This window comes from Budorcas taxicolor, chromosome 4 (genome assembly GCF_023091745.1).
Source record: "Budorcas taxicolor isolate Tak-1 chromosome 4, Takin1.1, whole genome shotgun sequence".
Lineage (NCBI taxonomy): Eukaryota > Metazoa > Chordata > Mammalia > Artiodactyla > Bovidae > Budorcas > Budorcas taxicolor.
Window position 1 is genome coordinate 38,169,313 of NC_068913.1, and position 576,716 is coordinate 38,746,028.

Sequence of the window (576,716 nt, forward strand, 5' to 3'; positions counted from 1 at the left end):
GTAAACATGCCTGTTGTGGCAGATGTGAGCATTCTTTCTGTTGAAATACATTCAAATTGTTTGGTAAGATCAAACAAAGTAGAGTTTTAATATGTCAAACATGTCTACATTCTAACAGGTTCTGTTTTTATAGAGATCTGTTTCTTTAGAAGTCAGGACAGCTATAAAAGAGCCAGACTACAGATCAGATTCAAAGTCGAAACTTATTTTCTCTGATTAGGGCAGAATTCTCTGTATCTGTATCATTTAGCCAACAGTATTCAAAGAAAAGAGATCAAACAGAATAATATAGCAGGTATTACATTAAGATGGTAGAGGCATGTGGGCCTATTAATTAACCTTAATTAGTGTTAGGTTTTGCCCAACACAAAATTAAATATTTTTAGTTATTAAGTCTAATCTGTCCTTGTCCTAATCCTTTCACCTCTCTGCCATCATCCCTCTTCCCCTAATTTATTAATCTACTTAGAATAGTGTCACACAATGTGTTCTAATTTTCAGACTATTTAATTCTAGGAAAGTCAGTAAAATGTTATGTTCTCAAGCGACAACTTGGCTTTATTTTTTCCAATAACAACATGATTAGATTTCTCTGGCATGTTCACTAATATGATATTTTCAAATTTAGCAAGAAATTGTGAATTAAATATCTATATTATTAGCATGAGAAAATATATTCTTAGAATGAAATCTCCAGTTAAAGTTAATAACCATAATATATTTCATAGATGTCTGGTGTTTTATATAAATTATCTCATTTAACCTCACTGGATTCAAAATTACAGAGCTAATAAACCAGGATTATCTAAAAAAAAAAACAAAAAATAAAAAGAGAAACTACACTATTAGCCATTAAAATATACTACTTGTTTAAGTTTTCACTTGAGATAGTATTAGTTACAGAAGCTTTTTTAAAATAGGTCAACAAAAATTTTGGGCTTCCCTGGTGGCACAGAGGTTAAAGCGTCTGCCTGGAAGGCAGGAGACTGGGGTTCGATCCTGGGTCGGGAAGATCCCCTGGAGAAGGCAATGGCAACCCACTCCAATACTCTTGCCTGGAGAATCCCATGGAGGGAGGAGCCTGGTAGGCTAAAGTCCATGGGGTCGCAAAGAGTCGGATACAACTGAGCGACTTTACTTACTTATGACAATTTTATCTCTACAAAATAAGGAGATTTTCTCTCTTGTGGCTGACAGTAAGAATCACCAAATATTATATTTTCTTCCTTATATTCCTACGCTCTATTATAATTATTTTGAACCACAAGACTATTTTCAGAGAATAGAGTGAGAAAAAGCGTCATGTGACATTTCTAGGCTAAGACAGTGGATATCTCAGGCACCATTCTTCATTTTCTCTTTTGCTCTGCTATGTACCTAGGGCCTTGTGTTGTGAATCCAAAACATAAAAACAGAATGGATCACTGAGTTACTGCAAGGTGAACAGTGCTCGAAGAATTGCTCAAATAAGCATTGAATTCAGAATGAACCTGAAGTAAGCCTTTGTTGTATTGAGCATTGGGATGTGGCATTGTTTCTCTCTATCTAATCTATCCTACCTAGTTGTCTGTCTTAGCTAGCCTATCCTGGTTATTGTAGAAGTTGGCAATAGAAGTGAGAGGATGTCTTTAAAAACCTAATCTATTTGGCATTGACCTAATGATCCAGTAGTGAATGAGCAGAGAGAGAACTGTTATTAGAAGCTTTCGAAAGATGGAGATTCATTTTATACAGCAGCAAAGCATTAGCATAATGTGAGCAGCAGATCATGTGCCTAACAAACTTGGGATCCTGGTGTGAAGCAGGATGTTAATAATGTGTGTGATTTGCTATTAACTCTATTCAGCGAGGTATATTAAGTAATAAATGAGCTCAGAATAGAATTGGCTACTTTGTAAGCAAAGGTGAAATGAGTAGAGAAAGTCAATACAAAGTCTTTCAGTGTTGGTAAAACAATCACTTCATAACCCTAATAAATGATAAGGGTACAAAAGCCTTTACAGATAAATGTCTGGCAATATATTTCCAACTGATTAAATTGCCTCAAAGCAAAGAACAGGTTAAGAATGTGGCACTCAATAATTTGGTAAAATGATTCAGGGCAAAGATCAGATTAACATTGTGGCTTTGCCCGGAAATTCAAACAGCTTCTGTGTAACCCTGTTATATAGAGAGAATGAATAATGGAATGAAAGAGTAGATAGGTACAAAATAGAAAAGAGCAGGGCATTTTCTGTGTGCATGGATAAAATTGGAATGAAAGCTTACTGGATTTCTTTAAGTTCTTCTGGTAAAGAAACTGAGTTTGGAACACCCCCGCCCAAAAAAAAAAACAAAAAACAAAAAAAAAAAACAAAAAAAACCCCACAACTTTACAGGCTTTAAATAATTTAAATTACCAAACTTTCTGTGAGAAGAAAACTGGCTGAGCAAACTCCTCAGATTGCAATTAGGGTATATTCCCCCAAACCCACATCGAACCAGAACAAGGCTAATGGGAAAGAAAAAGCATCCTTAAAGATGCAGCCATGAGGTACAGAGAACAATGGACTTTGTAGAGGTTCCCAAAAGAGTCTAGACCTTGGAGGAACATTCTCCAACCCCAGTTTGGGACCTCTCACCAATGCCTGCTTCCCAGGTGGCACAGTGGTAAAGAAATCACCTGCCAGTGAAGGAGACCCAAGTTTGATCCTTGAGTCTGGAAGATCCCCTGGAGGAAGAATGGCAACCCACTCCAGAATTCTTGCCTACAGAATCCCATGGACAGAGAAGCCTGGTAGCCTATATAGTTCACAGGGTCATAAAGTGCAGTCATTTTGTCACTTAGTCATCATTTAGTCACATAGTCCATTGTCACTTTTCCTATGGAAAAGTCATTCCATAGGAAATGACTGTGTGATTGAACAGGTACAAATGTTTGCTCATGGGGAGTGAAATATCTATGTAGCAGTGACTAATGCATGTCTGTCTTTTCCTTTCTTTTCTTTTTTTTTTTGGAATATAATTGCTTTACAATGCTCTGTTAGTTTCTGCTATACAGCATCATGGCCAATTGTGTGTATTGCATATATCCACTCCCTCCTGAGCCTCCCTCCTACCCTCCCATTCCACCACTCTAGATCATCACAGAGCACCAAGCTGAGCTTTGCTGTGCTATACAGCAACTTCCTTCTAGCTATCGATTTTACCCACAGTAGTATTTACCTAGAGCCTGTTATACAGATGGAAGGAAGTCAGAAGAGAAAAACAAATATTGTGTATTAACACATGTATATGGAATCTAGAAAAATGGTATTAATGAACCTATTCCTGCTCTATTTTCAGGGCAGGGATAGAGGGAAAGACATAGAGAATAAACTTGTAGACACAGGAGAGAGCAGTGAGGGGATGGATTGAGTCTTCTCCTTTCTAAGTAGTATCTGTTCTGTTTCTGTTCCACCATTATTAGTAGTGTTTTTTTATTATCATTTATTATTGAATGTTCATGTATGTGTATGGGGAGGCTCCCTTAACTTGTCTTTTTAGTTCATATGTATCACTTGAAAGTACTGACATCTGAACCTGATATAGAGACTTGCATATCAGCCAGAGTGTTCCACTAGCAGAAATTGGTTTGGACCTTTGAGTTATCTCACTTGGAGAGTAATGTTTCTTTGCACATTAATGGAGGAAAAAAGGATATTGGGTGATGGAAACAGTCTTCAAATAATAATCCCCACATATTCCATTAGTTTTCTATATCCCCTTGCTCCAGAGGTTAGATGGAGCCAAGAATTATGAAAGCTGATATGGTCAATGAAAGGTGAATAGAATTGACACATAAAAATTCAGTCCAAGAGAGTCTGGCTCATATTTCATTTTCCAGTCTCTCTCCCTTGCTAGGCAACAGTAAATACTTGGGTTGAGATAATGGTCATGTGATTGAAGCAGCCTGGATCACTGAGTTGCTTGCTGTAGAGAGAATATCGTCTTGGGATGCTATGCATTCCCATAGTGCATTTGTGGGAAAGAGAAACGAACTTTTGCTGTGTCAGGTCTCTGAGAGGTATTTTGAACTTCTATGTAACTTCACCTTTGTTATCTAAATACTGCTACTACAACATTTAATGTAACTTTTGGAGACACATACTGCTTTCTGGTTTCAAACTGAAATAATGTTTGAGTAACATTCTTAACAGATTAATGTTTGTTCATTTTCACTCTTACATATCATAATAATTATTAAATCAATCTGTCTTCTGAAGTCAAAATGTTGGAATTATTTTGTATTTTTAGAGTTCTGTAATAGGCTTAAAATAAAACTTAACACATAATAACAAATCAAAAATAGCATGAAACCTACAATGATAATTATTTTCAATCTCTCAATGTCATAGCAAAGTGATCTCTGCCCTAACATCTTAGTGAAAATAAATGGAACAAGGAACCAATGAGTTATTTAAAGGACTCATTAACTTTCACATGACCCTATTTGTAACTGAGATCGTTGTGTCCTAGAAGTACCCTCCAAGAAATGATTAATGAGGTTTTCAAACATTGTAAATTGACTGACATAGAAGGGAGTGATCTCGTTCTTTAGCCAAATCTCTGTGAGATCCAGGTAAGAGGGAAGACTTATCTCAAATAATTCATGATAGTGCCTCATATTAAGCATTCAAACGTGTAATTATTTTTCCTAAACTTTAAAGAGCTCCATAAACTAGGTCAGTAAGGAGGTACATTTATCAAAGTTTTTCTCTAAATTGATCACAGGTAAAGCAGGTTTAAATATACAAATCTTATAACTTCACTCATATTAGTAACAAACTTTCCATGAATGTATTGAATTGCACATAATAATTTACTAGAATTTTTCTTCCCTTTTGTTCTTTGAACAAGTTAGAATTCCATCTATATCACAGAAGTTTGAATGGCAATTTGATATGTTTGATCATAGCATATGGCTCATTTGAATAAATTATAATTAGACCCCTACTTGTATTAAACAGTAGGACCTAAGGACTGGAATTACATGCATCAGTGGCTCAGTTCTCCCTTTCCCTAGTGTAAGGTGGCTATAGATGTTAAATGTGAAGTTAACTGTTGAGGGTGATTGTAAGAAAATGTTAATATAGCAGTGTATTGCTGCAAGTGAACCAGTTGCTGCAAATTAACTAAACTTATGGAAGTTTTTTTCTGGTTAAAAATGAGTTAAGGGTTCTTATATTTTATCTGTATAACCTGTACTCTGTTTTGAATTTTCCATCTAGTAAAGTATAAAAATTATTGTGTAGTGGGAATATTCAATTGTATCTTATAGCATTTATTTAATATTCTCAAACAGAAAAATAAATTGGCCTACTATACTTCTATTTTTCATTTTTGTTAAATATGTATTATAAATGTAACTTAAATTTTCCAGTGTATAATTCAAATTAACAGCTTTCTGTATAGAACAAGGATTTTTAAACTATTGCTGTTCATATATTCTTACACTAAAAATTTAGAGAGAATTCTTTTTTAAAAGTCTATAATGACAGGTGTTTGATATAGATGTTGTAGGAAATTATTTTGGTTCACTTTACATGCATTTCCTCAATTATAAGGAAAATGATTTCACTGTAATCAAGAATGCATTTTCTTAAAAGAGTTAAATTTTATGATATAGGGTATTTGTGCACAATTAAACTGTGACTAACTGTAATAACAAATGATATCTAAAATGGTAAAATTATTACTCCTTCATCTCTCTGAGTTTTTTAAGACTATTTCCATTACACACATACACATACATCAAAACCAGAATCTAGTCTATAGTTTAATTAAACACTATATATGAATTTTGAAAAGAGAAATGCTACCTTGAATTTTTTTGTAAATTTCTGAATCAAGCCAATGTTTCTTTCAATTTATACAATTTTGATTTCCTCAACTAATAAATCACACAACTGGTCTCTAATATGCATCTCCCCACTTCTTGTTTTTGCTTTGCTTTCAGCAGGTATATATATATACAATCTTCCTAAAATATCTTTTAACCACTGAAACTTCCTTATTCATGTTGGACTATCTCATCAAGACAAAATTCTCTCTCCAACATATATGACCCTTCATCAAATAACTTCAATAATCAATTGTATTTCCTATTAAGAGTCAAGTTTAACTTTTATTGTTAGGGATATCATCTTACTTTCTTCTGTGAAAATTCTAGCTTGGACAAGAAAAGAGGGGCCATTCTGAGCAGGGCAGATATTATAGATCACAGCATTTAGGAGTATGAAGCCAAATACCCAAATGTAGGTTAGCAAATGAAAGATCAAATTGGGGAATTTTGCAAGACAGGTGGGGCCATGAGAATAGGAGAGAGTGGTAGGCAGAAATCTAATGCTTTCAGCAATTTATTGAGCATTTAATTCTCTGTATGTTTGAGGTCTAAATGAGTGCCAGAGGGAGCTACCTGAATTTGACTTTTTAGCAAAAGATATCCATGCCTGTTCTTGAGGGAATCTTGATAACCAAGACAACACAAGAGCAGTCCACCTCTTGTCCTATCTGTAAACAACTATCACCGAGGTCATTGTATACTGTACTATTACGTGGATAAAATGGAGGCTCCTAGATGGAATGTTCTTATGATAATGGGCTTAAGTTTTCTAGGTGCACATCATGACTAACATGAAGGATATTACAAAACTGATTAAAATTGAGGTCCTTTTTTTCCCCTCTGCACCTTGACTATGTCCCCAACCTCCATACTCAAACTAGAATCAGCCTATGTTTATTGAGTGAAGCTTAGTCTAATATAAAGTTCAATAAACAACACACTAAAAGTTAGAAAACTTTAAGAAAAAGGTAGGTTATCCCACCTCATGCCTATGGTGTGCTAGGAAAATAATGATTCTCAAAGATGTCCACAACCTAATCTTCAGTTCCAGTGAGTATATTACCTTACTTGTCAAGAAGACTGCTGATTTGAGTAAAATTAAGGGCTTCTCTGGTGGCTCAGATGGTAAAGAATCTGCCTGCAATGCAGGAGACCTGGGTTAATCCCTGGGTCAGGAAGATACCCTGGCAAAAAGAATGACTACCCATTCCAGTATTATTGCCTGGAGAATTTCATGGACAGAGTTGCATGGTGGGCTACAGTCCCTGAGGTAGCAAAGAGTAAGACACTGACTGCATGGACTTTGTAATAAGGAGATTATCCTGAACCTAATCTAATCTAATCATTTGTGTTCTTAAAGCAGAGACCTTTCCTATCTATGGTCAGAGAGAGATGGCCATATGAGAAGGATTCAGTTCCTTTTGCTCATTCTGAAATGTAGTGGTCTTTAAGCAAGAACCAGAGAGAGACTTTTAGAAGCTGGAAAAATTAAAAGAAAGAATTCTTCCCTGGGGCATCCAGTAAGGAGTTTAGCCAGGCATACACCTAGATTTTAATGCATGTTACCAAACATCTCACCTATAAAACTATAGAAGATAAATGTGTGCTGTTTTCAGCTACAACTTTTAAAATTAATTTTCTTCAGCAGCAATAGAAAACTAGTTAAGTTCAGTTCAGTCGCTCAGTCATGTCCGACTCTTTGCAACCCCATGAATCACAGCACACCAGGCCTTCCTGTCCATCACCAACTCCCGGAGTTCACTGAGACTCACATCATTCGAGTCAGTGAGGCCATCCAGCCATCTCATTCTCTGTCATCCCCTTATCCCCCTGCCCCCAAACCCTCCCAGCATCAGAGTCTTTTCCAATGAGTCAACTCTTTGCATGAGGTGGCCAAAGTACTGGAGTTTCAGCTTTAGCATCATTCCTTCCAAAGAAATCCCAGGGTTGATCTCCTTCAGAATGGACTGATTGGATCTCCTTATAGTCCAAGAGACTCTCAAGAGTCTTCTCCAACACCACACTTCAAAAGCAACAATTCTTCAAGCTCAGTCTTCCTCACAGTCCAACTCTCACATCCATACATGACCACTGGAAAAACCATAGCCTTGATTAGACAGACCTTAGTCAGCAAAGTAATGTCTCTGCTTTTCAATATGTTATCTAGGTTGCTCATAACTTTTCTTCCAAGGAGTAAACATCTTTTAATTTCATGGCTGCAATCACCATCTGCAGTGATTTTGGAGCCCAAAAAAATAAAGTCTGACACTGTTTCCACTGTTTCCCCATCTACTTCCAATGAAGTGATGGGACCAGATGCCATGATCTTCGTTTTCTGAATATTGAGCTTTAAGCCCACTTTTTCACTCTCCTCTTTTACTTTCATCAAGAGGCTTTTTAGTTCCTCTTCACTTTCTGCCATAAGGGTGGTGTCATCTGCATATCTGAGGTTATTGATATTTCTCCTGGCAATCTTGATTCCAGCTTGTGATTTCTCTAGCCCAGCATTTCTCACGATGTACTCTGCATATAAGTTAAATAAGCAGGGTGACAATATACAGCCTTGACATACTCCTTTTCCTATTTGGAACCAGTCTGTTGTTCCATGTCCAGTTCTAACTGTTGCTTCCTGACCTGCATGTAGGTTTCTCAAGAGACAAGTCAGGTGGTCTGGTATTCCCATCTCTTTCAGAATTTTCCATAGTTTATTGTGATCCACACAGTCAAAGGCTTTGGCATAGGCAATAGAGCAGAAATAGATGTTATTCTGGAATTCTCTTGCTTTTTCTATGATCCAGCAGATGTTGGCAATTTGATCTCTGGTTCCTCTGCCTTTTCTAAAACCAGCTTGAACGTCAGGGAGTTCACGGTTCATGTATTGCTGAAGCCTGGCTTGGAGAATTTTGACCATTACTTTACTAGCATGTGAGATGAGTGCAATTGTGCGGTAGTTTGAACATTCTTGGCATTGCCTTTCTTTGGGATTGGAATGAAAACTGAATTCCAGTCCTGTGGCCACTGTTGAGTTTTCCAAATTTGCTGGAGTGAAGCACTTTCACAGCATCATCTTTCAGGATTTGAAATAGCTCAATTGGAATTCCATCACCTCCACCAGCTTTGTTCGTAGTGATGCTTTCTAAGGCCCACTTGACTTCACATTCCAGGATGTCTGGCTCTAGATGAGTGATCACACCATTGTGATTATCTGAGTCATGAAGATCTTTTCTGTACAGTTCTGTGTATTCTTGCCACCTCTTCTTAATATCTTCTGCTTCTGTTAGGTCCAGACCATTTCTGTCCTTTATCGAGCCCATCTTTGCATGAAATGTTCCCTTGGTATCTCTAATTTTCTTGAAGAGATCTCTAGTCTTTCCCATTCTGTTCTTTTCCTCTATTTCTTTGCATTGATCACTGAAGAAGGCTTTCTTATCTCTTCTTGCTGTTCTTTGGAACTCTGCATTCAGATGCTTATATCTTTCCTTTCCTCCTTTGCTTTTCACCTCTTTTCTTTTCACAGCTATTTTTAAGGCCTCCCCAGACAGCCATTTTGCTTTTCTGCATTTCTTTCCATGGGGAAGGTCTTAATCCCTGTCTCCTGTACAATGTCACGAACCTCATTCCATAGTTCATCAGGCACTCTATCTATCAGATCTAGGCCCTTAAATCTATTTCTCACTTCCACTGTATAATCATAAGGGATTTGATTTAGGTCATACCTGAATAGTCTAGCGGTTTTCCCTACTTTCTTCAATTTAAGTCTGAATTTGGTAATAAGGAGTTCATGATCTGAGCCACAGTCAGCTCCTGGTCTTGTTTTTGTTGACTGTATAGAGCTTCTCCATCTTTTGAGCAAAGAATGTAATCAATCTGATTTCAGTGTTGACCATCTGGTAATGTCCATGTGTAGAGTCTTCTCTTGTGTTGTTGGAAGAGGGTGTTTGCTATGACCAGTGCATTTTCTTGGCAAAACTCTATTAGTCTTTGCCCTGCTTCATTCTGCATTCCAAGGCCAAATTGCCTGTTACTCCAGGTGTTTCTTGACTTCCTACTTTTGCATTCTAGTCCCCTATAATGAAAAGGACATCTTTTTGGGGTTTTAATTATAAAAAGTCTTGTAGGTCTTCATAGAACCATTCAAAACTTCAGCTTCTTCAGCAATACTGGTTGGGGCATAGACTTGGATTACTGTGATATGGAATGGTTTGCCTTGGAAATGAACAGAGATCATTCTGTCATTTTTGAGACTGCATCCAAGTACTGCATTTCGGACTCTTTTGTTGACCATAATGGCTACTCCATTTCTTCTGAGGGATTCCTGCCTGCAGTAGTAGATATAATGGTCCTCTGAGTTAAATTCACCCATTCCAGTCCATTTTAGTTCGCTGAGTCCTAGAATGTCAATGTTCACCCTTGCCATCTCTTGTTTGACCACTTCCAATTTGCCTTGATTCATGGACCTGACATTCCAGGTTCCTATGCAATATTGCTCTTTATAGCATGGGACCTTGCTTCTATCACCAGTCACATCCACAGCTGGGTATTGTTTTTGCTTTAGCTCCACCCCTTCATTCTTTCTGGAGTTATTTCTCCACTGATCTCCAGTAGCATATTGGGCACCTACTGACCTGGGGAGTTCCTCTTTCAGTATCCTATCATTTTGCCTTTTCATACTGTTCATGGGATTCTCAAGGCAAGAATACTGAAGTGGTTTGCCATTCCCTTCTCCAGTGGACCACATTCTGTCAGGCCTCTCCACCAATAGAAAACTAAGCTCATGCCAAATCCATTTCATTTTTCTGAATTTGTTTATGACCTCTGTCAAAGCAGCCTCATGCTTTCATTGCCAATCCAAAGTGCAGAATGTTCAAAGTTTGGCCTCTGTTACTCCACTCACTCTGATTTCCACTCTTAAGCAGTGGTACCTGTAGCCCATATCATCCAATAGAACCCTGAACTGCCATCTGAAGATTTTGTCCATGTTGCTTTTACTGCTGACTAGACTATAAACTTATCACAGATATAGTTTAACTTTTTGTTTTTTGTCTTCCAGTGCACCTGGAACAATGCATTTTTATTGCTCAAAATCATTAATAGTAATGAAATTAATCATTTAATCTTTTTTTAATCCAGGGATATATCATTTTATTTTCATCTACTGTCCTATTTTTTATGGTATTTTGTGATAAAGTAAATATTTGAAATAAATTTCATAAGATCAATCTCATTTCTTTGATAATATATGCTATACTCACTATTCTGAATTCAGGCAAAACTTGCCATGGAATTTCTCATATTGCTTAATAATTCATTGAAACATTTTTTCCAAAGTCTAGTATACCAAACTCAAGCCTTATTCTGAAATCATAGTTTGCATTTACATTTTTTGACATTTGACAAATTAGTTGCCAAGCGAATCTAATTTATGGTTTTAGCAATTGTATATGAGTCATGCTGCCAGTGTTTGTGTCTTGTTACAAATTGCCCCTAATTGGAAAGTACTGAGCAGTAAAATATGAAAAGAAAAGCCATCAGTACTTTGAAGTTTCTTAGTTACAAAAACGGGATGAGTCTTCCCGTAATAATTTTGATGAGCATGGAGCTTAGTTTATTGTTTTTTCTTGCTTCAGAGCTGTCAGCTCAATTTAGTTATGGAATAAGCTGGTGGTGTGGAATTTGCAGGAAATTTTTCAAGACCAAACTATTTCCTCAAATAGAAGCTTTGTTCTTATAAATAGTTACAATTATGTTCATATGTTTGTAGATGAATTCCATAGTATGAGTTGTTGAACAGAATTTCTCATGAGTAGCTTCCTCAGCTCTTTGGAATTTCACTCTTGAATGTGATCAGAAGAGGCAATTCAATCTGAAAAATAATTTTTAATCAAAACAACATTTTTTTCATGAACACATACTTCTTCTATGTATATACTTAATTATTTTATACAAACTCTGTGGACATTAACCATAGAGTTATAAATTACCTGCATGAACTAATAAATGAATTCTTAATTACTACAAACTTTAATGTTTCTTCCAATTTATTAAAACGGTACAAATACATGAAAATATGGTAATTGGTTTTAATTTTCACAATCATAAGAACAAATAAAAAATATTCATCCATTTATAATATTTCCAATTTCTAGTTTTTAAATAAGTACACTGTAAATTCCCTGGTGGTTCAGATGGTAAAGAATCTGCCGGCATGCAGGAGACCTGGGTTTGATCCTTGGATCAGGAAGATCCCCTGGAGAAGGGAATGACTACCAACTCTAGTATTCTTGCCTGGAGAATTCCATGGACTGAATTCCATGGGCAGGCTACAGTCCATGGGGTCACAAAGAGCTGGACACAACTGACTGACTAACACTTTCACTTTTCACTGTAAATTATATAAAAGTATTTTGTATTTAAATTGATGGAGTATGCATTGTTTAGTTTCTTTGTGAAAAGAAGAAACTTCAGATTGCTATGAATGTTGACAAAACAGACCGAGGAGAACTGATATTATGGACAACTTCATTTGCCCAGAAAATATTGGAAAATGAGATTTTATTTTACCTGTGATGAAGTATTGTATCATCTACTCTTGCCATTGTGTGATAATGAAATTGCCATTCAAGGGATGTTCAGAACCTTCTGGACCATGGGAAAGGGCTTTGGGGTGTGTGGTCAGATGAGCCTGAGGGGATTTGTATAGATTCTGTTCCCTAAGAAATTACCACCTATAACTGGAAACATGGCTATGTTCAGGTACATGCCTTTTGATCAGTGATAGTTGGAAGAGATTCACCATTAAGAATATGAGTCTCTGCCATCCTAGAGGAGGTCACTTGGTGAATCACAGCTGGAGTTTAATTAGAGCCCTATTTTGGATGGGAACCTCTTCCTATTGCCCTGAGATGTCTTTGCATGTCGGAAAGTTCTGAGTTTGGGTAGTGGAGACCTGGGATAAGAATGTCTACCACACTGGGTTGGAATGTGGATCATGTGAAGTAACACCCCACAACACTCTATACAGCTCTGATAAAGAAGAAATTTTCAATCAGTGGAAGGACGTGAAAGACATGCATGCATGCAAGTCGCTTCGGTCATGCCCAACTCTTCGCGATCCCATGGACTCTGGCTCACCAGGCTCCTCTGTCCATGGGATTCTCTGGGTAAGAATACTGGAATGGATTGCCATGCCCTCCTCCAGAGGATCTTCCCCACCCAGGGATGAAACCCAAGTCTCCAAGTCTCCTCCTGCATGGAAGCTGTCATCATACAGGGTTATCAGAAGGATGAGCAATTTATCTTAAGTACACAATAGAACTTGGTACTTGTCACACTTAATGTACTCAGAAGTATTACTTTTCCCTTGAAACTGCCTCTTTTAAAGTGCTAGATCAAGTTTCAAGCATCCACATCTCTCCTTGAGATAGTAAACAAAGCCATTGCGCACACAATTCTGTCATATGTAGATGGTATGATGGCATGGTTGGTCCAATGCATCTGTCTCATCAACACAAGTAAGGCTCTCTGATTCAAATAGATCAAGTATTGCACGTCTAGAGAAATACCTGCTACCAGTCCATTAGGCCAATTATTATTGGATGCTTTGTTTTTCAACATTTATGTATAATTCTAATCCTCTAAAATATATTTTTAATTGTTTAATTGTGATTTTTTTTCTGGTAATAATAATTCTGGAAGATTATTTTGGCCTAATTGTAAATAAAGATAAATATAAAAATGATAAAATAAGCTGAATACTTATAAGCCAGAGATATTTTTAAACAGATTAATTGTCCTTTTAAAATTTAGATGTTGTTCAGATATATATACACACATAGACACACTCTGTACATACCATGTTGCACAACTGAGGCCATGTTACATAAAACATAAAAATCATTTACTGTTTTTTAATTTTTCCTCAACAACATGTGAAATGTACATGTTGTTATTGAATATATGTGTAATATGCACATATATAATGTGTGCATATGTACACTAAAATACACATATATGCACATACATTCATTAATTATATATGTTGTTAATATGTATGCATCCTTATAGATATGTAGTGTTCGTACTCTGCAACTTACTTAAATATTACTTTTTTGATAAAGGTGTGTGTTTTCCATTTCCACTATTATTAGCAGTGCCACAGTACACATCCTTATGTAAATGTCTTTGTATACCTATTTATTGCTATTCTTTGGATGAATTCTTTATGATGAAATTGTTGGGCAACAGTTATACACATGAATATTTTTGGTGCACATTGCCTTTGGCAAATCTGTTATTGATTTTTTGTCACCATTGCCAAGGTAGTATCTTAAAGTTCGTATGGATTTCATTCTCTGCCCCCACTGTTTTTCTTCTTCAGGCTACTGCCCATGAGATGCTGCCTGAGATCCATTACTCTCTTCCTGATCTCCTGCCAGGTCTTCCTCAGTGATGCTTTCCCAGTATCTCTTTTAGCTGGGTCCTTTCTTCAACACTGAGGACTCTCTTGCTGACCTTCTTTACCTCTTAAGCCAATCTCACCTCAGGCATATTTTCGACAACTACTTTTTAAAATATATAAGAGAAAATAAGGATAAATATTTGGGCTTCCCCGATGACTCAGCAGGTAAATAGTCTGCCTGCAATGCAGGTGACAGAGGAGACTTGGGTTCAATCCCTGGGTCAGGAAGATCCCCTGGAGGAGGAAATGTCAACCCACTCTAGTATTCTTGCCTGAAAAATCCCATGGACAGAGGAGCCTGGTGAGCTACAGTCCAAAGGGTGGCAAAGACTTTGACATGACTGGGTATGCATGCACAATATTAATGAATACAATTTAAACTTTCTTTGAAAATAATAATGCTCATTTTAATTTGCCAATAGTAAGCCAAATGCTGTATATGCATTATATAAATCATTAAGTACTATTATTAATGTTTTCCTTTGCAAAAAAACCTGAAGTTTGGAAAATCTTTATTACTTTCCAGGCAAATAACCCATGAGTAGCATACATACTCGGAGAAGGCAATGGCACCCCACTCCAGTACTCCTGCCTGGAAAATCCCATGGACGGAGGAGCCTGGTAGGCTGCAGTCCATGGGGTCACTGAGGGTCGGACACGACTGAGCGACTTCACTTTCACTTTTCACTTTCATGCATTGGAGAAGGAAATGGCAACCCACTCCAGTGTTCTTGCCTGGAGAATCCCAGGGACGGGGGAGCCTGGTGGGCTGCCACCTATGGGGTCACACAGAGTCAGACACGACTGAAGTGACTCAGCAGCAGCAGCAGCATACATATTCTTATATCCATAATTGTATGATTTCAATTCTACTCTCTCTTTTTAAATTGAGCTTCCCTGGTGGCTCAGTGGTAAAGAATCCACCTGCAGTGGAGGAGATGTGGGTTCCATCCCTGGGTTCCCTGGAGAAAGAAATGGCAACCCACTCCAGTATTCTTGCCTGGGAAATCCCATGGACAGAGAAGCCTGGCAGGCTCCAGTCTATGGGCTCACAAAAGAATCGAAAACAACTTGACAACTAAACAACAACTAAACAATAAAACATCTCCTCTGAGATCTGTCCTCTTAGCACAGCTGAAATGTACAATACATTATTGTTAACAGTAGGTTCAGTGTTGTAAAGCAAATCTGTAGAGGTTATTCATCTTACCTTAACAGAAACTTTATGCCTGTTGATTAATAAGTCCGTGCTTCCCTCTCCCCTCCATCCCTGGAAACCAGCATTCCAGTATTTGACTTTATGACCAATTCTGTTCTTAACTACCATGATATATTGCCAGTATTTAGTGATGCAGAAAAAAATTAGGGTTTTGCAAGATCTTCAAAGGCAAGATTCTAGAAGCTAATTTGACTTATAAATTAGTATGTGATGAAAAATGTAAATTTAGATCAGGATAAATCTAGGCTGATATTATTATTTAAGAAAATGTGCATATATCTGGTATTGGATTTTATTATAAAAGGTTATTGCTGATATATGTTCTTATTATGATTGCATATATTTTCTAAGAGATACCTAGTTAAAATAAATTCATATAATTATGATGAACTTAGGAATTCAGGCGAGCTTGTAAGTAATTCTGTACTTATCTGACAGACTATTCAGTTTGTACTGAATAACTGTTATGGTGTAGCAAGCACTGTAAATTCAGTGCCTAAAACAACCATCTGTTCAGACAGCTGGAGTTTATCTAATGTAAGTTCCTACTGGTTTCTTCAGGTTGGCTCAGGTCATTGATCTAGCCTGGGCTCTGCTGGGGCAGCCTATCAGACATGTTTCTTATTACCCCTCTGGGACCAGTGACTTAGCCCAGGTATACCCTTCTTATACCAGTGACAAGACGAGAGAGTAGGTGGAAGCACGTGGCGTTTCCTAGGCTTAGAACTGGCACACTATTGCCTTCACTCTGTTCTATTGGCCGGAGCGTCTCATAGCCAAACTCATAGCCAAGGGATAGAAATACAATCAGCCCACTTTGTGGAGGAAAAAACTGCAAAGTCATGTGGAAAAGAGCATGATGATAAGGAGGGAGGGAAGACTGGGGACACTAATGCAACCTACCACCAAAACAATTGCATATTATCTTAAAACGTGTTGTAGTTTCCAACTAAATTAATTTTTAACTTATATTCTTCACCACTTGATCATGGGATACAATGAAGCTTTCTGATTTCCTGAGGGAAAGAGGAGATGGTGAAGACACCCTGGGTTTTGGTCAGGTGTTTTCTTTTTACGAAATGATATTGCTCATGTTCTTTAAGAACCTCTTGCGTGTCTCTCCGGCTTCAGTTTTCAGCGCTAAAACCTCTCAGTGCATGACTCATTAAACTAGTCACCACTATATCCACCCCCTCAACCTCATGCTACAGCCTCCAAATCTGCGGCTGCTGTGTCACATAGCATGAAAACTGTAGAATCTGAAATTCAACTGGTGCCAAAAAATAAAGCCTGAAAGTTTGAAAGGAGCATTTGAGGGTAGTTGTCTGTAAGAAAAATAGCTTGATTGCTGGGGAACCTGATCCTAAGGTAACTATTACTCACTCCCAGTGAGTTAAGAGGAAATTGGAGGAGGGAATCATAACCCAGGAGTATCACTGAAGATAGAGAGCCGGAAATGTCTAAAGCAGCTGAAGGGGTGAACACATTTTGTCTAAAAAGATAAGGCAGCTGAAGAAAGAGTGAAAAGTCATGAGCCAAATTTACACACACAAACAGTGGAAATAATCTTACAGCATCCAGTTTGGGAAGAAGTAAGGAAGATAACAGTGCTCTGAGTGGCTAGTGATGAGAGAACAAAGAGGTTAGTGATGTCTGAGAGAGATCAGCAACGATTCCAAGGTATACAGTGGTTCACTGGCAGTAGGAAAGAAGTATTTTGTTTTGTGTTTTCTTTTTTTTTTTAAACTCAGCTCACTAACAAAGTTCAAGTCTTAGTAGAAGTTCAAATATGAAAGACTTTGCTTGTTTGCCTGCTTGGGTTTTCATAATATTTTAAAATACATCAATGGAACAATCTTTGAGGTAACAAAGGAAAGAAGTTATCAAGAAGAGGCATGTTAGCAGGCACTTTCTAAGAGCTCTAGGGCTCTTCGTGTTTCACTATGGGTGGACCCCAAAACAGCCTTCAGGAAATTATTAGTGTCTTTATATTCTTACAGCCAAAGTCTCCAGTTGATCTAAAAGCTAAGTGAAAAATCCAGTTAAATGTCTTCTCATTTTTCCAAATTCAATATTTACAGAGTATCAGTTTTCAATTTCTGAGAGTGACAGGCCCTGTCTTGATATAAGTAAATAAACATATATAAGTAACTTGTTTTTATATTTTCTTACATAGTTTGACACTATGATCTCGACAGTGAAGACCTAAATAACTTATCCAAAGGCACATGAGAATTTAAACCTTTATGTCAATAGGATAATGTGTTTTTTTTTTTAAATCTATGATATTCTGTTTTGCTAGAAGTTATAACTTACCTATAATTTCCGTATATTCCATATTTTATTTAAGAAGGTATCTGTTAAACTATAATGTATAGTTACGGAGAGAACCTATACATTGGAAATATAAAGTGCTGGCTTGTATGCACATCCCTTATTTCCCAGTGAGGCTCTGGAGCTATGGGGCAGGAATGCCACAGTGTAGAAATGAAGAATATGAACTGTAGTTTGTGTATGTTATCACACTAAATCTTCTAATGGTTCTAAACACATCTTCCATCGTTTCATGCTTATACTCAAAACCTGCAATGCCGTCCGTTACCTGCAAAGTAAGTTACTAACTTGTTCCTTAAATTTCCATTCCACTAGGAATCTGGCTACCACCTATCTTTCTGAGGTGTTATCCTCTACTTCTGTCAATAAGATTCTCTGCTTTAGTCAGATAAGCCTGTTCATGCCACCCGCAGACAGACAGCATGCTCTTTATTTTCATAGCTTTCATTCTCATCTGGATGCTACATGTCTTGACCAAAGACTGTTCATCATACATCTATTGACTGATAAGTCTAACCTCTACCTTGTGGCATTTCTGCATTGTCCTGGCCAATGACGATCACACTGTCATCTGAAAAAGTAATATCTATATTACTAATTTTCCTTAGTAGAAAATTAAGAATTTACTAATTAGTAATAAAATAGGATGTATTTTCTGCTAATAAAGATAGAGTTCACTGACATATAATGAGTGTTATAAAAGGGATTGCTAGGTCTATACATTGCAAATTTTTATAAAGTAATAACGTATTTTCTGAGTTATATTGTTATTCTTTTTCCACACATATATATCTTCCCAACTTATGGAAAATGAAAACCAGTGTCAGACGACTAGTAAAATACTATTTATTACTTGAGAGAAGGAAGTGTTATCATTTCTTCTAACCACAAGTGCCATATCATATCCTCTAAACAGCAGAAACTCAGGAAATAGCTATTTGCTTTTGAAATACTAATAGTTGAAAATGACTTTTAACTGTAGAGCTTTTCTATACAAACTAAATGTTCCATTTCTCAATGCTTCTCTCAGTCTTCTGTGCAGAAGGCATCGTCTCTCACCTCAAGCGGACTCATTGCTTTCACTTTTGCCTCTACCCTGCAGTCTCCCCACAGCAGCTAGAATTAGTATTTTAAATGTCAATATGAAAATGTCATTGTCCAAACATGCCAATGAAGCCCTTTTGCAGTTTCAAGTACAATCCAGGCTTATACTCGACGACTTTCATGCTTTGACTCAGACTTCCCCTCACCGTATCTCCTGCTTTTCTTCCCACTCGAACAAGGCTGGCCTCCTGCTGCCCTTGACCATGACAGAGCAGTGCTCCATCACAGATATGAGCACTGCTCATCCCTCAGCTTTCATCACACGTTAGAGGAGGCTTCCCCATCCAGTCTCAAAATATATATCCCTATCATTGAGTATCCCGTCACATAGTTTTATTTGTAATTATGACACTTATTACTACCTGACATATTTTATATTACTCAATCAATTGTATATTGTCTCTCACCACATTAAAAAAATGAAATATCTGTGCATGTCGAGTCTTTCTTTTGTGTCACTTTAGTCAAAACACCCTGGTTACCTTTGGCGTATACTATGTCTTCAATTAATTTATTTTGAATTAATGAAAATTTTCAAATACCTAGAGACATCCATTTCTCCTTTCTAGTTTGCAAAATTAGTGTTTAATAATAAAATATCATTTAATATGATATTTCTTAAAAGATTTCCTGGTCTAAGTATCCAAAGATGAAGCTTTTCTTTTTTCCCAGGTCTGCAGCTTATTGTAAGTAACATAAACACTCAATTTCTCTTCATGAAACAATGATGAATATTACTTTTCTTCTTGGTATCATGAAATTGATGAAAAAAGTATTTTAAAAACCAAAAGACATTTTCAGCAGAACATTATTATTAATTCCTGCACATGACTGAATATAATTCTTCTATTTGATTCCCAAAAAAGATGATAATGCACATTTGGTAAAAATCCCCTAGAACTAAGTCCATACAGATACAGGATATTAAAATACATTTTTTTTAAAAGAACTTTCCAGACATATTAAACTGTAAAATGTCTGGCTCCAAGCTGGTTTGAGGTTTTACTTGGAATCCAGATATGTTTGTGTGTTTTATATGTTCATCTCTATAATTATTGATTTCTATTAGGATGCAATTTTGGCAAAGTGGGCTTTTGTTTTCAGGCAGAATGACAATAATGTAATTCTAAATGAGATGGATTAATATTGTACTCTAGTGATAACTTCAGTTTCAAGGCAGGATGTACATCTGAAAGAATATCTTAACTAAAGATACATTTTATCAAGATAAAATCTAGTCACTTTGTAGACAAATACCAAGAGAAATGAAGAGATAACATATATCATACACATATGATATAATAAGATAAAAGCAATATGTTGTTGTTCATTTGCTCTGTCATATCTGATCTTTTGCAACCCATGGACTGCAGCATGCCACACTTCGCTGTCCTTTACCATCTCCTGGAGCTTGCTCAATATCATGTCCATTGGGTCAGTGATGCCATCCAAGTATCTCATTTTCTGTCATCCCTTTCCCCTCATCCCTTCAATCTTTCCCAACATCAGGGTATTTTCTACTGAGTCAGCTTTTCTCATGAAGTGGCCAAAGTATTGGAGCTTCAGCTTCAGCATCAATCCTTCCAATGAATATTCAGGATTGATTTCTTTAGGATTGACTTAGTTGATCTCCTGCAGTCCAAGGGACTCTCAAGAGTCTTCTCCAACACTGCAGTTCAAAAGCATCAATTCTTTGGTGTTCAGCTTTCTTTAGGGTGCAACTCTCACATCTATACATGACTACTGGTGAAACCGTAGTTTTGACTAGATGGACCTTTTAAACTGTCTAGGTTTGTCATAGCTTTTCTTCCAAGGAACATGCATCTTTTAGTTTCGTGGCTGTCATCACCATTGCAGTGATTTTGGAGCCCAAAAAATAAAGTTTGTCACTGTTTCTATTATTTCACCATCTATTTGCCATGAAGTGATGGGACCAGATGCCATGATTTTAGTTTTTGAATGTTGAATTGTAAGCCAGCCTTTTCACTCTCCTCTTTCACTTTCATCAAGAGGCTCTTTAGTTCTTCACTTTTTGCCATGACAGTGGTGTCATCTGCGTATCTGAGGTTACTGGTATTTCTCCTGGCAATCTTGATTCCAGATTGTACTTCATCTAGCCTGACATTTCTCATGATGTACTCTGCATGTGAGTTAAATAAGCAGTGTGACAATATACAGCCTGGATGTACTCCTTTCCAATTTTTGAATGAGTCTGTTGTTCCATGTCTGTTTCGAAATATTGCTTCTTAACCTTCATACAGATTTTGCTGGAGAGAAATTGATATACCTATCTCTTCAAGAATTTTCTACAGATTGTTGTGATTCACACAGTCAAAGGCTTTAGCATAATCAATAAAGCAGTAGTAGATTTTTTTCTGGAACTCTCTTGCCTTTTCCATGATCCAACAGATGCTGGCAATTCAATCTCTGGTTCCTCTGCATTTTCTAAGTCCAGCTTGAACATCTGGAAGTTCTTGGTTCACATACTGTTGAAGTCTAGCTTGCAGAATTATGAGAATTACTTTGCTAGCATGTGAAATGAGTGCAATTTTGTCATAATTTGAATATTTTTCATCATTGACCTTCTTTGGGATTGAAATGAATACTGACCTTTTCCCATCCTCTGGCCAATGCTGAGTTCCAAATTTGCTGGCATACTGCGTGCAGCACTTTCACAGCATCATCTTTTAGGATTTGAAATAGCTCAGCTGGAATTCCATCACCTCCACTGGCTTTTTCGGAGTGATGCTTCCTAAGGCCCACTTGACTTTGCACTCCAGGATGTCTGTCTCTAGGTGAACGATCGCACCATCGTGATTATCTGGGTCATTAAGATCTTTCTTATACAGTTCTGTGTATTCTTGCCACCCCTTCTTTAATGTCTTCTACTTATATTAGGTCCATACCTAATGTCCTTTATCGAGCCCATCTTTGTATGAAATTTCTGTCCTTTATCGAGCCCATCTTTGTATGAAATTTTCCCTTGGCATCTCTAATTTTTTGCACAGATCTGTAGTCTTTTCCATTCTATTGTTTGTTTTCCTCAATATTTTCACATTGTTCACTTAGGAAGGTTTTCTTATCTCTCCTTGCTATTCTTTAGAACTTTGCATTCAGATGGCTATATCTTTCTTTTTTGCCTTTCACTTCTCTTCTTTTCTCAGCTATTTGCAAGGCCTCCTCAGACAACCATTTTGCCTTTTTGCTTTTCTTTTTCTTGGGAATGGTTTTAATCACTGCCTCCTGTGCAATGCCATGAACTTCCGTCCATACTTCTTCAGGCACTCTGTCTATCAGAGCTAATCCTTTGAATCTATTTGTCACTTCGACTGTATAATCATAAGGGATTTGATTTAGGTCATACCTGAATGGTCTAGTGGTTTTCCCTACTTTCTTCAATTTAAGTCTGAGTTTGGCAATAAGGAGCCGTAGATCATATCAACGAGCCATGATCTGAGCCACAGTCAGCTCCCACTCTTGTTTTTGCTGGCTGTATAGAGTTTCTCCATCTTTGGCTGCAAAGAATATAATCAATCTGATTTCAGGATCGACATCTGATGATGTCTACATGTAGAGTCATCTCTTGTGTTGTTGGAAGTGCATGTCTGCTATGACCAGTGAATTCTCTTGGCAAAACTCTGGACATCTTTTTTGGGTGTGTGTTCTAAGAAGTCTTATAGATCTTCACAGAGCTGTTCAGTTCAGCTTCTTCAGCATTAGTGGTTGGGGCATAGACTTGGGTTACTGTGATACCAAATGGTTTGCCATGGAAACAAACCAAAATCATTCTGTATTTTTTGAGATTACACTCAAGTACTGTATTTAAAATTCTTTTGTTGACTGTAAGGGCTATTCCATTTCTTCTAAGGGATTCTTGCCCACGGTAGTAGATATGATGGTCCTCTGAATTAAATGCACCCATTCCGGTCCGTTTTAGTTCACTGATTTCTAAAATGTCAGTGTCCACTCTTGACATCTCCTGCTTGACCACTTCCAATTTACCTTGATTCATGAACCTAACACTCCAGGTTCCTAGGCAGTATTGTTCCTTACAGCATCAGAGTTTACTTTCACCACCAGACACATGCATCACTGAGCATTGTTTCCGCTCTGACTCAGCCTCTTCATTCTTTCTGGAGCTATCTCTCCACTCTTCTCCAGTAGCATACTGGGCACCTGCCAACCTGGGGAGTTCATCTTTCACTGTCATATCCTTTGCCTTTTCATACTGTTCATGGGGTTCTCAAAGAAACCATGCTGAAGTGGTTTGCCATTTCCTTCTCCAGTGGACCACATTTTGTCATAACTCTCCACCATGACCCATCCATCTTTGGTGGCCCTTTAGTGGCTCATCGTTACCCAGTTTTACTCACTGCTAGTCTCTCCCACCAGGAAGTTTCCACCTGCCTCGTATATTCATCCATCAGAGGGCAGACAGCAAGATTGATACAAAGGAAAGCAAAAGTAAACTTGAGCAAAAATAAATGCCTTACCTAAATGTTTAACATAATATTCTCAAAAATTTTTTAATTAACACATTTTTAACTAGAAAATATTTTGTTATCATTTGGCTGCGCATCTCTGAGATAAGATTGGATTCAGTGTTTTGAGGAATACAACCTTCAAATATAAAATATCTAGATTTTCATTTTGTAACAAAATTGTGAAAGTGTGATGTGATTTTGACCAAATCAGCAAAAAGATGAAGCTAATAAATCTAAATTCTGGCACAGCAATATAATATGTAAATGATGTACAAAATAACTGCATTGGTTTTAAAATGATCTTTACCCTTTTAACCCTTATCACAAAGATAAATAACTTGCTTTTAATTACAATTCATCTAGAGAAAACAATGGTTTAACTCCAGAAGTGAGTTTGACTTATAAGTCACGTCTTTTGATTGCAAAAGGAAAAAGAAAAAGATTATATATAATGAGAAATTACTGGCTCCTAGTCAGAAACTCCAATCTATTTGGTGAGCAAGATTCACTACAAGTACTTTAAATTAATTTTCATTCTATTCTTGTAACAAAAATAAAACCAGACTTTTTGAAGTTCTTATTATATTTTTAAAATAGTATATTGTATTATTTATAAGCTTAAATACTCCGTGTGTTACATTTTTCACAGCACTTATAGCATTACATCATGATTCCATGTTTGTTCAATAAAACCATAATATCCTTGGGAGCATTTACTCTGCCTTAGTCATGTTTTTATCTGTAGTACTTTCTGTAGAGTATGTATAAAATCACTATGCATTTGTTGTCATGTTACTAAGAATATCTAATATTTTATAAACCTAAGTCCTTCCCTGGTAGCTCTGTTGGTAAAGAATCTGCCTGCAATGCAGGAGACCCAGGTTCGATTCCTGGATTGGGAAGATCCCCTGGAGAAGGAAATGGCAACCCACTCCAGTATTCTTGCCTGGAGAATCCCGTTGACAGAGTAGCCTGGCGGGCTACAGTCCAAGGGGTCGCAAGAGTCGGGCATGACTTAGCGACTAAACCAACCAACCAACCAAGACCATATTTTAAAAACAAGATCATAGATTTGGCTAAGGAAAATCATACGGTGCTCAAAGAATCAAGACCAATCTCTTTAACCTTTGTATTTCATACTTGGATTTCAGTGTGCTTTTCCGGCCTTCTCTCTCTCTCTACCTGTGTGTATATAGGCCTACTCATTATTCCAAATGTATCCCTTCCCTTCTCACCTGTATGAAAAGGCACTCCACTTTTCGTGTCTAGGAGAGAGGACAGTAGGATTAGTAGGTTCACAGATGTATTTCAAAACTCCAGGAGATAGTGAAGGATAGGAAAGCCTGGCATGTTGCAGTCCATGAAGTCACAAAGAGTTGGATACGAGCTAGCGACTGAACAGCAACAAACAGCATTGTCAAGTAAAAAATTACTTAAATTCTCAGGACTTCATTTTGTATGAAAACTAAACTTGGGATGAGATGAGCCTCCCTTGTGATTTTTCTTTTGTGTTGTCTTTTGTAAATTGAATGAGCTCTAGGTAAATTATTTAGAACATTGACCTGCTTAACAAACCTTTAGTGAGTTTCTCCCATCATTAAATGAGACCACAATAAGGAATCTTATATAACCAAGAAAATAAATTTTAATCACCTTTGTAATATGGTTAGTTTGGGAAAAATACCTGCCAGTATGCCTGTCATCTTCCAAAACCTAGAAAATGACATGTAGATTTTGATTGAACATAAAAGCCTTTTCAGTTGTTGCTTATGAAAAATCAAGTAAATCTCTTGAGGGAGCCTGAAGTCATTTTGTCTTGGAATACTCATCTATTAAGGCAGAAAAAATGTGTGTTCCATGTTCTTGCTTGATTGGGCATGAAGTACAGTTGTGACCTACAAAGTCATACAAGCCCAAGTAAGAATTGGACAGCAAAGATACATTTTCTACTATGGTGGTTTGCTCAGAAATGTAATTGATTATATTTTAAAATGAGTATTTTACTATATTACAAAATGAATATTGAGCATGTCATCCTAGTTGATGTGTTAGTAACACATTTTTGTATACTTTCTTTCACTAGTAATTGTTTAATGCCTCTATTTCTCCACTGCTGCTACCGCTGCTGCTGCTGCTGCTGCTGCTAAGTCACTTCAGTCGTGTCTGACTCTGTGCAACCCCATAGATGGCAGCCTACCAGGCTCCGCCATCCCTGGGATTCTCCAGGCTAGAACACTGGACTCCAATGCATGAAAATGAAAAGTGACTCAGTCATGTCTGACTCTTAGCAACCCCATGGACTGTAGCCTACCAGGCTCCTCCGTCCATGGGAGTTTCCAGGCAAGAGTACTGCCTTCTCCTTTCTCCACTAGACTGTCAAATTTATAAGAGGATAAAAGAATTTTGCTTTACTCAAAACTAAATATGGGCCTACATATGGGTTTGTGGCACCTACTATTCTTTATTAATAAATATATGATGATGCAAATTTCATTCTTGTGGCTCTGTAATGTATTCCTCTGGCTAATTGATCAAATTAGATAATCAGCTACAGTAAAATCAATAATTAAAGAAAAAGAAAGTCTTTGGCTTCCTTCTCCATCTGGGCATGGGGGCATGAGGGACATTATAAACCAAGACCAGAATATCTCTCTCTTCTGTTTTCTCAATCACATCATGAAAGAAATAATTATTTTTTTGTTTTTTTGAACAAATTTGTCTGTGGTAGCTTCAATGTGAGCTTGCAAAAGCAGTGGAGAGCCTTCATCTTTCCTCATGAATATAATATTCAGATGATTTAGATAAACAGTAATGGATCCAGTTCTGTTAAATTTTCTAATCATAATTACTCAAATATAATTCTAATATGATATTTTATCTCTTTCAAGATAAAAGATTTCAAATATGAGCTAAAATTCATACTTCTGATCACAGGTATATTATCTATTCACAATCTCTTAGAATTACTTATTAAACTCTTAAAGAAATATTATCCTATAATGCCTGTATGGATCTTAGTATCATACAGTAGTTCTGGTTCTGCTTATAGAAGTAAATATGTTAAATGTATAATTCATTTAGGAATATCTTATAGTTATTCTGAAGTTGTTTCCAAAGATAAGGACATAACAAAATATGAATTTGTTATAAGGGATAACTAGAAGTCACCACAATAAAAATGTGGTTACCAAAATAAATGAGCATATCAATGGAAAAAATTACAATAATAGAGTATTAGATACAATTGAACTTAGTTTGGGAAGAAAGAGTCTTCCAAAAGTGAAGGACTAATTTGAGAAATAATTTTTGGAGACTAAGAGATAAGAACTTGAAGCATAGATTCACCCCAAAAGAGTGTGCTTTGGAGCAAGTTAATCTTGTCTCTTTTTCAAGTATAAATGAGCATACCTATAATGAGTGCAAAGAACACAAAATAAGTGCTCTCATACTAGACTATTCTAACCATAAAGACACCAAAAGAGGAATCGTTCTTCAGTTCCAAACTCTAAATATGTGGGGGTTCCCTTCCAATCACGAATATTTCAGTAGCCTGGGTAAGACAGTGTTCTCTCCAGCATAAAGGCTAAAGGGAATATGAGTATAATTCCTCCTTGTCATATCATTTATTTTCCTGTGGCACAAACTCCACCAAAGCATCCCTCAGTTTTCTCTGCAGGGTTGAACTGACTTTCACCTCCATTTCTAATCCTAAATTATTATTATAATATAATTGTCACATATTTTTATTCTCTTTGTAGTGTCATAATCAGAAAGTAATGGTGAAGCAGCATCCTACTGCTGACTTAGTGCACAGCTCAGCTTTGATCAAGGATTGTAACTCTTTTTGGTTGAAGGCTTCTGTGTTTGTAACTGCCCTCATTCTTGCGGTTAAAAGAATGCAAACAATTCTACAGTTCCACCCCCTTTTTTCCCCATCTTGTCCTGTTGTTTTTTTTTTTCCCTCTCCCTTTTCAAGGTCTCTGTCCTCAGGGCTTGCCTGACCGGAAAGGTCTATTTAGAATTTACTAACTTCTTTTGCTTACAGAAATTACTCTCGGTTCTTTCTTTTCTCCTTCTCAGAGAAATAATTTTACCTCTCATCTGTAATTATTAATTAAAAACAACAAAAACAAAACCCAACAGCACAGTAATGTTAAGAGAAAATTGGTTTTTGCTGTTTAGAAAATGTAAATATTTAGATTCTTGTATCACACAATGAAATACATCTTGGGTTATAAAATACTTTGTTTCTTATTACATAAAACAATGTTCTTCTTTTGTAACTAAAATAAATACAAAAAAACTCAATTAGAATGTTAGAAAAATAAATGAATATAGCTTAAATCCAAAAAGATCATGGATTTCTAATCCTAAGTGACAAAAATAAATTGTAAGGAAATGAATAAAACATTTGATAACACAAAATTAAACTTTCATTAAAAAAAAATTGTATTTATGTGTCTATATTTTCCAATATTCATATTTCAATTTCCAATATTTTCCAATATTCAATATTTATTTAACCAATATTCATGTGCAAACTAAAAATTAAGATAAAGAGTTTTTAAGGACTATGACAAAGGATTATGTTACCATATAAAAGTATTGGTTTCAGAACCTCTTTATATATATATTATCAGTTCAGTTCAGTTCAGTCACTCAGTCATGTCCAACTCTTTGCGACCCCATGAATCACAGCACACCAGGCCTCCCTGTCCATCACCAACTCCCAGAGTTCACCCAGACTCACGTCCATTGAGTCAGTGATGCCATCCAGCCATCTCATCCTCTGTCGCCCCCTTCTCCTCCTGCCCCCAATCCCTCCCAGCATCAGAGTCTTTTGCAATGAGTCAAGTCTTCACATGAGGTCATATTTAATTTTTGAAGATCCTACAAGGTTTTGTTTATGTCTATAAATATGTACTATAATAGAAATTAAAATAGAGACATTTAAAAATGCATATTTATTACTTTATTTAAAATTGTAAGAAACTCATCACTTGTTAACACAAATACCTATTTGAATGAAAACAAATCTCCAAAATCAACTAGTGAGAATGTAGCATTGTTTTACATTCTTACATATTTCCTTAATATCTGACTTAATAGGTTGGTTCTCATATCAGCATCTGTATTCAATTTGTGGTAGCAGCCCTATCTATAACCTCTGGAAAACTGCGCTGTACACTTACCAGAAAATGATAGCAAAAGAGGCAGATTAGATCTTCATATTATTTTGAAAGTAATTATGAATTTACAAGGCCCCTGAAAACTTATTGAGGAAACTTGCGATTCTCTAGTTCACATTCTGAGAACCACTGGCCTAGATCAATCAGATCCATACAAGGAGGGATGAATAACAGTGTCACAAAAACAGCGTTGTTACTGCATAATTAAGCAGGACTATACGAGGTGTGAAAGTAAGTCACCAAGTTCTCTAAACTGCATGACTTATTATTACGTAGCCATTCAAACTAGGTTAGTCATATTGATTAAATGGAAACATTTATATTATAAAGTTGAATGCAAAAGGATGTGAAATTAAATGTTTAAGGTGGCCAATTAAAATATCTATAGATATTCCCATTTTTAGTTTGTTTAAGTTCTTGCCTATCAACTGCAGTATGAATGCCCTTATAAGAGAAAAGAATTACTCCGTGAGATTAACACTTTATTTCTCATTTCTCCAAAGATATGTATTGTAGAGGATTTGAATGTTAATAGGCACAGCTAAGTCTAGTACAGAGGAAGAAAGTGATCATGTGTTTGAGTCTATCTGTTAATAGAGGATATCAAAGACATTGATAAGATAGAACTATTTTTAACTTATGTCCTGTTTACTTCAAGGTTTGCAAGAAGCTGAAACCATAAGTGAAATAATAAAAATGAATGAGTCATATTTGAGGTTTTCTATGTGATTTTGATCATGAAATCCAACCTTTGGTACAGGCCTTCAGGAAATTATAAAAACGTATTATTAGTTTCTTGGTTCCCCCAAGGGCCGTCTTCTCTAGGGAAGAACTGACAATTAGAAGTACATTCAACTTGTTCCTCAGGTATTCTTTTCCCTGGAAGGATTCTCTGATGCACTGACCTATCCAGAAGGGAGACCACTATCCTGGGGCTTGAAACTCTAAAGCTAGCTTCTCAATGAAGAGTTGATGGGATCATCTGTAAGAGGTTTCCTTTCCACATACCTCATTATTCAACTTGACCATGTGTAACTGGGAGAACGCATTTTCCTCTTCACTGCTTTCTTTTTTTTTTTTTTTTTTTGCTTTAAGAGTATATAAAGAGAATAATGGAGTCTGAGATACAGGAAAAAGTGAACATTGATAATGTTATTAATGTCCCGTAAAACTTCGTTTTATATGCTACCTTAAAGTTTAATTGAATAATATGTGTATTCCTCATCAAGTAAGTTGAAATAGACTTTGTAGTAAACTGACTGGTTTGATTATTCAGAGGACTTATTGACTATAAGTATAAATGTTATAAGTTAAATGCAGAGGTCAATAATCTTTGCTTGGTAGAATAAAGATGGGATTTAGGGTAATTATGAGACCCATGGGGCAGTCAGGGCAGCCTCACCCCTCACAGTAATTTTCTCAAAGCAGTAAGCACCCAGCTCTGCCCCTACTCTATGTCTAGCTGGTGAATTGATAACAATTTTGAGTACATTAGAGCAGTTAATTATATTCAGATATTTCTTGGGGTCCCATGATGTGTCAAAATACAATTCCCTATGTCTGTTTTCTCATGCATATTCCAATCAATTTAAGATCACATAGTTTCAGCTTTAGAACTCTAAGACAAAACATGAAGATTATATTTAATTTCTAATCATATAATTAGTTATGTAAGCTATAGAAATTTGGAAAATACTGAAGAACATGGGAAATAAAATATCAACCATAATCTCAAATTCAGGAGCAAATGTCCTCTATGTATTAAATTATTTTTCTTAACAATCTTCTATACATATGTTTTAACATAGATTAGAACAGTATATAAAATTTTATAAGTGAAATTTTTGTATTTGAACTTTATTTTTAAAAGATGTATATAAAATCTGTAATCTTTAAATGCTAATTCAATAAGTATATTCACTAAATTTTTCCCTATTTTTACATAATTTGTAAAATAGACTATTTTGTGATTTTTAAATTCATGTTATTTTGTGCATAAACTTTTAGATTAGCCTCCAAAATTGTTACTTCTAATGTCCAAATTATTCCAATAAATTGATGTTCCATTAAAGTAAAAAAAATAGAAATAAAAAATAAAATGACTGGAAGTTAGATCTAAATAAAGCTATTTTTTAAAAAAACCTTTTTTCAATGGAGTGGGGAAAAAAACAGAAGCAAATACTCTGTCAGTGATGCCTTTGAGACATAGATGTGTATTTCCCAATGTCCAATGGTGAAAAGAGTGAGAATCCATCTCCGTGGCTATCATGGAATTTTAGGCCACTGCACTGTTTTCTTTTAGGATTCCTATTTCTCTCACCTAATGAATCAGTTATTTGATTGGTTAGAATTAGACCCCAAGTAGTCATTTTCCAAATAATTCATTTCCTTTATCTTTGATGGATGGAATTTTCAATAAGGTGTGTCAGGAACTTGTCAGATGATGTAACTTTGCTGAAAGAGACTTTCAGCAGATGTCTATAGACTGACTCTCCCATTGCTACCATGTTTGGCCTGTGAGGCAGCTCGGTGATCTGTCAGGACACGTCATCACTTTCCTTCCTCCGGCTGTTGCTCCATGGTACCCTCCCACACTGCTGTTTAATTTGTAATTTTCCCATCTTTTCCTCATCCATTTGATCTGCAGCCTGTTTCCCTACCTAGATTAATGAATGGATGTCTCTTTCATGCAGGCACAGTGTGTGTGTCTCTCTCTGCTCATTCCCTGGAATAGCTCAAAGTTTTCAAAGAGTGCTCCTCCAACCCTTGGTTACCATTGCAATGTCTGTAGACAGATTGATTGCTTCTGAGAAAACGCATGTGAAGCCAATATGTGAATATATAATATACAAAAACAATGTAGAAATTTAATTTTTCACAGAACTCTCATAATAGTTGTTACATTCTTAAAATGTGTTCAGATATTGAACATATTGAATTGGTTGCTTTGTCTCAGCTCACATTCATTTATGGTATAGTTTATTTCATTAACCCATTTTCATGTACATGAGCAATTACTTTATGTCTGTTGTTTGAATTATGTTTTCATCACTATTGTGTCACATTGTGATGTGTATCATTAATGTAAAAAAGTAGATAAATATATCAAAGCTGGTTGATGGAAATGTAAAATCACCAGGGAAGATTTTACAGTTCGATGTAAATATGTAAATACTGCTGCTGCTGCTAAGTCACTTCAGTCGTGTCCGACTCTGTGCGACCCCATAGATGGCAGCCCACCAGGCTCCCCCATCCCTGGGATTCTCCAGGCAAGAACACTGGAGTGGGTTGCCATTTCCTTCTCCAATGCATGAAAGTGAAAAGTGAAAGGGAAGTCGCTCCGTCGTGTCTGACTCTAGCGACCCCATGGACTGCAGCCTACTAGGCTCCTCTGTCCATGGCATTTTCCAGGCAAAAGTACTAGAGTGGGGTGCCATTGCCTTCTCCAATGTAAAAACTAATAGTTAGCATAATTCTATTAAAAATGTAGTGTAGAAGGAGATTCCATATGTGTTTGTCTATGTGAAACTTCAAGGCTGTAAATTTTCATAAAAAGCCGTGACTGAAAGGTGAGATTGGAAAGTATGATAAGGATGAGCTCTCAGTGATATATTTGCCCTTGGCCACCATCATATTCATTGTTAAACAATTCTGTCAAATAGTTCCTGGATTCTGATATTTTCAGAACAGTTGCTCAAATATGACTTATAACACTATAGATGGACCTATAAAAACCTGGAATAATCATAATTAATAAAATTAATCTTTTAAAGCATTTATTGTGTGGTGGGAAATGAGAATTCTCTGCTTTAATTCTCTCATCATCATTGTGAAAAGAAAAAAATCTGAAAGTGTTAGTCATTCAATCATGTCCAAATCTTGCCACCCCATGAACTGTAACCCACCAGGCTCCTCTGTCCATGGAGTTTACCAGGTAAGAATACTGGAGTGGGTAGCTATTCCCTTTTCCAGGGGACCTTCCCAACACAGGAATCAATCTCCTGCATTGCAGGCAGATTCTTTACTGTTTGAGCCACCGGGGAAGCCTACTATTTTTATTGCCGTATTATAAATATGGTAACTGAGTTTGGGGAAATTAAGTAACTTATTCAGTGTCATCCAGGTATTTAGTGATGAAGGAAACATATTTATCTCAAAGATGTCTTCAGGCCTCCAATTCTTAACCAGTGAATAAACCATCCAAAACTACATGAGCATCATTAAAAAACAACAGACAAACTATTTTCAAGAACTTATAAAACTGTCATAAGGGTGGAGGAAGGGATGGCCTAGAATCACATCCACCTTCAAATTCACTTGTAGGAATAAAGGAATGAAAATGCAGTATGTTCTCCCAAGTCTTCAGTAAACCTCCCAGGCCTAACCCTAAAGATTCTTCTCTGGCTCCCAAGACCATGTCATTTGTATCCACGTGATTTAGCAATAGGACGTTTTCTGGGAATTTTCCACGCTGTTCAGTGCATGTCATGAGATTCGTCATTATCAGGGCATCATAAGTAGTCAGAAGTTTTCTTCAACTCTCCTACTTTACCTTAGTCCTTCCTCCCAATGATGTCCACTTACTGTCTTTGAATACTGACAGTTTCTTCACATGTAAAAGAGCTAACTCCCATGCTTAGTAAAAATAAACGTATTTATTTGAATACATGCATAAATCCATTGCTCTAGTGGTACAATCTCCTCTATTGTGTGATAGCTCTCAATTTTTATTTTCCTATTTTGTTATTTTCATCTGTTCCTGTCTACCATTTACGAATATTATAATCACTAATTTTAATTATGTATAATTTATGTGATTCATTATAAATATTCTTTCTTTCAAATCGTAAAAGTTTCTCAAGTCCACCTAGCTATACACCTTCAAAACAAACTCTCAGAGCACTTCACAAGAATTTGCTCCTAATTTAGTCATCTTGCTATTGGATCATAATCTCCCGTAGAACTATGAGCCACTATGATGCTAAAGCTGAAACTCCAGCACTTTGGCCACCTATGAGAAGGGTTGACTCATTGGAAAAGACTCTGATGTTGGAAGGGATTGGGGGCAGGAGGAAAAGGGGACGACAGAGGATGAGACTTGCCAGATGGCATACTGACTCGATGGGAGTGAGTTTGAGTGAACTCGGGGAGTTAGTGATGGACAGGGATGCCTGGCGTGCTGCAATTCATGGGGTCGCAAAGAGTTGGACACTACTGAGCGACTGAACTGACTGACTGACTGATGGTTCTCCTTGATGATTACTTCAAATATTCACAAAAATGGTTTACTTCCCCCCCCGCCCAAGATCTAGTTATTCCATGTTCCAAGAACTCCTGTTTATTTTTTAGTTTTTTGTTTGTTTTTAACTAGTTTCTGAGATCCGCCAGGAACCAATTAACAGTAATTAATACCAGCCTTTGAAAGTCAATTAGTTGTAAACCACCCCAAAATCAGAGCACAAGATCTTTAATAATTATACAAAATCAATTAAACCCACTTTCTATGGAAAAAAAATAATCTTGGTTCCTACCAAATCTAAGTTTTCTGTAGGAGATTTGAGATCTTGTATTTTCTTTCTGCCTTTGTGGCTTGGCCACCCTGCCAAGAAAGGAAATTACATTTAATTTTCTCCTTTTAAAACTACCCATGCTCTCTGAGATGATTAAATAAATTTCTTCCTAATTAACTTCCTGGTTAATTTCTTATACTGCTTGTGAAAAAGTTTCCTGTTTCCTAAAGTTACATGTCTTTCCTATTGCCTTTGTATGTGGCTAATAGCATATTCACTGAAATAGTATCACAAAAATCTTTTTTACCCTTCTTGACATTGTTATGTGTAGTTACAACTCTTCTGTTGATTTCCTTCCTTTTCATCCTTCTTTTCCTTCTTCCTTTGGTAGATTGCACATTTGTTTACCATGTGTCCTCATGTCTCAATTTATTGTCAATTATATGTGATGTGGGAAAGAATGAAGACAACCCAATTCTAATCTTGTTTTGAACAATTTAATTTCATTCCATCACTACTGACTAGATGACAAGCAATCTAGAATACCCTGTTTTGCTTCATTCCTATATTGTTTTCCTTCTGACTTGTCATAGTTTTATAGCAAAAGTTAAGTATACTTATACAGGTTAATAAGGCCTGCTGAAAACATCTCTCACAATAAAATTTGTAATAAGCATATGAAGTTATAAGACATTTTCAAGAAATCAAGTGAGACAAAATATAGAAAAACAAATGGTAAACTTTCAATTCCTGATAATAAAGTAATGATATTACAGCTGTACATTCTTAAAATTCAAGTTAGGTTTTAGTTCTTGGTAGCAGAATTTTTAAAGAGTTATTTAAACTTGTATTTTTTTTTTAAGGGCTGTAGATAAGAGTTGCCTATTCAAAAGCGTGATTACTCTATTCCTCTTTAAATTCTATGCACATTAGCAAAACCATACTAGTAAACAATATGTTCTGGATTCCATTCTGATCTGCTATAGTAAATTTAGGCAAGTGAAATATATGCTAATACCTTTTCAATTACAATGTATTTCAATGTAACACCTCCAAATATATCAGTGCAAGGATTCTGAAGTTGTTAGTCTGTTTAGGAATTAATTTGTCAACTCAAAATAGAGACAAGGGTATCATAATGTTCTTATGTGGTTTTCAGATAGACTTAATCAAAACTAAGCTTCTTTGTGATCATTAAAGTTTTCACAGTAACTTTTTTCTTAACCTAGAGCACAGCATCCATACCTGGAATTTTAGAATCTATCATTTTCTAACATCAATAAAAACTTAAATATCAATGTGCAGAATAATCACAACTAAATTTTTAATTGTATTAAAATTGTGTTTCATAATAAAATAATTCTATTTGTATTTACTTAAATTGAGGACATTTCAAAAACTAAAACATATACAGAAGTTAGATGAAATGACCCAAATGAATTCTTTTTATACTTAGACTTTCTTGCAGGTGCAAAAATTACTTTATGTGAAAAAAAAAATGCAGACTTTCCAAACTGCATATTTTTCTCATTAAAATGCATGTTGTAAAGGTTCTGATTTCATAGTGATTTAGTTTTACTTTATACAATTCAATTTACATTCATTAAATAGGCTTCTAGTAAATCACTGGTTATAATTAAAAAACACATTTCTGAAACTGTTATGTTTAAAAATATATTTCAGATTAACCTATAAAGTTCAGGCTATTTTCTTATAATGGTATAGGTTGAGAATAGAGTGCTGTTTATACTTTTGGAATTAGAGTAAATTCAAGTGAATAAGATCTGATTTTGAATTTGATCATAAGAATATATTAGAAGTAAAGTTAATTAGCACTGAGGTATATCCCTGGGATTTCTTTGGAAGGAATGATGCTAAAGCTGAAACTCCAGTACTTTGGCCACCTCGTGCGAAGAGTTGACTCATTGGAAAAGACTCTGATGCTGGGAGGGATTGGGGGCAGGAGGAGAAGGGGACGACCGAGGATGAGATGGCTGGATGGCATCACGGACTCGATGGATGTGAGTCTGAGTGAACTCTGGGAGTTGGTGATGGACAGGGAGGCCTGGCGTGCTGCAATTCATGGGATCACAGAGAGTCGGACACGACTGAGTGACTGAACTGAACTGAACTGAACTGATGATAAATAAATGGCTATCTTATCTCTAAATTATCCTTTTAAAAGGACAAATTAAACTTCTTACTGATGTTATAGTATATGTAATGTAATATCCAAATCCTATGCACTTTTAAAAGATTAATTTAAAAAGAAATATATAATATTTTAATATTCATAGATACATCATTTAATGTGCACAGTAATTAAATAAGGTCTGTAAAACAATGCATGAATCAGAAATGTAAAAAAAAATTTTTGTATGGCATTGCTATTTCTTGTTAAAACCATTTTTGGAGACTTTTTCTTAACTATTTCATTTCATTCTAGAATATTTCCATTTATACCATTATGAAGAGCCATGTCACTTGAGATAAAACAGGATTTTCATTCACATTTTATTGATCCGGGAATACACATTAAGAAATTACATTCTTAAGAGCTTACCAATTTGTCCTTTATTCCTGGTTTTTTGCCATAAGACTCTTTAACTTGAGCTCATATATATTTCACCTTTCTTCAAAAACCTCCTTAGTTTTGATTATCTGGATTCAACAGACAAATTTTTCAAGTAGAAACAATATGATCATACCCTTGATCAAATAAAACATACCAAAAAATAAATCATAATGAGAATTATTTAAAAGTTAGTTGTTGACTTAGTAAATTCACACATTTTAGAAAGCATTTATGTAGATTCAGGTTATCCAATTATTATAGAATCAACTTATATAAGTATGGTATATATCTATATTTGAATATAGGTTAAATTTTAGTTTATTGAAGGAATGAAATTTTTATTAATTATAAAACAACTGAGAAATTGAGCAGAGCCAAGGACTTCAAAAGCAGCTTTGTTTTTGTTATACTGAATTTGTGAAACACTGGAGCCTTTGTTTCTGGTCAAAACAATTGTTTCTGCCTTCATAATGTGCACATTTTAATTTAGGGAATTCCACTCTGTATACTTAATTTCCCTGAGAATCTTAACTGGAAATGATCTGTTATCCTCAGTTGGTCATGAAGGTCTGGTGTGCAGATGCTATATTTCATTCTCATGAAGTTATGATAGTAGATAAATTGATTTTGTGATTTGGTTGGAATACTAAAATTTCCTGTGATATAAAGAATAATGCCATAGTTTCACATTATTTTTGGAGGAATGACTTGAATTTAGTGATTCTAAATTATTTATACCTTATGCATTTTCTTACCAAATACTAACTATGTAACTATTTGTTTCTCGTAGTGGTGCATACACAGCACATGAACTCAGAAAATATGACATATGTAAAGAATCATATCTAAAAGGACTAGCACCAAATTCTTTTTTTAGAGAAACATTCTTTTAAAAAGTGATATAATTGAAGAGTAGTTCCTCCCCCAAAGGCAGAAAAATTCCAACAGTACTGCTTTGTCTCTATCTGTGTTTGGCAAGATAAAACCTATTGTTCATATGATTCAACATTCATTGCTGTTGGAAATGCATATATTGTATTAGAAAAATCTCTTAAGAGAAACTCTATTCAAAATGCTGGCATCTTAATGGGAGATGTAGGGAAAGAAATATGAATAGGAAGGAAGTGGAAACTGAATGAGTAGGATAATGGTACAGATACATACCTTCGTATAGCTAATAATAAAATCTATTTTTAAATGCTGTATTTCTCTTGTATTAAAAAAGGAAATGAAAAATGGTTTGTTTATTAAGGGAGTGAGTTCTGAGCCATCATACCACTTAAGGAACTAGCATCAGTTCCCGTGAACACAAATCTTTGGTTGAAGTTTTCTTAGCTGTGAGATCAAGTAAAGTTTAAGCAATGACTTCACATGGAGGGAGATACATTGCCAGTGCTCTTTAACATATCCCTTTATGTCCAAGAACTCTATGAATGTGTTATTACATCATTATAGGCTTTGCTTTAAATTTTAAATGTTCATAGTGTCATTTTGATGAAATTTTATTTTCATCTAGAACATGGTGACATTTTTATTTCTTATTTTTTTCAGAGCATTAAGCTTATAATAAATGACTTGGGAGTAACATTAGTGTGTCGAGATAACATATGTTCTTAATAGGTAACTGACACATAAAAGAAGAAAAAATGTGATTTAATGAAGCAATTTCAGTATTTGTAACTTAACATATGGTTTGAAAAGAGGATAAAATCAATAAACAATGTGGACTTAAAAGCTTACAGACAAAACTACTTCTTCGGTTAGATTCCATGTTTTATGACACTTTAATGTTGTGCTCATCGAGACTTTACTTATGCTTTCCAAAAAATATATAATGGAAGAAAAAAGCAACATTTCAAAATTTTATTTCAGTTCTATAAATATCATAGCTTGTCAGTTTCTACTCTAATATGACAAAGAAAATGAAACACTTTTCTTCCATATTTCATATTAATTCATTCATCTATGTTGAATTACGCTTTACCCATCTGTATCTTTATATCCACTATATATGTTATGTAGGATCATGAAAATATATTAGGCATCTGGAAGATATACAAAGAAATAATTTATCTCATAGAAAAGACTCACGTGTTGAAACTTCTTATTTTTTGATAACTTTTCTTTTTTTGTTTCAAGATATTCTGAGAACTGGTACAGTTGATGAACATGTTTCCAAATCCTTTTATTTTATTCTAGAAAGGAGACTATATGTTTATGTATTTGTATGTGCATTTATGTATTTATATAAAATATGTTGTGTGTAGTATATAATTGTTCCCAGCATCAGGGTCTTTTCCGGTGAGTTGGCTTTTCCCATTTGGTGGCCAAAGTATTGGAGCTTCAGCTTGAGCATCAGTCCTTTCAATGAATATTCAGGGTGATTTCCTTTAGAGTTGACAGTTTTGATTTCCTTACTGTCCTGCTGCTGCTGCTGCTAAGTCGCTTCAGTCTTGTCCGACTCTGTGCGACCCCATAGATGGCAGCCCACCAGGCTCCCCCGTCCCTGGGATTCTCCAGGCAAGAACACTGGAGTGGGTTGCCATTTCCTTCTCCAATGCTTGAAAGTGAAAAGTGTAAGTGAAGTTGCTCAGTCGTGTCCGACTCTTTGCGACCCCATGCACTGCAGCCCACCAGGTTCCTCAGCCCATGGGATTTTCCAGGCAAGAGTACTGGAGTGGGGTGCCATTGCCTTCTCCCTTTACTGTCCAAGAGACTCTAAATAGTCTTCTCCAGCACCACAGTTTGAAAGCCTCAGTTCTTTGGTTAAAATGAATCTAAAAGAATGTAGCAATATGACTCTGATTTGCTTGCTTTCTAATAGTTTCTAATGTGTTTCAGGATGCAATAGCATATTGTTACAGGAATCCAAAATCACTGTGGATGGTGACTGCAGCCACAAAATTAAAAGACACTTGTTCCTTGGAAGAATAGCTGTGACAAACCTAGACAGTATATTCAAAAGCAGAGACATCACTTTGCCAACAAAGGTCCATATAGTCAAAGCTATGGTTTTTCTAGTAGTCGTGTATGGATGTTAAAGAGTTGGATGATAAAGAAGGCTGAATGCCAAAGAATTTATGCTTTCAAACTGTGGTGCTGAAGAACACTCTTGAGAGTCCCTTGGACAGTGAGGAAATCAAACCAATCTTACAGAAAATCAATCAACCCTGAATATTCACTGGAAGAACTGATGCTGAACCTGAAGCTCTAATACTTAGGCCACCTGAGGGGAAGAGCCAACTCATCGGAAAAGACCCTGATGTTGGGAAAGATTAAGGGCAGGGGGAGAAGGGGGTGACAGAGGATGACATGGTTGGATGGCATCACTGACTCAATGGACATGAGTTTGAGCAAATTCTGGGAGATAGTGAAGGACAAGGAAGCCTGGCGTGCTGCAATTGATGGGGTGGCTAAAAGTCAGACATGACTTAGCAACAGAACAATAACACAAACAGAAATGCATCCTCCTTTTTCTCCAAACCTCTAGCCATGTTACCTAAATATGTTCCTGAGATATTCCACAATCTATGCTCAGTCTTGGCCCTTAGTATACTGTCATCATGACCAGGCAGTTTCTTGCCTTATTGTAAGAAGAGATCAACTTAAAAAATCTGCTTGAATTTTTGAAGTTCTATTTGTGTATTCTGAACTAGAGAGGTGAAAGTTATCATGCTGGGTTTTCCTAAAGATCAGAAAACTCTCAGTTCCTAATATAGTACTTAGAAAAATAAACTGTGAATTTGGGGAGCTGTCTTTCAAAGGCTTATCCAAGATAAGATACCACTGGAGGAAAGCAAGCAAGATCAATCCATGTGTAAGTAAGGATATGGGTCTTATGTATGAGAAGGGTGGGAAAGAGTTTTGAAGGCCATCTAAATCATTAAGAATGTTGACACTGTCTTTGTATAAGTACTGTGAATAAATATTTACCCTCTGCAAACTTCCAATATCTGACTATCCAAAAATGCTTTCTAATGCATTACTTTAAGGCATACCTTTGTGTGTGTGCACATGTTGCACACATGCTTTTATACAACTTTGTATTTATAGTGGAAAATTTTGGTCTGGTTTCCAAGAAGGATCACAGATATGCACACTTCATCTTTTCTTCACTCTGTTGAAGAAATCACTGCTGCTGCTGCTGCTGCTGCTGCTGCTGCTGCTAAGTTGCTTCAGTCGTGTCTGACTCTGTGTGACCTCATAGACAGCAGCCCACCGGGCTCCCCCGTCCCTGGGATTCTCCAGGCAAGAACGCTGGAGTGGGTCGCCATTTCCTTCTCCAGTGCATGAAAGTGAAAAGTGAAAGTGAAGTCGCTCAGTTGTGTTTGACCCTCAGCGACCCCATGGACTGCATGCAGCCTTCCAGGCTCCTCCGTCCATGGGATTTTCCAGGCAAGAGTACTGGAGTGGGGTGCCATTGCCATCAGTCACTACTAATTCTCAAAGAATGCCAAGTGTCATGATAGATCAAGATGACTACATTTCAAAGGTCACTTGATTTTTTGGGGAAACAATAATTGATAGATAAGAGCAGTTAGGAAATGCAAGTGATGAAAATAAAATAACAACCATGGTAATCAAGGGGCTTCCCTAGTAGCTCAGCTGGTTAAGAATCTGCCTGCAATGCAGGAGACCCTGGTTCAATTCCTGGGTTGGGAAGGTCCCCTGGAGAAGGGATAGGCCACCCACTCCAGTATTCTTGGGCTTTCCTGGTGGCTTAAATGGTAAAGAATATGCTTGCATTGTGGAGGTTTGGGTTCAATTTCTGGGTTGAGAAGATCCCCTGGAGAAGGGAATGGCTACCCACTCCAGTATTCTGACCTGGAGAATTCAATGCACAGAGGAGCCTGACAGGCTACAGTCCATGGGGATGCAAAGAGTTGGAAAGGACTGAGTGACTTAGACTTTCACTTTGGGCTTCCCTGGTGGCTCAGATGGTAAAGAATCTGCCTGCAATGTGGGAGACCTGGATTAGAACCCTGGGTTGAGAAGATCACCTGGAGAAGGGGACAGCTACCCACTCCAGTATTCTGGCCTGGAGAAGTCAATGGACAGAGGAGCCTGGCAGGCTACAGACTATGGGAATTTCAAAGAGTCAGACACAACTGAGCAACTTTCAATTTCATGGTAATTGAGGATTTATGTATTTTTGGCATCATTCTTTGGTCACAAAGTAGCCTTATTAATGGTGCTTTCTAAGAATTCTATATTTAGAGTAATAATGGTATAGAATACACTGTATTTTTAAACAAGATGAATGGAAAATAAAAGTGAGTATATCCATTATTACCAGTAAACATGTTCAATATAGGGGAAATGAAGAATATAAATAACCCAGTAGCAGTGTAAGTGTAATTTGGACCACTAATATATTACTCTCACAGGAGACATGTCTAATTACAAAGAAAATGTTTTTCCAGCTTTAAAAAAGTGTATTGTGTTAAAACATAAAACATACCTGTTAATACATAAAACTCTATTTTGTTAAAAATATGTATATTAATTGTTTTCAGTGAAAATTTACTGCTTTATGTATGACTAGAAATAAATACTATATCACTCCTCACTTCTCACCCCATTCCCTGCTCCACAAAGCACTTGATCAGGTTCTGTAATGAGTGATGAGAAGCTACAGACAAGTATGTCAGAGCACAGTGTAGGTAATGACGTGATATGAACAAAGATTAGGAAAATGAAAAAAGAAATTTAGATTGATCTGAGGGACATTCCAGTGATCAGTGGAATAGAGATTGACCTAGATTAACTGAAAAATCATAGAAGTATATTAATGTGGAACATAAAGAAGGAACAAATGTAAATGTTAAATTCTAAGTGTCCAGCTTTTGTGACAGAGCAGATATAACACTGAAATAGGGAACACTAGTAGTCAGGTCAGTTTGGGGTGACTCTGGGCAGCAAGAATGTTATCTCCAATTAGGAGATATCAAGAGGGCAGAGAGAGATATAAACCTGGAGCTTAGAAGCAGCCTGGCCTAGAGATCACATTGTTAAAAAAAATCTTTAAAGTTTCTCATTGAAATCATAAATGCATGTGAGACTATCTGGAGATTATAGTAGAAAAATAATGGAGAACTTGTAAAAAAAATTCTAGGAGAAAATATCAATAAAGTCTAATGCTGTTAAGATATTAGATAAATTTAGGCTTGAAAATATACCTATTGAGATTATTAACATAAATGCCATGGGTAAACAATGGACATGCAGTTCTGGTGGATCCAGACTGAAGTGGAGGGAAGCTCATTTCTTATATTGATGATTTTCCTCCAGCCACAGTGTCTGTCCAGATGTTGTGTATTATGCAACCAATATCTTCCTCCCTTCCTCATCTTCCTACACTCACTTTTTCACTAAAACCTTCTGACCTTACAGCCTAGTTCAAAGCTCTTTACTATATGCTTTTCAGAGCTATTTACCATTCTCCCACTTATCTGAATGTTTTTGAAACTGATATGAGTCCCCTTTCTTAGAATTTAATCTTCATGAGAGTAGGACCATGTCTATTTTTCAGTTTAGTTCCATCATTCAGTCGTGTCCAACTCTTTGTGACCCCATGAACTGCAGCACACCAGGCTTCCCTGTCCATCACCAAATCCTGGACCTTACTCAAACTCATGTCCATTGAGTCGGTAATGCCATCCAACCATCTCATCATCTGTTGTCCCCTTTTCCTCTCACCTTCAATCTTTCCCAGCATCAGTGTCTTTTCAAATGAGTCAGTTCTTCACATCAGGTGGCCAAAGTATTGGAGTTTCAGCTTCAGCATCAGTCCTTCCAATGAATATTTAGGACTGATTTCCTTTAGGATGGACTGGTTGGATCTCCTTGCTGTCCAAGGGACTCTCAAGAGTCTTCTCTTACACCACAGTTCAGAAACATCAATTCCTCATCGCTCAGCTTTTTTTATAGTCCAACTCTCACATTGATACATGACTACTGGAAAAATTATAGCTTTGACTAGACAGACCTTTGTTGGTAAAGTAATATCTTTGCTTTTTAACATGCTGTCTAGGTTGGTCATAGCTTTTCTTCAAAGGAGCAAGCTTCTTTTAATTTCATGGCTGCAGTCACCATCTGCAGTGATTTTGGAGCCCCTGAAAATAAAGTCTGTCACTGTTTCCATTGTTTCTCCATCTATTAGGCATGAAGAGATGGAACCGGTTGCCATAATCTTAGTTTTATGAATGTTGATCTTAGATTTCTGACAAAACATGGTCCACTGGAGAAGGGAATGGCAAACCACTTCAGTATTCTATTTTTACAGTTTGTTTTTTCCCCTAGCACCTAGCCCATTTTGGGACATTGTACGTATTTTAAAATATTTGTTGAAAAAAAGAGGAGATAGAGGAAGGAAAAATGAAGGTGCTGAAGGAAGGGAAAAGGAAAGACAGAGTTAAAACTATAAAGTTTTATTCACTAGGGAAGGGAATAAATGAAGGACAAGAAGCCAGGGAAAATTTATAGACTTTCAGAAAAATAATGAGTAGATCATATAACTTCAAAACAGGAAAAAACTATCTCAGAATGTAAGTATAAACTACATGGATCAAGGAAACAGTTCAGTTACACAATTTGATAAATTATATAAGTTGATTTACACAAACTCATGTGACTACTACTGAGATAAATTTATGGGATTCTTTCATGTCAGTTTCCAGAAAACATTCCCTCAATTACAGCTAGCATTCTGGCTTTTATCACTATATATTAGTTTTTCCTTTAATTGAAATTTATATAAATGGGAACATACATATTTACATGTGGAGTCTGGCTTTTACTCAACATTATGAGATTCATTTTGATGTTTTGATCATTATTTTTCTGTAGAAAGTAATCCACTAAAATCTCAAATCATGACTTCAGAAATTTTAAATTATATTTTTAGAGATATAATTTCTTAGGCAAAGAAGAGAATAGAAAACCCAGATAATTTTGAGTGAATTTACATTTTGTAATCTATGTAAAAAAACTAATTTTGCTGAATATATATTCAAAAATATTTAGTATTTTTCTCATATATAATAGTCCTGAATTTTGATCTTAGATTTCTGACAAATACAATAATCTTAATAATCATGTAAATTTTATCTACTTCTCTTATATGAGATAAACCATATTAACTTTTTATGATGAAATTTACTTTTCATCAATATTTGTTGTTGACTTTGTAAAAATAGATTTTAGTTTTATAAAGAAGTTTTAGGTTCACAGAATAATTAACTGAAATGTACAGAATTCCCATATTTGTGCTTTCCCTTACATGTTGAGCCTTCCCTGCTGGCAACATTTACATTTAATTTTAAAATCAGGTTCATTGGATTATAATGTACATATAATAAAATTGACCACTTTTAATTGTAAATTTGCTAAGTTTTGACAAATGTATACGGTCACCTAACCACCATCACAGTCATGGGGGAACATTGCCATCACCTCTAAGTTCCTTATGCCCTTGGGCAGTCAGTTACCTCCTTTCACCTCTGGCCATTGGCAGTCACTTATGATTGAGATTTTATGAATCTGAAGCTCTACATTTTTTAGGATTCAAAATAGTATCATCGTAGTGGATATATACTATTGTGGCTCATTTTCTCTACTTACAAATTTTTTCAAGAATCATTTTTGTTGCATGTAGTCTGCTCCACTTGATTCTTAAGTAGTTTTTCATTGTATGGATAAACCATAGTTTATCTAGGCACTAGTTGATGGAAATTTGTTGTTTTTTAGTTTTAATATAATAATATAATATTAATAATAAAGCTACAATGAGTTTTGAATCCACATCTTTGAGTAAGTATGTTTTCATTTCTTTGAAAAAATTACCTAGCACTTAGACTGCTGGATTATATGGTATGCAATGCGTATAAATTTCTAAGAAACTGCTGATCGTATTTCTTTGCTAAGTAGCTAAACGATGATGTTGCATTCTCACAATTAACATGTACAAATTCCACATCCTATCCATACTTGGTATTATCAGCATTTTTCAGTTCAGTTGCTCAGTCGTGTCTGACATTTTGCAACCCCATGAATTGCAGCATGCCAGGCCTGCCTGTCTATCACCAACTCCCGGAGTTCACCCAAACTCATTCCATCGAGTTGGTGATGCCATCCACCCATCTCATCTTCTGTCATCCCCTTCTCCTCCTGCCCCCAATCCGTCCCAGCATCAGGGTCTTTTCCAGTGAGTCAACTCTTCGCATGATATGGCACAAGTATTGGAGTTTCAGCTTCAGCATCAGTCCTTCCAATGAACACCCTGGACTGATCTCCTTTAGGATGGACTGGTTGGATCTCCTTGCAGTCCAAGGGACTCTCAAGAGTCTTCTCTAACACTGCAGTTCAAAAGCACCAATTTTAGTGATAGCCAAAAAATAGTGTGTAGAGGTAGCCCATTGTGTTGATATTTTGTTTTTTTCCTAATGACTAATAGTGAAAGTTCCATGATCCAGCAGATGTTGGCAATTTGATCTCTGGTTCTTCTACCTTTTCTAAAACCAGCTTGAACATCAGGAAGTTCATGGTCCATGTATTGCTGAAGCCTGGCTTGGAGAATTTTGAGCATTACTTTACTAGCTTGTGAGATGAGTGCAAAGTCACTGCAGATGGTGACTGCAGCCATGAAATTAAAAGACGCTTACTCTTTGGAAGAAAAGTTATGACCAACCTAGATAGCATATTCAAAAGCAGAGACATTACTTTGCTGACTTAGGTCCGTCTAGTCAAGGCTATGGTTTTTCCAGTGGTCATGTATGGATGTGAGAGTTGGACTGTAAAGAAGGCTGAGCACCGAAGAATTGATGTGTTTGAACTGTGGTGTTGGAGAAGACCCTTGAGAGTCCCTTGGACTGCAAGGAGATCCAACCAGTCCTTTCTGACGGAGATCAGCCCTGGGATTTCTTTGGAAGGAATGACGCTAAAGCTGAAACTCCAATACTTTGGCCGCCTCATGCCAAGAGTTGACTCATTGGAAAAGACTCTGATGCTGGGAGGGATTGGGCCAAGGAGGAGAAGGGGATGACAGAGAATGAGGTGGCTGGATGGCGTCACTGACTTGATGGACGTGAGTCTGAGTGAACTCCAGGAGTTGGCAATGGACAGGGAGACCTGGCATGCTGCGATTCATGGGGTCGCAAAGAGTCGGACACGACTGAGCAACTGAACTGAACTGAATGGTGAAATTTGCTCAGTCCTGTCCGACTCTTTGAGACCAACTCTGTATAGTCCATAGAATTCTCCTGGCCAGAATACTGGAGTGGGTAGCCTTTCCCTTCTCCAGGGTATCTTCCCTACCCAAGGATCGAACCCAGGTCTCCTACATTGCAAGTGGATTCTTTACCAGCTGAGCAACCAGGGAAGCCCCATGTGCTAAGCCTCTTCTTGTGCTTATTTGCTACTTGTATTTACTTTTTGGTAAAATGATCTGTGCACATATTGTATATATTGTTAAATAGAGTAATATTATTGAATTGGAAAAATTCTTTTTACATTCAAGAGGCAAGTTCTTTTTCAGATATGTTTTGAAAATACTTTCTCCCACTGTTTTAGTTTAGTCTTGCCTTTTAATTTTGAGTAAGTCTAAGGGTATTAACTCATGGTATATATCCTGCTAGGTCTTTCTATGATGGAGGATAAAAGCATGAACTATGATTCTTTAGCTCCAGATTATTTTTCTGCCTACTCTTTATAAAATGATTCCTTCTCCTTCCTAGAGTAGTCTGCTTTCACACATGAAGAGATCAGTAGTTCTCCAAATACTGAAGAGACTCCTCTGCACATACACAGAGGTCTATCTCTTCTACTGTGGAGAATTTTCTTTTCCAGAACTCTGGTCCACAAAGTCTAACTTTCTCAGTTTTTCAGAACTTGGTTCTCTGTTTCCTCAAGCCAACAAGAACTTTGTTTTATGCTTGAGTCTTCTGAGCCTTTCTGCACTGAAGTCAGGATACTGATTCCAAGCAATAAGGTAATGTAACTATAGGGTTCATTTTGTTAATTTTCTTTCTCTGAGGGACCGCAGTCTTGCACCACCATTTGCTCAATGTCTTCAAATCATTGTTCTCTGTATTTTGTGTTTTCTTTACCTAGTTGTTTAAGGCCAGAGAAGGTGATGCCACCCCACTCCAGGACTCTTGCCTGGAAAATCCCATGGATGGAGGAGCCTGGTAGGCTGCAGTCCATGGGGTCACGAAGAGTTGGACATGACTGAGTGACTTCCCTTTCACTTTTCACACTCATGCATTGGAGAAGGAAATGGCAACCCACTCCAGTGTTCTTGCCTGGAGAATACCAGGGATGGGGGAGCCTAGTGGGCTGCCGTCTATGAGGCTGCACAGAGTCAGACATGACTGAAGCGACTTAGCAGCAGCAGCAGCAGCAGTTGTTTAAGGCAGGTCAGTCTGGTCCCTGTTATTACACATTGGCCAGAAATGTTAGTCTTTATCGTCCATAATATTGGTAATATTTTAAAAGTCCATATTGAGTAGATTGACAAACATTTCCATCTGAATAAATTTTATTGTAAGGAATATCTATATTCTAATAGATTTTAATAAATTCTTTGCAAATGTATAATGCAAAACTGTTAAAAATCATATAGCCAGATTGTTTCTTTAAATAATTTGTATGTTTAGGCTTATAATTGTCTGTTTGTATCTTGAGTGACTCTTCCTTTCCTGATGAATATTGTTAAACTTTTTTAACATCTCCACTTGGCTGTTCCATAAGCACGTCAGCAATCTCTCAATACTAGATTATCCTCAATGGACAAGTGTTTCCTTAGAGAATTGATATTTGGCAGAGGATGAGGTAGGACTCAATAATCACTCTAGAGGATTTAGTTTGAGTAAGACTGAATCAAATTACTTTTAAATATCCTAGCCTTTCTCAGTTATAGGCAATTTAATGTAGTCATAGGCAATTGAATCAATCCACCTTCATTAATTTTCCATATGTTCCACCATAGAAATATTTCTAAAAATTACCTTGGATCCTGTAATCCCCCTCTTTACAGACCTTCCAGTGTTTTCCATTGCCTGAAGGACAAAGCTGAAACTGGTAAACACAGTATCCAACCTTCTTCACAAGTGTGACTCAAGTTTTCAGCTTCATCTCTCTCTACCTCACTCTCCTCAAGAATAGTATAAGCTGGTGGTTAAATCTGTGGTCTCCAGAGTTGAAGTTTTAATTCCTTACCATACATTCATGTAAAATTTACCAAAATGCTCTAATTCTAAATTTAGAGTGTACTGATTGTAAATAAATTGAGGTTGTATCAGTAGTTCCTGCTTCACAAGCTTGTGAATGAGAATATACTTCTCAAAATATATATTGTGATGTCTGGCATTTGGGAAATGCTCACCACATACATTTTATTTGTATTATTCATTCCCAATTATAAGAATTATATCAGTAACTATTTATAACCATTTTTACCAATCTTACCAGATTGTGTGTTTATTCAACTGATGTGGAAAATCATAAATTGGAGTAATTCTACTGACAAATATTATGACCACATGCACTGTAGCCCACCAGACTCTTCTGTCCATGGAACTCTCCAAGCAAGAATACTGGAGAATACATTCCATTCACCAGGGGATCTTTCTGACCCAGGGATTAAACTCAGCAGGCAGATTCTTTACCATCTGAGCCACCAGGTACATCATGCATATACATATCAGTTCAGTTCAGTTCAGTTCAGTCGCTCAGTCGTGTCCGACTCTTTGCGACCCGATGAATAGCAGCACACCAGGCCTCCCTGTCCATCACCAACTCCTGGAGTTCACTCAAACTCACATCCATCGAGTCAGTGATGCCATCCAGCCATCTCATCCTCCGTTGTCCCCTCCTCTTCCTGCCCCGATCCCTCCCAGCATCAAGAGTCTTTTCCAATGAGTCAACTCATCGCATGAGGTGGCCAAAGTACTGGAATGTCAGCTTCAGCATCATTCCTTCCAAAGAACGCTCAGGACTGATCTCCTTTAGAATGGACTCGTTGGATCTCCTTGCAGTCCAAGGGACTCTCAAGGGTCTCCTCCAACACCACAGTTCAAAAGCATCAATTCTTTGGTGCTCAGGTTTCTTCACAGTCCAACTCTCACATCCATACATGACCACTGGAAAAACCATAGCCTTGACTAGACAGACCTTTGTTGGCAAAGTAATGTCTCTGCTTTTGAATATGCTGTCTAGGTTGGTCATAACTTTTCTTCCAGAGTAAGCGTCTTTTAATTTCATGGCTGCAGTCACCATCTGCAGTGATTTTGGAGCCCCCCAAAATAAAGTCTGACCCTGTTTCCACTGTTTCCCCATCTATTTCCCATGAAGTGATGGGACCAAATGCCATGATCTTCATTTTCTGAATGTTGAGCTTTAAGCCAACTTTTTCACTCTCCTCTTTCACTTTCATTAAGAGGCTTTTTAGTTCCTCTTCAGTTTCTGCCATAACGGTGGTGGTATCTGCATATCTGAGATTCTTGATATTCCTCCTGGCAATCTTGATTCCAGCTTGTGCTTCTTCCAGTCCAGTGTTTCTCATGATGTACTCTGCATATGAGTTAAATAAGCAGGGTGACAATATACAGCCTTGACGTACTCCTTTTCCTATTTGGAACCAGTCTGTTGTTCCATGTCCAGTTCTAACTGTTGCTTCCTGGCCTGCGTACACGTTTCTCAAGAGACAGGTCAGGTGGTCTCATATTCCATCTCTTTCAGAATTTTCCACAGTTTATTGTGACCCACACAGTTAAAGGCTTTGGCATAGTCAATAAAGCAGAAATAGATGTTTTTCTGGAACTCTCTTGCTTTTCTGATGATCCAACGGATGTTGGCAAGTTGATCTCTGGTTCCTCTGACTTTCTTAAACCAGCTTGAACATCAGGAAGTTCATGGTTCACGTATTGCTGAAGCCTGGCTTGGGGAATTTTGAGCATTTCTTTATTAGCCTTTGAGATGAGTGCAAGTGTGCGGTAGTTTGAGCATTCTTTGGCACTGCGTTTCTTTGGGATTGGAATGAAAACTGACCTTTTCCAGTCCTGTGGCCACTGCTGAGTTTTCCAAATTTGCTGGCATATTGAGTGTAGCCCTTTCACAGGATCATCTTTCAGGATCTGAAATAGCTCCACTGGCATTCCATCACCTCCACCAAGTTTGTTTTGTAGTGATGCTTTCTAAGGCCCGCTTGACTTCACATTCCAGGATGTCTGGCTCTAGGTGAGTAATCACACCGTCGTGATTATCTTGGTCATGAAGATCTTTTTTGTACAATTCTTCTGTGTATTCTTGCCACCTCTTCTTAATATCTTCTGCTTCTGTTAATTCCATACCATTTCTAAAAGTCTCTTTTCCCTGCATTTAAAGCTCTCTTATTTTCCCTAAATGTTTATTTAGTTTAAAAAATGGAATTTGAAGGCCTGTACTCTTTATAAATTTAAAATTTTTTTCTTAATTTTCTGTAGTTGTTCAGAGATATAATATTGTGCTCATAGCAATCACAGTGTGGATGTTAAATAAGTTATCACAAAAATGCATTTACAACCTTTGATAAGAATTCAAAGAGAAGTAAAAAAATGTTTCTAAGGCAGCAAAGAACAAATGACTTGAGAGTTTAGGAAAGGTTTCTTTGAGATGGTGAATCATAAGATGACATGTAAAGAATGAATAAAAGTTCATTGGTTCGGGAGTGGGAAAGTAGGAAATGTATAGTAGACAGAGATTCTGAGATGTGAGAGGGCATAAACTTCCAAAATGGCAATAGAAAATTTTCACTAAAAGAATGGTTTCTAGAATTATACTGCTGTTTTCAAATCTTTGAAAGGAAGAGGAGCTGGATTGTGTAGGTAGTGTGTCCAGAATAATACTTTAAAAAATCGGTTTTGTGGAAAGCACTGTAGAGACTACATTGCAGAGCACATAGAGTGAATGGGAGAATAAGGAGGCTGTTTCAGTCATTCAGGTTTGAGATGATCAGGGCTTGGATGAAAGCTGTCAGTTAAGATGGAGAAACTTAGAGACAATAAAGACATTTTCAGAAGGTATTATCTGCAGGATCTGCTGATGGGATGAATGTGGGGTGAGAAAGAATAAAGAATGACTTTAGGTTTCAAGCACCTACATTCATGAACTAATCTGAGAATTATAAATTGTAAGCAACTTGTTCATGTTTTATCCTTTTTAATTCCGAAGAAATTATCTTGGGTGATTTGGAATTTAAATGGTGTTTTCTAAAAAAAGTAGAAGATATAATCTTACCTTGAAATAGTATTTGAAGATTGATAAAACAAACATACAGACCACTATTTGAAAGCAATAATTAAATCTTTATAACCCACATTTAGAAATTACTTAATAAATGGGTGTTAGCTGAATATGTCATAGTGGACACATGATCATATTAACTGCAGGGAGAGCAGAGAGTATGTGTCTATCATATGAGTAATATTGTGGTAATTCGTGCCTATACAAAGTTAAATGGAGACATTACTGATCAGATTATTCTAATAGGTTCATATTTTTTCAAGTGACCCTTTTATTCTTTTGAAATTGCCTCATTTCTCTATTTTACTTTGTGCACGGAGATATAACCACTGTAAAGGTTAAGTTAAGATGCTTTGACTTTTAGAATTCTAATTTCCCTTTTATAACCAGCTTTTTATGGAAAATATTTTTAAAGCAATTTTACTATTTTGTTTTTATACATGCAACTGTGAATAAAAAAATTAATATTTTCTCCCAAAAGACTACACATTTTCACTAGAAATGTCAAGGCAGTTATAAATGTATTAGTATTATAGTGGACCTGACACAATATTTCTGATGCATATATATCTTTTAAGTATATCTGCATAAATCCATCTTGAACTTAGTATAATCCTATGAATGAATGTCCTAAGTAGGATATAAAATCTCTTGTTGTTGTTGTTCAGTCACTAACTCATATCTGACTCTTTGCCACTCCATAGGCTATAGCACGCCAGGCTTCCCTGTCCTTCACTATATCCCAGAGTTTGCTCAGACTCATGTCCATTGAGTTGGTGATGCCATCCAACCATCTCATCCTTTGTTGCCTCTTCTCCTGCCCTCAATAAAATTGCTAGACCTAAAAAATATTCTTTAATCACAAGTGTTATTATAAATCAAGGAATAGATTTGATTAAATTATTCATAAATTTTAATATATTATCTTAAATTTACCTAAAAAATACCACTTTTTCAAATTGCCTCTTAAGAGCATTGAGAATTCATAGCTTATAATTACATTCATATAAATATTCAATTAAATAGACATCTAGGTAATTCACTTTAATAATCTCCTGTATAGGAATTATAGAAGTATATTAAATATTTACTTATTTCTATAAGATTTAAATAATCCAAAAATAAATTTTATTATATCACATCACGGTTGTTTTTGAAAATATGTTTCTGATATAAACTTAAAATCACTGAATTTAAAAATTCCTTCCTGCTTTTTTTTCTCTCTAAAATGTTGAATATTCTTTCCCCAAAACTAATTCTTGTCAGTAAAATACTTTGTCTATGAATGTTGAAGCTTTTTTCAGGAATACCACCATCAATACATTCTTTAAAGATGCTATAAGTGTAAATTATCATGTAAAGGTTTTGAAAACGGTTGTTGAAATTGAGAAAAGGAAACATTCTTCGGATTTAACATCACATTTTCTCTTGGCTCTATTTATCAAAGAAAAAACAAAACTTAAGCAGTATCTCAGAATATTTTGCCCTCATGGTATGAATGGGACCCAAATGCCCCAATCAAAATAACCACCATTATATTCTTTGACTCCATACCTCATGTGCTCAGGCCACAACTATGGGGAAAAGTTTTACAAACATTTTTAAGTCACCATACCCTTTCCACAGTTCTTGCCAACTTCTACACAGTAGGAACTATGAAAACGAGTGCCAAAACCTCACGTTCCTCATATAGCTTCTAACAGCTGCAAACCCTTAAGCTTCAAGTGCAGCTGCCTTGAGTAGAGCTATTGAAAGAACCCACAAAGGCAGATACACAGATTACATATGTTCAATAATTTTAAAGCAATAATAAGAATATGTGGTTATATTAAGGCCATTAGGCAAAAGGGAAATTACACAAGCAGGCTCTAATTGACCTTGCAGGAAGAGTCTAATATCCTTTATTGTGCCTTCATTAGTCCCCAAATCATCTACTTTTGTTAGGATTATATATCTTTTCAACACACAAACCCACACAAACTACAGTGTAATTACATTGGTTCAGTTAGTGCACGATCTCTGATTTGTAATTTTCCAAAGAAGCACCATTTGGACAGTTAATTCTTGCAAAGTCTAAAGCAATCCCTCATACCAAATTATTACCAGGGACTCGTACATGTGATATGTGTGTGTGTATATATATATATACACACACACATGCATACACATACATACATGAACACACACACACACACGCCAACAGGGAGAACGGAACCTACCACAGACATCTGAGCTATACCATATAAAAACAAAGAGAACATTCAAGTAAAACCCCACATCTGATGGAAATAACTTAAAAACATGCTTTTCTTCCAAACTTTAAAAAAATAGATTTGCCTTGCATTTCTCTTGTTTCCAACAAAGATCAAAATAAGTTCAGTTAATACTTAAAATATTTTTTCCCTTTGCTTTTTAATGATGATAGAAAACTGAACACTTGTGGATTACTTTTTTATGCTTCAGCTTCTAACTGCTTTTATTCAGTTGAATGAACACTATTATGTAGGTCCATGTGAAGACAGAAACTGGCATTTAAACATTTTTTTCTTGTGGACACGGGCAAGCTGAATCCCCATAGCTGCCATTTTAAGCCTATTATATTAGTATATGTCCAATCTCTGTATTTAAACTTCCCATTTCTTCAAATATTCATCCTCAGAAGCAAAGGTATATTTCTGAAGTTAGGAATAAGTGAAGTCTAAGGATAATTTAAATGTGAGCTCAGACTAATGTTTCTTTAAACTCTTAGGCATCATGAGTTTCAACTTATAAAATACTAAGACATCAACATTGTAATGGTCATCTCTTTCTTCCTATTCTAATGCAAGGCACAGGCACAACGTTAACATTTGGGAGGGGGAAATAATTCTAAACAGTTACTTAATTTAGGGTTTAACTTCCTTTTCCACCTAAATTTTGCCTGCGTGCTTAACCTGTTCAACTCTTTGAGACCCCATGGACTGTAGCGCTCCAGGCTCCTCTATCCATGGGATTTCCCAGACAAGAATACTAGAGTGAGTTGTCATTTCCTCCTCCAGGAGAACTTCCTGACCCAGGGATCAGTCCTGTGTTTCCTGCAGCTCCTGCATTGGACATGGATTCTTTACCACTGAACCACCTGAAAAGCCCTACATGAACTTTAGTTAAAGTCTAAATGAACAGATTTGTGTTACTATAGCTTTTCTAATGGCTATCTTTTATTCTGTTCTATTTTGTAAGTATTTACTTTTCATTTATATATATATACTTTTATTTACTTTTCATTTATAGATAGACAGATAGATAGAAAAGGGAATGGCAACCCTCTCCAGTATTCTTGCCTGGAGAATCCCATGGACAGAGAAGCCTGGCAGGCGAGGTCATCGTATTGTAAAGAGGCAGATGTAACTCAATCAATTTACCACATGTGTGTGTGCACATGCGTGCGTGTGCAAGTGCGCATGCATGCTAAGTTGCTTCATTTGTGCCTGGCTCTTTGGGACCCCATGGACTGTAGCCCGCCAGGCTGCTCTCTCCATGGGATTCTCCAGGGAAGAACACTGAAGTGGGTGGCCACGCCCTCCTCCTGGGATTCTTCCTGACCCAGGGATCAAACCCAAGTCTGCTAGGTCTCCTGCATTGACAGGTGAGTTCTTTACCACTACTGCCACCTGGGAAGCTCATATGTGTATATGTGTTTATATATATTATACACATGTACTCAGTTGCATCTGACTCTTTGAGGCCCCATGGACTGTAGCCCATGGAGTTGCTCTGTCCATAGAATTTTCCAGGCAAGAATACTGGAGTGGGTTGCCATTTCCTATACATATATACATAACATTGTGATGAAAATCTTTGTAAATAAAGTTTTGGTGAGGTACAGTGTTTCTGGCACAATGAAATTCTTTTTCAACTTCTGCTTGAAATGTTCTCCCAGAGATCTCATTGCTTCCTGAAATTCATCATTGGAAAATCTGCTACATTAGTTCAAAAAAATTCTTTCTCTCTTTGTGACTGCTTTGGGTGCTACATGTAGATCAAAAGGAAACTGTGCCAGCCCTCCTTCGCCACACTAAATGTAGTGAGAAGTATGACATCAAACTCCAGCTGCACACGGCATTTAAAGATCTAGGAGATTCTTTATCAAGGAGTTTCCAGTGATTAAGAATGCAAGCTTGCTTCATTCAGATCTCCACACAATTCCTCTCTCTAAATCGTTTTCATATTAGATAGAATTTGAATCCATTCCTCAGTGAACTTTCATCTTGGGCTAATCATGACTCAGTGCTCCTCAGTTTCAATAGTTTTCTGTGGTGTAGGGTATGCTTTTAATGCAGTGCCCATGAATGCCGCAAAATGTTTCACACATGGAGTACTGGCCCAGTGGCATCTGAGGAAATAAGATGAGCGCTCCCTGTCTTCTTTGAATATGTCCTTTTTTTTCTCTTTAAAATGCATATTTTAAGAGATGAGATACATAGATAAAGAAGCAGTCAGAGGTCTGTGTATGTTTTGTGTTTGTGAACACATATATCAACAAAAATGTGCTAGGCCATAAAACAGTTTCAGTATTTTTCCTGACCGCTATTTTGGAATTAAATCATATATTGCATAAAAATAGTTCATTGAATCGGGGAACAGTAGTGTAACTAAAATGTATCCATCCTAACTATGTGCCAGTGATCTTTAATTTCCTAACCCACAGAGCAATCTAGAAAGTGGCACGATCTTATCCCCTCTTGAAAGTGAGTGAACTAAAGTTTAAGAAGTGTAAGTTACTTTTCCCAAGTCGCCTGATGAGCCAGAATTCAAACAAAGGCTCTCTGCATAACACATCTTTGTCCTAACCACAACACTGACCTGCTTCTATCACAAAGATAACATTAAGTCTAGAGAAGGTGTTGGCATAATAGAGATAATGACCATGCTATTCTTAGAAAAATTGTATTTAGGCTGGGCTTCCTAAGACAAGTTGAGGTTGTAAATAGTTGTGTGGTTTTTTTTTTTTTTCCCATAATTTAACTTGGGCAGGCTATTTTAAATGACTGTAAAAGAATACTTTGTGTGTGTCTGTGTATGTGTGTGCACGTATATAATGGTAACATTTGTCATCCTTAGATAGACCTGCTTGGAGATGTTTCTCCCTAGCATGGAACCCAGTTTGTGTGCGGTGTAGATGGCAAGGCCTGCTTGGCAGTTGGTCCCTCCTTCTCAGATGCTTTTCTCCCACAGGCGCGTAGAACACTGTCCTACTGTATGGAGGTAAAATGGAGGCTGTGAAATGCAGTTCATGTTTTCATTCTTGCTTTGACTGAACATCTGCTCACCCAAGACCAGCTTTTTTTAGTTCCATCTACTCATTACTATGGTTACCATGGTATATACTCTATTTTAAGCCTGTATCTGTTGGCGTGTGGCCATTCTCTCTGGGAGGAAAAAAGGGAAAGTTTTCCAGAGCCTAACCGGCCTTCTATTCAGTAAATATGGTAATTTTTGCCTATGTTAAGTTTCCTCCCCTCCCCTTTCCTTTTATGTTTGGTGTTCTTCTGTTTGGAAAAGGATCTTTCCATCCAACTTTTTTGTGTGGATTTAGCTACACATTTTCTACTTAATTACTCCCTCTGTTTTGAAAAGTTTCCCCTTAATTGCACTCATATAGGGTTTGTTTCTATAGTCACTGTGATATTTAAATGTGACAGTTGCTTGCTTATATTCTTCTAAATATGGTATCTAGGAGGAAAAAATTCTGATATTTCTTGAAGATCATTCTGTTAGTTTGTTAGTAGATTTAACCATACCGTATACCCATGTTGTTCAATAGGATGGATAGCTAGCAGTCTTGTTTGATAACCGAGTTCTTTAGTTGTGCTAGTCTGAGTAGAGTTTTGCAGATTTTGAAGCCCTAATAGGAAAGAAGATAAAATAGCTCAATTATCTTATATTGATTATATATTGATTGTATGAAATAATACTTTTGTTATACTAGATAATAAAGTATATTATTAAATTAATTTCACTTTTTTCTTTTTTTTTTTTTACTTTTATAGTGATTGCTAGGAGGTTTAAAATTAAATGACTCAGATTGTAAATACTTCTGTTAGACTTTGCTGCTTCAACCACTTCTGAGAGTTGAGACGTCAGGAAGCAAACAAACAGATAACAATAATTAGTATATTCATTATTTGGGGTCATCTTGAATTTTTAATGTGGTCTGTAGTAATTACTTTCTTAAACGTATGTCTCTATAATTCATAAATGTATGCCATTTAAAGATAATATGTTTGAATATCCTAAGACAATGTGAATCATATCATCTTTACTTTCCACCAGGCAATAAACAGTGTGTGTGTGTGACTATATGATTCATAGATAATATTATAGATAGATAGATATACAGTTTCTCAATTAAACTAATACATTATTATCTTCCGCAACCATATCTTATATATGCCAATGTAAAAATATCTTCTAGTGGGAGTAAACCTTCATTGTCAAAATATACATGCAAAAGTCCTGAGGAATAAAGACATAAAATTCTTGTATTTTATTATGAAAAGGGAGTGGGCCATCATATAAAAAAGAATTAAATGTGTATAAAAATATAAGTATGTACATTTTACAAGCCTATTATTTTAGGTTCTACATGCAACCAACATTAATGATAAGTGTATAATAGGGAGAAAAGAATTACAAGGAAATCATAGGAATTTAGAGAATTTATCCTCCCTGTCTCATAGAATAGACCCAGATTATTTCAAGTACTGTAACTGAAGTTTATACAGGCAAATCTGAGTCAGTAAGGACATTTCAAACTACTTAAAATAGGAATTATATACCCAACACTGGAAACTGGCAATACATTTTAGAAATAATTTAACACTCCAAAAGACAAAATAAAATAAATTTAATGTTATTTTAAACCATTTATTTAAATGTTTCTTATTTAGTTTTATTTCTTCAGTTCAGTTCAGTTGCTCAGTCATGTCCGACTCCCTGCAACCCCATGAATTGCAGTATGCCAGGCCTTCCTGTCCATCACCAACTCCCGGAGTTCACTCAAACTCACGTCCATCAAGTCAGTGATGCCATCCAGCCATCTCATCCTCTGTTGTCCCCTTTTCCTCCTGCCTCCAATCCATCCCAGCATCAGTCTTTTCCAGTGAGTCAACTCTTTGTGTGAGGTGGCCAAAGTACTGGAGTTTCAGCTTTAGCATCATTCCTTCCAAAGAACACCCAGGGCTGATCTCCTTTAGAATGGACTGGTTGGATCTGCTTGCAGTCCAAGGGACTCTCAAGAGTCTTCTCCAACACCACAGTTCAAAAGCATCAATTTTATTTCTTATTTTATTATAAATTATAAATAAGCTTTCATTTTCTGGAAATTTTTTTCACCCACAAAGCATGATCTCAGGTTTTAAAAGGTTAAATTTTCTCTAGAGTTATTTGTAAAATACTTCTGACATTACTTTGAAATCTATTTCATATATATTAATAAATTTATAAAAATAAACTTTATACAGTAAATGTAAAAATGGCAGACAAATTTGCAATTCCAAAATATTTACTTCTAGGAAAGACCAATCCATATATTTGCAATCATGTACTCCAGTACTCTTGCCTGGAAAATCCCATGGACGGCAGAGCCTGGTAGGCTGCAGTCCATGGGGTCACTAAGAGTCAGACAAGATTGAGTGACTTCCCTTTCACTTTTCACTTTCATGCATTGGAGAAGGAAATGGCAACCCACTCTGGTGTTCTTGCCCAGAGAATTCCACGGGACGGGGGAGCCTAGAGGGCTTCCATCTATGGGGTCACACAGAGTAGGACACGACTGAAGTGACTTAGCAGCAGCAGCAGCAGCAGCAGACAGAACTTAAAATAGTAAATTTAGTCTTTGACTATGCTTGTTTAGTCACTTCAGTCGTACCTGACTCTTTGTGACCCTATGGACTATAAACCCACCAGGTTCCTCTGTCCACAGGGATTCGCCATGCTTGAATACTGGGGTGGGTTGCCATGCCCTTCTCCAGAGGCTCTTTCTGACCCAGGAATTGAACCACTGTCTCCTCTGTCTCCTGCATTGCAGGCAGATTCTTCACTGCTGAGAAACTGGGGGTCTTTGATTGCCTGCTACCTTTTAGTTAATTAACTTTTAAGAACTATTGTTTTTTGGCATTTAGTCAATTGTAAGAAAAGGCAGGCATGGTTAGTTACTCTTTTTGTCTGTTATATTTGGTGGGCTTTAGTTACATACCAAAATCTGTTAAATACAGGCCAGTACACAGTCTAGAATCTGAAAACTGTCTAAAAGCTTTACAATTTTGAATGTGCCTGATCTCATCAGAATCTGAAAATCACTTCTCTTCAATACGTAGTTTAAATTTCTGGCAGTGGTACACAATGTAAATGGGAAATTTTAAAGTTGTTTCCCTTTAAGTTTTAAAAATAACTTCCTTGATGCCCCAAGGCTTAGAATTCATTTAAATTCTAACAGATACTTAGTCTTTGTATGTATAGCATATGTCTTGGATAAAAGTTTCAAACTGAAAACAAAAGAGAAAAATGTCACTGTTCATAGGCATTATGCCTTTGAAAATTTCCTCTTTCTAAAACATTTCAAATTAGCACATGTAACAAACTGTATCTTCTGACTTTCTAGCCTTGGAGCTATATTTTTTCATCTGAATTTTTTGTTTGTTTTCAAGTGTAGATTTTTCATGGCAAGCAGAAAGAGTGTGAAATTTTGAAATAATAATGAGAATATTTTGGTTTCTTTCTATTAATTAGAAGCAACTACTTTCCTTAGTTTCTTTTTTTTAAGTTTTTTTTAGTTTTTTTTTTGTGGGGAGGGGTTTCTTTGTTAATTTATTCTAGGAGTTCTGAGGATTTTGATAAAAGGCAAATGAGTATAAGAGTACACATGAGTATAAATGAATATACGAGTATAGAATTCTGAAGCATCATCATTTTAAGTTGCCATGTTTTGAGGGTTACATATAGCCAATAGAGAGTCATTTTCTTGTGTTGCATTTCTATAATCTGGTGGAAGCATGAACACTAAAGTATGGGCAATGAAGGGAGACTCTAAATGTATTTGTGATGAGGTCCTTGATTATAGCTTCAGCTGAGGATTTTGGAAGATTGTGATTTTACCCAGTATTTCTAAACTGACACTCACATGCAGTATGTAGGTACTATTGTCATTTTCCATTTTACATAAGAAACCATCAAAGCTGGATTTTTGTCTCAAAAATAGTATTAATAAAGATAACTAAAGAGCTAATGAATGGACCCCCTAAGCAAGCCTGAAACAGTCTCCAAAGCAGTAGTCTTAGATTGAATCATGACTTTTAAAAAAGGCATTATTTCTCTTTCTTAATACAAAGATTCATAACCCTATGATGTTTAATTGTTGTATCGATAACATGCTTGCTGTGAGTAGAGACTTGAAAATAGTTTTTTTGGGTGTAACAAACTTACTAAACTTATTCCATCTTTAAATATACTCAAGAAATATGAATACTTATTCTGGAGTAAAAGCTAATGTGCAGTGATCATTTTAAATGTTTTTTTTTCTTTCTACAATTTTTTTCTATGACAAAGTCCTCTCTAGTTACCTGTCTATCCATCTATCTATCTGTATCTCAAGGCATATTAACACCTATTTCATTAGTAGGCCATATGAAAATAGATAAATATTCCAGTTTGTCAGTGCCTTAGATATATGGTAAGCCATGTGTTAAGTTTATATTCTTTTGACTATACTGAATCATCACCAAAAAACCAAAAGGTTAATTTCTTCTTCTGAAGAAAATTTCAGTTAATCTTATCTTAATTTTAGCACTTACTTTGAATGTTGACTCCAAGTTTGGCCGAGGACCTAATATACTGGAATTCATTCATAGACCTTTACTTAGACATTTGCATTTTACAGATCACAGTCCAAGAGAGACTAGACTAGAATTAAGTACATCTCTTCATTGGCAGTGCATCTAAGATAGGTGACTGCTTAGTTGCTCAGTCGTGTCCAACCCTTTGTGACCCCACAGACTGTAGCCCACCAGGCTCCTCTCTCCATGGGGTTTCCCAGGCAAGAATACTGGAGTGGGTTACCATTTCCTCCTCCAGAGAATGTTTCTGACCCAGGGATCGAACCCAAGTCTCCTGTGTCTTCTTCTCCTGTGGTCTACATTGCAGGTAGATTCTTTACCCACTGAGCCGCTAATATGGGTTCTATGAAAAAATAAGAAGAGGCAATTATATTTCCCTGACTAGGAATTTGTAATTATTTACAACCATGTTGATCACATTTTAATGTGCACTGAATATAATGGTTTTTTTATTTTTTTTTTTGGTAGGGGGAAATGAGTCATTAGAATTTAGAGTGTTGGGCTTGTTTGTAATATCCTGATAAAAACATCTGGAATGAGCCACTTGTAAAACTCATAATGCCGTGCCAGTACTTATGTTCGCATGTTGTGTGATTCAGTAACCTATGTAGTCTTTGGATCCTTTGTTAGAACTCCCTCTGAAAGAGTACCAGTTAAGGAGTAATGAGTAATGGTGAAAACACATTACTGAGTGAAAAAGGAAGGCAACTGAATCCTGCTTATGACAGTTTTGTGAATGAGCTGTAAAGGTACTAGCAGGAGTCAGAGATTTTATTTTTGGTTCTATACTTCACTCAGGCAAATTGTATTCTTCCTAATGTGCCAAAACATTTTGTTAATAACAGGGAAATACCTCATTGCCAGCGGGTTTGAATAGGCTCTTTTCCACATTCCTATTTTATTTCAGCAGATTGGACTCCCCTTCTTTCCATTTCTCCTCGTTCTGCCACTAAAGGAGCATGCATGCACGCACACAGACTTCATTCTCTCTTATTACTTGCCAGCTGTAAGACTGAAATGCCAAACTCTAAAATGTGTTTTTTCAAACAGCAGCAGCAGCAACATCTGGATCTATGCAGCTTTAATCTTGGCTGGTCTCCTTCTTTTCCTTTTTGGCCTTCCAGGCACCTGTGGACGTCCTGTACATACACAATGACATCAAACCATAGTTGGAAATCTGATTCTCTTGGTATAATGAACAATGATTAGTTAGAAGCATATAAAACCACAAACAGCTAGTAATAAAGAACATGTTCAATTCATTGTAGATACTGGGTAATGAAAACTCCACTTAAAGTTAAGTGAATTTAAAACAGTTAATGAAAGCTAGAGTCACCTGAATCATTTATTTTCAAACTTTATTATGAAATTGTTACCTTGGATTAAAAGCAGAAATGCACCTTTTGTTTAAGGGAGAAGACTCGCATAAAATATCAAACTTTGACTTGAAGCTAGAAGAACCTGGGAAGGAAGCCGAAAAATTCTTCCAAATACCCCTGGCAGATCTCTTAATCATCTTGATACTTCTGCTTTTTTGATACCCGAAGGCTCCTAATGTCTGTCTTTTTCAACTCCAAGCTAAATGACTGCAAAGTAGGATTGGAGGTTATTCAGAAAAGCAATCAATAGTTACAAACAGAAAACCAGGTCAGTCATAGGTAGTGACTGCTTGAAACTCCATTCATGTGTAAAACCTGAGATAGAGACTTTGTTGTATAAAACCTAGCAGTATGTGAGGCTGGCCTTTCTTTCCATGGTAGGAACTCGGTTTATATTTTCAGTGCTTTGGCTAACTACCTTCAGGTATGATGTCAAAGAGGTGGATATAAGACAAAGTCCACTCCTATACTTATTGATTCTCTGATTTAATAAAATCCAAACCATTCTTACTTCAGAGTATAAAAACAGGATCATCGTCGTTGTTAGCATGAGCTCATAGAAGAGTTGGCTGAAAAGCTGTGCTTATAAAATTCTAAAATACCTAATCATTTAAGTGTGCAATGAATCAATTGAATTTCCCCTACCATGCTCCATGTACCATAGGGGGGGAAAGTTGCAGAAAATAAGTAGTACAATCAATGGCAGATGACTATTCTGGGTGGTAAAGGAAAAATAAATTTTGTAATATCCTTTCAATGGTAAAACATATGTAAAAGGACATACTTTTCTCCTTTTATCTCCTTACAAACTTTGATACTGTCTTTAAAATGTCTACATATGGTACTTACCTAAACAGATGATATTCATTAGAAACATAGATCTTATTATTTAATGTTTTGTTATATATTGTCTTCATTTTTTAAGTTATTTCAAAATTTTGAGTTTGGGTTCCCTCATTGTCCAGTAGACACATTTAAAATGTCATTTATCTCATCCATTTCTTTTTTATTGTTGAGATAGAGATTATTGTCATCCTCATTTCATGGATTATGCTATAAAATATTTAAGAAATTACCTAAATCATATCTTAGAGGTTTTTTTTCAGACTCATTTTGAATTCCCAGTTAACATAAAATTGGACTATGGAACATGTATCTAAGGCATAAAATATTTACTTCTGCTTATTAGTAGCTACTGATGCCATAAATTGAATATAACTGACCTAATGTTTCTTTTACTTCACTTACTTCTTATGAGACTCTTTTTTCACCCATATATCATATCTTTGTTCATTGTTCAGTCACCGAATGTGACCCCATAGACCGCAGCATTCCAGGCCTCCCTGTCCTTCACCATCTCCTGCAATTTGCTCAGACTCATGTCCATTGAGTCAGTGATACCATCAAAGCATCTCAAAGCATCTTCTGTCACCCCCTTCTCCTCCTATTCTCAATATTTCCCAGTACCAGGGTTTTCTCCAATGAGCTGACTCTTTGGAATTCGCCAAAGTATTGGAGCTTAACCATCAGTTCTCCCAATGAGTACTCAGGGTTGATTTCCTTTAGGATTGACTGGTTTGATATCCTTATTGTCCAAGGGATTCTCAAGAGTCTTCTTCAGCACCACAATTCAAAGGCATCTATTCTTCGGCACTTAGCCTTCTTTATGATCCAGCTCTGACATCCATACACTACTACTGGAAAAGCCATAGCTTTGACTATATGGACATTTGTTGGCAGAGTGATGTCTTTGCTTTTTAATATACTGTCTAGGTTTGTCCTAGCTTTTCTTCCAAGGAGAAAGCATCTTTTAATTTCATACATTTCTTAATCATTATGATTGGTTCAAAATCTCTGAATAAATCATATTTGGGGGCCCATCAATTAAATAAGTACAAGCCCTAAATTTACCAGAACAATAATACCATAAAATCATTTTAGTGTAGGACAGTAATTCATTTAAGGGTCACAGAGGACTCATGTGAAGGCATAAACAGAGAAATACAAATACATGAAATAACATAACTTTTAGAATTGTAAACTATATTCTCTTATTTTTCACTAAAATATGTTATGTATCATTGATATTAAAGATAGTTTTTAGATAAATATAGGGTGACAGTAAATTTTATAGGGTTTTGGTAGACAAAATCATGGTTCCATGTTATTTCAGATTTTCATTGTTGTTCACTGAACTATTACAACAGTTGACTGACCTGATGGCAGCTTCTTTCCTTGGTTTCTCAGAGAATATGCCTCCTAAAATGTGCTACATATAGCTTTCTCAACTCTGCCATGGCAACCCCTCAAACTTCATATTTTGCCTACTTATATCATTAAAATGCCTTCTGAAGCACAGAACTCGATGTAATTCCTTGAACATTCCATCTTGTACTGCCTCCATGCCTGTATACTTACTATAACCTCTGCCTGGAATGTCCTCTTGAGTCTGACCCTGTGTAGCTACATCCACCTGTGCCTGGCACAATCTGATTGAAAAATCCCAGGTTAAAATTACTTCCTTTAAAAACAGGTAATCTGTGAGCCTGAGTTGGAATTATTCATCCTATACTACGTCTGTATCTTTCCTTTAGTCTTTTTTTTTTTTTCTACTCTTCTCTCTAATGAATTTACATTTTCCCTCCATATGGGATTTTGAATTTCTTTAGGGTGGAAATCACATGCTATATACTCTCGGGTATCCTGTGTCTAGTACAGTTTCTACATGCTTAGTAAATTTCATTGGATGAACAAAAAAAATGGATGGGTCAAAATGAAGAAAAGTCTGTTCAATAAAGGGTGTTTTTGCTGTATATAAACTTGCCATAGATTGTTGAAATAGATCAGCTATAATCAATTGATTCAGTGCAAATGAAGATATATCTCATTAGGGAAAAAAAAAAAAAACCTTCAAAGATTTTATATAGAGCAAGTACTGTTTCATCTTTTACAAAGACAAAAGCTTTCCATGTATAAAATCTTCTTATTCTGAAAATTGCCATCCATTTCCTCTCTCTCTCCTTCTTTCCCACTATGATTTCTCCTTTCTCTCCCTTTTTCCCAAGAGCTAAACATTTATTATATACCAGAAACGTCTCTAGAACATGGTGTTAAAGGGGTCATTAATGTTTATTTATGGTTACCCAACTCTCTTGTGACAGTGTAAATGAGTTTTTGAAGTGTAAAGATGGGGACCCTAAAATATTTTCCACATAGACGGCCATAAAAAATAACTGGCTTCTATTATTTCCAGTCATTATTCATTTGACTCTTTTCTGATTCTCTGAGTAATTTTCCTAAAGATTATATAGCCCTTTTATTTCTTTATTAAAAAAACACATTTGTACAAAGGGAATTATATGCAATCCAAAAAAGCAGACTATTTAAACATAAATAGAACCACCCATAAATTAAAGATTTAATTCATAAAACTCAAAACTTTAATCTGTCAACCATCATCCCAACAAATTAGAAAATACTATAAATAATCTTTGTGCTTTATTTATTTTGTAGCAAATACATACAAATATTATGTGGTTGCCATTAATCCAATATTGAATGTTATCACAGACCAAAGGACCTTGCAAAAAGGAAAACAGCCATGAGCACTATCCATTCATCAAAAAGATCTTGTACCATCGCTGCTTTTCTGTATTGGAGTTTGCTGTATGTGCATGCTTTTAGGCTTGAAATTTGTGATTAAATGCTACATTCTTACATTAGCTAGCAGAGTGAAAGTCACAAAACTGGGACTAGTTCAAAACAATGCTGCTTTGAAAAGATAAACTCATATCTATAAAATGATAGTTCTAAGGTACAAATAGTAATTTCATAGATTTTTTTTAAAGGTCTCTTTATAGAATTATTCTAAACTTACAGGATTCAATAATATTTTTACATACTCTCACGCAATCACTGTTAGGAATTACACATGTTCTTTGATACTACATTGAGTATATGTGAACAATCCTAGTATAAGTCTTGGCATATTTGAGAGTTCAGTATTTCCCTGCTCCTTTTGCCTGCCTGCATTTCTTTCTCCCTTCTTCTCTTTCTCTCTCTACTCCCTACTCGTCAGAACCACTACCTTTAAAGGAAGTCTTCCCTGATTGTTCCAGTTAAAACTGACCACTTGTTTCCTAACTGCCATTGAACATACCTACTGGATAACAATTAAGTTATGTTATTAATTTTATCTTGAAAGATCTTTGCAAATTCTCTTATATATAAATTTTCACCTCCCTGGAAATAATGTAAATTGATCAAGGATCATTTGGTTGGCAGATCTTGCACATTTCAGATTATTGTACTTAAGTGGGCCTATCATATCACAGCCTCCAGAAGTATTTTAAGAACAAACATAAAACATTTAAAACACACATATCGTTGATAAAGACTGTTTTTTCACAATTTTTACACAGTAAAAATTAATTACTCCATATTTATATCAACTATAGTGTGACTATCTGTTTTACCTATATACCCCAACCTGAAAAAAGTCCAGAGTAAAATAATTAAGAATATTTTATTTCTTTATGGTTTTAAAACACTTTAAATTAACTTATAATATATTGTTAATTATAAAATTGGCCAATTTTGAATTCAGCCATAAAGTTTTGTTTAGCCATTACCTCTATGAATGCCCTTACACAGGTAATCAACATCTCTCCTTTGAACTAATGAAAAGCCATTTAAATGATCTCCATGCTTGCACAGGAGCTCCAACCTCCTCTAAAGTGACAGAGTCCTCTTACATGCCAGATCATATCACTCCTTTGCTCAAAATCTTCCAGTTACTGGCAAAGCTCCCATGGCCTGTTGAGTCCTTCAAAGTTAACAGGGCTCTTAATGTTCAAGCTCCCTCATACCTTTCTGATTTCACCCTCCACCATGTCCCTCTCAGGCCACTGTAGCCACACAGGTCTCCCTGCTGTTTCTAAATACTTTGCCTATATACTTTAAGTCTCGATACCTTAGATTCTTCTCTTAAATATCCTTGGCTGACTTTCTCCCTTAATTCAGATCTCTATGCAAATGTGACCTCATTAGAGAAAATTTCCCCCTAAAATAGCACCTCTCACCACCCTTTCTCTCTTTTGCTCCACTTTGGTAGTTTGTAGTTTTTAAATATTACTTTATTTATTTATTCATTTATTTATTATCTCTCTCCTTTCCTTAAAATTCATGTTTTATTAGGGCAAGGACTTTCCTTGACTCCAAAGTCTAGTACTGTGCCTGCCCCAAAGCTGATATAAACTATTTGTTTCAAAATATGTATATAATATATGCATACTATATGATATATATCTATGTATATACACTTGTGTATTCTTTGTTGTAGCTGTGTAGGCCTATTATGAAAATAAAGAGAAATATAAATGATTGCATATAAACCATTTATTATATTAGCTATGATACCCCGTTCATTCTCTGTGTTATGCAATGAATATCTTTTTCCTTTCCACTCAAATACACTCTTTGAATGAAGGGTTGGTTATATCTACTTACTGTTGGTGTTACCTACAAAACTCAGTACATGCCTTGTACATTTTATCAAAAAATAATTGTCTATTTAATGTTGAAACCATTATTTTAAAATTATTTTTGTGCCTGAGAATTATTTGTTTACTTTATTGAAGAGAGTTGATTCATAGTGCCATGTTTATTTCTACTGTACAAAGGAGTGATCAGTTATACTATATATATGTATTCTTTTTCATATTCTTTTCAATTTTGGTTTATCACAGGATATTGAATATAGCTCTTTGCACTATACAGTAGGACTTGTTGTTTATCCATTCTATATATAATAGTTTACATCTGTTAATCCTGAACTCCCGTTTCCTCCCTCCCTCATATCCCCTTACCTTGGCAACCTCAAGTCTGTGCTCTATGTCTGTGAGTCTGTTTCTGTTTTGTAAATAGGCTCATCTGTGACATATTTATATGCGTAGTTTATGATTGTAATGTACTCAGGGATGTTATCTTACTATTTTCACTGATGTTGCAGTCTATTTAGCTAGAAATGATTTTGATGTGTAGAGTTGTCCCCCGTTCTCCGTGGTTTCCCTTTCCACATTTTCAGCATCCACGGTCAACTGCTGCCCAAAAATATTCAATGAAAAATATCAGAAGTAAACAATTCATTAGTTTTAAACTACCTGCATTCTGAGAAGCATGATGAAATCTTGTGCTGTCCTGCTCCATCCCTGTGTTCATCCTATCCTGTCCTGTGCTCACTTAGTAGCCCCCTCCATTCACTGCTGAGATATGAGAGTGCTTGTGTTCAAGTAATACTTATTTTACTTAATAATGTCCCCAAAGCACAAGGATAGTGATGCTGGCAATTCAGATATGCCAAGGGGAAGCTTTCAAGTGTTTCCTTTTGATGAAAAGATGAAACTTCTCAACTTTAGATGAAAGAAATAAAATCATATGCCAAATTTGATAAGATCTACAGTTAGAATGAGTTTTCTGTCTATGAAATTGTGAAGAGTGAAAAGAAAATTGTGCTAATTTTTCTGTCCCACCTCAAACTGCAAAAATAATGTCCACAGTACATGATAAGTGCTTAGGTTAGATGAAAAAGGAATTAAATTTGTACAAGAAAGTTTAAGAGAAAAAACATATTCAAATAACTTTTATTTCAGTTTATTGCTATAATTGTTCTATTTTATTATAATCTTAATATCTCACTGTACCTAATTTATAAATTAAAGCTTATCACATGCATGTATAGGAAAATACATAGGATATGTAAGTTTCACTAATATCCACTGCTTTAAGCATCCCCTGCGGGTCTTGGAGTATATCCCCTGAAATAAAGGGGAACTACTTCATTTCATTTTTTTTAAGAATAGAGGATGTTTTTAAAACAAACACTTCATAATAAATTTTAGTCACTTTGAAAAAATGAATTCAGAAGCTATTTTGAAATTTTTGTTAAAGATTTTTAAAAATTACATATTTGTTATTTAAAATTCTTATTTGGTAAAATATCAGTATGGTGGCAATATATATATAATCATCATTTTGCTATTTATCTATCAGCCAAAAACAGCATTTGCTTTGTTTCAACCATATGTTCTTTTTGCTGTACAACAATCTTGTTTTTGTTCATTCATTGGAGCTGGCAGATAGCTATAAGGGTTTGAATTCCAAAGTCAATTCAGCATTAACTTTATATCCGTGACCAATGTCAAATCTGAACTCTATCTAATAGAAATATTGAGTAATCTCATGTTAATCTTCTCTGGGTACCAGCTCTGACTAGCACTAATGAACAAAGTTTGATTGGAAACCCTAGTAGATTACTATCATCCTATAGAGTTTACTTTTTAAGAAACCACCCTATAGATTTATCCCACCCACCTAAGTCTGGCTGCTGTGTTCAACAGTATTTGAACAGTTCTTCAGATACCCTCTAATTAAAGAAATCCTTGACTCATGGTGCCAGGAATGTAAGTGGGTTCAACTACCCCACTGGTAAATACCAGTTCTTAAGATAATTTTTTATTTATTTACACATTTTGACATTGTTTTGATTTATCTGTTTCCACAATAGTTAGAAAAGGTAATACATAATTTAAGACTTTAAAACAATTTACTTTTAACTGCCTTTTTAATAGCTAAAATGTACTTACTCTCTGGAAAGAGAATAAACAGACTTATGCATGATTTTAAAGACCCATTTAAAATAAAAATATTTGACATAAATATTTTTATTGTGCAGATGTTGTGTTATAACAAAGAAAAATGCATAGGATATTGCTTTTTTGTCTGTAATAATACCAAAGAAATTAAATTTTGAATTAAAAAATAAAATTCTTAGCCTGTGTTGCATAAACCTTGAATGATGGTAATCAACCATGATGCGTGACTAAGGCACACATCTGTCTATATGATTTATGACAGAATATAATCAGAAAATAAGCTCTCCACTTTTTAAGGGACTATAGTTCATTGTTAGGAAGGATCATGTTTAGCATGGAAGTTTTTTTCATTTATATTATTTCTGTAAGGTTCCTTCCATATTTTTCCTTTAAATTTACTCTTTTTTCACTCATTGCATATTGCAAGTACCCCATTGTGAACTTCCACTCAGGAAATGACATAATTTCTTCTCATCAGAGAATTGTTTTCTTTTTAAGAAGTGAATAGTACTTATGTTCTGCTTTAGCAGGAGGTGGTCTGTCTGTCATACTTGGCATGTTTGATTATGTAGTGATTAGTGCCAAAAGAGCATATAGATTAAGAGCCTCACTAAAATGAATCTTAGCAAACTTTCCAACCATACCACAGTGAATTGTATCTTCTGAAGAGGGAATCGTCCTTCCTTCAAAATTCATGCCTTTGATTGACATAAATATTACAGTATAGAGAAAAATGCACAGTTAATTTAATGTCACTCTGTTAGTAGCTGATCTTCAGAAATTATGAAGAGTCTTAGCCTTGTTGTTAATACTTATAAAGTATTTCTCATGCATTTAATTATATTCAATATTTGATGACATTTGTTTAAAGACTCATTTAATCTTTATTACAACCCAATAAGAAGTGTACTATTATTTCCTTCACTTTATGGATTAGGAAAATGAGGCTAGAGTTGTCGTCACTTGCTTACACTTATCCAGTGAGTAAAGTGCTGGCTTCAGGTTTCCACATCAGTGTGTATATTTTTCTTGAATATAATTGAAATACAAATGATAGTGATAGTGATTTATTTCTGATGGTCATTTGCTTTATGAATACTAACTCATTGATCATCACAGCACTACTAGGTAGGTAGTATTACTGTTCATATTCTACATATGAACAAAGGTCACACATTTAGTTACTTACAGAGCAATAATCTGAACACAGGCAGTCTGATTCCCAGATCATGTATCTTAAAAGTGATTATGTTATTATTGCTGGATTGTATTGTGAAGAAAAATGGTGCTTTACTTAGATTCTGGAACACTTTTATAAAGTAGGATCCTAATATTTTAATTTTAGTGATAATTATATCCCGTCTTGTTTCAAAAATCATGTAAATGTAACTCAGGAAAAAATAATTAGCAAAAAGGTATAATAATGAGCACATTTACTAATCAATGAATAGATATTTCTTGAATTAAATATGTAATAATATGATTGATTAAGATAACCATAACATAAAAATAAAGATTATGAGATGAAACTAGTTTTATTAATTAAAATCAGCTTTAAAAACTGTTTTCCTCCATTGATTATAACCAAACCACTTGGTTTTATCTAAATAAACTGGAATTTAGGAAAATGATAGTAATCACAATTGTTATTGTGCTAAAAGTCCTATTTTCTAAAGTCAACAATGAAGAATAAAATTTAACTAAATACATATTTCAGTAATGTTAGGTAATTCACCAGTATTGGTGGCCACTATGTATTTAGCACACTTGTGGTGCCGGTATTTTCATATGTCTTATCTTTTAATGTTCACAATAAATTTGAATTGCGATCATAGTCATACTCATTTTGTGGAAGAAGAAAACAGAGGCATAAATAAACAAGTAAACTGCACTAGGGTAGCACGGCAAGTAAACTGGAGAAGTCTGCTGCTGCTGCTACAGCTAAGTTGCTTCAGTCGTGCCCGACACTATGCGACCCCATAGACGGCAGCCCGCCAGGCTCCCCCGTCCCTGGGATTCTCCAGGCAAGAACACTGGAGTGGGTTGCCATTTCCTTCTCCAATGCATGAACGTGAAAAGTGAAAGTGAATGCGCTCAGTCTTCTCCGACTCTTAGCGAAAGTCTATCTCATTTCAAATCTCCTACTTTATTATTACATTGTTTCATCCTTTGTAATACTCACAGTTAAGCAATTATACATGGTTTAGCTTTTCACTATGAAATATAATGGTTTTGTGCTCAGGTCTTAGTTTATAAAAGTGACTAAGTGACAACAAGGAGAGGTCAATGCCACTGAATTAAAAATTTAATGGTACTCAGTTTCTCAAGAATGAGATGCATGCCACACCACACAGGGCCAGAGGAAGAACACCACATTTTCGTGACAAGGTAGAAGCAGGAGTGAGGAAGGCAGCCTTTAATGGATTTTTTACAGGAAAGTCATTATTTAAGAGAAGGCCATTTAGAATTGGCTAGTTTGCATAATTTGTAATGACTTTGGGCTCTCAGGATAGTTCCAAGTTGTCTGGTATCTGGCCGGCTTTGGGTTCATTTGAGTGAAAGTCACTCAGTCATGTCCGATTCTTTGAAACTCCATGGACTATAGAGACCATGGAATTCTCTAGGCCATAATACTGGAATGGGTACTTCTCCAAGGCATCATCCATTCTCCAAGGGATCTTCCCAACCCATGGATCAAACCCAGGTCTCCCATGTTGCAAGCAGATTCTTTACCAGCTGACCCACAAGGAAAGCCCTGGGTTCATTTAGAGCAGGGAAACACTGGCTTGATTTCTGAGAACTAAGTAGGTAAGTGGGAGTGTGGCCTTGGATCTGCTGCTCTGTGCATGAAAAGTGTGTTCCAGGCTTCTGTCTACCATTCCCAAGAATTAGCTAATTCTGGGAGATCAGTCTCTCTCTGGGTCTGTAAGAGTCTCAAGAGATGTCAAAACATCTTAAGTTACAGAAAAAAAAAAAAAAAAGTATTATTGTTGTTTAGTTGCTAAGTCTTGTCCAACTCTTTGGGGACCCCATGGACTGTAGCCTGCCAGGGTCCTCTGTCCATGGGATTTCCCAGGCAAGAATACTGGAGTGGGTTGCCATTTCCTCCTCCAGGGGATCTTCCCCACCCAGGGATCAAACCCACAACTCCTGCTTGCATTGGTAGTGGGTTCTTTACCACTGAGCCACATACAAAAAAAAAAATCATATCCAATTTACTATTATGAGCTTCCCTTTTATGAAGAAAATGACTTAATAAAGTCCCTAAACTGATTATTGCTGAAAATAAAACATATTTCCTTTAAATTTTTTATAAATAATTTGGTATATCCAACTACATGCATTTGATAATATAAGTAGCTGATGCTAGCAATATGAAATTTGTAATTGTGCTATCAATAGGAAATAACCTTGATTGGTTTAATATACTTACAGCAATTCTTCTTGGGAGAAATTCCTGCTAAAACTTAGAAACTTTTTTTAGTATACCGAAAGGAGAATATTATTTTTACTATACACAAACTACAAACTCTATAGACAGCAGACAAAGCACTAATACATCATAATTCTTAGAGACAATGAATCATTTTCTGATAGGAGCAAGAGAATTGAAATGTGTGTCTCCTATTAAATATTGTTAGGACTAATGGTGTAATAACCACTACCAAGTGGTCATGATGGGGTTAGGGTATTAGTGATTTTATCATCAATATAATAGTATGAGTCCAGGAAAGAAGAAAGAGAATAGAAATGGGAATGATGTCAGACATAGTAACAGAGTTGTTCAGTTGAGATCTTTGCTGCCAACTGGGCTCTTAATTTGGTTTCACATACAAGACAGAGTTACTATTTTCATTTCTCTGGCAAGCCTCTTGGACTCCGTGAACTGCTTCAAGTAATGGTGTTTTTAGTGCAGAAAATAAAGTCTATAGCATTACAAGGAAAAACAATTATATGTAGAAACATAAGAATATTGAAAAGAACAATTTTTTAATTTAGTTCAGTTCAATTCAGTCGCTCAGTCGTGTCTGACTCTTTGCAACCCTGTGGACTGCAGCACACCAGCCCTCCCTGTTCATCACCAACTCCCATAGTTTACTCAAACTCATATTCATTGAGTCGATGATACCATCCAACCATCTAATCCTCTGTCGTCCCCTTCTCCTCCTGCCTTCAATCTTTCCCAGCATCAGGGTCTTTTTAAATGAGTCGGTTCTTTGCATCAGGTGGCCAGAGTATTGAAGTTTCAGCTTCAGCATCAGTCCTTCCAATGAATTTTCAGGACTGATTTCCTTTAGGATGGACTGGTTGGATCTCCTCGTCATCCAAGGGACACTCAAGGGTCTTCTCCAAAACAACAGTTCAAAAGCATCAGTTCTTGGGTGCTCAGCTTTCTTTATAGTCCAACACTCACATCTATCCATGACTATGGGAAAAACCACAGCTTTGACTAGACGGACATTTGTTGGCAAAGCAATGTCTCTGCTTTCTAATACGCTGTCTGGGTTGGGTCATAACTTTACTTCCAACGAGTGTCTTTTAATTTCATGCAGTCACCATCTGCAGTTATTTTAGAACCCCAAAAATAAAGTCTGTCACTGTTTCCACTGTTACCCCATCTGTTTGCCATGAAGTGATGGGACCAGATGCCATGATCTTCGTTTTCTGAATGTTGAGCTTTAAGCCAACTTTTTCACTCTCCTCTTTCACTTTCATCAAGAGGCTTTGTAGTTCCTCTTCACTTTCTGCCATAAGGGTGGTGTCATCTGCATATCTGAGGTTATTGATATTTCTCCTGGCAATCTTGATTCCAGCTTGTGCTTCATCCAGCCCAGCATTTCTCATGATGGACTCTGCATAGTCTGGTTTTCCCATCTCTTTAAGAATTCTCCACAGTTTGTGGTGATCCGCATAGTCAAAGGCTGGCATAGTCAATGAAACAGAAATAGATGTTTCCTGGAACTTGCTTGCCTTTTCAATAATCCAGTGAATGTTGACAATTTGATCTCTGGTTCCTCTTCCTTTTCTAAATCCAGCTTGAACATCTGGAAGTTCACAGTTCATGTACTGTTAAAGACTGCCTTGGAGAATTTTGAGCATTACCTTCCTAGCATGTGAGATGAGTGTAACTATGTGGTAGTTTGAGCATTCTTTGGCATTGCCTTTCTTTGGGATTGGAATGAAAATTGACCTTTTTGAGTCCTGTGGCCACTGCTGAGGTTTCCAGATTTGCTGGCATATTGAGTGCAGCACTTTCACAGCATCATCTTTCTGAATTTGAAATACTTCAACTGGAATTTCATCACCTCCACTAGCTTTGTTCGTAGTAATGCTTCCTAAGGCCCACCTAACTTCGCATTCCAGGATGTCTGGCTCTAGGCTGATGATCACACCATCGTGATTATCTGGGTCATGAAGATCTTTTTTGTACAGATCTTCTGTGTATTCTTGCCACCTCTTCTTAATATCTTCTGCTTCTGTTAGGTCCATACCATTTCTGTCCTTCATTGTGCCCATCTTTGCCTGAAATGTTCCCTTGGTATCTCTAATTTTCTTGAAGAGATCTCTAGTCTTTCCCATTCTGTTGTTTTCTTCTATTTCTTTGCACTGATCACTGAGGTAGGCTTTCTTATCTCTCCTTGCTATTCTTTGGAACTCTAATTTTTAATGCTTGCCAATTTAAATTTAAGTATTAAAGAAGAGGATATACTGGAATTTTGGAACACCACCACAGTTTGAAAGAGATGATCAGTATAAGTGACACTGTAAGATTTCTGGAAGACATGTGATTTGAAAATATCTGATCCATTTTGATGGTGAGCCCCAGGCGGCTCAGACGGTAAAGTATCTGCCTGCAATGTGGGTGACCTGGGTTTGATTCCTGGGTCAGGAAGATTCCCTGGAGAAGAAAATGGCAACCCACTCCAGTATTCTTGCCTGGAGAATCCCATGGACAGAGGAGCCTGGTGGGCTACAGTCCAGATCACAAAGAGTAGGATGTGGCTGAGAGACAAATACTTTCACTTTACTTATTATCAGTGAGATCACTGTGCTTTATTATGTACCTTCAAAAAAAAAAAAAGAGAGAGAGAGAGAAGAAAAAGCTAAATATCAGTTAAAAATTAGTAAAACTTTTTTTTTCCCATTCCAAGTTCATTAATTATCTGAATTTTATACCAGATTCTAGGTGGTCTTTGAGTCCTTGGTTAAGAAAATTTGGGGTTCTTAGTAATCTCTTTTCATGAGGTTAAAAAAATGGTTATATCAGTGAAGTATGTCTTTGACACCATCTGCTTTTTTATTTGCTGTCCCCTTCCAGCTCATTGTGCCTCTGCTTACTTATACTCAGTATAACTATTAGATGCGTCTTTCTTTTTTTTTTTTTTTTTTTACAAACATTGCCAGACACATCACTAGGGTCTAACATCACATGAGCTGAACATTCTGCATTTTATCTATCCTTCCATCTCCCCCTTCCCACAAAATGCCCCAGCTGAAATATTGATGCTAAAAGCCACAAAGCCAAAGAACTGTCTTTGTACTCAATTTTATAGTCTAATATCAGTTATTTGACTGATTATCCATGTTCATTGAGCTTTCTTTCAAGTTTTATTCCATAAAGTGAATTTAAAATATCTGACCCAAGTGTTGACGGAATTAAAATAGCTAGCTAATTGTCCCAAAGTTCTCTGAACAAAATTTGTTTTATACTATATGCCCAGTAATAGGAGCTGCTGTTATCCTGACCTCTGATTGTGTAATAAATTGCAACACTAATTAGAATCTAGGTCGTAGATGAGGAGACTTGAAATCCCTTCAAATTAGGGTTAATGTTTTATTCAACCGTGTTTATTTGCATTATCTGGTGAGTGTGTGACATCTGTAATAATCTTTTACATAAAATATTTAAAGAAATGCATTCCCAAGATGATGCCTAAAAGTGTAGTAATTTCTGTGTGGCTACATTTCAAGCAAGTCTGGTGGAAATATATCCTGTCATTCACACATAGGTATGATAAAGTAGCTATATAAAAGATGTTATTGAATAATGCAGTAGTACCTAGAAATTATTTTATGCCAGCTGACCAACTTCTACTCTTTTATGTATCTTATTGGATACAAAAATAAAGAAATCATTTATTCACACAATAAATGCTAAGGACAGAGCTTTGAACAATTTCCTTATATAAACTATGTTTCAAAATTGTGATGTCATTTATTTCTTAACCATAAGTTGTTATCAGTTTGGTTTAAATATCAAATAGCTAAAAAAAGAATAGGACTAAATATTTTTTAAATCCATATTTCTACTTCCAAAGCTGTCAATGCTTAAAAACATATCAATTTCATACTAAATGCCCCAAAATTACCTATCTATTCTAATGAATGGGAAAAGAAAGCTCATATATGACCTAAAAGTCATTTGATGAATGTTTTACATATTTTGTCATTCATGCTTTGCATATTTTACTGCATAAAAATGTAGTGAATATCTCCAGATCAATTGAATTTTAAGAAACACATATATCTTTTTAAATGATGCTTGTCTTGAAGCTTATTTAGAAAGTAGGCATTTCTAATACAATTCTGCAGTTTCAGGACTTCCTGAAGTAGTTGCATTTCCATGAAGTTTGTCCCAAGAAATGCTGTCCACCAGAGTAAAGATATTTCAGTTAAATAATTTATTGGCAACTCAGCGACCGTAATAACTGATGAAATATGTTGAGACAAGGAGTAGTCAAGTATAGTGAATGTGAAATGTACTGCGAATTTTAAAATAGGAAGAGCATATGCCAAGAAAAATGAAGAATAATACCTATAAAATTGTACGGTTATATTTGCCTTTATATTTTTAAACTGAAGAAGCAGTGATATTTATATAAAGACAAATTTTGTTAAAATATAAGTTAAAACTAAAAGAGCAAAAATAAGCTCTATGACCAAAAAAAAAAAAAAAAAAGTATCAGTCTATTACATTTAACATCCAGATAGGGTGAGAAGCAAAAATAAATTAATTGTGATAACAGTATGTGTCAGTGAATATATAATACCATGGCTAAGTATCATGTAGCCCATATTTAATTTTCTATACACAGCAATCTTATCTCTAGAAAATCATGATAAAACTAAGGAAGTTAAATGAAGAGAAAGAAGCAATAGTGTTTTCTTAGGTTTACTATTTTAACAATCACCATCAGTGACCCAGTTTTGTTTTGTCTTTTTCCCTTCCAGGGAAAGTATCTATACATTACTTCCACAAGCTTTGTATAAGAGTCCCTCAAGGCTACATGTGACTAATGCTTCTTTGGGACAAATGTAGCCCGAGGGATGGAAAGAGTTTTTAGGGTCCAGAAGCTGACTCTCACATTAATATGGAGAAGTGTCTTATTAGGATGATGGGTTCCTGCTAATAGTATAACTTCCTAATGTGTGAAAAAAAATTTTTTTTGCTGGTATCCTGAGCTTTGTGCTGGGTCTACTGGTTTATTTGGAGCCCGTTACTTGTGAAAGCTTCACCCTTTCCATTTTTAGAAAATGTGAGGCAGCAAAATGGGTTTTGACAAACTGCAGACCCTGCAGAGTTTAATCAGCTTGATTGTAGGCACTGTATGCTTCTCCTTGTCCCTTCTTTTATTTGACCACTGGCAGTTTGGGAAAATTTTCCTGCTACTGGATTATAGTTTTAAAAGAAAGTAAAAGAATGTGATTCCTGAAAACAAAGCAAAACAAAAAATTGCTGTATCAAAAATCATCAGCAAACAATAGGAAAAGAAGATTCACAGGAGCTCCGAAATGGTAACTTATCTTTTCTCTGTCTCTCAATGTTTCCAAATAGAGTTTTTAATTTATAGACTCAGAACAGTTCTTTTATCTTATAAAGGACTGAGATGATAGTTGTAATATACTCTGTGTGATGCAAAAACAAAGGAGTTTTTTGGATGTAAGGTAGTTAGCAGATTTTTTAGTTGTGTACCTGTATTCTTTATGTTACTAAGTATTTTTCCATGTTTGACTTAAATTATTGTAATTTGAAGTTATTAACTGACTTGCTACCTACAAGTTTCTTTGCCTCAATGGTGATTTTGGTTTTAATTTCATTACACTGATACTGAAAGTTAAGAATAGTACGTAGAACTTAAAGGAGTGTGGTTTTTTTAGTTCAAATAATTTTATCTTAGTTAATTCCTTTCAAATGGAAATGAAAAAATACACAAGAAAATGGCTTAAAAATGATTTGTATGAAAACAGGGAACACTTTTAAAACAAATAACAAAAGAAAATATATAAAGTTAAAGGAAAAGGACCTCCCATTACAAATATGAAAATTTAAAAATTAGTAACACAAAAATAGCTAAAACAGAATAACCCCAACAGTTTTAACCAATAAATCTATTTAAACTCAAATAATCAGAATATTGAGTAAATTCATATTCAAAAATCACTGTCTTCAAAATGGCTCGATGTCATAAGATAGGTATCAAAGTAAGCTATTTGAGTGTATTTAAAGTAAGTTTTATATAAGATTTTTGAAAGAATTCTTATCGCTAAACCTGAAATATTAGTTAAATATATTACTGATGACAAGAATATGTAGTTTTTTTTTTTCATTGTTGTTTGGTTAAGTATTATTGGTTTATATTAAGGATGAAATTTGAGAAAAACCTTAGTCTCCAAAGATGGCTTACTTAATTGTTTAAGGAGATAAACCATGACAAGACTGGTTTTAACAGAGGCGGTTTAGTTGACTTTTTATTGTTTATTTCCATTCTATGATTTGATGACAATAACCATAACTGATATTTTAAAAACAGAGGTCAAAATTGTATCTATTATTATCGTGTCAGTCATCAAAGAAGAGTAGAAAGTATCTAGACTTTCTTTCTTGAGGCTTTTCTTTACCAGGGCAGTGTCTCCAGTGTGGCATCATTAATATATCAAGTTCTTCAAAAGTTAAAAATATCTAGTGGAGAATACTTCATGCTCTTTTCAGCCTAACAGGCTACATTTGCATATTTTACCTGTTTACAGAGCTGACAAATTGACTGATTAAAGTGATATATTTTAAAATTTCAACTTGATACAAAACTTTGAAGTCTTCTGCAGTTTTAGTTTGGTAAAGTTCATTCCCCATTTGGAAATGCATGGCTTACCAATCCAATAGCACCAGCTAAAACAATTACTAGAAAATTATTCACAACAAACCCAAACTTCTCCAGATAATGTTATTTTCAGTTAGTTTATTATTTGCTTATTGTGCATAATTCTACAGCACTGTGAAAGATTTATTATAAGATTAAAACAAATCAAACTACTTTTTCTTTTACTGTTAGAACATTCATTTCTTCTTTTTATACTCAGGGAAAATCAGCTTTTACTCTGAATAATGGCTCTCTGACCAAGTCTTATCTTCTAGTCCGCTGGAATTCCTGCTGTCCTAAGGCAGACAGGGCATAAAGTGAATTCTTTCTGAAGCAGGCATTGCGTGGCTGAGCAAAACTGACTATTGTCTCTGACATGTTTTCTCTATACCTTTTGATTCTGGGCACTTTCTGTTGTATTGTTCAGTCAGTGAGGCAACCCTGAATTGTGCTCTGGTAACAGATGATCTTAACATCTAAGTGGCTATATAATTTAAAAAAAAAATAGTTTGCACATTACTACCTGTCATATGCCCATCATGGGACAGTTTAAGCTCGGCTTCATTATTCTAAAATAAGGAAGCCTGCCCTGTCTGAGAGGTACTCATCTCATAGCAGAAGGAAAAGGACAAGGGCAGAACCATGAGCTGTGTTTTAAAGCTATTGCACAAGTGTGGCACATATTACTTGCAGTCACATGTCATTGTACAAAGCAAGTTATTTGACTACATATAAAGTCAATGGTCCTTGAAGTCTAATCCTCCTACAGGGACTGGCCCAGCTGAGAGCAGCATATAGGGACAGTAACAGGACCTACCAAAGTCTGTTCACATATATTCATGTTCCTCTCCTACATGCACAAAAGGCCTATCTAATCACAGTCTCAAAGTCTGGAACCACATGATAGCACAGATGAGGATCTTAATCTGGAGAATCCTAATTCTGAAATTCTAATTAAAAAGGATCATTTATATACTCTACCCCTCCCCGTTCACCCAGTACCACACACACGCACACACACATTTCTAATAAACTATGGTGGAACAGCAGAACACTTAAACAGAAAAGGGAAGAAGTAAGACACAAAGCAGTCACATGTAGCTTAGGCAAGTCTGAAATGATAGTGGGAATGCCCCTTTCCTGGTGATGGGGAATGCTCCCTGAGGGCCTCCAGGTGTGATGCCTCCTTGAGGTTGTCCACCCTCTTATCTCCACAGCTCTTAGCTCTGCCTCTGGCAGACTTTTTCCATTTCTTTGCCCTGCTCAGCACTATCTGAGGAAGGTATTGTGGAATACCCCTGGAGGCCAAGCTCCTTGCTTGGTCTGTGTTTTCTGCCAGTAGAAATTTGGTAGGCCTAAAGTTCATTTTAAATCTTGAATATTCACAGTCTCTTTTTATTCCAGGCTGATGGTTCTTTTGGCAGTATAACTTTCTCAAAACACAGCAGGCTTTTTACTTACAGAATTTTATTCACAATCATGTACGAATAGATACCCCCATGATATTCCATGTAAACTCTGGTTCCTTGAGTTATTGGGCTTATAGAAGACTTGTATCCTGCTTTATTCTGTTTTCTCTGAGTCATTCTATCCTGAGGAAAGTATTACTGGCTGTTATCATAAACAACAATACCTGTCTTGATTAGAGACAGTGACCAGTTGTGTCACTTCAAAAAAAAGTTTGTATCCGTAATTTTTGTAGCTATGTTTAAGAAATAATAGAAAGATTAAAAGTTTTCTAAGAATAATATATATTCAGAATAAATAATTTTATATTTAGACTAGGTGGTCACATATAGTCAGATGGAGATAGGAATTCCAAAAATTTTGGTGGTACTAAGCACTTGGATTATTTAAAGTTTAATTAAAACATTTCAAAATATGTACAAATCAGCTAAGAATTCTCCATGGAAAGTGTGTGTATGTATGTGAGTAAATGCACGTGCTTGCCTATGCATATGTGTTTGGCATGCTAAGTTGCTTCAGTCACATCCAACTCTTTGCGACCCTATGGAACACAACTCGCCAGGCTCCTCTGTCCATGAGATTCTCCAAGCAAGAATACTGGAGTGGGTTACTGTGCTCTCCTCCAGGCAATCTTCCCAACCCAGGGATTGAAACAACATCTCTTATGTCTCCTGCATTGGCAGGCAGCTTCTTTACCACTAGCACCACTTAAGAAGCCCATGTGTTGGACATATGTGTTATATATCATAATGTTTATTTTATAAAGTATATATTAATGTAAATTATATATATAAGGAGATATATATATGAATACAAGGTTACAAGATAGAATTATTAACATGAGTAAACTAAGGCATTTAAGCTGCAGGCAATTAGTTTTATAATAGTTCATAGAATTTCTGTTTACTTTAATAGGGGAAAATTGTTTCCAGGGTAATTTTTAAACACCTTTAAGAATATATATATTCTTAAACATGAGAAACATGTATCTTAAAGGTGTTTAAAAATTACGCTGGAAACAATTTTCCCCTAATAAAGTAAACAGAGATTCTATGAAATATTATAAAACTAATTGCCTGCAGCTTAAATGCCTTAGTTTACTCATGTTAATAATTCTATCTTGTAACCTTGTGTTCATATATATATAATCTCCTAATATATATGTAATTTACATTAATATATAATTTATAAAGTAAACATTATTATATATAACACATTGGACTGGAAGAAGCACAAGCTGGAATCAAGATTACCAGGAGAAATATCAATAACCTCAGATATGCAGATGACACCACCCTTATGGCAGAAAGTGAAGAGGAACTGCAAAGCCTCTTGATGAAAGTGAAAGAGGGGAGTGAAAAAGTTGGCTTAAAGCTCAACATTCAGAAAACTAAGATCATGGCATCTGGTCCCATCACTTCATGGGAAATAGATGGGGAAACAGTGGAAACAGGATCAGACTTTATTTTGGGGGATTCCAAAATCACTGCAGATGCTGACTGCAGCCATGAAATTAAAAGCCGCTTACTCCTTGGAAGGAAAGTTATGACCAACCTAGATAGCATATTCAAAAGCAGAGACATTACTTTGCCAACAAAGGTCCATCTAGTCAAGGCTATGGTTTTTCCAGTAGTCATGTATGGATGTGAGAGTTGGACTGTGAAGAAAGCTGAGCACCGAATAATTGATGCTTTTGAACTGTGGTGTTGGAGAAGACTCTTGAGAGTCCCTTGGACTGCAAGGGGATCCAACCAGTCCATTCTAAAGCAGATCAGCCCTGGGTGTTCTTTGGAAGGAATGATGCTAAAGCTGAAACTCCAGTACTTTGGCCACCTCATGAGAAGAGTTGACTCATTGGAAAAGACTCTGATGCTGGGAAGGATTGGGTGAAGGAGGAAAAGGGGATGACAGAGGATGAGATGGCTGGATGGCATCACTGACTTGATGGATGTGAGTTTGAGTGAACTCCAGGAGTTGGTGATGGACAGGGAGGCCTGGCGTGCTGCGATTCATGGGTTTGTAAAGAGTTGTACAGGACTGAGCGACTGAACTGAACTGAAGAATTATCTGTTACCACTGGGGCTCTCTTCATGACATTTTAATGACCTAAAACTGACCCAGTAAATTTGTCCAGGCCAATTTAAAGTCTCCTGAGAAGACAAAAAGAAGTTTATTTAAAGAAACAATTATTCTGAAGGGTATTAACCCAAGGATAAGGACAAATGCTCTAATTTTCTATACTTGGTAATCTCATTGAAAAATTTTTAAAAATGATTAAATTTTAAACTTCAGGTTTCAATTCTTAATGCGAGATAATCAATGACACTTTGGTGTTTAGAAATTGCTTAATTAGAGGATACATGGCATGTAATTGTTTTGATCAAATTATATAAATAAATATTCAGCCAGTGTAAGACTGGATAATATGGGCCTATTTTAGGTCCACTGAAGCCCTACATGTCATTTGTTTTGTTTGGTTACTTCACTCCATAGAATTTCATATACATTAATTCTACCTTTGTTCCATATTCAGCATCTGCTTTTTAAGAATTTGAGTAGTCTTTATAAATGTGCCCTTTCATTTCATTATCATTTTCTGTGATTTTTTTCCAACAATTATTATGCATATTTAGAGGTACTAGCAGAGTAAAAGAATCTTAAATATTTTAAGTTTTCAATTTAACAATTAATAAGGGTTTAAGAGTTGATGCTTTTGAACTGTGGTGTTGGAGAAGACTCTTGAGAGTCCCTGGGACTACAAGGAGATCCAACCAGTTGTTCATTGGAAGGACTGATGTTGAAGCTGAAACTCCAATACTTTGGCCACCTGATACAAAGAACTGACTCATTAGAAAAGACCCTGATGCTGGGAAAGATTGAAGGCAGAAGGAGAAGGGGATGACAGAGGATGAGATGGTTGGATGGCATCACCAACTCAATGAACATGGGTTTGGGTGGACTCCAGGAGTTGGGTGGACAGGGAGGCCTGGCATGCTGCAGTTCATGGGGTTGCAAAGAGTCGGACACAACTGAGTGACTGAAATGAACTGAACTGAAGGTTAAATTTAACAGAAATCTTCTTAAATATTTTAAATTTCTGATTTGCATCTTTTTTCATGTTATAAAAGCCATTATACTTTTGCAACTTAATCTGGGAACTTGAAAAATGTATGTGTCTTCCCTGAACAGTTTGCTATATTTTCTATTGATATATCCACCCCAGATGTGTAGATTCTAAGTCTTGAATATGTGTTTTTAATCCTCTGTTCATAGGCTTGGAGCTCTGAACACTCATGTAGTCTGACTTAGATTCTTATCTCTGTGTTTCCTAAACGCGCGACCATCATTATATTTTTCATACTGAACTACATCATTAATTTAATTGTCAGAATTTTTTAGTAAAATAAAAGAAGGGCGATAGGAACACATAGTCTTTCATTGACTCAAACATATACATTCATTCATATATTTACATTCACTTAAAATACAGATTTACCTTATGTGTATGTACAAATATATATACATATATATATACACACATATATATATATACCTATATATACGTATATATATATTTGAATGCTCCTTTCTACCAGACATTGTTCGATTCACTGAGGATTTAGTGGCAAATAAAAAGCAAGTCCTTCCCCAGAAGTTATATTTTAGCTTGCATGCCTAACTTAATTTTACACCTAAAACATTGTCTACAAATTGCATATGTTTAATGAGTATTTAAAATGTATTAACAAATAAATAAAATGTGGCTGCTGCTGCTGCTGCTAAGTCGATTCAGTCGTGCCCTACACTGTGCGACCCCATAGACGGCAGCCTGCCAGGCTCCCCATCCCTGGGATTCTCCAGGCAAGAACACTGGAGTGGGTTGCATAATTAAACGTGATAATCTTTGAAGATACTTAAATGTACACATTTTAGACCAATTTAAGTATTCAGAAAAAACACATATCTTTAAGTTATTTAAAATATATCTACCAATTCTAATCAGAATCACTTTGAATTCTGTATCATAAGTGAAATGATAAACCTCAGATGATTAGTTTTCAATGTTTTCATATCTGTTTCCCAAATTACCTAATCATTTCATCCACTCTTAAGAGAGAAAGAGAATTGGAAGGAGGAAATGAGAAAAAATAAAAGAGAGATCAAATTTGGAATGAACTTTTCTAGAAATATTGAAGATAATTTTAAGTCTTTGCAATAAATTTGCTATGCTATTTTTAAAGAAAATGACCAATGCATGCTTCAATTCACCTGACTCCCACTAAATCATTGCCTCAGTGAAAACAAGTACAGCAGAAAGTAGAATGCTGTAGTTGCTCTTAGTACATCCCCGTAGAAACTAGCAGACATCAGATTTATCACAGTCACAACTTCTTTAGAGTTTCCAGGAGAACACCAGGATCAAAGCAAAGAAGTAGATAAGATAAAGAGTAACACTTTCTCTGCAGTAGGAGTTTCCCATTTAAGTTTTACTTATTACTATCATTTTAGAACAAGTTGAAAGTATGCTGGCTAGTGATCTTTACCTGACACTAATGGAAACTCTTCTGACAGATATTTTGTTGAAAAATTACATGATGTGAGTGAAAAAATAAAAATAAAAGAACTGTCAGGTTAGATCAGATATTCTTTATCTGCAGGTACCTACTTGGCTCCTATAATCTTCCCAAAGAGAGTTGGAAAGACTCAATATGCTGGAAGATTTTCTGCCTTATCAGAAAGAGGCATATTTACATTCTGTCAAACAAATGTTTTTTAATCATACTTTAAAAGATATTAACTATGTTTACACAACATAGTTGAAACAAAATGTTAATTTTTTCAACCAACATGATGGTTCCATTGTAGTAAATTTGATAAAGAGAGAAATGAAGTACTAAAACTTCCATTGTATAAATAAGAAATTTTAATTATAATATCCATAGTTGGGGGTTGTTTTTTCTTTGGTTGCTTGTTTTGTTTAACAGTATTTTGATTTGAGCAATGTATTGTTATTATCTAGAAAACTGTGTTCATAACATAGATTTCACCTTTTTTTTTTTAAACCAGTTCAAACTTATATTTTGCCTCTCCACATTTAAGTCATTCTTCCGTCACTCTTAAACTCTGACTTTATTGCCTTTTCTGGACAGTGTACGATATTGCCTCAGAACGTTTGTATTTATTTCTCCTTTGGTTGTAAATACTCTTTCCCAAGATAGGCACATGGTTTTTTTTCCTTCAGACCTAAGGTAAAACATTGCCAACTCAGAGAGGACTTCCTTAACCATCTGAAGCAAATTAATACCCATTTACCTTTATAACACATATTGCCTGACATTGTATTATAAGTTCATATGTTATTTTTTATTATTTGTATAAGACCAGACACTTTAATTATTTATCACTACTGTCTAAAATAGTAACTGGCACATAGTAAATGGGCTTCCCAAGTGCTGCAGTGGTGAAGAATCTGCCTGGCAATGACTCAAGAGATGCGGGTTCGATCCCTGGGTCGGAAAGATCCCCTGTTGCAGGAAATGGCAACCCGCTCCAGTATTCTTGCATGGAAAATTCTGTGGAAGAGGAGCCTGGCAGGCTACAGTCTATGGGATCACAAAAAATTAGACACAACTGAGCATGCACATGCATGCATAGTAAATACTCAATAAATGTTTATTGAATTAATAATATCTACAAGAGTTATGAACAGTCCAGTTACAGTTTATGTAGCTGTAGTTTATGTAACTGTTCATGAAATAGTTAAAACATTCATAACATCAGGACAAGAGAAAATTCAAAGCTAGAAAAAGCAGAAGCCTTTATATTTGGAACAAAACTTGAGGCTTCCTTTAGTAAAATTCAGAAATCAGAGTGCTGAAATATTCTGACCCACCCTTCAGCAGTCCTTTAGTCTTCATATGCAGAAGATTCAATCATATGGTAGGTATGCCCACCACAAGGAGGGCTCAAGAGACTGGCTGTGCCCTAAAAGTAAGCTGATCTCTAGACTGGCCATTGGGATTTCTTTTCCACAAATCAAAAGGAAGCCTACATGTGGTATACATTCCTCACCTGCAGGCCATAACTGATAGAGGTCAGGAAGAAAGATAGCCCCCATGTTAGTCTGACAGTGTCCATCTGAAATCAAGAGAAATTCACACATGATTTGCTGGATCAGAGAACACTATTATCAAGAGTCAAGTGGACAGCCTAAAGCCTTGAGCACACCTGACAAGACCTCACAACAGTTCTTCTGCCCTCATTGACATACACAGTCTCATCTCTGTGGCCTATTTTGGGAAAATGAGGATTTGACTTATCATGCCTATTTTTTTTTCCTTTTATGTAGTGACCAGAACTTCCATGTCATTTGTGATTCTCAAGACTCATCCTCATCCTCAAATTCTGTTTAATTGTATTCTTTCTCTATGCTCTATTTAACTCACCAACCATGTCTCTTTATTTTCAACTGCTTATTTGTAATTTTCTCTTCTCATTAAATGAAGCCTAGTTCTTCCCTTATAACCCTGCTTCTCATGCCAGCTTTCGAGAGATGGCTATATTCCTGTCACACCACTTAAATTACTGGGATTGAGGTGGGGTAATGTTCTGTTGCTTCTCAATGTCACTTCTAGAGCAGTCTCCTTCCTCCTGCCTAAATTCCCTAGCTGTGATCTCATGACGCTGGTGGATACCACCTGCTGCTCCTCTTTACAGAAGTCTTCCACCAACCTCTGGTCACTTCCTCTCTTCTTTAAAGATTTTAGATTTATCTTCCTGTCACTCTTTCCAACTCCATTATTGACATATAGTATGGTAATTTCAACATCCATAGAAATGTCTTCAAAAACTCTATTTGCTCAGTTACTTGACTCCTCTCCTGCAAAGATCTCATTTTCCACCATGAAATAATTTCATCATCTTGTGATGTATGTGAACTGGAAATATTTAATATGGTATTGACATTTGAGTTTTGATGTCTGTTTATATCTTTAGGTTAATAAATTTTCTGTTTTTTATCTATACTGCTGCTGCTGCTAAGTCGCTTCAGTCATGTCCAACTCTGTGTGACCCCATAGACGGCAGCCCACCAGGCTCCCCCATCCCTGGGATTCTCCAGACAAGAACACTGGAGTGGGTTGCCATTTCCTTCTCCAATGCATGAAAGTGAAAAGTGAAAGTGAAATCATTCAGTCATGTCCGACTCTTGGTGACCCCATGGACTGCAGCCTTCCAGGCTTCTCTGCCCATGGGATTTTCCAGGCAAGAGTACTGGAGTGGATTGCCATTGCCTTCTATCTATACAACTAACATAAATTCTTTGCTAACATCAACTTTTTAAGTTATCTCTAATCTTATCACCTTGGTAAAGCATCCAGAGAAGAGTGTAGGATAATATATTCAGTATTTCTCAAAAATCTATTAATATAGAAATAAATCTATATTTCTCAAAAATGTATAGTAAAAGAAACAGGATTAGAAATAACTGAAAAAATGCTACTTCTGTATTACTATAGTTTTTATTTATAAATAATGTTTAATAAGACATACCAGGCTAATAAATATTTATACACTCTTTGTTGCTTTGACAAAATGAGACTCTGTACTTTTCAGTTTAGGGCCCAGGTCTGAATTGTCTTTATTTTGTTTTCTATATCTTTTTTTTTTTATTTATTCAAATATGAAGTAGTGTGTGATTCATGTTGAAAAGCATCTACTCTAGTAAAGTAAAACTATTCAAAGTATACTTTAAATTTCATTTTTAAAATATTCAGTTATTTAAAAATTTCTATTTACTTTATATATATAGTATATCTTCTTTATTTATGGGGAAAAAAAGCTTTTGTTAAAATGTAATCCAGTTACTTGCTGGCAGCACCATGAAATTACTTCTTAGCTATGTTGTCAGTTTGAGCCTTTCATCATCAATTGTGAAAAAAGTTAATGACATCATAGCATTATGGACAAATCAATAGAGTGTGTTAGTGTTTCAACTAATTCTCAAATAAATCAGTTATTCTTTAGCAGAGTCAGAGACTAAATAATGAATTATTTCAAAGTACCTCAAATCCAATTATAATTACAAATTGTAATTTGTTTAGAGGAACCAGAGTGAAATGGCTGTCAGATTCAGTGTCTGCCTCTCAGAATACCTTTTTCCTTCTTAAATTACATTTTCCAATGCAAGGAATTAAGATTGTTTGAAGAAATTTATACTGACTTTTAAGCACCTATTAATTAATAGCTAATTGTTTGATTTAAATTGAACACTAAGACTGAGTTTATTTATTTTTACAGGGTACTTAATGTGCCCAGATACTTAAACAGTTGGATTGAACAAATGTACCTCAGGAATTAAGAATTCTTCCTGGAAAGAGGTAAGAAAATATGCATGTTTGCATGTTAATAAGTTTTGGTGAAAATTTTATATTTACTAGTACATTTCTTTGGCATGTAATTTAGAATGTAATTTTTAAAAACTAAGGGTACTTTCTATTTTCATTTGTATAATTTCTATTCTGTAGAATGATTTGGTTATATGAGAGGGCTCCAACATGTCAGACAAAACCAAAACAAACAAACAAAAAAAACAGTTTTTAGGAAAGCCTGCCCTGGCCTGCTTACTCACTCAGTCATGCCCCACCCCATGCACTATAGCCCGCCAGGCTCCTCTATCCATGGGATTTCCCAGGCAAGAATACTGGAGTGGGCTGCCATTTCCTCCTCCATTTAAGGAAGCACATTGCCACTTTAAAATGTCAAGATCTGGATTGCTAATCTTTTACTTTTCTTTCTTTCTTTTTTCTAAAAAAATTTTTATACTTAGGATTAGACTGGGTTTGCCATGTTCCTCTGGAGCCACAGAGTAGAGATAGCTGGTACTATGGACAGATTGCCATCCAGTAAGATCCTTTGGCTAGCCTGCCCCTTTATATTTCCTTGACCACATATGGTTACTATCAACTAGAATCCATTATCAGGTTTAAGAGCCAAAACCGGAGGGAGGAGTCAGTTTTTAATATGTTATGCCATCTTAATTTTGACCTAAAATGTGAGATACACCCGTGGCGGATTCATGTCAATGTATGGCAAAACCGATAAAGTATTGTAAAGTAAAAAAATAAAAATAAAAAATAAATAGCACAAAAAAATAAATAAAAAATAAATAAAAATTAAAAAATAAAATAAAATATGACCTTTAAAATAAAGTATGGTTAGGAAATCTGAATATATTTATATTGACTTTTTTTAACCCTCTTCAATTGTTGCTCAAACTCATTTCATTGTATCAAGAAAAAAGAAAATTTATCAACATTAGACTTATCACTCCCGCTACATTACATATATTGCTATTAGAAGGAATGAAAAAGGAGTGAAAACATATACTTAAAGATCTATGAGTAGTAGTATGAGATTAGTAAGAAAAAATTGAATATTTTAAAAATAGCAATAATAATACAATAATTTATATTATATAATACATATGATTATATAATAATTTTAATAAAGTAATAAAAATTTATTCAATTTTTTCCTTATGGATCTTTGAATAGACTGAAATGTGTGGCTTATCAATTTTAGTTTGACTTTTATTTTAGTAAAACTAAAGGTTTTCCAATTTTATTGGATATCTTTGAATTTAACTAGATGATTATTTCTACTTAATATGAACAACTGCTTTTTTTCCAGATTTTTCATATTTAGTATCAAGAAAAATAAGATTCTTATGAAAACTACATTATAATTGATATATGGAAGCTTCCCTTATATGTGAAAAACATTTACCGTGTAAGGTAAAAATTCACTGACTTGAGGTATACATGGGAATTGTCAAAGTTAATATCAAGTCAGTATGTTTTTTTTTATACAGGACAAATCTCATATCTTTAGTATTGGCAAGGCAATAAACACTAGTAACCATATACATATGGTTATATATATATGTGTGTATATATATACATATGTATACAAATTATATGTATATATATATGTATACATATGTATATATATTCATTTGGGGCTAGGTTAATTCTTAGCCTTTCACAAAACTAATTTCTTGGATTATATTTTTTATTAGTGCATCATATACACAGACAGTAAACATTTGCTGTCTTTTTCAACAAACAAGAACACTGATTTTCCCATTACAATCGTCTCATGAAAGTGAAAGTGAAAGTGAAGTCGCTCAGTCGTTTCCGACTCTTTGTGACCCCGAGGACTGTAGCCCACCAGGCTCCTCCATCCACGGGATTCTCCAGGCAAGAATACTGGAGTGGGTTGCCATTTCCTTCTCCAGGGGATCTTCCTGACCCAGGGATTGAACCCAGGTCTCACGCGTTGCGGGCAGATGCTTTAACCTCTGAGACAACAGGGAAGCCCACAGTTGTCTCATAAGGCACCAATAAAGGAGGTATGGTTCACAAAGTGAATTTTCTGGGTCCCAGCTGAAATCTGTTCCAAATTTATGAAGATCAAAGTCATACATAGTGGTGGTTGTTTAGTTGCTAAGTCGTCTCCGACTCTTGTGGCCCGGTGGAGTGTAGCCTGCCAGGCTCCTCTGTCCATGGGATTCTCCAGGCAAGAATACTGGACTGGGTTGCCATTTCCTTCTCCAGGGGATTTTCCCTATCCATGAATCATACATAGACTTGATTTCAATGTCATTGCCATCATTGTCTTAAACGTATACTTGAAAGTCAAGTTAGTTTTCCAAATTTAATTTATAAAAACATCAGCAGTCCATGCAGAAGAGTCTTAAATCACTGGAAACAATTAACGGTGTACACATTGGACTGAAGTGAGACAGGAACTGGTAGTCAACTCATGTAGAATTTATAAAAGTCAGAATAGTACATTCAGCTAATAACTGATCAAATAATAGAACTATTTGCAGAATTGAACTTAAAATTCTAGGCTTTGAGTGATACATATACAAACTGGGATAGATAAATATCAGTTTATTTGAAAATGCTATCTGGCTATTTCAAAGTGGGAGCCCCAAGACCTTTTTTTTTTTTTTTTTATCAATGTCCATTTTCATGACAGTGCTACTTTGTCCTTTATTTATTCCTTTTTTCTTTCTTTTTTAACAGAAGCAACCTGAAGGTGAATTTTTGCATGTAAATTTTTTTAATATTTAATATAAATAATAATTTTAAAGAGTAGACAATCAAAATTTTGCTTGTCTTGCTAAATCTATTATTTAATGACTTATTTGCTTAGGGAATTCCAAGATCCATAACGCTTTTTCCTTTCCTGAATCTGAGAACAGTTATACAAATATTGACTGTTTCCTAGACATGGCTTCATATAAGTTTGATTCTAAACAAATTCTAGGTTGAATATATATGAATACTTTACTAGGAAGCTCATGACATAAATTTTAAGCATTCATAAAAAAATAGAAGACAATTAAAAGAGATTGTAGTTAGGAAAATGATGTACTGATTTTGGAAGAGAGGAATATGAGATAAAAGTCCACATTAACTAAAAAAGTTTAAAATGTGTGGGTAAGAAAGGAGATACAATCAGAATGCTAAAAAAAAGAAAATTAAGAGTAGTATATACAATTCCTTACTTTATTTGAAGTTCATTCTCTTATGACTGTTGAATAACTTTGGCCTGTTTTGTAAGCTAGAATGAAATTATACTGCAGACTCACATAGTCTGGATTTTAAGGTGAATTATTATGTGACCTTGAGAAAATTATTTTACTTTTATCAAATTTTCTCATTTATGTATTGGGACTAACAATATTTTTTTTATTTTGCTTGCTTACTTTTACTTTTTACATATTTTACATATTTTGAAATACTTCATGATTTACTTTACAACTTGAATTTTATAATGTATAGTATAGAATTCCCTTTCTGTGACTACTTTACAATTTACTTTTTTTACTTACCTTATCTTTCAAAAGAGTTTTACTCTTTTCATGGATGTTTAAGTGTATAATTTTTTTTTACTTGAAAAATATTCTTTATTCTATATGCCTCCCCCACCTGCCAATTTAAGGAACAGACAATATTTATTTAGTGAGTGACAAGAGGAAAGAGTAAGAACATTTATATATATATAAGTTGCTGATGAATTGAGTTAGAACAATTTATAGCATTTAAATTCTTTAAAGGATGTCAGTATTTATTAAAGACTTTAAAAAAAATGATGAATCCTTTTGACTCAAAATAGTCACCTATTAACTTAGCTGTTATTTAATTATGATTTTAAAATAAATTCTCTTCAGTTTTTAGCATATTAGTGTTTCAATATTTAATAGCCACTTCTAAGATTTTTCCAAGAGTTAGAATATCTTTTCCTTATCAGAAAGGGAGAAGTTGAGCTAAGACATTCATGCTGAACTGAGCTCCTACTTAGCTATAGTGGCAAGAACCTTGGTGACCTGGGCAACTAGGCAAGCACTTACCTTATCATGCTGGCCACATATTAGTGTCCACAGGATCAGAAGGAATGCTTATGCATAGCTTTTCTCCTGAGGCATTCTAGTACATGCTACCTTCCTCTGTACTGAGGGTGGGATTGGAATGGCCATGAGTAGAAGAAGAATGTTTCCTACCTCTTAGAAAAACTTAATTGTCTGTAATGCTTGCACAGACTCTACTTCAAATTCAGACTGACTTATTACTTTTTCTGGGCTAATAATTCCTTCTTTCCCTAAACTGTGATTTTTTTCTTCTATCCTTCTTAATCTATGCTAAATGATTTTAGGTCCACAGAATTTCTGAGCCAGCAGGGATTTAAGAGATCATTTCATTGTTTACATAAGGAAACTAAGGCCAAGAAAAATGTAATATAAGTCGCAGACAGTAAGAACCTAAATTCTAAACTTTCATTCTCCAGTTCTTTCCTTTGTGTCATCATATCTTGCTTTTAAAATACTACTTTGCTGGATTTTCTTCCTCTTTCATTTTAGGAGTATCTGTTGATAATTTCCATTATTTATCAGCATTGTTTTCAACTATGCTTTATATCTGCGAGCAAAATAAAGAGATGACATTCTCATCATTCACAGACAGAGGTCTGTCAGTGGATAGAAATAATTCAGAAAAGGTTGGATAATAAGATAAGCACATACGTACTGTGCTGCCTCAAGTTCAGTTCCATTCAATTCAGTAGCTCAGCTGTGTCTGACTGTTTGCAACCCCATGAAATGCAGCACACCAGGCCTCACTGTCCATCACCAATTCCTGGAGTCCACCCAAACCCGTGTCGATTGTGTTGGTGATGCCATCCAACCATTTCATCCTCTGTCATCCCCTTCTTCTCCTGCCCCCAATCTTTCCTAGCATCAGGGCCTTTTCAAATGAGTCAGCTCTCTGCATCAGGTGGCCAAAGTATTGGAGTTTCAGCTTCAACATCAGTCCCTCCAATGAACACCCAGGATTGAGCTCCTTTAGGATGGACTGGTTGGATCTCCTTGCAGTCCAAGGGACTGTCAAGAGTCTTCTCCAACACCACAGCTCAAAAGCATTAATTCTGCACTCAGCTTTCTTTATAGTCCATCTCTCACATACATACATGACTACTGGAAAAACCATAGCCTTGACTAGACGGACCTTTGTTGGCAAAGTAATGTCTCTGCTTTTGAATATGCTATCTAGGTTGGTCATAACTTTCCTTCCAAAGAGTAAGTGTCTTTTAATTTCATGGCTGCAGTCACCATCTGCAGTGATTTTGGAGCCCCCCCCAAATAAAGTCAGCCCCTGTTTCCACTGTTTCCCCATCTATTTCCCATGAAGTGATGGGACCGGATGCATGATCTTAGTTTTTTTGAATGTTGAGCTTTAAGCCAACATTTTCACTCTCCTCTCACTTTCTTCAAGAGGCTTTTTAGTTCTTCTTCACTTTTTGCCATAAGGGTGGTGTCATCTGCATATCTGAGGTGTTTAATGTTTCTCCCAGGAATCTTGATTTCAGCTTGTGTTTCTTCCAGTCCAGCGTTTCTCATGATGTACTCTGCATATAAGTTAAATAAGCAGGGTGACAATATACAGCCTTAACATACTTCTTTTCCTATTTGTTGTTCCATGTCGAGTTCTAACTGTTGCTTCCTGACCTGTATACAGGTTTCTCAAGAGGCGGGTCAGGTGGTCTGGTATTCCCATCTCTTTCAGAATTTTCCAGTTTATTGTGATCCACACAGTCAAGGAACAAACCTTTTAGGGGAATGGCATTTTATGGCTGGCTAAATATTTGTTTTATATTCATAGCTGTAATATACAGATATATATATATAAATATATGTGGAATGTGTGTCTGGGTTACTCCCTCAGTCATGTCCAACTCTCTGGGACCCCATGTACTATAGTCCACCAGGCTCCTCTGTCCATGAAATTCTCCAAATTCTCCAGGCAATAATACTGAAGTGGGTTGGACTGTGAAGAAAGTTGAGCATCGAAGAATTGATGCTTTTGAACTGTGGCAATTGGAGAGACTCTTGAGAGTCCCTTGGACTGCAAGGAGATCCAACCAGTCCATACTAAAGGAGATCAGTCCTGGGTGTTCTTTGGAAGGAATGATACTAAAGCTGAAACTCCAGTACTTTGGCCACCTCATGCAAAGAGTTGACAGTACTGTACATACATGAAACCACCCCTACAAGCAAGATTCAGAGCATTTCTTTACCCTGATAAGATTCCTTGTGACTTTTTACTCTTTTTGTACTATGCATCAGGTTGCATTTTATACAAATTAAATAAGTATACATGTTTGTGTGTGTGTGTTTTACTTAGCATAATGATTTAACGATTTACTGGTTTGTACCAGGAGTTCATTCATTTTTTATTGCTAAACAGTATTCCATTGAATAGACATACATTTGTTTATCATTCACTGGATGGTGGATATATCATCTCTATCTTTTGACTCTTACTGACTTGAGAATCAAACCTGGGTCTCCTGCATTGCAGGCAGATTTTTTACCATGTGAGCTACCCAGGAAGCCCATATATATATATACATACATACATATAAATGTAAACAACTATAAATGTTTCCAAATTAATTTTCTCAGCATTTGTGTGCAAGCCTTTATGTGGACATATGTTTTCATTTCTTCTGGAAAAATACAGAAGATTGGATATTAGAGTTGGTTGGTAGGTGTATATTTATTATTATTATTATTTTAAGAAATGACAGTTTTCCAAAGTGGTTGTACCATTTGTCATTAGCCTGAGCAGTGTATGAGAGTCTCTGTGTCCAGAGTCTGTAAACTATCACTCTTGAACCAAATTCAGCTATACTTATAAATAAAGTTGTACTGGAACACAGGCACACTCATTAGTTTATGAATGAGCTGCTTTCAAGGTAGGAATGCAGAATTAACTAATTGTGACAAAAACCATATGGCCACCAAAGATTAACATACTTACTATCTGGTCCTTTAAACAAAAAGTTTGCTAATCCTTGCTCTGTATCCTTGCAAACCTTCATGTTTTCAGTCTTTTTAATTTTAGCCATTTTCATGTGTATAGGGTGATATTTCAGTGGGTCTTTAATTTGCATTTCCCTGATAAATAATGACATTACATGTCTTTTCATTTATTTGCCATTTGTATGCCTTCTTTTCTAATGTTGGTGTTCAGTCACTAAGTTGTGTCTGACCTCATGGACTGTAGCACACCGGGCTCCTCTGTCCTCCACTATCTCCCAGAGTTTGCTCAAACTCATGTCCGCTGGGTCAGTGATGCAATGTAATCATCTCATGCTCTGCCGCCCCCTACTCTTTGGCCTTCAATCTTTCCGAGTATCAAGGTCTTTTCCAATGAGCCAGCTCTTTGCATCAGGTAGAAATATTTTCTAAAATTTTAACTTGCTTTAAGTCTTATTAATTTTGATTTTTAAGAGCATTTTTATTGTCTAGATACAAGTTCTTTTGTAGATAAATATGTTTTGTGAATATTTTCCTCCACCTAATAAATTTAATTTTTTTAAGTTTCTTTTGAATAGCAAAAAATTTAATGGGGAGCATGTGCAATACTTCATTTTTTTTCTTCTTTTATGATTGTTGGATACTAAGAAATCATGCTTATCCCAAGGTTACATTTTTTTCTCCAATATTTCTTCTAAGTTTTATTGTTTTAGTTTTGAAGTACTATGACACATTTTGAGTTGATTTTTACATGTGGGGTAAGTAAGCATCAAGATTAATCTTTTATTTCCATGTCAATGTCTAGTTGTTCTAACATCATTTGTTGAAAACATGTTTTTCTCCATTGACTTACCTTAAGAACTTCATGAAAAATCAATAGCTATTTCTCAATTATCTAATTTTCTCCATTGAACTATGTGTCTACCCTTTGGCCAATAACACAGTGACTTGATTTTTGTAGCCTTGAAATTAAATTGTAAGGTGATGAACTCAGCTACATTTTTAATTTTAAAATTTCTTTGGTTTTTCTAGATTGCTTGCTTTCCCATAAAACTTCCCTCATCTTCAAAGAAAGGCTTCATGAAATTTTAATTATGATTTTGTTGAATTTATAAATCAACTTATGTTTCTTTAGACATTTCATTACTTACGTATAATGCCTTTGTGGCCAGAGAACACACTCCGATATCAATCATTTAAAATCTACTGAGAGTTTTTTTAAGTCCCACCATAAGTACTGCACTTTATATGTACTATGTGTTTACTGATTTATTTCTGTCTAGTTATTCTAATAAAATCTCTTACTGTGATTAGGTTAATTTTCTTACTTTAGTTCTGTCAATTATTGTTTCTCATGCTTTGTGGATCCTTTATAAGTTCATACATGTTTATGTTCAGTATATCTTCCTGCTGAATTGATCCTTCAATCATTGTGTACTGTTTCTTCCTATCTTTGCTAATGCTTATGCCTTGATGTCTATTTTAGATGATATTAACATAATCAGCACAGCATTCTTATGCTTAATACTTGCATCTGTTTATTTTCAAGTCATCAATTTAATGCTGAAATTGAACATTTAATGCATTCTGATTTCTGTTCTTTTATCACATATATCCCTCAATTTTCTACAAAAAAAAATGGGAAGGCTTTTAGGATATGATATATGTCCCTGGTAATCTGGCATGTAGTTATGTTATGCTTTTCGGGATTTGTTTTATTTTGTGATCTTTGCAGTTAGTAGTAAGCAGACCCTTTTGATATGAAATCCATGTCCTTCAGTTATGGTAAACATATGTAAAGATTTTTATACCTTAATATGGGAATTCCCAGGTGGTGCTAGTGGTAAACAACCCACCTGCCAATGCAGGAGATGTGGAAGACATGGGTTTGATCCCTCGGTCGGGACGATCCCCTAGAGGAAGGCATGGCAGCCCACTCTAGTATTCATACCTGGAGAATCCCATGAACAGAGGAGCCTGGTGGACTACACTCCATAGAATCACAAACAGTCAGAGATGATTGAAGTGACTTAGCACACATAGTTTATATCTCTCTCTGCATATAGAGAGATATTAGTGGATGGAGACTGAGATATATATATATAATTATCAAGATATATATAGATAGATTAGTAAAATATATATAAGAAGTTATATATTGTATATATTGCAAATGTTTATGTTTCTTCCCTGAATTTTCTGTCTCTTTTTGGTTCTCAATTTCTTTTTTCTTAGAGTCTTGTTTGCTTATTTATTTTGAATAGCTTAAGTATATTTTCTTATTTCTGGAGAAGGTTCATTATAGTTTTGAGATGTTCATGTCTTTCATTGTCTGTTTTTTTCAAATTCCTTCAGTTGCTATTTTGGAAATTTTTGTTCTCCACTCATGCTGTCAGTTTTCCTCTTGAGTCAGGTAATTCTGAATTGTCCATCAGTAAGATGTCAAACCATTTTTAAAAGCATTGTGTGGGTGGGATTTGGGTGGGAGAGATTAGAGGCTATTTTGTGTATCATTAGATTACACTTTGTATTGGCCAGTAAGCAAATCAATCTTTTCACTGTGGACCACCAAATGATGATATATGGGATACTTTCTCTAGTGTGGCTTAGCAGGAAAAATTACTGACACAGATTGCTGATATTTTGGGAGAAAATGGGGGAAATGTCGACCTCCTGATTTTTATCCTGGTAAGGTATGCCTCTGATCATTGATCATCTTCCCTTTTCTTTAGAGTAAGTGGATTTGCTTTTCTTCAGAGGTCTTCTAGCTCCCCTTTGTCAAGTTTATGTGAATTCCTTGTTACCAAATTTCCTTAAAGCCTTATATTGCTGTGATCACTTTTATCATTCTTTTTATCCTAGTGGTTGAATATATTTCTTTTTGTTTGTTAATTCTCTTATACCTCTACTCAGGCTAAGGAAGAATGAAGAGGTGGATTTGTATGTTTAATCCTCTTAACAAATAATCAGATTTCTTTAAATAAATTTATTTAACTTACATATAATTATGAGTGATGGTTATGTTTTTTCTGGAGATTTGATAGGCAGAAGAAAGAATTTCTTAAGTTTCTCGGGAAGAAATATCCGCACCAATGATTAATTATGCTTTCCTCCCTTGTGGCCATATCTTGAGAATCACTTTATAACTTATTGTCACCTTTAGTATATGAAGAGAAAAAAAAAAAACTTCACATCTGTCCATTTTAATACATACTAAGACATTTTACTAAGAGATTTGATAGATGAGGGATTCAAAATTATTGACTAAAGTGACGCTTTGAGATTATCTGCAGATTTCATCATTTATGTTATTTCTATTCTCCTATTGCCTTAGATAATTATCTATAGCTTAAATGCGAGTATAGACGAAAATACAGTTATAGCTCATCTGGGTTTCATCAAAACTGTATCTCTGTTGGGACAAAAGTGGACTTTGGAACAACTGATGTCTAGAAGTGCTACCCATAGTCATCAGAGATTTGCCTGAGGTCAGAGACAGTTGCTTTGGAAACTATCACACTCCACTCTTTTTAGTGAAACCTTAACCAATAGCTGTTAGCCAAAACTGAAAATAAGAAATGAAGAAAAAAGCAGAATGATGTGGATATTAACATTAGTTGAATTTGTAGACTGTTGTACATAGATCCATATAGATTAATTCTTATGAGTGGAGTTTCTGGAAAAATTAGTTTTAATCTACACTATAAACATTAAGATCAGATCCTCATGTTTTGGAGGAATTTAGGTCCACATCATTCCAAATACGTGGTCGCAAATTCCTTTGAACTTTCTTTGTTAAGGACAGTTACGTTTTGTTTCTAAAAGTAAAGCCAAAAACATTCAGACTGAAACATAGAATTAATTTTTAATCAAAAAAGTATAGCAGTTCAGATGAAATTATTTAAGTTTGTATTTTAAGTAGTGTTTTTCTCAATATTATTAAAAATATCAAAAAAGTGTATCAAATGTTATTCAGAAAGCCAATTTACTGAATAATGTGACAAAAATGACATGATTTCAAGTGGTGTTAAAACTGTAAATACACTATCAAATTGCCAAGTTGGGGATGCTTTATGAGGAGGAGTACTTAGGAGTTTTGTAGTGAAAATATATTTTTTTAAATGATGGCATTTAAAAGATTTTTAACCTAACAATACTCACAATTCTAAATTCTCCTTGTATAGTGACTAAAAGCTATAAAGGAGTTCAGTTCAGTCCCACAGTCGTGTCCAACTTTGCAACCCCATGGACTGCAGCACGCCAGGCCTCCCTTTTCATTGCCAACTTCCAGAGTTTATTCAAACTCATGTTCATTGAGTCAGTGATGCCATCCAACCATCTCATCCTCTGTCATCCCCTTCTCCTCCTGCCTTCAATCTTATCCAGCATCAGGATCTTTTCTAATGAGTCAGTTCTTTGCATTAGCTGACCAAAGTATTGGAGTTTCAGCTTCAGCATCGGTCCTTCCGATGAATATTCAGGACTGATTTCCTTTAGGATGGACTGGTTGAATCTCCTTGCAGTCCAAGGGACTCTCAAGAGCCTTCTCCGACACCACAGTTCAAAAGCATCAGTACTTTGGTGCACAACTTTCTTTATAGTCCAATTCTCACATCCATACTTGACTACTGGAAAAACCATAGTTTTGACTAGACTGACTTTGTTGGCAAAGTAATGTCTCTGCTTTTTAATATGCTGTCCAGGTTGATCATGACTTTACTTCCAAGGAGCAAGTGTCTTTTAATTTCATGGCTGCAATTACCATCTGCAGTGATTTTGGAGCCCCCCATAATAAAGTCAGCCCCTGTTTCCACTGTTTTCCCATCTATTTGACATGAAGTGATGGGACCAGATGCCATGATATTAGTTTTCTGTATTTTGAGTTTTAAGCCAACTTTTTTAATCTTCTCTTTGACTTTCATCAAGAGGCTCTTTAGTTCTACATTTTCTGCCATAAGGATGGTGACATCTGCATATATGAGGTTATTGATATTTCTCCTGGCAATCTTCATTCCAGCCTGTGCTTACCCAGCTCAGGGTTTCTCATGATGTAGTCTGCATGTAAGTTATATAAGCAGGCTGACGATATACAGCCTTGATGTACTCCTTTCCCAATTTGGAACCAATCTGTTGTTCCATGTCCAATTCTAACTGTTGCTTCCTGATCTGCATACAGGTTTCTCAAGAGGCAGGTCAGGTGGTCAGGTATTCCCATCTCTTGAAGAATTTTTCAGAGTTTGTTGTGATCGACACTGTCAAAGGTGTTGGCATAGTCAATAAAGCAGAAGTATAGATTTTTCTGGAACTCTCTTGTTTTTGCGATGATCCAAGAGATGTTGGCAATTTGATCTCTCATTCCTCTGCCTTTTCTAAACTAAGCTTTAACATCTGGAAGTTCATGGTTCATGTACTGTTTGGAGGATTTTAAGCATTACTTTACAAGCATGTGAGATGAGTGCAATTGTGTGGTAGTTTGAACATTCTTTGGCATTACCTTTCTTTGGGATTGTAATGAAAACTGACCTTTTCCAGTCCTGTGGCCACTGCTGAGGTTTCCAAATTTGCTGATATATTGAGTGCAGCACTGTAACAGCATCACTGTAAATCTTTAGGATTTAAAATAGCTCAATTGGAATTTCATCACCTCCACTAGCTTTGTTCATAGTGATTCTTCCTAAGGCCCACTTCACTTCGCATTCCAGGATGTCTGGCTCTAGATTAGTGATCACACCATCATGATTATCTGGATCATAAAGATCTTTTTTTTTTTTTTTATGATTCTTCTGTGTATTCTTGCCACCTCTTCTTAATATTTTCTGCTTCTGTTAGATCCATACCATTTTTGTCCTTTATTGTGCCCATCTTTGCATGAAAAGTTCCCTTGGTATCTGTAATTTTCTTGAAGAGATCTCTATTCTTTCCCATTCTGTTGTTTTCCTCTATTTCTTTGCACTGATCACCGAGAAAGGCTTTCTTATCTCTCCCTTCTATTCTTTGGAACACTATAATCAAATGGGTATATCTTTCCTTTTCTCCTTTGCCTTTCGCTCCTCTTCTATTCACAGCTATTTGTAAGGCCTCCTCAAACAACCATTTTGCCTTTTTGCATTTCTTTACCTTGGGGATGGTCTTGATCCATGTCCCCTGTACAATGTCACGAACCTCCATCCATAGGATGGACGGAGGTTCTTCAGTTCTTTCTTCAACCATAAAAGGAGTATGGAAATACAAAATGAAAAAAATAAAGGCATGTTTAATCACAGAGTATTTCCAGGATATCTAAGATCAGTCACACCAATAGAAAAATCAGTTGCAGTTCTATAATTAAGAACAGCAGTCAAGAAGTCACTCTGCACTTTGACAACTATAGCTACTATGTAGACTGCCGCACTGCCATAGATTCATCTGGTAAGGAAATGATGGATCAATCTATTGAAACACATTTATTACCAGATAATATGCAAAACTTATCCATCCTTTACCATGGGTCTCATCCAACTTTTATACTAGTTGATGAATATGATGCTCAAATTCATGATTAAAAAGAAGATACACATATTAAAGTGGCTATTTTGAAGAAACTACATAAAATGTTTTTATCAATTGCTCTGCCAAAAAGCTTAATTTCAATCATCCCTTTATCTAGCTAATTCCATATAACCTTTCATGTCTCAGCTCAGTATTACTTCCGCAAAAAAACCCTTCATGTTTTACGGTATCATCACACTTACAACTTCTTATTCAATGGCTACTTCTATACATTATATTTTCAAATAAGTTGAAGATTGTGATTCTCTATTTACTCTTTTATTCACCGGAAGTTACTCAGTTAATATGTTTATCATTTGATTAGTTTAGCTTATATTTAAATATTATATATTTTGTTTAATTACTATCATGATTTCTTGCTGCTTTCAGTAAAATATGAGAATACCTATGAAATTGGCTTTGACATAAATTATGCATTTATGATCATGTTTGAATTATCAAATCTCACCATGATAATGACTATTATATCACAAGCTTTACAAAGCTATCCTTAATGTATTGTTGACTTATTTTCAGAATCATTATAAAAATCCTTGATTATGATTGAGTTAAATGTAACCAAAGAGGAGTAAGGAGTATACTATATAGTAAAAAAATAAATGATATGTAATACTTTGAGCATCAGACAGCGTAATTTCCTTATTTTACTTCCTAGTTGCTTTGTTTTACCAAAGAAAGCAAAGTTAGAACAGGAAAAGTTTTTAAAATTATTCCACACAAATTTTTTAGGTATAAGAATGAAAAAAATGAGAGAGAGCAAAATGATTTGTCCCATGTAAGACAGTCAGTAGAAAGCATAGATATAGAAGTCAAAATTTTGGAAGCTATAAAGATATTGTTTCTACTGCAAACATGTGGACTTCATTTCAGTTATTTCCCTTCTTAGAGACTGTATTCTTTACAAAAGTTGTGCCTCAAGCAAAAAATGAATGATAGCATTCATGTTTTGTGAATGAAGTAAAATCCGTACCTCTACAGCCTAGTCACTTAATGTAAGAATATCCAACAAAAATAGCAAACTTAATGCCACTCATTTAACAAAATGATACTGTCAGCATTTTGATTAAATGATACTGTCATCTATTTTGAATCAAGACACCATGGTCTTATCGATAAATTCTAGAGCAGTTGCCAGTCTAGACTCTGAAGTTGGATGGTGGTGCCTTCTAAATTAAATCCTTTCATATCCCACAGGCTGAGATCATGCACATCTGAGATGTGTTAGTTGAAATTCCACACAATCTTCAGTTGCCAAGTTTGTATAGAATGAACATAATACTAAAAGTAAGGCAACTAAAAAAACTTAACATTGAAAATGAATATTATACAAAGGTCCTACATACTGCAGTGGGAAGAGAAGGGCCCCTAGCATTCTCCATTCACAGATTTAAACTTGAAGTTGAACTGTTTTTAATTCCAAGATAAAATTGTGAAGGTGGGGAAAAAAGTTGCAAGATTGAGCAACCAAAAGTGAAATAAGTCAGACAGGAAAGACAAATGCTGTGTGATCTCACTTATATGTGGAAAGCTGAAGCAAAGTAGATTGGTAGTTGCTAGGGACTGGGAGTAGGGGAAATAGAATTTGGTTAAAGGATACAAACTTCCAGTTACAAGATGAATAAGTTCTAAAGACCTAATGTGCAGTGTGGTTAATACTGTACTGTGTACTTGAAAGTTGTTAAGAGTAAATCTTAAATGTTCTCACCATACACATATGCACACACACACACACACAGTTATAATGAGAGGTTCAGTTCAGTCGCTCAGTTGTGTCCGACTCTTTGTGACTCTGTGGACTACAGCAGCACCCCAGGCTTCCCTGTCCATCAACAACTCCCAGATCTTGCTCAAACTCATGTCCATTGAGTTCGTGATGCCATGTAAGGTTAGAGCTGTGTTAACTAGTTTTATTGTGATAATCATTTCACAATACATATGTGTATCAAGTCATCATGTTGCAAACCTCAAATATACACAATGTTATATATGTCAGTTGTATCAAATAAAACTGGAAAAGAAAGACTGAGTTACCAGTTGATACATAGGTATTATTTGAACAGCTTTCCACTGGAGACATATAAATACAAGATATGATTCTTTCCCTTAACTATCTGGCAACTTAATTGAAGATGTACTTTTCTCACCATTTTATCAGTTCAGCTTTCATTTACAGAATATTTAGAGTATTTCAGATATTATAATAAATTATTGGTACAAGAGAAATAAAAATAAGTGCCTACAATCAGAGCAATGTCATCATGGAGCAATATAGTAAAACTTTCAATAAAATATGGTAAGTGCTAAGATGGCACGGTGCCCACTTCTCTGTCTTCACTTAGCCTTCGTATAACTCCCATGAGAAGACTATAGAGATCTAATTTATTTAATTATGGTGATAAATATAGACAAATAACCTAATATAAAACTGGCCAAAACATACAAATAGGAATTTAGAGCAGACCAGGCTATAATATGCAGCAAACATAGGAAAGGATGCTAAAGCTTACTAGCAGAAACTGCCAACTGTATAGCAGTAATGAGATGCCATTTTTCTTCCATCAGGTTGATGAAAATTAAAAAGAGGAAATCTAGTCAATGATTCTAGGGTGCCAGGAAGTGGGTCTACTCATTGCTGGAGGGAATCCAAATGGACATGAATTCATGAAAACTGATAAAAAATTAGCTACTAAAATGAAAATGCATATATTTTAATAAAATAATAGCTAACAAGTAGGGCAAATCAACAAGGACAACAGGTAAAAACTTGTCCAAGAGTATCCAAATGTTTACTACTGGGGCCTAGTTAGATCATGTGGTTTTAATCTGTACTGTTGAATACAACACACTGATTAACAGCACGGTTCAGATATATGCATTTGACTAGAAGCCTATTCATGATTTATGTTTCATGATAAAACAATTTTGCTAAACAGTATTTATGTTATGATGCTGTTTTTGTTAAACTGATCACATAAAACAATCTATATGATATATAGCCATATATGTGTTCATCAGTGGAAAGAAAGATGTGGAAGAGGCTACTGCTGATCTTAGCAACCTGAAGGAAGGAGGTGATATAGGCAATTTAATGTAAATTTTTCCCCTTACATAACTTCTTGACTTCCCTGGTGGCTCAGACGGTAAAGTGTCTGTCTACAATGTGGGAGACCCGGGTTCAATCCCTGGGTTGGGAAGATCCCTTGGAGAAGGAAATGGCAATCTACTCCAGTACTATTGCCTGGAAAATCCCATGGACAGAGGAGTCTGGCAGGCTACAGTCCATGGGGTCGCAAAGAGTTGGACACGACTGAACGACTTCACTATATAACTTCTTATATTTCCACTAGTTGAAGTGAATACATGCTGATTTTGTCTGAAAATATTTATTCTATAACAAAATATAGATATTTTGGAAAACAGTCAGATGAATGCACTTGAAAAGTTTTTGGATTACTAATTGTAATTTATAGAGGTGTGGTTTTTTCCCATCCATTTGTACAGATAATCAAAAATTTGATAGTATTACTCCTAAAATGAAGATATTGTAAACCAAAATAGAATTGTTTGGGGTTTTTGCATTAATTTGTGAAGTAGTTTTCTTTCATCCCACCTACTAGTAAGTATTTTGGAGTAGGTAGTATTGTAACACTTTACAAATGACTTTCACTACTCTATACACCAAATGTAAGAAATACCATTGAATAATGTTCAGAAAGAGGCCCTGACAAATCTAGATAAATCAGTATGCAATTGTGAGACAGTAACTCCAGCTCCTTTGAGAAGATATTCTCTCAGTGCCTGATGGGAACTGTGGGTAAAACTGTGACAATGATGCTTCACAGCAGTGATTGGTCCAGATGTTTGAATTTTGATTATGTTTAAGAAGGAAACATTAAAAATATGTGCTTTAATTATAGACATGGAAATAATTATTTCTCTGCCTCATCCATCACCCTGCCAAGGCTGAAATTTTTGTAACTACTGCTTTGCCCAGTGCATTTGTGAATAGACATTCCACAATTCTGCTAGAACTGTTTTTAAATTGCTACTTGTAGATGATTTGCCTCAAGAAATATGTAAATAAATACTCCCGTACATACATTAATATATTCACTGATTATTTCTCTACTAGCTGCTCCATAGGAAAAGCTTTCAAAGAACCAGAGAAGATATTTTTCATACTAAAATAACCAACAAAACATACTCTAAGCTTTGACTTTTGATATGCATCCAAATGTCTTTGACTGTTAATGGCTAATTCTAATTTTCTAATAGACAGAGATACATTTCCTATCACTTATATATTCTTTTTAAAAATTTATTTATTGATTGATGTATAGATACACATAAGTTTCAGGTATACAACCTAATGGTTCACCATTTTTAAAGGTAGTACTCCATCTATAGTTATTGTAAAGTATTGGCTATTCTTCCTATGCTATACAATCTATCTATGTCAGTTCAGTTCAGTCACTCAGTCGTGTCCAACTCTGCGACCCCATGGACTGCAGCATGCCAGGCCTCCCTGTCCATTGCCAGCTCCTGGAATTTACTCAAACTATATATCTGCGTCGTTTTCTTGTCTAGTAGCTTGTACCTCTTAATACCCTACCTCAGTCTTGTGACTTTTATGCATTCTTTATTTATATGTTTTGCAACTACCAACTTTGGGGAACATAAAGTGACTGATGCTCCCTACCATTATAAAGTTTAATGAGAAGAAATTAGGAATATTTTTAATTCGTGTGGTTTTTGCTTCCTACACATTTTTATATGATATTGCCTTCAGCTAAATAAATTATTGTGCATTGGCTTCATTTTCAGAATAAAGGATACCAAATATTCTAAGTGTTATCTACGCAGGTGATTATTCTGGACCCATGGTTTTCACTAAAAAAAATGCTGCATATCATAGTGATAGACTTTTTTTTTTAATCAAGCATCAATATACGGTGATCTAAATTAATTATTTAAATACACTCATGAAATTAGCTATAATTTACATCAGCAATTTCTATATCAAACCTTAGTTAAACCATATATCATAATACGCACGTATTCTACTTTCCCATTTTACCTTCCAAATTAGCACTATTAGGCAGCATTTAACATTTGTCATGCTTATCTTCACAGCTGCAGTGGCTCTAAAGGTGACTAAGAATGGCAGAAGAGTTTTTTGTAAAGAGTAGAAAATAAAGGAAAATAAGGATTGATTCTCCTTTGCTTGTTGAGTGGTTGGAGGTAGATAAGCGGATTTGTAGTGAGGTCATCAGTCACAATTGGATGGTAATTTGAAAATGGATTAGTTTAGAAGTAGCAATTTCTGCTCCATGGGTTTCAGTGAAAAAGTCTGCCTAATTCTGTAAGAGACCTCATAAACTGGCAGAGCTCAATGCCTACCTAATGTGCCATTATGCACTGGGCACACTTCAGTGATTACAGCACAGCTGTGGCTGGGTTTTGCTTGATATTCTTTAGCACTTGCACCACAGGTGCTCCACACGATTATTTTGCCCAAAGGAATAACTCTTTAGGGAATTAAAGTGGACAAGAGAGGTTTTTCTTCCTAAGAAGCTTTTCACTTTTAAACTGAAGAATGAACAGTGTCAGATGTCAGTAATGTCAGCACAGTATCGAATAATGACTAAACAACTTATGAGAAGGAAATCACCCTCTATTACATGTGTGCATGACACTTTCTTATGTTTAAAATTTTGTTGCATAAGACTACCTGATGGTGTGGCTTGAAAGAACTTGGTAATACAAATTCCAAGTTGGAAATGTTTACTGTTATAAAGATTATTGTTTCATAAATAGATGGACATTTTGAGTTATTTTACCTGCCTTTAATATTTTATCCATTGTTCCTACCCATAATACTTGCAAGCAACAATGAAGAAATCTATGGAGCATAGGAATCTAAGGATTATTAGCAAAGGATCTCATATTCAAATTTTGTTAAGTTCATTTGACTGAATTCCTTTTCATTCTTCATTGCCAGCTAGTTTACATAGCCTATAAGAAAAGCTAAACAAATGTAAGAGCATTATCACGTATTTAAGTTGTTTAGCTTTTCTTACAGGCCATGTAAACTAGTTGGCAAGGAAGAATGAAAAGGAATTCAGTCAAATGAACTTATAACAAAATTTGAACATGAGATCCTTTGCTAATAATCCTTAGATTCCTTGCTCCATAGATTTCTTCATTGTTGCTTGCAAGTATTATGGGTAGGAACAATGGATAAAATATTAAAGGCAGGTAAAATAACTCAAAATGTCCATCTATTTAGTGTAAATGAATAAATTCTGCTTTATACTTAAAAAAGGAGTATCAATATTATTTATATGAAACTTTCCATTTTATATTGCTTTAATTTTTATATGACGTAATGAAATGGTACGAACAGAATTCCAGGGTAATGCATCATCACACAGAAAGAAATTTATTGAGAATAAATTATGATTCATTTATTGGCATTTGTTGGAATAATATCTGGTATATGTTCTGAACCCTTTCATGTCCTTTTTTCTTCTTCTTTTATTTAAGGTAGTTGATGTGTTTATAGTTAATAGCCAAATTTATCAACAACATCAGATTTCATTCTACTGCTGAACTGTTCTAGGGAAAAGAAATAAAATTTGATTAACCAAACAATAACCATTAAGATCTTAAGGGCAAACAAAAGGGTTTCTTGTCCAAATTATTACTCAATCTACTCATGGATCAGAAAAGAACATTCATCTAATCCGCAGTTAAATATTAATCTCTAAATTAAGTATTCCTCAAAGAGGTAACATACTACCTTGAAATAGTTCATATAACTAAGTTCATAGGAATTCCCTGGTGGCCCAGATGGTAAAGCGTCTGTCTACACTATGGGAGACCTGGGTTCGATCCCTGGGTCGCAAATATTCCCTGGAGAAGGAAATGGCAACCCACTCCTGTACTCTTGCCTAGAAAATCCCATGGACGGAGAAGCCTGGTGCAGGCTACTGCCCATGGGGTCACAAAGAGTCGGACACGACTGAGCGACTTCACTTTCACTTTCATTCATATAACAGGGAAGGTGACAGTCTATTTAATACTTTCAAAGAATTATGTTCAAACTTTAAGTGGATAATTAATTTTGAAAAAGGAATTCAGAAGAGAACTGTTGCTGTGGTTAGGGGACTCACCATGCCATTTGGGGGAAAAAAAAAGAAAACAACTCATTGGGAAAATTGGTGAAAACAGGCATTTTGAAGTCTGTCACATGAAAGGAAGATGAAGCTTCAGCTGTGTGAATCCACCAAGGAGTACACGGAATACTTCATGGCTCTTTAGACGTAGATAAATAGAAAGAATAAAAATTCAGCTTACAGAGAAATCTGAAAGCTATAATGAGTGGAATGAGCTATATTGAAATTATTTACAAAAGATAATCCTTCACCAAGGGTATTGAGTTCAGAGACAAACACTTTGGGTTCTAAATTAGCCATGGATATAGGCATATTCTTTAATATTTTGTGACATTATTGTTTAATTCATAAAATAAATGGGTTAACCCTATCTTAATAGAGGTTATCTCATAGGTGCCACTTATTTGGTTGACCTAAATTTAAGATTAATATATACACATACTATATATAAAATGGGCTTCCAAGGTGGTTCTAGTGGTCAAGAACCCACTTACCAATGCAGGAGATGCAGGAGACATGGGTTCAATCCCTCGTTTGGGAGGATCCTCTGGAGGAAGGCATAGCAACCCTCCATGGTAACTCCAATATTCCTGTCTGGAGAATCCCATGGACAGAGGAGCCTGGTGGGCTACAGTCCATAGGGTTGCAAAGAGTCAGACAATTCTGAGTGACTTAGCACACACATATATAAAATAGATAACAAGGGCATCCTCTATAGCAGAGAGAGCTATACTAATATTTTGAAATGAACTTTAAAGAAGAGAATCTAAAAAAGAATATTTATGTAATCTGTTCACTTTGCTGTATACCTGGAGCTCATGCAACATTGTAAATCAACTATACTTCAAAAATTAATAATTTTTTAATAAAGTTTATATGAAATTTATCTAAAGTTTATCAATGAATAGATAGATAAATAAATACTTTGTGTGTTACATTTTTGAAATGATCAAGGTGGAAGCATGCATTGCCTGAAGTATAGGAAAATGAGACTCCACATTGTGTTTATCTATGGAGGGAGTAATGATTCTCAAAGACAAATATTGGAAAGTAAATTTTTCTTTCCTTCCCATTTTTCTAAAACCAGCATTGATTCTTGTTACTGTTTTTGTATGTTATCATGAGTTTAATAAACTTAATCTAAATCTGTTAAATACTCACGCTCACCATCCTATCATAACTTTCATCCTTTCATAACAGTCTGCAAGGCAGGCTGCAGAGGCACATGATGAGCCTGCAGATATTATGGCAAACTTTTAACATCTAAACATGTTAAGGAGAATTTGAATTGTCTTGGTGTAACTGGTTTACATGATGGAACACTGGACCAAATATGGAAGTACAAGTTTTTCCAAACTTGCCTCCATTTAATATACATAATGATAAATATGAAAATCACTGGTTTGGCATACTTTTCAAGGTAAAGAAATACATAGAGAAGGATTAAAATAAACACGTTGAAGAAATTGTTGTAGAAATTTAGCAAAGAAGTTAAAGGTTTGCATTATTTGAGACTACAGTAAGTAGGAGCCTCTGTCAGAATGGTAACTGACAGTTCCTCATTAGTTCGTTCTTAGCAAATCGATCCAATTAGATGTCTCAACAACATTTTCTAATTATTGAAAAATGGGAAAGAAATGCTTCACATTTGAATCAAGTGGAATACCACCTTAAAAGAGAGCAAATACTATTACTACTAATAGCAACAGATATAGCAGGCTATGGGTTTTCAGAAATAGGTTGGGGGAGTCCAGTGAAGAACAAAAAGGAATCAGACCTTGTGGAAGAGGAACACTTTTCCCATGATATTTTTGGCTGAATGAATCTAAAAATACATCTTCTGAGTGGAGTTTGGATTAAGAGAATGGTAAAGGAAAAAGAGAGATGATGATACAGTGGAAAACCAAAATAGATGATCCTTTTCAGCTTTCAAAATGCTAGGCTGTAGACGGTTTGGCAACAAAAATTAAGAGAATATAGCAAGTTTATTCATAACAAAGTAAGATAATGCAAACTTTGTTGAGTTTTTCTATTCATTGAGAGGTGAAAATAAGTTAACTCTGGTATAACATAGAGCAAAGCTAGGATGGTGCCTGGTATGTAGTCAGGGAGAGTCATTTTTTAATTGAATTATCCCACTAATTTCAATAGATCCTAAATTAAATACTTAGGGAACTTCTTTGCTCTGTGTTTGTGTGTCTTAGAGAAAATACATATGTTTTCTAAAAATTGTTTAAGTATCGATATAATATGTAAATTATTTACTTTAAATATTAAATATGAATTATTGTTAATATGAACTGCATCAAATATTAGGATCCTTGGGAATACATTATTATCACCTTCTTCAGTGGTGCAAATGTAAATCCTTGTATTTAGAAAGTTGAAACATATGAAACATAATCAAGATCCTAAAACAGCAGAGCATATCATTAACAAATCAGTCTTTGGTACAGAGAGAGGGTAGAAGTAGGATTCGCAATTTGCCTACTTTTTGGTGCTGGGCTGTTTCTTTGAATTCTGTCTGTGATTTTTATTCACTTTTTTTTCAAATTCTCTAAGACTTGTTTGTATAGAATGAGAAGAAACCATAGTTCCTGCGTCATAGAACTATTCTGAGGAAACGAAGTAGTAACAGTTTTTTGTTTTTATTTTTCCCCAAGAAATGTTAGCGATCATTATCTAAGAATCCTGTTAAACTAAGGTAATAAATGGAGAGCTTTAAATGCTGTTTTCTTTTTCTTTACTAGACAGTCATATTTGTTATTAATCCTTTGGTTAACCAGGGTCTGTTATTTTAGTTAAAACTCTTTCAGCAGTCCTTGAGTAACTTTTTTAAAAGAAAGGTAGTAACATGCATACATCAGAATGAAATTCTAAACTCACTCCTTCCCTTGCCTGCTTTACTTTCTACCTGTTCTCCATTCCTTCACTGTCACTGAATTCAATGAGTCTGCAAGATGTGAATGAGCTTGATTTGGATTAGCGTCAACCCAAAGCTACCACTGTTGCACTGAGGTTCCTCATATTTATTTCCTTTTTCTTCCCTTGAAGTGAAAAATCCACTACCTGGGGAGGAGGTGAATGAAAATGTTTAAAAAAAAAACTTAACATGTCAAGACTTCAACAGAATTTGAATCATTATAATGTATGCATATTTACTGAGGGCTATTTTTTTGGCTAATGTAAACAGCTACTTTTTTTTCTTTCCCAATAAGCTGTCTGTTACCAAAGAAAACATTGCTTTATGTGCAGCTTCTTTTCTGAGAACCATCTTCCTAGTTAAAGGCAAAATGAATGAAATATTCAATGAAATTCTGAGAAAATAAAAATAATTTAGTTTTTTATGCTAGCCTTTATATTAGTTAGTTAAAAATCTGGCATCACTAGCCTTTGTGTCTTAATATTTAGTTGAAAAGAAATATAACTTTACTCTTAAATGATTTGGGTTTATTACTTCCTCTTGTCATAATCACACATTTTAAGAATTTCATCACGTGTGTGGATGTTTGAGTGCATGCATATGAACACACATTTTTTTTCTTAAATACCTTTGTTATATCCATATTGCTTTCATTTCCTGGAAAGACCTTTAATAGAGCATAATGTCAAAATTCTTTGGATTTCCCTTTTGCTTATTGTCTTCACTGAGGTTGTCAGGCACCTGCTACACTGTCTTCTTATTTAAACTGTAAAGGAAGTAGACTCATTATAGAAGGGAATTTGATTTTCTTCACTGAAACCACCTGGTGAGCATCAGTAAACAGTATATGTAAGGTGGGAGAAACTTTTTAGGATCACCACAATTACAGCACAAATAATAAAATAAAATGAAGTTGTGGTTGCATTGTCAAACATAAAAGAGTACAAGAGAATAAATAGCAGAATGTGCCCCACCAAGCACACATTGAGACCTGCTGTTTTCCCTGTGGGTACCCACATGGCTTTGATTTTCATCTAATTGCAAGAAAACAAACATTGGCAATAGCTTTACTGGATGTTTGGTGACCCCACTGTGTTAAATAGGACTTGAATTTGAGTGCCTAAAGAAAATCTGTGTGTGATATGTTTGTTAGGCTTTTATTCCCAGAAACTTAGCAGGCCCATCAGTCAAAAGAGAAGCATCATCAAGAAAACAGGAAGTGTTTTGATAGTGAGATTAAGAAATAAGCACATTCTCTTTCCTCATAACGTTTGCTATTAATAGCTATGAAAAGTCATTCCAGTCATAGCACACAGTTACTAAAGAGGTCCAACCTTCTGTTTGAATTGCTCAATATTCCTTATAGGATAGGATACTCAAGTTGAAGGTCAAAAGTTGTTTTTGTTTTTTGCTAAGTGTGAGGAAATGAAGCAGATTTGTACATCCTACAGTTGACCATCTACCTAGCCTTGTCTCTCTCCCTCTGAAATTTTGTAAGTAAAGTCAAATGATCTTAGGTGGTGATAAGCTGTCAACTAGGATAGATTTAGGGCAGCATCTGCTGTTTTATATTTCAGTGTCTTGTAGTGTCATTTTCACTTACTTCCTGAGTCATGGTACTTGAAAGAAAGGAGAATACAAAACTTAGAGAATGATAAGAGAAGCTAGACCTTGACAACAGAAGAGCCAGGCTAAATATTTCCTTAACAGACAGCCCCTTTGCTCTCCCTGCTAGTCGGTGTCAGCTGGCTCTTGGAGAAAACCTCTTCTCAGAGACAGGTACACATAGCAGTTACTTTAGAAGAGAGTGCAGGTACTCAATTTCTCTTCAATTTAGACTTTATTATAAAATAGCAATCTGATTTCCTTGTATAATACAACTATCTAAATTTTTTAAAGAAAATAAGGCTCATTTTGGCAAGTGGTATTAATCATAACACTCTCAAATATTTTGTATGTACTTCAGCATTAGTTTCCTCTCCTGATCTAAAACAGTGATTTTTTTTTACCATATTCAGTCAGTTGTCAAATTTTATATATTATTCTCTAAAATATTGTATTTTCCTGTTGTTTTATTCTCACTGATATTACCTTCCTTTGGACCCTTTTGACCTTTCAGTTAGTAAAGTAGAGGACTAGGAAGGAATTAAATATTATTTTGAGTATTTTCTGGAATTTTAAGCCTGAGAATGTGACATTTAAAGTAATAGTTAAAATATAAAAGTGCAAGAGAAAAAGACGAGCTTAGTTTTGACTAGATTCAGCTTGATACAGTCAATCAGAATGACCAAAAAACACTTTAATGCATGAACATATCTGTATTTGCATGTACCATAGAAAAAGTCTGCACATGTGTTTTGAAATACTGATTCTAGAATGATAAAACATGGGTGTTCTGAGAACAAGAATTTAAGATTTGAAATAGTAAATTGGTTTGCAAGCCAATACCCATTATAACCTATGGTACTTACACACACAAACATACACACACAGTTTTTGAAGATTAACATCCAAGTTAACCTATTAAATAATTTACATAATTGTACTGTTATTTATATAATTTTACTCCCATTTCCAAAAGGTATTTCATTGTGATATTAATAGTTTCTTTTTCATTTTTTAAGAGAGAGAACACAACTGTTGCTATATAGAAATATAAACATTTCTCCCTTAGAGAACTTTGATTTACATTATTCAATGAGTAGAGAAGTCTGCAAAAAGGAATGAGAGAAGAGGTGTCTAAACTTTAAAAACAGTGGCAACAGAAAAAAGCAAAAAAAGAAATTCAGTTGGAAATTGAGGGTAAATAAAATATTGTAAAGCAGCTTTCAGAGTCCAACAGTAGTTTAAAAATCTGAAATTCCATGGAGCTAATTGAAAGTGGTAGATTTATTCCAGCTGAGGGTGATGAGTTGGTATAGTTATGAACAGGTATCTCTGTGTGTCACCTTTGGCAATGCAAGTTTGGTGCCTCAAAGTCTCAGATGATTTTGAATGTTATGGAAGAAATTATTTAAAATAGATAATCAAGAAATTCCATTTCAGCGTAATTTCTGGATGGCAGACAAATGGCTACCTTCTTTGTGCTCTTAAATATACATAAAGATATGAAAGATGAAGAAAATACCTCAGCACTATCAAAAAGCATTGTAATAATAACTGAATATATTGAATTCTTACTGTTTCAACCCAGCATAGTCATATATATTGATTCAGTTTATCTTGGCAAATAGTTTGCATAGCTAGTGGACAAGAGTCAGATTTGAACCTAGTGAATGTGGCTACAAAGTCTGTTCTTTCATACATAACTTTATATTGTTTAATTTCAAAACCTGTAAAAAAAAATGATAATGATTTTAAATTGGAACAAGGTGAGAATAATATTTGAATGAGAGAAACCCAATCTTCTGTTGATGACCTAAATTGTTTCCCCTTTTTACTTGGAGAAAGAAATAGGTCATCCCTCTCTAATCCTATCTAAGTATAGTTTAACTATACAGTGAAATAATTATATAGTGAAAGTGAAAATTATATTAAATGTAAAATATATATTAATATAGTATATACATGTATAATAAAACATAATTATATATAATAAATTGTTACTATATAAAGCATATAGAAATTATTACATAGTGAAAGTGAAAATCAGTCATGTCCGACTCTTTGCGGCCCCATGCACTATACAGTCCATGGAATTCTCCAGGCTAGAATATTGGAGTGGGCAGCTGTTCCCTGCTCCAGGAGATCTTCCCAAACCAGGGATCAAGCCCAGGTCTCCCACGTTGCAGGTGGATTCTTTATCATCTGAGCCACCAGGGAAGCCCATAGTTTATCAGTGCACTAACTTCAGATATGGGCTAACTGCCACACAGCTGCCATGTGAATCCCTGAGAATCATGCTGGATCATGTTCAGAAGTCTGCCCTGGAGCCCTGTGTTCAAGTGGTCACCCTAGGAGCACCACAGACTTCTTCTATGGATTATTGCTATACCAGTATTATCCTCCTCAGTACAACTCTTACAGTAGTGGAAAAGCAAGGAGGCAAAGAGAACATAATCCTTATATCAAAATTGAGTTTTCCAAGAAAGAAAGCTTTGATCTCAACAATTAGAGAAAAGGCTAGTGGTGTCTAAAATGCTTTTGAAAAACTTAAGAGCAATCATTGGGAAATTTTAAGCATGATATACATCCTCTTTCATAGCAGTGAATTTAAAATCAAATTGCATGTGGTCCATGTAGCCAAAATCTAGGAGATGTCAAGGACACATGAGATTAAAAGGAAAAAAAAAGAGGAAAGAAGAAGTACATTAGTTATAGTAGTAAATCAGGAAAATTCTGCCTTAAAAGATATATTCTCTCATTTAAGGGGAAAACCAACTTTCAATGATGTACTATTGAAAGATTGAATGCCTAAAATTTCGTATCATGAAGATTTCCTAAATTTTAACAAAAAACATGAAAATCTAAACACTGGGTGAAAGTCTATTAGGTCATTAAAATTAGAAGAAAAGAGACAGTGCAATTTTAATATTTCTATATAGGCATTTCAGCAAAAAAGATTAAATGGGACAAAGAGTTACATTGATTAGAAAACACATAATTCATAAAATGGACATAATGTAGCTTTAGCTCTGCCAAGCATTGCAGTGATACAGTCAGTTCAATGGCTCAGTCACGTCCTACTCTTTGAGACTCCATGGACTGCGGCATGCCAGGCTTCCCTGTCCATCACCAACTCTGGAAGCTTGCTCAAACTCATGTCCATTGAGCCGGTGATAGCCATCCAACCATCTCATCCTCTGCCATCCCCCCTCCTGCCTTCAATCTTTCCCAGCATCAGGGTCTTTTCCAATGATTCTGTTCTTTGCATCAGGTGGCCAAAGTATTGGAATTTCAGCTTCAGCATCAGTCCTTCCAATGAATATTCAGAACTCATTTCCCTTAGGATTGACTGGTTTGATCTCCTTGCAGTCCAAGGGATTTGGATTTTTTTCCAACACCACAGTTCAGAAGCATCAATTCTTCAGCGCTCAGCTTCTTTATAGTCCAACTCTCACATCCATACATCACTACTGGGAAAAACATGGCTTTGACTAGACAGACATTTGTTGGCAGAGTAATGTCTCTGCCTTATAATATGCTGTCTAAATTGGTCATAGCTTTTCTTCCAAGGAGTAAGCGTCTTTTAATTTCATGGCTGCAGTCACCATCTGCAGTGATTTCGCACGCCCCCCAAAATAAAGTCTCTCACTGTTTCCGTTGTTTCCCCATCTATTTGCCATGAAGTGATGGGACCAGATGCCATGATCTTAGTTTTCTGAATGTTGAGCTTTAAGCCAACTTTTTCACTCTCCTCTTTCACTTTCATCAGGAGGCTCTTTAGTTCTTCACTGTCTGCCATAAGGGTGGTGTCATCTGCCTATCGGAGGTTATTGATATTTCTCCCGGCAATCTTGATTTCAGCTTGTGCTTCATCCAGCCTGGCATTTCCCATATACTCTGCATATAAGTTAAATAAGCAGGGTGACAATATACAGCCTTGAAGTACTCCTTTCCCAATTTGGACCAGTTGTTTCATGTTCACTTCTAACTGTTGCTTCTTGACCTGCATACCTATTTCTCAGTAGGCAGGTAAGGTGGAGCAGAAGTAGATGTTTTTCTGGAACTCTCTTGCTTTTTCTATGATCCAAATTTTAAAGACCTTAATATTTTAGAGAATTTTAGATTCACAAAAAATTTACTGTAAGGTATAGAGATTTCCCATGTACCCCCCTATCCTTTTATATGCATGTCCTTTCCTATTATCAACATTCCCCCACCCGAATGGAACATTTGTTACAATCGATGAGCCTGTATTGACACATCATAATCACCCAGAGTCCATCGTTTACTTGTAGGGTTCTTGACCTTAGTGTTTTATCTAAAAGGTCATTACCATAATCAAGAAAATCATCCTGATTCTCTCCTATTTTAGTTTTTAAGCAGTTTCACATTGCATCTCTAATCCTTTTGTGTTAATTTTTGTGAAGAGTACAATATTTATGTCCAGATTCAGTTTTTCTTTGTATGGGGATGTAGAGTTTAATTGTTCTAGCACCATTTCTTTAAAAAAGTATCTTTTCTCCATTTCATTGCTTTTCATCATTTATCAAAAATCACTTGACTGTATCTATGAGGTGGGATTCTATTTCTGGGCTTTTTCTTCTGACCATTGTTCTATTTGTCTTTTTTCCATCAATAGCACTCTGTTCTGATTACTGTATCTTTGAGATTGTAATCTTGAAGTCAGGTGGTGTCAGACCTCCAATTTTGTTATTACCCTTCAATGTTATATTGGCTGAGCTTCCCTGGTGGCTCAATCGTTAAGTATCCACCTGGCAATGTAGGAAACGCAGTTCAGTCCTCAGATCAGGAAGACATCCTGGAGAAGGAAACGGCAACTCAACCATCTCCAGTATTTTTGCCTGGAGAATCCTATGGACAGAGGAGCTTGGCTGGCTATAGTCCATGGGGTGGCAAAGAATCAGACATAACCTAGTGACTAAACAATGATAACAACATTGTATTGGCTATTGTGAATCTCTATATAAACTGTAGAACCAATCAGTTGGTCACCATCAGTAAAATAACTTGCTGGGACTTTGACTAAGATTGCATTGACTACAGATCAACTGATATCTTGACAATACTGAGTCTGTCCTGTGCTGTGCTCAGATACTCACTCATGTTTGACTCTCTGGGACCTCATGTACTGTAGCCCACCAGGTTCCTCTGTCCATGCGATTCTCCAAGCAACAATACTGGAGTGGGTGGACATTTTCTACTCCAGGGTATCTTTCCCAGTCCAGGGGTCAAACCTGAATTTCCTGTCTCCTGCATTGGCAGGTGGATTCTTCATCACTAGCACCACCTGTGAAGCCCCAAATTTGAGTCTGCCTAGCTATAAACACAGACTGTTTCTCCATTTATTTATTTATTTATTTTTTATTTTGTTCAGCAGAGTTTTGTAGCTTTCCTCATATAGCTCTTATGCATATTTTGTTACTTATATCTATGTACTTTATTTTTGTGATACTAATATGAATGACATTGTATTTAATTTCAAATTCCACATGCTCATTGCTATAAAATAAAGCAATTGACTTTTGTATTTTAACGTTATATTCTGCTTCATTGCTGCAATCACTTAGTTCTAGGAGGCTTTTTTTTTTTTTCTGTTTTTCCTTTTCATTTTTTTTTTTACATGTGCTCAGTTGTTCAGTGGACAAGGCAATGGCACCCTACTCCAGTACTCTTGCCTGGAAAATCCCACGGGCGGAACAGCCAGGTGGGCTGCCATCCATGGGGTCGCACAGAGTTGGACACAACTGAAGTGACTTAGCAGCAGCAGCAGCAGCAGTTGTTCGGTTATGTCTGACTCTTTGTGGCCCCGTGAACTGTAGCCCACCGGGTTCCTCTATCCATGGGATTCTCTAGGCAACTGGAGTGGGTTGCATTCCCCTTCTCCATGGGATCTTCCCAACCTGGAATCAAACCAGCGTCTCATGTCTTCTTGCATTGGCAGGCAGATTCTTTATCACTAGCACTACCTAGGAAACCCAAATTTTTTGCATAGACAAGGTTTTGAGTTTTTCACTATTAACCATAAATTTAGATTTTATTGGAGATATTCTTCATTAAGTTTAAGAAGATCTTCTCTATTCCAAATTTACTGTTTCTTATGAATGAATGTTGGATTTTCATCAGATGTTTTTTCTGCTTATGTTGACATGATTATGTTATGTTTTATTCTTTAGTCTGTTGATATGATTGATTACATTACTTGATTTTCAAATGTTGATGCAGCCTTGCATACCTGGGATAAATCTCACTTGACTGTGGTATATAATTCAGTTTATACATTATTGGATTTGGTTTTCTAATACTTTGTTCAGGAATTTCACATCTGCTGTTATGAGAGCTGTTGGTCTGTAGTTTTTATTTCTTCTAATGTCTTTGGTTGCATTCTTAGGGAAATGTTGACCTCATAGAATGACCTAGGAAATATTCTCCTCGCTTTTATCCATTGAAAGAGATTATAGAGAATCAGCATAATTATCTTTTAACTGTTTAGGAGAATTCATAATTGAATCCATCTTGGTCTGGTGCTTTCTATTTTGGAACATTTAAATTTCTTTAATATGAACCTATTCATATTGTCTGTTTCTTCTCCTCTAGATTACAAAATTTGTGGGCACAGAGTTTTTCAAGTAGTATTTTTTATTATTCTTTTAGTATCCATAGGGTCTACAAATGGATTGAAATTTAACTTATTAGTCATGACTGTGCAATGATTTTTAGACAGAAATCAGATTGAGGGAAGAAAAAAAAATTTTTAAAGACATGGTTTTTGCTGATTGTTTTTTAAGGCTTCATTGTCACTTCCTAATAGTCATTGATTTTGGAACAATAGAAGGATTTTTTTTTTTTTGGTTTCATCCCCTCATTTATACTAAAAAGACAGAAGGAAATGGGACTCCTTGCTAAAGCAGTACATTTAGATAAATGTAAAGTTACACATTTTACTCAGAGCATGTAAGTGATTTAATGCCTTACCCACCAAATGTTATTTTACATTTTGTTACTGAAAAGAAAATAAGATGACTAAGACTTAGCTAGTTAGATTTCATATTTATTGAGGGACTGCTATAAACCAGGTACTGTTTAATAAATTGATTCTTTCAATTTTTTCAACAAAAACATGCAAAAGTAATTCAAAATCCACTTTACTAATGAGGAGACTCATTTAGGATGACTTAATGAATTGCTTAAAGTCAAATAAGATCATCAAGTATGGCTCAAATTTTGCTGAATTGATTCTAAATTTGCTGAGCTTGATAGTAGTACATTACTGAATAAGATGTTTGTACAAACAGAAAGAGGACCATAGTGAACCATGCCAAATGGCAATCAAATTAAAATAATCATTGATTTTAAATGAAATTCAATTGTGGAAGTGATTGATGTTTATTTTTACCATCTTATTTGTGAAATAATTAGTCAGCTCAGAAACTGCTTTAGATAGCACCTACTATGTGCTGGACATCATACTTTTAGTGGGCAATTAAACAGTGATTAAATCATACCATCAAAGTCTTGACAACACATATGTGGAACTATGAGTCAAATCTATATTAAGCATATATAAGGAATGCTTTTTTGTGAAACATATAAAACATGCTATAGAAGTACAGATTAAGGAGGCAGTAAGTACTTTTTAAAAAAGGGATGTAAGGAATAATATAAATTTTTCTTTTTATGTAATGAGTAGAGCTAATCAGATATAATATGTTTAGTGAAACTGGACCCCATCTATCTTTTTTAACACTCCCATTACCTACTAATGTTATGTGGTTCAGTGTAGACACTCAGTAAATACTTATTGGATAATGAAATAAATAAAAGAATAAATATTGAGTGAATATCAAATAGCATTATATAGCTGAAACTTATGGGATGGCAGAAGGCAAATTTGGAAATATTAATTGAGGCACATAGTGAATGTTTTCGCTGCCACTTTTCATAATCAGGATGATTATTGTTCTGTGATCTCAAGCAGCAGCATCCAAAGTAAATATAATGTGAGCCACAATAATTCTAAATTTTCTGGTAGTCACATTAAAAGTTATAGGTAAATTTAACTCAGATGACCATTACATCTACTACTGCGGGCAGGAATCCCTCAGAAGAAATGGAGTAGCTATCATGGTCAACAAAAGAGTCCAAAATGCAGTACTTGGACGCAATCTCAAAAACGACAGAATGATCTCTGTTCATCTCCAAGGCAAACCATTCAATATCACATTTATCCAAGTCTATGCACCAACAAGTAACACTGAAGAAACTGAAGTTTAATGGTTTTATGAAGACCTACAAGATCTTTTAGAACTTACACCCAAAAAAGATGTCCTTTTCATTATAGGGGACTGGAATGCAAAAGTAGGAAGTCAAGAAACACCAGGAGTAACAGGCAAATTTGGCCTTGGAATGTGGAATGAAGCAGGGCAAAGACTAATAGAGTTTTGCCAAGACAATGCACTGGTCATAGCAAACAGCCTCTTCCAACAACACAAGAGAAGACTCTACACATGGACATCACCAGATGGTCAACACTGAAATCAGATTGATTATATTCTTTGCAGCCAAAGATAGAGAAGCTCTATACAGTCAGCAAAAACAAGACCAGGAGCTGACTGTGGCTCAGATCATGAACTCCTTATTACCAAATTCAGACTTATATTGAAGAAAGTAGGGAAAACCGCTAGACCATTCAGGTATGACCTAAATCAAATCCCTTATGATTATACAGTGAAAGTGAGAAATAGACTTAAGGGTCTAGATTTGATAGGGAGAGTGCCTGATGAACTATGGAATGAGGTTTGTGACATTGTACAGGAGACAGGGATCAAGAACGCCCCCATGGAAAAGAAATGCAGAAAAGCAAAATGGCTGTCTGGGGAGGACTTACAAATAGCTGTGAAAAGAAGAAAGGCGAAAAGCAAAGGAGAAAAGGAAAGATATAAGCATCTGAATGCAGAGTTCCAAAGAAGAGCAAGAAGAGATAAGAAAGTCTTCTTCAGCGATCAATGCAAAGAAATAGAGGAAAAGAACAGAATGGGAAAGACTAGAGATCTCTTCAAGAAAATTAGAGATACCAAGGGAACATTTCATGCAAAGATGGGCTCGATAAAGGACAGAAACAGTATGGACCTAACAGAAGCAGAAGATATTAAGAAGAGGTGGCAAGAATACACGGAAGAACTGTACAAAAAAGATCTTCACAACCCAGATAATCATGGTGATGTCATCACTAATCTAGAGCCAGACATCTTGGAATGTGAAGTCAAGTGGGCCTTAGAAAGCATCACTATGAACAAAGCTAGTGGAGGTGATAGAATTCCAGTGGAGCTGTTTCAAATCATGAAAGATGATGCTGTGATAGTGCTGCACTCAATATGCCAGCAAGTTTGGAAAACTCAGCAGTGGCCACAGGACTGGAAAAGGTCAGTTTTCATTCCAACAATTCCAAAGAAAGGCAATGCAAAAGAATGCTCAAACTACCACACAATTGCACTCATCTCACATGCTAGTAAAGTAATGCTCAAAATTCTCTAAGCCAGGCTTCAGCAATACGTGAACCATGAACTCCCTGATGTTCAAGCTGGTTTTAGAAAAGGCAGAGGAACCAGAGATCAAATTGCCAACATCCACTGGATCATGGAAAAAGCAAGAAAATTCCAGAAAAAACATCTATTTCTGCTTTATGGACTATGCCAAAGCCTTTGATTGTGTGGATCACAAGAAACTGTGGAAAATTCTGAAAGAGATGGGAATACCAGACCACCTAACCTGCCTCTTGAGAAATCTGTATGCAGGTCAGGAAGCAACAGTTAGAACTGGACATGGAACAACAGACTGGTTCCAAATAGGAAAAGGAGTATGTCAAGGCTGTATATTGTCACCCTGCTTATTAAACTTATATGCAGAGTACATCATGAGAAACGCTGGACTGGAAGAAACACAAGCTGGAATCAAGATTGCTGGGAGAAATATCAATAACCTCAGATATGCAGATGACACCACCCTTATGGCAGAAAGTGAAGAGGAGCTAAAAAGCTTCTTGATGAAAGTGAAAGAGAAGAGTGAAAAAGTTGGCTTCAAGCTCAACATTCAGAAAATGAAGATCATGGCATCTGGTTACATCACTTCATGGCAAATAGATGGGGAAACAGTAGAAACAGTGTCAGACTTTATTTTTTTGGGCTCCAGAATCAGTGCAGATGGTGACTGCAGCCATGAAATTAAAAGACGCTTACTCCTTGGAAGAAAAGTTATGACCAACCTAGATAATATATTCAAAAGCAGAGACATTACTTTGCCGACTAAGGTCCGCCTAGTCAAGGCTATGGTCTTTCCAGTAGTCATGTATGGATGTGAGAGTTGAACTGTGAATAAGGCTGAGCGCCGAAGAATTGATGTGTTTGAACTGTGGTATTGGAGAAGACTCTTGAGGGTCCCTTGGACTGCAAGGAGATCCAACCAGTCCATTCTGAAGGAGATCAGCCCTGGGATTTCTTTGGAAGGAATGATGCTAAAGATGAAGCTCCAATACTTTGGCCACCTCATGCAAAGAGTTGACTCATTGGAAAAGACTCTGATGCTGGGAGAGACTGGGGGCAGGAGGAGAAGGGGACAACCCAGGGTGAGATGGCTGGATGGCATCACTGACTCGATGGACGTGAGTCTGAGTGAACTCCAGGAGTTGGTGATGGACAGGGAGGCCTGGCGTGCTGCGATTCATGGGGTCACAAAGAGTTGGACACGACTGAGCGACTGAACTGAACTGATTGCATTCATACTCTCTATTAACTTAAATTTATATATAATAAGGATCCATATTATTCTGACATATCATCAGTATTAAAATTATTATGAACTATTTTATATTCTTTTTTGTACTTTTTTGAAATTTGATGAGTATTTTACATTTACAGTAAGTCTCAGCTTAGATTAACCACATATTAACTGCTCAGTAGCCACATGTTGCAGTGGTTAGTGTACTAAGCTGAACATGTCTAAGCTTTTTGTTTCTTAATGTATGGTCCTTAGATGAGCAACACTTAAAAAGTTGATAGAAATGCAGATTCCTGGGCTGCTCTATAGATCAATTAATCAGAATGTGCACGTTTCTCAAGAACTTCAGAGAGTTTTATGTGCATCATAATTGGAAAAACACTAGTCTAGATAACCAGCTCTAAAGTTAAGTGTGTACATCCCAAGGAGTATAGAAGATACATGCTATTAGAGTTTAGAAAGTTTAGATCTAGTAGATTTATTATTTATATTAATGTTGTTTTAAAAGTCCAAATTAAGCTTCACATATATATAATACTGTATTCACACTAGTACCTTTATTTTATCCAAATGTCAGATGACGTTGTTTCTTACCATTAATGTCTGGTAAACTGATCTAAGAGTTGAAGTTAAACCAAGGGAACAGCTATTGTGTCTGTTCTTTACTTTTAAATGGATTTATAAATTTTATTGTTGATTATGTTTCTAGATATTAAACTAATGAAGTGGAAACTGTAAAATATTTTTGCAAACACATTTTTGCAAATACAAGGAAACAAACCAGAAAAGTGGCAGAGCTAACTGTTCTCATTCTCATAGAAAGTCTTCTTTAGTCTCAATTATAAGTAGAACAAAAATGATGATGAAATAAACAGACGCACTAAGCAATGAGATGAAACCTCTAAAGTTATCAAAATATCTACTTGAAATATAGATTAAGACCCCTACAGTTAATGGTGAACTTAGCCCCCAGTGTATATTGTACTTTGTGATATTACCAGGTGATAGTAAGAAGCCATTATAATTAGTAAGACATTTGAAAAAAGCCTTTAGTTTAAACTTTGTTAGGCATTTTCTGTATCCAGCTTTGCCCACTGCTGCTGCTGCTAAGTCACTTCAGTTGTGTCCGACTCTGTGCGACCCTATAGACAGCAGCCCACCAGGCTCCCTCCTCCCTGGGATTCTCCAGGCAAGAACATTGGAGTGGGTTGCCATTTCCTTCTCCAATGCATGAAAGTGAAAAGTGAAAGTGAAGTTGCTCAGTCGTGTCCAACTCTTCGCCACCCCATGGACTGCAGCCCACCAGGCTCCTCTATCCATGGGATTTTCCAGGCAAGAGTACTGGAGTGGGGTGCCATCACCTTCTCCTCCAGCTTTGCCTAGGAGGGTTCCAATTCACAACAGTTGTCTCAATATAATTATAAGTAGTGCTATCTTTTGATCTCAAAAGAGGTTCTGTTTGGAATCAAAGGCATTGGTTCACCCTGTTTAGTGCACGCACTTAAAATTTGTCTTTGAGTGTCTTATAAAGTATGCAATGTGTAAATATAGTACATAATACATGTACACGATTTTAAGATGACTGATCGTATATCCTGATAGAAATCTGTTTATCTGTTCATTTTTGTTACATTGACAGTCACAGAGTGAAGACCTGACTTGCAAGAAGCTGGACTGTTTCCCAGGTTCACTCCTAACCCCCGTGCTTAATTGTTCTCGGCAGTCCTTTTCAGGCCAGATATACGTGTTCCCGCTCAGACTGATGCAAAGTGACAGTTTAAGCAGAATCGTGTATTTTTCTCTCCTCTCTTTCTTCTAGCTCCTCCCTAACTGTAGAAAGAGAGAGAAATAATTATTAGGAATTTCAGAGTTCTTTCCTGCATAGCCAGTTGTTTAATGACCCAAGAAAAGGCAGAGTCAATGGGAGGCAGCAGCTTACGCAAGCTGGATGATGCCCTGTGAAGCTTTAAAGACACATTTGCAGACTGTAAAGGGAATCCATCATCTGCACATAGTTCACATGGGATAAGTTAAAAATCTGGGATAAGATTTTAAAAATAACTTGGATATGGAAAATGTTATATTTAAGCAGAAAAAGTAAAAGATAAAATTTAAATGGTTAAAAATGGACCTTGTCAAATAAATGGATGTTTATATAATCTCTGGGCTTCCCAACTGTCTCAGTGGTAAAGAATTTGTCTGCCGATGCAGGAACTTCAAGAGACATGGTTCTATTCCTGGGTTGGGAAGATCTCCTAGAGGAGGAAATGGCAACCCATTCCAGTATTCTTGGTTGTGAATTTCCATGGACAGAGGAGCCTGGTGACGGGGTCCCAATAAGTTGGCCACCACTGAGCATAATTTAAGGTGAAGTCTCTCAGTTGTGTCCAACTCTTTGCGATCCCGTGGACTGTAACCTACTAGACTTCTCCATCCATGGGATTCTCCAGGCAAGAATACTGGAGTGGGTTGCCGTTTCCTTCTCCAGGGGATCTTCCCGACCCAGGGATCGAACCTGGGTCTCCCGCATTGGAGGCAGACGCTTTAACCTCTGAGCCACCAGGGAAGCCCACTGAGCATGCAAGCCATGATATAATCTCTGAAAATCTTTTGGTGCTCTATGAGTATATATTAAGAAAATAAGATGTATCTGTAGTGTTCCATTATATGTTAATATATTATTGTTTTTTATATAAGCTAAAGTGAATGAGATGATTTTGGGAAATGAGAGATACTATTTGAGTGGCCCATATAATGAAACCAGCAAGGCATTTGGGGAGGGGTCAACTGAACCAGCAATTAAGTGGGTGAAATGTTCACAAATTGTGGAAATCAAAGAAACATAAAGTTACTTGTTAAACATGACTCTTCATAATGAAGAAATTGGAGCAGGACACAAAGCCTAACAAAGCACAGTAGAAGTTTGGCAGGGAATGCCATCAAACTCTTAAATTATAGGTAAGTGTGTTCTGCTATAGTAGACCCACACTCTTCCCAGGTGGCATTAGTGGTAAAGAACCCGCCTGCCAATGCAGGAGGTTTAAGAGACATGGGTTTGATCCCTGGGCTGGGAAGATCCCCTGGAGGAGGGCATGGCAACCCACTCCAGTATTCTCACTCGCAGAATCCCACGGACAGAGGAGCCTGGCAGGCTACAGTCCATCGGATCTCACAGAGTTGGACATGACTCAAGCAACTTAGCACGTATTCTACTTAGAGAATATCCAATCATGCACAACTGCTTTCTAGCATCTCTGGCACTACAACAGATTTTGGTGTTTTTCACATAATGAAGGTTTAGATGGGGCAACTTTTCTCAAGTGTGTTCCTTGGAGCACTAGTTTTTCGAATGTGCCTTAAGGAAATGGTAGAATATTTAAGTAAATGTAGGAAAACTTCCACACTCTATTACTGTCACATTGCACATTTACGTACTTAATAGTATTAGAGTTAATAGTCTTAACGGTCTTGCAGGGGCTAAATTAGTTGTTCAGCTTTGTTCATTCCACATTACCTATGCATCTTAAATTTCAGAAACTAGTGTCCTACAGAAAACATTTTTGGAATTTCTGGGCTGGAGGAATGTTGCTGGTGTACTACTATTACTAGCATGCTGTTGACCTTGATATGGATATCTGAGTTTTAAAACAATCAAATATAATATTAGAAAAGCATTTCAAAATATTTTAGTTGAATTTATATTTCTATTGCTCAGTTATTTGAGATTTCTTGTGTGTCTGAAATCGCAGTGCTATTTCACTCCTTCATTAATGTATCAGTAAAGACTCAGTTAATAAGGAACCAGACAAATAGTATTAAACTATTCTCAAATGTGAAACATGATTTATAAATGTTAGGGTTTGTGTATGTGTGTGTGTATGAATCTAGTGAAAAATATAGGTATGCATGCATGTGTGTATCTAATTATTTGTTTTAACCAAACTTCATATTTCTGAAATGAGGTAGACATAACCCCAGAGGTACAACGTAAAAAATCATCATTGTTGCTGTTTGGATGATATAACATACTATTAGAAAATAATTGTATTTAAACTTCAGCTCATGTTATATATTTCTTAGGTGAAAAAGAATCTGAGCTAGAAAAACAGAAAATTCCCTAAAGAATTTATTGTTGGTACCTAGAGACCAAATAGTATAAGTTTTCCAGATGCTCAAGAGATAATGGTGTAACCTGACCAGCTTATACAATGGTTACCTTGGTGGAAGTGTGCGGAAATATCTTTCAGCACTGGACTTTGTAATCTAATCTCATTTATAATTAATATACATGATTCAGCTTAAAGAATAATGCCAATATTATTAGTGAAAATTGTGATATTTTAAAATGTCCCAAGATGTCATTACCAATATAAACTTATTTTTGTTGCCTAGTTCATGAGACCCAAGTTCTTTTAGCCAAAATTATTTAATATATTTGAACTGAGAAACAAATATATTTATTTCATAACTGCTATTTTTCAGATGAATCTAGTATTAATCAATGATTGTAACAAATATAACTGACCCATTACCTAATAATAAACAGTTAAAAATAATTGAATTAACAAATTAGTAGTGAGACAAGCTCCTAGAAACATAATGTTCTTAATTGTCACCAAAAAAAATTCCAAATTTTATAAAAATCTGCAACAGGTGTGTGTGAAATTACTTCACATTTTCATTTTTTTCACAGGTTCTATATTTTCTATTATTTTAAGGCTTATTCTAAAATTAATTGTAATGGCCCTATTGATATAAATTATGCTATTACTTTTACCAATCTAATAGAATGTTTTGTTTTAGTTTTCTTGTTCATTCATTCCATCAAGTATTCAAACATGGCAGCCAAGGCGCTAGACACTCTGGATGTATCTACAGCAGGACAGACATGGTACATATCTTAAATAAGTTTAAAAACTGGTGAGAAAGACAATGCCAAGTAAACAGATGAAGTAATTGCATTTAGTAACTGAAAGGAGTGCAATGAGGTATGACATGTTATCTTGCATCAAGGACAAAGGTTGAATTATGGAGCATGTTATTATAATTATATTTGCATTTTGGTGGTGTGTTTTTCTGAATTTCTGAGGAGGATTTTCTGACTGAATTTCAGTGGGATGTGACCTTTGAAGAGCGTTGACAGATTTGTGCCAACTCTACCAGGCCTTCCTGTATCTTTCATGGTTAAGGTCAAAGATGCAGGTCTTGGTTATAAAATAAAGGACTATTGATAGCTTGTTAAGTTTGCTTGTAATTGTTAGTTTCCATTCCATTTCGAAGTTTGTTAGTATCCATTAAAGTATATATTGGGCTTCCCTGATAGCTCAGTTGGTAAAGGATCCACCTGCAATGCCGGAGACCCTGGTTCGATTCCTGGATTGGGAAGATCTGCTGGAGAAGGGAAAGGCTACTCTCTTGAGTATTCTGGCCTGGAGAATTCTATGGACTGTATAGTCCATGGGGTTGCAAAGAGTCAGACACAACTGAACGACTTTCACTTCACTTCACTTTTCATTCAAGTATCAGAAATACCTGGACACAAGGAGTTTATAATAGTACTCAGAACTAGATAAAATGTTTTTATAAGGCTAATCATCTTGTTTTTCCTTTATTCACATTTATGTTTCTGTAAACAATTTAGTGAATATGATTTCCAGAAGTTGAAATTCTGAGTCAAGAAAAGCAGTTCTGACTAAAGTTAAAAACTGATAAGCTACTTTTATTTTGTGGGTCCATTATCTTAGTAGTTTATATGGGTGTATATTTGTGTCTTAGAAATTAGTATATTTCATATAAGGTAACTAAAACTAGAGAGAGAAAGAGAAAGAGGAGAAAGGAACTCAGAATTAGGTTAGGAAAAAGATGATATTATTTGCAATATATGTTTCCTAGAAAAAGTTAGTGATCCTTAAATGTGTCCGATAGGAAACTGCTTCAGAAAGATGAATGAAATTGGGTAATACTTATGACAAATCCCAACATAGTCACCAGATAAACCAGACAGCCCCGGGGATTTAGAAAAATAATCTACCTGAAAATTTCCATTTTCTAGAGACTGCCTTATTGATAAGACTCATGAAACACAATTTCTGTCTACAAACTGTGTTTCTATTTATCTTAAATTTTCCTATTAGAGACTATATTAAAATTTAATATTTGAAACTATTTATTATTCCTCTAAGAACAAACACAATCCTAATATATTCCTGAGAGTTACCAAACAAAAAAGCAAGACAAACCAGTGAAAGATGAATGTGTATAAGAATAGAAAAAAAAGAAAGTCTTTGGCCCAATGCCAATAAACATCAAACTAGATCCTAAAGAACAATCAGAGCTATTCAGACTTGCTGGGAGTAAACAGGGGAAGGGGATTTATTTCTCAGTTTTGTCATCTTCCCTTGGCTCTTCCCCTTCACCTGTAGCCTTTCTCATAGCAGGTCAAATAAAAGGTGCTGTAGAGGGCTTTCCAGGTAACAGAGTAGTCAAGAAGTCACTTGCCAATGCAGGAAAAATAGGAGACGCAGGACTGATCCCTGGGTCCGGAAGTTCCCCTGAAATAGAAAATGGCAACCCCCTCCAGTGTTCTTGTCAGAGAATCCCATGGACAGAAGAGCCTGGTGGGCTACGGTCTGTGGGGTTGCAGAGTCAGACACAGCTGAGCACACATACACACAAATACTGCAGAGATTCTGCAAAGCACATCAGTGTTTGCACTATGCACAAAGACATTTAAGTCTTTATTATCCATCATGCCAAGAGCAAATTTTTAAAAGAAAATAATTTACCAAAGTTTCTCTACCTGGTTCCCAGAGTTAAGCCCACCCAGGCTGACGAGTAAAGCAAGACTTAGTGCCATCTCAACTCTCATGGTCAGTCAGACAAGCAGGTAAATCACTTGAGATTTCAAGCTTAATCCTTTGAAAATTGATCCCACCTCAGGGGGATACCGAATCATATTCTCCATCTAAATGTTTCTGCTGTAAACCACACTTGCTCAACAGGTTTTGTAGGGGAGAAAAATGCTTTTGTTTTTGAACAATATGAATTCATTATAAAGAAAACGCTTTAGTCTTATTTTCAGAAATTAAATAATGCATTTTAAGTTCATTATTATATAATGATTACTATAATGTGTTTATATACTTATAAAGAAAAACATGCATATTTCTGAAACACCAAAGTAAATATCTTAGCCAAAATTAATTTCAGCCATGGAGTTGAAGAGCAATGAAATAGCAGAGACCAAGTGTTTTTTAAGAAAGTAAATGCTACATGAATAGCTGCTTGTGCAAACCTCAATTAATAATAACAATGTAATGCTTATCTCCTTAACATTATTTTAGACTAACATACAACATGTTACAGAGGAAAAATGCTTGACTTGTGAGATAGGTGACCCTGATTTTAATCGGTGCTCTGCCATCAATTAGCTATTTTATTTTATATAATTCCCTTAACCTCTCTTGGTTAAATTCAATTATCCTTAAAATTGGAGAGTCTGACTGTATTATCTCCTAAGTCCCTGGAAGCTCTAAAATCTCTATGATGCTAAAAGGCCAATATAATATAATTTCCACTTCTATCAGTTTAGATGCATCTATCTGGCCCAGTTTTGATCAGGGTTTGTATGAACTAATGACGTGTGTTTAGTGTCCAAGGATAAACTACTTCAAAGTTATGTTACACTTGTTAGGGTGTCTTAAAATATGGTTTAAAATATATGTACCAAATAATTAGCATTTTGATTCAAATAATTAAGCCAAATCATATATATTAAAAACCATCTTCTAGTTCTGTAGGATTATAAGGACTGCTAAATAATCCTCTGTGTGTATGTGTGTGTGCTTTTTAAAGGCACTTGATAATTTAAGGCTATTAATTTATCTAGAATGCCAGAGAAAGAAGAAAAATTGTCAAAGGAGTTAGCATAAGGAAGGAAAGGAGGGAGGGAGGAAAAAAGAATGGAAGGAAGGACAGAAGCGGTAGTAAGGGCAAGAAGGTCTTCTACTAGTTGTACAGTAAGGTTTATTTTGTTAGCAAGAGGAGACACTATGAGGATACTCACTGATCAGCCATATGTGTTAGTAGCAAATTAGAACCATTTGTTTTCCTTGAGTTGGAGTTGCAATTCTCAAGAGGGGTATGGATACACTGATGGGTCATGATTAGCTGGAAGTGAATTTCAAGTAATTTGATATTTGTCAAAGGAGCAAACTTTGCAAATGATTTTCTTTAGAGTAAATCAGAACACATTTAGGTTAAGCCTATAATAATAACCCCTTTGCTTCTATTCTGACATCCTATCTAGAGGAGAGAGAAAGGGTAGAGTAATAGAGGGCTATAAATTGTTTATAACTCTGATAGTGAGTGCCTCTCTAGCTGAGAGAGTCAAGGAAACTTTTTGGATGAAAGTTACACAAACTGAATTTGACTTAGCCTAAAAATAGAGGTAAAATATTGGAAAGGACAGAGTTAGAGGTTTGCCTCAGGTTTAATGAAGCAGGCGGTCAGATGCTGAGCTTTCTTTCTCATTTTCACCTAGGCCCATCTTGGTTTCACTTCTTTGTTAAAGATCATGTATTCCACCAAGTTGGAGGTGTGAGAGCAAATCTTGCAATCAGCCTCATCCTAGCTTCGATTCCAAAGGGAAAGCAGCATACATACTGAGCATGAATACATCCTGAGCACTTAATAGACAGATGTACAAATAAGGTAGAGAGGGATACATATATCTCTGGGGAAAAAAATCTGTTTCACTCAGTTGGGTAATTTACCAATACTTCTGCCATATAGACACCATGTCTTTAAGGAAAGGCCCTGTATCCAGAAGATCACATCACAGCAATACACAGCCTCCCCACTAAAAAAATAAACAGGGGGAGAACAAGATGGTAGAGGAATAGGTGGATGTAGAGTACATCTCTCTTCACGGATACATCAGGAATGCATCTTCAGACACAGAAGTGCATGTTTGCAGCTGAGAGCAAACCAGAGTTGCTGACTAGAGGAAAAGAATATACAGAGGCATGCAAAACTTGGTAGGATGAAGCAACTAGGGGGAAAACAGGAAAGTTAGTAGGTGAACCTGCCCTCAGCAGGTGGGGGAACTGAAGCAGAGGTCTGATGCCCACAACACAGCAATCATCTGAGTCAGAGGAGAAACATTTAAGGCTGAGAGTGAAATAGCTAGTCTGTGACAGCCTACATAGAATGAGAATCAGACAGTTCTTACCACAGCCATATATATCCTGGACAGGGATGCAGGGTCCTCTGGAAGGCGAAGCGGCTGCAAGCTGGAGTTTAGGGATTGTGGCGCAATCCCACAGTGAAGACTGCTGTTGACTGTGGAGAGATGGATCAAGGGGATGTGAGGGAGAAGACTGTGGTGCAAAATGCCTGTGGAGGAAAGCCAGGCACCCATGGAAGCAAGGCAATACCACTGAGTCACACATAGCGGTTGGAGCCATCACCATAGGCTCTCTCTCCCCACAGGCCAGCATGGGCAGCTGAAAAATAGAGAGGCTGACCCATCAAATGCCTGATGAACTGAACTGCAGAGCAGTACCCCACCCAAGGTGTTCCTTTAAGTGACTGACACACAGATCTAGAGTAGGACCCCAGCCAGGGGGGGGCCCTCTATGTGCCTGATGTACTTAACAACAGAGAACGACCCCAGGCAAGGGAGCCCTTTAAGTGCCTGAAGAGACAGAACTGTGGAGAAAGACTGGCCAAAGAGGCCTTCTGATTGCCAGTTTAGAAGAGGCTGGAAAAAAGATTCTCTTAGGCTCTAACTCCTGCGGTGAAGGCAGTCCATGCTTGGTGCCACCAGGGTCTTCACAAGCCAAGCAGGTGTGGCATCATCACACTCAACTCTCACTGGGGCAGAGCTGCTGCTGCTGCTAAGTCGCTTCAGTCATGTCCAACTCTGTGAGACCCCACAGACGGCAGCCCACCAGGCTCCCCCATCCCTGGGATTCTCCAGGCAAGAACACCGGAGTGAGTTGCCATGTCCTTCTCCAGTGCATGAAAGTGAAAAGTGAAAGTGAAGTCTCTCAGTCATGTCCAACTCTTTCCGACCCCATGGACTGCAGCCTACCAGGCTCCTCAGTCCATGGGATTTTCCAGGCAAGAGTATTGGAGTGGGGGCAGAGCTACCAGAGGCCAAACAAATCTTGTGTCTATGCGTTCAGGGCCACTCAGTAGTGTCCAGCTCTTTGTGACCCTGTAGACTGTGGCCTGTCAGGCTTCTCTGTCAGGGAGGGAGTTCTCCAGGCAAGAATACTGGAGCATATTGGCCAATAATGGTTGCCATACCCTTCTAGAGCACTATACTTCCTGCTGCCCTAGCTGCCAACTCCCGTGCATACCTGGTGCTGCCAAAATCCCTGTGTACAACCCAAGCAGCTGCACCACCTCTGCACCTGGCCCTCACATGAGCAACCCAAGTCCTCCAGGGCAGCCTTGGGAGCAAACTCCAGGGGACAACCCACATGCAGAGGTGGACATAAAACCACAGTTGAAACCCAGGGGCAGTGTGGCTAAGGAAGAAGACCCAAAACCTTCCCACCAGCTGTACCAGCTGCAGATTAAATTCCACATGATTACCAAGTCAGATTCTGTGTCTCTGGAATATAGCAAAGGTCACTGAGAGCTCCCACAAAAGAAACTACACTAGTTTTGATAGCTGTGGACATTGGAGGAAAGAACACACAGGAGTAGGACCAGATTAGAATCTGAGCTGCCCCCACAGAAGGTCCAGAGATCAGCATAGTGTTGGAGGGCATCCTAGGAAGGTGAGGTGGACTGTGACTCCCAGCGAGGGAAAGTACTCTTAGAGCAGTCATTCAAGAAAAACATTTATTATTCTTATGTTCTGACTTTTTCTATAGATTCTTTTGGATTTTTTTCTTTTTTCTTTTCTTATTTTTCCTTCTCTGTTGTAGTTGTATTTTATTGGCACTCAGTTCAGTTCAGTCTCTCAGTCGACTCCAACCCTTTGCAACCCCATGAACTGCAGCACGCCAGGCCTCCCTGTCCATCACCAACTCCTGCAGTTCACTCAAACTCATGCCCATCGAGTCAGTGATGCCCTCTAGACATCTCATCCTCTGTCATGCCCTTTTCCTCCTGCCCCCAATCCCTCCCAGCATCAGAATCTTTTCCAATGAGTCAACTTTTCGCATGAGGTGGCCAAAGTATTGGAGTTTCAGCTGTAGCATCAGTCCTTCCAAAGAAATCCCAGGGCTGATCTCTTTTAGGATGGACTGGTTGGATCTCCTTGCAGTCCAAGGGACTCTCAACAGTCTTCTCTAACACTACAGTTCAAAAGCATCAATTCTTCGGCGCTCAGCTTTCTTCACAGTCCAACTCTCACATCCATACATGACCCCTGGAAAAACCATAGCCTTGATTAAATGGACCTTTGTTGGCAAAGTAATGTCTCTGCTTTTGAATATGCTATCTAGGTTGGTCATAATGTTCCTTCCAAGGAGTAAGCGTCTTTTAATTTCATGGCTGCAATCACCATCTGCAGTGATTTTGGAGCCCCCAAAAAATAAAGTCTGACACTGTTTCCACTGTTTCCCCATCTATCTAATTAAGCCTTTGAGTCTGGTGTTTGTTTTTTTTTTTTTTTTCCCCCTCAGTTACATTTTTTATTGTTGTTATAAACCTCTGCCTCTACATTGGGATTTTGCAGTTCTGTGGAGTTTTCCTTTTGTTCCTCTCTCTCTCTCTTTTTCTAATTATATTTTTTAAACCTATTATTATTTTTCTACATTTATTCCTTTGTTTGCATTTCCTACTGTTCTTTTCCTATTGCAGTTAATCTTTAACATGTAAATCTTTTTCACCTACCTCTGTTTAACTTTGCATATATATTCTTCCTTTCTTTTCTTTCTTTCCTTTCTTTTCAACATTTTATTAGTTTTATTTTCATTGCTTTATTCCCCACTTGGCACCTTGTTTTAGTTTTATTTTCCGGTTTGTGTTTTAGTTAGTTTTGTTCTGGTAGATATAATTTTTGGTTTCCTTTGTTCACTGAGTCAATCTGTTGTACTTTATTTTTGTTGGACTGTTTTGACTTTTCTCATGGGTGTATATGTATATATTCCATTATATTAATTATTATTTGTCTGATTTTGTAATTGCCATTTGTCTGGTGTTCATCTTTGGATTCTAATTTTTTGATATTTGTTTTAATCTCACTTAATGCCATAACAAACCACTTGTAGAATCTTTGTTCCTGACCAGAGATCAAGCCCTGAGCCTTTGCAGTGGGAGCACTGACTCCAAGACCCTAGACTTCCAGAGAACTAACCCTAGGGAGAATTAAATAGTGAGAACTCACACAAAGGAAACCACCTGATACAAGACCCAGCATCACCCAACCACTAGTAGCACCTTGTGCAGGATGCCTCATCTAAACAACAAACAAAACAAAAATACAAACCCAATCATCAGCATACAGGATTACCACCACACTCAGCCTTGCCCATCAGAGGAAAAACAAACAAACAAACAAACAAAAACTGAGCACAAATCTCACCCTACACAAACCACTGGACCAACCTTAGGAGGGCAGAAACCAAAAGGAAAAAAAAAAAAATTTCAACCTTGAAGTCTGGCAAAAGGAAATCTCAAACAATAAGTTAAGAAATAATGAAAAGGCAGAGAAATACTACACAAGTGAAGGAACAAACTAGAAACACCATAGTCCAAATAAATGAAGACAAAATAGGCAAACTACCTGAAAAAGAATTCAGAATAATGATAGTAAATATGATCAAAAGCCTTGAAAACAAAATGGAGAAAATGCAAGAATCAATTAACAAAGACCTAGAAGAATTAAAGAATAAACATATAGAGACAACACAATTATTGAAATTAAAAATACTCTAGAGGGAATCAATAGCAGAATATCTGAAGCAGAGGAACACATCAATAAGCTGGAAGATAAAATGGTGGAAATAACTTCTGAAGAGCAGAGTAAAGTAAAAAGAATGAAAAGAACTGAGGATAGTCTCAGATACTTCTGGGACAATATCAAATGCACCAGCATTTGAATTATAGGGATCCCAGATGAAGAAAAGAAAATGAAAGGGTATGAGAAACTTTTTAAGAGATTATAGTTGAAAATTCCCCCAACATGGAAAAGGAAATAGTCAGTCAAGTCCACAAGACACAAAGAGTCCCATGCAGGATAAACCCAAAGAGAAACACACCAAGACACATACTATCAAACTAACAAAGTCTAAACACAAAGAAAGAATATTAAAAGCAGCAAGGGAGAAGCAAAAAGTAACATACAAGGGAAACCCCATATGCTTGACAGCTATCTTTCAGCAGAAACTCTGCAGGCCAGAATGGAATGGCAGCATATATTTAAAGTACTGAAAGGGAAAAATCTACAACCAAGATTTCTGTACCCAGCAAGGATCTCATTCAAAATTAATGGAGAGATAACAAGCTTTTCAGAAAGGCAAAGTTAAGATAATTCAGTACCACCAAACCAGCTTTACAACAACTGTTAAAGAGACTTATATAGTCAAGAAATAGAAGAAAAAAAGATCTACAAAATCAAACCCAAACAATGGCAAAAGGAACAAATATATCAATAATTACTTGAAATGTAAATGGATTAAATGCTCCAACCAAAAGACACAGACTGGCTGAATGGATACAAAAACAAGATCCATATATATGCTGTCTAAGAGAAACCCATTTCAGACCTTGAGACACAAAGACTGAAAGTGAGAGGATGGAAAATATATTCCATAAAAATTGGAAGCAAAAGAAAGCTGGAGTAGCAATCCTCATATCAGACAAAATAGACCTTAAAAATTATAAAGATAAGGAAGAACACTACATAATGATCAAGGGATCAATCCAAGAGGAAGACATAATAACTGTAAATATCAATGCACCCAACATAGGGACACCTCAATACATAAGACAAACCCTCACAGACATAAAAGGAGAAATTGACAATTGCACAATAATAGTAGGCTTTGACACCCCACTCACACCAATGAACAGATCATCAAAACAGAAAATTAATAAGGAAACACCAGTCTTAAATGATACATTACATAAGATGAATCTCATTGATATCTTCAGGACTTTCCATCCAAATGCAGAAAAATACACCTTCTCAAGTGCACATGGAACATTCTCCAGGATAGACCACATCTTGGGTCACAAACTAAACCTCAATAAATTAACAAAAATTTGAAATCATATTAAGCATCTTCTCCGACCACAACACTTTGAGACTGGATATCAATTACAAGAAGAAAAAAAAAAAACTGTAAGAAACACAAACACATGGAGATTAAACAACACATTTCTAAAAAGCCAACAGGTTACTGAAGTAATTAAAAATGAAATAAAAAATTTTCTAAAAAAAAATAACAATGAAAACATGACAATTCAAAACCTATGGGATACAGCAAAAGCAGTTCTAAGAGGGAAGTTTATAGCAATACAATCCTACCTCAAGAAACAAGAAAAACATCAAATAGACAATGTAACTTTACACCTAAAACAACTGGAAAAAGAACAAAAACCCCAAAATTAGTAGAAGGAAAGAAATCATAATGATCTGAGCAGAAGTAAATGATAAAGAAATGGAAGAAACAACAGTAAAGATTAATAAAACTAAAGGCTGGTTCTTTGAGAAAAAACACAAAATTGACAAGACTTTAGCCAGATTCACCAAGGAAAAAAGAGAAGAATCAAATCAACAAAATTAGAAATGAAAAAGGAGAGGTTACAACAGACAATGCAGAAACACAAAGGATTATAAGAGACTATCATGAACAACTATATGGCAATAAAATGGATAACCTGGAAGTAATAGACATAATCTTAGAAAAGTTCAATCTTCCAAGACTGAACTAGGAAGAAATAGAAATTCTGAACACCCAATTACAAGCACTGAAATTGAAGCTGTGATAAAAAATCTCCCCCCAAACAAAAGCCCAGTACCAGATGGCTTCACAGGATAATTCTATCAAACATTTAGAGAAGAGCTAATGCCTCTCCTTCTAAAACTCTATTGAAATATTGCAGAGGAAGGAACATTTCCAAACTCATTCTACAAGGCCACCATCACCCTGATACCAAAACCAGACAAAGACAACAGAAAAAAAGAAACCACAGGCCAATATAACTGATGAACATATATATAAAAATCCTCAAAAAACTTTAGCCAACAGAATTCAACAACACATCAAAAAGCTCATACGCTGTGATCAAGTTGGGTTTATTCCAGGCACGCAAGTATTCTTCATTATATGGAAATCAATGTGATACACCATATTAACAAATGGAAAGATAAAAACCATATGATATTCTCAATGAATGCATAAAAAGCCTTTGGCAAAATTCAGCACCCATTTATGATTATAACTCTTCAAAAAATGGGCATAGAAGGAACCTACCGCAACATAGTAAAGGCCATATTTGATAAGCCTACAGTAAACATTATTCTCAATGGTGAAAACTGACAGTATTCCCCCTAAGATCCAGAACAAGACAAGGGTGCCCACTTTCCCCACTATTATTCAACATAGTTCTTAAAGCCCTAGCTTCAGCAATAAGAGGAGGAAAAGAAATAAAAGTAATCCAGGTCAGAAAAGAAGCAGCTCTCACTATTTGAAGATGACATGATACTGTACATAGAAAACCCTAAAGACAGTATCAGAAAATTACTAGAGCTAATCAGTGAATTTAGCAAAGTTGCAGGATACAAAATCAATACACAGAAATCATTTGCATTTCTATGTACTAACAATAAAAACTCAGAAAGAGAACTTAAGGAATCAATCCCATTCACCATTGAAACAACAAGAAGTAATCTAAGAATAAACTTACTGAAGGAGATAAAAGAACTGTATACAGAAAATTTTAAGACTCTAATAAAAGCAGAGACATTACTTTGCCAACAAAGATCTGTCTAGTCAAAGCTATGGTTTTTCCAGTATTCATGTATGGATGTGAGAACTGGACTATAAAGAAAGCTGAGCATCAAAGAATTGATGGTTTTGAACTGTGGTGTTGGAGAAGACTCCTGAAAGTCCCTTGGACAGCAAGGAGATCCAATGAGTCTACCCCAAAGGAAATCAGTCCTGAATATTCATTGGAAGGACTGATGCTAAAGCTGAAATTCCAATGCTTTGGCCACCTAACGCGAAGAGCTGACTCCTTGGAGAATACCCTGATGCTGGGAAAGATTGAAGGCAGGAGGAGAAGAGGATGACAGAGGATGAGATGGTTGGATGACATCACCGACTCAATGGACATGAGTCTGAGCAAGATCCGGGAGTTGGTGATGGATAGGGGAGCCTGGCGTGCTGTAGTCCATGGGGTCACAAAGAGCTGGACACAACTGAGCAACTGAACTGAACCTATATAGCACAGGAATTAAAGCTATGATGGAGTACAGTCTGCAAATATATGGCATGACTCTGTTGCTGCTGCTGCTTAGTTGCTTCAGTCATGTCAGACTCTGTGCAACCCCAAAGATGGCAGCCCACCAGGCTCCGCTGTCCCTGGGATTCTCCAGGCAAGAACACTGGAGTGGGTTGCCATGTCCTTGTCCAGTGCATGAAAGTGGAAAGTGAAAGTGAAGTGGCTCAGTCGTGTCTGACTGTTCGTGACCCCATAGACTGCAGCCTTCCAGGCTCCTCCGTCTATAGGATATTCCAGGCAAGAGTACTGGAGTGGGGTGCCTTCGCCTTCTCCGATGAATCTGTTATATACCTGTAAATTATCTATACTTCAATAACAAATAAAGATCATCTTGTTAACTGGAACATTATAATGTCTTCATGTTTTATTAAGGATTACAAGTAAAAGTATAGGTCTTTCTACATGGAGATACTTAGAGGAAAATGTTTCATACCTGTGGCGGATTCATGTTGAAGTATGGCAAAACCAAAACAATATTGTAAAGTAATTAACTTCCAATTAAAATAAATAAATTTATATTTAAAAAAATTTAAAAAGATTACCATCAAATGGAAAAAAAAATAAAGACCCAAGAACTATTGCTTATAAACAGTTTTTATGCTTTTTTTGGATAAGGTAAGGGAAATAGTTTGGGGCTTCCCAGGTGGCATTAGTAGTAGTGAACCTGCCTGCCAATGCAGGAGATAAAGAGACCTGCATTTGATGCCTGAGTCAGGAAGATCCCCTGGAGGAGGGCTTGGCAGCCCATTCCTGTATGCTTGCTTGGAAAATCCCATGGGCAGAGGAGCCACAGTCTAGGGTGTCCTACACAGTCTGACATGACTAAAGCGACTTAGCAAGCACGCACGCAACAGATGTATTTTATTACTATTTTCTGACAAATGCACCCAGTGTTAGGCAAAATAATTAGGTTCTTAGAATTAAAAATTAAAATTAATGATTCCTACCACTGAGAAGTTGATAATTGTATATTTTGTGTGTACATGCCCATTTGTAGGGTAGTTACATAGAGACAAGAATCTCAAGAACATATTTTTAAATGATATACTTAGATGTGTAGGTATTTTAAAAGATGTCATATCTTCTCTAAAACTAATGAAATTCACATGACAGGTATTCTTACCCAATATACTGAAAATTAAATTAAGTAATATGAAATGACATTCGTAAATTTGTCTATATTTTATTTCTAATCTCTATTATATCAGTGTGTATGGTAAACAATCTGTAACTGTGATTTGACAGATGCATCAATGATTAGGTAATGCTTATATGTAAGGTTGTAAATATTCTTAATAAGCTCTTGTATTAATATTCACAGCATTCTTGAAATGTTCTAGCAAGTCCTGTGGTGACCAAACCTCAGCTAATCCATCATCCCTATTTTCTCACTCACCAACTTGAGCAATTTCCTCCCATTTGCGTGCCAGTTGGCACTTTGAGTTTCTTTTCAATTATGTTTTTAATTTTTTGAGTTGTATTTGGCCTCCACTTTTACTGCAATTTTAGGTAGTACCTTTTTCTCACTAGATGACTCATAAGTCATTTTTTCTTTTTAATTCTTAAAAACGTAAGTTCCCTAAACTTGCCAAAGGATAATAAATTCATATTCTACAGTTACAGACTCACACCAAAGCTGTTTAATTTTCAAAGTCACTTTCTTGTATCCATTCCCACTTACACTCTCTAATGTTGAAGTGGCCACTTGTCTTTTCTGCTACTTTGATACTGTTAAAAGAAGTTTTCTAAAACACCACTTTGACCTATCCAAAAATGAGTAGATCCTCATTTTATACTAAGTCAGTTCAGTTCAGTCGCTCAGTCGTGTCCAACTCTTTGTGACCCCATGAATCACAGCATGCCAGGCCACCCTCTCCATCACCAACTCCCGGAGTTCACTCAAACTCACGTCCATTGAATCAGTGATGCCATCCAACCATCTCATACTCGGTCGTCCCCTTCTCCTCCTGCCCCCAATCCCTCCCAGCATCAGAGTCTTTTCCAATGAGTCAACTCTTCGCATGAGGTGGCCAAAGTATTGGAGTTTCAGCTTTAGCATCAGTCCTTCCAAAGAACACTCGGGACTGATCTCCTTTAGCATGGACTGGTTGGATCTCCTTGCAGTCCAAGGGACTCTCAAGAGTCTTCTCCAACACCACAGTTCAAAAGCATCAATTCTTCGGCGCTCAGCTTTCTTCACAGTCCAACTCTCACATCCATACATGACTACTGGAAAAACCATAGCCTTGACTAGATGGACATTTGCTGGCAAAGTAATATCTCTGCTTTTGAATATGCTATCTAGGTTGGTCATAACTTTTCTTCCAAGGAGTAAGCATCTTTTAATTTCATGGCTGCAGTCACCATCTGCAGTGATTTTGGAGCCCAAAAAAATAAAGTCTGACACTGTTTCCACTGTTTCCCCATCTACTTGCCATGAAGTGATGGGACCAGATGCCATGATCTTCGTTTTCTGAATGTTGAGCTTTAAGCCTACTTTTTCACTCTCCTCTTTCACTTTCACTATGTCCAAATTCTTAGTCTAGCAATGAAGAAAAATCATTTATTTTACATAGCCCATGTATCAATTATATCACATGTGCTCTAAAACATATTGTGGGCTTCCTCTAAGCAAGATGCTTGTTAACAGGAGGCAAAGTGTTGAGATTCTGGGGGAGATAGCCAGAATGAGATCTATTACTCTTTTTTTTCTATGAGGCTGAACTGAGTAGAGTGGACAGAGGTATGTAAAGGGGGATTTTCCAAATAGACAGGCATGATGGACATAGCAGAGCATAAATATTTAGCTCTGGTTCATTCAAATTATTTCTTAACTGAGTAGTCTAGCCCTCTGAATACCCAAAGAGAAGAGCAGAACAGAGTTGCAATGGATTCATGCTAAATATTGCTTCTTTGGTGAGGCATTAGACAGTGTCTAAAGGGCCATTCTATGCAAGTCTCCATTCTGGAATTAGGTTCAGAGGACTATTTCCTTGAATTTACAGAAAAAAGATACACAAGCTCAAGCAAAAGCAAAAGCTTAGAGAATATGCTTATGAGCTTTGGAATCAAAAGAATATGATTATATGTAACTATAAAATCAGCCTTATCATTTATTAGCCCACATTCCTAAGGTAGTTCACTAACTTCCTAAGCCCTAGTTACAGTTTTGAAAACTTCAAAATAAAACTCAAGTAGAAGTCTTTCTTTTTTGTACTTCAGTGTCCTTTTACTTTTTTTTTTTTTTTTAAGAAGTCTTAAACTATGACATAGGCTACTGTTTGATTGGAAATGGGTGCAGAACCTTGGGTTGCTAGGGAAAGGGGCACACAAGATGACCGCTGGGATAGGAACTCAGAAACCATGCAAGAAACCTGGTTCAGAAAATTGGGCGAGAAGCTTGGAAAACTTCAGTTCTTCCAAGAACCTGGAAAAGAACTAGTCGATATTGAGATACCGTAACCCAGGACAACTTACTAGAGACAATGACTTGGCCTCTTATTTTTAACTGCAGTGCCAAGGAAAGATCTAGAAGAAGAAGTGTGTCCTAGCTCAAATCAGTTTTAAACAGACTGAAAAAGAGTTCCCAAACTCTCCTCACTCCAAATTAAAAGCTGAAGTTTGTTTTTTTAGGTATGGATGTGGCTTATTCTCAGGATGAATAATGCTCCAATGCGCTAGAGATCAGTTTGGTTACGATAAGCATCTCAGGTCTGTATATTTGAATGTGGTTTATCTGAACCACATGGATATACAATTGGGTTAGAAATCTAATGAAAATATGTTATCTTAATATATCTGGTATCTCTGAATTTATTGCTGTTACAGAAGCCAAAAAAAGAAAAAATAGAGGAAAAATTTTTCTTATTGAATTTTGGCTCTTCTACTGCCATGCTTAGCCAGAAGCAAAATGCATAAATATTCTGGAAAAGTAAAAAGAACCAGGGGAAAGAGTTACCACATTATTGTAGGCCCCCCAAGTAGTTGGCTTCGGGTTACTATTTATTTTCCTCAAATATTTAGGTTCTCTCCTAATACATTCTGGAATCTTCACATTGAATTGTCTAAAATATTCCATTTTGTAAAGAGCTGAGACCATATCTGTAAACTTGTATTAGCAGGAAGACAGACTGATGAACATGTTAAATATCCATTATCTGATTAAACAAAAATAAAGACTAAATTAATACAAGAAAAAGGAAAAATAACATAATATCTTAAACAGTAATCATGTCTCTCTTTGATGGAAGCAGTGGCAATGCTAACTCATTCATAATTTGTTTGCAAATTTCATTTAAAAAGAAATTAGTTTATGCTATGTTGTACAGCTAACAGTTTCAGGTACGCCAGAATACAATTTTCCCCATTTTTTAACTGTCAATTCTAATACTCTACAGAAAAGTTTCACTAATCATTAGTACAGTTCGTATTGAAATATACTGAAATATATTATTTCCATTTGGGACCAAAAGTCATATATATCTAATTTGTTGTTGTTTAGCGCTAGGTTGTGTCCAACCCTTTGTGACCGCATGAACTGCAGCTTGCCCGGCTTCCCTGACCTTCACTATCTCCCAGAATTTGTTCAAACTCAAGTCCATTGAGCCAATGATGCCATCTAACCATCTCATCCTCTGTCACTCCCATCTCCTCCTGCCCCCAATCTTTCCCAGCATCAGGGTCTTTCTGATGAGCCATCTCTTCCCATCAGGTGGCCAAAATATTGGAGCTTCAGTTTCAACATCAGTCCTTCAGTTTCAGCATCAGTCCTTCAGTTTCAGCATCAGTCCTTCCAGTGAACATTCAGGGTTGATTTCCGTTAGGAATGACGGGTTTGACCTCCTTGCTATCCAAGGACTCTGATGAGTCTTCTCCAGCATCACAGTTCGAAAGCATCAATTCTTCCATAGTCAGTTTTCCTTATGGTCCTACTCTCACTCCATACAAGACTATTGGAAAAAATGTAGCTTTGACTATATGGGTCTAAAGTGGTATCTCTGCTTTTTAATACGCTGTCTAGGTTTGTCACAGCTTTTCTTCTAAGGAACAAGTGTCTTTTAATTCTGTGGCTTCAGTCACTTTCTGCAGCCCAAGAAAATAAAATCTTCCACTGTTTCCACTTCTTCCCCATTTATTTGCCATGGATGGTAGGACCAGATGTCATGATATTAGGATTTTTCAAATTTATTTTTAATTGAAGGATAATTGCTTACAATATTGTGTTGGTTTCTGCCATACATTAGCATGAATCAGCCATAGGTATACACATGTGCCTTCTCACTTGAAACTCCCTCCTACCTCCCATCCCTCTAGGTTATTACAAAGCCCAAGTTTGAGTTCCTTGAGTCATACAGCAAATTATCATTGGTTATCTATTTTATATATGCTAATGTGTGTTTCCAAGTTACTCTCTGCATACATCCCACCCTCTCTTTCCTCCCCCACCCCCATGTCCATAAGTCTTTTCTCTATGTCTGTACCTCCATTGCTGCCCTAAAATTTCATCAATACCATCTTTCTAGATTCCATGTATATGTGATAATATATGATATTTATTTTTCTCTTTCTTGTTCACTTCATTCTGTATAATAGGCTCTAGGTTCATCCACTTCATTAGAACTGATGCAAATGTGTTCCTTTTTATGGCTGAATAATATTCCATTGTATATGTGTGCCACAGATGCTTTTCCCATTCATCTATTGATCGACATCTAGGTTGCTTCTATGTCCTAGCTATTGTAAATAATGTTGCAGTGAACATTGGATGCCTGTGTCTTTTTCAATTTTGGTTTCCTCAGGGTATATGCCTAGAAATGGCATTGCTGGGTCATATGGTGGTTTTATTCCTAGTTTTTTAAAGGAATCTCCATACTGTCTTCCATAGTGGCTGTATCAATTTACATTCCCACTAACAATTACCTTCCCACTAACAGTGTAAGAGGATACCCTTTTCTCCACATCCTTGCCAGCATTTATTATCTGTAGATTTTTTGATGATATGGCCATTCTGACTGGTATGAGGTGATATCTCATTGCAGTTTTGATTTGCATTTCTCTAACAATGAGCAATGTTGAGCATCTTTTCATATGTTTGTTAGCCATCTCTGTTGCCTCTTTGAAGAAATGTCTGTCTAGGTCTTTTTCCCACATTTTGATTGGGTTGTTTGTTTTTTGTGGGTTTTTTGTTTTTGTTTCTGGTATTGACTTGTATGAGCTGCTTAGATACTTTGGAAGTTAACCCTTTGTCAGTTGTTTCAGTTGATATAATTACTCCCATTTTGAGGGTTATCTTTTCACCGTGTTTATAGTTTCCTTTGCTGTGCAAAAACTTTTAAGTTTAATTGGGTCCCACTTGTTTATTTTTGGTTTTAGTTCCATTACTCTAGGAGGTGGGTCATAGAGATCTTGCTGTGACTTCTGTCATAGAGTGTTCTATGTTTTCCTTTAAGAGTTTTATAATTTCTGGTCTTACATTTTGTTCTTTAATCCACTTTGAGTTTATCTTTGTGTATGGCATTAGGAAATGTTCTAATTTCATTCTTTTATACATAGTGGTCCAGTTATCCCAGCAGTGCTTATTGAGGAGACTTTCTTAGTACCATTGTATATTCTTGCCTGCTTTTTCAAAAATAAGACATGTTAGGTGTGTGGGTTTATTTCTGGGCTTTATATCTTACTCCCTTCGTCCACATTTCTGTTTCTGTGCCAGTACCATACTGTCTTGATGACTCTTGGTTTGTAGCATAGTCTGAAGTCAGGAAGGTTGAATACTCTGGCTCCATTCTTTTTTCCCAAGATTGCTTTGGTTATTCAGGGTCTTTTGTACCTATATATGAATTGTGATATTTTTTCTTGTAGTTTGGTGAAAAATGCCATTGGTAATTAGGTTGGGATCATGTTGTATCTGCAGATTGCATTTGGTAGTATAGTCATTTTCATAACATTGATTTTTCCAACCCAGGAACACAGAATTCTCTCCATCTGTGTATGTCATCTATGGTTTCTTTCGTCAGTGTCTTACAGTTTTCTTATACAACTCTTTTGTCTCCTTACATAGGTTTGTTTCTAGATATTTTATTGTTTGTGTTGCAATGGTGAATGGGATTCATTCTAAATTATTCATTTTGATTTTTTATTGTTAGTATGTAAGAATACATATGCTTTTGTGTATGTCACTTTGTGTATTGATTTTGTATCCTGCAACTTTGCTAAATTCACTGATTAGCTCTACTAATATTCTGATAGCATCTTTAGAGTTTACTATGTATAGTATGTATACTATGTATAGATTCTCAGAAGATGGAGAGCTCTATAGTCAGCAAAAACAAGACTGGGAGCTGAGTGTGGCTCAGAACATGAACTCCTTATTACAAAATTCAGACGTAAATTGAAGAAAGTAGGAGAAGACATTAGGTCATTCAGGTATGACCTAAGTCAAATCCCTTACAATTGTACAATTAAAGTGACAAGTACATTTAAGGGATTAGATCTGATGGAATGCCTGAAGAACTATGGATGGAGGTTTGTAACACTGTACAGGAGGCAGTGATCAATACCATCCCCAAGAAAAAGAAATTCAAAAGGCAAAATGGTTATCTGGGAAGGCCTTACAAATAGCTGAGAAAGAAGAGAAGCAAAAGGCAAAAGAGAAAAGGAAAGATATACCCAGCTAAATTCAGGGTTCTTTGGAAGGAGAGATAAGAAAGCCTTCCTCAGTGATCAGTGCAAAGAAATAGAGGAAAACAATAGAATGGGAAAGACTAGAGATATCCTCAAGAAAATTAAACATGCCAAGGGATGTGAGAATTGGACCATAAAGAAAGCTGAGCGCAGAAGAACTGATGCTTGTGAACTGTGGTGTTAGAGAAAACTCTTGAGAGTCCCTTGGACTGCAAGAAGATCCAACCTGTCCATCCTAAAGGAGATCAGACCTGGGTGTTTGTTGGAAGTACTGATGCTGAAGCTGAAACTCCAATACTTTGGCCACCTGATGCAAAGAGCTGACTCATTTGAAAAGACCCTGATGCTGGGAAAGATTGAGGGCAGGAGGAGAAGGGGATGATGGATGATGAGATGGCTGGATGGCATCACTGACTCAATGGACATGAATCTGTGTAAACTCTAGGAGTTGGTGATGGACAGGAAGGCCTGGCATGCTGTGGTTCATGGGGTCGCAAAGAGTCGGACATGACTAAGCAGCTGAACTGAACTGAACTGAAGGTAACATTTCATGCAAAGATGGGCATGATAAAGGACAGAAATGGTACAGACCTAACAAAAGCAGAAGATATTAAGAAGAAGTGGCAAGCATATACAGAAGAACTATACAAAAAAATCTTAATGACCCAGATAACCATGACAATATGATCACTCACCTAGAACTAGACATCTTGGAGTGCAAAGTCAAGTGAGCTTTAGGAAGCATCACTAGGAACAAAGCTAGTGGAGGTAATGGAATTCCAGCTGAACTATTAAGATCCAAAAAGAAGATTCTGTGAAAGTGCTGCACTAAGAATGCCAGCAAATTTGGAAAACTCAGCAGTGGCCACAAGACTGAAACGGTCAGTTTTCATTCCAGTCCCAAAGAGTGCTGGGCACTGCCAAAGAATGTACAAACTACCAGACAATTGCAATCATTTCACATGCTAGCAAAGTAAAGCTCAAAATTCTCCAAGCTAGTCTTCAACAGTGTGTGAACCGAGAATATTTAGATGTTCAAGCTGGATTTAGAAAAGGCAGAGGAACCAGCGATCAAATTGCCAACATCTGTTGGATCACAGAAAAAGCTAGAGAATTCCAGAAAAACTTCTGCTTCATTGACTACACTAAAGCCTTTGACTGGGTGGATCACAACAAATTGGTAAAATTCTTAAAGAGATGGCAATGCCTGAGCACTTTACCTGCCTCTTGAGAAACTTTCTGTATACAGGTCAAGAAGCAGCAGTTAGAACCAGACATGGAACAATGGACTCTTTCCAAATTGGAAAAGGAGTACATCAAGGCCGTTTATTGTCACCCTGCTAATTTAACTGCTATGCAGTGTACATCATGCAAAATGCCAGACTGGATAAAGCACAAACTGAAATTAAGATTGATGGGAGAAAAATCAGTAATCTCAGATATCCAGATGACACCATCCTTATGACAGAAAACAAAGAGGAACTAAAGAGCTTCTTAATAAAGGTGAAAGAGGAGATTGAAAAAGCTGGCTTAAAACTCAACATTCAAAAAATGAAGATCATGACATCCAGTCCCATCACTTAATGCAAATACTTGGGGAAACAATGGGAACAGTGGCAGACTTTACTTTGGAGGGCTCCAAAATCACTGCAGATGGTGACTGTGGTCATGAAAGTAAAAGACACTTGCTCCTTGGAAGAAAAGCTATAACCAACCTAGACAACATATTAGAAAGCAGGGACATTACTTGGCCATCAGTGGTCTGTATAGTGAAAACTATGGTTTTTCCAGTTGGCATATATGGATATAAGAGTTGAACCATAAAGAAGGCTGAGGGCCGAAGAATTGATGCTTTTAAACTGTGATGTTGAAGAAGACTCTTGAGAGTCCCTTGGACTGCAAGGAGATCAAACCAGTCAATCCTAAAGGAAATCAGCCCTGAATATTCATTGGAAGAACTGATGCTGAAGCTGAAATTCCAATACTTTGGCTACCTGATGCGAAGAACAGAATCATTGGTAAAGACCCTGATGCTGACTCTGATTGAAGGCAGGAGGAGGGGATGGCAGAGGACAAGATGATTGGATGGCATCACCAACTCACAGGACATAAGTTTGAGTAAGCTCCAGGAGATGGTTCAGGACAGGGAAGCCTGGCGTGCTACAGTCCATGGGACTGCAAAGACTCAGACATGACTGAGTGACTGAGCAATAACAAATGTATGGTATCATGTCATCTGCAAACAGTGAGAGTTTTACTTCCTTTCCAATCTGGATTACTTTTATTTCCTTTACTTATCTGATTGCCATAGCAAGGACTTCCAAATTTATATTGAATTATACCGGATCATGGAAAAAGGAAGAGAGTTCCAGGAAAACATCTATTTCTGCTTTATTGACTATGCCAAAGCCTTTGAGTGTGGATCACAATAAACTATGGAAAATTCTGAAAGAGATGGGAATACCAGACCACCTGACCTGCCTCTTGAGAAACCTATCTGCAGGTCAGGAAGCAACAGTTAGAACTGGACATGGAATAATAGACTGGTTCCAAATAGGAAAGGAGTATGTCAAGGCTGTATATTGTCACCCTGCTTATTTAACTTATATGCAGAAATATATCATGAGAAATGCTGGGCTGGAGGAAGCACAAGCTGGAATCAAGATTGCCGGGAGAAATATCAATAACCTCAGATATGCAGATGACACCATCCTTATGACAGAAAGTTAAGAGGAACCAAAAAGCCTCTTGATGAAAGTGTAAGAGGAAAGTGAAAAAGTTGGCCTAAAGCTCAACATTCAGAAAACGAAGATCATGGCATCTGGTCCCATCACTTCATGGGAAATAGATGGGGAAACAGTGGAAACAGTGTCAGACTTTATTTTTTTGGGCTCCAAAATCACTGCAGATGGTGACTGCAGCCATGAAATTAAAAGACGCTTACTCCTTGGAAGAAAAGTTATGACCAACCTAGATAGCATATTGAAAAGCAGAGACATTACTTTGCCGACTAAGGTCCGTCTAGTCAAGGCTATGGTTTTTCCAGTAGTCATGTATGGATGTGAGAGTTGGACTGTGAAGAAAGCTGAGTGCCAAAGAATTGAAGCTTTTGAACTTTGGTGTTGGAGAAGACTCTTGAGAGTCCCTTGGACTGCAAGAAGTTTCAGCCAATCCATTCTGAAGGATATCAGTCCTGGGATTTCTTTGGAGAGAATGATTCCAAAGCTGAAACTCCAGTACTTTGGCCCCCTCATGAGAAGAGTTGACTCATTGGAAAAGACTCTGATGCTGGGAGGGATTGGGGGCAGGAGGAGAAAGGGACGACAGAGGGTGAGATGGCTGGATGGTATAACTGACTTGATGGATGTGAGTCTGAGTGAACTCCAGGAGTTGGTGATGGACAGGGAGGCCTGGCGTGCTATGATTCATGGGGTCTCAAAGAGTTGGACATGACTCAGTGACTGTACTGAACTGAACTTACTGATGCTGAATTTTGTCAAAGGCTTTTTCTGCATCTGTTGAGATTATCATATCTTCTTTTTGGTTTGAATTTGGTAATATGATGTATCACATTGATTGATTTGCTTACATTGAAAAATTTATGCATCCTTGAGATAAATCCAACTTGATCATGGTGTATGATCCTCTTAATGTGGTGTTTAATACTGTTTGCTAGAATTTTGTTAAGGATTTTTGTATCTATGTTTATTTAGTGATATTGACCTTAATTTTCCTCTTTTTTATTGTCTTTGTCTGGCTTTGGTATCAGGGTGATGATGATGGCCTCATATAATGAGTTGTCAAGTGTTCCTTCCTTGGAATTTTTGCAAAAGTTTTAGATGAGCCTGCCTGGCTGGCACTTGCTCAGTGTGTCAGGCACTTAAGTGACCACTCTCTCCGGAGTCTTTCTCTATTGTTCAGCTGGCATGTGGGGAAAGAGAGAGGCTACAGTGATGTTCCCACCCCCTGTGTTAGATTGAGCAGTATTGCCTTGCCTCCAAGGCTGCCTAGTTTTCCTCCACAGGCATTTCCTACCACAGTCTCCTCCCTCATGTCACCTTGGTTATCTCCCCTGCAGTCAACAGCAGACCTCACCCTGGGATTGTTCTCCATCCCTAAGTTCCAGCCCCCAGCCACTGTGCTTTCTAGAGGACTTATGCCCCTGTCCATGGTACATATGGCTATGGCAATGATTGTCTGTGTGATTCTCATTCCATTCAGAGTGTCACAGGTCAGCTGCTTCACTCTCCAACAGCCTCAAATGCTTCTCTGTCCCAAACAATTGCCCCAGTGTGGGGTTTGACCCCTGCTTCAGTTCCCTCACCCTCCAGATACAAGTCCAGTCCTGCTCACTGTCCTCTTTCCTCACCTACTTGCTTTGTCCTGCCAAGTCTTACATGGTTCTATACATTCTTTTCTGGTGGTCAGGTACTCCTGCCCACTCTCAGCTGGTGTTCTGCAAGATTTTCTGTGTCTGAAAGTTGTATTCCTGAGGCATGTGTGAAGAGAGATGTCCTACATGTCCACTTACTCCTCTGCCCTCGTGTTCACTGCTCTTAGTTTCCTGAATGGTGAGTTTTAAGCCAGCTTTTTCCCTCTCCTCTTTCCCATTCATCAAGAAGCTCTTTAGCTCCTCTTTGCTTTCTGCCTTTAGGGTGGTATATCTACATATCTGAAGTTGTTGCTGTATCTTATATGCACTTTCTTTTTAATAAGAACTGGAGAGATGTAAGATTAATCTGCTTTCAAATGCTGTACAAACTTGGTGCAGGAAATAATGGGTATGGAACATCATTTCTAGAGATAGCTATTAAAGACATTGTGTGCATGTGCGTCTGTGTATGAGTGAGAAAGAGTGATAAAAACAAACGCTCATATATCAATAGCATTGACTGTGTGCTAGACATGCTGCCAGTGCTTCAGGTATAAATATATGTAGAATTTAATAGTAATTTAATACTGTAACAAACTACATGTTGCATACCCCAAGGAAATAGCAACCCACTCCAGTACTCTTGCCTGGAAAATCCCATGGACAGAGGAGCCTGGTAGACTGCAGTCCATGGGTCGCAAAGAGTTGGACATGACTGAGCGACTTCACTTATAGACACAGAGGGACAGACATACAGTATAACATATCACAATGAGGAAACCAGAAAAGCATGTAAAGACAAGCTAAGAAAAAGATACCATATGCCCTGTTGCCAACATTAAAATTATAAAAAATTTATAAAAGTTCTAGAAGATGGGGATTTTCTAGTTCTGAGGCAAGCGTCACTGACCTTGCACTCTGCATCGCCTACAGTATTTTCCAAGTGATAGTGACTTGAGTAAATGTTTCCAGATCTTGAGTGTTTCTGCCTGCATATGCCTAGTTTGGTCCATAAAATTGGACAGGAGCACAAATGCCAACACAGAACTATATAAAGAAATATGTTTTAGAATTTGAAGATTTATAAAAATTGAATCAACAGGAAAATATATTGCACAAGTGCTAAGAAAAAGGAAAGATGCCATAAATAATGAAAACTTTCCATTTGTTAAAATATGTGATTGTCATAAATGATTTTTAATTATGCCAAATTTTAAAAGACCTATAAATTTATAATTTATGCCCAACATTATAGCTTATTAAAGAAAACCAATTCCACTTCCTCCACAAATAAAACACATGTTTTCTTCTTCCCATGGATCATCCTTGAGATATCTACTCTCTCTGTAATCTTGTGCTTGACACTCTGAATAAACCCTGGTAGAGTTTTCATAAGCTCTTAGTCTACTCTTTGTGAAATACTTATCTGACCTGTAAGGCTGACAGAACACAGACAGGAAAAATAAGCATTAAATGTTTGCTATACATTGGGCTAATACTAGTGAATTAAAATTTTGTTTAAATGTAAATGTTTCTTTTGGTTACATTTACGAAAAAGGCATTTTACCACCCGTATACTTATAGATAAATTTATAGATTTACCTATAGTCATGAGTATGGATATAGATTTCCTTAACTCTTCCTCTCATGGGAAATAATTTAATGCAGAAGAGTTACCATCTTTTAAAAAAGCTGACTGTATTTGATTGAATACGTACATTAGTATGATTATGTATTGAACAATATAGCAATCCTGAGAGGTGAGATGGCCATTATGTAAAAGGTATAATTGCTGTGGTTTCTTGATTGATATAAAGCAGCAGAGTGCTCAAAGTAGCATTAAAGTTGAAGATGTTAGTGTGCAAAGTCCTCACAGACAAGGCCCAAAACATATAACCTTACTTTTATAGACACTGTTAGTTCAAAGGACTCTGGATATCTATGACAAGAAGATCTTTCCTGTTAAAAGAAGATGGCAATATTCAGTTTAATGAATGCCTTTGAGAGGTATAAGCAGTGTCAGTGCTGTATCAGTGCTCTGCCACTGTACCCATCACAGTGTCTAGGGCATCCATGCTCAGTCACTAAGTCATGTGATGGTCTTTGCAGCCCTGTGGCCTGTAGCCCTCCAGACTCCTCTGTCCATGGGATTCTGCAGGCAAACCTGCTGGAGTGGGTTGCCATGTCCTCCTCCATGGGATCGTCCCAACCCGGGGAATGAAACGGCATCTCATGTCTCCTGCGTTGGCAGGCAGGATCTTTACTACTAACCGCCGGGGAAACCTACAGTGTCTAGTACAGATTATTTATTAAGCAAAATTGAGTAGTATTATGGTGGAGAGAGTTATATTTTATTTATATTGTCCTCCCATAAAGCTCTCAAAGATATACAGATTTATTTGTTTCAGTCATTCTCATATCATTTTATTCATTCATTCATTTATTCATAAACTTATTAATCAACATGTATTTATTGACTAACAACTAAATGTTAGGCCCCATCCTACTTGTAAATATGATGAGATATAGAACATGTCTTTGAATACAAGTTAGGCATATGATGACATAGAGCATCAAGCACTCTTGCTGTTATTGGTATCCTCAGTGGCCCCTGCCCTAGATCACTGCCTTTGCACCAGAAACAGCAGGAGGCCTTGCCCTAGATTTATGGCACAGTATACTTCCAACTGTTCGGCTTCCTACTTTACTGGGCTAATCTCCCAGTTCTTGGGCTTACATCGTTTTTTAATGTCTTCTCCTAACTAATGCCTTCTCCTAACTAAACTAACTAATTTATAGCATCTGCATCCCTCCTGGGTAACATTTGATCTTAGCAAGGAAAGATTCTACTTCTTTCTCAGTACCATAAATATTCCTGTAATTTATCCTGATGTTGGTAGCCAGATGAAGGAGATAAAAAATAAGCTGACTCAAAAAATTATGCAAGTTACATAGAATTAATTGAAAAATAGCATTCTGTACAACATTCTTATACAACTTCTGTATAAACTGAGTACAAAAAGTTGTTGATAATCATCACTGATTAGTTAAAAATACAATATATATTTTTAAGTGTTCAAATGCTTTATTTTAATCTTCTTACAGAAACTAATTTATATGAAATATGTAGAATTCAAATATCATGATATTGAAGTTATTTACACATACTGGTCTCTAAAATATCAGATCATCATAAGATATCCTGTTTCTTTGCCAGAATTTTATTTTCTTAGTCATAGAAACCAATTTTGTGCAACCAGGAAAATATAACAGATGTCAAAGCCACAGCTCAGAAAAGAAAAAAAAAGTCATCCCTTCTAGTTTAGATAATCCCCAGAGTTTTGCCTTTGGAGTAAGTCTAGTTTCCTGTAGCAATACCTTAAAGAGAAGAATGAGGTTTTGTGGTTGGAATTTATGACTGGAAGTGAGGAATCCTAGTTTGTAATTTTGGTTGCACCATTTATTTATTGTCTCTTGGAGCAGTAAAGTAGCAATGATTAATAAATAAACATTTACAGACTGTTTCTAGGGCTCTGTGAAACCGCACAAGGCAAATATTCATTGTCACCAGAAGTATTTGAAATATTATTATTCAAATATCAGGTGGTAAGAAAAATGAAACAGGAGAGATTATTTTCACCAGCCTCAAAATATGTAAAATCCTACAGAAACTGAGTAGATTGTTGTTGTTTTGTTTTGTTGAAAGAATTATATTGAAAAGGGGAATTATCTTCCCAAAATACAGAATATTTTTAGATTTCAATATCACATTTTCTTTTTCCTCTGAACTCTTACACAGTGAAAAAGAGTTCCTCAAGAGTTCAGTGGAGATCTCACATCCATCTATGAATATACATTGTCATAGGAAGTGAAATGAATTTGATTAATGACTCCCAACTAAGCAAGGGCAACATCTGAGCTTTGGAAATAGGAGCTTATAACTAGACTACTAGTTCTTAAGTAAACCTGAAATTCTCATCCACCCACTGACCCACCCCACCCAGGAAGAAACAAACTAAGTAAATGAAGTGCTGGATATGTCTACATGATGAAGGAGGTGGAACCCACCCTACTCTGATGCTACAGAAGAAAGTGCTGTCAGATGCAAGGCAGAGGATGAGGCTTTGAACACAAAGAGTTGATTTCAGCACTTCAAAGTGAGATGTGGTTCTCTCTTATAGTAGATAAAGTATGAGTCTTTGCAATAGGTTTTTAACTATCACAGGAAAGGTATGAACACAAGATGCGAAATACCATTCTATTTAATATGTCTAAAACAGGACAAGAAATTTTCATCGTCTTTTTTCTTGATTTTGGTCCACATGCTTTTCTTTCACTGGTTTATTAAGTTATTTGAATCATGACATTTATTCTATCCAAACCATACTGCTTACATTTATGAATGTAAACACACCAATTTTGCCACAATTAAGCACTGGCAAAAATTAAGGTATTTATAAAATTTTGTTTCAAGTCTTTTTTGCTTTTCATTTTCATTTATGGAGAGCCAGTGCACACACTGCTGCTGAATCAGATCAGGGAAAATCACAGCAGGCCCTATCTAATTTCTATTGGGAGGCCCTAGCCAGTCCCTGTGAGGATTTCTGTTTCAGAATAGGCACACATTCCTGCCCTAAAACAAACGACTTGACTGTTAAGCCAGTGTCCACATGTGTATACATCTTAATACTTTAAATGTTACCTGATTATACTACATGAAATTCTAAACATATACTGAGGAAAATTAAAGAGAATTGAGGTCCCTATTTCAGAATATATTATAGCGGGGCCCATTTTCCTAATGTCCTCGGGATAAGGACATTAAGTTTTAAAACAGGTAGCGTGGCAAACCTGTTTACAGTAGATTTGAACAGCAGATGGGTTACTTGTTACAACTTCAAAGAACTCCAGTAGAGGCTAAACAAAATTTAAAAAAATTAAAGTGCCCAGTCTGCTTTTGATGAGTGTTTGACATTTATTACTTCCTTTGGCTTTTTATCCTTAAAAAATCTTGTGTGATTTAGGAGGACCAGTCTGTGAGCTGCCATAGAGTCACAAATTGTTAGTCAGGAAAGGATATTCCCTTGTTATCATGTGACTCATGGAAAACTGTGGAGACACTCTCTTCTCCCAAATGATTTTTGACAGCTTTTTAAATATCCCTTTCATCCATCTTAGTGCTCTATGTCTAGAATGCCTATGCCATGAGAAAGCTCAGAGGGGAATATAGAAGGGCAGGAATATAAAAATCACCTGTTTCATTTCAATTATTCGTGCTTCTCCAGTGAAGAGAAAAGTTGTCAGCTAGGCAAACTGAGAGGTAGGGCCTTGCCAATCACAACTCGAGGAGTTTCCATTCAGGGAGAAAAGTCGTTATAGGGTTCAGAATATTTTTATTTATGTCTCATAAACAAGTTTAAAAATAACACCAAAAAAGGATGTTAACCATATGCTGTTTCACAGTTTGTGAGTAAAGGGGATAAACTTACCAAAGTTTCCTCCAGCCCTTTGAACTTGAGAGCCTGTGTGCATTTTCCATTCCATTGTACAATATGCTAAACATTAACCCCTTCAGTGCTACTCTCCAATGTTTGGTAAGCTCCCTTTGTCCAGCAAACCCAGTACCTCTTCTCATCATTTTTATTATTGTAGTTAACTAGAGGACTTCCAAACAGATGTTTACATTGACTAGGCTTTTGTTTTCCTTATTTGCCTTAAAAAATACTTTTAGATAAAATTATGATGGAAGATCATAGGTTAAAAAAATATCCAAAGAATCCCTCGGCCTCAGAGCAGTGACCTCTTATAATGAATTTTAACAGGATTTTACGAATATATTTCATCATTCAGTACTAAAAGAGTTAAAGATAAATAACCACTTGCAGATACTGATAATAACTTTTAGTATTATTTTTTTTTAACTTTTAGTATGATTTAATATGACCTATAGTGTAGCCACATGAAATAACTTCATTTCACAAATCCATGTACTATTTCCAGGCATGTGTGAGTACTAAGTTGCTTCAGTTGTGTCCGACTCTTTGAGACCCTATAGTCCATATAGCCTGTCAGGCTCCTCTGTTCTAGCTCTTCTCCAGGCAAGAAGACTGGAGTGGGTTGAAATTTATTGAGTCCTAAATATGACAAAGCAGTATCCTTCAAGTTAACCTTAACATGTCACTTCTTGTAAAAGAAAGTCAGTTTCGTAGTTTTTCCTCTACATTGTGTACATATATGTACATGTGCGGCACTAGTCGCTCGGTCGTGTCTGACTCTTTGTGACCCCATGGACTGTAGTCTGTCAGGTTCCTTTGTCCACGGGGTTCTCCAAGCAAGAATACTGGAGTGGGTTGCCATGCCCTCCTCCAGGGGATCTTCCCAACCTATGGCTCAAACCCAGGTCTCCCACATTGAAGGCAGATTCTTTACCAGCTGAGCCACCAAGGAAGCCCAAGAATACTGGAGTGAATGGCCTAACCCTTCTTCAAGGGATCTTCCCTACCCAGAAATCAAACTGGGGTCTCTTGTGCTGTAGGCTGATTCTTCACCAGGTGAGCTCCAGGGAAGCCCATATATGTACATGTATTTATACATATAAAGGGACTGCCTATGTACAAAAGCAACTATACAAAGACTCAAGTCTGGATGGGATGTTGCTTCATCACATCATCTTTCTCACCCCCATCACCCATATTATGTTCTAAAACTCCAAATGCTAATTGCACATGAATTTTATTCTTTTGCATTGGAAAAATATTATAAATCTTTAGATACTCAATAAAGTTGAACAAAAAGTGACAGAAACAGAATGGGTTCATCTGTCATCACAACGAAAGAAGACATTACAATTTGAAGTCTTGCCCAGATGGCGATTGTTCAAAGGATCAGAAGACATCAGTACAGGGTTGCAGAATTTTTCTGTTCTTATTTTTGAAACTGATTTTGGTTTAGCTGCTAACCTGTATGCCATCTTTATTTTTCTCATTATCAGTAACAGTTCTCCTAATGAGACTGACGATGAATGTGATCTCAGAATAAAATCATAGAAGTTTGCTAAACAATGGAAATAATACAATGACACAGGCAAGATAAACGTCTGAAGTTTTCTAGGTTAGACCAAAGAGAAGGGAGAATGTTGACTCCAGAGTTATTCACCAAATACTATAAATTTGAATATTTCTTCAGGTTTTGAGGTTCAGCAGAGTTGTTGTGGTATAACAGAAGTGTTCCCATATATTTCTAGATGGAATTCTACAATCTTTGTAAGAGGGTCAAGGCTCAGGGTGGAAAGAACCTGGCCTTGAGAGTATGTTTCCTTTGATTGCAGGTAGCCTGAATGGAAAACCTAGGTGGAGACAGGAACAAACTTACCAACATCTCACTTCTTTACACCTCAGTTTAGTCACCTATAACCAGCAGGTAAGAATAGCAACCGTACAGAATGTTTGTGACAAGATAATGTTTCTGCAGCTATTAGAAGAATATCTTTATTATGATCACTGTTCAAAAATATTCATTGTTATTTCTATTTGTTATATTGTTTTTCAACTTTGAGCCAAGGCCTGCTCAGGCCAGATTCTTAATGTTCCTGGGTACTTCACTCCATTATGGTTATCTGCTTTCAAGTTAAGTTTTGAAACCTCATCTTAATTCTGTCTTTCACTCAGACCTTGTCTCCAGCAGTCAAAAATGCAGCTTGACAAGACACACAAGCTTCTAGTACTCACCAATTTTTACTCCACTAAAATTTGAAGAAGGTAATTAGGAATAGCGCTATCACGAACCTCTTATAAATGTCTTTGGTATACATATGTAGGCCCAGACATACCAAACTGTTGATAGTAACATGCAAAACAGATAAAACTGACCCCTGATGATAAAAGCCTAATTAAGTAATTGCATGTTGAGATGTGTGGGTAGTGATGGGGAGGGAGCAGAAGGTGAATTTCTGGGATATTGGTGATCATGGGGTGATGGTTACATGGTATGTAAAGGTTAATCACCTGGCACTTAAAATGTGTGCACTTTACAATGGTCAAAGTAAAATATAAATGACAGCTCCATGCAAAAGAATGAAATTAGGACACTACCTAATGCCATACACAAAGATAAAATCAAAATGGATTAAAGACCTAAATGTAAGACCAGAAACTATTAAACTCTTAGAACAAAACATAGGCAGGACACTTGATAACATAAATCAAAGCAAGATCTTCTATGACCCACCTCCTAAATAATGGAAATAACAAAAATAGTCAAGTGGGATCTGCTGCTGCTGCTGCTACTAAGTCGCTTCAGTCGTGTCTGACTCTGTGTGACCCCGTAGACGGCAGCCCACCAGGCTCCCCGGTCCCTGAAATTGTCCAGGCAAGAACACTGGAGTGGGTTGCCATTTCCTTCTCCAATGCATGAAAGTGAAAAGTGAAAGTGAAGTCGCTCAGTCATGTACGACTCTTTGCAACCCCATGGACTGCAGCCTACCAGGCTCCTCCGCCTATGGGATTTTCCAGGCAAGAGTACTGGAGTGGGTTACCATTGCCTTCTCCACAAGTGGGATCTAATTAAACTGAAAAGCTTTTGTACAGAAAAGGAAACTACAAACAAGGTGAAAAGACAACCCTCAGAATGCGAGAAAATCATAGCAAATGAAACAACTGACAATTTCCAAAATATACAAGCAGCTCATACAACTCAATACCATAAAAGCAAACAACCCAATTAAAAAGTGGGAAAGGGACCTGAACAGGCATTTCTCCAAAGAAGACATACAGATGGCCAACAAGCACATGAAAAGATGCTCAACATAGCTCATTATTAGAAAAATGCAAATCAAAACTACAATGAGATACCCACGCACACCACTCAGAATGGCCATCATCAAAAAGTCTACAAACAATACATGCTTCACAGGGTGTGGAAAAAAGGGAAAACTTACATTTCTGGTGGGAATGTAAAGTGACAGAGCCAGTATGGATGATGGTATGGCGATGCCTTAAAACGCTAGGAATAAAACCGCCATATGACCCAGCAATCCCACTCCTGGGCATATACCCTGAGGAAAGCAACATTGAAAAAGACACATGTACGCGACTGTTCATTGCAGCACTATTTGCAATAGCTAGAACATAGAAGAAACCTAGATGTCCATCGATAGATGAATGGATGAAGCAGCTGTAGTACATATATACAATGGAATACTACTCAGCCATAAAAAAGAACACTTTTGAATCCATTCTAATAAGATGGATGAAGCTAGAGCCTATTATACACAATAAAGTAAGTCAGAAAGAGAAAGATAAATATGGTTTACTGACACACATATATGGAATCTAAAGAGATGGCACTGATTAATTTATTTTCAGGGCAGCAAAGGAGGAACAGACATAGAGAACAGACCTATGGACACAAGGGGAGGGGAGGAGGGAGAAGGGGAGATGTATGGAGACAGCAACAGAAATTTACAATACCATGTGCAAAACAGATAGCCAGTGGGAGTTTACCGTATGACTCAGGTAACTCAAACAGGGGCTCTGTGACTGGCTGAAGGGTGGGGTGGGGAGGGAAATGGGAGGGAGGTCCAGAGGGAGGGATCATGGGTGTATCTGTGTCTGATTCTTGTTGGTGTATGACAGAAAACCACAAAATTCTGTAAAGCAATTATCCTTCAATTTAAAAAATTTTAAAAAAGAGAAAATGGGGGAAAATGTCTGACGAAAAGTTGTCTAGAAGTAATGATTTTCATTAATTTCATATTAGTTAAAATTTATGTTGGAGTGTTATGGTTCACTGTCCTCTGATTTCAATTCTGAAAGAAGTATTTAAACCATAGCACCTCAACTCTTAGGTAAAAGCCCTTCTAATTTTAGACTTTGTATTCAACTCTGTCTCCTTTCATTTTTCTTCCTACTTGGTTTCATTGACCTCCAAATCATTTCTCATTTTTTGCTGAACTTTAGCACCTGACTCAAGTGATTTTTCCCCAACCATGTATTATTGCTTCCTTAAGCACGGAGTCGGACATGACTGAATTACCTTCACTTTCACTTTCTAGGCAAATTCAGTGTCTTCAGTTATTGCTCAGCTAACAATTTGCCATTTTACTTCCTTGGTTTCATCTCCATTTAACTCAACTTCAGTGACTAAATCTGATAGTCACATCTACACCTTGTCATCAGGGGTTTGGAATAAAAGACTGAGACAACTGAATCTTCACAGCCTCCTTTCTTTGGCACTCTCTTTCCCAGTAAAGGAGATCAGTTCTTCATCTCACCCAACATCCAATAGCCTGATGTTTCTATATTCTCAACTGTTACTATTTTTCATTTCTTTATAATCTTACAAGTTTAATTTATATTTCACTACCAGGATAACATCTCACTCTCCAGGCCAGTTTAACTTCTTTGCACCTTTCTGCTAAACCCCAGTGTTGGATCATTTGAATAACCTGTCATCTTCATACTTCCACCAGAACTGCTAGAGATAAATAACAGAACAGTGAAGTTTAGTAACAGTACACAATCATGATGACAAGCATCAACCAGGCCCTAATGCTGCCTAGTGTTTCTTAGTTTTCCTCATCAACTCCCCACAGTTTTCCACAGCAATCCTGTCAAGATTTATTTATCTTCCTCACATACAGCCTTTCCCTTCCTCCATCCCATCCTCTGAGAGACAACTTAGCAACCAAAACTGTAATGGAAAAAATAACCATCAAATGAGAACTATCCCAACTTTTGCTAGCTTATAAATGTAGCTGTCTCATTGCTTATAATTTTCTTATACCCTCTCAATACAGTGGATGTTTTCTTCCTTCTATTCAATTTGTGTTCTGGACCTCATTCTCTATTTCTTCTTGGAGCTTTCACTCTATCTTATGTTGCTTCAATCCAGTAACTTCAACTCTTGCTTCTTTATTAGACAATTCTTACTTCTTTACTGGATAATTCTTATGATTTTACAATAAGATGTCTTTCACCTACAGCTTCTCTCTTCCCACACCCCTCTCTAGCTGCTACTCTCTTTTTTCTTTTCTTCCTTTCACAGATAAATATCCAGATCTATGTAGATATATACATGTATTAATATGTAAAACACATATAATACATACATGTATAACAATACATTACACACCTATATGTAACTATAGTGTATAATATACACACATGCATATATAACACATAAATTGTATATCTATATCTATTCTACATACATTTAATCACTACCAAACTGATCTCATTAAAGTTGAAAATAAGTGATGGCTTTCACTTAATCAAACAGACACTTAGAAAATATTATCATAGATTTTGCCTTTTGGACTTTCTTTCTACTAGATTAGAAACTCTGGGGGCAGGGGCGGTGCTGGGGCTAAATCTGTCTTGCTAAACTTTTAGCAAGTTCTCCACACTCCTCCCAGGAAATATTTGCTGTGTGATTTAATTAATATTATTAAAAGTCATATAATGTTTTTTAATCAGAACTTGCATTCAGGAAAACTTCTGTAGAAAAAATGATTTTGTTACTTAAGCACAAAGGAAATGCTTTCTAAAACTTTCAGAGTTGGGCACTCTTATTCAACTTTATTTAAGTTTATACTTTTAACATTTTAAATTGATGAGTTTATAGAATGCAATTTCTGTTCGTGACTAGGAGAGCAAAATAATGTATTTTATATTATATCATTCAATGCATATTGATTCTTCACTGTAGAACAGAAACTCAATTTTTGTATGTAATCCTGAATTACTCTATAGGTGAGAACTTGTTTTTCTAATGTATGTGTACATGGAAGTTTGGTTTTCATAGATGACAACTATTCTTTGAGGATTTCAGAAATGTCTTAGTAAGCAGTAATAGTTCTGGCAGGTTTGTAACTTATGAAGAGACTTTCAACAACAGATCTTACATGTATAGTCCATTTTGTTGTATATCCTGCAGCAGGCTCAATATCACATCTGGAAAGAAAATCTCTTTCTTCTTGTGTTATGTTGTGGTTTGCCTTTTTCAGAAATTAGTATTCTTCTATTTGAGTATGAATGGCTTTTCCATCTTTAATCTTTCATAAATGATTATCAACCCTATTCTGCATGGCTATTAAATTATGTAATGCTACATTTTAACAGCTTCTCAGAATCACTGCCTACCTGGTAACAGTCAAGTGGTCTAAGATTGATCTTGTTCTTTCTCAACACTTACCAACATCCCTCCAGAGAAAAATAACATCCAGGGAAGAGGACTGTTTGGAGCATTTGCTTTCCATTCAGTCTAGCACGTACTCAAGAAGAGTATTTTTTAATTGATCTGCATATTCAAAAAAAATGTATATCATTTTATCTCTGATTCATTTTTCTTGAATTATAGAATATTATTTTTAAAAACCATATTATTCTTGTAGTTGTATTTATTGTAAGAATGTGTGACATCAAATTTCTCAGGACCCTAAAAGTAAATTTCTCTAGTCTTCCATACCAGGAATAGGTATATGAGATGTTCTCTGCAACTGGTTTGTTTGGTTTTTGTGGATGTGGAATCACATGCTTGGTTTTACTAACCCTCTTATCAAAGTAGAGCAGCTGCTTAGAGTGGGAGAAAAAAGGTCTGTGTTCTCTTGTTGTTCTGGGTTACTCTGAAGAGACCTTCTAATACTCGTGAGAACCCTGCAGATTTAGTGACCAGGAAGTCCTAACAGTTGATCTGAAGATGAAACTACTTTTGTTGCTCAGGGGATGCCCAGTATGTGGTGAGGCAGGATGAGTCACGTAATAATATGTTCTGTGTAAAGGGTACCAGGTCAGTCACTAGACATGTAGTGTGGTTTCTGCAGGACCTCTGCTCCATGGGTAGCCTTTCAAGCTGTAAAGACATATAGTTTACTTGAGTCAGCCCTCTTGCTCAAAAATAGTCTGCTTGTCTTCACTTGAGCATAGATGTCATCACTAGAGGATAAATGAGAATACGCGGCTTATCCTAGAGGCAGTTCTTTTGACCATGTGCACTGGCTTCCACTCCTCCTGTCCACTTGGAAGCAGATTCTTCGCTCCCAATCATGTAAATCAGTCCCCCTGGCTTCTAACCTGCTGTTTCTCAATCAGAAATTCCAATGCAGATGGTCTCCTGATCATTTACCAAACCATAGCACCTTAGATTAGCAAATGATACTTTTCATTTTAACCAATGTTCCTGAAAACTCAGAGCACTGCAACACTGATAGAATTAAGGGCAGCCAATTGCACATAATAAAGAAACTAATAGTGTTATTAAGGCTATAGTTTGCTGAGTTTTGAAAATCACTTTTCTTTTTGCATAAATTATTTAAAAGGCATGGATTATATTTAAACCTGAAATTTTTATGGTAAGAAAAGTCTTATAGGAAGAGTACATTTTATGAATTTTATTACTACTGTCTTGTCTCCATTTAATACAAAATAATTAACTCTTCAGGAGGTTAGGTACTTGCTGGACATGGACACTTTTGCCAAACTGAATGGAAAGCAAAAGTAAAAATAAAGTATTCCATAACTGACAATAGTTTATTCTTAATAGGTTTTGTAGGAAATGATGAAATCAGAAGAAAATACTGTAAGTCTGGAATTTTTCCTTCATCGTGTGTTTTTTTAGATAGCATATTGATAAAGGCGGCCACCTGAAGAAAGTTTCCACTACTTAAGAAATAGTGGACTGTCAAGTTACATTGAATTGTGAAAACAGATTAAAATGAAAATATAAAGTGCCAAGCTTGTTTTAGAGTTAAGAAAAAAAAAAAAAAAACACACACTGGCATATGGCCAAAATATTTGCCTCCCAAATGTCATCTTTAGAACGATTTTTTAAACCCACTGTGATTGCTTCTCCCTCCTCTCAACTCCCAGCAGGCTAAAGCAGACCTCACATAAGTCCCACACAGATGTAGACAGAGAAACTGCTCATTATCAATCAACGAACACAAACAAGTTGAAGACTGCTCAGTTTCCCCTGTTAAAGGTAAAGAGGCTTAAAGCCCCCAAAGAGTTTATTATTCTGGTGCTAGGATCATCAAAATCATTTGACTTTGACTTGCACGGTAGCCACAGAGGTTAAATTAAGGTTAAGTTTCCCAAACAAAATGGAAGCAATTAAACAGTTAAATAATGTTGCTTTATTCTGTTTGTTTGTTTTTAACCCAGAGACCCCAAAATGTATAAAAATGTAAATTTTTGTATATTTTTAAGTAACAAAAATTATATATAAGAAATTGCCTTTTATGCTTAATTATATGCTTTCACATGTTATTTTTCCTCTAAAAACATTACACCAGAATAATACTATAAATCCAACCAGTAACTGATTATAAGATATCTCCCTTTGCAAGAGGATGTACAAGGACTTTTAAAGTTTATAAATTTTGATTAGGCAGGAAAAAAATCAAGCTTCTTGAAATGGGATAATATTTTTGTTTGAGTATGGTCAATTAGAAAGAAATCTGGTCAGAATCTAAAGAACTGGATGTAGCTGTTTTTCTTCCCTGAGAGCATTATGCAAGCATAACCTACTTTATCTTTTACAAAACATTTATATGTTTATTATCTCATTTGAATTCTAAAATAGCTTTATAAAGTAGAAGGACATTTGACAAATTTTTAAAAATCAATAAAAATAAAACTCATTGTGTATGTGACTTGCCTAAGACCATGTTTAGTAAGAGTTGGAGCTAGACACTAATTCACCACCAATTCCATATGCTACATTACATCTAGCTTGGAATCGTGTCTCTTTAAGTATAGTGAAGTATTTTGTTTATCTCTAATTAAAAAATATATTTTGGTGGTATTCTTAAAGAATAACTTTTCAGCACTGTAAATAATAGTTGACATACTATTTACTGAATCTATATGTCTGAAAAAATATCTTAACCCACCACCATGGGGAATAGGAGACCTGAATGTGTTGACTGCCTCTGCATACGTCAGCAAAAAGAAGTTAAAAACAATTTGGACTGTGACCAACACATGTCCTTTTCTTACTAAAGTCTTTTCCAGCTTGGTCTTAATTGCTATGCTGAGAACAAACACTCCCCTGCCATAATTTAGTCAAAAAGAGTTTCAGTAGCCGGGTTAATAAAAGAGGAAGGGTGGATTTGAAGAATGGCCCTTTCAGAGATTCTCTAGATCCTGGGCAATCTTTAGGTACAGAAGCCGTAGGGTTGGGGCAGAACATGATCCTCTTCAGGAACGAGAGGCCTGGCATTCAACAAGGTATAGAGAAGCACTTTATGCCTCAGAAACAGGGAAGGGAAGAGACTGAGCTGCATAAAACATTGCACTGGTTTGCCAAGTACAGACACACCCAGGTTTCCTGTTCCACATGAGGTTAGAGCTTGGATCACAGATGTCCAGCCAAATGTGGCCTTGCTCTGACCCAGATCATGCCACCAGAGAAGGACCAGTCACTCTGAGGAGCAGTTCTTTCTTTATTCCTTGAAGCCCTACACTCCCTTGTAGTGGGAACCTTGAGCTATTAAAGGGCTTAAAAAAACTTTTTGTTGTGTCTCCTAGATGGAGGCCCTCCCAACACAGAGTGTAATTTAAAAAAAAAAAAAAGTGGAAATTTTTTAGCTACTATGCATAGAGAAAACCTTTTAGCACTAAAAACAATCATTGATATGCTGTTTATTGAATCATGTTTCTGAAAAAATATGTTAACTCTTCATAGATAACTGGGCAAAAGAATGCAGTTTTTACCTTTGGGCAGAATAAGTAGAGACAAATTCTAGAGGAATCTCAGTGTATATCTGCTGACTCACAAGAAAGACAAGTATTCAGTTTACAATAAAATATTTTCTTAACCATACGTTACAACTTCCCAGCAAAAAGTTATACTGTTCATGGCTCCCTTTTGTTGTCATGGAGTGTTGACTTGCTAGAGCATGCCGCACGCAGGCATGAATGATACACAAAGCATCGTGATTATGTGTCAGGATGGTGTCGTCAAGAACTTGAAGTACTTTTTAATTTTCTTTTGGTAATTTTCTCTCAGGTAAAATATTAGCAGCCTTTTTAAGGAACAAGTTAGTATTTGAAGAGAAAGCAGAGGATTGGTGAGGGGAAAAAAAAATGTATGTGAGAAGAAAACTAAGATTTATTGTATATCTGAAGTGTTAGTTTCATCTGTCATTGCCAGAAAAGGAACCACAAATTCCAGTTTCTATCTTGAAGTGATAAAGGCAGGTTGTATGTATGGTTATCTATCTATCAGCAATGGGATGGTGGGTGACAAGAGAATGACTGCTTTATTCTGTCTAAAACAAAGCAGAAAGTAGTTTGGTGTATTTTTTTTTTTTTTTAACTATAAAAGAGCCTAGTCAGTTTGTCCTAATGTAATCCAGAACATAAATCTCACCTAAAAGCTTTTGAAGAAATAATTTAAGCTCAACATGTATTTTACCTTCTAAGCACTGCATGGATCAATAGCTGTGGTTCTTAAGGTCTTCCAAGCCTCATGCTGTCTGAGCAGCAGTACTCTCTTCTGAACAGCTACCTGGTGGGAGCAGTTTTGGTGGTGGTGGTTGAAGTGATCAAGAGTGTGCTTGCTCCTTGAATTTATTCAAAGTATTTTGGAGGCAGAATAGCTGATATCTTGCAGATATTTCCCCTTTTTCTTCCTCTTTTTATGAGCCAGTCAAAATGTTTCGTTGTATATTGGAAATTTTACCACTCTTTATTGACTTACTTACCTCTTCTTAACTGAAGGGTTTTTTATTGAAATTTATTTCAGTTAAAGATTGGATAACTTTTTCCGAATGCAAATGTTGGAAAGGACACCAACTTTGGGATATCAGTTAACTCTAAAAACAGAAGGAGAGAGAGTTTGCTATTTTTTTATATTGCTGCTTTCTTTCATTTCCTAAAATATAAAATACAATGGAGAGAAAAGGAACAAATATATCAATATGTGAATGTTCATTTAACAGTGATGGTGGATATCAGAGTGAACACTATATGACATTTTTCTGAAAAGTTAAAATACTTATATTTAAAAATTTTTAAAGCTTCCCAAAACCTCAATGTGGAACCACTAGAGATTAAAACTAAGACAGTTAATTCATTTCTATAGCTACACTCAGAATTAATTATTTCAAAACTTGAGAATAAGTCTTTCTAGGTTTACTTTTTAAATAAATGTTCTCATATTATTTTCTTTGTTTTACTTTCTGCAATTTTTTTCTTACATTTTGCAGCTTGATATTTTAGTTTTTCTTTTTGGCATTCATATTTCACCAATTTTTACCACTAAAAGATTTCCAATGTCAATACTTATACTTAAGAATCATGGTATACAATTGTATGATCATATTGTACTATATCATTTTGCAGTAATGTCTTCTCCAATTATTAAACATTTTTATTGTTTTCAACTATTTTCTGCTGAAATTAGCACTTTTGTAAGTAACTCATTTTGATGACTTCCTTAAAACTAATTTTTAGTACTTAAATTACAGTGTCAAATATAATACATAGTTACAGTTATTACACATATATACACAACAAACCTTTTTCTAGGATGGTATTGTTTCTTTTTTAGGAAGAGTATGCAGTGCTTAATTTATCACACCTTTAACCTGAAAAATGTAAACAAAATTTTGGATTTTTGTCAATTTAGGAGAAAATATATTAGCTACTTTGATGCTTTTCAATTTGAATATTAAATATATATGTACATAATATAGTCCTTTGAATTTCTCATTTTAGAAATAGCTTTTCTATAACTTAGGATGTTTAGTAATTTATTAGTTGTTATTTTATATATATATATATATTAGTAATCCTACATTATATCTGTGACAAACAATAGTAACAGTTTGTATTTTGTTTTAGCATAAATAGTTTAAAATTTTATATCATCAAGTCACTGGGCTGAAATCAAGGTCAACAGTCCCATGCTTCTTCTAGAGGCTCTAGGAGAGAATCCATTCCTTGCCTTTTTCCATTTCTGGAGCTGTCTGCCTTGGTTCATGGCCCTTTGTCCCATCTCTCTCTATCTGTCTCTTAAAGGGACACTTGTGATGGAATTTAGGGCCTGCCTGGGGTAACGCAGGAAATCTTATTTCAAGGGCCTTAGCTTAATCACATCTGCAAAAATTTTACACTTAAGGTAACATATACAGGTTCCATAGACTGGGACCTGTCATGTTTTGGTGGCCATTATGTGTTGTACTGCAATTCTATTTAAAAACATTTATAGTAAGTTATATGTTCATTTCTACTTTTTTTCAGTCCCCTTATAATTCTCTGTCTCTTGCTCCACATTTGGATCTGATATGTCTAGACTAGCCTTGGTGTTTTTCTGGTAATATTTGCAACAAATAATACTCTTTATTTTAGGATGCTGAATATCTAGTTCATTTAGGTGGAAAATGGTGATTTAAAACACTTGAGACTATGTATGTATGATATTTTAAATTGTAGTCTGTACTTACTAATTTTGATTAAAGCACTCAGTATTTAGACTGACGATGCTGGAAGAAAATGTGGGTTCTCCCTATAAAATAATAGAAAAAATAACTATCCTAGTACATTATATCATATCTTAAAATTTAGTTGGAGATGGTAGCTTTTTATTAGAGACGTAAAGTCCAGTATTCTTGCCTGGAAAATCCATAATCAGAGGAACCTGCTGGGCTACCGTCCATGGGGCTTCAAAAGAGTCAGATATGACTTAGAAACTAAACCACACTTTTTTAATGACTGCTATTTTTTTAAAAAAGATAATAGTTTTTACCTAGACTAAAAGTAATGATTGTGTATAAAACTCCATCGTTTGTGGAAGCAATTTCATCCAAAGATGGCCTCCAAAAATAATTAAACTCAGTAATGTGATTTTGATTTTAAGTTGAACTCCTCAGATTTAGTGCCTCAGATCTCATTATGTTTGTCAAAATATGCAAAAAATATTCTAACCACAGTTGTTTTCCTTTTATGATCCAATTTTTAGACTGTAAAAAGAAATTGCTACCTATAAAATATAATTAGCATTGCATTTTTAGTCAGAGAGATAACCAGATGCTTTAAAAAAATGAATTCATTATACAAGATTATCAAAACTTGTTCTGTGAGTAATTGCTGCTACTACTGCTGCTAAGTCGCTTCAGTCGTGTCCAACTCTGTGCGACCCCATAGACGGCAGCCCACCAGGCTCCCCCGTCCCTGGGATTCTCCAGGCAAGAACACTGGAGTGGGTTGCCATTTCCTTCTCCAATGCATGAAAGTGAAAATTGAAAGTGAAGTCACTCAGTTGTGTCCGACTCTTAGCGACCCCATGGACTGCGGCCCACCAGGCTCCTCCATCCATGGGATTTTTCAGGCAAGAGTACTGGAATGGGGTGTTATTTCATCAAATAAAAGTTCAGATATTTTTCTAAAATATTACTTGTATTATATCTTCCATTTTTCTTTGATATTTGTGTTAGAAATGAATATGTCACATGGCTACATAAAGAGGATTACTTATAAAGTGTTTGGTGGGTACAGTTGCCTATAGACAAACAAGTTAGTTTATCCACAAAAAATTTTTGCTCAAATATTTTAGATAAAATGTCTACTATTTCAAAAATTGAAAAATAATTTCTAGGGTAATTAGATTTTTGATTATGTAGATCCCTAATAAACTGTTAATATATTTTTTGTTTTCTCTACAGCACTTATGCTTAGCTTCACAGTTCTCGGAATCTTGCAAACTATTCTAAAATCTTTCATTAAAATAAAAAAAAATCATGTTTTAGTATTACCATTATAATACACTTTTCTTATAGTCTTAGAAAACATTCTTAATGGTTTTGAATTTGAAACATGGCTTTAAATCATTGTAGTTTTCATAGATACAGTCAAACTAGGAAATGTCAATATGTGCACTTTCATAATATATGGAGTGAAACACTTAAATTTTTCTAGGAAAAAATTAACATAGAAAAACTTTGCAATTCTATTTTACTTGTAAAAAATATGCTTTTAATATTATGTGTGAGTGGTTATGAGTAACCTATTCATAAGCTAACACTCCCCCTTTCCCCAAATGAAGGGAGTTGAGGCAGCTGACTGAGATACATAGATACAAATTAAATGGAGGACAGAGTTCAAAGTGTTTAAGTTTGAAGTGTTTACTTATATGTATTTGATCCTACAGTTACTTGCTTTGAATAGTATGCTGATGACGACAGTTTATCAGAAATGTGAAATAGAGGTATTATTACAAAGCCAACCAGTTTAAAAATCTCAAGATGCTAAGGTTGACTGCTATATTAATAACTACTGATATACTTACACAGATTGGCCAATAGATAAATGATACATGGAAATAAAAAGATCTATATATCTAAAAATAGATATATTGATATATAACAATAACTACTATTGTATAAGCCAAAATGGTATGTATGTTACTGGTGTTGTCCAATCTGATAGCATATTTTTAACCAAGCACAATTAATAGAGTTGTTAATTTTACTCAATGTAATGTGACTAGTTGATTTTTACAAATTCTCCCTACAGAAGTAGCTATTGCATTTCAAATGCTCTTTTAAAATATACTTTAAAGCATTTATAGTGTTCAGATTTCTAATAATAATTTTAAATATATTAGAATGTTGCACATTGGAAACATTTTCCCTTATCAGATACTATTAATAGAAAGTAAAGATATAAGGTCTAATTTCTGTTTTATTTATTTATTTTTATTGACATATAGTTGATTTAAAATATTATATTAGTTTCAGGCATACAGCATAGTAATTAAAAATTGTTATAGATTATAGTTCACATACATTTATTGTAAAGTATTGGTTCTATGCCCCATACTGTGCTCTATGTCCTTGTAGCATGTTTGTTTAATAGACAATAGTTTGTACCTCTTAAACTTTCACCCCTATGTTGCCCTCCTACCTTCCCTTTCCTCACCGGTATGTTCTTTATATCTGTAAGTATATGTCTTTTGGTTATATTCAGTACTTTTGTTTGTTAGATTTCACGTATAAATGGTAACATACAGTGTTTCTCTTTCTCTATATGACTTACTCTCCACATCCATCATGTTTTTGCAGATGGTAAAATACCAATCCTTATTGTGGCTGAGTAGTTTTCTGTTGTACAAATATATCACATCTTCTTTATCCATTTGTCTATTGATGGAGACTCAGGTTTCTTCCATATCTTGACAATTGTAAACAATGTTGCTATGAACATTGAAATGCATGTGTCATTAACTGGTGTTTCTGTTTTCTTCATATATACACACCCAGGAGTGAAATTACAAAATCTTAAGACAGTTTTATTTTTTAGTGTTTTGGAACCATCTGTGCTGATTTCCACAGTGGTTGGACCAATATTCACTCCCACAAACAGTATACAAGGGTGCCATTTTATATACATCCTAGGCAATATTTGTTAATTGTGTTCCTTTCTTTCTCTTGAAACATAGTTGATTACAACACTATGTTAGTTTTAGCTATATTCAGTTATATATATATATATATATATATATACACACACACACACACACACACACACACACACACACACACACACACACACATAATGTGTGAAGTGAAGTGAAGTGAAGTGAAGTGAAATGAAGTCTCTCAGTCATGTCTGACTCTTTGCAACCCCGTGGACTGTAGCCCACCAAGCTCCTCCGTCCATGGGATTCTCCAGGCAAGATACTGGAGTGGGTTGCCATTTCCTTCTCCAGGGGATCTTCCCAATCCAGGGATCAAACCCGGGTCTCCCGCATTGGAGGCAGACTCTCTAAACTCTGAGCCACCAGGGAAGCCCTGGTGTGTATACATACACATCATGTATATGTATATATAATCTTACATGGGCTTCCCAGGTGGCTCAGGGTAAAGAATCACCTCCAGTGCAGATGTGAGTTCCATCCCTGAGTCAGACAGATCCCCTGGGGAAGGAAATGGCAACCCACTCTAGTGTTCTTGCCTGGAAAATCCCATGGAATATGTTAGAGCATTTGCCATCATAGGTTTTTATAAGATATAGAACATAGTGTTATATAGTAAATCCTTATTGCTTATCTGTTTTATGTGTAGTAGTTTTTATTTGATTTGAACTTTTCTAATAGTTATCAATGTTGATCATCTTGTTTTGCGCCTATTGGCCATCTGTATGTCTTTTTTGGAGAAAGAAAGTACTTCTACCTTTTGTCCTGGAGCAAGGGAAATTTTGTGTGTGTTTTAGGAGTGGAGTCTCTATTTCCCACAGCCCTCCTGAAAGTAAGACATATTGGCCTTCAAAGCCAAATATTCTAAGGGTTTGTCTTCCCAGAGGAAGACCCCCCAGGCTGGGAAGCCTTATGTGAGGCTTACACCCCTTACTCCTTGGGGAGAAAACTCTTCAGTCGTAATTATTCTCCTGTTTGTGGGTCACCTACCTGGGAGATATGGGTCCTTTTTTTATGTCTTTAGTTGTGTAAGATTTTCTCTGGTAAGCTTCAGTCTTTTTCATCCACAGATATTCTGTAAATAGCTGTAATTTGAATCTCCTCTCCAAGAAAGAAGGTGAACTCAGGCTCTTTCTACTCTGCCATCTTGGCTGAACGCTCGATTAGGCTTATTTTCAACTCAATTATTGCTCCACTAAAAAATTTACTTCACTGAGCATTCTCTCTTACTTTTAACAAGTTCTTACTATAGAAGTAGTACATTGTTCCAGTATTTCATATTTTTCCAATATGAATCATGTTATTTTGGATGTCTTATTTTTCCTTCAAAAAGGAAAATGATATTTGCTTATTCTTCTCCAGAGTAGAGTTTAACAGGGTACACCTGTTAAACTAATGGAACTTCCCCCCCAGATAAAAAGATGATAATTGACTCATCTTTTATCACATAGCCAATTAAGAGTTATGAAAAGCTGGAACCCAGATCTCCTGTCTTTTAGGTCACACATATAGGAAGTAGTGAGCCAGTTTTAAACTCTTGTCAGTTGATTTGAAAACCATACTACTTAGTCTCTGATAATAGCCTTGTTACTAGAATTTGTTGAAATTCTGATTGCCAGAAAGCATCAAGCTTTAAATTCTTCCAACTCTGGAGGAACAGTACTAACATTTCTTGAATCATATTTGAATATGCAATTTGAAGACATAAGACTCTCAAGTTTACTCCTTGGAAGGAAAGTTATGACCAACATAGACAGCATATTAAAAAGCAGAGACATTATTTTGTCAAAAAAAGGTCCATCTAGTCAAGGCCATGGTTTTTCCAGTGGTCATGTATGGATGTGAGAGTTGGACTATAAAGAAAGCTGAGAACCGAAGAATTGATGCTTTTGAACTGTGGTGTTGGAGAAGACTCTTGAATGTCCCTTGGACTGCAAGGAGATCCAGCCAGTCCATCCTAAAGGAGGTCAGTCCTGGGTGTTCATTGGAAGTACTGATGTTGAAGCTAAAACTCCAATACTTTGGCCACCTGATGCAAAGAGCTGACTCATTTGAAAAGATCCTGATGCTGGGAACGATTGAGGGCAGGAGAAGAAGGAACGACGGGGGATGAGATGGTTGGATGGCATCACCAACACTACTGGTGTTATGTATGGACGTGGGTTTGGGTGGACTCTGGGAGTTGGTGATGGACAGGGAGGCCTGGAGTGCTGCAGTTCATGGGGTCGCAAAGAGTCAAACACTACTGAGCAACTGAACTGAACTGAATGAAGATCCTCAATTTGGGCTGTGCTTACTTTTAGCCATTATTTCCTTTTCCTTAATCACAATGTAGATATATAAATAACACAAAAATTGAGATTTTAATAATTATGGACGTGGACTTTGGTAAAGAATCTGCTTGCCAAGCAGGAGCCACAACTTCAATCCCTGGGTCAGGAAGATCCCCTGGAGAAGGAAATGGCAACCCACTCCAGTATTCTTGCCTGGGAAATCCCATGGATAGAAAAGCCTGTCAGGCTACAGTCCATTGTCACAAAACAATCAGACACAACTGAACACACACACTGTATATACTTTAAATTATAATGTAGATGTCTGTAAAATGTTTGTTCCTTTTCTCAGTAATCAGCTTTCAGAGAAACATACTCACTGATATCTGGCAAATCATTTCCTTCTTACTTCTTCTAGAATTCTTGTTCCTGTTCTTATCTGTCTTCTGTGGTGTAGATGTTTACTGTGACTACTACCGTCTTGTAGTCAGGTTCAACTGAAAATGCAATCAACATCCCTCTGAGGCATTCTTCATCTACTATCCCCCCAGATAACCAATATGCCACCAAATCTGGCTCCCTCAGTATTTTCCATATGGCCTTGCTATTAGTCCATCAAGTAGCCCATAATACTACTGTCTTTTTTTTTTAATAGATGAGCTTTCTGATAGCACTTCAATCAGCAATAATTCCCCCTCTCATCTGCATTGTCATAGAGTTGTTTGTTTTTTTTTAATTCTCTGAAACATGTTTCTTTGAATTGTTTGTATGTGTATCTCATTGCGATTATTTTAATTACAGTACACCATAGTGACTAAAGGCACAGACTTTGGAAAATGATATTCAAGGGAATCGTGAAAAAATTAATAATTAGCTGTATTCCAGGTGAATGCCAAACTCCTTTTCTCGACCAAATTAATGTCATAGGTGGAGAAATTCAGGTATTTTAGAAGAACGTGGCTATTCATTTCTGGGTAGTAGATTATAATTTGTAATTGCAAAAAGAGCCATCAGAATTGGAGCAGCTTGCTGTTAATGATTACATGACTGAAGGAAACAAAAGTTAGATAGTACCTCATCCAAAACTTTATTTCTTTTGCCCACTGACAAATATGTAGCAAGCACATAATGAATACAGATACAGTAAATAGCTACAAGGCATAAGGGAGTTTAGGAAGTCTGGAGTTTTACGTCCAAGCAAAGGAAAGAATAGCGATGCATTTAAAATTGAAGGCATAAGAGCATGAAAATTTAGAAGGAAAGTTAATAAATTCTCATCTACTCAAATGAAGTTCAAGGTAACTTCAGGCTTGTTTTGTGTAGTAAACAGGAGGCTTAAAGGTGTGTGGCTTTGGTGTTTAGATAATTTGAGAATCATCCAGTAACAGTGATATTTGAAGCTGTGGGAGGGAAGTCAATTAGTGAAGAATATGTATAGTGAAAAGGAATGCACTTTGAACTTGGGATCTAGAAAATGGATTTAGAGGACTTTGAATAAGCTGATAAAAGATCATAAGATGAAGTAGTATAAAATGTGATTTAAAGTAGCCATACTGTTAATAAAGATAGCATACTCAACTATGTCATATGCCTCAGACTGTTGTTCAAGAATAAGGATCAGTAGATTTGATGATTAGTTCATTGGTGGCTAATCTTCGCAAGAATCATTTTAGTAAAATAGTTGGGGTCAAGAAACTGGATTCCATTTTGTTTAGAAACAAAAAGGAGATGCAGAATTAAACAATTATATCTAACTACTATTTTCCTCAAATTAACATAGCTTAATTGTGTTATTTTTCTTACTACAGTAACATAGATTCATGTAGGGATTTCAAGTAATAGTGAAAAGCTTGAAGACAGAAATAAAGAAAAAGATGTCAAAGTCATGAAAAATTTCAAAAAATCAACCATTGATAATTCAGCAAACATTTATTCAAACTTGAGTGTAGTTACATACAACACAAGACATACATATATGATTGCATGTAATTTTAGATATATACTCATATATATATGATTGAATGTAATATCCCAGCTTATAATATTTAATCCATTCCATAATAGAGTAAAAATTTTGCCATATTGGGCATCACCTGATGGTAAAGATGCTAAGATGGTAAAGAATCTGTCTGCAATGTGGGAGACCCAGGTTCAATCCCTGAGTTGGAAAGATCCACTGGAGAAGAGAATGGCAACCCACTACGGTATTCTTACCTGGAAAATTCCATGGACAGAGGAACCTGCTGTGTTATGGTCCATGGAGTCACAAAGAGTCAGACACAAATGAGCAACTAACATTCATATACATTGTCATATTAATTTAAAATACATTTAATGGCTGTATGCTAGTCCACTTTACTTGTATAAAGTAAGTTACTTAACCAACTCATTATATACAGACAATAACATATATTTTTTTGCTCTTGTCTAATAATCACCTTAGAATAAATGGTAAAATGGCATTCCTGTTTTAAAGATTATACAATTTTAAATCACCTTTATATTGATTATTAAATGCTTCTCCAGAATATTTTCATCATATTCCATTCTCAGCAAGTTGAAGTATTAATAGTTTTCCCATATACCATATGTAGACAAATATGATGGCAAATTAGAGATGTTAACTGATATTAACTAGCATTTGTCTGTAATATAAAACAACAACTTTTGTTACTTGACCTTTTTAAGCATCACTTAAAACTCAGGAACTAAAATGAAAAAGATTATCATAGATCTGAAAATTGAAATGGCACACAGAGAAGGCAGAAAATCAGAATGCTGCTGCTGCTGCTAGGTCACTTCAGTCGTGTCCGACTCTGTGTGACCCCATAGACAGCAGCCCACCAGGCTCCCCCATCCCTGGGATTCTCCAGGCAAGAACACTGGAGTGGGTTGCCATTTCCTTCTGCAGTGCATGAAAGTGAAAGGTGAAAGTGAAGTCACTCAGTCGTGTCTGACTCTTAGCGACACCATGGACTGCAGCCTACTAGGCTCCACCGTCCATAGGATTTTCCAGGCAAGAGTACTGAAGTGGGGTGCCATTGAGTAAGGCGCAAATCTACAGATATGTGAAAGTAATGATGGAACTGCTAGCAATTATGTCTAAAGTCGGTAAGGATGCAGTGAGGGCTAGGGGTGAAGTGGAAGGGATAATGTTCACAAGAAGACGACATGTTTGGATAAAGAAATGCATGTGTCTAATGAAAACAGAGATTGTTTGGAGTTGAAGAGATCTAGGATTATGTGAGTATAGTTAGAAGACTCATTAACTTGAATGTTAAGAACCAGACCAGAGAAGACTAGTCAAATAACATAATGAACAAAGTAAGTTTAAGTCAATGGTGAAAAGAAAAGAGCCTGATGAAGTTTGAGGTATATATCACGAGTGAGTGGCACAGGCATCAAAAGCAGAGCACTTACTGAATGATGACGACAGGGCAATAATATCAATACCGCAGTGAGGAGTAAGGAGAACACTGGCCCCTCCTTGTGCATCATGGGTGTGAGTTGGGTGAGGTTTTCGGGGTAGATAGCATTATCAGGGTTAGGCTGAGTTTCAGTTCAGGTGAGGAAATGGACACACTATTCTAGAAAAAGTTTAGATGTTAGGGGTTTTGTTTTTGCTTTTTTAATTTTCTAAAAGATCTAGAAAGCAAATCCAGTTTACTAGTGTCCAGAGAACAGAAACAATACGATTTATCACCACAGCCTTCTCCAAATCAAGTGTATTTGCTCTTTGTTCAGCTTTTTATTAATTTCTTATGTGGCATTATAGCAATAAGGTCATCACTAAAATAAATGAACAAGCAAGACCAAAGATTATGGTTCTATAATGTTTTAAATGTTTTATAAAAAACAAGGCTTTTAATACAGAGCACTTGATACCACAATATTTCATATTTATTATTTAAATATCTCATGCATATGAACACAATGTTAAGTTCCTATCAGGGCCAAGCTTGACTACATACACTGTTGTGCCCCTGAATGGCAGAATTTCCCAGACAGACCATCAGGTGACTTAGAAAATGCAGCAAAACATATGATTTTTTTTTTAATGTTTTACCTCTTGATTTAGTGTAATGTAAGTAAATCTAAGAGAAAATAGAAAAATCTATTCTACTTAATACAATTATTCAGGGAATGAGACAGTATTATGATATTATTGAATACATCATTCTATGATTGAAATATTTCTCAAGGATTTTAGATGTTCTTGGCTTACTTTTAAATGATCATTTATGTGAAAACTCCCACATTAATTTAACTCATATTCATTGACAAAAAGGTAATTTTCATTTTTTGTCATGTGCAAAAAAATTCACACTAATAAGTCTGTGAATTTTTATCACACAGAATATGCCACCCTATGAAGCAAATATTATTTTCCTTCTGTTTTTTAAATGAGAACATGAATACAGAGAGGTTAAATAACAAGCAAAAATCAAACACATAAAATCAGGTTGGTTTGGGGTTTAAAACATGTTTAAGAGCATTTCTGATTTGCAAGAATATTTACCAGAAATGACTCTTACACAGAGAATAAATATATGCAAGAAGCATTTGTTTTTGACTAATGAATGTAGCAACAATAGAAAAGCATCAATTAATTAAAATCAAATTGTATATGATTGAGAAATTCCATGTTGCCCCAACTGTTATCTTTGATCAGACCAAATATTTAGGTCAGCAAATGAGATATAGAAAGTCTACAAAGTTACTGAGATAACCTGAAAAAAAAAAAAAAATAGAATAACTCCAAAAGTAATTCCGCCTTAATCACCTATCATTTTCCTAAATCTAAAATAATATTCTTCATTAAATTAATTATTTATTGCTTAGTGCATACTAGGAAGGGACTTGACAATCCTGAAAGCCTCATGGCTGTCCTAAGGCAAAGCCTGACCCTTGGTTCAGACTCCTGAAAGAATGCGGGGTGGTACTAGGAAAGGAAAGCACCTAGAACAGAAAAGATGACTAAATGTTTGTGAAATATGAATCTGTGTTTGTATAAAGCATTCTTTTGCATTCAAACAGAACTTGGAGGCATTTCAAGGAAATGGATGAAAATACAAACATCAACTGAGTTTTGAAAGACAATTAGAAGGGAAAGATTGGAAGGGAAATTTGTCTCTTAGTCAAGTTCTGTTCTGTTGAATGTAGTTTCCCTAGATGCTGGGATCAAAAAGGAGAGAACACATCAAAAGAAGAGCAGTTAAGAAGGAAGGTGTGGCATTGCTCCTAACATGCAATATCCCTTTGGATCATTGGTCTGCACAAGTTTATTAATTTTGTTGTTCAAATCTATGTCTTAACTGATTCGTGTGTTTGTGTGTGTGTGTGTGTGTATGTATCTGAATGAAAAATATCACTGAGTGATATGTTCAAATCTGCTATTCTGGCTAAAAATTTCTACATTTGTTTGGAAAATGGATAATTTTGCTTTCTGTATTTTGAAACTGTGCTTTTAGTTGTAGGCAGCTTTAAAAATATTATATTTATTGAACTATTTTCTCATATTCATGGAATCTCTTTATTTAAGTAGTGATTTTTATTACTGTTTTGTGAGATATTAACAAAGTTATACCAGCTTTCTTTTAATCAGTATTTAATGATATCTTTATATATATATATATATAGTAAGAACCAAGGCTACAAATTCCACTGTACCACTGTATCTCCTGGAGGGGGGTACTTTTCTCTTTTCCAAAGTGATGGGGTCACTTTTTAGACTCTGGGAAGACTTCCTACCCAATTTGGTTTTGTCTTTGTCTCTGGACCCCCACACTCCCCCATTAAAATGCATGCTCCTGCTTAATAAGGATAGGCTGATGTCTTCAGAATGCTAACTTATCTAATAGGATTCAGATTTTCCAGTCCTTTCTGGACTCAGATGTTTTCTCATTCTTCCCAGGACATTTTTTCTTTTAATAGTTATGTAACACTGGAAACTTTCCTATAGATATCTGATATGCCATGCCGACTAGCATTTAAACAGTATATTAGGGCTCTTTTTAAAAACTAATTGGGGAAAATGCAATCTCATCCTGTCTTAGAGTTTTAAGATGCTGGAATCATCTTGTTTATGATCTCTAGTCCCAGATAAATGATTATATAAAAGTTTGTCCTCCTTCTGATTGTCTTCTTTTTGAGGTAACTCATGGTCTTTTGTATAGATTGTTACTCCTGGTCTACAATATGATTTTGGGTAATTTGTAAATACATCAAAATAACTAGAACAGATGACTAACAGAGAGATGATAGAAGATAACATTAGAAATACTGACAAGGAGCTAGATTATTAAAAGTCTTTTTTAGAATGCTAAGAGAAGGCATTGAAAGATCTTATATAAGAGCATAATACTGAGTTTTCTTTTTTAATTAGGTAACTGTATAATTAAGGCTATAACTTTTGAAATTTTATAAAAGTATTATCAAAAGATATTTAGGCCTCAAACTGGGCAATGATAGCAGGTATAAGAGCAGAACCAGACGAGGTAATGTTGAACAGTGAAATTAGAAGAATATGGTGATTAATTAGATAAAAAATATTGAAAGATGCAAGAGCTAAGGTAACTGAAAAGACCTGGTTGACTCTGAGATTTCTGGATTATTATATGCATTATTTGCTGTTGTTCAGTCATTAAGTCATGTCTGACTCTGTGATCCCACGGACTGTAGCAGGAGTGGTCCGTGGGGTCCGCAGGGTCACAAAGAGGAGTGATTTTTAACTTTGTTCCTTCTGAAGTTGAGTTCAACAGAGTATATCCATGTGGCTATGTCTCCAAATCAGACAGAAATTTGAATTTGGGGGTTTGAAGAGAGTCTTAGGTTAGAGATATTGATTTGGAAAATATCAAAATATACATAATTGCTGAAACTATGATAATTATAGAATGAAGTAATGAAGTAAGATATCATTTAAAAAGTGGTTAGGCTAAAAAGATAAGAGAGACAGGGATAAAACTCTGAGAAAGAATGAGGATATGAGGAGGTGACTGTCAGTGAAGATGATGGGATGGGGGTGAGGAGCGGTAATAGACCTATGAATCAGGAGAGTTCAGAGGGCTCTGTGATGAGAAACAAAGGAGGTGTCTCAAACAAATTTCAGTTGATCAAGAGTATTAAATGCTGGAGATCTGAAATAAGATGATAACTGGATAATTAGGAGGCTGTTAGTGACCTACTTAGAGAATTCTGTTCACTGTGGAGCGCTGAGTAATGAGTGAGGGTGAGACTGGAGACAGTCCCAGTTGACTGCTCTTGTAAGGAGAGAAGGGAAATGGAAATTGCTTCATAGCGAAAGGGGGGCATTTTAGATTGGGGAAGTTGTTCTTCATGGCCTTTATTTATTTGTTTATTCTTCCCAAAATATGAGGAAATTGAGCATGTCTCTTGACTGAAAAAAGAAGAAATAACAGAAAGGAGTTCATATGACTTTATTCTAAAGGTATACTCTAGGGGCTAGAGACTAGTACTGTTATACAGCAAAATTCAAGGTAAAAATGTATTATTGTGTCTCCATGTTACAAGTAACCATCAATTAAGGCCTAACATTGATATAATCCTAGAAATATAGGACTTGCAGATAGTGAAAAATTACAATTGCCACAAAACTTGGTTATATATTGGTTATATTGAATTAACCAGAAAGTAAGAAATATTTTCTAAGGCTTTATCTGGGAAACCATCAGTTCAGTTCAGTTCAGTTCAGTCACTCAGTCGTGTCCAACTCTTTGCGACCCCACGAATCGCAGCACACCAGGCCTCCCTGTTCGTCACCGTCTCCCGGCGTTCACTCAGACCATAGTCTACTGAATAACATGTCGTACTTAATCAGCAATCCAAGAATAAGTTGGATTGATAACAAAACTAGAAAGAAAGAGAGTATATGTATGGTACTCTAGTAACTTGTTTTGTGTGTATAAAAGAAAATTACTAATAGAGAGTACTTTTGTGAATTACATTTGTGATTTTAGTAGTATTAAAATTTTAAAAATGTTTTGCAGTTTTCTATGACCAATAAATGTCTGAATTATTTGGGCTTATTATTAAGTGAAACTGCTTTGCACTTTAGAAAAAACCCAATACTCTTTTTTGGTCAAATTTAATCCACAATTTTAAAGTAATATTGTGACTTGGTAAACATGGGTTGTACCAGCCATCTTTAGGGTTATCCCTATCCTGTTAGTTACAAATGACAAAAACCAAAATGTGATGTGAAAGACAATTCCAAAAATGTCAGAAGTAAGTTATGTACAGCACATCTACTATATTAAGAGTCAGGGTACTAGAAGAAACAACTGGCACACTTAAAGTGAGTAATTAGAAGAAAGTTTAATAAAGGGACAATTTACAAAGATGTGGGCAGGGTGTAGGGAAACTATAAGAGATAATGCTGTTATTCCAGACCTTTAATTGATGATTCCATTACCAACAAAAGGACTAAAAGGAGGGAGGAAGGTTGGGAAAAGAGACAGGAAGTATGCAGCCACCCTGGGAAATCCTTCAGGGAGAAAGTCAGGGAAATAAACATGGGACTTTTGTTTCCTTAATCTCTTTTCCCACCCATTCTGTTCTCATGCTGGTAATTCCTATTTGCAAACCAAAGGAGAAGCCAGAGGATGCAAGAGTCATTTGACTGACTTTATCCCTCTACTGCTTAAGCTCCTTGGGCACAAAGAAGAGAGGATAAATGGAAAGAAGATTTGGAAGAACATGTAGATATCTAGCACACCTTTATAATTTATATTTAATATGAGTAATGATGTAGGATTTTATTAAAGAAAGTCAGTTTTATACAGTTTATCAGATCCATGGAGTGTGATACTTATAGCCTGCTTGTGATCTCCAAATCTTGGTCCAGCATCAGTTAAAATAATTTCCATTTTCTCAGAAGGAAGATGTTTCACTTTACAGTTTACAACCTACCCATCACTTGGGCCTCTGTTTATTCCTGGCTGTGCAGCCCATGGGGTTGCAGACTCAGACATCGCTGAGCGACTGAATTGAACAGCCAGGTCATTGTACTCAGATGCTAGCCCATTGTATGCTGGTGTCTTCATCACCCTGTTATAGAACACCTTTATGCTCCCATCTCTCTGCATTTCAACAACCTCAGCTGTATCTTGTCCTCCACATAGGTATAGCAGAAGGTCCTCTCAAAGTATTAAAGTGACATTTAATTGATTTTTTTTCTCTGTGTCTCGGTATCTGTTCTCTTTTTGTATAAATTCCAGATGAGCTTTCAACTGCCATCCCTCCTAAACATCACCTGCTAGCCCCCAGTAGCTAAGGAAGAGGAAATTACTCAGTGATGAGAATTTCAAACTAAGAAGAAGGGCAAATTTCTATTGCAGTCTGGTGATAGAATTACTTTGCAGAAGCAAGGTCTTTCCATTCCATTCAAATTATACCACACAGGTGGTCCTACTCATTAAAGAAATAACGCACTCCCCTAGGTACTAGGGCTTTAAATACCTTTAAATAGAATGCATGTGAGTATGCTTACTCAGAGTTATTGGAAAAACACTTATGACTATAGGAGTCCTGTTTTCAATGTAAAATTAATTTAATAATGAAATGGTTTTGATTTAACAGAGTTTAATTGAAGAAACTGAGGGGATAGATACAATGACTTTTCCATTCAGCGGTTTCATTAAAATGAATTTTGTTTTTTCAGCCACCAAAGAGATACACTTATTGAAAGCAAAAATATATTTTTAGTTTTGCTGTTGTTTCAGTAAAGGAGGTAGCAAATAAATGATGGAATGTCCAAGTTAGAATCACAAAATTTGCCTGCTTGGAAATTGAAAATATCTTGATGAACTCTTTAATCTCTCTCGAGAAAGACTTTGCACAGCAATCATTTATATTTTCTTCTGTACTATTGAACCTTCTCTTTAAAGAAATAAAATAAAACCCCAACTGAACAGAGGAAACTGGTTTTCTGCCAAGTCCTGTCTAAATTGTAACCTATGTAGTTCATTTTAAAGCATTCATTTATCATTCACAAATTAACCTTGTACAGGATAGCTGCTCTCATTTCCATTGCCTTTCTGTCCTAGGAAGTATAAACCTCAAGCATTAACAAATAATGAGTTGAATCTGTGAGGCATATTTAATGCAGGGAGGTTTTTTAATAACATCTCTATAATTATAGGCATTGATAACTGACAATAAATCTTCATTTCCCAAATGCCACAGTCATTACGGATAGAATGATATGTAATTTGTACTAGATGCTTTTAAGAACCTTATGCCAAAATCACGTTGCCTTTTTTTTTTTTTTTTCTTAGCTTCAAATTTTGGTTACTGTGGAGAGAGTATCAGATATTTATTACAGAACATAGTTATAAATATACTAGGCAGAATGATTCTGAGGGTATGAGTCTTTGCTTTTTAATTGGAAAATGATATCACCACCATGATATTGACTGTAAATCTTAGCTCAATTCTTGGGTGGCACTTTAAAAGTCACACTTATTTTAAATAATAATCTTGGTTACTTTAATGGGCAACAAGCTACACTGAAACATTTCTTGATGTGCTATTTACTGTATGAAGTTTTATTCTTCTGAGCTATGCCTTAGAACTTTATTATAGACAAATTTTTTTAAGTGCTTCAAAAATTATGTGGAACATTTTCAAGTCTGAGTTCTCCCAGCCCCTGCTTTCTGTAAAGCTTTATGAGCTCAGCTTGTCCATTTAAAGACATGTTCCTTAAAGACTTTCTTATAGGGGAGTCCATGGCAAAATGTGTGATTTCTGACACCTCTCCTGTTCCCAACAGCACCATTCTGAATTTATGTTCCCTGTCCTGAATCCTGTTCTCTAGGGATAGAGACAACAGAATGTATCATTCAAGAGTTAATTTCTAATTTGCTACCCCTGGGATACTGAATTTTCTTAAATATTTGGAAAGACATCATTTCACCATTAGACTTACTTCAAGGTGATTTACTACCTTTCTAAATGCTCTTGTGCAATTACAATCTACCTTATATACAATATGTATATTGAAGTTGAATAAGAAGATACATTTTTATATGGCTTTCAGTTGTGCTCTCCGGGGAAATTTACCACATAGCCAACTAATAAATAATATTGTTCAAACTTGGCATCCATGACTGTTTAAGTGCTTCTCAGAAATTAGCCCATTAATCTTCATATGGCTGCTTGTAAAAGAGACAGCAAGTTATCTTATTCTTCACACTTTCCTCTGTTATCCCACTCCAGCTGCCTAGATATCTACACTGTTGTGCCCACGTCATTAGAGGCAGTTTCCTCTAGTGTTTCTCTGCAGACCAAAGCACTCATGGTGTGAGAATGTCTGTCCTCCCTTCTGTGAGATGATCCAGGAGGTTCACACCAGGCCCTTAGGGTTCTATTTAGACAGTAAGGCACATGATTGGTACAGGCAAACACAGAATAAATTGCATGATCTGTGTGTCACTGAAAATCATCTCTGGTTTGTAAAAAAGGCCTTGTTTCTCTTAAGCAAAGCCCTAACACCTCTTCTGTATTCATTCTTTGCTTGTTGTGAAAGGGTTGTTTCATTAAAAGTAGAATAGCAGTCCTTAAAGAACTGCTTCATTGCTTTCTTACCGGTCATTCAAAAGTAAACTTGTTCTTTCCAAACAGATAAAGTCGTTTGGAGATTTTTAATTTTTTACTACCATTCTCAATGTATTCTTCTTGTTTTCCAGAAGGAAAGCCTACAGCATATTGAGATCCAGTACAGAGTGAAGTATGAAAAAGTGTTTAATTATTTACTTATGTGTTCATATCGTATAGAACTAAGAACACAAACCCAGATCTCATGGCTTATCTCTGCTTACAGAGAGATGAGGCTTTTCACAAATTATGTTAAATCTGAATCTGAGAATGAGAAAGTATAAAATTAGTAGTTCAATCAGTGGCTATAAATCAGAAAAATAATAATTGGAACTTTTCCATGAAGCACAATAAATACTATTTACCTTTTAAGCCCATAAGACACTCATTCTCATTCTAAACTTCCTGATCATTTTCTTCTGAAAATGTCTTCAGAAGAAAGACATATACCTGAGTAGAATATAAAGCAAGCTCATCTTATTTTCATTATAGGAATTGGACTCTTACCTTATGCAATATTAATGGCTCACAGTCCCCAAACATTCACATTCTCAAAGAGAAACCAATGACTCAATTAACTTCTGGTTGAGCAGTTACCAGTTGTTGGGGAAAGGTCTATGTTCTAAGAAAGGCATCATTCAATAGGAGAGTGACAAATGAATAAGCATGAAGTCACATCAACCACCCTGTGAGTGATGTGACACCAAGGATTATTTATTTCATTAGTGGTACTTGAAAGGGGACTCAAGGTATCCTAAATCTTTTTCTCAATACTTGCAGCTGCCGAAGAAGGGACTAGAATGGAATGGACTTCGTCTCATTTAATGGATTGTATATAGTTCATAATGTATGTTTTCATGGGAATGTTTTAGTTCTGTGTCAATGCTCATTCATCATGATGTTACTTGTTTTTTAAAACCTAAATAGACCAAAAGATTAAGTGACCTTTTGGTCTTTGGTATATTTCTCAGACAATTTTTTATATAAATAGTTAAACCTGGAGAATGTGAGGGGTTGTAAAAATCAGCTAAAATTCCTTTCAGTCATAAAGAGAATATAGTTAGTACTATAATACTGAAATTTTAAAAATTTTCTACAATTTATGAGGTAGCATAGTATCAGTATACAGAGCTCATGTATTTTGAGTTAAACCTTCAGACAGAAAAATCAACAATAATTGATTCAGAGGTATTACTTCTTAAATAGGTCACATTTATGTTCTCCTCTATTCTTTGGTATTAGTCACCTTTAATTTAATGCTAAATAGAACATGAAGAATAGAAGGTAAGTGTTATCTTCAAATGAGTGATTGTGTTAAAAATGGGGAGAAGTACAGAAGAAAATTAGAATCCATTTTGTTTACGATTAACATCTGAGTATATGTATAGTTGTGGTAAACTTTTTTATTGTTAGCATATATGATTTTACTTTTTATATATTTCTATTTAAACCTTTTAAAATATTTCTTTGCTGTGTACTTTTATTCACATATTGATCCCTATTTTGACAAGATTTCATTCTTATAATTAGCTTTATGTATACCTGGCCATTTATTTCAATAGAAAAATGCAATGCAAGTCTCAAAATTTTCTACTGGTAAATTTTACTACCAGATCCAGTTAAGATAAGATTTTTACTTTATTTCTAAACTATGATATCAACTTATCTTCCCTAAAGTCCAGGATGTCTGAAATTCTCTAGATGCTAATTTTGTTATCTTTTCCCTCCTATTGGTTTCATATTGCAAAGCATAAAGTTTCCTCATAGATATAAAGTGTTCCCCTTCAGAGCCTGGGCTATGTGGTTTTTAAAATCCATATTCTAATTGCCTAACTCTTACATATTTAAACACACTATATGTTGAGTTGAATTTTGAAACCTAAATAACTAAAATTTTTGGTTTTGTTATACAGTAATATGTAATCCCATCAAATGAGTTTTTCTTGAAAATATGAAGATACTTTGATATTTGGAAACAGATTAGTAGTAAGATATGAACTCCATCAGTGGATTAACCTCTATATCAGTCAATAAAGGGAACAGTTTACAGATCAGTGTTAGCTGGACAAGTGTGTACACACACAGACACACACATTTCCCTATGTATATAAAAATGACAAACCAGTTTTCTTTAATACTCTAATGGTTTCTCTTCCTACCCTAGTTCCAAAAACATTGTTTGCTGTCAGTTCAGTTCAGTCGCTAAGTCATGTCCGACTCTTTGTGACCCCATGAACCGCAGCATGCCAGGCCTCCCTGTCCATCACCAACTACCAGAGTCCACCCAAACCAATGTCCACTGAGTTGGTGATGCCATCCAACCATCTTGTCCTCTGTCATCACCTTCTCCTCCTGCCCTCAATCTTTCCCAGCATCAGGGTCTTTTCAAATGAGTCAACTCTTCACATGAGGTGGCCAAAGTATTGGAGTTTCAGCTTCAGCATCAGTCCTTCCAGAACACCCAGGTCTGATCTCCTTTAGGATGGACTGGTTGGATCTCCTTGCAGTCCAAGGGACTCTCAAGAGTCTTCTCCAACACCACAGTTCAAGAGTATCAATTCTTCGGCAGTCAGCTTTCTTTATAGTCCAACTCTCACGTCCATATGTGACTACTGGGAAAACCATAGCCTTGACTAGACGGACCTTTGTGGACAAAGTAATGTCTCTGCTTTTCAATATGCTGTCTAGGTTGGTCATAACTTTCCTTCCAATAAGTAACAGTCATTTAATTTCATGGCTGCAGTTATCATCTGCAGTGATTTTGGAGCCCAAAAATAAAGTCAGCCACTGTTTCCCCATCTATTTGCCATGAAGTGACAGGACCAGATGCCATGATCTTTGTTTTCTGAATGTTGAGTTTTAAGCCAACTATTCAGTCTCCTCTTTCACTTTCATCAAGAGGCCTTTTAGTTCTTCTGCACTTTCTGCCATAAGGGTGATGTCATCTGCATATCTGAAGTTATTGATATTTCTCCTGGCAGTCTTGATTCCAGCTTGTGCTTCCTCCAGCCCAGCGTTTCTCATGATGTACTCTGCATATAAGTTAAATAAGCAGGGTGACAATAGACAGCCTTGATGTACTCCTTTTCCTATTTGCTATGAGTATGACAGTTTTCTTATTGTTAGCATTCCATTTTCCTTCCCCTGTCTTTACATCTATCTCCACCTTAATGAAGGCGCAAATCTCTTACCACAATACATCTGCTTCCTAGATTGCCATGGTGAGTCTGTTTTGAAATATTTGTTTCATAGTGTGTAAAGATTTTGTTATGACAGTATCTTATTTTCAGAAACATTTTCAATTTATTTAATGTCTATTTCTGGCATAAGAATCATCTGAAAACGTGTTGAATGCAGAGATGATTATGTTCCACTCCTTTGAATCCTGAATCAGAAAGTTTGGAGTAATTTTTACATATTTATATGTTGAACAATTTTCTCCACTGATGCCAGTACACAGCCAATTTGAAAATCATGACCCTAGCACAGGTGTCACACATGGTAGGTATTATGTAGTTAAAGAAGGATTTAATGGATAAATGAATAAGGCTGAAAATATTAATTTAGAGCCAATACACCTCTCTATACTGAATGTAATACAATTTATCAAAAATGGTTGTTATATAAAAATTTTACATTATTCTTTGGAAAAATCTATCCTGTGCTCACATTTCATATTAAATTTTGAAATAAAAGTAAAACTAATTACTTTTATGTTGCTTTGTCAGCAATTGTCATTCCCAACCCTTTTAGTTATACCAAATTGCCAAAGGCAATACGAGACTTTCATTTTTTTCCTGACATCCTATCTCGTCCACTTATAATATTATAACTGAATCATTGTCCTACTTGGATCTATTCTTACATGTCTAGACATCCATATTTTATTTCAGTGTGTATAAGAGAAGTCTTGGTAACCTAATTTGCATTGTAGTATTTATTATTGGTGATATGTCCTTCTACTTTATCTATAGGTATAAGAGTATATGGAAATATGATATGATAGTCATAGTTTAGAGGTTATATCCAGTGTCACAGGTACAAGACTTGAAGTCTAACTCCCTTTACATATCTCAGTTTAATTTTTTGATCACTTTATCATTGAACTATATAGAACTTAAGTATCAGAATTAATAGCCTACAGTTCTTTTTTGACATATACCTTGTTATCTTGAAAAGGTTCTCAGTAATATAAAAATGAATTTTAACAGAAATGAATAGATTGCATTAGTAAGTAACACTGAGAAAATCATATCATCATGGCAAAGTTTTGTAGTATGGACATGCATGCTGAAGGAAGTTCTGTGACTTGTTCTTTGTGTGCGTCTGTGGGAACTATGGGTATTGTGCTTTGAACTTTCATAGTATCTCTACACATATTCAACATATATTCACGAAATTCACACTCTTTAAACCATGCTAATGACTTGTTTTTGGAGAAGGAAATAGCAACCCGCTCCAGTATTCATGCCTGGAAAATCCCATGGACTGAGGTGCCTGGTGGGCTACAATCCATGGGGTCGCAAAGAGTCGGACACGACTGAGCAACTTCTGTGTGTGTGTGTCTGTGTGTGTGTGTGTCTGTGTGTGTGATGACTTGTTTTTAGGGACCTTCAACTAACATCAGAAAAGACTTCTTATCTCTTGCCAGGCCCTACATAATTAATTCATTTTATTAGGAAGTAGATGAGAATATAGGATTCTTAGACGCAAGAAATAAATATCTTTAGCAAAGGTTCTTTTAGTTTCCATTGAAGGTAATCAAATATCACCCTCAGCAGCTTGTCAGTGTTCTGATTTTAGTGTGGAGCCACTAGTAGAACCCAAAGGGAACTGATTATATAGAGTCAGTCTTTTTGACTGGAGCATTGAGTGCTTTGTGGGTCCTCTATATCAACATTTTTTAAAGATAGTTCTTTTGTAAGTAAAAGATCAAAATATGTATCTTATTTTGATTAGGACATTAATTGTTGGGATCCTAGGAAAAGGAGGCATGACAAAATTGAAAATAGGTGGTTGAATAGCAAATATAAAATGTAGTATTTCTTCATCTCTTAAAGCTGGAAAGAACCAGCTTTAAGAGGACCATGAAATTATGAAAAAGGAATAAATTACAGGAAATTGAGATCATACTAAGTGTGGCAATTATATTGCTATATACTATATGCTGTATTACTGTATGCTATTTGAATCTGTAAACACACTAATGCTTCATTTATTTTTAATTTTATCTTATTTCTTTTTAAGAAATTAAATTAAATTCATCTCCATGATTTAATGAAGGCCAACTGATTAGTTTTGGGCTTCCCTGGTGGCTCAGATGGTAAAGAATATGCCTGCAATGCAGGGGACCTGGGTTCAACCTCTGGGTTGGAAAGATCGCCTGGAGAAAGGAACAGCTACACATTCCAGTGTTCTTGCTGGAAGAACTCCATGGTCAGAGGAGCCTGGCAAGCTACAGTCCATATGGTCCCAAAGAGTTGGACATGACTGAATCACTTCAGTTTCAAGTGATGACTATAAATTCAAATTGAATATTTCATTAAGGCCACAAAATAATTAGTAGATTTGGAGTTTTCAATATCAACTGGATATTTCTAAAAATATCTACAAATTATATAGTCTGAAGTTTATAAAATGTTAAATGACTTCCTCTCCTTAAAGTTAAGCAATTTTTCCTAGACTATTTTATCTCTGGTATACATCAGTTTGAATTGGGAAGCAAGAGAACTATTGATTATTAATAATAATCCTTAACTCATTTGAATGCAGAAGGCATGATCATATAATCCCATACAAATTTTTACCAGATCTAAGAATACTAATCCTCTTTATTTAGTATTGTAGATTGAAGTAATAGATATAACTTAGTTGTTGGCACAACTCTTCTTCAATGATAAAGCAACTTAAATTTTCTACTCAATATTAGAAAATCTTCTCAATGACGAGCAAAGATCTTAAATCTGCTGATCTAGGAATCATGCCACAAATGTTTCAAATTATGGGGATTTTGAATGGAAATAACTTAAGAATCTGAATTAAGAACAATAAGATGGTCCTCAGGGTAGGATGGCAAGCAACAGTATGTCAGTCATTTTAGGCTTAAGAATGCTTCTGTAGACACAGCACCATATCTCAAGATTTATTGCTTGCTCACTAAATACCTTTTTGCAAGTTTCCTCTGTCTCTGATCCAAGTCTTCACTTGGGCTACAAGTTGAAGGAGTAACCTCTTCTGAAACAAAATAGAGAGAAAGAAACATGGGAGAACTACAAGATGGTTCTAAAAGTTCTGTTCAAAAGTTACAGCAGCATTGTTCATTTTTCATTGTCAAAACAAATCATATGACTAAGCTTAAGGTCAGTGGTAATCCTTCCAAAGAAAGAGGTAGCTAATAATTAAACACCATATTTCAGTTTTCTTTTTGAAAATATTTTTCCTGTTGATATTCTGAAATACTCAGTTTTCTCTGTTTTAAAAATACATTTCAGAAAAAAACTTAAGTAAAAATTATATATTAAATGACAACTGGATATTTTGATATAAATATGAATGCAGTAAATTAACATTGTATGAGAAAAATGCTTTTTCTTAACCTGATATAGGAAAAATATCTGTATTATATTTTGCAACTTCATAAATAAATGTACAAGTATCTGAGCTTATTTAATGAATTACCTTTATCTCAATTTATTCACACTGAGATAAAGTAGAAATATAATGCTCTTCTGAAAGGTACAATTATTAACATAGCATGGCACAAACATCCTTAATAATAATATGCATAAATGGAGACAACTTTAATAAAAATATATCAGTATTTTATATATTACATCTCAGATTTGGTATTAGGATAAATTTGCCTGTGTCATTTTGTTTTTATTTTAGAGATAAAACTATAATCTTATCATATTAGTTTGTAGAAAATAATATTTTTCATTATTAACATTTATCTAAGATTAAATTTGAATTCCTTTTAAGCTCTATCAAGAAAATTTACTGTACAAATAATCCCTCTTTCTTCATTTTCCATCATAAATAAATACTCATCACCAATCAAATATTTCTTCATTATTAACCAGAATGGGGCTATAAAATCTTCAGCACATTTCAAAAGTTCTTTATAAAAATAATTTTAAAATAGTTTAGTATTTTAATGTTAAACTATTTGCATAGCCCATATGAATGGGAAATATGTTATTTCTATTAAATAATAGTAACTAACTGATGATGAGTAGGTAGGGAAATTAGAAGCTTTATTCAAAATAGTACAATTAGGTGTGAATTTATTCATAAATCTATTCTTACTGGCAGAAGAATGAGTGCTTGAAAAAGTTAAAGGGTAGATCTAAGTGTCCAGAGGAAGATATTTATAAGGAAAGATTTTAAACCTTGCCTTGTTTGATTTCTTCATTCTTCCCTCTCTCCTTCCCTTCTCTTTCCCTCCTTGTCTCCCCCTCGTTCTCTCCCTTATCTTTTACAAAAGAATTGTATTTAAACACTGTAGAACATGGTACAGCTAGCAAGCACTATTATCATAACATAAAATTTTAAATGGAAGCTAAATTTCTTACATACTTAAATTTTTTATGTGTGTTTATTATCAGAAAATATGCCTGAAATTTAGAAATAAATTTGTTCCCTTTTAATGATAGGAGACAAAGCACATCTCAACACATGATCAACATGTATTTGAGCATTGTCTTTTTATTGCTAACTTCTTATCTGGACATATTTTGGTGTTTTTTTTCAGTTATAAGAGAGAAGAAAATTTTAGTACAAATAATTTTTGCTTGAAGTACTTATGAATGAAATCTAAATTCTCTATCAAAGAGCAGCATTCGTTTCACTACATTGAATATTGGTTTCAGGAGGATAGAGAATACACATTGAAAATACATTACAGCTGTGCCAATCTTTTTGCAATTATTTTGAATAGTTGGCTATTTGCCCCATTTGACAGTTTGTGAACATGGTGAATAATTTAGTATTCATGCTGCTGCTGTTTTGGCACAATTAACATGAATCACATATCCGCTGCTATTCAAACTGATTGCAATATGGGGGGGATGCCTTAATGTTCAGTTCTTTGTACTCTGTTTTTCCAAATAAAACAATGAAGACCACTTTGTGCAATGACCTAAAAGCCTCTGAGGACATCCCTTTTTATTAAATTCCTGATACCAATTTAGATCTGGTATCTAATTTTAGAATTTTCTTGGAGAGTCTGTCAACTGGACGTCCATGTATTCCAAGCATGTGCAAAATATTTATGGGCCTCTGTGCAAAGCCAAAGACTGCCATGTCATTATGTGTATTATCGTCCATTTGTCATTCTGCCTAACATGACTCAGAGGCAATGGTTATTACACAATTTCTTTCTTATTCTCAGTGGCATGACTTGAATTTAGTCTTCTGTTGTGCTATTTTCTTCTCACAAAAAATTATCCATATAATATACTTCCATAGATTCTTAAATTCTTAATAGAGAGAACTACTTTTCCAACTGTTCCTATTATCTATCACAAAATCTGCAGGTAGATTACCTTTTACTACCTGCATCATTTTTAAATAAAGGGCAAAAAGGATCATCGTAAGTATTTGCTCAATGAATATTAATGTTTAATAGTTCATCTGTAGGTGTAAAGAAGTAGTAATCATAAAATACTTAAAAAAACCGACACCACGCTCTTGTCACGAGCCCTATTATAAAATATTGAATGTTTTCTATATGGTCCTGAAAAATATATATTTGTTTCTGAGCGTTAGTTTTTCAAGCTTTACTTCTGGGTGTGTTATAAATTCATTCATTTAATAAACAATTAATAACACTTACCATGTACCAGGTACTATTCCTGGTGTTAGAGAATAAAGCATACTAGACCTGGAGATTATCTTCTAAAATGAGGAAGATAATCAAAATCCTTGTAATTAAAATGTATACTATGTCAGGTGGTGATAAGGGCATCTGGCTTATTGTGTACAATCAAAAACCAAATGCATGTTATTACTGTGTAATCAATCAGAATATTTATTGTCAAGTTACAAGAAACTTAAGTCTCACAACACCCATAATGCTCATGTTATCATGCCAATCACATTCTCTCCTTATAAGCATGCTGCTTGAAACCAGAGAAAGGAAAGACAGTTTGTTGTTGAAGCACATCGTGTTGAGAGCATAGGTGGATGCATGTGTTTTCATGATAGTGTTGGGACGATCTCCCCTTTCCAAATAATGGAAGTCGAATGTTCATTCTGAGTGCTAAACTCTGCCATGAGCTGGCTTAGAGTTTTTTTTCTCCGTGCCTTCATGGCTATTCTCCCTCCTTGTGATGTGTACCTTTCTATGCTCACTGTGCTCATATTGTCAGGCATGTTCAATTCAACCTTTTTTGTTCTGAGAGTCAGGTGATGTCTTAACAGTAATTTTGCGTTGCAACTTCAGGTCACTGTGTTGATTTAACTTTGGCTTCACAAGAGACAGATTTATTTTCCAACATTTTCAAATTCTTACTAGGACTCTTATTCTTGCTACCTTATGTCATCAGTAGAAATGTCACCGTTTCTATAATCATCTTGACTATCTAGAAAGTGACATTTAAATTCTAGAGCAATGCCTCATTATTCTCCACTTCTCACTCTATGTCTGCCTCCTCCCTCCATCCTTCATTCACATATTGTAGGTTTCAAAACCAGGCTTTCCTAAGTGCCCTTTACTCACTGCTTAAGTTATAAGGCAAAGAAGGTATAATTCCTCTCTGTGAAGAGAGGAAGGAAGCTGAACTTTAAACAAATCATTACAGTGTATTTTGAGATTCCATTATAATTGTTAGGAGCAGAATGTCAGGAATCCAAAAATGGGCACTGATAACTGTGTAGAATTTTAGGGAAGGGCTGAGATAAAGTGACATTTGAGATGGGTCATGAGGATGAGAAGGGATTTATCTTGTAAAGAATATATAAGGAATTCTTATAAAAAGGAGATTTTGCTAGTTTTAATATCAATTCACTTCTACAATTCTCCTGCCTACACTCAAACTGTAAAAGTCCATAGCTGGTATTCCTTATTTCATAACTTATATTCATTATTTGCACCTACAAGTCTTCACATTGTTCTTAGAAAATGCTGTTTAGGGACGATGAAGCATAAGGGCAACACACTGAAAGTATTCTATTAAAAGAGAATACTATTTTGAAAATCAGTTTGAAATAGATTACAATCTCAAGTAGTTCCAAATGCAGCTAAATGTCTTGTAAGAAAAATCACCACTGATTTTGTTCTAGGCTAAGGATTATATAATTTAAAATGATAAACATAGTAAATTAATAAGCAATGCTCCCCAAGCTAGAATTGAGTTTTGCCCTCCTTGAAATTAAGTATATGAAAAAAGAAGGAAATGGTTGACTTTAAATGCTCAAGAAATTTAGCTTTAATAAAATAATACACAAAATATTCTTTTCTTCTAACATGGAAGATTCCCCTGGAGAAGGAAATGGCACCCCACTCCAGTATTCTTGCCTGGAGAATCCCATGGACGGAGGAGCCTGGTGGGCTACAGTCCACGGGGTCGCAAAGAGTCAGACATAACTGAGTGACTTCACTTTCACTTTCACTTCCTTTCTAACATGGGCTTCTGTGGGAGGGAAAAGGAATTTCAAAAGGAGAGAATAGAAAATGAAATAAAATGCTGACTAAATTCTTCATTACCATTATTTTATTGTTGTTGCTAATTAATCTTTTTTAATCACATTTGAAGAGGACTTCAGTAAATAGACATATATATACGTATATATGACTAAAATAGTACAGGATAAGAAAACTCAAAAAGAAAAGAAAAGGTGCGCTCCAGGAATTAAACAGGAAACTAGAAAAACCTGGGTTTTACCTGTGACCATTAAATTTCATTTTGAAATTCCTATCAACCAAGATTAAAAAGAAGTAAGTTCTCATTGACTGATCAAAAAGTAATATATCAGTGCTTCATCAGAGAAAAGCTTCCTGGCATTAAACTCTTAGAGGAATTTATCATGTGTATCATTATTTGAGATGTTGACTGGTATAATGAATAGTGGTTTTGCAGACATTGGAAGAGTATTCCTCCTGAGATCATTTGTTATATCAGCCTACCATAAAAACTAAGGGCATAATATTACTCTGTAATCAGTGAATCAACTTCTATGAGGAGCCTGTAATAAACTTGGGAAAAATTTTTTTTAAAAAATAAAGGCATTTGGAAAAAAGAAAATCAAATTCCCCAGGGCAGTATTGATAAATGAAAACTGTTATGTGTTTTAAATTGTTTCCATTTTCAGAGTAGATGTTTCAAATCTCATTGTGAATTCAAGATACTAGGAAGGTAAAGAATTTTTATGTGTCATTTCATATTTGAGAAAAGCAGAAAGCTGATTAACCAAAATCAGATAACTATTAATTCTCTTGTAGTTGATTTTCATAAAACCCACAGCAATCCGGCTTCTGTTCCCACCTCTGATTCGTTTTTGTAGGGACTAAGAATGATTTTCAAACCACCTTTTCAAATAGAATTTGCATAGGACAGCTTCCACATCCCTCTCCCACATTTGGCTGACTTACTTAATTTCTGCCTAGATATCCATGATGTTGCTTTTCCTATCCTTCCGTGCTTAGTTGTCATATCCCCTGATCGGGGCTCCCCTCTTGTGCCTGTTCCTTAAGGTCATCCAGAGTTCTGTCCTCAGCCCACTTTTTCTCTCTGTATTGACCCTGATCCCTAGACAGACTCCAATCTTTGACATTTGAGCTTTCAACTAATTTACTAAACTGCTTATATGAACCTAAAATATATGCTTAGTAATCTTCAATTAAAACCAGTAAGTTCACAACTGAACTTTGTTCTCTTTGCTCAAACATATCTGCTCACCTTCTTTTCTTGCTGATTTCAATTAATAACTATTCATCCTTGCCAAAAGCATGAGAATTACTGTAAATAATTGTATTGTGTACAACATTTACAGTCCTATAATAACAGCACAAGAAATTTAAAATTCCATTTTGCCATCCTCTCTATCAAATATTTCATCAGGACTAGCATGCTTCCTTCGTATTTCTATTTGATTTCTCTCTCCTTTGCATAATCTACTGCCATGATTAGAGGCCTTGTCACCTCTGCTCTAGGCTATTACAAGAGAAACCTACTTGGCCTTCTTACCTTCAGGCTTGTTGCTAGTCATTATAGTTTTCACACTGCAACCAGCCTCATTTATCTAAAAAGAAAATCTTTTCTCAATGGCTTTCTCCTCTTGGATGTCCTCTGTGTCTTTTCATCACCTATGTTGGAGTTACAAGCATGGCTATATAGACACTTCTTTGGGTGGCCCCTGCTGATTTCTCCTTTCTCTTCTCTTTGCAACTTATACTCTGTTAATGGCAAAATTGCTCCCATTTCCTGCACTCACACATGTTCTCCGATTTTGTGGCTTTGTGCTTTGATTGAAGTCCTAGCAGGACCGCCTCATCTTTCTTCACCTGCTCTTACTCATCATTTAAGACCTGGTTCAGGCACAATCTCCCACAGGAAGCCTCTATAAAATCCCAGCTGGGCTAAACGCCTGTCATCTGCTCCATCTGAGCAATTTGCATTTTGTGTTTCTATCTTCTTTTGTTGTAACTGTTCCTACTAGACTGGGACCTCCTCAAAGGCAGGAATCACATCTAATTCATTTACTTTCTTCCCCATAGCAACTATTTCAGTATCTGTAAATGATAGATAGATAGCCATTAAAATAAGTGGAATTAAAATTATTACCATTATTTGTGTTTTCCCTTCTATGAAATGCATATCTGAATATAACAAAATGAGAGAAATATAAATTGAACTTGTACACTACAGTTTCTTTTAACCCTCTCTGAAGAAGATATTAAACTTTTCCTCCTCAAATGATAGAAACAGTAAACACTTTCCAGGAACCTTCAGTTCAGTTCAGTTCAGTCGCTCAGTCATGTCCGACTCTTTACAACCCCATGAATCGCAGCACACCAGGCCTCCCTGTCCATCATCAACTCCCAGAGTTCACCCAAACTCATGTACATCAAGTTGGTGATGCCATCCAGCCATCTCATCCTCTGTCGTCCCCTTTTCCTCCTGCCCCCAATCCCTCCCAGCATCAGGATCTTTTCCAATGAGTTAACGCTTTGCATGAGGTGGCCAAAGTAATGGAGTTTCAGCCTCAGCAGCAGTCCTTCCAATGAACACCCAGGACTGGTCTCCTTTAACCTCAGCTAAATTGTTCTGCATCATGCCAAATACATTTAACATCACACCCACACAAATGACTTTCATTCCAAATACCTACTTCAGAAACTAGTATAGAAGATATTTTATAACTAAGTTTTATTTAATAAAGTAATAATTTGACATTGGAACTATCATAAATATTTTCATGGCACAGTATAATATATTAGATTTACTATTCCTCAACTGATATTACAGTGATACATGGAATAGTATAAATTATCAAATTTTACTCCTATCTAAAATAATTAAACATTGCTAAAATGTTAAGTGATACACTTCAGACTATGGCTTGGAAATATATCACAAAATATAGTATTTTCAGCACTAGCTGGAATCAAAAGTGGAATATATCTCATTTGGTTAACTCATTTATAGAGAAGGCATTGAGGCCTCAAGAAGTTCATTATCTAATAACACATAACTCATTAGTGCCCAAGCTGATAATGGGACTCAGGCCAGGTTTCTTTCATCACACTGTACTGCCTCCTTACTTGCTATTTTAAAAAATAATCCAGGTACTTGTGTCAAACTTGAGCTTACACACAGCTCCCACACTATACACACACACACATACCCCATTACATGAAATGGTTAAATAATGGAGTCTTTTGTTGTCACTTCTACTTGAACCACTGAGCAATGTGCAAGACTCATTTCAAATACTAACAGGATAAATAAGAAGGTGTTACAGAATTCATCTTTGTTTTTCAGTTCATTTTAGATTCTTTCCAGTTATATATAACAAAACATAAGTCTGAAAAGTGGCTTTTCATCTCCAGTAAATACTACAGAAAACACTTAGAAGAAAAACAAAAACAATTTTAAAATGCAATTATTAGTCACCAAGAAAATAATTTCTTATATTTAAAATTGAATGAAGGTGTATAGGCCACTATCCCATTAGTTTTATCAAGCATACTGTTTAGAACTTGAACATTATTTTTAGAACATTAAATATACATGGGCTTCCCTGGTGGCTCAGACGGTAAAGCATCTGCCCGCAGTGCTGGAGACCCAGGTTCGATCCCTGGGTTGGGAAGATGTGCTGGAGAAGGAAATGGCAACCCACTCCAGTACTCTTGCCTGGAAAATTCCATGGACTGAGGAGCCTGGTAGGCTACAGTCCATGATGGTATTTACCATTAGACTCATTTAAAATGCACTAATCAGAAACCTGAAGTTTTGTACATCCTGAATCCGATTTCTGAAAATGCCCTTTATTGCTTTTTCCAAGACTAAAATCTGAGAGCAGTAATTTTTCACGACAAGAATATAGGTCAAAGACAACTGTTTTACTTGTACTTAAAATGCAGAAATCACACATGGATTTGTATCATTCAAGAAAAAAGAAAAATATTTTATTACACATTATTGAAAAAATACCTCAGTACCTGAAAACACCTAAGTACTCTTTTAAAAGTACCTAAGCACTTTTTAAAAATTGAGATTAATTATCTTTAAAAAATGAGATTACTTTAAAAAATGAGATTAATTATCTTTTGCATATGGTTTAACATTTATAATTGAATGGCATCTAGGAGATTGTTGGTATGTATTTCTAAGAGGTTAGGAGAAGGCAATGGCAGCCCACTCTTGCCTGGAAAATCCCATGGGTGGAGGAGCCTGATAGGCTTCAGTCCATGGGGTCGCTAAGAGTTGGACATGACTGAGCGACTTCACTTTGATTTTTCACTTTCATGCATTGGAAAAGGAAATGGCAACCCACTCCAGTGTTCTTGCCTGGAGAATCCCAGGGACGGTGGAGCCTGGTGAGCTGCCATCTATGGGATTGCACAGAGTCAGACACGACGCAGCAGCAGCAGCAGTCTTACATTGCCTCTCCAACTCAATTGTGAATCATGGTAGGGTTGTATTCATTTGTCTTTGAATTTTTATAATTTTAGCACAGAATGACTGACACAGAAATTCAATCAGTTTTTGTTGAATTATATTCAGCATGTATATATATATGTGTGTGTGTGTAAATATATATATATATAATCATATATAAACACATATAGACACAGGTTTACATATATACTTGCATACATGCCTATATAAAAAAACATTAGACTAAAATGCTTTAAAATCTTGGTGGAAAACATGTTCACTTAACATCAAACTCCTCACCCTCTCACTGTTTTATGACCCTCCTTACATATATAGCCTTATTCTTTGATAGTGCTACTTCTGTAGTATAGAACAATTGAAAGGAAATCTGTGTCCCCCACCAGCAGCACCACAGATCTCCCAGGAAAAGAGTGACACATTTTTCCCACATCCACTTGCATCGGAAGAATACTTACTTCTTAAATGTTATAACACATGATATTTAGTTTATGGGGAGAGCTGGGCAAGATGAAAGCCATTTGTGTCAAACCCATACCTAATGAAATTCTATTATTTGAGGTATTTCATCACTCAACTACAAAATACATTTCTGCATATCCCACACTAAGACATAGTAAATCTCTTCAGTTAAATGTAATTTTAAACCATCATAGTTTTTACTTTTTTTTTCTTTTCTTTTATTTTTTTTGGAGGTTAATTACTTAACAATATTGTATTGGAATTGCCATACATCAACATGAATCCACCACAGGTATACACTGAAGTAAATTAGACATTGACCAGTTTCTTGAAATCTGGGATCTGTTTTTCAAACCAATCTGCCTGAGTTCAGGATCCATACAGTTCTTTCAATCAGTTTTTGACAGAATAGGCAGAGTGCTTCTGAAAACTTTAAGATTCTCTGTTCATCTGAATATAACAGTTTTGACAGCCAGCTTTGTCTCTTGCTGCCAACCCCATCCTGCATCTCCCAGGATCCATAACAATAGTCAGGAAGTCATTCACTTACATTTATTGAGGACCCACTGTGGGAAAGAAATTGCCCTAGGAACTTCACAGGAAGTAATCCATATGACCATCACCATTGAAGATGTCCTATAATTAAAGTGCTATTGAAGACAAATATATTCATGATATGTGCACTATACTGACAGAATGAATACATAAAAACATGCCCAAACACAATACATATGTATAGAGATTTGGCTCATAATGCATAATGAGTGTTGGAATGACTAGAGTTAAAATAATTTATTTTGCAAGATTTTCTAGAGAATTGAATTTAAAGAGGAGAATAACCAAATTAGAGATAGACTGAACTAGGGAAGGGGACACTTACTATAATGATAATGTATATAGAAAAAGATAACTTACCCATATTTTTTTTACAGTACCCAGTTGCTCATATTTACAGCTGACAGAAAGGGCTGTGGAAAGTATCCCAAAATGCATTTAGTGAAAACACACAACAAAAAAAGAAAGAAAGAAAGAAAGAAAAGTAAGAGCAATTTGGGAAAACCTTTAGAGTAAATTAAAGGTCATCTTAATTTGTACAATAAAATTCACCTAAGTGAAACTGCTGTCTTATTTCACTTTCTTTTCTGGTATTTTTAAAGGATTCCAAAGCATTATGAAGATATTGACATTTAAATATATAGGAATGGGAAGAAAGCTATAGTGTCAGTCATGTATTTTTTATGAAATTATTCTGAAATCGTTTGAGGCAAAGGAAACCTGATCTCGCTGCTGGGGTGGCACACAGCCCGCCAGTGTTAGATCCCTCAAGTGCCACATCCTGCATCTTGTTAAATGTAACTCAATAGTCTCTATTTCAGCCGAAGGGTCTTTATTTTCATCCTGGCACTCCAGTCTTAAAGTAGACTGAAGCTTAAGTTTGTTTAAAGCTACAATATGATTATTCTTATAAAACAATTAGTGATATTTGAACCACTTTCTGATAGACTCAATTTAGCCGGAGTCTAAGTGGCTTTCTACATTTATTGAATTCACATTTGAAATGCTGCTAAACACATTTGAAACACAGCATTTTTTGAGGGAATACAACTGGACAGATTTTTTAAATTCCATAGAGGTTTATAAAACATGAGTCTCTCTTTAAAATCTGCTTAACATATCCCACTACTTATGGCTAATAAATCTAGAAAGCTTTGCAATGGACTGATCCTTATACAAAAATAAAAATTGTAATTCTATTCAGATTTTGATAATTGTATTTTCATACTTCTTAATGTTTTAATATCTGGTAATTAAAGTGAAAAATAAATACAAATGGACTTATTTTATAATTTAATATATCCATAACAATTTATTTTGTGAATCTAAGTGATATACTGTGGGTATCCATTTGTTAATTCAAGAAACTGCTCAAAGATAGTTGTAAAATATCATTGTCCTGTTTTTGCCATTGTGTTTTAACAGTAATGATAAAGGTAAAAGGGAAAATGTTCCTGTTGAAACTATTATAGTAAAACATTCCACTAGAATGGAAAATTAACTTATTTACCAGCCAATCAAGATTCCCTAGTGTTCTGAAAACAGCATGAAACAAAATTTGAGCAGTTAAAAATACTAAAGAATGCTGATGACCTATAAGATGTAATGTCTTAGAGTATAAATAGTAGCAGGAAATATTCCCATAATAGTTGTACAGGTGTTTCACCTGTTGACCTAAACTTCTCTGCTTCCTAAAGTTAAGCATGACACTTTTCTGGGAAAATAATTTGCTCTGAAATGTAAATACGGATTCATGAAATTTGCAACTTAGATTATTTAAAAAAAAAAAACACTTGCATATTGAGGATTTAGTGCTAGTAATGGGTCTTTTACTAATTTAAAACTTGAGTTACCATAAAAGATACAATTCTTTCTGTACTGTATAAGCTGTGAAAGGTGGAGGATCTCAAACCCACATCTGGCCAAGTGAGTCACTAGTGATTTATTAAGATGTGAAATGCTGCTCTCCTTCAATTTGCAGCTGCCTATGGGTGGAAGGCTGATTAGCGAAGGCAACCAAATGCTTGTTAATCTAAGGCAGAGGTTCTCTGCTTGCTGCTGCCTTCTCTAGTCTTCATATTTTAATTTAGCTATCTTATTCTTTGGTCAAACCTGCTGCACTTGATATGTAAATTTGGTGCATTTAAAATCTAGCATGTAATACTTAATGTATAATGTTTCAATACCCCAAAGTAATAACAGCCCGTATGCTCCTTTCTTCTTTTTCCATCTAGCGTTTGCAAAGTTTCTCAAAGAATTGTCTTTTCTTTCTCCAAAGGGCATTTTAGAATCGCTATATTTTACCAACAATATTTACTTGTCACCCTGGCCATCCATATTCAGTTCTCATGCTCAGAGGTTTTGGTCAAACTCTGTGATTGCAGAGTCTGACGACATGCTCTGTGATGGTGGGAACTCTACCTTGAATGCTAACTCCCTGGACATCCTTGTACTGTCAAATATGATAACTGATTTGATCGTAACAGCCATTAGGTACCAGGAGATGACCAATATCGTTCCTAGCTAAAGAAACTAACATTTCAATCGCATTGCTACAAATTGTGATCTTGTGATTTCAATCCAGATGTCCTATCTCATATGCATTATGGTGGCTTTCACAATTTTGGTGACTTTATTTCTGGGAGTTTTATAAACATCTCTAAATTTTTTAAATTAAAAAAAAGTGAGAACGGACTGCCATTTGAAAACACTATATATTTGCTAACTCTGTAGAATTTTCATTTTGATTAATGTCCATACTAGCAACATACTTTAATAGTTTTCGGGCTACAGGGAATCTGAAAAGAAGTCTTAATTATGAGAAGAAATATATATTGAATAAAAATAATAATAACAAAATAGCAAAATTTTCCATGCTTTGAAGAAAAGACCAAAAGATATTTTATGGACTATAAAATAGTTTCTTCAGCAGCATTTTATATGAACAATTTAGAAATCTCTCAGTGTTACTGTCTGCACTCCAATCCATGTTTAATATAGGAACATGGAAAACTAGTATAATTGTATCTGCAAAGAAACCATTTCTACCAAACTATTTATTAAAATTGTGAGATTCCTGGGCCTATCTAGCATATATTTCCCCTGACTCTTTAATTAATTAATTAATCTGTTAATTAATAGATTTTTACTCTGTGCCAGAAGTTATGCTGAGCAATGAAAATAAAATAATGAGAAAAAGTTTCTGTTCTCTTTGCGATTAGAGTCTGTTGAGGAAATCTATTATAATACAAAGTAATAAGAACTAAAATAGATGTATGCACCTAACACCACAGAATCATCAGGGAGAAAGCTTCCAGAACAGTCACAAAGCATTGTGAAAATTTATGCAAGTCTTTTTTTCTTAAAGAGATCTTATACCCTGATTTCCTACTGTGAAATCCTAATATAAGCATATTAATTTTAAGAGACTACGATAGCCTATGATCAGAATTAATCCAGCGAAATGAGCAGACATTCTGTCATCAGGTAGCATCTTCCACAATAATAGAGAAATATTTCTAGAAGAAATGAAAACGGACACAGGATTTGATGAAAAGAAAATAGCAGTAGAAAAGTATTATCAGTAAATAAATAAATCTCTCTCCAGCCCAAAAGAAGTACAGAAAACTTTGTAGATTTTTTTATATTTATGGTAGAGAAGTTTTTTACAAAGATAAATAGGCATTAGTTATCAGGAATACATATCATTAATTCTCAAAAAATATGTAATTTGTTTTACAAGACAAGATGATTGACACCTACGCAATTCTCAAAATCTTGTTGAATAAATGGGTAAATAGAAACAATGCAAGAAATATGACACCTGAAATTGTTTCAAAAGTGATTGGATTTGAGAGTAAAGAAAAAATACATATATCTGTATCTAAAATTGTGTCACTAAAACCAAATTAGCTGTGCTGGGTTACACACAGTGGCAAGCACCTACAAACTCATGTTGTCAGTCTAAGAAATAGATTACTACATTTAGCTTGATTCACTCAAATTTAGTTTTATTATTTCTCTTTAGTGTTTTTATTTTAGTTTAAGGAAATTTAAATAGGTTTCACAGCATTATTAAGCTGGCAGTAACTATTTAATATGTCAAAGCAAGACTACCAAACTATGTGATTCTATCAAAAACCATCAAATGCTATTTCTACAAAGTTACACCATGAGAATTACACTTGTTTAAAAATTTAAGTTAAAACTTAACTAGTGGGTTTTTTCTTATGTATCATCAGCAAATTATTGCTGTTAATTGCTAAACTTTAAGATAAGAGAGTTAAAATTTTGTGAGAACATGGCTTGTTGTAGTGAACATTATTTTTACGTTGCAAAGAGTGTCTTATAATATTCTATTAGATATTTGAGGTATTTAAGGGACATTTAAGTGGTTTAAGTTACTAAGTTATACATCAACTTTGAAAAATCAAGCAAGAGACTAATCACATTTGCCATTTAAGTCAGCTAGTCAAACCATTTTCAATTTGGATCTGTAATTTAAAAAGATTCAAGGCTGGACGTATTGTTGTTATTTTCCCTTTTCATTGGTGTGGTAGAAATGAGAAAATGAATTTTTGTTAATTGATTTTCAAGGAGACTTATTCTTTGAATACTTCCAGAGGAAAATGGGGAAGACTTGAATGATCTATATAAATAACTTGTAGATAATAATAATAATGGGTAACTAATAAACAAGGCGTTTCCTAATCTCTCCCATAAAGTGACAGCTGCTTCTGTAGCCAAGACAGTGAAATGAAACCGGGCATATAATTCTAACACCACCCCCACATCACAAAAGAAGAAAATGGAGGGCATAGACTAGACTAAATGACACTTAACACTTGAAACAATACAGAATAGGGAAGAAAACAACTGAAGTCTTTCCTAACTGTTGCAATTTGGAGAAATCTGTGCCCTTGAAAAGCAGAATGCTCTGTAGTTTTTGAGTCACCATCCTCCAAACACTTGGTTTTGCCTTTATAATAAACCCTTTTAAGTAGCTTTAATTCTAGGCTTCAGCATTTCTGTTCCCTATTCTTATCAGTTTCAAACTCTTTAAAAACATTTTTAAAAAAAGAAAAGAAAGGAAAAAAAATTTCCCTTCCTAGAACATACAGATTTTAGTAAAGTTGATCTAAGGTGCCACATTCTTTTCTATGGTAACAAAGGGAAACTATGCATCTACTTTGCCTGAGTCAGATGTAAAGTAATCCTTTAAACAATACTGTGCAGTTTCTTCACTTTGTTTGCTTAGTGCAGATCTGCTTATTTATTTATTCAGTGAGAAGCTGTGTGCTATGCCTTTGCTGAAAGCAAATAACTAATAACTTCATATCCTGCAACACTCAACAGCCAACCTGCTCATTTCATTTGTATTCCACGGACGCCTCATTTTTTCCTCCTCACTGCCTACCCTGTACTGATCAGTATTAACAATGGGATTTTTGTCTCACTTGAAAACTTTCTTGTTCCATTTGAGTTGAGGTGGAGACACTCTCACTTAAAAACAAAACAAAACAACAACCACAATAGCAAAAACCTACACAGGTATTTCCGTGTCTTATTATTTCAATATATTTATATTCAGGAAAACTGCATTCACTTATCAGATAATCGAATAAAGAAGCTATAGTGATTCTGCTCCTTAACTAGGTGAAAAAGGAAAAATCCCACGTGCAAAACATTTTGAAATGTTGAAAAATATGATTGATTTAAGAAGTTGAAAGAAAAGAGAGACTGTGGAAATGATAAATCCCATCCCTATAACTAGATTTTAGCCACTTTTGGCTGCATAGACACTAAATATAAACAAAATTTTATGCATCTTTTTTTTTTTTTGGTCACTCTCTTCTATTCCCCACACAAGTGAAATAAAACTTGCCTGCTAGCCCTGTGATTCAAACCCTCAAGGAAAAAGAAGCTATCGTTTTACCTGAACACTAAGGAGCCTCCTCCTGCAATTTCTGATACCCCTAAATTGTTTAAACTTTTTTAAACCTAGAGTCACAAATAATGTGACTGGCCAGTTTCTGAACTCCTGAGTTAATCTATCATGTAAATTCATTTGAAAAACAAAAGGGCCTTTATCTCGAGTCCCTATTTACCTTAAATATGATTAACAGTGATGTCACAAGGAAAAGCATAAAGCTGTTTTTTGCTTACATTGTTGAAAATTCAGTTTGGAGGAACTACTCCATTCTTTTACTGAGATCTCTGTTCATGGGTGTGTAGGAGGGGAAGGGAGGAGTTAATGCTTCCCTAGAGATTGAATTCCCTTTGCTTCTTACCAGTCTCTCTTCTCAACTGATGCTTTCACATGTGGCTTATACTAAAAGCATTCATAAGGGTCAGATTATAAAAAGTTTAATTTAATTTCTTAAATATTGCTTTTAACCTGCCACCCCCAGTTCTCAGCGACTACCACAGTAGTTCTTAAATAACTATCGTTTTTTTTTTTAGCTGGAATGAATAATACATCAACTATTTAGTTTTCCCAATTAATAAGATGTCTTCTGATCTTCTAAAGAATGTTTTCACCCACACATTTCTTTTTTAGAAAAAAAAAAAAGAGAGAGATTCAAATTCCCTTACCAGAAAAACCCTCATTAAAAATGAATTTCCAGCATGAGATGTCAGAGCAAGGGCAAATGTTCTACTCTGACATTTGCTATAATTCTGTTGATCACAGGCCTTTCTCATATACTAATGAAGCATTCCTTTGAAGAAAAAAAAAGGAAATAGCAGATGTTGAATAGAAACCAATACAGTTTTTTTTTTTTTCTTGACTCAATTGAATAGCACCTTGGAAAGAATATGGAAATTTTTATTTGTTTTTAGTATTTGTTTTCCTTCTTGGTGTTGTTTCCTAGGAGAGCTGGTTATCCAATGCATTTTGAAATTCTTAACTCAGTAGTTTCTCTTAAAGAGGCACCTAGTTCTGTGGGTGGCACACATTTTGAGGGTGTTTTCTAGATCTAACCGGGGTGGAGTGGGATTGCAGGGAGAGACAGGTGTGTTTAATGATGTACACCATAACTTCAAGTACATTTACTCCACTCAATCTTTTAATTATATCTGAACAATGTTTCTCCTTATATTCTTTTATGTACAAATATGGCAAGTATTTTTGCCTACCACTCACAGAAAGTATCAGGGTGTCTATAAACTGGAGAAGCACTTGAAATGCCATCTCACAAATTAGAACAATTTCTGCTATTAAATCACAATGTTTATTGCCATCTCAGTGTGTTTCATAATAAATAATAAACTATATGAAGTAGACATTGAAAATGTACACATGGCTTTTAACTAATAGACGAGAAGATCAAAAATACATTTCCTATGGAAAATTGCTTTAACATCTATCTTCTACAACTATACCAATCTTAATTGAGAAAGAAGAGTTAACCAACCTGTAGTGAAGTTGGAAGAGTTGCTTCTCTAGAAAATCAACCACACCACCCAGAAAACTGCCTGTCAGAGTTTTATACTTGGAAGTCTCTGTAATCCATCTCAATATGGAGGGAGGCGAGATTAAAAACTACAGATTTATTTGACAGAAATGTATACAACAGCATGATCACCATATTAAACACCTGCTCAGATTTGACTCTGTAGCAGAATTTAGTCACATCTGAAAACTTGAAATTTAAGAAGATATTAGGAGCTCAGTTGCAAGTAGAGTTAATTATAGCACATGATGTAGATTGCGGGTTAGAAAATAATTGAAAATAGAGATATTGCTTTAAGAGAAACAAAATAAGATTTTTCACTTGTACCTTAAAAAATACAATGTTAAAAGGTCAATATATTTCTGACTTTTAAAAATGTAAGTAATGCAGTAAGATCAACGGTTAATGTGGTAAATACAGCAGGCTTGACTGTGTCAGGGCTGAGTTCACATATTCTCAGAGTAGGGAGTGATGTTTCTTGGGAGGTGAATCAAAGTCCACATTTCAAGCATGGAGATGTTGATAGATTCTGAGAAACACTCACCCAGGTCCACCTCAACTTTGCATCTACTTCAACCGAGAAATAGGTGGCACAGTGGTAAAGAATATACCTGCCAACGCAGGAGATGAGGGTTCAATCCTTAGATCAGGAAGATCCCCTGGAGACGAAAATGGCAACCTTCTCCAGTATTCTTATCTGGAGAATCCCACTGACAGAGTAACTTGGTGGGCTACAGTCCATGGGGTGACAAAGAGTCAGACACGATTGAGCAATTACACACCCTGTGTACAACTGGGAAATAGGTTTAACCTTGATTATCCCTCACATGTTTGGGTGTATAAGGAAAACATGGAAAACAACTTTATCCCCAATGTCAATTGAGAAATCAGTAGAAATATAACAAATACTTTGGCAAATATTTTTCAGGCATGTAGTACATTCCTTCCTTTCTCTCTGCCCTCCTTTTCTTTCTCTCTTTCTTTCTACATTAAAAAACAGTCTATCTGTGGTCACACTTTTCTATTTTTGTAATGTAATAAGTCTAGAACAGTTATACTTACATAAAGAACTTCCTATTCTACATTTTTTAAATTAAAAAATCTACAGAGAAGTAAATGTGAATTCATTAAACTTTCAAATATTTGAAAAGACCTAAAGATCATAAAAATTTCAGAGAGTAAGAATAATATCAAATGTAAATAAATACAGCAGAATTTTTTAAAAGAGAAACCTGTGTTTGGATATAAACATGGGGGGTGTCTATGGTATCCAATTCTGACTTCACTTTTAAAGTATTTATTTTAGAAAATGAAATAATTCTGTCCTGATTTTGTGGTCCAAAATATAGATTGTCTTTCATCTCCATGGAGTCAATTCTCACCCTCTTTTATCTGAATTTTACCTACAATCTTTTATTTTTCCTGGAATGCATCAAAATGTTTCAGGATTAGACATTACACAAGTGAAATGGATACATTTCTAAATTTGCTTATCCTGTTTAGTTTTGACAAATATAAACTTGCTCTCCTACTTGAGGTAACAAGAGCTGGAGAAAATAAATATTTAAAATATATATTAGTGAAAATGGCATAACTATGTACAGTATTTAAAATAATCATATGTGATATTTCAATAGAATAATCCATTAGTCCAATCTCCTAAATAATCCCAAAGTGACATGAATTCCTCCACAGAATGAATGTCTATAGAGAGTAATCCATGGAAGACAGACAAGCCTCTTGTCATTTGTAGCCTTAATCCATTGCCTAGAGCATGAAAAGTGCTCAGGATAACAAGTGTGGGAATCAGTAAAATCAACATTATTTTTGGATTTTATTTTCTTAACAATACTGACTGATCAATAGGCCTGTGGGAAGTGACAAATACAATACGGTCTATTTGATGAATCAATCTAATGGAGTAGACACGGAATTCCTCCTCCCCTTCACCCATTCTCCCCCCTTTAAATCCTTTTCACTCTCTTCCTCCTCCTCCTCCGCCTACTCTCAGGCAAATACAGACACACACACAGACACACACACACACTTGTGCACAGGGAGAGCTGCTCTTTCTCTATTGGTCTGTAGACATTAAGTAATGAAAGCTGTCGTGACAATCCTCAGGTCTTTTTTTTTTTTTTTTCACATATGAATACTAAACCACTTTCAATGAGTGTTCATGTTTTTAATTGCAAACTCACCTTCTCCTTTCAGCCACGTAATTTCCGTATTATTGGAACAGTCCTCTCCTCTGTATTTCTAACCTGTGTGTTGTACCTGGGGTTGGGGGAGGGTGCAAATTAGAGAGAGTTGGGGAATATAACGGGAAAATTCTTTGATATTTATGCACCCTTCCTACACACACACACACACACACACACACACACACAATCCTATATGGATATCAGCTCTGAGAAAAACTGAAAGAAAAATAGAAAAGGAAATTTAAACACCTCAGACATGCCTATTTAGGAAAGAATTAGTGGTATTTGTATGACTGCATAAATACATGTGTGTCCACAGAAAATTTAGTAACCCTTCACCAGCTCATGAAGACACAGAGATACTCTCTTTATGTTGGTCCTTGACACTCAGCAGGGAGTTCTGTGAACTTTGTCATCTTTCTCTGCTCTTTAAACCAAAACTAGGGAAGTGGCTTTAATTAATGAGATGGGATGCATTGGAAACGTTAGCCAGAGCATTCCAGAAGCTGAAAAACCATAGATGTTTTTAAATTCTGAGTATCCTTTTGAGAATCCCTTGTTGTAATTTATAATTCTCAGTGGACCTATATTTGTCTCGAACTGATTGTTGAAATGGGCTTTACTAGGAATTTCTTCCCTGAATTTGCAGTGGGGCGGGGGAGGGGGTGGTTGATCCGAGGGGGTTTGTTGGGAGAAGGGAACAATCGCTAACAAGGCTTTAAAACCTTCAGCGGTTAAAGTTATACTGATGAAAAGGACAGACATATATATGCATATCTACATATGTATACAGGCATAAACATACATATACACCACACAAGTTCAAGCAGAATTATATAATGAGCATGAGTTGTAAATTATGTAGGTAGCAGAATTCAGATTGTTTTCTCAAAATTGCACCTAAAAATGGCTATAAAACAACGGTTGCCTTGGGAAGTAAATTTATAGCTACATGCCTTTCACAGGCACGCTGGAGGGTTCTGCTCCCGGCTGTAATCTCTACGAGATGTTTTTTGCATGTGTTGTGTGACACGAGGGAAGGGGAGTGGGTTGAGCTTGCCTGTTCTCCCATTGTCAGCCAGTCTAGTGAGTGTTGGGAAAACCTGTCTGTGGGATCTTGTGTCATCTCTCCCTACATGTGTACAGGAAAAGTCCGCGCTGCTCACGGTTCCTCTCTCTCTCTCTCTCTCTCTCTCTTTCTCTCTCTCTCTGTTTCCCTTTCATTCTGCTTCCCCGGAGCCAGAGCCGAATGAAGCAGGGAACAGGATTAGAGTCCGCCAGCTATCAGAAGAACCTAGATAAAAGGAACTGCTTCTTAAGCACCACTGCAGCAGCCTTGTGTTTTTTTTTTTTTCTTTTTTTTTCCACACAACAGTTGTGCCTCATTATCCGGTGCCTGGCTCGATTCTTTTTTTTTTTTTTTGGAGGGTTTGAAGTTTCTGTGCTTCAGTGACTGTTACAGAAGAAGAGGTGTTAGTGTTGCCTGGAGGTCTTGATTGTCTGCATTTATGAATGAAACTGACCTAAATCACCTGTTACCTCCAGTTTCCAGATTGTTTGAACTTCTCTGGCCGCACAATACAGGACGGACTGAAGCAGCATAGGACCAACAGCGTCTGCAGCATGGGCTGGTTCGCTAGGATTGTCTGTCTTTTCTGGGGAGTATTACTTACAGCAAGAGCAAACTATCAAAATGGGAAAAACAATGTGCCAAGACTGAAATTATCCTACAAAGGTAAGTTTTTCTTTCCCTTTTATTTGGCTAGCTTTCTAATTCCCCTCTGCCCCCTGCCTTTTTATTCCTTGAACTCCCTCCCAACCCAAACCTTAAAACCTTGAGTTTAACCTGAGAAACCTTTGTGATTGTGTGGGTCTTTTGGAGATGATTGAAACACTTTTTTTTCTTTATAAAATCATGCCTTCTGTTGGATATATGACAATTTAAATGCAAACAAAGAGCATTTAATCACATTTGCAGAAAAGAGCTGAATGCCTGGTAAATACAGATCCGTGTATGTGATCATATATCCTGTTAATTTTTCTCACTCTACTCCTGTTAAAATATTTTTTAAAACCACTGTTGCAACAATGGTCTCTTTGTAGATGTGTATGCCTCACATATAATAATTGTTATGATAAATAATATTTTCTTAGTTTTAGACAGTAAATGGTTAATTGTTGTCATGAATATTCAGTTTGTTCAAATCTGACAATCAGATGCTTAACATAAGCAGTAGATCATGGTTTGCCAAGAGAATATAAACTGGAAAGCACAGACTAGTTTTTCTAGTGTTATGATTATACAAAAGACTGTGTATTTGGCTAATTGGTATAACGCTAAAACCTTTGAAATATAATGTTATTTGACTCTTATGTACTTGAGTGAGAACTGAAGAGATACTACTTTCTAGTTGTACAGCTAGTTGTGTGAACTTCTTTTCAAAACAAAGTATAAATTTAAGAGGGGGATTAAAAAGCCTTATCACATGGTTGGTCTGGTTACAGTTTAATATATATGCTGTTTTTTAATGAGGATTTTAAAGAAAATATTTGTTCTACAGTTGTTTAGATGGATTTTATAGACAGATGTGTAAAATCATGCTAATGTAAATTCTAACATGATGTATATAAATTTAATGGAAGAAAATATTTATATAGTGAGATATTATTAAAATGGAATTGAAGATTAAACTGTTTTAACTCAAGTAGTTTTACTCCCTAAGGTGATGCTTTCTTATGATTCTCAAATTTCTACAGTTGGGGGTGGGGCAGTGAGAGGCTTCAATTATATTCTGTTTTTAGCCTGTAATATGAAAGAAAATTATTGAACCTCTCTGTAGAAATGTCTGTCTGCTGTACATTACCTGATGCCAGAAAACATATTCTTTAATTTTCACATGATGGGGAACATCTCTTTCTGAATACTCTAGGGTGAATGAGGAGCACAAATAAGAAAGACAGATGTAATTTTCACACTTTTGGATTAGAAAATTAAACACCTATTAATATGTTTATTTAGATTTATTACATAAATAAAATACATTGAATTGAAGACTATATTTTGGTATAATTTTTTGGTTGTTAAAAGGAGAATGAATTTTCAATTATATTTATATAAGATTTTTAAAAATAATCAAATAGTAAGCATTAAATATTTAATTAAATTCCAGGTATATCTTTATATAGTAGCTGTCTTTAAATTATTTACCTAGTATATGATATTATGATATCTCTGTTTTTGTTAGTTTTTGCTTTCTGTTTTTATTCTCTGAGAGTAGTCCATCCAGTAATTCTTAGGTTGATGGTCCAGTTTCTCCAAGTTTATATTTCTTATGAGTGAGTTTTACATACAAGTTTAGTTCCTGAAGATGTAAATAAATATATGCTATAATTTTGGAATAAGTTTTAGACATGACATGCCTTTTTAAAATCTACTGTATTTTAAGATACTTGTCTAAGTGCTAAATAAATTATAAAATTGAGAATTATGTTTATTTATTTTACAATAATTTTATTTCCATGTTAATGGATTACTCTCCATTAATAGAAGAGGCACCAGTTTTTCCACATATTAGAAGATAGCATTTCATTAGAATAGTCTTTTGTTATACACAAATGCTTTAAACTTGTCTAAATTAAGTGAGTTGTATATATTGACAAGATGTGTACATTTGACACTGTGTTTATGAGCTCTTCTTAGTAATGGTATCCATTAGACTTATTCTGCTTTCCTTTAAACCAAAAGCTGCCTTACAACTACATAACAATTCTATTGATGTACCTAGAGGTTGACAATTTGGTAAAACAACCTGTGAAATGAACAGCAAAAGGAATAAAAGGGATTGCCCAAGCAATTTTCTTCTATCATTTTATTGATACATCATTACCTTTTTTCTCTATGTGTAGACTTGTTTGCCAAAGCAACTGTCTGGTAATCAATTGTCAGTACTTTGTTACTAAACTATAATAGAGAGATTTTTTTTTTTAGCTCCTTCTTTTTCCCCCTTAATTAGATGTCAAACATGGTTAAAACATTCACTGCTTTGCCCTTAAAAATATTCTAGCATGATTCATGAAGAGTTAAATCCCTGCCAACTCTAATTTCCCATGGTCACTTGTTTTCAAAGATCCACCATTAAGTTAACTCTCTCATTGCTCAGGTTGCCAAGACAAAAAGTTTCAGGCAATCACTGTGCTTACTTTCTACTTGTCATCTTGTCTGATAGGAGATAAAAGAGATTTGATATGTTAAGTGAGCGAGAAAAATAAGTAAAAAAACAAGAAGTCAGACTTTGTAGTAGATGTATATACATATCTAATAAGGTACCTCTTTATTTTCTCGGAAAAAGTAATAGAATAGATGTTTTCAGGACCATGTGGAGAAGTGATAATATTAGCAAAATGGGGTATGCTCACTTTTCCTCTGAACCAATCTGATTTAGAATCCTTGTGGGGGAAGCAAATGTGAGAACTCTATAAATCTCAGCAGTCACAAACAAATTATCCTCCAGAAACACTCAGTCAGAGATAGTTTTCCCTTCCTTAAATTCATATAACATAGCTAAATGTTATAATTATTATTTTTAAAATCAGTGCATAACTGTTTATTTCCCCTACAAAACTAGTGAAATTTCACTTTTCCCATGAAATACCAGAATATCATAAAATTTTCCTTTTGGAGTGTGTGGTACAGTGAAGACTTCAGAAAAACCTATGGAAATCACAAGCAAATAAATTAGGTTTGGGGTTTTAAACAAATGACAAATGTTCCATCACTCAATGCAATGAGCTTTTCCAGGACATTGTGTGCTTGAGTTTTAGTAGAAATCAAAGACATATGCAAGTCTGAATATGATGGTGATCATGTGAATCCAAAGATTAAGTCAGTTCCTTTAATTTTATCTACAATAGAATACTTAGTAAATAGTACTAATAAATAGTAGATTTTTCAGAAGCTTTCCTCTCATATTTTGTGAAGGTTTCTTTTCACAGTCAAATTGTATAATTATTGTAAGAAAGGGGTTATTAGATAAGTCAAAATTCTCAAACATATATTTCAGATATATGATGATGTTAAACTAAACATTATGAATCAGAATTTGCAAAGTATTTTTTATTTGCCATTATTCAATACAATATGACCACTTCAAAATTTAGTTAGTATGAATAATGATTTGCTAATTAAACTTGTTGACTTTTCAGAGATTTTGATTACTGCTAACAAAGCACAAACATATATGCACATATATGTATATATGAATAGATAAATATATATTCAGGGCAAAATTTATATTAATATTTTAGTGTTAATAAAAGCAATCTTGGTAAGTTGTAATAAAATGCTTTATAATAAAATTTATATTGGTTTAAAAGACAGTCACACATTAAATTAAGTGTATATGTATTTTAGTGAGCATGAACTTTTTGAGTCTCAGGAAAACCTTTCAGAAATATCTCAAGTATTCAAATAATAGTATAAGATGGAATTTGCCTTGTATTGGAAATCTCCTCAGAGATAAAATGGAATGTGTCTATGAAAAGTAAGGGTAATATGCAAATATTTTCACAGAGCAAAGATGTTATAAATTATTTGCAATACCTTTTCTCCAATAGTCACTGCATATTTGGCATCAGGTCTCCTTTTTGCTGATTCTCATTTAGCATGGTCTTTTCTTTCCAAATTCTATTAACTGTAAAAATCATCTTTTGATTCTGAAATCTTCAATTTAAGCACATGGAAAAGTTGAACTTTTTACTTATCTACTCAACAAGTATACCCATGCAGAATGATAAAAAAATCAAAATAAAATGCCCAGTCTCACATCTTGTGATTCAGTGTTGATCAGGTCATATGAGAGCTGGTGAAAGTCTCAAGTTGAGGCTTCCCTGTTTATAGCAGCAACCAGATTCAGTGTAACTTTAGCAAGTAAGAAAATGACTGAGACCACAAATCCGTCCCATGTAAGACTAACCCACCAACTTTTGATGAGAGGCAGTCTTTAATAACTTAAGGAAACCTGAATACTGAAGAGATGAATTTTCCAATTCTAGCTTTTTCAGGTTGTTGTTTCTTTTTATATAAATTGTATTTCCTAAACTCAATTATTGTCAGTGATATGAAGTACCTAAATATTTAGGTAACTAGATAGAAGTATAGATATAACTAAAACTGATTTTTCTTTTTCTTATTTTTTATTAACATACATCAGTCACACATGATTTAAAAATATGTTGTGATTTTCAGTCAATTATATTTAAATTTTATATTTAAGAATGAATGCTACTAAAGGATTTGTCAGGAATAAATTTAATTTGAATCAATTCATACAATTGCATATGTTCCCAGTAACAAAATAAAAGTTAAACTGTTGGTTACAGAGCATAATCCATTTATGTTTAGTGTGAGTATATAATTGTATTTCAGATGTGAGCTTTGATAACTTATAAAGTTATCAAAAATTTAAAGTCAGCTGTAAAAAATTTTGTGGCTTAATTTCTTATCCTGATTTTTCTCATTTAAAAACTTCAGCTACACACCTATGTATCACAGTTCCGAAAATCATAATATCATACACACCTTTACATCTTTTTGATGAATTGTAAAATCTAAAATCCGTCTATTTTAAATGAAATTTATATTTAAGCATGTTCTAATCTTCCAGTATGAAGTAAAATTTTAATTAATATTTATCTGGTAATGTTCATTTATAAAGTCATGATATTATATCATAGCCACATATTAATTGACAAAGACATTGTATTTCATCATTAAAAAAAAACTGATAAAATGATCCATTAATGCAAAGATGTAAGTAAAATCACCAAAATATATGACTTATCTAAGTTTAGTTCATGCAATGAAAGCTTATTTTAGAAAGGCCAGCAGTTGTAAACGTAAATTAGAATCAGTGGGTCTTGAGATGAATTTTACCCATCAAGACATCTAAGGTGCTGTTTAAAGGAATTACCATGCTTTGCAGTTCTATGCTTCTGCTAATAGGTGGCACTAGCAATTTGTGACAGTTCTTTCATTTAGTTTGGAAAATGGGCAGGCTGCTAAGACAAGTACACACAGAGTAATTTGGGGAGGCCAAACTTGGAAAAACTGGAGTAAGAGTCAAGCATGCATAAAGTAGAAGCATTAGTTAAAATAGGATTTGCTACAGAGTTTGATGTGCTGTTTGCATTTGTTAGTACACGAGTGAGTGAGTAACTGAAAGTCACTCAGTGGTGTCCGACTCTTTGTGACCTCATGGACTATACAGTCCATGGAATTCTCCAGGCCAGAATACTGGAGTAGGTAGCCTTTCCCTTCTCCAGGGGATCTTCCCAACCCAGGGATCAAACCCAGGTCTCCCACGTTGCAGGCAGATTCTTTACCAGCTGAGCCATTCTAACCCTCAAAAAATAAATTGTTATAACCAATAAATAAATAAATAATGTAATTTAACTTAAATGAGAATTTCCATGTGAAATTGATCTGTAAAGTGTAAACAGTCATGACTGAAGTAGTGGTATGAATCAGAATGATGAAAGGACAGTGTCCTGTGGATATACATAATATATATATATGTGTGTGTGTGTGTATGTATGTGTGTATACTTATATATAATTATTTTAAGCCTGAATTATAAAATGGGCTTAACAGGAATGAGCCTGCCTGCCTGTGGCCCATTATTGCCATCATTTACAATTGGAGAGTAGCTAGTTGAGAAAGTAAAATAATGTTTAGAAAATTATAATCAGTATATTTTAAAAGAATGACTCCTTTAGATTTGTAGGTTGTTTTAAATTATTATCATAATTAAACATACCAAAGAATCAATAAATTCTATCTGACCCAAATAAGTCTAAATGTCTCCAGTTACTATCTCTTCTATTGCCAAGACATAAACATCAGTATAAATAGAGAAATTACCCACTATTTCCAAACAGTAACAAAGCTGGACTCTGTCAAACCGAGGATAAGAGGATATACAATTTATACTTGAATTAGGGAATGAAGATAAGCAAAAATAAAATTCTGTTGATACATATGAAGAATGAATTGGTCTTAGTATTTCATACAAGCTTAGAGTAAAACTGAAAGGAGCCACAAATTTAGGGAGTTTTGTCATCTCCTGAATGAGTCATTAAACCTACATTTCCAGGTTTCTTTTAGTTGAAGAGATATGGCATGACAAACAATGTTGACCAAACCTTTACAGTAACTTAATTTGTCGCCACAATCATAAACATGTCTTTAGATAAAATATAACATCACCCCCTTGAGTCTTCATCAGCAAGCTAAATGAAGCTTAGTTCTATTAAATATGTCCAATGAGTTCTTTAGTCCGTAAAACTACTTATGTGGATCATCTTTGTCGTGTCAGATTGAGAATTTCTCACGGGCAGATTTGTATGATTGTTTATCATTATAGTCTCAAACGGTGGCACAGTCACTCATTGAATGAAATTGTTCCTCATCACGTATATGTTATTTCTAAACCCAAAATATACCTGTTTATAAATGAGTACAAAATTTAAAAATTTTAATAATTCATTATAAGTGAATTGTACATTGTAACATGGTAGAGAAAGTAAATTCTGTGCCAGATACTAGAATAGGAGGATATCAGAGGAGGCATTCTGATGTGCACAAAGAGCAGCTGCTGTTGCTGCTGCGAAGTTGCTTCAGTCGTATCCGACTATGCGACCCCATAGACAGCAGCCCACCAGGCTCCGCCGTCCCTGGGATTCTCCAGGCAAGAACACTGGAGTGGGTTGCCATTTCCTTCTCCAATGCATGAAGGTGAAAAGTGAAAGTGAAGTCGCTCAGTCGTGTCCGATTCTTCGTGACCCCATGGACTGCAGCCCACCAGGCTCCTCCGTCCATAGGATTTTCCAGGCAAGAGTATTGGAGTGGGGTGCCATTGCCTTCTCCAACAAAGAACAGTGGTGTCTCCCCTGAGCCAAGCATCAGGAAGACCACTGGAGAAGCGCATGGGAACCCCCTCCAGTATTCTTGCTTGGAGAATCCTATAGACAGAGGAGCCTGGCAGGCTACAGTCCATAGCGTTGTAGAGTCAGATACAACCGAAGTGACTGAGCGCAATGAGCCAAGCTTATTTCAGCACTGAATCAGAAAGTGTCTAGGGCAATCTTTGTTTGCCTGCAACTAGGAGATAGTATTTAATAATATATGCATCTTTGACTATTCTAGGAGGAAAATTATGTCATTTCTTTCAACAAATACCTGATTTTCCTTATTACTGTTTCTCAGTATACACAGCCAGTAAACAAAATGAGTGAGATGATTCTCATTCTATCATGTATACTATCATGTAAGAATTGAATCGCCAGTCTATGTCTGACGCAGGATACAGCATGCTTGGGGCTGGTGCATGGGGATGACCCACAGAGATGTTATGGGGAGGGAGGTGGGAGGGGGGTTCATGTTTGGGAACACATGTAAGAATTAAAGATTTTAAAATTAAAAAAAATAAAATAAAATAAAAATAAATAAAACCAAAAGTGGTCAAAGATAAAATGTCTCATTATCACTCTCACTGTATCTGAAACTTTGTGTAGAACAAACCAGTCCTACCAAACAAAGTTGAAAATATAATCATTTAAAAGTTTAAATTGACTATATTTCACCATCCATACTTTTGGGACAATTCTGGCTTTGCGCTTGGCACTTTGCTAAGATTAGTGTTGCAGAGTCTTCCTTATGAGTTTCCTCTTAGCCTTGATTCCACTCACCCAGAGCTGCAGTTACTCATTGCCCTTTGCTTTTCATCTCCAACTCAGCCTCTGGCTTTGTGTTCTATAGCCTGAGACCACTGCCTACGTCCACCCCCAGCCCTTGCTCCCAAGGCCCTCCTGCCCAGAAGAGTAGACATGAAAGGAAGGAGCCACAGGAGTCTTTGTTGAAGTGAGAATGTACAAAATGTGTGCAGAGTCAGCTGCTTAAGATCCCAATCTTACATAATTGAGAGCATGAGAGAGAATGGTAGGCTACTTTCCTTAGTCAACAGCTAGAACTGGACATGGAACAACAGACTGGTTCCAAATAGGAAAAGGAGTACATCAAGGCTGTATATTGTCACCCTGCTTATTAAACTTATATGCAGAGTACATCATGAGAAACGCTGGGCTTGAAGAAGCACAAGCTGGAATCAAGATTGCTGGGAGAAATATCAATAAACTCAGATATGCAGATGACACCCCCCTTATGGCAGAAAGTGAAGAGGAACTGAAAAGCCTCTTGATGAAAGAGAAAGAGAAGAGTGAAAAAGTTGGCTTAAAGCTCAACATTCAGAAAACGAAGATCATGGCATCTGGTCCTATTACTTCAAGGCAGATAGATAGGGAAACGGTGGAAACAGTGTCAGACTTTATTTTTGGGGGCTCCAGAATCACTGCAGATGGTGATTGCAGCCATGAAATTAGAAGATGCTTACTCCTTGGAAGAAAAGTTATGACCACCCTAGATAGCATATTCAAAAGCAGAGACATTACTTTGCCAACAAAGTTCCATCTAGTCAAGGCTATGGTTTTTCCTGTGGTTGTGTATGGATGTGAGAGTTGGACTGTGAAGAAGGCTGAGCGCCAAAGAATTGATGCTTTTGAACTGTGATATTGGAGAAGATTCTTGAGAGTCCCTTGGACTGCAAGAAGATCTAACCAGTCCATCCTAAAGAGATCAGTCCTGGGTGTTCACTGGAAGGACTGATGCTGAAACTGAAACTCCAAGACTTTGGCCACCTCATGTGAAGAGTTGACTCATTGGAAAAGACTCTGATGCTGGGAGGGATTGGGGGCAGGAGGAGAAGGGGACAACAGAAGATGAGATGGCTGGATGGCATCACCGACTAGATGCACATGAGTTTGAGTGAACTCCGGGAGTTGGTGATGGAGAGGGAGGCCTGGCGTGCTGTGCTTCATGGGGTCACAAAAAGTCGGACACGACTGAGTGACTGAACTGAACTGAACTTCCTTAGTCCACTTGAAGATCTATAATTGAGACCTAGAGTATAAATTAATGTACAGTGCTTGACTTTACAGTCTTATAAATATATGTTGGTCTTGTGACAAGGTAGACATATCAATAGGAAAGGAAATAATATGACTACCCAGAGTGCTGTTACATACAATCATAATTACTCATGTTTAAAAATGATTGAGTCCTAGTCCAGATCCTTCAGGACTATATTTGGGGAAAGCCAACACAAAGTTCTTTATGCCTGACATCAAATCAAAACTTTACAAGTACTTATGAGTCTTTATAATATGTGCAGAAATTTAAATTTCTGTCTTCAAATTTGAAATGTCAAGAGAATGAACTCTGCTCTGTTGTAGTCATCCTTTAAGAATCAGTTTAAATGAATGTAGGTTTTCACCGCAACCCACTCCAGTACTCTTGCCTGGAAAATCTCATTGACGGAGGAGCCTGGTGGGCTGCAGTCCACGGAGTCATGAAGAGTTGAACACGAATGAGCGACTTCACTTTCTCTTTTCACCTTCATGCATTGGAGAAGGAAATGGCAACCCACTCCAGTGTTCTTGCCTGGAGAATCCCAGGGACGGGGGAGCCTGGTGGGCTGCTGTCTATGGGGCCGCACAGAGTCGGACACGACTGAAGCAACTTAGCAGCAGCAGCAGGTTTTCATTAACTGTGAAAACTTCAATTATTTGCCAAAATGTTATTATAAATAATAAGCATTTCTTACTTGTATTTTATATGTAAGACAAACACAGAAAACCATGTGAGGCAACGACCAGATTTCTTCATAAATAACTAGATTCTTGGATTAAAGTGAACATAATGGAACTTCAGAGAAAGGTGGTATCACACCTAGCTAAAAACTTCAGGGAGTTTTGTAAAATAAGGCATCAGGAAGGTGGACCTTAAACACAAGAAGTCTGCGAGAAGGCAGAGGTAGAGAAAAGTGATAATTACCACCATCTAAAAGTACTTGGGGGTGTTGATTTTTAGGAAGGGAATTTATTCTGTATTGTATGTAATAATACAGTTTTATACATATTAATTCAAATGTGATATGGAAACAAGTTTGTCCTTTAACAAGGGGAACTTAAAGCTGCAGCATGTCAAGCCGGGAATGTCAAGGAGTTAACAGGTGTTTCCGTGTTTGACTGAAAATGATAGCAAGACGGACAAGTGCACATCCTTGAAGGACTTTTCCACGGTGGTCACAGTGGTCACTTGGGCCTATCCGTCTCTCATTTGAGATTTGTCTATAAAGTATATGAGACAAACTTGGTTTTAGCCAGTGGGAAAAAAAAGAAAGCTGTGCTTGAAAACACAGTATGGAAAACACCATGACTATAGTTTCTTGAAATTATAAAATATACTGGCTTAGAATGCAGGTTTCTTCTTGTTCTGCTAGTTAATTCCTATTTTTTTTCCTGTTTTGCTCTATTATTTGTATAATCAATCCACCAACAAGTTTTGAAAAGAGCATGCATGCTAAGTCACTTCAGTCACGTTTTTGTTCAGTTGTTACATTGTGTCCAACTCTTTGAGACCCTATGGACTATAGCCTGCCAGGCTCCTCTGTCCATGGGATTCTCCAGGCAAGAATACTGAAGTGAATACCGTGCCCTCCTCCAGGGGATCTTCCTAACATAAGGATCAAACCCATATCTTTTGTCTTCTGTACTGGCAGGCAGATTCTTTACCACTAGTGCCACCTGGGAAGCCCTTGATAAGAGCAATTGCTATCCTATAAATCATATTTGTTTTTAATATCAAGACATCCATATCATCTATATGATGAGCCTCAGGGATTAAATTGTTCCCTTGACTGTGTATTTCTGTTATGTGCCATATAATTTAAATCTGAAGTCATATACTGCACACATTTTGATTTACTTAGTACTTTTATTGTTCAGGATGTTTCTCTGACTCATTTAAGAAAAAAAACTTGGTTTCAAAACAAACAGGCTAGTAAAATCTTGGAGCTATTCATAATATATTAGAAAAAAGTTGTAGATTCATGGTATTTTGCAACACAAAATGCAGAAAGTACTTGTATTATGTATTGATAAAGTGCTACACAAATCACTGTGTTTATATACAGTCCATATATATGTGTATCCATAACAAATACAAGAAAAGTTAAACCAAATGATTATTTTTCTAAATAATGCTTTAGAAATTCTCAACATCATTGTTGAGAATTATGAAAAATGAAATGCCAATCACTAGAACACAGATTGAGACAAAAGGCATGGGAGATCCTCTCTCTTTGCTCAGTGGCTGGTCTTGAGTGGTTCAGAATAGGCCATAATCTTTTTTTTCTTTAACTTTTTATTTTATATCGGAATAGAGTTGATTAACAATGTTGTGATAGTTCCAGATGGACACCAAAGTGAGTCACTTATATGTATACCTGTATCTATTTTTCAAATTTCTTTTCCCCTTAGGTTGTTAAACAACATTGAACAGAGTTCTCTGTGCTGTACAGTAGGTCCTTGTTGGTTATTCGTTTTAAATACAACAGTGTGTACATGCCAGTCCCAAACTCCCGCACCATCTCTTCCCTCCACCTGGCCATGATCTTCTGTCCTTTAATAGCTGACCTTACCTGAGCGTCTTCTGCTGTGCAATGCTGCTGTTCTCTGTTCTCTCGCAGGCACTAGTACATTGGGAAGTCGCCAAGGTGCCCCTTTCAATAGTCCTCCCGTTGAGGCTTCTCAGCATCTTGGCTCCAGGTCATGTAGTGTCTTTGCTGTAAGAGCAGGCATACGGTGCTTTCACTCTCAGGGCCTTCTACCTCCAGAGTTCAGTGTGAGCAGAACAGATCCTGCTAGTAAAATAGTCTTTCATCTTTCCAGATCTGAAATCATCTTTTAAACTGATTCTGGCCACCTCACTCTACCCTTTTTCTCTGGAAGTACAAAGTCTTCAGAACTTTTTTATCCTATCTATATATCATTTTGAAAACAAAATCTGTTAATTTTCCCCTGGGAGTTTAGAGAAAGTTTTTAAGCCTCAAAAACGAAAAACCTTTATATCTCTCTTGGGAAGAGGGTAGGAATTTTTCATTTTAGCAGGCTAATCTACAGAAATTAAATGACAATTTCTTAATTAACTAGTCTTGCCACTTTACTATTTCACTCCTGTACACATTGTTGTTGGTCGGTTGTTAAGTCGTGTCCAACTCTCTGTGGCTATAGCCTGCCAGGCTCCTCTGTGCATTGGATTTCTCAGGCAAGAATACTGGGATGGGTGGCCATTTCCTTCTCCAGGGGATTTTCCTAACCCAGGGATCAAACCCACGTCTCCTGCAATAGCAGGCAGGTTCTTTACCACCGAGCCACCTGGGAAGCCCTCTCCTAAACAGACACATACACCTAAATCTAGACATTGTGCTTAAACAGAGAGTGTGGATCTCATATATTTTAGTCAAAATGTCTCAACTTTCCATCAACAAAATATGCTGATTGAAGGACAAATTAATTTTATTGACCCTTGAGATGCAGAAGTGTCTTCCAAGTGATGACTGGGAGGGGAAGCCCAGCAGAAACTGGAGAACAGGAGCCAGTGTTGCCCAGGGAGCTCTTCCCAAGGCTGCCCAAACCCCTGCCTGGGAAAATTACTTTCCCAGATGCTGTGAGTTCTGGGAACCAGTTGCTGAGCCAGCTTGGGGCTTTTGCCTGTAGGCTGCAGTCCATGGGGTCGCTATGAGTTGGACACGACTGAGCGACTTCACTTTCACTTTTCACCTTCATGCATTGGAGAAGGAAATGGCAACCCACTCCAGTGTTCTTGCCTGGAGAATCCCAGGGACGGGGGAGCCTGGTGGGCTGCCGTCTATGGGGTCGCACAGAGCTGGACACGACTGAAGCGACTTAGGGGCAGCAGCAGCTTCCACACAGCAAATGCCGTAGACTGTCTGCACTAGGACCTCTCACAGGGAACTCCAACTCAACTGGTTTGTTCAAAACTGTACTCACGGTCCTCCCTGCAAAGTTACTTGTTCTCAGTTTCAGGGAATGTTGTCATTTTGTCCTAGTTATCTGTACCATTAACATCTTCGCTTTTTCCTTGCTGACCCTCCTCATATCTACCAGCTTCAGTGTTTTATGGAGTCTCCCTCTTTAGTTCATCCCTCCAATCTTTCCTATTCCCTCCTCCAGGTTAGGTCAGGCTCTTATTACTTGCCCTATTTTGGCAACAGCCACCTATAATTATCTCTTCTTTCTTTCGTTACTGAGTACAATTATTTCTGAAATTCAAATTTAATTATCCCATTCCATTTTAAAAAGTTCCTTCTGATTAAAGCCCATACTTCCTCGTTTGACCTACAAGAATGATTAACCTAAAGTAGTCTAGGGCATAGAGGGAGCTATTTGGAGTTCCTGCAATGATTCACACATGAAGAAATAAATTAATGCCATAATAACAATCATGATAATGAAAATGAAAAAGAAAGGCTGGAGATGAGACACACTGAACATATAGAAAAATTGGGTTTGGTGATTGGTTTGTGTATAGGAGAATCTGCAGAATTTGAGAATAGTACATTTTAAATTCCAGCAGCTAGGGGTGTGGTACAACAACTGATAGTATCTGGAAAGTGAAACTGTCTCCACCTTGTAGCCCAGTAATGCCCCAGTATACTACTCCCTCCTCCACATCACACCTGTGACCTTTTTGGTGGACATCCTCCCACCCTGTAAACTGTTTACTGACCCTGCCCTCTCAAACAAACATCACCTTTGTCAAGGCTTTTGAAGAGGCAGAGAAGTAGGAAACACAATATGGCCCCTGTCCTGAAGAAACTGCACATTCAGAAGGGGAAAGGACACAGACTTCCAGCTTTGTAGGATCTCACCTGCTGTCTATCCATCTTATACTGCCAGTCAAGTACAGAGTCTTGTACATGACTGCTCCTCACTAAATACTCCTGGAATGAGGTGGTTGAAGGAAAACATGATGAGGTGGCTGGTGATCATTCCAGGTGAGAGAGCTAAGGAGCAGAGGTGAGATCACACAAACAGTGGATTTGAGAACAAAATGTAGCCTAGTTTAAGTTAAAGGGCTGTAAAATTGCGTAGTAAAATACTTGATTGGAAGAAAAAACATTTAAGGCTGAAGAATCAGTCCAAACACACAAATAGTAGGGAATTTTGAAACAAGAGTTTACAGAATTTAAACTTTAGATTTGTATAACAAGTGATGAAATTATTTAGTTTATAAATGAATGGCATGTGCAAGGCAGCAGTTTAGCTTTCCTGAAACCTGAGAGTTGGCCTTCAGTTCATAATTATGGAGTCATCATCTGAGAAGTGGAAATAAGATTCTGTAACGTGACTATAGCTCAGATTGGGCTTCACAGCCTTGTTTTCCTGATGAAGACTTCATATGTGGGGATGTAGCTCAACTTATCTACGTAGAGCAATATAGTTTCACATGTCCAGTATAAATGCAAGTTATATTTAAGAAAAATTCAGATATTTATGATTTCATGTAAAATTTTAAATTACATTAAAAATATTCTATGTTACATACTAATTCCTTCAAACTTTCTTAGGTTTTTGGCAAAGTGTACATTTAGAACTTCTGACAATGAATGGGGCATGCGTTTACTCCGTCATGATGTCACTATTTAGGCAAAGCAAGATATCAAAGGTGATTTTTTATGCCAGATCACTATATTATGTGAGTTTATCATTCTTTTGATCACTTTTTCTCTTTTCTCCTGGGCTGGCAAGCAGAGGTTCACCATTTTTGCATTTGATTCTAACTAGATAAAATTAGAAGCTGTGCTGTAACAGAGCAAGTACTCCTGAGACTCAAATTCCCCATTAGGCTCTCACACACTGACCTGGAGCCATGGGATTTGCTTACCTTCACTTCATGTTCCCCATGGTCAATAGAGTCTCAGCCTTCTTTTTCTTCCTGAGGCACCTATTCAGAACAGAATTAAGGTTCCCTTTGCTCACTCTAACAGAACAGGTGTTCTCTTTCTACTATTCAACCCTGTAATCCAGACAGCTTCTTGAGAAAGATTTCTAGCATAATAACAAATGAGACCAGTGACTCAAACAAATAGTTTCTTTCTGGTGCACGTGAAATCTCTTTGCAAGACAGAGTCAATGTCCCTTGTGCCCACTGTTTCATCAAAAATGAGATTAATACTTATCTGATTGGCTTTGTTCTTTAGCTGTCAAACGAGAAAACTGTCTGCTCTATGACAGTACCTCTGTTCACATCTATAAGAACATTGCACACTAATTCTGAAAGAATCTGTTTAGTCTGTTCTAAGCAGATACCATATAAGGGAATGAAATGAGTGATGGTATAGTGATTTGCTTCTTTATTACAGATCTCATTCTATAATATTGAAATGTACCATAAGTAACATATACTAAGGGTCATAGTCTCCTGAATAGATTCTCCATTGTACATATTACATCATCTTTTTCTTGCAATTTAGTTTTCTTTATAGAGCTAATAGCAGATTTATTGCATTTTCATATTTCCTAAAGAATAAAATTTCACATTCTTGGAATATACAAAATGACAGCACATATTCAATTAAAAATTCTATACATTTGATCATATATGTTGTCATTATATAGTATTACTGAATAGCAAGTCATATTATGTTTAAAGAGTTCAGGCAACTATTTGTTTGCCTTTTGAAAATTAACAGTCTTTTCAGATTTAGCTGCTAGAATAAAAATTTCACCAGTACAAGAAGAATCAGAGCATAGCAATGAAAGTAGTGAAACTGACCCTGGCATTTTCTAGATGAGGACTCTGGCATGCTTTTTAGCTTCAGCTTGCTCTTTTCTAGCTTGGAGAGAATAGCTACTTTATAGTATCTGTTACTGGTATATTGACAATATATGTGTAAGGTGTTCAGAAAGTGCTAGATACATAGAAGATATTCATCAACAACTAATTCCTTGAGGCAGATTAATAATTGCATAGGTTCTAGATTACAGTGTTTTGCTCAGAGTAGGTATACATGCGTGTAATGCTCCAGCTATTACACAGTTTGTGAGCAAAATTTGTGTATGATAATGACGCAAAGAAAATCACAATTGTATTTGTAGCATTAATGGTGTGAATCTTGAAAAATGTGAAGTTTCACAATGTCAACTGGCTGGTCAGTGTAGGGGAAGGTTGTGTGAAAAGCTGTTGTTGCAAGTAAACAATTGTAAACATAAATTGTAAAAAGTGATGTTTAACGTTAGGCCTGTCAGTCTTACAGAAGTGCCGCTAAATATATTGTTGTTGATCCATTGCTTGTCACAGTTTTAAATGTGGACTCTCTCTGAGGTTATACATAACACTAATGATGGGGATGAAGGTAGACATGATTTTTAGATCTTCTGGCTCTGAGTACTTAGTGAGCCATGCTGAGCAAGGAAGCACCTGTTTCTAAAGTAAGGAGTTGTCTGCATCTCACAGACTATAAGTTCCAATTTCTGTTTTCAACATGAACCAACGTGAACCAACATGAACCAATATTAAATCATTCATTTAATATTCAGTAAAATAACCAGGAAATGAGTAGTTTTATTAGCTCTTGTACTTACAGCATATCCTCTCAAATGGCGTAATGCTTGTCTTGAATATTATTTTGTTATGACTTAGACCATGAAGACACAACATCTTTCATGACAACTTAAAAAGTATTGAATCCACATAGGAATTAACACAATATTTCCATTTAATATGTCCCTGAGTCTGAATGAAACATTGTAGATATAAAGTCTGAGTCTTTTGGACCAATTCTGTGAACCACCTGTGATGGCAAATAACCCATTTGTAGGAAAGAGGATATGCAGTCACTCAAGAAAATAAACTTGCAGTCTGAAGCTAGTAAACAGAATGAAGAACATGTTGAGAGTAACTTAAGGGGGCTTTTGTCTAACAGAAGACACTGGGAAGCCAGACTGGGAAATATAGACGTTATTAGAAGGGGAGGTGACACTAACCACAGTTGGCTTTTAAAGGATTTTTCTGGAAGGCAGAATTCCTTTGGAAAACATTTTATGTCCCAACATGAATAAATTTCTGAGTTACTCTAGACAAAGATGAATTTTATTTCTTTGTGGCTTTAGCCATATTACAATGCTCATAAACTATTTTACCTCATGCCAGACATGTGGAAGCAATCAGTATATGTAAATGATATGTGAAGGTGAGGTACAGTTTTAGCTTAAAAACTTAGACTGTCTGTGGTCATAAATTATAATCACATCACAAGGAGCTACTTACCTTTTAATGGTAACTTAAATGTAAAAATAATCAGTGATGAATTCTTAAAACTGCTTGTGTTTTCTTAGTTAAGTACAATAAATGTAAAATACAGTGCTGCTTTGTGCTGTTACATTATTTTTAGGACACAACATTTAAAGGCAAATATTTTTTACCTTAAGTAATTGTTAAAATGCAAGTAGCTGTAATTAGACATAATTACGTCTATCCCTGAAAAACTACTTTTTGCTAAGGGTTACATTTAGATTAACTGCAGTTGTCCTTTATTAATATTAATCCCCCCTTTTCTGTTAACATGATATCAATTTGTGTTTTGCCTATAATATACTTTATATATATATTCATATGCTTCATAACATTTCATAAATTTTGAACATATTAACCTGAATCAAATCTCGTTGCAAAGGAAATAGATATCATAAAAATAAATGTTTCCCTTTCTTTAAATTCAAAACAATGAAACTCTTAGTTTCAATATGATGGTACTGTGCCTCTTTAAAAATATTTTTACCATCTGCTCTATATAAAGCTGGATATTAAAATAACAGGAATTCAAAGTACTGTTACTAGACACACATATACAACGAGTAGAGGGAAATAAAATAAAGTAAAATAAAATAAATCAAAGATCAGTATTAAACATTATCATTTTTTCAATGAAAAAAACAGCAAGATCATATTTTGAAATCAGGTCGATATGCTCCTAATTTACTCATAGTAAAGCAAACAAAACTCATCCTAACATAGTTCCTTGAGGGAACCAAGAAACAGTCATTATACAAAGTATTTAAATATAATTCACTGATGTAAGCAAGAAACAGTCTCCAAACCTTGGCTTTATATGTCATCCTTCATTCAGCAGGCATGCACGTTCTGAGCCAGGCTCTCTGACAAACTAGGAAAGAGATAAAAGACACACTTCCATGCAGAAGGATCCTACCCTCCTGTATCAACACAGATTACTTAGAATTTACTATATCATTGAGCTAATTAAAAAGAAATGTGGAAATTTTACAAAACAGAATCAATTCCACAGACTACATGGCAAATGCCAGTTGCTAGTTGAAGTTTATTCCCTAGTGCAATAGTAATATGAGGAGAGGAAGAATGACCAGGAATGGAGAGGCGTTGACCAAAATGCTGGATGTGAAAATTCTAAAAAAAGGAGACAAATCCCTTAATTCAGATGCATGTGCACATGTGCTGTTGTTGTTGCAGTTTGGTCTAGGGTTTTACTGTAACTCTGATTACTCAGTACATATTTCCATGTTATTATGCTCTTGTTTCTTTAAATAGTATTCTCTTTCTCTTCTAAAGAATGTTCTTTCAAAACAAACTCATTTCAGATGATCAAGAATTTATAAGTGTAACTATGCACCAATCACTATAATGACTACTATGTAAAGAAAAACATATGAAGTTAACCCTGATTCTCAAGAACCTGACAACATAGTGCTCACTAGTATACCAACCAATGATCAGGCAATTGGTCCATCATTTAAATATAAGTCGAATGCTATGAAGTTTAGGGGGGGGACAGTGGTTTGTTGATTATCTATGGTATACTATTGATTAGGGTTTCCCAGGGGACATAGTGGTAAAGAATCTGCCCGCCAGTGCAGGAGATACAAGAGATGCAGGTTTGAGCCATGGGTTGGAAAGATTCCCTGGAGTGGGAAATGGCAATCTACTCTAGTATTCTTCCCTGGAAAATTCCATGGACTTCAGGCTACAGTCCATGGGGGTCACAAAGAGTTGGACACATACAGACTTGCTATTGAGCACTGAGAAAATATTATTTCACAGGGAGTTAAAATTAAGCTATACTCATAAGGATGAAGAAAAATTTTGTAAGAAAGAATGAGGAAGGCCTTTCTGTTAGAAGTGCAATTCGGAGATAATGTGTATAGTTTATCTAAGAAGCCACAAAATAAATTCAAAATTAATTTAATCATTATGGAAAGGAGTAGTGGGTAGTGAGGCAATGAGGGATAATTCTGAATTTCTGATTATGTAAGTTATCAATGATGCTGTATAACCTTTGATCATTTATCAAATAAGTATTAATATGGTATTCAATGAATCACACTCTGGGACATGCGCAAAGATGACATGCGTTCTGCCTAAGGAGTCTCATTTAGTGGAGAAGGTAGGCAAGTTTGTCAAAACACACATATGAGGCAGATATGCAAAAAGTAATATATCCCAGCAAAGAACTCTGAGAATTCAAAAATGTAAGGTATCAAAGAGGCAAAGAATCTGGTAAGTCCTCATGTGAAAACAAGCATTTGAGGTGGACCTTAAAGAACCTTTAATAGAAAACATTCTAAGCGATGGATGTCAATAAATAATGAATAGGAGAGAAAGTGTCTGGGGCGGGTCATGATATGTATATTGTTTTAGTTTGCTTAAGCATATATTTTGGGCTTCCCTGGTGGCTCAGTAGTAAAGAATCTGCCGGATTTAGTTTCGATCCCTGGGTCGAGAATTTACCCTGGAAGAGGAAATGGCACTGCAGTATTTTTGTCTGGGAAATTCCTTGGGTTGAGGAGCCTGGTGGGCTACAGTCCATAGGGTCACAAAGAGTTGGACACAACTGAGAATACCCTAAGTATAATTTTAAAAAATCATATGAGGTATGTTCAGGTTGTTGTTGCTCAGTCGCTCAGTCGTGTCCGACTCTTTGTGACTCCATGGACTGCAGCAAGCCAGGCTTCCCTGTCCTTCACCATCTCCCAGAGCTTGCTCAGATTCATGTCCATTGAATAGGTGATGCCATCCAACCATCTCATCCTCTGTCATCTCCTTCTCCTCCTGTCTTCAATCTTTCCCAGCATCAAGGTCTTTTCTAATCTTTTCTAGGTTCCAGGTACTAATTTAATAATTATGGGCCGCTAACTTGATTTTTCTGATCATATAACACATGACACAAAAGAATTATTCAGGAACTGTTCCATCTTTTATCCTTCAATTTCCAATGGAAATGTTTAAATATCCAGTATAAATTACCATCATTATTTTTAATTCATATGTTAGTATATTATAGGTGCATGGCACCAAGCCCAGAACCACAATCTAGTTAGATTTGGTAGAACACAGTAGTTAAGAATGTGGTATTAGTAATCAGGAAATTGGGGCTAACATCTGATACATGGAACACTAGCAAAGTAATCGGCATGGTGAGTGCCCAATGGTTTTGCATTTTAATAGAAAATATAGGAATGGCTTACAAAAGGAGTGATCAGGTCAAGTGATAAAAGTATATAAAAAATAAGTGTGATGGAGAACAGAGGAGACATTCCTTGCAAAGTGAGATGAGGACTGAGGAGTCAAGGAAGGGTATAAGTAAGATAAGTCAGGAGTGGAGATAGTGCTATGAGCAATTAGGTAAAACATAAGCTGTATTTGGGGAAAGAAAGGCAATTTGTTTGACTTTTCCCTCTATTGTATTAAACAAAGCTGTTTCAATCAATGTAGCAACCCTTCGTGATGTAGATGCTAATTACTGTGATTGATTTTCTGTTATTATCCCTGTCTTCTGAAAAGATTGATAAGCAATGACTCAGTCAAGATGTATAAAATAGAAAAGAATTGAAAAAGCAAGATGATTCAACATCTCAATATTTGTAGCTTTCAAGAGTTGTTTGATACAATGATCTAGCCAAAAGTTAATCAAGACAGTTAAAGGGTTAGACGTAAATAAAATAAGAGTGGAATCCAAAAGAGGAAATAGATTCTATGAGGTGAATTTGGGGAAGGGGAAACTTACTTAAAATTATATTAGTTGATGCTTTATTTTTTTACATCTCTCATTCATTTGAGACAGGAAACAACTATAACTAACAAAAGAATTCAAACTATTGTAAACAATATTGAATTGTTTAACCATAATAACTACATAGAGACTTCTGAAGGTAATTTATTAAAAAAGAACATAATATATATATCATATGTAAAACAAAATTTATAAAATTTGTTGTTACTAAACAATAGCTTGTTTTCATAATCTCATTAAATTTACTTTGTTATTAAACTTGTGTCTAACAGTCTGTGATTCCTTTTAGTTCAGGAAAATAATAGAAAGTTTTACCTTATGTGACAATAATGGGCAGGTGCCATGGCTAAATAACTGAGACATTATATCATAATCATTTAAAAGAATAAAATGTGTGGCCTATCAAGGGGAACTAAAGACCGGTAACCTACAAGTAGATTGTTTAGTATATATATAATGTGTCTTCCAGTAGGATATGGATCAAAATATGCTTTATAAAGCATGATAGTTACACACAGTAAAGACTGTTGTATGCCCTTTAGTTCTGCTCACAATTGTAGAGGCATTCCACTGGATTACAGCTCTATTCTTTTAACTATTTTCTCTTAAATAACTCCTACAGAAGAATGAGTTTTATTTGAATGAACATGTTTCATCATGTTCTTTTAACTTTTTGAAGCAGCATTTTCTTAACTTTCCCCCTGTGTGTTCCTAATAATAGAAATACAATTCCAAAAATATCTTCAAGAAACTTGATCGTATTACTGAAGTTGTCCAGTATTATGACTCAAGGCTAGACATTATTATGCAACAATGAAGAAGGCTTAGGTGGTGCCATTTTCCACAGTCAGTTACTTTCACTACTGAAACTGAATTTTGCACACTCTAAACTTAATGCCTGCTACTAGGAAATATGACTCCAAACTGAATTATCTGAGTAATTTGCTAAAGTAAATCTAAATCATTGCTTTCATTTCATAAACATTGTCAGAGAGACTAGGAAATGCGAGTAAATAGGGGATACTATTATTGCTCTCTGTCAGGTTGGAAATGTCTTTTAAATGCTTAAAGAAATATTTAAGCGTTCTTAAACAAGCATTCTTAAACATTGCTCTTCAGTCTTAGGTTAAGCAATAGGAAGACCAGCTGTTTGCTTGGTCTACAAATACTGATTTTTCTATTATTGTCTTTGGAGAAAAAGAGTTCATTTTAAGCCATTGTTCCAGACTCTTTGGGACAGTAATCCAGCATCCTAGTGGTTTTCCATGCTACCTTTCATAAATAAATAAGCTCATACATCTTAGAAGATAATAGATGACTTTTTCTTTTTAATAGGTATACATCAAACTCATGGTATGTTTTCTATTAAACACAGGAAGTGAGAACCGTTTGTGGTAGAAATTCCAATAAGAAACATATTTACACTCCTCTGATCTTTATCCCAGTCTGGATAATAATTTTTTGATTTGTCTGCTCCTTTTTTTCAAAGTTCTTATTATTCATACTAATTGGGACCTTTATTTAAATGGCTTCAGCAATCTGTAACACACCACAGGATAACCTCTTAATGTACATTTAGTAACAAGATTTGTATCTACTGAAATATAAGAACTGCATTGTAAATGATTTATAAATTCAATGAAGTAAGATACTGTATGTATTAAAAAGTGAGCAACAAAATAGAATCATCCTTAGAAAAAAATACCAACTTTTAATTCATTATTTCATTTTAGACTGTCACAGATTTACCATTTCCCATACCAAATAAAGTGATAGGAGTGTTGTGAAATTTTAATGCCTGTTAGTATTGGAGAATCTCTGTGACCATAAATAAAAACTGCTATAAAACTTCAGAGCATTCTTTTGTGGGGCAGGCAAGGTTCACGTGGAGTCTGCTCCTAGGCCTATTTCCAGACATTTAGGATTCACGTATCAAGCTCCTAATAGTATGTGCATCTACTTGATGGAAGTTTTATCAGATTGTTTTATTCAAAACAATGCATGTAATAACAGGGGAAAAGTAAAAAAGACTGATGTAGGTTTGTAATGAAAACATTTGTTAATTATCATTTAGATAACCAAAACCATTTATCAATCTGTTTCATGCTTTGCCCTTAAGTCATCCAGATGACTCTGAAACGGGGACTGGAATTTGCTCTCAAGAAAATTCTAGTTTACAACCCTAGCAGCAGTGCCCCAAATAATACAGAACGTGGGTTACCAGGCTTGCCTATGTACCTCCAAGTGATGAACCCTCATAATTCTAATCAAGGAGAAGTGGATACATGGGATACTCAGTTAGCATAGGTAATACAGTGAGGTGTTGGTTTGATATTAGCCTTTCTCTTTCTTTTTACTGAGGATGATAGGTATTCCCCAACATTGATATATTCTGATGTTTGAAATAAGATTAGCTATGAAACAGTTGTTATTTAAAGTTACTTAAAATATAGCAGGGGAAGAAGTGGGACAAATTGAGAATGCAGAATTGACATATATACACTACCGCGGCTTCCCCGGCAGCTCAGTGATAAAGAATCTGCCTGCAATGCAGGAGGCACGTGAGGGAGACATGGACTTGATCCCTGAGTCAGGAGGATCCCCTGGAGGAGGAGATGGCAGCCCACTCCAATATTCCTGCCTGTGAAATTCCGTGAACAGAGGAGCCCGGCAAGCTGCAGTACCTAGGGGTCGCAAAGAGTCAGACACGACTGAGCACACAAGTATAAAGTAGATACTTAGAGGGGAGCTGCTATACGGCACAGGAAGCCTGCCTAACTCTCTGTGACAACCTAGAGCTGTGGGATGGAGGCTCAAGAGGGAGGAGATATCTCTCTATATATATCTCTCTCTATATATATATAGTTATGACTGATTTGCATTGTATGGCAGAAACCAACACAACAATAAAGCAATTATCCTCCAATTTAGAAAGTAACAACTAACAAAAAATTACTTGAAAAACCCTTTCTGTTAGAAGTAAATAATGCTGTGGTGATGATAAAATATCGAAAATCACTACTTAATGAATATTTATCATTGGCTAGAAACAGTGCTAAGATTTTTGTGTAAATCATATTGTGTAATCATTATAGCCATTCTAGTCCGTGGACATTTTACATCCTTTTATGGATGAGGAAACCAAGGCCCAATGTACAAGTAGTAGGGTTAAAAGAACTTTAATGTCTGTCTGATACCAAAGCCTTTACATTAAAAAAATATATATAAGTATTTGGTAATTTTATTTTGTTTTACGCTTATATTTTATTTCTAACATGAAAGCTGCCCTCTTAATAAATTTTTTAAGTGTACAATACATTTTTGTTAATTACAGGTATCATGTGCTATAGATCTCTAGAGCACATTAATCCTGCTTAATTGAAACTCTACGCCAGTTGATTTGTTTCCTTTCTTTTCTCCCACTCCCTGACTCTAGTAACCACCACTGCACTTTTTGATTCTATGAATTAGACTGTTTTAGATATTTCGTATAAATGGAATCATTATTTTTAATCATTGGCTCTCCATCGAAGAAGCTCTGATTCTAGGTGATTGGAAAGAAAACACTGTTCAGAGGCTACAAGTGTGATATTTTACATGATCATTATGGTTTAGAAAGTGACTTGAAAATAATGTCAAAATCACAGAGTTTTAAAATTTGTGATATAAATTATTGCTGCTAGGTTTGAGGGCAAAACATTTCAGAGACTATTACATTTTCAAGAAGTTAACCAGAGATTGTTTATCTTTTTCTAACTTAAAATATATACTAATACCTAAAATCTTTGGGAGAAAAATGAAATTTTTTTCTCTAAGCATATGGGCTACTGAACATTTCATTCTATAAGAAGAATTATTCCAGTCTTAGATATTCATTCATTCTACATCTTTATTTGGAAAATAATACAGATTTCCATAAAATCTTTCATTTTTTTAGAAGTGAATCATAATGTATAGTTTTCCAGTAATGCATAGCTAATCATATACCATTATGTAATTAAGTTTACTGAAATAAAAAAAAGATTATATATAAAGTAGCTTTTGGAATAGCAAACAGTTCTAGCCTCTTTTGTTGATGCTTAAGATGCTTCAGCATACAAACCATTATTACAGATTTCAAGAAAAGTTTAAGCAAAACTCAAGTGAAACTTCTATAACATGCCTGGTTGAGGCTGAAATAATGCAAAACTGCGTTCCACAGGATTTACTCTGTAAACCATAAATCCCATTCTAACATCCAAATATTACCCTAGCATTGCTGGCATGTTAAACCTGGTTCATATAAAGGTTCTTAAGTTTTGCCAAACTTTTTGACAAATGAGTGAAATCAGAGACTAAAGTCAATTGTCACGTTCTATTGTGAATGCTTTATTGGAAGCATTACTTCTCAGAATTAATGAAGCGGGCAGATTTATGAAATGTTAAGAAGGTCATCAGTCTTTTAAGAAAGAGAACAGTGTTTAGATAATGTGGCTCTTTAGTTTTATAGTAAGTACTGAGTTCTTCTGTTTAGAGATGATAACAACAGTGACAACTATGAACACCACGGGTTATTTTTCTTGGTTTAATTTTTTTAATTTTTATTTCTAATTGGAGGATAACTGCTTTACAGTGTTGTGGTGGTTTCTGACATACAACAACATGAATCAGTTATCCTTTCCCTGTTGAGCCTCCCTCCAGCCTGCCATCTCATCCCTCTCAGTTCAGTTCAGTTCAGTTCACTCGCTCAGTCGTGTCCGACTCTTTGCAACCCCATGGATTCCAGAGTGCCAGGCTTCCCTGTCCATCACCAACTCCCGGAGTTTACTCAAACTCATGTCCATTGAGTTGGTGATGCCATACAACCATCTCATCCTCTGTAGTCCCCTTCCTTCTGCCTTCAATCTTGCCCAGCATCAGGGTCTTTTCAAATGAGTCAGTTCTTTGCATCACGTGGCCAAAGTATTGGAGTTTCAGCTTCAGTCCTACCCATGAATATTCAGGACTGATTTCTTTTAGGATGGATTGGTTGGACCTCCTTGCAGTCCAAGGGACTCTCAAGAGTCTTCTCCAACACCACAGTTCAAAAGCATCAATTCTTTGGCTCTCATCCCTCTAGGTCATCACAGAGCACCAGGCTGAGCTCCCCGTCTAATACAGCAACTTCTCACTCTTTTACACATGGCAATGTATCATTGAAATATATGTTTTTAGTTTTAATTTAGCTCTTTCACTTAAAAAATATTGCCAGTGTTTTTCAGGTGAACAATTGGAATGCTTAATTATAAACATTAAAGCACTTGTCTTTACTGTCATGAACCTGGAAATTTACAAAGGATTAGTAAAGGGACAAATTATACATTATCTCAGGATTTCTGCACCTTGGAGTTTGATTTCTTGTTCATATTTGTGCTTGTAAATTTCAAATCCAACTATCTCTGGATCTTGGGTCTGACCTTCTGGGATGTCCCAATATAACTTCATGTCAACTTGTGTTCATCGGGTCCTCTTCTTCTCAGACTCCTCCTCTTATCCTCCACTCTCAGGGTATGGCACCATTATCTGTTCAGCAGAGTTGAAAACTTGGATTATTCTGGGTTTTTCAATGATAGTAAATGGATTTTATTATATATTTCCAATAAGTAAATCGCAATTTTGCAAGAGTTTTAAAAGATAGATCAGATGGTTCAATAGAAGTTTCTCCCTTTTTTTGATTGGTAGTGATACCTTGAAAGATGATATGACAAAAATAGACCAGATATCCTATCAAAATGGAGATGTCCAAAGTGAATATATTGGTTGTTAAATGCCCAAAATATAGATAAATTCTGATTCAAAACTATATAAAATTTGTTTGAGATTTGAAAAAAAGTACAGTGAAATCTTGATTTTGATTATTTTATTCCACTAACACTGAATATGTTATTTAATATCTACTTTTTAATTTTTGATTCTTGTTTGAAGCAGCCTTATGGCTTACATTGTTATCCTCATGGTGCAACAAATGCAGAAAAGTAGAAACAATCATGTTTCCATGTAAATGAGATAAATATATTATTTGGTTAAAAACATTTGAAGTGTTTAGTATTAAACTAATTTGGTTCTCTCTATAATAATTTTTTCTTATCAAAATAAATAATGTATAAAATGAAAATGTAATGTATAATAATTACATTTTTATTAGTATTTTTGTTTACTTTTGTTTCATTTTGTTTTCTACAAATCTTAAGTGTTGCCACTGTTTAGTTATTTAAAATATGACTTATATAGATGTATATGATAAAAATAGAGAACAATTAAAGGATATACCAATATCAACATTAATTAGCCATTAAAGATAATTAATGACCTCATGATATCTCTATATTATTATTTTGAAAATAATGAATTTTCTTGTGATTTTGTGTAAAGTTAGAACTGTTTCTAATCTTTGGCAAATATGTTAATTTACATTTTACATGAAATTTACATATGTGAAAAAGCTGCACCTATTTGAAAGTAGTATAAATCCCTCAGATCTGCACATTCAAATTGTCAATGAATTAAGTGCAAATGTCTTCCCACTCTCCAGCTGAAACAAGAAAATGTAATTTATCTGTTTCATTAAACCAACTGCAGAAGAAAACTTTCTCCTTCTTGTGATGTCATGTTTTCACACTGCATCATCATAATTGAAACTGAACTCTATGTTCACTTTTGTTGAAAATTTTTCTTGCTTCAGAAAGAGGCAATATGTGTTGATTTTGTACTTTAATTGAAATAAGTATTCAGGAGATTGAAGCACCATTCTTTATAATTCAGTGTGAGAGTGTATTCCATCACCCGGCAGCTCAATTTCTTTCTTTCACCATCTGTTCTTTCTTTCTATTCTCTCTGCCAAAAATCGATAGAACTCAATGAGCAAAATTGAGCTGTTCCATAACCCAACCATATTGGGATTATTTTGTTCACAATACATTGACCTAGTTCTTACACTGGTCCAGTTTAATTAGGTAAGCCCTCTGTTTATGAAAATGCATATTTACTAAACTGTAAACATTAAATGAGTGTTATAAAAGCAGCCAAAATGTTATTGTTTCAACAGTCAAGATTTTAAGTTGGCAACACTTGGCAAACATAAAGCCACACACTGTCTGTTTTCAGCTTGGAAATCCATGCAGCAAGAGCTTTTCATGAGGATCAAATGCACACATTCAAGGAGATTAGATAATGAAATTTTTAAATGCAGAGAACCATGAAACTATTATCAGAGATTTTAACATATATATGAGTATGTTGCCAAAGATATCTATCATAATACTCAAAATCTTAGAATAATTTCCGGCTGTTCTATTCCATTTGAAAATACCATATAAAGTTTTATGCATACGTATCAAATTCATATCATATGATTATCACAAATATAAATACAGCACAGAGCAGGAAAAACATCTGATGACATTTTCTAATAATCCAAAATTGTCACAGCATTTGCTGTTGTGCAGCTTATTAGCATAAAAAACATCACAGCAAAAGACTCATAAATTTCATTTAGAAGCCACTGCAATGCTAAGCACCTTGAGAAATTGCAAAAAGTTACAATCTTTATAGACTTTAATTGTGTGTATTTATATATTACAAAAAAGTCATTTTAATTTTTAAATGAAATGTTTTTATAAGTAGGAAGATGTCAAACAATGCATATATAAAAACGTTTTTATCGTTTGTAAGGCAGTGACTCATAGTAACTGAGAGTACCAAGATGTGTCCGCCTTCCGTAACTTATGTCAGGGTTGTCTAACAGAGCTGTTTTCCTCTGATATCTCATTCATCTTTGCAGCCTGAAAACTGAAATTGCATTGTGCTTGATGACATTTGTCATTTTCTTTCTTTTTATTTTTCTCTTTAACTATTTTTTTAGCTCTTCTTGCTGGAACTTTCATTAGTTACAGGTACTTACAAAGTAGCCTGCAAGAAAAACAGAGCTTTAGGTCTTAACTGCTATTAAATATGAAGCTATTTAATGAGATGAACGATATCTTCTCTACAGAAAAGCTTTTAATATTCATACAGAGGAATTTTTAATAGATAGTGTCTTAATTTTAAAATTTATTTTATCTTTATTATGTGTATCGTTAATAACATTGTACTTTGTGTTGGCATTATTTAATGTTACCTCTTAAGAAAGAGTCATTCTTTTTGCAAAAGATGACTTTTTTTTAAAGCAAAGAAGAAAATTGTGGAACATATCTTCTTTCTTAATAATTATGAATCTTAGTTCCAATATCTGAAGAATAGAAATTACAATAATTTCTATTTCTATAAGAGCAATAAACTAATTATAATTAACTTAGAAAATCTTCACAATCACTTATATTTTGCTGCAGTAAGCAAAGATTACAGTCAAAAGTGTTTAATAGATATGTCAACAATAATGACTATCTGCAATGCCCAAACTTTATAATAGTAATCCAATGATACCAGATATCCATAGGCCAATTTGTTAATTTTATTATACAATTAAATCCTAAAATAATTCATTGGATTATGTTTTTGAAGATTTGTGGTAGAAAGAGGACTAGGGCCCATGGCTTGTATATACATAAAGTTTTTTGAACAAATTATGATAGTTCATTAGTTTCCCATATAATGTAATTAGCTGGAAACTTAATACCCCTATGCTCTTCTCCATATTCAGAAATGTTTTTATTTAATAGGAATGTAATTTACAATTTACCATAGTTGTTAATTTTATCACAATACTTAAAGTATTTGAGGACAATTTGGCTTTCAAAGTGCTCATTACATATTAGAATCACCTGGTGAGATTTATTAAAAATAAATTAATGACATCTGAACTCAACACCGGATCAGTAATAACTGTCTCAGTATTTTTTAAGCATTTCAGGTGATATTAATGCATGGTCAGGTTTGAGATCACTGGTTTAGCTGCATATAGTTCAATATAAATTTGACCTTCAAGAAATTAAAGTTATGTATTAAAACCAACCAAAGAACTGGACATGACTGAGCAACTGAGCACATACACACACACACCTTAAGCCCCTAGAAAAGAAGTTTAAACCATTCTCTGACAAATTTAGATAATGAAGATAATCTTTAAAATGTGTATTAAAAGATTAACTCATGGTAGAAAGGCTCATATATGTTGTGAGTGAATAGATATTATGTTAGATATCCTAATTGGTTCTTTTTATATTCTGAAATATAATCCATTTTGTAAACCATCTAATTTGCTTATGAAATGATATAAATTAGTTTAATAAAGGATATGATTTGCATAACCAGAGCCATAATTTATTTCCCTCTATATTTACCACAATGTGATACTCTTATTTGCTTCAGCATACATTTATTTCTTCTGTCAGTTGTTTGTAGAATGTCACTTCTTTCCTTTCAAAATGCAAATATATTTGTAATAGTGTTATCTTTATATGTTATCTTATGACACTACAGAAACTTAACTGTTTTGTGTTAGAAATGAAGACAAGAGAATATAACTTGTTCTATCAGCATGTGAGCTGCAAACAAAACAAAAGAGTTTGTAAATACACTATACACTGAGTGAAGGGAGTGAATATACACGTTAACTTAGTTTGATTTTTGTAGAAGTCATTTGAATGGAGGGAAAAACAACCCAGGATATTGTTTCTTACTATCTCTCGATTTATTCTTCATTGTCCTTTTTCAAAAGCAGTGTTTTCTAACTGAGTATCAGTTGGGAGCATGGAATTCCCAAATTTTATTGCAGTTACATGTGAATTATCCTTGACCTTAAACCATGGTGATTTTATTTATTATTAAGTAATAACTTAGTTATTGAGTGAGATATGATTGTATAATCTGTGGGTATAAAAATAGTGTTGTGCTGTGCTTTGCTCAGTCACTCAGCCATGTCCAACTCTTTGCTACCCTATGGACTATAGCCCGCCAGGGTCCTCTGTTCATGAGGTTCTGCAGGCAAGAACACTGGAGTGAGTTGCCTTGCCCTCTTCAATGAAAATAGTAAATATAGTCAAACAAATACAACTGAACTCTGTGACCTATTTCCTCTAATAACTCAGAGCCACTAGTTGCTGGTTTACCCTATGACCTACTTTTCTATTTCATTCAGCTCTAAAATATTGCAGTCATCATTGCAATGCAAAATTAAGGCATTTCAGCAAATAATCTCAATTTGAATAGTTCTCTTTCAAGGACTATGTTTTCATTTGTTTCTTCCACTTGTATTTGAGAAAGGATATTCTGGTATTTGAGAAGGGATACTATGTTAACTTTTATTTTTACCCCCCTGGAGTGAAGTTAAACTTGAACTAAGAAATGAAGACATTGGAAATTCTCAAACTATATATCTAAATATATACCAGAAAAATTTGTACCAGATGATCGTCATTCTTTCTGTTTTGTTCTATTAACACCACCTACAAATTCTTCTCTACTCTACTTTCCACCTTATAGTTTTGCTGTTTAATGTCTTTTATTGTTATGAGTTTTCTTACAACCTTTTCTCTATGTGTCTGAGTATTTGCCATACTCAGTTTGAACTTCTAAAATAAGTACATTTAATCTTTTTGGTTCGGGTTCCATAACAAAATGTTTCTACTGGAACGTTTATTACGGGAAAGAGTTATTGTGCCAGGTATATCAAAGCATCCTCTGATATGCGCTCTTTGATACAGGCAGAGATCTGTAATCCATTAAATTGTGGTTGCATGATATAAACCAGGACAGCAAACTACTGCTCCTGTTTTTCAAAGGGAGGCTTTGGGTATGGTGGACACTCAATTTTAATTACTTCCATCCATATTCAGGTGCTATCTGGACACCCAAGCACATGTTCCATAGGTAGCTTGAGGACCAAATTTGCCACCTATGTCCTTTCCACAGCTCAGTCCTGATTGGATCATTCTCCTTCTGTTTCTTCTTTGATGATTCCCTTTCATCATCCAGATAAATTCTTTATTTCTTACCATGTCTTACAAGATGTATTATGTTTTCAAATCTGCCTGTTTTTTCATGATCAAAATCATCCCCATGATCCAGAAAATCTGATTTGCTTTTGCAGTGTCTTTTCACTCAGCAAAATTTATGGGGCACCTACTGTGTGACAGGACTATTCACAGTAATAAACAATCTAGACCAAAAATGTTCACAGAATACATTGTCTCTTCGTTAACTCAATAATGCTACTACCCATCTTATCTTTCTTGTCCTAACACTTTTTATTTTCCATATTTCATATAAACACAAATCACATATACTCTTGTTTACTAGAAGTATAGACTAAACTGGAGGATCTTGATATGAATATGCATTTAAAATATAGTAAAATGAAAATTCTATGCCACCTAGGCTAAAAACCATGGGAAAAAGGAATGTCTTCAGAATTAAGAACTTTGTTTTTTGATTTATTGTTTCAAGGCATGAAGACAGCACAGGATAATGAACAAGTGCAAAGATTGTTAATCCAAGCTGTCCATATTCTATTTTCAACTTACGTACTATAGATAAGTTATTTATGAGTTTTCTCATGATAAATTAGACATAATAGTAGAATCTGCCTGTTTGGGTCATTGCTAAGTAGGACTGAATGTGCTAATATGAGAGTACCTGGTCTATATAAAAATGATACAAATTGGAGCAGCTGTATCAGGTGTTAAATATAGAAAATTAACCTTTCTTCAATATAGGTAGAAGCCCAAAGCACCAAAGGAATATTTACTTAACCATTGAATACAGTACAGTATTCTAAATACAATCCTAAATTTCACAATTGTGTGAGAATTTTTTAAGATAAAAATATCAAATATATTCTAGGAATTTTATTGCAAAACCTTTCTATTTTAATAACAATTGAGATTAAATCATGGCAATGGATTTATCAATGAATTAGGATATAAGCAGAATTACTAGAAATAGTTCCCAAGCTTCATTCAGATATCTTTTGTATGTATTTACTCTTGCTTTTCTGATTTAAGATTCTATTAAAGTAGCATTATATAAAATTGCCATTTTTCCATATGAAATGTTTTTTTTCGAAAGCATAAAGATAGGCTATTGGGAAAGGTGATTCAATTAGAAGATGATCAGACAAACAGTTCAATTTTATGGTAAAGTTTCTATCAAATACTGGTCAAGAGGAATTTTAAAAATTTAAGGATTTAGAAAGATATTTATGCTATTGATTTTATTAATTGTGTCATTTCTTTAAAATTACCTGAGAAATATATTGAGGGATTATGCTGTTTTTCAATCTCACTTTATGAAAATATTTTGTTTGAAGTATTTTCATGTATTTTTGGTATCAGAATGCTCAACATTATTTAAGCTGAATTTGAAGTCACCAAGTTCATCATTTTAACTTTTCTTTCCATGAAAATTATAAGGCCAATAAAAAAATGCTCATATAAAATAAGGACAGTTAATTTTTTTGGCCTTTTGGTATATGTGTTCTTTCACCGTGTACTCATTATATTGCTTCTTTAAGTATGCTTTAAAAGGTATATGTATATAACATAAATACCTATATATGAACATACATATATATATGCACAGTACATGCACATATATATAAATGTATAAATCCGTAAGTTTATATCTCCAAGTATAATTTATAGGATTTAATAGAATTCTATACAAAGCATGTGAATACAGAAGAGCCTGGATTTTGGAATCAATAACTTTAGGTTAAACCCAGCTCGAACAACTTGTGTGGTGTTTGCCAAGTTACTTTATCATTAATAACCTCTCTTTGCTTGCCGATTTAGTAAAGTTTAATGGTCCTTATCTTGCCAAGTACTCAGAACCTGAGTTTCTAAAAAGCATACCAGCAGTTACATTAATTAATCACTTGTAGTTCTTTGACTTGGTGTATAATTTCTAATTCAAGATCTCAGCCTCTGTGTAGCCACTCTCTCCCTAAGTATTATCAGGAGTTCTCAGAGGCTGTCACATTGCATTTCGGTAACAAATCTAACCCAGCTAGCTTGAACTATCAACCAAGAAATGCTATTACTTAGCTCTGCAGCTCTGTTCTCCTTGGTCCTTGTGGCTCTTGGTAGACATAGCTACAACTCTGCTAAACCACCGAGTACTGAGACCATGTTTTTAAAACTCCTCGATGGTGGTGGTTCAGTCATTCAGCATGTACAACTCTTGCGACCCCATGGACTGCAACCCGCCAGGCTCCTCTGTCCATGGGATTCTCCAGGCAAGAATACTGGAATGGGTTGCCATTTCCTTCTCCATTTAAACTCCTTAGCAAGGTCTTATCTCTAAGACCTTGAGGTGCTCAGGCTCTTTGTCTGTTTGTAGGTACACTGAATGTGATGGTCCCCCTCCACTTCTAACATTCTGCTACAGAAGAAGCTAAGCTTATACCTGGATTTTGAAAAGCATTTTAAATTAAACACATCTCTCAAACTTTCCTTAAAACTCTCTTTTTGTAAGAAAAAACAAAACAATTCCAGTCCAGAAGGATATGGGTCAAAAGACAAATTGAATACTATTTATCATACTTAGAATCATATTCAATTTTTATCCATGAGATTTGTTGTGAATTTTATCTTTGTCTCTTTTTTCCCAGGTCCTAAAACACATGAGGGGTCCCCAACTCCAGTCCCTAAAATTTAGCCAAGTTTGGATTTCATGTTTGGCTCCAATGGGGTGCTCTGCTTTACCCTACATGCCTTCCTACGCACCTCACATCTACATTTATGAAATCCTACTAGAATATACATATAGCTTTAACTCTGCTAGTGACTCACAGATAGTAGTAGCATCTAACTGTTCCGATAGTGACTATTATTAGGGGAAAATGAGCTGAAGAAATGACAATTGGAGTAAATCCCATGTATGCAGGAGCTTCTGCACACTACTACAGAATAAGTTATTAAACTATTATATGTTTAGTGTCCAGTATGCATTATATGAAGCTGAATATTCTTGTTCTGTCAGTAACATGAAATTCAAAATATAAACATTTTATTCTGAGTAAATCCAATAAGACCATATGTTAAATGCTGTATACTTAAGCAGGCTAAAGTCTTAGGACCAGAATTAGGGTCAAGATTAAAATGAGTACTGAGCCAAGCAGTATTGTTGCCATTTTTAATGATAAGCTTATATAAATGTGCTAGAAAAATGAAGCACTATTAGCATTAAGTGAATTTAAATATTAATTCTTCTATAGTATTTAAAAATAGACTATGCTATTCATATTCTGTTTCTTGACAGTTGGCTTGTCAACATGTTAAATATCTATTTGTTTTTGATCTTAAGTCAATATGCAAAAGTATTTCATATGTGAATGAGCCTGCCTGTCCTGCATCTGCTCTGTACCAGTTCCAAAATTAGACCATGGAGATCTTGCCATTCTCTCCATAAATCAAGGTATTTCTGCAACCTCCAAAGCAAGGAAAGTTATACACTATACAGTGAAATCATTTCACACATCACTTCAAACCACCTATTTCATGAGCTTGCCAACTACTTTTTATAGTTTTGTGGAGTAAAAACCTTCAGTGATTGGTTTTCCCTGTGTTTTGGGCCTGGGACTCTGAGTCCCATGAGTGTGCTCGGTATGATTTGTTCTGTACGCCATATTTGTAGTGCAAAGAGCGTGTGTTCCACATTTTAATATCTGGATTGAATTAAAAAATACTTTAAGAAAAGCATTTGCTTCTTCTACTCATACCAAAGAACAATCTTTTGTCCTAATTCTGGTAGGTAATTCTGTTGCATTAAGCAGAAAGAAGAGTCATGATAAGGGGCCTGTGGGGACTTTAAATTCAGATAGCCTTGGCACTTGCTAGCTCCAAGGTCTCAGCTGCCTTTCTTTACTTCTTTGAACAGTAGTGTTCTCATCTGTAAAACTGAAATAACACTGCCTACCTCATGAATTTGTTAAAATGATAATATATGTAAATGTGTGAGAGTAACTTACACAGGCTATAATTAAATAAATATTAACCTTTTTACTCCACAAAATGTTCAATGCTTAAAAATACTTCAGTACCAATATTGTGTGCAATTTTGTTAGTGAGAATAAATAGGATCACTATTCCTTAAGATTGTATTTTTAATCTAAGTTTACAGTACCTCAGATTTTATTAAGACCCCTCATAGCTGTCTCCTGAGGTTTTAAAAACTCATAAATATTTCAAAATAAAATTGTATCATGAATCAATATATTTTAAAGATCAACAATAATTTCATGCTTATTTTTATTCTTTCATGTGTGAAAATTGATGGTCTCTATTATGGGACTCTTGTTTTTATGGTTTCAATATTTCTTTTTTGGCTTTCAAACAGCAAAATGCCCAAATTATGGAACTCCCAATATTAAACCCATTAGGAACAATTGTCCACACCCAGCTTACACGTTAAGGCATTATCTATAGCTAATGGTAAAATTGGGCCTTTCCAGCCCTCAAATTACTAGAAGCATTAATGCTCAGATTACATCAAGAGCTAAAATAGCCTAACCATATTTTTGACAGTTTATTCTGTGATTGAATTACAGTATCGCTAAGTAACACACTTTTCAAGCTGCAAATTGCCTTAATGTTGGAATGCTTTTCTCTAACTGGTGTGAAGAGGTGGTATTCTAATTTTATTTCCCCCACAATTACTATGTCAACTCCCTGGGAAATATACCAAAGGTAGACTTGATAGAGCTCTGTGTGGGAGTTTTGCATCTAGTGTTTTACTATTTAACAGAATCTAAATGGTGTAATATTTGCTAGGGAAAAGAAAAATTGTAAAGATGAGTGCTTCCAAAAAACCTTACCTTATTTCTTTTAAATTAGTGCAAAGGTACTACAAAAGACATTTTTATTTTTAAATGTACTCCTACTGTAAGATGTAGAAACAGTGAATGGATTGACTACATTTGTGGGTGTAGAAACATTCTTTTAATATTACCATAACTATATCAAGCAATAAAATGTAAATTAGAATTTTATGAATATTGTACTCTTAAAACCTTGGTAAATACTTGAAGTGTCTGTTTACTATGCTCAGTGACATTATACTAATGGGTTTCTATAAGAGGGGAGGGCAGGCAAAAGATATAGTCTCTTTCTTTGGAAAGAAAAACAAAAAGTAAAACTTTTAAAGTTCTTCATAATATAAAGAGTCATTGTTTACCAGGTCCAAGTCAAATGAAGATTGTTTTTAAAATGGCAAACTCTTACAGAATTGTTGCTTTTTTTAATTTTTAATTTTTTAAAAATTACTCAATTTTAAAGCTTGCTTTAAAAATTAGTTCATAAAATTTAGTTTAAGATTGAACTGTGACCTCTCATATATATGGGAAGATCCTCTGGAGGAGGGCATGACAACCCACTCCAGTATTCTTGCCTGTAGAATCCCATGGACAAAGGACCCTCATGGGCTACAGTCCATGACGTTGCAAAGAGTCTGACATGGCTGAAACAACTTAGCACATGACCTCTTATATTAATTTTGGAATCACTTGTCATCTACAGAAATGAGTAAGTATGATTTCCTACTTTACCATTATCTTATACAATTACTATATTCTGTGCAGACCATAATATTAAAAACTCTAGAAAAATCAAACAAAATTCAGGACATCACAACAATATGCAAATAATCAATGGAGGAAATACTATCAAGGGCATTGTATATAATTTTTATTCATAATTTATTCAGTCAATGTTTTTGAGTAATTACTCTATACTACACATTTTGTATTATGTTTGTTTAGTCACTAAGTCATGTCTGACTTTTTTTCAACCCCATGGATTACAGCCCACCAGGCTCCTCTATCCATGGGATTTCTCGGGCAAGAATACTGGAGTGGGTTGCCATTTCCATCTTCAGCGGATCTCCCTGACCCAGGTATCAAGCCCGCATCTCCTGTATTTGCAGGCAGATTTTCTACTGCTGAGCCACCAGGGAAGCCTGTTGTGTTTTGTAGAGAGGTTACAAAGAAGCACAAACATATATGGTGCTACCCCGAATGGCACTGTCAAGCTGGGGAGGTATAGTAAACTAAAGTATAGTAAAAGTAAATGTATGTAGTTTTATCCCATGACAAATGCCATGAAGCAAACAGAATATTGTGGACAATTTAATAGTGAGATCTATTGTAGGTTTTCATGTCAAGAAAGACATTTAAATCATAGAGTCTCACGTTAAAGAAGACATTTAAGTTGAAATATAAGATTCATCAGAAAAGCAAGAGAGTTCCAGAAAAACATCTATTTCTGCTTTGTTGACTATGCCAAAGCCTTTGACTATGTGGATCACAATAAGCTGTGGAAAATTCTGAAAGAGATGGGAATACCAGACCACCTGACTTGCCTCTTGAGAAACCTATATGCAGGTCAGGAAGCAACAGCTAAAACTGGACATGGAACAACAGACTAGTTCCAAATAGGAAAAGGAGTATGTCAAGGCTGTATATTGTCACCCTGCTTATTTAACTTATATGCAGAGTACATCATGAGAAATGCTGGGCTGGAGGAAGCAAAAGCTGGAATCAAGATTGCCAGGAGAAATATCAATAATGTCAGATATGCAGATGACACCACTCTTATGGAAGAAAGTGAAGAAGAATTAAAGAGCCTCTTGATGAAAGTGAAAGAGGAGAGTGAAAAAGTTGGCTTAAAGCTCAACATTCAGAAAACGAAGATCATGGCATCTGGTCCCATCACTTCATGGGAAATAGATGGGGAAACAGTGGAAACAGTGTCAGACTTTATTTTGGGGGGCTCCAAAATCACTGCAGATGGTGATTGCAGCCATGAAATTAAAAGACGCTTACTCCTTGGAAGGAAAGTTATGACCAACCTAGACAGCATATTAAAAGGCAGAGACATTACTTTGTCAAAAAAGATCTGTCTAGTCAAGGCTATGATTTTTCCAGTAGTTATGTATGGATGTGAGATTTGGACTATAAAAAAAGCTGAGTGCCAAAGAATTGATGCTTTTGAACTGTGGTGTTGGAGAAGACTCTTGAGAGTCCCTTGGACTGCAAGGCGATCCAACCAGTCCATCCTAAAGGAGATCAGTCCTGGGTGTTCATTGGAAGGACTGATGTTGAAGCTGAGACTCCAATACTTTGGCCACCTGATGCGAAGAGCTGACTCACTTGAAAAGACCCTGATGCTTGGAAATATTGAGGGCAGGAGGAGAAGGGGACAACAGAGGATGAGATGGTTGGATGGCATCACCAACTTGATGGACATGGGTTTGGGTGGACTCCGAGAGTTGATGATAGGGAGGCCTGATATGCTGCGGTTCATGGGGTTGCAAAAAGTCATACAGGACTGAGCAACTGAACTGAACTGGTAAGATTCAGGTTTACCAAGTAGAAGGGGAAGAAGGGATTAGATAATTACAAACCAAAGTGATAATATCTGCTAAAGACCTCAGACAAAAGAGCGCTATACTACTTGGTAAGGGAGGAATAAGTTATTGGGACTGTTGTGGCAGGAGCTTGAGCAAAGGAGTTGAATGATACAGTCCTCTATTTTCAGAAGATTCTCCTGATTATTCTGTGTCCAGTGCATTGAATAGTAGAGTCAAACACTTTTAGAATTCTGTTGCATTAGTCCAGAGAGAAGAATATATTCAGCTAGGTTGGTAGTGGTTTCCATTGAAAGGTGTGTGGCTGTTTGAGATGTATTTAAGGGCAGACTTGACTGTGACTTTCTCAATTTGGGTAATTGGAACAACTATGTATTTTTCTATCAATTTCCCTAGTAGTTAAAATTGCGAATATATCTTGGTCACAACATAAATTGCTTGAACAGACTGTAAGCCACAGATCCTCAGAAAGAACTGTTAGTGCTATTTTCTCTCTCTCCTTCACACACACTTGATTAAAGTATGTAAGAATGCAAAAGCCATCTTTTAACTTTTTCCTAGCAGATCTGCCCTCTAAAATCCCCTTGGCCTTGTTAGATATCAGTCAGTGTGTGGTTATCAACAAAGTATTATGTGTGAATCCTCAGATTATCATGAAAAGCGAAAGTGTTAGTCACTCAGTCATGTCCCACTCTGTGACTTCATGGACTGTAGCCTGCCAGGCTCCACTGTTCATGGGATTTTTCCAGGCAAATATATTGGAGCGGGCTGCCATTTCCTTCCCCAGGGATCTTCCTGACCCAGGAATGGAACCCTGGTCTCCCACACTGCAGGCAGATTCTTTACTGTCTGAGCCACCAGGGAAGCCCCAAATTATCATCCAAAGATCTTAAACACAAGACTTTTGAGATCCCCTCAGATGTTGTTCATCTTTTAGTAATGAAGTATGCTATTGTAACTGATGTAGGTATTTAGCAGTATGGAAAACAATGAATAACTAGTAGTTATTCCTGCATTTTTGTAAGTAAACATATATAATGTAAAATATTATAAGGATTTTGGAGAATTAGAGGTATCAGTGTGAAGGAAAAATAGAGAATTTCAATACTGAAATGAATCTTAAAGATCAACTTCCCTTCTAATACCATTCAAAAGAGTAAAATTTTGTCCATTCATGTGTTTTAGGTAATGATGAAATTGATAGAGCCTTCAATCACTTGCTCAAAGTGTACTAATCTTGAAAATTACAATGTCGATTGAAAATTATTCAAGAATTTAAAGAAAACTAAAAGCATTCTTTACAAGTATTTTAAATAAGTGCTAGCATTCCTAATAGACATTTCAAGTCCACCTGTCCACCTTTTGGTGGAAAGTTTAGTTAAAAATTTGGGCTTGATAATGTTATATAGAGTTCTTTTAACAAAATAAATAGAGACATTCTTCAAAGGATTAATATTTTATGAGTCAGGATGGAGGACTATGACTTTCATTCAAATAAATATATAGGGAGAAAATCGTATGGATGGAAAACACAGCTGGTGAAAAACATAATATTCCCACATACATTTCATCTCTTTTTGACATGTGTATCTTCACTGTATACAGACTTATATACATACAAACTTTCCCACAGAAACTTGCCACATACATAGAACTGGAATGTGTATTTTACAAATAATTCCTCCACAGACAATCCAGGCAATAAATACTAAGTGATAAAACTATCATTTCCTGTGGCTCACTCAATTATGCAACATTAATCTAAATCTTTTCTTATTAGATTATTTTGAAGGTGCTTTCAAGTCATAGAATGACCCAAGAATGAATGCTTTATAGTCCTCCCAGTAGCATTTTATTTTGTCACATTTTCAAGGGTTTATGATTACTTGTCATGAAGCAAGTTTTGAAAAGACTACTTCTCTGCTGTCAGGTGGAGACTGCAAGCATGGACTAAATATAAATAACTAAGTAGTTATAGCATGAGCAAAAATGGCTTATTTACCCTTGGAAGTCAGTAAGGATAAATTTCACCATTTCTTTTTTCTTCCTGGTGCATCATATAAATATTAGTAGCCTTTGATTCCAAAGGATGATAAAAAAACAATAAGATAAAACAATAAAAATTTTACTTATAATTTACAAAATTCCAACTGGGAAGAATTGTATTTAAAAATATCTTTAAAAACTGGAATCACTATAACATCTTCAGATAGAGAAAGCATTAAAGATATTCAGACATTACATCATTCTTTTACTTTCTTTATTTTCCTGAGAAATATTTAGGGACAGGTATTTTACATGTGGTCTAACAGAGGCAAAGAATCTTTCCAAGAATTCCATCATAAATCAGATGTAGCATTAAGTACAGTATTCCAAACAAAGCCCTAAGATTTCTGGATACTCCTTAACTGTACAGTTAATTTAGATATATTTGAAAGTAAGTATAATATTATGTTGCTTAAAGATAAGAACAATGTTATTAATATAAATTTACCTAAATCTCAGCAGATCTCATCATAGAATACATACTTTAAAAACTTATTGGATAAGTTGTAGTAAAAATAGAAATATTTAAAACATTTTGATTTTGCCTTTCCTTCCTCATTCTCCCTTACATAATTAAAATAAGCTAATGAGTATAAAGAAGAAGCAAGTATTGAAGCCAAGAAGACTGCATTTGGTAACCCCTCTAGGCAGTATTTGATACAAGTTGACACAATTTTCAATCCCCTATCTCAGAGAAATTCCCCAAATGGAAAAGATGGCCTACTTGAGGCCCAGTGTTTTTGTCAAATTGTTTAGGAAGAACAAGGCACACCTGCGCAAAGTGCATAAACTTCTTAAAAGCTAGGAGCTCTTTACTGGGAAAGCACAGAGCTGATGAAAGCTAAAATATTTCCAAATTCTCCCCTCCCAGAAACTTTGGAGTAACTTAAAACACACGCATGCGTGCGCGCACACACACACACACAAATCAGCTATGAAAATCTAATGGGAATTGAGCACATTTGAGTCTAATTAAAAGAGACACTATTTTATGTAGTCTTGGATATGCTGATCTAATCATAGGAAAAATCCTGCATAACGAAAATCTTGCATGGGAAGAGTGTTGATAGATAGGTCTTGAGTTGGAAGTATGAGGTCACTGGTTTATATCCTGAGGAGAAAACCTGGACATATTCCATGAAAAACAGCTGCTTTTGTAAAATGTAATGTCTTGCACACAAGTGGAATTAAACTAGCTACTGTCATTTTAAGGATTCCACAGCTCTCCAAGAGAGGTGGACATTTGGACTCAAGCCTTTCAGATTTGCTGCTTCAGCGTGAAAGTATAATTTTCCTTGCAATAAATCAATAACAGAAAAAAAATACATTTCAGTCAGAGTGTATACTTTATGACTTGAATTATTTACATTTACTGAGACATGCTTTATGGCCCAGAATATGGGTTATCTTGAGTTTACTTGAAAAGAATGTATATTGTATTCTTATTTGGTGGAGGGTTCTGCAAATGTCAAATAGGTCAAAATGGTTGATAATGTTGCCTAAATTTTCTGCATCATATATATGTATGTGTATATATATATATATGTTCCATCAATTATTTGAAAAGGATTGTTGACATCTCTGAATACAAAAATGTTTCTTTGTGTAGTTCTGTCAATTTTTGCTTTGGGTTTTTGAATCCTTCTTATTAGGTGGTTAAACATTTTCTATTATCATATCCATTTATTTTTTCAAAATTTAGATTTTTTTTACCCCTGTCAAGAGAACTCCCAAGAGCCTCCAAGATCGGATCTAGCTTCCGCTGGGACGTGTGGTCCTAAACTGCATGGGAGCTGGGCTTGATTCTGCTATTCTCTGAACCTCAGCACACCCACCCCGGGCTCACCCTTCCCCTCCCTTTTTTTTTTTTTTTTTTTTAATACCAATCTATCTTACTGTTTTAACATTTTTACAAGGGTAGATTATCATTTTATCAAAAAGTAATATTTAAAAATGAAAACATTACTCTTTTCCCCAATTTTAGATCCTTAAAAGTTGTGTTCTATAGCCAAATTGTTACTGACTGCTGGGCTGCATCCCACAGGCCTGCAAGCCTTGTAGCTGCCCAGTCTCCAGATCAAAGAAGGATCCTGTAGACACTGACAGAGACAGCAATGGTTTATTAAGGGGGTAATTTTAAGCAAAAAAGTCCTGGAGGATCACGCCACCATTTACAGCAGATGGCAGGAAGAACATGTGAACAAACTTCTCTGACAGGGGGAGAAGGAGGCTAGCATTTACAGGGAGAATTGACGTCAGGTTGGCTCATCAGCTACCAGGAAAACCAGGAGCTGGGGTATGTCAGGCACAGCCCTTTAGGTTAATGACCAACACCAGGGCAGATGTTTTCCTTCAACAAACTAGCAGGTGGAGCCATTCTGGCCTAAGGGGCACTGGCAGGCACATTCATAGGAGTAGGGACCATAGATGAGTAGATGAAGCAGGGACCATAAAGAAGGGATGTACAAAGAGGCAGAGAATAGTCATCTTGGGACTTCCCCTGGTAATCCAGTGGCTGAGACTCTATGCTTCCAATGCAGAGGGTCCAGGTTCAATTCCTGGTCAGGGCACTAGATATCACAAGCTGCAACTAAGAGTTTTCATGATTTAACTAAAAAGCCTGCCTGCAGCAACTGAAAAAGACATTCTGCATGCAGTAAAGAAGATCAAAGATCCCACATGCTGCAACATGACACAGCTAAGACCTGGTGCAGCCAAATAAACATCATAAATATTTAAAAGGGAGAGAGAGAAATAGAAGAGTTTTCTTGTGTGGTTGACCATACACCAACCCCCTGGAACTGCATGGAGCCCGGCTGGGTCCTTTCCTTGCCTGGTGCCACTCATGTCAATTGAAGGAGACCGGTTTGGCAAACAGGGCAATAACTTTGTTGATGAAGGCTTAGGGAGGAAAAGCTAGTGCTGGAAAGACTCCCTTCTATCCAGAGGATAGAGGTGAGAAATATTAAAGGGGTGGATGGGTATCAGAGGGCTTCCCAGGTGGCCCTAGAGGTAAAAATCCCACAAGCAATTGCAGGAGACATAAGAGAGGTGGGTTCCATCCATGGGTTGGGAAGATCTGGAGGAGGGCATGGCAATTTACTGCAGTATTCTTGCCTGAAAAATTCCATGGACAGAGAGGAGCCTGGACGGCTGCAGTCCACAGGGCCACAAAGAGTCGGACAGGACTGAAGCGACTTAGCACGTTCCATCAAAATTGGGGAAAGGGGACAGCGATGTCCAGAAACAGCTGGAGAAGGTGCAGTCCTTTGTGCTCAGCAGGCACTAATTGTGCCTAGCAACCCGCAGGTCCCGGTTTGGGTAGGGATCTCAACCTGCGAAGGAAGCAAGAGAAACTAGCAAATCCTTTGGGTCTTGTCTGCGCAGGCGTTGCCCTCACGGTCTGGCTGGAACTGGAACCGGTTCAGGCCCGTTGGCTGTCGCCATCTTGGTCCTTTCTGGCTGCTGGTGGTTCTGCAGTTTTGGTTCTGGCATGGGCAGCTTCTGGTAAACTGGCACAGCCTCAGGAATAGACTATCCGATGGTGGCCTGAGGGAAAGAAAGTAGGTTAGTCTCAGTACAGGGATGGGTCTTTATCTCGGATGAAGGGACATACTCCGAGAGTCGGGGACAGATTCCTAGTGGCTAAGTCAGCCTCCCCTGCTGGACGCAGGCGGCCCGTGCACTGTCTGCACCCATGGCTCTAGGTCCTGGCCTGGCGGAGACCCCCGACTCCCAGGATTGGCCAAACCACTGCACAGGCTGCATGGAAGTGAAACGGATAAGTTGCCATGAAGCTAGGTTGTGGTAATGCCAGCTCGAGCATGCAGCAGGTGCTCACAATGTGGCTAGGGCCTTGGAAGCTTCGCCCCAAGCAAGCCTCACTGGAGGTTGTGTACACTAAATCCTTTTCATGCCAGGGGCAACACTATTTAAATAAAGAGTATATGGTCGAAGCCAGCTAGCATCCCTGTAATTAAGACTAGGGGTCCCGGACTTGGTCTTGGTTTCAAGGGGCCAAAAGCAGAAGCTGGGCAGGAAGCAGCACCCAAATGTGAGTTCTAGGGCTTCCTGGACAACTGCCTGCCTTTGCAACCCAGGCACAGACCTCTTAGCTTGGGGTGAGGATGTGGGGAGGGGGGCGGCTGGCTATCAGTCCATGCTGTGCATGGCTCCCTTCCCTATCTGGTTGGCTGGTCTGATGATAATCCTTCAGAAAGGCCTGCCTGACAGGAGTATTTTGAATGCTGTGATCAATTAGCCCCATTGTCCATGGGTGCGAGAGTGTGGAAGGGTTGCATGTGTGCCAATAATTTATCATCATTCATCTAAGTACCTGGTCAAGGTCCCCAGAGATTCTGCCCACCCAAGAAAGCTTCATAGGACAGAGGTGACATGAAGACCCAGCTGGCCTCAGTGCACAAGAGCAGGTATGCTCATACACTGGGAACCTCCAGAAAGTCTCGCACCCTCACCAGGATAGATGGACACTTGCCCTGCCCTAAGGCCTGTATATGAGTACTGACACATATATATGTATATATCTGATATATGTTACAATATCAGTTCAGTTGCTCCGTCCTGTCCGACTCTTTGTGACCCTGTGGACTGCAGCGTTGCCAGACTTCCCTGTCCTTCCCTGGCCCGGTCCTTCCCAGAGTTCGCTCAAACTCATGCCTGTTGAGTTGGTGATGCCATGCAACCATCTCTTCCTCTGTGGTCCCCTTCTCCTCCTGCCCTCAATCTTTCCCAGAACCAGAGTTTTTTCCCATGAGTTGCTCTTTACATCAGGTGGCCAGAGTAGTAGAGTTTCAGCTTCAGCGTTAGTCCTTCCAGTGAATATTCAGGATTGATTTCCTTTAGGATTGATGATTTGATCTAATGGTTATACAAAATACTCCCATTTTATACAAAAAAAAAAAAGGTTGGCCAATATGTACAGATATATATTTAAAAACAAAAGCAAAACATCACTTGAACTGACAGAAAACATACAGTGACTTTTATGTCTTAATTCTAGACATATGACTGAAATTCTAGGAAATCACTGAAATGTTTTATTTGGACAATGGTTGCTTATCATTTTTAGCTGAATTTTATATTAAATATTTTATACCAATTTTATAACCTTTATAAGGATTTTTAGGCTCAGAGTTTAAAGCATCTGCCTCCAATGCGGGAGACCTGGGTTCGATCCCTGGGTTGGGAAGATCCCCTAGAGGACGGCATGGCAACCCACTCCAGTATTCTTGCCTGGAGAATCCCCTGGATGGAGGAGCCTGGTAGGCCATAGTCCATGGGATCGCAAAGAGTCAAACACAACTGAGCGACTTCACCTTCACCTTCATATATAGAATTATGATTTTTATCATTCTTTCCAAGGATTTCTAAGAGTTACCTTCAGTTCAGTTCAGTCGCTCAGTCATGTCCGACTCCTTGCGACTCCATGAATCACAGCACACCAGGCCTCCCTGTCCATCACCAACTCCCGGAGTTCACTCAAACTCATGTGCATCAAGTCAGTGATGCCATCCAGCCATCTCATCCTCTGTCATCTCCTTCTCCTCCTGCCCCCAATCCCTCCCAGCATCAAAGTCTTTTCCAATGAGTCAACTCTTCTCATGAGGTGGCCAAAGTACTGGAGTTTCAGCTTTAGCATCATTCCTTCCAAAGGACACCCAGGACTGATCTCCTTTCGAATGGACTGGTTGGAACTCCTTGCAGTCCAAGGGACTCTCAAGAGTCTTCTCCAACACCACAGTTCAAAAACATCAATTCTCCAGCACTCAACCTTCATCACAGTCCAACTCTCACATCCATACATGACCACTGGAAAAACCATAGCCTTGACTAGACGGACCTTTGTTGGCAAAGTAAATAGATTATTTTCCTTTAATTTGGAAAGGCATTTTTTTTTCCCCTAAAGAAGTTAAATTCTCTTAGGGGATCTACCAAAAATATGTGCATTATTATCATAATACTGTTGTTGCTGCTGCTGCTGCTAAGTTGCTTCAGTCGTGTCTGACTCTGTGCGACCCCATAGATGGCAGCCCACCAGGCTCCGCCGTCCCTGGGATTCTCCAGGCAAGAACACTTGTGTGGGTTGCCATTTACCTGCCAATAATTAAAGAAATTGAAGACAAGACTACTCACAAAGAAAGAAATTTATCTGTATTCAGTTTTTCAGAATAATTCGCCTAGATGGATAATGTCTGATTTCAAAATAATTGCCACAAAATTTTTTGCAAATATTTTAACATCCTATTATTTATTCATAAACTGTATTTTAATAATCAAGGTCTTCCATTAATATTAGCATCTCCCAGAATATTTTTGAAAATGAGTTCTTTTATATTAAAAGAAGATTTGATGTCATGCTGCTGCTGCTGCTGCTAAGTTGCTTCAGTCATGTCCGACTCTGTGTGACCCCATAGACGGCAGCCCACCAGGCTTCCCTGTCCCTGGGATTCACCAGGCAAGAATACTGGAGTGGGTTGCCATTTCCTTCTCCAATGTGTGAAAGTGAAAAGTAAAAGGGAAGTCGCTCAGTTGTGTCCAACTCTTCGCAACCCCATGGACTGCAGCCCACCAGGCTCCTCCATCCATGGGATTTTCCAGGCAAGAGTACTGGAGTGGGGTGCGTTGGGTTTAATAGATTTTCCTTAAGCAAATTTCCTTACTTCTAAAAGTCTCTGATGTCTTAATTTGAAGTATAATATAATGGTATTTTGGAGAAGGAAATGGCAACCGACTTCAGTATTCTTGCCTGGGGAGTCCCATGGACAGAGGAGCCTGGTGGGCTGCTGTCCGTGGGGTCGCACAGAGTTGGACACGACTGAAGCGACTTTGCAGGCGAACATGCATTGGAGAGGGAAATGGCCACCCACTCCAGTATTCTTGCCTGGAGAATTCCAGGGACAGACGAGCCTGATGGGCTGCCGTCTATGGGGTTGCACAGAGTCGGACACAACTGAAGCAACTTAGCAGCAGCAGCAGTAACATGATGATATGTGTAGCATTCTGTCAGTCTCATTTTTTTCATGGAGTCCTTCATTGCATGAAACATCAAAATAAACTGATATATCCTGTATACTTTATAGAATATATCAGTGTAGGATTTTTCATTCATCAGTATGTGTGTTTTATTAGGCAAAGAGACAGGATCATCCATTTTAAAAAATATTTATTTATTTGGCTGTGCTAGGTCTTAGTTATGGCACAGGGGATCTTCATTAAGGCATGTGAAATCTTTTATTTGTGCCATGTGAACCCTTAGTTGTGGTATGCAGGATCTAGTTCCCTAAGCAGGGATTGAACCTGGGTCCCTTGTGTTGGGAGCATGGAATCTTAGCCACTGGACCATCAGGGAAGTCCCTCAACAGCTTTTAACATGTAGATAATGTTATGTAAATGTCACAGAAAACATTTTCTAACTTTTGTTTGGAATATTTAAGATTTTACACCTGCATGATTTTCCTGTTTAGTTTTCTGTTTACTAGCCGTAAAAAATATAGTCAAAGGTAGAAAGAAACTGAGACTATATGATTAAAGTTAAGTATCACTAAAGTAATGTATTTAACCTTAACTGGAGTATTTAAAGGGAAAGTTTGTGATAAAATTATTTAATGAAAAAAATACATATAAGAAAAGATTGGCTGCAAAAACAGTATAAGGCCAAATATAAGAATCCTATTAATCAGAGATTAAAGCATGCGCCATTTTATTTTAGTTTGTTTAGTCCTTCTTTGTTTATCTTTTTTTCCCACATTTTCCCCTCAAGTGAATAGAAGGTAAGAGTTCTAAGTTTGATGATAACTCTGCTGCAGTGTATATTAAATCAATGTGTGTACTTTTTTTTCGAATGTTATAAGTTAACCACTGATAGTTCAAATGCTCTCTCTTTCTTTGATGTCAACAAAGATGATAACCAACTGTATAGATATTGATGATGTGCTTTTCCTGATAGACCCTCTTTTAACTTAAAGTCTGTTGATAATTGCTGCTTTTGCAATAAGAGCATTTCAACTACCTGAATCAAGACTTTCATAGCAATATCACTTACTGGCTCTTGACAGCTAATGAAGTGGCGGAGCAGGGCTGATAAACTCCAGAGCCTATCAAGAAGGCTGAGTGTAGCATTTTTTTAGATTCTGATTTTCTAAATGAGGTGGAAGTCATTATGTTCATCAAACAAACTCAACTATGAACTTTTAAACTGATTTCTTGATTTTTTTAAAGAAGTAATTTCTTCTCACTGAGCGCTTAGAAATGGTAAAGCAACAGCTATATTTGGGAAAAGCTAGAAAATCTCTCTCAATTTTGTAATTATACTGGTTTCTATTACTTTTTGAGTTTTATCAGTAGTGGCATTTAGCCTAATAAGAAACAAGTGCCTATTTTACATAAGGTCAATACAAGATTAATATAAAATTAAATTTAAAAAATCTTGGAAGCCTTGTTGAAAATACATTGCTGCTTAGAGACACAATAAAATGCGTAACCCTTTAAAGCAAGGTTTGTGAGGTGTAGGTACATAGGTTGTTATTTTCATAACAATTTACTAATTTGAATAGAAAATTAAAATATGTGTCTTTTAAGGAATAAATATGCTCCAGTTTTAGTTTATAAAATTATTTTCCATCATTTAATCAAATACTTAGTAATAACAGTATTGTTATAAAGACATGGGCTTCCCTGATAGCTCAGTTGGTAAAGAATCCAGCTGCAATGCAGGAGACCCTGGTTCAGTTCCTCATTTGGGAAGATCTGCTGGTGAAGGGTAGGCTACCCACTCCAGTATTCTTGGGCTTCCCTTTGGCTCAGCTGGTAAAGAATCTGTCTGCAATGCGGGAGACCTGGGTTTGATCCCTAGGTTGGGAAGAGACCCTGGAGAAGGGAAAGGCTATCCACTCCAGTGTTCTGGCCTAGAGAATTCCATGGACATAGTCCATGGAGTCGCAAAGAGTTGGACATGACTTTTATTACTAAATGTTTCGTAATAACAGTATTGTTATAAAGACATGATCGACAAAGAAAATCCTCTATTAACTATTTACATGCAAAATAAACAAGTATTAGGAAAATTAAAGAATCAAGATATCAGGGATCTTTTCATTGTTCACACTGAACGACCCCCTGGGTTATATTAGGACTGAACGGCACTCACACACACTTTGTCTCACTGCAGGTCTAAAGGCAAATTTTACTCCTGCTATTCTCTGCATTTAGGCTCATTTTGAGTCTCATTTTGCATGTGTGTTGTGGTCAGCATGGATTAAAGGGATATCGAGTTTCTCTCTAAACAGTGTTTATAACTTATCATTGTAACATTGATATTAGTGCCTTGTTTTGTTTTTTCTTTTGTTATTTTTAGAGAGGAAAACAGCTGCAGTTTTTGAGCAAGTATAGAAGGAAGTTTAAAGAGGACATAAGCTTTTTTTTTTGTTTGCCTACTCTTAAAAAAGAGGCAAATCTGGTTCTGAATTAGTTGTTTGTCTTTGTGGGGATAAATGTCTGTGTGTCCTGTGTTGGTCTAGAGAATCTTTAGTGTGTGCTGTCCTGTCCAGCCCAGAGATGATCTTGATTTAATGGGCCCTGGGAGAGCAAGCGTTTTCCATAAACAAACTGGAGTTTCAGCTTCATCCTAGGGAATCACTTAGTTGTCCTTGTAGCTGTTAAACCAAACCTGGCTCACATTATATTTAATTTTAATCCTAGACTAGTTATAACCATGACCCAACCTTAGAGTATATTTACAGCTGGGTGTATTTGGAAAAGAGAATGGAATAATTTAAACTGATTTCAATTTCTGTGTAAGGTAAAATACTTATTTTGTTTTCATACAAGATTGATTTTAGACATAGTACTATCACATAGCTTTACAAAAAGTTATTTGGGCAGAGCAGAATATAAGAGAACTTAATTTTCCCCAAATTATCTACATGATAATCCTATTATCTCTGTTTTATTTGTGTATGTAGAAAGATTATAAAATGTCAATGAATTATTATGAACCAACTTGATTAGGGCGTCTTATTTCCATTGCTTAATTAGTTCTGAAATGTGTTAACTCCAAAACTAAATACATCATTAGGGGAAAAATACTTGTGGTGTTCTATCATAAATAGTATATTATTGTCACTATGATAAGGAAGTCCCCAGAATGCATTGTGTGGCTTCATCTAGAGACTCTTTGAGTTCACTGATTTTCAACACCATCCTGTCCCATCTCCCTCCTACCCTTCTGCAGGGAAATCTTATTCAAACAAAATCCCATTTTAAGGAATCCATAAGCCTTCATAATCAGGAACTATATTTATTCTAGTTATAGAAGTGGGATATGTCATTTGAGGGCTTCTGAGGAGACTCAGTTGTGAACAATCTACCTGCCAATACAGGAGACGCAGTCTTCTTGCCTGGGTCAGGGAGATCTTCTTGAGAAGAAACAGCAACCCACTGCAGTATTCTTGCCTGGGAAATCCCATGAATAGAGGAGCCTGGCAGGCTACAGTCCATGGAGCCACACAGAGTTGGACACGACTTAACGACTGAACAAGAGCAGCAAAATGTCATATGAACACCTTCCCTTCTCTCCCATCCCCCCCCACAAAAAAACAAGAAAACATCTCAGGTGAACAATTTCTACTTTTCAGCTGACAAACTTACATTGCATTTGTTTGTGGTACTCAGATACTATGTAATTTAGAGATAGCAAAAACTAGAAGTAGTAAGGATAACAGGATAAATTGCAGGTTATTTAACTCACATGCACTATTACACATGATGAACATATCTATTTTATCCACCTAATCAGAAATCCATCGTTCATTTGATAAGCATAGCAAACACTTCTGTTAGCCACATCTAGGGTTTAGGTAATTCCTGCTCACAGCCGCACACAACTGCTTCTCTGATTTATTCATTTGATTGACCCTTGATAAAATTCACATCATCTCCTGGTCTTCCTTATGACTTTCTCTTTTCCTCCAAACTCTAAGAATCAAATAAAGTTTTATCTCAACTTCAAAGGGTCACCCACAAACATTGAATTACATATATTCTCCAGTAAGTTCACACTTAGCCATACCAGTTTTTATCAGTGAGTAAGGAAAATTTTCTTGCTCTCATAAATGTGTCTTGGGATGGAAATAACGGAAAATACTAATTACTCAATTTATTTCTTAAAAACTCATTTTCTCTGTGTTAAGGTAATTCAAATCATTCTTAAACAGTTTTTAAAAAATTCTTAGAGTGGGCATACACATCAAATAATAGGTGGCTAAGCGATTTATAAGTAATCCTCCATATGTGACTATATTACACAATTTTCTTACAGGAAAATGAAATGTTTAATGTTTAAGTGTCAGAATAAGTTTGCTTTCATATAGTCAGGTAGGGAAATGCTAATTACTTGAAGAACACACTGATACATATGTTGTGGTCTATGTAAATAAGACAGCCTGGAAAACCAAACTTTCGATGATATTTATCAAATTAAACCTCCTATTTTTTAACTTCGCTAATGTTGCATTGCTTAGGCATTTAAGGAACACTTTATTGTGAGCTGATTAAAAATGGAAACCTGCCTGTAGAGGAGCCTTACAAATAAGACAAAAGACAGATTAGAGAACAAAAATGATATTCCTCGATTACTAGCCCATCACTCAGAGCACAAAGTTATACTGATGTGAGTTTTAAAAGAAGTATCTGCATTTCAGTTCTAAATCTTTTCTAATGATCTTGCACAGAAATGAATGATCAATTATTATGTATCTTTGTATTAAAAATTTTTGTCCACATTGAAACATTTAGTTAGCTTATGTAATAATAACATTTAAACTTTCATTTTCATTTTTCCAAGGAGAAGTAAAAGTTAAAATTATGCATTAGTTATTTTGTAAATTATTTGCAACATTTTTTAAAGCATATTCATGTGCCCAAAATTTACTGACATCAGGGATCAGGCAGCAAAAGTAAAGCAAAACAACTGAAGCCACAGTTTTTCTAGAAATTTATTTAAAAAGAGCATTGAACTGAGAGCTTGGAGACCTGAATTTAAACTTGGCCTCTGCAACTGTTAATGGTAAAATCGCTCATGACTTTTTGTAAATGGAGGCAATCAGACTATAAAGATCCTTCTAAATATCTCATTAATTATTCAGATAATTAGACACACATGCCACCATGCTAACTTGACATCTAAAAGGACTAAAAACATATTCTACTCCCCATCCATACAAGTGGCACACAATTAATGCATTAGTGTGTATTATGTTTAAAAAGTATGGAGCATCAGAAGAGGAGTAATACCTGCTAAGCGTCAAGACCTCTATGGGAGAGATGGCTACTAACTGTACCTTGAAGCATAAGAACCTGAAAAGCAAACTAGAAAAAGGAGAGGGCAGCCTAGATTTAGAGAAGAGTAAATTGGCCATTTCTGATAGAATTGTGGCTTAAAACAAGGTTGCAAACAACATTAGGAACTGTGACTTTTATTAGGGAGACCGGTGGTGGGTGTAGGTACTTTAAAAAAATTACATTTTTGAAATTGGCTCTGGTCAATTTTATAATGATGCCTTGAAGAATGTATTAAAATGAGGAGCTTAAGATACAGGATCAGTTAAACTATTGGCATAAATTGTAGCAATAAACTATTGCTATTGTAATAGTTACTCTGAAATCAAACTGTAGTCATGATTTTTATATGTCAAATGACCATAACAGTGCCTGACACATAGAATTTTTTAAGATAGCCATTTTATAGCCATGTTATAAATAATTCAGATTTTAGATGGCATGATTTTCTTGGTTATTTGAATGTAATTAGAAAAGCTAGTGTATAAAACATAAAATACATACTGCTCATTCCTAGAAGTTTGTTATTACATTTATTTTTTCTGTGTTTTTGCTACATTTTGTAAAAGCTGTTGCAAATACTATTTATTGAGACAAATATTTCTATGTGCCAACACTAGTTATATACCAGGGAAAGGTTCTAGGACTAGGAACACAAAGATAAGAAAAAGCAGATTGTTTTAACTCTAAAAATGGAGCTAAAAAGATAAAGCAGTGATTAACCTACATTATTACATGATACTCTTTCACAAAGGAAGGCATGGAATACTGTCCCTTAGAAGGTTGGAGAATTCACAGGAGAGAATTAACCTAGATCCTGGAATCTGAGTAGATTTACATGATAAGTTTGGGTGGAAGATGGCAACCACTGGGAGACAGAAGACATTCTAAGCAGTGGTGACTATAGATAGTAGGCCACTGGGGTGACTGGTAGCAATTCTGTTAATACATATGCATGTATGTGTGTAAAATATAGGATACATACACTTACCCACAATCTGTTGGTAAATGAGCCCCAAAGTGTGTGGCAAATGCTAAAGGCTCAAATCATGTGTTGGAAATTTCTAAGCAGGTTTTAAAGAGATAAATGATGTAGTATCTGTGCTTTTAAATTTGATTCATTCCATTTGAATGAATATATTACTAAGAAATTGTTGTTGCTGTAGTCTCTAGAGTGGGTGGGTGGTGTGTCTCCATAAATCTTGCATGTTTGAGAATGTCTGATACTGTCTTTCTTACTGGGTATAAACTTATTGAGTCACATATGTTTTCAATTGGGTATTTGCACAAATTCCTTTTTTGATTCCTGGCAAACAATGTTGTTTTGAATAAGGATACAGCCTACTTGATAACTTCAATAGATGACTGAGTTTTATTCATGGATTTCAAATATATTCTTCCTTTGTTTGTGAAGTGAAGTCGCCCAGTTGTGTCCGACTCTTTGTGACCCCATGGACTGCAGCCCACCAGGCTCCTCCATCCATGGGATTTTCCAGGCAAGAGTACTGGAGTGGGTTGCCATTTCCTTCTCCAGGGGATCTTCCCGACCCAGGGATCAAACCCGGGTCTCCCACATTGTAGGCAGACGCTTTTACCATCTGAGCCACCAGGGAAGTTCCATAATTGATCCTCTGATAGATTAGATTTTCCTGGAAAATGGTAACATTTCAGTCTGCAGATATGTTTGTTTTTAGGATTTTAAGGTTTTATTTCCTATCATCCATTCTTTTAATCAATTTTACCTCTTTTAATGAAAATTTGGTTTTGTTATTAGTGTGGAGCTTTGGCAACAAAACTTAATCTAACTCTTTTTGCATGTCAGTTCCTCTTTCCTATGCTTTTTGGTTGCATTTTGGTCAACTTTCTATCTCTTTATAACAGTGAGAGTGAGCTCGAGGAGTTCACAGTATACAATTATTATTTTTACTTGAAAACAAGCTTCAAATTTTTAAATACATTTTCTTCTAGGAAAATATGTTCTTTATTCTTTCATATTTTGCAGTTGGTGTGTGTCTTATGAAACCCCATCAAAGACACTGTGGAGTAGTCTAGTATTCACATTTTCCACGCTTACCTTCACTGTAGTTTATCCACAGTGATTTCCTTTAGTGGGAGGGTAACACACACAATAAATATTGTGTACAAGTGTGTTATTAGCACAGTACTTGGCATATAAATGTTAGTTATGATGATGTTTTGTGTGTTAGATGTACTTCCAATTTTTATGGATATTTTCCAATAATTTTATAGCCATATATACCCCTACAACTTGTTTATATAATAAAGCATTTATGGATAAAAGGTTTGTGATTTGTTAATACTTTGGTTACTAATTATGTATAGTTATTGCTGTAGTTCAGCTTCAATATTTTGGATATATTCTCTTAACTACTCATGGTTTGATATTCTATGAGTGCATTTCCTCTGAATATTTTTCCCTCTATTTTCTTCTTTTTGTAAAATGAGATTCAAGGGAAGGGATAAAGTTAAGAGTGCCTTTTTCTCAGCTTTACCAGGAGCATGTCATATTTATTTTGTATAAAGATTATTCTAGAGGCAATGCATAACATAAATGTTGTAACCTTACAAAGGAAGTTCTGTTAGAAGATAATCGGTGTAATCAAAGGATGAAATTATAAGGAATTAAACTGTGACAGTGAGGATATGAGCAGAGGAAAATATAAGAGATATTATAGCACTGAACAAAACTGAAGTGATGGAAATGGTCTGTGGATGATGAAGAGGCTCTGATTTGTACGATTGTTTGGATGAGTGACACTTGTATTCAGTTTTAAAATGAACCAAAAGGTGATGATATCAATGGAAAAAAGAAAAAGGAGTGAGTTCTAACCAAGTCATGCAAACTCTGAGATATTTGTGTAATAACTAAATAGAGGTTACTAGTAAACCTTTGTTTGGCTTTTGGGGGAAATCTGTCTTAGAAGATATACATATGAGACATGTCAAAATACTGCTTGTGATGAAAGCCATACTTGTAGATAAGATTATAAACAGTTATTATTGTATAAAAAGACCAAGTACAGAGTAAATAAAATAATGTAAATATTTAAGAAACTATTAACCAAGGTGAATTATGTGATAGTGAGAGGTATCCAAACTTCTCAACAATCAGTTCTAAGTATTTTCCAAAGTGTATTCTTATATTTCTCTCTTTTCTTCTTAATGATCAGTTCTTAGTATTCTCAAAAATTCCTCCTTCTTAGAGGTGGTGCAGAGTAAGAAAGTCTGGCCTCTGGTGTTGAGAACTGAAGTCTTGACTCCATCTCATGAACTCTGTGACCTAAGATATTCCCAATATCTATCGGAATCAATTTCTCCATGAGAAAAAAATGGAAATAAAAGTTTCCTCCTCAAAATGTTGCAGGGCTTGAATTAGTATATTAATAAATCATTCAACAGTTTTTTGGCACCTAGTATACACTGAAAATTTATTTCTTTTATATTTTCTCTTCTTTCTCCTGGCTTTTTTTCATGACCTCTGAATGAAATGTTCCATTGCACTGCTTTCTGCTTTCCTGTACATTGTTAAGGCCAGGCTTAATTGCCAAACTTTCTGTAAGTATTACCCACTTCTTCTGGTAGCATTAATTTATCCTTCCGATAAACTTCCTCAGCTCTACTATTCTTTCTGTGATTGTTGTTCATTTAGTTTTTGCTTCCCTGAGGGCATTTGTCTACTTTCAATCAAATTTTTATTAATCTTTATGCTCCATATACTTCATAGTCAATGTCTACGTGTTGCATATAATAAGCACTAGTTGGATGCTTGTTGAATTAGTAGTTGAATGATTCAGATAAAAAATGTGACTCATCAGAGTAGATTGTGAAAAACTTACTTTCCACAAATATTTCTCACATGAGAAAAAGTGGAAGTAGATTTCTCTCACAGAGAGGCCTGCTCTTGATATTTTATAGTGTATTAAAGGGAAAATCTCTTGTCCCTCCCTGACAGTGTGGTTCAGAGCACTTGTGTATTATGGGTCTAGAAGCATGGAAGCTGGGCTTGGGCTGATCATGAACCTTTTACTTGTCCAAAGCTCGTGTGGGTACCCAGAACCTTGATCAGGGGGTCTATCCAAGTCAAAAAAGGTTGATGTATTCAAGTCAACTATAAATAAGAAAAATCTGGCAGAAGACAGTCTTGGTATCATGTCAGTGTGATGGAGACTAATATCAGAGATCAGACTGCTGGCAAATACAAAGAAATACATTGAAAGGAGAACTTAAAGAAATATTCTAGGCAAAGGTCATGAGGTTGTGTGTTATAAAGTAAAAAAAAAAGATGAATTTTTCTACAATATAACTTTATTAATCTCTAAAATTTATTCTTTGTGTATTTTTGGTCCTTTCTAAACTTTTTGTTAGTTAAATAAAATTCCTTATCTTCTTTGTATAAATGAAAATAATAGTTCAGTTCTGTTCAGTCGCTCAGTCGTGTCCAACTCTTTGTGACCCCATGAATCACAGCACGCCAGGCCTCCCTGTCCATCACCAACTCCCGGAGTTCACTCAGACTCACGTCCATCGAGTCCGTGATGCCATCCAGCCATCTCATCCTCTGTCGTCCCCTTCTCCTCCTGCCCCCAATCCCTCCCAGCATCAGAGTCTTTTCCAATGAGTCAACTCTTCGCATGAGGTGGCCAAAGTACTGGAGTTTCAGCTTCAGCATCATTCCCTCCAAAGAAAATAATAGTAAATAGCACTTATTCTATTGTTCTGTTTTTATAGTGCAACAAATAGTTGCCATCTTTCATTTCAGCCCTCATTTCTCTTTTGGAAATTTAAATACTCTAGGAAGCACTGAAATAAAGACTCTCAAATTTGGGACCTCAATGAACTTTCCCATATTTACAAATATCTGAATGTGCCACCATTTAGTCAAAATATTTTGGCATTGTACAGACCCAAATTTTGACTGCTTTAAATAGGATCTTTTTTTCTGTGCAAAGGACAAAGTTCAAGCTGTGGAGAAAGGACATAAGCCTAAAGCCATCAGTGAATACAGGCAATTCATTAGAGAACAGCATCTGGTGGGGTCCCATTACCTTTCATGCTATGAAATTAAGAGAAGGATGGGTTTTGGAAGGAAGAAAGAAAGGGAGGAGGAAAGAAATAGAAACAGAAATGTCATAGAAGTCAGGAGTATAGAGAACAGGATGACTGTTGTTTCGATTTGAAGGTCAAGTGTACAGCAGTTCTCTTTCCAGTTATAAAAACTCTAGTTCTGGATAGTATTGCATTCAGGAAATCAGTATTCATTTCACTGTTTTTGAAATTTGATCTGGTCATTGTAATGCAGTCGTCTGTGTAAATCTGTGCTTATCCTAAAGATAATCAGGACAGCCCAGGAACTATACAACTTTATTATGTAGAGCTGAATTGACAGATGTGATTTTGATGTAAATTTTCTCCCTTTTTTTCTTTTCATATGTTACATATACAAGAAGAATACTAACTTATAAAATAATTTTTTAGTATTTTAAGCAATGTCCTGATAGTGATGTCTAACTGTTTTTTCCTTTATTCAGAGTTACATTAGAGATCCTGATGGATCCAAGGGGAAAAGCAAATCTAAAAATTTATGAATAAATAAGTTGAATGAAAATTAGAATTGACTCATTAGGAAAATGAGTCTTCACTCATGATTATTTTGATAGGATATTCTGACTGAAGGACAGAACAAGTAAAATTTCTTCTCTTCTTTTGCTGCATAATATTAGATTTTTAGAAATCTTATAATGTGGACTTTGTGTCTTGAATTTCAGAAGATCCATAAGATTTTTAGTAGTACATCACAAGAGAGTGCAGTCTATTTATAATTGAAAATCATGCTGCTTGAAGTTATATGAATCAATTCTCCTTCCAGAACATGTGCAAACTTATGCTTATTGTCTATATTGTCTTATATATAGCATGTCTTAATAATAATCATGGTAATAGGTAGCAATTATTGAACACAAACTATTTGCTTGCTTTATGACCAGTTTACCTTTCATTTGTCATTAAACAAAGTATATAAACACGAAGTCATTTGTGGAATCTGGAATAAACAGAATGTTTTCTCAATTATCTTAAAAATATAAGAATACATAGTTTACTAAGAGTGCTTGTCTGAAATAGCACTTTTGATTACAGTCCTACATTTGCTTTTCTTTATGTTTGACATGGCATGTAGAAGTTGAAGTAATGTTTCAATGAGGGAAAAATTGAATTGTACCCAAGATGAATTAGTGCCTTTTTATGCTTTGTCTACTAGGATTCACCAAAGTCAAGTTGATTCTATAGAAATTTATGTTTTCCTATAATGAATAGCTGTTGTTGACTAAATGTGAACATAGGTAAGATGTAAGAACATAGTAGGATATTAAATGTCTCATATTACTATATATTAATTTCAAAGCCAGTTTGTGTAATGGTAAAATGTACATTAAAGTGGCTGAAAAGAAACATCTAAAGTTCTTTGATTCTAAGAGTAAAGTCAAAATTGAAGTTAATATCAACTGCAACTTAATATGTCAACAATATAGAAAAAATAAAATCACAAGCTTATAATTTAAAAGCCATAAATGAAAACAGATTGTTTAAAAATGTGAAATCTAGACTTAGGGAGAGAGTGTCTAATTTTAACCTAGATTTTTTTCACCCTAAGAAGAGGTGAGATAATCTAAGCAATCCAGAATTTGCCCTGGCTCAATGCCAAAAAGGTCTCAGAGAGATTCTTCTCTGTTATGAAGTGATGGATAAAATCCCTGATACACAGGAACATGTAAGGAATTAGCAGCAAAAGAAATGATGAGGCAAAATTAAGTACCTTCAAAGAATGTAAAACAGCTGCCAACCTGTACTCCAAGAGAATATTGTCTTTTTGTTTAACGAAATGATCCAGCAGAAATATTTTTTAAGTGTAGTTTGTTTACAGAGTGATTTCACACATAAATGACTAAAGTCTTTTCTCTTAAGTTGTCAGTGTCTAGAAGCCACTAATTCTCCCTAAGCTTAATTTATAAAATTCAACATGTAACATATTTTTCAGTTGTATGAATATTTTCATTATTTGGAATTATGGTATTGCCAAACTCAGACTTAGATTGAAGAAAGTAGGGAAAGACACTAGGCCATTCAGGTATTACCTAAGTCAAATTCATTAAGATTATATAGTGAAAGTGACAAATAGATTCAAGGGATTAGATCTGATAGACAGAGTGCCTGAAGAACTGTGAATGGAGTTCATAACACTGAACAGGAGGCAGTGATCAAAACCACACCCAAGGAAAAGAAATGCAAAAAGGCAAAATGGTTGTCTGAGGAGAGCTTACAAATAGCTGAGAAAAGAAGCAAAACTAAAGGTAAAGGAGAAAAGGAAAGATATACCCATCTGAATGCAGAGTTCAAAAGAATAGCAAGGAGATATAAGAAAGCCTTGCTAAGTCAACAATGCAAAGAAATATACGAAACAACAGAATGTGAAAGACTAGAGATCTCTTCAAGAAAATTAGAAATACCGAGGGAACATTTCATACAAAGATGGGAAAAATGAAGGACAAAAAAAGGTATGAACCTAACAGAAGCAGAAATTAGAAGAGGTGGCAAGAATATACAGAACTATACCAAAAAAAAACAAAAACAAAAAACCTTGATGACCCAGATAACCATGATGGTGTGATCACTCACCTAGAGCCAAAATCCTGGAAAATGGAGTCAAGTGGGCCTTAAGAAGCGTCACTATGACCAAAGCTAGTGGAGATGATGGAATTCCAGCTGAACTATTTCAAATTCTAAAAGATGATGCTGTGAAAGTGCTGCAGTCAATATGCCAGCAAATATGGAAAACTAACAGTGGTCTGAGGACTAGAAAAGGTCAGTTTTCATTCCAATCTCAAAGAAAGGCAATGCCAAAGAATGTTTAAACTACTGCACAATTGCACTCATTTCATACATTGGCAAAGCGATGCTCAAGATTCTCCAAGCCAGGCTTCAATAGTACATGAACTGAGAACTCCCAGATGTTCAAGCTGGATTTAGAAAAGGCAGAGGAACCAGAGATCAAATTGCCAACATTGATTGGATTATAGAGATTTCCAGAAAAACATCTGCTACATGGACTATACAAATCCTTTAACTGTGGATCACAACAAACTGGAAAATTCTTCAAGAGATGGGAATACCAGAGCATCTTATCTGACTCCAGAGAAACCTGTATGCAGGTCAAGAAGCAACAGTTAGAACCAGTCATGAAACAATCAGCTGGTTCCAACATGGGAAAGGAGTACGTCAAAGCTGTATATTTTCACCCTTCTTATTTAACTTATATGCAGAGTACATCATGTGAAATGCTGGGCTGCATGAAGCACAAGCTGCAATCAAGATTGCTGGGAGAAATATCAATAACCTCAGAAACGCAAATGACACCGCCCTTATGGCAGAAAGCAAAGAGGAATTAAAGAGCCTCTTGAAGAAAGTGAAAAAAGAGAGTGAAAAAAAGTTGGCTTAAAACTCAACATTCAAAGAACTACAATCATGGCTTCTGGTCCCTCATTTCATCTCAAATAGATGGGGAAACAAGGGAAAGAGTGAGAGATTTTACTTTCTTGGGCTCCAAAATCACTGCAGATTGTGACTACAGTCATGAAATTAAGATACTTGCTCTTTGGAAGAAAAGCTATGAGAAAGCTAGATAGCATATTAAAAAGCAGAGACATTGCCAACAAAAGTCCGTATAGTCAAAGCTATGGTTTTTCCAGTGGTCACGTACGGATGTCAGAATTGGACCATAAGGAAGGCTGACCGCCAGAGAATTGATGCTTTTGAGCTGTGGTGTTTGAGAAGACTCTTGAGAGTCCTTGGATTGTGAGAAGATCAATGTTGAGTACTCATTGGAAGGATTGATGCTGAAGTTGTAGCTCTAGTACTCCAGTACTTTCCAGTCAGCTGGTGTGAAGAGCTGACTCATTAGAAAAGACCCTGATGCTGGGAAAGATTGAAGGCAGGAGGAGAAGGGGACAACAGAGAATGAGGTGATTGGATGGCATCACCGCCTCCATAGACTTGAGTTTGAGCAAGCTCTGGGAGCTGGTGAAGGACAGGGAAGCCTGCCGTGTGGGAGTCCATGGGGTCACAAAGATTCAGGCATGATAGAGTGACTGAACAACAACAATAAATAATATAGAAAGTCATTATTTTTATTATTTAAAGTGCAACCAACATATGGAAATTGGCAAACAAAAACCAATGTAAGCAAGGAGTTATTGCTCTTCTTATTTATCCCTTAACCATACACAATTACTGACACTAACAAGTTAGTACACTTGATGAGATAGTGGAAAAGTACTTCTCTCAGTCAGCTCCATCTTCCCTGATTTCCTACTTGTAGTCAAGAAGACCAAACATTAATTTTTAACCTCTACTTCTACAAACAGGTAATCTTTAGCTGAGTATTTACTATGCAAACTAATCTAGTAATTTTTATGAATTATTTAACTTCACCTTTGTAATAACTCTTGGGAGATTTATTATTAACCCCTTTTTTCTAAAACCTGAGGCCTAAGTAATGTAAGGAACTCATCTAAGTTTACACACCCTGCACGTACTGCGGTAGTGCTTGTGTTTCCACCTAGAGCTGTGACTTCACATTCTACGGCTATGTTAGCTGTCTTCTTACTACTTTTCCATTTCATGTTTAGAGGTCTTCTACATGGTTTCTATGTGTGTCCAGTTAAACTCAGTCAGTCTCTTAAGTGACCCTCTTGATGATTAATAGTTATGTAATTGTCTCGATTTAGACTCAGCAGGCTTTTAAAACTTTTTTCAGTTTGCCTAGCCACCTGTAGTTTGGGCTCTCTGGTGTTAGGGTAGAATTAGAGTTTAGAATTGGAAAGAAGAGTGAAGGTCATCTATTCTGTTTGATAAACAGAGCTCTGTGTATAGTCAATCAGTGCATGAGCATACCCAGTGATACAGCCCATGTCTCTGGTATAGGCCTTTCCAGCCTCACACAGCTCTGAGTGTCTGAAATTTCAGTCTTATATTGACTTATATTTGCATTCATATACTGCATGGTGGATTCTTTGTTCTTTCTCTTTGGAGACTAATAGCACTCAGTTATTTCAGATATGCCTCACATGATGAATCTCTTTCCCTTGATCTGTTTTTCCTTTCCTCCTGCCTTCTATTCTTCTTTCCTTCCTGTTTTTTTTTTTTAATTTGGTTATAAGTTGAGGATGAAATAAGATAAACCCAGTAGTGTACTGTTTCTCATGAAGAAATTTGAAAGGCATCTTTTAACAATTTATTAACAATTATTATAGTTTTGCATGTAAGATGGGTAGTTAGCTAAGTAGATATAGATAGATAGATATTCCATTTAATATGTATTGACCCAGTAATATATAAAAGAAACCATGTGATTTGTGGATAATAAGCTATTAACTATATGTTTTCTTATTAATTCTGGTATGTAATTCATTTATATGAATGATGGTAATAATTGACAGTGTGATGCAGGCTATAAGTAATTAAAGGAAAATATTACAAAGGAATTAATTCTGTGTGAATCTGTTAGGTGTTTCATTTGAACTGGCTTGGAAGAGTGGTGCTGTTTTCTCTCGGTAGTGTATAGTTGTAGGTGTCAGGAACAATGTCAGGAAAGGCTAATAAGTGGATGACTATGGAGTGTGTTTTCCTGTCCTGTAGTGGACATGAGAAGGAGTACTGAGGTGGGGTTTAAACTCAAATGGTGTTTATCTGAAATTTAATGTTAAATTAAGAATTTTGAATTTTGTTCTCTATTAAAATATTATTTTGATGAGATGGAAAAGGAAGTAAAAAAATAAAACAAGGCAAATTATTGAATGCCTAATGTCCTGGGATAGGTCTGGGACAGAAGAAAGGTCTTCATTTCTGCTTTCATTCCTTGAAGGCACATTCTACATTTTATGGGTGCTGATGAGAATTTCTACTATGCATGCATGGTAAAAGTCTGAGTCACTGATTCAGAACACAGTTCTGAAGAGTCCCCAACATTTGTGTTTGGGGATTGTGGTGGTGGCAGTGGCGGCAGCAGCGGTGGCAGCAGTGATGGGTATACTTATATAAACACTATATATATAATTTCACTTGAAACAGGTAAAGGAAACCTCTTTGGTGATGATCAGCAATTACCTTTCTAGTGCAAAGACAATTTACTGTTCTTTCTATTTGAAAATATTTTCTTACTTAAGGTTTCTGAAGGTTCAATATTTGCCTGCTCACAGCAAAAGTAAATTGGAAATCAATAAACTAAAAAATCGGGATCACATAGCAAATTAATTTAACTCAGTGTTTTCATAAAAAAATAACTCGTCCACATGCCAGTTACAGAATATTACAAAGTTAATGATTTAATTATCAAAAAGGCATACTAAAATTCTTTATTAAAGAGAGACCTTGAACAACCTAGAAGTTTGTTTTCCCCACACTAAATCTGCTCTGTTGGCCCTTAAGCTTATCCTTCTAGCAATGACTTGAAGCAGATGAAAACCACTTAAACAAGTTTTAATAGAGTTAAAGATGTTTTAATACAAACTGACCATTCTAATTTATTGCCACATGCAAGGAGATTCCACCAGACCAATCATTTGGACAAGGTATTTCTCTCCTTTGTTCTGTAGGAGTATGTCATCTTGAACATGAAATCATCACACTAATGGGTGCATAACTTCCATTTCATTGAAATGTAAAGAGTCCTGTAAAGTTTTACTATCACAAAGAATAACCACTGATTGGTAACACAGCAGGCAGTAGCCAGATTACCATGTGCCAATCATCTGTACTCATACTGAACCTCACATTAACGCTCAATGTCTTGCTTTGTCACCTTGCAGAAATGTTGGAATCCAACAATGTGATTACTTTCAATGGCTTGGCCAACAGCTCCAGTTACCATACCTTCCTTTTGGATGAGGAACGGAGTAGACTGTATGTTGGAGCAAAGGATCATATATTTTCATTCAACCTGGTTAATATCAAGGATTTCCAAAAGGTACCTTTATTCTGATATATGGACTATAATTTTAGTGAAACAATTTAAGTTATACAGAATTTTCTAGCTATTTAATTATATAACAATTGAAAAACTTGTTCAAATTAATATTTTATCTTTTCAGACACATAAAATTAAAGCACTGATTTGACTTTCATAAATCAATATATATAGTAAACCATAAAAATCATCAAGAAGGAAATTGTAGTATTTTTGGTGATTATTATAAGAAATGCTAACTTTAGCTTATTTTTCTGCAGTTGTATCATTTTTCCTGCATACAATTAAATACCTAAACCATTTTAGAAATGTGTAATAATTGATTTCATATACTAGGTATATGTGTATATATATTTATATATAATTTATGCATCTGTCTATATTGCCAAAAAAATGCAGACTTCATCAGTCATTATATACATGCCTCATCTGATGTGTCACTCATATTTGTAAAGTTTATTATTAATGGAACACAGTTACTCTCAATTCATTTACATATTGTCCATGTCTGCTTTTATTTTACAATGTCAGAGCTGAGTAGCTGTGATAGAAATCATCTGGATCAGAAAGCCTGGGAGAAGGCAATGGCACCCCACTCCAGTACTCTTGCCTGGAAAATCCCATGGATGGAGGAGCCTGGTAGGCTGCAGTCCATGGGGTCGCGAAAAGTTGGACACAACTGAGCAACTTCACTTTCACTTTTCACTTTCATGCATTTGAGATGGAAATGGCAATCCACTCCAGTGTTGTTGCCTGGAGAATCCCAGGGACGGTGGGCTGCCGTCTATGGGGTCTCACAGAGTTGGACACGACTGAAGCGACTTAGCAGTAGCAGCAGCAGGCCCTTTAAAGAAAAAGTTTGTTAAATCTTGATCTGGAAGATTGGTTTTCAGTGTTCAATTTTTGCAAATGTGGTCATTTAGACACTAGTCTTTTATCAGTTTGTAATACACATTATAAAAAGTATTATTAATACTTTTGGTATTTATTACTTATTTAATTAATATACTATATAGGTTGGGAAATAAACATGGGATGACAAATTAATGGAAATTGTGCTACTGAGTCTATATGCTGTATTCTAAGTCAGACATTTATTTTTTCAGTTAATATTTCCAGTCTAAATTTTCTGAGAAACAAAGATATTTATGTAAGCTTTCCCAAGAGTGAGAATATAACACACTTTTTAGGATGCATGAGTGCAAGTATGCTCAGTCGCGTCTGACTCTTTGTGACCCTCTGGACTGCAGCCCGCCAGGCTCCACTGTCCATGGAATTTTCCAGGCAAGAATATTGGAGTGAGTTGTCATTTTCTACTCCAGGGCATCTTCCTGACCTGACCCAGCAATCAACCTCTTATCTCCTGAGTCTCCTGCATTGGCAGGTGGAGTCTTTGCCACTAACCCACCTAGGAAGCCCTTTTAGGGTGCATTGCTGTTGTTCTTTAGTGGCTAAGTCCTATCCTACTCTTTTGCAACCCCATGGACTATAGCCCACCAGGCTGCTCTGTTCATGGGATTTTTCCAGACAAGAATGTTAGAGTGGGTTGCCATTTCTTTCTGGGTCAGGATATCTTCCTGACCGAGGGCTCCAACCCACGTGTCCTGAATTGGCAGGTGCATTATTCACTGGTGAGCCACCAGCGAAGCCCCTTTAGGCTACATACACTTCAGTATTTATACATGTATTTATACACTTCAGTATCATGCATAGTTTTACTGCTTAATACTGAGGGTTTAAAAGTGGTGTGTCTCAACTTCTTATAAACTGTAATGAACTGGACAATAATTTTTAAAAACATAATTGTAAAAAGCTTTTGTTCTGTTTGCAGAATGTTGCCTAGGATACACTAAAGATTTAATTTCAGGGCTGATTTATTTCTAATAGAGCATACCAGTAAACATATAACTTTTATTCTATTACCCAAACCCTAAAATTCTGACTGTGAATTACGAAATTTGATTTTTGACCTACAGTCACAAAATGGCAATGCCGTTACTGATATATTTTGAAATTAAAATATGGCATTTAATAATCACCTTGATTTCTTCAGGCTATTTCTTTATATATATATATTTATATATTTCAGTCTATTTGATTTTGAAGCCTCCTCAGATGATAGCAATATCCCTAAAGTTATCTATTATCTAAGGAAATGAGTTATCCATTTGTTTTTCTGAAATGATAAAAATACATCTTTTCTAAAGGTCACAAAATAAGCAGGATTTTGTTGCTTTAGTGAAAGAAAACCACCCTTTATAAAATGAAGGAAAATCTAAGATGATTAGGAAGACTACATATTTTAGTAATAAGAGACTGTACAGTTCACATTTTAAACGTTTATAGAATTTTCATCATTCTATAAAATCCATATATATCAATATAAATATATGTGCTATATATCTACATAGACAATATATGAGCAGGTGTCACTTCAAAATATGTTTAATGTTTTGATTGTGTTTCTTCTAAAAGAATATTCTTAATTTGATATATATATATATATATATACACACACACATTAAGTTCTGAAATTGAAAAGAACTAAATTTTCATGTAAAACAATTTATTATTCTATAATTGAAAAAAATCCTGGAGACATTTTTATGCCTGGGATATATCATTTATAGCAAATATTTACTGAAAAATGGATTCAGTAAAAGTTTGGTGAATTGCCCAATACCATAGTGTTCTTACTATAGCTCCTATCCTTGATTCAAATCATTATTCTGTAATATGAGACATATTTCTAATTTTAAACATCAGTTTCAAAAATATTTAATTTTAATTGTCACACTGTTTATAAGATAAATGCAGTTTTCTTAAGGATTTACTTCTGCTTGTTTATATTTGTCTATTAATGCTGTTTTAACCTGTGTATAATGTTATTCAATAACTTTTTCCTAAACCTCTATTTAAGAATAAAATCTGTATAAAATAAACTCAGTATAAAATCTGTAGCGGGTACAAATAATTCTTGAGGCACTTACAAGATAATATTAAAGTTGAGATGTATGAATTTAAAGGTGAATATTAGGCCAACTCTGGTTAGAGAGAAAAACACAGTCTCAGGTTTCACTTCAGTTCAGTCGCTCAGTCGTGTCCGACTCTTTGCGACCCCATGAATCACAGCACGCCAGGCCTCCCTGTTCATCACCAATTCCCAGAGTTCACTCAAACTCATGTCCATTGAGTCGGTGATGCCATCCAGCCATCTCATCCTCTGTCGTTCCCTTCTCCTCCTGCCCCCAACCCCTCCCAGCATCAGTCTTTCCCAATGAGTCAACTCTTCACATGAGGTGGCCATAGTACTGGAGTTTCAGCTTTAGCATCATTCCTTCCAAAAAACACCCAGGATTGATCTCCTTTAGGATGGACTGGTTGGATCTCCTTGCAGTCCAAGGGACTCACAAGAGTCTTCTCCAACACCACAGTTCAAAAGCATCAATTCTTTGGTGCTCAGCTTTCTTCACAGTCCAGATCTCACATCCATAGATGACTACAGGAAAAACCATAGCCTTGACTAAACAGACCTTTGTTGGCAAAGTAGTGTCTCTGCTTTTGAATATGCTATCTAGGTTGGTCATAACTTTCCTTCCAAGGAGTAAGCATCTTTTAATTTCATGGCTGCAATCACCATGTGCACTCAGATTTAAATGGACCATAAAAAACATGTTGGTCTTGATAAAGGGTTACATCTCTTTAAGGTGAAAATGCTTATTCAATAATGAGTAAGAGGACCTATCATGGATAAATGTATAGAAACATAAAGAAGGGAAAGTCTAATATGATCATTAAGCACTTTGAATATGAGGGTAAGAAATGTAAGCATTGTTGATGAAATTAATTAATGGGCTTCCCTGGTGGCTCAGTGGAAAAGAAACCACCTACCAACACAGGAGACCCATGATCGATCCCTGAGTTGGGAACACCCCCAGGAGAAGGAAATGTCAACTCAATAATTCTTGCCTGGGATATCCCAAGGGCAGAGAAGCTTTGTGGGATACTATCCATGAGGTCACACAAAGACCTGGACATGACTTAGAGACTAAACGACAACAATTAAATTAATGAGAAATTGTAGAGCAAGGAAAAGAAAATATCAACAGGTTAATAAATCTAAACAAAAGTTAGGAATTATCCTTCATGGAAATAAATGTTATAAGAAAGACCATTTATATGTTTGCTCTATTAACTTATAGTTATTCTCATTAAATTGCTTTCCAAAAGAGCACTTTCTTACACTAGAATTTATTTATTTTTCACGTTAGATATTTAAGCCATTTTTGTTCACCCTGGTCTGTAATAAATTGAGACTACACACCCCTCTGGAATGCAAAAGTAGGAAGTCAAGAGATACCTGGACTAACAGGCAAATTGGTGTTGGAGTACAAAATGAGGCAGGGAAAAGGCTAACAGAGTTTTGCCAAGAGCACGCACTGGTCATAGCAAACACCCTCTTCCAGCAACACAAGGATGACTCTACAAATGGACATCACCAGACAGTCAATACTGAAAGCAGATTATATTCTTTGCAGCCAAATGTGGAGAAGCTCAATACAGTCAGCAGAAACAAGACCCGGAGCTGACTGTGGCTTAGACCATGAACTCCTTATTTCAAAATCCAGGCTTAAATTGAAGAAAAAGGGAAAAGCACAGGAAAAGCAAATGTTTCATTTGACCTAAATCAAATCCCTTGTGATTATACAGTGGAAGTAACAAATAGATTTGAGGGATTAGGTCTGAGAGAGTGCCTGAAGAACAATGGACAGAGGTTCATGATATTGTACAGGAGGCAGTGATCAAGACCATCCCCAAGAAAAAGAAATGCAAAAAGGCAAAATGGCTTTCTGAGGAGGCCTTACAAATAACTGAGAAAAGAAGAGAAGCTAAAGGCAAAGGAGAAAAGGAAAGATATACCCATCTGAATGAATAGTTCCAAAGAATAGCAAGGAGAGATAAGAAAGCCTTCCTCAGTGATTAAAGGAAAGAAATATAGGAAAGCAATAGAATGTGAAAGACTAGAGATCCCTTCAAAAAAATTAGAGATACCAAGGGAACATGTCATGCAAAGACAGGCACAATAAAGCACAGAAACAGTATGCACCTAACAGAAACAGAAGAGATTAAAAAGAGGTGGCAATAATACCCAGAAGAAATAGGCAAAAAAGATCTTAATGACCCAGATAACCATGATGGTGTGATCACTCACCTAGAGCCAGACATCCTGGAATGCGAAGTCAAGTGGGCCTTAGAAAGCATCACTACGAACAAAGCTAGTGGAGAGGATGGAATTCCAGTTGAGCTATTTCAAATCCTAAAAGATGCTGCTGTGAAAGTGCTGCACTTACTATGCCAGCAAATTTGGAAACCTCAGCAGTGGTCACAGGACTGGAAAGGGTCAGTTTTCATTTCAAACTCAAAGAAAGGCAATGCCAAAGAATGCTCAAACTACTGCACAGTTGCACTCATCTCACATGCTAGCAAAGTAATGCTCAAAATTCTCCAAGCCAGGCTTGAACAGTATGTGAACTGTGAAATTCCAGATGTTGAAGGTGGATTTTGAAAAACACAGGAACCAAAGATCAAATTGCCAACATCTGTTGGGTCATAGAAAAAGCACAAGAGTTCCAGAAAAACATCTACTGCTTTACTGACTATCCCAAAGCCTTTGACTGTGTGGATCACAAAAACTGTGAAAAATTTCTGAAAGAGATGGGAATACCAGACCACCTGACCTGCCTCCTGAGAAATCTGTATGCAGGTCAAGAAGCAATAGTTAGACCCGGACATGAAACAACAAACTGGTTCCAGATTGGGAGAGGAGTATGTCAAGGCTGCATCATACTGTCACCCTGCTTATTTAACATATACGCAGAGTACATCATGTGAAGTGCCAGGCTGCACGCAGCACAAGCTGGAATCAAGATTGCTGGGAAACATATCAATAACCTCTGAAACGCTGATGACACCACCCTTATGCAGAAAGGGATGAAGAACTAAAGAGCCTCTTGAAGACAGTGAAAGAGGAGAGTGAAAAAGCTGGCTTAAAACTCAACATTCATAAAACTAATATCATGGCAACCGATACCATCACTTCATAGCAAATAGATGGGGAAACAGTGGGAACAGTGGCTGACTTTATTTTTCTGGGTGGTGACTGCAGCCATGATATTAAAAGACACTTGCTCCTTGGGTGAAAAGCTATGACCAACCTAGACAGCATATTAAAAAGCAGAGACATTACTTTGCCAACAAATGTATGTCTAGTCAAAGCTATGGATTTTCCAGTAGTCATGTATGGATGTGAGAATTGAACCATAAAGAAAGCTGAGTGCAGAAGAATTGATGCTTTTGAAATGTGGTGTTGGAAAAGACTCTTGAGAGTCCCTTGGACTGTAAGTAGATCCAACCAGTCAGTCCTAAAGGAAATCCATCCTGAATATTCACTGGAAGGACTGATGTTGAAGCTGAAGCTCCAATACTTTGGCCACCTGATGTGAAGAACTGACTCATTGGAAAAGACCCTGATGCTGGGAGAGATTGAAAGCAGGAGGAGAATATGATGACAGAATATGAGATGGTTGGATGGCATCACCGTCTCGATGGAGATGAGTTTGAGCAAGCTCCAGGAGTTGGTGATGTACAGAGAAGCCTGGCATGCTGCAGTCCATGGGGTTGCAAAGAGTCAGACATGACTTAGTGACAGAACTGAATTGAATACACCCCTCTAAATTATAAGAAAATTTAGCATGAATGTTAGCAAGATTACTTTTTTGTTAATAATGACATGAGAGAAATCTAAAAATGAGTCCTATGTTGTGTCAATGACATCTGTGAAAAACTAGGAAACTGAAGAAATCAACCTGCCTTTTTGAATGAAAAAAGGTATCTATTTTAATAATACATGATTTTTGCACATCTCTCTGAAAAGCTGAATATGAAAGTCAAATCTTAGCTCTGCTATTTATTATCTCTGTGTTCCAAAGAAAATTTACATTTGATCTTCCTCCATTGTTAACTTTTAAGGAAGAATAGCTCACTTGGCTTTTCCATATTCAGTGAGAAGACAGGGCTGTGGAGCCTGTTGGTTGGAGGTGCAAGCCCTTATTCAGGAATCAGGGTAATGTTAATTGTAAGAATGTAAGGCTTTTTAATTAAAATCGTGGTAACTATATTCTTCCTTTGTAAAAAATTTATGAAACTCCTTTGTGAAAAATAAAACTTATGATACAAGTTATATTATAGTACTTTATATACAGAGACATAGATGAAAAGTATATGAAAATGAAAGGATTACATAAATTAAGTGCTTTAAATGGTAAAAAATAAATGCATATAAAAAATCTTTAGAGTTTTTCATTGTGACATGGACCTGAAATCCACTTGCCGTGTCAACATAATTTATTTCAATAAGTCCTAAATTCTTATTTATAAACGCATTGCATTTTGCCTTTATTCCCTAGATTATCACAGCCTTTGCTCAAGTTTATGACCATTTATATTGAATTATCTAGAGGTTCCCAAATGAATGATAATCATTCATTTTGAGACTAAAAGCTTTCTAGCAGACATGAATGACTAACTGCCATCATCTCTGAAATTTTCTTTTACATATGACTTTTTTTCCACCTGAAATTAACTGTTGTTACCAGACAAGAAAGAGGAGTTTAAAAAAATTAAAATTGCTGTGCCCAAAAAGATAGGAGTCATTGAAATTGCTCAGGGGAACTGAAAAAGTTTATGTTAAACTTTAGATGAGGATATTTTAATTAATATTATTGAGGGAAATGCATCTACAATCCTTTAAGCCAAGAGTTGAATTGATTTACCTACCAGTGTCCCTGTATTCAAATCATACAGGAAACTTTGGAAAGATGATGACCAAATATTAGGGATGAAAATGCAAAGTTATTACTTGGTTAGTCTGAGTTTTACCCACAGTGAGGTGGGTGATTTTTTTCTTTTTTTAGAGTATTTGTTTCCTCATTACCTCCTTTATCTCTTGAATGTATGCAGTGCTACTGTTCACTTATTTTCCTCTCAAAAAAAGAAAAGAAAGATTCCTTTCTAAAGTGGATTTCTCTATCAGTTGCTCATTTAAGAATGTCATGCTGAGATCTGACTTATGGAAATGGATCCAGAGCACCTGATGTTTAAATTTCAAAATCAAAATCACTATTTTATGACAAAAACTGATTCATTGAAAAGAATGCAAGCTGCATTCTATGCCTGTTTCTGTCTTTCTCCACTAGATTCTCATGTGGTCTCAAGAAGATCTTCCACTCCCAAACTGCCTTACAGTTCTTTCCATCACACACCGTTTAGATCTATTGACTACATAAATTTCTGTGTTGCCCAAATTTCATTTATACAGCAAAACCTAACAGGTAGAGAGTATATGATACAAGTTCATGCTAATTATCTGATGCCACTTTAAAGTCTACACTCAAAGTTTCTCACCACATACTGCTTTCTGGAACTTTCTTTGTCTCAGTTGCCCTACTTGATCTAACAGACTGTAATGTTGGATCTCTTAGAAAACTTAATTGGCAGAAAATAATATTTCTTCTCTGCCCTTAGATTGTGTGGCCAGTATCTTACACCAGAAGAGATGAATGCAAGTGGGCTGGAAAAGATATTCTGGTAAGTATCACTCTAGTAAGTTATTTTAATAATTGCATAAGGAATTTATTATTCTAGCATCATTTTTGCTCATTGTTATATGAAACATCATGCTTTGTGGACTTAATCACTTTTTCAAAACAAATTAATGATACATAATTTTGAATATTTTTACATTTTTATGTAAAACATTGAAAGTTTAATGCAAAGAAAGTAGGTAAAACTGACTATATCTAAATAAAGCAAAAATGTGTTCCTTTTGATGATTTATATACGTAAAAGGTAATTAACAAAATGCATTTTTTAGCATATAAACTTGTAGCCAGTGAACCAACTTATTTGTACAGATTGGTTTTCAATGTTAATTCTTCTTAATTCCTTTAGAATGAATTGAAATTTTTCTTCTTCTGAGTCACTGTGATTAAATTACACCTTGTTTCCATTCCATTCTATTCCTTTTCTTTCTTTCCTCTCCCCGCTTTCCTTTCTTCCTCATGTTTCTCTTCTCCTTTCTCCCTTAGAACTTTCGTCTTTCCTTTCCTCCTTACTTCCTACATTTCATGTACTCATTCCTTAAGTAAATATCAATTGAGAAATGACTATGTAATAGACATTGTCTTTGGTACTCTGGACAAAAGATGAATGAATGGTAAGCAATCACTACAATGATATTACCACTCTTAATAGGTAGAGGGCATTTTTCCTGAGGTAAACTTTGTCAGTGAGCCACAGGTTTGAAGCATAGCCATTTATCTGCACAGATCATGAAAGGCAGTTATAATCATTTAAATCAATACTTTAAAATGAATTCAGAATCTTAAATATGATTTTATTTTTTTATGTTTTATCAGATATTTTTGGATCCAGAACAAAAGGAAATAAGTTTAAATGTTTTGTCTCCAGATTAGCATTTAGAAGAAATTTATCCTAAGTCATAAATCTTGTATGTATGTATGTATATAGATAGATGGATAGGTAGATAGATATTTTCAAGGGACAATCTGATTGATTGGTAGCAGCTGCCTAAGATGTGTGTATTTAGAATGATTTGAAGTGAAATCTGAGTTCATGGATAAGGATGGCAGCAGCGTTCACTACCAGTGAAAGCAGATGAAGGCGCACAGCACAGGTATCTTCTGCCCATGATTAAGACATATGAGCAAACATGGGAAATTTATCCTTAAAAATTTAAGTTTAGGGACACATAATTTTTTGAGACAGGAGCTCACTGTGTCCTACTTTGCCTGGCAAAGCAATAAAGCTATCCTTGTCTACTTTACCCGCCTCCAAAAAAAAAAAAATTCCATTTTAAATATAAAGATTGTAACTCAATCTTTATACACCTTCATAAACAGAAACATTTTTTCTGATTGTGTGAAAGTGACAAAAAATTCTTTTCTATCAAACTTTATACTATCCTAAATTAATACATAGTTTAGGGTGATTGAAAAGGTAAATTAAAAAATTAAATAAGACTTCAGAAAAGCCAAGAATTTTATGTTGATTCCCACTGACTCATTAATTAACTCAAGCAAGTACCTTAACTGGTGGAGTGGCTTTATAGTATCTTATCTGTTAAATGGGACAGTACATATTTTGCAATTATGAGTTTAATGGTTTTTGTGAAAATTATTTATAAGATAATACTGAATAAGTGTGGGCAAAATATATGACTGAATAAGTAAATATTTATTAATATCAAAATGCTATGTTTATCACTAACAAATTTGAAAGATTACAATGTGATAATAACTAAGAATGGAGAGAAATGGAGGTTTTACCTGTATACAGTTGTCACTTTTAAAAACACATTTTTTTCTCTTTCTGTTAAAATATAACAGGCAAGGACATACATAGGCGCTTAAAATTATTGAGAATCCCTCCTGTGCCAAGCACTATGATAATTTAAATAGTATTTTATGTGGAGTTTTTAAATAATAAATTTACCAAATGGCTATCATTACCACCATTTTCTTAAAAAGGAAATATAATGATTCAGAGTATTCATTCAAAATCTTCTCATTCAAAAATTATGAAATATTTTGAGTGCACTACTCAAAGCTGAGATAAATTTTGCATCTCTGCTGATGTTTTTTGTGTTGTGTGGCATATATGGATTTGAATTTGTGCATTAACACACAGATAATGAACAATAGAGATTGAAAGAAATATCTTACGTATTCTGGTCTTTTTAAGGGTGTCTTTGTGTGTGTGCTCAGTCACTCCGTCATGTCCAATTTTGTGACCCCACAGACTGTAGCCTGCCCAGATACTCTGTCCGTAGGATTTTTCTGGCAAAGAAAACTGGAGTGGGTTGCCATTTTCTCCTCTAGGGGATCTTGGTGTGGGCATAATAACCCACTCATAACATTTTTGTAAGAGTCAATCACAAATGAAATTATTACCTAGACTGTAATGCATGATGCAAATATTAACTATTATTAGTGTATGTAATAGAGTTGCTTAGACAATTTCTAAGTGAAAACATTGTTAACGAAATATGTTTTGGCCCTTGCTAATGATCACGATCACTGTAGTGTGGCACTGTTCTGAATTCAGTAACATTTGAAAACTGAAGATAATAACCATACTTAACTGACAGATTATCTGGATTTTATAAAAAGCATTGAGCCACGTACTGACCGTATCTGGTCCAATGATTAAATTAGCTCATTCAGTTGCTAAGATAGCAGATATTCTTTTTTGTCTGTGGTTTCCAAAATTCATCTCAGTCCATTTCCCTCATCTTTCATGCCTCTGGCCTTGCCTCATCTCCCCTCCCCTAACCTCTCATCTCCTTCCCCCCCTCCCACTACTACTCCTCAATCAGTACCAAACACTGAGGGATTCTGGTGTCAGCCCACATACAGTTCGATCAGCAGTTGCAGTAAAGTCAGGATCCCCACAGTTCCAAGGCATAACCTTAATGATGACCTCAGCGGCTTCCTCTCCAAGACAAGCAACTTTATTATATTTTCCAGGCTTGCTGAATATGCTTATGGTCTTGATAGAAGTAAATTAAGAGGAGCTAAAACATATGGTGTCTGTGAAGTCTGATACAGGGTGTTAATGGCACCTGATTATTTCATAACACTTTATATAAGGATTCTGAAAACTTGTAAATTATGTCTCATACTTATGGTAGAGATAGGTAATTATGTATTCACTGAGAGATATAAACTTTTGAAAGTTTATTGGTATGGCAGTATTAGTCATACAAATCTTAAGTCAGATAATTGATATAACCTGATAAAATGCATGTGCTTTTGTTTTTCCTTGACATTCTGCATCAAATCAGTTCAGGCATTGTGGATTTTTCTTTTTCTTTTTTAACGCTTAATTAAAGGAGAACAAAGCAATATTCATGTATTTTAGTTCAAGGAAAAAATGTATTTTTTCCTTTAGCTCTTAACCAAACACTAAAGTATATTTAAATAATGAAATATATTTCATACTATTTTTCTTGTAACCCATCTCATTACTTTAGTATTGTTTTTAATTGACCTATTATTAAAAATACATTTTGGGCATTTGGAATGAATTTTATTAAAATTAATTTTACTTTTTAGGTGACCTCATTTATGTACCTCAATTACATAACTATTTAAATAGGATACATGGCATTTATCATTTGGGGACTTTAATATGCAGATGCATTATTTTTTCATTTCTGTTTGTATCATTTTAGAAAATAACAAATAGCTGACTTATTGGTATTGTAGCATTTCTTCCTTGATAAGCATAAAAAAATAGCATTAGTATCTTTACCAAAATTTTCTTAGCCACTTATATTGTTTTTCCTTTTTTAAAAAAATTTCATTCAGGGCCATACCTGTGCAGTGATACACAGACAGTTTGAAGGAAATTCTAGGCTCTATCTTGAGTGAATAATAGTCAGCTGTGACTGACGGACAATAATTCCTTTTAAAGACCTCTTGTAATTCTGAAAACCACATGAAGGAGGCTTGAGTGATTTTGGCAGCCATTAGGACTCCAAGCGGAGAAGGCAGTGGCACCCCACTCCAGTGCTCTTGCCTAGAAAATCCCATGGACGGAGGAGCCTGGTGGGCTGCAGTCCAAGGGGTCGCAAGGAGTCGGACACGACTGAGCGACTTCACTTTCACTTTTCACTTTCATGCATTGGAGAAGGAAATGGCAACCCACTCCAGTGTTCTTGCCTGGAGAATCCCGGGAACGGGAGAGCCTGGTGGGCTGACGTCTATGGGGTCACACAGCGTCGGACACAACTGAAGCAGCTTAGCAGCAGCAGCAGCAGCCACAGGACTCCAAGATACAATTGTAACCAAAATAGGAATTAACCTGAACATTTATACAAAGATAAACTAACCACCTTCTTGAGTGCTCTCCATGGTTTCTAGAACCTAAGTTTACCCTTTTCCCACTGGTTTTAGTATTTTTTCTAAAAGTCCTCTGGAAATAAAGCTGCTTTAAACAAACCATCCTTGAGGAAATGCTATCTTCTTAGTATTAGATTCAGATGTAAGACTACAATAGGAAAAGCAAGACAAAGACACTGGTTAATTTTATGTATTTTGAAAGGAGGTCATTCTTAAGTCTGTTTAAGGTGGTTTACATGGCACAACCACCTGGGAAATCAGGATATGCCACTTGATTAAACCTACGTAGTTCCTGTGTCAGTGAGTGTAGCACTGTATAGAAAGTTGAAACCTTTCTCCATTCTCCTGGGAAGCTGGAAAGATATAAACCATTGTTTCTCATGGCTCAATTTTGCAATGCAATGTATATATTAAGTCAATAGCTGGGATTTGAGCAGCTAATTCACAAAAAATGAACTTCGTGCTAAGAGGGAATCTCTAGCCTAAGACAGTTACAGTCTCTCTCTTTTTCCATGTATACATAGACAGACAAAGAGAAAAGGAGGAAATAAAAATGTACCATAGGCTGCTGATAATTGCATTTCTAACAATAACATTAATTTAAATATATTTTTCCAGAAGTGAATATACAGAGTATATATTCTACTATGCCTTCTTTTCTTGGTATTATCTGTTCTAAATATTTACACTGTTATTGTATATCTGTATTAGAGGAGTGAAATGTTCATGAACCTTTTCTATTATTGTCACTTGAGAGTTGTAATTTGAAAAAAAAATACATATATGTAATATTATTGTACAGATACCCTCAACAAGGACGTAAATGCAATCCAGATATCTCTATTCTCACTTCTATTAGCCGCCTTTACTATTATTTTAGATATTTTCCTGGTGCTTAAAATTCACTTTGTATTCACAATAACATTTCTATTGAGGGATTAACTTCCTTGACCCTGTTTTGCAAATCAAAAGGGAATACATGCTAAACTGGAAAAAGAATCTGTTTCGAATCAATAGCTCTTTGAATCTTCTTTGTTTATCCTACTAAACATCTCTCTCTGTACTAAGCTTCAGTAAAACCAAATGGCAACCTTATGACTATTAGAAATATTTTGAACTTCACTGGAAACCAAAATTTCAGCCATCTGAGATGAACAAAAAAATAACAGATTCTCCTAACATCACTGTTTTTGAATACATTTCAAAGTTCAGTATCATGCACCTGAATTTGGGGACATTTTTGCAACTCTTGAGAGACTTATTTTTATATTCTTGTCCTTGGTGGTTATTCATTTTTAACATATGATATATTATAGCTTGTCTATCAAATTTGTCATGACTCAAATTGCAGGACCTCAACAGCACTAAGTTTAGCCAAGTGCATGCAACTGAGAATTTGAAGCTACACATTCATCTTAAGTTTTGTACAATCTAAATGCAAGTTAGTCCTTGAATTTTGCTTACTTTTTCCAAGATCAAAGCTGACATCAACTTCATTTTTTAAATTTTATTTTAGGGACTTCAATGTTAAAACTTTAAATGGATAGTTAGAATTACCTTCTAATTCTGTAAAAATCATAATGTTTCACTAAGTCTCAAAACCCTGATGTGTAATTGTTTGGAGATCATTTTTCATGGATCTCTCACACTTCTGAACATAGGAAGAATGAAAGAATTCTTAAGCAAAAGGCCAGTTAGTTTTCAAATTACCTTGAAGTAGAGATAGTGTATCCCTTAGAGCAAAGGGCAGTTATGCTTATCTGCAAGTACAGTGAACATAACCTCTTTCTCAAAATGTAATGACCAGCATGCTTAGGCCTGCTATAAAGTGTTGAGGTTACCTCAACCAAGAGTTCTGCTGTAATGCCCCTCTCTGCATGTGTAAGTGTCACTTGGCCCTCTGCTCACTGCACAGTGGGAATTGGAGCTTGGGGAACTGACATGAGAAATGCTGACTCTGACTACTGCTATTCCTGTGAATAATAAAGTTTTTCATCTCTGATTCAGGAGCTGTATAACTTTTGTCAGCATCCGTAAAACTACCATTAGTAGCTTGTTATCTTTTCAGTAAAGTGGAATCATAGACCCTTTACTGTTCCTGATATTATTGATTATTATTTTTGTGGGTACCCTAGATCACCTCACATGAAAGACTTTGATCAGTTTATTAGTTTTAGATATGATTCTGTAATGAAATTTGATGACAGATGAAGTATACAGACAACTGATTGCTTAAGAAAGCAAATGAAAAACTTCTTATTAAATGCCACAGAAATAAGCATAGATTTTCATTTGCATGCATGTGTGTACATTTATTTCTATTTGGAGGTAAATATCAGGTGAACTGATAGTTCAAATTCTGTATTCAAAGAATACTGATAATAATGATAGCTAACATCAATTATAGCTTACTATACTAGGTATTGTTCTGTATACATTTATTTTATTAACTCATTTATGTAACTCATATTTAGTTATAAGATAAGCATTTCCTTTCAAAGAATGTAGTTCCAATGTACCTAAGTAGACACAGCACAATTCTGCTACTACTATTCACAAACAGTTGCTATATTTTCTGTTTCACTGTGACACTGGTTCATACCACCTACCTTTTATAAAATGTTTATAAATTTATAATTTATCATCCTTACTTGTGGAGAACTGGAATTTCATGAAAATTCTAATGAACAACCTTACATCGTCTTTTTAACAAGACTGGACTCAGATTAATATTCAACACAAATTTTATTAAGTCCACCTTTCATTTGTACCAACTATGGTCTTAATCATTTTTAACTCTACTTGTAAGAAATGAACAATTCATTATAGCCTTCTTGCCTGCATCATGTCACAATATGTGGAATGTTCTGAGAGTTTTAAGCAAAAAATATTATATGAAAACATTATAAGTAATAAATAGATGGTTGATTATCTAAAGAATAAGATGAGTTTCCCTTCAGTTAATAAGTGCTAGGCAAGAATTCACAAAAGAACTATACAAAAAATGATCTTAAAGACCTGGATATAACCATGATGGTGTGGTCACTCACCCAGAGCCAGAAATGCTGGAGTGTAAAGTCAACTGGGCCTTAGGAAGCATTACTGCAAATAAAGCTAGAGGAGGTAATGGAATTTCAGCTGAGCTATTTCAGATCCTAAAAGATGATGCTGTTAAAGTGCTATACTCAGTGTGTCAGCAAATCTGGAAAACTCAGCAGTGGCCACAGGATTGGCAAAGGTCAGCTTTCATTCCAGTCCTAAGGAAGGGCAATGCCAAAGAATGTACAAACTCCTACACAATTGTGTGCATTTCACATGCTAGCAAGGTAATGCTCCAAATCCTTCAAGCTAAGCTTCAATAATATGTGAACTAAGAACTTCCATATGTACAAGCTGGATTTAGAAAAGGCAGAGGACCAGGGATCAAATTACCATCATTCATTGGATCATAGAAAAAGCAAGGGGATTCCAGAAAAACATCTATTTCTGCTTTGTTGACTGCGCTAAAACCTTTGACTTTGTGGATCACAACAAAATGTGGAAAATTCTTAAAGAGATGGGATTACTAGACCACCTTAACTGTCTGTTGAGAAATCTGTACACCAATCAAGAAACAATTAGAACTGGACATGGAACAATGAACTAGTTCCAAATTGGAAAGGAGTACAACAAGGCTGTAATTGTCACCCTGCTTATTTAACTCATATGCAGTGTACATCCTGCAAAATGTCAGGCTAGATGATTCACAAGCTGGAATCAAGATTGTCATGAGAATTATCAACAACCTCAGATACGCAAGCAGTTCAGTTCAGATCAGTCACTCAGTCGTGTCTGACTCTTTGCAAACCCATGGACTACAGCATGCCAGGCTTCCCTGTCCTTCACCAACTCTCAGAGCTTGCTCAAACTCATGTCCGTTGAGTCAGTGGTGCCATCCAACCACTTCATCCTCTGTCATCCCCTTCTCCTGCCTTAAATCTTTCCCAGAATCAGGGTATTTTTCAATACTTTGCATCAGGTGGCCAAACTATTGGAGTTTCAGCTTCAGCATCAGTCCTGTCAAATGGGATACTTAATTGAAATGAGCATCTAGGTAAAATGTTCTGGTGTCCTTGGTTAAGAGTCTTCATTTAGTCTGTTACATCATTCAAATAAGTTAAAATTTCTGTCATAGATTTGAGGATGATATAGTTAAATTAATATGAATAGACTAACATAGTTGAATAACTAGCCATGAAATAATGCCAACTTTGTTGTGGTAGTTGAATCTATATTAAAAAAAAAAATAAAGAAAACAGCAAAATTCTGTAAAGTGATTATCCTTCAATGAAAAAATAAAATAGAATTTTTTTCTGAAATAAAACAAAACATTAAAATGGAAAGGTCCATTGGTTTTATTATACATGATGCTTCTTAGTAAGGGAAAGTAAAAATGTTTCCCAAAATGGACAGAACAGGCTACTCACCATTTCATCAGTGGATGTTAAAAAATTCGAAGTCAGAAATTCAGCATTCAACTGCTAATATTATAAATAGAACACAGTTAAGTCTTAGTTCTATTTGATATACCTCTTTGAAGAAGAGGTTTCTAACATCCTTTAATGAATGCTGAGGTATTAAGAAGGCATGCTTATGGATGATCTGATCACAGCTGTAATAGAATTAAAAGAAAAAAAAAGAACAGTATTGCTAGGTAAGTATGGAACAGCTTAAATAGAGAAAGGGATGAGTGAGTGACAGGAACAATCACGGATTACTGCTTTGGCATGAAGATTCTAGTATTCAGCCAGCTTGCCAAATAAAGTGACCAGAGAAAAAGAAAGTCAACAGATTAACTTCAGGAATTAAGCTTATTAATGGATTTTCATGCAGAGATGTATCCACCCACCATGATAGGAAAGGGCTTCCTTTGCTTTCCCAGCTGCTATGTTATACATTATATATTTCAACATAAATTGTTGATGGGATAGAGACTATTTTTTGCTTTTTAAATGAATGTTCACTGACCTGAGCCAATGTTGTACTATATTCATTCATGTTGAGCTGATTTATATTTGAACCTGAATAAGTTGTTTGATTTAATCATGAACTAAATATATTTAAATGTAGATTGTTCATGTTCACAGCCTTCTCTTTTATTTAGAGTGAAATTTCACTGCTCAATCCATAATTTAAGAACATGTAAGGAGGTAATTGGGATTGGTGGTAAATTACATTCTTTTGTAGAAAGTGTAATTATCAGAAGTTAGTTAAAAACACCTCTATTCTGTTTTAATTTTCATGCATGGAGCAGTTGTTTTGACAGATGGATGGACTTTATTTTTGTAACCGTCCGGGAAAAGTCTGCTTAACACAGTCTAATCAGTGCTACATATTTGTAATGTTTGTTTTTGAATCACTGTGCATTTGGCTTCTATATCTTTTTCTGAGAGTAGACATTTTCTTTCTAATTTATTTTTCCAGGCTAATATCTCTGTGTGTAATTCCTTTCTACATTTGACCTTAAGACACTAGAAATTCTTAAAAAAATAAGTGTAAATGGTTTGTCACTAAGGATGATGAATCATTGCTCCTCAGGTGTGGCCTTGGGCTTTACTAGTTTATGACTGCCTTTACTTTTACCATGAGGCTAAGTTAACAATTTATAATGCTGTTGTTCTGGAGTACATTTCAGTGAAATAAGAGGTCAGTATGGTTGCCTGACTCTCGGGAAGCCAGCTTGTTGCTAACTTGTCTGTGTATATCAGCTTAAATTCCAAAAGGATCCAGGTTTGAAAAATGAATTCATTTTGAACTGATTACATTCTCTTTATTACGTTGTAAATCCACCAGTGCTGAGCAAAGCAGCACAGTAGTTGAATGCCAAAAAGTACATTACATTCTGAGTTTTAAGAATCGTCATGGTTCAAGAAAAGGTCAGAAACACTCTTCTTCTGTCTCCCTAGAGCAGAAATGTGTGAAGTGTGTTTCCTTTTTCTGCCACGCTTCCTTCTTTTTTAGAGGAATGTCCAGGCTGCTTCCAAATAAAATGAATATCCTGTTTTGGAACACTCAAAAGCCTTGGCAACAACAAGCAGGAGAATGAAGACAAATGAATGACAGGATTGATACTCTTTTGTGTTGGTTTTCTGTTTAAAGAAAAATCCTTACTTCAACATGTCTCTTTCAAGTTTTGGTTCCTTCTCTGTCCAGTTCTTTTAATCACTATTTCCTTGTATATTGTTATTGATGAGTTTCCTTGTAGCTAATTTAAACCAATTTTGAAAGTATTTCATTCAGTTTCTTTGTTTCTGTTCAAGTGTCTTAACACACTATATAAATTCAAGAAATTTCTCTCCATTCTACTTGCATCAACCTTCACATCAAAATAATATTGCGTTAGCCCCCAGACCTGGTACAATACAGCCTTCTGCCAACTGGGAGAGTTCACTGGGTAAATCATTCAGGCCTCAGGCCAATAGGGTGGGTCTTGCTGCTTTGGAGTACAGATAAAATCCATTATTAGCATCCTCAGTAGAACCCTTTGCCAGGTTTCACAGCTTCAGTCCTGTGATTTTTTTTTAGCAGCTCTGTAGAACAATAGTTGTCATATTATAGTGGTGCTTCTTTGACAGTTAATAGAGAACAACAACAACAATGACAAAACTGGGGGAGGAAATGGCAGCCCTCTCCAGCATTCTTGCCTGGAGAATCCCATGGACAGAGGAACTGAACTGTCAAGCTCAGTCCATAGGATTGCACAGAGTCAGACAGGACTGAAGCCACTTATCACAGTACAACACAGCACACAGAGAACAAAAGAAAACTAGGATATTCAGGGTAGCTCAGTTACATAGTTCTCAAGAACTTTGAGAATTTTTCAATCAATAATTATTGCTAATCAGTTACTCAACTGATTAACAGATAAGAGCCCACAGATTCTGTGACCTTAGAATTCATAACAATTGCAAAAGTGACATAGCCTTCACTTGTATGCACAGGTATCTATACTTATAAAATTTTCCTTCCTTTCTTTATCATGGAGATCTAGGGCCGCCTCTCAAATTTCTATAATGCCCTTGTGTTACTACTGGAATTAAAGAACTTGGATTTGTATTTAAAATTGCATATGTATCTTTATAGGCCTGGTGGGCAAAGTAAAACCCTGTTCTTTTCTAGAATGGGTAAGACATCCATCTGGGTTTGCCACTGCTATTTATTAGAATATTCGTTTGCTTACCAATATGTGTGTACACAGCCAGTTTCTTAATTTCAACATATGGTGCTGGAAATGGTTGTTTATAATCTTGAATGCTGTAATATTGAGTCCACAATCAGGGTTGGCTGTCTTTATGTAAAAGCAGAGTATGTGGCCACCTACATGTTTCATAAAACATTTTCCTGAAAATAATTCATTTTTGAATGATTGCATTTTCTTAAGAGTACAAGTAAATCCTTTGGGTAAGCCTCATGAATGTCTTATTTGTAAATGAGTTTATCAGATGTTTCCCTGTCCACAGCCTCTTTCCTCTGGCCAAGAATTCATGCCCTGTCCTCCTTCTCAAGAGGAGAAACTGTTATAGAATGGGGGAGTTTCTGGCTAAGAGCCTTGAAAGTTGGGTTATGTCTAAGCTTATCTAAGCTTTTGTCTAAGATGTGTCATGTTCAAAGTGGTACATGGATAAGATGCATATACTCTTTAAGCTAGAAAATTTTCTCTATAGAAACTTGCAAAATTAGTTTCAGAGTTAGTTGATTTCAGTGCTTAATTTTCTTTGTTATAATGCCTTCCCAGACAAAGGTAAGACTCAGGATGTAAGTAACAAAACAGTGAGACAAATCAGATGTGTATTTTAGCTACTTTCCGAAACTGCTCAGCATTTGATAAGAAGGAATGATGAATCCTAACAGTAAAGTTTCATATTTTCCCTTATAGAGGTATAACTTACTTTTGGGATGATATGTTTATAGGACATCCTCGGATTTCATCCTGGATAAATCAGTGATGATGGAAAGCAAGTATTTGAATTTAAATATCAATTATTCTGCTCAGATTTAGTCTGCTCTTTATTTTATAGAGGCATTAAAGTTAAAACCAAAATCATCAGTTACAAACACAGAATACAAATATCACTTGGGAATGTACTTAAATTATTCTAATATCTCAGTTATAAATTCCAACTAACTACATAAGTCCAAACACATTCTGAGTTTTCACTTGAAGAATCATGTGTTATAGAGAATGACTGAAGGGAGTGTTACAAACTTACAGGTGTCAGGACCAACCCAATTCTCTGTTACATTTGCCAGTGGTTGCACTATAGTCTGCATTTGATCTTTATCTGCACTTTTAGTTATATATTTGGTTTTTATTTCCACATTTATGGGCAAAAACACAAAACTATGTGTATAAAAATGTCTATGGTCAATGACATATGTATGTCCCATGACAAATTCATATTTTCTACTTATATGTATTTAATTTTAAGATTTTTATATGGTTAATAGACCAGCCATGAAATTAAAAGACGCCTACTCCTTGGAAGAAACGTTATGAGCAACCTAGATAGTATATTCAAAACCAGAGACATTACTTTGCCAACTAACATCCGTCTAGTCAAGGCTATGGTTTTTCCAGTGGTCATGTATGGATGTGAGAGTTGGACTGTGAAGAAGGCTGAGCACCGAAGAATTGATGCTTTTGAACTGTGGTGTTGGAGAAAACTCTTGAGAGTCCCTTGGACTGCAAGGAGATCCAACCAGTCCATTCTAAAGGAGATCAGTTCTGGGTGTTCTTTGGAAGGAATGATGCTAAAGCTGAAACTCCCGTACTTTGGCCACCTCATGCGAAGAGTTGACTCATTGGAAAAGACTTTGATGCTGGGAGGGATTAGAGGCAGGAGAAGGGGATGACAGAGGATGAGATGGCTGGATGGCATCACTGACTCAATGGACACGAGTCTGAGTGAACTCTGGGAGTTGGTGATGGACAGGGAGGCCTGGCATACTGCAATTCATGGGGTCGCAAAGAGTCGGACATGACTGAGCGACTGAACTGAACTGAACTGAATAGACCATAGTTTTTATTTGAAGATTTTTTTTTTTTTTTTTTTTTTTTACCCCATGGACTGTAATCCATGGAATTCTCCAGGCCAGGATACTGGAGTAGGTAGCCATTCCCTTCTCCAGGGGAACTTCCCAACCCAGGGATCAAATTTACATTGCACGTGGATTCTAAGGGTACCATAGCATCCTTTTTTTTTTAAATTAATTTTTATTTATTTATTTTTTGGAGGCTAATTACTTTACAATATTATATTGGTTTTGCCATACATTGACATGAATCTGCCACGGGTGTACATGTGTTCCCCATCCTGAACCCCCCTCCCACAACCCTCCCCATCCCATCCCGCTGGGTCATCCCAGTGCACCAGCCCTGAGCACTCTGTATCATGCATTGAACCTGGACTGGCTATCCATTTCACGTATGGTAATATACATGTTTAAATGCCATTCTCCCAAACCATCCCACCCTTGCCCTCTCCCACAGAGTCCAAAAGACTGTTCTATACATCTGTGTCTCTTTTGCTGTCTCACATACAGGGTTATCGTTACCATCTTTCTAAATTCCATATATATGCATTAGTATACTGTATTGGTGTTTTTCTTTCTGGCTTACTTCTCTCTATATAATAGGCTCCAGTTTCATCCACCTCATTAGAACTGATTCAAATGTATTCTTTTTAATGGCTGAGTAATATTCCATTGTATATATGTACCACAGCTTTCTTATCCATTGATCTGCTGATGGACATCTAGGTTGCTTCCATGTCCTGGCTATTATAAACAGTGCTGCGATGAACATTGGGGTACACATGTCTCTTTCAATTCTGGTTTCCTCGGTGTGTATGCCCAGCAGTGGGATTGCTGGGTCATAAGGCAGTTCTATTTGCAATTTTTTAAGGAATCTCCACACTGTTCTCCATGGTGGCTGTACTAGTTTACATTCCCAGCAACAGTGTAAGAGAGTTCCCTTTTCTCGATACCCTTTCCAGAATTTATTGCTTGCAGACTTTTGGATAGCAGCCATTCTGACTGGTGTGAAATGGTACCTCATTGTGGTTTTGATTTGCATTTCTCTAATAATGAGTGATGTTGAGCATCTTTTCATGTGTTTGTTCGCCATCTGTATGTCTTCTTTGGAGAAATGTCTATTTAGTTCTTTGGCCCATTTTTTGATTGGGTCATTTATTTTTCTGGAATTGAGCTGCAGGAGTTTCTGGTATATTTTAGAGATTAATTCTTTGTCAGTTGCTTTGTGTGCTATTATTTTCTCACATTCTGAAGGCTGTCTTTTCACCTTGCTTATAGTTTACTTGGTTATGCAGAAGCTTTTAATTTTAATTAGGTCCCATTTGTTTAGTTTTGCTTTTATTTCCAATATTCTGGGAGGTGGGTCATAGAGGATCCTGCTGTGATCTATGTCGGAGAGTGTTTTGCCTATGTCTTCCTCTAGGAGACTTATAATTTCTGACCTTACATTTAGATATTTAATCCATTTTGAGTTTATTTTTGTGTATGATGTTTGAAAGTGTTCTAGTTTCATTTTTTTACAAGTGGTTGACCAGTTTTCCCTGCACCACTTGTTAAAGAGATTGTCCTTTCTCTGTTGTATATTCTTGCCTCCTTTGTTGAAGATAAGGTGACCATCAGTTCAGTTCAGTTCAGTCACTCAGTTGTGTCCGACTCTTTGTAACCGCATGAATCGCAGCCTGCCAGGCCTCCCTGTCAATCACCAACTCCCAGAGTTCACTCAAACTCACATCCATTGAGTCGGTGATGCCATCTAGGTGACCATAGATGTGTGGATTTATATCTGGGCTTTCTATTGCGTTCCATTGATCTATATTTCTGTCTTTGTGCCAGTACTATACTGTCTTGATGACTGTGGCTTTGTAGTAGAGCCTAAAGTCAGGCAGGTTGCTTTCTCCAGTTCCATTCTTCTTTCTCAAGATTGCTTCGGCTATTCGAGGTTTTTTGTATTTCCATACAAATTGTGAAATTATTTGATATAGTTCTGTGAAAAATACCATTGGTTGCTTGATAAGGATTGCATTGAATCTATAGATTGCTTTGGGTAGTATATTCATTTTCACTATATTCTTCTGATCCATGAACATGGTATATTTCTCCATCTATTTGTCCTCTTTGATTTCTTTTAGCAGTGTTTTATAGTTTTCTATACATAGATCTTTTGTTTCTTTCAGTTCAGTTCAGTTCAGTCGCTCAGTTGTGTCCGATTCTTTGCGATCCCATGAATCGCAGCACACCAGGCCTCCCTGTCCATCACCAACTCCGAGTTCACTCAAACTCATGTCCATTGAGTTGGTGATGCCGTCCAGCCATCTCATCCTCTGTCATCCCCTTCTCCTCCTGCCCCCACTCCCTCCCAGCATCAGAGTCTTTTCCAATGAGTCAACCCTTCACAGGACGTGGCCAAAATATTGGAGTTTCAGCTCTAGCATCAGTCCTTCCAATGAACACTCAGGACTGATCTCCTTTAGAATGGACTGGCTGGATCTCCTTGCAGTCCAAGGGACTCTCAAGAGTCTTCTCCAACACCACAGTTCAAAAGCATCAATTCTTCGGTGCTCAGCTTTCTTCACAGTCCAAATTTCACATCCATACATGACCACTGGAAAAATCATAGCCTTAACTAGACAGATGTTTGTTGGCAAAGTAATGTCTCTGCTTTTGAATATGCTATCTAGGTTGGTCATAATTTTCCTTCCAAGGAGTAAGTGTCTTTTAATTTTACCATTTGCAGATGGCTGCAATCACCATCTGCAATGATTTTGGAGCCCCCAAAAATAAAGTCTGATACTGTTTCCACTGTTTCCCCATCTATTTCCCATGAAGTGGTGCGACCAGATGCCATGATCTTCATTTTCTGAATGTTGAGCTTTAAGCCAACTTTTTCATTCTCTTCTTTCACTTTCATCAAGAGGCTTTTTAGTTCCTCTTCACTTTCTGCCATAAGGGTGGTGACATCTGCATATCTGAGGTTATTGACATTTCTCCCAGCAATCTTGATTCCAGCTTGTGCTTCTTCCAGCCCAGCCTTTCTCATGATGTACTCTGCATATAAGTTAAATAAGCAGGGTGACAATATACAGCCTTGACGTCCTCCTCTTCCTATTTGGAACCAGTCTATTTTTCCATGTCCAGTTCTGACTGTTGCTTCCTGACCTGCAGATAGGTTTCTCAAGAGGCAGGTCAGGTGGTCTGGTATTCCCATCTCTTTCAGAATTTTCCACAGTTTATTGTGATCCACACAGTCAAAGGCTTTGGCATAGTCAATAAAGCAGAAATAGATGTTTTTCTGGAACTCTCTTGCTTTTTCCATGATCCAGCGGATATTGGCAATTTGATCTCTGCTTCCACTGCCTTTTCTAAAACCAGCTTGAACATCAGGGAGTTCATGGTTCACATATTGCTGAAGCCTGACTTGGAGAATTTTGAGCATTACTTTACTAGTGTGTGAGATGAGTGCAATTATGCAGTAGTTTGAGCATTCTTTGGCATTGCCTTTCTTTGGGATTGGAATGAAAACTGACCTTTTCCAGTCCTGTGGCCACTGCTGAGTTTTCCACATTTGCTGGCATATTGAGGGCAGCACTTTCACAGCCATATCGTTGTTTCTTTAGGTAGATATATTCCTAAGTATTTTATTCTTTTCATTGCAATAGTGAATGGATTTGTTTCCTTAATTTCTCTTTCTGTTTTCTCATTGTTAGTGTATAGGAATGCATGGGATTTCTATGAGTTGATTTTATATCCTGCAACTTTACTATATTCATTAATTAGCTCTAGTAATTTTCTGGTGGAGTCTTTAGGGTTTTCTATATAGAGGATCATGTCATCTGCAAACAGTGAGAGTTTTACTTCTTCTTTTCCAATCTGAATTCCTTTTATTTCTTTTTATTCTCTGATTGCTGTGGCCAAAACTTCCAAAACTGTATTGAATAGTGGTGGTGAGAATTTTATGTTATGAAACCATAAAATTTCAGTGCAATTATTAATACTCAGTTGGATATTTGAATATAGATAATGTATGTCCCATGACAAATTCATATTTTCTACTTATATGCATTTAATTTTAAGATTTTTTATATGGTTAATAGACCATAGCATTTATTTGAAGATTTTTAAAAATAAATTTATTTATTTTCAGTTGGAGGATAATTACTTTACAATATTGTGCTATTTCTGCCATACATCAACATGAATCAGTCATAGGTATACTTATGTCCCCTACCTCTTGAGTTTACCTCCCCCCTCCCACCCTATCCCACCCCTCTACGTTGTCACAGAGCACCAAGTTTGAATTTCTCTTTTCAGTGTTCTTTTTACAGTATTGATAGCAACTCATTTATTTAAAAATATTTTGCAAAAAGTATGTCTTTTCTACTCAGGGTTAATTTGGCAATAAAATTATCCAGTTTATACTTCATCTGATTTTTTTTTTCCCCTGAATCTTCCCTTAACAGGAACAGGAGGCTAAGACTCCTATTTGTTTGTAGAAACACATTTTCTTTCATAGGGTCTACAGATAGAATATGTAGAAAAATATAAATAGCTGTATCATATTTATTAGGTAACATTTGGGTAATGAAATGGAAGGAATGTCTAAACTTCTATACATATTAAGATATGACTATAATCCCCTCTTATAAAGTAGCTGTTCTTTACTTGAAGGATCCATGACTCATTGGTAAGGGTATCCATGTTATTGGTTTATGATGTACATGTACTCATGAAGATATTTATTAAATATAGCCACTCTAATAAAGACCCTCAGTCTATAGACTTTGTAAACTCTAATATCTTCTCTGTCTCATACACAAACCATCTTTGAGGTTTCAGTGACTTTTTTCAAGAGGAGGTGGTTTTATCTTCTTAAGTCTGTAAAGCTCACTAGTAAGTATCAATGTGTGTGTGTGTGTTTGTGTGTGTGTGTGCATGTTAGTCACTCAGTCATGTTCGACTCTTTGTCTATAGAATTCTCCAGGCAAGAATACTGGAGTGGGTTGCCATTCCCTTCTCCAGGGGATCTTCCCAACCCAGGGATCAAACCTGGGTCTCCTGCATTGCAGGCAGATTCTATACCATCCGAGCCACCAGGGCAGGCCAGTAAGTAGCACTGCTAAAGTTCAAAGTTAGTTGCCAATCATGAGTTACTGATGATGTTTCAAATTTATGTTTAGTAGAAGGTTTTATTACCTTTTATTTTTGATTTACTTTTACAAATTTAAAGCTGACTTTGCAAATAAATTTTCATCATTATGATTCAACTAATTGACTAAATAATTTGCTGTTTCCCTCATTTCTAGAGAAGTCACCTATGATAATTGGTTATCTATAACTTTATTCCACTTTTTAATAAATAAATTATAGTTTTAATAAAAACATTAAAGGGAATATTATATTTTACCCCCCTCCCCAAAATAAGAACTTCTTTGTTTCATGTAACAATGAGAGCAAACCCCATCTGTGTCTCATGTAATAATGTGAACAAGCAATAGAATAATAAGCTATAAAAACTAATATGAAAGGACACAAAAGAAATCTGTTCAAACATGCCTAGCACACTAAAGGATACCTCAGCCACACTCACTGCTAGAACTCACTGGTGTTCCTTTTGTTTTACAGAAAGAATGTGCTAATTTCATCAAGGTGCTTAAGGCTTATAATCAGACTCATTTGTATGCCTGTGGAACAGGGGCTTTTCATCCAGTTTGCACCTACGTTGAAATTGGACATCATCCTGAGGTAAAGCTCGCTTTTAAAAAATGGTGTTTGTCCATGACCGCTTCCTTTTCAAATACTTTAGTACTAATTTCTTCACTTCATTGAAGAAATTAGTTTGCTGTTCGATAGCTCCTACTTGGAATTCAGATGTTATTATTAATTTTAATCTGTGAATGCAAAAAGAATTGAGACCATCACTCAACAATAACTGAAACAGGGAGAAGGAAGGAAGAAAGCATTTGCTTTTCCTCTCTGTTACAGACTCCAATCCATTTTGCATGTGCAGCAGATGTCAGCAGGCTGAATGTGTACTGTTTTCTCCTTCATTTGTATATTGCCAGCTTTCCCCACCATTTCCCTCCTCAGCCAGAAGTGTCTGCCACCACAGTTGTTTTCTTCTGCCCAGGGATTAAGAAAGGATGCCATACATGTGCTCAATGCTCTGATCACATGTTTGACCTAAATTGCTCACAGTTGTGTTCTTGCTTAGCTAGGCTTTATATTTACATTTTGGACTATAATTTTGTCAGTATAAAAAAGATGAAAAAATGTTAATTTGTCTCTTGCTCCTAAAAGATGTTTTAGTGAGAAAATTAAGTTGGGTAAATTTAAGCAAAACTTGAAATTAGGGATGTATTTAAAGGAAAAGTTTCTAGTTTGAAAGCAATTCCATGGATTGGATTTATCAATAGCCTTTAATTATAAGCCCTTTATAATTGTTGGCACAAAATCCTATGAAAAACAAAAGTGTTCATGTGGTGAAAAAATCTTGTGACAGAATTTTCTTCCAATTGGAATCCAGAATTACTCATCAGATAAAAGGTTTGTTCCCAGAATATTTCTGGAATCCTAAACGTGAAATATAATTTACATGTTAGCCACTTCTTTATAACTTTAAATCCTTTCTCTATATTTTCTTATAGCATCCAAAAGTGATACAAATATGTTCTTATAACCCAAACACTGAATAATTGAAACATTTTTGTGTTGTACCTTCTTTGTATAAGAAGACACCTTTGAGGCTATGTGGTTTCTAGACTAAACGTGATTATTATGACTTTCCTGATGATCCTGGAAGATTAAAACCCTTTCCCAAGTTCTCATGCGTTTAGACATTTGCCCTCATAAACCTCTTCCCCTAGTGCATCCTTCTTCTGCCTTTTTTTTTACCAGCTCGCTTTCTGTACCTGATGACATATCCAGGAGTTTTAAGTAAATTAAACTTTAAGGGAAGGCAGTTCTACTTAAGTTACTTGTTTTGTATTGATGAAATCAGGAGTAATTTCTTGCATACAGTCCTGCAGATTTTACATAATTAACTTTTTAGCAACTTCTGGATAAATCTTTCCTTCTTCACCTGCTTCTAAGCTATTTTCAATAGTCAGGCACCCTAAAACTTGGATCCCACTTTTCTGTTTATTGGAGATATCTCTGGAGAACATTCTGCATGTTGTCTTGCACTTTTCACATCTATCTGGCATCATGCTATATGGCACAGTGGGACCCGGAGAGCTGAGCTCCAAACATAGGGTTAGTGGAAAATAGGTGGGCTGTAGGGTCATTTCTGGCTTCTAGTCATGTTCTACAACTTACTATCTGTGGAGTCCAGGAAAATTGCTTAACCTCTCAGATTCTGTCTCATAATATGTAAAAACAAAGCAAACCTCTATGATCCTCAGTATCCTTATATTTAAGTGAGAAATCAACTTACTACCTCCAACTGTCTCCCAACTCTCCAACCACGGCATGGCCCACTGACATTTTTTGCTATAGAAACTCAAGGAGTTGTAACCCCTTCATTATTAAACTCATGTCCTGTAGCCTTTCACTGGAGAGCTTTTGTCCAACCTTAGTTCAATACTTGATATTTAATCTGCAGTAAACTACTAATTTCTTTTGTGTCTTTGTTTCTAATCTAGAAAGTGGTAATAAGAATGGTCTCTACTTCGTGCAGTTATAAGAGTTTGACATTGCTTAATAGGTAGTAGGTCCTTAAAAAATGCATATTGTAATTTTTAAAATATGAACGTGTATCGCAGGATGAAAGCCATTGCAGCTTTTATGGTAATAACTGTCACTTTGCTATTAAATGTACCTCATTCATCAGAGTTTATAAGTTACTGCACTGGGCTCTCATTCTTGCCAGGTCATTTTGTATTTAGCTTAATTCCTCTACTTTTAATTTTGAAGCTTAGATGATCTTGATGGCCATTTAAATTAAAATGTCACATATGGTTTCTGTATTTTTACAATTTTCCCCAAATATAGATTTTTCTTTTTCTTTCTGAAGTTGTTCTTTAGCAGAGTTCCCTCTTTCTCAACTCTTCAACTACTCATTGCTGGTTTAAGAGTGGGTGGGAGGATGCAGAGGTATAGGAGCCAGGCCATTTACTCAGCAAAATGGAGGAGACCTTTTCCTCCACTGAAATAAATAAATAAAGCTTCCCATCCAATCACCTTATGGTAGGATATTGATGAACAAGTGTTTTATTGAAATTCTAAAACTCAGAACCTTTGAGAAAAGTCCTCCCTCAGAAGCTCAGTGGTCTTGAATTGCATGGCAACTGTGTTATGGGGAGATGCTGTTCCAGACTATTTAGGGGTCAGAGGGAAGATGATTATGCAATTATCTGGGGGAATTGGGAGCAGTCTAGACAGTCAATATAGGAAATTCTGGAAAAGATATTATCAAGATGGCTTGTCTAGACAACATAAAATTCAATTTTCAATGCTAAACTGCCTTAAAAGAGAATCTGCTTTAAATTGATCTCTATTGGTACTTAAAATGCTACACTTGTATTTAAACAGTTATACTGTTTTTGAATTTGAGACAATGAGACAATATGTGTTTCATGCAGTTAGGAAAGTCATGATGGTAATGGAAGGATTGGCAGAATAAGAAATAAAATAGCGAGCAGGACTGAGGCCAGGCTTGTTGGATTAGAGTTCATAAGATCTCCTGAAGTTTGAATTTAGTAACTTTTATTTACAGGGATGGGCTTTCAGACAGAACTAAGATAAACCTTTTCCTATATTCTGGTTGAAAAAGTAGCATGTATACTCTGCTGTTTTCTGTCCTCATTACATAAAACAATGAAATAGTTTCTTTTTTAAACTACTGTCTAGACTTTACATATTATAAATAATTTTATGGCACAAAAAAAGACATTTTGCTTTTATCATGACTTCATGGAGATTTTAATATACAGTTTTTTCTTTGCAGTGTTCTTTAAAATAACTGTCTTATATTGAGTCCCCAAGATTGTTAAAATCCATTGTTAGAAATTATAGATTTAACCTTTTCAAGATGACTGGATGCCACAGAAATAAAGATATTACTTTTGAAACAAAGCAAAACTTCCTTCATCATTTAATAGCTTCAGATCTAATATGAAGAAATTAAAAATTCCTTTTAAATAATAATAAGCAGTTTGTAAAGAAATCCTTGTTTAGTCTTCTGATTGTGAATGATCTTACTTTACTCTTCCTGCATTTTAATAGCAATATTTAAACTCCTGAATACTATATTCTGAAATCTCCTCTTGCTGTATAGTGAATGCCTTATGACCATACAGAGTATGTCATTGATTGCTGTATTAAGCAGATTTTGTGTTTCCTGTAGCACAGTTGGGAATTGGTAGACCTATTAATTAACTCCAGTTCTGTAAGATATGTGTCAGTCAATTCTTGGTTATCCTCCAATAGTACTTGACCCTGCAGATAACTGCCTATGAAGTCACATGCTTCATACACATGTGTGTGTTTATTATAAAAATTCATGCAGAGTTCACAGGAGGAATGATTCAGAGCTAGAGTACAGATGATTTTTGAATTTAAGCTCTCAATATCCATGCCATTCAAATGAAAAGCGTAAGCCATCCTTACGCAACAGAATATTCCCTAAAGACTTTTATTATATGGTATTTCCCTCTCAAATTTACATTTGTTAATAAAAAATGTATGAATTTAGGAGGGGTATAGCCGAAGAAGTCTCTGGTTGTTTTCTCAAATTCCAAAACGTCCTCCTCTGTGTACTGGGAGGAAATCTAAAGAAAGATGAACCCAGATGAGAGCTGGAAAATATTAACTCTATAAATACTCTCATAATGCCACGATCTCAATTTATGATAGAACCAAAGGGACATTAAGAAATGCAGTAAAGCTTAATGGCTATCTCTAAGGTCAATTCTACAATGACAACTAATATATCAAGGTGTAAAATAAAATGTTTTGTCTGTTTTTTCTCTTCCACCAAGAATAAGAGTTTGCTTCTATGTAAAACTTTGAATCAAATGTTCTTTGTAACAGTCTCCAGGGTCAAAATTCTACTTAAGTGGTACCTTGAGCTCAGTTGACTAATTTATACATATAATTAACTTTTTCTAATTGAGTTATCTCTCTCAAAGTATTTTGTCATTGAGTCCAATAGAATAAAATTTTATTTCTTGTATTGTAGAAAGTACAAGAAGAGATGTGCAAGTTGCGAAATTTAGATATCTTGGGAAAACAATGAGGCATTCTTTTAGGGTGGTTGTATCTTTCCATCTTTCTTAGATCACTCGTTGGAGTCTGACTTTTCCCACTTACGTTCAGTTCAGTTCAGTTCAGTTGCTCAGTTGTGTCCAACTGTTTGTGACCCCATGAATTGCAGCATGCCAGGCCTCCCTGTCTCGGAGTTCACTCAGACTCACGTCCATCGAGTCAGTGATGCCATCCAGCCATCTCATCCTCTGTCGTCCCCTTCTCCTCCTGCCCCCAATCCCTCCCAGCATCAAAGTCTTTTCCGATGAGTCAACTCTTCGTGTGAGGTGGCCAAGGTACTGGAGTTTCAGCTTCAGCATCAGTCCTTCCAATGAACACTCAGGACTGATCTCCTTTAGAATGGACTGGCTGGATCTCCTTGCAGTCCAAGGGACTCTCAAGAGTCTTCTCCAGCACCACAGTTCAAAAGCATCAATTCTTCGGTGCTCAGCTTTCTTCACAGTCCAACTTTCACATCCATACATGACCACTGGAAAAATCATAGCCTTAACTAGAGAGATGTTTGTTGGCAAAGTAATGTCTCTGCTTTTGAATATGCTATCTAGGTTGGTCATAACTTTTCAGGATAACATGAATTAGTAAGTTAGTAGACTAACAGAAGTCAGGATTCTTGGTGACTTCTCAGCTTCTTTATTTCCACCAGAGGCAGTGCATCCCTCATTTGCACTGCAAACCTGTGCCAATGTGGTTGGAGTAAGACCATTATGGTTTCTAGGGGTTTTTTTTCCCCCCTAATCTTTCAATGCTTGAATTGTGTTGGACAGGAAACCATACAAATTACAATGCTGAATAAACAGTACCACCATTTATATTGCAAATTAAATTTTAAAATTCTCTGCTGTTTGTATTTCAGGGAAAAAAATCACAGTTCATAAATTTTGTGACTTTAGCAACTCACCAGTGTATTCTCTATGAGCTATTAACATTCTAAACTCTAGATATTATCAAAAAGTCTATTTCTCAAAATTAAAAGAACTAGTGGCCAACTGAGGTAATAGGGAGACCCTAATTATTAGAAACAAGTTTAGGGGAAACAAACTAACAAACAAACAAACAAAAAAAAAAAACACAAATGGTGAAAGAGAGAAAGAAAACCAAAAATCCAAAGCAAGATCCCTTTTACTGTATTTAAAATGTTTCAAATGACCATTTTACATTTGACTTGTTTGCTCTAAATATTTGATATGAAAACACCATAAGGAGATAAATACACTTTTACTCTCTATACTTATTTGGTTCAATGGTGAAGTGTTTGGGTTTCTTTTTTTGTTCCCCCTACACAATATTTTGTCACCTTTTATTCCTAAAAACAATGACAGAAAAAATAGAAATGTTAACATTCAGTTCTTAACTTGCTGTGTATTTCGTTCCATGTTTTGTCAGATCTAGTTCACATAGTACCAGAAAAAGAATTTGGACAAAATTAAAGAGTTTTCTTAAGGTCATATTGGTGCATGATGTCATTGTCAATTACTTATTAAAAGACTTTATTATCTGTAGTACTCAATTCCTGGATGCATCTTTATTCACAGTCAACCCAGATAAGAGGACTAAAAGATAAACAGTACTTTCACCAACGTATTGTTTCTTTTCCTCATGAACTACGGATGCTGATTTGGAACAAAGACCTTTGATTTCCTGGAGCTAATTTGCCAATGATCATGTGAATTCCAACTTAATTCTCTTTTACTGTGCCCTCTTGACTGGTTGCTTTGCACACATTCTATATATAATCTATTTTAAGAGGATATTTCTGTTCATAAAAACTCTTGTTATCAATATTATATTTTTCCCCAAACAAACAAACAAACAAAAAAATAGAGTAGTGCTAAACCCCAGCACCTGCTCACCTGTTTAGGCTGTTTTCATCTCCTTCCTCTTCAGGACCCTTTCTTTACCCTTGGACTCACATTTTGGTTTTCCTCCTTTATCTCTTTGTCTTCTTGCCTAAATTACTTCGTTTGGAACCAAAGGTTAAGGTTGTGAAAATACAGCTTGGATATATGTGTGAGAAGGAAGGTGTTAGTTTCATATATTTGAAACTTTGGAAAAACAGCAAAAGAAATTTAAACTGAATTTCCACAAATCAGAATACATTCACCTCTTCTGGGTGTGTGTTCCAACTAGCCCTCAGCAAGTTATCTTGTATATTTGTTTTAAATCATAATGGTTCACTTTGATGATAACCTGAGGAAAATTATATAAATTCATTCTAAACTAGTTGGGTAACTACTAGTTGGATAATCATGTAAAATCTTAAGATTTTAGTGCCCTTGTTCACTTAAGGCTTATAAACATGTGAGTGCCAAGAATATACCTGTAATATCTTGGGCTAGTAAGAAGGAAACAAGAGTTGACTTGATAGGCAAACACTGTCTTCCTGCCAAGTGAAGGCCAAGGTGAGGTCAGAATGGGCCGTATGAAAGATCTTGCTGTGCTTCAGTAGAAGTAAATTACCCCAGAGCACAAAGGAGAGTCAGAACTGCTAGTCCCAAAGTGTAACTTCTGGTCACTAGAATCACCTTCATATTGTAAGAAGGTATTTACTTCTCAAGATTTGCAAAGATATTGTTGTCACAGTGTTTGCTAATGCTGATTTCAATTGTATTTGTTCTCTATTCAGTACTTAATTTTAACCATGAAGAACCTATATTTAGCTTTATAATCTTGTAAATTTAGTTACTATTAGAAAATATACAATGTAAGTATATTGTAAGTGTAGCACACTAAGGAGTAAGTGAAGGACACTAAGGAGCTACCTTTAAAGCAGACAGTGTCTCCTGTCCCCTGTGTTAACATCCGAGGACCCTCCCCTTGCTCTAGTGTGTTGACTTCTCTTCTGGCTCCTCGTGGTTCTCAGTTGCTCCAGTCTTACTGCGTGTGGTCGGTTTGGAAGTTGAAGGATCTGGGGAAATAGAAATAGCAAAGGCTGATGCTGAGAATCAGTGCGAGGCAATATAAATAGCATTGAGGTGAAAAGGAAAGGTATAATGAGAAAACCAGAAGTTTTGGTATAAAAGTTTTATTAAATAGATTTGAGAGAATACTAGAAGATAATAGAGGCTTAGCATTTATAATCTAGGGTTCTTCAGATTTGTAGCTACAATTCTGTTCTGCTGCTACAATCAATGCCTTTGTGGTATTGGAAGCAATTTGTATTCCAAAGCAATTTATAGTCATTAAGATAAAATTGACATTAATAAAAACATAGGAAACATTTTTCCTAAGTAAGGTTCTAATAATAATGGTGAGGAATATAAAGATGAATGAAAGTGAAAGTGAAAGTGAAGTCACTCAGTCGTGTCCGACTCTTTGTGACCCATGGACTGTAGCCCACCAAGCTGAACCCATTCATAGATATATAACTTCAACATTGGTGAAAACATGAGTAATGATAATGATAATCCCAACAACTAGTATTTACTAGCAATAATTATGCTATGTAATGGCAGCATTGGGTATGTTACCTTAGTCTTCACAAAATCTGATGAAGTACATACTCTTCACAGCCTCATTTTATTGATGAGAAAATTAAGGTTTCCATGGGTATTTTGTAATGGGCCTGAAGCAATCATGCTATTCAGTGCTTTATGTCTAGTCGAGAATCTGCTCCTTTAAAAGAAAGTACCAGTTGGGGCAGGGGGAGAGGAGGATAAAAATCATTAATTCTTATTTAGATTATTAAAGATTTTGTCATGTATTTATATTTTATATTTCAGAACTTCTTAATGTATGCCTAGTCTGAACAAAGTGATAACTGTAATTAAGGGATAGCTTGGTGAAGTGAACAGAAGCCATCACGTTTAAGCTGGGCTTTGAAAACTGGATCAAATACTGATGGATGTGGAGGATCCTTTAGTAAGACTAGAAGGATAGCATAGAAGGACAGAGACATGAAAGGCGTTGGTAAGTGGCAAATGTCTCAGTGTGCATAGAGTACAGTGATTTTCAAAAGGAGCTGGAAAATTAGAATCAAATTGAGTTTGGGGAATCTAGTCAAGAGCTATACAAAGCCTTAGGAGGTTACTACTAGTATTGCTATGATTGGTTCTGAAACATATTTTTAGTACCAGTGTGTGTGTGGTAGGGGATGGACATATAGGAATATCCATTTTGAGACTATGGCAAAATTTCAGAAATGTCACATAATGAGAACTTGGACTGATACTGAGGAAAAAGATACTGAGTAATGTTTAAAATTCTCACAACAAACAATAATCAAATAGCATCTAAATATCATAAATCATGATGTATATTGACATAATGCTACTCTTTAAACTCCCCAATGAAAAAATGTTTCCCCAATTCTTTTGTGACAATTAGATAAAACATGCTTTATAGCATATTGTGGCTTACTTCACTTCTGAATCTACAAATAAGCTGACTTTATGTTGTGCATAAAACAGTAAGCTACCATATGCAAAGTTATGTGAATTTCTCACCCATGGTGTATAACAAAAACATGGTTTCTCTACACTTGTAAATCCAGAGAATGCTATTTTGTGTAAGGCATCTGTGAAAGTAATTCAAACACACTTTGTTAAAAAAAATAACAAAAAGAAACAAGATGCATTGTACTTAGAAATAGCTATTTTTAAATGAAAACCATGCTTTAATTTTAATTTCATTATTATATTATAGCTTATTCTGATTTTGTGAGATTTTTGTGAGACTAGTATATCCAGTTTATCCCTTGTTTTTCTGCCCAGTTTTCCTCCTGATATAACTACTCTCTGTGGTTTTTAAATTAATTTTACTACTGTTAATGATTGTCATTGCTGGCATAGTTGGTGATTTTATGAGTATTATAGCATTTTACATTCATTACTCAGTGATTGAAATGTTATCTCCACTTTTCACTTTAGGAAACTAAGTCTCAGAAGAATTCAACAGCCTCCCTATCATCATGTAACTAGTCAGCTTGTTGTCATGACTTTCCTAGTGACATCAATATTACGTCCCATACTGTACTGATGTTATACCATCCCCATTGGTAGGATGCTGTCCTATGTGTCTTTTTTTAATTATATATATTTTTTGATGTAGTGAGAATGCTTAACATAAATCTGCTCCCTTAACAACTTTTTAAGTGTACAGTTCACTACGGTAAACTATAGGCACCATGCTGTGCAGCTGATCTCTAGGACTTACTCATCTTGTGGAACTGAAACTTTATACCCATTGAGCAGCAACTCCCCATTTTTCTACCTGCAGCCCCTGACAGCCACTCTCTATTCTCTCATTCTATTCTCTCAATCTATGAGTCTAACTGTTCTAGATTTCGCACATAAGGGCAGCATTTGCCCTTCTGCTCCTGGCTTATTTTACCTAGCTTAATATCCTTTAGACACCACACAGCAGAAGTCGCTTTCTTTTCTACTAATTCCCTCTCTATGTAATAAAGGTGTTGAGCAAAAATAAAACTTGCCTGTGGTACTTCCACTTAGACACACAAAGGGATGCTAATATATTTTACGCTCAGTCATGTCTGACTCTCTGCAAGCCCCTGGACTGTAGCCCAACAGGCTCCTCTGTCCATGGGATTCTCTAGGCAAGAATATTGGAGTAGGTTGCCATTTCCTTCTCCAGGAGATCTTTCTGACCCTGAGATTGACTACAACCAGAGAGAATTATAATTTTTTTTAATCCAAAAGGGAAAATCAGATTCTGCAGCATTCTTAAAATATTTTAAAAATTAATGAGTTTCCCACTTATTCAAAGTATTTCTTGATATTTTGATCATGTCATAATTCAAGAACACAAAAGTCTGGATATTATTTTATGTAGAATTTTAGATTCTCTAATAAACAGAAAATATTTAATTTTATATGGCACACAGGTTATCAAATAACAGAAAATTGGCATTGTGTTTATTTCATTTTCCTTAACGTAAATGGGCCTTATCAAGCTATCTCTGCTGATGAAAATATTAGCATGTTTGAGAGCAGTTATAATTTTACTCAAAATTAATTTTGTACTTACGAATCTTTAGAATTTCCAGCTAGAATGAATTGACATTTTTAAATCATTGCTTCAGAAATTGAATTGCATAGGCTTTCATCTTTCACTTAATACTGTTATTTCTATTTTTACCTATTTTACGCATATATTGCAGTAATTTAAATCTCTACATAAATGATAGAAAATTTGATATTAATGCCTGAAAACAGCTTGAGATTTATATATTTGTATGTTGGAAATATATTGTTTCAAATTTTTAGGAATCAAACCACATGGAACAACTACTTTCCATTTTATTTTATTTTTATTTTCTAGTCTGCTGTTTTAATTTGATTGTGCATCTCTGGCCACTGAAAGCAATCTCAGGAATTGCTGAGCAGTTAAAAAGGGAGTCTAATGGGATCTAAAAATCAATTCACAGGTCTGTCACTGATTCATTGTGTGACTTTTGCTGCCACTGAAATGACATTAAACTGGTCTCCTCAACAATTTTATACCTCAGGATTTCTCTTATAATAAATAAATACCTATCTAATATGCCTTATGGATATAAACTTTAAAAAGTAGCTTGATGATTAAGAACTTCAAGACTAGCTTCTATTTTAACAAGTTACCTCACTTGAGATTATCACAAAGCTTTATACAGAGGCTGAAAGTCTGGATCTTTCGAGTGTTGCAAATGGGGTTTTGTATACACGCCAGGGTTCAAGCTCCTCTTAAGTGCTTTTATCCTGGCAAACTTTTCTTCTTTTGATTTATGTTTTGTTGGCATTTAATAGCTGTCTTACCTCATATTTAAATTACTCAACCTGGAAAGGATGGATGTTTAGTGTCCCACATCGACTTGCCCTTTGCTGGCCTAAATCTTGGACGCAAATGGAAGATTTGTAGGAAAGGAAACCTATACTTTGTATTATGTCATGCTAGAGAGCAGACCTAGGTACTACCTTGACACTGTGTCAACTTTTTGCAAATTTTTCCTAACAGTGTGGAATTTTTAAAAATTCATGGCTATGATTGCACAATCTCTTAGACACATATATTTTTTTTCTAGAATAAAATGTAATGACTTATCTGAGAGAGGAATAGGAAAATATCATGCCATTGATAAGCAAAATATTTCCATTTTAACAATGTAAACATCCATAGAGATAGAAGTGAACTGACATCCCATTGTTCGTAAAATGCATAAGGCAGTCAGCTGTTTTCAGTCTCTTGATTAAAATCAACTTCAGGTGAAATGATATGACAAAACCAAATGATATGTTTGCCACAGGGATGACAAAGAAATTTAATCCATTCACTTTTCTACCTTATACTAATAAAAAAGTCTGAAAAATGTAATAAGCTTCTAAGAAATAAATGAAAATATTTTTCAACTATGCTACTAAGAAAAATATTTTGACCTGAAATTTTTAATACAAAAAATTCAGTTGCAAAATTTGATATACACAAGACTACTAAAGCCTAGTAACATCCTAAGCACAAAGCTCAGCAATATCTGATATCTTACTTTTAAAAAATGATGTGTCCAGAGTTAAACTGTGACCACAGTTTCAATAAATTTTTGCACGAAAATGCATGTTTATAATACTATAGCTTATAGTTACTGCAACGCCTCTAATTCCTATCCTCCATTTCATAATATAGAAAATTTAAACTCAGATTGCTTAAACAGTATCTTCAAATCCCCTGGCTACTTTGTGGTTAAAAGTTGAACTTAAACTCAGCTCTCCTGACAGCTAATTCAGAGATCTTTCCATTATACTACATGGCCTCATTCTCACTATCACATGTGGAAAAGAACATGAAAGGCACAATTTTTCATTTGCATCGAATTGTTTATATGTTTTTAAAAATAAAATGTATAAGTAAGTAATAATAAGTAGTTACTTTTGAAAAGTACTTTTCTTGTACTTCCTCCATGCATTCATGGTCTGATTATAAACTATGTTGTCAGGGAAAAATTGTGTGATTTCTTTTACCAAAGTACTATTTCCTTTTCCAAAATAAGCCAATCATCTCTTAAAAATGGATAAAATTTGAATATTGTTTTAATACTTTTCACTATTTTCCTTTATTCTCATGAAACTAGCTAGATTAAAGATGATTTCTATCAGTTTTAGCAGTCAGCACATATCAGATATTATCAACAAAAATAACTGAAACTTTAGGAAAGCAACCTGAACACTGAACAGCAGAATCATACAGAATTTCACCCACACACCTCTGCATACAATGGACAAGAATGACTAAACTCTTTGATCTCTCTTGGATAACATGAAAGAGTAAAAGAGAAAAAAGCAACATCTGTTAGAAAAAGGGTTTAATGAACAGGGTGGGGACTCAGTTGAGTGTTAACACAGCATGAGAAAAGAAAAAGAATGCAGGAACAAATTTATTTGTAGTCATAAACCTCAATATGTCCTAAGAAAGTCTGATTTAGAAAAAGGATATTATAATTATTACAGTTTGATTTATATTTAAAATATTTATAATTCCTATAATGAATTCTCTATAAATGTTTTCAACAGGAAAAAATATATATATGTATATATGCAGTATATATCTATATAACTTTTTGCATATTGTATATGTGTATGTGTTTATGTCTATAGTGATAGCAACATCTTAGACAAAATAGTGAAGGTGTAATATAAGGAACATAATTCAGTTTAGACTGCCTGAATATATATTTGTAAATATAGATTTTAATCTACTTTCCATGTATCTTAGGAAAGCTGTGGGAAAAGTGATTGTTTTGAAATGGATCGGTTCTACATAGTGGTAGATATTGCCTGGGCATTGTCCATCATTCAGCTATTGCAAATATCCAAAGCAAAAATATTCTATCTGTACTTTATAAATTTGGGTAACTTTCAGGTTTGTGAGTTTTTATATCCCAAAGGGTGGTGATGGTGACTTTTCTTTTTTATTATTTGTATCATATCTATTATAAGTATAGATTCTGCTGTCATGTGATTTAGTCTTTTCTAGGATTCTGACCATTAACAAGAGCTCTTCCTAACTTTATGTCTGGTGGATGACATGTACATATATGACATTCTTTCCTAGGCACACCCATTATATATACATAAGAATACTTGAAATATAAGTGGGTAAAAGAATGACTTCAGAGCCTGCAAATTGAAAAAATAATGACATAAGAGTAGTAACCTTGAATTTGCCCTAGTTTCTTTAAAATAAAGTAAAAAGAAAACTTAAATTTATACATATAAAAGTTCAAGGAGGCAAACCATGTTTGAGGTCAGAAAAAGTGAATTATGGTCAAAAATGGCAAGAAGCCATGATTTTAGATTAGTGAGAAAGTATTTAGGAAATACAAAAGGAAAGATATTTGCCTCTAAGATCATTCTTATATGTAATAGACCAAGTAGACTCCTGCTGGATGCCAGACAAGCTGTGTAAAGGTCATCTAAAACCTCTGGTTCCATTTAATGGAATGATACTAACTCAGATCCTGCTCTGTCCCTACTGCTGACCAGCACCACTTGGCCTGACCAGTCAGGTTATCACACTGAAGCCAGAGCAGTCTTCTCTGAGAGCAAACAGTAAGTAGCCTGTCACTTCTGTTTAAAGATACTGCTTTGCTTCCTTTTAACCTTAGCAACTAGGAAAGTCTACTTTTTGATCTCAGTCCTTCCTATCTTAGCATCCTTTTTTGGGCCACACTCCTCTTACCTTGTCCTAGCACCCTGGAGTTCCTTTTTCTTCTTTTGTTTCCTTTACATTCCCCAACTCTCTTCTTTTAGGCCTTACGTTTTTCTTTTCAGCCTGTTTCTTGGATGGATCTTCCTTTGGATATTTTTTAAATTTATTTATTTTAATTGGAGGCTAATTACAATATTGTAGTGGTTTTTGCCATACACTGACATGAATCAGCCGTGGGTGTACATGTGTTTCCCATCCTGAACCCCTTCCACCTCCCTCTCAATCCATATCATCCCTCTGATCTCAATTCAATCATTACTTCCTTAGAGCAAGTTTCCTTCTCTCCTCTTGTATTGTAGATTAATACTACTCTTGTATGTACTCTCAAAGCAACATAGGTGAAAAGGCAGACAAATAAATAGATGCATATATTGTGATAAGTCTTTTGATAGGGATTAGAGAAATATGTCTGAAATAGGACATATATTTGCAAGAAGAATTCACATTATAAACTTTGAGCTGTTAAATATTATTTCTTCATATCTCAAGGGTTAATTATTCTTGTGTTTCTTCTGTGTAAAAAGCCACAGCATGCAAATCAGAATGAGGACTTGAAATAAAGATTCCTTGAATAACACCGAGTATTCTCTTTTAGTGGATACTCCTTATTTTAATATAATCCATTTTATAAATTTGACATATCACCATTTTCATGTCAGGAATAATCCATATTGATTAACGTAAAACTATGCTGAAATTTTAGCACTTCTGATTTTTTTTGATGTTATTGTTGGTATAATTGTTTTATCCCTCATATGCATATGACCCTAAGTAGAAAACAGTAAAATTTTCATTATAACAGTTGATCTGCAATTGAAAGTTATTCTGCTCTCAGGGCCCTTATGTAGCAAATCAGGAAAGTAGTTAAAGAATATATATGATTAAACCTAAGGGAAGGAAGGGAGAGGGGCTAAGAGAGGAAAGGAATGAAGTAATATGCCTCAAATCCATTCAAAATAGAAGCTATAATAATAATAATAATGTATCTATTAATTTTTCTTTGTAGCCCTTTATTAAAGTTGAACAGAAATTCTTTGCAGACTAAATCCAATATGACAAGATTCTGTCAGTGCTGTCAACTCATAACATAACATTGATGTTGACATATACATTTTTCCTAACAGAAGACTAACACAGAGGAAGCAATAACTATAATCAGTAACGTAATATTCAGCAGCAGCTTTTGCTGATGGTGTAGGTAAGTGGGAGCTTTAAAGAGAGAGGATCCAGGAGACAAGGGGAGGGCAAAGGCAGAAATATGTCCACACTAACATTAAAAAGGTAAAAATACTGGAGGCAGTATTACCAGAAAACTATACTCCATTGTTTGAGTTTCTAATTAAAGCTCACTGAGGATAAAGGCAAGTTCTGTTTTGGACAAGGAATTCCCTTTCACCTTCCCCTGTTAGGATGTCATTGGCAAGAGAGGACGCAACTTGCTTAACAATCGGGTATTTCAGAGGTTTGCAGTTTGACAGGGAGCAGGATTCCCTTGACTCTCCTTAAATGCTTTTTCCCCTCTTTGTGAATAGCATATATTTGGCATGTGTAGAACATTATTTCACTAATATTCTTAGAGAGTAGACCATGGGTTGACTAGAATTCCAACTTTAGAATTTAGCAGACTGTACAAAGTTGTGAAATATGCAGCCTGCATGTCTCTCTATTGGGAAAAATGAGACATTGTGATATTATGGCATTTAATTGTGTTCATAATGTACTTATTTAAATTCTAGAGAAATCATCTCAGAATTCTACAGTGTTTGGAAGGTTAGAAAAATGAGCATTATAATAAAAATCCCTGCCTATTTTTGACAAACCAAAAATGACTTAATTAAACTCTTTTCTTATGAGTTATTAATAGATCAATAAGTTTCTGGATATTCATTGTAAGGAAAGTATAAAGATATTGCCCAAAACATGGAGTCAAATTAAAAAAAAAAAAGTTTTCCCTAATCCTGTTTGAGTTTTTAGAAACCACTTTGGATTAATTGGCTTCCCTGGTGGCTCACAGGATAAAGTGTCTCCCCACAATGCAGGAGACCCAGGTTTGATCCCTGGGTAGGGAAGATCCCCTGGAGAAGGCAATGGCACCCCACTTCAGTACTCTTGCCTGGAAAATCCCATGGATGGAGGAGCCTGATAGGCTATAGTCCATGGGGTCGCAAAGAGTCGGACAGGACTGAGTGACTTCACTTCTTCTTCTTCTTGGATTAATAATAGTGTTACCTAGATTGAGGTTTGATTTTTATCATTTTACCTCAAAGGGGTATTGTGATCAAATATGTTTTACTAGGAAGGTGTTCTGTTGAAAAGATTCTGAATTGTAACACTAAATACAGCTTACTCTAATTCTCCTCCCATTTCCCTGAAACTGCACTCGAATGATAAGGTTGTGCTTTCAGTTTGGAGATTTTTTTAATCCAGATTAGTCTTGCAATATAAAGTATATTATATGAAAGCATACTCTTTTTTTCATTCTACACAGTTTCCTTTAGCATATGGTGTGACACATTTTAGACAGTTGATAATATTTGTTAAGTAAATGAATAACCACTAGTAGCATAATTATTATGATTTTAAAAGTATTAAGTTTAAAGATTCTTATTTTTATATTTAATAAGAATATTTAATAGTTTCCTATTTTTATAGGAAAATAATTAATATCATACATTCATTCCCACTTAGACTTATTTTCTTGGCTTCGAGGTGTAAGCTTAAATTCCATTTTGCATTTATTTGTTCAACTCCATGCTGTATGTTTACTTTTCTTTGCGTTTGGGTTATACCTTTCCTCCTTGCAGAGAAAACACATTATTGCCATGCTGTAGGCTATGTCTGCACAAATTTAGGCGAACCATCTGCAAACATCATGTTCCCTGTCCATTGTTTAAAGAGCGAATAATAAAGAATACATGTTTCAGGAGTGGAGTGGAGGGTACCTCATGATTTAGCAGCCATTAGTACTCTGATTGTCCTACATTCTTATTAAACAAATATGTAGATTTTTTCCTATGAGATAGTCTACTTATTCCCTGAACTTCCATGGTTTTACTTATACGGTTATTCTTACCAAGTTCTTTCCAAATCAGACTTTAAGAATTGTATGTACACACTTCTTTACTGTAATCTAAAAAGTAATAACATTCTTTTACAATATTTGTATTGTTTTATTACTCAGAGAATGTATGGGATCAAACTTCAAAAATCTTACAGATATTCACAAAGCTAATCCTCTACTAGTTTATTTCTTATAATAGGACAGATCTAACTTTAAAGCCTTCTTAAAGCTAATGAGCTGTACAGATAAATTGTCCTAAGAATGAATGTTTTAAATGTCTTATTTATCTAGTCTTATATATCTGTTAAATATTTCTCATTTATATAGCAATTTTGCATCATCAGTATGTTTCATAATCTTTAAACTTAGTTTGATAACACAGGTTTCCTTTCTAGTTCATAAATCTAGTATTTAAAGTAATACTCAGTATAATTAAACTATAAGTTGTTTGTATATAATAGTTTTATATATATATATACTCTTCAGAAGCTGCATAATTATTTTTTTTAAAAAGCATTCATTTGTAAAATGAGCCCTGTAATGAATTTACCATAAGAAATGTTAATAACTACTCTGAAGGAATGACTATATTTCATGTGATTTCTAGGTAATTTGAAATTATAACTTTATGCAATTTAGATATGAATTATTTCTGTCAAGTGATTACAGGTTTGTGTTGGTGTTTAGTCACTAAGTTATGTCTTGATTCTTTGTGATTCCATGGACAGTAACCCACCAGGCCCTTTTGTTCATGGGATTTTCCAGGCAAGAATACTGTAGTGGGTGGCCATTTTACTTCTCCAGGGGATCTTCCCAACTCAGGGATCAAACTCATGTCTCCTACTTGGTAGGTGAATTCTTTACCACTGAACCACCTGGGAGCCCAGATTAAAGGTTACAGACTGTTAAGTGTTTATACTCAAAACTACAATTGCAATGAACCAATTATTTTAACCTTCTCTATTTTATCTGTGAAATAATATTTGCAGTCTGATATATGTAAAAATATTAATAGTTGATCAGTGTTTATAGATTTTATCTATAAAGTTAAAAATATTCTTGTTGAAGAACTTATAATCAATAAGGATTTCATTTATTTTTAAAATGTCAAAATTTATATCATACTGATATCTACATGTGTAGATATACTGATATCTAGATGTGTAGCATATATTCTTCTGCCAGTGGAGAACCAAACTGATAGCTGAACTGAGATCTTGACATTTTTGTTCCTATATAAGGGGAAGTATTTTATACTACTCATAAAACATGCTACAAAGTGGTGCTTGAGATGAGTGTTTACATATAATTTTTCACCAAATGGCATTTTCTTCCCCTAACAGCTCTAAATTGACTCATCATCATGTCTTAGGAGAATTATTACTTCAGTCTCTTTTTATACTCTTTGTCTAAGCTCAAATAACTTAAGCAAATAACTTTAAATAACTTTCAAAACAACCTTTCCTTTGTTTCAAATCCTAAAAAAAAAAAGTTACAGTAGCATGAAATGCTTCTTAACTAAAACGAGAATAATTTCATTTATTTTTCATCTCAAGCTAATATTTTATATCCTAGTGGTTTTCATCTTGTTGGATAGGAAGTTCAGAAAAATGAATAGGATAATGCATTTTATGTCATTTTTCTAAGTATATCAAATTTCATAGTCAAAGACTAATAAAATATTCTGTTTTCTTTAAATAGATATGAAAAATATCTTCATAATTAGTCAGCATAAAACTCACATAGAATACCATTTGTGCCATATTATGATACTGGTAAATAAAAGTGAACTAAGACAGGAATCCTGCCTTAACTAACTTAGAATTTACTTAGAGACATGACATAAAACTGTCAAAGTCACAACATATTTTCAACAAACAATTTTTGGTGCTCTTTTTATGATGATACCAACTTTATGGATTTATAGTTGAAACATATATTTAACATGTTTTCCGCCCATAAGACTGCATGGGCATTTGAGAAAGAAATTAAAAAAAAAAAAAGAAGTCCTTTGTAACATAAAGCAGTGGACAGTTGTAATATGGTTATGTATACAGTGCCAGAGAATCCCTGATTTTGGAGTATCCAGTTTTGCCTAAGAGTATTTAAGCTAGTTCCAAGCAGGTCAAAACAGAATAGGGCCATTTCAGAAAACGGGGAGAAATTGCAAGGCCCAGAGGAACAAGAGTAAAACAAAATGCAAAAGCATAGAGGAAGTGTGATGCTGATCAAGGAGTGTAATACAGTGCGATAGATTTTCAGAGAATGCATGTCAGTGAGAATGAAGTATTCTTGGCAAGAGGATAGTAATAACTGCAGTAACAATAAAACAATAATAATAAATTGCTATTTTTGAGATACTCCTAAACACTTTTAGGTATGACTTCTGTTTATCTCATATTTCCACTGAGATGCCCCTCTCTAAGGAAAGCCTTTGCTGACTGTTTCATTCCTAGTTCCCACCTAAGTCAAGTCACCATTGTATTTTGAATATGATATTGTCCTTTAGAAACATACATTAAAAGTGTGTATATATTGTATGTGTGTGTGTTAGCCTTTTAGTCATGTCAAACTCTCTGCAGCCCTGTGGATTATAGCCTGCCAGGCACCTCTATCCGTGAATTCTCCAGGCAAGAATACTGGAGTAAGTAACCACTCCTTTCTCCAAGGGATGTTCCCAACCCAGGGATCAAACTCAGGTCTCCTGCATTGCAGGTGGATTCCTTACCATCTGAGCCACTAGAGAAGCCCTTGTATATATCTATATATGTATGTGTATCCCCTATTTATGTATATAGTCACTTATTTGTTGAATGTCTGTATTCTCTATAACACTGTCAATGCCAGAATACTGATAGTGTCTTTGTCTTATCTAGGTTTGCAATCCCACCCCTGGCATGAGGTGAGACCATTAAAGATTAATGATTGCATATCTAAGCACTATGCCAAGTAGTTTTCTTGGTTCATCACTTCACCATTTTAAATAGATATAATTTTTTTTGCATTTTATAATGAGAAAAATGAGAATTAGGGTGGTTCATTGATTAGGGAATTCCAGAGTCACATTTTGAACCCAGGTCTTTATTACTACTAACCTCTTAGTACAATAACTACGTTAAGTTAATTGAAAGTGAATTCTAATAATGGTCTGTTTAGGAGATGGGATAAATGTATCAAGCAGGGTAAATCAAGGTAGCGCATCAAAGAGATCTAGGAAGCCAAGTAGAAATCTAGTCTTGATATGACCAAAATTTCCCTCATGGTTCAGATAGTAAAGAATCTGCTCGTAATGTGGGAGATATTAGTTTGATCCCTGAGTTGGGAACATCCCCTGGGGAAGAGAATGGTAACCCACTCCAGTATTCTGGCCTAGAGAATGCCATGGAAAGAGGAGCTTTGTGGGCTACTGTCCATGGGGTTGCAAAGAGTTGGACATGACTGAGTGACTAACACACACACATACACCCACTCCAGTATTCTTGCTTGAAGAATTCCATGGACAGAGAAATCTGGCAGGGCTACAGTCCATGGGGTTGCAAAGGGTCATACAGGACTGAGCCACACTTGATTGGTAAAGGCAGAAGAAAAACTCAGAGAACTTTTTTGGTTAAAAAAAAATCAGTAATTGATAGTTAATAAATCATAAATGAAATTGATAAACCAAAGGGATGTTCTGAGCTCTGAACATGTACCATAATGATGGTTTATCTTGTTGATAAGATTTGGAGCATCATCAAGAGAATTGACTTGATTATAGGATCCTGGTGTTCAGAGGATTGGTCTCAACTCTCTGACGTTATGATTGGGATGACATATCCAAGCAGTATATCACTTAGGCAAATGTTAAGCTGAAGGGGAAAAAAAAGGGGGTAGAAATGTAGATAAGGGAGTCCTGACTGTGAAGTTCTGAGTGATAATTAGGGGACAATGAAATATTAAAACACACACACACACAAAGACTAATAAACCTGAGCAGAAATACTTCTGGTGGAGCTAGGTAAGAAATGATGAAGAAAGAGGAATTAGACAGGGGTAGAACAAACAAGGGCTTCCTAGGTGGCTCAGTGGGTAAAAAAAAATCTCCCTGCAATGCAGGAGATAGGGGTCGATCCCCAGGTCTGAAAGGTCCCCTTGAGGAGGGCATGGCAACCCTTTCTAGATTCTTACCTGGAGAATCCCATGGACAGAAGAGCCTGGTGGGCTACACTCAATGGGGTTGCAAAGATGACTGAAGTGACTGAGTACACAGGACAAACACAGAATAGAGTTAAAACAGAAAATCTTGCCTTGTTTTAATAATAGGCACTCAGAATTTCCATAGTCAATAAAAATGCCAAGGGATACGAACAACAAAACACCTTGGGAAAACTCCAGTGGAGTTGGAAAAAGAAAATCATTGGTGTTTATGGCCCTGTAAGTAGAAGGGTAGGAATGGAATTCAGAATAAAATGTTAATGCGAAAGGGATCATTGAGGACAAGAAAAAGGAATAAAACAATTTATATGTGAGATTTGGAATAATCTGAAAGGAATCAAATTTAAGGAGTGTCAGTCAATAAGAAAAACAAATTTGTGCAGGTAGCCACATTTATCTTTATGTGTCTAAAATATATTTCCCAGTTAATCTTTGGAAAAAAAAAAAAAACCCACAACTTATCTTGGTTCTCAGGTCTGTCATGTGTTACACAGGCCTCTTGTTATCATTTTGAGCATGTGAAGAAAGAAGTTAAGACAACTTGTCGTAAAACAAGATTAGAAATAATAGTTCCTTGTTCCCAGAAACGTGTATTAGTAAACAAACCACAACATTTTGAGTATGAATTTTTATATCACATGTTTTATGTAGTAAAACCTGAAGCCTACTCTCTTCTACTATAATACCTTGGCTATGCACAAGAATTATTGTCAATTCCAGCTCTGTTAATTATTAGTTGTACCCCCTGGAGCATAGACAGTCTCCTTAACTGTCAAATGAATAAAATAATATCTACCTCCTAGCACATTTGTGGGGAATATATTTTAAATATAATTTGACAGTACATGAACCGGGAACTTGCAGATGTTCAGGCTGGATTTAGAAAAGGCAGAGAAACCAGAGATGAAATCGCCAGCATCCGCAGGATCATCGAAAAAGCAAGAGAGTTCCCGAAAAACATCTACTTTTGCTTTATTGACTACGCAAAAGCCTTTGACTGTGTGGATCACAACAAACTGTGAAAAATTCTGAAAGAGATGAGAATACCAGACTACCTGACCTGCCTCCTGAGAAATCTATATACAGGTCATGAAGCAACAGTTAGAACTGGACATGGAACAACAGACTAGTTCCAAATCAGGAAAGGAGTGCATCAAGGCTGTATATTGTCACCCTGCTTATTTAACTTATATGCAGAGTACAGCGGGAGAAGGCAATGGCACTGCACTCCAGTACTCTTGCCTGGGAATCCCATGGATGGAGGAGCCTGGTAGGCTGCAGTCCATGGGGTCGCTAAGAGTGAAACAAGACTGAAGCGACTTAGCAGCAGCAGAAGAGTACATCATGCAAAATGCTGGGTTGGATGAAGCACAAGCTGCAATCAAGATTGCTGGGAGAAATATCAATAACCTCAGATATGCAGATAATACCACCCTTATGGCAGAAAGTGAAGAACTAAAGAGCCCCTTGATGAAAATGAAAGAAGAGAGTGAAAAAGTTGGCTTAAAAATTCAACTTTCAGAAAACAAAGATAATGGCATCTGGTCCCATCACTTTATGGCAAATAGATGGGGAAAAAATGGAAATGGTGAGAGACTTTATTTTTTGAGCTCCAAAATCACTGCAGATGGTGATTGCAGCCATGAAATTAAAAGATGCTTGCTCCTTGGAAGAAAAGTTATGACCAACCTGGACAGCATATATAAAGCAGAGACATTACCTTGGCAACACAAGTGTGTCTAGTGAAAGCTATTGTTTTTCCAGAGTTGGACTATAAAGAAAGCTGAGCACTGAAGAACTGATGCTTTTGAACTGTGGTGTTGGAGAAAATTCTTGACAGTCCCTTGGACAGCAAGGAGATCCAATCAGTCCATCCTAAAGGAAATCAGTTCTGAATATTCATTGGAAGGACTGATGCTGAAACTGAAACTGCAACACTTTTGGCACCTGATGCAAAGAACTGACTCATTGGAAAAGACCCTGATGCTGGGAAAGATTAAAGGCAGGAGGAGAAGGGGATAACAGAGGATAAGATGGTTGGATGGCATCATCAACGTGATGGACATGAGTTTGAGTAGGCTCTGGGAGTTGGTGATGGACAGGGAAACCTGGCATGCTGCAGTCATGGGGTTGCAAAGAGTTGGACATGACTGTGTGACTGAACTGAACTGAACTGAAAATAGCAATAATAGGACCAATTGCAGAGTTTATATGTTTTGGTCACAAGGAGAAAAAAGCCTGAGATGAAAGTCAGAGTCACACAACTACAAAGCACCAGAACCTGAGTTCAAACTCTGGTGCTCTGATTCCAGAGACTGTGAAAGTGGCCAACATAGGACTAATATCTGTGTTCTCAACTTGTGCTTCTGTAATTTAATGCTGGCTCAGAGAGAGGGTGGGCAAAGTGGACAGTGGTAATTGTGATTGTAGTAGCCACATCAGTAGCAGCAGGCTTTATGTCTTGTGGTTCTACAAAGTGATCACACAAAGTCCCTACCATTTATACAGCTATAGGGGTAGGAAAACAGGAAAAAAATACTGTATTGGCATCTCTCCTGATTCTGTGTGGCAGCCTATGTTTGGACACTGAAGCAATTATAAAGTACCAAACAATGACAAGATGAGAAAAATAAAACCAAAAATTAGTGGATGGTGAGCAGTCTGGCTTGATTATACATTGAAGGTTCAGTGATTCCTGGGTCAGGAAGATCCCCTGGAGGAGGAAATGGCAACCCACTCCAGTATTCTTGCCTGTAGAATCCTATGGACAAAGGAGCCTCATGGGCTATGGACAGAGGAGCCCGTCAAGTTATTGTCCTTGAGGTCACAAAGAGTCGGACATGACTGAAGTGATTTAACACATTGTACTTCCCCTCTTCTATATTTGTCAAAGCTTCTGACTCAAACAGCCATGTCTTCATGATAGTCAATTCATATGCATTTTTTTTCCATTTTGCCTGGGTTATTTTTAGCAATAAAAGTGCAAGAGGAATGCAGAAAAGAGAAGGCTGATGGCTTCATTTACTTTTAAATGGTTAAAAAAGATATAAAAATTAGAGTAATATAAGGGGATTGTTGTTGTAGTTGCTAAGTACTGTCTTCCTCTTTTGTAACCCCAGAGGAATGTAGCCACTAAACTCCTCAGTCCACGGGATTCTCCAGGCAAGAATACTGGAGTGGGTGCCATTCCCTTCTCCAGGGGATCTTCACAACCCAGGGAATGAACCTATCACCTTCTTGACAGGCAAATTCTTTATCACTGAGCCACCAGGGAAGCCCATTTAAGGAGACACTTCAGATAAAATTAATTTTGTGGTATAAACTCAGGCCTTCCCTGTTGGCTCAGCTGGTAAAGAATCCACTTGCAATGCAGTTCAGTTCAGTTCAGTTCAGTCGCTCAGTCATGTCCGACTCTTTGCGACCCCATGAATCGCAGCACGCCAGGCCTCCCTGTCCATCACCAACTCCCGGAGTTCACTCAGACTCACATCCATCGAGTCAGTGATGCCATCCAGCCATCTCATCCTCTATCGTCCCCTTCTCCTCCTGCCCCCAATCCCTCCCAGCATCACAGTCTTTTCCAATGAGTCAGCTCGTCGCATGAGGTGGCCAAAGTACTGGAGTTTCAGCTTTAGCATCATTCCTTCCGAAGAAATCCCAGGGCTGATCTCCTTCAGAATGGACTGGTTGGATCTCCTTGCAGTCCAAGGGACTCGCAAGAATCTTCTCCAACACCACAGTTCAAAAGCATCAGTTCTTCAGTGCTCAGCCTTCTTCACAGTCCAACTCTCACATCCATACATGACCACTGGAAAAACCATAGCCTTGACTAGATGGACCTTAGTCGGCAAAGTAATGTCTCTGCTTTTGAATATGCTATCTAGATTGGTCATAACTTTTCTTCCAAGGAGCAAGCATCTTTTAATTTCATGGCTGCAGTCACCATCTGCAGTGATTTTGGAGCCCCCCAAAATAAAGTCTGACACTGTTTCCACTGTTTCCCCATCTATTTCCCATGAAGTGATGTGACCGGATGCCATGATCTTCGTTTTCTGAATGTTGAGCTTTAAGCCAACTTTTTCACTCCCCTCTTTCACTTTCATCAGAAGGCTTTTTAGTTCTTCTTCACTTTCTGCCATAAGGGTTGTGTCATCTGCGTATCTGAGGTTGTTGATATTTCTCTCGGCAGTCTTGATTCCAGCTTGTGTTTCTTCCAGTCCAGTGTTTCTCATGATGTACTCTGCATAGAAGTTAAATAAGCAGGGTGACAATATACAGCCTTGACGTACTCCTTTTCCTATTTGAAACCAGTCTGTTGTTCCATGTCCAGTTCTAACTGTTGCTTCCTGACCTGCATACAGATTTCTCAAGAGGCAAGCCAGGTGGTCTGGTATTCCCATCTCTTTCAGAATTTTCCACAGTTTATTGTGATCCACACAGTCAAAGGCTTTGGCATAGTCAATAAAGCAGAAATAGACGTTTTTCTGGAACTCCCTTGCTTTTTCGATGATCCAGCAGATGTTGGCAATTTGATCTCTGGTTTCTCTGCATTTTCTAAAACCAGGTTGAACATCAGGAAGTCCACGGTTCACATATTGCTGAAGCCTGGCTTGGAGAATTTTGAGCATTTTTACTAGCATGTGAGATGAGTGCAATTGTGCGGTAGTTTGAGCATTCTTTTGCATTGCCTCTCTTTGGGATTAGAATGCAAACTGACCTTTTCCAGTCCTGTGGCCACTGCTGTGTTTTCCAAATGTGCTGGCATATTGAGTGTAGCACTTTCACAGCATCATCTGTCAGGATTTGAAATAGCTCAACTGGAATTCCATCACCTCCACTAGCTTTGTTCGTAGTGATGCTTTCTAAGGCCCACTTGACTTCACATTCCAGGATGTCTGGCTCTAGATGAGTGATCACACCATCATGATTATCTGGGTCATGAAGATCTGTTTTGTACAGTTGTTCTTGCCACCTCTTCTTAATATCTTCTGCTTCTGTTAGGTCCATACCATTTCTGTCCTTTATCGAGCCCATCTTTGCATGAAATGTTCCCTTGATATCTCTAATTTTCTTGAAGAGATCTCTAGTCTTTCCCATTCTGTTCTTTTCCTCTATTTCTTTGCACTGATAGCTGAAGAAGGCTTTCTTATCTCTTCTTTTTATTCTTTGGAACTCTGCATTCAGATGCTATATCTTTCCTTTTCTCCTTTGTTTTTCACCTCTCTTCTTTTCACAGCTATTTGTAAGGCCTCCCCAGACAGCCAGTTTGCTTTTTTGCATTTTTTTTCCATGGGGATGTTCTTGATCCCTGTCTCCTGTACAATGTCATGAACCTTATTCCATAGTTCATCAGGCACTCTATCTATCAGATCTAGACCCTTAAATCTATTTCTCACTTCCACTGCATAATCATAAGGGATTTGATTTAGGTCATACCTGAATGGTCTAGTGGTTTTCCCTACTTTCTTCAATTTAAGTCTGAATTTGGTAATAAGGAGTTCATAATCTGAGCCACAGTCAGCTCCTGGTCTTGTTTATGTTGACTGTACAGAGCTTCTCTATCTTTGGCTGCAAAGAATATAATCAGTCTGATTTCGGTGTTGACCATCTGGTGATGTCCATGTGTAGAGTCTTCTCTTGTGTTGTTAGAAAAGTGTGTTTGCTATGACCAGTGCATTTTCTTGGCCAAACTCTGTTAGTCTTTGCCCTGCTTCATTCCACATTCCAAGGCCAAATTTGCCTGTTACTTCAGGTGTTTCTTGACTTCCTACTATTGCGTTCCAGTCCCCTATAATGAAAAGGACATCTTTTTTGGGTATTAGTTCTAAAAGGTCTTATAGGTCTTCATAGAACCATTCAACTTCAGTTTCTTCAGCATTACTGGTTGGGGCATAGACTTGGATTACTGTGATATTGAATGGTTTGCCTTGGAAACGAACAGAGATCATTCTGTCATTTTTGAGATTGCATCCAAGTACTGCTTTTCGGACTCTCTTATTGAGCATGATGGCTACTCCATTTCTTCTGAGGGATTCCCGCCTGCAGTAGTAGATATAATGGTCAATGCAGTAGACCCCGGTTCAATTCCTGGGCTGGGAAGATCCACTGGAGGAGGGATAGGCTACCTACTCCAGTATTCTGGTGGAGAATTTCACGGATGATATAGCTGAAAGCAGTTTTCACTCTCGCTTTTTATGGTATAAACTCAACAAATTTATATTGTTTTCTAACTGCTTTTTCTCCAGTAAATGTTACTGGATTTTTACCTGCAAAAGCTATCAAATTTAAAATTTTCCAGTTGTGAGCACATGATTAAGGGTATTCCTCAACTTAGTTCCTATTATATTTTATCCATTCCTGAACTTGGAGCAGTTTTCCATTTCCATATGTGTTCACTCACTGTCCTCATCTCAGCCCACCAGTTCCTTTTTTCCTCCAGAACAGTGTCTTAAGATTTTACAATCAATTCCAAAGTTCTGTGTAATATGGTATCTTCCTACATTTATGTTCTCATTTCCTAGACACCACCCTTTGCTTCTCCTAAGCTTCAAAACAGTTCATTTGTGCAGTTACCCACCCCTCAAAAAATCATTACAAATGTAACATCCTTCCTCACTAATAATGACATATTTGTATCCTTTATTCTTAACATCCCTTGAGAGACCCACATGGTTAGGCATCACATTATATAGGTGTTTTTAGATTTTTAAAATACTGTAACTTAATTTTTCCTAATGGCATTATCTTTGGCAATGAATGACATCAGGGAATAATTGGCTCACAAGTAGATTTTCAGAATTAAGAACAGTCTAAATCTATAAAGTAAAAGCTAATTCACTACTGTTGAGGACAGATTCCTCCTTTATTTTGCTCACATTCAGAAATTTTGACTTAAAATTTGGGATATGTGAGGCAAATGAGTGTTGTGACTTTTTAATTAACAACCTGGGAAGCTGCTTTATTTTCCTTACGTATACTACCTTGGCATTAGCAAAATTTGAGTGTCTTCAAATAAGTAGAAGCTATATTTCTAATACAGGACATATCTGGGAGTATAAGTTATAGGAGATTATGTTCGTATTCCAGAAATGTTTAAAAACTACAAAATAAAACAACTCTCTAAAAAAAGTATTTTGCCTCTTTGGGGAAGAGCTGACTCATTGGAAAAGACTCTGATGCTGGGAGGGATTGGGGGCAGGAGGAGAAGGGGACGACAGAGGATGAGATGGCTAGATGGTATCACCGACTCAATGGACATGGGTTTGGGTGAGCTCCGGGAGTTGGTGATGGACAGGGAGGCCTGGCGTGCTGCGATTCATGGGGTCGCAGAGAATCGGACACGACTGAGTGACTGAACTGAACTGAACTGGGAGGACTTTTTATAGTACCACATAGAGCAGCAGCGTTTGTACTGCTAAGTATTTAAGATACTAAATGAATTTTGACCCTGTATCCTTGATACTCTAAATTAGCTATTGAGGCATTCTAAGCAAAATGGGTTTAGAGGATTATTTTATGATGTGTAGAAACTTGGGATAACCAGATCATGCCATAAGCAATTTCATTTGAGTTTTTATATGTTTATTCTCAACTCACTGTCCTAATCCAGCTATGCAGAGAACTCCTTTATGGTTCAGATTTTCTGAGTAACAGTTTATAAAGAAACAGGTACAGAATTACAATTCATTAGTTGGAAAGAATCTTCCTACTCTGTTATTTTATTATCTAACCAAATTTTATAATTATTTTCAGAGTGTGAATATCATTTATCATGTAGCTACTTGATTATTTATTCAGAAATGTACAGTAATTTCAAAAACTATTCTGAAACAATAACCAGGTCATCATTTTCCTGGCCTTTATGATTAGTTTTTTAAAATATTATTATGAAAATAAATAAATAACCCTTATGGACTTGAAAGATATAAGAACTGTAGCAAAACTATGAATGATTCTGTAAAATTAAGTTAACTCTAAAATCAAACTATTAAATGTATAATCAGCTAGAATTTCATTGAAATGGTTGGTTGGTTGGTTGGTAGTTCTTAGACTACTATATACCCACGACTTGTATGATCACTGATGTTCAAGCAAGCAGAAATAAGAATTTGAAACAAGGCAGCCAAAATAAACATAAGACAATTAGTAATGACACTTGAAATGTAGCTTATATTGTATACAGAGTGATGTCTTTTACAGAGTTAACTATTAATTTAAAAATAAATGTAACAGTAACCCACAAAGATAGCTGTGGAAAGAGGTAGAATTATTTAGTGGAAGAGATTCTAAAACTGAGATATTGACTACTCAATCATAAATAGTAATATTAATAAATCTAAACTATTTAGAAGCCACGGTTATCCATGGTTTTATCAATTGATCATCATTTTGAGTAGGTTACAGTCCACAGGGTCGCAAAGAGTTGGACACAACTGAGCAACTTCACCTTCACCTTCAGAGTTATGACATACAATATTAAAGAAGTATGTATTTTTAAATAAATGTTGTTTCAATTATTTTTCATTTAATTAATTTGTATTTAGTTGAGTATATTAGTAAATATCAGTAAAAACATACATATAGTAAATACAGATGAAGAACCATCTCTTATAAGGTCATCATAATCTAATGTCCTTTAATATAAATTTAAAGATAAAAAATATTATTAATAATTGGTTTATTTAACAGAATATTTTGAGTTGATTAGATTCCAGCAAATTTGGAACTTATTTGCATTTTGACATTCTTTTAAAAATGTTTTTGTATGTTTCTGTGAAATCACATTCTATTGATTAAATTCTAGCTTCAGATACTGAGGATGAAACCTCTCTTTTGTATTATAACTGTAATCAGTAATGAATGCCACCAGTAATAGGCATTATATATTATTTAACTGAACTTATAAAATTCAGACATGATATGACTATGTACTTTTTTAGGTATAGATGACTACTCTAAGAGCATATTTCCAGTGATGTTTTAATACAGCCTAAATTTAGTTTTTCTGTCCACGTGCAGATTTTGGATGGCTTGAATTTCTTGCTAAACTTTGAGCTCAAGTCTTTGCCCAAAGAATTTTTTATATTCTTGATGCTGCTAAATTTCCCTTGATCATCTCTTAAAAATTATCTCAGAACTGAATTCTCTCAAGATTTAATATAGTATAACCTTTTCTTTTTAAATTAAGAAACATCATTTGTATGCATGATTTAAAAAGATGACTTAAAGTATTTTGTTTTCAAATAGTCTTTTCTTTATTTAATGATACAGGTTTCTTCAATGATGACAAAAATATTAGGAATTACCTAAATTTCGCAGGACTTAACTACTCCACTGTGTACCAACTGCCTTTTTCATTATGTTTTCTACTCTTGTGTTACCACTTGAGTTCTTTCTGCTTTTCCCTTCCTGTTGCTTATCCTTGTTATTTAGCTTTGTATCTAGAATGCAGCCCAAATCAATATTTCACAATTTGAAACTGAGTGAAACATATATAATATATTCTAGTCTTTCAAGAGTGTATACTTCTTGCCTGTGTGTGTACTGGCATACAACAGTAACGTGGATAATGATGATAAAACAGTTTTAAGAAAACAGTATTAAGCCAAAACTACAAGGCAAACTGAAAAGCTACCCCAAAAGACAGAATCCTTTTTTAAGTGTTTTTATTCTACCACTATGGGGAAAGCCATCCTCAACCTTGTTCTTAGTGTTAGAAAGAAAAAAATAAGGAAGAGGACAAAAATTAAAACAGAGAATCTTTAGTCAATCTCATAATCAAAAATTAAAAAAGTGTTTTGTTTTCTTGACCTTTAAAATATACAGTCGAGTTTGTGTGCATGTATATGTTTAAATAATATAATCCTGATATCATGGTTAGAATGTATTTTAAAATATATGTAATATTGTTATAAACATGTCTATAGATTATATACAAACGCACTTATATGTACATATATGCACTCATGTTTAAAACTATATATGCATATAGGTAACTTTTTATGCTATTTGCATATTTCCAGTTTTTCCATAGGCATATGCAAACATGTGTATGAACATTGTTATATGTATATGTTTGCTGCTAAGTCACTTCAGTCGTGTCCAACTCTGTGCGACCCCATAGATGGAAGCCCACCAGGCTCCCCTGTCCCTGGGATTCTCCAGGCAAGAACACTGGAGTGGGGTTGCCATTTCTTTCTCCAATGCGTGAAAGTGAAAAGTGAAAGTGAAGTCGCTCAGTCATGTCCAACTCTTAGCAACCCCATGGACTGCAGCCTACCAGGCTCTTCCATCCATGGGATTTTCCAGACAAGAGTACTGGAGTGGGGTGCCGTTGCCTTCTCCAATATGTATATGTTTAGGGGCTTTCTAATTATAATGTTGTATATTACCCGTCAACACTGATCAAATATAGATTTGGAAAATATTGACAATTTGAAAAAAATTTGACACCTAGAAAATACAATTTCGCTAAATTTTTCTTTCCTGTTGTTCTCATATCAGTTCATTGCTCTCATTGCTTCATTCTGGTGGCACTAGTGGTAAAGAACCCACCTGCCAATACCGGAAACATAAGAGACCTGAGTTCGATCCCTGGGTCTGAAAGATCCCCTGAAGGAGGGCATGTCAATCCACTCTATTCTTACTTGGACAATCCCATGGACAGAGGAGTCTGATTGGCTATAGTCTTTAGGGTTGCAAAGAGTCAGACACAACTGAAGCAACTTAGCATAGAATATACATGGTGTAATATATCATGTGCTTTCTTTAACTTATTAATTCATTTTGAATTTGCATACTACAAACTATGTAGGAATATATGTCAGAACTTTCAGTCTTCAATTTTTATCCTACCTTCAGTCTTTATGAGTCTTTATGAGTTAATAGTCTCTCCACATCAAACATTTTGCAACTCGTAATGACAGGGACTAAAATATATTTTTTAAGAGTAATACATGGACATCAACAAGCTGAGCAAGATACTATTTGAGCTTTCAACTGTTCCTAATTTAATTTATAATGAAGATTTATTATGTTCTCTGTAACTGAAAGTGCCATGTAGAATGATATAAATGTCTCATCCATGCAAATGGTAATTTTGGTATAATTTTCAACATCAAACATTTTAGTTAATCAAATAAATATGTAATTGCAGTTATTTATTTGATATCAAAAAGTCTTATTTTATAGATAGTGAATTCTGCCAGTGAGAGAGATACATTTATAAATACTACAAGTGTACACTGTACTAGATTAGCAATAATGACACAGAAGTCAGCTTAACATGTGACACAGAATGCCTTCATAGTCATTAATTTGAAATCAAAAGAAGCTAGCCAATATCTGAGTATTCCTTAGGATTGCTCTGCCTGTGTTTTGCAGTGATTAACCACACAGCCTTAAAGATTAAGTCTTACTTATTCTGGCTAACTGATTGAGATATAAATATTTTAAATACTTATTTTTATCAAAATAAAAGAGACACTGTTAAACAGCAGTGCATGTATCAAATTATTTATCTAAATAGAATTAGTAAAGAGCTTTGGCGAATTATGATACATGACAGAATTTCAGATCACTTTGAAGTTCCCACTAATTCTTATGTATAGCCATGATTAATTGCTAAACCTTTAGTAATCTGAAAGATGGAGACAATCAGATGGTGATGCAATGTAGTTTTTGGTAAATAAGTCACAATGCTCTATAGGAGTTGCAAACATAAATACCTAAAGTACCTTGCAGGTGACATAAAAAGATGAAAATGAAAACAAAAGAATGTGGAGCAATGCAAACATTGAATTGTCCAATGAAAACTGCTAAATCCATGAAAAGGCTTTCAAATTCAAGATTTCAGAAGACCATATCATCTAAATAAAGTGTGTGTCTGGGCCAGATTCAGTTCATGCATTGTCAGTTTAAAAATTTATTTATGATATAGTGAGCCTGCTTTTTTTGGAGGGGAGTGTGTGTTTTTAATACATGGGGTGCATGATAATTGCATATAGGTAGATATAATTGTTAAAGGTAGATAAAAACAGTAGAAATAGAAAAAATTAATATCTAAATAACAAAATTAGATAGTATCTTAATGCATTTCCTTCATTTCTTTCCATGTATCTTGAATAGTGATTGTGTTACCATATAATGCTTCCACAATGACTTAACAGACTTATTAATTCTAGGTATTACAACAAATTTAATATAAACATTTGTTTTAATATTTACTATCCTCTTACTGGCATTTATATGTTTTTCAATCTTCTAAATACCATGTTGAAACTCTTCTTGCCTAAGTTTTTAATGTTTTTCTCACTTGTGTATTTTTTGAAAAGTAAAATAATCAAATTAATGTATATGGACATTTTAAAAGAGCTTTCTAATTGCCAAACAATTCTCTAAAATTTATGATCTCCCCAAGAATTGCCAGACTTATCTTCTTCCTAAAATACTTTTGCCAAAAATATATACTATTTTGGTAAATTTCTTAATTTGCTAAAAGGAAATCATTTATTTATGTCATATGATTATAACAACACTTGAATGATAAGGCTTTGCTAAAACCAGACTTGGTATAAATAAAATGTTATTTCTTTTGGCATTAGTACCTCCCAGATGGTATCTATGAAAAACTCTTGAAATGTAAAGAAATCATATGAATAGATTCCAATACTTCTTACAGTACATATGCTGCTTTCTATTGACATATTTACGTTTAAGTTGATAAAATTCCCCTCTGGTGTCTAATCATGGATGTGACAAACACATTTACAAAAAAGAGTGGTGAAAAATAATAGCTGTACTTTGACAACTTAGGGTAAAAACACTGGTGGTTTGTGAAATTGTAAGATGACAAATGCAAAATAGCTGTATTTTGGACATAGAACTTAAACTGCACATGGAAAGACCAAGTGAATTGTTGCATTATTTCACAGTTTTGTGAACTATTGATTTGGTCCTTGACTGAGCTCACTTTACCAGGTCTCACTGGGGCAAAGCATTTTAGAGTAAATTGTTCATGTTCTGGAATTTCTCATTCTAGCCAAGATAAAATTTACCCTTTCATTGTTATATACCTTGGGAGTTAATAGGCATTCATAGCTGAATAATTATACCATGACAGGTATGAGATATCTGCCTAAACTCAAATTAAGCTTCTATTAAAAACATAATCTGCATGAAGTATGAATGCATATGCTTTCTGTTTTCTTTGGTTTATACCATTACTTTTAAAGATGACAAAAGGCAGATGAATTATGTCATCGATGCTTGTTTGAGGAACCCAGACAAATTCATACCCCTTAAATTTAAAGGGCAATCCTATTTAATCCAGCTGTAAGAGGCATATGTTGTTACTGGGCAGACAATGAATAAAGTAGTGCTAAGGTTTTAGAAAAGGCAGAGGAACCAGAGATCAAATTGCCAACATCTGCTGGATCATTGAAAAACCAAGAGAGTTCCAGAAAAACATCTACTTCTGCTTTATTGACTATGCCAAAGCCTTTGACTGTGTGGATCACAATAAACTGTGGAAAATTCTGAAAGAGATGGGAATACAAGACCACCTGACCCGCCTCTTGAGAAATCAATATGCAGGTCAGGAAGCAAGTTAGAACTGGACCTGGAACAACAGACTGGTTCCAAATAGGAAAAGGAGTACGTCAAGGCTGTATATTGTCTCCCTGCTTATTTAACTTCTATGCAGAGTACATCATGAGAAACACTGGACTGGAAGAAGCACAAGCTGGAATCAAGATTGCTGGCAGAAATATCAATAACCTCAGATACGCAGATGACACCACCCTTATGGCAGAAAGTGAAGAGGAACTAAAGAGCCTCTTGATGAAAGTGAAAGAGGAGAGTGAAAAAGTTGGCTTAAAGCTCAACATTCAGAAAATGAAGATCATGGCATCTGGTCCCATCATTCCATGGGAATAGATGGGGAAACAGTGGAAACAGTGAATGACTTTATTTTGGGGGGCTCCAAAATCACTGCAGATGGTGACTGCAGCCATGAAATTAAAAGACCCTTACTCCTTGGAAGGAAAGTTATGACCAATCTAGATAGCATATTAAAAAGCAGAGACATTTCTTTGCCAGCAAAGGTCCATCTAGTCAAGGCTGTGGTTTTTCCTGTGGTTATGTATGGAAGTGAGAGTTGGACTGTGAACAAAGCTGAGTGCTGAAGAATTGATGCTTTTGAACTGTGGTGTTGGAGGAGACCCTTGAGAGTCCCTTGGACTGCAAGGAGATTCAGCCAGTCCATCCTAAAGGAGATCAGTCCTGGGTGTTCATTGGAAGGATAGATGCTGAAACTGAAACTCTAATACTTTGGCCACCTCGTGCTAAGAGTTGACTCATTGGAATAGACCCTGATGCTGGGAGGGATTGAGGGCAGGAGGAGAAAGGGAGGACAGAGGATGAGATGGTTGGATGGCATCACTGACTCAATGGACATAAGTTTGGGTGAACTCAGGGAGTTGGTGATGGACAGGGAGGCTTGGCATGCTGCAGTTCATGGGGTCGCAAAGAGTCAGACACAACTGAGCAACTGAACTGAACTGAATTTTCCACAAACTTGGAAACAAAGTAATTTCATATATTTTTCTGCAAAGTTAGAATTATGTTAGTTTTCTCTACTTGTCTTTACTGTTTTAGAGTATAATGTGGGTCTATATTAAATACAGTGTTATATGTCATGGTCAATTCATTTAAGATTAATTCAGGACCTAACATATGCTTGAATTACAAGGAATACACAGTTGAATTAAGGGATATTATTATAACAGTACTTTATATATGATATGTATTCATAAAGTAACATGGTGTGCAAATCAAATACAAAAAAAGATTATTATAATCCCTCCATTTATTACTGGTTCCAGAAATTGTTTAGCTGCCTCTTTTGTATACTATGTGACCTAAGACAAGTCTTTTATTTCTCTTTGTTATTTCATTTACAGAATAACACTGTGTACTCCAAGGAATACTCTAATATTAAAAAAGTAAATACCTACAAAGCATTTGGGAGAGTACACTTGGCTAATATTTGCTTAATACATTTTAGCTATTACATTATCACAGATAGTGAGTTATCAACATGCTGTTATAGTAAAGATGTACCACTAATAGTGAATTTAGAATAATTAAAATTGTAATGAACTAAATTTCTATATGGTTTATGAGTGCTTCCCTGTATAAAATACACATATCTCATTGACTCCTTGAGGCAATTATGTGTGGTATTTCTATTTCATAGAAAAATGTTGACACATCAAAAGAGATTTAAAAAACTCATTTTTGAGCTTGCAATCAACATTTAGCACAATGTATTAGAGAATCTAGATTTTTACCACATACACCTTCAAAGTCAAATTGCAGAATAAAATGTGGGTTGCAGAAAGACCATATAATCTCTGGAGACTAATTTTAGAAGTAAAATTTCCACTTTACTAAAGCATTGCTTGAACAGACTGTAGAAATAGAAATCAATGATTTTAAAACATTTCTACTTCTATTCAGTCTAGAGATGAACTTAGTAGATGTTATTTACCCTGATACTATCCTTCTCTCTGTTTGGATCCTAAGAATTCCTCAGGAACAGAAATTAAATTCATTAAAAAGTCTGTATAGAGTTAACTAGAGATTGATCACATATCATGAATATTTAATGGAACTATATTTATATTTATATAATGAATATTTTTATTATTTAATTTGATAAATAGGATACTTTTGTCAAACAATTATCATATAACTGGCTCTATGGCTTTACTTGCTAAGAAAAACTTTAATTTCCAAGATGTATATTTGAAAAAGTATTGGAAATTATTCAATAATTACAGTTATTGACTCTAAATATTTTAGCATCAAATGACTGAATTTTGGATTCAGAACCGAATCTTGTAGACATTATACATCTAAAGCTACTCCAAAAATTAATATTAAAAAGTATTAGTGTACTCATTTCTAAAAGTCCTTACAGATATGAAGCTTTTTCTTAAACTTATCTTTTACTGAGCTTCATTTTTCAATAATAGTCATTTACTTGCAACAATGTTTTGTTTATTGAATTGTAGAGAAAAATAAAATTCTAACATATATGGCTAGGAAATCATAGTGAAATAAAAGGCAGAACTAGTACAATCAGGGCAGAAAATTATACTTGCTTTATTCACATAGCATTACTTTTAAAATTTCCCAGCACTCAGTGACAGATACCAGTGTTACATTTCTTTTGTATCTTCCCACAATGTATATTGTTAAATAACTCTTTCTGACAGGCTAATTTCTATGAAGTTTATTATTCATAATTGCTCTTATATTCTTTTGGAGAGCCAAGGACTGTTAATAGCTCTCAATTTTAAAATAACCGTGGAAAATAGGAGATTTCATACAGGCCAGGAAACCAAGTTTGAATGATTAGAATAGCAGAGGGATTGGGGCTGAAGTTCAATAGCTGAATTTATAAAAATAAATGAATACCAAGTAACAGTATATAGAAAATGGAAAAGAAAATGAGTTTTTAAAAGTCTGGATAATCCCTGTATTATGTTCAAGGACGGGGCCAAAAAACAACAGAAGCAGATGTCCATGTTCCGAGGGATAGGATGAAAGAATCACACCAAGTTAGAAACAGAAAGGTCTTTGATGAATAGCTGATTTAGAAGCTCTTAGCATGACTACATAAGGTCAGTAAACCCTAAAGATTGCTTACAAAATATATGTATGCTTAGCTTCAGTTTTCTGGAGCAAAGAATCCATAACTTTGCTAGAATATCAAAGGGAATTCTGATGCAACATAACTTAAGAAACATAAGCTACGAAGGAGCTAGGTGACTTGACATAGCAACACACAAAATTAAAAAAAAAAATTCCTTTAAACTACTGTGATGTGTAAGAAGAGTTAATTTTCCCCTTCCCAGGTTATGAGGATAGGTTCTTTTTCTGTCACCAGGCTCATATATCCTAAATCATCTTACACATCACTGTCAGATTCATCATAATATTGCACTGCTTTGATGCTATTGTTCTCCAACTAAAATTTAGAGCAAATTGCTTATTCTGGCACAGAAAACTTTCCACAGTTTGATTCCAACTTTTTATATCTACCTTATTTTTAATATATGTATAGAGTCTTCATTATATAAACTCAACTTTATGTTGCTTATCATGCAAATTTTGTCTATTTTGAGGGAATTTTGTTCATGATGTTTGTGTAGTTGGACTAATTTGCACTTGTACTTTACCCCTGCCCTCTCTCTATAAGCTCCTTTTGCCCTCTGCACTAATAACCAATAGACATACAAACACACAAATGCATACTCTCAGATGCATCTCAAAATATATTTCTAAAGGACCCAATTAAAATTTTTCATTCTATACTCAAACATGAAATTACCTATCCCATTTTGAACTCCTCTGGTTTCCAGTTTCTACTATCTTAGGGTATGTCTCAGATATTTTTTTGCATAATATTTTCCTTAAGCCCGATTTTTAAATAGTGGTTAAAAACAAGGACTTGGAAAGAGACAGTTCTTTTATCATATTTTAATCCATCTCTATAACTTTGAGTATTATAAAAAAACACCCCTGTTTCTCATCTGTAAAATTGGCACAATAATAGGGTTGTTTGAAGATTAAGTGAAAAAATATAGATGAAATTTAGGATATTATGAACACTTAGTATGTTTCCATGTTAAGTGAAATAACTACCAAATACTTACAAACACTGTAGTATCATATATATGTAATATTTTTATTGTTATATCATTTTTCTGATAATTTCTTATATGCTAATTGAGTTAAATAATTAAACCTTTCACCTTCATATTCCAAACATAATCCTTACATAGTCACAGTTCAGTTTATATTTTTTGCACATATTAATGTTATATGTTTTAGGAAGCATATAAATTATAAAGTTTTAAAAATAAATACAAAAGTGTGAATCCTAAGAAGAAATTATTTATTTTTATAAGTACAAAGTTATATTTAGCAAAAGCCCAAACAGCTTCTCTTGTTTGATGTTCTACTTGCCAGCATCTCAGAGATAGTTGGAGTAATTTCTGTTAATTAAGAAAAAAATCAGATAAAATAGTTATCCTGAAATTATGGAGGTATTACATTAATAAGAATGATTTTTGAAGTTCTGCAAAGAAATATTTGATGACTTTTCACCTGAAGCTGGTTCTACTGAGAGGAATAACTATTTATTAACAAGCTTAATATTAATAATAACTGAAGAATCACAAAGCCCAATGAAAATGAAGCAGAAACAGATCTAATTACAGTTTCAATTTCCATGCTTGTGATGAGTCTGTTAAGATTTTCTATTTCTTCCTGGTTCAGTTTTGGAAAGTTGTACTTTTCTAAGAATTTGTCCATTTCTTCCACATTGTCCATTTTATTGGCATATAATTGCTGATAGTAGTCTCTTATGATCCTTTGTATTACTGTATTATCTGTTGTGATCTCTCCATTTTCATTTCTAATTTTATTGATTTGATTTTTCTCCCTTTGTTTCTTGATGAGTCTGGCTAATGGTTTGTCAATTTTATTTATCCTTTCCAAGAACCAGCTTTTGCCTTTTTGATTTTTGCTATGGTCTCTTTTGTTTCTTTTGCAATTATTTCTGCCCTAATTTTTAAGATTTCTTTCCTTCTACTAATTCTGAGGTTCTCCATTTCTTCCTTTTCTAGTTGCTTTAGGTGTAGAGTTAGGTTATTTATTTGACTTTTTTCTTGTTTCTTGAGGTATACCTGTATTGCAATGAGCTTTCCCCTTAGCACTGCTTTTACAGTGTCCCACAGATTTTGGATTGTTGTGTTTTCATTTTCATTCATTTCTATGCATATTTTGATTTCTTTTTTGATTTCTTCTGTGATTTGTTGGTTATTCAGCAGTGTGTTGTTCAGCCTCCATATGTTGGAATTTTTAATAGTTTTTCTCCTGTAATTGAGATCTAATCTTACTGCATTGTGGTCAGAAAAGATTCTTGGAATTATTTCCATTTTTTTGAATTTACCAAGGCTAGATTTATGGTCCGGGATGTGATCTATCCTGCAGAAGGTTCTGTGTGCGCTTGAGAAAAAGGTGAAATTCATTGTTTTGTGGTGAAATGTCCTATAGATATCAATTAGGTCTAACTGGTCTATTGTATCATTTAAAGTTTGTATTTCTTTGTTAATTTTCTGTTTAGTTGATCTGTCCATAGGTGTGAGTGGGATATTAAAGTCTCCTATTATTATTATTGTTATTGTTAATTTCCCCTTTTATATTTGTTAGCATTTGTCTAACATATTGCAGTGCTCCTATGTTGGGTGCATATATATTTATAATTGTTATATCTTCTTCTTGGATTGATCCTTTGATCATTATGTAGTGTCCTTCTTTGTCTCTTTTCACAGCCCTTGTTTTAAAGTCGATTTTATCTGATATGAGTATTGCTACTCCTGCTTTCTTTTGGTCTCTATTTGCATGGAAAATCCTTTCCAGCCCTTCACTTTCAGTCTGTATGTATCCCCTGTCCAGGGATGCAAGAATTCTTCAATATCCGCAAATCAATCAATGTAATAACCACATTAACAAATTGAAAAATAAAAGCCATATGATTATCTCAATAGATGCAGAGAAAGCCTTTGACAAAATTCAACATCCATTTATGATAAAAACTCTCCAGAAAGCAGGAATAGAAGGAACATACCTCAACATAATAAAAGCTATATATGACAAACCCACAGCAAACATTATCCTCAATGGTGAGGAATTGAAAGCATTTCCCCTAAAGTCAGGAGCAAGACAAGGATGCCCCCTTTCACCACTACTATTCAACATAGTTTTGGAAGTTTTGGCCACAGCAATCAGAGCAGAGAAAGAAATGAATCCAAATTGGAAAAGAAGAAGTAAAACTCTCATTGTTTGCAGATGACATGATCCTCTGCATAGAAAACCCTAAAGACTCCACCAGAAAATTACTAGGGCTAATCAATGAATATAGTAAAGTTGCAGGATATAACATCAACACACAGAAATCCCTTGCATTCCTATACACTAATAATGAGAAAGTAGAAAAAGAAATTAAGGAAACAATTCCATTCATCATTGCAATGAAAAGAATAAAATACTTAGGAATATATCTACCTAAAGAAACTGAAGACCTATATATAGAAAACTATAAAACACTGGTAAAAGAAATCAAAGAGGACATGTAACAGATGGAGAAATATACCATGTTCATGGATTGGAAGACTCAATATAGTGAAAATGAGTATACTACCCAAAGCAATCTATAGATTCAGTGCACTCCCTATCAAGCTACCAATGGTATTTTTCACAGAGCTAGAACAAATAATTTCACAGTTTGTATGGAAATACAAAAAACCTTGAATAGCCAAAGCAATCTTGAGAAAGAAGAACGGAACTGGAGGAATCAACCTGCCTGACTTCAGGCTCTCCTACAAAGCCACAGTCATCAATACAGTATGGTACTGGCACAAAGACAGAAATATAGATCAATGGAACAAAATAGAAAGCCCAGAGATAAATCCACACACCTATGGACACCTTACCTTTGACAAAGGAGGCAAGAATATGCAATGGATTAAAGACAATCTCTTTAACAAGTGGTGCTGGGAAACTGGTCAACCACTTGTAAAAGAATGAAACTAGAACACTTTCTAACACCATACACAAAAATAAACTCAACATGGATTAAAGATCTAAACGTAAGACCAGAAACTATAAAACTCCTAGAGGAGAACGTAGGCAAACCACTCTCTGACATAAATCACAGCAGGATCCTCTATGACCCACCTCCCAGAATATTGGAAATAAAAGCAAAACTAAACAAATGGGACCTAATTAAAATTAAAAGCTTCTGCACAATAAAGGAAACTATAAGCAAGGTGAAAAGACAGCCTTCAGGATGGGAGAAAACAGTAGCAAATGAAGCTACTGACAAACAACTAATCTCAAAACTATACAAGCAACTTTTGCAGCTTAATTCCAGAAAAATAAATGACCCAATCAAAAAATGGGCCAAAGAACTAAATAGACATTTCTCCAAAGAAGACATACAGATGTCCAACAAACACATGAAAAGATGCTCAACCACTCATTATCAGAGAAATGCAAATCAAAACCACAATGAGTTACTGTTTCACGCCAGTCAGAATGGCTGTGATCCAAAAGTCTACAAGCAATAAATGTTGGAGAGGCTGTGGAGAAAAGGGAACCCTCTTACACTGTTGGTGGGAATGCAAACTAGTACAGCCACTATGGAGAAGAGTGTGGAGATTCCTTAAAAAACTGGAAATAGAACTGCCCTCAGTTCAGTTCAGTTCAGTTCAGTCGCTCAGTCATGTACAACTCTTTGTGACCCCATGAATCGCAGCACGCCAGGCCTCCCTGTCCATCACCAACTCCCAGAGTTCACTCAGACTCACGTCCATCAAGTCGGTGATGCCATCCAGCCATCTCATCCTGGGTCATCCCCTTATCCTCCTGCCCCCAATCCCTCCCAGCATCAGTCTTTTCCAATGAGTCAACTCTTCATATGAGGTTTCCGTAGTACTGGAGTTTCAGCTTTAGCATCATTCCTTTCAAAGAAATCCCAGGGTTGATCTCCTTCAGAATGGGCTGGTTGGATCTCCTTGCAGTCCAAGGGACTCTCAAGAGTCTTCTCCAACACCACAGTCCAAAAGCATCAATTCTTTGGCACTCAGCCTTCTTCACAGTCCAACTCTCACATCCATACATGACCACTGGAAAAACCATAGCTTTGACTAGACAGACCTTAGTCGGCAAAGTAATGTCTCTGCTTTTGAATATGCTATCTAGGTTGGTCATAACTTTTCTTCCAAGGAGTAAGCGTCTTTTAATTTCATGGCTGCAGTCACAATCTGCAGTGATTTTGGAGCCCCAAAAAATAAAGTCTGACACTGCTTCCACTGTATCCCCATCTATTTCCCATGAAGTGATGGGACCAGATGCCATGATCTTCGTTTTCTGAATGTTGAGCTTTAGGCCAACTTTTTCACTCTCCTCATTCAGTTTCATCAAGTGGCTTTTTAGCTCCTCTTCACTTTCTGCCATAAGGATGGTGTCTCTGCATATCTGAGGTTATTGATATTCTTTTCCTGGAGACCCTCTAATTTTCAGTTCTACTCTTTGCTGCTAATAGGATGTTGTCCAGTAGAACCTCTATGACAGTGGAAATGTTTGTATATGCAGTATTGGATTCAGAAGTCGCATGTGACTGTTGAACACTTAAACTGTAGCTCATGCAATTGAAAAATAGGATTATTAATTTTCATTAAACTAAATTGCTATATATAGAACTCATGGCTATTAGAATTGCACAACAAAGACCTAGAGTCACCTTTTTAAGAGAAGTAAATTCCAAATGAATTTTAGCCATGAATGGATCTCGTTCAGTAAAATATAGTATGCCACAATGTTTCTTGTGAAATCCTATTATGTCCCTTCATTGCTGAAGCCAGTAGTTTTACCCAGTATTGTTATTGCCTGTGTACTATTGTTAAATAGGATATACACAAAGGAAACTAACAAGTTACATCTCCAGGAAGCTCTGAAGACTTCTCCCCGAAAGTAACTTTTGAATTTAGTCTTAAAGGAAAGGAAGTTCTGGCTGATTTTGAGGAAGGGTGAGCTAGGGGTAGTTTAGACAGAAATAAGAAAAAATTGGTGCAACAAGGGAATACCTGATAAGTCATTATAACTGGCAAACAAAGTATCTTTGTAAAAAGCAGAAAAGGTGATTGAGCATTTTGAAAAAAAAGTAGAATAATTGATGTTTTAAAATAATTTTTAAATGGATGCCCAAATATTGGGTTTAAATTTATATAGCTTCATACCCAAAATGGTTATTCAATCACATATACCATTATTTTCTTTTCATTTCTTTTCCTTTTTACAAGCATCATTTATGTTTTAATCATTAACTAAAGCAACTAAAATTGCAGCTTTGTTACTTAAATTTATTACTTGGACAAGATTGAGATTTTGGAAATTTATTGCCATGATGTCACCAATGGTTTATAATTTATAAAACTTTGCATTAGACATTAGCACAGTTATTATTTCCTCTAATGCCTTACCTCACCACAGTCTTACTAACATTCAGGAAATCCAAAAGACAAAGGGGAAAGAGTGGACTTGAAAGCTAAAAATAGTTGCTGAAAACTGATGCAATCATGTAATAAAATATGGTACAATAACATGATATATTCATAGTATCTGCTAAAGCAATTAGAATCCATGCAGCTAGATTTCTGTTCGTGTATTACTAAAAATGAAAACTATTTCAGCCCAAGTTAGACATATAAGCTATTCAGTTTTAATTGTATACATTGGTCTTAAGAGTTCTGGTCTTATTACTTGCATATGTGATCTATTTAACACTCTTTAAAATAGAGAATCATTGAATAGCAATCAGGTTTCAAAAAGCCTGCCAAGTACAGCCAGACAGTTGTCTGTGTGTTTTGCTACATATGACAACATAGAATGTGCAATTATATTAACAAAGGCTTCTTTTCCAAGGAGTCAATATTTTCACACATATACTAGGTCTCGCTCATAAGATAACAGAAACAGCAGTATTGGTGTCTCTCAATATTAATCATATTAAGTTTATCAGATATATTAAAAGACTAGTCTTTTTTTTAATTGAGAAGTTTTATACATATTATATTTAATGCTTTTTTTGTCTAAAAGCTTTTGAATGGACTTTGGTCTAGCTATAGGAAAAAATAATTTTCAGTGCATTTTGGGAGTCCAAAGTATTAACATATTTTTAAATACAAGTCTTAATTTCCACTGATGAAAATATAGGCAGACATTTCCACTGTAGCATGAAAGATATTAATCACTATAGGAAAGAATGATTTTATTTTGGTAACTACAAACAATGAAAACAATAAATTAATAAATATTTTTCAGGCATTCTAAGTGTTTTATATACATTGTTACAGTAAATATTCATAATCAACCCTATGAGATTTTCCTATTCTCCTTATAAAAGGAATCTGAATTTCAGAATGGTTTAGGGATTGCCTGAGACCCAGATAATAAAAGGCATGGCCAGGGATAATATCTGATTTCAACAGCCTTAGACATCATTACTTGGAAAAGGAAATGGCAACCCACTCCAGTATTCTTGCCTGGCGAATCCCCATGAACAGAGGTGGCTGGCAGGCTACAGTCCATGGGGTGGCAAAGAGTCGCACACGACTGAGTGATTATGCAGACTTCATTATTATGTATAACAGGTATGGATTTTACACCACAAATATTTGTATATAAGAAATAGATTTTACTTTACTACTCAGAAATCAAATTTTAATTATTCCAAGGCTTCATATCGCTAGGCTGGAAAAGAAATTCAGTGTTACTCTTCAGTAAAATCATATAAAAATATAGAATAATTACATGGTAGAAACACAGAAATTTGGGGAAGAGTTCCATTTAAAGGAAGAAGGAAGGAAAGGAAAAGGGAGCTGGCTTTGAACACATTACCTGATACCATGGCAAAATATAGTTTTCCTCTCTTAAACCATAACTGACATACTTAACCCTTCTTCCTATGAAGTCTAATCCTTTACCTTGTAAATCAAATGTTAAATACGAGGCTGCAAGAACTTCTTATATACCTTGGCATTGTCCTATTATCTTGGACACATGACCCCAGTCATCAAGTATCTCATATTTTGAGGGATAGCTCCTCTATCATAGTCAGTATAATAAATGTCTTATGAGGATAAGAAATTTATATGTATATTTATAACAATATTTTTAGTCACACTGTCACTTCCACCTGCTGCTTCCTCTAACCTTTGAGGATTAGTAACACAGACAGATTTTAATATTTTCTGTCATTGTGGCAGTAGAGTATATATCAGTTACCGAGTATATTTCTTTTGTATTGTTTCCTAATTTTTATCAAAATGAAGCTAAATATTTGTTAAACTTCTATGCTTTTTCTTAGTGTGTTGCAAGAAATTTCATACCATAATTTTAATATTCAATTGCCTGTGACAAATGTGTTTTTGTAAATAAGTTTATAATTTCGTGACAAAGTAGCATTTTAGATAATATTTCTTTTAAGTTCTGCTGGGAAATTTTGCCCACAATGTAAAAACTTATATTAAATTTTCATGTTTTTGTTGTTTTAATATGAGCAATATTAATAGAATAAGAATAAATTGTGCCTTTTTATTTTGCTGCTTTAAAAATATTTTATTCCAGTTCTTTAATCATCACAATAAACATTTGAGATTGAATATCCTTATCAACATTAACTTTTAGAAACCTAAGGTTCAGAGATATTGGTTGACCATCAAAGAACAAGAGCTCACCTCATTGGCCCAACTGGGCCTGACTCCTAACTCACTGCCATTCCTACTGTGTGTATGCATGCATACTCAGTTGCTCAGTTGTATCTGACTCTTTGTGACTCCATGGACTGTATATATAGCCTGGCAGGCTCCTCTGTCTGTGAGATTTCTCAGGCAAGAATACTGGAGTGGGTTGCCATTTCCTTCCACAACTTAATGCAGTTCTGAGAAACCCCATAAAATTTTCACATTGTAAAATTTAGAACTTAGCTAAAGAACCAACCAGTGGGCTTCCCTAGTGGCTCAGTGGTGTAGAATCCACCTGCCAAGACAGGAGACGAGTTCAATTCCTGGGTCAGGAAGATCCCCTGGAGAAGAAAATGGCAACCCATTCTTGGCTGGGGGAACCCACGTACAGAGGAAACTGGCAGACTACAGTCCATGGGGCTGCAGAAGTCAGATGTGACTTAGTGACTAAACAACAAGGAACAGTCATTGCTAGGGGAGAGCTATTTATCAAGTACAGACCAATGTAAGGAATGCATCGTGAAGTCGTGAAGTCGCTCAGTCGTGTCTGACTTTTTGTGATCCCATGGACTGTAGTCTACCAGGTTTCTCTGTCCATGGGATTTTCCAGGCAAGAGTACTGGAGTGGGTTGCCATTTCCTTCTCCAGGGGATCTTCCTGACCCAGGGATCGAACCCAGGTCTCCTTCATTGCAGGCAGAGGCTTTACCCACTGAGCCACCAGGGAAGCCCAAGGAATGCATAGATATGGTAATTCTCACACTTACAGTAATAAAAATGGAGAATACTTTTGGCTTACTTTTTCTCTCTTCTTCCCTAATTCAAATGAGTTTTAAGAGTCATAATTTGAAACTCTGCCATTAGCTCCATCAGAAATATTAAATGTTAAATAAAGTGATGTGTATTGGCTATAAAATGAACACAATTTATTATTCTAAGAATATAGAAAATGCTTTTATGTGAACAGCAGAGAAATTGCCAAAAAAGCTATCTTATTTCAGTCTGTAGACAAGTTAATGTGCTACTGGAAAATGCATACATATTCTGACCTAATTAATTTCCAGAACATTTATTTGCTTCTGAAAAGAGTGCTCAGAAAACCCCCCAGTTAATTCCACTGTCATAGAGAAGTCTCACATTCTGAGGACAGGGTCTTAGGCCTGAGTTAGTTTGTTACCTCATTATTAAGGCTCTTGTTGTAGTGCTTTCTGGCATACTTCCTACCATAGTCAAATGTTCGCTTCAGTTTCTGGGTGCTTGAGCCTCAGCTGAGCAGACTTCCTTGTGTCACCTTTGTGCTTATTGTCCTAAGGACACTATCTCCAGGCATACCTGTCTTAATAAATAATTTGATATTTCTGACTTAGAGAAATTGATAAGCATAGTTTCAGGTACCTTCCACCTTCCAAGGTGACTAATTTAAAAATGCTTGAGAAGCTTGTAAGCATCAAAGTTTTAGGAATGACAGAGTGGAGGATGTGGCTGCTATGACTACTTCCTTCTGGAAAGTACATACAGAAATGTGAGATAGTGTATCTTGTTACAGACATCTAATATAGTGAGTTGCTGTTTTTCCTCTATGTGAAGGAAGTGAAGGAATCATTTTGTTTAAATTTAACATTCTTTCAAGAGCCATTAGGGTAGCTCTTAGCATACTTCTGTGATAAAATGGTCACTCTACTCTTGTCACATCATGCTTTGTCCTTTAGGATTGATTTATACACTTCCTTGCAACATGCCAAATGCCACTAAAAACCACCAGGCTAAATAGACGTTTGTCTAATAATACCTAGTTTTTACCCCACTTAGGTTATTTTGCCATCTCTAAAGATTACACAAATAATAATATACCTTGATAGTGCAGAAGAATGCTCAACCTCTCTATGATTAACTGGCATGTTAAAATGCTTTTTTTTAATAAAAAACTGAATTCTTTTTTCTTTTCTACAGGACAACATTTTTAAGCTGCAAGACTCACATTTTGAAAATGGCCGTGGGAAGAGCCCATATGACCCTAAACTGCGTACGGCATCTCTTTTAATAGGTACTTAATCAGCAATCAATTAAACAGTAAATTTTCTGTAGATAATCGTCAGATTTCATGTTCCTTCTTATATATCAAAATTTTCCCTTATGAATCATAAAATATTCAGAGTGTGTCAGTTGAGATATTTTCAAATATTTTGAAAATGAATAAGAAATACTAAATGCTTCTTTGATTTTTGTACTATCTAGTCTATGATTCTTTTTAATCAAAATGATTTAACAGTATCTTTAAAACTGACTGCTCAATCATATATATCCCCACTGTTGTTATTGTTTAGTTACTAAGTTGCATTTGACTCTTTGGGACCCTTTGGACTGTAGCCCAGCAGGCTCCTCTGTTCATGGGATTTCCCTGGCAAGAATACTGCAGTGGTTGCCATTTCTTTCTGCAGAGGATCTTCCCCATCCAGGGACTAAACCTGCGTCTCCTGCATTGGCAGGCCAGTTCTTTAGTGCTGAGCCACGAGGGAAGCCCCATATCTCCACTAGACATTTACAGTTTTTGTGTTGTAAAAATATGATTTTGATTTTTATTTGAAAAAGGTGTTTCAAAGGGGGAATTTTGACAATTCAGAAAGAAAGATTGAGATTCATTCTCTATCGTTAATTGTAGTCCCAAGATTTGTAACACTTTTAACACTTGGACAACTTAATCAGCACAATACAACTAAATGGTAATACAGTTGATAGATTCCCCCTCATGTTACTTTGATTTGACAAAGTTCTTGTGTTTCCATCTTTTTTGACTTCAGGGCTTTTCTCTCTTCCTTTTTCTTAAATCAAAACATTCTATGTATTTCCTGTATACTTTTCTTTGACCTCTTCTTTCTAATTTTATTCTTTCCTTTTTTCCTTAAATATTGCAGATAGGTGGTGAATGTTTAGCTATAGTTCAAAAGGATAGAAGTAGAAAGATAGAAGTAGAAGAGGGAAAAAGCTTTAGTTTGTATTGAAAGAGAATTTTTCCACATTCTTTTAAACACTCTGTACTGGGATTAAATAATACACAAAAAGTGTATCATCAATAAACAATTTTTTTCTTTTTTGTCTCTTTTAATTGTTGAGTATGCCAGCAACCTGAAACACAGAAGATTCTGTTTTTACATAATCATGTAGAAATTATGTAACTTTTTGTTTCCTTTTCCTTTTTTATGAAATATAGAAATTATTTGATAACACAACAACAATAATAGTGAAACTTTTCGGGTGTAAACTTTCTATTTGAATTTTGAATAATATATCTAAATTTTTAAAAGGTAAATTTAGGATATTATTTGTTGTATAGTAGGTCCATAACATTTTCCCTCTTTTTCTTTTAAAAGATAACCTTTTTCCTCTGTTCAACAAGACAAGACTCTAGTCATACTGTCTACACCATTAACTATGAAAATATATTTTTCCAGTATTCTCTAGTGTTTATCATCCTTTCACTGATCCCTTTTTTATTAAGAATAAAACCATTATAGTATGAGTTATCTATTCTACTGCTTTCGAAATGCAGACAATTTCAGTCCATTTGCTCCGTTTATGGAGCACTTTAACAGAAGTTTAAGACCTGAAGGAATGCAGCAGATGTAACACACTTATAATTTCCTTTTCACAGATGGCCTAGTGATTACGTGTGAATAACTTCCTTAAGTACACACACAGAAATTTGAAAAGTGTCTTAAACAAAGGAGAGAAGTCCTATTTTGTTTGAACTTGCAGCCTATACTTGTTTAAATTGCACACTGAAAGCAAAGAGAGAGAGATTTCTCAGAAAGCAGTATATAAAATTGTACCTAGAACAGCTTTAATTTGTGGCATGTTTCTTAGTAGCGATCTTCTTGATTATTTATTTTAATATTCCACTGAGTAAGGATGATGACAAGTAAGTATTACATAGTTCATATGGTATGCAACCACACAATGTCCATGAAGAATATGAAACGCCACAGTTTTGGTGTTATATTAGAACTTCTTTGAAAAAGTTGAATGGGTTTGTGAAAAAGAAGAGAGAGTGAGGGAAGTTGCATGAATCATGAAGAGGAGATATAGCTAAAAAGAGAAGCAGCTTTTAAATGGAAGCCCAGATCTGACCTAGCCAGTGCTGTACAGTGATTGAATAGTTTTCGGAGATATTTACTGCCTATTGACAAAGAAGATGATTCAAGCCAATGTAAGTTAATTTCTGAATCAGTTGAATAGTAGGATGCAGAAAAATGAGCAGGCCATCATACTATACATAGTAAAATCCCTTAAAATATTTGCAGCACCATGTTAATTCAAAAGCTGTGATTTCCTTTATTGAGGTTATTTTCTTCTTTTAAAACTATGCTATAAATTCTTCCTCTCACAGTAACTTTAATTCCCCTTGTTGGATTCCTCTTGGCATTTTTTACTTTGCTGCCTTAAAAATATTGTTTAGTAATTTAATGGAGTTCTTTTAACATAAATATTTCCTACAACACTTCCCAAACTTTTACATAAAAGTCACTGAAATATACAGATTGTACACTATACATTTAAAAAATGGTTTGGGGGAAAGCTTTCCAGCCAAAAGATTTTAAATATGCTCTCCTCATTTTTCCACATAGAAGAAATTTTCAAGGTGGTCCCAGGATGCTTCTTTCCCCAATACTGGGAAGAAAATTGTACTTTAAGCTCAAAGCACTTGTAAACTGGCTAGATGGATCTTAACAGCAGATATTTTTATATCCCCAATCCTTCTTTTAAACAGTTTTAACCTGTTGTAAGCTTTAGAACCAGATGACCACTTAAAAACTTTGGTTTATGAAATCTGTAAGAGTTAAATATAACCTCTTTCCAAACTGCCTTGAGTTTTAAGCTGATAACTGTAGAAAATATGAATTTTTCCTGAGCAATGCATAGTTACCCATACATAGTTACCCCAGTCCTATAATATGTCCCAAAGTTTTCAAATCACCTTAGAAAAGTAAAATTTTCAAATCTACTTTAATAAAGGGCTTCCCAGGTGACTCAGTGGTAGTGAATCCTCCTTCCAATGCAGGAGACGTGGGTTCGATCCCTGGGTTGGGAAGATCTCCTGGAAAAGGGAATGGCTATGTACTCTGTTATTCTTGCCTTGAGAGTTCCAGGACAGAGGAGCCTGGTGGGCTACAATCCATGGGGTCAGAAAGTGGGAGAATGGCATTCTATCATGTATACTATCATGTAAGAATTGAATCGCTAGTCTATGTCTGACGCAGGATACAGCATGCTTGGGGCTGGTGCATGGGGATGACCCACAGAGATGTTATGGGGAGGGAGGTGGGAGGGGGGTTCATGTTTGGGAACACATGTAAGAATTAAAGATTTTAAAATTAAAAAAAAAAATAAAATAAAATAAAATTAAAAAAAAATAATAATAAAAAATAAAAAAATAAAAAAAAAATTAAAAAAAAAAAAAAAAAGAAAGAGTGGAACGTGACTGAACAGCTAAAACACATAGATGCACACACACACTTTCACGATATGAAAGGAACGGTCAACTTGAAAGCAGTTTTATGTTTCTGAAATCTTCATCAGTCATTCCATCATTAACAGATATTATGAGGACCAACTTCAAGTGTTTGGGACTTTTACGAATGGTTTATTTCCCTAAGCTAGCATTCTGCCATGCGTCAGGAAAGAACATAATTTGACATTAGACTATTGTCTCACTTGGTATTTGAGTAAATGAGGTACTCCCCAAATTAATTAACTAAAATGAGAAAATTATTTGAAGTCGCTGTTTCTTTGTATAAAATGGCATGGCCATGCAAGTTCCACTAGTTTGTTGTAAGATTTAAATAAGACAGTGTAACAACATACTACATTTGGGTATGTACATATTTCTGGCATATAAATGTTGAGTAGAAACTAAAAAAAACAGAACTGGTAATAGTGGTTGCCTGTTGGGGTAAATTTTATATTTTTAAGTTTATATCATTTACATTTATAACTATTTAAAGAATTATGTTAATTTTTAAAGGACAATATGAGTAACAAAGCCAGTATATTCATTGGCATAGAAAAGGAGCTTAATAAATGTGAAAATATAAAAGATTCCCATACCCTTTCACTTTCAGGAAGTAGATTTCATCCATGCCATGTGGTGTGGGTGTGTATGTGTGCGCATGAGTATGTGTGTAAGAAGAGAGACAGACATTTTTTCCTGCCTCTGTTTCTAATTACTCTGCTATCCTGTAAAGAGAATTTGCTTAAGGTGTTAACAACATAATGACTTGGTCTTTAGGTTTGTTTGATTTTTGCTCACATCCATGTCACACTTTACACCTGTGTTAGTAATGCTCTTATTTCATCAGGAATTTTTTTTTTCCACCTTCTGTTTCTTCTCACCACACCCTTCTTAGGAATTGTAATCCAATACATTAACTGATCTAAGCCACATTTTTACTTCATTTTGAGCTGTGAACACAAAATACAGAGTACACATGAACTTTTGTTTTTTAACACTACTTCTCAGGTAACACTGCCATGGTGGGAATACAGTTCACTAAACTTTTTGTTCATCTCAGGAAAGAATGCTTTCTTTAGAGACAGGTAAGAAAGCTTACAGTTCAGAAAGAATGGCATATATTCAAATAGCGACTTTCATATTTGACAAATTCTAGCATGTTATTTATATCTTTAAGCACTAATTTATCTTAGTCTGATATATTTTTTGAGACATATAATTGTCTATATGGTATTTTTGTAAAAAAACTTAAAAAATTTTTTGGACAGAGTATCCATAGCCACTTTTGTAATGTATATCACAATTCCTTGCATGTATTATTCTACCATCAATTTAATAAAATTGGACAAATATATTTTCTTTCAGTAGTAATTTAGTATATTTGGAAAACCCAAAAGTATGTATCTTAGCTATAATGCAATTTGAACCATTGTAGGCTAACTTATATTTAAGGTCATAAAATTGAAAAATTACACATATATTTTGATAACTTAATAGATGACATCAAACATACAAAAATGGCTTAGCAAATGGGCTTTTTAAATTAAAAAGAAAAACATATTGTTTTCCAAATATAAGCCAGCTAAGGTATAGTAGATTTATTCAACTCAGATATTTTGTTAGATCATTTCAGATAGCTGGAGAGTATAAGTCTTTAATATAAGGTGGTAATACACAGTTACACAAAATGAAATATACTCTGAGCTGATATATTTCTTCTTAAAGAGAATGCAAGAGTATGATATTCTATCATCTATACACTTGGGCCAAATAACAAAGGGGGATTTTTTCCCCAAGAATGAAGAATCAGCACTGATAAGAATCCTATAGACCTCTGAGCAGAAAATCTGATCTAAGGCCCGGTGTTAAGGAATAGTTACTGGACAGTATTAGAATGTGCCCACATGGCCACCTAATCATCTGGTGACCTCCAGCTCTTACATATTAAGTTAACTCAAAAATAGTGGTTGAATAGGAGGTAACTTCCTATGACTAGAGGCAACTGGTGCTTTAGCTGCAACCTTTCTTTGGTTTCTAAGTCAACTCTTCATAAATTATATTCTTGATAATAAATTGAGCTCTTCTACTGATGAACCCTCTACATTCTCTAAGGAGCCTACTTATCTCTTGTCAAAAGAGAAATAAAATCAGTCTTTCTGCCTCTGCACTCATTTATATTGATTTTTTGCTCTCCTTATGTGGGAATAGATTAAAAGATAATCATGAGTTTTAACAAAGCTAAAGAAATGAATGTGAGAAACGAACACCTGTCATATTCCAATAATATTTACTTCGTTGTAGTTTTTGTTATTTCATCTCTCTGGAATAGAGTTTACAGATAATAGCAATCATAATTATGAATTTTACTCACATTGAAAAAGCTCAATGAAAAAAAAAGATTAACTCATGATATCCTTTACTCTTCCATTTCTGATTACACCTCTTATTAGGCATGGTCTGACAACTCTCTGATGTATAATCACTCAGTTTTCACCTTTTGGTTGTTCTATTTTCACCTTTCCTTATTTTCATTACCTCACATATGGTTGAGAGGGCAATGAGGTTCAGCAAACAGTTAAATGCTCTTGAATTTTAAGGTACAGAGGACACAGATCTTCATGTGAAAGGTGTTCCAACATGAAAATGTTTGAAATTGACCTGAACATTTCAGGTTGCTTTCACAATACATTTTAAATTAACATTCTTTTATTCATACAGATAAGAAATCACCTGAAGTTTAAGAATTCATCACATCCGTCAGTCAGTTATTTGTAACAAGATTGTGTCAACCTTAACTAAAGTGTTACGCTTATTGAATATAGGTTATATTAAGTACACCATCTACATTAAAATATTGCACAGTACCTTTGAAACTTGTAAATAGCTTGTTAATAGTGTTTCTGTACTTTTCAGAAAGGATTATTTTTTTTACCTCATGGGCAGATAAAACATTATTGCAGTATATTATTGTGAGAGCACGTCAGTTTTGAACTTTATTTAATTAAGTAAAGAGAAGACAAGATGTTTTGGAATCCCAAAGATACCACAATATGCAATATGTCAATTTATGATGTCCCATGAGTACTGTTGACAGAGCTGGTGAATTTTACTTAATATATTGTCAGACCATCACTTTTGACTTGATTCACAACAGTTCAGAATAAGTGATACATTTTTAAAAACTCAGTCTCTAAGAGAAGCTATCTTTTTGTTAATATTTAAAGTCATAACTTAGAGTTACTCAGTGATTCGGTCTGTGTAGCTGTCCTGTACTGCTTTGGACATTTTCCAAAGCCTGGTGCATTCAAACACATCAAAGAACCAGAGGTTCTACCAGAGGAATTAACTTACTTTAAGCTCAGTCATGTCCAACTCTTTGTGACCCCATGGACTATAGCCCACCAGGCTCCTCTGTCCATGAAATTCTCCATGCAAGAATACTGGAGTAGGTTGCCATTCCCATTTCCAGCTGATCTTCCCAATCCAGGGTAGAACCAATTGGTGGCAGATTCATCACTGTCTGAGCCACCAGGGAAGCCAGATTTAGTGTGGATCCCTGAAAATGTCCATTTTCGTTTCAAAGACCTTTATTTTCAAGTGAGAATTGTAGGTGTGAACCAAGGATATCACATAAAAGATCAATTAATAAGACTTTGCGAAAGGTAGTGATAACTGAAGATGTACAGAAAGTTTCTGATTGATACATATAAAAGTCCTTTGGAAATTAGTGGTATACCAATGTTTAACTTATAATTTGTCTATGCCTACTTTGTTTTCTGAGTATTTCTTAAGTCAGTTATTTAGAAACATTAACCTGTCCAAATAATCAACAAGATAATATTACTTTTTACTGTCATTATGGTAGATTATTTGGAAAAAATATTTATTGTTTTTCTGTTGATAATTTACATAAGCAAGCAGGCAATAATGCATTTTCTGGGTGGAATAATATGAGGCATTTTTTTGTTTAAAGGAAAGAAAATGCCAATTTTACAAACTTCAGTTTATTAAAAGCTGATATGATATATAAGAAACTTGGGGTTAAACAGACTTGAGTTTGAACTTTCACCTTGACTTGCTACTCATTCAGCTGAGGAAACTTGGGTTTCTTGAAGTGTAAAATAAGGGTAACATGTACATCATGCGATTGTTGACAGAGGTAAATGAGATAATTTGAAGTGTTAAGCCAGAACCTGACTTTCCCACAAGCACAAATGGTATGCAATAAATATTAAGTTCTCTTTCTCCTTTCTTTTTCCTTTGTGTTCCAACCTGCTGATTATGATTCTTCCATTATTAAATTCTGTCCTAGAGTTAATTCAATTTAAGTAGAAATGAATCAAGGCACAACAGAATCTTGAGCTATAGTGATTATGGCCTGTGTTTATCAAAATCCCCCCTCTTCAAATACATTTCTATTATATTTGAGACTCTGTGGTGTACTTGTTTTATGATTAAATGACAGCTCATACCAAATTAGAATACTTTTCCCACTTGATGTATTAAAAAATGGAAGGCAAGAAAAGTATTAGTCTTTCGGAAATTATAGCAAAATTTCATTAATGAAGTCCCACTAAAAAGGAAATATATTAGAAATTTAATTTTTTGATTAAAGCCAAAAGTATAAGTAATATTTTACAATGAGACTGTAAAAAAAAAGATATTAGAATCATAGTAGCTTTAAACATATAAAAGCAATGTGGTACATATAATTTTTGTTTCCATTCATAATGTCCACTGACGCATATTTTACTCAATTTTTCAAAGTTAGTGCTAAATGAGTAATGAGATATTCCCTTCTACAAAGATATAGGATAAATATTAGTAGCTTTACATGATGATGCAGAGAGTGTTAGGATGGTCTTAACATGAAACTTGTACTTAGTTTTTGTTTGCTGCTGCTGCTCCTAAGTCACTTCAGTCGTGTCCGACCCTGTGCGACCCCATAGACGGCAGCCCACCAGGCTCCTCCATCCCTGGGATTCTCCAGGCAAGAATACTGGAGTGGGTTGCCATGTCCTTCTCCAATGCATGAAATTGAAGGGTGAAAGTGAAGTCGCTCAGTCGTGTCCGACTCTTAGCGACCCCATGGACTGCAGCCTATCAGGCTCCTCCACCCATGGGATTTTCTAAGCAAGAACACTGGAGTGGGTCGCCATTGCCTTCTCCTAGTTTTGGTTTAAGTTGCCTTAATTAAAGTTCGTGTATGTGGTTTTATTTTATCACGATGCAGATGGAGAATTATACTCTGGAACAGCAGCTGATTTTATGGGGCGAGACTTTGCTATCTTCCGAACTCTTGGGCACCATCATCCGATCAGGACGGAGCAGCACGATTCCAGGTGGCTCAACGGTAGGTGCTACTACTTGCAAGAGCACGAGCACAAAACATGGCGTCTGTAGTAAGTCAGTGGAGGGGTTTCCTCCTATTGTGCAGGCGGTATGAGTTGAGATTCAGTGTGCATTTAAATTCATAGTGATGACTTCATGGCTGTGGGTGTGAGAAAGTGGGGCAAAAAGAGAAAAGAGATTAAAAATTGTGGAAAATATTTGCTTTGTGCCAAAAGTAAAGTTTCTCAGTAGTTAACAATGGAAAAAAATAGATTTGGGCTGGAGCTACGGAAGGGAGACAGTGGAAAAAGATAAGATGCCTTACCAATCTTGTCTTCCAGGGACACCACCGTAAATCTCATGTAGTATTTTTTTCCTCCACACCTCTCGTGTTGCCTTTAGAGCATCATATAAATTCTTAAATGTTTAAAAAATTGTGCTAAACACATTACACTGAAAATATTTTTGAAACATTTGTATCATATCGTTTGAGTCTCCTTTAATCTTCCTAAAATTTTTTTTTTCCACTTTACAGGTTGGGAAATTAAGACTAATATGTTAATCTAAGATTACATCTACCCCATAGTAGATTTTGGAAAGGAACCTAGTTTTTTGAATTTCAGGTACTGGTGTCACTCCTGGATCAAGCAGATACTTTTTAAAAAATTATATTTTTTGAAGTGTAGTTGACTTACAGTATTGTGGTAATTTCTGCTGTACACCAAAGCAATTTGGTTATACATATATAAATATATTTTTTACATATTATTTTCCATTATGGTTTACCACAAAATATTGAATGTAGTTCTGTGTTCTATACAGTAGTTCTTTATTGTCTATCTATTTACTATATGCTGGTTTGCGAAGCAGATACTTTTAAAATTCTTTTTCTTTTTAATATATAAATAAATTTACAATTGAAAATGATAAAATTTATATGCCTAAAATAAGTGAACACTACTTTCACTCAGATTTTAAACTAAATAACCCTTATGTAAGTCTTCTATGTAGAGTTTTTTTTTTTTTTAATTGTGCATTCATCAGTGATTTTTATACTGGTCACTCAAATATGTTCATAGATGTTTTTATTATTAAATAAGGATCTCCATTTATATCTGCCTTCAATCCTATAATATAAAGATTCCCAATCCCTAATCACATTGTCATGAATTCTCCTTTGTTTTCGCATACCTCATTAAGAAGGATGAATTTCATAGCTTACAATCCATCTATGTACTCAGTAAGGTACTTGATTATCTCAGTATTTGAACTTCTGCCACATTTGTTTCTCCTGCTCGTCTAGGGTTACCTCAAATTAATTTCATCTCTGTCTTGTTTGTTAGAGAAAAATCAAAATCTGCTTCTGAACCTCTGAAATTTCAGGGGACTGTGAGTTGTGGGTTTTCCTTCTCTGTGCTCATGCTCAGTCGCTCAGTTGTGTCCGACTCTTTGTGACCCCATGGACTGCAGCCTACCAGGCTCCTCTGTTCATGGGATTTTCCAGACAAGAGTACTGGAGTGGGTTGCCGTTTCCTTCTCCATTGTTCTCTGTATCCCAACTCTAAATGACTGTTTAAACCATAAAATATACCTCAAATTACCTGTCAGCATTCATTTCTCCTATAGCAATGTTTCTGATTGTCCTGTTATTTTTCGTGTATTAATGAAAATGATGTGCTTCTTACCTTCCACCTTTGACCCTACTGCCTTTGCTCTTAATTGCATTGATTTTTGTCATAAATTTACCCAGTTTACTTTTTTTTGCTGACTTTATTGGTTCTTCACCTCTGATTTCTTCCCTGATCTGAAAACGTACTCATGTACCCTACCTAAATTCTCCATTTAATGATGGTGAACCACAAGGTCCCTAGATGGCTTAAGTCCATAGTCTGGGTAAGGAACTTGTTTACTCAACATTTTCACTACATTTAGCTGTTTTCATCCTTACTTTGATCCCGTGAAACTGCTCCTCCACTAATGACTTTCTATGATTTTTTTTTAAAAATCAATCTCCATTTCAACTATCTCTCCCATAGTATTTGTCACTACTAGCCTTTTCTCTTTAAAAGAGTCTCTTCTATGTTTCCTGTATTTCCTGCTCTCCCAGGTTTATAATAAATTTGATATTACTTGCAAGTTGCTGTCCTTTAAATTAATATGATGCCTAACTAAGATAATTCATGATTCAGTACAAACACAGTGGTAATCAAAAGGGACTGGGCATATAGCTAGATACCCGCCATCTGGGAATAGAGGAGGTAGAATGATGCCAGGTGATCATCTGAGAAATTAGAAGCCTCACCAAGGAACTGGTGGCTCAGACGGTTAAGCGTCTGTCTACAGTGCAGGAGACCCAGGTTCAATCCCTGGGACGGGAAGATCCCCTGGAGAAGGAAATGGCAATCCACTCCAGTACTATTGCCTGGAAAATCCCATGGACAGAGGAGCTTGGTAGGCTACATGTAGTCCATGGGGTTGCAAAGAGTCAGACATGACTGAGCGACTTCACTTCACTTCACCAAGGAACAGAAAAGATGCTGAGATTGTGATAAGACTGTGTAAAATCATAAAAGACCCAAAGTCTAAAATCCCAGAGGACAGTTTTGGAATATCTACTGTCAATTATTTAACCTATGCTCTGTCAGTCAGTTCAGTCACTCAGTCGTCTCTGACTCTTGGCCACCACATGAACTGCAGCAGGCCAGGCCTCCCTGTCCATCACCAACTCCCAGAGTTCACTCAAACTCATGTCCATCGAGTTGGTGATGCCATCCAGCCATCTTTCATCCTCTGTCGTCCCCTTTGCCTCCTGCCCACAATCCCTCCCAGCATCAGAGTCTTTTCCAATGAGTCAACTCTTCTCATGAGGTGGCCAAAGTATTGGAGTTTCAGCTTTAGCATCATTCCTTCCAAAGAACACCCAGGACTGATCTCCTTTAGAATAGACTGGTTGGATCTCCCTGCAGTCCAAAGGACTCTCAAGAGTCTTCTCCAATACCACAGTTCAAAAGCATCAATTCTTTGGCACTCAGCTTTCTTCACAGATCAACTCTCACATCCATACATGACCACTGGAAAAACCATAGCCTTGACTAGATGGACCTTTGTTGGCAAGGTAATATGTCTGCTTTTGAATATGCTATCTAGGTTGGTCATAACTTTCCTTCCAAGGAGTAAGCGTCTTTTAATTTCATGGCTGCAGTCACCATCTGCAGTGATTTTGGAGCCCAAAAAAATAACGTCTGACACTGTTTCCACTGTTTCCCCATCTATTTCCCATGAAGTGATGGGACCAGATGCCATGATCTTAGTTTTCTGAATGTTGAGCTTTAAGCCAACTTTTTCACTCCTCTTTCTGTAGGGACTCAAAATTAGTAGGAACAAACTTCTTTAAACATGGCTATCTGGTCAGTTGTCAAACTGAAATATTTATGTAGTAGGAAAATATTTTTTTTTTTTTAATTCAGCAAGGAGACTTTAATCTACTAAGGACTCTAAACGGCATACAGGCTTTCACTGTCCATGAGAAAGAAAATCTCATTAGAAGGTGGAATAACATAAAGGATAGTGTAGTATACATTTCATTTTTATGGCTTTGGTGGAAAAAAGTCATCAAGTTAAAACTGCTTTTGTGCTACAAACTCACATGTTGACAGCTGAGTCTGAAGAATTTAAACTGTGGGAAAACAGTCCACAGTTCTGTACTTCATCTCTGCAAATGTGCAGTTCATTTGAGAATTCAGTTATCAGTCTCTCAGCACTAAATGTGAGAACTGATTTTGCCAAATTAGCACAAAGGTTACATTTGACAGGGTGCAAAAACCAGAACTGCTGCAAGATGGAGGATGCAGACCTATCTGACATAGAACCAAGGGGCTGTGTGATCACAACCTCATGAAATTAAATACCACTGAAGGACAAAATTAGAAACATAATGTTTATACATACATGCATAAAATAAATGAGTTTTGAGGCTTCGGCATAGACTGCACAATCAGTTGTGCTGCCAGAAGTAATAAATTACCCTGCAAGGTACTTTTTGTATGGTCTTCCAGGCTATTCAAATTAGTTTTGGTACAGGAATTACTTTACTTTTATCAAATAAGTTCAAACCAATTCAATTATTTTGGAAGAATTAGTTGGCCTACTTTAGATGACTTTTAATTTGTGTTTTTTGCTAAACTGAAATTAGAAAAGAAAAACTGCTGTCTAGAATTAGATCTTGAAATGTCTCAGCTTTTATGGAATTTCACTACTTTCATAATTAAAACTCACGAAAGTTTCCATTTTTGTAATAAGAGAAATAATGGCTTAAATTCAGTTTCACTTTACCAGAAAATAAATCACTTTGATGGCAAAACATGAGAAAGATGGAATCTATTGATTTTTTACATAACTTAAAAAAAATCATTTATTCTAGCCTCTAGTTTAAGATTGCTAGATATTAGGACAACATTTGATTTCAGAAAATGTACTGGTATGAATTTGACCTGATGTGCCAAAATTCACTATTTTTTTTTTTTGCTTTATAAATTCTATATTATTTAAATTCTATATTCTATAAATTCTATATTAAGTTTAAACTTCAGTTCTAATTTTGGTTTACTAACAGTGTGAAAATTAGGTAAAATTGCCCTCTTCATAGTAAAAAGAATAAAAGCTTTAATAGTAAAAAGAAAAAAAGTTCACCATGCTGTAATAATAATTATTTTTAATATTTATTATGTAAATATTATCACCTAGTATTCTTGTTCTTATTAGTTATGAACAAGAAGATGGAGCAGATGGATGGCTAACCCACATTTATTTTTCTATTTAATGGGCTAATATTTGATTGCTAATATTGTTTATGTCTTGAACTAAGGTTGGAATACTATATGATAGAAGAAAAGACTATTCTTATAGTTAAAGAAAAGAAAGAAAAAGGACTACATGATAATGTGTATAAAGTACTAAGCAAGTGATTGGCATGCAGTAAGCACTTAATAAATGTACGCTTTTCTCTATGCTTTATCCCAAATCCATTGAGTAGAGCATGCTGAGTAAGCATTTTTAGACTCATTCTCTGAGTATAACATCTGAGTCAGGACAGTCAGAGTTGGGTTTAATGTATAAAACCACATGGATCCTTGAGAAAGCCAAGGCCTAGTACACCCAAACAGACCTAAATGCGGTGCACAGAGTGTGAGGCTTTCCCACTTACTTCAGGAAGACCTGTTTTCTTTAAGTGGAATTTCCTAAAAGGATTGTGCCTGTGGATAAAGCGACTCATTTACTTTTTTTTCTTTTCTTTTCTGTAATTGAAATGGTATGTGAGTCATCATTCTACTTCCTCTCACTTATAACATAGTCAGCCCAGGGTAGCCTGCACTTATTTGAATCAGCATGGCTTCCTCTGTGGTCATGCACTAGGATATTTCATGTTCTCTAATGACTCAAATTTCTCTACCAGATATATATTTGTTTGAAAATGGAACCAAGAAATATAACCACAAATATCTGAGGGCACAAATTAATACTGCATGGTACCAGATACCTAATCTCAGATCACTTGTACAGCTCTTTTGATACACTATTTTAATTCTACCACCTTTAAAGGCATGAACTGTAACAGAGTTATCCAACTGGATTTTTTTAATAAATAAAATTAATCTCCTAGTTTGGCATAATGTCAGACTTATTAATGATGCCATTTTGAACTATTTCTCAGATGAAAGTAATAATATTTTGCTGACTTGGGGGAGGAAGTCCACTGTAAGCCTTATTTTATGGTTATGTGAGCACATGGTATTATAGATGTGGACTGACCATTCAGTTAAAGCAATAAGAACAATAAACATCCTCTATGAAAGAAGAAACAAAGATAGTCTCTTTTAACTTTTGAATTATATATTCTATGAATTATATTCTGTATTCATTAGTTAACAGTTACGCAGTATCAATGCATAGAATCACAAAAGTGTTAATAATTTTGTTGAAATTATGCTGAAACATGGATATGTAATAGTTTAAAACAAGTATTCATATCTAGATCTAAACACAGTCTGGTAGCTGTGTTTTTTTCTTCATGAATCTATTACCAGGAAATAATTTCATCCTAATAAAGCATGTACACCTGCCAGAAATGCAATTTTTCCAAAAAATAAATATATAAAATTTTTCTGAAATTATTATTCTGTCTAAATGATGATAAATTTAATATACTCACTTTTAATATACTCTATTTTTCATAAAGAGCAAAAGTTAGTAAAATATATCTTTACTTGATTGTCTTTCCTGAGGACCGATATTTTATGTCACGTTTTATCTAAAGACTGTAATCACTTTTAACTTTTTTTTTTAAATTACCTATACTAATGAGAAAAAATTGAATAAAACTTTGGAAGAAAAATTAACTCAGAAATAATGTTTGGAAAGTCATTTGTTTTCAGGCCTCTGAGAAAATGTAGCTGAAGAAAATTGTTAGAATTTGCTATTTTACCATTTTTTAATAATGGACTAAAAAGTACAACCCGCAAGTATGGCACATTAATCACAAAGTTTGAACCACTTATTTCAGTAGTTGAATGGTGAGAGTAGAAAATAACATTTTGCTGTATGATTACATTAACTGAAAAAAAGTCTACTTTTTAAAAATTAAAAATTAAGAAAATATATAAAAGTAAAGCAAAATCTTAGAAAATTCTATAAGTTAAAAGCAGTTCCCTTTTTCTCTGGGTTCTTAACATTATTTTTCTCTCATCTCACCATCGACTTAATGAATACAGAGCCTGTCTATACCAATTTCCTCTTCCAGAGTCACTACATTCAGAACTTGGTGGGTCTCAATAGGGATTTACTGCTGACTGAGTAATCTGGGTTCATGTGTGCAGTGACATCTAGCAAGAGACTTACCCTGAGAAGTGGATACCATGACAATGCGTGTAACCATGGTGTGACTGGCCTCTCTGACATGGCTCTCAAAAGCTTTCCCTCTGTGAAAACAGAAGCCTGTTTGCAAATTAATTAGTTTCTGGCGGCAGCTTGATTGTTGACCCAGAGTTTGTAGAGTGGAAAAACAATCAGATTAGTGTGCTCAGGGTAAAAGACCAGTGTGCAGTTGCGTGTGGCTTGCTCAACTATTGAAACCATGAATGGACTGAAACAAATTCTTTTCTGAGAAGCCTAGGCAGAGGTTAAGTGTGATGAGCCTAGAGCTCCCAACAGCAGGAGTGGGGAAATTAAAGGATTTTAGCCACAGAAAGCTGAATGGTGGCAAGCAATGCCATTGAATTTTAATAGCATGGACAGTTTTGATGGGAGGGTGGCGACCTGTTGGATTCTAATGACTGAGTAGAATAAGTTCACATTATTATTAAATGTTGGTTTGACACAAATACTTTCATAGTAGAAATTTTCAGAAACTTGCAGATGGGGAAGTTTTCATTAAATTTGTCTCAAAGGCTAATACGATGATATTTAAATAAAAAACTGTTATGAACTAACCTGTGTTTTTATGCCAATAAAATTTTGTTGATGTATTTACCCCAACTATTTTCTAAGATGCAATCCTCATGTGCCAAATGTAATTAATCATGAGTCAAAGAGAGATCTTGACTCATGAGAATGAATATTTTGCTATCTATTTTTGCAAGTATCAAATTAGGTTAACTGTGCCAGAGAATGATGTGCCAGAAGCTTAGGACAAAAAAAATTCTGCATACAGTTTTTGATGATTAAAATTAATCAATAGATTATTGTTTATGCTTACTTTTTTAAAATTACCTGACACAATAAGCCATATATACACTTCCTTCTTAGATACCACTGGCAGATGTCTCCTTAAATATAGCTCTGAGGGCTATCATGATACTTTCCCATTCAAAAATCATTTATATCTTTCAATTTACAAGTGAATTGAATCCAGATTTCACTGCTGTTAAGTTCTTTGTCATCCAATCCTAAATGACCTCTCCAATATTAAGCACTAACAAACTCAAATTAAACTGTGTTCAAAAACTTACTATTATTTTCATTTAACCATAGCATTCTCTAAAAGGATTTTAGTCTTTCCCGCCTTGGAATCCCAGAAAACAGAAATGCATGTTTGGATTTAGCACAGAGCCTCCCACTTTGCCTTACAGTTTAGGATATACCAAAATAAAAAACAATTCAATGAATCTGCTTTGCAGGCTCTGTAGTCAGATTGTCTGAGTTTGTATCCCAGGTCCTCTATCCCTTGTGACTTTGGTGTTAATTTACCTTACTTATTTTCCTCCTCCATTTATGATGTGTTTTAATGTATTAATACTAATGCGTTGTTTTTCTGAAGATGCATGAGACAGCCCTTATAAGGTAATAAGAACAGTGTCTGATCATATGGTCAATGCTCATTATGACCGTGGTTGCTGCTGCTGTTATTTGCGTACAAGCTCTATATCTACAATATAGTGCACATTTTGCAAATTCATGCAGTGAGCCAGTCTGCAGATTTTTTGCCCGTCTTAATCTGTTTTCAGGTTACTTTTTCTTAATTTAATTGATTGTTGTCAATGTATGTATAGGCAGTTAATATATCAAAAATATTTGTCTTTACTATTAAAATAATATATAAACTTTGTAATAAAATTGGACTTAACAAAACTAGCAGATGAAACAAATGATGAACCAAGGGTAAATGTCAATAAAATGTATTTTTCTAAGTATTAATTTAGCTCTTACCACTGAAATCATTAGTTTAATATTTTAGTTTTTCCAATATACTTTTTTAAAAAACATTGACTAAATTGAATCTAGGATATTTCTTTATCTTGCCATATCACAGCTTAACTTTTAATTTTATTTTTCTTGTGAAGACATCATCTATAACATTTAGGATGAGAGTTAAAAACATGGAGTCTATGGAACTTGACTGCTTGACTTGTACAGTATTTAAGCATCTATAGACAGCTAACATGAGCTCTCTGTACTCAACCTCCCTTTTTTCAAGAGGAAATAATAGTCCCTTCCTTATTGGATTGTTAGGAGGATCATGCATAAGTAAATTTCTATACAGCTCTTGGAAAATAGACTACTTTTACCAAAAACAAACCTAACAAGCAAACAGAACAACTATTGATGTTAACTGGTTTCATAGCATTATGTAAGAAATTTAAATAATAGAAAAATAAAAATACCTAACTATGTCAAATCACTAAAGATGTAGTAGAATGCACACATAGTCTTACTAAACTGAACAGCCATGCATTTCTGAGAAAGCAATGAAAATGACTTAAAAGGAAAACCAAGCAAGGTGAATAGTGATCTATGCCCTTGCCTTAGGTTAAGTCTATGCATAGAGAATCTCCTGTGGTCAGTACATTTTGATAAAAATAGGTCTGCTACTCTTTTGCTTTAATAAAGAGGAGGAGTTTTTTCTAAGCTTAGTTATATACTTATTACTAAGTTACTTACATATAACATTGGTGGCGGTGGTGGTTTAGTTGCTAAGCTGTATCCAACTCAGTGATTCTGTCTGTGTAGCTATTTGGCACTGCCTTGAAAGTTTCCCAAAGTCTGGCACATTCAAACACATCAGAGAACCAAAGGTTCTACCAGAGAAATTAATTTTAAGCTCATTTGTGTCCAACTCTTTGTGACCCCATAGACTATAGCCCACCAGGCTCCTCTGTCCATGAAATTCTCCAGGCAAGAATACTGAAGTGGGTTGCCATTTCCTTCTCCAGAGGACCTTCCCAAACCAGAGATCAAATCTATGTCTCTTGCAATACAGGGGAATTCTTTACTGATGAGCCACCAGGGAAACCCCCAAAATGACATTGAAATGCTGTAAGCAAAGCTTCATATAGTCAACCCAACATAAATCACAAACCGTTATGTAAGAGAAGAGTATTTAAAATATTTTCCTGGTAATGTTAGTAAAGAACATTTAAGTGTGTTTACATGCCCTTAAAAGAAATATTTTCAACAGAAATGTTTCTGTCACTATATGATTTAGGTAAACTAGACAAGAGAAAGTCATATCCCTTCATTCGCACTCCAGCCTCCCACAACTTCCTTCAGCAATCTGTCAATTTCCTGTGGTAATTTTAGATCAACACACAAATTCTCTATGACATTTTACATATGGTACTATTATTATGTTAAAATATATTTATTCAAAAATAAAGATATGCATTTGAAAACTATAATTTATTAGTAATTTTCATAAATTAAGTATATATTTTATTCATTATAGAAGTATAATTTTTATTATTTTATGATGATTTACTAAATCTTAACTACGTTGGCATTTAATGTAGGCTGTAAAAGATGCATCGAAAGTGTATCTCTTCAGTATATTTATAAATCTCTCTTCTTATTATTATTCCATTGCTCAGTCATGTCAGACTCTGTGACCTGTAGACTGCAGCAGGCAGGGATTCCCTGTCCTTCACAGTCTCCTGGAGTTTGCTCAACCTCATGTCCATTGAGTCGATAAGGCCATCCAACCATCTCATCTACTGTCGTCCCCTTCTCCCCCTGCCTTCAATCTTTCCCAGCATCAGGGTCTTTCTAATGAGTCTGCTCTTCACATCAGGTGGCCAAACTATTGGAGTCTCAGTTGTAGCATCAGTTCTTTCAGTGAATATTCAGGATTATTTTCTTTTAGAATTGAATGGTTTGATCTCCTTGCAGTACAACGGATTCTCAAGAGTCTTCTCAAACACCACAGTTGAAAAGTGTCTTTTCTTTATGGTCCAACTCTTACCTCCATACATGACTACTGGAAAATTCATAGCTTTGACTATATAGACCTTTGTCTGCAAAGTAATGTCTCTGATTTTAATACGCTGTCTAGGTTCGTCAGAGCATTTCCTCCAAGGAGTAGGTGTCTTTTAATTTCATGATTGTAGTAGCCATCTGCAGTGATATTAGAGCCCAAGAAAATAAAGTCTGTCACTGCTTCCATTGTTTCTCCATCGTTTGCCATTAAGTAATGGGACCAGATGCCATGATCTTTGCTGTTTTGAGTGTTGAGTTTTAAGCCAGCTTTTTTCCTCTCCTCTTTCACCGTCATCAAGCGGCTCTTCAGTTCCTCTTCACTTTCTGCCATAAGGGTGGTATCATCTGCATATCTGAGGTTATTGATATTTCTCCTGGCACTTTTGATTCTAGCTTGTGCTTCATTCAGTTAAGGAGTTCTCGTGATGTACTGTGCATATAAGTTAAATGAGCAGGGTGACATTATACATCCCTGACATACTGCTTTCCCAATATGGAACCAATCCGTTGTTCCGTGTCCAGTTCTGTTACTTCTTGACCTGCATACAGGTTTCTCAGGAGACAGGGAAGGTGGTCTGGTATTCCCATCTCTTTAAGAATTTCCCACAGTTTGTTGTGATCCACACAGTCAACAGCTTTAGTGTCATCAATGAAGCAGAAGTAGATGTTTTTCCAGAATTCTCTTACTTCGACCAGTGATCCAATGGATGTTGGCAATTTGATCTCTGGTTCTTCTGCCTTTTCTAAATCCAGCTTGAACATCTGGAACTTCTCGTTTCACGTACTGTTAAAGCTTAACTTGGAGAATTTTGAACATTACATTGCTAGCATGTGAAATAAGTGCAATTGTGTGGTGGTTTTAATATTTTTTGGCATTGCCCTTCTTTGGGATTGGAATGAAGACTGGCCTTTTCCAGTCCTGAGGCCACTGCTGAGTTTTCCAAATTTGTTGACATATTGAGTGAGGCACTTTCACAGCATCATCTTTTAGTATTGAAATAGCTCAGCTGGAATTCTATCATCTCCACTAGCTTTGTTTGCAATGATGCTTCCTAAGGCCCACTTGACGTCACACTCAGAGATGTCTGGCTCTAGGTTAGTTATCACACCATCGTGCTTATATGGGTATCAAGATCTTTTTTGTATAGTTCTTCTGTGTATTCTTGCTACCTCTTCTTTATATCTTCTGCTTCTGTTAGGTCCATACCGTTTCTGTACTTTATTGTGCCTATCTTTGCATGGAATGTTCCCTTGGTATCTCTAATTTTCCTGAAGAGATATGTCAGTTCAGTTCATTTGCTCAGTCATGTCTGACTCTTTGCCACCCCATGGACTGCAGCATGCCAGGCTTCCTTGTCCATCACCAACTCCCAGAGCCTACTCAAACTCATGTCCATTGTGTTGGTGATGCCGTCCAACCATCTCATCCTGTCATTCCCTTCTCGTCCTGCCTTAAATCTTTCCCAGCATCAGGATCTATAGTCTTTCCCACTCTATTGTTTTCCTGTACTTCTTTGCATTTCTATAACTACAAATAATCTATTCCATTCACTTAATACAGAGTTTAAAAAATGTCAGGGTTTCAGTGTCAGAGAGAGTCATCCCTTTTATACATTTATAAAATCCTATGTGAAGTTGGTAGATTTATTTTTCCTTTGAAACCTCCATTGCCTTTTTCTGTTTGGCATACATACAGCAGGATTTAAGCGACAGTCAGTACGGAGTTGTATTGGGGGGTGTGTATATTGTATTTTGACCCATTTACAATTAGTAAGCTTGAATCTCAGTGATCCTGAAAATTAATAATGCCAAGATTGATATCAAATGATGATTGCCACTAACTACTTAACACCTATAGAGTTTATCAACACATATTAGAATAAATAAACACATTATACCCATGTTTTGCAGGACTAGAAGACAATCTTCTAAGTCAAACAAAAATGACAGTATTCTGAAAAAAGAAAACAAAACAGAGAAATTACCACTAAGCCTTACTCATTTTTGGATGAATTAAAGAGGCATCTAGTCATATTAATAATTAAAATTATAAAATTTTGGCTTATAATACTAGGGTGAACCAGGATGTTATAAAATATCTTTGATCAGAGATTTTCTTGTATTTTCAATAATCATATTAAATATTTTGAAGAGAAATTATTGAAGTTGTGGGATATTGCTGTTCCCTGTAAGAAAGCTAAAGATTGTTGTACTTCTGAGGATTTATTTTAAATAAATTAAAGGGGAAAAATCACATTCTTTATAAATATTAAAGTAATATAGTCAACTCTAATCAAGCAATCAGTGCCCTAATGGGTAAAAGTATACTGTAATTGGATTTGAGAGACCTTAAGATATTGTATGTTAATGAATCTTAAAATGTACACTGGTTTTACACGTTTTTATTTCTTTAGCCAGAACTACTTTTACTTCCTTTCTTGTCCATTTCAAATTCCTGAGGAAGAGCAACTTGCAGAATGGAATTCAAAAGACTGGCTGGAGATGGGGGTCTGGCAGCAGGACAGAGAACAAGAATGGCAGAGAGTCAGAGGATTCAGTTTTAATGTCCTTCAGTGTTGAAATCATTTGGTAGTGGTAGAGCTGAGGCAGTGACAAAAAAGAGGGTAGCTGTGTCGTAAAGATATGCCAAAGCTCTACTCAGTTTAATAGTTTTGATTTTGTATAAATGTGCTGCAATTCCGTTTATCACTTCTGTCTGTAAGCTACTCATGAATTCCCAAACTTTTCATGTTTGAAAAGATCACACTTTGTTAGTAGATTGTGTCACAAATATTTAGTACCCAATGTTTTGATAGTAGGAGCAAAATGATGCTCCCTTTAATACACTGTAGTGCAACTAAGTAAGCTGAGTATGTCATTGCTATTAAGAGGGATTACTTGGAACTACAACGTATTTTCTAGGATGAGAAAACATAGGAGATTAAAATCATTAAGTGGGAGAAAAGTTTTCAGAAAACTTAACCTGTCCACTGTATGGATGTAGTCTGAAAAGAAAGATGAAAATTATTTAGAAATAAAGAACAGATTAATTCCTAATGGTTAATAGTAGCTTCCTAAATAGATTGTCATTATCACTTAACCACAGTAATAATATCTGTCACTAAAATAAAATTTATGATATCACTTGCTGAAATTAAGATTCTTAAACTATGCTCTCGAGTCTCCTATCTAAAAGTCTAACCCTGCAGTTTATCATGTAAATTAGAAGTGATACATATTAATAATTTTTCACAGTCTTGGAACAGCACATAATATTATTGGAACATATGTTAATTCATGAGCCATTTTACATCTTATCATACAAAACAAGTACTATATAATATGACATGATAGAGGTAAAATAAATAAGTTATTAATGAGACATTAAGAATAAATCACTTCTGGATGAATTAAACTGTCATATTTAATTACTATATACAATGTGCTTATGTTCTGCTTTTTAACGAATGTCTTTACTTTCCCCAAGTCCAGTCCTTTCTCATCTCATTCAACACTGTCTCTATTCGTATAGAACTTAAGTTTATCAGTCGACACAGTTACTAAAGTAGAATTCTACTCTTCCCTCTGTACCCGGCACTTCTATTCAGCGTGCTCCTAGATCACTGATAATAGTACAGTGAATATCTAGCTACATTTGCTGGCTATAACATATTATTCTGGCCAACTTCCATTTTTTGGGTGCACATTAAGCACTCTCTTGGTACCAAGAACTGTTGTAAGAAACAGCTAACTAAGGGAAATCTCTGCCTTCTATTAGATAATACTAATAGAATTCTTTATCAAATGGAAAACTCTAGAGGTTTTAGCATGTCTATGGGATTATATGCATATATGTCCAAGGAGTCTTAATATCTTAAATCCATTGTTTAACCAATAAAGTAAAAGAACACATATATCCATTTTTCTTTCAGTGAAACATGAACTTTTTGATTCAGTTGATTTCCACGCTTTGTTTAACTCAGTATCAGAACCACAGTGTCTGAGCCTTTTGCTATAAAATGATACCAAGATTTGACAAGTTATGAGGGAGGCTGCTTTTTATCCTTACATCTACAGTTGTCTTATAAAATGTGTGTTTAAGGGAGTTCAAAATCCAAGAAATTGGCGATCCCCTTTTTTAAGTTTTGTGGAAAAAAGATGGGAATCAGTTGGAATTAAAAAAAAAAAACTGTACATAATATGACTGTCAATTTTTAGGAGATACTATTTTAGTGGAATATGTCCCTAATTTTACATAAATTTTTAAGTAAAGTCATCCCAAAAATAATGAGACAAAAAGAGATAATGGTTAGAGAGATTTGTTAAGGAATAGAGAGAAACCAGAAATAATATTATTTTATATAAAGCATTTTAGCAGAAGTTCTAAATGCTTTTAGATAGATATTCTAGAAGTTCTGGGCTGCTTTCCAAAAAGTAAGTAAATAAGATCACTTCAACTAGTCTCTGAGATTTAAAAGAAATATGTAAAAATGATGAATTCATCATTAACAATAAGCATGATTCTTGACCCATTCTCTAACAGTAAAAACATTTCATTTGTTTAAAATTTTTAATTTTTCATTTGATTATTTAAAGCAGTGGTTAAATAATCTCCCTATTTCTTTGGATTTTATTATATTAATCTATAAATTATATTGTTGCCACATTTTAGCAGCCTTTATTTTACAGCTTCTCTATAAATATTTGAGGGGGGCACAGTAACAAATTGAAGGATGATATTTTGAAAGATGAGGAAATCTACTTTTACTTAGTGTTTTAAGCTAATTAATATACATAAGCATGCCTTGTTACATGGTCTAAGAAATTTATTCCAACATGTAATTATATAAGGCTCAGAACATTGCCCAGACAATGGTTGTATGTATATTATAATTTTTATTCCATGGAAAAATATAGAAATCATAGGTCCACTAGAAAATAAAACAAATTTAATCTATATTAAAGTTAGAAAATATTTCTTTGTGTTACTAAAATAAAGAGAAACAAGCCCTGTACTTATTCAAAACAAAGTTGAAAGTATCAAATTGGTTTAGAAAATGCCTTTATTAGTCCTGACTAGGTGTCTGAAAGGTGGAATATAGGTGGAAGCTATTCCATATTAGTACTCAAGATCTTATAGAATCAATATTAAAGCAGAAGCAACAGGGAAGAGTTGCAAGGAAAAAATAGGAAATGGAATGCTTGCACTGAACAAAAACACAAGTTGACTTAAACAGCACCGATTCTAAATTGCATCCACTGTACTGCAAATGCATGACGTTTAGTGTTATTATCCCGAATATTTGAAAGTTTTAATAACGAAAGTATTAATTTGTAAAATTGATGTTTTTACATAAAGACATAATTGAAATAATTATCAACTGAAATCCTGTGATCATATAGTGTTTTATATTATTCAAAGTGCTTCCTATAAAATCACTTCATCTTCCCAAAAACCTTGTGAAATAGAAAACTATAAGTAATAAAATTTAAGTAACCTACAAGAGGTGAGTAGTAATCTTGTATCAACTGAAAACAAGATGAAATATACCTTCTGAACTCTGTTGTCTTTCTAACATGTTCATTTTATTAAGTTGTATACTTTTTAAAAAGCCAAGATTTGCCACACTTAAAGGATTCTATCCACCAGGGGTTCACATAATTATGTCATTTATATATAGCTCAGATCATTGTGGAGAAGGCAATGGCACCCCACTCCAGTACTCTTGCCTGGAAAATCCCATGGACGGAGGAGCCTGGTAGGCTGCAGTCCGTGGGGTCGCTGAGAGTCGGACACGACTGAGCAACTTCACTTTCACTTTTCACTTTCATGCATTGGAGAAGGGAATGGCAACCCACTCCAGTGTTCTTGCCTGGAGAATCCCAGGGACGGGGGAGCCTGGTGGGCTGGCGTCTATGGGTTCGCACAGAGTCGGACACGACTGAAGCGACTTAGCAGCAGCAAATCATTGAAAACTTAGCTGATATAAATCCTATTTCCAGGAGTTTGGCACTGGGAGTAGTAGCATATGCATCTCCTGGGAATTTGTTAGAAATCAAAAATCTCAGAGCCCACTCACATCTGCTTAATCAGAGTCTTCTCTCTGTCAAAATCCTACATTAGACCTGAAGACTAAACTATCAAAATATACCACACCTTTGATTGTTAAAGAAGAAACAGAAACAGGACAGTTTTGTTACATTCTACGAGTGAACAATCCTATACCTCGCCTAAATTGACATTGGCATACGAGAATGTTTGTGTGGTATGTGTGTATGTGTTTGGTGTTTAGACTCTACTGTGATGTCGTCTAATCTAAACTTTGTCATTATTCTAATATTGGCTTTTTTAAAAAAAATAGCTATTTATTCTGTGCTGCTTGGACTTTTCTATGGTTGTGACTACTGGGGCCTACTATCCAGCTGCAGTGCATGGGCTTCTCATTGCAGTGGCTTCTCACTGTGGACTGCAGAATCTAGGGTGCTTAGGCACAGAAGTTGCAGTTTCTGGCCTCTGGAGCACAGGCTTAATAGTTGTGGCACACTGGCTTAGATGCTCCATGGCATGTGGGATTTTCCAGGATGAGGGATCAAACCTGTGTCTCCTGCAATGGCAGGTAGATTCTTTGCCATTGAGCCATGAGGGAAGCCTTAGCTTTATTAAATTAGTAAATTTTGGTTCTGTTTCAATTGGAGAATTATAAATACCTAGTAAGTCTATCCTTTGAATGGACTGATTGGAATTTTAAGCAACAATCACTGGTAAGACCTTTGTGTAAGTCTAGTAAGACCCAATGTAGACAGCACATTAAAAAGCAGAGACATTACTTTGCCAATAAAGGTCCATCTAGTCAAAACTATGGTTTTTCCAGTAGTCATGTATGGATGTGACAGTTGGACCATAAAGAAAGCTGAGTGCTGAAGAATTGATGCTTTTGAACTGTGGTGTTGGAGAAGACTGTTGAGAGTCCCTTGGACAGCAAGGAGATCCAACCAGTCCATCCTAAAGAAAATCAGTCCTGAAAATTCATTGAAAGGACTGATGCTGAAGCTGAAACTCCAATACTTTGGCCACCTGATATGAAGAACTGACTCGTTTGAAAAGACCCTGATGCTGGGAAAGATTGAAGGCAGGAGAAGGGGATGACAGAGGATAAGATGATTGGATGGTATCACCAACTCGATGGACATGAGTTTGAGTAAACTCTGGGAGTTGGTGATGGACAGGGAGGCCTGGTGTGCTGCAGACCATGGGATTGCAAAAAGTCAGACGTGACTGAGTGACTGAACTGAACTGAGTAAGACCCACCCTACCCTACTTGAATCATCTGCTAAGACAGTGTTGGGTGAATACATCTGTATCCATGGGCCAGGAAGATTCCCTGGAGAAGGAAATGGCAACCCACTCCAGTATTCTTGCCTGGAGAATCCCATGGACAGAGAAGCCTGGTGGGCTACAGTCCGGGGGTCACTAAAATATCAGATATGACTTAGGGACTAAACAGTAACAACAAAGCACCTTTATGATAACCCATAAAATTTCCCACAACTACATCCTGCTAAATGTTAGGAATTTTTTTTTCTAAGTAGTAGTAGAGATGGTGACTTCTAGGTTCAGAAAAGTCTCAGATAGTTTTTAAAGAGTTGTTTTTAGTATAGGTTTATATGAATTAACTTCGTTACACTTGAACTAAACTAGGACTAATAATGTTTTATTTTAAATAATAAACTGGATGACAAAACAGCAACATAGTATTTAAAATATGTGATGACTAATTAGTTCCCTGTAAACTTCCCTGATGGCTCAGTCAGTTAAGATTCTGCCTGCAAGGCAAGGCACCTAGGTTCGATCCCTGGGTCTGGAAGATCCCCTGGAGAAGGGAATGGCAACCCACTCTAGTATTCTTGCCTGGAGAATTCCATGGACAGAGAGGACTCTGGTGGGCTACAGTTCTTGAGATCGCAGAGTTGGACACAACTGAGTGACTAATCTAAATACACTTTTGTCAAAAGCATCCAGTTTAAAAAAGAAAAACTAGAAAGATTTTTAGTGCAAATATACAGATAAAATTCAAACATAAAACCAAAAATTACACATTTTATGTTACAACTTTAAAATTTGTATTGTGACATTAAATTTTAAGTATTAGGGATGTGATATAATTTATATATATAAAACAGCATATCAGATATTAAAAATCTCTAGTATCCAGTGTACGTAGATGTAATCCTTAGATGTAAATCAATAGATGTAAAAAAAAAAATCTCAAAATAAGTGCAAGTTGTTTTGTTAAAGTAATTGTTCGTTTCCAATATATTGAGATTAAACGAAAGTACAAAAAAGGTGGCTAATGTTAAATTTGAATTATTATATCTTAAGGGATAATAAAATCTTGAAGATTAGACAGAGTATGTAGTAAGAATTGTTTTCTACAAATTCTAATCACTTTGAAAACTATGCTGTAAATTATCTTCTTTAGTGCTTTGAATTTCCTTCTCCACACAATTAGACATTTTCAAGAATCAAAACTATTATTGTCTCCAAAGAACAAAAGCCATGGAAACTGCTAATTGTATCACAGTTGAGCATGTTTTTCTTCTTTGAAGAGGTCCTGAATTTTCAGCATTTTTGAGAACATGTTCTGATCAGAATGTGATAGAGTTAATTCTAAAACTTTGCTGATTTTGCAATCAAGATAATTAGTTTCTTCTTATAAACACTGTTATTAAAAAGTTTCCAAGGTATGTGTCCAATGAAAATTAACTTAAATCCTCCCTGGTTCCTAAATCATTATTTTAAGAATCAGTCTACAATGTGGAAATAGATATTTCCTTTCCCTGGAATTCAGGGGCCTAATGAGAGGGAACTCAGAGGAAAGCCCCTATGGATGCAATCCTTGAAAAAGGGCTTGAGCTTTTAATGGCACCCCACTCCAGTACCCTTGCCTGGAAAATCCCATGGATGGAGGAGTCTGGTAGGTTGCAGTCCATGGGGTCGTGAAGAGTCGGACACGACTGAGCGACTTGACTTTCACTTTTTACTTTCATGCATTGGAGAAGGAAATGGCAACCCACTTTGAATCATATAAAATATGCAGATGAGATAATTGTATGAAATCTCTAAGAAATATCTGAGAGAGTAGACAAGAATAAATAGGCTTTCAGGCCATTCAAGTCAGCTAGAGCTATAGTATTACCAATATCAATATCAGATGAAAAGGTAAACTAGAAACATGTATTTATGAATATCCAGATATTCTAAATAAGTTCATAAAGTCAATTCTAGTGTTACAAGAATGATTCAGTAAGTAGAAACCTCTCAATTCATTACCTTTTTATTTTAAAAATAAAATCTGTTACCTTTTTAATGTTGAAAAATTAATCAGATTTTCTGATTAATTAAAATTTTTTAGCTAAGAGTAGAAGAATATGTCCTTAATGTGATAAGAAAGAATTGAACTACAATTAAAGTTCTTACTGCCCAGAAGAATACCAATAATGTATATGTTACTATAATTATTTTAAAATAATAGACATTGTATTTTAGAGCACTTTTAGTAAAATTTACAGTAAAATTGAATGAAGGGGACAGAGATTTTCCACATAATTCTACTCCCCATATGCTTAGCCTCCCCATTATCAACATCCCCCACCAGGGTGTACATCTGTTACAGTTGATGTATTAATCCATATACTGACACACACGTTATCACCCAAAGTCTTATATTAATATTAGGGTTCCTTCTTGGCATTTGAACCAATGTATAATGACGTATATCTGCTATCACAGTAATTGTACTAAGTATGTCAGTCTAGCACTGTGAAACCACTGACCCAAAAAGCCCCTGTGTTCAACCTCTTCATTCTTTCCTTTCCCTTAACCCCAGCAACCCCTGATCTTTTTACTGTCTCTATATTTTTACCTTTTCCAGAATGTCGTGTTATGAAATCATACCATATGGTATGTAACCTTTTTCAGATTGGCGTCCTTCACTTACTAATATACATTTATTTCCCCTATGTCTTTTCCTGGCTTGATAGTCCATTTCTTTTTAGCTCCAAATAATATTCCATTGTCTAGATTCACCTACTGAAGCACGTCTTGGTTACTTGCAAGTTTTGGCAATTTTGAATAAAGCTTCTATAAACATAATGTGCAGGTTTTTGTGTCAGTATAACTTTTTAATTCCTTTGAGTGTATAGCAGGGAGCATGATTTTGGGGCCATGTGGTAAGGGTATGTTTAGTTTTGTAAAAACCACCAACTGTCTTCTATGGTGGCTGTATCATTTGAAATTCCCTGCAATAAATGAGAGTTCCTATTGCTCCGAATCTTTGCCAGCATTTACTGTTCTGGATTTTGGCCATTCTAATAGATGTGCCATGGTATCTCGTTGTTTTGATTTGCATTTTCCTAAAGATACGGAACATCTTTTTCTGTGCTTATTTGCCTTCTTCGTATCTTCTTTAGAGAGATGTCAAAGCCTTTGGCCCATTTTTTCAATCCGATTGTTTATTTTCTAATTGAGTTTTCTAAGAGTTCTTTGTATATTTTGTATAACAGTTTTTTATTAGATGTGTCTTTTGCCGATAGTTTCTCATAGTCTGAGACTTGGGTTCTCATTCTCTTTATATAATTGTTTCTCAAAAGATGTATTTATTTCTATGAAGTATATCTTAAACTTACATCTTTCCTTTTATTTTAAATGTTACCAAGTGAATGAGATATGACTATAGATTGCAGAAAGAGTTAAAAAGAGTTACTGCTATGTTTTTCTTCCTTCTCTGAGAGGTTTAAATCACTCCTGTACTATATCTCTTTGGTGTGTTTTCTTTTTTTAGCTCTTTGCTTAAACACTGAAACTTTTGAAAAATAAATCACGTTCACTGAAATGTACTTTTTCATCTTGTTTAATAAAGCAGAGTAAGCACATTGTATAAAAAAATTTGATGAACTTTCTGGCAAAGGGAAGGAAAATGTGCTCTAATTTAAAATGAGGTAAGTTAGGAAATAACATGATTCTTGAACCTCTACCAATTTTCTCTCTAAGGGAAAGTTTTAGTGTGAAGTCATCGATTAAGTAAGCGCATATAAATTATTTGTTATCATGGAGCAGTGGCTTTTCTAAACAAAACAAGTTCTATTTTCTTTGGATATAGACAGTGAAAGTTTGCTGCCTTGGCCCTTCATCCAAGCTCAAAATTTATTTTTAATTTGTATTGTATGCAAAATATTGTAATTACTTTATGAACATGGAATCCATTGAGAGCTTGATTTTGTTTTTAGAGAGCAGGGTTTACATTATACATATTCCATTTAATGTTAATATCTGTGATGACAAAATATTTTTAAAAATTGCCTTTTTCCCAAACCTTCTCAATTTTGTAGAAATCCATTGGGGGAAAAAGTCTATATTAAGCCCTTGAGGTTTAAATATAATAAAAATCAATATCCAACTTATTTTTATCTCAAGAATATGTATATTATATATGTATGTGTATCCATTTGTAACCATTATTAAATAATGAAAATTCTTCCATGAAATTTCTCTGATGTTCTCAAGTAACAAATCATCTATCTAATCTAAACTTGTGCTCAACCATGGCCAACTCTTTTTGTGTTCAGTTGTATCTGCCTCCTTGTGATCCTGTAGACTATAGCCCACTGGCTCCTCTGTCCATGGAATTTTCCACCCAAGAATGCTGGAGCAGGTTGCTGTTTCCTACTCCAGGGGATCTTTATGACCCAGAGATTGAACCCAAGTCTCCTACATGTCATGCATTGGCAGGCAGGTTCTTTACCACTAGTGCCACCTGGGACATAATTCAAAAACCTAATGTAAATGATAAAAGGACACTTTATGATGATGCATAGATATGAATTTATTTAGGACCTAATCCAAGAAATAATTTATAGTATTACAACTTTCTAGATTTAAGAAGGAATAAATAATCAAAAATTATATAAATGCCTAAAAATATTATAGTTGAGGTAACTGTACTAAATCTAAAGACATGAACTATTTCTAATCCATATCTATCATGATATAAAACAGACCTACAGGTCATTATTCATAATGTGCCTATAAATAAAAAGAACATCATTATGCAACTCCTAAATTCTGCAATGGAGAAAAATCACTCTTAACTTATAAAGAATAAGGTATATAATTATATCATTCCCATGTTTAAATATTGAAGAATTGCTTCTTTTGCAACAATCAATAAAAAAGACAACATGCTTACAAGATAAAAGAGTGAAAGCAGACCACATTTATTAGATAAGTATCAGATCATAAGAAGTGAGAAGTAGTCCTATGAACTGATAGAGCCATTTAATTTAACTTAGATTAATATTCCAATCACTCTTCTTAAAACCTGCTTTGTACTCAATACTGTATATCTGTAATTTGAGAAATTCAATAAAATAGAGAAATGATTGTATAATATACATGATAAAAATAAATCAACCAGCAGGACAGAAAGATGAAAAAATACTTCTTTAAAAAAAAAAAAAGAAACACAGAAACTCAACATTTATTACCAGTTTACTTTTCAAACATTTCTACAGCATATAGGCAATTACAATATGATAATATTCCTATTTGACTGTAAGATGTTAAAAACCACAATATTTAAGTAAAAAGAACATACATACTATCTAGATATAGAAAATCAACCATACACTGAAGAGTTTATCATACAAATTTACATCTCTGAAAATCTAAGTGATGTTTTCTGTGCAGGCTCAGTTATACAGCTTTAGTTTCTTGATTTTTCTGCAGTTTGAATTTAAGACTAAGTTATAAAGATAAGTATCAGTAAAGAAAAGAAAGTAAGTGATTTTCTTACCACCCATAATGATAATTATTTACAGGCTATGTTTTCTTAATTTATCTTAGTCCTTATATGTGTTTTAGCACACCTTAACAGAAAGTTAAGATAAACATATTATTTTTGTTTCAGAGACATAGAAGTAGTTTTAAATTATTTTTCTAAGAAAAATTTTCATATACCGGAAATTTGAAAGAATTTGATAGTGATGCACAGTTGTTCTCAACCTGTATCCTACAAATTTACAGTTTTCTATAATTTATCACATATCTATCCATCCATTTTTCTTCATCAACCATCTTTTTTGTGTCAATTCAAAATAGATTTCAGACATCAGCACACAATTCTCAAATGATTAACAGTGATTCAAGTTCAATATTGTTTATTTTTTTCTATTGAGGTGAAATTAATGTACAATGAAATGCACTAATAACAAGTGTAGTGCACATTGAGTTGTGACACATGAAATACTTCTGTACCCTAAATGCCAATCAAGGTTAGAAACACCCCAGAAAGTTTTCTCTTGCTGTTTCCTAATCAATCCCCATACCTTTGTCGCCAGAGGAATCCACTGTTCTGAATTTTTTACAAAAATTATTCGTGCCTACTTGAGAAACTCATAAATGGAATTACACAATACATGCTCCTTTGTTTTAATATTTTTGAAATTCATCCATATCATTATATATATCAGTATTTTGTTTTTTATTATTTCTGGGAAATTCAGTTCAGTTCAGTTCAGTCTCTCAGTCGCATCTAACTCTGTGACCCATGAACTGCAGCACACCAGGCCTCCCTGTCCATCACCAACTCCTGGAGTTTACTCAAACTCGTGTCCATTGAGTTGGTGATGCCATCCAACCATATGAGATGAGCCTCTGTCATCCCCTTCTCCTCCTGCCTTCAATCTTTCCCAGCATCAGGGTCTTTTCAAATGATTCTGGGAAAATTTACCTGTTTGGGCTATACCATATCCTGTTATCTGTTGTACTGATAGATAGACACCTCAGCTTAATGACACTGCCATAACCATTCTTGTTCAAGTCTAGTTGTGGGCATATAAGTTTTCATTTCTCTCAGTTAAAAAGCAAGGAATTGAATGACTGGATCATGGGGTAGGTAAGCCTGTATGCTCAGTCGTGTCTGAATCTTTGCGACCACCTGGACTGCAGCCCGCCAAGCTCCTCTGTCCATGGAATTTTCCAGGCAAGAATACTGGTGTGGGTTGCCATTTCCTCCTCCAGGGGATCTTCCTGACCCAGAAATTGAACCCACATCTCCTGTGTCTCTTGCTTTGGCAGGTGGATTCTTTACCACTGAGCCACCTGGGAAGTCATAGGGTAGGTATATGTGTGGCTTTACAAAAAATGACCAGAATAATTTATATTCCAACCAAAACTGTATCAAGGAGAATGTCAAACAATGGATTGACAAAAACAAACTGAATGTTGATGAAGCCGCTTGGTGTTGTATAGAAGAAAAAAATGTAGCAAGGTAAGACTGATAACAAGAAACTCAGAAAGCTATTAAAGGGCGGAGGAACTTTAAGGACCTAAATTAAGACATGAAGAATAGAGATAGATATAAAAATATTTAGGAGAGAGATGGAAATAAAGCTTGATGACTGACTAAATATTGATGAAGCACAAGGAGAAAGAAATGTGGTGGCATTGAGAAAGATGAGCTTCCAGTTGGAACAAGTGTGGACATGATGGAGACAGAGAGTTATTCTGAGAAGCTGAATGTGCAATACTAATAAACATGGTCAAAAGTCAGCCCAGAAGTGCTGCTCAGGCACAAAAGAATATCCTAATAATTGGGGAATCAAACTGATTAAGATGGAGATATATATATAGATAGATAGATAGATAGATACATACATACATACATACATACATGCACACACACATACATGAATGAAAGTGAGAGGCAGCAACTATGGGAGTGATACGTTTCTGAATATTTCCTTACTCTACTTAAAAAAATTTTTTTAGCAGAAAGATAGTCTTAATTACTTAATAGTGATTATACACACCTGTAATCTTACCTATATATAATGTGATTAAAAATGATAATCATTCAGTAATTGCAAAGGTGATGAGTACACTCATGGTATAAATTTGTCGACAGAAAGTACAAGGGAAAACCTAAAAATGTTGCAGCACATCCAGTTTTGCTTGATGGGGAATATAGCTGTTAAGGCTCAACACTGAGAATCAAACCTCCTTTTGAATTTTTTGAATTCATGTGTCTTTATCTAAGTTTGTATGGAGAAACATGCAGCTGCTGATATTTTAGTGTCTGACTCATTTTGTCTCTTTCATTATGACCAAGTGACGTGGGGGGAAAAAAAGGAGCTGTTGATTTGCCCTTTGTTTGTGCCCTTTATTTTCCACTTTTGTATTTTTTAAAGACGTTCTTTTTTTTTTTTTTCTTCTTCAGTGGTGCTCTTCTTAAATGATTTCTGGAGAACAGCACATGGCTAACTTTGAAGCAGGGGTAACCAATACTTGGAAAACAATGATAGTTCTTATTTCACGTGGCATGTTGTTCTATGTCCATGTGTTTTAAAGCCATTAGGTCATTTCAGCTTTATAGCCTCACCATATTCTCACCTTATGATGAGAACTTGAAACAGATATGTGAAGTCATGTGCTAAGGGCCACACAGTTAGTCAGTGGGAAAGCTTAGCCAAAGGTTGTGCCAGCCTCTTACTGCATCCCTTGTGCAGTTACTCTGCCATCACCTGTGTGAAGGCAGTTTACAAACTGTAAAACAGTTATGAAAATAGAATAGTGTTCAGTTGAGTTCAAATTAGCAAGAATTTAAATGGTAATATATACTATCTTAAGAATTAGGATTTGAAGATGAATGACAGAGCCCTGCCTCAAAAACACTTTGTGAAGAAATTGTGAAGAATATCTAGGGCATGTGAGATGGTTTAACAGTTTTAACTGAAATCTAAGCAAAATATTGTGAGAACCCAGAAGACAAATTGCCACTTGAAGAATTTAAAGAAAGTACTTTTGGAAAATATTAGTAAAAGATCTTAAAAAATTGGCATGATTCTTCATATAGAATTTACATAAATACAGTCATTTAAGACTGAAAGTTTCAAGAATGCAGAATGATAACAGGAGGATACAGATGAAAACGCAATGTGAGGTGAGCCTTGAATTATATAGCAGGGGGGCTGAATAGTGAAGACCTTGAATGCCTTTACGGAGTCTGAAGTAGTAGAAAGCATCAAGCTTTTATACTAATTTTTAATAAAGCTAATCTCTTTATTAAAATAGTAAACAGTAACCAAATCATGTATGTGCATATACAACGTAGATACATATTACAAAAATCACAAAATACATTGGTATAAATATTTGATGCTGCTTGGAACAGTAAAAACTCAGATCTTGTTCACATCCTAGCTTTGCTAGTTTCTAGTTTGCATTTTGAACATTTGTTGGGTCTTAATGTCAGATTTCTTTCTGGGACGAGTGTGGCTTAGAACAATGTATAAAAAGGACAAGGAAGGGTCAAAGTAACTAGTACCTTTTGTTTTCGCTTACTGTTTGTGCTCATCTTCCCATTCTAATCAGCTCTTCTCGGTTTCCTGGCATGACTCATTTTGAACCTTTCTTTGGGTTAAACTATCCCAAGGGCTGTTCATACTTTCCCACCCAACTAAGCATCAAAAGTTTTTCCAGGCCTATTTCTTGGCAGCCAGAGGTTTTTCTATTCCATAGCCAAAAATGATGTATCCATTCTGCTTAGGCTGTTAGCTAAGAATGTGAGATGACCTTATGCTGCATTCCCTGCATTCTCGATGTGCTCGACGTTCCCATTCACGGTCTTCTGATTCTTTGGGGGCCTCCCCCCTGCCCCATGCTGCATCAAAGCTGAAAGGGAAAAAAAAACAGTCACTTTGGGTGCCATCCTGGTGTGCTGGCCTTCATCTGGTGAGAGATTTTCTCTATCAGCAACTTCCCTGCTAGTTAGCTTGTAAGTATTTTGAAGTCTAAGGCTGTGACATTGGAAATATTTTTTCTTAGTTGTAAAAATGAAGTTTTAAAATTTACATAATTTACAACTGCTCTTTGTTCTTCTCAGTTGTCTATAACAGGCTTACAGATTCCTTATCATCCAGCTTCTGCTTGTTTGCTTTCATTAGCAATCTAAGTTTTCGTTACCATTAACTTTTAAACATATATTTACACAGTATATTTCTAAACTTTTATGTTCTATAATTATACAAGCTAGCAGTTTTTGAAGGCCTGTGATTCAGGAATATAAATAGGTAGGTAGGTAAGTAGATAGATAGATACACACACAGAGACATATATATATGTAGATGTATACAATAAACTGGAAAATTCTGAAATAGATGGGAATATCAGACCACCTGACCTGCCTCTTGAGAAATCTGTATGCAGGTCAGGAAGCAACAGTTAGAATTGGACATGGAACAACAGACTGGTTTCAAATAGGAAAAGGAGTACGTCAAGGCTGTATATTGTCACCCTGCTTATTTAACTTATATGCAGAGTACATCATGAGAAACGCTGGACTGGAAGAAACGCAAGCTGGAATCAAGATTGCCAGGAGAAATGTCAATAAGCTCAGATATGCAGATGACACCACTCTTATGGCAGAAATTGAAGAGGAGCTAAAAAGCCTCTTGATGAAAGTGAAAGAGGAGAGAGTGAAAAAGTTGGCTTAAAGCTCAACATTCAGAAAATGAAGATCATGGCATCTGGTCCCATCACTTCATGGGAAATAGATGGGGAAACAGTGGAAACAGTGTCAGACTTTATTTCTCAGGGCTCCAAAATCACTGCAGATGGTGATTGCAGCCATGAAATTAAAAGACGCTTACTCCTTGAAAGGAAAGTTATGACCAACCTAGATAGCATATTCAAAAGCAGAGACATTACTTTGCTAACTAAGGTCCATCTAGTCAAGGCTATGGTTTTTCCAGGGGTCATGTATGGATGTGAGAGTTGGACTGTGAAGAAGGCTGAGTGCCGAAGAATTGATGCTTTTGAACTGTGGTGTTGGAGAAGACTCTTGAGAGTCCCTTGGACTGCAAGGAGATCCACCCAGTCCATTCTGAAGGAGATCCACCCAGTCCATTCTGAAGGAGATCAACCCTGGGATTTCTTTGGAAGGAATGATGCTAAAGCTGAAACTCCAGTACTTTGGCCACCTCATGTGAAGAGTTGACTCATTTGAAAAGACTCTGATGCTGGGAGGGATTGGAGGCAGGAGGAGAAGGGGACGACCGAGGATGAGATGGCTGGATGGCATCACTGACTCGATGGACATGAGTTTGAACAGACTCCCATAGTTGGTGATGGACAGGGAGGCCTGGCGTGCTGCGAGAATCATGGGGTCGCAGAGTCGGACATGACTGAGCGACTGATCTGATCTGATCTGATATATATATATATATATTCTAATGTAATTCTTCCATCACCCCTCAGAGATACGTGCCTCTGACAGATAAGAAAGTTCAGACTAGTTGACATTTATTAAGTTTTTGATGTTACAAGTCCAGTGAGTGGGAAAAGCCTCATTTTACCCAGTTTTTATTTGACTCCTATCACAGGAGAGTTTTTATATATGTACAGTGAGGTAAGAATTTATTTTTATGTTGCTAATTCGAGGTGTATATTTAGTAAGGATTTTTCTTCATACATAAATCATAATGTCAGTGAAATCACATTTCAAATGTGAAGAAAACAAGAGTCTATATGTTTATTTGTGAACTAGGTGAATTTTCAAGCCTTCCTGTCCTGTTATAAATGGTGTCAGGACTGATTCAGAGTTAGGTAATTAGCACTGTGTTTCTACAGTGGGCTTTTGTTCCTTTTATTCTGCTCTAGAACCCCCTAACATACTTTACAAGAGGATTGTCTATTTCATGGTGTGAAACTATTCCTCTTAAAGTTGCATAAGAGAGTTTATAATCATTAATTCCATCCTCTATCCAAATGAACTGTGTGTAATTTATGTCCTAGAAAACCAATGTATGTTATACCATTTGGAGTATAGATACTGCAAAACCTTAAATCATCCAGTAGGTTTGATTCATTTTCAGAAAATATATTTGTATTGTTTTGCTTGAATGTTCTTGTTCTTTGGGGACTCGTGGGTACAAGGGAGAAGTCCAGCCAAATGTTGGTCAAAATGTACCCATCCTAGCAAATCAGACTGATCCTAATCCTGAGTGCACCAAAATGTGTTCATAATTTAAATAAACTCAAGATGCCAAATGAATCATAAAGGGAGCCGCATGTCCTATGCCAAGGTGTCATTTTCATTAAGTGTGAGATTGCACCTGAAGGACAGTTTAATTTGCAGCTGCTAAAAATATTTCGACAGAGTGGTACTGTTATAAGTGGCAGGTGGTGCCCAAACGTGAATTTTGCAAGAAATGCCATGTGTGGGATGAGGTGTGGAAGAATGTCAAGGGGTGCTAAAGGAGATAAAGGGGAAAAGAGAAGAGAAGTGTATTTACTCAGCATTTATTGCTATTATCGTGATTAAAGACCCCATGTTTCACATGAGAGCATTGGCCCAAGATTATTAAATGTGATTATTTGTTCAGCTTCTATCCCAAGCTCAGGGGCATTGCAAAGGTAGCACAGTACCTGTAAAGGCAACGTTTCTTCCCCAAAGGCATACCATTTATAAGCTATTCAGATGAGAGAATCTTTCCAACTCTATTTACCCTTCATAGTGTTTACATTGCAGTTGTATGCTGGCAAGATTAATGCACTTTGATCTTGCTTAAATGGATTTTGCCCCTTTCTTTTGATGTTCAGCTTTTACTATATATCCACATGAACTTCCTGCTTCGCATGGCAAGAAATATTGTCAAATTGTACAAGCTCAAAGGTTTTGTTAAATCATTCTCACTTGGGATTTTGTGAACTTTACAGAGTAGAGCAATTTACAGAGTTGCAATGTGGAAAAGTATCTAGGGGCATTGTAACTGTTTACATTATTAAAAATCCTGTATGTGCATGTCTGTTATTTTGAATGGACTTGGCCATATTAAAATCAGGAATTTGTATCTGGAAATAGGCAATCACTGATTTAATGGGTTACAGAACACAAATTTTAAAAGAAAAAGTAACTAGTGGGTTTGGGTTTTTCATTTCTGCTTGCCATTTGCTGGGAGTACTGGAAGTAGAATAACTTCCTCTGTAAATGCCAGGAATTTTCTTAGATTCCTAAAGAGAACTAACAAAATAGGTCAATCTAAATGAATTTTGGTAAAACTTTTCCATGCAGTATTTTTGATGACAGGGCAAGTTATTGAATACTTGAAGTTTTGCAGGACAGTGGTAATCTCTGACTTCTAATATATGTATTATTCTTAGCTCCATAAAATGAAGAGGCATACTTTCTGATATTTTAATCCTACTGATGAAATCTAAATTTGAACAATTGCAAACAGATAATCTATTTTACTACATTAGTTACCTAACACAAAGGGATACAATCAAAAACAAAAAGGTTCTTCTCAATTAAAATAACATTTATAACATTTCAGAAGAACCTTTTGAAAAACCACTATGGTATAATAACTCTTAGAAATAGTTGCAGTTTAAATAAACACATCTAAACATTTCTTTAACCAGGGACTTAAACATTGTCAAAGCTATGATGAGTTCTGTTCATTCCCAAGCTTTAACAAACTACGTCCAAAAGCAATAAAATGTGCTATATCTTAAAAAAAAACTGCACATTTTAGTTCAGCAAATTCATTCATCTATTTCTTCATTTATTCATTCAGGAGCGATGTTCTGTTTGAGAAATTATGCTTAGACTGGAAGAAATAGGGGGAAAATAGGGAGATCACCTTACAAGAATAAAGAGGAAAGAAAATACATCATTAAACAGAGTTTTATGGATTCTAATTGAGGAACATGCACCAGGTGCCAGGAAAGAGTTTATATGTTAAAAGGAGGTAGAATGTACAAGGTGGATTGAAGAAGGTAAGGCCACAGGCAGGGAAAACATGAATGTGGGTGCCAGGGCAGAAGAGATAAGGGCATGCATTTAGGTAGCTGCAGTGAGATAGATTCACAATATGCTTAGGGGAATTTTTGGTCTATTAGAAGCTGAAGGTAAGAGAGGGAGAAATAATGGACAAATGCCTGTCATAAAAAAAATGAAGGTGAGCATCATAAGAAAAAAAAGAATTAAATGATTTAGAAGAGATAGAAGCAAATTTTCCTTCATGTTATGTGAACTAAATGACTGTGAAGATGGTAGATGTGGTGTTTTCTGGAATGATATGTGGGCTTGCTAAGGAGTTAATAAAGGGAAATGTGGTTGGTTCTACTGAAAGATAAGTCAAAGGTTTTAGTCCATGAATGGTGTGGCTTGCCTTTAGTTTATTGTCTTTATTAGAGACTGTGAATAATGCAGCTGACAAGGTTTCCCACTTCCTCTTCTTGCTAGAAAGCTCTGAGCCAAAATCATGGTCCATCTTGAGCATATGTATTGATAAATGTAGTATCTACTTTTAGCCCTGTTACTGACCTGGAATAGTATCAGCCCTATAGCCCTTTCTGGTTGCCACATTTTGATTTATGGTGGTCATATCCTATGACATTTGAAATCTGTTATTTAAAAATACATGGTATAAATGCATTTGTACTTATTTTTGTAGCACTGTATGGATAGATGCCTTAGAAGAAATAGATAATACATGTATAAGTTAGATTATTCCAAAAATATAACTGTAAAGTGAAAAGACTGAGTTTTGCTGGCAAAGTTAATGCTATAAAACAGGGAAAAGAAACGAAAATTATAGCAAGAATACGTTTGAAAATAAATTTAGAGTACCAAACAGAAGTCCTGCAGGAGACGGAGGCAATTTAAGGTAAACTAGCATTTATATCTAGGTACTGATCTTCACATTAACCAAAATGGAAAAGTATGAGCAGAAACAGTTTTTAAAGAAAAGTTGAAGAGTTCTTTGCTGGGCATAATGAATTTAAGTTGCAATAAGATATCTAAGTAGAATATTGTAGCCAAAATTTTGAAATGCAGAATTGAATATAGGAAGAAAAAAAAGGCTGATGTAGTCTGGTGATACTTCAAGCTACAAAAGTGAATAAATTCCCAAAGGAAAAAACTTTAAAAATATAATAAAATTAAGAATATTAAAATAGTAGAAGAAATACTAGGAGATGGCTTTATTTATAGGAATAGAAGGAAATAAGAGGTGTCTGAAAATAAATTTAAGGAACATATATATTTAGGGTTTTAGGAAAAATAGTCCCAAAGGAAATGGTGAAGATTATTATTAACAATTGAGGTTCAGAGTCAAAAAAAAAAAAAGGCACAAGCCAGAAAAACAAAAAAATTTTTTGGAAAGATGTGACTGCTTTATTGTGCCAATGGGTGATGACGACCAAAGGAGGATGAGTAATCAATTGGCTGATGAGGTGGTTCCTGTTGATTAACATTAAGAACACTACCAGTGGGGAAAGAACTCTTGTATCTCCTGATCTAAGGGATAACTTCAAAAGCATGTCCCACCAAAGATGCACTAAACTGGGCTAGTCTTCCTTCTCCACTCTCAAATCTATTCTCCTCAGTTGTTCCATCTCAGTAAATCACCCTTATCCAACCAGATGTTTAAATCAACTGTTTCAAAAGAGACACATGTACCCCAATGTTCATCGCAGCACTGTTTATAATAGCCAGGACATGGAAACAACCTAGATTTCCATCAGCAGATGAATGGATAAGAAAGCTGTGGTACATATACACAATGGAGTATTACTCAGCCATTAAAAAGAATACATTTGAATCAGTTCTAATGAGATGGGTGAAACTGGAGCCGATTATACAGAGTGAAGTAAGCCAGAAAGAAAAACATCAATACAGTATACTAACACATATATATGGAATTTAGAAAGATGGTAATGATGACCCTGTATGCAAGACAGCAAAAGAGACACAGATGTGTAAAGTGGACTTTTGGACTCTGAGGGAGAGGGAGAGGGTGGGATGATTTGGGAGAATGGCATTGGAACATGTATACTATCATGTAAGAAACGAATCTCCAGTCTATGTTCAATATAGGATACAGGATGCTTGGGGCTGGTGCACAGGGATGATCCAGAGAGATGATATGGGGTGGGAGGTGGGAGGGGGGTTCATGTTTGGGAACTCAGGTACACCCGTGGTGGATTCATGTCAATGTATGGCAAACCAATATAGTATAGTAAAGTAAAATAAAGTAAAAATAAAAATTTAAATAAAAAAGAAAAAAATAATAAAATAAATCAACTGTTTCTTTAATTTGTCCATGATTTTTCTTACTGCTTCTCATATCCAATGTCTTATCAGTGAACGTAATTCATTTTTTCTACTTTCACAGTCTCTGCATTTGTCTCCTCTGTGATACAAGTCCACATCACCATAATTTCTAACCAGCCTTCAAAGTAATCTTCTTGCCTTCATTCTTGCCTCAGTATATATGTATTTTTTCCTACAGAAGCTAGTGATCTTCTAAAAATAGAAACCTGATAATGTCATTACTAGGTTTAAAATACTTTACTGGTTTCCCTTTTAGCCATTAGGAAAATAAACTACTGAACAATAAACTTCCTTCTTACTGTGGCTTAACTTTCTGTAATCATCTCTGACCACCTCCCTCCTCTGTTGCGTAAAATTCTCTGTGGTTTCTGTAACCTCGCACCTGTGTTCCTTCTACCTGGGAAACTCCTAGATATTCTTCAGGTCTTGAATTGTATGTCATTTCTTCTGAGAAAAACTTTCCCTAATTCCATCAAAGCAAGATCAGTTTTTTCTTCATTTTTTATTACAGTCATTTCAAACTCTCTATTTTTGCAAATTATGTGCAATTTAATAATTTCTGTGTTTAATTGTTGGTATTCTCTCACAGACAGTAAGCACCATGTAGGTAGAAAACATTTCCCCTGATCCTCCACAATTAGGAGCACAGAGCAAGTGCTTAGGAAATATTTGATAAATGAAAATACAAATAGTGAGAGATTGTATGAAGAAGGGAGATTGTTTATTGGAGCAACCAACAGTCTGTAGATTACTGGATTGAGAGCAAATAGAGAGAGGCCTTACACATATAAAGGAAGAGCAGTCATTCTTCCACAGAATGGAAGTAAAGAAAGACTGGGTGGGGAAGGAAGCAAAAGAAGGGAGTTCTTACTAAATGGCTTTGATCTCAGTGGTATAGCAGATAAATAATCCATCTTTGGAGGATAAATTGAGAGATGATCCATTAGTTATTTTGAAGACAGTGAGAATGATTTTAAACAGCAGCAGATAATAAGTCTAAAGTGAGTCACTAAAAGTAAATAAAATAATTCCTTAGCAACGTTAGCATTTAGGATAAATAGTTTGAATGTATGTACATCCATTTACAAAGACTATATGATTTTCTTCATCCTTGCTTAGGTATGAAGACAGAGAGAGGAAAGTTCTGGGGTTGTATAGGCAGGTAACTGGAGGTTGAGGAGGCCAAGAAGTTCTAGGATGATAAGGAAGACAATTAGAATGACTGGATTAGATAAAGAGGAGGATTCACCAGAGAGGAGAGAAACAGACTGAGAATGACAGAGAGGGGCAAGGAAGAGAAAGGCAAATTTTGGGCTCCTGAGAAATAGAAAATGAATAGTGAGCAAAGGTTTGGGCCAAAAAATAAATGTATATAAGATTTTCTAAATTCAATATATTAAAAGAATGGCTTCTTTTAAATTTTTGGAAAACATCAACTAAAGACCTGATTTACTTTGAAATTAGAGTGAATATTTTGTTCAAGATAATGATCTAAATTTCTTATAGCCAAGTCACATTAAATTGACTTTGTTTTTCTTCGATATTCTCTTTTTCTATTGTAATATGTTTATTATTTTCTGTGTATAATGGTACTTTTTGTCATATCTGAAGTTATGTCAGATTTAATTTGGCTACCAAATACTCTGTGCGTATAGTGTCAGGTACTAAAGAGATAACCGGATTGAAGGCCTTTTAACAATGTTATACATGATAACTTGCTTGATTTCCCACTAGAATCCACTTGTGTAAGATGATAATTATCCTCACATATTTTAGAGACAGACCATGATACCAACTTAAGAGAATATCTATAAGTACAAAATACCATTTGCTTTGTTTTTATCTATTCTTCTATCATCACTTTTGCTTGATTATAACTTTCTGGAAGAAATCTATGACCAACCTAGACAGCATATTAAAAAGCAGAAACATTACTTTGCTGGCAAAGGTCCATATAGTCAAAGCTGTGGTTTTTCCAGTAGTCATGTATGGATGTGAGATTTTGACATTAAAGAAAGCTGAGCACCAAAGAACTGATGCTTTTGAACTGTGGTGATGAAGACTCTTGAGAGTCCCTTGGACTGCAAGGAGATCAAACCAGTCAATCCTAAAGGAAATCAGTACTGAATATTCATTGGAAGGACTGATGCTGAAACTGAAGCTCTAATACTTTGGCCACCTGATGCAAAGAACTGACTCATTGGAAAAGACCCTGATGCTGGGGAAGTTTGAAGGCAGGAGGAGAAGCGGATGACAGAGGATGAGATGGTTGGATAGCATCACTGACTTGATGGACATGAGTTTGATCAAGCTTCAGGAGTTGCTGATGGACAGGGAAGCCTGGTATACTGCAGTCCATAGGGTTGCAAAGAGTCAGACACAACTGAGCAACTGAACTGAACTGAACCTATTTGAGAACCAGGAAGGGATTGGCATACTTGGCTAGGAGTAAGGTATGGGAGGAAGAATAGGTAGAAGAGAAGGCATGAAGAGTAGCAGGGACCGTCATAGATGGCTTCGTTACTGTAAGGAGTTTGTGTTTTACTGCCAGTGATTCAAAAAGATATAGGAGGGTTTAGAGAAGTAGTGATGTATCAGAGATACGCACTGACCTATTCTGTGGAGACACAGCGAACTCAAGGGTGATGCCAGGGTTTGGAGCTTGAGTATCTAGTAAATGGCATTCCCACTTAGTGAGATGGGGTACAACTTGAGAGAACTTGGTTTGCTTTGTTTTATAGGAATCTCACCTCTCTCTTCCCACACAGTTTTTACTGGAAAGGGGAATAGACCAATTGGTAGTGTGATTTAAACTATTTTATGCTTAAAAAAAAGAATAACAATGATGATGGCAATAAGTGATGCTTGATAGCTCTTCCAGTTTACAAAATATTTTAATATCCAATAATGCATCTGCATTGTCTGGCTACACTGAGGGTTTCTGTATCTATTCCTGATTTTTATTGGAAAAAAAATAATTTTTTGAAACATAAGTGATTTGTAACATACTTTAAAATGCATAAAGAACAGTTTGCATCTGCTGAAAAGGAGTGAACCAAGGAAAATTAGCTCTTGAAATATGTCAAATAGGAGTTAAAAGAAAATTGAAAATAGACTATAATGAATGATCTTATTTACCCAATTGTGAATTAATATATGTGCTATAATTTGTCTCTCAGATCCAAGGTTCATTAGTGCCCACCTCATCCCAGAGAGTGACAACCCTGAAGATGACAAAGTGTACTTTTTCTTCCGTGAAAACGCAATAGATGGAGAACACACTGGAAAAGCCACTCACGCTAGAATAGGTCAGATATGCAAGGTGAGGTAAAGAGAAAATGAGAGCATCATTGTCTAATCACAGTTTTTTTCTCCTTTCCCATCTTTGTACAAATATAATAAAAATAAGGCTAAAAAGCCTGCCTGATCATTATAAATATTTAAATGGCAAAAACATATTATAGTTGCTTATGTATAACCTTGTAGTCAAACATGCAGGTGGAGGTTGCCACATACTATTTCACAAGTACATTAAGTAATGCTAGTTTAAAATTCTAGAGAAATAATTTTTTATATTCCCTTGGAAAATAGTTTTTGTATTCTCAGACCTAGTAAAGTTTCCTACAGTGTGTAGGTTTTCAATGAATATATTTTGTTGGAAATAGCTAAAGTGTGAATATAAAAGAAAAAACAATATAGCTTATTTTTATAAATTTATTGCATTCAGTGTGCACATACAAAGCAAACATACATAATTTTGAAGCTGTGAGCTTTCATATGCTGTATGGCACAAAATTGGATGTGAGATGCATTATAATGTTAGACAGAATAAAAAAATTTGTCAGTAAATACTTAAGGTTAAAAAAATTTGTCAGTAAATACTTATGGTAACAGTATTGTTCTTACCCTCTATACTGTAAAATATAGTATATATGCAATATGATTAAAGCCAACTATTATTGTATTATTAAAGCACCTTTCATCTCAAGAAAATCATAGGGACAAAGTCAATTATTGTCTTCAAATGAAATTATTTTTTAAAAAATAATGAAATTTTACAAATCCCTATCTTAGAAGAGGGGCATAACCTCTTTTGTTCCACAATCATGATTTAATTATTTATCTAGTATGTTAAATTACTGGAAAATTATAAGTTTTAATGATCTGGAAACATACAAATGATATATGAATATATGAGAATCTTTTCTCCACAAAATATAGAGCATCATTAAAAGCACTACTTACAAGGGTTAAAAAAAATCTTTATACTAAATAAAGTCATATAAACAAAATATAAATCAGTGTTATAATTTTGAGGAAAAGATATTTCTTCAAAAATATGCACATAAATACTATTTTAAAAGTCTAGAAGTTACCAGTAAAAGCATATCATCATAATAGAGTTTATTGCTACATTGAGTTACAGTTTAATTTTCATTTTCAATAAGCAGTTACTTTTTCAATATGTTCCTCTGGAATGACTTCTTTACTAAAATTTTTCTGATATTTTTTTCAACATGCTATTTATAAAGTCAGAATTGTTTCAACTGTTTGAACTTATAAAAATATTTAATGTTTAGCATGCTTTTCTGTTGTATTTTGAGTCTGGGTTATGAGGCATGCAGTTATTCTTTCATTCAATAAAGACTCATGAAGTGCTACTATGTGCAAATGTGCTTATTTCCATGAACCAGCTTACTTAGATGGATTAAATCTTACTACGTAAGAGAGAGAGACTTAAAGCAGGCAAAACAGACACAAGAGTAATATTGTCCATTGCAAAGTGGTCACAGAATGGAAAAAGTACAGTGACTGTTTAATGCTAAGGGGTATTTATTATAAGTCACTCCTTGAATTAGGTTTGAATGAATAGATTGCACCAACAGTAGGATGAGAATGCAGTTACTTATATCTAGTCATTTAAAATTCATTTATCAATTTTGAAAAATGAGGAGTTGCATTTTGTGTATGTTTCATATACGAAAGATACGAGACAATTAAACTAATATTTTAAATTATCATTTGCACGCACAGTTTTTAAAACCGTTATTCCCTCCATTCAGAATGACTTTGGGGGCCACAGAAGTCTGGTGAATAAATGGACAACATTCCTCAAAGCTCGTCTCATTTGCTCAGTGCCAGGCCCAAATGGCATCGACACTCATTTTGATGAATTGCGTAAGTAGATAATGATGTTGATGTTGCATAGAGTATACTTGTTCAGGCTTTGCCATAACCTTCAGAAATGCAAATTTCCCTAATTTTATTTTTAAACAGAGGATGTATTCCTGATGAATTCTAAAGATCCTAAAAATCCAGTTGTATATGGAGTATTTACAACTTCCAGGTAAAGAGCATTTTATTCTCTTATTATCATAGAAAATCCATGTCCTTTGGACACTGTTTTAAGTGTCCATATTTGTGAAAATATGTTTTTGAAAGAACAATGTTGGCTTAACCTTTGAGCTCTTGTGCATTCTTAGGTGCTTGAAATAAGTCATGATGTAAATCATTTTATACATAAATTTTAGCAAAGAAGGTCATTGCTATAAATTTAACAATGAAATGCATGCCATGCCCTATGTATAGTTTTGACTTGAAAAATTTGAATGAAATATAAAATATTATAAACATAGAACGGGGATGATCCAGAGAGATGATACGGGGTGGGAGGTGGGAGGGGGGTTCATGTTTGGGAACTCATGTACACCCGTGGTGGATTCATGTCAATGTATGGCAAAACCAATACAGTATTGTAAAGTAAAATAAAGTAAAAATAAAATTTTTTTTTTAAATTAAAAAAAAAAAGAAATCTACATTTTGTTAACAGTTTATAGTAATATAAACTAAGGGTGAAAAATCTTTTTTTCCTCTTCTCTCCTTTCTCTTCTCTCTTGTCCTTAGCCTCCTTCTCCCTCACCTCCTCCATCTCCCTCACCTCCTCCATCTCCCTCCTTCTTCTCCACCTCCCTCTCTCTTCCCCTCCTCCTTTCCTCATTTTCATCTCCCTCAAAGCTCTTGCTGTCAATCAAACAGCTTATTTTCTGACTGTTCTCTTCAGCATGAAGTTTATATTACCTGGAGTTGCTGAATTAAATATATATTTAATATATAAATAGTGTTATGTATTTGGATATGTATAAATGTTTAAAAGGGAAATAATTTAAAATCAAAAGTCAGGAAAAGTGCTGCAAAGGACTGTGATAGCATAAAGAAAGATTAAGCTACAATGTCCAACACTGATTTATTCTGTAAGTATTAAAACCATTAAAATTTGATTGGACATATTCACTTAATTTTTTAAAGTACCATGATATGAATGTACATATTTGTATCATATATTGTCTGTTTATGACATGAATACATATATTCTGTGAGTACTTAGGGGCTTCCCAGGTGGCGCTGGTGGTAAAGAACCTGCCTGCCAATGCAGGAGGTGTAAGAGATGCAAGTCGGATCCCTGTGTCGGGAGTTCCCCTGGAGGAGGACATGGCAACCCACTCCAGTATTCTGGCCTGGAGAATCCCATGGACAGAGGAGCCTGGAAGACTACAGTCCATAGTGTCACACAGAGTCAGACATGACTCAGACATGACTGAAGCAACTAAGCATGCACACATTAGTACTAAAGATGGTTTCATCCATGCCTTCTAATTTTGAGCAATGATAATTTGTTCTCTTACATCTTATTAAAATATATATACATGCAGCTTTAAAAATACTAAACACTATTTGAGAATTTATGTTCAGGTATTGATAATTGCTATCTGAAATTTAAGACATCAGCATAAATAGCTCTGTCACTGTATAAAAATGAAATTCTGTATTTGTTCTCTCTTTTTTAGTAACATCTTCAAGGGGTCAGCCGTGTGCATGTATAGCATGAGTGATGTGAGAAGGGTGTTCCTTGGACCATATGCTCACAGGGATGGTCCCAACTACCAGTGGGTGCCTTATCAAGGAAGAGTCCCTTACCCACGACCAGGAACTGTAAGTGACCTAGGTGTTCAAGACAGGAAATGAGTACATTTATGCTGAAGACTTAACAAAAAAGCAGCTATGCACATATTTAGTGCAGATTATAAAAAAGAATGATTCCAAGACTATAAATGAAAGCAAGATGAGGATTTTGTCTGATACGTTGAAATTCCGCTTTTAGCAATGTGTTCTTCAGAGGCATCAGTGTTTAAGTTCAGTGCCTACCAGTAGTTATTACCCATAATTTCTGAAAAATAGAAACTGAACAGATAGCTTTTCTTATTTTCTTTTCTGAAAGGGATATAGTAAAAATGGCTTTCATGGAGAGCTGAGAAAGTTAAGATATACCTGGACTTGTTCTCTTTGATCGTGGTGAAGGCTCAAGAATTGCCATTAAATAGGAGGAAAACGTTTTTAACCAGTATTTTCTTCCTGTGAAAATCCCTCAAATAGGTAAAGAAGATATGCAAGAAATAAAAATACCTCATGGAACAGGGCCCCCATATTTTAACAGATGCTGTCTACTCTCACTGGCCCCTCTCCTCCAGCAATCCTAGGCACACTCCAGCTCAAAAAAATTGGACAGAGCTCATAATAAAACCAGATTTAAGCCTACAGTTTAAAGTAGGGATAAAAAAAGAAAAAAATCAATATGGTCAAAAGTAAGCAAAGTTTCATCAATATGATGTCAGAAGTTCTAAAATATGTGTAGGGATTCATCCAGTGCAACATTTTCTAACCCTAAAAATCTTTAAGGAAATAATTTCATATGATGAAAAAACTTGTTCTTTAAATTTGTTTGTTTAATTTCACATGAGTTTTATTGTTTAATTCAAGTAAATGCTGTTTTTATATGATTTTATTGGACATAGAATGCTTTTTAATCTTATTTGTTTTCTGTATTGCTAAAATTACTTATTAGCATTTCATAAAGGTTACTTCTAGTTGATGGATTTTGTAAATAAAAAATTAAATAGACTTTCAGAAGAATAAATGAATAAGATAGAATATCCATTGATTATAAGAAGCCAAATGGTTTTATAAAAATGCGTATGATATTTACTCCATTTCTTAATGATCAACTGTTTCACTTTGTTGAAGGACAGTTTTATAACTTATGGCTGTTTTTAATTTCTATGACTAATTAATGTCAGTGTATTCTAATTATAAACTTGCTCTGGGTTTACTTCAACAAACTTGGTGAAAGTCTTCCATTAGATACTGTGCTTTTATTTGGAGCTGCAGAGTATTTGATCTGAAGATGTCTACAGTGTATTTAGAATTAATAGCAATTAAAATTTTATTTTGTGTCAGTCCTATTTATATGTATATATATATTATATTCAGTAGCCCAATTATTGTCCCCATCTTACAGATCAAGACTCTGAGGCAAAGAAAGGAGCCAGGACTAATTCAGGCAGTTTGGTTCTAGAGCGTGAATTCTCACCCATTATTCACAGATAGTTGTTATAGCATGGAAAATCATGGCAGCAATTTGCACCAAGTGCTGGAGGCAGAAGGCAGAAGGCCTTAATTCCTTCTCTAAGCCAGGAGTTAGATAAGGGCTTCCAAGAGGAGATAGCACCTTGCCCTGTGAATAAAATTCACTCAGATGAATCCATTAATTTCAAAAGTGGGCTTCTGAGAATATGCCATTCCATCAACACTACTGGAGAAAAACACAGTAAGTGGCCTTCAAACAGTGTGTCAATAGAATGGCATTTTCTTTATTTTTAAACAAAAACCTACAGCTTAAGTAGTACTAAATACAATGATAAAAGCTAGGCAAGAGAATGAGACAAATTATAAGATAAAAATCTAAAATAAATAAATCTCTTAATATGCAATTTTCTAAATTTTTGCAGGTTATTTCTAAATGGTGGTAGAAAAGCAAAAAAAAATAATGTCATAAAATATGTTTTATTGTTTCTTTTAGGAGTTTATACAGCTATACAGCTACTTGATATTTCATTAAATATTTTTTTAATTTACTAAAACAGAAATAATTCCCTAAATCCCTTAACTGAAATATTAATGTGTTATTGTGTGTATATCTGGTTACTCTATACATATATATTCATAGATAGATAGACACTCTTTCCATTTCAAAACAAGTTTTATTTATTTCATTTCTCATGAATTATTAATGATCTGTATCAAGGTAATGACAAAGACAATTGATTTCTCCTTCTAAGCCTCTTGCAAGATCAGGAACCACTTAATTACATTTCAGCTTTCAAACTCTTAAACTAAATGGCAGAAATTACCTAAGTGTAAGGCAAAAAAGCAAGAAACGGTGATATTGTACTCTAAAAGCTTTTACCATATAACTAAATGCAATGAAAAAGAGACAGACTAAAATCGGAATTTTCTTGTTTCTGTTTTATTGCCCTAAATGGAGCATTTAAGTCAGAGGTGATGTCATGGCAGTATACAACACTGCATTCTTTCTGGCTTTCTATGGCCATCATCTTTTCTGCTTGCTCCAGTGTGTTTGGTCAGTTTCTGTACCATACAAATTGGTAACACTTTGAGTAACACATATTCTTTTCCCTAACGTTACTGTAATTATTAATGAAATAATATTTTTGGTACTTTTGTAGTATTTTTTCAGGGTTATATTAAAGCAATAAAGAATAGTTTATATTTTCTTAATTTGAAAGGAACATATTTATGTTTAGCATGATATCATAGGGAAATATGAATGTATCCAAGAAAATTATTGACTTTTTCTAAACTAATGATTAATTACATTCAGTGATAACATATTTCATTCACTATTTCAAATTCTTCATTGATAACGTAATGTAGATGGTATTGTCACTAATAAAAGGCATCAGACTTCTGTACCCTGAGTTCACTAGATACATTTATAGTTCTTGGTGAGAAGTGATGACATCCCATTGAGACTTAGGATATGTTTAGAAAATATATACTACATATTATATCTACTAACTTAAGTAACATTATTTTATTTTTGATTTTAACAGTTACTTAAAAAAATTTGCAGATTTAAATTCTAGACAATTGAGGCCATATAATATATAAACTATAATCCTATTCATTATATTGTAATCAAAAGATATTATTCTCTTTATTTTAATAGTGTCCCAGTAAAACTTTTGGTGGATTTGACTCTACAAAAGACCTTCCTGATGACGTTATAACATTTGCAAGAAGCCATCCAGCCATGTACAATCCAGTATTTCCTATCAATAACCGGCCGATAATGATCAAAACAGATGTAAATTATCAGTTTACACAAATTGTGGTAGATCGAGTGGATGCAGAAGATGGCCAGTATGATGTCATGTTTATTGGAACAGGTAAATGTTTTAACTTCAGCTCTAAATGTTCTTCCAGAACATTGCATTTAACTAATTAAGTATACTAAAAACGGAGGGAGTGTTTTATAGTCACTGTCAAGGTATGCTATGCTGTGTTAGTCACTCACTCATGTCTGACTCTTTGTGACCTCATGGACTGTAACCCGTCAAGCTCCTCTGTCCATGGGGATTCTCTCAGCAAGAATACTGCAGTGGGTTGTCATGCCCTCTTCCATGGGATCTTGCCAAACAGGGATCCAACCCAGGTCTCCCACATTGCAGGCCGATTCTTTACCATCTGAGCCACCAGGGAAGCCCAGAATACTGGACTGGGTAGACTATTCTTTCACCAGGGGATCTTCCCAACCCAGGAATCGAACTGGGGCTCAAGGTATAGTTAACCTCTGATAAATGACTAAAAAAACCCTGAACATTGTCCCATTCTAATGTGTCATATTTTTAGACAAGTTGACATTATTAACTTAAATCTCCTTTTCAATCAAAAGTTGATAAATTTAATCAGGTAAAGATAATGATTAGGTGATCAGTGTCTATAATTGAGTCATAACTCTTTTTTGACCAGTGGTTTTTCAGGACAAAGATATTGCTCAAACCATGCATAAAATTCCCAAGAGAGTCAATAAATGTTCTATAATATATTGATGCAAAACTATCTGAACTTTAAAATGATCATAGAGTGCAAAAACCTTCCAGAAAATAAATTTTGGCAACAAAATTTGTTTAGTCTGTTTACCATACAATGAGAAACAAAACAAAGCAAACCAAACTTCATCAGAAAAACAACAAAGTGGACATAAGGAATCAGCATATACATTTTAGATTCATTGCTGCATAAATTTAACAGTATATCTTACCAATTATATGACTAGAAACAAGCATTTTGTAGGTAGGTATATTTTAGAATGAATTCCATTACTACTATAACCTATTACTCTCTTTAATAATACTATTTTGAAAGCGCCAGTTACAAATCTGAAGCTTGCTGCTTAGGGTCAGATTCCAAGGTAATAAATTCCTGGTCTCCATTAACGTTAACTGACATAAATCAGTGGGAAACAGAGTGAGTGCTCCACTGAAATCTTGTGTAATAACATTTATTTTCCCTTGGTGAGAAACAGAGAAAAAAATTGCATTAACTATAGGGGAATGGCACCTGTGCAGTAAGTGCTTTGAAGACTTAAAGTTTTATAACAAAATTGTGAAATACTTAATGTTATCAGGTGTAACAGTGTCAGGTTCTGAGCAATACATTATAGTTTCCTTTTATGAGGGAGAAAGTTTCTCTATCAAATTAAAGAATCCCAGTGAGACTTAGAGTTCAGTAAAAGTCAATGAATTACAAGTATCAACTTCTGGTTATAAATATCTTGAGAAATTATAAGATGATAGGATTTCTCTTCAATAAATATTAGTTTGTCATTTAATGTCAAATTATAATTAGATCTCTCTACAGAGTAGTTAAGCTTGTTCGATAAAGTCGCATTTGCCTTTTTCTTCACCTCTGGCCTTTAATATTGAAAAGTCCCCCACTCATTGTCACTGCAACAAAAGCTTGCTTCTGGCAGTTTGACTGAAGAAATCCAAGCTTGAGTTTTCAATTCTTCTTGGGACGTGAGCTGTCTTTAAAGGAACCAATTTTATGAGCATGTTGAACATCTGATGGTGTGGATGGCTATTGGTCAGCACAGAACAGGGTCATCTGTCAGCAAAGTAAATTGATTACAGTAATTTTACCTTTTAACTAAGTTACACATTGATCCTGGTTGAGTAATCTGATTCAATTTGTGTGAAATTGTTTGAAATACTACTCAGTAAAACTTGATCTGGAACACAGATAAGGTTATGTTTGGATACTGGAGACCGATCAGAGGCACAGAGTAGATTAACCTAATTTACCTTTAATCTTTGGTGTTATGAGTAGTCTAAGGTCCTGTAAACATAGAAAGACCCTCTTAAAAGACAGCTTAAAAAAAAAAAACTTTACAAGGGATACACTAGCCGCCTTTCTTGAGCTCACATACCACATCGTATTGATCCCCTGAAAATGGTTACCTGGGGTATGAATACTTTGAATTATTTTTATGGTGTAACATTTTTTACAGACGAGATTTTTCTTCTCAAATAATTTGTCTGTTAAATTTGATTAAAATGAGCCATCCATAGCTAAAAATAATTCCATTTCATAACTGATGAAAAGGAATGTCAAAGAGTCAAATTTTTTGAATTTTCCCTGTCCTTTCTTCTATCAAGAATAGGAATGCATCGCTAAATACTGGAAAATTAGTAGGCTTCCCAGGTGGTATAGTTGGTAAGGTTGGTAAAGAATATGCGTGCCAATGCAGGAGACCCAAGAGATGCGGGTTAGATCCCTGGGTTGGGAAGAGACCCTGGAGTCGGAAATGGTAACCCACTCCAGTATTTGTGCCTGGAAACTTCCATGGACAGAAATGCTGGTGGGGGTTGCAAGAGTCAGACACAACTGAGCATGTACACAAGTAGCTTCTTAACCCAACTTAGAGTAAAAATAGCAACTCATCATTAAAACACTTTGTATCTTTTAGCAATGAATAAACAATACTTGAAATCTCTATTAAAAGGGATTCACTTTAACAGTTATTTTATTATTTATAATGATAAATTTAAATTTTTAAGCACTCTAATATGTTAATATGTTAATTAAACCAAAGCCAAAATTGATTAGGCCAAATATTGAAAAACACTCTAATAAGTAATCTAGTATTTATTATGAGAAGTCAGATTAGCACTAAATGGTCATTGAGCTGCCTTTTTAGGGACCTGTAAGTACTAAAGCCTTCCTCATGGGAAGATGGTGAGCAGTTGGGCTCTGAAGCTCAACTACTTTTGTTGCTTGGCAACATTGCTTCCATTTTGCTTGAATATTAAATATTGATAGTAGTTCCTGATTTCATGACAAGAACGAGAAAAACTTGTCATGTCAAAGTGTAATTTTTCTTCTTTTTTATTTTTTATTGGATGAAAGATTCTTCAGTTTCTATAGTGCTTTAAATTTTCAAAAGTTTCACACAGATGATTCCATATAACCCCATAATAATCCTTTTTTGCTCCTACCCCTATACCGTCCCTCCCCCATTCTCTCTTCCCACTGTTAACCACTCATTTTGTTCTCTATATCTGTGAGTCTGCTTATTCTTTTGTCATATTCTAGTTTGTTGTATTTTTTAGATTCCACATATAAGATAGATAGTGTTTGTCTGACTCATTTTACTTAGCATAATGCCCTCCAAGTCCATCAATATTGCTATAAATGCAAAATTTCTTTCTTTTTATGGCTGAGTAGTATTCCATTATACATACAAAAATCTCATGGATGGAGGAGCCTGGTAGGCTGCAGTCCATGGGGTCACGAAGAGTCAGATGTGACTAAGCGACTTCACTTTCTCTTTTCACCTTCATGCATTGGAGAAGGAAATGGCAACCTACTCCAGTATTCTTGCCTGGAGAATCCCAGGGACCGCAGAGCCTGGTGGGCTGCTGTCTATGGTATCGCACAGAGTCGAACACGACTGAAGTGACTTAGCAGCATACACATACCACATCTTCTTTATCCATTCATCTGTTGACAGACACCTAGGTTAGGTGCATACCTTGGTAGTTGTAAATAATACTGCTGTGAATATGGGAGTGCATGTATCTTTTTAAGCTAGTGTTCTTGGTTCTTTTCTGATATGTACCCAGCAGTATGGTTCTTCTGATTTTAGTTTTTTGACAAGCCCCTATACTGTCAAGTTGATACTATTTTCAATTTAGTTTTTTTTTTTGAGACACCTGATAATTGAGATTGAAAATAAAAATAATCCAACCTAATGATTATATATATATTTAATAACACAGGTTTAGAATAAAACCACCTTCAAAGCTTCATATATTTCTAAAAAAGTTCAATTGTTTTTATTCCATAGCTACATTTACATTTTATCTAGTTTCATGAAATACATTTGAATATATATTACTAATGCTATACCAATAAAATACATTTTAAAATGCTGACATCAAAATGCCATTCTTTCTATTCAATTACTGATATAATTTATTAGCACTAAACTCTCTTTAGATCTGTTTAAATTGTGGTGTTCTGTACTTTCTTTCAAAGATGTTGGAACTGTTCTTAAAGTAGTTTCAATTCCTAAGGAGACCTGGCATGATTTAGAAGAAGTTCTGCTTGAAGAAATGACAGTTTTTCGGGTGAGTGCTGCTTAATTTCAAGTGTCAACAAGTTCGCTTATATGTCCTTCCCCTAGGACAGCTGCACACTGATCTTGGTATGGACAAGTAGTCTAGCATACCCTTCTAATTAGCCTGTCAATTAAAAAGCCAGACTAGACAAAATAAACCTTGAAACTTTCAATGCTAGTTAAATCTAAAAATGTAAAGAAATATATCCTTGGCTCATATTTTGTTTTCTCAGTGATAAATTATATGATTTACATTTTATACTATTAATATAAGTTACCTCACTGAACAAACTCTGTGTGCCTCCCGCCTCCCAAATCCCTTCTTTCACACTTTATGGTATAACTGGGGTGACAGATGACTTCCATGAATGTATTAAAGAAATACATTCAGAATGAAGGAATGAAGACATTTCAGTAATTTTAAAAATCTTATTTGTGAGTTGTTTTATCACATTTTTATAAAGAAATCATTTGTTAGCAAAAGAAAATGTTGACGGTTTTCATATCACTGGTGGAAAATTTGTTACAAATTCCTAGTCTTTACAAGTAAGAAAGGTACTGGTAGTTGTCCCTTTGTTGTGAATCACTCATGGCTCAGCTAAGTTTATACAAGACTGGGGATAGAGGCAGCAGTTCATGTGTTGCAGTGAGAGAAGAAAAGTAAAGTAATTTAACATATACCACAGTCCTTTTTTCCTTTTCGAAAATCAGCTAGGAGGAAGTTTGAATTGAAGCACACCTTGGTATGAATTATTTATGAAACATAACAGAGAAATGATGCTTATCAAAGGTGTTATTTCAGGTTTTGATAGAAGAAGGTAAAAACAATCAAACAATTATAACTAAAAATAAATTGAATTATTTAGTGGACAGAAAATGAGAAATGTCGGATCTAGTCTCACAACTTAAAATTACCTTATTTAGTCTCCAGGAATCTCAGACACTTTATCTATAAAGTGAAGTGCCTGTATTGAAATTTTCAGTTGATTAAATATTTTGATTGTAAGCAAAATCTACCCAAGACTTCTTTTAACCCTGTACTTATTAACTCAGTAGGGCTTTTGCTGCCTATTTCAGTAATTGTTTGAAGAGAAAATAAAGTAAAATATGGCAAGTTCCGAATTGATATTGATTCAGGTAAAATTGTAATTGGCTTTGAAACATGTAACTGATAAATCATGACACAGACACCTAGTAGTAACTAAGAAATGTTCTACTGGGAAGGTCTTAGGTTCCTGAATCATACCTACATAATAGTTCTGTTTGGACCACAAGCAGTACATCTGCGCTTTCCCATCAGTATAGACAGGGAAAATAATACCTATCTTACAAGGAAGCTAGAAGAATTAGAGACGCTGTCTGTGGACTCTCCGGGACAGCGCTAGTTACTGTGCCCAGAATCTTATCGTCAACATAGTTTTATTTGTTGTAGTTTGTCTACAGCGAATATAAGCTGCATTTACAGTGGCTTTCTCTGCTAATCCTTGGTTTAAGTCTTAAAATCACACAATCATTATAATTCTACTACGATTTTTAAAAATTAAGTACTTGGACCTTATTTTGTCTGTTACAGAATGATGACTAATTCCTATCTTTCACTGCCTCCCATTTCAGAATTTACATATTGATACTTTAGCCTACAAATTCAAAAATACAGTTATCCAAATGGAATGTCAGTTGTATAGAGTCCATTTACATTTAGCAAACAAATTATAGACACTTAGAGTCGAACACGACTGAGCAACTTTACTTTCACTTTTCACTTTCATGCATTGGAGAAGGAAATGGCAACCCACTCCAGTGTTCTTGCCTGGAGAATCCCAGGACGGGGGAGCCTGGTGGGCTGCCGTCTATGGGATCGCATAGAGTCGGACACGACTAAAGCGACTTAGCAGCAGCAGCAGCGCAAGAGGCAGATATATAAATTTTTTTATATCCATTATTGGGTCTCCAGAGCCTAAAATATGTTTTCAACCAGCATTTGTTAAATGAATAAAGAAATCATTTTAAAAATAAAGGAGTTTGAAGTCTTCTCTAGGGAAACCCTCCTTAAAGTGAGGTGCCAGAGTATGAGGAAGATAAACCAAGAACAGCAACAAGTTATCCTGCTTGATTATATCCCATATTATTTTCTAGTAGAAAAAAATTTTTACCAATTATTTTTTTTTGCAAATCTATATTGCCACCACCATGCAAATAAAGTTATAGGAGATACTAAAATATTATGTTAACTTTAGAATTTCTTAATTGTTTCCAGAATCTTTTACTTTTGGATTTGTCATGGTTCCTCTGCATATTCCCTTCAGTTACTGTATATTATTATAACAAGTTTCATTTACTAATTCAACTCTAAACAAACATGTCCACCATTGTTCTGGCACAGTGCTAAGTTCTAATGAATCAGGGATGAACACTATAAACATGGTCTCTGACCTTACCTAGCTTAGAGACTCTTTCTAACATGTTATCCCTCATAGTTTCAAGTACTTGATTTATTATTAGTACAATTAAGTTTTGTCTTATAGAATTGTATTGCTATGCCATGCCATTAAATAAGGTTCTTTTTTCTATCATTTAATTGGAATATATATAATTTTGTAGTAATGCTATATTCTAGCTAATTTTCATTCCTTGTATCTCTGGGATTTTAAGTTGATATTTCACATCTTATCTAGATTTGTTTTAGTAAATCAAAACAAGTTTTAGTTTAAAAATGCTACTTCAAGCTGTTAAATGACTTTCAGTGAAATCTTCAGAGATGGGAAGCCAACAATCTTGCAAGCATAAATATTTAATGTCTACTAGATTTTATTAGTGTTTTGCAATTTCCAAAGGATTACACAATCTAATTATACCTGTAATAATTACTGAATGATTTCTGCATGGTTTAAGATGTCATGAGAGAGGTTCTTTATCAATTTTTAACAATTAGGTATAAATAAGTAATAATATGCTTTTATGGAAATGATTATTTATGAGTTTATGATTTTATGAAAAGATTGTTTGCAACATAGGGATGCATCTTCCTCAGATAAATATTCCATTTCTCTCCCATATTCTCTGCCATGCATTATTGTCATTATTATTTCTTTGGCACTCAAGTAGACAAAATGTATTTGGGCAGAGTTTAAAGAAATATTTACTTTCAACATTCTATTCTATCAGGCAAAGTTCATACATATATTGTGGTCTAGCAATTGGAATATTTCACTGTCAAACTTTGTTTAATTTTGTGGAAGGAGGGCAAAAAACATAACACATTAAAGCAATTTCTATATATACTGATACTAGCAGAGAAATGTTATAGTTTCCTTATTTTTATTTGAGCCTTGCAAGTTACTCCATTTAACATAAAATTTAAAAGGGTTAACTGAAGCACTATGTTGATTTGACAAGGTGAATATACAAGGAACAGATTTAGGGTCCTGGTGGTATCTGATACTCTTGGATTTTAAAAAGAAAGACATTAATGTCAACCAAACAGTTAATTTTACCATAATATCATCTCCAAAAGACCATATTCATTATGTATCTTTGCTAGTCTGAATGACCAACCTCATATAAAATTCTAATTAAATCCAGTACTGTGTCCATTGCCATTTTGAGGTTGGTTTTAGGAAAACACCCTGGCTAATCACAGGACATTCCAGTGGTTCTAGTTACATTAAGATACTTCTACTCTGGGTGAAATCAAATCCCAATCAGAGTATAGTAAGAAGAATATTCCTCAATGATAAAATTTCCATTTTAGAGTAAAATTTTATTGGGAAATAAGAGACGAAATAAATTGGCTTCTCAGGCGGCTTAGACGGTAAGGAATCTGCCTTCAATGCAGGATTTACAGGTTTGATCCCTGGGTTGGGAAGATTCCCTGGAGAAGAGAGTGGCTACCCACTTCAGTATTCTTGCCTGGAGAACTTCATGGACAAAGAGTCAGACACAATTGAGCAGTTAAGACTTTCATTTTCATAGGACTCTAGAAATTACTTTAAATAGCTATCATATATTCAAAATGGTATTAAAGTACTAAGACACAAACCTATTTCAATTATTACTTGTAACATAAACTTGTGATTGAATCTCAATTACTGTGATATTCCAAACAAATTGGTTTAAAGTCAGTTGAGCCTCAACTTCTTCATCAGTGTTTTTGTTTTCCTAATTAAGGTTACTAGTCAATTGTAGCTGTTATTAACTAGTTAAATAAATGACAATCTCATTTAAAATAATTGCTTGAAAATCCTAAATCTAAGCCTTGTTAAAAATATTCAAAAGCTATAAAACTAGAAATATGCTGATTTTTCTTTATGCACTTGCGATTTTTTTTTTCCAGTCCAAGTAGGGTTTTACTTTTAATATAGTGACTGGTTACATCAAGTTGCAATGCATTTAGTACAGCGGATTTTATTTATACTGCTATTGACTGCAAAGGATTGCAAGGCATTTACATAGATAATGCATTCATTTTAAACCCAATTTATGCAGTATTCCATGAACAGCTGAGCAAACAAATGAAAGAGTTTAATTTTCATTCAAATGTAAAACATAATTGATGCTTTCCAAAACCTAGTCAGTTAACTTATTCTAAAGGAGCTTCAGCATGCTTAGCATCCAGGGAGTGCTGTCTGATTCTCCTGGGGTCAGCAGGTTGAAGAGCTCTGCAAGTGTGAAAGTTTAATAAGGAGTAGATTTAAAATATCTGAAAAATATATATATAGCAAATTAGAGTCATAGAAAATCTTGAAAAGATGCTAAGTTTTTAATTTCATTTTTACTCGAACTCCAGTTAAATTTGCAATTAAAACCTGTTTCATGAAAAAATGCTTATAAAGCTGCATCTGTTTTAAATGGAAGTCATATTCACTACCAACTAGGCTCAGAAAAAAACACAGCTTATTTAAATGGATGTCATCTTAATATATTGTCTGTTAAAATTCAACCACAGGCAGCATGTAGCACATCCTATTCCAAACTGTTTCATGATCCAAAATATAAGCAAGCTGGTTTTAATAAAGAGATTCTAGGATCTTAATTTAAGAACTTTGAAATCATTATATGGCACAGTGGAGTTTCTTGTATATTGAGGTTTGTTTTGTTTTACAATTTATATATAAAGTGATCATTTCAGTCTACCTTACAGACATTTTAATTTTGTATTGTCGATGTATGTGAAATGTGTGAAAATTCACCAGCTTCACTTATAGATAGTTTCACTGAAGTTGTTTGAAAAGAGTCTAGACATAGCTAACTTTAATTTTAATTATACTACCTGTTAATTCTCTAAGAAGTACTTTCCTTGCACCTTGGCTATAAAATTTATTTCACGAAAGTCTCCACGAAGTTAGCTGCTTACACACATAACAAGATAACCATTTTCCCTGTGAAACTGTTGGAATGGAAGAAGCTGCTGTGGAATATTTTTCTGCTTTAAATTCTTTGTTTGGATTCACTGATTCCAATATCATGTAAACCTAAATATAACAATCAGTTTTGTCTTTTAAAACTAAAAATCTGTGATAACTTGGTCCCTTGATTTTTGTGATTTGATGGAATAAATTTCAAAAATCTTATCTCTATATAGAGAAAATTGATAGATATTCCTTTCATCATAGTTGTCTTTATGATTGATAGTTCCTATAGAAAATTGTTATCTGTAATGTTATTAAGCTATGAAAATGGGTAACTGTGGGGCAATTCTAAATTATCCTATCAAATTAATTTACATCCTAAATCATTTGTCTCATTTATGTCTCAGGCAGGTAGTCTTAAATCTGTTAAGAAAATTCTATGCTCAGCTTAGATATCAGGGTTTGAAGTGGAAATCTGCAATTCTATAGCTCATAGGAGATAATTAAAACCACAAGTGTGGATAAGCCCATCAGGAAAAGAATGTAGCATCCAAGGACGAGTGGATAGGAGTCAGTAAGGAAAGGCAAACACGTGAAGAATGACTAGAGATAGGAAAAACTCTGAAAAAATTAAGAATAGTTAATAAAGAGTTCCAAGGCATAATGAAATCTAGAGGAAGCAGTCAAGAATTGAGTGGTCACTAGTGCTATATCAAACAGGAAGTCCAGTAATAATAATAGACAGAAAGCTTCCACTCAGCACTACAGGTTATCAGTGATTCCTCCTTCTGAAAATCGTAGGCCTTCTCTTTAGAGTAAGGCCTAGACTCAGTGGGCTGAGGGATGAATGGCACCGAATGAGACATGAGCAAGTAAAGATGGAGAGTATAGAATAATCACATTATTTTCAAATAAAATACAGATAAGCTTGAAGGGTTGGGGAAAAACTTTTTTAAAAGATGGCTCCCTGTGTCTCATACAAATTCAGTGGAAGGAACAGAGTATAATGGAGAGAGTAAAAGAGATATGAGAGAAAGGGGGAAATTTGTAGGGAATTCATTTGCTCATTCCATTTTTAATAAATAATTATCAAAAACTTGTAAATATAGTTGACCTGTGAACAACTTTGGGGGTTAGAGGCACCAACCCTCTGTGCAGGAGAATGCTGCTGCTGCTGCTGTTAAGTCGCTTCAGTCGTATCTGACTCTGTGTGACCCCATAGATGGCAGCCCACCAGGCTCCCACCAGTCCCTGGGATTCTCCAGGCAAGAACACTGGAGTGGGTTGCCATTTCCTTCTCCAATGCATGAAAGTGAAAAGTCAAAGTGAAATCGCTCAATCGTGTCTGACTCCTAGTGACCGCATAGACTGCAGCCCACCTGGCCCCGCCGTCCATGGGATTTTCCAGGCAAGAGTACTGGAGTGGGGTGCCATTGCCTTCTCCGGTGCAGGGGAATATCTGAGTTTAATTTTGCAATTGGCCCTCCATATCTCTGGTTTTGCATGCATGGATTCATCTAACTGTTGACGGTGTAATACTGCAGTGTTAACTATTGAAAAAAATCCATGTCTTTGTGGACCCGCAAAGTTCAAACCCCTTTTGTTCAAGGGACAACTGAAGGATAAGCAATCCCAGGTATATGGCAGTGAACTAAACAGCCAAAAATCCCTGTGCTAAATTAGTGTTGGGTGGTAGGTGATTGGGGAAGGCTTGGGGCAAGGAAGATAGACAGTTTAGAAAACATGACATGCCTCTTCGTTGTCCTCACATCCTATCAGCCTAACCTCTAATTCCCACTGTGTGTCTTTCACTGTTTTTCCTCCATACTTCTCTGACAGGCAAAAGGGCAAGCAAGAGTCACAGCTAGGGGTCTGGGGGATTTAACAGCCCTGTGGGCATGCAATGACTAACTTTTCTTGGTACTAACCTCAGTGGATAGCTTTGAGAGAGTCATTGTCTACCATCCTCAGATTTTCTCTCAGTGTTAACTTACATGACCTGCCTTTTTATTGACTTTTCCTCCTCCATCTCAGTCCTCCTCTCTACCTTCAGATAAGAACTTTGAGGTATAGGAAGAAACGCGTGAGACGCAAGATGAATATCACCTATAAATCATATACATACAAAAAATGTCATATTTGTGTATTTCTAGATAGTGATAAGCACTGAATAGAAAACCTGAAGCTAAGGAAGGATATGGGAATGTGTGTGTGTGTGTGTTGGGTATATGCGTGTGCATGGGAGAGATAGGAGAGATCTGGATAAACACTATGTGACAAACATGTTTGTAAAGTATTTTACATTTATCAATTAATTTGATCATTATAGCAATCCTATGCAGAAGATACCGTTGTATTCATTTTTCAGATGAGAAAGTTAAATTAGAAATAGTTTCTATACCATAGCTAATATCAACCTTCTGATAAGATTTGTGTTACTACCATTTGAATTCATACAGTTTGACCCCTGAGTCCAACTCTTTACACTTTCTTCAGGGCATGACTTCAGGCTCTTAACAGAGAGAGAACTTTTAGGATTTTGTTCATCCTGTCTAAGCCTCCTTCTCATTACCTTCCTATATGCCGCCCCCGCCCGCCCCCCCCCCCCCCCCCCCCCCCCCCCCGCCCCGAAGCTATCTCTTGTTAGTGTTGTGTTTGTCACTGATGAAACAGGATGGATTGGAGTTCAGTGAAAGTGAATCTAAGAGAACGTACTCAAATGTGTTTAGGTAAATAGTATTTTGGTGGTCTGAGTTCATCAGAGAACAGCATTTATTTATGTAGCCTACATATGCTTATAATAGGCTTTAACAGAATACTTTAATACGTGTGCTAGTGATTATTTCTTCTCTAGTCATGACTTCTCTACATTAGTCTGTTGATAGAAATTAAAGAGATTATGTTCTTCTGCAGACCTGAATGTAGACCTTTGCACCTTAAATAGTCATGTTAATAATTATGAAGTAATATCATCTCAACCAAGCTCTTACAGTTCTTGACAGCTGGACACCAGCTCTATACCCTCAGCTCATCCTTGGTGCTATTAGGAACTGGTCTGACATTCTCACCTCAGCCACAGTTGAACATACAAATTTTCACAGAGCAAGATCAGACGGGGCTATTCTCAGACCGTGATAAACCAAAACAGTAACAAGTCCATTCTGTAATCATGTCTGAACACAGAAAAGAACATAAACATTGTCCAAACCATAAAAATTAACAGTCTCCCTATCTGCCCTAGTGAGTGATTGCTACTTTCCCCAATAACTGCTCTAGTTTCACTCTGTATTTTCCTCCTAAATAAAACTTATGAAGATACCTAATCATAGAATTACCTTTGCTTTGTGACAGCATCCAATATAAAGTGAAACCCTCCTTCCTGGAACTCCCTCAAATCACCTAAACACAAGTCCAAAACGTATTAAGTCCTTTCCATCTCTCTCTTACTGAGTCTCCCCACAGTCTCCTTTATCATAGTGAGCAGTCCACCCAATTTGATCCACAGGTATGTTCTTGATGGTCTGTAATTGGAAAATGCACTTATTGTCTGCTCCACACATGCAAGTGCCCCACACTTGTCTATGCAATTTTTTCACATTTTTTTTCCCAATTATATTGCTTCTTGTAGGCACTGAAGTTATCTTTCTAAAAGTTTATTTTGGCATTCTGTAACTTTTCTAATTGATTGACCATTTCACATTTTCTTTTTTCTTCTTTAGGAACCAACTTCTATTTCGGCAATGGAGCTTTCCACTAAGCAGGTAATAACATTATACATTACAACTGGTAATCTATGTTTTGTTAACTTAGTTTCAAATAGATAAATATATTTATGATCCATCAAATTTTATAGGTTTATTCACAGTTGTTCAAAACGCAAGAGGAAAAAAAATATTCTTACTATAAATAGCAGAATGAAAACTGAAGATAGTTTCATTGCCCTCATGCTTTTGACCAGTCTCATATATGTCCCATGGGCTTCCCAGGTGGTGCTAGTGGTAAGGAAGCCACCTACCAATGCAGGAGCTGTAAGAGAGGCAGGGTGGATCCTTAGGTCGGGAAGATCCCCTGGAGGAGGGCGTGGCAACCCACTCCAGTATTCTTGCCTGGAGAATTCATGGACTGAGTAGACTGGCAGGCTGTGGTCCATCGGGTCGCAGAGAGTGGGGCACGACTGAAGCAGCTTAGCACCCTTGCACATATATATGTCCTATAAATATATTTATTAGATCACACGCATGCAATGTCACTTCAGTCCTCTCTGACTCTTTGCAACCCTATGTACTAGAGCCCACCAGACTCCTCTGTCCATGGGATTTTCCAGGCAAGAATACTAGGGTGGGTTGTCATTTCCTTCTCCAGGGAATATTCCCAACCCAGGGATTGAACCTAGATCTCCTGAGGCTCCTGCATTGCAGATGGAGTCTTTAGCACTGAGCCACCAGGGAAACCCTCTTAGATCAGTATTTGTTGTAGATTTTCATTTATAGTATTTCCTTCTTGGCCATTGTAACATAATTTCCTCAGTAATAACTCATATTTTCATCTGTATATCCTCTGAAATAACATGGGCGAATGTTTTGGAATATAAATAAATGTATAATTTAATTTACATGTGTAAACAAACTGTATTATACAGGCTAATAAAATCATGCACTGGGCAGTATATTTTTGGAGAATTTTGACTTAGTTAATTTTACATTTTCAGTAGTATCATGTGCTAGAGAAAACATTTAGTTTAGCTAAATAAAAAGGGAAACAGCAAAACAGTCCCTGCAAATGATAAATTGTTAAACTCTTCAAATTCAAAGCTTGAGGACAGCATGTTAATAGTCTTCTCATTCCTGTTGAATGAATGCTTTGGCAGGACTCTTACGAAATGCAAATGGATTCTAAATGCTCAATGATAATGGCAAAGCAAATATGATTTTAACTTCTAATGAGTTATCTTTTCTGCAAAAATGTTACCTAGCCTTTCTATGAGTATATCAAAGTTAACTTTTAAAAAATGGCTTGGATCCTGAGTTGAAATTAATTATTAAATAACCTAGGAGAAATAGTCAAAAAGTAGTTGGGAGCTTCTCACTCTCTGATGTGAAAACTTACACACAAAATTGTTTAATATGAGATTGATTTGGCAGATCTTATTTCTGATGGCAGATCTTACTTACATGTTTTATCTCTAACCATGCCATTTTTTGTCATACAAGATGCTAAAATACTGTGCTAGTAAAACTTAGTAGATACCTTTTCAACACATTTGTATCAAAATACATTGATAATCTCCAAGATATTTAGAGAAATCCAGAGTGCAGATATTATTGACCTGATACTGTCATCTTATACTTCATAAGTATGTGTTCACCTGTTCTTGTAATCTAAAAACTGTCAAATGTTGGCAAGGAAATCCGGGGAGTTCCAGGATGGTAGCTAGACTGGGATATTCTTTCCTATAATGATTTTTAAAACTATCTATTTATTCTCTGCTGGACTTCGTCAGTCTTAATTAAATTGCATTCAGTTTTGTAAACTGTCTCTTTCTGACCTGCCTTAAGAATGGCCCATTAAATGCAGCACATTTTACCAAAAAACAAAAACAATTTGTCAACCTAAAATACTAGGTTAGAAGAAAGTAACTCTAGCCTTCATTTTCCATTACTGGAGTTTGACTTCATTCAGACGTGAGTCAATTTCATTTATGCTTGTGGAAATATTAAAATGAGGCAATAGTATCAAGAGGGACAAACATGTTGCAACTAATTTTCTGGATAAATGGACTCATAACCTGCTTATGACCTGCAACTTATTAGGAAGGATAGTGAGAAAGCCTGTGGTGGTGTTAAATTGGGCAGAAAAAGCACATCAGGTTATTTGCTGGTTACTGGATTATGCTCAATGGTGCCTGCAAGCCTCCCCTACATTTCATTTAGATGGCATAATTTATTTGCAAATCATTAATAGTACAGCAAAATAATTATAAAATGAAAACTAAATTGTATTAAATTTTTGCCATTTTATCACACTTTAGGTTATCATTACAATGATTTCAGTTGCCATATTTTTCATTTCATATTTTTCTCAGGTATTATTTCTCTGATTTTCAGCCAAAGGGATCTAACAGATGTAGAATGTATTATTTGTATAAGAACTCCTTTATTACTCAATGCCATATTCATAGAAATCTATAAGTATGAAGTTTTTTCATGTTTCTTGAAAGTTATTGGTCAAACATAGAAATCTTTTTCTTATGTATGACCAACTTGTTCAATCGCTTTTAAAATAGTTATGTCCACAGTATATGGTTTGGCATATCTTACATTCACCAGTGCCAGACAGGCTTCTAGGTACTGCTGCTGCTGCTGCTAAGTCGCTTCAGTCTGTGTGACCCCACAGACGGCAGCTCACCAGCACCCCCCCACCGCCGCCGCCCCGCCTCCGCCGCCCGTCCCTGGGATTCTCCAAGCAAGAACACTGGAATGGATTGCCATTTCCTTCTCCAGTGCATGAAAGTGAAAAGTGAAAGTGAAGTTGCTCAGTCATGTCCGACCCGACTCCTAGTGACTAATTTATCGTTTAAATATTATGCTTGTTTCGTTTTTTTTTTTTTTTTATCACATTGAGATTTCTTGCCTTCTTTTTTCTGCCACTTAATTTTTTTTTAACTGAAGGATAATTGCTTTACAGAATTTTTTGGTTTTCTGTCAAACATCAACAAGAATTAGCCATAGGTACACCATGCCCTCTCCCTCCTGAACCTCCCTACCATCTGCCTCCCCATCCCACCCTTCTAGATTGTCACAGAGCCCCTGTTTGAGTTCCCTGAGGCATATAGCAGGTTCCCAGTGGCTGTCTATTTTACATATGATATTGTAAGTTTCCATGTTACTCTCTCCATACATTTCACCCTCTCCCTCCTCCCTATACAATCTAAGTTCATTTTTTAAAGATGCTTTTGGAAGAGAGAAATAATAGGAGGGGGAAAAGTTCTTTGCATTAGTTAAGTTCTCTGTTAACAGTTAATAATAATTTGAGAAATATTATCACATGCAGGTTCTGTAGATGCTATAAGAGGGGTACAAATCAGATACATTTTCTTTCAACAAAAAGGCTTAATAATATTTCATCTTACTCCCAGAGACTTTAACTATCATTTCTTAATTTGCTGTGGTTTGTAGCATCTTTCAACATAAAAATACAAGGTGAATATACTGAGAAATTGAACATCTGTAATGTATACCATATTCCATATACTATACTGGAATATTATTTAAAATAAATATTCTTCATTTTACTGAAATGGCATAAGTAATATTTATCAGGATTACTACCTCCATAATAGTTCAGTTTTTACTGTATTATTTCTTCCCCATTTCTTTTCCCTGTTTTGTGTTAACATATAAGTAAGTTGGTTAGCTTTAAGCATATAATTATTTTCTATAAAATGCTCCTTACCATCAATAATTTCTTAGGTTCTAATAGATACTTTATCTTCATTCAAACATATCTGCTATATGTAGTCCATCTTTGAAAGCCAACTAGAAATGCGATTTTAATTATATCCATTGCTTACTAACAGGCAACTTATAATACTAAAAGAGCACACCATGGTTCCAAGACGGGCTTTTCTATAACTATTCTTTTCTATAGTGGAGAAATTAAAATACACTTTTGGGGTCTTTTTTATATGTACTATCATGTTTAAGTACATAAAAATTTTCACATTTATTTAATATTTATTATAATTATTCAATCATCTAGTACAAGAAAAGGGAGCTAGTATAGTATATAGTTTACTATATATTGATAGTAAAATATAGAACAATCACAAAACAGTTTTATTTGTATTTAATTTTGTGTTTACATAAAGTTGCAACTGATATGCTACATTGGGCAACTTTGTTAAAGGTATTTTTTAACTTGTATCGAAAACCTAAATTGATCGCTGCTAGAAAGCTTTTTTCCCTCCAATTCTGGCTCCTTTGATAACTTCAAATTCATTGAGAATAACGCCAGCATAGATGTTTTATTTGGATGCATTCTTTGAATCTCTAGTTAACCATGCTTATCTTATGAATAAGGAAGTTAAGTCTTAGGAAAATTATGTGAACAGCCCAAGATCAACAGAGAGTTAATGTCAGGCAAGACCTAGAATCCAGATATGTTTGACGTTTGAGCTTTTTGTTCAAGTCCATGGCACCAGCTAGTGTGCACTTGATCCCCCTATACGATGACCTTTGAGTGAGAAGTTAATTGAGTACTTGTGTTTAAAGTAGTCTTCTGGAGGTAGTACAAAGGCAAGATGATTAAAATTGAGCAAAGCTTCTTACCAATATAAGCACCAAAACTTTACCCTTTCCCTTCTTATAGGAGGGCAAACCTAAACTGAAAGTCCCCAAGAGTCAAAAGCAACCTGCCTCAAAACTAATCAGAATACATGGCAGGGTAGGTAATCTGGTTAATCAAATTATAAACAGCAGAATTTTAAAAAGCAAGCTAAGAGCAAACTGAAGGTTTGAACTTTTCATTGCTCAGTAATGTCATTTAATTTTTTTTTATTTTCATGAGATTTAATTGACATGTAACTACTACTGTCTTCCTTCATCTTCCCTTATAAAATATACCTGTTTCAGTCAAATATATGGATTTTGACCTTGCTGTATTTTAGATGGTTGCATTTTCTGTCAGGCCTTTGAAAAAATTACCAGAAATGAAATATTTTAAACCCACAAAGATAAATGTATGCTTGCTAAAGTATAACATTTTCTTTTTTTTTTTTTTTAAGGAAAAAGATATTTAAAAAACAAGGTAATTTTTGTCATAACAGTAAACTCTCTCCACAGCAACAACTATATATTGGCTCTACCACGGGGGTCACACAACTCCCTTTACACAGATGTGATATTTATGGGAAAGCCTGTGCAGAGTGCTGCCTTGCCCGAGACCCTTACTGTGCCTGGGATGGCTCCTCATGCTCTCGCTATTTTCCTACTGCAAAGAGGTAGGAGGACTATTAGAAATAAATGCACTGTTTGACATTTATCTTATCTGATTTCATTTTTGGAACAGCTTCTTCATATAAGTACATCATCTCTTTATTTCTGTGTATAAAGCAAGGTGTTACAATTCAGGGAACTCTTAGATATATCCTAAACTTCTACACAAACTTGGTTTACTTTTGTTTTAGAAAATAAAAACACCATCTTAATTTGGCAAAATAATCATTTCAATGTATTCTTTACTACTCACTCAGGGCTACCTGTTCACCAGTATTTAAGAAACAAGCAATGATAGAAAAAAGTAATATACAATACTTACTAATATAAACCTAAAGATTAATGGTATGCACAAAACCTGTTGAAACATTTAATAGAAATTAGTATTATTACACTGATGCATTACAGGGGCAGTAAACTTTGCTTTGTTTTTTATTGTAGCTAATGTTTTACAAGAAGCTGTGAACATGACATTTTTCATTGCTAGTGAGATGTGTTCTACAACATTTGGATCATTTTAAATGTTTTAGAAAATATTAGGGAAAAGAAATAACTCAGATATCTAAACTAAACATTTTGATTACACATTAGATAACATTGACTGTAGTATTACATTATCTACAACTTAAAACTTTCATATATTCAGTCCATATAGGTTAAAACACAGTTACCTTGTTAATAATGATACTAAATATAAATGTATCAACCTATTTCATTTACTAAATACTCAATTTTCTTAAGCCTCCAGTATTCAGAATTGAAACAACCTATTTGTATTACTTTCATGTATCTATCCACTTCGTTGGAAGTTTTAATTTAAAACAAAAACTTAGTGTGGAGATAATGTGTTACTGATCAAAGAAACCCTGAATATACTAATAAATAGCAATATGATCTTGTTACAGCAGTAAAATTAATTATGATAAAGGATTTATGCTTCTTAAACCACTTAGCTCTACTGCTGCTAAGTTGCTTCAGTCATGTCCGACTCTGTGCAACCCCATAGGTGGCAGCCCATCAGGCTCCCTTGTCCCTGGGATTCTCCAGGCAAGAATACTGGAGTAGGTTGCCATTTCCTTCTCTAAAGCATGCAAGTGAAAAGTGAAAGTGAAGTCATTCAGTCATGTCCAACTCTTTGCGACCCCATGGACTGTAGCCTACCAGGCTTCTCTCTCCATTGAGATTCTCCAGGCAAGAGTACTAGAGTGGGTTGCCTTTCCTTCTCCAGGGGATCTTCCCAACCAGGGATTGAACCCGGGTCTCCCACATTCCAGGCAGACGCTTTAACCTCTGAGCCACCAGGGAAGCCCAGTTTGAACTAAAAATGTGTATTAATTTCATTCCATGTGAAATGTATAACATTGCCTAATTTAGTAATAATTCACTTGAATTTTAAGTTTTTCTTAATGAAAAATAATATAAAAATAACATCATAACTAGATCTGTAGTAAGTTAAAACCTGGATATTAGTATATATTTGGAATGTTTACTGCATACCTAGAATCCAAGATTGAAGGAATTACAATTAACACATTTTTGTTGTGCCTTGCAGATTTTACCTAATCCAGTTTCATGTGTCTTTGAAAAGGATGTTTAGAGGCCTTAAAATTTATATATTCTTTGTGATGGCATTTTTCAAAAGCTTAAATGGCAGTAAAAAAAAAAAATCCGTCCCAAATGCTTTGTGGTTCATGTTTCACAAGTTCTTTTGTTGGCTCAATTTTGAAATGTGCACCATCTGTTTGATAGTGTCACCAATACTACAAATAGAAATTTATAAATACTTGGGACTTCTAAATTTATGAATACAGTAACAAATTCCATGTTTCAGTTCTCAGTGGCATTTGTAAGAACTTTTTTCAGTGTTGGTAACTAACTTTGCAGCAAGACAATACCCATTCAACAGATGCAATGTACAGTTGGGCAAGTGTCCCCAGTCTTTTCCCCAGTTACACATAAGCAGTCTCCATTTTTAGCCTTTTACTTGAACTACACACCTTGTTTGCACCATAATGGTTGGAGACAACCTCCTTATTCCCAGTTAACCTTTAGCAAATTGTAGAGAGAAGGTGCCCAGAATGAACTATAACAAACATTATCTAAACAGTAGAATGCAGGAGAATTTAATTTCAGTTTTATAGCAAATTTGCTTTTCTTTTAGAGGTAAGTTCGTCTTCTCTCTCACCTTCCTCTTATAAAAGGAGACTTGCTCTTTAACATTTGTTGTTTTGTCCTTTTATTCACTTCAGAAGTAAATTGGTTTGCAGTCATAACTATGTAATCATAAAAGAAATGTTTTATTAAAAAAGGTTGATATAGCAACCAAAAAGAAAAATTACAGACTAAATTACAATATAATTCTTTGTCTTAATACTATAGTTTAACAAAAATTAATTTAAGGAATTATGTATAAATATTAAGACAAAAATTCATATGATTTTTAATTTTCAGTCTTACTCCTTCGGGAAAAGTGTTTAATTCTGTTCATTGAATAAATGGGTTGCTATTCTATATTTTGTGTTTTTTCCTCAGAATTAAGGTATTAGGAATTTTGAATTTTTTAGATGTTAGGTTCTTATTGATTGACATTCAGTAGCAAAAGAACCCATGAATTTCCTGTTATCAATACCTTAAAAGACTTTTAATGCATTGTTATTTATTTAGTGCATTTATATACTATTTTCCGTTTAATCATCTTGGAGACCTCTCTTAGAGGTATAATGAACTGCTTTAAAAACTCTTTTAGTCATATATAGATTCATCTCTTCTAATAAACTCCTGGGATCTTTGATTTTGATTCTTCTTGATTCTTACAACAAATTCCCAAGAAAGAACAGGGATACAGTAATACCTTTTAAATTTAATTGTTTTAGACGCACGAGACGACAAGATATAAGAAATGGAGATCCATTGACCCACTGTTCAGACTTACAACACCATGGTAAGTTACATTTTTAATCTTTCAACCTGCTAGCACTAGGGTAAAACCAAAAGCAGCAATTACATGTGCTTGCAAGTTATACCCCTCTGCCAGAATACTCAGAGAAGTGCAACTGAAGAGAAAGAACATCTTGTGGAAGAAAATTATAGTGAACACAAAGCACTGAATTATGTTTTATTAATGTAGGTATGATAAGTTCAAGATATTAGACCCTTATGAGACCTCATGCTCAATTTTCAAATGTTAACCAAAAGAAGTCAGGTTTAAGTATATGCTTTAATATATAGTTGCAACCTGAGTAGTAGGCAGCAAATATATTCATTTAAATATATCCAAGGAGAAAGTGTAGTCTTAAACTCAGCCATGCAGATTTTTCATTTATATGCTGATAGTATAGACCCAGTACATTATTACTGAGTATCCTACTCAAGTAAAAGTTAGTTTGGATGTCTTCACACTGATTTACCAGTAGGATATTCCCCTGAATCGGGGGATTTTAGATCAAGTTCATTTTGTGCTTTCTAAAAGATGTCAAGTTGCTTATTTAATGATGAAATATCAACCAGTCTTTATTTAAAATGAAGTAAAATTGTAGTATATCCCATTCATCCCACTTCAGCCCTTTACAGAAAACAAAATTAATTAGGCTATGCTTCCCTCTGCTGGGAAAACTCAGCAATGACATCACTGCTTATGAACAGCTCAATTAAAAATAGCTAAAATATCAACTGTAAACATATTATGTGTAATTTGACATAATTATCCTACTAACTTAACTAATTATCCTATTAATATCCTATTAGCCATAATTATCCTATTGACTTTTTTGGTGCCTTTTACATTAATCTTAAAAGAAGGTTTACTGTTTTTATCAATTACTTGAACTTGATCTACTAATTCTGTGTAAAGAATATTCATGGGTAATTCAGTTCAGTTCAGTTCAGTCGCTCAGTCATGTCCGACTCATTGTGACCCCATGGACTGCAGCACGCCAGGCCTCCCTGTCCATCACTAACTCCCAGAGTTTACTCAAACTCATGTCCATTGAGTCGATGATGCCATCCAACCATCTCATCCTCTGTCATTCCATTCTCCTTCCGCCTTCAATCTTTCCCAGCAACAGGGTCTTTTCAAATGAATCAGTTTTTTTTTTTCTTTTTTTAAAAATTATTTTATTTTATTTATTTTTTTTCACATTTTTTTTTAAATTTTAAAATCTTTAATTCTTACATGTGTTCCCAAACATGAACCCCCCTCCCACCTCCCTCCCCATAACATCTCTGTGGGTCATCCCCATGCACCAGCCCCAAGCATGCTGTATCCTGCGTCAGACATAGACTGGCGTGAATCTGTTCTTCATATAGGGTGGCAAAAGTATTGGAGTTTCAGCTTCAATATCAGTCTTTCCAATGAATATTCAGGACTGATTTCCTTTAGGATGGACTGGTTGGATATCCTTTCTTCTCCAACACCAAGTTCAAAACCATCAATTCTTCAGCCCTCAGCTTTCTTTATAGTCCAACTCTCACATCAGTATATGACTACTGGAAAAACCATAGCCTTGACTAGACAGACCTAGTTGGCAGAGTAATGCCTCTGCTTTTTAATATGCTGTCTAGGTTAGTCATAACTTTTCTTCCAAGGAGCAAGCGTCTTTTAATTTCATGGCTGCAGTCACCATCTGCAGTGATTTTGGAGCCCGAAAAATAGTCTGTCACTGTTTCCACTGATTCCCCCATCTATTTGCCATGAAGTGATGGGACCAGATGCCATAATCTTAGTTTTCTGAATGTTGAGTTTTAAGCCAACTTTTTCACGCTCCTCTTTCATTTTGATCAAGAGGTTCTTTGATTCTTTTTTGCTTTCTGCCATTAGAGTGGTGTCATCTGCATATCTGAGGTTATTGATATTTCTTCCAGCAATCTTGATTCCAGCTTCTGCTTCAACCAGCTCAGCATTTCTTGTGTACACTGTCACATATACTCTGCATATAAGTTAAATAAGCACGGTGACGATAACCAGCCTTGACATTTTTGGAACCAGTCTATTTTTCCATGTCCTATTCTTACTGTTCCTTCCTGACCTGTATACAGATTTCTCAAGAGGTAGGTCAGGTGGTCTAGTATTCCCATCTCTTTAAGAATTTTCTACAGTTTATTGTGATCCACACAGTCAAAGGCTTTGGCATAGTCAATAAAGCAGAAATAGCTGTTTTTCTGGAACTCTCTCACTTTTTCATTGATCCTGCAGATATTGGCAATTTGATCTCTGGTTCCTCTGCCTTTTCTAAATCCAGCTTGAACATCTGGAAGTTCATGGTTCACATACTCTTGGAGCCTGGCTTGGAGATTTTTGAGCATTGTTTGCTAGCATGTGAGATGAGTACACTCATGTGGTAGTTTGAGCATTTTTTGGTATTGCCTTTCTTTGGGATTGGAATGAAAACTTACCTTTTCCAGTCCTGTGGCCACTGCTGAGTTTTCCAAATTTGCAGGCATGTTGAGTACAGCACTTTCACAGCATCATCTTTTAGGATTTGAAGTAGTTCAACTGGAATTGCATCACTTCCACTAGTTTCCTAAGTAGTGTTGCTTTCTAAGACCCACTTCACTTCACATTCCAGGATGTCTGGCTCTAGGTGAGTGATCAAACCATCATGATTATCTGGGTTGTGAAGATCTTTTTTGTATAGTCTTCTGTGTATTTATATCACCTCTTCTTAATATCTTCTGCTTCTGTTAGGTCCCTACCAGTTCTGTCCTTTATTGAGCCCATCTTTATTCTTGCCTGGAGAATCCCATGAATGGAGGAGCCTGTTGGGCTACAGTTCACGGGGTCGCAAAGAGTTGGACACGACTGAGTGACTTCACCTTCACCTTGCATGAAATGTTCCCTTACTATCTCTAATTTTCTTGAAGAGATCTATAGTCTTTTCCATTCTGTTGTTTTCCTCTATTTCTTTGCACTGATCACCGAGGAAGGCTTTCTTATCTCTCCTTGCTATTCTTTGGAACTCAGCATTCAAATGGGTTTATCTTTCCTTTTCTGCTTTGCTTTTTTGCTACTCTTCTTTTCACAGCTATTTGTAAGACCTCCTCAGACAGCCATTTTGCTTTTTCCATTTCTTTTTCTTGGGAATGGTCTTGATCCCTGTCTCCTGTGCAATGTCATGAACCTCCGTCGATAGTTCTTTAGGCACTCTATCAGATCTAATCCTTTGAATCTATTTCGCACTTCCACTGTATAATCATAAGGGATTTTATTGAGGTCATACCTGAATGGTCTAGTGGTTTTCCTTACTTTCTTCAATTTAAGTCTGAATTTGGCAATAAGGAGTTAATGATCTGAGCCACAGTCAGCTCCCAGTCTTGTTTTTGCTGAATGTATAGAGCTTCTCCATCTTTGCCTACAGGGAATATAATTAATCTGATTTCGATATTGACCATTTGGTGATGTCCATGTGTAGAGTCTTCTGTTGTGTTGTTGGAAGAGAGTGTTTTCTATGACTCTGTTAGCCTTTGCCCTGCTTCATTCTTTACTCCAAGGCCAAATTTGCCTGTTATTCCAGATGTTTCTTGACTTCCTGCTTTTGCATTCCAGTCCCCTATAATGAAAAGCACATCTTTTTTAGGTGTTAGTTCTAGAAATTCTTGTAGGTCTTCATGAAACCTTTCAACCTCAGCTTCAGCATTACTCGTTGAGGCATAGACTTGGAATAACTGTGATATTGAATGGTTTGCCTTGGAAACAAACAGATATCTTTCTGTTGTTTTTGAGACTGCATCCAAGTACTGCATTTCGGCCTCTTGTTGACTATGATGTCTACTCCATTTCTTAGGGATTCTTGCCCACAGTAGTAGATATAATGGTCATCTCAGTTAAATTCATCCATTCCAGTCCATTTTAGTTCTCTGATTCCTAAAATGTTGCCATTCAATCTTGCCATCTCTTGTTTGATCACTTCCAGTTTGCCTTGATTCATGGACCTAACATTCCAGGTTCCTATGCAATATTGCTCTTTACAGAATCAGACTTCGCTTCTATCACCAGTCACATCCACAGCTGGGTGTTGTTTTTGATATAACTCCATCTCTTCATTCTTTCTGGAGTTATTTCTTCAAGGATCTCCCGTAGCATATTGGGCACCTACCAACCTGGGGAGTTCATCTTTCGGTGTCCTCTATCTTTTTGCCTTTTCATGGGGTTCTCAAGGCAAGAATACTGAAGTGGTTTGCATTCCCTTCTCCAGGGGACCTGTTTTGTCAGAACTCTCCACCATGACCCATCTGTCTTGGGTGGCCTTACATGGCATGGCTCTTAGTTTCACTGAGTTAGACAAGGCTGTGGTCCATGTGATCAGATTGGTTAGTTTTCTGTGATTGTGGTTTTCAGTCTGTCTGCCCTCTGATGGAAAAGGATAAGAGGCTTACAGTAAATCTTTAATCCAATTTTCTGTTGATGGGTGGAGCTGTGTTCCCTCCCTGTTATTTACCTGGGGCCAAACTATTGTGGAGGTAATGAAGATAATGGAAACCTCCTTCAAAAGGTCCCATGTATGCACTGCTACACTCAGTGCCCCCAGCCCTACAGCAGGCCACCAGCAACCCATGCTTCCACTGGAGACTTCTGGACACTCCTGGGCAAGTCTGGGTCAGTCTCTTGTGGGGTCACTGCTCCTTTTCCCTGGGTCCTGGTGCACACAGGGTTCTGTTGTGCCCTCTAAGAGTCTAATTCCCAGTCCTGTGTAAGTTCTGGCAGCTCTATGGTAGGGTTAGTGGCGACCTCCTCCAGAAGGGCTATGCCATACCCATGTCTGCTGCACCCAGAGGCCCTGCCCCTGCAGCAGTCCACGGCTGACCCTTCCTCCACAGGAGACGCTCAGACACAGTTCTGTCACAGTCTCTGTGGGGTCTCTGGGTCCTTTCATGGGTCATAATTACTAAGAAAGAAAACATGTTGTACAACATTCAAAAACCTGGTTGCCTTCCTGAAGGTCCTTGTTGTGTATCCTACATACGTCTCTGTGTGATTTGTGAATGCCTATAAGGTCGTTTAGAGATGCCAATACTAGGAGATAGGTTGCCTCATATTGAACCTATATTTTGAATCCATTTTGCTTATAAAATTTTCTTCTCTGTTTATTTGCTTTCCTATCTGTTACTGTTCTCATTATGAAGAAAAAAATGCCACTAGATAAGAGGAAGAATTTTTGTGTTTATACAGATTTAGTACATTGTTGATGCACACTCTCATTAAATTTTTCAGAATGTCAGGTCGGTTTATTTCTCCTCCTCAGTTCATCTCTTCTCAGTTCTTTGTTGTGTTTCATCACAACAAAAATTTTGAGCATAGGACTAAAGGGTTAAAAACAACTGACAAGTTAGAGCTCAGTCAGTTCAAGCAGACAGATACTTGATTAGACAGACACTCCTAAGACGTGTGAGCAGGCTTACCCCAAAAGGAGCTCTCTTCCTCCTTCCTTTCCATTCCTCTTGGCTTCCCCCTTTTGTACTCCCAGTCTGCTCCTTTTGGTTATGCCCAGTGCAAAGTAGGGCTTATACTCACCACCAGTCAATGAAAGGGAATGCAGAGGGCATATGCTCAAGGCCAATTGACAATTCCAAGTTACAACACAGCAGGCTGTGTTGTTTATGACTTCCCATATGTCTTCACATAATTCAGTCTGTTATAATTAGATGTAAAATATTCATAAGCCCATTATGGGCTCCAAACTGCCTTCTCTAAGGTTACTTAAGCTCCTTTGATTATTTTGTATCCACTCTGTGCCTAAGGCACCTGTGCAGGAGCTGAAAAGTCTCTGTAATTATCTTGTAGGCTGTGAGCTCTCCTGGGTGTGTCTAGGATGGAGTTTAGAGGTCAGTTTTCAGCCAGGCCTCCCCTTGTTGCTCATCCTACCTAACAAGTTTTTGCCTTTATATGGGTTTAGCACATTGTTGGCACAGCCTCATTAAATTTTTCAGATGGCATATTTCAGTTGGACAACGAAATATTCCCTCATCTTCCATTTATCTATTTCACATAGAAATATTGAATCATGATAATCAGCTTTTCTGCAATTCAGTATTATGATATATTAATTCCTTATATTAAAGAGTTTATTTGCTTAGATATGGGCTTCCCTCATTATTCACACAGTAAAGAACCTACCAGCAATGTAGGAGACCCAGGTTCGATCCCTGGGTTGGGAAGATCCCCTGGAGAACGGGAATGGCAACCCACTCCAGTATTCTTGCCTGAAGAATTCCATGGACAAAGGAGCCTTGTGTTTCACAGTCCCAGGGGGTTGCAAAGAGTTGGACACTACTGAATGACTAAGGGACTAACGCTTTCACTTTTTCACTTTTCTTAAATATGGAAAGACTAATGATACTAACTAGAAGTAAATGAAACAAGGTGATAAAACTAGAGCTCATTTCCTATGAAATTTAGTCTCCATGACAATATAAACTTGCTATTTTGCTCAGTTTTTTATCTCTAGTTATAACAGATGCAATATTGTGACTGTTGTAGATATTCATTGAACAAATATTTGTTGAATGAATGATCTAAACATTTCAAGCTATAGAATAGTATTATTTTTGTTAATCAGTAGAGATTTGATCTAAACAGCATTTGTTATTTATTGTGGAAATGATTTGTAATACATTGTTAGTAACAGCATTGTATTCAGAAGTAGAATCTTTCTTAAGAAATATTGTAAACCAAACAATTAACTAATAAATTATAATTACAAGCCACTTTACATAGGATACCATGCTATGTTTGAAGATTGTTAAAGAATTTTATATATATATATATACATACACACACACACATACGTATATATCTTACCAATATATTCATTTGTTTAGCAATTCAGTCCCTTCATAGACTCAGTTAAGTGTTTTTGCAAAATGATATGTATTCTGGAATTATGAATGTACATATATACAAGGAAAAGCTGACCAAAGTCATATTTATTTAAGTGAGGCAATGGATAAATAAATATTGTTGACTGTTGAGTGTAGAGACTTTGGAAAGTGCTTCACATTTTAAGGTTACGTTTTCATGAAATTAGAGTGGCAGCCTATAAACTTTGGGAATATGAAATTGCTTAGTTATAGAAAGTTAGAATGAATGTGAATAATTTTTTCTCCTGATTCTTCAGTATGAATGCATAGTATAGGGAGAGAAAAAGAATTGCTGAGTTTCAGTGTACCTGGGGTGTGTGTGTGTGTGTGTGTTTGTATAAAAACAACCCCAAGTAGATGCTTGTGATATATGGGAGGAAATGGCAAAATAGTTTAAGCTCTACAGCAGTAAAAACATTCCTTTTTTGAAGGCCTCTTTATTTCTTGTCTGCTTGTCTTACTAACTGACCAAACATAAAAAATATACACCATAGATTACAGTGAATTTCAAATATTTGGAAACTTAAGTCAGACATTCCCATATGGTCAGATTGGGTCTTACCATTAGGAATCAGTGAGTTATCTTAGAATAGGTGATGTCAATCTTTGAAAGTAAAATGGGCAGAAATCCAGAGCTCAGCCCTGTTAAATCATGTATGTTGTCTTGCTAATGTCACATCTCACATTGAGTAAAATATATGTGGTCATGTGGAAACATATAAAGATATGATGTATCTTTTCAAGAAAACTGCTAAATGACCTGAAGCCAAATTATTCACTTCAGGACGATTAGTTCCAGCTGTAATGGTAAACATATTCTGTAACACTCTATATTTTACATATCCTGGAGATTTTCATAGAGAAACTATATAAAACAGCTCAGAATTAAGGTGGAAGAAATTTCACTCTTGATGAAACCTTTGACACTCACTCAGTGCTCTGTTCCCTCTCTTGTAAAGAAGCACTAATGAGCTGGCCTGGATGACAGAATAATCCAGCTCCACTTCCCTTTGGTCCAGCACACTCTTCCCCATCAGCGGTGGCCTTTCGCCTAGGGAAATTTCAGTACAAAACCCTAAATATAGCTGTGCTGGCAGATCTTCTTGTCTTCCCACTCACACCTCATACACAATGCTAACAAGAAACCTCCAATATGTTCCCTTCCCTAAAATAACTATTGTGCACAAAATTGGAGTTTGATTTTGCATTCAAGAACATGAGTGGTTGAGTCAATTTACTTTTAAGGTACCTCTCATTCTTCCTTCTTTGTTAAACAAGCTGATCTACATGTCCAGAAAGTAAAAAGTTATACCAGCAGTAACAATTTTAAAAATTAACATCATCTTAAATTTTTGAATCTTCAAAATAGTTTATGTTCTAACTTCTATGTAATGCCATCATTGAATTAGTTCTCTTGACTGTTTTACATACATGCATTTCCATTCCAATAACCCACAGTAGAATGTTCTTTGAGTCCAATCTTCTTCATTATTTCTACAGCTACTTCATATCAATTTACGTCTTGGTTGGATTCAAAATGGTTCTAAAATTTCATAAAATATCTTTGGCAGTGTCATCTTTATGGTCTTTAAAGCTGTAAATTTAGTATTTTGTAGCACTGCTAATCTTTATGCTTTATGCTTTAGCTTCTTTTAAACATATAGAAAATCCAACTATGAATCTGAACATTTGGCCCCAAAAGAAGCCTTAAGATTTGATAAATGAGCTGATATCAGTCCTAAAAAAAAAAAATCCCTAACTTTGATAAATTATTAAATTGTATCAAGTCTAAGATATCACAGAATATAGAAGGCACCATTTTGTTATGTATTGCTTAGAAAAATTGCCCAAAATGAACAATAATATAGCGTCCCAGCATCAAACCAGAACTTTTCAGTGTGGGCACAAAGGATAAATTAATTCCATAGCAATGAAACTTCCCTGTTTTACTCCTTGAACCACAAAGTTGATCCTCCTGAAGGTTTACTTTCTGATTTCACAGCAACAAGGTGGACTAAAACTTCAGACAAAACTTCAGGGAGGTATCAGCTTAGTAGGGACTCATGTGTCTGGCAGAAGTTAAGAACAAATTCTTTCCAAAAGAAAGCAACTTCAACTCAGAGAGCAATCGTAAAACATTCTGATGTCATACACATTGAAATATAAAGAAGTATGCATCCTAGAATAAAATTATTATAGTGTCACCTTTTATAATTTTGTAAACCCTTTTTGAAACTTTTCACTGGAAAAAACCATCAACACAGCTGTCTTCTGATATTACATTAGGCAAATAATCCAACTATTCATAGTATATGTATGCAAGGCCTGCATACACAACCTGAATAAGAAGAGGTTTGAAATATTTTGTGCTATCAGTATTCCTTATTAAAGTCTTTAAATATGTCATCAGATCACCCAGTTGTTTCAGTTCAGTTAAGTCACGTCCAACTCTTTGCGACCCCATGAACCGCAGCATGCCAGGCCTCCCTGTCCTTCACCAACTCCTGGAGTTTACTCAAACTCATGTTCATTGAGTCGGTGAGGCCATCCAACCATCTCATCCTCTCTTGTCCTCTTCTCCTCCCACCTTCAGTCTTTCCCAGCATCAGGGTCTTTTCAAATGAGTCAGCTCTTCGCATCAGGTGGCAAAAGTATTGGAGTTTCAGCTTCAACATCAGTCCTTCCAATGAACACTCAAGACTGATCTCCTTTAGGATGGACTGGTTGGATCTCTTTGCAGTCCAAGGGACTCTCAAGAGTCTTCTCCAACACAACAGTTCAAAAGCATCAAGTCTTTGGTGCTCGGCTTTATGATCCAGCTCTCACATCCATACATGAATGCTAGAAAAAACATAGCTTTGACTAGATGGACCTTTGTTGGCAAAGTAATGTTTCTGCTTTTTAATATGCTGTCTAGATTGGTCATAACTTTCCTTCCAAGAAGTAAGCGTCTTTTAATTTCATGGCTGCAGTCACCATCTGCAGTGATTCTGGAGCCCCCAAAAATAAAGTCTGACACTGTTTCCACTGTTTCCCCATCTATTTCCATGAAGTGATGGGACCAGATGCCATGATCTTCGTTTTCTGAATGTTGAGCTTTAAACCAACTTTTTCACTCTCCTCTTTCACTTTCATTAAGAGGCTTTTGAGTTCCTCTTCACTTTCTGCCATAAGGGTGGTGTCATCTGCATTTCTGAGGTTATTGATATTTCTCCTGGCAATCTTGATTCCAGCTTGTGCTTCATCAAGCCCAGTGTTTCTCGTGATGTACTCTGCATATAAGTTAAATAAGCAGGGTGACAATATACAGACTTGACGTACTTCTTTTCCTATTTGGAGCCAGTCTGTTGTTCCATGTCTGGTTCTAACTGTTGCTTCCTGACCCGCATACAGATTTCTCAAGAGGCAGGTGAGGTGGTCTGGTATTCCCATCTCTTGAAGTATTTTCCACAGTTTATTGTGATCCACACAGTCAAATGCTTTGGCATTGTCAATAAAGCAGAAATAGATGTTTTTCTGGAACTTTCTCACTTTTTCAATGATCCAGTGGATATTGGCAATTTGATCTCTGGTTCTTCTTCCCTTTCTAAATCCAGCCTGAACATCTGGAAGTTCACAGTTCACATATTATTGAAGCCTCCAAGTTGAGTATTATTTTACTAGTGACTGTTTACACCTATAATTTAAATTTGCTGTTGTTCAGTCGCTCAGTCATGACCGAATGAATTGCGGCAAGCCAGACTTCCCTCTCCTTCACCATCTCCTGGAGTTTGCTCAGACTCAAGTCCATTGAGTTAATGATGCTACCCAACCATCTCATCCTTGTCCTCCTGTGCTCAATCTTTCCTAGCATCAGGGTCTTTTCCAATGAGTTGGCATTTCACATCGGGTGGCCAAAGTTTTGAAGCTTCAGCATCAGTCCTTTCAACGAATATTCAGGGTTGATTTCCCATAGGGTTGACTGGTTTGATCTCTTTGCTGTCCAAGGAACTCTCAAGAGCTTCTCCAGCACCACAGCTCAAAAGCATCAATTCCTTGGCCTTCTTTATGGTCCAACTCTCACACCCATACATGACTACTGGAAAAACCATAACTTTGACTGGACAGACCTTTTCTGGCAATGTGACATCGCTGCTTTTTAATACACTGTCTAGGTTTGTTGTAGCTTTTCTTCCAAGGAGCAAGCATCTTTTAATGTGTGGCTGCAGTCACTGCCAGTGATTCTGGTGCCCAAGAAATAGTCTGTCAGTCACTTTACATTGTTCCCCCATCTATTTGCCATGAGCTGATGGACTTGTATGCCGTGATCTTAGTTTTTTGAATGTTGAATTTTAAGCCAGCTTTTTCAGTCTCCTCTTTCACCCTCATCAAGAGGCTCTATAGTTCCTCTTCACTTTCTCCCATTAGGGTTGTATCATCTGCATATCTGAGGTTATTGATATTTCTACCAGCAAAATTGAATTCAGCTTGTGCTTCATCCAGCCTGGCATTTTGCATGATGCATTCTGCATATTAGTTAATTAATTAGGGTGACAGTATATATAGCCTTGTCATACTCCTTTCCAAATTTTGAGCCAGTCTGTTGTTCCAGGTCTGGTTCTAACTGTTCCTTCTCGAACTGAAAACATGTTTCTCAGGACGCAGGTATGGTGGCCTGGTATTCCCATCTCCTGAAGAATTTTCCAGTTTGTTGTGATCCACAGTCCAAGGCTCTAGCATAGTAAGTGAGGTAGAAGCAGAAGTTTTGCTGTAATTCCCTTGCTTTATCTCTGATCCAGCAGATGGTAGCAGTTTGATTTCTGGTTCTTCTGCAAATCCAGCTGTACATTTGGAAATTCTTGGTTCACGAAGAATTCTTGAAGTCTCACTTTAAGGATTTTTAGCATTACCTTGCTAGCATGTGAATTGAGAGCAATTGTGCTGCAGTTTGGACATTCTTTGCCATTGCCCTTCTTTGGCATTGGAATGAAAAAGGATATTTTCCAGTCCCATGGCCACTGCTGAATTTTCCATATTTGCTGGCCTATTAAGTGCAGCACTTTAACAGTATTGTCCTTTAAGATTTGAAATAGCTCAGCTGGAATTCCATCACCTCCACTAGCTTTTTTCATAGCAATGCTTCCTAAGGCCCACTTGACTTCACCTTCCAGGATGTCTGGCTTTAGGTGAGTGATCACGTCATTGTGGTTATCCAGATCATTAAGACATTTTTTGTACAGCTCTCTGTATTCTTGCCACCTCTTCTTAATGTCTTCTGCTTCTGTTAGGTCCATACTGCTTCTGTCCTTTACCGTGCCCATCCTTGCATGAAATGTTCCCTTGTTGTCTCTGATTTTCTAGAGGAGAGCTCTAGTCTTTCCATTCTATGGTTTTCCTCTATTTCTTTGCATTGTTCACTTAAAAAGGCTTTCTTATCTCTCCTTGCTATTCTTTGGAACTCTGCATTTAGATTGTAACCAAAAAGTTGTTAAACATGCAGTATTTTTTAAATTCCAAAAGTTATAAGCAAAAAAAATTAAATTAAATACAAAGTAGTATTCTCATTATTATTTGTGGAAGGTTTCTGCTTCAGTAGATGGATTTTTCATCATCTTCTATTATATCTCTTTGAAAACTGTAAATTAAACATTTAAAATTCAGGTCTCTGGATTTCTAAATATATAAATTCCTATCATAATTTTATGGCATATAAATTACATGTGCTTTCTTGGTAAAGAATTTGCTATATAATCATGAAAAATAAAACATATCAGAAATTCAATATAGACTAAATATCCCAGTAGATAGCTTCATATTGGTGATGCTTTATAAATAATTGAGTTTCAAAAATAAAAAAAAATAATTGAATTTCAGCCCTCCTTATACTAAGAAGCATTGAATCCTCTGATGTCACAAGATTATTAAGCACATTATTAAAATGATTTCATAGGTAACTTCAGAGCATTTCAATTTCACTTTTATATTTTAAAGTAATAAATATCTTAAAAATGAGACACTGGCAACTCTTTAATACAATAATTTTCTATGAATCATGAAACTAAAATACCCTAGTCATGTCTCTGTTTATCTATCTGCCTATCTATACACTCACACGAGCATTCAAACACAAATCCACAGGTATCTGTGAATTCAAAGAAAACTGTAGAACTCCTTGAACTGTAGTTTTAAGTGTTGTATTCTGGTAGATAATTATTTTCCAGCATCAGGGACAGATAGTAATTAGGGCATAAACAATTTACCATTTAAATTTATTTTAGCAATTTGATAAATTATAAGTTTAAATTTTCTCTAGGGTTCCAATAATTAAATCTTTTTTGTACATAAGAAATACATATATTAAGCGCATGAAATTTAATACATATGCACACACATCTAGGTGCATGTTTGCATGCTACTAACATGCAAGACACATTTACTAAGAAACTAGTTTCTCATCATACAAAAGAGTGGAGAAACATTATACTAAGCATTATCTTTATAAACAAATGAATAGTACCCTTGGTACATAGCTTATATATACTATAAGTTTATGTTAAGAGCACTGCAGTATATGAGATTATTGAATCAGTTGTTAGCCATCTTAATATCGTCAGGTCCAAAATATACACAAATGTTAAGGATGAATACATTTTTGTCTTTTATTTTAAAATATTTAATGGCTTTCTAAGAGTTACTGATTCATCCATGAAGTGCCTTTTCTGCTCCTGCTATTTTAGAAAATACTATCCACTTGGAGTCAAATTAATAGTGTTTTCTGTTGAAAAAGTACTGGTTGTATTTTCTGGAGAAAATAATCTAGAATCCAGTAAGAAAAATCTAAGTAATGTTTTTACATAAGAAGTGCATATCTGTGTCACCAGGAATTGGTGGACAACATTTCCTTTTCTGCTTTGCTTGACCTTTACATTGAATATGTTTAGTTGCTCACTTGTGCCTGACTCTTTGCAACCCCATGGACTGCAGGCCATCAGGCTCCTCTGTCAGTGGGTTTTCTCCAGGCAAGAATACTAAAGTGTGTTGCCATGCCCTCCTCTAGGGGATCTTCCCAACCCAGGGATCAAACCCAGGTCTCCTGCATTTCAGGTGAATTCTTTACCATCTGAGCTACGAGGAAAGCCCTTACATTGAAGAATACTGTGGAAAAAATGACAGTGTAAAATATTAAAATTATAATGTGATAAATACGAGTAGAATTATATTTCTCTTTGCTTAGTTTGGCAACTAACTGAATTTGCTAAATATTTAAAATAGCTTGCAACCAATTTCCCTCTGACAAATTATTTTATTTTTATACTCCTTATTTATGAAATTCAACTTTTTAATAACTTAAAAGGGAGAACATAAAAATATGACAGCAGAGAGCAAATTGTTGAATACATATATAGTTCACTACCTAACCTATATCTGTCTTTTCTACATGAAATCAAATTTCCTAAGATTCTTATATTATTAACATTTCAATCATGGGAGACACTTATGGGGTTAAAATGGAAAGTGAAATAAATGGAAAGCTGAAATGTGATGCCTTCTGTTTCTGCAAGATTGGAAGAGAATCAAATACTAAATAAGGCCTTTAGCAACATCATGTTTCTGAACAAATGATGGATATCATGACTTTTTGTTGTTACAAAAGGAAGCAATTTATTTAACTTCTTTCTTTCCTCCCATTCTTTCTGGTTTATTAGCCTCATTTCATTTCCATAAATTATCCAACTAAAAGAGGAAATGATTAATTGAAGATTGCTTCCTTAAAAACATTATTTCTTGTCATTAACAGCTGCAGCATATTGTAATATGTGCTATTCAAACACACTGATGCATTTAAAATAAATTTAATGTTTGTTTCTCTCAATATTTTGCTCTGTTAAGTTCAACCCACAAGAATTTTTGTGCCAATTTAACAACTATACCCTTCTTATCTACTGCTAATATTCATGACAAAAGTTTGTATTCAAAACAGTTGCTCAGTGTGAAAAGTTTTTTTTAATGGATTAAAATGAGATTGCTTTCTTTCTGAAAAGATTACTCATTGGCATGGACATCCTTTAGAGATAGAGGTGACTCTAGAGATGTGAGGATTTATGCCTATAATTTGTGAAATCTCTGTTATTATCCCATATTTGGATTTTTTGTTTTCGAATACACTTGACTAATCATCATCTTCTCCTACCACATCTCAAACCAACTCATGTGACATTATAAAACTTAACAAATCTAGAAGAGTTGAAATGTTTACAGTTCAATCATTTATTCTGTCATATTGAGGGTATACACCCTATGCCATTTTAATTGATTGAACTCTTAATGATTTATATAAGTATGATAACTCTGTGTCTTGAGGATGTCAAAGTTACATGAGATTTCAGCTTTTAAATGCAGAGTAAATCATTACCTTGTTTTGCCTTTTAGCAAACATCATTTAAGGGTTTATGACACCCTTGTGGCAGAATTGTGGAAAACAAAAAAAATGGAAGGAGATAACTAGACTGATAAATAATTGTAGCAATTAAGACTACATGTGTTCTAAAAGTAAATGTAAAAAGAGGATTTTTGAAAGCATAAAAGAGGAAATACCTTCTTTAATGGGGATGAGAGAGCAGGATTGATGTTGGGAAGGAGTTCTTAATTTGTCTTATTATAGATTCTCAATAAAGTATTTTGAGTTCTGGCATCTAAAATATTGAACACTTAGTAAGTTTAGAAGTCAAGGATCAGAATGTTGTCCCTGTTTGTAATTACTCTTGAAGAGAAGGAGAGGGAAAGAGAGACAGCAATAAGGGTAAAGGGGCATGGGGAAGAAAGGAGGGGAAAATGAGAGAGAAAAAATCATATAGCTATTAGACCCATGATGTTTCCTGTGTTGTACAAAATTTACTCAAGTAGTTGGGGTAGAAGGGTCAGAAAAGGGAGTGGGTATTTACTGAGTGCCTTCCAGTAGTCTATTTGGTATAAGTTCGGCTATAAGGATACATTGAACAACACGGGGAATATAGCCAATGTTTTGTAATAATTGTTAATGGAGTGTAACTTGTAAAATTATATAAAAAATAAATTAAAATTTAAAAAAACAGATTTATTGAGTATCTATTTGTAACGTGTCAGGTGTGGTGAGATTAACAGAAAAAAATGTTTATGGGTCGTGACATGTAAGTACCCAAATATAGGAATACTTATCTGAGGCCACTTTAAATGAAAGTTGTGATCCACAATTAAAAGTTGCTGGTGATAGAAACATTCTACTGCAGAGGAATTAACAGAAACAAATGTATCCAGTGGAAATTTTGTCTGTTTAGTGTTTGGCGATTGGCAACAGGACTTTAGAAACATGGAATAGGAGGTACTACTGTCATCTGCATACTCAGAAGTACCTTTGAATATGGCTGTGACTGATAGTTAAGATGACAGGACTTTTAGCTTTACTGCTTACTAACTGGATTTTCTTTTGCTTTTAATTTTGACAGAGGAGAGAAAGAAAGAGCCAACTTAGTGGGAAATGAAACCTTAAGGTACTGGCAAGAGTAGTTATTAAAGGCCTCAAGCCAATGAACCAGTTTCACCAGTTGTGGTTCTTAGCTTATTCAGGTGGGAAAGTGCCTGAAGGTTGTTATATTTTTTGAAGAAACCCATGGTCTATTCCTATATTAAACCGTAAATCACTTTGTATAAACCCTTGGCTAAATCAAATAACACATTAGATTCTACTATTGACAAATAACAGACTTCCCTTGTGGCTCAGATGGTAAAGAATCTGCCTACCAGGAGGGAGACCCAGGTTTGATCCCTGAGTCAGGAAGATCCCCTGGAGAACAGATTGGCAATCTACTCCAGTACTCTTGCCTAGAGAATTCCACTGACAGAGGAACCTGGAGGGCTACCAGTTCATGGGGTTGCAGAGTCAGACAGGACTGAGTGACTACACTTTGACTTTCTTTTCATAGACAAGTAACAGGTGAATTAAAAAAAAAAATCAGGAAACTTTTAAGAGAATTCTTTTCTTTACTGTACATTGGGAAATATTTGCTGTCACCAGAAGAGATTTTGGAGAGAACATAAAGACTAAGTAGGTTTGCTAGGACTAAGTGAAGTTAACAGAACATGGGCTTCCCTGGTGGCTCAGTGGGTAAAGCATCTGCCTCCAATGCGGGAGACCCGGGTTTGATCCTTGGGTTGGGAAGATCCCCTGGAGAAAGAAATGGCAACCCACTCCAGTACTCTTGCCTGGAAAATCCCATGGACTGAGAAGCCTGGTAGGCTACAGTCTGTGGGGTCTCAAAGAGTCAGACACGGCTGAGCGACTTCACTTCATTTCACTTTATGGATCGGAAAGAATGATTAAATTAATTCAGAAGACAAACTGACTTTTTGAAAATATGCCTAATAGATGTTTCATTTATATTAAGCTCTATTATTTCTTATCGTACAAGTTACATTGATTTTCTTAGCTGAATGCCCACAAATGTACTGAAGGATTTAAACAGATTTCTATGTTTGAGAGCAATAATTTATTTATACCTTAGATTTCTATAGTTATCTATATTAATTTAGACAGATTAGATGAGAGACAAGTCAAGTATTATAAATTTCTTCAAGAAAAAGACCTGGTAAGCATGGCTGGTAAGAGAGAAGATACTGGTGGATCACCATGTTGTTTGTTTTTAAATCCAGCTGATTTTTTTTTCTGTTTTATCATGCTGTTGTATATTTTATGATTCATTAATGTTTAGAGATTGAATGAAAAATGTCTTCCTAAAAGGATTTATTTTTTTAATTAAAAAAATTCTTTTTAATTTTTTTTTTTTTTTTTAGTTTGACTGGAGTAAGAACACTAACATGAGATCCACTGTCTTAACAAATTTAAAGTGTACAATACAGTATTGTTCAGTATAGGTATACTGTTATGTAGCAGATCTCATTTATTTGGCATAACTAACATTTTATACCCGTTGTCTAGCAATTCCTCATTTCCCTCCCCCCAACCCCTGGCAACCATCATTCTTCTATCTGCTTCTAGGATTTTTTACTACTTTAGATACCTCATCTAAGTGAGATCTTGCAGTTTATGTTTTTCTGTGACTGACTTATTTCATTTAGCATGTTCTCATGTTTCATCCATGTTGTTGTATGTTGCAGATATCTACCTTTCCTATAATAAGTAATTTATAAATAAGCATAATATAAGGAAAATAATTTAAATATCAAACAAGTTTAAACTGTACAACAGTTAGCAGGAAAAATGCATTCTGTGTAAACTCTCATGACCTCTGTGACAAGGCATTCTAATTATTCATGGTAGCTCCTGCATCACAGATCATCCAGCTCATGTTGGACAATAGATTCAATTTATCTCTATCCAAAGAAGTAGGTGTCTTGCAAACTAGCACAGCAGCACGTATCATGTTTTTTCAATAAAAATATGCTAATAATTTCAGGGGGCAAAGAACAACACTGCCATAGTCAAAGTATACACTGATAGATACACATATCTCCAACATGAAATAAATGTGACTTGAAATCAGTTAAATGTTATTTCATTACATTTCAGTCATTTCATGTTTTTTTTTTTTTTAATTATTATTTCCAGGGACTTGATCTTTTAAATAAGAAGGGACAGATACTTCCCAATTAGAAGCATTTTGTTTCATACCTAAAACAATAAAGGGAAGGACACTGGGATGGACATCCCTGGAGACAGCAAATGCAGTCAGAAGGTCAACCATAGGCAGGGTGAGAACAGGAGATGATGGCCATAGGCTGTGTACAGGGATTGGGTGGAAACAGGATTTTGGAAAGCTTTAAACTTAGAGCAGATCATACTGTCTCTGACAGACAAAAGTACTCAGATAGTTATAATGAGAGTAAAACTGTCAAAGTAATGCAAAAAAGGGGCAAACTTTTTTAATTAAAAATCTAGCTGAGTTTGAAAGAGTAAGCAAAAATTTTTCATGTCTACACTGTCAGTCTTCTGTGCATGTGAAAATATATTTATTATTTTCTAAATGAATTTAATAAGTTCCAGATTGTACAGGATGTCATAATGGAAACAGGATTATACAAGATAATAAGGAGTTTTTTTTCTCTAAATGAGTTTTACCTAAACTCCCTGTGTCGTAGTTTTGATCTTAACTGTGTTTCATTTACCACATTGAAGGAGGTTACATAAAGGGTAAAATAATAGAAACTTAATCAGGAAACAGGCTTTCTTATTGCTGTATTTTATTATATACTCTTGCCATATTCTTTAGCCTAATTCTTGAAAATAATAAAAGATGTGTCATTTTAAAATAAAGACAATTGAAACCACATTGCATTATAATTGTGCACCTTTCTTCTGAGCCATCCCAAACATTTCACATCAATTGATCTTCAGAACAAACTTGTGGATTATTTAAGGGTTATTGGTAGGGAATATAAACTTCCTGAACTCGTAACTTCTGTAAAATACAAGATAAATATTATTGGTTGGCGAATTTAATTTTAAAGATGAAAAAGAAAGCGGCAAAATTAAGTTCTCAAAGAAAAACTTGTGTTTTCAAAAACACAATCAAATTACTTTTTCTGCTGGAAAATAGTGCAATATAAACTGGCACAATTAGAGCATAGTTTTACAATGAAAAAAATTTCTTGGAAAGTATTATCATGGCATATAAAGATGTATGACTGATTTTGTTAACGTAATGCTATTTTCTGGTAGACAAATTTCTGTATACGCCTTATATAACCCATAACAAAATAACTAGTCTGTTTAGGTAGACACTTGAGTTCTGAAACACTGACATTTCTGCCATCCTCAATAAAATTGGAAAAGATTTCCAACTCGGCAACAAGTCCATCTCCTGAATTTCCAAATAAATGCTCTGGAAAGTTGAGTTTACTTCTCTAACATTTTCTCATTTCATTTCCTCATCACCGGCCAGATAATCACCATGGCCACAGCTTCGAAGAAAGAATCATCTATGGGGTAGAAAATAGTAGCACGTTCCTGGAATGCAGTCCGAAGTCACAGCGAGCTCTGGTCTATTGGCAATTCCAGAGGCGAAACGAAGAGCGAAAAGAAGAGGTATAGGAAAGAAACTGGACTCACTCTATCATCTAACACATGCTGTTAAGGGACCCCAGTGTGGTTGACTTAAGAGGGGAAAAAGAAGTACTGTGAATAGTCATTCTTTTCTTAATCTACCAGTACCTATTCATTAAATAAGTATTAACTGAAGATGATTTTATGGCAGGCTTTGTGCTAGGAATTAAAGGAACAAAGTTGAACTGTAAGAATTTTGACCTAGAAGCTGTTTGCGGCGGGGGGTTGGGGGGGCAGGGCTGGCAGTACATTTTAGAGATTTTTTTTTTCTGCCTGGAGTTATCTATTATGTTATATTCATTTGTATACAAGAAAAAGAAAAACCCTCCTAACTAATTTTAACTTTTGTTCAATTGATTCTGTTATCCAAACATGTTTCCCTTTCTTCATTAACTTCTTCCTCAAATGGGAAGAGGCAGTTAAGAGAAAGGAGTAGCAGATTCAGGAGGAAAGATCTTAGGTTCCAGTATTGAACTCTGATGTGAATTATGCACGTAGTTCATACAAATATTCCTCCTCAATGAATCCATTAATTCCTCTGTAAAATTAAAAAATTATACGCAGAAAATCTCAGTGAATACTCTGAGACTTTTAAACTTTTTTTAAAGCTTTAAATAAGGGTAACCATACAATGTACATGATTTATGAATGTACATTTTGCAGATAATTTTACGTAATCCAAATGTAGAAGTGAAAATACCCCATCATCTCTTTTGACAGTTGAAGCAGTCTTTAAACATGTAATCATGTCATATACATGTTAAAGTTGATTTTACATGTTACCAGCTTAGGCTTTCAGAGATCTCTTTTGTAAACTTCATTCAGAGTAAAAGTGCAGTTAGACATATTAAATAACATGTCTTCATGTAGCATCTAAGACAGGAAATTGAATAAATAAGTAAGCATGTAATCCCATAATTTTTCTGCTTGCTCAACTACTGAATTTATTTCATTTTTTCAAACTTTATTATAAATTCATTCTAATGCTGCACTGTTTTCTAGTATTATGTTTCTATATTTCCAATTCCAATACTCACTTTCTCCTATATATACTTTATTTCAAAGTTTTAAAATAGAATCTATCTTTGTCCTTTCATCCTCTTATCTTAATTATTTTAAATTATTATGAGAAATTTTATTAAGACAATAGACAACCAGTATTTTGCAATATGTCTTAGACAGGAGAAATTTATAACTCTTTTTTCTAAAGGGGAAATTATATCATTTCTCTTAAACTAGAAATTTTACTGTTAAAATGTGCCTCAGTATACAATACAAATTTTTACTGAGACACAGTTTTGGAGCTTATATTTCTTGTAAATATATATGATTTCACTGCTTGTTTTCTTTTGCTAGATCAGAGTGGATGATCATATCATCAGAACAGAACAAGGCCTTCTACTGCGTAGTCTGCAGCGGAAGGATTCAGGCAATTACCTCTGTCATGCGGTGGAACACGGCTTCATGCAAACTCTTCTTAAAGTGACCCTAGAAGTCATCGACACAGAGCATTTGGAAGAACTTCTTCATAAAGATGATGATGGAGATGGGTCTAAGACCAAAGAAACGTCCAACAGCATGACGCCTAGCCAGAAGGTCTGGTACAGAGACTTCATGCAGCTCATCAACCATCCCAACCTGAACACAATGGATGAGTTCTGTGAACAAGTTTGGAAAAGGGACCGAAAACAGCGTAGGCAAAGGCCAGGACATACCCAAGGGAACAGTAACAAATGGAAGCACTTACAGGAAAATAAGAAAGGCAGAAACAGGAGGACCCACGAATTTGAGAGGGCACCCAGGAGTGTCTGAGCTGCATTACCTCTAGAAACCTCAAACAAGTAGAAACTTGCCTAGAGAATAACTGGAAAAAATGCAATATACATGAACTTTTTCATGGCATTATGCGGATGTTTACAATGGTGGGAAATGCAACTGAGTTCCACCAATTATAAATTAAGTCCATGAGTAATATTACTAACAGGCATTCTTCTGAATACCAACACCTATTAATAGAGGTCAGATGAACACAGATGTTCACTCTAGTGACTTAATGTTTCCTATGAGATTTCACTATACAGGTTTCACTTTCTTTGCTTGAGAAATAAAAATGTCATTTGCCATAGTGCCATCTAAAGAATAAAAATGGCATCAGCAAAGCCATTTTCTTGAACTAGAAGTTTAAGATAAACTGCATGGATTTACTAAGCTGAGGAATATTCCAAAACATTGTTGGATTCAAGGATATCTTTTGGCTACCAACACTCATGTTTATGTGTACTGGAGGAGTAAAATGATACTGAATGAAATGGTCTGTGGAAATAAAAAACAAACAAACATAAACCATTCATCATCCAGAAGAAAAATGGAATACACTGATCTACTACTGATGTCTTTCTTCCAGCTTTGATCTAAAGATGTATTTTATTAAAACTATAATTTAAATGTACCATGACAAATATGCAGAAAAAAATTAGCTCTTTTCTAAGCTAGAGTAAGTTTTTGTCTTACAGTATTGTGGTATATAGTTTTTGTGTTTAAAAAACTCCAGTTGTGTGCTGCTTTTTAAAAACATTTTCAGTTTTGCGAGAATAACCAATATTGTCCTAAAGCATATATACATCATTAACAACTAATTCCTAAAATCTGGATATAAAGTATGCTTTATTTCTCTGAGGAATTAAGAAAATAACACCTCCCTTTCTACAAATATTACCTAAATTAATTAGAAACTGCATAAATATTCTTAGAAAAACAGAGCATTTATCTGGAAAGAAAAAAAAACATAGAAATAAATTTGCAAATGCATTTTGTTGTACCTAATGAATCAACAAGGAGAAAAAGGATTGTATATTTCATAAAAATAGTAAGCATTGGTTTAATTTAATGTTAGTAGAAAATGTCTTAACTCTTCACTTGAATCCCTGTCTGATATTTGAGATACAAAAACTCTTTCTTGACTCCATTAGGATTTTTATCTGTGTCACTTAATTTTTTTGAGAAGAGGGATATCAAGGATATTCAGAACAGCATCCTAAAAGCAAATTTCCCAGCTCTGTTCACATTTTTATCAGCTATTTCTTATCTCACCTTAAGACAATTATCTGTCTAAAGAACTCATGATTCCTTTCAAGTCAGTGGGAGTGACTTTTATACAAACTATTTTCCAGGACACAACCCAGCCTTAAAACATGTAAAGCTTGTTGTCTTCTGCAACAACTTATAAAATGAGATACTTATTAATTAAGGGCTTGTCTGCTTCATTGTCCTAAGATGATTCCTTAAGAATAATTGACTTCAAGATGTAAATAACCTTCAGCATTGAGATGGAGTTTCTTTAGTGCTGCACTCATCTTTCTAAGAATTCCTCTCTGGGTCCTTCATCATGCACAAATATGCAAAGGAAACATTATTGCTAATTAATGAAAGCAGCATTGAAATTCTGACTGTAGCTGTCTTGGGATTCTAAATAACTCAGAATTAATTTCTCACCTCAGACTATAGTGAATTTTCAAACAAATCCTCTTATCAGCTGAAGTATTTCACAGATGAAAACTCATGTTTCAATTTTAATGATTATATTGAATAAATACTTTTTGACGTTTGTTTCAAATGGGAGCCTAGAAGTACCCTATATTCAATCTTAGGCTCCATTGATTAATACAGTGTTACTCTTAGAAGTACATCCTCAAATGGTAGCTGAATTTTAAATTATTTGAAGAACAGACTCCTATTGAGAAAAAAAAAAAAGTGTTTGAGATATAAATCAAAGAACAAAAAGTGCTTCAAAATAGGTCATTTTAACATTTTTCATAGAGTGTCTTAACTGTACTGCAATTCAGTATTGCATTTTATTCTAAATTTGCAGCTGAAACACATTTATTGGCAATAACAAAATTATCTTATTTCTTATTAGTCCTCAAAAATAAAGGATTTGAAAGGATAGAGATTGTGTAACTTTAGGGATGCCTTCTAATATCTGAATGCATTTTGTTCAGCACTATGAAATACCCATAGAAAGAAAGTCTAGATTTCAGTTAAAAGAAACGAAACAAACAAATCCACCAGCATGTCTTAATAAATGATCAGGTCTGTATTTTTGAAGAAAATTATAGATGCAACTTACAGATAAATAACTCTTATTCCAGTCTTAATCTTCTGTCAGTGTGAACGGGGCAATTTGCACAAAAAATAATTAATATCCCGTTTATTCAGTTTTAATAGGCTTTGGCTCATGCTTGTATCATCAGAGTTGAAAGTTTTTTAAGAGACTCATGTGACCTTGAACAGATTATGACAACAAATCTTAAAATAGGAAAAAGTACATAACAGAAGAGAAATTATGACCCACTTGAAATCAAATGTAAAATAAATGCATGTAAATGCACACTTAATGCTACTTTTTATGTATTATTTAGTGATTTTCAATGGTATGTGTTTAATATTTTTGCTACCTACACATTAGGGAAAAGAGATGTAAATAATTTTGAAAAGAAGAGGAAGGACAGTGTAAAATGCAACTTTTTGTAGGTACCCCATTTCAGTGTGTTCAACATCATCCTAAAATGCAAGATTTTCCCACATAGGTGACAAAGTGGCTCATGTGCTATTTAAGGGAAGAAGCTGTGTGCCCATTCAATAAGCATGTTTTTTGCCAGGTAGTAAATATGTTCCATATCTGTATTTATCATTGGATTTCAGATGGGAACTAGAAAACTGGAGAGAAAAATGTAATGAAACTGCTGCTGTAAATTACTCCTGTTAGCATGTATTCAGTTGCTAAATACACATTTCTTCAAAATATTTGAATTCAGATGTCTTTCCTATTCCATGTAGCATATAGTGTGAAGGAAAGTAAGAGTAGAAAATGTTGAGAACCAGAGTCAAGTTGCTAGCATATCTCTTCATTGTAGTCATCTGTAAGCTGAGCTCTATACTTCTGGTGATAAATGTGAATGTTATGCCTTTAAATTAAATATTATTATTTTATGCCATACTTACAAAGCAGATATGGGGAGGAAATTCTATAGTGTGTCATTATCATAGTCAGTTTCATTCAGGATCTACAAAGATGCCTGAAAATTGTTATTGAAATTGCCTATCCAAAGGTCATAAGTGTTTTATTAATTTATTAATATGGAGTGATTAGTACAACATTTTGAAATCTTTGTTTTAAGAATTCATTTTTAAACACAATTTTCTTTCACTTTAATGGAAATCTGTCCAGTTTCATGGCTTCAAATACACACTTAACAAATAGGATTCAACATTAATATAACAGTGTATTAGAGATAAACGAGCCTAATGCCAAAGACATCCATGCTTTGTATTTTAACTTTGTAATAATTATAAAGTCAATGTTAATGTTTGCAAAATACATATTTCCATCAATAAGAAAGCATTTTTCAAAACTCTGCAGAACCTCTAAGTTTTACTTCTAACAGTTTATATACTAATTAATTAAAGAAACATACTTTTTAAAATTAAAATAGTAAAGGACCTATACATAAAAGAGAGAATGAACCCATGGAAATGTTGCCTCATATAATATGGTCATTTTCACAGTCCACCTGACCAGAGAAGACAGCTTGGTTTTCATTTCAAACATGCGACGGCAGAGGTACCAAATCAAGTTAAACCAATAATAATAATAATTTTGAATATAAACAAATCAGGCTTTTAGACATTTTGTTCTTTAGAACCAGATTCCTACCCATTGTATTAAATTCTACTTAGAAGTCTTACTACCTGCCGTGTGCTAGGCACTGGTAGATAATGAGGATACTAACATGAATGAGGCATAGACTCAAGAGCTCACAATGAAATAAAGAAAATAGATTGTAATATGACTTGGCATTCTCTGCCCTAAATCTGTGCCTTGTATATAATTTCACTATCACACTTATCACAAAAGTGTAATTTCTTTGTTTACAGCTCAGTCTCTTCTTCTAGAGTGTGGGTGAGCTCCTTGAGGGCAAGGTTTGTATCTAATTTATTTCTGTCCCCAGTGCCTAGCATGATGACTGGCACAAGAAAGGAGCTCTTTAAATTGTTGCAGGAAAAAACCAGGTTACACTGTGATGAGTGCCAAGAGCAAACTCAAAATAAAAGTGCTATGGGGATTTCCAGACTGTCCAGTTTTCCCAGCACCACTTGCTGAAGAGGATTTTTTTCTCCTTTGTATATTCTCGCTTCCTTTGTCAAAGATTACTTGACCATAGGTGTATAGATTCATTACTGGACTTTCTATTCTGTTCCATTGATATATATATCAGTTTTTGTGCCAATATCATGCTGTTTTGATTACTGTAGCTTTGTAGTATTGTCTGAAGTCTGGGACAGTTATGCCTCCAGCTTTTTTTTTTTTTTTTTAATCCCCCTCAGGAATGCTTTTGCAATTCTAGGTCTTTTATGGTTCTATATAAGTCTTAGGATTATTTGTTGTAGTTCTCTAAAATATATCATGGATAGTTTGATAGGGATTGCATTAAATCTGTAGATTGCTTTGGGTAGTATGCTCATTTTAACAATATGAATTCTTCCAAGAACATGGGATATCTTTCCATTTGTTTGAATCACCATTTGTTTGTTTCAGTTTCTTTTATGAGTGTTTTTAGAGTTCTCAATATATGGGTCTTTCACCTACTTAGTTTAGGTTTATTCCTAGGTATTTTATTTATTTATTTTTGACCTGAATTTTAAATGGGATTGTTTTACTTTTTCTTTCTGATATTTAATTGTAAGTGTAAAAAAATGCAGCAGATTTCTGTAAATTAATCTTGTATCCTACTACCTTGCTAAATTCATTTATTATTTCTAAGTTTTTGCATAGTCTTTAGGATTTACTATATCGTGTGCCATTCAACTGCATATAATGAAAACTTGAATCTCTTCCTTTCCAATTTGGATGCCTTTTATTTGTTTTTCTAGAACACTCCCTCATAACATATCCAAAAATAAACTCAGAATGTGAAGGCCTAAATATAAGGCACAACACCAAAAAACTTCAGAGAACATAGGCAGAACATTTTGTGACATATATCATAGCAATATTTGCTTAGATCAATGCAAAAGAATTAAAAGCAAAAATAAATAAATGGGACTGAACCAAATTTGATAGCTTTTGCACAGCAAAGAGGACCATCAGCAAAATGAAAAAAAAAAAAAATTGGAATGGAAGAAAATGTTTGCAAACAGTATAACTAAGAAGGGGTTGATAGCCAAAATATGAATATAGCTCATACAACCAGTCAATAGGCAGAAGTTCTAAATAGACATTTCCTGAAAGGATACAGATAGCCAACAGTTACATGAAAAGATGCTCAACATCATTAATTATTAGAGAAATACAAATCAAAACCACAATGAGGTACCACCTCATACTGGTCTGAATGGCTGTCATCAAAAAATCTACAAATAATAAATACTAGAGAGCATGTGGGGGAAAGAGAACCCTCCTACACTGTTGGTGCAAGTGACAATTGCTACAGCCACTGTGGAAAACATATGGAAATTCCTTAAGGAAACTGAAAATAGCATTACCATATGATGCAGCAATCCAACTCCTTTGTCATTGAAAACTCTAATTCAAAAAGATCCATGCACCTCAGTGTTCATAACAGCACTATCTGCAATAGCAAGGACATGGAACCAGCCCAAGTGCCTATCAACAGATGATTGGTTTAAGAAGATATAGCATATATATACATAATGCAATACTACTCAGCCATAAAAAGAGAAAAAATAATACCATTTACAGTAACATGGATGGACCTAGAGATTATCATACTAAGTAAAGCAGAAAGAGAAATGTTGTATGACTTATATGTGGACTCTCATAATACAAATGAATTTATTTACAAACCAGAAACAGATTCACAGACATAGAAAACAAACTTATGGTTACTAAAGGGTAAAGGGAGAGGGACAGAAAGATAAATTTGGAGTATGGGATTAACAGATACACACTATACAAAAATAGAAAAGCAACAAGGATTTACTGTATAGCACTGAAAACTATGTTAATAATGTATAATGGAAAAGAATCTGAAATATATAAAACTGAATCAGTTTACTGTACATCTGAAAACTAAGGCAATATTGTAAATCAACTATACTTCAATTAAAAAATGCTGTGAAATCAAAGAGGAATCAAGAATAGGGGGAGATATCATAGAAAGCTTTAGAAAAGAAGTGACCCATACACTGTGTAATGAAGTATGACAGATTTGTCCAAATGGAGTAAAAGAAGGCATTCTGGGAAGACAGAATAAGGAGAAAGGAAGAAAGGTATGAAAATACTTTTGAGAACAAGCATCCCAAATGAGAAGAGCATGGACTTCATAATGAAAAGTTAAATGTCCCCTCTCTTGTGAGTCAAAATGGTGCATTTGTTTGGTTTTTACTGTATTTTGATTTATTGCACTCTATTTACAGCCCATGTTCTCATCACTGGTACATAATGTCATTCATTCTGCTTCTTTATACCCTTTGCACCCTTTGCTCTCCCTGTCTTTCCTCTAAATGTTAACCTCTTTGATATTTACTCAGCTGGAATCACAGCACTGGGCAGTATTCCTACAATCACTTTCAAATTAATCTTGATGCCATAATCTCTTTGCTCGTTCAAGTGACCACAGGTCAGCTGGAATTTGGAATTCCACAAATGAATAGCTGAGAGAAGATGGCTTCATCAGGTTAGCCCCACTCCTCTTGTATTTTACGTACCTTCAGCATTATCTCACCCATCTAGTACTAGACAGCCATGTCATGGGTTCCAACATTGCCTAGCAAGGTGACTCACAAACACGACTTCACCGAAGATAGCATTGAAATAAGCAGCATGTGTTTGTTCAGCGGATGCCCTAGATGGAGTCCTTCACAGCTAAACAATAACACAAGTGAAGTTAGCACACACAGTTGACAGGCAAAGATTTCTATTTTCTGTTCTTAAATGAAAAACTTTTTTTAAAAAGTGAGAGCCACATCTTGAGTCTGTCAACTCCACATCACCATTATAATGTCAAATTTTCTCTCCTATTACAAAAAAATATATTTTATTTCTCTTAACCTAAACATTATACTTGTATCCGCAGTATTTACTTATACAGTACCTAAGCAAAATGTTTCATAAATGTGTTCAAATCATTACAGTTTGGGTGATTTTGAAGTTTTAACTTCCATTTTCTCTGTAAACCTCATTGAAGCATTAGATCTCAAGTAAATATGTTAAAAAAAAATCCATGTTATTTGTGTAGCCCAATTCTTAAAGTTTCGATTGTTTGGTTGCTAACTAAGTCCAGAGAGGCTTAAACATTTTCAGCAAAGTTTTGTGTCTGAAAATCAAATAGCTTTTCCACTTTACAATTTATTTACTACACTTCAATTTTTAGTGGGTTTGCACCTTTGAATTTCAGAATAAAGAATTAATTTTGTTAGTCCTCAAATATTCTTATTTGAATTAAATTGCTGGTAAATATCAAGAAATTAATACATATCTCCATGTACCATTTAATAAATTCTACTTGAATTTAGATACTGACTAAAAATGATTCATCTATACTGTATTGCTGGCATGTACCAATTTCAGAAAAAAATGTTCATTTTCTTCTTTGTATTACTTTTGATTCTAAGTATATGTTTGTTGAAATTAACTTTTACTATATTTGGTTCGAGAAGCAGTTTAAATTTATTACCTAGTGAATAGTGTACAGCATGATAAATAAAATCTGGCATCCATAGGAAAAAGTGTACTGCTAAAAAGTATATTGAATTCTTAACATTATAAAACCTGTTCACTCAGAAAAGCATAAGTAAATTCTCATCCCAAGATTTTTATATTTTGACCTAATCTATAGTCACTAACTTTAGAAACATGCCATTATTAAGACTTCTCCTTTAATTTCTTCATAAGTTTAAAATTAAAAAAACCAAAATCACATACTCTAGATTACAAAATCCATAATCCATTCATAAAAATAAGATATCCTAGTCCTTTTGGAGATTGGAATGTAACTTACAATTATTCCTATACTGGTCTCTTTCTAATCTCCTCTTAGATATTAGACAGTGTTTATTAAAACTGTGTAATATCAGGTGGCTCTGTATTCACTATTGAGAAGTAATATTCTTGAACTTCTTTAAAGGAAATGCTTATATATTTTTATAAAATTATCTGATACCAGTACATACTAAACCTAAGAAGAAATTTTATGATATATTGCATTATGTTGTATTTAATATTATAATATTAAATAAAATCAATATAAGCAAAGTATAAAAGCAATAATAAAGCCTTAGTAAAGCTACTTCTTGACAATAGCAATATTACATTTTTTATATCAGTTTATAATCATGTATTTTTGTGATCTCGTTTGACCCTCTTTATATGAAGTAGGACAATTTTATTATTGTAACTTTGTAGGAAAGAAAAGTAATAAGTGATTTGTCTTAGATCTTAAATTTAGACTTATTAATCAATAATTTAGGTCTAATGTGGAAACATTAACCTTTAAAACCCCAGATTACAATCTTGTTATTTTATCTAATTAGAAGAGAAACTTCTATCACCACATTTTAACATATAGGTTAAAAAAAAAAAGTCTATTAAACTTTTAATAAATTGCCACTGCAAAAGTATTATTTTGTTTCAGTCATCCAAAAATAATGTATATTCCAGGAAACAACTTATTGACTTGGGTACTTGATAAGATATTAACATGAAAGATGAAAGGTCCAATGAAAATTTCATCAGTCTTCAATTATAAAATACTTAATGTCTATACTTTCTCAAAGAAAAAAATTTGAAGAAAAAATATTGGTTACTTCATGACCTGTCCTTAAGCAATTGAAGCAAAAAGAGAAAACTTTTATACTAATGAGCTTTTTCACATATTTAACTATGTGACAGAAATAATAAAATATTTTGGAATAATAAATGCATTCTTAAAGTCTGTGTTTATAAATGAAAATTGTTTTGTTAGAAAATACCTTAATTTTTAATAACAATTTGAAGTGTATACTTTTGTGTGAAATAATATCCTTACACAATTTAACATATCAAGGATACCATTCCATGAGCAAATTTTAAAAATATACAGTATTTTCATAAAAATACATAGTGAGAAAACTTTATACTTCTTATTGAATTGCTACTTTCAAATATGTCATAATTATCAGTGCCTTATGTCAATAAATGCCAAAAGAAATTCTATACAGATTCCCATTCTTCAACAATAGTAATTACAAACATTCTATGTATATGCATTCAACTTAAATATCTATAGTTTTTTAAATAAATTATGTTTTTACTTGATATATGTGCCTAGATAATATAACTTTCAAACATTAAAGAAGTATGATAGAAAATTGCAAGAATCCTCAATTGTATGAATGATAAATTTTGTTGAAATCCTAAATTCTTCAGTATGTCACTTGGTTTTAAAATTCTCCAGTCCCACCCATAAATGAGTGTCTCAATGGAAATGAACTCTAGCAGACACCAACTTCCTTAGGAAATATGCATCAAGATATGTTAACTTCCAATTAAATATGGTACCCCAGAATGTCAGATTTGTTCTTAGTATTCACTAGGTTGTCTGAACCATTTTGAAGATTATTTCAAAATCCAAGATTCAGTATTAAATGTAGATTAAATTTGTCAATTCCATGTGGATGTCATTCATCTCCACTTGCATTATTGCGTCACTTCTGTTGTACCATATGGTATCTCACAGTTGAGTGTTTTGAAAACTGGGTCAAATAGTAATGTTTTAAAACAGTACTTCTATATTATTATGAGACTGTGTTCTCAGGAAAAATTATCCTTCAGTGAATAAAAGCATTCTTATTGCCTCACACACTTCCAAAATTTATGCTGAAATCAAAACTTCAAAACAAAGCAAAACCTCATTGTGTTTTGAAGATCTTGCCATCTTCTCATTGTTTAACCCTTTGAAAATTAAATACTAATTTCCCTGATTCTCTTCCATCTTCTGCAGTTTCTGGCACATCTTTCCTATCAGTTAGCAATCCAGCTTAAAAAATTCAGTATCCTCTAAAGAAGATGTGGTACATAAGAACAATGGAATATTACTCAGCCATAAAAAGGGACAAAACTGGGTCATTTGTAGAGACATGGATGGACCTAGAGACCGTCACACAGACTGAAGTAAGTCAGAGAAAAACATATTACCACATATAACTGGAACCAGGAAAACTGGTACAGATGAACCTGTTTACAAGGCAGAAATAGAGACACAGATGTAGAAAACAAATATATGCACACCAAATAGGGGAAGGGTGTGTGATGAATTGTGAGACTGTGATTGACATATATACACTAATACGTGTGAAATAGATAACTAATGAGAACTGTATAGCACAGGGAACTCTACCTAATGCTCTGTGGTGACCTAAATGGGAAGGAAATCCAAAAAAAATGAAGAGATGTATATATACATCCAGCTGTTTCCCTTTGCTGTACAGCAGAAACAAATACAACATTGTAAAGCAACTATACCCCAATTGAAAATTTAAAAAAAAAAAAGTCAGTACCCTCACTGATGATCCATGTAACGTCTTGATTGCACAGTTAATTGACCTATTTCTCCAATCCACCTTCAGTCATCAACCAGAGAGCAGGAAGACTTCAATGGAATGTAAAACAAAAATGAGAATAAGGACATGAGCTGTGGTTAGAACAAGGAAAGTAGAGCACAGTTTCCAGAAAAGGAAGATCCAGGCCTCGGACCATTTATTTTGCATGTATTGAGTGCATCCTAAGTAACAGGCACAATATGTTATACGTGGGTGTCATGGAAGAGGAAAAATGTGTCTCTCATTTTGAGAAACTCATAAAATCAAATGCCAAACACCAGAAGACAACATGTCAAATACCATAGATGGGGTATACTAGTATTAAATCATCATAGTTACAGTAGCACTGGTGGTAGTGATACTGTTTATAACATACTGGTTTTTTTTTAAAGAAGTACTTTATTTGTATTGCTTTATTTAATTAATACAACAGCTCCACAAACCTTGTTATTTAGTACCTATTTAATCAATAAAGAAACTGGCACACAGTGGTTAAATAATTAAATAAAATTCCTGATTATGTTTCTAGAAAAATAAGTAGTTATTGTAAATATTATTTTTAAAAATGCTGTACAGAAAAGGAAAAAGTATGTCAAGAAATTTTAGAAAATGAAGGAGAGGACAGGATCTGGATCAACTAAGGAAGCAGAGAACACCTTTTTCATAAAGCAAGGTAGACAAAGCAATCAAAGGGCTTTTTTCTCTACTGTTTCTGATAATGGTGAAAAAATGTTTTTCCTTTTTAAAAAATGAATAAACAAAAGGTTCTTAATTATGTCTATTGCCACCCTCTTTAGTCATTCACCCCTCCATGTCTTCTCAGTCTCTTGTACCTACAATTCCTCTCTTTACCATTCTAAATCAATAAGTATAATGAAAATAATTTCCTTCATTTATGCTATTCATCTGAGTACTTTTCTACTTGCCTTTTCCCATAAGAATTCTCAAAAGAAATTATAAATATTCCCAATAAAAGATAAATAACTTAGGTGTTTGACATGTATCCTCTTGTAAAGCCTCATTAAATGAAGATACCAGCAGATTTTTCTTAATTTCCATCTAGGTCAATTTGTAATTTTTAGGGCTACTGTCTGTCTGCCATCATCATCCCAAAGGATGTGTCTCTAAAAGTGACTTACCCAGTTGTTCTGTACTAAGTAATCACTTGCATGTGTATAGTTTCCAGAGTTAACATTTTCAAGCCTGGAAAGAAGACATTTCTCTATACATAATTTCTATCTTCCAGAAAACAAAATAATCCTTTTTTATACAGTCTCAAATAAATCACATTGTATTGTATGCTTTTGGGTATGAAATCTTGAGACCTTCTGAGCAGCTGCAAATTCTGGTAAAGAACTTTCAAAAATAGAATTAGAGTTGAAAAATATAAAAAATTATATTTCTTGCAGTAAGATATAATTTACAGGAATAAAATATAAGAACAGGCATTTGCTCATAGTCTCTAAAGAACCCATGAAAAAGACCACTACCATAATTCACACCTAGAAAGATAATAATTTATGCAAAATCACTCCCTTTAAAAGGTAAAGATGAAAAGAGACATGACATCTCAAAACCCTGCCAAAATAAGGATAAACACAAGAAATAAACCATATGTGTTGTGGGAGGCAAATCACAAAGAAACTGTTAGACAAAATAAGATCAAACTATGACATGATCCAGATGTTCACTAGTATGAAGGTCTCAGCAAAATCTGATGGACATCAAGGTCTGGTTGGAAGGGATAAAAATTTCAAAAGTGTGAATAATGATTGGCTTCGATTACTTGGTAATTCTTTTTTAAATAATTGCTTTTTGTTTGAAGTCTTATCATCTTTCAGCTATATCTTGGAAACTGATAAAATGAAGCATAAAGAGATCAAATAATGATTGTAGGCTTGAAGCAGAATTATTCTATTCATATGAACTTCACGATACCATTTGAGCTGGTGTCTAGAAAAGACTGCTGTATATATTAGACAAGCTAGATGGCGAAAAAGAATAAGGACTGTACAAAAAGTATTTTATACTGTCCCTAAAGAAAAAGAGCATTAAGTTCAAAACTCAATGGGCAGTATATATATTCATGGTAGTACTGAAGATGATTTTCAGAGAAAACTGAACTAGAATTTCTTTCATACCTTGAGTCTAGGTCTGTTCTCTGGATACATCTCCAGGCTCTGTGTTCCTCAGTGTTTCTGATCAGTCTTGCTATGTTTAAATGTCTTTTACTGAATACAACACAACTCACCTTTTATGTTCAGCTTTCTTTTATTGACCAGATGATATAAGATATTTAACATAACATTAAGGGATGGGAAGATACTGCTCAAAAAGAAGAAGTTTTAAGAGCATAGAAGCAGGAAAAAACAGACATTGTGAGAGCATGATGAAAGAATGGAAGCTGGTAAGGCCAGGGAAGAAAGTGCATTGATCTTTAAGGAAGTAAAATCCCAAAGGAACACAGCTAGCATCTCTTTTATTAGCAGTGTAAGTGCTTGGGTTCCAATGTACTTCCACTTTATCCTTATGGAGATCCCTGTCTTACGTACTATTGATCTATCTTTAACATGCCTACTTTGATCAACCATTTAATTTACTAAGTCCAGTTACTCAGAACATGTAGCCAACTGTGGACCATCAGTATTGGTATCACCTTGGAAGAAAAGTTATGACCAACCTAGATAGCATATTAAAAAGCAGAGACATTACTTTGCCAAAAAAGGTCTGTCTAGTCAAGGCTGTGGTTTTTCCAGTAATCATGTATGGATGTGAGAGTTGGACAGTGAAGAAAGCTGAGCTCCAAAGAATTGATGCTTTTGGACTGTGGTGTTGGAGAAGACTCTTGAGAGTCCCTTGGACTGCAAGGAGATCCAACCAGTCCATTCTAAAAGAGATCAGTCCTGGGTGTTCTTTGGAAGGAATGATGCTAAAGCTGAAACTCCAGTACTTTGGCCACCTCATGCGAAGAGTTGACTCACTGGAAAAGACTCTGATGCTGGGAGGGATTGGGGGCAGGAGGAGAAGGGGACGACAGAGGATGAGATGGCTGGATGGCATCACAGACTCGATGGACGTGAGTCTGAGTGAACTCCGGGAGATGGTGATGGACAGGGAGGCCTGGCGTGCTGTGATTCATGGGGTCGCAAAGAATCGGACACGACTGAGCGACTGAACTGAACATGACAGCTACCCAAGACCCTCCCTAGACCTACTAAATCAGAACTAAAAAGCATTTTACCTCAATCCTCTGATAATGTTTGAGCAGCAGTTCTCTGACTCATTCCTATAGATTTGAATTTCATTCTCTTTCAGGCACACACATTCAGCCAGCCCTTCCTGGTTGATTTCTCAAGATTTCACTGGACCCCCATGGCTCCATGCAGGCTTTTGCCTGTTTGTCCTATGAAGGCTAATCTGCTTCCAGGGTCTGCAGGCACTTAGAGGCCTGAGACCAGTCACTAAGATGTCTGGCCCCTTGGATGTCAGGTAAAAATTACTTATCCCATTAGTTTAGAGAAACGGTTGTATATTTCAAGAATGATTGTGATGGAAATTGACAGAAAGTTGTGTTTCAATTTATGTTTGCTTTTCAACGGTAATAGTCTAAACTGAAGGTGGGAGACTCTTAGAAGATAATTCTGCTATTCAGGTGTTTTAAAGTTTTGTTTCCTGTGTTTAGTTTGGGGGTGTTTCTGTATTAAAAAATACAGAAAAGTTCAGCTGTATAAGTAGCTTAATCTAGTTTTTGAATAATATTCTTATGAGAGGGAGCATAGCACAATAAGAGAATATATTTTATCAACAATATTGTCACCTCATTTCCTTAGATTTCATGGGATAATGAAATTACAGATTTTCCTGGAGGATTTCAACATTAGGCTTCGCAAAATTTAGTAGCAGTATGAATGACTGCATTTCTCAACCATTTTTTTCTAGTAATTTTATAACATTTAAATTATATGAAGAAAATACAGTAATTTAAATACTTCCTATAAATAGAACTACTTAAATTTCCACCAGAAAGTCTTTTTAAAATTAAATATGCAATTTAGCAAAACAATAATCAAAGTCTATTTCTTTAGAATATTTTGGTGCCATTAAATCTCAATAATATGTAAAGCTAATACTTAAAAGCATGAGCAGCTTTAACAGTGTATGCATGTATACATGCCATATATTTCTAAGATTTATTTTTCACTTCTTCCTGGGTGGTCTCTACTACTGCCTTTTACACTACAACCAACTGATCCCAAAGTTCAGGGTTATTGAAAAGCATCATAAATAAAATCCATGTGTGTGTTGTTTAAGTACCAGATGATATTTATAAAGGTTTCAGCAACTTTGTCAGTTCACTGCCAGCAAAAATTACCAATGTCTGCCATTAGTTGTACAATCACAAATGTTTTTGTAAGGTTGAATTTACTCTGATAATCTTTCCTGGAAAATTCTAGTAGAACCGTAAAGGAATGACATTATTTATGTTGCCCTCACTGTTGCATGTCAAAGCAACAGATACTGTCTGTTTAAAGCAGCCCTTGAACTTCTTGTTGGACTCCCCGTTGTCACAGATCTATACCTTCTTGAGGAAAGAATATCTGTCCTTAAGAGAAAGTCTCTATGCTATTTTTTTCCTATGAAAATAGTTTTCTGATTAGCAGAAACATGTGAACCTATTAAAATCACTTCCCAAAAAAACCAGTTAGTACTGAAGTATTGGATGTTTTATGTCAATGAGATTTCAGGAAGTGGGGACTTTAAATTAAAGCTCAAAAGGGTTTCCAGTCATGGAGTTTAAAAAGTGCAGTTTTCTTTTAATCTCTCTGTAAATCATCTTAAAATACTGCTGATTTGCTAATGTGTAACACAGACCTCTAGATTTTTTGTTGAGGAAAAAGGATAAATTGGGATCAATGGGAATGGGAGCCTGGGGGCAACTGAGGTACAAGAAATTTCCAAAGCAGTTTTTGAATAGTTGTGAGGACAAAATGAGGTTTCATTGGTGGCTCAGATGGTAAAGAATCTTCCTGAAATGCAGGAGACCAGGATCCGATCCCTGGGTAGGGAAGGGAAACCTACTCCAATATTCTTGTCTAGAGAATTCCACGGACAGAGGAGCCTGGCAGGCTACAGTCCCTGGAGTTGCAAAGAGTAGAATATGACAGAGCAACTAACAATTCATTTCAAGAACAAAATGAAGTCACTACCAAAGAGGGTCTGGTTCCTGTCCCACAGTCATGAAACATAAGCATTTCATGTTGTGCCATTGAGTATCAGCTTTTAGATATGACTTAAAGCAGACTGTATTTTACATTTTTAGCATAAAAGGGTAACCTTGGATAAAATCTCATGTAGCATCAACAGCTATGTCATTAGTCAAAACCCAATACTAAAGAATTTAAAACCCCAAATCTACATTTATAACAAATAACCCACTGTAGTCTTAGGTCACTTTGGCAAATTGTGACAGTTTCCTTGAGCATTTAGAAGTTTCCATGGCGAAGTACAGTGAACAATCCATGTGTTTTACTGGTCAGTTCCTGTGCTGATCACCATAGGACAGTGGCCAGTATGACATATAAATGTTATATAGAGTGGTCAAGGTTTTAATCAATCAGGAGTGCAAATCAGAAGAACTCCACTTTACAGGAGCCCTGTTATCCTTTACCTCTTGAGGCTGAATAGAGGACCACATAGGACAAGGGTACAGGACTCTGACCACTTTCAGAGAAAAAGGATATCTTCTGAAGCCAAAGCAAAAGAAGTACCTGTGGGTGAGAGGTCACAGGAGATACTAGAAAGTGGAAGTAGAAAATGAAGTGAGTAAAAGGTAACAGGAAACTATAACTTGACCTTCCTTCCTTTAGGAAACATGACTTTTCAAAAGGAAAGAAAAATAAGGAAGATAATTTTAGAATTTGGGTTCATCTGTAAAAGGAAATGATTAAAAAGATTGATTCTGGGAGTTGCTTATTTAGCTGGACATACCCAAGTCTTGGGTTGTTTCATCTAAGTTCTAAAGAGCTGTGTGTATGTGCTTATGTTTTTGTGTTTGACTGTGTGTGTGTCAGTTCAAGCATATATAAACCAATAACCTTCTTTGTATTCAAATTTTAAAGCTGGTAACTTGTAGAACTGTTATTTTCAAGGCTAAAATCGCTTGTTGGGAATCTACAGTGTTTAGATCTGAAGCACCTATTCACTTTCCCCATCTGTGCTTTCTAAACACCATTAGCTAGTAGAATAGATTATAGCTTCTCTTTCTCTAGAGATGTACATTTCAGTGAGGAGAAATTCAGTGGCCCCACCTTATCTCCACATTCACAGGCAACTCATTTGGAAAATAAAATGAAATACAGCAAATCACAGTTGTGGGTTCCTCCTATAAAACTTTCCCTACGAACTCTTGTCTGTTGCCCCTGCTGCAACCCACCTTCAGTGCCCACTGCTCTTCTACATCCAACCCAACTCTATGCCTCTAGTCTTCACGTCTACACTCAGCCCAAGCCAACTGTGACACTATTATCTGATCTCCTTTGAGCACATCTCTGTGGATACTCACGCATCCAGCACCAGACACTCTCAGAAACCTCAGCAGCCCCTGGTGCCAGTTACTGATGTCATCCCAAATCCTTTACTACCCCGGTCTCGCTACACCTGACATAAACTGGTTCCTGTTATATTCTATAGAATTGAGCAATAGAAGAAGTACATCTACACAGATTTTTAAAATTTCCTCAATGATCTCTTTTAAAAGTGTTAAGATGATGGCAAGATGAAGGCTTATAACTAAGACTTTCTTCTGTCTCACATGAGAATACTCAAATGTAACTATTCTTCACTTCTAGACGTGTAGTTTTTAAAGGAGAAAGTAAAAGGAGGCCTGCAAATCTTTCCTCAAGCTTCCTCCATTGATTACAGTGGAAAGAAGGTAAACCAATTAAGTCCCTTAAGATATACTACAAATATTGTAAGACTGCTCCAGAAAGATTTGAAAATATGACTCTATCAACCTCCCAGATTGTACTTAGTAACATAATAAAACTGCTATAAGTGAGGGAAGTTTAACAATCTAAGTGACAATATTAAATATTGAAAGGGAAGCATTTGGGGGCCAACCAGGCTCTGCCCTGAGTCTCATCCAGATTATTCCTCTTCTGCCTGCCTGGCTGCTAAATTCACTTCCAGTTTCTCTTTCCATGAGAGACCTCTTCAGTTTTGCTCATAATTGTGGATACTGAGGCTCTTGTATTATGGTTATAATCTGAGCCTACTTAAAAAAAATCATCCCATTTTCTATAATATATTATTCTATGACCACACTCTGATTATGTTAACCTTGGGTTCTATTAATCAGAAACAAATGCATATGACAAACATCTATCATAAGCTTAGAACACATAAAAATTCATACTAAAATTATGTTTTAAAAGAGTCAACACTGGGCTCAGGAAGACCAGAAAAGACTGATATATCTTACTTATTCTCTTATAAATATTTATCAGGTCTTTACTATGTGACAGACACAAGAGATATAAATCTGACCTCTGTGAGGTTACAACCTATACTTTGAGCATTAACACTGAAATATATAGTAGAAAGCAACAAACACATTAAGGAAAATAAGAGATTTACATACTACTGCAATTCATAGATTATTATATTTAAAAAAAAAGAATCGCAGATGTATTTCTGGAACAACTTCCCTCTCTGAGAAAGATTCAGCGTTCTTAACCCCATTAAACAGAGAGACGGACGAACAGTGTAAGGCTTTGATGCTAAAGTTCGTGTCTCTCTATATATTGCTTTCATACTGATTATCACTGTCTTCTATAAGATACAAAGTTGACATAACCATTTCTACGTGGTAACTGAAATATTTATGTAAATTCATGCATGTAAAATGTTTTGTATAAATACTTTTGAAATTTGAGGAATAAATATTTCAGTGTGGTAACTCTGCTTTATCAATTTGCCTACTGGTAGCCTCTATGACTTTATACCACGTAATCTCTCCTTAATAATTGTTTTGTTTTTAATGAAGAAAGACCCTAGGAATTTAGACTACTCATTTCACATAACTCTGATTTGTGCACTATATATATATATATGTATATACGTATATGTATATATATGTATATCTATATCTATATGTGCTTACTTTTAAAAACATGTTGAAAGAGTTCAGTCTTGAGAATAGGTTTATGCTAAGGGAAAGCACCATCAGGCTGTCAGCTTTTCAAGCAAAGACCAGTCAGAACATGAGTATCTAGGGATTTTGCAAAGGTTGTTTTCACATCATAAAGTGTCTCAGTCTAAATTTCTTGGCAACATTTGTTTTTGATATTTTATTTTTCAATTCAAAGACACTTTAATGTGTCATTATCTTGAACAATGTAATATGACCTGTTTCCAGATAAGTACAGAAACTTAACAAAAGTTCCATGATTTTAGCCAACCTGCACCTGCCACCTTCCCTGGAGACCCAGTCCTGTGTGGTTTCCTTACATGAAGTAAAAGCTCTTTACAGATCACACTTCAGTAATTCACAAATGCTGTGGAGTTGTAAAGCCCTCTCATTATATGATTTTTGCCTTCCATCTATAGCAGTTTGGAAAAATTTGAAGGAATCTGAAGTTAATTTAATCTTTCTGAAAGCCAAAGTGATAAAATTACATAATGAGATGGAGAGGAGATTATAAAGTAATTATTATTTCTACTTTTTGGATTGGGCTGGCATTCCAGGTAAAGAATTGCTTCAACACATGCTGTTTTCTTCTTACCCCTGATTCATTTATAACCATTCCAAGAGAACACTTTTCTGCTCATTCATTCATTCATTCATTCTGTAACTATTCAATGAGCGCTAATGAGTGCCAGGCATTGTTCTTGTTGTTGTTCAGTAACTAATCATGTCCACTTCTTTGAGACCCCATGGACTGAAGCACACAAGGCTTCCCTGTCCATCACTGCTTTCTGGAGTTTGCTCAAATTCATGTCCATTGAATTGGTGACCCAACCATCTCATCCTCTGCTGCCCCCTTCTAATCCTGCCTCAATTTCCCCCAGTATCAGGGTCTTTTCCAGTGAGTTGGCTCTTCACATCAGGTGATAAGGTATTGGAGCTTCAGCTGTAGCATCAGTCCTTCCAATGACTATTCAGGGTTGATTAGGATTGACTGGATTGACAGGATTGATTAGGATTCAGAGTCCTTTAGGATTGACTGGTTTGATCTCTTTGCTGTCCAAGGGACTCTCAAGAGTCTTTAGCACCACAGTTTAAAAGCATCAAGGCACTCAGCCTTCTTTATGGTCCAAATTTCACATCTCTACAGGATTACTGGGAAAACCATAGCTTTGAATATCTGGATTTTTGTGGGCAAAATGATGTCTCTGCTTTTTAATACGCTGTCTAGGTTTGGCATAGCTTTGCTTCCAAGGAGCAAGCATCTTTTAATTATATGGCTGCAGTCACTGTCCACAGTGATTTTGGAGCCCAAGAAAATAAAATCTGTCAAGCTTCCACTCTTCCCCCTTCTATTTGCCTTGAAGTGATGGGACTGGATGCCATGATCTTCATTTTTCGAATGTTGTTTTAAGCCTGTTTTTTCACTATCCTCTTTCATCCTCATCAAGAGTCTCTTTAGTTACCCTTCACTTTCTGCCATTGGAGTGGTATCATCTGCATATCTGAGGTTATTGATATTTCTCCTGGCAGTCTCGATTCCAGTTTGTGCTTCATCTAGTCCGGCATTTCTCATGATGTACTGTGCATATAAGTTAAATAAGCAGCATGACAACATACAGCCTTGACGTACTCCTTTCCCAATTATGAACCAGTCTTTTGTCCCATATCGTATTCTAACTGTTGCTTCTTGACCCGCACACAGATTTCTTAGGAGACAGGTAAGATAGGCTGGTATTCCCATCTCTTTAAGAATTTTCCACAGTTTCTTGTGATCCACACAGTCAAAGGCTGCAGAGTAGTCAATGAAGCAGAAGTAGATGTTTTTCCGGAATTCCCTTGCTTTCTCTATGATCCACTGGATGTTGGGAATTTGATCTCCAGTTCCTCTGCCTTTTCTAAATCCAGCTTGTACATCTGGAAGTTCCAGTTCATGTACTTCTAAGTTTAACTTGAAGTATTTTGACCTTCAAGCATGTGAAATGAGAGCAATTGTGTGGTAGTTTGAACATTCTTTGGTATTGCCCTTCTTTGGGATTGGAATAAAAACTGACCTTTTCCAGTCCTGTGGCCACTGCAGAGTTAAGTACAGCACTTTAAAGCATCATCTTTCAGAATTTGAAGTAGCTCAGCTGGAATTCCATCACCTCCATTAGCTTTGTTCATAGAAATGCTTCCTAAGGCCTATGTGACTTCATACTCCAGGATGTCTGGCTCTAGGTGAGTAACCACACCACTGTGGTTATCTATGTCATTAAGACCTTTTGTTGTATAGTGCTTCTGTGTATTCTTCCCACCTCTTCTTGATCTCTTTTGCTTCTCTTAGGTCCTTACCATTTCTGTCCTTTATCATGCCCATCCTTGCATGAAACGTTCCCTTGACATATCCAATTTTCTTGAAGAGATCTGTAGTCTTTCCCTTTCTATTGCTTTCCTCTATTTCTTTGCAGTGTTCACTTTGTATTGTTCACTTAAGGCATGGTCCTATGCATTGAATATTTAGTGGTAAAAAAGACAAAATTCCTATACTAAAGGCTCTTAACATTTCAGTCTGTTTAACAATAAAATATTAAACAAGTAGAACTTTAGTATGTAGTAGTGAACAAATTTTTTAGCACCAAGCACAGTATTTTGTATAAAATAAGTATTTAGTAAGTATTTCCTAAGTGAAAGATATAACCTGGCTTTGTTACTTACTGCAAGCTACTTATCCTTGTTAAATGAGAACAGGTATCTTCTGGGTTTCTGTAAAAATTAAACAATATAATTATTTAATATGTGGGCCATGGTGCCTTGCATATAGCAAATGGTGGAAAGTATCAATGCACAATATATTAGAAATGTTATGGAAATTGAAGACAAGAAGTTAGTGATATTCTGGTAGGTAGTTAGATAAGTGAGGTTTCCTGGATGTGAACATATCATAAAGAATGGAAATAAAGACATGCTATCATGGTATTCCTTCTTCCCCTTCAAGAATGGTACCTGATAATCTATAACTGAAGAAAAAGAGATATAAAGGAATAAAAGAGATTTCGATTAATAATTTATATCAGCCTGACTAGTTGATGGCAATAGCATTGCTAAATGAGAAATCAGTCAGTATTTATGTGAAGACCATAACTGTTAACCAGGGAGTTCCATAGCTGTGGCTGAAAATCAGTCTTTTCCATGTGACTTTACAGATTATCTACTTAGGGGCTTCCCTGGTGGCTCAATTGGTGAAGAATCTGCCAGCAATGCAGGAGACCCAGGTTCAATCCCTGGGTTGAGAAGATGCCCTGGAGAAGAGCATGGAAGCCCTTTGCAGTATTCTTGCCTTGAGAATTCCATGGACAGAGGAGCCTGGTTGGCTACAGTCCGAGAGGTTGCAAAGAGTCAGACATGACTGAATGACTAACATAGATTATTACGTGGCTTTAATATACAAACTGAAGAGGCAAAAGTACTCAGAATGGCAGGTGTACCAACTGGGAGAATAAAATGCATTATGAGTACTAACAAGTGATAATTATAATATTTAATAATGCACTATTTACATGATGTCCCTTCCCTTTTATCAGTATTAATAATTAAGTTATCTTTTATTAATAATATTTATTATATTAATATATACCATAGTTCATTAATTCAATAAATATTTCATATTTTTATTTTAAACTAGAATACCACATAAAAATCCTTTAATATTAAACAAACTTCTCCATATGATTATCATAATATAAATTCTCAGCTAACTGACCCTTAAAATTCTTCCATTTAAATTCATTCCTGTTGTCCAACCATATAAGAGCTTTCACTTGCAAATTTTGTGCCATGAACATGAAATCCATTGGGAATCACTTAAAGGAGGACTGGCACCACTCAGTTTGAATCTCAACATCTGTCCTTCAAATTAAAAAAAAAACTCTGGAGTTAGAAGGGATGACACATTATAAATCCATGATAGTTTCAATCAATACCAGTTAGTAGAATGTGATTAATACTATTTGAAGTTCCAATTGAATGAATGGAATCAAAGTGTTTGACATGTGTAGATTCCAAACACGAATTTAGTTCATGCAGTAAATTCATCCATTTTTATTAAAAGGTAAGAAGGTGCCATAAATCACAAAATTATAATCCTTCACTGATGGAGAACCAAAATAAACAAGTGAATATTTGCAAACAGTGAATAATTAAACCTGCATACCAGAATTATCTCTTTAGCCTCCAAGTCTTTCTTGTTAGAAATCATACCATGAGATATTATGCTTTTCTTTCTAAACTTTCTCATGAGCTATAGAGAATAAAACCTGATTGGAAAAGAGGAAAGAAGTAATGTAAAATCCAATGAATACATGGAATAGATTAACATGGAAAAATGTGGACAGTCTTTTTATTCAGGAATATTTTCTTAACAACAGCTCTTCCCTGCCACTATCTCTTAACTCTGAAATCCCAATGGATTTAAATATTATATTTTCTTATTTGGTTTGATTCCCCAAATTCTTTTTAATTGAGAAAGCTGATATTGTATGAATTCTCCAAATGACTGTGGTTTCAAATGAGAAGTACATTTATAAAAGAACTTTTAATTCATATATTTTTAAAATGAGAAGACTGTTAACCTTAATTACATATTATTGTAGCACCTAGGATTTTAAAACTGGGGAGTAACTTTAAAAGAGTAAAATTAGACTTTTTAAAAAAGACCTCATTTGAATGCAACAAAATTTTGTTTTAAATACAACAAATTTTTCTCCAAAGTGTTTCAGACTTAGTTTATTTAAAGGACGTTGACTTCATATTCCTTGCTAAGTAATTCAGCTCTGAAAGCTACCCAGCTTTATATCTGGAGTCAGCTGCATAATAAAAATATTGACTATGAAACACTTGGGCAAAAGCTGAACCTGGAATTAAACTGTGGATAAATTTCAACTCACAGTACTTCAACCATCTCTCAGTTTTATCAGTACTTTCTACTTAATATTTTTTTCTTACTTTGATCACATTTGTAGCATATTGAATGTAAATATGAAATAACAGGAAAATGGAGGAATATTAAAATATTTGTACAAAACTATGCAGAAAATAATCTCAGAAGTATTATAGATTAACAAATAGAATTTTTAGAAAGATATAAAATGTCAAAAAACATATTAATCTACAGTGATGTTATGTAGAATTATTTCCATTTTTCTAAAAGTTACTAGCTAATGAATACCCTAAATTACCCAATAGATAAAAAAGGAAACTTCAACTTACTTGTTTTATATAATTAAATTGTATGAATCTTTAAAAATTTATTTTTCTTCTCTTAAAAAAGAAGCATGATAAATCTATGCCATATATGAGAAAACACAAACAATGTCTTCAATAAGGTCTGGCTGAGGAAAACCCATTTTAGCTCTATCTAATTAGGATTCTTGCTTAGGTTATTTTGGGCCAAGTGTTTGTGAAGAATACCAGTAACAGGATGGTTTCTAAAATCAAATATAGTGAACCCAGGCAGAAAAGAATATAATAAAGTTGTTGCAGAAATGCACCTGCCACATAGATTTGTCTCCAGCAAAACAAAGGCAACAGACAGGGTAGTCTGACACTGAGCTAAGATAGAGTGATATTTTTTAAGCAAGACTTCACACGGATCACAAGACAAAGAGATGAAGTCAATAGCAGTTGTACAAAGAATGAAAAAACAGCATAGAGGCCTTGTATGCTCACATAACCATAACCATAGGAAGCCAGGAGACTCAGACATGAAGCCTTAACCAAAGCAACACTGTCCTCCCAGTAAGAGTCCCTGAGCTCAGATAAAGAACAGACAGTGAACAAAAGGCAAAAAAAAGCAGAGGCAGCTACCGAGTCTTGATTCTTCAAAGGCATAGGTCATATTACTTATTTTTAATCGTCTTTAATCCTCAAAGGAACTTCCTGATGTGCTTTTATTCTAGCACTCATTATATTATATATCTATATAGAGATACACTCTATATTTTTATCCGAATGACATCTTAGCCAGATGTTGAGGTTTTTGAAAGGAAAAAATCATATCCTATGTATCTTTATATCCACAGTTTCTAGCTTAGTTCCAAACATATAATGGTGAGTACTCAATTGATGTTTAATTGATTGATTTATAATCAATGTACTATTAGAAGGAGATCAAGCCAGGTAATCCTAAAGGAAATCAACTCTGAATGTTTATTAGAAGGCCTGTTGCTGAAGCTCCAACACTTTGGTCACCGGATGCAAAGAGCCAACTTGCAGGAAAAGACACTGATGCTGGGAAAGATGGAATGAAATAGGAGAAGGGGACAGTAGAAGGTGAGATTGGTTAGATAGCATCACCGACTCAGTGGACATGAATTTGAGCAAACTTGGGGAGATAGTGGAGGACAGAGGAGTCTGGTGTGCTGTAGTCCATGGGGTTGCAAAGAGTCAGATATGACTTAGCGACTGAACAACAAAGCAGTGCCATCTTTGAATCTGAATGAGAAACATGGTATGTGTTTGTATAGATATAGCATCAAGTGTATGTAACAATATACCATAGCATTGAATAGAAAGGCATACTGAATACACATTATAGTCTTTTTATCTCACAGTGCATCTTAGAACTGCTTTTGTATATGTGTATATATATATATGTATATATATTTTTTAATTGCACCAATGTAGAGCTATACTCAGAAATAAGGAAAGTTTCAGAAGATCAAAACTGAGTTATTCCTGAGAGGCTGAAAGAACACAGATTTTGAACAGATAGAAGAATGTGAGGTCAATAAACTTTTGAAAGAGTATGATTCTTCAAACTTGATAGGAGCAAAGCCGCAGAAATTCCATGGCGGATGCCTGAAGCAGGAGGGAGCTGAAACAACTGTAGCAGAGAAATTAGGGTAGCTCCGAGGTAATAGTTGTCAGCCAGCTCTAACACATTTCTTGCCTCTGCCATTGCACACAGCATGCTCCTCTCCACCAAGATAACCTGTGGCATTAGTGTTTATCTCAAAGTAGACTTGCAGGTTGGGTACAAAGGACAACGCTCTAGGTAGCTGGCAATGCTAGAGAAAAATTGGGGGGAAAAGCACCAAACAGAAGGACAGAAACACCTCTAAAGCTAATCTCACCCTTGTACCAGAGTCACTGAAAACTGCGTAGTGAAAGAGCCAGCTGTAGTTTGAGTGCTCTACCCTCAGATAGACTTCGTAAAGTAAGCGAGTCAAACATCTGAAAGGGAAACTGAACTACAGATAAGAACATTTTCAGAGATCACAAGACACCTTAGAAGAACCAGCCCCAGGAAAGAGACAACAATCAGGAGAACTTAAACCGGAGGGAAGGAAATCAGAGCAGAGATTTTCAACCACTGCTGCACTGGAATCTCTTTAAAAAGTGTTGAGACCAAAAAAAAAAAAAAAAAAAAAGTGTTGAGACCTAAGTATCTGATGGTCAGATATTGTGGTGTGCTTGATCCAGAGTGCTACCTAAGGGTTCGGTTTTTTAAAAAGTTCCCCAAGTGATATCTGTGTGCAGGTAAGGATGAGGTCGTTTGTCATGGGGCATCAAATACAGGAATTTAAAACACATATGCACCCTCATAGAGTTAATGGAGAAATTACATTTATGATGTCTATTATATTTAAAGATCCTTTTAGGATTTATGATATTATCTTTAACCTCTGCTTGTTTTCCTCTGTTACCACTGACTACTATTTAGGGAGAGAGAGAGTTGAAGAAAGAGATGCCGTGTTGACTTAGGGCATCTCCAAGGGATTTCCTAGAGATTAACCAAACAAAGGCCACATAAAGTAGAATTTACCTGCTTGTATTCAATAAGGTCCAATGTCTGGTCCTTCCATGTTCAGAAACCTGATCTGCCATGTTTCAAGATCCAGTATGTTCAGGGCTGTTGACTCCAGACTACAATACAACTCAGAAAGAAAATGGACAATCTATTAATTTACAACAAGAAATATATTAATAACTGTGAATGAGATAGAAAAGCATACAGAGGAATGCTTTTATTTAGCATGGTTTCAGAAAAGGAATTGGCCGTATGTCTAAAATGTTTGAGGGTCTCAGCTATAATTATTGAAAGCACTTCCTCCTGTGATAGAAAGTCAGTGAGTGACACTGATTTTATGATTTAAATGAGAATAAAGAACCAGCCACCAAAAAATGGCAGTAATAGTGCTAAAGGTAGAAGAAATGGCTATAACAAATATTCTAAGGCTGTAAAAAGCATGCTACATCCCAGAAACCAAAATCAGGCCAGTGCAGCTAGAGTTGAATGGGCTGAGGGCAGAAAAGTAGGAGATCAGGTTAGAGACTAGGAATTCAAAAACTATGCAACATAAAGATTTATATAGGTTTTAACTTTAAGTGCAATATGAAAGTGTTGGAAAATCTTAAAATAAGCAGAAAATGGACTCAATATGATGGACGGTTTTAAAACATCCTTCTGGTTGCTTTGGAGAGAATGTGTGTTGTTCAGTTAACCCTTCAACAGCAAGCATGTGGTTCTAGTGAGGGATACCTTGGGATATGGACAACATATCCTTTCTAGATCTAGCTTTTTATCCAGTCACTGGTAGATGTTTTAGTATCAACAAAATGGCAGTAGGAAAGCTGAAGAATATTAAAGGAGAAAGATCACAACACTGAATAATTGTCAGGAGTAGCAGGCCTCTTCTGCATTTGCTTTCCATTAACTCTCATTAGAATGCATGTATATGCTAGGGATTCTAATATATTTATAAATAATTCTGGAAGTTTCCAGTGTATAGTTTTGGTATTTATACAGTCACTAAAAGGGAGATGAATAGCAGGTAAGTACTTTTTGTACTAATAAGAAGCAGGGTAGAGATTCAGATAGTTAATATGGTGTGCCCCAGTGAATTTCCCAGTACATAAAGTTGAGAATAACAGCTAGTGATGGCATAGTTCTTCGGTCACCTACTTCAGCACACAAACACACACACACACACACACACAAACGAGCAAAAAATCTGGGGAACTTGTGCTCACCTGGGGAACTTGCTCTCATCAGCTAATTTTGAGAACAGGAAAAAGGAAATTGCATCCCAGGCAGCCTGACGTGAGACAACGGGGCAGTCTCCTTATTGCTTAAACATACAGCATTGTGCAGAGCCCTTCTGCACGTTCCTCCTCACAAAAAGCAAAATCGGCCTCAAAAACCAGGGAAGATATTGCAAAAGGGGATTTATTGAGCTTCATTACATCTTGAAAGGATTAGTTGCACCTGCGCGTAAAGAATCTCAGTCAGTTCAGATAAACAGGCAGGAGGCGCCTGCTTTATTACACTGCTTTCTGGGGCAAATCTGTGACTGGGGCTCCTGAAGCAGTCGGAAGCCTCTCGGTCACCGCCGAGGAGCAAGAGAGCCATCTTCTGGTACATGACACAGAGAACACGGGGAAAGTTTTTCTGCGACTTGTTATGAAAGAAAGTTATTAAACAAAGAATTTTCACTTCTTTGTAGCTGAATTACAGAAGTGTTGAACATACCATTTCCTCAAGATTTTATTCCACTCTCAGTTGCATAAAACTAAGTAAAAATATACTCTAAAAAGTAAAGTGGGAAGGAGGAAGAAAAAATTAAAAAGCTATCTTTTGTCAGAGGACATTAAGAGACAAGTTCTAGGTTTAGGGTTGAGAGTCATGCTCCTCCCCCTAAGAAGTTATTTATTTTTTCTTATAAATGCCTTCAGGTAAATTAGCTATTATATAATTTTGAAATTCCTGAGAGTTAAAACATAATTATCTCTGCTCAAGACATTACTATCAATATTTAGAATTAGAACAAGCATGTATCAAATAATAACAAAGCATAATCACTTTATTAATGTTAAATTATTACAATAGATTTTATGTTCCAGTTAAAACCCCACTCACTTATGTGAGGTAAATTAATGCTTTTCTCTCAATTTCTGACCTATTTTAAACCATATGTTATGAACATCCATATATTAATCTTTGTTTGAATCATTACATTGAAACATTATTTGTCTGTAAAATGTAATTTGTTACTCACTACATTTAACAGTTCTAGAGTCCTTACTTAACTAGCAGTTTACATGAATTTTCCTTAAATTTAAGTTGTGATAGACATTCCCAGGTAGTCCCAGTGGTTAAAAACAAAAACAAACAAAAAACCTATCCTGCAAATTCAGAAGACACAAGAGATTCCAGTTCAGTCCTTGGGTCAAGAAAAATCCCCTGGAGAAGAAACGGCAACCCACTTCAGTATTCTTGCCTGGAAAATCCTACAGACAGAGGAGCCTGTTGGGCTACAGTCCATGGGGTCATAAAGAGTCAGACATGACTGATCACACACACACTAGACATAACCTAGCACCTCCCAGATTGCATTGCAAAAAGGGCTTGTTATCCCAGATTTTAGCTTCCAGCCTCTTTAGAGCTTCTTCAGTTGCACCTACTTATTCTTCTGATGGCTCCAGTTGCCTGGTGGCCAACATCCAATGACAGGTGAATACAAGAGTATCAAGGCCTGCCATTCTAATGGACCACCTTGGCCCCAGAGCAACTTGTAATGTTGACATCTATCAAACTTCCAGCATGAATTCAGAATTCAGGCTCTTCCCAGTCCTGCTTCCTTAACCTTCCTTTCACAAGTGCTCATCCTAGTGGCATTCCCTAATGAGCTATTTCTTTGCAGGCTTACTCCATCTCAGTGTCTGCTTCCAGGAGAATTCTCTCTAGGTGGCACAGTGGTAAAGAACATGCCTGTCAATACAGGAGATGTAGGAGATGTGGGTTTGGTCCCTGGGTGGGGAAGATCCCCTGGAGGAGGAAATGGCAATCCACTCCAGTATTCTTGCTTGGAGAATCCCACAGACAGAGGAGCCTGACAGGCCACAGTCCATAGGGTCGCAAACAGTTGGACATGACTGAGTACACACATACAGAAGTCACATGGAGAAAGATGTTATTTTTACTTTAATCTTTTTATCAAATCTTATCAAATACTTGAGATGCATGGGTTTTGGCCATTTTATCTATTTTATATAATGAAAATATTTTATATAATCTTATATGTGTACCGTGTATGTATATGTGTGTATTGGTAATATTGACCTAAATTTAAGATCCTGAACAGTTTATTGGATTAATGTTTTAAATTCTAGCTAATTTAACTCTAGATGGTGGATGCTTCCATGTATCTTAATTTGTGCCATAAAGACTTCATAATTTGAGATGATAGATTGACCTGAAATATTTTATCTTTACAAATTAATAAAGCATGCTGAGTACCTTGGATTTAAAAAAAAAAAATTAAGGACTAGAATAAGTATTTTATAATGGAAGGAAAATGCCCTCTAGTGGTAAATACTAATAAATTTTATCTTTAAAGCATTAAGCTCAATGCCTTGTTTATTGCATAGTTAAGGGTTTCAGTTCAGTTCAGTTCAGTCACTCAGTCGTGTCCAACTCTTTGTGACCCCATGAATCGCAGCATGCCAGGCCTCCCTGTCCATCACTAACTCCCGGAGTTCACTCTATGAGCTAATCCCAGGATATAATTATGAATAAAGTAGAAAGAACACAAAACCTCTTCTAATGTACATTCTAGCAAGAAAGACAAATTTTAAAACAAAGTAAAATAATTGCATATTTAGTGAACATGATAAAGGGCACATAGGATTTTGAGGTAGAGATCAGTTAAGGGGAAATTTGCTTTATTGTCAAATACTTTGTTGTTTTCCCTTTGTTTTATATATTTGAGGTATAAGAGTGTTTGAAGCTAGAATCTCAAATTGGAAAGCAAACCCAGAGCTGAATTGGTTGTCTAGAGACACCCTGAACTACTAATTCATATATACAACATCTAAAATGTTATGTAGCAATTTTAGCTGGTTTGCAGAATAACAATGATGAGGAAACCCATATTATTTCCCATAGAAAGGTTTCACAAATATATAATAATTCAGAACCTTCTTCTCTCTACAAGTATATAGTCTCATTGATATAAAGAAATAATCATTATAATTATATCAGTTAAATGAGCATTGAGCAAAAGAAAAATGAACTTCTTGACATCCTACAAGATCCCACTGCTTCATTATTGATGTTCCCTGGTCTCTTTCAAAGTTTGTTTTAGAATAAGACCCAACATGCTGCTCATGAATTGCTTCCTGACAGTTTCAGTCTCCCCAACCACACTTCCACTGTGATGTGTGCCATTAGCTTCGGCATTACTAACAAGTACCTACTGATGGCAGCGTTGCTGGTCCAGAGAACACACTTGAAGTAACAGAAAGAACATGCCTACCTACACATACTTAAAAAAAAAAACTGGAGAGGCAAGAATCAGTATTCACAGGGTGTCAGTTCTTCAATTTAATCTGTAGATTCCAATAGATCTGTGAAAAAAGCCATAGATTTGTGAAAGAAACCAATCTCAAAAAGCTACATCCTGTGTAATTCCAAATATATGACATTCTAGAAAGGGTAAAACTATTGTGATGGTAAAAAGAACATTAGTTTCCAGGGGCTGAGGGGTGGAGAGGAAAGATGCAAAATGGAGCACACAGTATTTTTAAGGCATTGAAACTATGCTATGTGAGTACTGTGAACATATGAAATTACACAGTTCCCCAAAGCTACAGAAGAGGAGGGCATGGCAACCCACTCTGGTATTCTTGCCTGGAGAATCCCCATGGACAAAGAAGCCTGGCAGAATACAGTCCACAGGGTCACAAAAAGTCAGACATGACTGAGCAATTAAGCACAGCACATAGAATGTATAGCCCCATGAGTGAATTCTAGTGTAAACTATGGACCTCAGGTGATAATGATGTATTAGTATATGTACATCAATACAATAAATGTACCACTATGGCGGAGGATGTAAAAATGGTGGAGGCTCCATGTGTTTTGGGCCGGGGGTATATGGGATGTATACATGTATTTTTCTCTCAATATTGCTGTTAAACTAAAACTAATCTGGAAAAGCAAAATATTTTAAAAAACTAATAAAAACAAAGCAATCTGTTTTAGAATGTCTTTAGATTTACGTTGAATACTAACCTTCTTTCATCAAGTTTCAATTAGCACAACCTAATTGTATGTCTTCTCACAAATGTAATCTCAGTGCTAGGCTCAGCGCCTGATGCAGAACTGGACGCTGTTAATAAATAAGTAAAGGACGATGAATCAGTGAAAATGAATGGGGGAAGGAGTTTCTTGCAGCGTTGAAGGAGTAATCAATATCCTTTATTTTTAGAACATATTTTGTCCAACCTCATGCGCTGTATCTGTGCACATTTCTTTATAAGTGCTACTCTTTTTCCATCTGCTTTCAGTGAGAGCATCAGTTTTTTTGTTTTTTTTTTTAATGATTTAGAAAAGATGCCAGGCAACTTCAAATTTTCCAGTATATAAAGCATTCAATTAAACACAGAATTCTGGTGTTAGATCAGGTAAATAAATAACTCACTACACAGTTTTTTATAGCTGAAGATAAAATAAATTGTGAAGTACAAGGCATGGCAAAGTAATACGAGTACAAAAACATTGGAATAAAATGCATACAGGAATCACATTTTTTTACAGCAAATATTTCATTTATTTAATAAAATAAACATATTTCTGTACAAATGTATAGGGAAGCATGTTTTTTAAATCAAATTTTTCCTCTTAGAATTTAGAGTAATCATATGCAGGAACTAAATACTAGAACTGGACAACTGGATTCTGACTAACAGACCTTAGGGCAGAGACCATTATGTCAGTGATCACTAAGAAAATTATTTAACATACACACTCACTGAAATATCATGTCTAGTCACCCAATATATTTCCTTTATTTATGCAGAGAAAAAAGGAAATGACCCTAATTTTTTTAAAACAAAATTGATGAAAAACTTTTTAAAAATAGAAGGTAGATGGCAGCTTGAACCAGTCATTAATGGGAAAACCTGATTCCTGTTATTATGAATTTTGTGAGAAACAAATTTTTAAACAAGCTTGAGAGCCTAAAATATCAGTATCTCCAGACTACAGGTTAGAAACCTAAACAATAAATTGCTAAAAACCAAGGGAATGAAATCTTGATGCATTTTGTCACACAACGACTTGTTAAGAAATTAGATTCTATTAAACTTACTCTTGGAGAAGGCAATGGCACCCCACTCCAGTACTCTTGCCTGGAAAATCCCATGGACGGAGGAGCCTGGTGGGCTGCAGTCCATGGGGTCGCGAAGAGTCGGACACAACTGAGTGACTTCACTTTCACTTTTCACTTTCATGCATTGGAGAAGGAAATGGCAACCCACTCCAGTGTTCTTGCCTGGAGAATTCCAGGGATGGGGGAAGCTGGTGGGCTGCCATCTATGGGGTAGCACAGAGTCGGACACGGCTGAAGCGACTTAGCAGCAACTTAGCAGCAAACTTACTCTATAGTAAATTAACATGCTTGAGTTTATTATTCTTTCCTGTCATGTCCAGAACTGGGAAGGACAGCTTAACATTGAGAATGATGGCCTTCATAAAGCAATAATCTGGCTGCATATTACAAATGAACACTGTCCATCACTCTCTTCCTTACTTGTCACTGTTACATAATCTTTTTGGTTGTTCCACTAGGACAGTGGTTCCCAAAGTGTTTACTGTGAACTCCTGGGGAACCCGAGCCCCATTCAAGAGACCCACAAGATGAAAATAATAATGCGTTATTTGCCTTTCACTCTAGGTAGTTTGTAAGTATGTAGTGGATATTTTTAGAGGCAGATAGGAGAATCCAGCCATTTTCTCCTATTAGACATTTCAGAAATTTGATAAAATCTAAAACAACACAAATATTATTAAATCTGCAAACCTGAATAAGTTTGCATGTGGACTCATTACTTGACCCTCCATGAAGGAAAACTGTCTTGCTGACACATTGATGTAGTCCTTGTGAAGCCCCGGATAAAGAAGAAGCTGAGCTTATATGGTGCCTTGGCTTCCAACACACTGAAATTGAGAGAGATTATATGGGTTTTATTTAAGCCACTGACTTTTGGTAATTTGCTGCAGTGACAATAAGAAACTAATATGGGAGATAATTAGTCCCATATTTTTATTTATAAAAAATAAATATTCCACAAATATTTATAAGAGTAGTAGTGAGACATTTGGTAGTAAAAAATTTCTATTATTCTAGGTAAAGAAAGTATATGCTCTTTGGTAAAATATGTGCAGTTATATGGATTGATATTTTATAAATGACATTTTTGGCATAGGAAATAGAAAGATGATGGTCATTTACAGGCTTAGATTTTCATTTGATTACATAAGTCATCACAGAATTAGGGCTATCATTGAGGTGATTGAGCCATCACCTCAGTCTGGCAGTCTCCTCGTTTAGTTAATTTGACAATTCCCCATTTGTTCATCCTTTCACACATGAGAGAAAGTGTGAAAGTGACAGTTATTCTCTCCGTCGTGTCTGATTCTTTATAATCCTATGGGCTGTAGCCTGCCTGGTTCCTCTGTCCCTGAAATTCTCCAGGCAAGAATGCTGGAGTGAGTATCCATTCCCTTCTCCAGGGGATCTTCCCAACCCAGGGGCTGAACCCAGGTCACCTGCATTGCAAGCAGATTCTTTACCTTTTGAGCATACATGAGAGATTAACCGACAAATTTGGTATCAACCTCACTTTCAGTCACCTGCAGAGTTGAGTTGTTCTCGTCTCGGTGTGGAACTCTCAGATTATGAGGTCAGATTACTGGAGGCATTATATTTGCTGTGTGTATTTCATCTTTCTTCTCTTTCTCTAAGAACAGTGAGACCATCTGAAGTACTGTTGATTTCTATTGGTGGCTATTTCTGTTTCTACCAATGGCTGTGAACAGGCACGTGAGACCTTTGACCAAACATAGCACAACCAGGAGACTGCAGTGATCATTAGGAGGATATCACCAGGAGATTGAAGTAAGCCCCCATAAACCAAATCAGTCAGTATCAAAGAATTCAGAGCAAGGGGGATTAAACTGTTTAGCCAAGTGCCTTTGTTTGTTAACTTCTTGTACTTGCTACAATACCAGAAGTTCTGAGCCAGGTACAGCAAGATTTATGCTACGGAGACATTCCTTATTGGTCAGTCAATAAGTTATCTAAAGCAGTGTTGTTGTTGAAATCCACCTTAGCAAAAAAGTCTAGAAAGTTTTGTTGTACAGGTGTTAATGGTCTGACATACATCTAAGAACACCTTTTTCTTACATTTTTGGTTGCATATATTTTGATTGCCTCTTCAATTAACAATAATATCTACTGCTGCTGCTAAGTCGCTTCAGTTGTATCTGACTGTGCGACCCCATAGACGGCAGCCCACCAGGCTCCTCTGTCCCTGGGATTCTCCAGGCAAGAATACTGGAGTGGGTTGCCATTTCCTTCTCCAATGCATGCATGCATGTATGCCAAGTTGCTTCAGTCGTGTCCAACTCTGTGCAATGGTATGGACAGCATCCCACCAGGCTCCTCTATCCACAGGATTCTCTAGGCAAGAATACTGGAGTGGGTTGCCATGTCCTTCTCCAATAATATCTACTATAATTTATTATAAAGATAATAGAAAATATACTTTTGTTGGAAGTATTTCAGCCTCACAATTGTTATTACTCAATATCATGTATGTTTTTAGAATTGTTGTCAAGTTGGGGAAAATGGTATCAAGTCTCTTCCCACATAAGCCATATTTTAGGAGTCTATTATCATAGTAGTGTATTATAGGTTTTATATTAGTTTCATGAAAGGTATTTTCAGTTGTGTTCATACGATTCATTTCTTTTCAATAACATGATCATCATATAATCAACGACCCTATTCATTATTTACACTCTTTCTCTTAAATGACTGATTTTACTATTGACCTAAAAATTTTTGCTATAGTTCACTTCTAAATACCAGAATGATTATGCTGATGTTGTACACTTCTAACATTTTCTTTTCTATTTCATTTGTATATGAATTTTGTCTTGTGTGTGTGCATGTCAAGTTGTTTCAGTCATGTCTGACTCTGAAACCCTATGGACTGTAGCCTCCCAGGCTTCTCTGTCCATGGGATTTTCTAGGCAAGAATGCTGGGTGAGTTGCCATGTCCTCCTCAAAGTTTCTCTTGGGTTTTAATAAATATATTTTAAAGTGAAAGAAGGAAAAAAAAATAAAATAAAATAAAAAAAATAAAGTGAAAGAAGGTACACTTCAAATGTGTCCAAGTCAAGAATCTATAATTTCTTTCTGACTTAATTAAGCATTCTAAACCATTTTTCAAATTGCAATTAAAATAGATCATTTAAGCTTTTCAAAGTTCAAAATACCTTTTTTTTTTGCATTCACTTGTGTTTGGGTTTCACTTTCAAATATTCAAAAATACATTTATAACTTTATAATAAGGAGCAGACTTTCTCTTTAGAGAAAAATCCAAGTTGTCAAATGTGTTTAGGATAAACTAAAGAGAAAACTTTGTGGAAATTAATTGTGGAAAAATACCAAAGCAGTAGTTTTGGTACCATGGCAATAGCTTTTTTTTGTTTAATGACATCAAGGTTAGGAGCTGTTCATGGCACTTTTTCTATGTACATAGTAATGTTTTTATGGAATGCTTACAGCTCTTAAAAGTAACATTGTCAAATAACAGACTATGAATACTATTCAAAAGCAGGTTACAATCATGCTGGTTTTCTGGTGATAAAATGGTTTAAAAAATCATGCAGAGGATTTTCTCTTGAGGAAGTAGGACTCAATAATTGTTAATGATTAGTATTTATTACATGATGCAAACTCTACAGCTATGAGTGATAATTGTTTGGGGTTGTTTATTTAGGCCATTATTTATATAATCTTTCTCATGATTTCTGTTTTTTAAAATATTTTCCAAGTACTCGTACAAAGATGAATCATATTCAGCACTAATTCAATATTAGTTTTTAATTCACTAATTCATATAAAGTTTTCTTTTCTGTAAAACATCACTTTTCATCTTGACTACTGAAGGCAAATATATTTTGCCTAAAAAATATGTAACCGAAACTTTTTTCACCTATTTAAAAAAAAAAAAAATCAAAGTTTTCTTATTCTGAATGTAAAGAACTTGAAAGCCACCACTTTATCCTAACAAGTAAAAAGCTGAACAGACTGAAAAATCACCAACTTTATTTGGATCTGGAAGAGAAGGGGGACACAGGGTAAACTGTTGCCTCCAAGACTAGAGAGACAGGCAAATACAGAGTCACAGCTCATCACTAGAGCAGAAACAATGTGGGAACTGCAGCAGAAACCAGTGCCAGGGTCTAGAACCTGAACTCTAATTGATGAATTGCTGAAGGCTCATGTAGACTCGTCTGAGAGTTAGAAATTTTGGGGGACCTAACCATAAAGGACCCCCCATAATATTGAGGTTTACTTCTAGGTAAATCTCACCATACAGCTGAGCAATCCTGTTTCTTGATATTTACCCAAAAGTGCTGAGAACTATATTCACACAAAATGCCTGCTTATGACTGTTTTAGCCACTTTATTCATAATTGCCAAAACTTTGGAGCAATTAGGATGTCTTTCAGTAGGTGATGGATAAATCAACTGCGGTACATCCAGACAAAGGAATATTATTCAGGATAAAAAGAAATGAACTAATGAGCTATCCAGCCATGAAAAGACATGGTAAAATGTTAAATGCATATTACTAAGTGAGAGAAGCCCATTTGAAAAAAAACTATATACTGTGTGGTTTCAACCGTATGACATTATGGAAAAAATAACAAAACTACGGAGACATTATAGCTAGTGTTTTTAACTATCTTCTTCTATTCTGTGTTCTTTTTATCCTAAGCAAATACCTAAACTGGTTGGTTTGTTTTTTTTTTTGGTCTAGAGTGATGACCCAAACCTTTATTCCCGGAGGCTCTGGGATCTTAGCAGTCCGTCATGAATTGCAGTGGCTATAGTCAGATTGGCCTTGGTGAGCAGAAGCCCATGCTTTTGATCCATGCATAACCTCCGTCCTTGCCACCATCACCACTTTGTTCAGGAGCCCACTGGAGAATGACAAAAGTGACTTAGGAAGGAGGCTGATTAATATTCACAAAATGGGTCATCCTATCCTCTTGATCATTAAACTCTTCCTTGAAAGTGAAAGTGAAGTCTCTCAGTCACTATAGCCTCTCCGTCCATGGGGTTTTCCAGGCAAGAGTGCTGGAGTGGATTGCCATTTCCTTCTCCAGGGGATCTTCCCAACCCAGGAATCGAGCCCGGGTCTCCCGCATTGCAGGCAGACGCTTCACCATCTGAGCCCTTACATGGGACTCAAATATCTTCATTTTGTCTGTCCTTTCAGAAAGATCTGTCCCCAGACCTTTTCCTCAGACTTCTTCATCGCTAGTTTTCTAGTTATTCTACCCTGAAGTCCCTGACTATTTAGCCAGCTCCCTGGCCACAGTTAAGAACTGGTATATACTCACACATCTGGCCGTTTCTCCTTCCAGACAAAATAAGCAAGCAGAGCACTGCTTAAAGTTCTGCTCACTGTGTGAGTCTCCCTTGACCGTTGCCCTTCAGGGATGACCCAGGAGGGGCTGTGCTGCTGAAGATGTCCACTCTGGGGCAGTGTCTGCATATCTCTCAGTACAAGATGTAAACCGAGACTGAGGTTTCTCTTCCTCAGTCCAGGGATTGTAGGGGACTCCCTGTGATGACGTAGATGCAGACTGGAAGAGAAAAGGTAATACGACAGGACTGGGGACCATAGACAACTAGGCCTCTTTCTTATGTAACCAAGTTGTATTTTCACAACCCAATCGGATACATTTCCATTTGATAACAGAAAGTTGCTGTTGTGCACACCCACCCTTATAGCTTGATGAGCCGCGCCCTGTTCATAATGGGCAACTCAGGTCACATAGTAACTTGATCTTTTCTAAGGCCTAATAGTGTGTCTGAAGGAGTTTCTGAAAGAATAGTTATCTACAAGACTGTCAGGGCCTTGCTCCAGAATCATCAGAGTCTTTGATGTGACCACCTACAGAGCCCTGTTAAAGGTTCCAGACAGCATCCCGTTCTACCTCTGACACGTCAGGCACCCTTGGATCTGGTCCAAAGAGTGGAACAGCTGTGCAACAGCCTGGACTTGTTACAGAGCTTCCCTCTTATACTGGACTCTACTCAGAACTAGCACCTTGGGTGTTACTCAGTGGGTTAGAGTAGCACGTGTAAGTGAGGAACATATTGCCTCCAAATCTAAAGAGGCCCACTAGGCCTCTTAGTTGGTTACAGGATGATCCAAACGCTGCGATTTGTCCTTTAACTCAGAGGTGATATCTTGACATGCCCGAACCCTTAGAAATTTTGCTGACGTAGAGGCCACTGATATTTTTGTTTATTTTTCACCCTTGACACATAAATGTCTTACCAGTGAGCCTAAAGCAGTTGCTATTTCTTGCTTGCTATATCCAGTCAGCATAATTTCATCAGTGTAATTATTGTGGTCTCTTGTGGAAGGGAAGGCAATCAAGATCCCCAAGGTGAGCTAAATTGTAAAACAGACCTGGAGAGTTGGGATACTCCTGACATAGGACTGTGAGGGTATTTTTCTGGCCTTGCCAGCTGAAAGCAAGTGGTTCTGGTGATCTGTACTAGTAGACACAGAGAAAACAGTGTGTGCTCAGTCAGCAACTGCATGCCACCTGATGAAACTTACAGTACTTCACTGTCATTATCCAAGATACATTTTCTGCAAAAGCCAGATAGATGAGTTGAATGAGGGTGTGGTAGGAATTACCACCTGTGCTTCCATCAAGTCCCTGATGATGGCAGTATTCTCTGCAGTCCCTCTGTGAATGTGGTATAACTTTTGGCTTCTTAGATAGTGTAATTCAAGTGGCTTCCACCTAGCCTCCCCTACCATAATAGTCCTCATTCCACAGACCAGGGAACCAGTGTGGGGATTCTGTTAGTTTTTATGTATGTCTATTCCAGAACTGGAGAAATGACAAGACTGGATTTACAGACCCAATGGAACCACTTAGAGACAGACCTGAACTACAACTCCATTGATCTCTTGACCTCCAGAAGCCTCTACCTCTATCGGTGAAACACAGTGACATTTGGGGTCCCCTGGGACTAGTGTCAATTCAGAGCAGGTATATAGAAATCCCCCTAAATCTGCTTATTTCTGTTTCACCAGTGCTTTCAAGGTGGAAAATTCTGCAGTTCCCATTTTGGAAGATTGAGTGAAAGATGGAGAGTTTAAATGTCAGTAGTGTAGCCTCATTCTTCCTCAAGGTGACCTGGCCTCCCTTTCATTCAAGAGGTTCTGAATCTGTAAACTGGCTCAAATCTGAGAAGCATTTGACAGACTATAACTCTTCCTCCCTGTCTCCTGGAACAGGGACCAAGGGAAGAAAGGGAACACAGGAAGGAATGGAGGGAGGGAAAAAGGAAGGAAGGAAAGGGAGAAAATCAAACCAGGCAGACATAGTTGGGGTGCTTAGACCACTGCAGAAAAATAGCGAAATCTGGTACAAACCAAATATGTAACCCATGGTTGGTCCATTAAAATGGGGCTGGAATTGATCTAAGAACACCACATTTCAAGATATCAGTATTTTTCTGAATACACACGCATATTTGAGCATGCATTATCTTTAAGTAAAAGGGGCTGCCTCAGTTAATGTTGATTGTGAAAGATATTCACATAAATAAAAGTAATAAACATTTCAAAAAGATTAGAAATTATAGAAATATTTAAAGACTGAATGTGGTAACTAGGTCATTTTAAGAAAAATATTATATACTTTAATAGATTTTTATGACAAAATAAATAATATAAAAACAAAATTATAGAAATTAATTATAGAGTTGTTTTAATTATTATAGACTTATTTATATTTTAAAATTTATAACATTATTACTTTATTTAATTTAGGCCATGATCATTCCAGGGCTTCCCTGGTAGCTCAGTTGGTAAAGATATTGCTCTAATGCACGAGACCTAGATTCAGTCCTTGGGTTGAGAAGATGCCCTGGACAAGAGAGTGGCTACCCACCCTAGGATTCTTGCCTGGAGAATTCCATGGACAGGGGAACTTGGCAGGGTACAGTTCATGGTCGCAAAGGGTCGGACACGACTGAATGACTAACACTTTCACTTTCACATGATCATTTCAAGAAAAAAACTGTAAACCTTTTTAGTTGCCAATATAGACATAAAAATTCAGTAGGAAGAAAAAAATCCAGAGTCATGTCCATGAAATCTTTGAGAAATCAACTTGAGTCTCAACATGATAAAGACTATAATGTGTGAAGAAACAAAGAAATGCAAGAGATAAGCATGCATTAGCATGTTTTGTTCTTTTCTCATAAAAGTTAAGATGATATATTAATAATTACAAGAAATATTTAAGAGGAAAATTCCTTATACTTTACTGTCTGTGATGGCTAACATATTAAACAAAAACTGGTCAAATTATTACTATAGTCTGCCCAACCATTTTCAGCATTTCAAGTATGTGTTCTTGAGATTTTCTCAAGTTTGACTCCTTGGTTTAAGATTCCTCTGGAAAACATGCTACTGAAAAACATTTTCCTGAATTACATTCTACAGTGTAAAAAAATCTTAGTGGTATTATTAAATGTACTGTTTGAAAGTGATTGCCTGTTTAACATTTTCATATTAGCACATGACTCAGGCATTTTATAGGAGTTAAAATTTTTGCAAAACTTTATGTTCCTGAAGTATAGTGGAAAACTTTATAAAATATGTTTCTATATATTTAATAATAAAATTTAATAAGTATAATATTCCTTTACATAAAAAGCAGAATTTCTTTTTATATAGCAGAAAGTCATTTTGTAGGTTGAATTTTTTTATACCCACATTCAGCCAAATGTGATTTTAAGTAACTTAATCATTTAACATTAAGTAATCTGTGTGTGTTTGTGCCCTTCAGAGTATCTTTCAATTTACAAAAGTGTCATATAAACCAGAATATGCTGTTTATTGCACGTGGCCAGAACTTAAACAGGAAATCCAAGAACAAGAGGGAATTTACTGGAATTATGACCAGTTTTGAACCACTGAAAAGTAATTAACAGCTTCAGACATGGAAAGTTACTGTAATAAAAAAAGCATACTGATACTTTGAGTTAATATGTACAAATCATACATGTGCATATTAAAGGACATTATGAAAAAACATTTACTGGGGCTTAACTGCAACAAAGAGACTTTGACTAGTCATATGGAAAAACGTCTTGAAATATTATACCTTAAAACCTTCACTAAAGAAGATGGTTCAGTTCAGTCGCTCAGTCGTGTCTAACTCTTTGTGACCCCATGAACCGCAGCATGCTAGGCCTTCCTGTCCATCACCAACTCAGGGAGTCCACCCAAACCCATGTCCATTAAGTCGGTGATGGCATCCAACCATCTTATCCTCTGCTGTCCCCTTCTGCTCCTGCCCTCAATCTTTCCCAGCATCAGGGTCTTTTCCCATGAGTCAGCTCTTCACATCAGGTGGCCAAAGTATTGGAGTTTCAGCTTGAACATCAGTCCTTCCAGTGAACAACCAGGACTGATCTCCTTTAGGATAGACTGGTTGGATGTCCTTGCAGTCCAAGGGACTCTCAAGAGTCTTCTTCAACACCACGGTTCAAAAGCATCAATCCCAAAAAGGTAGAACCTCCTTTTTGGAGATCTAAATGAAAAGGTTGACTGGATTTTATCTTTCAGACTTAAAACTCATGTATTGTCAGGAACCCAAACAGACAAACTTTTTTTTTTTTATGATTCCATTATTTGAAAGGTTTGAAAAATCTCAGCCTTTCAGTTGCTTTCTGGGGCTTGTCTCCTGCTGAGTCCCACAAAGAAATCAAAGATCAAATTGCCAACATATGCTGGATCATTGAAAAACTGAGACAGTTCCAGAAAAACATCTATTTCTACTTAATTGACTATGCCAAACCATTTGACTGTGTGGATCACAACAAACTGGAAAATTCTTACAGAGATGGGAGTGCCAGACCACCTGACCTGCCTCCTGAGAAATCTGTATGCAGGTCGGGAAGCAACAGTTGGAACTGGACATGGAACAACAGACTATTTCCAAATCATGAAAGGAGTACATCAAGACTATATTGTGACCCTGCTTATTTAACTTATATGCAGAGTATATCGTGAGAAATGCTGGACTGGATGAAGCACAAGCCGAAATTAAGATTGCTGGGAGAAATATCAATAACTTCAAATATGCAGATGATACCACCCTTATAGCAGAAAGCGAAGAGGAACTAACGAGCCTCTTGATGAAAGTGAAAGAGGAAAGAGAAAAAGTTGGCTCAAAACTCAACATTCAGAAATCTAAGATCATGGCAGCCAGTACCATCACTTCATGGCAAATAGATGGGGAAACAATGGAAACAGTGACAGACTTTATTTTTAGGGGCTCCAAAATCACTGCAGTTGGTGACTGTAGCCATGAAATTAAAAGACACTTGCTCCTTGGAAGAAAAGCTATAACCAACCTAGACAGCATATTAAAAAGCAGATGCATTACTTTGCCAACAATGGTCCATCAAGTCAAAGCTTTGGTTTTTCCGGTAGTCATGTATGGATGTGAGAGTTGGACTAAAGAAAGCTGAGGGCCGAAGAATTGATGCTTTTGAACTGTGGTGTTGGAGAAGACTCTTGAGAGTCCCTTGAACTGCAAGGAGATCCAACCAGTCTATCCTAAAGGAAATCAGCCCTGAATATTCATTGGAAGGATTGATGTTGAAGCTGAAACTCCAATACCTTGGCCACCTGATGTGAAGAACTGACTTATTTGAAAAGACACTGATGCTGGCAAAGATTGAAGGTGGACAAAGAAGGGAATGACAGAGGATGAGATGGTTGGATGGCATCATCAAGTCAATGGACAAGAGTATGAATAAGCTCTGGGAGTTGGCGATGGACAGGGAGGCCTGGCATGCTGCAGTCCATGGGGTTGCAAAGAGTCAGCCATGACTGAGGGACTGAACTAAACTGGTATATTTTCTTCCCAGGCACCAACCCACTTAAAGCACAGCAGTCACTGGAGTTGCCAACTCATCAAAAGCAGGGTCTAGCCCAGCATTAACCTAATTCTGTGCTGCAGCCACTTTCTTATGCATTTGGGAGTAACTCTCTGGCTTCCAGCCAGCATCTCTGGGATCTGATTTTCAAGTGACATAAACAGTTACTTTAAAATGTTTACCTCCTGCATGCTGGAGATGGAATGCCATCATTACAAAGGAGCAAATTTACAATCAGATTGAAAGCCTCTGATCCTGGCTTTGCCAGTGGATTTGAGCCCTGGTTTCTGCTTTCTCTATACTCATATTTCCTCAATAATGATGCAGTACCTTGGTCATTATGATTCACTCTGAGATGATGAAGTCATTATGTGCCTTGCTTTTTCTTTTGCAGAGCATCGGTAAGCACTTTAGGGAAAATTTTATACAAATCTTTGAAATCTCTGGCAAGGAAAATAGGCAGACATCTGGAAAAGAAGCAGCATCACGTATCGCCATCCAAAGTTTATTTTTACTTCATGTCTATACTTTTCCCCAAATCTTATAATACAAGTTCCTCTTAGCCATGAGCCTTCCTTGAACACAAGTACCTGAATAATATATGAGTTATCTTCCATAATTTAGAGAAAGAAGTCCATGTTTTTATCCCATCCCTCTATTTCAGAAGGCTGCAGTGTGGTGTAGAGCTGTTACACGCATTAAATCAATAGCATTTACTGTTGGCAGGAAAACATAATCGGCACCCAATAAGTAGAAACATAAATACAGCCTTGGAAGGAAGGAAGTTAGTCAATACGTGCATTTCTTCTCCATCTGCTGCTGCTGCTGAGTTTGGCTACAGTTTTCCTTTCTGGTGGTTTGTACTCTCTGTCTTCTGATATGTTCTCCTTGGTAGAGGCTTTATGAGGTGATTTCCTGAGCTGTTATAAGATTCTTTTCCACACTCATTGAGTGGCTGCTTTGATTGAACTTAACAGTACCTTCAGACATTCTGGTGGAAATCTTTTCTTAGTTGAGGTTTTTAGATATTGGCTATATAACTAAATAAGGAGTTCCATATTTCAAAGTAGTATGTTTGGAAGGGTGCCCAGGGTAAAGAAAGCATTAATAGGCATAAAAAGCTAGCATATGGATGCTTTAAGAAGTATAATGGAAAATGTCCAAATAGAATAGTGGAACCTTCCAATCAAGGGTGTGAGAGGCAGTGAGGAAAATATGTTCTCTCTTATGTTTCTGCCAAAATATAAGGACAATACAACCTATACAGTAAATCCAGCAGATGCTGGAAACTGCAAAAAAAAAAAAAAAAAGAACATTAGTTGCAGCCAACTTAGTTTAAAATAATGTACTATTTATGTCTGAATTTGATTGCAATTATATTCCATATTACTTGACCTATTTTATCTATTTTATTGTCTATTAAGACCACTTTAAATTAATGTAATTAGATTGGCCTTTATTGTTCACACAGAAAAAATAGAAGATGAAGAATTATTTCCTTGGAAAGGCCAATCCAAAAAAGAAGAACTCAATCTGTTGGTAATCATCTTTACATTCCTATTATGCATCTAGGTATGTGTAAGGTGTATAAGCAGGGAATAAGGCAAAACTGCTTATTTTCATGGGTTTAAAAGCTAGCAAAAATGGTTGTCCATGTTAGGGCAGTTATTTCAAGGTTTTTGATTATAATTTTTTTTCCTCAAATTTTAAGGAACACTTCTCATCTGGAGTCCTAAATATGACTGTTAATTGAAATGTTTTTATATTGATGCACATTGATTTTTAGGTAAGGGTTTTCATGTCCTTTATAAGACTTAAAAATTCTTCTAATGGTAGGGTATCATAACACACTACACTTGGATAGATGAAAAGCAGAATTTTTTGTTATTTACAGCTCCACACTAGAAAATGCTATCAGGCAAGCCCAAAGAGGTTGCACCCAGAGGCAGAGTTAAAGCAAACTGTAGTAGTAAGAGGTAGCTTAGGTATGGCAAGCAGGGTGGGTTCCCTGAAGCCTGCTGCTGCTGCCAAGTTGCTTCAGTCGTGTCCGACTCTGTGCGACCCCATAGAAGGCAGCCCACCAGGCTCCGCTGCCCCTGGGATTCTCCAGGCAAGAACACTGGAGTGGGTTGCCATTTCCTTCTCCAATGCATTAAAGTGAAAAGTGAAAGGAAGGTTGTTCAGTCATGTCCAACTCTTAGCGACCCCATGGACTGCAGCCCACCAGGCTCCTCAATTCATGGGACTTTCCAGGCAAGAGTACTGGAGTGGATTGCCATTGCCTTCTCCATTTCCCTGAAGCCTCAGTTCAGTTCAGTCGCTCAGTTGAGTCCTACTCTTTGTGACACCATGAATTGCAGCATGCCAGGCCTCCCTGCCCATCATCAACTCCCAGAGTTCACTCAGATTCACGTCCATCGTGTCAGTGATGCCATCCAGCCATCTCATCCTCTGGCATCCTACAAAATCATTCAGTTTAGCAGATCTTTAGCCTGCTGCTACTGCTAAGTCACTTTAGTTGTGTCAGACTCTGTGCGACCCATGGACGGCAGCCCATCAGGCTCTCCTGTCCCTGGGATTCTCCAGGCAAGAACACTGGAGTGGGTTGCCATTTCCTTCTCCAATGCATAAAAGTGAAAAGTGAAAGTGAAGTCACTACTGCTAAGTCACTTTAGTCGTGTCTGATTCTTAGGGACCCCATAGACTGCAGCCTACCAGACTCCTCCCCTCCATGGTATTTTCCAGGCAAGTGTACTGGAGTGGGATGCCATTGTTGTCTCCGTCTTTAGCCTGAGGCTGTCTCTAGTCTCTTCCTTGGCCTTGCGGTTGTTAGGGCTGATACATTGTTGCTTAGAATGAAAGCCCAGTAAGGGAAGTCAATGACACCCCACTCCAGTACTCTTGCCTGGCAAATCCCATGGACCAAGGAGCCTGGTGGGCTGCTGTCCATGGGGTCACGAAAAGTCAGACACGACTGAGCGACTTCACTTTCACGTTTCACTTTCATGCATTGGAGAAGGAAATGGCAACCCACTCCAGTGTTCTTGCCTGGAGAATCCCAGGGGCAGTGGAGCCTGGTGGGCTGCCTTCTATGGGGTCGCATAGAGTCAGACATGACTGAAGCGACTTAGCAGTAGCAAGGGAAGTCATCTATTGGATATGAACTTAATTAGCTACTCAAGAAAAACACCGATCAACCTCAAGTCAGGACTTCAAAACTGTGTTAAAACACACACACACACATATATAAAGTGATGCTAACTCAAAATATTATTTATAATTTTTTCAGGCATTCCCTCATTCATTCATACTTGCAATAAGTATTTGATGAATGCACATTAGAAGCTGATGCCATGATGAGCACAGAGAAAGATGAATCAGAGGCTTTCAGTTCAGCAAGAGACAAAACAATGACAACACAGTAGACATTGTAAGAGATTCATAACAGGTGCTATCAGAACACAAATGTGATTGTCTGTTGACAGTACAAAGCACTCAGGAAAAGCCTCCCGACGTAGAATTCATCATGAAGAAAGATACAGAATCTAGATAAAATCTAATAAGCAGAAATCTTAGAAAAAGTCAAGAATAAATGAACTTATAGTAAAAAAAAGAGAGAGAGAGACTCAGACTTGGTTCATGTCACAGATGTGGAAAATACCTATTATTCATCTGTATGTTCCCTTGCATGATAAACATCAACTTTGCTTAATCACATATTGTGTGTATTTGATGATCTAGGCATGATACACGAGCACTGTAATAATCTGGCCAGAAGGACCTAGCATAGCATAGAATAGACTTAGATTTTCATTCTTCCAATACAGATGCACAATCTCTTCCATGGGACTGATAAACATCTGTGTCCTCATCTGATCCAGAAACCTTAGACCAGAGCTTTATGGTGGCTATAACTGGGGTTGAGTTTTACATGAGGCAAACACAAAAAGTAAAATAAAGGTGGAGTCTCATGCAGAGACATAAATGAGTTCTCAAAATGTTAAATGTTAAACCCAAAGGAAAAGGCAGGAAGTAAATTTAAGGTTTAATGATAGATAGGAGGAGTGTGCTAGATCTTGGAATCCAGCCTAGAAATAGACTCAGAACAAGGGATGGGAGGAAAGTTGCAGTGAAGGTTGGTGATTTAACCTGTAGGTAAGGAGGGAGCCCGTAAGGACACAGTGTGTTGATGGTGGAGTTTTATAAAATCAAGCCTTTCTGTTTGTATTTTATGGCATCAAAATAACTCTATACTGAAGGAAATATATTGGGACAGTTGATTTTTCAGTTCAGTTCCATTCAGTCACTCAGTCGTGTCCGACTCTTTGCGACCACATGAACTGCAGCACGCAAGGCCTCCCTGTCTATCACTAACTCCCAGAGTTTACCCAAACTCATGTCCATTGAGTCAGTGATGCCATCCAACCATCTTATCCTCTGTCATCCCCTTCACTTCCTGCCTTCAATCTCTCCCAACATCAGGGTCTCTTCAAATGAGTCAGCTCTTCGCATCAGGTGGCCAAAGTACTGGAGTTTCAGCTTCAAGATCAGTCCTTCCAATGAACACCCAGGACTGATCTCCTTTTGGATGAACTGGTTGGATCTCCTTGCAGTCCAAGGGACTCTTGAGAGTCTTTTACAACACCACAGTTAAAAAGCATCAATTCTTTGGCATTCAGCTTTCTTTATAGTCCAACTCTCATATCCATACATGACTACTGGAAAAACCATAGCCTTGACTAGAAGGACTTTTGTTGACAAAGTAATGTCTCTGCTTTGATTCTTAAGTAATAGTAAACTGGAGTCTTTTCAATATGCTATCTAGGTTGGTCATAACTTTCCTTCCAAGGAGTAAGCATCTTTTAATTTCATGGCTGCCGTCACCATCTGCAGTGATTTTGGAGCCCCAAAAAATAAAGTCTGCCACTGTTTTCACTGTTTCCCCATCTATTTCGCATGAAGTGATGGGACCAGATGCCATGATCTTCGTTTTCTGAATGTTGAGATTTAAACCATTACTTTGCCAACAAAGGCCCATCTAGTCAAGGCTATGGTTTGTCCAGTGGTCATGTATGGATGTGAGAGTTGGACTGTGAAGAAAGCTGAGTCCCGAAGAATTGATGCTTTTGAACTGTGGTGTTGGAGAAGACTCACGAGAGTCCCTTGGACTGCAAGGAGATCCAACCAGTCCATTCTGAAGGAGATCAGCCCTGGGATTTCTTTGGAAGGAATGATGCTAAAGCTGAAACTCCAGTACTTTGGCCACCTCATGCAAAAAGTTGACTCATTGGAAAAGACTCTGATTCTGGGAGGGATTGGGGACAGGAGGAAAAGGGGACAACAGAGGATGAGATGGCTGGATGGCATCACCGACTCAATGGACATGAGTTTGAGTGAACTCCAGGAGTTGGTAATGGACAGGGAGGCCTGGTGTGCTGTGATTCATGGGGTTGCAAAGAGTTGGACATGACTGAGTGACTGAACTGAACTGAAACTGGAGTCTGACATGACTGAAGTGACTTAGCGTGCACATAAGTGGAAGCCAGCATGCAAATTAGATTATACTTTCTCTTTTTAATAATAAAATTCAGAGCCAATATACAATTAAACCTTGATTTTTAAAAAGAATTATTGACCATCAGATCTGATAAAATTTATTAGGTGAGGCTCTAGAGCTCCCTCTGTGGGAGGGCTCATAATGTAGAAAAATATATAATCTACTTATTGTCTCATTGAGAAATGACAAATCAAATAGGGTCAAAGAAGCACAACATGTTTCAGTTGCACATACCAGTTATATGAAAGAGTTAACCTCTTGGGTTATGATCCCTTTGCCTCTCATTGACGATGCAGACTGTAACTTGTACCCTAAATGCATAAACTCCATTTCTGAGTCATCCCCCAAATCTTCTGAAAACTCGAGTTTCAAATTTTTACTTGTCAAATTCAAACTGACTTCACTCTTATTCTCCTGTCCAAATTTCCCCTTATTGCCTAAAATATGTCTCTTTACAGTTGGTTCATCTAAGCCATGACTGACACAAAATACAGTTATTGAGTTTAGTTGTACATCTTGGAGGATACACATAAATAGATTTTATTCACACTCTGATCTTTTCCACTCCAACTTCACTACTATTTTGACAGCATTGGCTTGAGGACAGTTGTCCTTGGAATGTCCAATACTCTGACATTGACTACTTACTTCATAGTTTTGCCATTGAAAATGTTTCTGTATCTCCAATACTATTCTTATACAGGTGTTATACACATAGATGGGTTTTATCATTTTTCTGTATGATAGCTTCTGTCTATTTTTCAAGCTTAGTCAGTTATATCTACTGTGATTACTGTACATTATGGATTCATTTCTGCCATTTTAATTTTATTTCTATCACCATTGTTTACTGTTGCTAATGTGTCATTTGTCTGTTCCCATTTTTCTTATATTTTACTTTTTTGGCATACTGATTGTTTCTTCCTTTTAAAACTGGAAATACTTTGAAATTTTATCACATATATATTTAGTTTAACAGTTTTCTGTTTAACAGTTTTAGTTCAATATCTCAATCACTTACCAAATAATATAATGTACTTAGAGCACTTTAATTCTGAGGTCTCCTTTCCTGATTTATAAGTTATTGTTTCACATTGAACAGAATATTATTTGTATTTATTGTTAAACATATAATTAAACTCCACTATTGTTATTTAGACAATATCTATTTCAGTTTACGTATGTACTTACTTGTTTCTTTACCCATTTTTCCTACAGTTCAGTTCCTTTTCCCTCTTCCTTGAGTGTATCTGATAGAAATTCCTTTCCTGTAGGTCTGTGAATGTAAATTTTTTAATTTGAAATTTATTCAGTTTGGTTTCTATTTTCTTTTTTTTCATTGTTTTCATTTCTGTTGATTGTTTTGTTTTATTTGTCACTAAAAATTTATTGAGTTTTCTTATGATCCCAGTAATGAATTAAAAGTATGTGTTTTCACTGATTTAGTCTCATTGTTTTGTTTCCAGAGGCCTATTCAGATATTCATACCATGTGCCTCAGAGGAAGGATATCACAGAATGTTTTGATTTGGATGACTGGTAGGAGAAATGGGAGAAGACTGTTTATAGACCTGAAATGAGACCTAGAAGAGGAAGTCCCCACAGGAGACAGAGCAAGACAAGGAAGAATTGCCTCAAAAGGAGATGGGGAATTGAGAGGAAAATCTTGTGAATGTTTTTATGCTATAATAAGGAATTTGATTCAAGGTCACTGATACTGACACATCAAGACTAACTGTCACTATGACTTGATGAATAATCAAGCTAGTATGTTACAATTTTTTTTAAAATAAATGGAGTTATATAACTTTGGTTAATAAAAGTCTACAACTAGTAGCCCTTTGAAACTAACCCTTTTAACTTTTAAAGATTCTACCTGGAACGGTCGTAGCTTAGTAAAGACACACCAGAATCCTAGCCTTTCTAAAACACAAGAATAAAAGTGTGTTTGTGTGTATATGTTTAAAAATCCCTTTTCATCTGACTTCAGTTCAGTTCAGTCACTCAGTCGTGTCTGACTCTGCAACCCTATAAATCGCAGCATGCCAGGCCTCCCTGTCCATCACCAACTCCCAGAGTTCACTCAGACTCACGTCCATCGAGTCAGTGATGCCGTCCAGCCATCTCATCCTCGGTCATCCCCTTCTCCTCCTGCCCCCAATCCCTCCCAGGATCAGAGTCTTTTCCAATGAGTCAACTCTTCGCATGAGGTGGCCAAAGTACTGGAGTTTCAGCTTTAGCATCATACCTTCCAAAGAAATCTATTTATAAAATCTAAACTGGTCTCCTTTAGAATGGACTGGTTGGATCTCCCTGTAGTCCAAGGGACTCTCGTGAGTCTTCTCCAACACCACAGTTCAAAAATATCAATTCTTCGGTGCTCAGCCTTCTTCACAGTCCAACTCTCACATCCATACATGACCACAGGAAAAACCATAGCCGTGACTAGACAGACCTTAGTCAGCAAAGTAATGTGTCTTCTTTTGAATATGCTATCTAGGTTGGTCATACCTTTTCTTCCAAGGAGTAAGCGTCTTTTAATTTAATGGCTGCAATCACCATTGGCAGTGATTTTGGAGCCCCCAAAAATAAAGTCTGACACTGTTTCCACTGTTTCCCCATCTATTTCCCATCAAGTGATGGGACCGGATGCCATGATCTTCGTTTTCTGAATGTTGAGCTTTAAGCCAACTTTTTCAGTCTCCTCTTTCACTTTCATCAAGTGGCTTTTTAGTTCCTCTTCACTTTCTGCCATAAGGGTGGTGTTATCTGCATATCTGAGGTTATTGATATTTTTCCCGGCTATCTTGATTCCAGCTTGTGTTTCTTCCAGCCCAGCGTTTCTCATGATATACTCTGCATAGAAATTAAATAAGCAGGGTGACTATATACAGCCTTGATGTACTCCTTTACTTACCCACCTTCTTTTGGATCTGTTACTTCTGGTCATCTACTTTGACCCAGGAATAGAATTTAAAAGTCACTGCACCATCTGGCAGTCTTTCTTGCCTTGCTTTTGACATGAGACTTCAGGGAAGCTCATACTATAGCAACAATGTGATACTCTGAGGCTGCCTGTTTCAGCATAGCTCATTACTCAGAATGTTTCTCACAACTCATCTCTGTCTAGTCCTTTATACTAATCATGCAAATAAGTGTTCTCTCCTCTGTAATTTAAAAGACTTAAAGGGAGGTGTACCTTTTACTTGCTGTTTTCACTCCCTCTATATCAGATAAGACTTAAACGTGGTGTTTTGCAAAGACATTGAATGAATAAATCAGTAAGTTGATAACTTAATTCCTATTTTCTGAAAATACCCCTTATAAACCTTTCTCTTAGCCATAATTTCTTGTCCTCTGAGCCTCAAATTAAAAGCCAACTCCTAACCAACACTATAGGCTCTGGGACTTATCCTAGAAAAATCCCACATCAGAAAAATGTGTCTGAAATATGCTTACTGTCAGGTGTGGCAAGACAGATGCAAATATGATAGTCTCCTTTTTTTGTAAATAAGTTGAGTGCCATGTAGGTGGCATTCATTACATTTTATTTAATTCTACTTTTATTAAGCTCTCATTTTTCTTTAAATTACTATGAAGAGCACACTCTGTCAGAAGTATCAAATTTATAATGAACATGAGGTATCAAGACAATTACTTAGTTTTGCAAAAAATGAAATTATTTCCAGTGTGAAAACATAAACAATAGCGAAAACACAGTTGGATTTGGGGATGGCTTTTTTTTGGTCAAAAACACTTAATTCATGATATAAGCCTCATTGACGAGAGAAGCAAAACAAGAGATAAAAATAATTTATCTGGAATAAAAGAAAAAAGTTACCCATTTTCAATTATTTTGAAATATCCAAACATTTTTAATTGGTGAATTTTATTTTACTGATTTCAAGCAATGTATAGTTGTTTCAGTTATATAACTTAGGCTTTCATAAAGGTGAAACAAAGGCCTAATCTCTACCATCTCCACATGAATTACTAACATCACATATAAATATAGGATTTCCTGTACATCTGTTTCATAATCCTCCTCCCAGGATGACTAGCTAGAGAATTTAAATGTCGTGAAGGCTCTACACCAGCTGCCTTGCTCAAAGAGCCCTTCCTCAAAAAAGTCTAGTGAATAGGCATAGAGAATGCCATTCCTGGAAGTAAGACTGGAGGCACCAGAAAAATGTTCTTTTGCAGCAATTGAATTGTTATGTATCCTCAAATTTAACTCTAATCTAAAAAAGGATCTTTCTCTTGATTTGCATCTGTGATATAAACATTTACATAAAACCAAGAATTTAGGCAAATCAAAGGTTGCCACAATATGAATTATCTCAGTGGAAAAGATTACATTTATGATTTATGTGTATGGTTGATTCATGTTTTTCTCATGTCTGCTGTTCTAATGAAATAGACCACTCAGGTTTTAAGAGAAATTGACGTGTGCTTTCTTTTAAACATTGTCTAGTATCCACTCTTCATTTGTCCTTTCTTCCTACTAGAATACAAATACTGTGGTCAGAAATGTAGAACCTGTAATATACATGGACCTAGGATAGCAGAATTCATGTTGAAAGTTTACCCACCCAAAAAGCTTCATTTCCTATACTACAGTAAAATATTTAATCAATAAAAGCACACAATTTTCACTCAAGTTGAATGTTATATATTCAGTTGCTTTATATGCTTCTTATGTAAGATAGTTGAAAAAAGTATAATTTAAGTAAAAATGAAAGTTGTAAACAAAAAAGCTAGATAATTTAATCTCCTCCCTTAAAAGTCTAGATGTATTCTAAAATATCAATCAAGATTAGAATAAAGCACTAGAAGGGAATATTTAGAGGGTAAATTCAGTGATATAGACCCCCCAAATAGCAAATTTATTGTGATGAACAGAGGACATTTGAGGACATTTCAGTTTAACAGAATTTTCCCAGTGGACGAGTAGTCAGTAAAGATATATTTAACAGAAAGTTATTGACAAGGTTTAGTTAAAATTTTATATGTTCTTCTTCATATAAGAGTCTCAAAAGTGTGATTGAATATGTTTGTTTAATTTGAAAAATCTAAGGAACTAATAAACTTTAAAGATAATTTACTTCTAGAAATAGTAGTAGTTGTATTAACAGTTATAGTAGTAACAAGTACTAGTACTAAAGTAGTAGTAATAGTTGGTATTTGTTAAGCACCAATGTGTGTTTAGTTGCTCAGTCGTGTCTGACTCTTTGCGGCCCTATGAACTGGAGCCCACCAGATTCTTCTCTCCATGGGCTTCTCCAATCAAGAATACTTGGAGTATGTCGACATTTCCTCCTCCAGAAGATCTTTCTGACCCAGGGATTGAACCCGTATCTTCTGTGTCACCTGTGTTGGCAGGTGGATTGTTTACCACTGAGTCCCCTGGGAAGCCCTATTAAGCACCTGCTGCTGCTGCTGCTACTGCTAAGTTGCTTCAGTCGTGTCCGGCTCTGTGCGACCCCATAGACAGCAGCCCACCAGGCTCCCCCATCCCTAGGATTCTCAAGGCAAGAACACTTGAGTGGGCTACCATTTCCTTCTCCAATGCGTGAAAAAGAAAAGTCAAAGTGAAGTCGCTCAGTCGTGTCCGACTGTTAGCGGCCCCATGGACTGTAGCCCACCAGGCTCCTCCGTCCATGGGATTTTCCAGGCAAGAGTACTGGAGCGGGGTGCCTTCTCCATTAAGCACGTACTATGTGCTTAATATATGTTGCAATCTTATGTGTATTAGGCAATTTACATGATTTAAGCATATGGTACAAGACCATAATGCTTGCAGTGAGAAACTAAATAGTCTAACTTTGGAGCCAGTCAATTCATATATTTTGTCATTAAATCTGCTGTCTTAGAGTCATTCAAGGGTGATAAAAATGCAGAGGTAGCCATTCTACTGACAGAAACAGGAAAGTATAGCGAATAAGCAAGGAGAGGCAGAAACTGGAGACCTGAAAACTCTGAGAGACGTGGGTTAAATCCAATCTGTCAGCCTTCCAGCTTCTGTAAGACTGGTCGCTACAGATATTCATTCTTCAATGTCTCTGCATCTTCAATGTCTCTGAAATGCAGTCTTAGTCTTAACCCCCTACTCAATCTCTGTTTAAGTGACTCATGAATCCTTGAAATTAAATTGCCTTGACTAGAAAAAAGTGAAAGTAGCATTCCGGTCTCCATTTTCTAATTAGAAGGTGGTTTAACTTGATTTATATTTAAGGAAAGAGATGTAAGAAATGGAAAAATCTTGCTTTATGGAAATCGTTCTGTTACGAATGGACAGATTTAGGGGAGATTGCTTTCCCAGTAGCTCAGTGGGTAAAGAATCCACCTGCAATGCAGGAGATGCTGGTTCAATTCATGGGTTGGGAAGACACCTTGAAGAAGGGACAGGCAACTCATTCTAGTATTCCTGGGTTTCCCTGGTGGTTCAGGTGGTAAAGAATCTGCCTACAATGAGGGAGATCTGGGTTCAGATCTGGTTTACGAAGATCCCCTGGAGGAGGGTATGGTAACCTACTTCAGTATCCCTGTCTAGAGAATCCCCATGGTCAGAGGAGCCTGGCGGGCTGCAGTCCATGGGGTCACAAAGACTGGGACATGACTGCACAACTTTCACTTCGCTTCACTTGACTCCATGGAGGTAACTTTCTGATGTCATAGTCCCTAAACCAGGTTGCTTGCTCAGTAGCAAAACCTAGAAGGAGTCTCAGATTATAATCAAAAGAACAACTGGACAGAAGATGAGGTGAAAGTTGTTCAGTTGTGTCTGACTCTTTGCAACCCCATGGACTGTACAGTCCATGGAATTCTCCAGGCCAGAGCACTGGAGTGGGTAGCCTTTCCCTTCTCCAGAGGATCTTCCAAACCCAGGGATCGAACCCAGGTCTCCTACATTGCAGTTGGATTCTTGACCAGCTGAGCCACCAGGGAAGCCCAAGAATACTGCAGTGGGTAGCCTATCACTTCTCCAGTGGATCTTCCCATCCCAGGAATCAAACCTGGGTTAGAAGACAAGGTAATGGAGAGACTTTCGATATTCACAATAAGGAAAGCTTACACTGAAACGAAATACATGCATCCAGGTTATTTGGTTTATCTAAATAATGCCCCATTCAAGGTTTTTAATTTCCATCATTGAAAAAATTTTAGACTGATGATATTACAAACCTGAATAGTCTAGTGGTTTTCTCTACTTTCTTCAATTTCAGTCTGAATTTGGCAATAAGGAGTTCATGATCTGAGCCACCGTCAGCTCCTGGTCTTGTTTTTGCTGACTGTATAGAGCTTCTCCATCTTTGGTTGCAAAGAATATAATCAATCTGATTTTTCTGTCAACCATCTGGTGATGTCCATGTATAGAGTCTTCTCTTATGTTGTTGGAAGAAGGTGTTTGCTATGACCAGTGTGTTCTCTTGGCAGAACTCTATTAACCTCTGCCCTGCTTCATTCTGTACTCCAAGGTCAAATTTCCCTGATTTTCCAGGTGTTTCTTGACTTCCTACTATGGCATTCCAGTCCCCTATAATGAAAAGGACATCTTTTTTGGGTGTTAGTTCTAGAAGGTCTTGTAGGTCTTCACAGAACTGTTCAACTTCAGCTTTTTCAGCATTATTGGTTGGGGCATAGACTTGGATAACTGTGATATTGAATGGTTTGCCTTGGAGATGAACAGAGATCATTCTGTCGTTTTTGAGATTGCACCCAAATACTGCATTTCAGACTCTTTTGTTGACTATGATGGCTACTCCATTTATTCCAAGGGATTCCTGCCCACAGTATTAGACATAATGGTCATCTGACTTAAATTTACCCATTCCAGTCTGTCTTACTTCACTGATTCCTAGAATGTCACTGTCATTCTTGCCATCTCTTGTTTGACCACTTCCAATTTGCCTTGATTCATGGACCTAACAGTCCAGGTTTCTATGCAATATTGCTCTTTACAGCATCAGACCTTGTTTCTATCACCAGTCCCATCCACAACTGGGTGTTGCTTTTGCTTTGGTGCCATCCCATCATTCTTTCTGGAGTTATTTCTCCACTGATTTCCCCTAGCATATTAGGCATCTACTGAGCTGGGGAGTCCATCTTTCAGTATCCTATCTTTTTGCCTTTTCATACTGTTCATGGGGTTTCAAGGCAAGAATACTAAAGGGTTTGCCATTCCCTTCCCAGTGGACCACATTCTGTAAGACCATGACCTATCCATCTTGGGTGGCCCCACATGACATGGCTTAGTTTCATTGAAATAGTTTCAAGAAATGGAGGAAAACAATACAATGGGAAAGACTACAGATCTCTTCAAGAAAATTAGAGATACCAAGGGAACATTTCATGCAAAGATGGGCTCAATAAAGGACAGAAAAGGTAGGGACCTAACAGAAGCAGAAGATATGAACAAGAGGTGGCAATAATACACAGAAGAACTGTACAAAAAACATCTTCATGACCCAGATAATCACGATGGTGTGATCACTCACCTAGAGCCAGATATCCTGGAATGTGAAGTCAAGCGGGCCTCAGGAAGCAACACTACACATAAAGCTAGTGGAGGTAATAGAATGCCAAATGAGCTATTTCAAATCCTGAAAGCTGATACTGTGAAAGTGTTGCACTCAATATGTTAACAAATTTGGAAAACTCAGCAGTGGCCACAGGACTGGAAAGGTCAGTTTTCATTCCAATCCCAAAGAAAGGCAATGCCAAAGAATGCTCAAACTACCACATAATTGCACTCATCTCACACCCTAGTAAAGTAATGCTTAAAATTCTCCAAGGGAATGGCAAGCCACTTCAGTATTCTTGCCTTGAGAACCCCATGAACAGTATGAAAAGGGAAAATGATAGGATACTGAAAAAGGAACTCCCCAGGTCATTAGGTGGCCAGTATGCTACTGGAGATCAGTGGAGAAACAACTCCAGAAAGAATGAAGGGATAGAGCCAAAGCAAAAACAATATCCAGTTGTGGATGTGACTGGTGATAGAAGCAAGATCCGATGCTGTAAAGAGCAATATTGCATAGGAAGCTGGAATGTCAGGTCCATGAATCAAGGCAAATTGGAAGTGGTCAAACAAGAGATGGCAAGGATTAACAGTGGCATTCTAGGAATCAGCAAACTAAAATGGACTGGAATGGGTGAATTTAACTCAGATGACCATTGTATCTACTACTGTGGGCAGGAATTCCTCAGAAGAAATGGAGTAGCCATCATGGTCAACAAAAGAGTCCGAAGTGCAGTACATGGATGCAGTCTCAAAAATGACAGAATGATCTCTGTTCATCTCCAAGGCAAACCATTCAATATCATAGTTATCCAAGTCTATGCCCCAACCAGTAACGCTGAAGAAACTGAAGTTGAACGGTTTTATGAAGACCTACAAGACCTTTTAGAACTAACACCCAAAAAAGATATCTTTTTCATTATAGGGGACTGAAATGCAAAAGTAGGAAGTCAAGAAACACCTGGAGTAACAGGCAAATTTGGCCTTGGAATGTGAAATGAAGCAGGGCAAACTCTAATAGAGTTTGGCCAAGAAAATACACTGGTCATAGCAAACACCCTCTTCCAACAACACAAGAGAAGACTCTACACATGGACATCACCAGATGGTCAACACCAAAATCAGATTGATCATATTCTTTACAGCCAAAGATGGAGAAGCTCTATACAGTCAACAAAAACAAGACTAGGAGCTGACTGTGGCTCAGATCATGAACTCTTTATTGCCAAATTCAGACTCAAATTGAAGAAAGTAGGGAAAACCACTAGATCATTCGGGTATGACCTAAATCAAATCTCTTATAATTATACAGTGGAAGTGAGAAATAGATTTAAGGGCCTAGATATGATAGATAGAGTGCCTGATGAACTATGGAATGAGGTTCATGACATTGTACAGAAGACATGGATCAAGACCATCCCCATGGAAAAGAAATGCAAAAAAGCAAAATGGCTGTCTGCGGAGGCCTTACAAATAGCTGTGAAAAGAAGAGAGGCAAAAAGCAAAAGAGAAAAGGAAAGATATAAACATCTGAATGCAGAGTTCCAAAGAATAGCAACAAGAGATAAGAAAGCCTTCTTCAGCGATCAATGCAAAGAAATAGAGGAAACCAACAGAATGGGAAAGACTAGAGATCTCTTTAAGAAAATTAGAGATACCAAGGGAACATTTCATGCAAAGATGGGCTCGATAAAGGACAGAAATGGTATGGACCTAACAGAAGCAGAAGATATTAAGAAGAGATGGCCAGAATACAGGGAAGAACTGTACAAAAAAGATCTTCACGACCCAGATAATCATGATGGTGTGATCACTCATCTAGAGCCAGACATCTTGGAATGTGAAATCAAGTGGGCTTTAGAAAGCATCACTATGAACAAAGCTAGTGGAGGTGATGGAATTCCAGTTGAGCTATTTCAAATCCTGAAAGATGATGCTGTGAAAGTGCTGCACTCAATATGCCAGCACATTTGGAAAACTCAGCAGTGGCCACAAGACTGGAAAAGGTCAGTTTTCATTCCAATCCCAAAGAAAGGCAGTGCCAAAGAATGCTCAAACTACCACATAATTGCACTCATCTCACATGCTAGTAAAGTAATGGTCAAAATTCTCCAAGCCAGACTTCAGCAATACGTGAACCATGAACTCCCTGATGTTCAAGCTGGTTTTAGAAAAGGCAGAGGAGCAAGAGAACAAATTGCCAACGTCTGCTGGATCATGGAAAAAGCAAGAGAGTTCCAGAAAAACATGTATTTCTGTTTTATTGACTATGCCAAAGCCTTTGACTGTGTGGATCACAATAAACTGTGGAAAATTCTGAAAGAGAGGGGAATATCAGACCACTTGACCTGCCTCTTGAGAAACCTATATGCAGGTCAGGAAGCAAGAGTTAGAACTGGACATGGAACAACAGACTGGTTCCAAATAGAAAAGGAGTACGTCAAGGCTGTATATTGTCACCCTGCTTATTTAACTTCTATGCAGAGTACATCATGAGAAAAGCTGGTCTGGAGGAAGCACAGGCTGTAATCAAGATTTTCAGGAGAAATATCAAAAACCAGAGACATGTAGATGACACCCCCCTTATGGCAGAAAGTGAAGAAGAACTAAAGAGCCATTTGATGAAAGTGTAAGAGGAAAGTGAAAAAGTTGGCTTAAAGCTCAACATTCAGAAAACTAAGATCATGGCATCCGATCCCATCACTTCATGGCAAATAGATGGGGAAACAGTGGAATCAGTGGCTGACTTATTTGGGGGGCTGGGGCCCCAAAATCACTGCCAATGGTGATTGTAGCCATGAAATTAAAAGATGATTACTCCTTGGAAGGAAAGTTATGACCAACCTAGATAGCATGTTCAAAAGCAGAGACATCACTTTGCTAACAAAGGTTCATCTAGTCAAGGCTATGGTTTTTCCAGTAGTTATGTATGGATGTGAGAGTTGGACTATAGAGAAAGCTGAGCACAGAAGAATTGATGCTTTTGAACTGTGGTGTTGGAGAAGACTCACGAGAGTCCCTTGGACTGCAAGGAGATCCAACCAGTCCATCCTAAAGGAGATCAGTTCTGGGTGTTCTTTGGAAGGACAGATGTTGAAGCTGAACCTCCAGTACTTTGGCCACCTGATGGAAAGAGCTGACTCATTTGAAAAGACTCTGATGCTGGGAAAGATTGAGGGCAGGAAGAGAAGGGGACGACAGAGGATGAGATGGTTGGATGGCATGACCAACTCTATGGACATGTATTTGGGTGGACTCTGGGTGTTGGTGATGGACAAGGGGGCCTGACGTGCTGCAGTTCATGGGGTCATGAAGAGTCGGACACTACTGAGTGATTAAACTTGCCCAAAGACTGATATTACAAACAATAATATTTTTGTCATTAATTTCCATAAAGAAATTATATTACATTATTTTTACTCATACAATTAGTATTTATTAAATGTCTAACTTTTGCTTGGTGCCAGGATTTCAAAGCAAAATATGTTATATTCTCAGTGTAAAAGTAGCTTACAGTTTTATGGGGAGAATACTGATTCTGAAGTATGAAAAAGTTATGAAACTTTTAAATGATGTTTTAAAACTTTATAATAACTTATCAATATTTCTTAAGATTAAGTTAAGTGTTTTAAGCAAAATGAAAAATGTCATCTGCTCAACTGAAATGAATCTATTTTTATTAAAAATTTCTTTGTGAAATATACTATCCAAAGAACATTAAATTAAAAACAGACCTGCCTAATGATTTAATCAGGTGCTTAATGAAATTCGATTAGGTCACAAAAATTCTGTCTGACAAAAATAAGTTTTAGCACATTATTCTCCAATGGTTTCTTATATATTAACTTGTAAAATACAAACTTTAGGATTCTTTCCTTAAAACTAATGAATTGTATGTCAAACTATGTTGCATAAAAATAAACATCTAGCATTATTTTAGCACAGAAGAGTAATTAGACATTTACCAATCCTCACTGCATTCCTAAACTCACCGTGTTATATATAATAGGTGCTTAATAGAAAAAATGTTGAATAAGTGAATAAGACAAGAAGCATTTTAATCTATTTTCTATGCTATGCTAAATAATACACAAATTGAAAAAAGAAACTTTCTTAAGGGTTAATTACATATTTGGAAAAGGTATAGCAATGTAAATATTCTATTTTTAATTTTCTACTTTCTTACTTTGCTTTGGGAAAGTAATAGTTAATATATCACCAACTACAAGGAAGCTAGGTAATTTAATAAATATATAATTTTGTGTTGTGGCATATGAAACTGTTTCATGGATGACCCTGATAAAACTTTTAGACTCAGTCAATAAAGAATAAATATGCCTTTCCCTCTCTCTCAAGCCAATTCAAATTAGAAAGACAAGAGTTTTTTGCAAAGGAAAATCAAGCAAAATTATGTAGATGTACTTTATTAAGTACAAATAGTTTAATTTATTTCAAAAGGGAAATCCTTGGAGGAGACAGTCAGGGGATGTAATTAAAGCTAACTGCAAAGAAATTCATTACACTTTCTGAAATATGTAGGTTGTTTATGTGTGTGAGCAGAGAGAGAGGAAAGCATATAGATAATGGATAGTATTTCACACAGGTGAATTTAATTCATTACACTTAAATATAAAAATAAACTGACAAAGTCTACTGATAATTTCTTCAAAATTTGTAAAGTTCATTGCTACTTCATAACATTTTCTGTGTCTTAATAAAATGTACTGTTTTGAAAATCAAAAATGTAATTAATGTTCACTGCAAATAGAACATAAATATCCCCATATCATACTTCCATATTTTCTAACATCAGTAACTTGAACTTGTATATGAAGTGATACACTCCTCACATGCCCTTTGCATTCTTAACTTTTGTTGGGTTTGAGGATAAAAAATAAAACTTGCAATCTAGAAAATAATTTAAAAGCAATTGAAATCAAAACTTGAAACCTTCCAAAAAAGAGAACTTCAGGCCCAGATGTCTTCACTACTAAACTTTTAAGAACATTAAAGGAATAAGTGATACAATTTTTATACCAACTATTCTAGAGAATTGAAAAAGAGGAACTACTTCCAGTTAAGTTTTTGAAACCAGCATAATCACTATACCACACTATGTGTGGTGTGACCATTGCAAGAATGGAAAATTGTAACATTTCTCATGTGTAAAACCACCTAAAAATACTTACAATCCTATTTATATACATATAAATAGATAGATACCTATATATATGGGCAGCACCATGTTTTAGGTAGCAATTATTTTGTGAATTTGAAATTATGTCCCAAGCAATTGATAAAATTTATTATATTAATAATATATGACCATATCCAGAAAAAGCATTTAAAGTATTCAATAACCATTCAATAATGCATTTAAATAAGCATTTAAAATAATCAATTCATTTAAAAATTCAATGTTTATTAATGATAAACATTCTCCTAAAACTGGAAATTGAAGGGACCTTTGTTAATCTCATAAAGGATACCTACCAAGAAATTTATAGCTATCATTCTAAAAGGTAGGTTATAATGTTTTCTTACTTAAATGGAAAAAGGATAAGGATGTTCAGTCTCCCTACTTATTTTCAATTTTGTACTGAAAGTACTTGGCAAGGAGAAGAGAAGATATTTAAACTTTTAAATATTAGGGGAAAAGAAATAAAATTATTTTTTCACAAATGGCAGAAGTATGTTTAGAAAATTCAAAAGAATTTATATAATATAAATATTAATATGTAAATTTAGAAAGCATTCAATACATGATCAATGTGTTTCTATATACTAGAAACAAACAATTGGAAAATTTTTTAAATATCATTTACAATATCATTAAAACCAAATGTGCTATGACTTTTCCAAAAATAAATGTATTAGATCTTTGCTGAGAGGATTTTTAAAAGATCTAAATAAATAATGAGCTTTTCCTGCTCATGGACTGGACTCAATATTGTTCTCCTAGTTTAATCTATAGCTTTAATGAAATAACAATCCAAATCTCTGAATGCTTTATTTTTTGCAGTAATAGAGAAACTTTTAAAAACCACTTGGAAATACAAAGGATTTATATTGGCAAAATACAAGCTTAAAAAAAAAAAATTGGAGGATGTATACAACCAAATTTCATCCTTACATGAAAGCTGCAGTAATGAAGACAGTTGAATGTTCGTGCAAGGATAGGCTCTGGATTTATGACATCAGCACTCTTCAATTTAGGGGAAAAAGTGAGATTTTCAATATCATGTTAGAAGAATTTCTTATCCATTTAAAAAATAAGAAAAGCCTTGACTTTTTCTGCATGCTGTGTTTAGAATGTGTTAAAAAAGTGAATATATCTTCTTGAAGAAAACATCTTCATGGCCTTGTGGTAGGTAGAACATCTCATATAGGATGCCAAAACCAAAAACTACACTTGGGTAGCCAATAACATGCAAAACAAGGAAACAGGTAAAATAGGGAGAAAAAAGAAACTCCAGTGCCCTTATTTATCAAATTATTCTGTCCAGTGTCCTTATATATCAAATTATTCTACAGTCCAGCTATCAGTATCTACATTTGAATTGTTTACCAGGAATAATGAGTCTTTTTCTTAAATTTGGATAGCTTAAACATCATAGTTCAGAAGAACACATTTCACCTTTCATTGTTGATATAAAAACTGCACATTTAAAAAAATTCAGTTTAACACCATAATATAGAGAATGTGGGGAATGTAGAATGTACAGAGTTTTGTTTTTTGTTGTTCACTTACTAAGTTGCATCTGACTCTTTATGACCACATGGACTGCAGCACGCCAGGCTTCCCTTTCCTTCACTATCTCCTGGAGTTTCCTTAAATTCATGACCACTGAGTCGGTGATGCTATCTAACATCTCATTCTCGGCCACCCCTTCTCCTCTTGCCCTCGATCTTTCCCAGTGTCAGGGTCTTTTCTAGTGAGTCAGCTGTTCACTTTAGCTGGCCAAAGTATTAGAGCTTCAGCTTCAGTATCAGTCATTCCAATGAATATTCAGGGTTGATTTCCTTGAATTTCACAGGACTCACAAAAGTCTTCTCCAGCACCATAGTTGAAAAGCACCAATTTTTTGGCACTCAGCCTTCAATGTGTACGAAGTGGTAGCCCTTAAATAGTCCTGTTAGCCTCCAATAAACATTGATTGCATTTGTATGCCTAACCTTGGTGCCCACGTGCACACACACACACACATACACACTCACACTGATACTATATGATGAAATTTTTTTGAACCATGCTACCTATGTAATTTATATAGAAGAGGTGAGTTAAAAATTGAATGAAATAATATAAAATTTTCAATTAAAAATTATACATTTTCACCCTAAATCTCAGATGATTTGATCCCCAATATTGCTTCTGGCAAAAATTGATCCAAATATTATTTTTTTTAAATTCTTTTTATACTGGAGTATAGCTGATTTACAATATTGTGTTAGTTTCAGGTGTACAGCAAAGTGATTTAGTTATTCATATACATATATCCATTCTTTTCCCATGTAGGTTATTTGATCAATTTCTTTATTATTATACATATTTGTTGGCTGTCTGGGTCTTTGTTGCTGCACAGGCTTTTTGTGTAGTTGCAGCGAGTGGGTCTACTCTCTAGTTGCAGTGCCTAGTCTTCTCATTGCTGTGGCTTCTCCTGTTGAAAAGCATGGTGCACAGGCTTCAGTAGTTGTGATCCCAGGACTCTAGAGTGCAGGCTTGATAGTTCTGACCCGTGGGCTTCGTTGCTCCATGGCATATGGAATCTTCCCAGGTAAGGGATTGAGTCTGTGTCTGTTGCATTGGCAAGCAGATTCTTTACCACTGAGCCACCAGGGAAGCCTTCCCATTTAGGTTATTATAAACTATTCAGTAGAGTTCCCCTAGTTGTTTATCTGGGCTTCCCTGTGGCTCAACTGATACAGAATCTGCCCACAGTGTGGGAGACCTGAGTTCGATCCCTGAGTTGGGAAGATCCCCTGGAGAAGGGAAAAGCTACTCACTCTAGTATTTTTGCTGTTTTATAGTAGTGTGTATATGTTAATTTAAACCTCCTAATTTATCCCTCTCCACCACCTTTCCCCCTTGGTAAATGTAAATTTGTTCGCTGAGTCTGTGAGTCTGTTTCTGTTTTGTAAATAAGTTCATTTGCATCATTTCTTAGGTTCCACATGTAAGTGATATCATATGATCTTTGTCTTTATCCGTCTGACTTCTTTTTTTTTTTTTCATGAAACAGAAGTCACAGTTCATTTTATTTTGTGATGATAGATATAAACTTCACAATTCTTCCTGCCAGGTAAAAAAAAATATATGAATCTACTGCTTTATCTGAGAAGTCTCAAATATTGTAGTCCCACCCTGCCTAAAGTCTAGGAGATAGAGACAGTGCCACTGGGGTCTTTGAGACTGTCTGTCTCCCTGGGGTTGGGCGCTACCTTCCCTGCACACAAGGGGAGGGTGTTCAGGGAAGCACAGCTCACTGGTGAGAGGTGGGGAGCTGCTTGTGAGAGGGGAGAGGAGGAATATGATGTGAGCCCAGGGATACAGACAGGATTTGATGACATGAAGATGCAGTCGGTGAGCTCCCTTGGTGTTGGGACAATGAGAACTAGGGATAGTTGTTGGATTCTGTCCTGTCCTAACCCAGCCTGGCTTTTTTTTTTTTTTTTAAATTGGAGGCTAATTAGTTTACAATATTGTAGTGGTTTTTGCCATACATTGACATGAATCAGCCATGGGTGTATATGTGTTCCCCATCCTGAACCCCCCTCACACCTCCCTCCCCATCCCATCCCTCAGGGTCTTCCCAGTGCACCAGCCCTGAAGACCCTGTCTCATGCATCAAACCTGGACTGGCAATCTGTTACACACATGATAACATACATGCTTCCATGTTATTTTCTCAAATCATCCCAACCTCACCTTCTCCCACAGAGGCCAAAAGACTGTACGTCTGTGTCTCTTTTGCTGTCTCACATATAGGATTATTGTTACCATCTTTCTAAATTCCATATATATGCATTAGTATACTGTATTGGTGTTTTTCTTTCTGGCTTCACTCTGTATAATAGGCTCCCGTTTCATCCACCTCATTAGAACTGATTCAAATGTATTCTTTTTAATGGCTGAGTAATACTCCATTGTATATATGTACCACAGCTTTCTTATCCATTCATCTGCTGATGGACATCTAGGTTGCTTCCATGTCCTGGCTATTATAAACAGTACTGAGATGAACATTGGGGTACACGTGTCTCTTTCAATTCTGGTTTCCTCGGTGTGTATGCCCAGCACTGGGATTGCTGGGTCATAAAGCAGTTCTAGTTCCAGTTTTTTAAGGAATCTCCACACTGTTCTCCATAGTGCTATACTAGTTTGCATTCCCACCAACAGTGTAAGAGGGTTCCCTTTTCTCCACACCCTCTCCAGCATTTATTGCTTGTAGACTTTTGGATCACAGCCATTCTGACTGGCGTGAAATGGTACCTCATTGTGGTTTTGATTTGCATTTCTCTGATAATGAGTGATGTTGAGCATCTTTTCATGTGTTTGTTAGCCATCTGTATGTCTTCTTTGGACAAATGTCTGTTTAGTTCTTTGGCCCATTTTTTGATTGGGTCGTTTATTTTTCTGGAATTGAGCTGCAGGAGTTGCTTGTATATTTTTGAGATTAGTTGTTTGTCAGTTGCTTCATTTGCTATTATTTTCTCCCATTCTGAAGGCTGTCTTTTCACCTTTCTTATAGTTTCCTTCGTTGTGCAAAAGCTTTTAAGTTTAATTAGGTCCCATTTGTTTATTTTTGCTTTTATTTCCATTACTCTGGGAGGTGCGTCATAGAGGAACCTGCTGTGATTTATGTCAGAGAGTGTTTTGCCTATGTTTTCCTCTAGGAGCTTTATAGTTTCTGGTTTTACGTTTAGATCTTTAATCCATTTTGAGTTTATTTTTGTGTATGGTGTTAGAAAGTGTTCTAGTTTCATTCTTTTACAAGTGGTTGACCAGTTTTCCCAGCACCACTTGTTAAAGAGATTGTCTTTACTCCATTGTATATTCTTGCCTCCTTTGTCAAAGATAAGGTGTCCATAGGGGCATGACTTATCTTTGGGCTTTCTATTTTGTTCCATTGAACTATATTTCTGTCTTTATGCCAGTACCATACTGTCTTGATGACTGTAGGCAGGTTGATTCCTCTAGTTCCATTCTTCTTTCTCAAGATCGCTTTGGCTATTTGAGGTTTTTTGTATTTCCATACAAATTGTGAAATTATTTGTTCTAGTTCTCTGAAAAATACCATTGGTAGCTTGATAGGGATTGCATTGAATCTATAGGTTGCTTTGGGTCGTATACTCATTTTCACTATATTGATTCTTCCAATTCATGAACATGGTATTTTCTCCATCTATTAGTGTCCTCTTTGATTTCTTTCACCAGTGTTTTATAGCTTTCTATATATAGGTCTTTGGTTTCTCTAGGTAGATATATTCCTAAGTATTTTATTATTTTTTTGCAATGGTGAATGGAATTCTTTCCATAATTTCTCTTTCTGTTTTCTCATTGTTAGTGTATTGGAATGCAACGGATTTCTGTGTGTTAATTTTATATCCTGAAACTTTACTATATTCACTGATTAGCTCTAGCAATTTTCTGGTGGAGTCTTTAGGGTTTTCTATGTAGAGGATAATGTCATCTGCAAACAGAGAGAGTTTTACTTCTTCTTTTCCAACCTGGATTCCTTTTATTTCTTTTTCTGCTGTAATTGCTACGGCTAAAACTACCAAAACTATGTTGAATAGTAGTGGTGAGAGTGGACATCCTTGTCTTTTTCCTGACTTTAGGGGAAATGCTTTCAATTTTTCACCATTGAGGATAATGTTTGATGTGGGTTTGTCATATATAGCTTTTATTATGTTGAGGCATGTTCCTTCTATTCCTGCTTTCTGAAGGGTTTTTATCCGACTTACTTCTTTTAATATGATAATCTCTGGATCTATTCATGTTGCTGCAAATGGCAATATTTCATTCTTTTTATGGCTGAGTAATGTTTCTTTGTGTATGTGTGTGCCTGCATGCTCAGTTGTTAAGTCGTCTTGGACCTTTTGCAACCCCATAAACTGTATCCCACCAGGCTCCTCTGTCCATGGGATTTTCCAAGCAATAATATTGGAGTGGGTTGCAATTTCCTACTCCATGGGATCTTCCTGACCCAGGGGTCAAAGCTGTGTCTTCTGCATCTCCTGCATTGGCAGGTGGATTCTTAACCAGTGAGCCACCTAGGAAGCCCTTGTATTTATTGTAGCACTATTTGCAATAACCAAGATATAGAAGTAACTTAAGTGTACATCAACAGATGAATGGATAGATAAGTTGTATATTTTCTTTATCCATTCATCTGTTGATGGACAATTAAGTTAATTCCATGTCTTGACTATTGTAAATAGTGCTGCAATGAATATTGAGGTGCATGTATCTTTTTGAAGTGTGGTTTTCCATGAATATGTGCCCAGGAGTGAGATTTCTGGATCATATGATAGTTCTGCATTTATATTTTTAAGGAACTTTCATACTGTTGTCCATGGTGGCTGTAGCAGTTTACATTATCTCCAAGTGTGTAGGAGGGTTCCCTTTTCTCCACATCCTTACAAGCATTTATTGTTTGTAGATTTATATATATATGCATATATATATATGTATATATATATATATAATGGCTATTCTGACCAGTGTGAGGTGATACCACATTGTTGTTTTGATTTGTATTTCTCTACTAGTTAGTGATGCTGAGTAAATATTATCTTAATAAGGCCATATTTCAGGTATTTGAAATATTTTTCTATTTGCTCTATCTCAAAATGCTACTTTTCCCACATTTGTTTTTAACAGACATAGTATTTGAATTTACTTAGCAACAATCTCAGACATTAACATTTGATGCATTTAATTACATGCCAGTGGTTATTAGAAATTTTGTGAGTCTGTTTTTACACCTGCACACTTATTTCTTCAAAGTTATAAGTGAAAAGGGCAGAGAATAATGGAGCATGGAATTAATTGATGTTGTTTCACTCAGCAGAAGATTTGACGACTGTGAAGAAGGACTGAAAAATTTTAAACTACAAGGTGATGGTGAGGATGCTAGATATCAGGAGGGCAGAGGTCACAAAAGTAAACTAAAATGTTATTTATGTATATGAAATGTTATGTGCTCTGTGCTTAGTCACTTCAGTTGTGTCCGACTCTTTGCAACCCCATGGAGTGTAGCCCACCAGGCTCCTCTGACAGTGGGGATTCTCCAGGCAAGGATACTGGAGTGGGTTGCCATGTCCTCCTTCAGTGTATCTTCCCAACTCAGGGATCAAACCCACATCTACTGCATTGCAGGTGGATTCTTTACCATCTGAGCCACCAGGGAAGCCCATAAAATGTAATATATCAAATCTAAGTCACATTATATCAATGAACACAGTAAATTACTGACCTTGGCCCACTTATTTCTGGGAATTCTTTTGATATTTATTATCACAAGATATGTGAATCAATATTTAGAGATAACCTTACCTTATTTTTATGAATTGATTTTTTTACAAAATTGTATTCTCTTTCAGAAGTGAATTTTATAAATAGATCAAATATATCCCATATCTTTATTTTATGAGCCAAAAAAATTGATGTGTGATTACAAAACTTGATATAAACTACAACTTCTAAATTTTCTAGTCATTCAATTTTTTAAAGAAGTAAACTTCATTTTCCTAACCCCTAGCATTCTGCTCTCCACACGTTGTTTAAAACCCTTCTATCTGAAAAAATGTCTTACCCTGTGCCTATCCTTTTGTACTTCATTTTGTCAGTAGTGCATTTCCTCATTTCTGAGACATTCCTTTAAAAGTAACACCAGAGCTGGTTTGCAGAAAAACATGCATAATAATGTTAGAAACGTGAAATGTCTAAGTGTAGGGCATGTGGCTGCTGTTAGTTTCCCCGTGAAGCCCAGTAAGGGCTTATATCTCTTGACCGAAGGAGGTTTATTTAAATATTTTCCTTTCACTGGGAGGTGTAAGCACATCTGTTTATTATTCTTTCTATCCAGAGCCTAGTTTTTGGACCAAACACACACATGCAATACACAAATTCATATACATCTTTTCCAAGAGAAAAATAAATACTACTTTTTAGGTATAATATAATTTTATATATGAGAAGGAAAAAAATAGATTTCCTAAGATTTTCATTATTTACCCTCTGTTTCTTTACCAATAAAGTTAGTAATTTATTTTTCAGAACCGAACTTATTGTGCTTTCTCAGACTCAAGAGAACAAGATAGTAGATGATTGTGGAATTGAACTTTTCTTAGTGATGTCCACTGAGTATAGACAGAAAGACTTTGAGAAAGTCATCCTAATTATGACTAAACTGTAGTTTTAACTGAGTCTTCATTTTTAAAAATTTCTATCCTGGAAAAGTCAAAGGAATAGTTTTATTCTCCCAGTTAAATATATCAGTTCAATTCAGTTCAGTTGCTCAGTCATGTCTGACTCTGTGATCCCATGAATCGCAGCACTCCAGGCCTCCCTGTCCATCACCAACTCCCGGAGTTCACTCAGACTCACGTCCATCAAGTCAGTGATGCCATCCAGCCATCTCATCCTCTGTTGTCCCCTTTTCCTCCTGCCCCCAATCCCTCCCAGCATCAGAGTCTTTTCCAATGAGTCAACTCTTCGCATGAGGTGGCCAAAGTACTGGAGTTTCAGCTTTAGCATCATTCCTTCCAAAGAAATCCCAGGGCTGATCTCCTTCAGAATAGACTAGTTGGATCTTGATATAATTCTTAGTTGATTTTAGCAGTGTTAGAAAAATGATGTTACTACTAGTTGTTTTGAAAATTATAAGTAAAAGATATACTCATTCAGTATCTGTTGGTAATAATTCTTGATCAGCATTTGAAATTTACAATTCTTGGGAGTAATTTTTCTATGCAACATGCTATTCATATTGTTTTATTTGTAAAATATTTATTGAACAAGTATAATGTTGAGAGATGTTGATTCAAATTAAATCACAATATTTTACTCAAAGTTGTTCACGATAAAATTGAAGGGATTCTGTGTACATAAATTTTTTAAATATAACACAAAATGTTTCTTAAACTATAATGTACATATAAATCTGGAAATCTTGTCCAATGTAATTTTAATTTAGTATATCTGAATCATTTATATTCTAACAAGTTCACAGGTGATGCGGCTATAACTGGTATGGGGACCAGTTACGTGCGTATGCTTTACAGCATCAAATAGGAGTGGCACAACTCTCAAACCTGAGCTGTGATTCACAGGATTGGTAAGAATTTACCACACAGAGAAAATAGAGAAAGGTGTTTTTACATGGGAAAATAAAAAACACAGTAAGAGCCTTAGAAACTCCAAAACCCACGGAGTTCCTAGAGCAAATGCTCTAATTGTGGCTCAACTTTATTACACAAGGCAGAGTGTGGGGCAGCTGCCTTAAACTAGGGTGCCACATTGTCAGCTATACCGAGGCAAACTTGAGAAATGGGAGGATTGTTCCATCATTTTGTTTTTTTAATTTTTATTTTTACTTTATTTTACTTTACAATTTTAACATTACTTCCTTTCTTCCTTTTCTATATCCTCTACCTGACCTTTATCCCCACTCTTATTTTGTGCCCTGTTCTTTCTTACCAACAGTTGCTGTCATCCTATCAGCAGAACTTAGGCACTTCATTAAGTTTTAAATTTTCCCCCAACTCAGTATTTTCATAGAGGACTTTCTAGAGAATGACACACTAGCTGCAATGGAAAGGAAACAGCTATTCTGAAAGAATGATACATGAGAAGTATAGAGTACAGAAAAACCTCAGAGATTTTCTGTATTTAAAAAGTGAATGTACCAGTATTCCTTCTGTCAAACCTTGCTTTATTTTCCAGGCAAATAAATGACTACACAGTTTGTGGCAGACTATGTATTCTGAGGTGAAAATTGGGGAAAGGATAGGGAATAGACAAGTGTCTGCACTGTTTGTTTTAAAGGTATGATCCAGACTGGAGAGAAAAAAGTTTAGGATAATATTTCATGATGCTGAGGGGTGGGATGGGGAGGGAGGTTCAGGATGGGAACACATGTACTCCCATGGCTGATTCATGTTAATGTATGGCAAAAACCAATACAACATTGTAAAGTAATTAGCCTCCAATTAAAATAAATAAATTTTAAAATAAATAAATTAAAATATATCATTGTGAATTAAAACTAGGTTCAGTTTAAGACTTATGGACAAGGGTGTGGGAGAAGAGGAAGAGGGTGAGATGAATGGAGAGAGCAGCATGGATGCATACACACTAGCATATGTGAATAGAGAGCCAATGGGAATTTGCTGTATGACTCACAGAACTCAAACGGGGGCCCTGTAATAACCTAGAGGGGTGGGAATGGTCTGGAGGTGGGAGGGAAACTCAAGAGAGAGGGGACATATGTACACCTATGGTTAATTCAAGTTGACGTATGATGGAAATCAAACCAATATTGTAAACCAATCATCAATCAATTAAAAATAAATATTTTTTTAAAAACTAGGTGCAATTCAAAATTAACTCAAATAACAGTAGTTTTATCTCGGTGACCAGTTGTTTGATATCCCAATACATATTCTTCTCTTCCTTTTTGTAACTTGATTTCAGTTCATAGATTTCCTTGAAGCTTGGTGTGACTATGGAACTAATTCTAGCCAACAAATTAGAACCTATGGATGGTGGAGGATTGAGTCAAAGAGAATTTGTTGGAGTGTCATTCTAGTCCACCATATCCCTTTCTGATACTTTTTCAATACAAATATTTGAGTCTTTACTGTGTGTTAAGAACTGTTCTTTTGTTTTATGTTTATTATCCAGTTTAAGTCTATTATTCTCTGAGATGAGTGCTAGAATAAACTCCATTTTAACAGTGAACTGTTATGGATTTTGAGGAGGATAACAAGTAATGAGTAGACTTGAATTTATGCTGAGAGTGTTAATGTAATTACATTTAATATGTTTTTAATATTCTGTAATATTTTATCTGTTGCACATACTAATGACATTGTCACTAGATATTTGTATATTTATTTGAGCTTTTTCAATCTGCTTACAAGAAGTTTTCAGTAATGTGTCTGCTTCCTTAATGTTTAGTTGCCTCTATAGTTTTCTTCCTAAGAAGATCAAATGTTCTTTTGGTTCACTTTATTCCTACTGTTTTTGCTTTTCATATGGTATGTTTCTGGATAATCGCTTGAACAGATAATGCCTCATCAGTGGACAAGGTTTTGAGGTGATACCACAAAAGCATGTGCGTGATGCAAGATGGGGAAAATGGAAGAAGGAAAACAGGGATTAACACTTATAAAATCATAAATGCAGATAATTGCCAATGCCTTTATTGTTAAAAACAGCTAAAATCTTCCATTCCTTATCTGAAAAAGAAATGCACTTATCCTTTCATAACATTTCAATCTCATCCAGTAAATGTAATAAGTAAAATTATTTGAATTCTGAGACTGGATTTCTGGTTCATGAGTCTGTTGTCTCACTGTTCATGGCAGCACCCACTCTGTACACCAGATGGCATGGTCGGTCGGCTCTAGCTACAGAAGCCTGAATCATCAGAACTAATATTCATGAAGAAAATGGCATTCATTATTAATTTATCACATTGGAATCACATTATTTGCATGGGAAATTGCCATGAATTTAACATTTTCTTTTACCATAAACACATTTATTTAATAGAATATATGTATGCTTGTGTATGCCAAATTGAAATATATTTATGCATACATTTTGGTTGTATAAGGCTCATCAAACATTTAGCACTGGAATTATTGTATTAAATACTTTTCAGCCTTGTCAAGAGGCAATAATAAGGAAACTGTAGACAGTTTACCAGATGAATAGCTGTATGATGCAGGTGTATTATAAAAAGAGACAGTTGGCTACTATGAATAAGGTATGTTTGACAACATCAAAATGTAATGTTCCTCTACCTCTGGAATTCACCAGAATGCATAGGTGCTTCTGGTGTCTTCTTGGATAAATATTATTTATTCATTAAGAGCGTGACTAGTTTCATCCAGATCATAACTCCAACATTTAGTCTATGTATGTCACATGAAGTAAGTTATTTATCCCTGTTTTCTTATCTGGAAAATGGGTTTGATAACAATTGTACCTCCTAGATAGAATTGTCCTAAGAAATCAGTGACCTAGCACATAAAAGTTTTAGAATATAAAAAATTCAATAAATGTTAGCTAGTAGTAGTAGCAATAGTAGTAATAGCCATAGTATTAATAGCAGCAATAGTGGTACGGTTTCTTAGGATAACAGGTTTTTAACAAGAAGTTTTAGGAAACTAAATATTCAACTGATTCTCTATTCGTACATGGTGATTTCCACTTTTGCCTTTACTCTGTCTCTCTGATATACATGCAAACACACACACACACACACACACACATCCTTTCACATGATATCATCTGTTAATTGATTTGGCTTGCTAATTCTTTCCCTGCAGCATCACATATCCTGTTTTACTCACTGAAGTCTTACTATACACTTTCCAACAGACTAAGTCACCAGCCATTGCTGTACCTCTGCAAGATATTTCTTTCCTGCACCTTGTATTTGTGAGGATTCTTCAGTTGCAAAATAGAGAAATCAAATCAACCTGACCTAAGCAAGAAAAAACAGATTTATTGGTGCTTTTTATCAAAGAATCCCAAGTTTTAATGGTGTTCTCAAGTCCCCAGTCATCTGTCTCTCTCCTGGACTTCCTGTAAGTTGCTTTCATTCCTCCTGCCTCTGCAGAAAGACTTACTTCATACCCTGGGAGTCCATGGCCTCCAACAAATCTAGGTTTACATCAGTTCAGGTAGTCATCCTGGAGGAAAGAAAGATTGTCTCTTTCAAAATATTTTGTGTTAAAAACAAGATTTTATCAAGTCCTTGTGCCAATAACTGTGGCTTGAAGAATAAGGTAAATTTATTGGCTGAGCTTGAGTTAAATTCTCACTTCAAAATTTAAAACAGAATTCAGCACTTTGGATCCCATTACAGCCACATGGATGGAGGAGGCCAATTCTCTTATTTTGAGTCTGGCTGTTATTTCCAGATGAATGATGAAGGGGAAGTCTAGCAAAATAAAAATAGGAGATGTTATACACAGCTATAGGAGTGAATGTATTTAAAATTTTTGGTCTCTAGCTTAATATTTTTTTATTTTGTGCAAATGTTGCTATTTTAATGGAGTAAGTTTGCATTTTATGGAGTAGAAAGCTAGAATAATAATGTAGAAAATAATTTTGCTTCATTTGAGCATTTATTCTTCTTTTGCTATTCTAGTGAGATTTGACAAATTTATATACAATCATAATAACTCTAGAATAACAAAGCAAATCTCACTTTTGTTGTGCACTTTAACAAACTTTGAGTTAACTAGGTTGAAGTTCTAAATAATAGTATGATCACAAAAACTGGTTAAAATAACATTGCCCCAAGGCAACACACAATAAAAAGTCAAAATCTAGAGCAGTTTGTATAAAATACACTGTGGCAAAATATATTGTTCCTTTCTGCATAAAGACATTTGCAAATGATATTCAATTTTATCACAAGTTCCTGTGTATCTGGAAGAAAATTCAACTTCCTACAAGCTAATTTTGAATAGTCATTTTGCAATGGGATACTATTCCAACATGACTGAAAGTGAATCTTGGTTTTTAGAATATTTTAGATATATGCCAGTACAAAATTAATTTCTATAGAACTTAGACCTGACTCTAAAATAAAGCAGATTTAAAAGCATAAATCATAGATTTAGTTTTACCTCCGCTTAGAATTGTAAAATCCCATTCACCATAGCCTAGGTTTTACATAATACATTCTAACTTTTACATAATGGAAACCAGGATGCATGAAAGCAAAAATGTAAACTAATTTTTAAAGTAACTGCAATAACAACTTTTCTTCTTTTAAAATTTGTTTTATTATTTTACAGACTTTCAGTTTGTTTGCTACAAAAGTGAGTTCATTTTTTCACCTGGTATCGATAATAATACTAAATGAAAGACTAGGTTATGATGGTAAGGAGGTGACCTAATTAAATCTAATTATCTGATTCCATTATTTTTAAAGCTCATCCATCTCGCCTTTTTTCTTGCAATTTCCTCAGGGATTTCACCCTGGAATCCAAAAGAATTTGAAGAAGCTAAACCTCTCCTTCTTCTTTGATGCTCATAAAAAATCTTGTTTTTTAAAACAGTCAAGGGAATAAAAACTTCTGCCCGCTCTCCAAACATTCTTCCTTTAGGCAAGACTTAATGAAACCCAGCCTGCACTGAAAGCCACAGTAGCGAGATATTTAATTTTAAAAGAAAGTTATATTAGTATACATTTAAATACAATTTTGTGGCTAAGACAGGAGGACAAGAGGCATGAGAGTTGTCTTATTAAAGTGCTACCACATGGAAAAAAGGATTGAAACAGTTTTGAGCTGCTTCTCAGAGTATAAATTAAACCAGTGGGTGAGATGGACATAGCCTATACACTGAAGATGTTCTTTAACAATTAGAGTTATTCCTGACCCAAGCTGTTTTCTAGAGGGATGCACAGGAAAAAAATTAAACCGGATGATCTCTAAGCTCACTTTAGAGCTGAGATACTGGTGACTAAGCCTTTAGTAGTGTTAGTGTTAGTCGCTCAGTTGTGTCCGACTCTTTGCTACCCCATGGACTTTGGCCTGCCAGGCTCCTCTGTCCACGGGATTCTCCAGGCAAGAATACTGGAGTGGGTTGCCATTCCCTTCTCCAAAACCTTTAGTGAGCTTAAAAAAAAAAAAAAAAGTCTTACATTTCTTCTGAAAACCATAGTATGTAGCACAGGACCCAGTATTTAACATTTGATGATTTTGAATATTAAGCCAAAACTCTGAGGCTATTGACACCAGAAAAAAGAAATGTTATATTATCCTCTAATAACATTGACTTTTGATATAGCTATTCTTAGCTTTAGCTTATGTTGCTGACTTCTTTCATTCTATTTTCTTCTGAAAAAAGTAAGAAGACATCAACAAGTGTGCAATCAGAAAAGACCTCATAGGAGAGGAGAGATATTTTATGTTTTGGCAATAAATTATAAACATTTTCCTAGGATACACAAAAAGAAAGCCTATTTAATAAACCTATAGCATTTATAATATTCAACAACTAAAAAATTTAGTAGAAAGATGAAAATATGAACAAAGACTATAGTTTTATAACTTCTTAGATTCAATATCACAGATATAAAAGCACCAATATTCACCTTTTTAACTTAATTTTATCTCTTGGATTTGCTTTGTGGAAAGTTCTGCACACTGTGTACTTACTTAAGTAATAGAAAAAAGAAAATTCTGTATTTTCATAAAATTTTGATTTCAGTATTTCAGAAGCAGGGTGTGAAGAGTCACATGGGTTAATGGACTCTTGATGAGTGATTTTTATGACTCTCTTTTTGTTAACAGATAACAAGAAATCTCATCAACAGAAGCATTTTCAAGTGTGTGAAAATGAGCACATCAAAAGAAGTGAGCAGTGTCCTTTGATATTCTTTCAATTAGACATTGATTCACTATTCAGACCAAGTCAGATAATTTAATTCCAACAATGATTTTATTTATTCATTTACAAATCAACAGAATTTTATTTAAAAAAGAAAAACCAAAACCACCCAAATAAATCATTCTTCTTTATTGACCTCAAGGTCCTTTCTGACTGAGAATTTTATTAACAATTTTAAAATTTGTAAAGAAAGAAATGAAAGATTAAAATAGGGTGCAAGTCAAATTGTGATTCCTCTTTATCCTGTCATTATCTGAAGGCTTTTGTGGTGAAAGTAAAAGAAACATAATTTACTGTATTGTAGAACTGAATTCTGGAAATACATGAAGGTACAATGCAAATAATTCTGGGTAGAAAATAGATATTTTGGTTTTAGTCTTGGTTGTAAAACAGCTAACTATATGACTTTGGAATGCTATTTCATTTAGTTATTAAATTTCATAATCTATAAAATGAAGTAGTTACTAGATAGATTATTTGCAGTTTTTGCACATGAAATTCTCTGGCAGCCATGAAGATGCACCACCCAGATCTTTCTTCAAAAGAACTTTCTCCATTGTAATTAGCTGACAAGCCTCAACTGCTGTGTCTTTAAAATTTGGTGCACTGTTTATGCCAAGGCTACTTTCTTCCTGGGCTTCCAGTGATTGAGAAGGATATGACTTAAGAACTGTGTCATTTGTGCCTTTATGAAGGTAATTTCTTCTATCATGAATTCTTTACTCAGAGTCTCTGCATCAGGCTGGTGGGAGTTTCTCAGAGTTGTACTGTAGTTTGAGGCTATTAACCACTCAATCCTCTCACGTTCCTTCTCTTCCTTCACAGGTATCAAGTCAACATCGTGGTCTGGTGGTCTGGAGCTCCCCCATGTGGCAGCTGTGAGAAAGAGCTTCACACACCTCCAACTGCAGGGAGAATATTGGACCAACGGCTCCATCTGCTGTGCTCTGACATCCATTGCCAAGTTTGCACAGAGACTACACTTTCTGTGGAATGTTTCCTGCCAATGACTGACAGATGGTAAGGCATGCCCATTCCTGGAAGCCACAGGATGTCTCTGAAGGCCAACTTTGGCTTGCACACTCCATGAAGACCTTGCCAACCTTCTCTTAATGACTGCACATCTGTCTGAGATGCCTCCATTCAACTTTCCCTCTCACTTTCACTAGCTGTGTGTGCTGCGCTCTTTGTTACCCTATGGGCTATAGCCCACCAGGCTCCTCTGCCCATAGGATTCTCCAGGCCAGAATACTGGAGTAGGTAGCCTTTCCCTCCTCCAGGGGATCTTCCCAACCCAAGGATCGAACCTGCACCTCCTGCATCTCTTGCATTGGCAGGCAGGTTCTTTACCACTAGCACTATTTGGGAAGCCCCTCCTTCCCTTAAGATAGAACTTTCATTATGGTCTGAAGGCTCTTCCAGCCTGCTCTAGATACTTGCCCATTTTCTTCCAGGCCACAATTTCCACCATAAAATCCTGATATTTTTAATTCAATCTTGGCATCTGAATCCTCAGAGACCTCATGCCATCTATTCCTGCTTCTTCCACATTTATCTTTTACAGGTGTTTTGCCCAATCAGTATTTTACACTCTTAGTTCCATACTGGTATATACTTTCTAGAGATCCAAAACTGACACACATTCTTTCTTTGAATGAAATTCAACAGGAAAGCTCAGTGTCGGAAGTCATAAAATGGGTCTTTACTTTTGAGGCAAAAATCGGGGTCCAGAGAGTTCTTTAAGCCCTGTCACTCTCACCCCTTCTTCGCCCGCAGTGGAAATCCCTGAAACATCTTTGAGACAAGTTTTAGGATGTGGGAAGACAGTTTAGAAACTCTTGAATTGGAGTACATATATAAAGCCTTGCTAGTGCTCCCCCAAATCTGAAATTTTACCACCGAAGCCAGGCTGTGGTATGGTGTCCCCTGGCAGCAGCCACAAAAATTGAGGCACCAGACAAGGGTATAAATTCCTTTCTAGGAGACACTAGCAAGCTGGAGTGAGACTGAGGGAGAGCACAAAAATGGTGTCCATAAGCCTTGTTTCTGGAGAGCCATTCTGTAGGCCCCTATGTGTGTGCCAAACCAGAACCCTGCCCCTCAGGCCAAAGCCTAGATAAGCAATTAGGCTTTTTTCACAGAAATACTGGGCAGTTGGCCACCTGTACAGTGTCCTGGGAAACAGATGGGAAAACAGTGGAAACAGTATCAGACTTTATTTTTGGGGGCTCCAAAATCACTGCAGATGGTGACTGCAGCCATGAAATTAAAAGACGCTTACTTCTTGGAAGAAAAGTTATGACCAACCTAGATAGCATATTCAAAAGCAGAGACATTACTTTGCCGACTAAGGTCCATCTAGTCAAGGCTATGGTTTTCCCAGTTGTCATGTATGGATGTGAGAGTTGGACTGTGAAGAAGGCTGAGTGCCGAAGAATTGATGCTTTTGAACTGTGGTGTTGGAGAAGACTCTCGAGAGTCCCTTGGACTGCAAGGAGATCCAACCAGTCCATTCTGAAGGAGATCAGCCCTGGGATTTCTTTGGAAGGAATGATGCTAAAGCTGAAACTCCAGTACTTTGGACACCTCATGCGAAGAGTTTACTCATTGGAAAAGACTCTGATGCTAGGAGGGGCTGGGTGCAGGAGGAGAAGGGGACAACAGAGGATGAGATGGCTGGATGGCATCACTGACTCAATGGACGTGAGTCTGAGTGAACTCCGGGAGTTGGTGATGGACAGGGAGGCCTGGCGTGCTGTGATTCATGGGGTCGCAAAGAGTTGGACATGACTGAGCGACTGAACTGAACTGAACTGAACAGTGTCCTGGAGGTGGTAGGTAGCCTGCTAAGAGCAAATTTTCCCATTGTTATAGTTCCTTGGGACTCAGGAACACAAACTCACTGGTCACGAGGGCCAGGCCATTGAGGAGTGCCCGGCCATTGAGGAGTACCCCCTGGGCAGCAGCTGCAGAACCTAGGGACCAGACGTATATAAAACCTCCCTTCTAGGAAATACAAGACCTCTGGAGCATGGCACAGGAAGAGTGGGAGGATGGTGCTTACAGGAAGGTGGCCAGGAGAAGAAGAAAAACCAAACCTAAAAACTAACAAACAAAAACTTTAGAGATGCCCATGACTGGGTGGGAGTAGAGGAAGATGTGTCCTTGGGGAAAAAAAGAAACAAAAATGTACCTGCATGTGGTGTGGAGGTGAAGGAAAAAAGAAAAAGAGAAATGGGACTGGATCTATTTTATTTGGGTGCACGAGATCTTTGAGGCTCTTGAGATCTGGATCTTCCTTGCCCCACGCAGGATCTTTCCATGTGACTTCTGAACTCTTAGTTGCCATGTGTGGGACCTAGTTCCCTGACCAGGGATCAAACAGGGCTTGCTGCGTTGGGAGTTCTGAGTCTTGGCCACTGGAGTACCAGGGAAGTCCCAGGCCTGGAATTTATTAAATAAATTAATCAAATATTTTACAAATTTAAGACACCTTTGGGGAGGAGAGAAAAAAAAAAGAGAGAAAGATGGCACCCCAGAGCTAGAGCAGGCAGAGGGAGATGCCAAAGATGGCGCCCCTGGTGTCCTCTCTGGTGGGCATCCAGAAGCTCTTGAAAGTATGTGTTAAGTTGGACATCTGCCCCTTAGGCTGCTTATATATAAGTAAATGAGCCTCTTTTCTCTTGATATCTGGTTGCATGAGCAGCTACAATTGTGCTGGACATGAGGCAGGTGAATCTGAGCCTGCGGGCAGTTTGTGAGTCCCTGCTCAGCCTGTTACTGCATGGGAGATGTCTTGGACATAAACCCCATCGATTTTCAAAGCTAGATGTTTGGGGCGGGGGTTGTCTCTCAGGTGCTGGTCTTAAAAGCGAAGGTGCCCAGTGTGGGGTTCAAATCCTTTGCTCCTTAGGGACAAAATTCCCTGTTTGAGTACCGTGTTGAGTCGCCACATACTCCAGGAATGGGGATTTCGGGGAGACTGTGTCCCAGCCTCTCCTACATGCTTGAATATAATGTTTTTTGTTTGTCCAGTTTGATCATGCTTCCAGCTTTTGGGTTATTTTAGAGAAATTAAACCAGAGCCACCTCTTGTCTCTAGAGAATTTTTCATTTGATTTAATCTCATATTTTTTTTGTTAGACTTGTCTCTAATTCTCTGTGGTTTGGGATATCAGGCAGATTTGTTAAAAATTCTACACACGGCATAGCAGGAAAAGAGAAAAAAAAGTTATATGAATTTAGTGTAAAAATCATTCATTTGGAGTCAGCTGTGGGCAAATACTCTGAATCTTTCAGGGAACTGAACAGAGATCATTTCACCTTATGACTTAGTGTGTTTTTGTTCATACTTCCATGAGAAGCATTATGTTCAATATCTGAAGTGATTCTCTCTGGTTGATGGGAACCTGAGGCTTACCTTAGGCGATTAAGAGGAAATTGATATTAATTCCTATTAAAAGGAAAATGATAGTATTTTATTTGTTCATCTGTTGCTGTGATGTACAACAGCATGTGTATATGTCTGGGCATGTGTAGTTGAGACTGAATGGAGGCCAGAACAGAGAGGAAGAAAGAAAAGACATAAATTAGGTGAAAAAGACAGTGTAGTGTAGAAATCACCCAGCAAATAGATTTGGGTAGAACATACAATAAGCAGTTCCTAACAAGAACTGTCCTGTTTATGTAATCTGTGAGATTTAATACAAAAAGATGGCAACATAATATAGCCTAAGACTAAGGAACTTTCAGATCCTTTGAATAATAGGGATCAAATTCGAAGTTATATTGATGTCAGTGATCCCTGCAGCTTTTGATTAGCTTCCTTTCTAGTTTGATCTGGGTTGCAAATTGCTCAGACCCATTCACTATTGTAAGCTTTAAAAGGACTTCTTGTTCACATTATTCCAATATGTCATCACTTTTGGGGGTTCATTAGAAAGATAAACATGGTTTATACCTGTGAGTTATAGCCAACTCAGCAGGCATTTAAAACATTAAAGGTATGTGTTCCTCTTCAAAAGAAAAGCTGTGCAAGCAGTAACTTTTTATGTCTAGAGTAAGTAGGAATTTATTATGCCTTTGTGGTAGTCGATTAATCACCTGGAGTTTTACATATGATCCTGACTAGAGTAGAAAGTTTTATTCATAAATATTCATTCTTTTTTCTAATTATTTCAGCCTTGTATAGTTAAAATGCTATTAATTTCTTAAGTTGGGTTTAATTTTGGATAATCAAGGAGAATGTTTCTATTTCATTTCCAACATAGACACTATCTTCCCCCCTCAATGAAGCCTTTTCTGACTGCAATCTGTCATCTCTGATCAGAGTTTAACTTGCTTTCTCTACTATTAATTTGTCACTTTTTACCTTGCACTATAATTTTCTCAGCCTCTGCATGTATTATCTCCTGTATCTTTTTGTATTCACCAGTTGCTCAAGAGTCTTTCATTCATTAACTCTTGGTAAAGTTCTGCAGCATAAATTTCCTCAGCACATCACATGATTTTTTTTTCCTTTGTAAATATCTTGCTTTGTATTTTAACTTGTGATGTATTCTGATAATGCAAATACAATACTCAATACAACTGAAAACTTCCCACATCTTTCATGATCTTACAAGTCAAATACCACAAACATTAGAGATGAAGGTCAATTATTTGCATATTTATATGTAATTTATCCAAATAAGGACATTACGTGTACATCAAAAATTATTCATCATCTAGATGAAAAACCTACCTGGAAACCTACTTGGCATTCAGTTAACCAGGTGTATAATATCACTGATCCAATTATTCAAATTCTTCAACTAAATGACTAAAAGAATGTATTCAGAATGCCCAGAAATATGGATTCCAGAAGATCCCAATTTTTACACCTTAAAAAGTCATTTCTAGTGATTTTTTATTGCCATACTGCTTGTGCTTCTAAACAGTATTTATCAAATATATATACTATACTATACACTTATTTTATAAGTACATGGGATACCACAGTGAAAATAAAAGGTCCTTAGAGTTTACATTCCTATGGGTGTGTGCTTGTGTATTGGAGCACAAGTCAGTAGTGAATATGTTAGATGTCAAATTGTTACAAGTAAGAAAATAAAAATAAGTAAGGGGGTAGAGAGTATCAGATACAGGCACTAATTCACACACGTGGGCAGAAAAGGACTCTGTGATGAGGTCACATTGAAGAGAGTGAAGTGAATTAAGCTATTTGCTATTCAAGAGAACAAAGTTCTAGGAGCTATAAACAGCAAGTGTAAAAACCTTGAGCATAGACCCTGCTTGGGATGATTAAGGAATCATAGGTGACCTGATACAGTTAACAATAGGTTATATTCTGAGTATGATGATAAGCCTTTGGTATAAACAGACTCAACAGAGTCTGTTTGAGACATAATCTGACTTATGAAATGCTTATAATGTTTAAAGCTGCCTTTCAGAATTACTGCACTGATAAAACATCTTTTACACTCTGAGAATCAACTCAGTAAGTATTTAAAACATTAAATATATGTGCTTTTTTCCAAAGTAACATATGTGTATTATCACATCTAAGACAATGAATGTTAGGGATTAATTAAAAATTGCAAAGATCGTTGGTTTGCTATTTTTTGTCACTGTCTTCTTTCAGTGATGGTTACACTGGCGCTGAGGACTGTGGAGTTTCAAAAGGCTTTGGCAACCTCCAGGTCACCAAAAGGGTGGCGCCAGGAGTGACTGCTGAGTGACGCTAAGTGAGTTGAGTCCATTTTGAATCATTTACTTGGCATTAGTCAGCTATATGACCACAGGCAATCTTTTGTCTCCTGCATGCAACCAAAAACTCTGAAAACCATGCTCTGTCCACAGGTAAGAGACATTACTGCCAAATGAAGCTTGCACTACCAAATAATATGAACAAAAATATTAGAGGAATTCATTTGGCTCTGTCGGACCAGTTGTTCCCTCCTCCAGCAGAAGCCATGAGGCAGAGTTCTGGTCCCATGCATTTTGGTGTTTTTCAACTGATGTGGGAGAAAAGTTTTATCAAGGCAGCCACTGCAAAAACCTCTTCTTTAGTTACAATAACAAAGACTGAGGCACATAGCAAAAGACATGATAAGAATAAAGAGATGAAAATCTTGTAACTGTGGCCACAAATAAGAGATTCTCGGGACACAAGATTGAAGCCAAAGTAACCATAGTAGCTACATGCATTCATTTATCCATCCAAAATGTATTTCAGTTCCGTTAGGTTCAGTCGCTCAGTCGTGTCTGACTCTGTGACCCCATGAACCGCAGCACACCAGGCTTATTAAGTGGCTAACATGTTAGGTACCTGAAGATACTGTAGGTGCAATGATCACCAAGACAGAGCATTGTCACTCATGCACCTACATTCTATAGTGTTTTTCATCCCCACTTTCCTCATTCAAACTGCCGTCAAGACAGTCTCAGAGGAAAAACTGTCTTTATGAAGGGGTTAGTAGCTCTTTTTTTGGAAGGAGAGATACAAATTCTGAGAAACAGAGAAGGCCAGCTGGTGTGTTTGTTCAAAATCAAAACATTAGGAAATCATATTAGCTCAGTAGTTGTTCATTTTTAGGTGTATGTTTGAATCACCTGTGAAACTGAAAAAAACCTCAGTGCTGAACTCCAAATTAGTGAAATCAGCATGCCTGGGATGGGTGGGGCACAAGCATCGATAATTTTAAGGGCAATCCAGGTGGTCTGAACGTGTACCCAAGACTAAAAACCACTGCGGTAGCTTCAAATCTGTCTTGCGTTGTCCTAGGTATTTTCCTGGGCAAGTATATACTCCAGAACATGTGTCTACATGTATATATGTATGCACCACAGAGGTATATATGTATGTGTTGCTGCTGCTGCTAAGTCGCTTCAGTCGTGTCTGTGCGACCCCATAGACGGCAGCCCACCAGGCTCCCCCGTCCCTGGGATTCTCCAGGCAAGAACACTGGAGTGGGTTGCCATTTCCTTCTCCAATGCAGGAAAGTGAAAAGTGAAGGTGAAGTCACTCAGTCCTGTCCGACTCTTCATGACCCCATGGACTGCAGCCTACCAGGCTCCTCCGTCCATGGGATTTCCAAGCAAGAGTACTGGAGTGGGGTGCCATTGCCTTCTCTGATATGTATGTGTATCTGTATGTAAATAATGCAGTTATTTGAAAGCAACAGGGGTTATCTGGAAATATATTTTGTAGGATTTTCCTCTACTAAATACATCCAAGCTCTTCTGTAAGATGTGGTAATTTGGTATAATTAACATCATATTTGATGTTACTTCAGAGAAGAATCTACCTGAAGCTACATAAACTTCACAGTAATAAAAAAAAAAACACGCCAGCATTAGTTTATAACTGCATGTGCACTCAGTCATTCAGTTGTGTCCAACTCTTTGTGACCCCATGGACTGTAGCCCACCAGGCTCCTCTGTTCATAGGATTTTCCAGGCAAGAATACTGGAGCGGGTTGTCTTTTCCTTCTGTAGGAGATCTTCCTGACCCAGGGACTGAGCCCTCCTCTATTGCATCTCCTGCACTGGGAGGCAGATTCGTTTTTACTGTGTCACCTGGGAAGGCCTAGTTTCTGACTAGAAGTTATTATCTCTGCATTAAATCCGTGATCAGATGATTTATTCTCCTACGAAAAAAATAGCATCACTTCTCAAAAGTCAGAGTTACTCTTTAAATAACATGAAATTGTTTTTGTTATTATAACTGTTTCCCATTCAATTATTAGATATTGATGTTACCATTTCTTATCAAGCAAACATTATTTGCTATAGTACTTATCTACTGAAAGCCTCATTCTTGCCTGTGATTAATAGATGTGTAAAAATAGTGTACACAAGTATTACTGACACCACCCGTTAACCAGCACTGCTATGTTTCTATTTGTCTCTTTTTCTGGAGTATAAGGGCTTCCCTGGTGGCTCAGATAGTAAAGAATCCGCCTGCAATGTGGGAGACCTGGGTTCCATCCCTAGATTGGTAAGATCCCCTGGAGAAGGAAATTGCAACCCACTCCAGTATTCTTGCCTGAAGAATCCCCATGGACAGAGGAGCCTGGAGGGCTACAGTCCATGGGATCACAAAGAGTCAGACATGATTGAGCGACTAAGCACCTTAGGGTTCAGAGAGACATCTCAAAAAATAGTTTGCACGTTTCTCTGTCTTCTGCCGAAGTGCTGGCATGATGACCCCTTTAGTCTCTCCCAGCTCTCACAGTAATGGCTACAAGCCCAGCCAAACATCAGGAAGCAGCTTCTTCAGGAGCTTGAAAGAAATCGGGTCTCATTAAACAATAAGGGAACGGGCCACACAGCTCACTTATATCCTCTGCCCTTGGAAAAATGTAGATTCCTTGGTGTAAAGTAGAGAAGCAAATCAAAACTAAATTACCTCTGTGTAAATAAACCATGTGACACCAGTCATTAGGGAGCTTGAGTGTAAGAACATGGCCTGATATATGAAAAGACCAAGATTTACTGCCACATCAGCTGACATACATCTTTAAACTCTTTGATGATACAAACAAAACCTTTAAGCAGTTTGATCCTAAGCCTTCTCTTCATCCTTCCATCAGGATTCCAGCTGTGATTTGTCAGATTTTATGGTGTTATTATCAGATCTGGACTGATGGTGCTAATTATTCCCCTAAAAGATGCCAGGATTTAATCATGCAGAAACAATATTTTACTTCTGTTAAAAGGATTTTTAGAAATTTGTTTCATCATACTGCCTCTATAACTTACTATTTTTTTATTTATTATGTTAGAAAATGCAGCTAATTGTGTTGGTACTATTTGGGGATTCATGACAAACATGTATTTAAATGGGGTGGTATGTATAAGCATGAATAGACCATACATGGATTGTTGCTGAAACAAGTCTGTTGCTTTTTGCTTCTTTCTTTCTTTTTTTTTTTTTTTCTGCATTTGTGGGGTAAAAACCTACAAAGAACCTCCAACCTATAAAGAACCTCCAACCAGCTTGATTTTGTTGCTGCTACTACTGCCAGATATAGCAGAGTTGACATGTTGCTCTGAGTTATGTCCTAGCAATTTTTGTTCATGTTGCAACTTAGCTTCACCACATTAGTTCAGTCAAGCAGTTCTGTGGCTATCTTGATGTGTTCCATATTTACACAGTTGTAAATATTCTATAAAGAATTGTGTACAATAGTTATTGCTTCTGGGGTTATGACATAGGTTCATTCTAGACTTTTGTTATTGGTAAACAGTTTCAAAAACTTAATTATGCATGGTTATCTTGATAAAACAATTTATAAACCAAATATGTTTAAGGCATGTGAACCAAATCAAAACAAAAAATGATGTCAAGCCTTCTCTGAAATTTCCATCAATAGGTTAACAAAGTTGGGTATTTACTAGGCAATATAGACTAGTGTGTCTGAATTATAATGTGTCCATAAAATACCTGGGGATATTACTAAAATGCAGATTCTGATTCAGAAGGTTTAGAGTGGGGACCGAGATGCTGAGCATGTTTCAAGACTCTTCAGTGACACTCATGCTGCTTGTCTAAGAACCACACTGAATAGAATGGAACTAGGGAACTGACTTCACACCCAGATTTTTAGGCTCTGTACCTCACTTTGTAAATCAGAATTTCCACAGAAATCTGATTCTTCTTTAATTCCTCTATTAATTCTGATGAGTCCCTATGTTATAAACTGCAAACCATGAGACCCAATGTAAAGAACTCAATGGGAAAAGTCAGCATGTAATTCCTAATTAATTTCTCTAATATCTAATTTCCTCTTAAACCTTGGAGGAAGCTCATCAGATTAAGCACTCCTAAGAATTAGGCTTTTAAAATCAAAGGCTGTTTGGGAATGCAGTGCTCAGTCTGGAAACACCTTAATTTTTAAACTGTATCCAAGATCCAAGGTAGAAAACTGCTCAGAACAAGGCTCTGGAAGCACATGGATACTGTGATGCCAGAAGACTGTCTGAAAACGCTCTTCCTGACTCCCTATCCATTTTTCTCCTCACAGCAGTTCAGAGCAGGCTTGGGTCTGAGGCTGAATTCCCAGGGCAACTAACTCTATCATGTACCATGTTTCTTAATGTAAGATATTAATCTACGTTCAAAGTACTATCTGAATTCGAAAAATCTTAGTTTAGTTTCAATATTATGCCATATCATTTTACTCAAAAACAGTGTGAATAGAGAAATAAAGACATAATCCTATGACCCAAATAAATACTTTTCTAGGTATTATTTTATTACTTAATATGTAAATATATCTTAAAATTTTGATAGTATCTTAAGTAATTATTTTTAAATTTTAAATCTGACAATAGTATTTAGTTCAGTTCAGTCACTCAGTTGTGTCCAACTCTTTGTAACCCCATTGACTGCAGCACGCCAGGCTTTCCTGTCCATTGCCAACTCCCCGAGTTTACTCAAACTCATGTCCATAGAGTTGGTGATGCCAACAAACCATCTCATCCTCTGTCATCCCCTTTTCCTCCTGCCTTCAATCTTTCCCAACATCAGGGTCTTTTCAAATGAGTCAGCTCCTCGCATCACGTGGCCAAAGTACTGGAGTTTCAGCTTCCACATCAGTCTTAACAATGAACACCCAGGGCTGATCTCCTTTAGGATGGACTGGTTGGATCTCCTTGCAGTCCAAGGGACTCTCAAGAGTCTTCTCCAACACCACAGTTCAAAAGCATCAATTCTTCGGTGCTCAGCTTTCTTTATAGTCCAACTCTCACATCCATACATGACTACTGGAAAAACCATAATTTGGCTAGACAGACCTTTGTTGGCAAAGCAATGTCTCTGCTTTCTAATATGCTATCTAGGTTGGTCATAACTTTTCTTCCAAGGAGCAAGCATAAATAGTATTATGGTTATATTTTTAATAGAGTCCATTCCCTTTATTTTAGAAATACATACTGAAATATAAACGGAATGATATCTGGAACTTATCTAAAAATATGGGAAATTGAGCAGTAGGAATAGAAATGAAACAAGATTGGCCATGAATTAAGAACTATTGAAGATGAATAAAGGACATGTGAGGTGTCATTATATTTTTCTATCTACCTTTGTACATGTTTAAATTTTTCTTCAATAAAATATAAAAAGAAAACAACTTAGATCACACTATACCTATACAGCCAGAGAAATCCTTCTGAAGGAAGATCCAGTCATATTTATTCCTTTCTCATAGACTTTTGTAGTTCCATTTCTCTCAAACTTTAAACAGGTTAATTAAGCTCATATGCCCTGTAGATTCTTGCCCTCGTTCAGGTCTTAACTTTGTGTTATACCATGTCTCCCTTCATTCTCTGAGCTTTTATAAGTTGAATTATTTGCACATTCTGTGACATGTTTTTTGGCTCTGAAGCCACATTTTAGTTTTTGTCTGATACACCTTTCTTTAAACTCTAATCCCAGTTTTTTTATAATTTTTTTTAATGTATGGTTTCCCTTTGATTACTCTCTTTTTTTGGTAACTTGGTGACTGTATTTGGTTGACACATTTTAAATCTTTTCTCACATAACTTTTATCTCCCTTCTTCTACCCTTGTTTTCTTCCAAAACTTTTGATATTATTACTATCACCAATTAAGCATAAAGCAGTTGAAGTTTGCTTTTAGTATTATTAATGGTATTGTTAATTCTGCATTAGTATTTAGTAATAGCATTACTGTTACTGCATGTAGTCATTAATGCATGACTGCATTCTTTTCTTATGTCAGTCATCCCTGTTCAGCTTATTGTGATATTTTTTATCGAGCCTATGTATTTTTTTTTAATTTTACTGATAGTGAAAATGAGATTTTAAAATTTTTATCTGCTCCATTATTTTTTCATGTTCCTCTTAAATGTGCATTTTTAGGGCAATGCTTTTCTCATCTTAATTTGCAGAATCTTTTCATTGATTCTGACTTGGATTGGGTTCCTGCAAATGGAGTCTGAGATGGGACTTTTCATTGAGTTTCACTGAAGAGCACTTAGGAACACCACTTCTGAGATGTGAAGAAAGCAGAATTGGGCAGAAGGAGAAAATGTTACAGTGTAGTTGCAAAAGTGACTTCAGCTGTGCCACAGTTTACCTTGAGGGTAGTCTGATGTGGAGGCAAGGGTGCCAGGTCCTGTATACACACCCCTGCGCTAGTAAGAAGGAGCTATTCAGGGAGTGGATGCAGCTTTGTGACCTCAGCAGCTGAAGACCTATCAGCTGGGAGATTAAGTGTCTTACACCTTAAGGATCAGTTCAGTTCAGTCGCTCAGTCGTGTCTGACTATTTGTGACCTCATGAATCACAGCACACCAGGCCTCCCTGTCCATCACCAACTCCCAGAGTTCACTCAGACTCACATCCATCGAGTCAATGATGCCATCCAGCCATCTCATCCTTGGTCGTCCCCTTCTCCTCCTGCCCCCAACCCCTCCCAGCATCAGAGTCTTTTCCGATGAGTCAACTCTTCGCATGAGGTGGCCAAAGTACTGGAGTTTCAGCCTCAGCATCATTCCCTCCAAAGAAATCCCAGGGCTGATCTCCTTCAGAATGGACTGGTTGGGTCTCCTTGCAGTCCAAGGGACTCTCAAGAATCTTCTCCAACACCACAGTTCAAAAGCATCACTTCTTTGGCGCTCAGCATTCTTCACAGTCCAACTCTCACATCCATACATGACCACAGGAAAAACCATAGCCTTGACTAGACACATAGTACATCCAAATATCGCTACTGTCCACTCGGATCCAGTTGCTTCTTTTTATAATTTCAGCCTTCCTGGGACAACTTTCTGAGGATTCTGGTTTGTCTCATTTTCTGGGGAAACTTAAAAGTTGAAGATTAGTAGAATGGATGACAATCTTTATTGCTGCAACCGACCTAAAGCCTCATCATCCCCTTCCTTTAGATTCCCCGTTCTTGTGGACAGCACCTGTACCACTCTAAGAGGCATACCTGGTAAAGTGACCCAGACCTAACCCCCCCAGTCACCATGTCCTTATGGGGCCATGGCTACTGTATGTTTTTTCGTTTGTCACCATATTTGGTCAGCAGAAAACCAAAAGTGCCAACTGAGTGCCTCCCTGTCCTGCAATAGAGCAGCAGCCTCTTCTTGACCCAGCCGCCTATTCTGGCCAGAGTGTTCTTTCTTTGTATGCTTTACTTTAAGCAAGGGATCCTGAAGAGGTTGGGTGGCACCCACAGCTTAATGTTCAAGAGAACTCTTCCTCTGTCCCATGCTGGGAGCATTTTCTTCTCTGGGAGCCAGGACATGTGGATCAACATTCCTCAAATTTGATACTATTCACATTTGGGCCAGATACTGTGTTCTGGGGGACTTTCTGGTACAATGTAGGACATTAAACAGCATCCCTATTCTCTAACCTCTAGTCACCAGTAGCATTTTCCAGTTACGACAGCCGAATATATTTGTAGACATTGCCAGATGCACCACCGGCTCATCCCAGCAGAGGCAACAAAATCATCTCCAATTGGTCTAGGCCCTCAGAGCCTAAATTTGAGGGAATGAGGAACACAAGTTGCCCAGCTGCCTTACTGGGAGTGACAACACTTGATTGTAACTTGGTTCCAGTAGCCATGCACCCTACCATTTGAGTAGAAAATAATATTCATTAATTTAAGGTATATACTGTGTCCTCATAGAGAGTGGCACAGCGTAATGTCTCTAAACTGGCCTTGCAGCTGAACCTTCAGAAGACCACCTTTCACTCTATTTCTGAATACAGAGCCTCAGGGCAGTGCAGGGACCAGTGGGAGAATTCACATGGTGGTTTTATGGACCTTGTAGACACACTGTGAGCAAGATCTTGGCACAGACTTCATTTAATATCAAGTCTTGATACACTTGTCTAACAGTGGCACCATGATGACATTTTGGGACCTGGGTTATCAATTCAGACCCTGTGTCCTAGGTCTAAAATCCCTACTCCTCTCTCCCAGTTTACAATTTCCAAGTAGATGGTCATGAGTTTCTTTAGAAAAGCACTGGAGATGCCATTGCCATACAAACTTGGCAACTGTAGAGTTCTTCTCTATGGTGGGCATGTGGGGCCTCTCCCTCTATCCCAGTTGTTGAGCTGGTTCATGTCTAGAAATGGGACCTGAGAAGGTAACATTTTATTCAGGGGTGGGGGGCTGCCCTTAGATTCCTCATCACCCATCTTCAATTTTTTTTTTTTTTGATTGTATAGTTTAAGCGATATGCTTGTTGGCTTACCTGTTATCCTTTGCCTCAGAACGTTGTGTTCTATTTTTTCAATAGCTCACTAGGTCTGGATCATAGCTGCCACTCAGACCTTGCTACTCATCATGGTAATTGCTCCCACCTGAATTCCTGAATGCTGATAGTTAAGTGCTACCAGATGAACTCTATTATTTCAGGATACTTATTACTTTCAGGGACCTCTGTTCTGAATCAGCATTTTTTACAGGAGCCTAGCCTATGGAGGACAAACAGCAGGGAGCTTCTCAATGTTTCTGACTCACTAATAAATTCCTATCTGCTTTTATAGAGTTATTTTTTGGCACTCCCATTCAACATACTTGCTGGTGTGTTTTACAGCCTTACCTATTTTAGCCATGGCATTGTACACACCTGTTTGAGTGTTTGGAGAATGATACGGACACATGTTTGCATCCTCTCAAAATTTATATGATAAAGACCTTAATTCTCAATGTGATACTATATGGAGGCAGGGCCTCTAGGAAGTGATTAAGTTTAGGTGAGGGTATGAGGGTCAAGTCCTCAAAATGGGATTAGTGTCCTTACAAGAAGAGGAAGAGATGTTACAGCTTCCTCCCTCTGCCCTGTGAGGATACGGGCAGGAAGGCTGCCATCTGCAAACGAGGAGGAGCGCTTCAGCAAAAATCAATCTGCCTTCGCCTTGATACTGGATTTCCCACCTTCTAAAACGGTGAGAAAAGTTTGTTGATTCAGTCACTCAGCCTGTGATGTTTTCTAATAGTAGCCCTAACTAAGCCCTTTCGCTAGCATGTAGTATAGATCACCGCTTTCTCCAAACGTCCAAGGCTATCCTAATAGTCTGTTAGGACCGTCACATGGGGTCCCTGTCAAAATACTAAATGTCACATTCTTGGAGAACATTATCCAACGTTATGCCTCTCTCATCGATTCTGCAGCCATAGAAGTTCTCTTGTCTTTCTCTGGTCTGTATGTTACTTAGATTCTAGATCTTTGGAGTGTGTTCCTTTTCCTCCCTTCACAGGTGAATTTGGATAGAATTTTTTATGCCAGGAGAGGAAATCAGACATTGTTAAACATTGCTAAAGATATACCAGTTACATTAAATAAGGTTGTGATACCAGACACTAATTTGAGAAAATCAGCCAGGTAGGTGAGCTGTCCTCGGAAGCCCAAGCGTAGGCTTCTTATCAGAAATCCCCTGGGGATGTTTTCAGTGTCCTTTTTCTCATCCTTCCAGGCTCTCTGGTAAGCTGCTTTAGCACCTTGCTGGATTCACCCAAGATTTTCTTTTATGATTTATTTACTGATCCAAAGGCAACTCTCTTTCTTAATGGAAACACATTGAAGAGAAAGAGGGAAAATGTCTATAGTATCGAGGACCATTCCAAATAATTTGAAAATTAAGCCTACATACAAACTTTCCCTAGTGAGTTACACCATCATTCTGCACAAAACAAGTATTGCTCCATACTTGATATACTGCATTTGCACTAATTTTGGCAATAGATTATAAAAATATACTGCTTAAAAATAATGGAAGCATTCATCAAAAAAATCTTGATTATTCAGATATGAGCTCTAAACACCTTAGAGATTATGATGCACATTGGGTTGAATCAAAGTCTAAAGACGAACACTCTGGAACAAAATTTCCACTCAAATCCTGTCACGTATTTTATGTATAGGATTATTTTTCCAAAAGTGCTAAATTTGGGATAAGCTCAAGAATTTTATAAAATGACAATTACTAGATTTTCCATTTTAAACAAAGCAGTCTGACTCTATGTAGCTATAGTTTGCGGGAAAAAAATGATACACTTACTTATCTATCATCTCAAATTCAATAAGTAACAATGAGCAGTTCAGACTGAGTCTTGGAAAGATGTTTGAGGAAATTCATCAGAGGTTTATTAATATTTACAAAAGTAGGCATTTCTGTATCATGTTTACTTTGTTAAACTTCTTACACAAGCAGGAAGACTAGTGCTAGGCCCTCTAAGGATGAGGGAAAGTCAATTCAGAATGAAAAACAGAAATTCTATTTGAATGCCCCCTTTCTTTACTAAGATATAAATTACACTCTCTCCCCTAGCATACATCAGTGAACTCTATACATAGAAAATTTTTTTCTTTTGCTCTATATTAAGATTTTATTTAATGAAACATTGCTATAACTGAGATTTTTAGTCAATACATATTGTCATTTTCTTTCACAAACACATACAGTGCTAATTATGATATAATCATGGTACTGTTCTAAGTGGTTTACTAATATTATGTCATTTAATCCTCAGTACACTGAAATAGAGGCATCCCTGGGGGTTCAGTTGGTAAAGAATCCCCCTATAATGCAGGAGACCCTGGTTCAAATCCTGGATTGGGAAGATCCCTTGGATAAGGGATAGGCTACCCACTCCAGTGTTCTTGGGCTTCCCTGTGTCTCAGATGGTAAAGAATCCATTTGCAATGTGGGAGACCTGGGTTTGATCCCCGGGTTGGGAAGATGCCCTGGAGGAGAGCATGGCAACCCACTCCAGTATTCTTCTTGCCTGGAGAATCCCCATGGACAGAGGAGCCTGGTGGGCCACAGTCCATGGGATCCCAGAGAGTCGGACACGACTGAGTGACTATGCACAGCACAGCACACTCAAATAGGCACCATGTGATACCCACAAATTACAGAGAGGGAAACAGGCACACAGCCGTTAAATAATTTTCTGCAGGTCACACAGCTAGTAACTGGCAAAATTAGAATTTAATCCAGGAATTCTCTCTCTGAAGTGCATACTTCTAACCACTGCACATGCTAGTGAAAAGATAAATTATAAAGCTGCTGCTGCTGCTGCTAATTCGCTTCAGTCGTGTCCGACTCTGTGCGACCCCATGGACGGCAGCCCACCAAGCTCTCCCGTCCCTGGGATTCTCCAGGCAGGAACATTGGAGTGGGTTGCCATTGACTTCTCCAGTGCATGAAAGTGAAAAGGGAAAGTGAAGTTGCTCAGTCGTGTCTGACTCTTCGCAACCCCGTGGACTGCAGCCCACCAGATTCCTCTGTCCATGGGATTTTCCAAGCAAGAGTACTGGAGTGGGGTGCCATTGCCTTCTCCAAATTATAAAGCTAGAAATTCTTAAATTTTATTTTTCAAATTTATAGCAAAAATAAAATTCAATTTAAAGAAACCATACCTGGTTCACTGTTGCTCTCTCTCCACTTGTTCTATAGTTACTCAAAATGGCTCCAGCATGTACACGCTGAACCCATATAATGCTGCATCCTGATGCCCAGTATGTCAGCCTTCTCTTTATCACGCAGTAAAGCTGAGGTTTTTTAAGAAAAGGGAGTCCGGGAGCTGTGCTTTTTGAGTTCACATCCTGGTTTTGCCATTTTCAAACCTTGTATCTTTATGCTAGCTTTTCCCAGTATTTTAATCAGTACTGCAGATTAGTTCTATTTCAGTCTAAATTTGAATTACACTATATCGCATACAGAGTAAATTTGCTCATGTTAAGGAGGCATTTGCTGTCCTGTGTACTATGGCCCTCATCTCCTTTTCCTGCCTCTCATCCCTACTCTTTCTCATGTACACACACAATGGTCCTGTCACACCAGTGAAGTTATTTATCCAAAGACGTTCTGATACCTCTTGCTGGTAATCATGCCTTTCTTGGTGCTTGGATGCCCTCTTGAGTAAGGCATCCAACTCTTGGCCTAGGCCCCATTTAAAACTTCTCTGTGAAGCCTATTCAGTTCTCTGGAGACAATTTAATATTCCTTCATCTGTGTTTCAAAGGCACACCACTTACAGTCTTCCAGTACTTCTAATTACCCTCCATTGTATTTGATAATTAGTTGTGTACATATTTGTGTCACTGTGTAGGAAGTGAAGGTGGCGTACTCTCCTCTATACCAAGAACAATGCCTTGTGTGTTAAGTTCTCAGTAAATATCACATGTACAAAATATGAATTGAACACATAATGACTTTTCAAGGACAGTTGGAAAAAGGTAGCTATGTCAGGAATACAGAAGGGAAACAAAAACTTAATATTTACATTGGAAAATTGGTTGGCATTCAACTTCTAAAAACAAATCTGGAAAAAAAAAATAATATGAAGCAGATACTCAGTTAATAGGAGCAAGATGGAAAATTCTATTGCCAAGCCATATTTAAGAGTAATCAAGCTCTTTAATTTGAGCAGAAGTCTGAGGCATGATCAAGTTAACCAAAAAGAAAAGACCAGTGTTATTTTGACTGAATTGAAAACAGAGTGTGGGGAAATTTGTGTTTTCCCCTTGGAGAACCGGCTGCCTTTATTCCCTCCATTAAGCCAATTTTGTGCCAAAACTTAGCTGATGTTTCAGATCTTTATCAGTACCTCTGTCCCCATTCAGTTTATCTATCCCTGGCATCATTACTGTCTTGCTCTATTCTTTGCAAAGTAGCTGCTTACTCACCTCAAATTTTGTGTTGATAAATGTAGTATAATATTTTCCCTTATATTAAATGCATGTTGCATAGAGCTTTCTGGATTTAGAGACTCAATTCAAGATAAACTAAGGGTTGGATTTCTCTTAGACTGACCACACAAGATGGTCAGTCATCAAATTCAGTGTCTTCTCTATGTCAGCCGTCATAGGGAACAGTATTGTCAAAATAAAGCCTAATCACTATCCACCTGTAATTCACAATGAAATAAGGAAGGCAAATGTGAGTGTAGATGAGATACAAGTTATAGAATAATGCATTGTGTTTGTAATAGAGTTTACAGCCTAGTTGTAGGAATAGAGGTATTGTTCTAAAAGGCATGTTTAAGTATAGTCTTAAAACACAAATTATAATTAGCTTAAGGGTAATAATGGTGGAGCAGGTATTTTTGGATGACAGAGTGGCTGAGGTGGAGGGAATAACAGCCTATCTGTAAACTTTAGAAGCCTACACTTCTGTCTGAGGGACTATAGAGGAAATTAAACGAAGTCTGCACTTTTGCAGAGGAGACAATGAGAGAAAGAATAGGATAATAAAGCTAGTGATAATGGCAAAATAATTTGAGGTCTTCTAATTGACTTCAGAATTTTGACTTGATCCTAAGAGCTCTACCTTCTTTCCTCCTACAAAGTCTGGATTCTCCCTGCAGTTATCAAAAGCCATCTCATTTAGCATTTCAAAGACTTTGTTCTTGGAGTCAACACTCTCTCTCCTGAATTATTTTTTTTATTTTTCCTACTGAGTCATGGGCTTCCCTGGTGACTTAGTAGTAAAGAATCCACCTGCCAGTGCAGGAAATGTGGGTTCAATCCCTGGTTTAGGAAGATCCCTTGGAGAAGGAAATGGCAACCCACTCCAGTATTCTTGTCTGGGCAATCCCATGGACAGAGGAGCCTGGTGGGCTTCAGTCCATGGGGTCACGAAAGAGTTGGTCACGACTTAGTAACTAAACAACAACTGGACCATTTCTACAAAAATGTGAATGTAACATGAGAGATCACATATTAAAAAAATAAAAATTTCATCCTCCACCACCATTTTCTCTGCACCCCTTATGGACATTTGCCTATACTAACTGTCTACACATTCTCACCAATCCATACCACTTCAGCATAATCTTATCTGGATTTTGTCCCCATACTACACTAAAATCACTTTGAAAAAGCAATCAGTGACCTTCACCATATACATGCCTCCTAATCCAGTGGCAGTTAACCAGCCTGCAGCTCTGCATCATTTATGCAATTCTGTTGGATGTCAGACTTTGGTCCACCACTGTGTTCCCAACTTGACTGAGTCCATACCTGATTCCGCAAGCAGTTTCATTTGGCCACTGTCACTAGTCTTTGTGAGGTGAAGAGAGTGATGAGGTTCATAGCACACCGACAGCTTTGTTTAAAAAGTCTGTTCTGTGGGGGGTACGATGAATTGGAATATTGGGATTGGCATATATACCCCATCAGTATTATGTATAAAATAGATAACTAATGAGAACATACGGTATAGCACAGGGAACTCTACTTGATGCTTTTGACTTAGATGGGAAAGAAATCCAAAAAAGAGGGGATATATTTATACATATAGCTGATTCATTTTACTTAACAGTAGAAAGCAGCGCAACATTGTAGAGAACAATACTCAAATAAAAATTAATTAAAAATTTTTTTCAATATTCTTCCTGATCTTCCACTCCTAATGTCTGATACACTAAAAATAAGTTTGAGTTGTGACACAAGTTTTCACTCATGTATATTTGATGCTTTTGTATCATTTTCTCACATTGAGATGTACAATCTCCAGTCTGAATGCTTCACTTAAGCTAAGATGAGAAGATTTCATTTTAATAATTGTTAGACTTTTTTTTTTTTTTTTGAGATGGATCACAAATTTTTATTTAAAACAAAGAATCAGTCTACTTTGGGACCTTCAGTTCAAAACTCCTTAGGAACTCTTTCCTCTCTAATCATAAAGTTGCTGGGTAGTTAGTAGTTGAGAAAATGCCAACATGTTCTAATGTCACAGTGAGGACACTTATTAACAGGTGAGTTCCAAATATAGGCTCACATAGAGAAGCATGCTTGCCCTACTTCAAATCTCTTTGTATAAATAGAGTAGAAACATATGATGAAAAAATAGGGGAAAATATGGCTGTTCTGCTAATGAACATGAGATAACCATTTCAGCCACATGGTTAAGTCCATAGTGGACTGAACTTCCTAAGTACAGACAAGTCTGCTTTCTGTCAGTCAGGCCATGGTATGTCATCTTGGGGGGTGGGGGGAAGACACCCTGCAGAGTAAATTTTAAAAACTTAAAATATTGGGACTGATGCTGAAGCTGAAATTCTAATACTTTGGCCACCTGATGTGAAGAACTGACTCATGTGAAAAGACCCTGATGCTGGGAAAGATTGAAGGCAGGAGGAGAAGGGGAAGACAGAGGAAGAGATGGCTGGATGGCATCACCGACTCAATGAACATGAGTTTGAGTAAACCTTGGGAGTTGACAATGGACAGGGAGGCCTGGCGTGCTGCAGTCCATGGGGTTGCAAAGAGTTGGACGACTGAGCGACTGAACTGAACTGAAAATATTTGGAAGGAAAATAAATAAGGGAAAGGAAGAAAGATGGCTCAACTGAGTGATTTTCAATTGTTTTTCTTAATAGCAGGACCCAATGTAAACTGCAATATGATTTATCATTTCTGTAGGAAGAAATGAACATATATGTGAATTTATACAGTAAGATATATATTTTACATGAAAAGCATAATGGTTTTATATGTTAGAAGACAAACTCTATTTTTAAAAGGACATCATTTTTGGCATAGTTATAAAGGAGGGAATAACTAGAAACAGCACTGTTATTAGTACCACTCCAAACAGTTACAGAATTTGAAAATTTGCATATCTTTTGAAATGGACTATGTCAAAATCGCTTAAGAAAAATATAGATTATAAAATGTCACATAAGAATTCTTTAATATTCACTTATGATATTTCTCACTTATATTCATAGTTGGGCTTCCTGGTTAGCTCAGCTGGTAAAGAATCCTCCTACAAAGTAGGAGACCCTCCTGGATTGGGAAGTTCCCCTGGAGAAGGGATAGGCTACCCACTCCAGTATTCTTGGGCTTCACTGGTGGCTCAGATGATAAAGAATCTGCCTGCAATGCCAGAGACCTGGGTTTGATCCCTGGGTTGGGAAGATCCCCAGAGGAGGGCATGGCAACCCATTCCAGTATTGTAGCCTGGAGAATCCACATGGACAGAAGATCCTAGAGGGCTAGCTACAGTCCATGGGGTTCCAAAGAGTTGGACACAAGTGAGAGATTAAGGACACATGTATTCATAGTTAAATGTTGCCAAATTTCATTCTAAGCCTCAGAAATACTGCATTAATAAGGATAAAAACTTACTACTGAATAAATTTTGGACATGATACATAGAGGGGTTTGATTGATACTCTCTATCCATTACATAATTAGATGCCTATTATTTAATGTTGCAAACCTACCATTACTTATATAAAAAGTAATGTTTTCCTATTAATAGTTCATTCTGTTTTTTACCTTGAGTATTTTATAAGTTAATTGTTTGCAATGACCACAGACATAAACAAAACAGTGCAATTTAACTAGATAATTTTATTTACATCCTAACCCCATACCCATTTAGTTGAAGTGGCTGTCATACTATTGACATTTTGACATGTTGCAGGTATGCCTATACACCAGCGCATCTAACAATATTGCATATATCTATTAATCAAGAGCAATATCCATGCAAGCTCTGTTCCTGCAATTACTCTTTCTTGGACTAATTTATACAGAAAAATAATGAAAAACTTGGTGAGCTACAGGGATGGAATATGAGTAATGGATTAAATACAAGCAAAGGAAAAGTGAATGCATATATTGTATCCTGCAGTACATCTTGATTTATGCTTTGTAATTAATTAGTCAAGGATCTATGATTGTAACATGGCCTGCTTTATCTAATGGCACAGCATACTTCACCTCTGTTGGATTTTTATTACTTTCTTTTTGTTGACTGTTTTCCTGCTAAACTGTATTTCCCTCTTTATACTTGGCATTTAGTACTATGGGAATAGAACACAGGATAAAAATAATGGCTTTGAACTGCATGAAAGTAAACAAAATTATAGCATTAAATATTCTTTTCAATTAAGATAGTATCCAAAATAAATATTTTTATTCCAGTAGCATAAAGCATTATTGCCTATAAAATACTGCTGATAGATGTTAATACAGTCTTTAGCTGTGGATGAATAGAGTCAAGGAAAAAGGACAGTTTCCCCATTCCAATTGCTCTTTGTCCAGTTGCTCATTTCTCCAGTTGGTACTGGAGAAAACAGATTTTGTTTTAAACTTTTAAGAACACATGGGGGAAATAGGAGCATCTGAAATTTCTAACTGGAAACCTAACCACTAGGTGTTTGTCTTTGTTTATTCGTGGCAAAATGCAATCCTAGTTTAGCAGTAAAAAGAGTTCACTGGGCTATGAAAAATCTCCTTGAACTTCAAAGAGCTCTTAAATGAACATTTTCACAATTTAAATATGAATAAATGAAACCATGTGGGTTACTTTCCTTTAAATTATATATAAATTTATAAATTAAGGGAAAACATGCATAAAAAAAAGTTATAGATTTCATCATAATCTATTTTGAGTGGTCAATAATGCCATAATGTGTCTATAACTAGTTTAAATATATCTGAAGCAGCAAAACATTTATTTGCTAGATTAGAATTTAAAAAAAAACAACAACAAACTTTACCATAAAACAAATCTTTAGGGTAACAAAAACTGGTTACTGATGGTGCATGACATGTACCATAAAATGCTACACAGATCCAGTTTCTCCTTTATGAGAGTTGATAATAATTCATAGACATTATAAAGAATGTTGATAGGTAGTATTTACAGCTTGTACAATGTACCACAAAGTGTGTTGTTTCTTTTCAAGCCCGCATACATGACTGGAGAAGAGTCCTAGACACGCCAAGAGAAAATCTGTAATGAGAGAGAGGTCCTGTCACATCTGAAAGAGAAATCTGTGAGATTTTTTTAAATTTTTTATTTATTTATTTACTTTTATTTATTTTACTTTACAATACTTGGTTTTGCCATACATCAACATGAATCCACCATGGGTATACACATATGCCCAATCCTGAACCCCCTTCCCACCTCCCTCCCCATACCATCTCTCTGGGTCATCCCAGTGCACCAGACCCAAGCATCCTGTATCCTGCATCAAACCCAGACTGGCGATTCATTTCTTATATGATATTATACATGTTTCAATGCCATTCTCCCAAATCATCCCACCCTCTCCCTCTCCAAATGATGACATGATAGTGGCTTGTAAAGCTAGAGTCTGGAGGGACATTCTAAGTACATGGTGTGCTAATCAAATCAATGCAGTCCAATTCATTGAGTGCTGGCTATTTTCTGGTGCTACAAGCAAATAGTCCCTACAAAGGGAATGACTGGGGACTCTCTTTTCAAGAGTCATCTAATGAAGCACTGAATCTTGAAAAGAAACAGAATCAGTTGTATTTTTTTGCACACGAGCCATTTTAAGTTCTTCAAATTGAGCTAGGAGATAAAATACAATGTGAAGAAGTTTCTAAAAAGCAGTAACCATGTCCCAGTTAAACTTAGAGAAATGAGGCCCCGTAGATATGTGGCCAACTGTAATTATTATATACGTTTATCTGAACTTCCTTCCCAGCCAAGGTTTTCTTCTGGGTTATTGGTGAAGGTTTTTGATACAGGTTTCCAGGATTGTTTTGTGGACTCTGCTTTTTCTCTCATCCGGAATCATATTCACAAGCTATTTCTTATAGCCATTGCCTTAATTCTTTTTTGAACACACTGCTTGGCACTTGACGCATGCGTTTTCATGATTAGTTACTCAGGTATGTCTGACTGTTTGTGACCCTGTGGACTGTAGCCCGCCAGTCTCCTCTGTCCATGAGATTCTCCAGGAAAGTATACTGAAATGGGTAGCTTATCCCTTCTACAAGGGATCTTCCCAACTCAGAGATCAAACCTGGGTCTCCTGCATTACAGGCAGATTCTTACCATCTGAGCCACCAGGGAAGCCTTGGTACCTCAATTCAAAATTCAATACCTCAGTTTCTACAGACATCATAAATATCTTTTTATTATAACTAAGTATAAATCAATTACATTTAGAAAGCATATTTGGTTTTGACATTTCAATTTCAATACAACCAGTTTCCTATTTCTCCTACATTTCCCAAGACTAAGTGTTCTAAAATGAGCTTATAATCATAGTTTTTGATATATGGGTTCCCCTGACAGGGGAACAGGTCTGTCTTTTAGGAACTCAGAGTCAATTCGCAACCATCAACTTTGTCTTCTTTTTCAGAAAAGCACAGGCAAACAATGATAGTTCTTTCTGCAAGCACATCAAATAAACTTGTTACCAGGGCCAAACCTAACTCATCTCTAAGGCTTGAAACTTGACCCAGATTCTGATCTCACTGGGAAGGATTGACATATCCAATTTAGACCCAAGCACAAAGCCTCTATTTTAAGCACAAATAGCAGTATTCTCATGTCAATTGAGGCCCTATGGGTCTCACAATTCTCAGCAATGAAAAAACATGAAGTTTTGAAAAAAGAAGCTTCATTCTATTTATATTGTTTCCCAGAAGGCATCACTCATAGTTGACTGATGCTGGTATTTGGAAGTGAAAGAGGTATTCATGACCTCTAGTTCTGAGTGAAATATTCTCTTCCCAAAGGAAGTCTTTCAGCTCAGTAATGAGTACCTGTTTATTGCACTGAGTTTTAAGGAAAGCAGAATAAATGAGACAAGCAGACCTTGGTACATAGTCTTTTTTGCCATCATTATCAAAGTATGTTTGATATCAAGTAACTGAAGCCTGCTGGAGCAGGTCTCAACAGGATTTTCTGCAAGCTCATGTAGGGTATCTCATGAAACTCGAAAGAAAGAAGCACAGCTGGGCTGTCTTAGGATAAGAAATGTTTGCTGGAATGTCAACAGGGATCGAGTAAGTTACTCTTGAATTAGTATTGAATTTTATAGTGGTTGAAATAGTGTCACTTTATTTGGGGGGGCTCCAAAATCACTGCAGATGGTGACCCGCAGCCATGAAATTAAAAGACGCTTACTCCTTGGAAGGAAAGTTATGACCAACCTAGATAGCATATTGAAAAGCAGAGACATTACTTTGCCAACAAAGGTCCATCTAGTCAAGGCTATGGTTTTTCCAGTGGTCATGTATGGATGTGAGAGTTGGACTGTGAAGAAAGCTGAACGCCGAAGAATTGATGCGTTTGAACTGTGGTGTTGGAGAAGACTCCTGAGAGTCACTTGGACTGCAAGGAGATCCAACCAGTCCATTCTAAAGGAGATCAGCCCTGGGATTTCTTTGGAAGGAATGATGCTAAAGCTGAAACTCCAGTACTTTGGCCACCTCATTCGAAGAGTTGACTCATTGGAAAAGACTCTGATGCTGGGAGGGATCAGGGGCAGGAGGAAAACAGGACGACAGAGGATGAGATGGCTGGATGGCATCACCGATTTGATGGATGTGAGTTTGAGTGAACTCCGAGAGTTGTGAATGGACAGGGAGGCCTGGCGTGCTGCAATTCATGAGGTCGCAAAGAGTTGGACATGACTGAGCGACTGAACTGAACTGAAGAGCATAGTAGGAAAGGGCAACTCACTCCAGTATTCTTGCCTGGAGAATCCCATGGACAGAGGAGCCTGGTGGGCTACGGTCCACAGGGTCACAAAGAGTTGAACACAACGGAGTGACTTCACTTTCACTTTCACTTAAGAGCATAGAATCTGGAACCAGTCCTCTTGAGTTCAAGTCTCAGTTCCTCCATTTGCTTGCAATAAATATTTGAAACATATAATCTCTCTGTCTCTAATTTCTTCAGCTATGAAGATTGTTGTAGGATTTAAGAAATACAAAAGGTTTATAGTGCCTGGTACATATAATTGCATTCAATAACGAGGTACTGCTACTAATAAACTATTTATTGACAATGTAACATTTATTTTATTACCTGTGAGCAATTATCCCTTCAATGATTTCTCTTAGAAAAAGCTATCCCTTAACATGGGAAAGATCCCCTGAAGGAGGGCACAGCAAACCACTCCAGGATGCTTGTCTGGAGAATCCTCATGGACAGAGGAATCTGGTAGAACGCAGTCCATAAGGTCACACAGAGTCAGACATTACTGAAGTGACAGCATGCTAGCATGCACATCTCTTAACATAAAAAATTAATAAACTGACTCAGTCAAAAATTATCTGGGGCAATGAGCAGCTAAATAAATTAAAAGAGTAACATTGGAAAAGAAGGTATGTGGTAAAGAATATCCACAAAATAACATTTGTATAATATCAAATACAATCACATATGTGGATTATTTTGTGTGGCACAAAAATTCTACATGAAGTTTTCATTTCTGTGACTTTAATACGTGTCAGCTAAAACTCAGCAAGGTATTTTTTGTCCTTTGTTCTTTTAAAAAGTTTAAAAATGTTTATATCAAATGAAAGCCTGTTATATATAAAAATAAGTAAGGTAGTAAAAAAATTCCTAATATTGGGAAATCCATTGATTTTATGTATATATGTATGTAATGAAAAGAAGAGAAGCAAAAAGCAAAAGAAAAAGGAAAGATATACCCATTTGAATGCTGAGTTCCAAAGAATAGCAAGGAGAGATAAGAAAGCCTTCCTCAGTGATCAGTGCAAAGAACTAGAGGATAACAATAGAATGGGAAAGACTAGAGCTCTTTTCAAGAAAATTAGAGATACAAAGCAAACATTTCATGCAAAGATGGGCTCGATAACAGACAGAAATGGCATGGACCTAACAGAACAGAAGATATTAAGAAGAGGTGGCAAGAATACACAGAAGAGCTATACAAGAAAGATCTTAACAACCCATATAATCACGATGGTGTGATTACTCACCTAGAGCCAGACATCTGGAGTGTGAAATCAAGTGGGCCTTAGGAAGCACCACTATGAACAAAGTGGAGGTGATGGAATTCTAGTTTAGCTATTTCAAATCCTGAAAGATGATGTTGTGAAAGTGCTGCACTCAATATGCCAGCAAATTTGGAAAACTCAGGAGTGGCCACGGAACTGGAAAATGTCAGTTTTCATTCCAATTCCAAAGAAAGGCAATGCCAAAGAATGCTAAAACTACCGCACATTTGCGTTCATCTCACACGCTAGCAAAATAATGGTCAAAATTCTCCAAGCCAGGCTTCAACAGTATGTGAACCAAGAACTTCCAGATATTCAAGCTGATTTTAGAAAAGGCAGTGGAAGCAGAGATCAAATTGCCAACATCTTTTAGATCATCGAAAAAGCAAGAGAATTCCAGAAAAACATTTATTTCTGCTTTATTGACTATGCCAAAGCCTTTGACTGTGTGGATCACAAGAAACTGTGGAGAATTCTGAAAGAGATGGGCATACCAGACCACCTCACCTGCCTTTTGAGAAATCTGTATGCAGGTCAGGAAGCAGCAGTTAGAACTGGACATGGAACAACAGACTGGTTCCAAATAGGAAAAGGAGTACGTCAAGGCTGTATATTGTCACCCTGCTTATTTAACTTTGATGCAGAGTACATCATGAGAAACGCTGGGCTGGATGAAGCACAAGCTGGGATCACGATTGCCGGGAGAAATGTCAATAACCTCAGATATGCAGATGACACCACCCTTATGGCAGAAAGTGAAGAAGAACTAATGAGCCTCTTGATGAAAGTGAAAGAAGAGAGTGAAAAGGTTGGCTTAAAGATCAACATTCAGAAAACAAAGATCATAGCATCCAGTCCCATCACTTCATGGCAAATAGATGGGGAAACAGTAGAAACAGTGGCTGATTTTATTTTTTTGTGTGATCCAAAATCACTGCAGATGATGACTGTAGCCATGAAATTAAAAGACACTTACTCCTTGGAAGGAAAGTTATGACCAAACTAGACAGCATATTAAAAAGCAGAGACATTACTTTGCCAACAAAGGTCCATCTAGTCAAAGCTATGGTTTTTCCAGTAAGCATATATGGATGTGAGATTCAGACTATAAAGAAAGCTTAGTGCCAAAGAATTGATGCTTTTGGTCTGTGGTCTTGGGGAAAACTCTTGGGAGTCCCTTGGACAGCAAGGAGATCCAACAGGTTCATCCTAATTGAAATCAATCCTGAATATTCATTGGAAGGACTGATGGTGAAGCTGAAACTCCAATACTTTGGCCACCTGATGCAAAGAACAGACTCATTTGAAAAGACCCTGATGCTGGGAAAGATTGAAGAGAGGAGGAAAAGGAGACACCAGAGGATGAGATGGTTACATGGCATTACCGACTCAATAGGCATGAGTTTGAGTATACTCCTGGAGTTGGTGATGGACAGGGAGGCTTGGTATGCTATAGTCCATGGGTTTGCGGAGTTGGACACGACTGAGTGACTGAACTGAACTGAACTAATGTATACATACAAATCAAATATAGGCCCACAAAGATGTGGCAGTATATTCAGTTCTGTTCAGTTCAGTTGCTCAGTTGTGTCCGACCCTTTGCAACCCCATGAATTGCAGCGCGCCAGGCCTCCCTGTCCATCACCAACTCCCGGAGTTCACCCAAACACACGTCCATCAAGTCAGTGATGCCATCCAGCCATCTCATCCTCTGTCATTCCCTTCTCCTCCTGCCCCCAATCCCTCCCAGCATCAGAGTCTTTTCCAATGAGTCAACTCTTCACATGAGGTGGCCAAAGTACTTTCAGCTTCAGCATCTGTCCTTCCAAAGAACACCTGGGACTGATCTCCTTTAGAATGGACTGGTTGGATCTCCTTGCAGTCCAAGGGACTCTCAAGAGTCTTCTCCAGCACCACAGTTCAAAAGCATCAATTCTTTGGTGCTCAGCTTTCTTCAAGGTCCAACTCTCACAACCATACATGACCACTGAAAAAACCATAGCCTTGACTAGATGGACTTTTGTTGGCAAAGTAATGTCTCTGCTTTTGAATAAATTAGCCCTTGAACTTAAACCTAAAACTAGGGACTTGAGGGAGAAGAAATTGCCTGAGTTAAATGAGGTATCCTGGCTTGACTGAGTTAGCCTTAAGTGTCTGAATTTTCTCTGTGATGCAGAATGCAGACTTGGAAACAAGTTCAGTTTTTATCTTTTTTTTTTTTTTGCATAAGCTTCTTCATAGCAAAGAACACAATAAAGACAAAAGGCCATAAATGCTTATTTAATTTGACTATATACAATTATCACTTCTGTAATTATATCATTAACAAAGGCAAAGTAGAAACAACAGTTTTTTGCAAAAAGAAAAGGTTTTGTAATGTGTTTTACAGAAAAATTAATCCCCTCAATATATAAAGAACTCACGAAAAATCAGAAAGAATAAAGATATACAACTCAAAGAAATATGATTCAAGATTAGTTATAGAAAAGAACATTGGAAAATTTACCAGCCTTGTTATATAAATTTTATTCTAATGTCAAAGTCATCTAACTATATGATATGTTTACGAGTCTATGGAGAATCACAGACTATCATATATTATAGGTGGAAGTGTAGGTTTTTTTTTTTAACAAACTCCATGGAAAATTAAACAATGCTTCTCAAAAATACAAATGCATATAAATTTGATTCTGCATTTCATTCAAATTTTTTACATGTATATTTAATGAATGTGTTTTTTTATTATAGTACCTCATTTTTTATAATAACAAATTATTGGAAAAAATTCAAAATCTATCAACAAAGGGCTAGTTAAATAAAAAGAATGAGAAAATATTTTATATATTTGTTCTATATAAACTATGTAGAACAATGTACAAATATTATATGAAAAGATCTCTTTAAGTGAAAAATATTTACTACATACCTTTTCATACAGTTTGAATTTGCAACCCTGTTAATTCATTACCTAATCAGAAAATTATGTTTTAAATATCAGAGAAATTACAATAGCACTCACATAACGAAATCCAATTAAATAGTTTTCCCATTATTGCAGGAGCATTGAAGTAATATGTTTGTTCACATTTTTATTATAAGAAGTTTCAAGTTAAAATGATACCATTTTTTCATTTATCAGTCAAGGAAAATTTAAGCAGTTCATAGCATTGATGAGGTTCTCTGGAAATAGACACTGTAATGCATAGCTGGCAGAAGTATGAGCTGTCTGCCAAAGATATAGCATCATCCTCCCCTACTTCTTTTTTTCCCAGCAGAGCCTGTCTTCCACTGTAATAGCTGAATATCAGCTACTTGCTTTCCCAGCAATGTGTAGTTAAAGCACGAGCATTCAAGCTGGTAGAGACAAAGAGAACCTGAGAGAATGTCTGGGATTTGTTTTTGCTTTGCTTTGTCTTTTTTCCTTTCTGAAAGAATGAAGCACACAGATGGTAAATATTCTCCTCTCCAAATGACCCCTTTGACTGTGCTAACCATCTTGGACCTCACGGAAGAAGCCAAAAATGCCTTGCTCTCAGATTTTGTGTTAGAAGTAAAGGGTATCTCTATTTTCTAGCCACTTTAAATTGGGTCTTCTTATTTATGGCTGTAAGCATTCTGATACCTGAAGTTTCTCAGAAAACAAACAGATCAAATGCTAATCAACAGAGCAACTAATACAAATCATATTTGTAATCATTCTCCACAAGTCAAAAGTGGAAATATAGAAGAAAGGGAGGAGGAGAGAGGATTAGAAGGAGAAAATATTGCAATTTTCTACAGATATGCATTGCTTTGCTTTAGCAGCAACGTTCCTTACTTGTGTGATTTAAAAACATATGGTTTTAATCTCACCATCAAATATAGTTTGTGAGCATAACAAATGCTAATATAATTTACCAAATGAATGTGGAATTCAAGAAAATAGCTTTTCAGTGAACAATGATAACACTGAGTTTTATATCTTTGCTGATTTTATCTGTTTCAGATGTCAGCACCTTTTTATCATTTAGACCCCTAAAAATAGTGATTAGTCAAATCAAAATCACTTTGGTGGTCTCTTCCGAGCTACTCGCTAGCAATTAACTTATGAAAATTCAGCTATGATCCTATGAAACACTTGAAAAATTACTGCTGCCTTAGAGACTCATTAGGTTTAAACTCTAACCAGTTTTGTTAGGCTTTCAATTCTATTGAGAAAAAAAATCCCAACCACTTTGTTTTTCTCTAAATCAAGTGATATTACCAAATGACACATTGTTAAACTATTTGTATGTAGCAGACAAATTAACTGTAGAATACAAAAAGAAACTTAAGTAAAGATTTCTGTTTTAGGAATGTCTGAACCAATTGTAATCAACAGACAACTGATTAAAATGATTAATTTGCTAGAATATGAAATACTTCTCTAGCTCTAATTTTCTGTACTAAAAATACTCATTTGCAATGAAATCAATAATATAAATCTGAAACTGGAAAATTCTGTCAACCTATATCAAAAAATATACGTATATATACATATATATATGCATACACATATTAAAATTGTGAGTGCTAAGGACTTATTGATTCCTTCATTTTTGCCACTTCTGCTGCTGCTGCTGCTAAGTCTCTTCAGTCGTGTCCGACGCTGTGTGACCCCATAGATGGCAGCCCACCAGGCTCCCCCATCCCTGGGATTCTCCAGGCAAGAATACTGGAGTGGGTTGCCATTTCCTTCTCCAATGCATGAAAGTGAAAAGTGAAAGTGAAGTCGCTCAGTCCTGTGCGACTCCTAGCGACCCCATAGACTGCAGCCCACCAGGCTCCTCTGTCCATGGGATCTTCCAGGCAAGAGTACTGGAGTGGGGTGCCATTGCCTTCTCCTTAAATATCAATCATCCACTTCAATTAGATACGTTAGGAGAATATTGTATTCATTCTCTTTGGGCTCTACGGTTCTAAATAAGTCTTTGCTGCTGCTGCTAAGTTGCTTCAGTCATGTCCGACTCTGTGCGACCCCAGAGACGGCAGCCCACCAGGTTCCCCCGTCCCTGGGATTCTCCAGGCAAGAACCCTGGAGTGGGTTGCCATCTCCTGCTCCAATGCATGAAAGTGGAAAGTGAAAATTGAAAGTGAAGACACTCAGTCATATCCGACTCTTAGGGACCCCATGGACTGCAGCTCACCAGGCTCCTCTGTCCATGGGATTTTCCAGAGTACTGGAGTGGGTTGCCATTGCCTTCTCCAAAGCAAGTCTTTAAGCTTGCATTAATCAATGAAATAACCAGAAAGAAATATATTTTCTTTACACATCGGTGAAAATATTTGTCTGAAAAATTTTAAGTGAATTTGTGTAGAACTACATCTAATTATGGTGTTTGTGTCACAGCTCAGTTCAGTTCAGTTCAGTCGCTCAGTCGTGTCCGACTCTTTGCGACCCCATGAATCGCAGCACGCCACAAGGAATGGTTAATACCGCTAACAACTACTATTACTTTAGGTCATTTACATCATTAGCCCTATTGCACTTGAATGGTATATGCGTCTTAGTGCATGAGTGCTTGCTAGGTGAGAAATTCAAATCAGCATCATTTTAAAACAAAATTGCTTAGGGTAAGTGAGTTTCCTTTACCAAATAACTTTATTTCAGTACTAAGGCAGAAGGAACCTATTAGAAGTCATGGAACATTCACTATCAAGCCATTTCCATTTTCGGAAGGTAGAAAAAGGTCATTAAAAATCATTATGGGTAATGGTAGACAGGTAACAAGAGGATGTTGTCTCACAGCCCATGAGAGCATGGGAGGAAAGGAGCACCAAAATAATGAGAAATTGTTTAAAGCAGCTTTCTTGTGACAAAAGAGAGAAAGAAAGAACAAAAGGAAGAAAAGGGAAGGAAGAACAGCCTACAGCGTCTTATGAAACATGCCTTTGCCTCTCTGGTGCTTGCATTACCCTGCTCCTGCTATGCACTCACCCTTCGTTATATACATCTACCCTAGTTGAAGGTTGCAAATAATTCTTGTCCTGTGTTTCTTTCCTTTACTTTTCCACAGAAAGGCTTCTTAGTCACAAATTTAAGAAAAATTAAAAAAAAAAGTTTTCGAAGGCTGTTGTGACACTGGACTTAGAAAATGGAAGCCTTTTATTCCTTCATTCATTCCCCTCCCCTTTCTTCCAACTCTCCCTTCTTTCCTTCCTGTCAGTCATCTAGATCTATAACATAAATTCTTCATTTCATTATATTATAGTATGTGATTCAATTCAGTTACATAAACATTTACTGAGTATATTATGTAAAAGACATTTACCACTCTTAAGATAAAGTCTTAGAATTTTGAAAGGCCAAAGATGAAAGAATCCATAGTCAAGCATAAAAGACAGCCAAAGCAGATTACCTATCTGTGAAGCAGAAGTGTGCATGAGTCCTTGTAAGCACACAGTCTCATTTTCCCATAATTTTCACATGATTTAACACTTGGGGCCCTTATTTTGAATATCTCTGTGACTGTGGTTATGTGTCCAAATTTTACTTATATTGATTGCTTGATTCCCCTACTGACCCAGTTAGGACAGTGCATTTATTCTTTCTACCTCCATTAAAGTTTATTAAAGCCCCTCTATTTCAAGTGACAGGATTTAAAATACTCATTAAACTTGGATTATGTTATTGCTATCCAAAAGCATTATAGTAGAGCCTTGAATTATTGTATACAATAACCCATTCCAGGTAGATTAAAGCCTTAAATGTGAAAGGGAAAAATAGAAAAACTTTGGTAAGAATATGTAGAAAGATACTTTCATGACCTTGGGATAGAATAAGATTTTTCAAACAAACAAAAAAATGATAACCATAAAAGAAAAGATTGATAAGCTACCAAATTAAATTAAGAACTTCCGTTCTTCAAAAGACACCATAAAACAGTGAAAGGACAAGCCAGACACTCTGAAATATATGACTGTTCAGAAAGAATCCATACCAGTCAGTAGACAAGTGCACTGAATCCATGAAGATCAGGGTGTTGATAATGGGGGAGTCTGTCCATTTGTGTGGGCACGGGGTATATAAGAAATCTTTGTACCTTCTGAGTTTTGCTGTGAACCTGAAGATGCTCTAAAAAATAGTCTGTTCAAAATCATGAACAAGCATTTCACTGAGAAGGAAACATTAAAGATCTTAACTATAGGAAAATTGATAATGATAAGGAATGTTCATATTCATTTATGTATATTTATTTCTCTTAAATTAGAAAAAAAATTAAGATATCTGATGATGCTGAGGGCTGTTGTGCATGGGAACCAATGGGACTCTTTTGTACAGTTGGAGGTATATTTGTTGCACAACTACTTTGAAGGACAGTTTAGTGTTGCCCTGTGGAGATAAACATATGCATTTTCCACAACCCTGTGCTCTACTCTTGCAAGATGTGCCAGGATACGCGTACTTAGATACTGCAATAAATAAAACTGGAAACAACTCACATGTCCTTGGAGAAAACACTATAGAAGCAGATTATAGCATATTAAAAAATGAAGCATTATATAGCCATTATTGAAATGATTAATGAAAAATGAAATATATATGCAGCAGTAGAATAACATTAGAGATAAATATTTGAGGAAAGATATTAATTACAGTGATAAGACAACATTTTTATTGAACTCAAAAGCAAACAAAATCTAACAATATGTAAGTTGTCTATACACATATAAGGGCTTTCAGAGTAGTAAAGCACCCTCTGCCAATGCAAGAGAGGAAGAGGTATGATTTTGATCCCTGGGTTAGGAAGATCCCTTGGAGAAGGAAATAGCTACCCACTCCAGTATTCTTGCCTGGAAAGTCCCATGGACTGAGGAGCCTGGCAGGCAACAGTCATAGGGTCGCAAAGAGTCAGACATGACTGAAGTGACTTAGCACTTATGCACATACATACATAAAGTGATAAGATAGTTTAAACAGAATAAAAGGCAAATAAACAGCCAGCCCCAAATTCAAAATCAGGATGGAGTTTGCAGGTGAGACAAGAAGATGGGTTGAGAAGCATACACAGGGGGACTTAAGGTACTGTCAGTAATCTAGATCCAAAGTTGGGTAGTGACAATAAGAGATGTCCACTTTGTTATTCCGTTTCCTAACTTCTGTGAATACTACATTTTTTTTCTTGAGGAATTACATTTAGTGTGGATACATTTTCACAATTTACATTTATTTCAGTGGTTAATTATCAGTAAAACATAGCAAGTATTTATAAAATTTGAGGGAATGGCAGGTTCAGAGAACACATTAGTCACCTTGCAGTTTTACCTCTTCTAAAGACGACAAAGACAATTGTAGCCAAGCAAATAAGCAATTTATTTTTCAAAAGATTATGTCACAGTGAACAAAATTCAACTCCAAAGCTTATTCTATCCAAATATAGAAATAAAAATCAGGATTGATTCTCATCTTTAAACTTTCTAGAAAAATACATAATAGTTATCAGCAGAAGCTCCTGTTCAAACGTACAACAAAGCAGTGGGATGTCACCTTCAGGCCTTAATGCAAACTTTGATCCATTTCATTCCAATGATGTGAGTCAATGCATATGATTCTAGTTGATTTTATCATAGACTTGTGTCTACTCTGTCGTGGGTAGATGACTTGTGCAGTCTTGGAGTCTTCTGGTTCTCTGGCCCAGTTATGATAAAAGCTGGAAGATCCAACTACATTTTACTGATTTATGAGAAAAATAGACTTTGGAAGACAGTTATAACTGTCATGCCAGCCCTGCTCTGGCTAGGTCTTCCCAGAGAATAGTGCAAATTATAAAACTGCTATTTTGGAAGCTCCCTCATTGTGCTAGGAATTGAAGCTAAGACACTTTGGTCTAAGTCAACTGAGGTGTGGATTTAACATATAACTACTTTATATGTGTATCTCTATACTAGACCATTTTTCCAAGACCCAGGAATATTTTTTATCATTTATTAAAAATGAAGTAAATGATTCAAAGCTAAGCTAGTTTTCACAGGTGGCTCAGTGGTAAAGAATACAGCTGCTAATTCAGGAGACACAGGAGATGTGGGTTCAGTCTTTGGGTCAGGAAGATCCTCTGGAGATGGAAATAGCAACCCACTCCAGTATTCTTGACTGGGTAATCCCATGGACAGAGGAGCCTCACGAACTTCAGTCCTTGAGTTTGAATCAGACATGACTGACAATGCACATACACACCACACATTTGCAATATATGTTTTTACAAAGCCAGCAGGAAAAAATAAATCCCTTTTGAGATAGCTTGAAATAATGAGTCAACATTTCCTTTGAATTATAGGAAATGTAATCCTTACTTACAGAGAGAAAAAAGTGCCTCTATGACTATAGCCTAAATTACTCCTTTTATAACATTTTGTTTCAGAGAAAGTTCCTGCTATTTAGAGTGGGCAATCTTGCAACTCCATAGGAGGAATTGTTAGTTATAAAAATAAGTGTTTTCTACAAAAGCCACCTAACCGGAAGTGTAGAGAATGTCACAGCAGTAGGTTGAACCACCCTCCTCCTCACCTGTGGGCATGTGAACATACGATGTTTAAGCTATAGACAAGGAAATTGGTCTGTAACCAGGTGTGGAGCTAAAATGTTTACATATTCGTATAATTCTTCCTTCTTAACAGCCCAGTGATAGACATATAATAAAGTATTACTAGTACAGCAAGTACAATAGATTACTTAAGTAAAATAAGAACTCATTGAGTGTAATCTTATTAATTTAGAATATGCCACATCATAGACATTATATACAAAATCAGGCAAACTCAACTTGCCCTGATGCAGTTATAAATGCAAATATTTGAATAGTCAGTTAAGCACTAACAACTATAAAAAAGCAAAACAAAACAACCAAAAAAACCAGTTTTGTCCAAACTATAATTCTTATAAAAAGCAAAATTCTTAAATATTTTATCATTCCAAAATATTTTTAAAGAAAAATACTTGCTTTCTATGTGTCTTTTTTTTTTTTTTGCTTTGTATGTGTCTTAATTTTTCCTCAAAGCTATTAGATTCATGCCTGAATCTAATAGAAACATGAAACCTGTTTGCTTTCTCTATGATTGAGGTTAATGGTCCTTTAATATTTCAATGTTACAACTAAAGCCACACTGACTCCTAAAGCAGCTCAGACTCCAGACTTCTGTCACTGCCCTTTTGTTCTTTAGTCCTTGCCAAATTTCATTCCAAAAAACACAGCTGTCTTGCCTTAGAAACACTGGATAGCACTTTCAAACTATGCTTGGGGACAATTTTATAAATAAATAAATTTATTTATTTAAATTTTCATTTTACATTGCAGCATGGTTGATTAACAATGTGTTAGTGTCAGGTGCACAGCAAAGTGATTCAGTTGTTTATTAGTTTATCTATTGTTTATTGTTTACCTATCAATTTATCTACTGTTTATCAAGTTTATCTATCAGTTTATCTATTGTTTATCAACTTTATCTATCAGTTTATCTATTGTTTATCAAGTTCTTTTTCCACTTAGATTATTACAGAATATTGGGTAGAGTTTCCTTGCTATAAAACAAGTCTGTACATGTCAATCCCAAACTTCCAATGTATTCCTCCCCCCAGCCCTTTACCCCTGATTACCATGAGCTCCTTCTCTAAGTCGGTGAGTGTGTTTCTGTTTTTTAAATAAGTTAATTTGTATCATTGTTTTTAGACTCTGCATATAAGCAATTTTATATGATATTTGTCTTTCTCTGTCTCACTTACTTCACTTAGTATGTTTATCTCCAGGTCAATCCATGTTGCTGCAAATTTTAAACAGCAAAGCTACCAAGAAAAAGAAAAAGCACAAAAATATTGGGGAGGGGGGTGGAGAAGGTACTAACTAGACAGTGAAAAGGACATAGTTTGATGTATAAAAGCTGAAACAAGGCAGAGCTTTGCCTTGTTTAGCTTCAGCGGAGAATATGCAGAATGGGTGGCACATATTTTGCCACTCAGAACATGTCTGCATGTATTAAGAGGCTCACCCTATTATTAATTTTGAGTTTACAAATAAATTTTAGTGAGTGGGCAAATTAGCAAATACCAAGCTCTTAAACACTGAGGATTGACAGAATCTATCCTAATTCCACCTCTCAAACAGAACAAGCTATCACTTCTTGTATTAGCCCCTCAGCTTTGAGGATAAAGTAACAGTTACGCATTCTCTGATGGATGCCAGGCTCCTTTCACAGGACTTAACTCGTGTTTACTCTTTCTATTCTCACAACAGTTTTATGAAGTAGAAATATCATGATCCCCCAAGGAGTACAGGGGGCTTTGACTGTTCGTTTAAGTTATGCAGGGAATAAGAAGCACAGGTAGAATTAAATGCAAGCAGCCTGGCCCCAGGCACAAATACTGGGGGAAACAGATGAACAAATACTCAGTTGTACAGCTCATACAACTTCCTCCACCCTCCTTCCCCACCACCGAAATGTCCTCAACATGCCCAGTGTCTTGGTCTGAAGTCATCCATATTTTGATAGTTAAGTTTTATCTCTGAATCAAATTAATGTGCAGAAAATTCTGTGTGTATGTAACATGGTCTTGGCTCCTTGAAGGAATGCTCTCCACAGTATTCCATCCTGGGCTTACACTATGGGATGCTGTAAGCGCCATATGGAATCTGTTACTTTACTTATTGGAGAAATGTTGTTGAGGACATTGCCTTTGACATTACTCAGTGTTCCCAGTATAAAGAACCACATGAGTCATTTTTCTCAGGCTTAATGCCAGGAAGAACCTGAGTAATACACATGCATTTTTTCCCCTTTTGAAACAATGTGAGTCAGATTAATAACCATATTTCTTAAGTGAAT

At 35.8% G+C, this 576,716-nt stretch overlaps 1 protein-coding gene and 1 non-coding gene across 2 annotated transcripts; one reads left to right on the forward strand and one right to left on the reverse strand.

The window, feature by feature from the left end:
- Positions 1 to 90,830: 90,830 nt before the first annotated feature.
- SEMA3A (semaphorin 3A) lies at positions 90,831 to 457,379 on the forward strand. Its single transcript, XM_052638692.1, is given in 18 exon segments — positions 90,831 to 90,902; positions 218,132 to 218,321; positions 284,205 to 284,362; positions 292,946 to 293,008; positions 312,037 to 312,156; positions 360,954 to 361,047; positions 369,743 to 369,862; positions 406,940 to 407,082; positions 408,824 to 408,938; positions 409,038 to 409,107; positions 410,606 to 410,750; positions 413,845 to 414,064; positions 418,218 to 418,309; positions 427,367 to 427,408; positions 432,488 to 432,645; positions 435,514 to 435,581; positions 455,407 to 455,549; positions 456,924 to 457,379. Coding segments are annotated over 18 exon segments (2,469 nt in total).
- TRNAW-CCA (transfer RNA tryptophan (anticodon CCA)) lies at positions 129,453 to 129,524 on the reverse strand. Its single transcript has one exon. It is a non-coding gene; the product is annotated as a tRNA-Trp (tRNA).
- Positions 457,380 to 576,716: the final 119,337 nt, after the last annotated feature.